A 497274-nucleotide genomic window follows, 5' to 3' on the forward strand; every position below is an offset into this window, starting at 1 on the left:
CACAGGCTGGTAACCCCAAATGAAACCTGTCACATTTGTCCTAATAAATACAACATATTAATTATAAGCACTTTAATAATTGTTTCTTCTTGGAATTCCTGTCTGTAATATGATTTAGCGCTACTTTTTTTCAATGTTTCCTTAAAAACATTTTTATAGATGTCTTAAAATTAAGCTGTAAGTTCCTTAAAATAAATCCAAAAGACAAAATACATTTGTTCCCTTAACAGTGAGGCTTATTAAAGGTTTATGTGAGATATCAAAGTTAGAAATAAATTGGTCAGGATATATTTTTGTTCTCAGTTTAAAGTAACTGCCTGATCTCATTCTCTGATGCCCTCCCTTCTCCCCACATATATATTCACATAAGACTATAAATCTTGACAGCTGTGAAGCTTTTCTTATCCTACCACTAATGGGCAAATTGGAACCACAGAAATCTCATGAATATTTTCAAGCAGACTTACAGGGGCCACCCTAACAAATTATGATTCATCAACACTCACAGGTAGAACAGTTGCTTAGAACATGAAATGCAGTGATCACTTTGCCTTGTCTCTTACAACAGACAACACATAATTCTAAAGAGTAGAGAATAATTTATAATTTATTCCTGTCACTTCAATAAATATTAATATGATATTGAAATCTGCAAGGAGGTACACAGGAATAGCAGAGTTCAGCCAATAAAATCTTGTAGATTCATAGATTAGTAAATTTATTACACCACCAGCCTGATTTCCTGTATAACGTCACCTGGGGAATGTCCTCCAGCAATTAATATATTGAGTCTAACAGCTTGTGCTCAGCTCTGGGATGACTTCAGACCATTTTAGTTAAAGATGGAGAGCCCCATACTTCTCTTAGTAATTCTGGGTATAATTATTACCACTATTAAGCATATGTGATATTTTTCTAGTAGCTAAAATTTTCTGGCCATTGTTCTCGTTATGTTTTTCTCCATGAGATTTCCTGGAGTGAAAGTATCAAGAATGATATTTTATGTATGAAAAGCTTATTTTGTGTATATAAAAAGGTTGTACACTTTAAATTTATGACTTTATTTTAACCATTTTGAGATACATGTGTTTTCACTTTCTACAAAAGAATTTCAGAACAGTACACAGTATTCTGGTGTACTGGAACATTATAAACAAAGATAAAATAATTTTCCTGATTCTTCACACTACTTCCCAGTTTATACAAGCATGGGTTATCATAAGTGTTTCATAATACTTACCTGTATTTCCACTTTGATGAATGAAACCTCACTCAAGCCTTCAGGGTCACTGCCCCAAAGTACAAAATTTGCAAGAGTAACAATTTTCTAACACTACATTAACAATAGTCTTGACATTGGTTTTGCACATTTCTTTGCTCCTAGGAAGTGGTTTAAAAATCTGGACTCAAAGCTTTGACAAGTTAAGAAATATTAGATATTGCCACAGTTCTGCTCAGTCATCCAAGATGATGCTCGAGTCCATTCTGTATCAGTTTTTGAATTTTCTCTTACAAATGGCAGAATGTTCCCTGTTCAAAAGGACAGCTGGCTCCTCTGTGTATCAGAAAGTGAACACTAAATCATAACTAGATTGGACCTCTCCAATTGTACACAACTTCTTTTTTCAGGTAAGAACAGCAAATGCCAGGAGCTCCTTAGAGGATGTTATTGTGTGCCAATCCACACATGTAGAACAAACAGGACTTCTTGAAGGTGTTGATGGAATTCATTCTGTTGCAAATTAGACCATATGACACATGAAAAGCTCCCCTCCATCCCAATTTGTAAATTACACAGTAAAGCGGACTGCACCAATTTAGGATTTCCTTTCATCCTGCCTCTCTCCTTCCCTGCAACTGCGGACTCACCAGACATTTGGTTTTGCTAAAATCACCAGGCCTGTAATGGGGTCTGCTTTGCTGTACTTAAAGCTTAACTGCTGCGAAAGCATTTGCAGGATTGAGGCCAGTTTGACTGACAAATAGAAATCTTTGCTGTGATTTCCTTTATGCTTCTTATCTACGAGAGGCTGGAAGCATAAAGATTTTTTTAAATGGTGTAATCATCAGTTAACAAATGCTGGTAGCATACCTTAATCAAATTGGAAAGCCATGAGCCAGACATATTCTGATCTCTTGATACTGGCCCTCTGTGACTGGAATGACTTTATTTCACAGAGCACAAGCCTAAGGAGCCAGGTCCACATTCAAAACAGGAGAGTTACCAGAATAACAGTGATCCAATGTATTTATTTTGGAAAGGGAAACTTCCACATTGTACAGTGTACTTCAAGAATATCTCTACTACAAAGTGCAAAATAAAAGCAACAAGTCAGAGATAAATGTAGACTCTTGCCCTGGCTACATGGGAAAGAGACTGTTTTAAAAGCAGTGCACATAAGTCCAGGGAAGCAAGATTACCTTAGGTCAGCATTCCATAGATCTATTTTCCGTTATGGGTTGGATATGGAGGATAATTGCAGTAATATTTTTAATTATAATAAAGAATGAACAAGATTTCCTTATGCCTACAAACTAAACCAAACTCCTGTGCAAATTTCAGCCTGTGTAGCATTTGGCAGGTCAGACCAGGAAGAGATGGCAAAATTCCCCTCCTTTCTACTATGGGTTAAAAAAATCCACTAGAGGTATCTGCATTATTTCAGCACTGGCCACACCAAAGAAAAATAATCTCTGCAATCCATTTGAAGTGCAGTTAAAAAGTTATTGTGGGGTTTGCTTTTTTAATAGGAGCTATGGAAAAGAAAGTGAAAATGAGACCTCAGGAGCTGTTAGAAGAGGTAAAAGATGGGTATCACCAAGTTTCTAGATTAATTTTCTGCTTCTGTTTCTCCTTAAATGAAAAAAAAAAAAATTGACAGCAAAAACTGTAATATACTCTGATACTCTAATGAGTTCAAATGCAGCAATGGACTGAGGGTTGGGGAGCACTGGGACAGGTTGCCCAAAGAAATTGTGAATGCCACATCCTTAAAAGTGCTCAAGGCCAGGTTGGATGGACTTTGAGCATCCTGGTCTACTGGAAGGCTCCCTGCCCACGGCAAGGGTTTGGAACCAGATGATCTTTAAAGTCCTTTTAAACCCAAACCATTCCATGATTCTGCAATTCCCCCAACTAACCTTTCTTTGCTCTGAACTTGCATCTAATCCTAGATGCATTGTAGGTTTGGATAGCTTTGAAGACGTTTTCGTGGTTGAAAAGGTCTCTCTAATATTTGCTAGTTTATTCTACTTAGTATAAACTAACATTTAACACCTGCCTTTCTTGTCTCTCATGATCATTGTTACATGTGACCCTTCTCACCTACATGTGGCTGTTTCAGAATAAGTACGTATTCAAAGGCAGTCTTTTCCTCAGGTCCATTTATTTTACTGTTTATAATTCTGTAGGATTTTTTTTTTACCTCTCTTTAGTGGCCATGAAGTCTAAATGATGACCTCAGACATCATCCCTCACTTCTATGTCTCACCTCCTATAAATGAAACTATGAACCATGACCCCACCATTTTTCAGGTAAACCTCTGGATTCTTTCATTTGACCTTATTATTCTGATTTCTCATTTGTATGCCTTTTGTTCCTATTCTTAAATTGTTGTCCATAAGTATTTTTAAATTTGTTTTATATTTCACTCTCATTTAAATCTTACTTCTAGATTGAGCTTCTGCATGAAATCACAGGTTTTTACTGTCCACAGTGGATGGCTGTGGTCACAGAAAAACCCCCAAGAAAAGAACATATCATCATTGTTAACTTTTTGTCCTTGGAGGTGTTCTCTGATTTCATGCACTGTATGCTGCTGTCTGGCAGTGCAGCATCTCACGTGCAGGTTTCTCTTGAGGCATATTTTGTAGATATTTCTAATACTGGCATTTTTTCTTTTAGTCATTTGCATTACTAACATGTAATAGAAACCTGTTCTCCCTCTGCCTTTGCTCTGACTTTATGCTCTGTCTGGATGGGACCCTGTTCTTGCTTCCTTTTTCTATTTTTGTCTGTATTGGATACTGCTTTGAGAAAGATTGTTTACAAAAGTTAGAAAGTCATCATTATTTAATCAATAACATAATAACACCCTCAAACTTAATTTGGTAGAGGGAAGTTTATACTGTTTCTGAACCATTTTATGTACACACACTTGCACACACAAATAAATCACAGCTGTTATGCAAAAATGCCCAGGCTAACTCAAACAAGCAAGACAGAGAACAATTTTATCACATCTGAATTTCTTCTGGCAGATGACTTGATATACCTCTAGCTCTAGTATCTCTACATGATGCTGCTTTTCCATGACAGAAAATCTTTTAAAAAAATCTATTCAAAATATGGATTTTCTAAATTATTCTTAATGGATCTCCATTTGAAGGAACAATATAAATCACTACATGCCACCATTACCTGCATAAAATTTCAAAACACCTATTCCTACCAGCAAAAGTCCAAAAGCATTCCCCTGAATGAAATATGACAGATGTGAAACCACTAAAAGAAATAACATCTGAAAAAAGGCAGTAATCTCAAAATCAATTTTCATTAAGATGCGAATTTCTCCCCACTCTCTGAAATATGTGGATTCGGGTACGCTGCTTTTACATTCCCAGGTACTCATTTCTCCTAGAACAGGCCCAATTAGCATCATTATGGCCTTAATTGCAACGGGGATGTTTGCACCAATATTGCTACATGATTATGGCTTTCCAAAACATGCATGGTCACTTTTTAAATTGCTTTCAATTATGTCAAATTTCAGTTTGACAACATTAAATGTTCAAATTCATTAAGAACCTAATCAACTGGCAATGTAGATATTTTTCAGGAAGCCTTCAGTGTAGGCTGACAGATCCACAGCTTTTTTTGCACATAAACATTCCACTGATAACAATGCAGCTTTGTGCATGCAAAAAGAGAATGCAAGCCTTTATTTTCAGAATTAATGTCCTTGTTACAATGGTCTGCATAGAAGTATTGTCAGAAACTCATTTTTATGTCCTTGAGATTCATTATATTCTAAGATTGGTCATCTGGTACTACAAAGAGTTACAATTAACTTCCCTAATGCTGAATGATAGTCTGGTTTACAGGAATCTTTCTTCTTCCACTCAGTTACAGCTGTTTTCCAGCTATGAAAGAAATAACAGCCCTGCAGAAATGAGGTCTGGTAAGAAATAGTACCAGAGCAACTGTCTGGATGAGAGAAAGCAGCTGGCAGCCTGTAGGATGGTTTTACTCAGTCTCTGATGGTTCAAACTTTTTCTACTGTGGTTACAAATGCTTAGGCCGTTTCTTTGATCAGCAATAATTCCATCCAAATTGACAGAGCAGCACAAATGGACACAGATGTGCCCCAAACTGTCATCTGTTCCACTGTACTGTTAAGAAGCCCTGATCTAAGCATCAGTGAGCCTCAGAAGGGGACATTGTCTCATTCTGGTTTTCATGGGCCCAATATTTTATTTTTTAAAAAAAAAGAGTTCTTAAATATAAAATGCTGCAATAGCTCACGTGTTCAATAAAAATAGCTCAAGTGTTTATTTCAGTGTTATTGTGGGACTTACATTAATTCTAATATATTAAAAAGAAAATTAGTTACACTTATAAGGGCAAGATGGTACCTTTAATGGCAAACATTTCATTTGACCCAAGGTATACTGTTCCCTGCAAAATGTTTTGGTTTTCCTAGTGATACATCTTTTGCTGGCATGGGCAACCTGCAACAGAGGCATGGCTGAGTCAAAACTAAATGCACTGGGAGAAATGAAGAAGTTATTCCTATCTACTATCCAGGAAAAGTCAATCCAGAAGCAATTTATTAAGTATTTTATTCCATTTCCTTCCATTTATACTCTTGAACATTCTTTAACATATAGCTAACAAAAACTTCAGGCTACATAAGACTTTATAAATATTTCAGTTATAGGTAGGCCAAGTGCATTATCTAATTACTAAAATCAGTACCATATTAAGGAAAACCAGAAAGAAAATCAGTTTAATACAGCTGCCTGAAGCACCACCATTTTATATTTCAAACTCTGGCCTTTCCTCTGCTGGACAAGTGGAAAGAAGTATGCAGAATAAATGAGGGAGTTCTTTAGCTGACTGAATGTACGTGTTCAAAAAAGTTTGGAAAAGTAACAGGAAAACTCACACTGGCTCAAATTTCATTTGCTTCTATTTTCTGATCTGTTCCTTCAACTAAACTTCTCCTAGAAGAGCTATAAAAAAGCCACTCTGGAAATCTACAACATTCATACCACTTTGGGTCATCCAGCTGGGTCACTTGCCTCAAACACTTTTCCAGCCATTGAGAAATGTTCTCTCACAAATTCTGTTTGTTCATCCTTCCAGGTCTTGTCTTCTGCTGTCCAAGTGAAAAAAAAAGGTAAAAATAATATTCTAATATTGTGCATCCCTTGGTTTCATGGCTGCCTACTCCTCACAACTATCCATGACCATCATCACAGAGTTTTTTCTCTTAGAACTCTCTCTGGATAAATTATAGTACTGAAAATTGATGTGCAGCCATAATGGTTCTGAAATGGGCTTACCCCATTCTTTTTTCCAGCATAGATCTTCCAGTTCTTTAAAGCATTGATCAAGCTGAATATCTAAATAGCTCACTCTGTGTTGCAATTAGAATGTCTTGAAATCTTTTAGGAGTTAAATTCTGAAGAGGAAAAAAAACTATATAAGGTGCATATAAAAAAAAAAGCAAGATGTATCTATCCACCCACACTGCAATCTTAAAAATGTCTATTCCAGCCTTTGTGGAAACCAGACATTAAGTCTGTGTGTGTCTATTGAAAAACTGAAAAACTAATGCAAAAAGGAAACCCTTTTCACAGGAGACTAAAACAAATTGCAATGAATCTTGCTGAAAAATACAGTTGGATGGCGGTATAAAAATGTAACCCGTGGATTTTCCTTATCTGTACCCATTCCATCCAACTTACACTGTGCCCTTCCTCAGCAAAATGTACTTGCTTCAGGTAAATGGGCTAACAGAATTTTACCATTTTTTTAAATTGCCTAATATATACATTGAAATAGTTGACTCATTCAATGTATCAGCTTTGTCTAAGGATTGAAAAAAAATAATTAGCAACCTGCAAAACCAATAGGAAACATCCCAAGAGACATAATTTGAGTTTTGGCTATTGAGGTTTCTAATGGAAAAAAAAAGAATTTGCTGTCAATTGCATTATTATCAATTGTCAATTATTATGGCATCAGCTAGAGATTAGTGGAGTCTAGCTGGTGAGGGGTCTGGGAGAACATTGCCTGTCACATGAAACAGGAGACAGAAGATTAAAAGAGAGCAAAGGGAGGAGTAAAAACATCCAAGACATAATTGTTGTATGAAGTAGTCAGAAGTAAATAAATTCTGCCTTACTTGGCAGAGAGTGTAAAAATAATGAACATATAAAAATAGTTCCAAACATGAATTCTACCTCATGTTTACTCATTGTTAAAGTGCAGCTGAAGTTAATCATGCTTCCAAACTCTGAATATAGAATACACAATCCCCAAATATTTCAATGATTTTTCTGGGGTTTTTTTCCAAACCATTATAGGCTTGTATTTTTTATTGCAAATATGCACATATTGATATATTTGAAAGCTAATACACAGTGGGGTTGACTGTAAACATACAGAAACAATAGGTAGCTTCTCATTGATTTTGAGTCTGGAGAAGACCAGTGATCTGAAAACCAATATGATAAATCTTGTCCTCATCAAGATGGTAGATACACAGACAATCCTTCCTAGCCTCCACCATCTGCTTTCTGGAGAGACATTCCCCTCTTCCTCCCTCTCCTGTGGCTTTACAATAAATTACTCCTCTGCAAATATTTTTGCAAGCAAGTTTATGTTTGCTGCACATCTTTGCCCTCCAGGCATTGACTTACAGGTTTTGCAGGCAAGATAAACACATCAAGGAGATAGACAGCTGGAATAAAAATCATCTCTGTGCAGGGTCAGCTGGAACCATGGGCAAAGCCGGGATTTGCCTAGAACAGCTGACAGAGGTGACAAAATGATGGTGGCCCTACTGCTTGCTTTGCCTGGAAGGTCCCTGGAAAGTCCTGCTGGTTGCTGCTGCTGCCAGAGAGGTCCCTGGGGCTGCAGCACTGCTCAGGCAGTCATGGTGTCTGTGCTCCCCATCCCCACCCAGGCCTCAGGAGCCACAAACCCAGCTCCACACAGCTTTCCTCACAGGTTTATAGCTCTCCCCACTCCTTCCTAGCCCAGGACACAGCTCCAAAATTTGCTTAGCCAGCTCAGCCTCCTCAAAACTACTGAGAAGTTTTGGGCCAGTGCTATCTTTGGCCCCTTGTTCAGGACTTGCCTGACTGACAGCAAAGCAAGAAAAATCTAGTATCTGAATGTAAAGCAACAATACAGTTTAAATATTCTGAGTTTGTAGGACAAAATTACATGGAAGAGCCTATTTTATATCAAGAGAATAACATTTAGAAAAATCTGTGTAGCCAGTAGCCATTGCCCTGTAATGCTCAGGACCAGGTGATGCTGAATTGAGCTCTAAAAAAGCTGTACTTAATTTTAAAACCTAGGAACAAAATAATAATACAGGGCTCATTCTACTCATGCAGATTACCAGAAGACACTCATCAGTCTGGTGAAAGTTATCCACATTTCCTTAACAAATCTTTACATTTAAGTACCTTTCAGTCTTCCTCAAGGAAAGAAAAAACCTGGATAGAAGGTTGTGAGGCTGAGGGGACGACTCTTCACCTCTCTGAAGTTTGGGTATTTTAAATTCTATTCCCCATTCTATTTAAATGCATTTAGAGCAGTCTTAGTTGCATAATTGAAGACAATTTTGAATGCCCTTAATCACATGGAAGAAAAGAATTTCTGAAAGTGTGAGATTAAAGAGAAAAGTCTCATTCCACAGTCCTCCACAAAGGGGTAAGAGGATATTTTAGTATCAAAGCTCAGGAAGCCAAATTAAAGAATGTCCTCAATTCTGTAATCTGATTGATCTGCTTTCATAAGCGTTCTCTCCTATAATTATTTGCAGGGTTTCTGCACATGGATCCAGATGCACACATGCTAAAAGCAAGTGGCATCATATCATCCCAAACTAGAGGAAGGAAGGGATGAATCACAATCCACTAAGGGCTGTCAGGATCAATGTGGCTTAGTGCAAAATGGCTTTATATTGTCAGAGTTTGGTATAGAATGGTCATGGCACATCCCTCAGGGCGGGGACTTTGTGGTACATGACCCTTTCTGCACACCACAGCACTGGCTGGGATTTTGCAGAAGTTAAAAAAACCTTGCAACCAGTGCTGCTGTGTTTGTCTGGTGTGGGGAGGAGGGTGGTATAGATCTGATTCCACTCAGATGTATGAGCTCCATTCAAACCAGATAAACATCGAAATTATTAAAAGACAAATCTAAACTAGGCATTCCTTCTCCTGAGGGAACCCGGGTAGTGGGGTCAAAAGGAAATAAACACCATGGACACAACTGAGGAAGCAACACCAAGTGGTCACACCCATTCTAGTGTAACCAGTTTATTTTCAGTTTGTTCCCTTAACATTATCCTAACGCGACTTTCCCAAGTAATGAGGCAACCTCCAGCGCCCCACTGCTGAAAAGGTTCGCTACTGACTGCAGGGGAAAGTGCAGATGCACTTCCAGCCCAGGAGAAAGTGCAGATGCATTTCCATCCCTGGGCTACACTGCCGCCTCACGGCACTTCTGCTGCACAGCTCTCGTTGCCACTCCAAAAAAGCCCACAATCAAAGAATAGTTATCTATGATTCTGCTGGTAACACAAATTCTGGCAAATTGTGCCTGTTTTATTCAATTGTATTATTAGGACATATAAGGAAGCACAGAATCTCCCATTCAGTTCGGGTGAGACACGAAGCTGAGAGGGGCAGAGGATCGGAACTCAGTTATTTGTAAAACTGGAAGAGTGGCCTTAAAGACAGGATGTAAATCAGTGATTTAGAGCTAGTAGCAGAGAGCAGAACCCGGCAAAGAAAAGTCAGGCAGCGAGCAAGGGAGCTGGCAAAAATCCTGCAGGAAAGAATTTACACTGAAGTGGCTCACAAATGAGCATTGTCCAAAAATATTCTGTAAAATTTTGACACTGTGAAAAAGGAACGCATTACACAGAGCTTTATCCACAGAAATGTTATCGTTAAGGCACTGGAAAACACAACACAGCAGAAGGACATCTGTGTAAAAAGCATTAAGTAGAAACAGTTGGTTTCTTTACAAAGCTCTCCATGAACTCGGGTTTCACAAAAGTTTGTTTAAAGCATTTGCCTGAGGCTTCTAGACACCAGGCCTAAATCTCAATTTTGAATAAAACTATACATTTGTATATACCTGAAAGACAGACATGAAAATATCAAAATGCAGAAGGACTGAACTGAGCCTCAGACATAACTGTCCAGTGAGATACAGCAACAACAGAAAATACATCTGCTTTCTTTTGCTCACAGTTTTCCAGTTGATCAATGTTACATTCAAATAGCTCTGCAGTAACTGGGCTTACACAGAAGAGTAAAGTAACATCTGTTTTCCCATGGACTTTAGTATGTATATGGGGAGAACCTTTTGTACAGCAATGCTTCTCTGTATGTTATAATACTAATTGTTCCTGGGACTAAAAACCCAAGAAAGTTAACATAACAAGAAGCACAGAGGCATAAAAGGATAAAAAATTCAAGTATGAAAAATGACATAACTTCATTATCATCTTCCTCCTTCAAGATGTTGGCATTTCCCAAATAAGAATGCAGAAAGGCAATCAGAATGAAGAACAGAAATTATACTTAATCCACTTTTCTATCCCTACTAGAAGCAAAACATCTGGAAGATCCTAGAAAACAGCCTGTCTTCCAAATTCCAGTGACTCCAAAGGAAGTAAATCATCTGAAGGATTTTGACAGTATAATTAAGTGTTCTAATTCCCCCACCTATGTTGCTGTTGAAAGCCAGAACTACTAGAACATGTAGGACTAATAGGAATTAGTCAGAAGGGATAGGAGATATAGATCCAAACAGAGACATTTTCAGTGAGAAATGCTGAGAAGCAATGAGAAAAGAAAGAGAGGAATATTGAGAAAAGAAATGTTTGGATAAGAAAATCAAATTAGAGTGGGGAGGACAGGAAGAAAAATGGGAGGAGATAGACAAACAGAAATGCAAAACAAAGAATAATGAGGGAAAAGACTGTTCCTGCTGAGCAGTTAAAAACAGTATATTTTTTATATTTAGAATGGGAGGATGCATCTGGAGTGAAGTTGGTGATTTGCGTTTTAAATATGGAAAAGGAACTAAGACTACATCTGTTCTGTTTCATAACTTATTTTTTTAAGCCCAGCCCCAGGATCTGGTCCCTTGTCATTCACATCTGAATATGTTCATCCACTTGTGCGCTGTCACTCAGAGTTAATTGACTGCTTTCCAGCAGGAAGTCAGGACAGGGACCTGGAGGCTGCTGTGTGACCAGCACATATAAGACTGTGCCACCCTCCTCCCCAGCCTGTCCTCCAAAATGAACGGAGCCAGCTCACCATCCACCACAGAGGTTCTCACACACAGCAGAGTCTCCCTGTACTGCAATCCAAATGCCACTCAGAAGAGCTGCTACATGGCCTCAGTTTACTGCAAGCATTTTGAATTAAATGAACGTGAAGAACAGAGATTACAATTTAAGGGGCCACCATATGGTGCCACCCAGGAGACCTGGAGAAGCGTGTCATGGCAGGCATCCTCCCACAGAAGAAATGAGGCTGAAGCAATGTGGCCACAAGCTGCTCCTTGGCAGCCACCCTGGCTGCCTGCTGAGTTACAGCTATGGTGGCACAGGAGGAAGAAAAATGATGCAGCAAACTTCTGTCTCCTGGAATGAGGTGGGGATTGCTTTCACCTGGATGTAGACAGTTAGCTGAGGGAAGTCCTAGATGCTCCCTCGGCTTTCAATGCAACAGCAGACATTTGTAGCAGCAGCTGCAACCCAAAAAATAATATTTTAGGATCACACCCAGAACAATAGAACACACTGAGTTTTGGCCAACTGCCATGCAACACACCCTTGATGTAATACTAAAGTCACACATGGCAAGGTACTCCATTATGAAATCTTACGTAATCGTCTTTCATTAAATTATTTTCTAGTGTCGTTCTCTGCTTATGATTTTATTATGTTTTCCTCTTCACTGTTTACCTCATTCATGAATTAGCTTTCTGCGTTAGTTTTCTGTAGGACAATTTAATAATTTCAGGATGTTTTAAGAGCTTTTAATAAAGAAAATATATTAATATTAATGAAATACCATGAAAAGCAAAAGAAATTGGCAGAGGTGATATAAATCAATGCTTTACTGTATTTCCACGGAGGATGAAAAAGGATAATTTCCTATCTAAATAACTATTTCCAATGACTTTTAGAAGTGTTGATAACATCTGTCTATAATTGTGTAAATATAAAAACTGCTCTGCTTTTTTTCTTACATTAGGAGAAATGACAGGTAACAACACTAAACTTGAAATCATCTTGACTGCATTCTTTTGTAACAACAACAACAACAACAATAATAATAATAATAATAATAAAGTTTCCTTTGAGCAGGAGTAAATGTCCAGTTAACAATTGTTCAGTGATCTCTTGAAACCATTATTTCGTTATGTTGCTTGGTGGAGTTGGTATGTGAGTTTACCAGAAGCTTCCTGTCTTACACACACGTCAGTACACTTCATTCTTTTGATGGATCTCATTTGGAGAATGTGAAAACTACTAAAAGTAGAAGGTGAATCCTTGTTTTGCCATGCACTGCAGCAAATTCTGACAGCCTCAGCATCCTCCCATGAGCAAGTCATCCCAGCCCAGGTGCCACTTAGCCTTGCTATAAACCTGAGTTGAGCAGGAGGACAGTCCTATGTGTGCTTCATGAGCCTCACAGATGTAACTGGTGTGTGCATGAACACCACTGATGAGCACGAATCCATCAATAATCCCTCCAGGAATGTGCAGACTGACTGACAGTGCAGGTTGCAAGCTTCCAGAGAGATGACTATACTATTCAGAAGTGTGCTGGGACCTCTGGGGGTGCCACAGCACCTTGGAAGCCCTGGGGGAAATCATACACAGTCCTTCAGGATAATGTTTTCTTTAGCTGCAGAGCCTTTCCCTGCTTGCTGAACAACAAGCCGGGAACAACGAGCCTGCTTGCTGAACAACGAGCCGGGGCGGGAGCGGGGCAGGAGCCGGGCCTGGAGCGGGGCAGGAGCCGGGGCAGGAACCGGGGCAGGAGCCGGGCCGGGAGCGGGGCAGGAGCCGGGCCGGGAGCGGGGCAGGAGCCGGGGACAGGAGCCGGGCCGGGAGCGGGGCAGGAGCGGGGCAGGAGCCGGGGGCAGGAGCCGGGCAGGAGCCGGGGCAGGAGCGGGGCGGGAGCCGGGCCGGGAGCGGGGCAGGAGCGGGGCGGGAGCGGGGCAGGAGCGGGGCGGGAGCGGGGCAGGAGCGGGGCAGGAGCGGGGCCGGGAGCGGGGCAGGAGCCGGGGCAGGAGCCGGGGCAGGAGCGGGGCAGGAGCCGGGTGCAGGAGCCGGGGCAGGAGCCGGGCCGGGAGCGGGGCAGGAGCGGGGCAGGAGCCGGGGGCAGGAGCCGGGCAGGAGCCGGGGCAGGAGCGGGGCGGGAGCCGGGGCAGGAGCCGGGCCGGGAGCGGGGCAGGAGCCGGGCCGGGAGCGGGGCCGGGAGCGGGGCGGGAGCCGGGGCAGGAGCCGGGGCAGGAGCCGGGCCGGGAGCGGGGCGGGAGCCGGGGCAGGAGCCGGGGCAGGAGCGGGGCGGGAGCCGGGGCAGGAGCCGGGCCGGGAGCGGGGCAGGAGCCGGGGCAGGAGCCGAGCCGGGAGCGGGGCAGGTGCCGGGGGCAGGAGCCAGGCCGGGAGCGGGGCAGGAGCCGGGGCAGGAGCGGGGCGGGAGCCGGGGCAGGAGCCGGGCCGGGAGCGGGGCAGGAGCCGGGGCAGGAGCCGGGCCGGGAGCGGGGCGGGAGCCGGGGCAGGAGCCGGGGCAGGAGCGGGGCGGGAGCCGGGGCAGGAGCCGGGCCGGGAGCGGGGCAGGAGCCGGGGCAGGAGCCGGGCCGGGCGCGGGGCAGGTGCCGGGGGCAGGAGCCAGGCCGGGAGCGGGGCAGGAGCCGGGGCAGGAGCGGGGCGGGAGCCGGGGCAGGAGCCGGGCCGGGAGCGGGGCAGGAGCCGGGGCAGGAGCCGGGGCAGGAGACGGGCCTGGAGCGGGGCAGGAGCCGGGGCAGGAGCCAGGCCGGGAGCGGGGCAGGAGCCGGGGCAGGAGCGGGGCGGGAGCCGGGGCAGGAGCCGGGCCGGGAGCGGGGCAGGAGCCGGGGCAGGAGCCGGGCCGGGAGCGGGGCGGGAGCCGGGGCAGGAGCCGGGCCGGGAGCGGGGCAGGAGCCGGGGCAGGAGCCGGGCCGGGAGCGGGGCAGGTGCCGGGGGCAGGAGCCAGGCCGGGAGCGGGGCAGGAGCCGGGGCAGGAGCGGGGCGGGAGCCGGGGCAGGAGCCGGGCCGGGAGCGGGGCAGGAGCCGGGGCAGGAGCCGGGCCGGGAGCGGGGCAGGAGACGGGCCTGGAGCGGGGCGGGAGCCGGGGCAGGACACCCGCAGAGCCCGTGCCCGTGCCCGGGAGCCGGGTCAGCGGGGGGCAGGTGGGCCGGAGAGATCACCAGGTGTGATACGATGGGAGGACTCCGCAATATTAAGTTAAATCTTAACTTTGCTGTGTATTTCCCGAGGGATGGATGCCTATGACGTTGAAAGGAAACCGTTTCAGCTCTAATTTTATGCATTTAAAAACCAGGGAATGCACTCGGGCGGAGCAGGTGTGGCGTGGCAGAACATTAAACACTCAAGCCTGAGTCACTGAATCAATGAGGTTGAAGACCTCTGTTATCATCGAGCCCAGCCCATGATCCGACACCACCACGTCAGCCGGACCACCGCACTGAGTGCCGTGTCCTGCCTATCCTTAAAATACCTCCAGGGGCGGTGACTCCACCAGCCCCCCCGGGCAGATTCAGAGAAGAAACTCCTCCGAATGTCCAAAATTGTTCCCACCGTGCAGGCCGCACAGGGCTCGCAGCACCCCGCTGGCGTGTCCTGAGGCGAGCCGACCCTCCCCACACCGCTGACCTTTAGTGACCTTACGGCTCTGGCGCCCGGCAGGGGGCGTTGCGCCCGCGCATGCGCAGCGCGCGGGGACACAGACGGGCTGCGGTCGCGGCGGAGGCGGCGGCGGCTGGAGGAGAGCGGAGGCCGGGGCTCGGCGCCAGGCTCTGCCGACCCTTCCCGCTCCATGCGCAAGATGCTGCTGGCCGCGCTCTCCCGGATACTGCAGGGCCCGGCGGCCGCCGGGAGAACGGTGAGTGCGGCCGGTGAGCGCGGCCGGTGGCGGCCGGGCCGGGGCCGCTGCGCGCCCCGCCGTGTGCGGAGTGGGAGGGGCGCGGGCGGAGCTCCGGGAGAGACGGAGGGAGCCGCCGGCAATGTGGCGGAAGAGAAAAACCGAAGAAAAATTAAAGAAAAAAGAAATTGACTTTTCTTTCCCTGTGCGCCACGATCCCGAGTGACAGTAAAATGGTCGCTCGCTGTTTGAGCCCATAATGGCGCAGGGCTTTGATCGGTGTTGTTTCTGTATGCTTCGACTGCACAGGTCCCTCAGGCGGGTGTGCTGGGCCCCATTGGAGCGTCTGACTGAACTGCTTGAGCTCCCTTTGCTCTGCCAACAGCCCCTCTCAGTCTCTGCATGAATGTTCTTTCAAAGATTGTTGGGGTTTTTTGTTATTAGTGTGAGTCATTTGTTGTATTTTGTCGCTCTTGTGTGAAAAGTCGTACTTTTACCGCTTCACCCTGCTTATTCCACTGTAATGACTGTGGCCCTGAGGAAAAATTCACCCTGCTGAAAAAACCTTGTTGGCAAGACCAGAGTTAAAGGGGACTTTTTTGTTAAGTGGGGATCAGCTGCCTTTTTGCCATGGAGAGCAGATGTATTGCTGTACCCCGTTCCGAGGCAGCTCTCTCACCCAGGAGTTCACTGCTTGTGGGTGCCTGGATCCATCACAATAATACAGGGGAGAACATTTATTGGAAGCTCTTCCTGTCTGTCTTGGGGCTGCAAATCTAGGAGTATTTCCTGATTCACAAATAAAATCTCTAGATTTAGTTTCGCAAACATGGGTGCCTAAAATCAGTCCCTTATTACAAGTATTTGGCCTGCTCTGGACATACCATGTTTTCCTGGAATGCCAAAGTAGATCTGGTTCAAATATTTTAGCAAAAGATTTTTGGATCCTGTTGTTTACCAAATATATAAATACTTGTCTTGAATTGTTCCTATGCCTCTGTAGTGAAGGGATAAATTACCAAATAAATAGAGGTAGACTTAATCCTTAAAGCAGTATCACATATATGCTTTGAGCGTTTTGCAGAGTGTACAGATGGATTTCCATGTATGGAAACTACCACTTGCAGTGTTCTGTTCTAGTTGGGTAATAATTTGCTGACTTCTCCCCTCATTATTTGGTACAGCTACTTACTCTTTTTCCTTTTTTTTTTTTTTTTTTTCCCTTCCAAATGCTGCTAACCTAGGGAGCCGTTAGTGAGGTAAGGCCTCAATCAGTCTTGTCAAGGTTTACTTTTGATAGGTGTACTGCCCATGTATCAGGGCTTTTGTTCAGACTCCTCAGCGTGCTTTTATGTCCTGTTCAGGGCAGGGAGTTTAACCTGGTGGCCTAAAGAGATCCCTCCCAACCCCAGCCATTCCATGATACTGCAAATCCAAACTGTGGATTTATTCCTGGCTCTAGAAGTAAAATAGCTTTTCTTAAATAATACCGATAATACTGATGCTTTGTGATAAATAGTGTAGAAACTTGCTTTAAATTAAAACCTCTAAATATTTAAGCTGGTAGCAGGGCAGGGTGAATGGGGGCAGTCAGACCTTTTTTGGAGATGGTGACCTGAACATTCTCAACATTTTGGTGAAATGTACCTTCAGCTAAATGTATGTAAATTCTCTGGCTGAAGGAGCTGCTGAAGCATTTGTGTAACATAATCAGCAGTAGAGTCTTGCCACTAAAGGTGTAGTTCCTCATGCTGTGGCCACAGTGCATGTGTGGACATGGGCCCATCCTGCCAGTCCTGCAGTGAAACTTGCTGGTCATCTCAAATCATCACCATTCATTAGCAATACCCTGTGTTCCTTCTTAAGAGGGAATGTATTTTTAAACATTCTTCTTATCTCTCCCCTACCATGCCACACTTTCTGTTGCTCTGTTTCTTGTATCCTCAGGTACCTTATGTGTTTCCACATCATTTTTAAGTAGTGGCCATGCTGTTACTGAAATGATGCTCTCTCTATTGCTATGGCTTTGAATCGCCCCAGTTTCCCTTCCTATTAAAAACAAAAAGAGTAGTTTATATTTCAGATATCTGCTGGATTCTTTCTGTTTGGTTGGTTTTGGAGTTTTGGTTTCTTTTTGTTCTATCAAGGCAAAATTCCAGTCAGCATAGAGAGTCAGCAATCAAAGTCTGCATTGGCTGTCTCTCCTATATTAAGGGGTATTGCCAGTTTAAATTGTCTTTTTCTAATCTTAACTTTAAATACTGGGTTTTAAAGGACTTTGGCATACAGAATAAAAGTTCCCTTGTCTTATGGGATATGCCACTGGTGGGTCAAATTTATAAGTTATTTCAGTTTGGGAGTACTCATAGAAATTACTTGACAAGTCACATACTTTATCTTGATAATTTCATTTAAACATTGTTCATGCTTTGGTTTTGTCTTTTTTTAAGGCCTCTCGAGTGATGGTAGCATCACGTAACTATGGAGACTTTGCAAGTGAAGCTACATTTGAGATTAAGGTAAGGAGGAACATTTAATACTGGCATTCTTTGTAAGCATTTGTTACAGATCTTGGCTTGATGGACTGGTCCCAATATCTCTTCCAGTTAGAAAATACAGTTTGAATTTCCAGAACCAAGCCCTTCACTATCTGACCTGATTACTTAGTGCAGCTGGAAGTACTGTGCTGGCAGTGTGTGGTAACATTACTTGTTCCTTAAAAATGTGAAATTGTGATTTTTTGCAGCTGTGATATTGCAATGCAGCTGTGAGAACAGAGTCAGAAAGGAGCTAAAGGACTTTTTCTGATCTGTTCTGCTATTTCCTTAATGCTTTTCAAACAATTAGGTTTTTGCAGCCCATCCCAAACATGCAGCTGGTTGAAGTCTGTGTGAGTTTTTGAGGAAAAAATATGGCATCCTTTCAATGTTTGACTTGGTGCTGCTCAGAAAATGTGTGTTATATTCTATCAGCGTTCAGCTGTGGCTGGGTCTTAGGAAAAAGTGATGTTTCTATTGGCAGTAGCTTTTGTGTTGGTGTTTCATTCAGGAACTAATGAAAGAAAATCTGAAAGAAATAATTTGGGTTGTTTTCCCTCTCCCTGCTTGGCTGTGCCTATGAAGTATGAAAATTGTTTCAGGTGGAAGGGAAGGAATATGTTTATATGAAAAGATACAAGGTTTAATATTTGGTCCTGTGTCGATGACAAAACTCCAGAATTTCTGTTGTTCTGTGAATTTGGAAGCAGAGTTGTCTTGAGTACTGTGCTCAGGTATTGTATTCAATTCATCTAGGAGTCAGTGGATTTGCTCTGGAATGACTTTTGCTTTGATTTAAACTGTCTTTAACCTATAGAGAAATATTTTGGCCATTTAATCTGCACTGCCAGAGTAATTTCTTTAGTAATTTTTTTATAACAGGGGTAGCAGAGGTGAGGGTCAAATCTTACAAACTGTTTAACAGAGGAAACTCTTGATCTTTCTTATCTCTTCACTAAGTTGCTGTGGCTCTTACCAAGTATTTGTACACAATAACCATGGAAGCGTGCTTTGTGCCGTATTTCTGGAGCACTTTAGTTTATCTTTTGCTTGTAGGAATAACAGGGCTTTCTTTTGTGAGTGTAAATCTGTCTTTATTAAAAGTAAGGGGTTTATTTCTCTGAATTTTGAAACAGTGCACAGTTGTCCTGACCTATGCGTTTAGGTTTTGCCGGCTTTCTTTTTTAGAAAGAATTACGCTCCGAATTTGAAAATGGCAGATCATAAAAAACTTAAGCAGTACTCATAAATAGGATGAATGGTTTTCAGGAAATAATGAGCTGTTTAACCTTGCAGAAGTGTGACCTCCACCGGCTGGAGGGAGGGCCGAGCACCACGGCAGTGATGACTCGAGAGGAGGGGCTGCAGTACTACAAGACCATGCAGACGATCCGGCGCATGGAGCTCAAGTCTGACCAGCTCTACAAGCAGAAGATTATTCGTGGCTTCTGCCACTTATATGATGGTCAGGTAAGAACTTTTGGCCAGGAGGTTTTATAGTGTCTTACCTTATTTAATGTAGGGATTTTAATAGAGTGGGGAATGTAGAACTGAGTATCTGTGTACATTGTGAGAGAAGGAGAGGGATGGGCAGGGGGGAGGAGGAGAGACACAAAGGTGAGGAAGGGCACAGTGCAGCTGGAGATCAGCTGAATGTGAGGAATGGGCACATTTGAATGCCTGCATTTTCTCCCTCAGGTTTCATTGATGGCTTTTGTTTCTGTATCTCATGGATTATGTGCCCACTAAAAAGAAACAGCCAAGAGAAGAAACTTCATGAACTTACTGATTTTTTTTTTTATTTGCTGTCTGTCTGTTATTCCCTGATGTTTTTGAATTGTGGTTGTTGAGACACTTCATTGAGGGGGGGTGGAATTCTCCAGATTTTTGCAGAATCTGGGTCTCCTCCCATATACCTTTGCTAATCAATCAGGTTGGAATTTAGAGCCCAAGGCTGTTGTAGCTCAAGGCCTGTCACCAACCCTTGGGATTTAAGTCAGTCTCCAGTACCTGTGCTCTTCCTGTGACGTGCCACTATTTGATGTGTGTGGGATCAGCAGGTGCCAGAGTGGGAGCTGTGTGTTTTTCTGCACTGCTGACGCGCCTTGTCCCGTGTCACAGGAGGCTTGCTGTGTGGGGATTGAGGCTGCCATAAAGCCCACAGACCACGTGATAACGGCGTACCGAGCCCACGGCTTCACCTACACCCGCGGAGTGCCTGTGCGGGAGATCCTCGCCGAGCTTACAGGTCTGTGCTGTGCCTCTGGGTGCACAAAGCAGGCTGGGCCTTCAGAGGCAGGGCAGTGACAGAGCAGAATGGATCACTTGTTTCAGTTCTATGAATCAGTCGTTTGTGCTGTGAAAATTAACAAACGAGGAATATTTAGGTGCTGGTACTTCTAAAGCACAAATTCGTAAGATTTTTGTTGATACCATGTGCTGTATCCATTGTGCTGCAGCAGTTTTGAACTTGCTGATGGTAGGCATTTGCTCTCAGTGAGAACAGGGCATTATCCTCAGTAGCAGACAGAATTGGATTTTCAGAATTATGCTGATGAAGTCTTAGGAAGACTGGTAAGCATTACCTATACTGATAAACTGAATGGTTTGGGAAAATTTGACTCCAACAAGAATATTAAATGATAATTGAGACAGGGGTTTTGCAGGCAGGAGAGCTGGCTGTCCACAGTAGGGGTGAGGATGGAGCAGGGAAGAAAGGATCAGCTTGACAAACTCTTAAGAAATCTGTGAACAGATGCCAGAAGTGAAAAATGAGCAAGGAGCTTGAGGGCTTTATGAGTCACTGGTATAATAAAGACTTGATCTGAGACTGCATGCTTGAAATGTTAGTATAGGAAAGCCTGTTTGAGGGTTAGACAAGCAGTTTGATTTTGTAAACTAAGAACTGTGTTTGCTAAAAATGCATATCTGTAATGTGCACAAAAGCCCAGAATCCAGTGGTGACTGATTAGCCAAGTGTCACTGGATACTGGTAAGTCAGAAAGTAAGTGGGAAGGTTGTCATGACTGAAGCCAACTATGGGCCCTGAAACTACAAATATGAGTGATAATGTGGTGGGATTTTTTTTCATTTCATGGCATACATAATTTTCTATAACATTATGCTTGACTTTATATTGACTCTTTGGAAGAAGTGGCTGTGGTAAAGAGACTGTTGTTCCAGAAAATGACACTTGGGGGAAGTTCTTGGAGAGAACTGCTGCTAGAGGCCATCCTTGAAAAGAAAGATCTTGACTAGAAATGCCAAACTGAGAGCAGCATGAGTTACAATGACCAGGAAATGCCAGAATTAAAAAACTCTTTGAAGGAGAAGGAAGCAGAGTCACCCAAAATAAAGCCAGTAGATAAGATTATAGGAAACAAGCTATAGAAAAGGAGTTTACAGGAGAATTGACAATTATGTAGGAAATGAGTTTGTGTTCTAAGAAAAGTAGAAAATGTAGCAAAAAGTAACATGGGTTAATCAGGAGTTCTTAAATACATTCTAAAATACAAGAAGGAGCTGTACAAAAAGTGGAGGGAGCTTACTAAAGGTAAATTGCACTTATTCATAAAACTATTTTTCTTAAAATTAGACTTTTTTTTTTTCTTTGGTCCTAGCTGGCAGAATATGTAACAGCTCCCACAAAAACAATTAATAAACATAGGAAAGGTACGAGAAATATCAATTAAAAAATAATCTGCTGCAAGAAAGAGAAGTACCAACTTGAGAAAGAGACCCACTTCTAAAATGAATACCAAAGCTATTTTAAAAAAACTAACCAGACAAGCTGTGCTTATTAGAAATAAAATACAATCTCCTATGAATAGTAACAAGACAGGTAAGGATAGGAAATTGAATGGGCTGATGAGAAATTCTGTTTTCTTAGATGAGTTCATTTAAACAGGATTTGTTGTAATGTGTCATGGATCACTGGTTACCTTCAAACTACCCCTTGAATAAAGCTGGCCTGGGTGACAGATGTTGATATTGGGGTGGATGGGGAGCTGGTAGATGTTGGGTTTTTTTAGTGTCCTGTTGGTAATTTTTACATGTGGTTATTGACAAAGGGAAGACAAGTCTAAATTATTGCAACAAATTTGGAACTTTTCTCGCAGAAGCCAAAAAAAAATAATAATATGCTTCTTGCAGATTACATATATGAGACCATGTTAAAAAGCACCCCATATTTATCTGCAAGTGTTTTTGTATGGTAGGACACTGAAACTTTTGGTTGGTTTTAAAAGTTCTTTATCTCATCCATATTTTCAGAATTATGCTTTCATTATTGTTCTCTCTTTTCCCTCCTTCACTTACTTGTTTTCTGGGATATTTAACTGTAAAGTTGTATGAGAGAGGCCATCATGTCCTAACTCCACACAGATCTAATGACTGAGACATGGTCTTACTGTTACTACCTTTAGGAACTGAATTAGATGTTTCCATTTGTATATTTTTCCTCCAAAAAATAAATTGCTTGTTATTCGTGTTTCAGGTCGAAAAGGAGGATGTGCAAAGGGAAAAGGAGGATCAATGCATATGTATACCAAAAACTTTTATGGTGGCAATGGTATTGTTGGTGCTCAGGTATATACATGGCTTCTGTTTTAAAGCACAAGCTGAATTCGTGTCCTGTTGCCTCTCGGTGTTTCCTCTCAGTTTTTGTGGTGTGTAAGCTTGTATGCAATACCCTTTGCTCTGTGGCTTGTATGTCTTAGTCTGGTGTGCTCACCATTTTTTAAACTGTAGCAAAAATGAATCATATTGAGAATACAGTTTATGCTTACATTTTGGCTGTAATAACATTTGTAACAAAGAGTAGCGGGTGGGTAACAGCTTGTTTGTTGAGGAGGTCTCTAACAGCCTAAATGTCTCCTTAAAGTTCACAGGCTACCTATCTTCAACTCCTTCAACTGTTCTAAAATATTTTGTCCTGTCCTCTGTGGCAGGTTCCTCTTGGAGCCGGGATTGCGCTGGCCTGTAAATACTTCGGTAAAAACGAAATCTGCCTGGCCTTGTATGGGGATGGTGCAGCCAATCAGGTAAAGGAGCATGGCTGGGGAAATGGATTTTCCTTCTGTGCTCTGTGAGCTCTGCCTTTCCTCCAAGGGGTGGAAGAACACATTCTGCACTCCCTGTGTAACTGCAACCCAGGCAGTGTTGATGAACTCCATGGAGGTGGCCAGGCATGTTGCAAAGTTTGGACACACTCACCTCTTATGTGAGTTGTATGAGGTGTTTGAGCAGGGATGTGTTCCAACAATTGTGTAGTCCTCAGAGAATTCTCAGTGACTCAAGTGAACAGTTAAGAAGTTAACTGCAAAGTGCTCTTTATGCATCAAGAATGTAGCATGTGCTTGCAGTTTTTTATCATATTTTGGACCTGTTTAAAAAATCTGTCCTTCCCCACCCCCATTTTGAGCTTGGCCTTTGTTGCTGTAGTGGAGGGAAAGCTTTTTGGCTCCTTCTGTTCTGGAACGCTCTGGATACTTAGGGAGTGAGTGAGGCTAATGTTAATTACGTGACTGGTACACAAATCTTGGGAGGAGGGGTTTCCAGTTACTCTTTACTCTCTTTCCAGTTGTGCACAGCTCACCTAAGTGTGAGACCCTGAAGTGTCTGTGCTGTAACGAGACCTCTGAAGGATGGTGAAGATGACAGTGCTGCTGGATAGGGAGAGATGTGTAAATCAGGTTTCTGAAGACAGAGAAGAGGACAGAGCATTCTGGCAGAGCCAGTTACTATTGACATTCCAGCCAGTCTCTTCAAGTTATCAGCTGAGACAATAAGCCAGATAAGCAGTTGGTGATTTGGAGTGTACCATTGATAGTTTCACACTTTCAAAGCACAGGTGGAGATCTCAGTTCATGGTTTTCCCTAAATTTGACTCAGAGCAACAAGGCTGATGCAGTCACTGCAGTCAAACTTAACTTTGCTGTAGCAGCATCCTGCCAGGTTAATCAATTGTCAAGGTTTTTTATGACTGTTGCTGTAATAACTGAGTAAAAGTTGAAGGTTTTGTGCTACCATAACACAGATACTGATTAAGCTTAAAAATTAACTTCTATAAACTCCTGATTGAGATGAAAGCTATCTTATACAGTGTACCTTCTCTTTTATTCCCTCTGAATTGTAGAAAATGGCTGGTTTCAGATCACTTTTAGTATGAAAATTTCTAGACCTCTGCAATGGAAGGATTTTCAGTAGAGCCTAATGCTTGAAGGCTGAGCTCCCTGATGAGATGTAACTTAATTTTCTTTCAGGGCCAGATATTTGAAACATACAACATGGCTGCCTTATGGAAGTTGCCTTGCATTTTTATCTGTGAGAACAATAGGTATGGAATGGGAACATCAGTTGAAAGAGCTGCAGCCAGCACTGACTACTACAAAAGAGGATACTTCATTCCAGGGCTCAGGGTGAGTACAGCTTTTTTTTCCAGGGGGAATATATGTGCACATACCCACACAGTGCATACACAGGTACTTCCTTTATTTCTACATATATTTACTTGAAACTGAATTCTGTTCCACTTGTAGAAATACTGAGATTGGAAGTTTGGAGGCTGGGATTTTTGCCTTAATGTGTCTTTTCTCACTACCAGGTGGATGGCATGGATATTCTCTGTGTCCGAGAAGCAGTAAAGTTTGCAGCTGAGTACTGTAGGTCTGGAAATGTAAGTCTGTAATGGGCATTCCTTTTTCATGGGTGGAATTCTTGCAGCTATTGCTGCATAAGTAGTTCCTCAATTTGTATTAACCAGACACTTAATATATTATTTATATTGTCATTTTTTCCCATTTCTACCACAGTTACATTCTGTTGTAAAAGGTGTTAGGACTGTCAGGCAGTTGTGATCTTTGTGTTTAGTTAGGGGAACCATCAAGAAAGGTAATAATCATTCTATATTTACAAGAAAGGGAAAGTGAAATAAAGGTTTTCTGAGTCAATGTTAGTGTCTGTTACCTAAATATGGTAACACTGTTTTTGAAGATTTTTAATACTCAGAGTAATGAAGGTTCTGTGAGAAACAACAGGTAATTTGAAATATTCTGAGTAATGGTGGAAGGAAAGAAATTGTAAAACTGCTCAATCAGAACATAAGAATAAATGCTTACAATATCAGCACATGCTTTCATTTGAAAGAATTAGGTTTCATTTTACTGTGTGAAACTATATGTGCTAATATTATGCAAATTAAACTGAGAAAAACCTATTGAAGTAATTGATCACTGGTGCAATTCAGCTCTAGCAAATAGTTTGTGCTGTAACAAGCTGGTCACTCCTGGTGGCAACACTCTGTTACTGCTTTTCATTTCAAGGGTCCTCTTGTGATGGAGTTACAGACATATCGTTACCATGGCCACAGTATGAGTGACCCTGGAATAAGGTACTGTCACATTCTTTCTTCTTTCTTCTCACTGAAAAAAAGTATTGATGGCCAAATTCTGAGATTAAACTGTGAAATTGAGTGTTCAAATCAGATGTCAGATGCATTTAAAGGTTGTGATGAAATTGCTATGAGCAGCCTGCTCACTCCTCTCCTTGCTCAGCTGATACTCTGTGGCCATGTTACACAGTTGTTTTAGTGCAGAATTAAAAGAGGTGGGCTTAGAACAAGCACAAAGTCAGTTAAACTTCTCTGCTACTAATGAATTCTGCTTTCAGTGTGACCTTATGGTGTGTCCTAATGAAGGTTTGGCTGAAAAGCATCTTGCTTTTCTGGGGTTTAAGAGGATTAAAATCCTGTAAGGTAAAAATTACAGGAACAGTTTGGAGTGCCCAAACAAGTGGAACACATCCTAAAAATACAAACATCCAGGTGCTAGAGAGATTTGGGCATTGCTCCCACTGACAGAGCTGAATGTGTCTACATGAAGTAGAGGTGGTGTATCCCAGCTCTTCACTGCAAACCTGCAGTGATGTGGAAGCGTGGGCAAGTCATCAGCCCCCTCCCTGGGGGGGAGAGTTAGGAGGAAATATGGCCCCTCAGGATAACTGTCTCAGGCTGGGTTTGCTCCCCTTTCCCTTGAGTCTGGGGCTACTCCTGCTCAGTTGGCATTGACAGATTTCTCTCCAGAGGCCTCTGGCTGTTGCTGTGCCATCCTTTGGGTGATGAATGTTCTCTGCTGTCCCTGCATCGCTGACAACTCTTTTTCTAAAAGTGAGCTGTGTCCAGAACCGCACTCTGCTCCAGGGTTCACATCTTTGCCTGTTTGTTCCTAGCTATCGTACTAGAGAGGAAATTCAGGAAGTGAGAAGCAAAAGTGATCCCATTACTTTGCTGAAGGACAGAATGGTCAACAACAACCTGGCTAGCGTTGAAGAACTAAAGGTATAGTTGTAGTTGCTATGTAAGGAGCTCTTGAGCAGTCACACACTGCTGATCTTCAGAAAGTGCATCACTGGGCAGCATGCAGTGCTTTCTTTAAAGCTCTTTAAGGTTTGCTTTAACATCACTTTTATAGGTGAAGGTGAAGTTTTCTTGCAGACCAGCTGCTGAAGTTGTGCTCTGCTGGAAAGGCCTTTTGCTTTTGTGTGCTAAGTAAGGCTGGGGGGGTGTCATTTTCTGATGGAAAGCAAAATTACCTGGGCTTTCTTGACTCCCCAGGAAATATTTCAATATTTCACATAATCAGAACAGCTCAGTGGGATCATGGTCCTCTGTCAGTAAGGTACCAGTACTACCCAAAATTATGCAGTTTAGTAGGGAAGAAATTTTTAAAGGTTTTTTATATTTCTAGTCATTGCTAACAAATTCTGACTGATACTTTATCATAGCAATTAAATTCAAAATTATGATGCTTTTTCTGAGCTGTCTTTTAATAAGTATGCATTTGTGGTTTAGGAAATTGATGTGGCAGTAAGGAAGGAGATTGAGGAAGCTGCTCAGTTTGCTACCACTGACCCAGAGCCTCCCCTGGAAGAACTGGGTTACCACATCTACTTCAATGAGCCACCCTTTGAAGTGCGTGGCCCAAACCAGTGGATAAAGTACAAGTCTGTCAGCTAAAGGCCTTTTTATTGGTGTAACTTATTCATAAGAATAAGTAAATGCATTTACAAGAACTATAATAACTCTTAAGCTTATTTAAGAGCTCTTTCAAAAGAGGAAATGTGCAAGGAAATCCATCTGAGTATGGAATTTCTTAGACGTGCTGAATGTTTCAGAAGAAAGGTCAAGAGAAAGTGGTTTATTTAAAGTGCTATATATTTGCTTTACTGACTTTCTTTGGATCGCTGTATGTGTTATGTACAGTGTAAAAAGAAAAATAAAAATTAAACTTTACCAACCTTTATCTAATGGTCTGTTTGATTTGTTTAATGAAAAAAAAAAAGTGATTTACACGCTCCGGTTTTGCTGCAGAAAAGTCACTAACTGAAAACATCACACCAGGCTTTTCTCAGTAGTTCAGTGAGAGTAACTTTAATACAAAAAGCTGTATAAATCCATCTACAGAGAGGTGACATGCTCTTGCATAACCCCTCCCTGCTCAAACTATCAGCCAGCAGAATGGTAATACAGTTTAGGTTCACAGTTTTCACAATGCTGAAGCCAATTCGGGTGGGTGTTTTCTCAGCTCACGTTTTGTATTGCATTAACAGGCATTGTATGCATTCATCTTGTCATAAATAAGTTAAATGCATTGACACTGACTTAAAAGCTGTTACTATTCACTGTGTATGACACTGATGGTCAAACAAGCTACATAACTGTGCAAAACCTGCAAGGCCACTGTACATACAAATATATACATCTAATAATTGAAGTGCTGGGAATGTATTTCATTTGCTTATTCCCGTTTTGTGTTCTTCCAAGGCATTGACCTGCCCTGAGGTCTTGGCAGATGTTTGTCGGTGGTTTAGGATTGCATTCCAGATTCTGCAGCGAAGACCACCCCTGCAGCAAGGGAAATGGAGAGCAGTTAGGGAGAACTCCCTCGTCTGCACTGCCTTAAAGTGAGCAAGAAGTAAAGCCTAGAAACCCCAAACGACACTATTTAATGGTTATAGCTAAAACTTCTTCCAGGTCAGCCAGGGGTTAACAGAATGATGATAAAAGGACACAAATTAAGTGGTAGGAAAAATAAATTCTTCGTGCCTGTTTTTTGTATGATTACATCATTGTGAAGGGTGCAGAAAAAGGTCCCAACCTTGATAAATGTCAAAGCAGATAGCTCGAGGCATTGTCAGTGTAGTTGTGTTGGTTACGATGTGAAAACTTAGCAGAAAACCTGAGATGAAACTGATGGCAGTTGTCCCTGAACTGTCACTGACCTATTTGAATAACCAAACTTTAAAAGGTTTTTTAACAAAATATGTTAATTAAGCTCTTAACAATGAACTAAATAGTATTTTCTTACCTCAGCTGAAGATACCACAAGTCATCCTTGGTGATATCATTAAGGACAGCACTTAGTGTGTAATCTTCTTCAGCAAACTAAAGGCAAATTTATTCATAAGTAAATATTCCTTCTTTGAAACCTAGCTGCTAATTATGACTAAAATTACGGGTTTTTTAAATGTGATTTTATTTTTACCCTCTTAATGGTATCCAAGTCTGCTCCTTGTTGTTTCAGCCAGTTCATGAGTTCAGGGTCTGCATTCTCTCTAAAAGTTGCTACAGACCACTGGGAATCTTTAACAGAAAACCAAGGTTACTACACCTCAAAACCAGGGCCAAAGTGGTTATTTTCAGGTAACTAAAGCTTAAGCTACATGGTTTTGCATCCTTTCAACAAACACACAAAAACATCTGAGAGCATGCAACTGCAGTACCTCCTCATACCTTTGGGTTTAAGTTTTAACTGAAGCAAGTGTAATTCCTGAGTCTTCTGCTCCAAAGACTGCCGTAAGAGGGCCTGATACTCTTTTTCCTTCTGAACGAGGTTTTCCAAAAGCCTTGTAGCACATAAGAGAGATCAAACAACCACACTGAGAATAAATCTAACTGAAAAAAGAATCATTTTTAGTAAGTACCACAGGACAGAGGCATTTGTGACGTACTGTCGTAAGTAACATCTCTAATGGCTTAGAGATTTCATTTTGGTTGTCTGAGACTCAGGGGTGCCACTTGAAGGCTTTCAACTGCAGAATTTAGTAAATAGCTCATAAATTCCATTCCTACTGTTTTGCAGCCTCCCTGGGCCGAGTTGCTGCCTTTATACTTAGTTTACTATGGAACAGTGCAACACTGATGTTTTACCAGGGACTTTCTGATCACCGATTACATCACATCCATAAAGAAGAATGGGAACTTCAGCTGTTAACATGCTGGCAGCAGCCTACACACCTGTGAGAAACAGGACAGGGCTCTGCTGAGCTCTGCTGGTGCTCATGAGTAGGCAGCCTGTCTCTTGAGCCAGGGCAGAGCTGCTCTGGCCTTTCCTTGCAGGAACAGCTTTTGAAGCCCTGACATCGAGTCAGAGGGCATCCAAGGAGCAGGAAGGAAACTGGCACAGTTGCACAAACCTAATTACTTTACCACAGAAATCCAATGTGACATTCTGCAATTAATCTATTAATTACACAGAAACAAAACCTGTACTGAAGGATGTTCAGTTGCCATACTGTACTGCCATTGTATTCCAAATCCACTTGTGCTCCTGGAAGGCTTTATCACAAGGCAATAGGTGAGCAGTACTAAGGGCAAGTATGTACCCATGAGTGTAGAAAGCATGGTCTGAAAGCTTTTCAAAGACTGCCTGACCATACAACAGAGTCTTTACAGGAAGGTTACCTTAAGGTGTCATGTTTAAGTCTGCCCAGCTCCTGGCTGAGCTGCTGCTGAGCCTCGTGGGACACCAGCGAGCTGAGGGTGCTGACCCCCGATGTGATGGCAGCATCCTCAGCTCCGTTTTGTTCAGAGGGCTGGAAACCCTCCTCCACTTCATCAGCGTCCTTGTCTCCACCTTCAGTTTCTGATGCTGGCTCAAAGTGAGTGCGAAGCTCTGACAAAAGGAAAGAGGGGAAGAACAAGATTTTTTTTTGGTAATTCTGTCTTCAGAGGCTGTGCAGTTTGTTCTTCACTACTGTGGGTGGGGGAGACTGTTTGCATAATGTGCTTTAATGCAGCACTGAGCAGGGGGGTAGTGAAGCCGTGTGTGAGCTGCAGCACAGGTTCTCTGGCATTGGGTCTAGAATGAGCAATGCACCAGCAGAGGTAGAGCTGTGGGTCAGAGTTGTAGTGGGGACAAGTATGAGATGAGTAGTAAGACAGTCAATAAAATACGTTAAGGAGAAACCCCTGAAGGCTTGCATTTTTCCTAAATAGTAAGGGGGGAAAATGGTGTTTTTCCTTAATGCCTTGGGCCAAAGAGTGTACAAAGCATTCCTCTTCTCCAGGGAGAATTTCTAGCCCCAGTTCTCAGAACTTGCTGCAGGTTCTTGCCACCCTTGCCACCTTTATTACCAAAGAACAGTTGTGATTTTTCTCATACAAAGAAAGTCCTAAAAATTTTGGCCAATTTTGCTTTAAAATCCATGGCAACTTTGGACTGTCACTAAGTCTCTCAGAACATTCCTATACTGGAAGGGGTGCTCAGCATTTTAAACAGTTACAAAACTACTTGCATATTTCCAACTTAAGACAGTACTTATACATTTATCTTCCTCCTTCTGGTGGTTTTCTCTATTGCCCTATAGGCCAGAATCACCCTCTTCCTCATATTAATGTACTCCCTTCTACACATCTGTTCCATAGCTCATTAATAATTTTTCAGAACACATAACCAGACCTGTGCAGTGTTACCGACCCTGGATGTCATTAACATGTACAGAATAATCTTCTTTTTTACTAGAAAATCTCTAGATTGGACTGAATTTAATTTGCCTTTTTTGGTCATGGTTGAACCACGCCGGGGGTGCAGAACCACTGGTTACCTCTTCATTATGTGCTTTTGTACTGCAAGTACAGCATTAATCCTCCAGATCAATGCTTCTTTCTCTGCAACACTCTGACCCCATGTCTTTTGATGAGTGGCACATGGGGTGTAGTTAATGGCATGCTGAAAGAGTAAACATCTGAACTGTTCCATTTGCTACAGCTCTTTGATATGCAGAAAACCTTTTTTTAAAAAGAAGGATTCTTTTGAGCTGCTTTGATTTACCTGGAATAAGAATAGTGACTGCTGCTTGGACAGCACGGCGGATGATGTTATCCATTGCAAACATCCAATGGGGTCTTATTAAGTGATTTCTTAATACTTTGTTCACCTGTAAAAATAGCAGCAAACACCACTGGCTCACACCCTAGGAAAGAGAACCTTATTTTCCAATAGTCATAGTAAGCTTTATAAGGTAAAAACTGCATGCAACACTAAAAGCCTCCCACCTTTCGAAGTCTAAACCACAGATTTGACAGTTCTAGGCTACAGCTTTCAAACCATTTCAAACCAGACTGTGACATTCAAACTCTTCTACAGTACAAGGAGGGAGAGGAGTGAGGAACAGTGGGGAAGCTGCAAACCCCTGGGATGAGTTTTGTCCAGGAGCAACCTGATGTAATGGATGGTGTCCCTGCCCATGGAAGGGGGGTGGAAATAGATGATCTTTAAGGTCTCTTCCAGTCTAAACTGCTCTGTGATGCTTCAAAGAATTCCTTTTCCCCTGCACCAGGAAATGAACTCACTGCATCCTGGAATCCAAACAGCACCAGATGAATCTGATTGATGGAAGTGCTGTCAAAATCCAAATCCATTTTCAATTTGGATATTGTAGAAGCCATCACTCTCTGCTCAGGAGAGTGTATGAAGTCCCTTAAAATCCCAATAATCTGCTTGATGTGGTCCACTGAAAGTTGCAGTTCTTCAGAGTTCTGGAGAAAAGATAATGAATGTATCTCAAATGAATCCCAGAGTCTAAACATCTATTTAGTAGCATGAATATTCTTAGGGTAACATAGCTTTGCTAATGCATATTTCACACTGATGAACAGAATCACAGAACTTTTTTACTGCAAATTCTCGAGTTGTTATCTTTTCTTAAAAAAAATTTAAATTGAAGAGCAATTTCTGTTTTCAAAAAACCCCTATTGCTACTGTGGCTGTCACAAAGGGAAGAGGTTCCAAATGATGTCTACACATTCCTTCTATGTACTGCAGAGGGCAGCTCTCCTCCATAAAAACAGCAAAATGAGTCATTAAGAGCCACAATTTTTTTAAGATGTCATCCTTTCAATAAGCTGAATATGGACTTCTATCTGATCATGCAGATATTTTATTTTCTTAGGAAAAAAAGTATGTTTATAGATGCATTTATCCCAAGTCAGAAAAAAGTCTAAAATGACACAATGATTCACCAGTGTTTATTCTATGTTTTCAGTCCATAACCTGCACATTTAAAGCCATCTAAATGTCTTTAAAGCAGCCTCTGTAATTAAAAGGTAAAGGCAGTATTACATAAATTATGGAAAAGAGATGATTACAGCAGTGCTACAAAACAGCTGGAGACTGAACCAGTACTTGCTGCTACTAAAAAACCCTTCATTGCAGAAAATACTTGGAGCCCTGATCATTTTTGACTCTGAATTTTAATTGTTTGTAAGGCTATCAGCTGTTTTGCAGTTTAAGCTCAGAGCAGAAGTGTACCCCAGTTGCTTCCCCAGGCTGTTTGTGGTCTGTAGAGCCCTACAGGAGCCCCCGTGGCGGGGAAGGGAGCACAGGGAGCAGCAAACCCTGGGCTGTGCAGAGCTGACCATGGAGCAGCAGGGCTTGAGAGCCAAGTCACAAATGTCAACAGCTGGCTGGGGACACCACACCAAGAGTCAGCATGCCCCCCTTTATGGGAGCGCAGACCAGGTGAAAAACCAGAGCTTTAGTAACAATAAATGATGGGAAAGTGTCACAAACAAGTGTGCTGGAGTGACAAGGGTGTGAGCAAAAATCAGATTCACCACAAAGAGGTACATCAGAAGCAGACATTAGGAAGAAAAGGCTGTTACAGGTGTGTGGCAATGTTTGGCTGTGCATCAACCATTCTATGATTTCTTTCTTGCTCCTCTTCACAGTAACTAAACCCTCTCACCCAACCTTCCCCTCTGCAGAAAATCTACCTTAGCTTTTTCAAGATTCACATACTGCAATCTTGGCACCTAGCTAACAAACATTTTATTAGAAATTGTTAATCATGTCTCTACCTTTAAAGCAGAATATGCCTATTACTATGTGGTGTTCTAGCTCCATGTCCTTAAAAGCCAAAAGAAAAGACAACATCAAAACCACCCAACGCACCAACCTCAGCCTCCACAGTTCCATACCAAATACCCAAACTGCTCCCTGGTATAAAATCAAGAGCCCATTAGCAGCCAAAAGGTGGTGTTTGCTACCCATTCACACAACAGCAAACAGCCTACACAGTTACAGGTCTCAGAGATTCAAGATACTCAGAAGGAACAATCCAAGCACCTCCATTTATTCATTTTCAGAACAGGAATGCTCACTGGCTTATTATTTTCCCTTTGACACAGGAAAAGGTGAGCTGAAGTGAAATTACCTGTGCAAGACATTCCTGCAAATTGGAAGCGACTTTATCCTGTTCTTCCTTCAGGATTTTATAGAGGATCGCGCGGCGTTCGCTGTCCTTGCGCAGCAGGAACAGCCCGGAATCCTTGTCCTCCAGGGAGGGAGAGGTGCTCCTGTCCTCCGAGGCCGAGCCCTCATCAGGGACGCTGTGGCAGCCACCCAGCACAGGCACAAGAGAGACCTCAGCATGAGCAAGGCACCAGGACTGCCAGTAGGGAGCAAGGACACTTCTGGGCTTAAAAAGTCAGTTCTAACTACAGCAGCAGATTGATCAGACTGGTAAATGCTAACTTTGAGACAGAAGATGGCTCAAATCCTCTGCTGACTCAAAACCCACATGGCTGATTTCCACCTGCTAAGAAGTTGGCATTAATGTCCGTTTTGGGGAGGAAAGCTGAAACTATTCATTTTTTTCTAGACCCACACTGTAACATATTCATTTGAAATTATTGCTTTGTACTTTGGGAGAAGCAGAACTGTATTTCTGCTTCCCCTTTCCCCCATTTTGTCATGAGCACATGGAAGGATCAAATCCTCACTTAACTCCGAAATCAATAAGACCACTGACATTTACCCACCGAAGGAAGGAAAATGTGTAAGTACATGGAAACCTTAAAGGAGAGGAATGATTGCTCATTATTAAATATAGACAATGTTTACATTAACTGGTAATCTGTCTATGCAACTTACTGATTAATACATGTGCTCACCTAACCATTATGTGAAAAAATTGCCCTCAGATAAAATAAACTGTGAATTAAATCCACAGAATCCCTCAAGAGTGTCAAGTGAGAAGGAAATATTTTACCTCAGTAAATGGGAAATGGGATGCTTTGCCTGAATCTCTGAAATGGATCTCTTTGGCCTTTCGAAAAACACGTCCTGCTGTACATCAGAATCTGGTGAAACAGAGCCATGCTCACTGCTGCTACTGCCAGCCTGCTCCCCGTGGATTGGCAGTGGGAGGGATGTGTTCCGATTATAGTCTAGGAACAGACATGGTAAAGTGTGTGACAGAACACAAAAAGGGCAAACAGCTGTTGTTGGGAAAGATGGGACAGGAAGGGCTTATGGCTATGATTGTCTGGTAAGAAATACCGGAGGTGTAAAATCTGTGAGTGCAATAGAAATGAAGGCCAGCACTGAGATGTAGGCATGGCAGCAGGAAGACGGTGATTAACTGGGGATAGGCTGAAGGACAGAAAACAAAAGGACCCAAGAATGCAGCCCCTCTCCACCCTGCCAAGGCACCAAGGAAAAAGTAGATGAGAAGAGTAGTCTTTAGAGTTTAGAATATAGGATGATACGGTAATTTAGTAGTTCTCATAAGTTGCATGCAAAGTTTGTAGGTTTTGTATCTTGCGCCGGTTGGTCGCTGTAAATTAGAATATTCAACACAAAAGGAGATACAATGTGTTGTAACAAGGTCCTCGCTCTCTTGCCTCTTTTCCCCTTCTCTTGCCCGCTCTCTCCCTCTGTTTCTTCTACCTCCCTCTCTCTTACCGCTCTGACCCCAGCACTCTTCTTACCCCTCTTAGCTTTTTTACCTCCCTCACCTCATACCCCCTCTCTCTCCCTCTCTCTTTGGGGCTTCCCTTCAGCCGAGGCTGGTGGCTGAAAGCAGCCCTCTTTACCCACGACCCTCGCAATAAAACCACGTGTTTCTAGAATATCTCAGGTCTGCAGAGTTCCTTGCCCCTGCCATCCACGGAAGCCTCTACAAGCAGTGATCATCTTCACTGATATCAAGAGCTCATTTTGCCAAATGGCTGAGGGAGAAGTAACTTTGTTGATAAAAAGCTGTAACACAATTCAAAATCATTGCATGCATATGCAATAAAAGGTCTTAACAAGTCAACTGCTAAACCCAAAGACAGCACAGGTACTGCACAGGAAATGCCATTTTGTTACACTCACACACACACACTGTGGTGCTGGCCCTACAAAGTGAGAAAGTGGCTCAAATGGATAGGAACAGTTTAAAGAGCCTGAATTGAACCAAGAGGTTCATCTGCTGCTCCACCACAGCTGTCTCTAAGCAGAGAGCACTCTACTACCTGCCCTCCTCACCTATGTGTTAATGGGCATCAAATTGTCCTCTCCACACCTCAGATATCTGCTTCACTCACATCTGCCCCCGCCCTTAACAAGAACTCTCCCTCTCAGCACTGGCCTGAAGGTAATCTCTTGTCCCTTTCCAATTCATCTTGAAAGTAAGAAAAAAAATTGAAAAATGAAACCAAACCAAAACAAAACCCAAAACCAACCCAGATACTGAGAGTTTGCTATAATCCTGATTGCCAGTTTGCAGCTGTGTGGCAGGAAAGGTAAAGAAGTTCTCTCAGCCCAAGGTGAACATACCCATGGAGCTAAAATATGACAGAAGTTTTTGATACTTGTCACTACAAATTCTTGGAGGTGAGGGAGGAAGAGAGCTAGAAGTTCAAAGTTCAGAAAGCTCTGACATACTCCATGGCACATGACTGATGTTCAAATGGCTGAGATTTAAAGTTACCTGGTGAAACCTAGTGCAAGGCATCTCAGTAGGACAGAAAACTGAGAGCTTCTGTCCCAAGAGTAAGGGCTGAGATTTGTTCTGGAGTGCCTTTATCATTGGAAAGAAAAAAGAGATAGGGATGGGATGGAAAAATGGAGACAAAGCTGAAGAAATTTGAGGTGAGAGAAACAATAGAGGAAGAAGATGGTGAACTGTTGAAGCTGGGACTGTGGTAACTGCTGGGCCAGGACCTGCCTTGGGCCACCAGATTCCCCCTGGGGATGGCTGCAGCAGGCAGCACAGCTCTCCCCAGCTCTGGCATGGAGAATCACACACAGCTGCCATCAGGTGCCTTTCCCTCTCCTCATCCAATGCACAGTTCTCACATTTGCCCACACTGCTCGTGTCCATGGCCAGCACTGAGCCCACTCCCTGCAACACCAGCTCCATAACCCCACCAGTGAGTGGGGGAAGAAAAGAGGAAGGCAGGGGTGCACCTCCCTTGATATTTGACAAAGAGCCTGTTGCTCCCCAGGCTGCTAACAAGGCAAGCTCCAACCCTCTAACATCATGCAAATTTTTCAGGAAGACATCCTCAGAAAAGAGCTGAAAGGCCTCAAGAGAAGATGATTGTTGTGGGACAGGAAGCTACAGCATGCCAACAGCTCCTGCATGCCACTGCCCTGGCTGAGCAGCAGGAGTTCTCCTGTTACCAGTGTCTCTGCAGGGACTGGAGTTCAGTTCTCAGTTCCCCTCAGGACAATAGGTGATGCCCATTTCCTTTGATGAAAACAATTCAGCTAGATGGTATAAATTCCTTGCTTAATTGTTCCTTTCAGGATTCCATTTATTAAAAAGTTATATGTTAAGAGGAGAAAAGCTCAAATATGAAGAACTTCAACTTGCATTTGGAGTGTGTGTGTATGTGCAGACAAGTGAAAGAAGCAGCAAGACCAATGGCTTTCCCTGCTTTGAAACACAGTTCCTTCACGTGATTTATTTAGCAGGTCTATATTAAGGCTCCTTATCACTGAGCAAGTGGCTGATATATTTGGGGGGAGGGAAGAAGAAACATGTTGGGAGTTAAGTTCTGTTCCTTTTTACTCTAAAGAATTTTTTCCCCATAAGTTACCAAGGAGACTAAGTGTGGTACTTAAGACTATTTAACAAAACAAAGGGGTGGTCAAAGCTCAGAGGTGGCAGGGGCTGGGTGGAATAACTCGAGTTTTGGGGCAGGTAAAGGACAGAGCTTGGGGCAGCCTGGCACTCTTGTTTTCGGCGTCTGGGGAGAAAGCACTGCTGGGTTGCTGCTCCTGCTGGAAGAGTTCACTGTCTCTGGAGGAGTCCAGTCCTGGAAAATCTGCCATTATCTGCTCACCCTGGAATTCTGAGCTTCTCTGCCACCCTGCAGGAGCTGAGCTGGGCCAGCCCTGCCCCGCTGTCGCGGTTTGGTCGGCACTGCTCCCCTTGCTACAGTGTGACCCTGCATCTCCCTGCTCTGCCAGGACACCCTGCCATCCCAGCTATTAGCCTGAGACTTTTCCACTGTTCCAGCTTGGTGCTCTGAGGATCCTACAAAGGCACCGAGACCAACCTGCTCTGGGTTTTTGTGAAGCAAAGTCCTCAAAGTTCTTGGTACTGTTTTTTGTTATCAATGCTGTAGGGTTTTTTGTTTGTTTGTTTGTTTGCTTTATTATACATACTAGTAAAGAACTGCTATTTCTATTTCCAAAATCTTTTGCCTAAAAGCTTTTGACTAAAAAATTGTAATTGGAAAAAAAGAGGTAGTAGTGGTGGTAGTTTACATTCTCTGTTCCAAGAGAAGCTCCAGTTTTCCCTGGCAGATACCTGTCTTCCCAAACCAAGACAAGATGTTATGCAGATAAAACAAAACAACCCACTAGACAGCTACTTCAGCTGTCAAAAGTGTGCCAAATTTCAATCTTATGTACCAAGTTTGAAAATGCTGACCCGAACACCCAATAGACCCATATTTTCAGGTGTCAAACACCAATTCTAAATGCAGAACTGCTTTGGAAAATCTTCATCAAAAGTCACTCTTTTAATTTTCATTTACTACAAATGAGGCATTTATTTCTGGGGAGAGGAAAATGACCTTGGGAGGTTTCAGCAAGCAAAATACAAAATAAGCAAGGCATTTTATTTTCTGGGAATTATTAAATACGTATAATAACAAATCACAGACATTTTCAATAGCTGAGTTCCTGCTGTTTTCCTGGCACAAGAAATATCCTTTGTAAAAGAAAGTGCTTAATGATTCCAATCTTTTATGTAACACTTAATGATGATGTTGACCTGGATTTGGCTGATAATTCCTTACCTGAAGGCTTGAATGCAATTTTGCTTTTCTTGCCCTTGTTCACTTGCTTAAGGAAAGAATCTCTAAGCAAATCAGACGCTGTAACACGTTTAGTAGGATCAGGTTCAAAACAGAGCAAAATAAAGGCCTTTGTTTCAGCCGACACTGATTCTGGAATTTCAGGATGAATCTTAAACATCCCAACCTGCAAATAAAACACAAATACTAATAATTTTTCTGAAACAACTTCAAGGAGACCATGGGCCAAAGCTCTTATAATACAGTCACTCACACTTCTCCTGACTCTTGTAGAAAAGGAGTGATCCAGGTACCCACATAGAACAGTGACAACAAGGTTCTAACCCTGTTTTATTTCATGGCAAACATGGTGTAAATATCCATATGATATTACATAAATGCCAAGTTATGAATGTATCTAATCATCTGCTTTCAAGTAATCTTGGGATCTGGGCATTATGGACACCAAATGTTTCAAATACTCCTTCTCTGACCAGCCACAAAGTCCTCCAGCTATTGCACAGGCTTCCCATCACCCCTGCTCAGAGCTGTCTCTCAGTTGCTGACTCCTGCAGCACATTCGTGCCCAAGAACAGCAATAATTTCCTCCTCTAGCACTGACAGCCTGGGGCTGCACCTGTTCTCCTGCTGCCACTGCCAAATTTCCTTGCACAAATACACACAATGACCTTGCCAGACCTTGTCACCACCCCCACTCTCAGGCCAGATGTCTTCCCTAGTCTTTCAGTGTTGTTTAATTGAAAAGCACATGATGTCCAAAGGTTTAACAAGATCCTCGTTAAACCATTCTTTAAGTAATGACTCTTATTTTAAGTCATTACCTAAAAGAATCTCTTTTAAGGTTCTCTCTTTAAGTAATGAAAAATGTGCTTCTACAGGTTGCTCCCCAGCAATTTCTCCAGCTCCTCACTGCCTTCTTATTCTCCAATGTCAATCTGGTGGAACTGCTTGGAAGCCAAGAACTGTATAACCTGTGTGCACTGTATGCACATGCCTGGAGAGATTATGGTTTGTAGTCTCAGCATCTTTACACAAAACACATCCTGGAGACCAAGCACAAAGATAGTGTCCACAAGGGAGAGAGCAGCCCAGCAGTTAAACAAGTGCCATCTGCTTTCAAATAATCTCATTACAGAGCTGCATTAACAGTGTACACAGCTACACTGTGGCATATTCACAATACTGGTACAGCTTCAATACAAGCTGAAGCAAAAAATGCTGGCAGTCCTGCTTCTGTTTGAATGACAGTGTAGTAATAAAATGCTAACAGGGCTTTAAGGCCTTCCAAGCCATGACACTAAGCACATTCAAGACTCAGTATCACAAACTGGCAGCACTCCGGTGCCAGGTTTCACTCTTACGCACTAAGCAAAAATCTAGGAACCAGAACTAGGAAGTTCACAGAATTCACAGAATGACTGGGTTGGAAGAGACCTCCAAGATCGAGTCCAACCCAGCCCTAACACCTCAACTAAGCCAGTGGACACATCCAGTCTTTTTGTAAACACATCTAGAGATGCTACCCCACCACCTCCCCGGGTAGACTATTCCAGTACTTTATCATTCTTTCTGTAAAAAAACTTTTTTCTTAATATCCGACTTGTATTTCCCTTGACACAGTCTGAGACTGTGTCCTCCCGTTCTGTCAGGTGCTGCGTGGAGAAAGAGACCAACCTCCAGCTGTCTACAACTACCCTTCAGGAAGTTACAGAGTGAGAAGGTCACATCTGAGTCTCCTTTTCTCCAGGCTAAACAACCCCAGCTCCCTCAGTCATTCCTCACAGGGTTTGTGTTCCAAGCCCCTCACCAGCCTCGTTGCCTCCTCTGGATGTGCTCAAGTGTCTCAATGTCCTTCCTGAACTGAGGGACCAGAACTGGACACAGCACTCGAGGTGTGGCCTCACCAGGGCCCAGTACAGGGGAAGAATGACCTCCCTGCTCCTGCTGGACACACCATTCCTGATCCAGGCCAGGTGCCATTGGCCCTCTTGGCCACCAGGGCCCACTGCTGGCTCCTGTTCAGCTGCTGTCACCAGAACCCCCAGGTCCCTTTCTCCCTGGGCACTGTCCAGCCACTCCATTCCCAGTCCATAATGTTGAAGGGTTATTGTGGCCAAAATGCAGGACTCAGCACTTGGACCTATTAAACTTCATCTAATTGGACTCTGCCCATCTATCAAATTGTTCCAGGTCTCTCTGCAGAGCTCTCCTACCTTCCAACAGATCGAAACATGCTCCCAGCTTAGTGTCTGCAAATTTACTAATGAAAGACTCAATACCCTCATCCATGTCATCAACGAAGATATTGACCAGAACTGGCCCCAGCACAGACCCCTGAGGGTGTCTGGTGACTGTCCCCAGCTGGATGCAGCACCATTCCCCACCACTCTCTGGGCCCAGCCATCCAGCCAGTTCCTGACCCAGCCAAGAGTGCTCCTGTCCAAGCCCTGGGCTGCAGCTTTTCCAGGAGTGTGCTTTGGGAGACAGTGTCAAAGGCCTTGCTGAAATCCAAATAGACATCATCCACAGCCCTTCCTGCATCCACCAGGAGGGTCACCTGGTCATAAAAGGAGACCATGTTGGTCAAACACGACCTACCCCTCCTAAACCCATGCTGGCTGGGTCTGATACCCTGGCCATCCTGTAGGTGCTTTGTGATGACACCAGTATAAACTGTTCCATGACCTTACCAGGTACTGAGGTGAGGCTGACTGGTCTACAATTACTAAGATCCTCCTTCCCACCCTTTTTGTGAATGGGTTGAAAGTTGAAGTTTGAAAGCTTGAATCTGATCTTATCCTAATCTCTGTTGCTCAACAGGAATAAGTTTTGCCACAATCACCTGCAAATTCTGTGGCAACACTAGTGTACTTTGTCTCTACTGAATGCCATTTGTTTGTGCTCTTTTCACACACACACACACACAGATGCACACGTTCTGTGTTTATAGAATAAATACCATGCAAGGGTGTTACAGGAACTTATCCAGTTCCTGGTTTACTATAGCCTCTTTTCTCTATTTGTCCAACTCTTTGGTCATTTGCAATTTCTAAAGTGTTTGCAAAGGGAGACTTAGACCTTCCCTCTCCTCACCTGCCCTATGCACAACAGAGTGTTCATGTGTGGAGGTGGGAACCTTAAAAGTTCAATATTCCGAGTTTTCCAGACTTCTTTTTACATGCTTGCCCAGCCAGCCTGCTTCAAATCCAGCTTCCAGCTTGCTTACTTTCATTACACAGAAAAAGAAAACACAGTTTGTAACCTATGATGCCTAGCAAGACACAATTCCACATAGGTCCCAGCAGAGCCAAGAAACAGGAAACAAAACCAAATGCCTGCCTGTAGTACATTAACAGAGTCTGCAATAAGAATGCTAAAAATTTTCAGAAAACTGTGCTGAAAAGTAAGATGTGTAACTCACTGAACAGTTCAACTACATGCTAGGTACATAAGATGGAAAGGCATCTGCCAACAGAATTGTATCTGACATTTACAGTGATGTGGAAAATAGTCTCTTTCCATGGCTCCCTCAGGAAAGCTTTAGTGAGCCAAACCACGTTCAACCAGGCAGCTTCTTTTAAGGTATGCCACAGTTGACAGCACCAAGTGACCTATTATACCACTGAAATAACTGTATCAAAACCCATAACCATCCTTTTTTTTGCCTTCAGCAGTGGTGCATGGCCTCTCACAGGCCTAGTATGAAATATGCATTACATGACATGCTGAACTGCAGCCCAGATTTCTATACCTATTGATAAAGATCTGGCTTTGCCACCATGGTTGCATTAATACCAAGGCTCACATAGTGCCTTTCAACAAGATACATGAAAAAATTACAACATTGGTGATTTAAAGCAGTTTGCTGGGTTATGGATGGGATATTTTCCCCATTATAAGAATGAGAATTCTCAAGCATAACTGAAAACTTTAGTGCTTTACCAAAGGTCTACTGCAAGCCAATAGAAGAACCAAAAATTTTCAGTCTACTTATTTGACACATCATAGTTGTTACACTCCTGTTAGTTAGGGCTAGAATGAGTAACTTCTAAAAAACTTTTAATATCACTTATTATTACAATCTGAAGAATTCTCAAGTGTTAATTTCGCATTTTAAAACATACAATAAGAAAGACAATGTAATAGAGACAACAGCTTACTGAGGAAGTAGCTATGACCAAAATGGAATGCAAAATACAGAGTATTTTACTCCTTTAATACATACTGGAAATCCTGGAAAGCTATTCTCCAGCCCTTTTCCACCACATCTTCCTGCATCCATGTTGCAGAGACTGGGCCTTTAAAAGGTTTTCCTTTGGGAAGGAAGCTTATAAAAATTGCTTTAAGGAGCAGAAATAACTTGTTTGTCATTATTGGGGAGACTTGTTACAAGAAGGAAATCATAAACCAAGAGCAGGAGATGAAAAATGTAACACAGAGGATATTAGTTTTCATAAGTCTTCACTCATTTTTTATATTGCTGCTCTGAGTCATGACCTATTTCCAGCACAAAAATAACTGATCACCCCCTAGAGCAACAGAGCTTAGAAAAGGGAAGGATCTTTCAGTGAGAGTAAAAAACACAGGTCAGACTATGGCTTTGTGCAAAACAATGCATGTAACATAATGTTATTACCAATTATTTAAGTAAAATTAATTATGAAATTAGGCTATATTGGAAAATCCATCAACTCTAAAGCAAAAAAGCTGTATTTACTTTAAACATTGCAGCTTGAGGCTCCCCTAGTTCATGAAATGGAGGTTTGCCTGTTGCCATCTCAATAATGGTACAGCCCAGGGACCAGATGTCAGCTGGAGCACCATATCCTCGTGGTCCTTTATCAATGATTTCTGGAGCCATGTACTGCAAGGTTCCTGGTCAGGACAAAAAGAGCAGTCAAGTGTATAACCTTCATCCTTACTAAGGAGGATTAACACAACACTCAGCAAGCCAAAAATTGTCAAATGCAACCTGTATGGCCAAATACCTTATCTCCCATATCAACACTGAAAATTAGACAAAACTTTATGTTATAGCATCTTTTTTATAAACTTTTATTTTGCTCTTCCTTTCTAACACAAGGTTGCAAACTGCTCAAAGTCTATTCACCACATAATGCAATACCTTCCCCAGAAAATACAATTATATCAAATTTTTGCAGATACCAACTTTTAAAGATTATGCATGTAAGAGATGGCAAAATCTGAGAAGTGACAGATAGTCATCATGAGAATATTTTTTTCATATTTTGTCCCAATAATGAGAACACTAGTGACAGGGAATTTCAAACAGTTAGTTTGAAAAAAAAGCTATTTTTGCAAATATAAAGCAATAAATAAGTCAAGCCATCATAGTTTGCTTAGAATTCCAGGATGCCTTGGATATGCTTGGGATTTCTGACATCCAAGGTTAGAAAAAAACACCAAAAAACCCAAACCAAACCAAACCAAACCAAACAAAAAATCCCCACCCCAAACAAAACAAAAAATTCCAAACAAACAAAACAAGAAAACAACCCCCCCAAAAATTAGAGAAAAAACCCAACCAAACAAAAACCCCAAACCACCAACCAGTTAAAATTTCGGAAGTTATACATATTGACAAAATAAGATCCTGCCTTAGACAATGCGAGTGCAATACTAGTAATAATACTAGTAATGAAGAACAGTACAGTAAAAAGTTAAACAAAAGATGGTCAATTTGGTATCACTGTTACTGAACCATTCACTATCACAGCCATTGAGGTCTTTACAGGAAGAGTCCACACCACCACCAGCAGAAACCTCCATATGGTCAGAGTGTTTTGAACACTACAGTTTTCCTCCACCTGAATTTCTATCAGCTTTGTTATGACACCTTTAAATTAAATTATTTTTCTTCTTAGGAATGCAATAAAACTACAGTGCAGTAGAGCTGTGAACTATCAAGTAATGGACATATGGTGAAAATAAAAGGGTCTCATATGTTCATTGAGTGTGACTGCTGCAGAATGAAGGTTCAAACCACAGCTTTGGCCTCGGGCTGTGTGTCTTAAATGGAGGGATGTAATGTTTAAACCACCAGAAGCTTGATTCTTCAAACCATGTGATTTTATTACATAATGCCTAAAATCTAGAGTTTATCTACTGAATTACAGAAGAAAACCAAATTGCTAGAGACCTTTTAAGGTCCTCTGGGGTATAGCTACCTGCTTACTGATTTAAATCCAAAATGATAACTAAAGTATTTATTCACATGGCAAATTACATCTCAAAGGCACAAACAGAGCTGAAAAATTGTAAGAGAACAAAGAAGGGCACAAGGGAAGTTACCTCATTTTATTACAGTATGGTGACTGTCCTTAAGAAATAATTTCTTCATGTATCATCCCTATTGACAATCAGTTGCTAAAAAGACACTGAGGAGTATGTAAAATACAGGCAAAGAGAATGAGAATGAGTAATAATGAGATAATGAGTAAAAATAACTGAGAAAGGTAAGTTACTTCAGAGCCTTAATTTTATTTTCATGGCTTCCTTTGTAAGCAAGCTGGGGGAACTGCAGACACATCACCAGAGAGGTAAAGGGAAGTTTTGATTTTCACTGAAGTGAAGGTTATCTTTTGTCTTCCACTGCAAAGCTATCCATGACTAATGGCTTTGCCTGTCCATTTACTTAAATGGCAGGCAAGTAAGAGGCTTGTGATATCAGCCTTTGCATAAGGCCATATAACAAGCAAAAACACCATGTTACCCACATCCACTAATCACAGAAACTATGTGACCACATCTTCATTTTTTAATGTAGACTTTTCCCTTTTGCTCAGCAATTTTTGTTTTCCCTGAATATTACAAGTCATTAAAACCTTGTTCTTTTGGAAGCTGTTCATCAGTCTAAAATTTTCATCTAAACTGTTCTTTTTACTGTTGTTAGCCAGTTGGCTGGGTTTTACAATTAATACCTCAAAACCAAAAGTGTTCATAAGTTTGAGTTTAGTTTTCTGCACTTTTAAACGTACATCTAGAAAGTGTGCATGTGTGCTTGTGTACTAATATCAAGATCGTTAAATGAAAAATTTGCTAAATTCAAGTCTTTCCACATGTAATTGCAACAATCAGTTGCTACTTAATGAACAATTCGAAGAAAACTTTTACACCCAAAAAGTAAAATGGAGGAGAGTTACATTAAAAAAAAAAAAGTGAAGGAAGCTATCAAGCATATGTTTATGGTGACCACACTCCCATTTACTCTCCCCTGCAAACAGAGACCCAGCAGAGACCCATCACTAAGCCAAAGAGCCTTGTGGCTCAATTGCTAAACCTGCCATGAAAACCCTTATAAACTCTGCTAGAATAATCTTACCTGTAAATGTTTCAGTGCATGGATTGATTCCTGCCAGCCGCTTGGAAGTACCAAAATCTGATATCTTAACCACGCCACTGTAGGTGTTCACCAGAACATTGTCCCCCTGCGGTTTGATAGGAGAGGGAAGGGGTGAGGGTGGAGGGGGAGAGAGGGAAGGAGGGAGGGAGGCAGCAAACAGGGAGGAGAGACAGATAAATACAGATTCTTAATCTCAATACTCCTTCAAGTTTGCACTTTATAGTACACCCTTCTACAAAGTAATATTCCAAGAGCAGCACCAGAAGGAGTTGGTTTATGCTTTCCTTTTTGTTTTTAGCTTCCATGAAATCCTATTAAAAATTCTACTTCAGGTTAGAGCAAAACTAACTGAAGTAAATAAGATAAAAAGCAAATCAAACAAGACACACAAAAGGAAAAGTTACCTTTATATCTCTGTGTACAATCTGGTTCTCATGGAGATACTTGAGGCCTTCCAGAATCTGCTTGGTGTAAAATTTAATTGTAGGATCTTTCATTGGGCCCCACTTAGATCTTAAGAGAGCTGAGAGGCTGCCTACAGGAGTGTAAGAAGAAAATGTATCAAGATAGTGAAATCCCCAAATTAACATGAAACACGTAAGTCTGCATGAAGCCTTTGCTCAACATCCTAATATAAAAGGAAAGCAGTAGCTATGATTAAACCAAATTCTTGCTAGATCACTTAAAGCAAATAATTTGCTGCTGCTCTGGACTGGTTATTTCTTACTTGCCAGGTCAGGTTCTATTCCCCCAACAAGAATAAATGTTCTGACAAAGCTGGATCCATCCCCCTCACTTCACTGCAACAACTGCTGAGACTACAACTAGCGCCCATGCAGCCTTTAATGAAACAAGGACTAAAGGTAACACTGTACCGTGTTGTACATTGTACCTCATGAACCACAGGTATGGACAAAGACAAACTGATTTGCATGAGGCAGGGAGGGTAGACTCCAAAACAGAAAGAGCCTTCTCTTAACAAATACGGGACCGACTTCTGGCAATATCCAGAGATAGGAAAGAAAGCTCCTGAAAAGCTTCCCTGAATGGATGTTCAGAGTAGGAGATAGGCCATCCACACATCCCCAGTTCCCATTAAACTAATCTTTAAATAACACAAATATTTAGATAATGAGGCAGAATAAAGAACAGTTTTGCTTAGTGAGCACAAAATAAGTACAGTAGATCTACTTAAGGCCAGAAAAATTTGGCTAAAGGATCTTTTAGTCAACACCAACATCTTTCCAAAGTAAAGTTTCCTCAAAGAATCTTGCATAATTTGAACAGCTGGCTCCTTTTTAAGACTGACTACAGAGTTTAAAATACCTAAATCAGTTTAGTAATATCTTGCCATTAGCAAGCAATCACAGCACACTTTACTGTGCATATACTAAAAGGAAACAAAACCAGCTGACACCATCAACAAGTGTGGGAAAACAAGTGGAAGTGTTGGTATAATTTCATCACATCTGCATGCATCATACAGGTCAAAGTGTCTCAGCTGTTAAGTGAGAAGGTCACAAGGATTCAAAACCAAAATAATTTCCCTACATCCCTAAATGCCCTGGAAGTATTTAATTACACTTTGAATGTTTATCTGGACCTTCCTTACAAAACCTGAACTTTACCCCTTGTTTTTCTTATTTCTATTTTTTACTTTGCAAATTAAATTCATGCAAAATTTAACACTCATTCTGACACATTCTTGACACTGAAGAGTAAATAGCAAAATGGAGATGTAAACAATGTAGAGAGGTTACAAAGAGATTTCACATCCTCTTCCTCTAGCAGAAAAGGCTGGAGGAATGAAACTGGAAATTATAAGAAAGGAACACCTCTCAGTTTTATCTCTAATCTACCTAGGGAATAGCAGTTTTTCATACATGGCAGTTAAAAACCAGTACCTAATTGTTCTATCAGTGTTACTGCTCAAAGAGAAACTTATACTGAAAGCTCCAGTCATCATTCAGACACTTGAGCTAATTGGACTATACAGCTCTAACTCCACTGTTTTAGAACACATAAGTATTTGAAATCAAATACTTTTAATGACTTCTCTATAAATTTAGAATTATTACAAAAAGGGGAGAGGGTACTGGGACCCATACTCTTCAAATTTACTCTTTCTATGAGAAAAAGGACTTATACAGTTAACATCCCAACAGAAAAGCCATACAGAGTGCACAAACACATTGCTCATCTACTGACTTTCAGTCAGTTTGCAGTCCCAAATGCTTTTCCTTTGGCAGACCGAACTCAGCATGATACAAACCTCCTGGCACCTGCTCCATAAAAATCTTTATGTATCCATTTTCTGAAACAGATCCAAGATACTGGACAATGTTCCGATGCTTTAAATATTTGTGCAGTGCTATCTCTTCATGAAGAGGTTGAGAATACCTGTTAAAACAAACAAACAAACAAAACGAACTAAAGACTATTTCATCATGCAGGAAAAGGTTCTAGGCTATGCTTAAATGCTAGTTTGACCACAGAATGGATTTTAGGGATACCACTCCAATTCTCAGCAAACATCCTGTCCATGACATGAATACGCAACGTGGTTCACTGCCTGTTCTGAAAAAGTACAGAGACAGATCTCAGAGGGACTCCTGTGGAGAAACATGCCCTCCAAGAATTTATATGTGTGTCTTCTGTACCAATACATAGCACTGTCTTTCACTCCAGAGCTCCTCTCATGCTTTCCACCCTCCTCATAAAGAATACAAATGAGATACAAGTGCAACCTAAAATCAAAGATATGTCTCCTGGAATGAAAGATATGCATACAGATTAATAAACTGTAATATTTATGATATATAACATAGATTTTCCCTCAAAATACAAAGTCTTTATTCTCAAAAAGGTACTTTTGGATAGTAGGAAGAAATAGTATATTTCAATATACTGAATTTCAGTATATTGGGACTTTATAAACAAACCCCACAGAAACATATACTAAGAAGAGACAAGTTTTCAAAAAACAACTGCATTTTTGTTCACAGTGTGTATATAACAATGAACTAGGTCTTACCTGCTGTCTCTCTCAGGTATTTCTTTGATGGCTATTCGGACCTGGTTGCTAAGGTCTCTTCCAGCATAAACTATTCCATAAGTACCTTTCCCTAGAACTACCCTGTCACCATTTTCATCATAATCATATTCATACTGAAAGCAGAAAAGATAAACAAAGCAGCAGAGAAATTGTTATCACTAACACTTGACATTACAGAGAGCCTTAACCCCAGTTTAGCACAGCACAGAGGGGTTGCTGCAGTGCAGCTGTAGGACAGCAGGTTACCCTGGTGCTTTACACAACTTGTAAAATTTCCATCTTACTTGCTTTGCTCCTTGGCCAACTTGGAGAAAGATGCATTCATCCAAACAAGGAACATACCAATAAACCAAATGAAACAGTGCTGTCAAAAGAAGCCATTCATGTATAATCTCTAAGAACTGCTGACAGAACCTTTAGAACATGTAAATATATGGAATGTAACCTAAATTTTGAAACCAGTGGTTTAATGAATAGATAAAAGTAACTGAACCATAGAGTTGCACCAGGACAACCCCTCTCACTAAGAGATTTTTCCAAAGGGCAGAAAAAAAATGTTCACCTTGTCCACAAATTATTAAATATAATGGTGGTTTCCACTGCTGCTGAAACATGCTGGGTCATATTTTCAGCTGAATAACTCAATGCTGGTTCACTGACTTCAGTAAAACTACACTAATTTACACCACCTCATACAGTGACCTTGTGACAGAACTCTCCTACTCTAAAGGAGTGAATAATGCCTAATGAAAGTGTACCCCAGACACAATGTAAAACCAAATTTCATATGGAAGTTGGGTTGAACAGCACGCTCATGATCCAAATCAAGGAACTTATAAAGAATGAAAGGAACTGGACAATTTCATAGTCTCGGATATTGTTAGGAGTACACAGATCTCCCCTAGTATCTTCCCACATCCAAGAGGATGTCCCGTATGGGAAAACTGCAGGGTAATTCTCTGTAGCCTCATGTGATTTCTCTATTAAAAAATAAACAACGAAACTTTTTACAATGGCCACAACCACTGACTTTTCTGTCAATGACCACTTTTTCTGCGTTGTCCAATGTGACTCTCTGACACAGAATGCAGCCTTGGAGGATTCCTTTGATGTGCCTTCCCAGTTCACATTGCAGCTCTGCTGCTGCAGTGTCCATGTGTCACTGACACTCCTCCCTTCACCTCGGCAAAGAAGGCAAGTTTCATGCTGCTGTATGGAATGTGCTAAAGGAAACGCGTCTGTCGCTTATCCTAACAGCATATTCTGCTCAGTGGAATTAAACTGGAGCAAGCACAGCTTTAGCACAGCTCCATTTACCACATTTCAGCACTTCACAGTTCACAACATAATCTCGTTACACGATAGGCATAACTGACCCAAAACGCCATATGCAAGACTCGTCAGGTTCTTTGGTAGGAGCATATCCAGCTTTCACAGCTATCATATGACATAAAACTGTGCAGAAAAAAGACAGCAGTCACATTGCAGAATTTAGGATTGACAGCAACCCCATCTGCAACAGACTGGTCCTAAGCCAACCCTTTAATTACTGTGGAGAAATCTATGTTCTCCAGTCTGGGTCCCATGATACATGAAAATTGTAAGGATTTAGAGTTCAGTGCTAGTTAGCAGACAGCTTAATAAACTTGTATATACCTGATGTCACTTTACATTTGCCTCTTCTTATCCCAACAGATAAAAATATTGAATAAAACACTGTTGGTTGCCAAAAATCTGAATAAACAATCCACTGGCTGTGAAATCCAACCAGTAGGTACAAGTAAACTAGTGTTCATATCTGACCTTCTGTAGGGCAGTGTTCTCTAGAATATCCTATCTGGGGTACAGCAGGTACTCTTAAAGTGATAGGAACTTCATATCAATATACAGAAGTGAATACCCCAAGCCCAAAGGAACTGCAATATTCACACTCCTTCAAAATACTTGCCAGCTGTAAAATTAGACTGCAGTTTATACATAAAATATACAACCCCTTGTGACAACATTCTCATAAGGATTCTGACTGAAATAAGATTTTCTTCCCCTAGACTTTGCAGGAGGTTGTTTCTTCCTCTTCCCCAATTATAAAAAGCTGTTTTATTAGCAGTACAAACTGTTTTCTCTGTACTAGTGGAGCCCATCAAGACCACAAAAAGCTGCATTTTCCTCACTGTCCCTTCTCAAATGTAAGATCTCAAGCTGCAGGAAGGCATTAAGTGTCTTTCTTAATTTATAGACTTAGCTAATTATTTCTCCCCTTTAGAAATCCTGATGTCTGTTTTAGTGTCCTAACCTACGACAGTGAATATAAGGTGACAACTGTGAAAATTTCAAGATACAGCTCAAAGATTTAAAATTAATTTCTGCAGCCACATCTCCATCTGTCATTCATTCATGCAGCATTGTTTCCTGCTATGCATTGTCAAGTGATTTTTTCAGTTTAGTTTTTAAAAGGCTCAACCCACCATGAGCTCACATCCTCTGAGCGACTTATACAGCTGAGCAGACTGTGTTGTGGAGATATTCCTGCTATTAGCTGAGTACATAATTATGTAATATGAAGATCTGCAGCTATAGATAATGCCCTGTCTGTACCAAGGCAAAGCCCTGAAGCTGTGTCAAGGCCACAGATGGATGTATTAAACTGGGCTTAACAGATGTGCATATTTGTTCTTTTTGCTTGGGGAAAGAATTCTGTGGCCAAACAAGTGCCAGTGCAAAACCTCATCTTTCCCACTACAGGCAACTACATTTAACAGTACAGCAGAGAGTTCTCTATGTTCTTTTCCTTCCCCTCAAGCCTCAAGTCCTACAAAAGCTCATTACCATGAAGAGCTGCTCTGAATTGTCTGAGAGAATTGCTGGAATGAGAAACAATCAGAAAGATGCCCAGCTCAAACAAGCCACAGGAGGGTTTTCATGCTCATTAATTGGATTGATTAAATTTGATTGTCCACAAATAAAACTTACAACTTACCTTCTATGGTGGCTTTTCAAATTTCAAAACAAATAAAAAGAAGATTAATAAATACAGGATATGTATTTAATTCTACAAACGTAGACATCTGTTATGAGTCACTTTCTCTTATGAAGATGTAAGGCCACATGAAATGTGAATAATCCTTCCAAGTTGGTTTTTTTCCCCTTTTTCCTCTCTGTACTAATTATAAAGAAAGCCTACAGCTACTGGATTTCTAACATGGATGTTACAGTGATAAGAAAAAGCAGTGCATTAACCTGATCCTAAATATCTACAATATCTTTGGGACAGAAGCCTGTCAAATGACATCACCTAGAGTAGTAATGGTATCAGGTACCAGGCAGAAAAACTAAAGTACCGTTTTCTTAGCATTTATTTAATATTTTATCTTTTTTATCTTGAGCCAGTTGATAAGTTGATTCTTATCCATACATTCTTTGTAAGAGAATTCAAACACAGTAACACATTTCATTAAGAATTCATACAGTTTATAGTAGTAACAGGCCCAGTTCATAAAAAATGTGAGTTTTTTCAAATGAATGCAAATCTCACGTGCAAATAATTTTGAAAGAATTTAAATTTCATATACAGTTAAGGAGTTTAAATGCTATTTGTCTTTCTACTATATGATATGAAAATGCAGAGAAGACTGAGAACAAGTTTCAGAGTTCTTAGATCTTTTATCCTTGACATACCTCTAATGTGTCGCCATCTACTTCTCCTTCTAGTTCCAAAGTATTGCCAACTGCATCAGACAAAATTTCTTTCACCAAACCACAGAATCTAAAAAAGAAATACATAGCATAAAATCAAAGAAGAGTATCCTTCTGGAAGCAGACAAAGCAGGTTCTTGCAAGCTTTCAAGCTAATAAACGGACTAGCGTGTTTACAGCTTTCTTTCATTACTGACTTTCTCCATATTTATCCCATTTTAAATGATGAAGAACATCAAACACACACTGAAAAGCCTCACTATTTATAAAATTATTTTATTTGCTGTAGCAGAACCCAATAGTTACTCGTTATTGCAATTGCACAGTAGATTCAACTCAAAGACTTTTTCAGTACATGGTTGGCTGCCAGTCTGATCACTCAGTATTTCAGAAAATGAGATGTAGCACTTTGTCAGGCATTCAGAAAGCCAAAAGTATAAAAGTAGTAATGTGGCTAGAAGAACAGGGTTTTAACTTATTTCTAGTTCTCTGGGGTGGAGATACTCAAGTACAAGAACAGTTTTTCCTGCAGTTCCCTGCCTGAGCCACTAATTTTTTTCCAAACTCTACAAGAAATTGTTAGCAATTATTTAAAAATATTAAACATTCATCATTTAATTTCATACATCTCTCTCATTAAATCACAGAGAGACATGTCTTGAACTGACTCCTGTAGCACACTGAACATGGCATGAAAAACCTGACCACGTTTTGTGACGCACAAATTGCACTGCCAAATAAAGTCTGAGGAGGTAACATTAATTTTAGTGTTTCCTACCTTTTATGCAATGCACTCTGCAAAGCCAGTAATTTTCTTTAACCTGAGTTTATTCCATGTAATACATAAGTAGCAATTATTGCAAGAAATAGTGAATATACCATTACACTCCAAAACCTAAGTGTATTAACAACTCCCTCCTACATCATTCAGAAGACGTATTCGCAACTAGCAGTTACAAGGCAGAATTTGGTCTGTAAAGATTTAGGCCTAACATTCAGCTTGTCTGCTTACTTTTTAGAGACTACAGAAAATATATTGTACTACAGGTACAATCAGTAACATGGATCTGTGACACAATGTAAGTTAGAATTTCTCATTACACTTAGATACTCTCATTTAAATCAAACTGAAGAGACACATAAGGGAACCTGAAACAATGTAGCACCTTACATAGCATAGCCAAGATAAGGAAAAGTAAGATATTAGCTGTAATTTAGATTAAACTGGTTAAGCCTTTTTCAGACATAATGATTTGTAGATAAACTAATCAGAATCACACAGGAAGTCAAATGGGTACTCTAATCACCTTAAGCATCACCAAGTTTACATTGCTTCTTCATTAAGAAAAAATAGGTGAAGAAATAAATAATCTGTTTCTCAAGCAAAAATACTCGTTTTCAGTCTTTACAAAATCAATTTTATTTAGGATATAGATGAGGCATGCAACACCCAAACAAACTGAACTCACCTACTGCACTGGTTTTCTGTAGAAAAGTAGATTTGAAAGTCATCATAGTTATCATGGACATAAAGAAAACAACATCGCTCATCAAATTTGGAAATGCTGTAAAATTTACATTAGAAAAATGTTATTTTGGATATAACTATTGTAAAAAAAGGGCAATGAGGAGGGTTTTTTTAAATTATGAACACTTAAGCATCTTTTTCACAGTTAATTACCTCAGAGAAGCAGTATGTAATTATACATATTTTCCTTATAACTAGTGGTTTTCAGCTTATTTATATATTCTATAATCCTATCTCCATTGTGATAAATAAACTGCTACTTACTTTGGTAAAATACTAGTTTATCTGAGGTGCATTGAGGTTGGTTTGTTCACCTCCACTTCTACTTTTACACAATTCCATCAGACTCCTTGGTACTTGCTGACACCTCAATGGAAAGTGAATTCCTCTGACACTAATTTAGCTATCTAGAAATCCTTTCCTTAAAGACTGAAAAGTGCTTCAGGTTTTTATAATTCCATTGCTCCTACAATAAAACAGAACTGGGAAATACCAACAGTGTATCAGATGCTTCTCAGTCTATACTTTTTATTTAAAACCGGTAAGATGACCAATATTTACTCTGAATTGCAGCAATAATTCTGAACAAGGATTATTTATTGCTTATTATATCTTGCCAGCATCATATATATCCCATTTAAATGCACTGAAGCAAAAACTGAAATGCCATAAAACACAGTATCAGTATGAAAATAAGTCTAGGAATAAACCACTTATCCCAACCATTGGCACTTCAGTATTCTGCTACATAATCCCAAGTTGTTAGGCTTCTTAAGGTATTTTTGTGCCTTCAGTTAATAAAATTTCTTAGCTTTTTGCCTGTTCTGTTCAATCAAACTCTTCTATTTTGCTTATCTTCTGCTGAGCCAATTACTTAAAATCATGACTACACTGTAGTGACGATGCCACATGTTACATCACCAATTGATGTTGCCTGTTGAAGCAAGATTAAAGGCTACATGGAAAATATTAAAAAAAATCCGAATTTTGCCTGAAGACTTTTCTAGTCTTCAGTACATGAAAATAACACTACACCATTCTTTAGTTTCATTAAGTTTAGCAATTTCCAGTCTAACAAGTCAAACAAGCACATATCTGACTTCAGAACTAAGAGATAGAGCAAGATGATTCTTCTAGAGGCAAATATAGAATAGACAAGACAGTATCTAAGTAACAATACTGCATTATAAACTTTTTCATGTATGGGGTATATAAGATGAACTGGTTAATATAAATACAGTTTAAGAGTTTTGATGGAGTGCATTTTAACTGAGGCCACATTTTTTTTAAGTGAATGCAATTTTAAAAGTATAGTAAATGAAAGTTGTCACATACAAAGCAAACATCCGACTCCACTAAATTTAAAAAACATTGCTTCTTTGAGCTTTGTAATGCAGTGTTTTTTTAATCACTCAGCAGTGATTAAAAATCAAAGCAAATGAAATTAATTGCTTGCTTCCTTTTGATTAAAGTTATCTTTCTCAAAGATTAATTTCTGCGCATTGTGTTGACTGAAGGTAATTAATGTGGTACAGAAACTTCATGCTGAATTATTCTCAATCAGTTCCACAGACTTCAGTAATTCACACTGCACTGGAGTAATAGAACAAAATACCATGTAAAATTCATTTAAACCAAAGCCTGCTTTTTTTTTTTAAGAAGAAAATACTGAAGTTACGATAGAATCTATGTCCAAATCCACAGTTTTAAGTTTTCAACCACCACTCACTTTAGTCAGAGAAATACTTCTTTGCTGAGCTTACTTGCTTAGGCAAATTAAACAAGTTCAGGGAAGGAAGGCAAACCTGGGACCTAAAGCTTTAGGCACCCTGTGTAAAGACCAAAGCCTAGAAGTCCTCTCCTTTCTGAACTACAGAACAACCCATTAGGTATCTGAATTTCATCTTGTACTTGAATTAGAAGGTTTGTCAAGCACTTAAGCTGATGCAGTCACACAAGTGGCCCCAGACAACAGTCATTTATGTCCCTAGAAAGACCAGATCCACCAGTATAGAGACTCAGGAGCTCAGAGAGAAGGCAAAAGCCCACCTGGTGTTCCCTGTACTTATAGTTCCTCTGGTTCTTAGCTGCAGCCTGAATGATTCAGAGAGGAGACAGGTTTATATTTTTTTCCTGTCCTGGTGCTCTGTCCCTCACCCTTCTGGCAGCAAAGCAGCCCAACTTAATATACATAATCTACCTTCTAAATGTAGTCATGCATTTTGGAATTATTAACACCAAATGTGAATATCTTCTATCCTTTCAGTTCTCAGAACAATCCTGTTCTCTATATATAATATTCTGATCTTTTTTGGTACTAATATTTTGACCCATTTGCTTGTGACTAGTGTTTTCATTAATCTAATCATCACAAAATGGAACTGTCTTAACTATTTAAAGGTTAGACCTTGAGAAACTCCACTAGTAGTCTACTTCCTGCTTAAGAATTCTTTTCTTTCCATAGCAAAAACTACATTTATGCCTCATTCATTAGTTCTCTAATAGTTCAAGTTTTAGCTAGCAGGTATTTAAATAAAGTCATACCAGAAGCATTTCTGAATTCCAAACAGAAAACAGACACTATGCTCTCCTCTACTTAAAGGAAAACTAAGTTTTCTTTTACTTATGGAAGTAAGCAAGAAGTTCTAAGGGCTGTTCTTTCCTTCTGCCCCCCATGTTTTTAAATGCAGAGATGGCAATAACTTCAGTGAAACGTCTTTAAAAATCTACAAAAATCAGTTACATAATGGAAAACCAAGAAGTGTACCAGAAAATACAAACACCCAATAACCCCCTCAGATCTGAGTGCTCCTATGAGAAATGTACAGCTCTGCCCCTGCATGGCAAGGCAAACTCTTCTGTGATGTTTCAAGGCAGGTTGGACAGAACAAGCTTTTAACAGGCCATTGAAAGAGACAGATGTAAGGTAGAAATCCAGATTTCCCACTTAGGGAAATCTAAAACATCCACAAAAAGACAGTGTACCGTTTACTGACATACCTTATTCCCCTAATGGAAGAAGCTGTAAAATTCCATTCATGAATCTGTTTCTGTAAAGAACAAAGGGATAAAATCAACTACAGTTTAACCTTGACTTAATAGTGAAAACAAAGTCACAGCATGGTAAGCAAAAGAAAGGTTTTCCAATATGCCTCTTTCCTTCTTCCTCCCCATATTTTGAAATAAGGTTAATATATGGGTAAAGAACTTACACATACATTTCTATTTTACTCACTTGAGAAAAAATGAATATAAATGGCACAGAGTGGAAGCAAAGGCCGCATTTCCTCATGTAAATTCAACTTGAAGAATAACAAACAAATGTTTTGATGCAATACATCTATATTTCACATTAAACATGGAGCAGACTATGCCCTGCTCTTATCTAGGCTCAAAGGGAAAGGCAAATTCACCCATCTCCCTAAGAGGTTTTGAGTCAAGAGCTGGAAAAATTGTTCACAGATCCAGGTAAATATGTGGTCTTGTCCTGCTCCAACATGCTTCTTTTCCACACTGTCTCTCTACAGTTTTAGTCTATTCTCCATCTGTGTTGTTCTAATATTTAAAAAGTGTGGCAAAATACATTTCAGATTTCAAGTCCTTCAATGTAAAACTGAAATTATTTCTCATTTTTAAGAGCTGACAATAGCCATAACTATGCCTACTCCTTTCTTAATCCCCTGTGCCTTATCCAGCAATCCAAGACACCAAATATTTTATTCCTTGACACTCACTTGTCACAGGCTGCCATTTTTTTCTAGTTTCTAATATTACAATTGTAAAAGCTTAAAATGCCTTAAAACATTAAACATAATACTAGGGTTTATGTTTACTTTTAATCTTTGAGCTGTATCTCAACTAAAATCACAGAATTCTAATAAGAAGTATTATGAGCAGACCAAATAACCCACACAATTCTAAGAGACATGGTCAAGATAAGTTAAATCTGAATTACATCAAAACTACTTGATTTCTAATCATAGTCACTCCTTTTTTCTGTAAAATGTCATATTTTGTATCTGCACAAAAAGAGATACTGAGGCTTGGGCTTCACAGAAATGTAGCAAACTTTAAATTATTGTAAAGCCCTCCAAGATCTACATGTAAAAAATTATTTTATGTACAGTGAATCAGTACATTTAACACACTTGCTGACAGTTTTACCATTTCAGGGGGAGAGACATGCCACAAAGACAGAGAGCTCTCATCTGCTTCACTGTTGATTGAAACATAGGCAGGCTGGTAGACTTTAGTTGGTTCTATCACCAAAACCTGAAGACAGAGAGCATTTTTCCTTAATAAACCACTACAGTATCTTCACTAAGTATCTGCTTAGTTACAGACAAAAGGTAATTTTGAGGTAAGACCTGAAAAATTTTCAAGGGAGACAGGACAGCAAGACAAGGCAGGAAAAGTCTGTGCTTTTACGAACAGCAGAATAACATTATCACAATTTTTTATAGGAGACTTACAAGTATTTCTCAGAATGCTTTTAGGGTGGTGGGTTAATTTTTTTTATAGCATAAAGATTAAGAGAGTACAGGGGTTTGGTTCATGCAGTGAAATAACAGGCAGTTAAGTTTTTAAGTATTATGTTTAGAGTCTTCCAGTTCATGTAATATCCTATCCAGAAACATAAAACATACAAAACTTGTTTGGACATAACATCTTACTGGAAATCTCAGTCCATTAGTTGTTTCTTTCGTTGCCTCAAAAATTATATCTAGCCAGAAAGTCAATCTTTCTTGTTTAGGAGAATGTTCTATGGTGAGTTTCTTGAAACGCTGAATTAACATCAGATTCTGAACTAATGATTTCAAGTACCTAGAATGTATTGAATTAGTGAGTTAACAGAGAGAAAACAAAATTTGACCAGATTCTAAAACCACTTAACTGACTCAGACATCCAAAATAAAATGTGTTTTAGAAGCTACCACAATGGAAATGGTAGTGTTGGTTTTTACAGATTTCTGGAAAGAATAGCAAGTTTAGACAAAGCCTTAAGTCATAAGCTCACATGGATGTTCATGAACAATGGCTTTTTGCAAATGGGTACAGTTACACAAGTAGTTACATGGGGATTAGACAGGATATGATGACCTAGAAGATGGTAGGGGAGGGAAGCAGCAGCTAGCTAAACTCTGAAAACATTGGTTTCACAATCTTTTCATAAATGCTTCATAAGGAATCATTACGAATATCCAAATTCCTTCTTATAAAATACGTGCTTCAATGGGATATAACCTGACAATTTTGGATAACTTAATTTCATAACTTCCCCTTTCCTTCTTGTAATAAAAGAACAGAGCATAAAGACAGAGTTGCAAACAATCTAAGATGGAAAATCCAGTTTAATTATCCATGTGACTGCAAGATTTTTTTAATTAATGTATTTCCCCGTAACTTAGTACCTGTACTTAGTACTTAGCCTTCTACCACATACCACACTGGAGGTTTCAGCTTAAAAAGCTTCTCTGCTGCTTGTACTGCTTTACCAACATCATTTGCCAGCATGCTCACACTGAAGAACTGTCCCACATCCCAGTAATTATTCATTTTTTCTAGGCTTCCTTTTCTTCCCAATAAACTGTTTAACCGTACACCTGCAAAATTTCAAATAGAAATCGCAATTTTCTATCAGTAAAACACTCTTTTGTGTTTTTACTGGTAAGTTGATCAGTAAAAGACTAATTTAAGACCAGATTAAGCATTAATGATGAAAATAAAGAGGAGTAAGTTTTCCCCTGAAAACAACATTGCACAATACAGAGGCAGGATCTGTAAATCATATGCCTGGTATAGTTCAGAAAACCAGAACTCCTACTACACAGTGCTGAAAAACCTCTTTTGCTTCCTGTCTGGGTCATCTGCCTCCTGATTCTCAATGTAAGATGCACAAATCTGTCTTCATCTGCATTTACTGCAAGAGATCCATGGCTAGAGGTTCGCACAAGTCCACCCCAGAGCAGGGTCAGAGGAATAAGTTTAAAGCCACCTTTGCATATTTAACATTTAAGGCTCAAATATGCATTTCAGACAATAAAGATTCCAAATACAATGTTCAACAATCAGCTTCCTGGGAAGACCTGCGTATCTGTTTATATTATGGGATTTCTTTGTAAATGTAGAGTGATGTGTTTTAGTTGGCACATACACGGAAGCTGTGACTGACTCTAGGTAGACAACAAGTAACTGTCCTAGTAGATCCTTCCAGGCAGTATTTCTTGTGGATCTCTCAACTCAGTGACAACAGAAACCCTTTGGATCCTTTCCTGGCATTCCTGAGGAGAACTGGGCCACACTGTCTCTGTGCCCTGTTGGCTCTGCAATGGGATAATCTCTGTGGTGCAGTAAAGGCAGTTTACAGATGTGCTGAAGTTGGTCCTTTGTTGTTTCCCATCTCTGGAGCCCTTTAGATGGGCAATGTTACCAGAAAGCTGCTCTGAGGCAGCCAGAAGGAAAAATGCCTTTGAGATCCCTGTGCTTTAGACTGCCATCCAGGACCCACCACAAAAAGCCAAACCACCTTTCTGTCTGCAACCAAGTATTTTGTTTTCTTCACAGGAAGAGGCAGAAAACTTGTCTGTGGCACTGTGTGTGGTACTTACCTATTTTTCTCAGTTCCATTGAGCTTTCAAACTGTTGTCCTGCAACAAGCAGCAAAACTGCCAGGTTAATTCCAGAGTACAGAGTTGGCTGGAGTTCAAATCCTTTGCGATACCTGCAGAGAAGAGTCAAGAACTCACATCTCTGTTTAGGAGAACTGAAATACTGCAAAGTTTTGGTAGGTACTTCAAGCTATTGATTAACTGTAAGGATTATATGGCTAGTTGGCACCAATGGCCCCAAACCCTTTGTTTTAAAGCTTCATATTCATTAAAGGTAACTGAGACACAGTTGACACAGGCTGAATGCCTGCCACCTGAATGGTGCAGGATCCAGAGATCCACCTGAAGCTTGCAAGTTTACTGCTACCCATCCATGTTGCATGTCAGGTGAAAGAGAGGTGGTGGGGGAGAATATTTCACAATTACAGTTCAAACCCACATTGCTAAAATTATTGTACTCAGAAGTGTGATTAAACAAACATACCTATATAAACAGCATGTCAGTGAGAGCCTGCATGCATATGCATGCCTTAATGTCTTAAAATATTTTATAATACAGTTTATCACTATTTTTCCTTATATATAAGGAAAATATATATTTTCCTTATATATAATCAGTAGATCATTGCATTTCCTGGGGATCCAGCATGGAAACCATCCTTGCACAGAGGACAAACATAACTCCACAGTCTCACTAGTATTTAATTTTGGCCTTGAGACACAGTAATTATATATTTCCTTGACAAAGACACAGGTCAATCAACATCCCTCCTAATAAAGTGCATCATTCAATTTCCAGGAGAGTTGATAAAGAGAAGCAAGGAAATACATATACAAAGATCTGATGCTCAGTAAACTACTTAGACAGGACCCTGAAAAACAGAGATAAGTAGAACAACTGATCTTCTAATTACTGCAGCCCTGCTTTTCATATCCAGAAGTCAAAAGTCTGTAAACGTTCTTAAACAGATTTTTTTGTGTTTTTCTTTTTTTCTTTCTGTTACCATTCAATGGAACGATCTCGACTGTTGGTATCTTTACAGTCAGAATCAAGAAACATATCCTTGTAGATCCTCCCACATAAGCAAAACATGTCTGGAGCAGGGTGATCACATGTCTGCAGGACTTGAAGCATAACTTGTAGTGCCTTCTCTCTGTCCCCTGCATTATTTCTTCTGAAATCAATACAGAGAATAAAATAAATTAGTTCAGACCTGAAACAGTAACTGCAAAATGGGAGAACAACAGCATCCCTCACCTATCCCACAATCCATCCTTCATTACTATATACACACGGCTTTATTAAGATCAAGGCATGATTGTTTATTGTTGATAAAACCCAAATCCACTCTCCTATCATTGGTCTCTACGTGTAGCTCACGTAAGAACTGATGCAAACCCAGAACTCCTCTACGATAAAAATCTGCCATCTAACTTGATTCCTTCCTGTGTACACAAATACACTCTGCACAGCCTGCAATGAGAAAAAAGTGCTTGTTTAATGCTCATTCCTGACAGCACTTAACAAAAATGGCCATTTGCAGCATTCAGTGGGACAGATCATTCAGCTACGTCCAAGATTTGTAATCTTGAATCCAGAGGATCCAAAAACAATACCAGGAAATACCAACTAATTGCAGGAGAAGCCAGGTCAATCCAATCTTACCCAAAAGAATGACAGAGCTCAATATAGAGCCTTTGAACTGCAACAAGAATAAAAGAGTAACATTGAACTGTATTTCTTAATTAAAATTCTTCAAATTAGAAAAAAAATTTGGAAAACAAACAGCTGTGATATGGCATCTTTTGACAAATATTTAACAATTGTGTTAATAAGAAAACAGTGATTAAATAACATTTCCATTCCTTATTATTATTAAACAATCGGAATTTTTGCCCCCATTTACCTTGCTGTTTTTCTAAGTTTAGAACTCAGTATTTACCGCAAAAAGTCACTTAGAACAAACAACGTTTGCAAGAGTAATGCAAACACAGCTTAAGAGTTTAATAGCCTCTTCAACATTTTTTTTCATCACCAGAGAGATTTAAAATATTTACCAACCCCTTTTTAGAACTGTCTACAATTTTCCAATCCCCACCTAGGTATCCATGAACAGGCCTACAAACTGTGATTACTTTGTCAGCAATACCAGTAGCAGAGAAAGGTTTCTGGTAAATTTATTACTTGCACGCCCCAAAAGGATTAATATTTACTGGAAAGGGGCTCTGTCCCTTAGGTAACCAGCTGATGCAATAAGACCAGTAACAACACATCTGTAGCAAAATTCAGTCTTCTGTGCATGTTAGGTGATGGAGAACATCTAATAAGATTAAACAGATTTATAGCTGGTTCTGAAGGTTTTATCCTGCCTTTGATGTCACTGGCAGAGCATAAACTTTCACAGCAAGTACTTGAATATTTTAAAGCGTTTTTTTCTTCAGATTAACTGCTCTGAAATAAATACTGGTCTTCTCTAATGACCACACAGTGAGAAAGTTAGTATATTTTTTTCAGGTTTTCAAGAAATAAACAGAAGGTAAAAACTGTGGGGTTAAGTTATCAGCTTCTAAATCCCAAAAAGAGAGGGCAAACAAAGAAAAAAACCCAAACAACCTGAAAGATCACATAAGCTACAAGCAAGTTTTCTGAAGTCAGTATGAAAATATTCTGTGGGCTAATATGCAGAACCTGTTATGCTTGACCAAAACAGATTTTCAGTTCTTATTTCAGACCCCATACTTTCAGGTCTGCATGCCTGACAGCTCATAATTTCTTTCAAGGTGCCTTGAAACAGATCTGTGGTGTTATCAACAGAGTAGAAGAGATTACTTTAAACCCTTAAGGCTTAGCACTGACTTCTATTTTTTAAACCAATCTCAACTATGTTAGCTTCCCCATGCTCCCCAGCCCCCATTTAAAGCCACACTAGAACGAATCACAAAAAAACATGTCATAAAGGACTGCTGGAGGTCATCTAATAGAATCTCCCTCTCACGACAGGTCCATAGCCCAGCACTAGACCATGGCAGCCTTGGCTGAAAAGCTGAATTTATTAAACCTCCAAGGATGGAGATGCCACAGACTCTCTGAACAGGGAAAGCTGAAATACTGTATAGATGAACAGGCATGAGAAGTGTTGGGGGTTAGGTTTGTTCCTTTTTACTCTAAAGAATTTTTCCCCATAAGTTACCAAGGAGATTAAATGTCGTACTTAAGACTATTTAACAAAACAAAGGGATGGTCAAAGCTCGGAGGCGGGTGGCGTTTTGGGGCAGAAAAAAGGACAGAGCTTCAGGTAGCCAGGCTGTCTGGTTTTCGGAGTTGGGGGAGAAAGCACGGCTGTGCTGGTGCTCCTGCTGGCGGATTTCACTGCAGTCCAGTCTTGGGAAATCTGCCACCATCTGCTCACCCTGGAGTTCCGAGCTCCTCTGCCGCCCTGCGAGAGCTGGGCCAGCCCTGCCCCACTGTCGTGGTTCCATCAGCGCTGCTCATCTGCTACAGCGTGACCCTGCATCCCCCTGCCTGCCGGGACCCTGCCTCTGCTCTGCCAGGACATTTCTGCCACTCTGCAGTTACCAGCCCGAGACTTTTTTTTCCACTGTTCCCAGCTTGGTGCTCTGAGGATCCTACAAAGGCACCCAGACCAAACTGCCTTGGGTTATTTTTTTGTGAAGCAAAGTCCTTGAAGTTCTTGGTACTGTTTTTTGTTATCAATGCTGTAGTTGTTTTCATTTGTTTGTTTGTTTTGTTATATATTAGTAAAGAGCTGCTATTTCTATTTCCAAAATCTTTTGCCTAAAAGGTTTTAACTGAAAAAAATGATAATTGGGAAAAGGGGTGGTGGTGGTGGTTTACATTCTCCATTCCAAGGGAAGCTCCGGCTTTCCCTGGCAGATACCTGTCTTCCCAAACCAAGACAAGAAGGAAGGCAGAAAATGTTCTCCTTATGGATTAACTTGGTGCAGCAGGTGAGATTTGCAAAGTTTATCCCCTGAATATCAGGTTTTATAAGCCAGAGCAGAATCCCAATAGCCTGCTACAGAAAGGACCTTACCAGTTCATTTTACTGCTCCTTGGAGGTTACAGGCCACCTTGCACTGAAATGCAAATGTCCCCTATGGCATCACACAAACAAGTCAGCTTAAGGAATGAAACAGAATTTTGAAATAGGCTTTTTCAATGGTGCTCTTCAACACACAATCTGTTAAACTCTCCATATCTGGGAGAAGATATGTCCTACCTTAAAGAAGTTTGCATACACACACAGTGAAAATATGAGCGACTCTCCATATTTTTTCTGGGTTTAGGGGACAGAGTTTTTAGAATCACTATTCACAATCTGAAAATTCTTTCAAAATACAGCTTCAATGGTTAATGAGGTAAAAAAAGAGTACTACTACAACTTATTTAGACACAATATTAAAAAAACCCCACAGGCCTTGGGAAGTGTTTCATAAAACTATTTTTTTCCCTTACTGGTTTCTTTGTTAGCACATTTTAGTCCTCTGACTGCAAACCTTATCTTGTGAAAACTTGCAGAGAAATCAAACTGAGAAAATCTACATTATCTGAATACGACAGCATCAGAAACTGCTGCTAGTTAAGAGAGATCTATGAGTTACTTCCAAAAACTAGGGCAATTATGAAAATACCCTAGGGGTCAATAAAATACTGCCAAGTCTCCCCTAGCACAGTGTTAGGAATTAAAAGGAAATGAACAAGGAGTAAAAAAAGTTAAAAATGAAAAATCATGATGTCTTTTACAAGTACGCGACACATGAATCTTCAGTACTGTGTACAGTTTTAAGCTTTATTTAAAAGGGAAACTAAATTATTAGGATTAAGGAAAAAAATTGAAATGGAGGGAATGATCAATGACATGGAATTGTTTCTGCATGAAGAAATCTTCAATAAACTAAGGTTTTTCAAACAGAAATGGCTACATGGAAATTCTTTTTCATAAAACTAAAGTTGTCTGCAGGGCACCTTTATAGCCTCTAATCACTTCCTCGAAATTCATGCCAGTGTTCTGCTGCCAGTTTAGTTTTGCCTGACAGCTTGTATCCTCCAGAAACTGCTGGCTGAATCACTTGCCAGTTTTCTAGCTTGCTCACTGCAGTTTTGCCACATGATTTATCTGTCTGCTGACTCTACCTTGTTTCTTCAATGACAGAAGCAGTCTTCTCACTTCCCTGGTCTACACAAGCCTCTTGCATCTGTCTCCATGTCTTATCCAACTGTCCACTCCTCCTTTACCTCTCTGAATTATCTGTAGGGCAACAAACTCCTGTCACAGCATCTCACCTGGAATAACACCTGGAACACACAGTTTAAAAAAAAATTTTCCCCATTTCTCTTTGATATCATAGCTCCTTTCTTGCTCTCCAAATCCATCCTCTTGATGGTGAATCCTTCTCTACACTCCAGTCTTTATAAGGAGGCCTAGATTTTCCTAAACCAACAAAATCTTCTTGCTTTACAGACTGGTTTTACCAGCTTTAACCATTGGCATGGTTACAGAACCAGAACCACACTCAGTGAACCATGCCTTTGCCCAACAAAGTTAACAGGAACAGCATGGATTTCACTGGGACAAGAACTAGTTCACTCTGTAGGTAACGTGGTGTAATCGTTTTTTCTCTTGGCTTTTTGTTCACATCTTCCCCTGTATGGCTTGTTTCCATCTAGCTAGACAGAGAAGACTATAATTAATGAAAAGTATTTTCTCAAGGGAGTCAGCATTTGGTTTCCTTTTCATTTCATGTCTTAATGACTCCATGGCAGATGATCTGAACTACTACTAACTGTACAGAAACCTGCAGCAAAAACATTTAAAAAATTCTTAATTATTAAAAAAATAAGAAGTTATTTCAATTAGAGTTAGTACTCACTTAAACCCAGAAACTAATTTTTGAGTTAAGATACATATCACTGAGGATGCAATTTGCTTCTAGAATCTTCAATATTTGAAACAGTGAATGAGGAAAACAAGACCCTAAATTAGGCTTTGACAAGAACTAAATTTGCAAGCCTCCAGACAGATGTGACAAAGAAAAAAAAAAAGCCTTTTCCCCTCCCTCATATACACTTCAGGTACTTCATGAAAGCCAGGCATATAAAATGAGGAGGCCTACAACATGTTTTTTTACTAAATTTGAGTAATCACAGAACAGAACATTTTAAATACTCCAGTGCTTATCAATGGGAACAATTTTCTGTGGCTACTATTATTCACAATTACTAGTATTATTCACAATTACTAGTATTATTCACAATTACTAGTGATTTTCTACTTGCACCCTATTACACCCTTCACTTGTTAATTGCCTTCTTTTATTATGGTACTGGAATATGTTGCTCGTTAAAACACAGCATGCTGAGTTAAATAATAGTGACTGCAGCTGTCCTCATCTTTAATATAAAGGAAGATAGCAGTGCCCTGGAAAGAGACTGAAATTTTTAGAGTTCTGGCCTCCTTCCAGGACTGGGTTTGGTTTTAAAGTCTACTCTGTTTTGAACAGAATTCGGCCTACCCTTGGGACTCTTTGCAAGCTTCCAGGACATTATAACTCCAGCCCTGGTAAATAAGACAAATTAGAAAATTTTCCTTACACAGTGCTTGCCTCCCAGGCAAGGTGTACCCATGGACTGAAACAAACAGCCATCCACATCTAGAACACCCAGCCCTCAATTGCACAGCACCTAACTTCATACCACAGCTGTGAATACAAATACTGAAAATACTCATGTTGCACATTTGGACTGAAATTATACCTAAAGACGTCTAAATTAAGATACAATTAGACATATCTCAGCTAGGAGGCAACAATGTCTTAAACCAGCCCATGTCTGTACAGAAGAGAGCACCTTCTGCTCTTTTCCTGTGTTACACCCAAATTACTTAGCTGAGGACAGTGGAAAAGCAATAGCCCTTTGCTCCCTAGATCTTCTAAACAAGCATCTAGGACGGTGATGTATTCAGACTGCCCAGGCTTGGAAACAAGCACAGGCCTGTCATTGCAAACATCCATTGTTAGCCTCTGATAACAGACATGAGAGACGACAAATCCAAGATGCTCTCAATTCTGCTCTGAAATAGCAACCAGAGGGGAAAACAGCAGTCTAGGAGAGAGGCTGTGCCTGAACATCTACCATATGAATCAGGGCTCCAGAAATCAGCATCAAAGTGTCTGCCTGCCCTACACCTGACAGTAAGTGCCTTAGTACCTGTCTATACAGTACCCATCGGTGAGGCCCAAGCTTGCTCTGCTTATGATCCAAGCCAGGTCAGACCCAGGCTGGCTCTGAGGCAGAGGACATGCACCTAGGCTGGAATGGCTCAGAATCTAAAATAAAACTTTAGCATTACTTGTTAACCTGGACCTACACACAGCTGTGCTTCAGACTGGGCTTGTGTCCACCTGCTGAAGCAGCAGAGCCCTGAGGTGCCCAGAAACAGCCCCACAGCCTTTGCTTCCACTGGAGTAACTCTGACTGGACCACGCAAGTGAGACTAAATAGCCAAGAGAGCTGCTACAGAGTCCAAGAGAAAATTAAACTAATCACTCTCTCTGGATCATAGTTTTTAATGGAATTAAGCACACATAAACATTCTATATGGTCAGATATTCTTACAGCTGCTAATTCTGTTCTGCATATGATGTATTTTTTTTCCCAACGGGCTCTCTCAGCTGTACCAACCAACATTAATACTGTTCTGTATGCTGAAATAAATAGAATATGAATTGAAAATATAGTTCTTTATTTTTAAAGATAGGTTCTGATAGAAATCCCTAAAAATAATTTGGTTTTAAAACAGACAAAATTTGGGATTCAAAAATTTCATGGAACCACAATGCTAAATGCAACATTTTAGGGATCATTTTCAACTAACTGGACCTGCTCAAAAAATGTTTAGGTCTCAGCTTTTAAGTTTTGTCCATTGTTTTGTTTGAAGAAGGCAAAAAACATCTGCAGAATCTAAATTCTACATTCTTACCAATAAAAAACCAGTCATTTATTTTTGAAAAATCTTTTCTATAGAAAAGTTTAAATTGTTCCCAGAAGAAAACAAGGAGAGTCATGCTGGTTTGGGTTAATAATCGATTTAATGAAAGCTGTTGACAGGGAAAGCAAGTTCATGAGCAATTAATTTTATCTTGTCTTACCAGGGTGCTATTGGCATTGTCAAAACAGAAGATTTAATGGCATGGATTTCACATGCTGCTCAAAATAGAAAGAATTTGAAGACCAAGACAGTAAAGGAGCTTGCCAAATTTGTTATGCACATCTAAATGAAAACGTTTTAAATACTGATTATATAAGGACATTACCTAAGGACAAAGCATGATTCTAGAATTTTTCTTACTGGCAAATTTAAACATTTTGAGTCAAATTCCTGAAATAATTTTTTTAAAGTTCTGAAAAATAGTGCTAAATCCATATGCAGTATTTTTCTGAGCAATAGTTTAGTGTTTACTCTTGTGTCTGATGAAACTGTCACATAGGACCAGACTTATTACCATTTTCCAAAAAATGCCATAGGAACTGTGTTTCCAGATCTGTTATTAAGTTCTTAATCTCTTTGATTTATGCCACCCTGATGTTGTCCAATGCTAATTGTTAGTTAGCTTGTAGACCACAATCTTTAACAGTATGTGGATTGCTTCTAGCCAGTTACTTTTATTATTCCATGTGATTTCATTTGCATTAGATCTATTTTCTCTGACAACCTTCAAGTAAATTCTTAAGAAATTGAGTAATTATTATATATAGGTACTACAAAAATCTGTACCTAGCTAGAAGAGTTCAGTAATATTTCAGTGTTTCCTAAAGTAATCATGTGCCTGCAGGTCCTGATGACCATCCAGCCTTCCAAGGAAACTCTACCATGAATGTGCATTCATGGATCAAGCAGAGCATGTTACTTTAATAAATCACTCATAATCCTATCACACTAAACTTTTGAAGACATTCAGAATAATCAGTGACTCAGGTTAAACAACCTCAGACTGACCAAGAACCCCTTGGTATCACTGGAGTCTTCTGCAGTTAGTGAGGTCGTCTTTGGAACAGACCCACTCTCTTCTGCTTCTTCACAAAATGACAGTTGTTGAAACTCTTGAAAACAAGAGTTTCAAATGTTACAAACTGTCCTGATGCACAGTAAGTATGGGATTAAGGAGAGATGACTGTGATGAATATCAATGTGTGCAGAAAGGGAAGGGAATTTGACATTACCTGCACTACAAATTTATATATAAGGCCATATGGAAGAGCAATTAAATTGAAACAACTTCAATCAATCATCCTTACCGATTCAATGCAAAAGCATAATGAAACTTAATGTTGTGTTGATCAGCCAGATCACAGGTAGGAAGCATTTCTAGTGTTTCTACCAGCTTCACCATAGCATCATAGTCCTGGTATGAAATAAAAAAATAAAATAAGGACTGAAGTGGAGTAAAAGGAAAGGAGGAGAGCATCACTAAGCTAAAATGTATCACGATCACTAGACAGTTTCTCAGGTAGTGTCAGAGAAACAGCCACGAAGGCTGTGTAGGAACACACAGGGATTTTTTCTATCCATGCCAGTGCTTGCCTCTTCCTCCCCACAATGCCCAAACTACTGAATCCCTGTAGCCAGTTTGATCAATTACACTCCCAGCACCAGAAGAAGAGAAGACAAGTCTGGCTTTTTCAGCCAGATCTCCTGATGAATGACTCCTCACCAGGTCACCGTGGACTCAACCACAGCTGTCTCTACAGAACATCAGCCACCTGTGCACTCATTTTGGTTCCTCAGGGGTAACCCACATCTACAGTGCTGAAGAGGCCAGTTTACTGACATTTCAAAGGGCCTCGTGCTACTTAATGTTTTTGTTCAAAAACGTTTTGAGATGAGTACACTTCTCAAGGGAGACCTTTCATGATTACCAGAACCAATCCAAATTAAGTTGGAAAAAGTACTGAAGGAAAATATGCATTTCAGAATGGAAAGTTTGTTAATGAAGGATGATGTGGTCACCCATTGCTCTCACAACCCATTAATACACAAGAAATAACCAACTTAGCTCCTCATGGGACAAAAATTCTATAGAATGGTTGAAGTCATATTTGAAAATGGATGTTAAATACACAGACTGCCAATTTGGAAAGACACCACACAGGCTGTGTTTTAGCAAAAGCAGGACTTTATATAAAGAAACTAAAACAAGAAAAAAGGTGCAGTTATATTTTAAAAGCAAATTAGTGTTTTGTTGAATTATAGTTCTCAGTTTGGGCATCTCTAGCCAATACAAGGGTCATAACAAATGCATTTTCTTAATTTCAAAATATATTTAACTTTGTGGGGGGAGGGAGGAAAGGTAGGAAAGAGGAGGGCAAGCATCTTGATTCAGTAGGGATTTTTGCTTTTTTCTTTTTAAGGAAGTTAAAAATTACTAAAACAGAAGGGAGAGACCTTGAGAAGTCACCTAATAATGAGCCTCTTGTTCTCAGGCAAAATAAGTACAGAGTCTCTATCCCCTGAAACTGCCCAACAGACAAGCCAAACTTAAACAACCTAACAACTGCTCCCATTTAGCCTCAGCTTTGAATCACAGCTTAACAAACAATGAAGCACAGGAGAACAAGCAAGAGCCAAAATTTCACAGTAAAATAATCCACCTTAGTCTTTAAGCACATACCTGAATATCTCTGTAAGAAAGAAGCAGGTTTATGACAATGTCAGAAGTCAGCACTTCAGTATTATCCATACGAAGCTTAATCCTGGCCAGCTCCTTAGCCAGTTCATCTCCTTGGTACTTCTCTCTAGCTTTTCTAATGTCATTTAGCAGTGTTTCTTTGTAATAGGCACTAAAGAAATAAAAGTAACACATAGGGGAAGAAGACTTAGATATTTCTTATGAAACATCGCTATGCTTCTAATAAAAAGTATAAACTCTAATAAAAAGTATAATTTCCTCGGAGTGAGGTCCACATCAAATGTTTTCATATTCTTTAATAACCAACAAATATTCCAGCTTGCCCCACCTCAGACTGTAGGGCTATGTATCAATATCCTTATAACCAGGACCATGAGGCAATTTTACCAACACAGGAAAACTGGACCATTTCTTTGCCCCATTACTGACCCTGACAGATGTGGTACTTTGTATCATAAAGAAGGCTGGGATAATAAACTGACACAGAGAAAAAAACAAAACAGTGTGATGTAAAAAGGAGGTATATTATTTTACCATGAAAGCTGGAAGGAGACTTTCAAACACAGAAACCAAAACAAAAACAAGGCAACAAAAGCTGATTTAGTTGCCATCTCTTTGATGAACATACTGCGGGCAGGATCTCTGTAAAAGCCTCCAGTAAATGATCTTATTTACACTTATATCAGTGCGCAATCCAACACCAGCACTTTTGTAAACTGAAAAATTATATATATATATATATATATATATATATATATATATATATATATAGCCAGCACAGCAAATATCAATGGCCTAAACCACCTACTTAGGGGTAAATTTCTCCTGGAGCAGGTTATGGAGTATCTAGTCTGGAACTTAGCAGGTGCCACCTGACAGATACTCCAGTGCATACAATTCCTTTCTTGTTTACAAAAGAGTCTTTCAAAGTACAGCATAAGCCCTAGCTTAGCATAAGCACTACAGATAGCGAAGAAAATTAAGTTCACTGTCTCATACACATTATAATGAAAGGAGCAAGGTCACAGTAAGCACCTACTGGCAAGCACAGCCTCAGACAGTGTTAGCACAGAAATGAGGCCAAGGAGTGGGCATGGAAGTGCCCAATAATCCCCAAAGAACTCAAGCCCATTTCCAGAAAGATCTACAAGAACAGACTACACATAACAAATTTGCATGCACAGTGAGAAACTGATCTCCAGGATGGGGGGAGAACGTATCTATAAAAAAGGACTGCAAAAAATTCCAGGGTGCTTGCTCTGCATATACATCCCAGGACCATGGAAACCCCAGGTGGACTGACACTGGAGCCAGGACAGGTGATCTCTCTTTCTTTCTTTCTTTCCTCCTCTCTGTCCCTCTTTCCTGCCTCTCTGCCCCCCTCTTTCCCTGTTCCCTTTCACTCTAGCCCTTTATCCAAAATCTTCTGCTGTGCCTTACACTAGGAGGTCAGGGACTAAAACACCAATTTCCATGCCAAGTGTGTAGCTTACTAATAAAACTTTACAAACTTTTGCAGATCCTCTGACTTTCGTCATTTCTTTCAACCATGAGCATCTAGGAATCTTGGGTGCTCCCTTCCCCTCCAGGTTAGGATGCCTCAGGAGGGTCATACATGGGACTGCAGGGATGGGACCACAAAAGAAAAGTAGTTTTTAAGCCAAGCCTTTCACTTGAGTGGGATGGCAATGGGGAAACAGAGATCTGAGGGGCCCTCAGTGCAACCTCATGCTTCAGACATTATGAAAATTAAAAACCAGAAACTCAGTCTCCCTGAGTGTTCCCCAGAAATACATAAAAAACAGGAATAGCTGCAGAATACAGGGTGAAGAACTGAGAAAGACAACTTCCTCCTCCAGCCCCAATTCTCAAAACTCCAACAGTCCCCTGAAGAAATGGCTAAGCAGTATCATGTTTATTAGGTGATACCAGAAGGTTAATATTTAAAAATAAAAATAAATACTTAAAATTACAACTGAATTCCCATTGCTACCATGTATATATTTTATCTGATGACAGAAAAGGACAATTTTTTGCTTTGAACTCTATGAAGAAACTATGAGCTTAGCTCCTCTTACAACTTTATGCAGTCTAATTTAAACTTAAGCCCTTTATCTTGCCCATGAACTGCCTTTGCTTTCTGGAAAGTAACTATAAATCAAATTCTAGCATAAGATGGTTAGTTAACTGCAACAAACGCAGGCCAAGAATACAAAAAGCAGTAAAATTGGCAACTTCTTTTAATACTATAGTAAATGCAGTGAAAAGTAAAAAAATTAAAAATCAATGCTACTAGAAAGTCTCCATCTCTTTTTTTTTCATAATATTAAAAAGAGACTACCAAAGGTTCTGGAACTGTATGTGTTGTAACATTACCATGATGTAACATGGACATCCTTGAGAAGGCTGAGAAACTTGTCCACCAGTGGGACACAAAACGGCCCCAGGATATTGTCCCAGCTGGGCTGCATGTACTCAGAGGCTCTTCGTTGGGCATCACTTTCACAGCAGAAGTAGTCAGCACAAGGTGTGACAATGTATGGAATAAAATAATAATTGCCACTTGAAGCCTAAAATAAAAACAGGCAGAGTTCAGAAAACAAATGAAAGTGGAAATATACTTGTGTATACACAGAATCTTTTGCTGAGAGAAAAAAGCTGGAGTAGTGCTGGTGTGTAGGAAGTGTTAATGCACTGTTTAACACATGATCTGCAAGCATTAAATTCAAGGAAATTTGTGTGGATAAGTTATAAATATTAACAAAGCTGATGAATAAGGGTCCAGGTCTGTTAAGCAACAATACAACAAAACTGTTCAATTTTTCCTTTTAGCGTAATGCACAGATCCTAATAGGGTTTGACCATTACCAGCTAATGTTCTGTTCCCAATTCAGAGATGTACTTGCCTCCTCGAAGCTCACCCTGTGCTAGGAGAGACATGATGCAGAGCTCCCCACAATGAGAGAAATACAGAAACACAGACACTGAAGGACTTTATAGAGATGTTTAATCCAGAGGAGCCTATGAAACATCTGCTGCATGCTACCATCGAAAACCTAACCAACCAACCTCAAAATTTTGAATTTTTTTGTAATAGATATAAGACTTGTAAGATAAAATTCTAGAAGTAAAGCCCAAAAAAAACTTAATATGCCACATAAATAGTGTAAAAACAATCAAGGTGCTGAAATGGGTGAGGACACAAAAAATGCCCTTTGGAGCCCCAAACCAGCAAGTTCAGAGTTTTCATCCTCTGAGCAGGACCCCAGAAATCAGACCACTGTGAAGGTTTCCACAGCTGAGAGAAACACCTGTATCCCGTTTGAACTATGACAATTCCCCGCTGTTTAAAAGGAAGGTGAACTTTATATTTGAGACTAATTAGATGGGAGCACTGAGGTTTTCCTGGTTTAAGGCAAATTTGGGAGAAAAAGTGCATTTGCAATATTGATGTCAAAGGCATAGGTCAACATGATACATCTGCCATGATCAGCTACCACTGTGTTGGAGATACCATGGCACTGAACATGCACAGCAAAATCATACCTGTCATTTTTTCATATCATCTAAGCATGTAGAAAAGCCATAGCCATTCATAGTCACCTTGAACAATGGGAGAATGCTGAGATGATGAAAAGAATGGATATGAAGATGGCACATTTTTGAATGTATTAGTAAACTGGACAGGAGAAACGGATTGTTCACAGGAAGCTAAAAATGTAGGGCATGCAGCTACTAAAACTACAGATAAAACCCCTGTATCAGTACATCCTGTTGCTGATCTGAGTGAGGATTTAGAATTTTAAATTATTTCTAACAGATACAGATCAAGTCCTAGTCTTTCCTTACAGACCCTAAGTTACATTATCCCTGTTGTAACAATATAATTATCTGTTGGATTGTTATCTTTACTTCCCAACAAAAAACTCAGAAAAATTGGAACCCAAGCCACCAATATAGCAGCACAGTTTTGTCTCAGGTTTATTCAAATAAACAGTAAGTTCATTGCAACACAAAAGCTGCTTGTCTATAAACTCTATTCTTAAACCTGTAACAGCAAATTAGCTTTCCCTGCAATGAAAAAAGCCCATCCAATTTGAAAGCGTGATGTATCTTGAGATGCAAAGAGCTGCAGTTATCTATTGAAGAAGCAATAAAATTTTCAGAAAAAATTAATTACACGTGAAATGCTGTACTAATCTTATCCTCAAACATTGTATTGTTATACAACATATCACCTATTTGACTTAGATTTCTTGTCTCCTTTTGCCTAGTGAAATCTATGCAATTAAACCTTGACTTCTAGCTTCTTCTATCCAATATTTACATATAATAAATTATAAAACTCTTTCATATAGACTGTGTGACCTAAGAAAGTCTTTCCTATCTCCATTATGTAAAAAAAACAGTCCATCTATTTTTCTTAGGCTAACAAGAATTAGAGATGGCTTAAATATCACCCTTGCTTCTTCTGATCTTCTGTTCAGGATGCTGGTCTCTGATACCAAAAGCTAATAAATTTGAAAATTACTGTCTTGTCATACACCAACTATTGCTCTTTAAAGATAATGAATAAACGTCTTAGGTATACATAATGCATATAGCAACCCTACTTGCATGCATATACACATACATATAACATCTATAAACTATTACTTATTTAATTGTAATAGAATTATAACTTCATAGCTCATCAAGATAATACAATGAGTTGGTTAATTTCAGGATTAGAAGCTAGAGTATTTTAATTGTCTGATTTTGGGAAATTTTCAGTTAAAAATTACAGCCAAGCAGACCAAAAAACCCCAAAACTATGAATAGCTCATCTTAAAGCATACAATGTACGCCTGCACTGAAACTTTTGTATTTAATCACAACATTTTAAAATTTACCACAAAACAAGCCACAAATTTAAGAACATGAAAAAAAACCCACAAAATAATTGCAAATAAATTGAGAGAGGGACCTGTTCTTTAGGAAATAGTTAGAGGAATTAAGCAGAAAGGCATGCCTTTGCTGAGAGGCTGAAGGAGTGAGGCTCTTTTTTAGAGGACATTGTTAGGCTCTAGGCAAGCCAGGCCAAACGTAGAGTAGTTTTTAGTCTTAGAATATTTTCCAAATATTTTTTAATGCTTTTAAAAGTAAACTGTTGATGTTAATATAATTTTTTTAATTGTAGTGCTGAAGTTATTCTGATGCAATTGTCACTTTGTGACAGAGATGCTACACTCAAATTAAAGGTAGTTTTTTTCCAAGTAAGTAACATTGAGTAAAAATCTCTGCATTTTCAGGGAGGTAATTATGCCTGCCTAGCTAATAGCACAAGTTATTTTACTTGAGCCATGCTATTAATTCTGCCACTCACTCAAGTACTAGGAATGCTTACCCGACCTCACCAAGCAGTTAGAAGGAAAATACAGAAGGTATTTTCTGTAGAAAAGCAAGTGCATTCACTCCAAGGGATCACAAACTCCTGAGTGTTCAGGGAGTTTAACTCACTGCTGTCTTAAGTATTAGGGTTTCCACTGTTGTTTGCTGTGACATCACATTCCTATCCATCTTGCCCTATAGGCATGTATAGGATTGGCATGGCCAGGTTTTGTAGAGGGATGGCCTTGGGGGCCACAGGAGTGGCTCCTGTGAGAAGCTGCTGGAAACTTCCTCCATGTCCAGCAGAGCCAATGCCTGCCAGCTCCAGGATGGACCTGCTGTGGCCAAGGCTGGGCCAATTAGAAATGATGGTAACTCCTCTGTGATAACAGATTTAAGAAGAAGGAAGAAAGTTATTGCACAGAGGTAACTGCGGTCACGGAAGAGTGGAGTGAGACTTACATGACAGGAACTGCAGACACCAAGGTCAGTGGAGAGGGAGGGGCAGCAGGTGCTCCAGGCACCACAGCTTGGATTTCTCTGCAGCTCCTGGTGCAGGCCATGGTGAAGCAGCTGTGCCCCTGCAGCCCATGGAGCCACTTGGATGCAGAGATCCCCCTGCGGCCCATGCAGGAGCCCCACACAGAGCAGGTGGATGTCTGAGAGGAGGCTGTGACCCCATTTGAATCCTGTGCTGGTATGGGCTCCTGGCAGGGACTTGCAGACCCACAGAGAGAGGAGTCCAGACTGGAGCAGGTTTCCTGGTACGACTTGTGACCCCATGACAGACTCACACTGGAGCAGGCTGTGCCTGAAGGACTGCACCCCATGCAAGAATGACCCATGTTGCAGCGGTTGGTGGAGAACTGTTACTTGAGGGATGGACTCACATTTGTGAAGCTCATGGGAATCTCCTGTGGGAAAGACCCCACACTGGAGCAAGGAAACGACTCCTCTCCCCGAGCAGTGGGAAAAACAACCTGTGATCAACTGACCATAACCCCCATTCCCTGTCTCCCTGCACTGCTGGGATAGGAAGTAGAGCTTGGAAGGAGAGAGGGGTTGGGCTAAGGTGTTTTTAAAGTCTATTCTTATTATCCCACTCTGATTTTGTTACTAATAAATTCAATTAACATCTCTAATTCAAGCCTGTTTTGCCCATAGTGGTATTTGATGATCTCTCCCAATCTTTAACTCATGAACCCTTTGTTATATGTTCTCTCCCGTTTGGCTGCAGAGGAGAGTGAGAGAGTGGCTCTGGTGGATGCCTGAAATCCAGCCAGGGTCAACCCACTACAGTGACTAAGATATTATAAACTTCCAAAAAATACTTCATCTTCCTAAGTTGAACAAATGCAGTTTTTTATGTAAAGACTGTGAAGAGAGAATATCACAAGACAAACACTTTAAATTTCTGAGATCTAGCTTGCGAGAAGCAAGTACTCCAATCACCTTAAAGGAAGGACCTTGCAAAGCCCTATTCTTAAATCATCCCTATTCATTTTCACGACTAGAAACACAGTGAAAGACTGGCATATCTATTCAACAGAAAGCAGATTTAAAGTGATACATACTTTGCCTATTAGACTACCACTGTGGTATTCAGGAGGTACTTGAACACGAAGAAAAGCTTTGAGGTTGGCAACCTACTCCAAATTGAAATAAAACAACAAAGAGGAAAACAGCACCACAAAACACCGTAACAATCAAAAAGACACACATGACACAAATAAAGAAATAATTAAAGAAAGAAACAACAGAAAATGAATATAGATATTTACAGTAGGACTATATTTACAATGCAAAGAAAACAGTTCAATACTTTGGCATTTCTCTTATCTATCTTTCCTTTGAGTTTCTCTTATTTACATGACTTATATGTCTATCTCCTTATGTCATCATTAAGATGTTTTCAGGTCCTACCTTTATGAACCTGTCAGATTCATCATCTGATTAGTTAACTATAATGCAACCACTATATATTGCTTGAGATGATAATATTTCTATAAAAACTAACTTTCACACAAAAATTTTAAAAGCCTTAGTTTTCACTATCTAAAGTAACAGTAGCATATTTCATTATTAAAAGCATTAAAAGTAACATTTACTTGGTGACACATTGTCTTTGTACTATTTTCCACCCAAAAAGAAAAATTACTGAGTTTAAGATGCTCCTGCTCTTTCATTCTGTGCCTTTTTACAACCTCTTTTGACACTTCTGCTATCTCAGCCCTTTTTAGAAATATATCATTAGAAGACCGTATCATATAAACTTTTATAGATTGTAAAAATAATCAAAATAAAAAATGGAAAGCTACTCCACAATAAATACTTCTTTGGATTAATAAGTTCATATAATGTAATCATACTTCAGAGTCTTGGCTCTCATTTCTATCCACTGGGGCCACTTAACTGGAGAATATGAGTCCAAGTGCCAAAACCTTTCTATTTAGTTTTCTTAAATGTTCACTGCCTTGATACAGTATATTATACAGCTACTGAAACCTCTGAAGAAACTTTCTGCCAATTACAACAAAAAAATAATTTTTAACATAAAAATTCCTTGTGGCAAGGATAAATTGCAATCCAGTTCCCTTTAAATCAAAGATAATTTTTGCTAATGACTCCTCCATGGCCCAGACATTATTCACTGCTTACTATAACAGCTGCTACAGGATTTCATGAAAAATAACCATTTAAATCTCTAAAAATACTTCATCAGGCCCACAGGCCTATATATAAGATGATAATAAACCTTTTGGTTTAATGGCCAGCCTACTTTCCTTTAAATACCTTCCCTGAATGCAATTAACAGGGTTATTAAAAATTCTTCAGGCATATTATAAACGAAAGAACAACTAACTGGTCTTTCTCCTTATGTTCTGTCCTTGGTATAATAATTTTTCTGTAATGGAAAGTTCTGGTTTGTTTTTTCAATGCCTCATTCAAACAAAATTGAATGGATCAAAGCATGCATCTTAAACTATGTGCAACCAATCCTAGAGCTATTGCCCAAAGGACTGTGCATTTTGCTTCCTGACTCCAGCAGTTTTCTAAAGCCTCTTGCTCACTTTTCTTCACTCAATCCTGAACTGTTTTTATTCATAATTTCTTAAGATCCTGTAACAGCAGATGAAATTTCCTTCCTTAAAAAAAGAGTATCAAGGATGGCAACAAAAATTTGGATCAAAACAGAAAAACTTCCCAATGGATTTTGTCTATTACATTGGTTTGGGGAAAGATTTTTTTAAGCATTTTTTGCTTTTGAAAATCCTTGAAATTTTATGTCTCCAGTAAACTGATGTTTATCTGACGTCTAAAAGCATTTTCCATAGGTAATTTTCTTTCCTCTGCCCTTCAGTCCATTTTTCCATTATAGTACCTGTTCTGCAAGACTGCGTATTTGTCATTTATTTTTTTGAAAATAATTTTGACAGAAACTAGGAAGCTGTGCAATCTTTATCAAAACTAACAGAAATGTCCTTAAAGCTCAGAGGAGCTCTACAGAAGGAAATCTAACTGATGGGACAGAGAAACTTGATCTTGAATTTCATGCCAGGGCAATTCTTCCTTGGGAACTGAACTCCCATAGCCAATAATTCTTTCCTTTCACATCCAAGTATGCAATAAATTATCAATACAGAACTTTAACTGCTTGTTTGGGGAAGTCAAGTAGAACTGAATCACATTCCTCCATCTTATCTGTGAAAACAGCATTCTTGGGTGGTGGAAGGAAGTTCTCCTACTCACACTCTTTTTTCAGACAGTAAGCTATTAAATCTCTCAGGCTTACACTATTGCAGCTTGCTGCTGTATAATTTTCAGTTAGATCTGCTATACTTAGGCCAACTCTCAGTTGAATTGCTGACTTTTTTTCTCTGCATTGTTTTCAGCTTGATGTCCAGTTTCCTTGCTCTTGCCTCGTCCTCAATGCTGAATTAGAATAATGTTTCCTCTGCTAGGAAAATATCCATTCTCTTCAAGACTTTCTTGTGATACACAAAGCAAGTCACCCTGATGACACACTAGACATTCACCTTTCTCTGCAACTTCCACATGGCTCCACATCTGTTCTATGCACCTTTGTAGATTATATGAGATTTGTAGGATAAATAGAAAAGGTGAGGGCAGGGAAACCTCAGAGAAAACTCTAGGCTACAGCAGCCAGCCCAGAAAGTTTCATTCTTCCTGCTGGAACAAAGATGTGCTGTGCCTAGCAACAGTCTGAGCTGTTCCCTTTTCCTTACATACCGTGCAGATGCATGGACACAGAGCCTGTAAAACATGGAGAGGATTTCTCCAGCAATGATATTCCTGTGACTACCACTGGGCTGGAAGAAGGCTAAGGAGATATCCATCCTCTTTCCACCATGCCTCCAGCCCCTGACAAAAAGTGTATATAAGTTCTGCCTTTCCACAGTTACGGCAGAGGCATACCCACATTTTTCACTCAGGACAAGTGAAAGGAAAACACAAAGCTCTACTACAAAGAAATTAACTATTGCATCTAATATTCAGCAATTAAACTGAAATGGTTATCTAACTATATATTTGACTGGACACAATAAATTCAGGCCAATTATGTACCGACTTAAGCAGCACAGCAACGCTAATTAGCAATTCACTTAAAACAAGACATTGCCCATACAGTTGTAAAATATTTAACAAAGCAATGAAGTACTGGCACCATATTGCATCAGTGGTAAACTGCAAACCTCCCATCACCACTCACTGGATTTGAAAGGAGGGGAAGGCAATTGTCTATTTGAAGTCAACTTCGACTTAAAAACCATAGTTTTATCCTATGAATTATTTAGCTTGCTTGTGAATTTGTTCTAATTTCTGACTAAAAAATACTGATAAAAGAATAAAATATGAGAACACATTTATCTAATTAAAGAAGATATGAACAAATAATACAAAGAAGTCAAGAATCCATACTTGGTATTTAAAGTCATTCATTTTTTTACCTCACTGTATTTTACTCACATTTTTTTTCTTAATTTAAGCACTTAAAGAAAGTGACAATCCTTCCTTTTTAAAGGAGGAATCAAGATCCTAGCTTGGGGACGTCTTCCTGCCCCCTTTTGCAAGCCACAAGGTGTTTACAGCTCCAATACCAGACCCTACCACAGAAACCATGTCACTAGAACCAAAGGCATGAAGTTGAGTCAGGAGAGGTTTAGGTTAGATATCAGGGAAAGGTTTTTCACACACAGGGTGGTTGGGCACTGGGACAGATACCCCAAGGACATGGTCACAGCAACAGCCTAATGGAGTTCAAGTGCTTGGACCATGATCTCAACACATGGTGTGACTTAGGGATGTCCTGTGCAGGGCCAGGAGCTAGACTCAGTGTTCCTGGTTGGTCCCTTCCAACTCAGTATATTCTGTGATTCAATTTTGTCTTCTCTTTAGTGTGAAGGGAAATACCTCCCTTTCTGGAGAAAGAATCTGCCAAAAGAAGACTGTAGGCTGCTAATCTGATTGCACTAGGTTGAACTTGCCACCTTCCCCTTCATCTTTCACTCCATTTCTGATGTTACCACAAAATGGCTCATTCACAATTCTTCCTCTTGCTCTGCAAGAACACATGCTCCTGAAATTCTGGTCACCCACCAGCTGATGGATAGTAGCATTCACAAGCAAATCTGCCACATTCTGAGTCCCCCTTCACTGAGCCACAGAGCAGTAAATGCAGTTCCCACCACACAGGTCAAACTGGTTCAAAGATCCCTGGGACAGACAGCCAGGAAGGATGACCTGCATTTACGTGTGCTGAACCCCATCTATCTTTAGCCTATGTGGAACACTGTGGCCAAGTGAAAACAGCAGCTCAAAATAAGCTGCTGTTACTAACACATTTTTCCTTCTAGCTCTCTTTAAAATTACTATCAAACTCTAAGACCACCTTATTTTTTTAATCCTGCTCAATATTGTTCAGAAGAAAATAAAAGTTTATAATGAATGGGAGGAAATAGGGAGGATAAATGGAAGTGTAAGAGGTTTGTAAATTCAGTTTACAGCCTCAAAATAACAGTGTGGAGGATTTAATGAAAACAACCACTGACATGGTGTGAACTATGGCAAAATATACAATTATGTAAGATATCATGGGATATTTCAAAAACCCTTAATAACTCTTACATTTTATATTGTTCCAAACTTACTTGTTTGGCTTTACTTGCATTAAGTGTAAGAATATTTTTACTTTTGGAAATAAGCTTTTCTAAGAAATAAGAATTTCTAAGTAAATCTGTGAATTTGTAAGTTATAAGAATATAGTTAGAGGTATACAGAAGCCAAAGCTGTTTGAGATACAGAAGTAAGCCCCATTAAGACATCACAAACATCTACATTTGTTCAAATGGGTGACAGTGGTAGAGGGAAAAAACAACTTTGAATTTCTGAGTTGATACTTGGATCTGTCAACCTACAAAGAAAACTTTTATCTACACTTTTCTACAACTTAGAAAGGAGTTGGTAAGGAAAAGTACCTTTACAATCTAGCATTACTTTGGAGCATCAACAAGCTTTCCAAAAGTCTGAATTATAGATTGGTAAAACAATTGCCTTTAATCATATGCAGCATATGTATGCTTGGCAGCTTTTGTATTAGAGTTGCTTCAAATGTAGGATCAAATTTTTTTAAAATGAGTGTGGATTTAATACTTACTGTGTTTTTCTGAGATACCATATCCTGTGGGGAGGAAAAAAAGATAATAAAAATGTTTATTTGTTTTTGCTTGGAAATATAATTTCCAATAAAAATCTATACATAGATTTCTATATATATACAGAGATGTGCTCTTCACAGCACAATCCAGATTTCCTGCTACAGTAAATTCCCAGTAAAGGGACAGAGCAACATGAAGAAGAGTCTCAGTAAGTCAGGTTAGGGAAAAAATTAACAATTCAGTCAAGAAACCTACTTAGAGAAGTATTCAGAAAATAAAGAAAGCTGTACTTAGCAGTAACTGGACTTTCTCAGACTGGGCACAACCAGTCACACTCCGAGCATTTGTGAGCCAAAAGCATGCAAATCTGGAGGGTTTTTCTCTCTGAAAGAGTCTCTTTCAGATACCTACGCCCCTTTCTTACCCAGATTGGTACACACCAACACATTCCTTCCAGAGTCTAATTCTTCTCACCTCAAAATCTAAGGAGAGCTATTGAAGCAATGAAGCAGATGATAAATTAATGGGAATGTAAACCAGACCTCAGAGACTTCTAGTTGCTGGTAAGTAACCTTCTCTTCTCTTGGGTGATGGATTACCTGTTCAATGAACACTGCTTGCTCAAACTGAAGAGGTTGCCAGGTAAACTATGCTACAAATATTAGACATAGGCTTGTTCTAATCAAGGTTGTCAATACAATTGTAATAAATGTGCTCTGGCAACCTTAGATGATTCTGCTTGAGCAACTTCGTATCTGACAGCTTGAAATCACTTGGACAACCACTGCACAGAAACGATCATGCCCATGCACCCATTTCCTCAACAACAGGCAAAAATATCAGGAGGTATTTAAAAGGTTTAGCTCCCTAAAATGACTCTCTTGAAACCCAGATTACATATACTTTCATATCCTCAGAACTAGGTTGTTTTGAAAGAACATTGGTGAAACTGAAGAGGTAACTCTTGGGATGATTTCAGGATGACTCCTAAGAGATAAACTGAATAAAGTCAGGTTGCCAGAAATTCACAGATTTTTCAGCAGAAGTAATAGCAGTAACATCAATACTGCCTTTGTAACACTCAGGCTGTGCATCACTTTTAAGGGTGTGCACAACAACCCAAGTCCAAGTAAAGTAATACAATTCTGAATAGAAATAAAAAAAAACCTGACCAAATTACTCAAACTTCAGAATAAAGAAACATCATCAGAGGGTCAAAAAGCTACTAAAACCTAAATATAATTTCTAATTAGCCTAAACTCCTTAAGCCAAATAAAATACTTCATAACAAAAGTGATGGAAGGCTTAGACATCTGAAACATTACATATCTGAAAATTAATGTCTATGTAGCTAAGCAAGTATCTCCAACAGAGCTGTATCTACTGCAGTTAAATATCTTTCTCAATAGGGAGGAATTAACTCTTCTGAAACCATCCAGCATCTATGACATGAATGTGTCATGAACTGTCCTTTGCTGAAATACCCCACAAACAGTCCCTGCCTACCTTCTGAAGTATTCCTTAGAAAGGTGTATCAGCATATTTGAATGCTATCCAACACAGAACTGGGGCTTGATTGCTGAAGAGATACCAATGACAAGAGGACGACTGCATCATGTCTCTGTGCCCAGCTTAAACCCTTTGATTCAGAGGCTCTCTCCTAGCTGGTTCCAGCAACTGAAATCAAGTCTTATGATCCCATCTAAGACACACTATGGGCCTATTTAGGCCAAGAAGGTTATGTAAACTACTCAGAGATGAGTAAGATACCAGTGCCACTGACAGAGCTCCTAGAAGAAGAAAGGTGAAGGCAGATGATAGTTTTTCTAGCCTTAAGTGAACTAGTCATATTCTGGTGTTCCGTAGTCCTTAGACTTGAGCTTTACATTACTGGGAAAAAAGGCTTAGAACTGACAATGCAAGACTTGCAAGTTCTGGCAACAGTCTGACCATCCAACCACAGACAGAAGTAATCCTGGAGATCTTTCAACACTCCAGTTATGGAGCAGGGGCTTGAGTATGTGCTTGGCACAAAGTGCAGAAATCAAAGCGAACATCCTCTCTGGGGATCAACAAATAGAAAACAACCAGCTTGTGCTTCCCAGACTTGGGCACATCCTTGGGAGAACCAAGTTGATTGGAACATCTGAGTGCCAGCATAAAGAAACTTAAAAATGTGTTAATGAAAAATAAAAATGAAGTATTTCATGGCAGCCAGGTATAATAGCAGTGGTGGATGAAAGCTGTACACCTGCCCACCCTGATTAGCTGGAGGAAAGGAAGACATGCCAGTAATAATCTTATTGAGCAAAGAGTGTGACAAGCTCCAGCTTTCAGTTTTTGGGATTCCAGGCCACAAGGAATGTGAATGGGTATGTGGACCACCACATGAAGAAGGGAAGTATGGGTTACAGACACATGAGAGTAAAATCAATGACAGAGAGAGCAGAGAAGGGGAATGAGAAACTGTGACAGAACAGAGTTTTTCTGGGGAAAAAGGAGACTTAATATTCTTACAGGATCAAGAGAGGCTGGAGAACTCCAAAAAGGATTTTTGGACACTAATGGTGTGAAAAAAACCCAAAATAGTAAGGGGCAATAACTCAAAGTAAGGAAGAACAACAAAGCATGAACAATGCTTCTCTCAGTAAACGTAGCAAGAAGATGGATGATATTGAGAGCAGCAATAGATCATAATGAGGACAAAAGCCTAAATGTGATGTAAAATAAAGAGAACCTACACTGAGAAAGGCAGAAGAAACATCCACAATATATGACTTGCATCCACAACAGCAATTTCAGGACTTAAATGTATAGCATGTATTATCCTACTATAAAAATGAACAACAGTCCTATAGAAAGATTTGGTGAGGATGTCTTTTCCTATCTTGAAACAGCAATAAAAAGGAGATTCTAGTAGTCCTAGCTAGTCAGCACCTAGGGAATACAAACTTCATCTGACAGAAGTGCTTAGATAGGAGTAGGCTGCAATACAGCCCTTGTTCAAGTGTCCTTATTATACAGGCCATAACTTCTTCTTACATGTACTCTAATTAAAAGAGGGAAAGGAAGGAAAAAAATCAGACCTGCACTCTTAACCTCTTAACTCCAATTCTAACCTAAAGTAAAATCCGTACCCCACTATGGATCTTTTCTTACAAAAAAAAAAAAAATTCTATTATTACTGTTTTTGCTAATAGTTGCTTTTTCTTAGCAGGATTTAATTATGTAGCTATCAGGAAATTACATTAAATTAAATTACAGGAAATTAAATGTAAGTTTCAGAAAAACAGAGATATCTGTAGGATCAGGTATATAAAGATATTTCCAAAATGAAGCAGACTGTGAAGTGAGAACCTTACTTTTAGAGACTGAGCAGTGTCAGCATCAGTGTCATGGTAAAGAATTACATTATTGGCCATGTCAAAGCTTTCCCGCACGCCAAGGTGGTAGAACAGTGATGGTTGCTTGGAAATATCACTCATGTCCACAACTGCAACATCTGAAATGAGAGAAGTGGAAAAGAGAGAGAATGCTAAAAATAATAAATTTAAACCAAATTTTATTCTTACATGAGATTTAAAACAAATCTTGAAATCACACACACACACTAGACAAAGTCAACATTTTCAAATAAGGATAATTTCCTCATGAGAGAAGCAAATTTTAACCTTCATATAAAAGATAAGAGCCACTCATGAAATTATCCAAGTGTTACATTAACTGGGAGGCTGAGTTTACCAATCCTGCTTTAGGTTTTGAAATCACAGCATCAGGAATGCCTTGGGTAAAAAAGCAGTTTTGCACTTGTTCCCTGAGGCCTGACAGCATGAATACCCATAGGACAGAAACTTCAAATATTCAGGATGGAACCTCTAAAAATAATAATGTAAACTAGAAAATAGGCAAAACTGTGAGACTGAGTTTTTTTTAAGAGGCTGAGGTTGAAGAATGGGAATTTCCTAAAGAGTAGAAAAAGAAATTACTCTGAAAATTGAGTCTTAAAAGCCACAGGCAAGATGTTCAAGATGGGGGGCACAGCGATGAGGAAATTCAATCACAAATAGCCAAAGCAAGACTTCCACTGCTTGTTTAGTGTTCCAGTCAGAAATTAAAGTCAGAAATGCAAGCAAAGCCATTTACATCAGTGCAAGATGAGCTAAACAGAGAGCTAAAGAGAAATACCCCATACAGCTGAGATACAGACAAAAGATTCTGAGTTCACCATTTTGTTCTCATATAGATCTATACAGCAATGCAGGAAGAAGGGGCAACTGAAGAAGAGGACACTTAATACTGAGTTTTTATTTCTTGATCCTTCTATTCTATATATTCCTAAGAAAATTTTGCTTTAAAGCTTTTTAGAGGTCTGTATCTCTATGTCTGTCTGCTTTCACCACTTTGGGTAGATGGATGAATTGAAATCCAAAGTATTCATAAGAATAGAACCTTTGCATTGAAACCACAGGGGAGTCTGAAGTTCAAAACAGACTCCAGAGACTCAGTGCAGCTGGACAGTAAATTCTACATCTCTGAAGGGGTAACAGACAGTACCTGGTATATATGGGCAAAGTCAGAAGGGTGAGCTACTAGTAAACAAGAAATCTAAAAGCAGGTCTGATGACTGAGACCCAAATGCAGCAGCCAGTTAACTAACCTTGGTGGCACCAAAGTTAGACATCACAAGAATCAATACTCTGTACTTAGCATGCAATTTCTTGGAAAAACCTGCAATGAATATATGCTCCTGTACAATTCCATCAGCCTGTTCTGACACACCACATGGAGGTCAGCCAGTTCCTCAGATTACTATGAGACTCTTGTTCAAACATAAAGAACATTTTGAGTCTGAAGACCTGCTTTAAAACCAAAACATTACTGTTCAGGAGCAAAAACAAACGAACATAAAAAACCACAAACCCCAAAATATCCCAAACCCCAAGAAAACACACAAAAAAAATCCAAATGCGCCTCCCTCCCCCACCAAAGAAACAAAATCCCAGCACAAACTCATGGCATAAGAATATCCCCTTATTCACATAAAACTTAAATCCTGCACCATCTACAGATGATGCAGCTGTCTGCAGGATGGATAAAATTTTTAGTGTATTGCACACAGTAGTGTCATGTAAACTGAGAGAGCTTGAAGAAGTAACAGCTCCATAAACTCAGCAAAATCTAGATTACCCCAATATTGCAAAATCCTTTTGGAATACATAAATTATCTGTAGAACAAATTTAAGATAAACTAATAAGCAGACTGAGAATCAAATACCTTCTAGGGAAAATAAATTAGGAGCTTGGATGGTTTTTAGTGCTTGCATAAGAGTGTTTTTGGGGAATCAGAGTACTGTGAAATCACAATCATCATCCTAGTAAGACAATTCAGATAATGCATTCTCATAGTGTACAGACATTGCATTTTACAATACAATGTGAGAAATTATTTGTAACAGAGTTCATTGAAACAAGATTATACACAGCTCATTGCCACATCTGGTCTACAACTGAAATTTGTCTTCTGTTGATTGCTGTCCTATAGCAATGGAGCTATGGAGCTCAAAACCACACAAAATGGACATAACAGAATAAGTACCTCCATTTAAAAGGGTAGTTGTTCATCCCTTAGATATTAATTCACACGTGATAAAAAGATTTATGAAAACAGGTTTTCTTTGCCTATTCACACCTCACAAACACAGGCGTGAATAAGATAAAACAAAAATAAAACAAAACGAAGAGTAGCAGAGACGAAGATGTATCACAAAAATATGCATGCAAGTTTAAAAAAAGCCCCAGGAAGATAACTGAGTGGATTCAGTTTGAGCACGGGAGTCATGGAATGACACAGAAATAAATGACAGAGACAGAGCATCCAAAGCAATCCTGGCTGTGGGTTAGAGCAGACATGGGAAGCTGCATTCCTTTGGAGCTCTCCAAGCCTTCCTCCAGCAGTAACAGCAGCAGGCTTGGAGCAGGGAGGAAAAAGACCTACTTACAAAGCAGCTTTACTAATGTGCTAGTGAAATGTAGCAGGAGCACAGAGGGCCCATGAAATTAATGCAAATTTGGGTGGAGAAAATTTAGACAAGAGTTAACACTTATAAAGGCAGTAGATCTCTGAGATGCACCCAGTGCGGGGGTGCTAAGAGTGCAGAGCTCAGTGTCACTTATGGCTGGGTCTAAGCACACCCCCAAAACTGCTGTTTTCAGGGGTACATCTCTCTTCTCAGAGTAAGGCAGTTTTGTGAGTCATGTAATGAACAAACCTAGTATGTGACACCACAAATACTTCTGTTTCAGTTATCTTATATTTTTCTCATGATTTACACTAAAATTCTTCATTTACGGTTCTTTACAAACAAGATGTGAGGCCCTGCACTTAACCATGCCTTTGGAACGGCTGATAAGAGAGATATGAATTTCCTTAAATTTCCAGAGACACATTAAAAGAAATAACTTCAACACTAGCATGTGCTTTGCAAATCTTGATTTACGAATAGAAGCATAAGTCAATCAGAGTTCACTCTCAACTCTCATCCTCCATAACAAAAGAGCCTGGTCAGCCAAATGTACTTCTGGACTTCCCTTGACAAATTTATGTTCAACCTCCATTACAGATGGGGTGAAGCAAAAGCCAATGGCAATTTTTATCAAATCTTATCACGCATGAGAAATTTTATGTGATAATGAAATATTTCACACAGGTCTAAATTACCAAAGAAGAGGGTTTCCTACATTCAGAAGGAAAGAGAGCAGGGGAAGGTGCAGCCTCTCTGGAGAGACAGAAGGCTTCCAAGTGAAAATCTGTACAATGCACCCTGCATATGCAGTGAACGGGTGGGGATGTGCTTAATGTTGTACATGACCAATTTTGAATGATTCTGGAACAGAACATTTAAACTCATGGCTTCTTTTTGCAGTAGAAACTCGTGTTCAAAAGAGCATAAAAATGTGTTCTCCCTCATTCTTCTTAAGCATAGCATATATTTTCAACTCCTTTTGTTCTCTAGTAGTTGTCTATGAAACTTATTTTCATGCTGAAAATAGTTCATTTTTGTCATGAATCCAAAAACTGATCTCAATTATGTGATTGCAGTTCATTTGTCTAGGCTTTTGTTTCCACTATAAAATGATTATGGTATGTGTGTATTTGTAGTGCATTAAGGTAATTCAGCACTATTGTTCATACAGTTTTGATTAGGTCTCTGCATTGTTGCAGCAGATGGCACATAATTCATTTCTTATACTACAGTTTACATATTTTAACACCAGTGTGTCGTAGGAGAGCAGAGAAGAGGCAAATAACTGTGACAACTGAAATGAAGATTAGAGATCATTAACTGTGGTAGGAGACTGTGAAACTAATAAATAATTCAACGTGAAAAACATTAAACAGGTTTAGACCAGAGGACTAATTTCTCTATCTGAAATGCACCTGAAGACATCACATAATTTAATGATCTAAGTAAATCACAGGTCTTCACATGGCTTTTTTACAATTTATGGCATTGTTAGCAAAACCAAAAGGACAATTTTGGCATCAGCTTCTGGGATCTGTAAGTTAAAAGGTAATAAACAGAAGAAAATGAAGAAATAGCCTGATAGTTAAATAGAATCTAGGAGGCTTAACAGAAGAAAAAGGTCAAAAAAAGTCTGCACTGCTTTCAGCTTCTAATCTAAGATTCACCTCCATCCAGCCTTATCCATGTGCAGCGCAAGAACCTTACTTCATTATTTTGGATTCATTATTTTCCAGCATCTGGAAGCTTTCTATACATAACAGATTTCAAAAAACACTCCCAAACTTAATGTGATAACAGAAATCTTATTGGAGGAAAATGCAGAACTCAGCCCTTTGCTATTCACTGCAAATGATGAACCTTTACATTAGTACTGCTTCAGTTGATTGGCCATTTGCATCATAGTCAGTAAGTAAATAAACATGTAATTCCTTGAAAACCACTGAAGAAAACTGTAAATTCTTTAGAAGAACAATATTCCTAAAGAAAGGAAATAAAAATCCTTAACTTCAGGATACATATTGATTTCTGCATAGCCCTTTAAAGAAGACAATATCAAAGTTTCTACAGGGAAACAATTATGGTAAGCCCTGGTGTATGTGAAAACCAGGAACCCTTTGCAGCTTTCACTTAAGCTAAAACAAAAGGCACAGCACTCTCCACTTTAATGCATCCCATACTCTCAGAAACTGGAATCTCAAGGTAATAAAGCACATTTGTAGCAACTAACAATAGAATTGTTGAGGTGATTTTCCAGCACAGTTTGTTATACCAGAAAACTGACAGTGTCCTCCATTAGATGCTAGGCATAAACTAATGTTAGTCTAAAAATACTGTCAACATTTGTGATGATATTATGGCTCTTATAATGAATCAAGTTTCATTTGAATCTTACTGCTTTATAATCATGGTATCCTGTAAAAATCTGCTGACTTTTCTCAGAAAAAAAACAGTGTTCCAATTGCAATCAAAAGCACCAAATTAAACCCAGATATTTCCTTGGGAGCTGAAAGACCCAGGAGACAAAGATAAAGCTTTTTTTTTTTTCTTTAGGAATTTCTAGTATTTCAATTCAACCTTTTCAAGTTTGCAATATTAAAGCTTGAACTTTGCTACTATCACTGGTTTGCTATAGGGTTGGAATTGGTAATAAGAATAAAAACCAACTAATCAGTAATGATTTGTCCTCTGATAAAGATTTATATATGTTATAATCACATTAAACAGTATTTTAAAAACAAGTTCATATATTTCAGACTACACTTCTGGTAGATTAAAACTAAGTGCTGCATTTCTGTATAAATACTAAAATTAAAATTAACTGTAATAGTTCAGAAATGGCTTACAAAGAACCTTTAAGAAGAAGATTGTCTCATAAGCTGCAATCAACTTTTGCAAGAGAGTCCTGGAGTGGCTGGAGCCTTGACTACAAATTCCAGACTACTGCCTACCCTCAGAGAAGGAAACATAAGCATGTACACTGGATATCTGAAACTTTTTGATGGATGGAGGGCACTTCCCTTGGAAAGGGCAAAGTGTTTAGTTCACGGGCAAAAGGAAGTGATTCAAAGGACAGAAAAAATAAGAATTAAATTAGGTATGAATCCTCATATGAAGTGTGGGAAAAAAGGTTTCTTTCTATTCATATACAGAAAGTACTGGAAAAAGATGACATTATCAGGTTTTATTAATGACACCAACCACAAATTGAAGAAAGAAGAAAACTTTAATACTGGCCAAATAAATTTTAATTCACTCATTTAAAATCTTGAGAAGATAACAGAGAATTCCAATTCTAGTATATTATCTATATACACACACTCTGACTATAAAATGAAGCAAAATCTAAATTTAGTTATATCTTGCTTTTGACAGCTCCAATGGATTTGTTAAGTGTTTTAGGAATTCTGAAAACCTGGGCATCAAGTGGCAAAAACTCTGAAAGGTGCTCCACCATGGTTTGTCTGTTTGCTAAGGAACACAGAAGGATTGTTGTAAACTGGTCATTTCAAACTTGCACTGTTTTATAAAAACAGAGCAACACCTCTAATCTTTGTTCTCAGACTGAGCTTGCTATTTGCCTTTTACTTAGTTGTGGAATTGCATCTGCCACCGGTTTTATGTAATAAAGTGATTTACTAAAGAGAAAAGCCACCACACAACAAAACGCGTCACTTCTCCCACCAAGCAAAACAGAAGGCAACCACATAATGCCTGACAATTATAAAAGCCAGTATTCTTAGAACCACAAACAAAGCGGGAAGGTCAGACCTTTCTTCTGCATTTCCTCCCTTCTGTGTGTCACATCTTGCTCCGGAAGCCAGTTTCACAACCTTCCTGATAAACCACTCTGCTCAGTGAATGTGAATGCAGCAAGTGCTGAAGATGAACTATGTACTAGTTGAGCAGCAGCACCATTCTTGACTAAGGAAAGCTTGCTGTTAGATAACTTTGCTGAAAGGACTGGGCAAATCCTGAGCTCTGCTATTACTAGGAAACCAAAAACAATTTAATTTTTCAGATGAGCCTTTCCACACCCAGAAGCATTACTAACTGTGGCAATTCAAATGACTGCTTTGCTCCACTTACAGCACAGGCAATGTCCCACCTGCAGAGACAATTCTGGGAACAGCTGTGTTAAGCAAAGTGGGGCAGCTGGTCTTTGTGTGGAAAGCAGACACATCCATGTAAAGGAGGAGGAAGAGGAGGAACAGCTGACAGCGGAATTCTAACCATAGCATTTGCGTGATGTTAGAAAGTCATTTCATGTGGCCCAGCAAGGCAGCTCCTCCTTCCTACACACATGAAAAATTTGGAACACTCACACTCAATCCTCCCAGCTCCCAGGGCAAAAAGCTGAAATAATTCATGTTTTAAACTACCAGAATGGTTAAAACTTACCAAGAAAAGCTGCAGTGCTTACAGTCTGAAAGATTACAGTCTGCAAGTGGAGGTAAGAAAGCTGTAACATTTATTTTCCATGTATAGATAACAGAAGTGCCTCATACAGCATCCAGTGAAAGCCCTGGGAGAATGCCCAGTGCCCTGAAATGGCACAGGAATGAGCACTTTTTGGACAGCCATACTGCAGGTGATGAAATGTCAGGTGCAAAGAAACTCAACAGAATAATCCAGTGTATCAAAAACAGAGGCACATGTAGCTGGAGTGAAACTAGAGACGAATGCAAGCAGCACAGCACCATGTACACAGAACCTGACAGCATTTTAATGTAAGAATACAAACCCCATATTTATTTTAAATACTTAGTTCAGTCATAACTAGAGGGAAACTTCTTGTTCTTGAGAACAGTTCTCACGTGTAATCTTTTGTCCTTTTGATTTCAAATACTAGCTTCGGCAACATTTGGAAATGTTAGTCTTAGGCTATCTTAGCAATGTATGAGATTATAACATTCACTGGCAATTCCTATCCAGCAAAAATCAACCCTGAAATGATAGTGTGAAAATCAGACAGCCATCCAATACAATAGAACAGACAAGACTGAGGGGCCAATGCTCATCTCTGGCTTTTTTAATTCTTTACAAAATCCCCCTTTCATACAAACAACTCCACAATAGGGTTACATTCAGACCTGAACATTACAGCCAGTAATCATGTTAATGGTGTGGTGTTACTTTACAGATAATGCATCTTTCATCTGTCCTCTGGTACATGGAACAAACACTAAAAATAGAATTAGAACATATTTTTCATGCTTCAGTGGCATTTATTGCAACTCAGAAGAACCTAGTATCTAGAACAACTCATTTTTCTAAATCATGACAAAGTATTTGTGCCATATTTATAATTAATACATATTCCTTAATATCTAAATGTCTGTTCCAAAAATTACATCACCCAAGAAAGTGCACTTTAGTAGAAAATAACAAAACAAATTACACCAGGTGAGCAACACTGCTGGTGCCAGGAGTTGATGAGAATCTGAGTTCTCATTTATTTTTATGTGTTAGGGTTTTCTCATTCATTAGATGCATCAGCTAAAGCTTTTCAATTCTTTGCCCTGAAATTGCATATTAGGAACTATGTTGTTAAATGGAAGCAAGGAGTCTTCCAAAAACCTTTGACAGCAAAGGCTTTAAGAAACATTTTAGATAAGTCTTAAATACAATTAAATTAATAGCAAAACTAAGATTCAATCAGGGCAAGACACTGTATTAAAATAACATGGTAATTCTACTGATCTAGAAAAGCAAAGATTGTGCCAAGAGCATGCCTATGCTCATTATTTTTTTAACTGATCTTCAGGGAGAGTCTTTCAGACTCTGCCAAATCAGAATACAATCAGCACCCACAACTGGCGCAGGAGAAAAAGTAATGCAGTTAATGTAACACAGAGGGCATCCAAGCTCAAAATGTGTTTTTAATGCTTTTGCACAAGTATGAAGAAGAAAAATATTGTATGATTGGAAACACCTGAAAATAACTTCTCTCAGAAGATAGAATAATCTGTGAATTTTTGGTATTTTTTTTTTTTTTACAGTTGGCAGTTTATGGAAAGAAGGAAACAAAGAACTAATCCTCAAAAAACTCTTCTTGAAATGCTGAATTGCAGAAGTTAGGAAATATATAATTCACTGTAAATAGTGCATGCCTGGACTTAGAAATTGCTTAATATTCTCCAAGACAAAGCTTTGCTTTCAGTCCTTTTTAATTTTGCCAGGCTTTGCTTCAGGTTGTTGGGTTTGTTTGTTTCTTTTTTTTATTGAAGAGATTTAATTAAAACCAACTCAAATCATTTTGAGACTGTATCTTATTTTTCTGGCCACTGTTAAACATACTGTCACCACAAATTAAGAGGACTTACTGCTTTCAAGCACCAGACCAGAAATTTGTCAGCTGGGTGAGGGGCTATCTGGAAGTAACTCCTCAGCCTCATGAAATGCTGCTCGTTCCAAAGTCAAGTCACCAGCAGTGAGGTGGTCAGAGTCACAAGGGAGATGTTTGGTCTCAGATGAGCCTGTTGTCACTGCCTTCACTGTGAGTGCAGACAGAGGAAAAGCACTTTCATTCCTCTGAGCTGTTAGAAGCCTCCTTCAGCAGATGAACTGCAGCCCAGAAGTGCCTGTTTCTCTCCACTGTGAGGCAAGTCCAAGCAACTGCAGACACCCACACTGAAGGTGCTCAGTGCCACGATGCCCCTTCCACAGAGCCTCACAGCTCTGCTTTGAAGAATTCCATCAACCATTAAGGCATTTCAGTCAAGAATTATATAATCTCAGCAGATGTTTCCCTGGACATTCCCAACAAAATGGCCAATGGAAAAGGACTATCGATCTTTCTCATCAGTACTTTACTCACATTCTCTCCACCTGTGAGAAAGGAAGGACTGCCACAATTCAAACCCTCACCTAGATTTCCAGGGATCTCTCATGGAGAGATTACTTGAGTTTTCCATAAACTGTGAGTTAATTTCTGAGTCCCAGTTTACAATGTTGTTTGTTTGGCGCTCAGTATTATACAACCGTGGGGATGACTGTTCTTTAAGAGGTGTTTTTGCATGTACTATCTCATCCCAAGGTCTTTTCTCTCACTCATATAACCTGACTGTTTAATGACATTGAAGCATTGAATATAACCTCCCAGCCTATGGATGAAGTTTATACCTGAGTTAAATTTTCAGCAAAAATAGCTTCAAGGAAAACAAAAGCATTACATTTCCCTGCAAGACAAAGTAATTAATATAAAAGCTAGCAATAGATTTTCCTTCTATTTTATTTTTTTCTTTCATACCATAGCTTGTGAGATCCCAGGAACAACACAACCTCAAGTCTGAGGGAGTTAATTCACAGTAGTGTGAGAGGTCAAAGTCAAAAAGGTAACATCCACACACATGGTCCCTGGAAGGTCACACAGCACCCCTTTACACAGCCTGCTCTCCTTGAGGAAGGACTGTAAAAATTTACCCATTCTGGGATCACAGTCACAGATCTTTAGTTAACAACCACAATCAGATCAGATAGATCAGGCCTAGATCTACACATTGGTAATAAATGAATTACAGAAGTTGTGACATGCACAAGAGATCAATATTTATACCATTTCTTTGTAAAATTACACTGCTCAAGCTCCCAGGTTAGGAACTGAGAGAGATCTCGTTGCTTACATCTTAGCCTTTTCAGTGGTTTCATGGCTCAGGCAAATGAATGCTTATGGTCCCCTGCAACTCCCACCTCTTTTACATGATCCACTGTCTCTGAGTCTCTCTCTCATGGTCCTGTTCTCCCCTCATCGCTCAACCTATATTTAACTTGCCAATTTCTGGCTAACTCAGTGCTAGCACAGTAACAGACAGAACCTCTGTCACTGCAGCTAATCAGTCCTGTGAGAGGTATCAGCCACCAGCTCCACACTATCGTCCTGGAAAAGTACTTTAAGAAACTGTTAAACTTTACAAGAATTGAAAGAAATAATGATTAAAAACTTAATTTCAGGAAAACTCACTTTTTACATATTGTATAATGAAAGACATTTGCATTTGTAACTAAAAAATCCAATTCTGTAAGTAGTAAAAAAGACTCTAGGCTCAGATGGTACACACCTCTTATATTCACCTGCACTGAATTATAATCATATTAAATGAGTGCCAAACCAAAGTATTTACATTTAAATTACTGTTATTTAAACCCTGTAAACATGCACCCATCAGAAGTAAAATGGGGAAAAAACAGACAAAGCAATCTGCTATTTCAGGTTGACATCAATCACTTGACCACATACAGTGTAAAAAGCAAAAACTATTAATCACTAAGTTTCAGGATAAACAATCCCTCCTTCATATATACTGTGAAATCTTTAAAACAGACTGATAGATAGGCAGTGATACAGGCTACCTAACTATTTTTAAAATACACCGAAGAATCTTAACATTCTAGTAAACTTTTTTAAACACAGCTGTGCTGGTTTTGGCTGAGATAGAGTAAATTTTCTCTTTTTTTTTTTTTTTTTTTTTTTTAAATTGCCATTTTAAATGGTCAAAAGGGAGGAGGGGTCCAGATTTTAATAATGTCTTGGGCTTTGTAACAAAAAACAAAAAACAAAAAACAAAAAAAAAAATAAAGTTTAGTCTATTCCATCTATTGAAACTCAGCTGGGGAGATTTTTCTTTGTCCATTGTAACTCCAGAAGGGAGGTGAGTAACTGCCTTTTCTGATAACAAGCCAGCTGTTAAAACCAGGTGGAGCATTGTTTTTGTCTCTGCTTAGTGGGGCAGTGTTTCTCATCTCTGCTCAGTCTTCTACTACCCCTGTGGGGATATCTTCTGTTAATGGACCATTACAGCTCACCAATGACATGACACTGTTACATCACCCATTGTGAGATGCTCCGCCCAGGGAGGAGGAGCCAAACTGTTTCTACCTAGAAAAAAGTAGCCACAAGGGTCACCAGACATCCAGTGTTCCCATGGGTCTCCCAAAGGAAGACTGGTCCCATCTCTGGACTGTTGGCTCCACAGGATCATCGCTACTTCCAACAGGACCACATCTGCCACTCGAAGAGGCCTTACTTTTGGACTGTTTCCAACACCCTGACCAACAGGGTGTCAGGTTGTATTTCTGACTCTTTCAGAGTTTTCTAGAATTTCTTGTTTGTTTGCTTGCTTATTCTTCTGTACTACAACACTTATATCTTTTTTATATCCCTAGTAAAGAACTGCTATACCTATTCCCAAAATCTTTGCCTGAGAGCCTTTTAATTGCAAATTTTTAATGATTTGGAAAAGAGGAGGAGGGGGCTTACATTCCAAGGGAAACTCCAACCTTCCCTGGCAGATAACTGTCTATGTAAACCAAGACAAACAGATACACCTTTACATGGTTACAACCATTTGAGTTGCATGTCATAAAAACTGCTTATAGCAGGAACCGCTGGAGGAGAAGCCTTACAAGAAGCAGTGCAAGTGCTGCAGTGACCAACCTGAGCTGACCTCGGTGCCAAATAACACAACACAAGCAGCTTTTGCCTTACATTAAACTGTCTTTTTCTCAACCCACAAGTTGTTTCACTTTTACTCTTCCAGTTCTCTCTCCAGCCCTGCTGGTGAGGGAGTGAGTGAGTGTGTGGTGTTTAGCAGCCCACAGCAGACTAGTGACTGTGGGGTACATAGAGAACAGAGCAGCTCTCATCAGCCTCAGTGGCTGCTGAGTCAAGCAATGACACCATGACAGAGGCTGACAACACTGCAGGAATAAAAGGGGCATTATCATGGCTTAAGCAGCTGAATGCTTGCCTGCCAAATCGAATTCCATACCTGCTTCCTCCTACCCCATAGCTGCTGTGTGATGTTAGCCTAGTCACATAAACTGGGATTTCAGAGATGGGCTTGTTGACCATTCTGAATTTCAGAAGGAAAAAAAATACTCCATTGAAATAGAAACAGTGACTTTGAAAAACAGAGCCCTCATTTTAGAGGTACTTTGTACTAAACCCAATGCCTTCAGAGAGAAGAAAATCCCTAATATTTTACCTAAGTCATTCACTTCTATCATGCTTTTGTACCCTGGTGCAAGTTAGAACTTGAAGAGTCTCTGATTCATCATCTGCAGTCTTCCATCTGCAAAACAGCTAAGCCTCTACAGAAGAGTCAGTATGCCTGATTCATAACTCAAAAACACAGTTATTTCCATTTTTCATTTAACTTTTACACCCAAATGAACAGTAAAGAAACAGAATTTTAAACTTCTCAAAGAGTACTTAAATATTCCACCTCTCCATTTTTTATTCACAGATGTTAGACAAAGATTCCAGAAGTTGCTCATTTCTTGCTTTAAATCTATGTGTTCAGAACACTTAAAAAACCACTTACCAGTCACAGATGATGTAAGGACACCTGTTCAATAATTTTCTCTGTTTATACACCCTCAGCGTATTAAAAATTTTGATATAGATGCTAGACAGACATAATGAGCAACTGTCTCACATCATACATACCTTTCACGATGCCGAGTCACTAAGGATAACACTGTTACCTAATTTTTTTCTGTGAGCCAAAGAACACACTAATTCTATAGGACATTTTTCTGCCCTATTTAGTATCAGAGAACAACAGCAACAGCAGAGTAAATTAAAAGCAGGTAGTTCACACTTGCCTGCTGCACTAGCAGTGTGCCAAGGCTCACACAAGACCATTTCCACTGCAGTGCACTAGAGTGGAGCCAGCAGTTGAGAGCATGCAGAAAAAACACCCCAGGCCTGGAGCTAATTTGAACCTTGGCAGTAATTGGAGGGGGTGGGTGTGTGGAATGAGAAACACGAACTTTATATAACTTTCCCTGCACCTCTGCACTTCCTACACTGGGTCATCAAAGGCAATCAAAGGGAATGAAGTACAGAAAAAAAAAAGTTACATAACTGGATAACCTGGCCTAAGTGAAATTAAAGAGACTATGAAATTCAACAAGGAACGTTGTCCCTTTCTCCCCAGCTGCAGTCAAATAAATTTTTAGGCCAAGGAGGTTAGATAAGCTTCAACTTTTCAGACATTTAGCCAAACTAAACCATTTGAGAATGACCCATCATTTAATGCTGAACACCTTGGCTGGGGAATGTAAAAACCTGCTAAATCTGCACATCTCCCACAGGTCACACATCAGTCAACAACATATATAAAAAAAATTAGAGAAGTAAAATTATGCTGATCTTTATCTTCTTCTCAAAGAAATATTGTAAGAAAAGTAACCAAAATACTAGGAACTAACATAGAAAAAGTATTTCAGTACACTAAAGCTCATAAGTCTGGGTTAAACTAAGACCTTTATTTCTTTTCTTTATTTTAAAATATAGCATATTAAAAAAATGAGACTTTCTTAGTCTGAATGTCTTATTTTTTCCCAAAAATGTTTCTTAAAAACAAATATCAAGAGACATTTCCACCATTAGCACTGGGAATTTTTAAGTACCAAACTCCTAACTCTATTATAGATTTCCTCTTTATGTTGATGAACTCACACACTGTCATTTAGGACCCACATAAAGCACAGTAAGTTATGCACATAAAAAATGTTAACTGAGGAAAGGCAGTATTATTAAAGTGCAAATGCAGATGAAGTGTATATAAAACCAAGAGACTTGCACTCACATACATATACAGACTCCTTGATATAACATTCCCGATGCTGGGCAGATGTGGATTCACTCTGCTATTTTCATCTTTCCTGTAAACAGTACAAGCTTTACGTGCCAGTCTAAAAGATTGCATGTGCTACTGCAAAAATCCTTACGTACCACTCAACACTGTAATTTAAAAATGGGCAGCTTCCAATAAAAAATGAGAGAAAAATATTTCAAGACACTATGTAGAAACCAACAAAATCCGGAATTTTAGTAGAAGCTGGTCTTTCTAGAGTCATAGCCATTATCTACTTAGTCTTTAACCATCCTATAAATAGAGCACACTTCCAGCATGTAGACAGAGAATATTAAGCATGAACACAGACTGTTTGTTATCACAGGGGAACCTATTCCCTAAGATCTCTACATAGAGAGTCAGAATATTAGTGCTTCAAAATGGTGATTCAGACAAAATCACACTAAATTGTGATTTTACAACAAACCTCTTAACATGGTCTCCAGCATTTAGCAGGATGTGTCACTTCAAAAACATGGAATGGTTTAGGTTGGAAGAAACCTTAAAAATCATCCAGTTTCAACCCCTCTGACATGGGCAGAGACAGCTTCCACTAGTCCAGCTTCCTCAAAGCCCCATCCAACCTGGCCCTGAACACTTCCAGGGATGGGGAACCTACATGGTCTTTGGGCAGCCTGTGCCAGTGTCTTGCCACCCTCACAGTAAAGAATTTCTTCCTTGTATCAAATGTAAACCTGCCATGGTTTAATTTAAAGCCATTCCCTCTTGGCCTATCTACAAGCCTTGTCCCTCTCCAGCTCTTTTGCAGCTCTCTTTAGGTACTGTAAGGTGCTATAAGGTCTCACCAGAGCCTTCCCTTCTCCAAGCTAAACAGCCCCAACCCTCTCAGTCTGTCTTCACGGGAGAGGTGCTCCAGCCTTCTTATCATCTTCACAGCCTCCTCTGGGCTCATTTCAACAGGTCCACATCCCTCCTATGTGGGAGCCCCCAGAGCTGCAGGTGGGGTCACATCATAGCAGAGGGAGAGAATCTCCTCCCTCTCCCTGCTGCCCATGCTGCTTTGGATGCAGCCCAGGGTGCAGTTGGCTCTCTGGGGTGCTGGGGCCATGTCAAGTTTCTCATCCACCAACATCCCTAGGCTAATGTGTACCTTGTCATGTTATGAGTATGCAAGAAAATTGAGATTTAAGATGCTAAATTCTGAATATTTCTCTTTAAAATTGTCTGAAATACCCAAACTTTTGGAAATTAACTTGTTATTATTCTCAGAATTTGTATTATGCCATCACATACTGCAAAACTAGGAATCTGAAGAGGCATTAAAGGGTAAAAAAAAATACCCCTCAAATAATCAAGCGTTCTTTTTTTACTTGATCACAAGCCAAAAGGTCAAGGCAGTTTCTGGTTTTCCCAAAACAATATGGAGACTTACCTGGTTTTGTTATTGTAATAAGCAAAGAGCTAAGTTTATCAGTTACACAACTTAATTATCATGAAAACAAAAAATCCATCTCGACCATTTTCAGACTTCATTCTGATTTGAATACTTTCTCCAGCTGACAACAACCCATAACTTGTCAGTTATCTTAAGCCCCATAGACAGCAGTAATAAAAACAAGCACAGTGCCTGGCTTTGAGCTTGGTAATCATGTCCTCTTTTCAAACTGGGTTTTAAAAGACTGAAGCATACCAAACATCCATTGGCAAAGAAAATACCTGAAACAAGTATCTCAGTTCCACAGACAGCAGAGCTGATAAAAGCTGACAGTTACTGTGTGAAACAGGGTTGTGCACACAGAAGCTCTGCTAAGTAAGGCAGCCCAGTACCAAACAGTAACGCCATTGTAAACATTAGCTTTTCTCCTGCAAATTTTTATTATCTACTAAGATTAGCACAACAGCAATTACTGGTCTAGCGCTGTTAGAAAGCAGCACACAGACAGAATACAGCCTTGTACTGTTTTCATTTACCAGTTCCCAACCCCAGTTTCACCTTGTCACTCTCTAGCCAAAGGCAAAAGTAACAACACACAAATTAGCAGAAAGAAATTTCTCTCTTCAGCTTCTGTGAGTGAAAGGCAGCAAGAGTAGAGTTAATGCAGCTAGTCTTCAATGAGTGAAATTATTATGGGCAGATATTTTTCTGCAATAGAAAAAACCTGTAGCTTTTCTGTGACTAAGGCAGATACCTGATTCAGCACAATTTCTTGTGGCTGATCTAGCTACTAAATAGTTGTAACAAATTTAAAGGGAAGGAGGGAGAAAGGACAGCAATCAAGTGGCAAATAATTACTACCTGAAGTTGAAAAAGGCAACTTCTCTGTTATTTTCCCCACAATCAGTTTCATAGAATCTACAATTGGTTTTGACTTGCCTGGAGGCATCAAAGTACCACTATCCATGGAAAGCACTGCCAGCACCAGTAGGAAACTGAAGAATTTTAGAAGCAGCTCATGATCATGCTGATTTACATGGAAGTTTGTTCGTTTGTTTTCCAGAACTAGTGCATTTTTGGCATACAGTTCAAAAGCTTTAGAAATCATGTGATAAACACTTACCATGTGATAAACACTTTTCAAATTGTTGAGAGGCCCTTGACCACTCATGGTTGAGCTACAGTTCTGTGCATGAAGGTTTGTTTTCCTGAACAGAAAAAAAGCACACAAAATGCAAAGAATCCAAACATATTTCTGTCCATAACGTGACATAAAATAAAAAAGGTTATACTGAAACAGCATTTAAAAAGCACTTCAAGGTTATTCTCCTTGTGTTTTGCTTAAAGAGATATTGAAGATTTTTTAAATATCATTTAAGCATAAATGCAGTATAGACTAGAACAGACACAGGTGTATGGGCGCAGGTTCTGCTGTGATAAACTGGAGTATTTCCCTTACTGCTGGATTTGGCTGTACCATTTCACATCAGCAGAAGGCTAGGGATGTAGTCCTAACAGAAGCATTACTATTTCATTACATTTCAGATTTCTGTCTGCCATTAGAGCCCACTGCAGTTAAAGAAAGATTATGCTAACCAAGGCTGGAATCGTACACCTTCAATGTAATAAAAGCTGGGGTACACGTTTTAAAAGTTGTGAATCCCACTGGGCTTTGCACTCCAAGACATAGCAGCTGTTGAAGTACTGACTTAGACAAAACTTTAAATGCTCTGAAGCATTACCAAAGAATATCTGAGAAGTTTCAATTCTACCACCTTGAACACCAGAGCAGAATCACTGACCTCATCAGGCTGAGTACTACGAAGGATAAAAAAAGCCTGAGTGGCTTCCCATGACACAGCAATCCCCTACTTGTGTCTGAACTCATGTCTCCTCCTTGCAGACTACAGTGATGCCATTTTTTTGCTCCTGGCATGTTTCTATAACCAGCCCAACCTCCCAGGAAAAGGTGAAGGCATTTGCAGGACTTCTGAAAGGCAAGAGGTCAGGTGAAATTATACTGAGAGACACGCCTGACCCATTGGCTGCCTGTTGAATCCCCCTGACCTCGGCGAGACCGGAGCTGTGCTGTTTATACCCAGCCTGTGCCAGGCTGCAGGATAAAGCAACAGCTGCAAGCCCTCTCTTGGCTCAGCCTCAGGCACCCACATTGCTGTTCAAAGGTAGCCTGAGGCTAAAGCAATTCACAGCCCTCCTGAAGTGCATGGCAACCAGAGCCTACTGTGTTCACAGACTTCAGCTGCAGCTGGAAAACCACACTGAGGCCCTCCTAAGGAAGACCCTACACTCATCTCAACTACCAAATTTTAGCAACGTAACACCCCTGCAGCTGCTCCTCCACGTGCATGGACGTAGCAGTATGCCCTGAGTATTCCAGAGGACAGGTTTGCAGTCAGAGTTTGAATTTGAGGCTCGTGATGCTGACAAAAGATAGTCTGGTGATTGCATGTGACCTGCACACACAGCCCCACAGCCTCCCCCTTTCTGCCCTCCCTGAAGCAAGGGGGCTTTGTCCCTAGGATTGGAACACCAGGCAAGTATTGCAGGAGGAGCTGTCTGAATGCATAATTAATGCACTTTAGAGATGGGGGAGCCGAGATATTCAGGACTGGCTTTGGTGCATGTTGGTCTGCATAAGGGTAGAAAATGCTGGCAGAAACCAAGCCAACTGGTCTCCTGGTGTTGCAAGCAGCTTCCAGGTGGAGCCCCCTCCCAGCATGGAAGCCTGAAGCCTAAAGAGGAGAAACATTGGCTTTTTGACAGTGAGTGAAAAACACTAAGACCTGGTCACACGTGGAGATAAAATCCAAAAGCAGCTACACAAGGGCTTTGTTGCTTTGGAATGATGAACTCTCCAAGGCTGAAGACTGTTAACCTGTACTTTTCTAGCCAAACATGCTTGTATTACAAGCCTTTAGACATAAGCTGTTGACCAAATCTGAGACTAAGTGGACCTAGCCACACCTAAACTTTTCTAAGACCATGACCCTACTGCACTATTATCTGTTTTAATAGATGACAGAGTTATTTACATACTGCATTACAGCAGTATTTAGACATTGAATTAGCAATAAATCAAATAATCATGCACATAATCACTGTATCCTTCTCTTGTTCAAGTAGAGCCTTCTCAGAACTACTCTGACACAAGTCCATCTTGAGGAAACCAAAATATCTTGAGATCTCGACTAGGTTTTGCACAAGTCCTTACAAGTCAGAAGAGCTTTACCTCGAGGCAAACCAGGAATATTAGTTACTTTTTAACTGGCATGTGCAAGTGTAATTTAACAATTAAAAAAGCAATGTATGATTACAGTGATAAAAGAAGAGCATGACTGCAGAACATAATATGAGCTACCACATAGCTACCATAATTTATCTATTTTATGGGAGGATGGAAATTAAAGCAACGTAATTAATCCACATAAGCAAACACTTCCTTTATTTTTCTTTAACCTAATTTTGTGACTTAAGGTCTAAGAGAAACAAATCTTAAACCTATAAAGAATATGCTACCCACAGCACAGGAAAACTGAGCAAGCATGCAATCACTGCAAAGGAGATGAGTGGCTGGGAGTCACTGAAAACCAACTTGAAATGCAAAAAGGCAGAACTAGAGATCAGCTAGCCAGCATCTCACAGTCAAATGGCACAGTAGATTGCTTTGGAGCAACTTAGGAATAATATGAAAAATGTGTTTGCATATAATACCTAAAAAATAAAAGTGGCCTTCAGAATTTGCAGACTGGTATGCATAGCCAGCACAGTTCTTTCCTCCTATCAGAGGAAAAAAAAACTGTATCAGAACAACATTCACTGAATATGAAGAACTCCAGAAAATGCTACAAGTTTTATTTTAAAAAATAAATTGAACCATATTAGAAACAAACTACCAAAACCCACTTTAACTGTAGTGGTTTCAAGGGCCATGTGACAATAATTGGTCTTCAGAACTAAGCCATTTCAGTAGATGCAGTTGTTTCTCTCTTCAGAATAATCTTACATGTTCAAATTTTTGAAGTAATTTGTAATGGTTGTAATGGGTGTAAAAGCTTCCAAGTCTATTTAGTGAGCCTCAGTAAGACTTATATCACTACATAGTGAAAAACATTACTTGCAGAGTAAGTTAAAACAAAACAGAAACACACCATTTATATAGTATTCTGAGATATTATTCCTTGTTAGCCTATTCAACACCTAGAAATCATCTGACATGCTTCTGGCTACAAAACCCAGTCACACATAGTTCACAGTCAAATTCTGAGAAGCTTTCTTAAATTTAGTATTTGAGCCCTTAAGGAAAGAAAGACAAAAAGAGAAAATGGACAGCTGTAGGCTGGTGTCCCAACATGACTTTATGATGTTGTATCCCCAATTGTCTGTTCTGTTCATGCTGGAGATGTTCTGCACCTTTCTGAGAGCAAAGTGGGGAGAAGCAGTGTGGGGTTTGTTTGCAGACACTGCACTTGCTCCCCCACACTCTCCCTCACAGACTGTGTTGTCTGCAGCACAGACAATGGAGAGAGCTCTTTGCTTTTCAGTTAGTTTTTTTTAGCTCGCTGAGGCAGAGAAATTCCCTGAACTGTGGCTTTTCTTTTTCTTGGAACTGATCAGCCCTGCTCTGGACTGAAAACCCAGAAGAGCACCAGCAGCTCACACCTGTGGCCCACCAGGGCCTGGGATGGCATTTTCCAGCACCGGAGGGACTGATGAGAGATTGAGCAAGCTGAGCTACACCCCAAGGCAAAGACTTTCTGGATTTGCCATCTCTTCAGAACAGCGAGAGGTTTTATTGTTTAATATTATTCATTTTTTAATGCTTATGAATATTTTCCTTGTTAAATACGCAGTATTTTTCCACTTTTCTACAAGGAAATCTTTTCCCAGACCAATAGGGTGAGGGGCCTATTGAATCTGCTTTCTAGAGCGACCCCTTTGGAAGTTTCCCCCCAAATTTGCCCCAAACCAGGACAGCTGGGTTGTAACATGGCTTTGTTTAGGCTTTCTCACGCAAGGAAGTTTCATGTGGAGGAAACCTACAAAACAAGAACTGCATTCATTTTATTTTTTCATTTCTCCAAAAGTCATGGCACAGAAATGAGTCACTTCACAAGACGGTACCTGCATCTATTCATAATCTCTCCTTGAAACAATGGAAGAAGTCCAAATTTGCAGGCTAGCATCAGATTTTTAGAAATACAAACAAGTTCATTCAAAGCTTCATTAAAAGGCAGGACTCATACTGGGTTTGGATTGTTGGTATATCTTTCCATATGACCCATCACAGCTAAAAAGGGATCTTCCAAAAGTAGAAGTAATGAAACAGAATCTCTCCATCAGAGAGAGATTATCCATTTCTTCTTTTTCTTCTTAGTATCTTCCTTCGAATACAGCTCTGATCTTGCTTTTGGCCCACGGCAATACACCACAGAAAAGTTAATGAATTCCACCTAACTTAATTATGGTTATTAATTTGCAGGTTTCTAAGCCTGTTCAGCTAACATTAAACAAGCTACTTCACAGAACACATGCAAGACGAATTTCAGGTTACACACAGGAAAAGCAAAAGGGTTGACTCAAAGTCATTTTTCACATCTGAGAAAGTCTTGTCTTGGAGGATGGTGAGGCAGTGGAATAGATTGTCCAGAGAAGTTGTAGATACTCCACCCCTAAAATGTTCAGAGCCAGGCTAGACAGGGCCTTGAGCAACCTGATCCCACAAATGGCATCCCTGCACATGGCAGAGCAGGGTGGGACAAGATAATCTTTAAGGTCCCTCCAGCCTTAACCTTTCTATGATTCTGATTATGAAAATAATGGTCTCCACTGTTAAACAAAAACATGCAAATCTCCGAGTGCAAATAAGCATTTCTGAAAGAAATGTTGGAAATTGACCCTCGCTAATACAAAAGCAAAATACACCTCCTGAATGCATCCCATGTCAGAGCACCTGAGATGTATCACAACACAAAAACAAAGCCTTTGGAGGGTGAAGCAAGGACAGGTAGCCAGGAAGGAATACAGAGAAAAATTGTCAAAGCAGTCAGGGATCAGGTTAGGAAAGCTAAAGCCCTCACAGAATTAAATCTGGCCTGAGACAGGGACATCAAGGGCAACAAGAAAAGCTTCTATGGGTATGTTGGTGATAAAAGGAAGACACAGGAGAACATGGGCTCTCTCCAGAGGGAAACAGGGCACCTGGTTACCCAGGACATGGGATTCACCAAGGTACTCAGAAACTTTTCTGCCTTGCTCTTCACTGGCAGATGCTCCAGCCACACCACCAGTGTCACAGAAGGCAAAGACAGGGACTGGAGAATGAAGAACTGCCCACTGCAGAACATGAGGTTTGTAACCATCTAAGGAAGATGAAGGTGCATGAATCACAGAATCAACCAATCACAGAACTGATTAATTAGGTTGGAAAATACCTCTGAGACCATCAATCCAACTGTGTCCTGTATTTCATCAGAAGCAGCATGGCTGGCAGGTCAAGGGAAGGGATTCTCTCCATCTACTTTGCTTTTGTGAGACCCCACTTGGAGTGCTACATCCAGCTCTGGGGCTTCCAGTGTAAGAAGCGTGGTGACCTGTTTGAGAGGTTCAAGAGGAGGACTATGAGGATAATTGGAGGGCTGGAACAGCTCTCCCAGGAAGATGGGCTGAGAGGGTTGGGGCTGTTTAGCCTGGAGAAGAGAAGGCTCTGGTGAGCCCTTACAGCACCTTGCACACAAAAGGGGCTGACAAGAAAGCTGGAGAGGGATCTTTTACAAAGGTGTGTAGTGATGGGGCAAGGGGAAACAGCTTTAAGATGAAAAAGGGCTGATTTAGATTACTGTGAGGATAGTAAGACACTGCAACAGGTTACACAGAGAGGCTGTGGATACCCCATCCCTGGAAGTGTTCAAAGCCGGTCTGGACAGGGCTTTGAGCAGCCTGGTTTAGTGGAAGGTGTCTCTGCCCATGTCAGAGAGGTTGAAACTGGATGATCTTTAAGGTCCCTGCCAACCTAAACTGTTTTATGACAGTAACACATAGAGTTGATGAACTGCATCAGGCTTGTTACTGTCATTTAGAACTGGTCTCACACACTTGGATATAAAGGACTACAATACCGGTATATTAGTTTTTGTTATCAGAATATTTGGTTTGATGCCACAATGCAGAGCTTTGCTGGAAACACCTGAAGTTGTTCCAGATGTACAGCACCACACAGAGATAAAAGATCAGGTCCCAACAGCTCTGCCATCTTCCTAAAGCAGCACAATATCCAGCCCAGCCTCTCATCCACCACCTTCCTGTTCTGAAGATGGTTAGTTTGCTTCTCTTTGTACTTTTGTATTCTGTGGTATATATATATAGAGAGAGAGAAAGAGAGAGAGAGAGATTTAAAGCAAATACATGCCTAGCCATTGAGTGATCTGCATGGGAAAAGAAAGGGAACAAAAGATTTTAAGTATTCCTCAGAAAAACAGCAAACCCCGACTTGCTGAAGCAAGCATCAGAGCACTAACCCTTAACTCCACCACTGCTCACTGTCACGCCCAGGGGCAAAGATGAACTGCAGCAGGAAGGTATGATGAGGTTTGTTTAAGAAGTTATTGCCCTCAATGCTCTGTCATTGCTGTCAGAGACTGCACTCTCTGTGGCAGAGTCAGCAAGGGAAGCTGTGCCTCCAGCTAGGCGACGCTGGTTACCACGCTGTATATTATCATAAACCAGTGACAGGTGTTTACTGCACTGATACACCCAGCCTTCAGGCTGAAGAAGCTGAAGCATCCCTGCCTATTCTGAAGTGTGGACACTGGCCTTCTGAGGGCAGAGGGTGTCAGGGTAGGCAGCTGGGGGACAGGCAACAATGCAGCAGGTGTCAGAGCCTGAAAAATAGGATCCAGCAAATATATTTTATCCTTCCCCTTTCACAGCGTAACATGAAAAAAAAAAAAGTTTCAGAGACAACAAATAAGGGTTAAGAGTGGTTCAGCTATGGTACAGAATTTAGAAGGACCCATGTTTCAGTCTCTCTTTGGGCTCACTACTAAGTCTTGGCTCTGGATGAAGACAGAGACAGGTATCAGACCATGCATTTTGGGGCTACCTTATCACACAGGATATTGATTAGAGAAGTTCATATATAGCAAAACAGCAGAAACAGACTTCAAAATACTTCCCTATACTCACAAATTATCTGACAGTTTCCTGAATACTCATTTATTTCAGGTCAGCATTTAGCTCTATTTCTCAGTACACCACTCTTTCTCTAGCTTGTCTTCCTTTCAGCTGATTTTCATCCTGCTGACTGTAATGATTTCTAAATATTGTGATCAGATGGTCAAAGAAATATTCCAAGCCTCAGAACAGATTGCTGCACACCCTTCATGAGGGAAATGTATGATCAGCAACAGAGACAGGATTTCATAAACCAAAATGGGAACACCCAAAACCTGTGGAACAGTACTTTGTACACGCCTTCACTTAACACTGTAGGCAAACCCTATTACCTGGCACTTCAGGCACTAAGATTTGATAAAGTTTTGAGCAGACAAGGAAAAGCTACATTTTTTCCTATCGAACATCAACCTTTCAGAGGTACAGGTCAGACATTTGACTCTGACACCATGTTTGCTTTCTTAGTACATTCAGAACAAAAAGATCCTTTGCAGCTATGAATCATTCTACCTGGAACATCACTATAGCCAAATAACACTCACCTTTTCACTGTGTTTCTCAAGCTGTTTATGAATGCACTACAGTGCCTATAGTTTGATTTTCCTCATGGGATAATTCTGAAGAATTCTAAAAATTCTCAGTTAGCTCCAAGGCTCACTGCTCCTAGGGAAAACTGCTTTTATTTTCTACAAAAAAAGCTTCACCTGTCCTGTACCCAGTTTTAGCCTAAAAATATTACCTTTCTTCCCAGAGAAACAGTCAATGTATGCAAGCATCCTTGTTGCTCCTCTACTAGGTAGATATCATTGCCCATTTTTGAAAAACATAAATTACTTTGCTGACACTTTGTTTCTAGCACACACTCAGCAAAGAAATCTTATTTTTCTTTTACCAAGTTCTTATTTCACAACTTGAAAGTTTGCTCTCACAAGTGCTCTCCTTCAGCAAAGCAAAACCTTAGAAAGCTGAGTGATTTCTTAAGATCAGGGTCATCCTGCACTACCTGCAGGTTGCAATATCTAACTAAAGGCAAAAGTCATGCTTCCATTCACAGTAAGATTTCAAATGATGGGAAGTCAGTAATGACTACACTCAAGGAAAAATACACATACACTCTGATTATGCAATTTAAGTGGGTTTGCAGCACTTTTCTCAGTGTTCTACTGAAAATCCATCTACCAGAAAACCTGCCTGCAGACAGGAAAGAGGTTTCTGTCGATGTTTTTCATTGCACTCTGTCCTTAAAGTTTGCTGATTTTGTCAGCATAGATTTTTACTGAGTAAGGTAAATAAACTCTCCATGGAGGGGGTTGTCTAATGGCTGAGTAACAGCTACAATTTCAGGCACAGGCAGGGAAAAAAGGCTAATGGACAACATTTTTAACAAAGAGCTATGGATACTACTCACAGTGAGATGGTCTGGTCTTTGCTGCTCAGTCATTAAGCATTAGTAGATGGTTAAGGTTCCACTCATAAACCAAGAGATGGAAACAGGCAAGCACCTCTTAGAGACCCCACTACGTGTTACAAAGCAAGAGGAGGTGCTTTTCAAGGTTCTGCCCCTCAGCTACAGAAACCAAATACACACTGTAAGAGATATCTTCAGCGTGGGAAACACCTGCTTCATATCTTACCCAGGCAGCAATAAAACTTTTGATTTTTTTCTTTGTAAAGTAAACACATGGGAACTTCCTAACACAAAGTTCATCATGAGCCACAGGAGTGTTGACATTATTCTTAATGGTGTTCTTCTTAAGAACTGAACATATGCCAGAAATCTCAGGCATACATTACACAAACTAAGAAGACGTCCCCGTGGCTAATTGTTGCTACTGGAAAGAAATCCACAAAAAGTCTATTTTTAACAGTCTCCTTTGGAACTCCAGTTAAAAACTAGACATCCAATTAGCTTTTAATTGAAAAAAGCCCTTGATATAAGAGTGTTGATGGTGTATCCAGTAAAAATGCAGTTTACTATTACAAAGTTGTATTAATCAGTGATAAAATGATCTTGGTCCAACAAGATGACTTGAATCAAAAGTCTGCAAAGTTAGGGCATATTCCTAGAAAAGAGGCACTCACCTCAGAATGCAGTAATTTAAGAACCCTTTTTAAATAGCTGTTCCAGACTCTCAGAGCACAGCAGGTGTGTGTCTAACACATTAATAGCACTATTAGTAGAAATGGAAGAACAATTTTGTGTTGATGAGTACATTATTATGCTTACCTTCAGAAGGGCTATAAAATAAATTGCTAGGTTGTGTTTGTATACTAAGACAAAGAATATATTACATACTTGTCAACCTTGCTAGCAGAGACATAACAAAAAACCCTGACTGGGAAAAAAAAACAAACAAACAAAAAGGGATGCAAGGTTCCTCAATAGTTGGGTGACTTATTGGGATGGAATGGGCTCGTAATCACAGGAGAACTGAAAATAAGAATAAAGTTTTAGGAAATATTCTTTAACACACTTCATGAGCAAAACAAAGTTCTTGTGAAAGATTACCATCAACACAGACTTAAAGAGTACTTTCCATCTTTGGAGTCTGTGAATTCCTGGCATTTCCATATGCTAGCTCATACAGAAAGGAGAAAAACATATACCTGCATGCCAGCAAAATATCTACATACCTTGATTACTTTACAATACCTATTGACTCAGAGGCTTCCAATGTACGATCAAAAAGCTCACAGTTCTCTGCCACAGTGCCAGCCCAGCCAGGTGGTTTCAAGTGGAGAAGGGACAGCAGCTTTCTTTTGAACCATCAGACCCCTTCACCAGCTGAAACCTGAACAGCGTGGGAAATACCCAGGGTCCTTTTTCAGAGCAGTATAGGTTCACTTTGTTCACATACAAGCCAACTTCACTGTGCAGTTTGGAGTGAGACTGGTGAACACGAAGCCTCTGGCCAAGCCAGATCAGAGGCCGGCGTGTCTTCTGCTGTGTCTCGCTCTAAGTTCCCCATCAGGCTGGCAGCTGGAAGGGAAGGTTCTTAGTAAACCACCTCAGGATGAGCCCTGCTATTCCTTAAGACTCGGCTGGTACCGTAGGATCACAGTCCTGCTGGGGCAACCACCGTGGAGACTCGGTGAGCTGCTGCAAGAGCCTCAACTTTTCCTCTCACCGTCTGCTCCCTGCGCCGGACACATCACACGAGGAGCCCTTCGCCGCCCGTCCCCACGCCCCCGGCCCAGAGCGCGGCTCCCCGCGCCGGGCAGTGTCCCCGCAGCCCCGGGAGGCGGCGGGGCAGGCTCCCGCCCGAGACCCGCCCCGCGTCCCGCCTCAGCGCGGCCCGCTCACCGGCGTCGTAGAAGGCGTCCAGCACCGCCGTCTCGCCGAAGTCCAGCTCGCCGAAGTTGACGGTGCTGAGCTGCGCTCCCTCGGCCTCGCAGGCCCGCAGCAGGCACTGCCGCGCCCCGGCCTCGGGGCTCCGCGCCCCGGCGCCCGCCTTGGGCGGGTCGTTCAGCACGTACACGGCCCTCAGGCAGCGCGGCCGCGGGGCCGCCGAGCCCGCCTCCGCCTCCGCCTCCGCGGGGCCCCCGGCCGCCGGCTCCGGCTCCGCGCCGGGGGGCGCCGGCTCGGCGGCCGCGCTGCCGCCCGCGGGGCTCTCCATAGCGGCGTCGAGGGATGAGGAGAGCGGCGCGCTGCCGCCAGGTGCTCAGGCGGGGCCGCGTCCCATCGCGGACGGCCGGGCAGAGCCCCGGCGCGGCGGCTCCCTCCCTCCTCCCGCCCGCCCTTCTGGCCGCGCTTCCCTCCGCTCCCGGGACGAGGCGAGCCGAAGGCGGCCGGCGCGGCGCGGGGCTCGGCTCACCGGCACCGCCCTCCCCGAAGGACACGAAGGAGCCCCGCGCCGAGCCCGGCCCCACCCCGCCGTGCCTTCCCGGGACAGGGGCCCGCTCCCGGCCGCCGCCTGGGCGCTCTGAGCGGCGGTGGGGCCGATGGCGCCCCGTTTATCGCCGGCCCTGCCCGCCCCTCGCCGGCCGCAGCGCACCGCCCGCGGCTCCGCTGCCCCCGAGGCAAGGAGCTGCTGCTCGCCTGTCTTCCCTGCGCTATCGCAGCTGCTCCCACACGGAGCTGCTCTTCCCCGTCCAGCTGCTCACACGGCTTGGACCGCATTTAAACTCTGTCAGAAGTTTCGGTACTAGTTCATCCTTGAGTTCCTTCTCTTTTCTTCATAATCTCCCACGATCATGACAAAACCAGCTTCTAGTAACTTTGTGGCAATTCCTGGCTTCTTTTTAAGAACAAAATTATGTTTGATTTTCTAACGCATTTTTCTTACTAGCTACACTAGTGATGGCAGTCTGGGGTTTGGTACTACTACTGGTCCAGGCACTGGTGCCTGGGTAACTTCATGTCTCAGCCTCGTACCCCAGCTGTCAAAAGTCACCCTATGGGGACCACGACCGACTGGCGATCAGGGGAACAGTGGAAAAGCACAGTCCCTCTGCAAATTTGTGTTTGAAGTAGTAAACCTATCTGGAAAGCTTTTTCATTTCATTTTCCACTCATGGTGACAGATGAGATTTTAAACAAAGAGTTTCTTCACGTTTTGCTGCAGCGTGAAGACTATGTGGCTATCGGAGACAATGATTTTATCCCATGCTGTAATCATAGAAACAGAGAACTGTTGATATTGGAAAAGACCTCTAAAGTCATTGAGTCCAGCTGTTAACCCAGCACCACCATGTTCCCCACCAAACCATATCCCCAAGTGCCACAGCCACACATGAACACCTCCAGGGATGAGGACTCTACCACTGCCCTGGGCAGCCTATTACCATGCCTCCCCACCCTTTCAGTAATACAACAAAAGCTACAATCAGAGTCTTACAGCATGGTATTTTCCTCTCTAGGTGCCTGTTTGGGATTAAAATTAATTTACTTATAGAATATGAGAAATGCATAGGCTTAAGTTTAATTGTTACTTGGTTACAATTTAGCACACGCAGGCCTTGCACAAAACACTATAGGTGAACTTGAAATGAGGTCCCTTCATCAGCATGGCTGGCTCAGCAGGGGAGGAAAAGATGGGATACTTTCAGATAAGGGCTGAGACCTGGGTACTCAGTAACACCAAAGAGGGTCCCAAGGCTGCACCAAGCCAGAAGATAGGAGCAGTTAATGGCCTGTCCATGTGGACATGGATAAAGAATCCAATGAGGTGTTCGAAGATCCCAGACCATAAATTTCTATTGGATCAGGAGGAACACACAGGGCAGATGAAGATCTTGTGCACAGACTGTGAGGGTATGAAGGCACAGGGATTTCTTTATTCAAAGTCCCTGTCCAGGGTCATGCAGCTCCTTCTAAAATAAACCAAGTCCGCCTCAAAACCAGAGTCTGATTACTGTGAAACCAGGGATTGGTAATAAGAATTGCAGTAGCCAGTATTTCTAAAAAACACTCCAACATGAGGATAGCATAGTGCTGTGCAGTATTCATGTTTGCTTAGTGGCTCATAAGGAATTTAGAGAGAATGTGGATAAATAATTTAACAGGCAAACCTATTTCTCATTTTGGAAAGTTAGGGCAAATAAACCTTTAGACTTGGTCCACAGGTTGGGGGTGTGTATGTGCTTTTTTGACAGAAGCACTAGAATGTGAGACTTTGGAGGAATGGCATGGCCACCAGAGATTCCCCCCACTCCTGGCAGCTTTTCTCTTTAGGCAAGAGTAAGCTATTGTATGACACACCATGTCTATTAGCCTTGATCCAGTAATGCACCAATTGCCTGATATAATAGGAGAAAAATCAAAGCCTGCATTTAGCAGATAGTCAATATGCACATTGAGCCTTCCATCAATAAAGAGCACTAACACCTAAGTTTATGATTCTCCCCTATACCAATCCTACTTTGTACTTTTTGAATTATAAAAATGTATGGTAGAACAGCTGTTATTAAAAACTGAGAAGTACAGTGCTGTCAAAGTTAAGGGATTATTTGCACAGGAAAGCTTTTATCTTATTCAAGAACATCCTCAGGCTTTTAGCAACTAACATGCAAAAAAACCAAATTGCAATTCAATGTGTTTAGAACAATATATGCATGGTGTAATGCTTTCTGTAATCTTGAAAATTGTTTTAGTGTCAATTTTCAACAAATAAGCTGGGATTGCTAAGTGGGATGCCACTGAGGCATAGTAAATAAGCTTTTGTGCCTTCCAGAGATTATAAAAATTTAGGTTGTTGTAGGTCTAAGACATGTCTTCAGACTTCATTTTGCAGGTTTTTATAATTTGTTAATTTTTAAAATTACTTGTTGAGAGGTCTGTCTCTTGGTCGTGAAACAGAGTGATAGTCTGTAGATATTTTACATGATGATAAATAAGAAAAGGATATTTTCCCCTTTTCTTAATTTTATTTGTCTTTCAAACAATATCCTTACTATTCCTTGGACATTTTTCCTTACAATCTATCATTGGTTTTCAGTAGTTTAACCTGGTGCAACTTGTTCAGAGCGTGTATGCTTTCTTTCAAGCTAGAAATAAGGACCATTTTAAAATGAAGAAGCTTCAATTTATAGACTATCTTCAGAAACTGTGGCTCAGTGCTGGCATGCCTGACATTTTCACTGAGCAATGGTATCTTCAGGTCCTGCAAGTCACCTGAGTGAGAATAAATAGTAGATTCAGACTTTGGGGTATTTGAACTGTTTTTGTGCAAACCAAAAGTGTTAAATGTAGAAGAAAAAAAGGTGAGTCATGCAACATTCTTTCCTCTTTTTGGAAAAGTGGTCCAAGAATGAGGTTATAAAAAGAGCCATTCTGCCCCTAGAGTTGCCCATTTAAAAGTCCAGGCCAGAAGTGACTATTCAGCTTCCATATCACTTTCCAAGACTTTCTGCCTTTACATAGAACCCAGCCTAACAAAACCAAGCACAGTTTGTGAAGTCAACATTTGCTCTTGTACAGAGCTGTAAAAATGATGGCACAATTTTCTCAGTCAGCACTTTACACCTGTCAAATCCACTTAGTGCAGAATATTAATTACCACTTCTGCAAAGAAAATAGATGTCCTTGAAACCACTTCTTTTTTAGCGTAACTGGGCTAAGGGAAGTGAGTCCTTCCTTTTTTTCCCCGGGGCTAAAAACTGTAGATGTATATAAATTTCAAACTGTAAATTTATATTGACTCCACGGGCAAACCTTTTCCCCTAATGCATATACAGCTATAGCCTCCCTTAAAAAAGAAGAAAACACAGACTAGAACTATCATAAAGGTCAGTCTGCAATTTCATTACCCTCTGATATTTTCACCTATAAAGAGGCTCCTCCCATTTTATGCAGTGTCAGGGGAGGCCAACCTCTCTTGGCTCAGGTAAGTAGCAAATAAACCAGAAGACATCTGGTCCATGGGGAACCTGCAGATTTGAGCTGTTCCACTGAGGTGCAAATCCACCTGGCCATGCTCTGGCAGTATTTCCTGCAGGATGCTCCCCAGCACAGTGTCCAGGGCATCCATCACACCTGCTGCACAGGTGCCTAGGAGTCCATCCACAGCTACTTGGCACTGACCACCTCAGTTATGGGCACATCCATAGCCGTGGCTACATCTCCCCTGCCTTGCCCTTCTGGCAAGCAGTGGCATCCTGGACAAACTTCCCCAAGGAGCTCCATCAGGGTGACAGCTGCCTTGCATGAACATGCATACAAAAAGCCTGAATTCTGTACCCTAGATGTGAGACTTTTTTCCTGCATTGTGAATATTGGGGAAAATATTTAGATGTCCAGATTGTTTCCTGGCAAGCCACTGCACCAGCTTTCCACAAGATAATGCAATTTGTGGTATTTACTCTATTACAAGCAAGCATTTTGTTAATGGATCTTTTGTTGTTGCTGCTACTAGTGTGCTACTCCATTTATTTTCATTCACAGTGAGCAGGTCTCCAGGTAACCCTACAGATACTGCTGTCATGTGATGACAAAGAAAAGAGTTGATTTCTCTACTGAACAGGAAGAATTTTTTTTTTTTGAAGTATGAATCCAGACAAATGACAATTTAGTTTTCAAAGTCATTATGTAAAAACTTCACTAGCTTTTAGATAAAATTCTGCAAATTCTCCTTAAGAATAATTTTCCTTAATAAACTGCTTGGATTTGTTCAAAAGTGAGATGAAAAATACTAACTCTGTATAAATGGAATCTAAGCAACAGGGATAATTCTTGAAGAAAAACTTCATGAAGATGACTTAAAAATGCTATAATGCTTTAAAAGTTGAACTTGCAGCAAAGCCCACTTCTTTTGCAAGGGGGAAACTTTGATGTCTCAGTTATGTGGAGTCAAAACACCTTGGCCACCAGATCATCACTGGAACTGGATTCAAAGATCTCAGGGATTCCTCTCACTTCACTGGGCACTGTGAGACCTCACAAGCTCATTCGGCCTGATAAAGAATGAAGACAAAGAGAGTGACTGCTGGGTCTAAGAATATAATCCCTGGCACAGCTTTCTGTTCAGACCCACTGTTTTGTACAGAGAAGCACATTGCACACAGCATCTGCTCCTCGCCACCCCCAGCAAATGAAGGACAGAGGGACACCCCGTGTGACAGACAAGGTTAGTCAAAGGAGGACTGCTCTCTGTCTTTGCTCTCCACTTGCCTTGGAGAATAACTTTATAGATACACCTTGTGTGCTCACATGCACACAGAGCAAAGTGTGATCAATTCAAATTGGCTTTGAGTCCAAATTCCTAATCTTTTTTAGTTTTCGGTACATCTGGCACCCTAATCAAAAATTCTTGCCTTTGGATTTTGAGTAGTCTTATGTCAAGACTTTGGGAGTGGGGATGACTAAGGAAAGCAAGGTAGCAGTGAAAAAAGTATGCAGGTATTCCCAATAGCTTCCATAAAACTGTAACTTCACTTAGAGAGGAATGCCTGCATTTGAAATAAAAAAAATAACCCAAACTAACAGACCAGCAGTAAATAACAACAAAGTGAAGGAATAAAAACCTACTCAACCTTTCCTGAATATCTGTCAAAGCAGAACTCACACTTTCTGTATGTCTGATAGTTGGCATTTCTTCCTATCAGACAGTTAGATCATATCAATGACACAAGACTTGGGCACGTGCATTTATAACATCTGGTTAAAAACTTTATTCTGATTTAGGTACCTATGGCTCTCTGGACTTTCTCAGTTCATCAACTGAGGAGCAACAGCAAGCTCAGAGCCAGAAGTTGACCCAAGTTCTCTAAAATACAGTTTTTAATCAATAATCAAACAGAAACCCCCTTATCTCCAGTTTTCAACATATTACAAATAACTTTTAGTTTATATTTCAGATGGGAGAAACCTAAACCAGGCCCCCATTCAGAAAGACCTCCCTAGGACCCTGAAATTTCTGAACTCTTACTAAGATGACTAATGTTAGAGAAAACCTCAAGAAAACCTGGGGGAAAAGTAAATTTTCCACTTAGGAGGATGGAGTCTTCATCTGACTGCCTATAAAATTCTGAATATATGCATTCAAGTACTAGATATTAATAAATAACAATATAAACCCTAGATTTCTCCACTCATACAACATCTTGGCCTGATGAATTTCTCCTCTACAATCCTCTCCAATTCAGCAGGTCCTGGGGGTGAGAAATACACATTTGCCTAGAGAATAAGAAGCTGCTGCTTGTTAGAGGTCTGGTTTAAAATGTTTGCATGGGCAGAAGATTAAATATTCTTACAATGACTGATAAATTTTTTTGTTTTCAGCTTGATCAAAGTATCTTGACTTCTTTATGTGTCATGGCTCAGCGTTTTTCACACCATTTTAAGAAAATACTGTCACTTTTAGCTGTTCTCAAGTTGTTTCTCCCTGAAGAAACATTCATGGTAAAGACTACATGACTATTAATTTTTATTATAGCCAAGCATTTCTGTCGACTGATTAATGAAAGCCCAGCAAAATTGTGTCTGTGGCAGGGAAGACAACCTGGTTACACTCCTACTGTAAAAACAATGGAGAGGACTAGAATATGTGGTTCATTTTTATTGACATTGACATGAGGATTCATGAGGCTTAGAAGCCTGGCAAAAGCAAAGCTGTCAGTGCTGTTCGAAAACATTTTTAATATTTGTAATCACAATGGTTTTGCTCTTACCAGATGGACTGTGAACAGCAAAGGAGTCCTGAGGAGGCAAGGACTGCTTTAAAGTGACCAATAAAAAAACTTATCTGTTATGTCAATACCCACTTTTGTAATAGATATAAATGAAAGTTTCATATATTTAACCAAGTATAGAAATGTAGTAAAACTTCAGTAAGAATTCTTTAGTTGCACCTGCATTTCTCTGTGTTAAAGCAGTCAAGAAATCGCAACATTATTAAATATGAGCTTGGTATGTGAAGAGAGAACTTTACCAATATCCAAAATCGGGGCTTCTGTTGTTTTTTAATAAAGTACTGTTACATAATTCACCTTCATGAAGTAGCAGTGTGAAAAGTCTTGGGAGAAGCAGGCAGTAATATGTAGGAGCACAGCTAAGGCACCTAGTGTAACAGAGAGCAACATCAGCCTGTCTTGAAATTTCTGGCAACTACTTTCTCAGCTTGTGTATGCTCCTGCTCTGAAGGTGTGAAGTCATTAGCATTGGGTCTAACTTGCATATTTGGGCTTGGCTAGGTGGAGTTCTCAATTCTTTTAATAGTGGAATCCAAATGTGTGTAACACTCAGCAATCTGGTCCTGAAGCTCTCCTGGTTACACAGTCAGACCTATGTGTGATGCCAGACACTTTGCCTTCTCTGCTTTGTCAACTTGTATTACATTCATTCTTTGCTAGAGCACTGTCACATGCTATTAAACTTGTTATTAAAGTTGTTGCCAAATAACACGTCACTCCTGTACAGTTAGAAAATTTAATGGCCAGACACATTGTCACTCAAATGCAGTCCCTTTTCAGACATCTCTCTGCCAGAAGGATAGGAATCATTCCAGGAAAGTTTTATAATGCCGTAAGCGAGACCTTCAGCCCATCACTGTGTCAAATCACATTTCTGTCAAAATGCCAAAGAGTTTCTTCCTGCACTTCACAGTAAAAAGCAAGTTAAATAATAACCTGCTTCCTGTTCTAATCCAACACACCTAGAAAGCACTGAGCATTCCTGACCTTTTTGTAGGAACGAATACATTCTTTGCTAATGACCTTGCAATGGAAACACCTAACTCTTCTTTTTATTTGGGAAATTCCAGGTAACATCTATTTGAGGAAAAGAGTTGTGTTGTTACAGCAGTAAGATTTCCAGTAGCAGTAGTAAAAGGTATCCTTTGTGTTAGTCTTGATGGTCTTGTTTCCTCTAGAAGTTTAAATCCAATTGTAAAACTGTGAACTATTTCAGTATTGCTCTGGAGAATCCTCAGCTACTCACACAGCAACAAAGAAGTAGAAAATCAGGTTAATACTTTGGCACACACAGACACTCTTTCTTACATCCCCAAATGCAAACAGGTTGCAGATTTCCATATGACACACACACGCTGCTGCAGCGTGAAACCAACCTGAGGAGAGTCCCGTTTTCCTTCTGTTTAACAGAGGCACAGCAATATCTTAGTCCAGCCTACAAAATGACACCAGCCAGAGCCTGCAGAAGGCAACCAGCTTGCCTGAGCACATCAGCACCTTCATTTAGGCAGAGGTTGTGGGTTGCATCCTTGTCACAGGGTACTGTGACACACATTTCTAGAGCAGGAAGGTGTCCGATTTGGGACAAGAGGAAATTTAGAGTCTGAGATTGCTGCTTTTTATAATTACACAGGGGAAGGCTGAGGAAGCATGAGACCTGAGTCAGGGCACACAGGAGGTGAGTGCAAATGGGGATAGGAGAATTCGTGTTTACTCCAGACTTGCACCTAGCTGGAGAGAGCACAGTGGTGACTGTGAGCTCTGAATCAGTACTAAGACTGAATCAGCCTTATTGACTTTAATATATCTCAATTAGATCAAGTCCAATATTGAAGCCTGTAGTTACTGCAGTAATGTGACATCCTTCTTGTGTTAAGAGCTCCCCAAGCACAGGTTACAGAGCTTATTTCTGAGGTGAGCAAGTCCTTCCAGTTAGAGCATCAGTTTTCCATTCCCCTGACATCAGTGACACACGGGGCACAATGGCACAAACAACCTGTACCTCCCACAAGAAACATGTCAAACATTAATGAGGTAGCTTTCTCCAGCCAGCACTGGTTTGCTAGGATCTTAAAATTTACATCATGTCTCCCCCTACCTAGTACTTTTATTTGCTATATAGCTGCATCTATGCTTCCAACAGTAAACTTGGCTAAGCTCAGTAGATTTGGCTCTTTGAATCCAGAGCAGCCAAATTATCCAGCAGTAGCAATTTCCATTCAGATGCACCTTCTTTTCCACTTACCCTGCATTAGCTGTTGTTCTCTGTTTGGTGCTCTGTGCTAGGAAAAAGAGCATGGTCCACAAATTGTGTGATTGAGCTTTCTCCTTTACCTGGTGTGCCCTTTGCAATGAAAGCCATCTCCAGAAGGGGGTAAACCCAGGTAATGGGTCATCCTGTGGCAGGGACAGCTGCCCAGCTTAATTTTTACTACCTCTAAAATAAGCCCAAGAAGCTTTCACAAAATCCCAAACTCTTCATTGCTGTTACCCGAGGAGGTGAAGAGCAGCCTGATGGGCCCCTTTGCTAAGAGGATATTTGCTGTTCAGTAGCTGGGATGAAGGACATAGGAAAGGGCTTGTACTGAGGAGTATGATCTCCCATACCAAATGAAAATGCTGGGTCTGGGCTCAGTGAAGTGAAGGGATTTTACCAGAGACAGTTTCGAGAATAGATGTTTCTTTAATGTCTTGATATTCAAAAATGGTTTTGAAGTCTGCTCATTCTTACATAATTTATTTTGGTATTCTAATTTTCAAGTTTTCTCCTCCAAGAAACAGTCTATTGGATGTTTTAAGATCATACTGATAAATGCAATTCTGTTTTCCTGTGATTATCATCAGCTATATTCTCCAGTTGCTTTTCTTACGTGAAAAAGAGAGCAGAGTTCAAAACCTACTTATCTGAGGGGCTGAGAGAGATTGGTAGGCCCTGCCTCTCCATTGTAACCTTTACAATGTGTCAGGACAATTATTCTCATGAATCTAGTGATTTGTCTAGAATTATAGTTAATTATCGTGCTAAAATGTACTAATTACTCCAGTTTGCAGGGTAACAATCCCATAAAATTAATTAGCATCTTAAATTTTTCATCCTACAGTGCTAACACAGGAAAAAATACAATTCAATTTCTAATACTTAAAAAGAAAGTTCAGAGAGGAGCATTAAGCCATTTTGTTAGTTCAGCTGTTTGCACTCCAGCCCCTCACACTGTCCAATACTGGAGCTGTGAGCGCTTCAAGGGGCAACTCAGCTGCATCACTGGCTCAGGAAAAGCCTGACTGAGGCAGCATATAGAAACTCTCTCAAGCATCTCTTCCTGAGGCTGCCTGTGGTTGACACTCACTACTCTAAGAGTTTGTGTCTGCACTGGATTAAAAGAGAGAGCCCCAAACAACACCGTGTGGAGCGGGTGCAGTAACCTTTGTTCCCTGAGCAGAAGGCAGAGGGGAGGATGGCCCAGGGCCATTTCCTGGCTGCTGGCACCGAGGCTGCTCATTCCCTGGCTCCCACACAGCACCGCAGCTTCCTGACGGCATTTAAATGGTGTCTCTTGCTTCCTCAGTTGCTCCTTTCCAGGCTGGGAAGCACTGGCAGCCTCTCACCTTCAGGTGTGGTGATCTGAAGAAGCTGGTTATTTTCCAAAGGCAGGGAATGGCTGGAGTGGGGAGGCTGCAGCTCAGGAGGAGGGAAGCAGCTGCAGGAAGCTGGGAGTGAACGGGCCGGGTCACACACAGCCAGCTGCTAATTGCTCGGCCAGCTTAAGAGTCAGCTGAGGCAAAAGGTGCCAAGCAAAATCTAATTTCTGCCTGAAGGGTGTTAATAACCATGGATACAATTACCCAGTGTTTCGTGTGGGGAATTCAGCTCCCCCTCTTCTGGCTCTTTTTAACTTAAGGATTGCTATGAACAGAAGTCAATGCTTGGAGGACCCTGTCCCAGCCAAAGCCCATGGGAATTGCTGGTGCCCAGCAGCACTGCCACCTCCACACAGCTGAAAACCTCCTCGGTGCCAAGTTGTAAAGTAGCTGGTTCTACTTTAAACAAAATTCCTGCCTGCTTTCAAACCACAGCACTCCTGTGTGAAAGGTATCATCTTTCTCACCAGCCTTCACGCTTTCCTCACCAATGTGCCTCTGTCCAGTTTCCAGCCCCAGGGTCCTCATTCAGAGAAGCAGACACTGGAGTCCTCACACCTCTTCGTGGCCCTGCAGACTGCTGATATTCCTGCAAGCAGGAGCACTGTCCATCACCCCACCCAGCCACCCTCTCTCATGTGGTGTTGGTGTTAGTGGGACCCGCAGAGCCTCCGGCCACAGCCGCCTGCTCCCAGGGCAGTGCCCCGGGCACAAACGCCGCACACAGAGGCGAAAGGCGTCAGCACAGCGGTGCTGTGATGTGATGTGGCACGGCCAGGGAAGGCACAGGACCACCAGACACCTCCAGCCACGCCGTCCCTGCAGCACCAAACCCGGGGCGCTGCCGCAGGCTCCAGGCACAGGGATGCTCAGGGAAGCAGCCTGGCGGGAGGGGAGCAGGGGAGCTCACACCCCAGGCAGCTCCACAAGAACACGAGGAAAAGGATTCTGTCACTTCAGCAGAGCACAAACTTCTGACTGTGTTTTACAGCGCTGTCTCACCTTGTTTCATATTTGCAAATTTCAGTCCTGGCTGTCACAGAGCATAGCGCTCATGGACATTTCATACACAAATTAGCCCATAAAAATGACTGCAGAGCTGTGTTCAGTCCTTTGACCTGTTAGCACAACAAGAAACTCATCTGAACCTTTTGCTCATTCAGAAACGAATTAATAAGAAAATCACAGAAGATGAAATTTAAAACACACTTTCAAGTATTTGCCATCTTACTTCCACGTAAAACTTTTTTAAAGTTCTAAGTGCTATGGTCTCACATTAAGAAATACTTGCTCCTTTTAGAATTGAAACAAGAACAAAAAGAGAACATAAATCTGTTTTCTTAATAAACAAAAATTTCCCAAATCAAGAATTTGGATATTATCATCCAAAGGTATGAGTCTGATATTTCACACCTGACTTCTACCCATAAGCAGAAGTTTGCTACAGGACTGGTATGGGCATATTAATGAAAAGTCATTTTACACAACTCTTCAAACAAAAAGATTTATCATTTTCACAACAAAATCACTTTGTACTTCACCAGTCTTTTCTGATTTTCTTTAAATATAAAACCAAACACTTTTAAAAGCAGCAGTTTATATACACGTTTTTAATGCATATTTCATATTCTTTAGAAAGGGAAAATCCATGTCTTATGTGAAATACGTTGTATTATTATAATGAAATGCAGCAAGAAGAGCTTGTATTTCTGCAGTGTTCTCTCCCAGAAAAAACAACTTGCAAAGCAAAGCATTTTCACAAAAACTTATTTAAGCATCTTCTACAAAGCATGGTTCATTGGACTTCTAACTTAGGTTTATAAAATGACAAGTTATCATCTCAATAGGACTAAAAAAAAAAAAAAAAAAAGTAACCTTTTTTTTCTTTTGGAATCTAGTTCCAAATTCAGACTTTCATTTTCAAAATATGGAACACTTCTGAGATGTCTGATATATTTCTGAGCCATGGCTCAGGAATCAATACTTTATTTACCACAGTTTATCTCTTTCCAGGGAACTGGGGATCCAGAGAAGTTAATTTCTGGATAAATATGGCAAATGTATAACTAAAAACCCAAACAGAATTCTTATTCCTTATTCCTTAATTTCCGTCTGTTCTCCTACTCTGCTACTAACTTTACAAAAATCATGGAAGTAATGTAGAAATCCTTACTGCTGGAAAGCTATGGCAAGACTCTCATTCTTTGTACAAAAATATTTTAATGTAGATATTCAGAAATGTTACATAAGAGCCTTTCAGTGATAAAATATTTTATTAGTGTTTCTGTTTGAGTACATTGAGCAGTGTATTGTGACTTTAAAAAAATTCTCAAGTTTCACTACCCAATCTTTAAATCTCAGACATCACTGTTACAACAGAAGCAGATGCTGTGGAAGAAAAATTCATCCCAACAGTCAGGTTCTGAGCTGCCAGTTGAGACCCACAAACCCGATTCAGCTACGGTGGAGTGGGTATTTTATATATTTGTGCATATCAAAAAGTTCATGGGAACTCTGCAAACCATATGTGAATGTGACCAGCCAACTGCACACTACATCTCACTCAGCTCCTGGCAGGCAGGGGCTGATACAGGGTGTGCTGCTGGAGCCAGCATTTGATGGGATGATAAGCAGATCCTTCATGTGGGGGGGGTTTTGTTCCTTGGAAGCATCACTAACATCCCTTACCCACTCACTTCATGCTATGCAAAAACATCTGTTATTTAAACACTTTATAAACTTAACAGAGATTGCTGGACAAGATATGAGGATACTCTGTGGTTAGTTAAGAACACATGAAACCACAACCAGGAATATGTGAAAATTTGAAAGAATGAAAGCAAACAGAGAAACTGAAGTAAGCATCAGGTTCAACAACGAGTTGAGAAGAAAGTGCTGCTGCAAAAGTAGGACTATGAAGTGTATCAGACTGTAAGTGTACAATATTGTAGAGCAAACAATACCACATCAACAGCAAATGAAACACTGTCACACGACAGAGAACCTTGTGCATGAAATAATACAACTTTTTATTCATGTTTTATAGATTACTTTTATTTATTTTTGCTTTAATAATGCATATTCTGTTCACTCTGTGCAAAATTGGGGACAGAGGTGGGTGTTTAAATCATCTAATGAAAATCAAGCGGAGATGAACATTCAGGTTGAGGGAGAGGCCTACCCAAACCAGGAAAGCTAAAAAGCCACAGCTGCTCAAGACAAAGCTGATCTCAGCTGTGCCCTTTTGTCCTGCCCCTGGCACAAACACGCTCCCCTGACCGAGCAGCTGAGCGTGGGAAGGTGACCTCCACCCCACACCAGGGACATCGTGGTGGCTACATAGGGAGAGCTGGCCTCAACCGGCTCCAGTCAGTGTGTGGCAAAGAAAGGCACAAATCATTGCAAAGACCAGACTTCTGTTGGTTTGTTTCCTTCTTGTAAATACGTTACTGTACACAATGTAAGTTTAGGTCTGTGGGGGATTCGGGGACATAAAATTGCATATTTAACAGAACTTAAAACCATAACGAAAAGTAGGCTGTTCAATCTCAAAGCAAAAATAATCCCTCCAGCCCCAACATTAACATTCATTCCTGGCTATATGAAGTACAAACATTTTAAAATCTGTGACAAAAGACAATTAAAAACCGAAAGTCAAAATCATAAAGCTTGTAAACAGATAATCTGAAATACACTTTATTTATGGAAAAATATCATCAAAATAGTACCACTATGGACTAAACTGCCTGAGTTTTCATTTCACCTAGGATCTTGAAGTAGAGAGCCTTTAGCACAAGAAGATCAATTTCAGTCACAACTAGTGCCGCACAGCACGGCTTTGGGTAGAAATTTTGTTCGCGTTGGTATTTTTGTTGTGCTATCAAAAACTGTTGTGCTAATCCTTCAAATAAAGGGATGTTGAGGCAATTCTTAAATCATTTGGCACAAAGTTATTTTGGCTGGGGCATAAATTTGAGTCTCAGTCATGAAGAATAATGCAACATTCCACCTATCAAGTATTCACTTTGATTGAAGAGCTTTCTTTATGTCATTAACTTCCATCTAAAAACAAACAGAAGAAAAAGTATTTGATTAAATTAGATGCTTTAGCAAACTGAGGCACAGTTGGTGCCACTTGAAAAGCACATTCCCTATTGTCCAAAGGTGTCAACTACAGGTTTTATACCACTCTTATTTCCACAGATTTCACAAACTGAGGTGCTTCTCAACTGTGTAAGATGACCATGCACAGCTTCCTCCCTCAGACCATGACAAGCATAGTCATTGAATGCACTGCAAGACCTTTCAATCTCTTTAAATTACAACTTTTACAAGCCACACAGCATTACTGCAGAATGAGCACTGTGTCCATGCACCATGCTGCACTTACAGCCAGCACAATAAACTGCACTGCTGGCAATGAGGACAGGTGGCTGAGGGACAAAACCCATTGTCTGTCTCCTGCAGGGAGGGTTCTTGCTGTAGGAATGGTGATGCCTTCTACAAGCATCAAGCCTGTGCCCAGGCACCTTAAGGGCCCTGAAGGATGTACAGCCCATGCTTAAAAGGATGTGGCTGAAACTATCAGCAGCCTCAGTTGTACACTGAGGTTGTACACTCTGACAGACACTGAAAACCCTAAGGCAGGGGTCCTAGATTTATTCAAACCCACCTGTTTCAACCTGTGTTCAACTGCACCATCATCAAGGCAGTCTTCTTTAATACGTGTGGCCTGAGAGCTGTGCTACTTCATGTCTGTCAGAGCACTCTGAAACTAATGCTACCTTTTTTTGTTAGCTCTCATCTTCGTGTAAAGCTAATAATGCCATCTTGGCTAGCATCTGAACGTTTACCAGTATAAGCAACATTTGAACTGGAGTAAAAGCATTCAGCTGTAAGATCATAATTCTAAACCTGTCAGTGCAGGTTTCAGCATAGAGAGGTAAAGTTATCTCTGGACAACTCTGAATAGTCTGGCCTGTTAGACTAAATCAACAATGGCTATTAAAAATGTTCACTGGGTTTTATCTGAATAAAATTTCAGTTTCAGCTGAATAAGAACTGTGTATCATTAGAAGCCATTTTGCTGTGTGCTTGGACACAAAGTACCTTAGGCAGCCCTGGAGCACAGGCATTGAGGATCCTCAGTTCTGACACCCTTTGCTTTACAGAGGGACCAAGTGCTTTACAGAGGGAACAGTCCAGTGAAATTGCAATTTGACTTTCTATCCCTAGTTCGAAGTGCAGTTGCCCTATACCATTATATATATATATTATATATATATATATATATATATATATATATATATATATATATATATATCTCATAAAATAATACAATATAAAATATATATTGTATATAATATATAGCATATCTGTATATTATAATTATGTAATATCTATATATATTAGATATAAAATATATAAATATGCCCTATACCAAAAAATATAAAATATAATCAACACCAAATCACTTACCAAGTATATGGAATAGAAGAGCATAGCATAGTTTAGAATAGAATAATTTTGGTTGGAAGGGGCCTATAATGACCCTTCAGTGTATCTGCCTGACCAAGTTAAAGCATGTTGTTAATGGCATTGTTTAAATCACTCTCCAAAACTCCCCAAAAGCAGTTTCACTATCATTCCACATCAAAGCAGCATTGGTAATGATTTCAGCAAAGGCCAAGCTCCATGAATCCCACAAGCAGGGCAGCAGGATAGCTGGTAATTGACTAAGCCAGCACAACAACTTCTAGAGCTAAGGTACTGTTAAAACTACGGTTGCAGTAAATGGCTCCTTAATCAGAGTCCCTTCTTATGTATTGCTCAGGGTGCTTTAATAAAGATAACTTGAGTCAGTATGTAAAGCAGACATTAAAATCTTGCTATATGAGATAATATTCCGAGCATATTAACACTGAGACAAGCCTACTACAAAATATAAAGCTTTGGTGGCAGCAAGTAAGTACCTTAAAAAGGCATGATTTCATTTGTGACAAAAGCAAACAATTAAAACTGAGATAAAAAAAATCATAGTTTGAATCTTGTACTGTATTTAATTTTTAAAAATGTGTCTACTTGTGCTGATAAATTTATGGATAATTATCAGGCTTTTCAGTAAAAACCCAATATTGCAATATACATGACACAAACTTGAAATGCTATGAAGGGAAGAGGTATATCCCTTTCAGAAATATTGGTAGTTTTTGATTCACTGGAATCTAAATATCTTAGCAGAGCTTTATGTCCCATGTCAGGCTAAATCAAACCTGCCGTCACATCCCCGACATTAAAAATAATTTAAGTACCTGCAATCGTAGACGGATCTTCTTCTCTTCATCCAACTCAGAGAGCAATTGTTTAATCTCCTTTCTGTTAAAAGAATGCAAAAGAAGCTTGGGATGGAAAGGACTACACTAGTAAAATACAAAAGATTATCTCTTGGAGATACATTTACCCCACTTCACTAGTTATTTTTTTCCTCTGAACATCTAATTGAAGTCAGCATACTCTTGTGAACTCTAGGCTACAGCAGAGAGAAGTAAAACTCACTATGGGACAGTACCCCGCCCCATCCCACATGGCTAATGACTAATGCCTCCTTCCAGCCCTGCATCCACAGCCTTTGCTCTGGCCTGGCTGTATCAACACTGTGTCAGCACCCAGTTGCCTTTTTCCATACAAAATGTAGATGTATTGACTGTTGGTGGGCTATAGGAACTGGTAACACAAACCCTGCCCATCCTTAAGCCACTTAAAAGCTGTTTATGCCAGCAACACAATGTAAACTTCAACTTCATTTGTAAGACTTAACGACCCCAAATCTGGACTTTCTGTCATTTCTCTTTGTGAGGAAAGGGAACGTAGCTATAAGGAGCAGACACGTTCTCATGTTCCCACTGAGCGATCTCACCTTAGGACAGATACCAGTAGGTGGAAGCTGCCCTTGCAAGAAGGGCCGGGGAGACCAGAGCAGCAGGGTCAGCCTAAGAGGCGAGGCCGTGGGGCTTGCTGGCTACATCCAGCTTGAACCATGCCCTCCCAAATGCATCTTCTCCCAAACTCCGCACACCTCTGTTCCGCCACACGCTCTGCACGCTGCTTGCCCTTTTCTTTTTCCTGCCTGGGCTACACACAACTGACAATGTAAGTGAAGGTTTAGCTTCCAACGCATGAAATATTCTCAGGAACATCAAAAGTTACATGCCAGCCCCAGATTCTCCTAAGAAATGAGCGATTTAAAGAAAACAAAGATGCCCAAAACTAAAATATTAAGATTCAGGGCCATAAACACAAAGACCTTCAGATCACCTAGTCACAATTCAATTACTACTTTTCTAACATGAGTTTCCTGGGAAAATGTGCTAACAGTCAAATAACAAATTCATTTAATAACTTCAGGAGCTTGTAGCAATTTGTACTGCAACTATAACAAATGCACCCCTTTTATTATGATCAATGCACAGGACTTCATAGGTAGTGATGACTAAAACAACATTCACAGCTTATAGCCTGCAACTAAACTTTTTTACCACCCCATAAACATCTACTTGTGTCATAACACAGGAAAAAAGAAGCTGGTGGACAGTGCAGGTCTTTTTTGTGGAGGTTCTCAGCCCTGAGTGTCACATGAAAATCACGCACAAACACAGACCAGCTGTGCAGAGTAACACCCATGAAGGTGAACTCAGTCAGAAACTGCCACCACTATGCACAAATGGATCCATTCCACCTACAGCTGTGATTTGCAGTACTTACTTTTGCTGGTCTTTCATCGTTTCAATGATGGTTCTTAGCTCCCTAATTTGTGTTCTCAGCTCTTCCAGGGCAGTCTGACCTTGGCTCAAATGCTCAGTCTTTGGCTTTCCTTCAGTACCAAACAGGGATGGGGAATTTGACCTGTGGCCTGTTGTTCCCATAGCAATTGAGTGAAATCCAGGTGACGGTGAAGGGGACAGTGATGGTTGTACATTACTGCCACTAGCCAGACCTCCTGGCTTTGGAGGCAAGGAAGTTTTGTTATCAGACACCTGCAACAAAAAGAATAACATTTAATGTCTGCAGAAAGCTTTATGAAAATCAAACCTATAACCAATGATAAGTATTTAGCCGCTCTTCGGTAATGCTGAAATTCCAACAGTCAAATATGAACAGTCTTGGCAAAAGCATGATAAATATAGCAATTAGTCATCATCTTTGTACATATACATCAGAGGGGGTTGAGCTGTGACGCAAAAGTTCAGCAACAGCATTTCCAAGATCTCAGACCTAGCAGTGAATTAAACCAAGTGCAGATGCTCAGTGTTTCTCTCACATGTTTGTGGGAAGATATCTACATCCATGGATGTCTCCCACAGAGCACAAAACTACATGGTCAAGAATCCAAGCTGTATTTTTTTGTAAATTAAATTCATAATTTCCCACCATCTATTGAAGGAATCTTCCAAGTTTTTTTCAAAAATTAAAAAAGTATTACATGTTCCCCCTAGCATTATGAAAATAGAAAAATATTAATTAGGCTCGCTTGTTGGTATGATATATATATATATATATATATAAAAAAAAAATCCCATGGCTTCAAAATGATAATATATTAATAATAAATAAATGTAGTGTACTGTCCTCTGTTAATCAAAGCTTCCATGAATCCCCATAACTACCAATAGCTGTTTATTCCTCCAGGAACTTGACAGAAAAACACACCATTATCCTATAACTCTGGAATCATGTGGTTAGCTAAAAAGGATTCCTTTCTTCTTAACTGAAATCCAGTGTTATACTTATTAGACAAGCCTCTACTCATATGTGTTACATAATGTAATTTATGAATATAATGTAATACAATGTAACATAGCATTTTATACTTACTAGACAATTAGAAAATCTGAAGTTTACCAATCATACATGACCATCTACTTCACTGCATACAGAGGACAGTGTAAAGTGCAGTTACCACAATGGTGAGGGGAATCTTTGCACTGTTATTTGGCAGTGCTGTGCATGCATTACATGACAGCTACTAGGCGTGTTTGAAAATCTGATTTGGATAAGAGTAAGAAAAAGCACTAGGCAACCTTCCAGCTCTCTTTGGAAAAGAGATATTGAAGTTGAATGGCAAATAGGGCAAAATACTGAGAATAAATGGTATGGAGAGGGAAGGAGACACTGTAAGTGAGGATTTGGAGACTGGCAGGGTGGCATTAGCAGAACAAAGTAACTGAGAAAAAAGTTAGTGATGAGATTAAAATCAGGAAAACTTATGATGGGGAGAGAAGAGCAGGATCTACCAAGTTCTGCAAAAAACAGTCCTCCCTACTATACAATATGATTGAGCACAGCACCTGATCTGGGAAAACACTGAATTCAAGAAGTGTTCTCCACAAAGAACAAGTCTGGCCATAAATATAAATAAAAATGGCATTATAATCACAAGAAAGCTGAATCACCGTAGTGCCTTAAAAGCTTGACTCAATTACTTGAATAATATTCTTTTAACATTTTATCAATTAGTTTGTGTATCTGGATTGGAAGAGACCTTAAAGGTCACCTAGTTCCAATCTCCCTGCCATGAGAAGGGGCACCTTTCACTAGACCAGGCTACTCCATCTCCCATTCAGCCTAGTCTTACAAACATTTCCAGGGATGGGGCATACACTACTTCTCTATTTTGGCACCTGTTCCAGCGCCTTGCCACCCTCACAGTAAAGAATTTTTTTCCTAATATCTAAACCTACTCTGTTTCAGTTTGAAACCACTCCATCATCCTCTCCTACCACTCCATGCTCTTGTAAATAATCCCTCTCCATCTTTCTTGTCAGCTCACTTCAGGTACTGCAAGGCCACAATTAGGTCACCTCAAAACCTTCCCTTTTCCAAGCTGAACAAACCCAAATTCTCTCAGCCTTTCCTCATAGCAGAGGTGCTCCATCCTTCTGATCATCTCAGTGACCTCCAACAAGGTCCTGTCCTTCCTGTGCTGGAGACCCCAGAGCTGGATGCAGCACTCCAGGTGGGGTCCCAGAGCAGAGAGGGGTGTGAGTAATGTGTACCTATAAACAGATCTTTCATGGATAATGACCCAATGACCCCATATATCAGTAGATGCCAGTTTCCTTTGGGCTGAAAAGAGATTTCAGGCTGAGTTCAAATCTGCAGCAGGCAAATAAGGCACAACTGAAGTCATTGATCTGATCATCTTAATCCAGAGCTTAACTGGCTATCAGCAATAAAGTCTCAAGCAGCTGCTTTCTAATAGTAGAATTAGATTTTCTAATCTTATTTTACAGGAACATTTACAGTTTGTCATAAACTTAGAAATGTTGGCCCAGCAGTATTCCTTGGTGCAAGTGCTCCCAGAAGAGGGAGCTACATAGCAAAACATTATCCTTACAACTTGATCACAGAAGTGCATAACTTCATCTTTCAAATACCTGTCAAACTATTAGAATTCAGTATTTTTATTATTAAAGGTATCTGCATGTACTAAAAAATACTTCCAACCGTTAAAGCCTGACCTACACACTCCTTTTGTAATATTTGATTCCACTATAGTAGTCTACCAATATACAGTAAGAATATAGACACATATACATAGAATATACAGACACAAGCCTATAAAATGAATACAATACCAGTATAAAAAGTGATTATATTTGCAAATTTAAATTCACATACTATTACAGTATGTCAAAGGGTTGTATTTACTCTACTCACAGATTCTTCTAATGTAAACTCAATTTGAATTTGCAAAAACACAGAGTCTTTGTTTCTAAAATTTATTTCCCAGCCTTTCTGATTCTGTAAAATGCATTTACACATGGATTTTTTTCACAGTATGGTTATTTGAGACATTTTAACTGTGCAATTCACTTTTGACTTGCCTTTCCAGCACAGAACAATCTTTGGAAAACAATATTTATTATTTTAAGCTTCTTTAAGTGGGCAGTTACCAGGTGAATGTTGAATTAAATTTTAAATATTTAAGTACTGCTTTAAAAAAAGAAGTTGCATGTGATAAGGTTCAGCAGAGGCATTCCAATTAACTTACTTGTGATATTGTAACAGTTCTTGATTTCCTTGACACTTCAAGAGTTTTGTGAGTAATGGAAACATGATCTTCCTTCTCATCTTCAGGACTTGGCGAGTCAAAGAAATCAGGGCTTGAAAGGGATGACTATGTAGACAAACACGCACCACAAAAGAAGAAGAAAAAAAAGCACAGATATTTTCATTGCACAAGAACATTTTTAGCTACCATTTTCAAAGTAACAATACTTAAAATCGGGACTTTTTGTCCCCCTACTCCCCCTTTTTTGCAACTTATTTTCAAAGCTAGACGGCTTTCAAAGCAATCACGAATTCAACATTGATTTACAGCTTTGCACTGCATGATATCCCAGGATGAAGGCCTCCAGCCCCAGGCGGGATGCCGAGCGCTGGGTAGCCCGGCTCTGTCACTGGGGTGGCTCTGCTCAGAGCAGGTCTCACTCACCTGCGGCTCTGCAGAGGCCCCAGCCACGGCCAGTGCACGGTGCTGGCACTGCAGCGCTGCCTTGGGCACAGCCTCGGGGTAAAGGCGTGCAAAGGGAAGGTTCTTTCCACCCCTTGATCCTTTCCTCACAGATGTGACAGGGGAAGGAAAACCTCTACACTGCTCTTTTACATTTCTGTACTAATGACAGCAGTCGATTTTGAAAGCATTCTCTTTTTTTGAATTCTATTAGTTTTGCAATAATCCTTTTTGCTTCCTTCCACTTTGTTTTTCTTCAGCAACGTGGACTCGGGTAACCATCAGTAGTTGCTCTCATCGTGATACTCCAGAACGCAAAAAGCATGGAAACAAACAAACCCCAAACCCCAAAGAAGAAGACATTGAAAAACTAAGCAGTGGTTTCCAAAGTGTTGTTTATAAGACCAACTCGTCTAAAGACAGATTTTAGAGAGTGAAGTTTAAATCACCCTTGTATTTACAACTGTGACCTTAATGAGAAGAAACACATGATAGCTCAAGGAGGGCTGTTGAAGACTGCATGATCTTTTTGTTCTCAAAATCTGATAAATGTCCTCAAGAAACCAAGAGAAATGCTTCTTTTGGGAAATCCTTTCAAAATCCTCAATACTTTGCACAGATTAGTCTATTCCAAAGATTTTTATAAGGGATTTTTCTGGGCTCAGTCATGGCTGGCAAGGAACACTTGGCAGCACCCAAATAAGGGGGTATAAACCTTAGAAGGAAGGGAATGTTTTAAACATCAGTATTCAAAACACTGGCAGCCTTTTGATGGTGATTTTCCTGATCTGCATCTCTCTGCCTCATTGTACGTGTGAAGGAATGGCTGGGTAAAAGTAGTAAAAACACCAAGGAACACAAGTAGGAGGGGGGGGAAATTCAGAAAAAATATTTTAAAAAATAGTTTTTAAAGAAAAGGAAAATTAACTTACAGATGTTAGAGACTGGGAGGGTGGTCGCCTGCCAGTAGCTTTTGGTCTGGTTGTAGTTGGATGATTAAGCTTCTCAGCAATTGGTATTACAGAATCAAAACCTTCCAAATCTTAAAAATAAAATAGAATCGATTTGGTTTTCTGGCAATTGTCTTCAAAGGGAAAGAATCACATTTTTTTCTAATTTCAAAGAAATGAAATCCCATTTTCCCCAATGTGTCACAGTGTTCTGCACATATTTAGCCACCATGATGGCACTAAAAAAACCTGGAAGTCCAAGGCAGCTGCAATCCAGTAACCCTTGCCAAGAACAATTACCCTTCCATCTCAAACACAATAAAGCAGAGGGGGAACCTGTAGAGGAGCCTTTGGCTTTGTTTTCAGCACAGTGGAAGCTACATGACATCATGGGTTCTATGGCATGGAATAAACAGTTTCAAAATTTCCATCTGGCTACTGAAGGGGTTAGTAATTTTTTTTCCCTGAATAACTGGAGACATAAGACTGTGCACACATTGTCTCAGGAACTGTACTGCCAGCTCTGCATTGCAGTAATTGCTGAGGAGAGTGCAGAATGAGAAGGACCAAGCTGGAAGTGATCTGCAGGTTCCCAGACCCCTGCAGCTGGAGGGACCATGGTTTCCAGTAACTGCAGGTCAGAGCACTATCTCCCTCCAGTAGTCCAGAGGCTGTGTAAGTAAAAGCTCCAAGAGGCTCCTGAAGCTGTGCAGAGTCCAGGGAAAGCAGGTCTGCTGAATGCTGTAACAGCCATCTCCATGGCCAGTGAAAAGCTCTGGGGAAGTGTTTACTGAATCCAGCCACGGGGTAACATGTTTACGTGAAAGAACGATGTGGAGGCTCAAGGAATACCACAGCTCATGATTACATGGATAAATCAAATGGCCTAATACCATTCATCTATTTTTATGGGTTGTATCAGTTTCACTCACCTTCATTTCAAAATGCCCTACAGCATATGTTGAGCAGGAAGGAGTCAGAAAACACACAAGAGGTACTTTAGACAAGATAAATCATAGTTCTTCACAATTACTTTCAGATATCAATCAAATACAGGAATGATATTCATTATTCAGAGACTATTTTTTTCATTGCACACATGTAGGAAAAATAGCTTTTAAATTAATAGTTCTATATACTAAGCACTTAATTTTCCAAATTATTACAGAACAATGAATCTCTGAAGATCCAGTTTTGTTGCCATATTACAACCAACCATCGTACAAAATTACGCAATGGAAAAACAAATTAATTAATGGGCCTGTGCAATAAACTATATGCGTTGAAGGACACTTAAATTGATTTAAAGTATTCATGATTTGTCAGCTAGAAAGTAAATGGGACTGGAGAGTCCTTATTCAGCGATGTCCTTCCATCTCCACGAGATAAAAAAAAATGAAAGAAGAAAAAAGAGCGCTCTTTCAATAGCCCTGAAATAGTCTAAGGTTATTCACCTCCAAATACTGCTCTATTTTTGGAGTGACTCTTCCTATATATAACCAGTGACCCCACTGTCCTCTACCATGTATTTTTGTCATTGCTCTTTTTATTGACTGTTGCAGCCTCTGTGCAAAGGTAGGTCACCCACCCAGTCTGTCAGTGGGAATTTGACAATCTGAAGCCTCAGTTGTACCCAACACGTCGGGTGAGGCCACAGTGCTTTGAAAGTTAAAATGAGCTAATTTTAGCAGATTGCATGAAACCTATCTAGAGTCCTACAGAACTTCAGAGTTTCAGGAGAAAAGAAACCGAAAGAAATTTTTTTTCTGGGAAAAAAAAAAGTAAGCAAGTGTAAGAGCTGGTTTCCATTAAGATCCAGTTTGAAGCTGGTCCATAAAATAGCTAAATGACTTAAGATCACAAAGCAAATTAATAATCAATATATTAACATATTGTCTAATTTTAATTTTCTCTTACTGAGTTACTTTGCTAAATTGCCCAACAAAAATGTAATACCATCAAAAATATACACTCCCCTCTAAATGGGTGATAACTCACACACATGAGCAGAAACGGAGGCTGAAGCAATCCTCCCATTTGCCCCAGCCACTCTCTCCCACTTTACTGTGTATTTTTGCTGAGCAAGCTTTAATCCATCTCGTTTTTCAATGCCATGTGCCAAGCCATGGAAATACTTGCACTGAAGGAAGAATCAGTACCAGTACCACAGCACTGAATTCAAGCTGGTAAAACTGAGGGGAAGAGCAGACTTCAGCTTTGGGGGGTCAAGGAATTGGCTAAAGTTACTTTGCAGCCTAGGAAAGCTGCAGTGCATGACTTCCCTCTCTTCATTTTCCATTTCTGTGGTCTACACAGGAGTAAGAAAGGAGATTGAGTGAGGTGGGAGGCAGTCTCTTATCGCAGGTAACAAGCGACATGAGAGGAGGAAACAGCCTCAAGTTGTGCCTCGAAGTTTAGTTAGGGGAGGTTAAGATTGGATACTAAAAAAAATTTCTTCATGGAAGGTGTGGTCAAGCATTGGAACAGGTTGCCCTGGGAAGTGGTAGAGTCACTGCTGCTCAAGGTATTCAAAAATATGTGTAAATGTGGTGCTTAGAGAGATGGTTTAGTAGTGGACTCAGCACTGCGGGGTGGAGTCAATGATCTTGGAGGTCTTTTCCAACTTTAAAGATTCTATGATTCTGTGAGTGCCACTGTCGCTTCCTCTGCTCTTACAAAAAGTATCTACACTCATATGGAAAACAATCAATGAAAAAATAATGAAGTCAATTAATTCAATGTGTTTCTTTGGCTTAAATACACTAGTAAATACCTAGAGTTGTATATTTTATCAGAACAATGAAATATTCAGGTTTAAATTGTAAAATGTATTGATAAAACGCATGAATTTACATCCTTGACACCCATAAGCATTTGCAGACATAATTTGCTCAATGCATCTTATAAATACCATGGAAGATGAACATTTATGGTCAAAGCTTCTATTATCAAGAAATATTTGGAATCCTACTTTTTTTCCATTTCTGAATGCATTTTTGATAGCCAGAAAAAATAAACTAAAGCAGCCTATACTTGCACTGAATTTTAAAGAGAGTAGAACACAGACTATAAAGGCTCCACAGGTAGTATCTGCGGTCAAACTAGTGAAATCACAGCCATTCAGCTGATACTCTAAATGAAATTAAAGTGTAATGGACACCACTTGGTATAACAATAAAATAATAAATCCACTTCCAGCACTCTTACATGCCCTTTTCTCTCCATTTGTCGTCCTTATCTAGATGTTGATCTTCCTCCCAAATCCACTCTGCACCTAAGGCTATCATCACCTACCACAAGTATCACCTGTGGAGATATTAATTCAAGAAAATTCCCATCCAGTGAACTGGTGACTAGTAGAATGAGCAATAGAGCCACTCACAAAACTTCTGCCATGCTGTCATATATGCTGTGAATTCAGTAACTCACTTGTGCTGGTTATTTGGTTATTTTTTGCTGGTGGAAAGCAAGGCTATGTGGTTCTGACTATATTAAATTCACTAAACTAAGGTAATTAAATGTAGAGATTCGATTTTATTTCGTTTGTATTTCTGCAGCTATTAGAAATTGGGAGATTAAATTTACATACTAAGCAAAATGTGCAGCCTTCCTGACAGGACCCAAATGGAATGTCATTAAAGAAAAAGTCCAGTCTACTGTATTCACATTCATTGCCAGTACAGCAACATCAGCATCCAGCAGACCTGGACTCTGCACTGGTCCAGCTTTTTCTTTGTCTGGTTATAACAAACAGTAAGGAAGATCCTATTAAACATGTCGAACATAGAGATGGCACCCATCAGTTACTTAACTAACTAATTAATTAACTCCCTAATTAAAAAATAGTTGATATTTGTTCTACAATTAAACAGATGCATTCATCATTATTACTGTCTCGGTGATCAAGCTGGTAATCCATGAAGTAATTCATGAGACGGGGAAAAAGGCATCAGAATAATTTTAATGTATCAGTGTAGTACATACAGTCTGGCTTACTGAGCAACCATATTTCATGACTATGAGAAAATGTTAGCAAGAATTATTCCCTGGTATCCTTCCAAGACACTTAGGAATAGAATATTTCTCCCCATTGCTATGTTCATTTGGGAACATGGTTATTTAAAGGATGATGATGGTATTTTTTAAAAAATGCCCAGACCCAGGACAACAATAATTTAGAGAAAAAGTTATAAACTCATTAGACTTTTACCTTCCTAGAAAACATCCTTCAGTCTCTGCCCCCCAAAAGACCCCAGAAATAAGAAGTTAAGTGGTTATGCTTCCTTCCTTACCCCTTTTATCCCCTGTATTTACTATTCTGGCATAAAACGTGGCTAGGGTTTATCTTCCATTTAGTTTTTTTAGTGTATGGGCAAAGTCTTTGATACATAATGATAACAGAAAGTTTTTTAATTAGTAGGGTGATTTCACCTTGAAAAAACTGAAATGGGAAATGATATATAAGAGAATTAACAATTTCAGAATGCTAATGGTGAGGTTTCATAGAACAGAAATACAGCAGGGCTGAAGGAAATGAAGCAAAGTTGGCATTCATTTCATTTGAAGAAGATTATGTCACAAAAGCCAGAGTGGATTTCATCTCATAATCATCCTCAATGCATTTAATAGGTTGGCAACAGGCATGTGAAATAATATATATACTGTCTTTAGATGCAGTAATCCTTAGAGCTGTCAAATGAGACACGCACTGCAGACAAAATCTTCTGCATTTAGTGCCTATTCAATATATAGTAGAAATCAAAAAATAACTCAATAATCTGAATGTTAGTAGGAATTTTCAGAAGACTACAATTATTTTAACTATTTCAAGCACCCGGATTCTGCTACTCCCTCCATGCTGAACAGCATCATACCCTTTGAGGAATACAGCCATACTCCCAGCCAGAGTCCAAGGCAGCAAATCTCACCCACAGTGAATCACAGACTGTTTTTTAAGATTTGGGTAATGCAGTTTTAGGAGGAGAACTCCCTGGCTGCAAGGTCCCTTTGTTCAGGAGTGTAAGAGTGATGTGCCAGGGAGGCCTGCCCAGAGTTCTGTGCCTTGGAGCAAGACAGCATGGCTCACCTGGCTCCCCAGGACAGTCACTGGACAGATGTGACTTTAAACTACCTTTCCTAAAGCACCCAATTATCTTCTCCCCTTTCCATCCTGACTTTTATCGCTTTAACAGCTGAATGTAGAAGGCCACCTTAATGAGCTTTGCTAATAACCACTTGCCAGTGCCCTCATAAGGATTTTATTTTTAACAATTTGGAACATGCCAAGAAAGAACTGAAAGGTCAAGAAAACTGAGGAGCTAGAAGAAATGGATATTCTGTTTTCAGGCACCTCAACTTGATACACATGGTGACCAATTTAAATTTCTAGTTTACTGCTTTTTTCTGGACCCCTCAGGGCAAGAGCCTGACTTAATTTATATAAAGAACCATTACCATATTCCTGATTACAATATTTACAGTCCAGAACTGTGTTTATGGGGGATTTTGACTCACTGATGTAAATATTACAACTTAAACCAGATGAGCAATTCTGTTCCTTTGCTTTGCCCTGTTAAAATGAGCATGAATAGCAGCATAGAAAGAGGTTTAGGCAGATTTTAATCTTCATTATGAGAGTCACATTTTGTCCTCCAACCCTTATATTTACCAGTATTTTCTGATTTTCCAATTTTTATTTTGTGTTTTCAGGCAAAATAATTTTAGTATCTCACAGTAAACCAGCCTGTGATTTAAAGACAAACCTCCTCCATTCTACAACCTTTTACCGGAAATATTCTCCATCTCTTTCCCTAGTGTGGGCCAAATCTTATTACATCACTTTTTCTTGCAGTCAGAGGCACAGCAATCACCTCTCCTGATAAATTCAGCTCTAGAACAACTGCAAATACAGTCCAAGGAAATATGATACACTGAAGATTTTTTTGCTTGTTTATTAGATATTTTCATGAGGGTATTTTTAACTACCCTTTCAGGCAAGCTAGTGCTAGTCTTGCAGGGAGGGACAGAAAAAAGAAGAAGGGGAAATCACATGGCTTTGGCCAGTACTCCATGACACCTGCAGATTAAAGTCTGAGGAAATGCTAAAAAGCAGACCTGCACTAACCAGCTTCCAGGGAGGCTCTTATGATATTTAATCTAGTGTTCATTAGATATTTCAGCAGGAATCAATGAAGGCATACGTGCCTTCTGTTAGCATTGGTGAAGATTATTAACTGCTTTCATAAATACTAAGCAAAATGTGTAAAGAGCCAGGAAAAATATTGGAAAGATATGTCCACTTGGCTCTGTGCAATAAGTTTTTCTGCAAAGCACAGAAATGGCTTCTTGTGGGGATTAACTGATCATTTCCACAGTAATACATTATTTTTAATTCTTTGTGGCTCATTCCTTAAATCACTTAAAGCCATATGATTTTCAGTATTAGATGATGCCAAAACAGCCCTGCTTTGGATATACAAGATTTGTTTCAGGATTCTATGGGTGTGTGTGTACAGTTAGAAGACTTAGGACTGCTCCTGACTTGCAGAAGTAACTCAATACATTTTTTGGAGAGCATTAGTGTTTGATCCACTGTTTTGGTGGGTACACTGGCATTTGGCCAGCACTCAATCCACTACATCCACTAAGATATTTTATGTGCTGGATGTTTCTGTCATCACACTGGCCCTCATATACAAAATTCTTTATTAAATTAAAAAGAAACATATCACCTAAATAAAGGTTAAGTTATGCTATAAAGCATGAATTGAAGCTGTTGCAATCAATGTAATTCTATGTAGGAACAACAATCTGTAGAACAGGGTTTATTTTATTGTCAGTGTAGCTTATGTTGTTTTAGAAGCATTTTAAAAGCTCAAAAAGCCTCTGCCAATCCAGATCAGTTGTTGGTAGAGATGTACCAACAGATGTAAGTAACCACTCTGATTTAACCACAACCCTGGGTATATGACACATATTTTCCACTGAGTGTCCCTGAATACTCTTCAAATTTTTACTGTATGTTTGTTGTGATTTTTTCCTCTTTCAGACTAGTATACCATACTAGTATGTTTCTAAATGCTTTTGCACAACAGAATATATGTATTTCACTTCGTGTTGACAAAATTTGTTTGTAAGAACAGGGTAATGAATCCAGAGCATTGACAAAGATCACATGTAAACTGCACGTCACTTTTGTCACTCAAATTTCTTATAATGCATTCAAATTATAATGATTTCTCAATTTAATACTATGATGAATTGAGTCGCAGTATGCTCAATTTCAACTTTTAATTAAAAAATAAATCTGTAATATCCATCTAAACTTTGGCATTCCACAAAATGCTTCTTTTTGTACTTGCTTGTTGTGCATTGTGAACTAAACCAAAGACAGGATAGAAAAGAAATGGAAAAAAAAAAGCCTTACCCTCATGAAATGAAGAATAGTTAGCCATGGCAAAGAGATGTAAATAGGAAAAGCTGAATGCAAGATGTGTGGAAGGGAAAGTAAAGACATCACTGAAAACAGGGAAAAAGAAAACAAAAGAAAAAGTGAGGAGGAATGGGGAATGGGTCCTCTTAAATAATATATTCTGTAGGCTAGTTTTCCAATGGCTTTTGTAAAGATTGTGAAAGGAAGTAAATGCATGGACAACAGAAATAAGAGCTGCCATTATATCTACAATCAGCAGTGATGTTGCTAAGCAGAATTTTCTCTTACAATTGGAAAATTGTAACCAGTACTGAATTACCATCAACAAATTTACATGTGAAGCTGAACATGTTAAGGAAACCAAGTCATGAGCTAATATCTACATAAAAATAACTTTTTAATATACACAACTCAAAGAAGGTTATTACACATCACCTCAACCTTACTCAAGCATTTGTGATTTTCCCAATTGGTAAAGTGGGGAGAGAAAGTTTTTAATGGTGTGGGGTTTTCTGGTTAGAGAACACTGATCCACTGGTAGAATATTACTCAGAAAATAAACAGGAAAAAGCCATTTCCAAGGGACCTAGTCAAAATGCAAGTTTTGAATCTGGATTCCCAATTCAGCTCAGCATATTGCTGCTCAGCTGTTGATGGCATTACTGATTTCATTGCTGCTGATCACTTGTTTGCTTTTTCAGAGATAGCATAGGGAAGAACCCTGTATCTTCTCCTCCCTTACCACAGAGGTTTTGGTTTCATCATAGTAAAGAAAAGAAATCAACTTAGAAATCCTTAAGACTTCACAGAATAAAGAACTGTTCTCTATCCAGCATTAGTTTGATTTGCTTTAATAACCAAAACTGTCTCTCCTTTCTTTGTTTTTGTCCATCTCTCTGCTCTGCATGAAATGAACAAGAGCTTTAGGCTGGCTATAGGACTAAGAAAGTGGCAGCCACTACCCAGCTTAACATCTCTTGTGCAAAGTAGGCAGGAGGTGCTGTGGTATTCGTTTTCAGTGCACAATTCACCATCAGTATTCAGCATAAGCATGAAAGAGAGTGTGGTAACTTAAAAGTGACTGTAGCTTTTCCCCCTGTTCTCCTGAGAGCTCTGAGTGACTGGGAATGGCATTGGACTAATGCAATAATAAAGAGGAACCTAGTAACCAGAATGGTCATGCATCCAAGCTGCTGCCTAGGCCATTTGACTTCAATTTTCTTCAGAGGCTAAGTCACACCTCTTCTGTCACATAAGTTTATCTAACTCATTGTGTAAATCTGGATTTCTGAAAAGACACCAATTAGTAGATTTAATCAAATCCATTTTGAAGGAGGGATGAGCCTCAGAGAAGCTGAGACTGTCCTTCCTACAGAGCACATGACATAGGGGCAAAACCAGTAGGACAAATCACTGTTAAATAGTCTGGACTCACACAGCCAGATCCACCAGTGTTTTGGAGTACACTGCACAACTCCACTCAAACATCCATCATCTCTTCTAGTAACTCATGTAGCCACAAGACTTCTCCAACCCATTGTTCTCGTTGTAAATAAATTAAACAAAATCACACACTTACCATAAATCTCTACAATTACATTGCACCATAAACTGCTCTGAACTCCAAACCTCCCCTCATAGGAAAGGACATTAATCCACTCTGAATTGGTTTTCCTTATTAGGCCTTGATTTATTGCTCTGCCTTCTCTTAAAATGCCTTTTATTTATTCGACAATATTTTACACAAGCTGTCAAAAGCCGCCTGAAAATTTATAACAGTTCTGATCTCTGGATCCCCTTTCAATTCAAAACCATAATTTATTTATTTTTTTCTTTTAACAAGTTGTCTAACAGGCTAGAACAACATCATTTGCCCTTGTAAATGCCATTCTGGTTTGACCCTATCAAGTTATACTTATTTAAGTATTCACACTATTTTATCCTTGAGCTCAATAGGTTCTCTGTGTAAGTGGTAACAGGAGGACATCAGCTAAATCCTTTGCAACATGTTTAGTATATGGATTCTCGTTGGCTCCTATTCTGCATCTAAATAAAAAAAACCCCAAACAACCCAAATTCCTCCCTCCGCTACCCTCCTCTCACCCTCCATGTTCTGGAAATGAACAAGAATTCCTATAAATCAGATTTCCTGCCTAACATGTTAAGAACAAAACAAAAAAAATCCATAACCAACAAAATCAGAAAGTACAAAACACTCTAAGCTTTTATCCTGATAGTGATTCCAAGGAAACTAAAACAAAGAATAAAAAAGCTTACCTCCATCACACACAGGTAGCATATGCTACCGGCACTAATAACTTCAAAATAAACAGAGGCTTATGTGCTTTGAAGCAGATTTGTAAACATACTTAAGAAACACTAAATGGTTGAATTGGTCTGCATTTCCATACCATTCCTTTCTAATAATCTCTACAATAAAAATGTTCATGCAATTTATCACGAGCTTCTAGCTTTCCAGGTTTAAGCCAAATGAACATCTGGGAAAAACATACTACCTGCTACTCCAGAACAACAGCAACAGCAGAAGCTTCACAAAAAGCAGATGTATGTACGCTGGAAAGCTCATAGACCTATGTGAAATGCATTTAGTGTTCTGTTGTTATGTTGCAATTTAAATGCCCTTATACCCCAAAGTTCTGCTTCCAAATCTGAGGAAAAGACGCGTTTGGCAGTTGAAAGGATGCTGTTGTACAGAACTGCTTTACTAATTAAAGCAGTCTGGGGAGACACCACCACACCAAAATGACATTTCGTGCCCGGGTGAAGGGTAGCAGTGCTGGCACAGGCAGGATCCCAGGCTCAGGCAGGGTGTGTGTGGGACAGCTGCCAGCACAGAGAGCGACGGCAGCAGCTGCTGGGCTCTGGGGGCACAGGCAGAAGATGGCTCTGGGCTCGTCCCCACTGCCCGGGACAGCGCTCACAGCACCCCGCTCACAGGGGCCATGCCCTGCAGCACCCACCAGCAAACACCAGCACTCCTGCTCTGCCAGCTTGACGAGGAAGGAGGGTGAGAGAAGACTGAAAAACAGCCTGTTGTTGCTCTTTTCCAGGTGACTTCCTGATTAAATGGTTCATGGGTGACAAAGAGAAGTTGTTTACAATAGAAATTTAGACTGCTTTTAATTGGTGTATGCAGTAAAATTTAGTCAAACTGACCTGAACTGGGTTTCTGTTCCTTTGTATTGGAAAGTGAAAAGACTACTAACTGCACCAAATTCACAATCTTTTGCAGTACTAAAACCATGGCAGCACTATTACATCAGTTAAACAAATATGACTTATTATTGTTGGCCTTCTCATTTGTTTCAGACTTTTAAACAAAAATAACAAGAGCCTTCTTATTCAAAATAACTCACTATTCCATATTTGTTTCTAATTTTTTTTAAACAGAAAACCCCAACAAAACTATTTTAAGTAAAGTAGAAATGATCCTTTAATCCCGCAGTTAAAATTTGATATAAAAGCACTCACATTCATTGCCAAATCCTCAATCTGCCTCTTGAATCATACACAAGTCACTAAAAAGCAGAAACTTGCACCATAAATTTCTTAGGCAAACTGTAGAAAGCACTATAACTTACCGATGTCATTGCTTCTTTCAGAGGAGTCTTTCTCTAGAGTGCCGGGTACTGTACTGCCCACTAATTCCACTTTTGGACTATCACTCCTGCATGTGGATCAAGAAGAGGAGATGTTTTATTGGGAGTTTTTGTGTGGGTTACAGTAAATTGATAGCTAACTTGCAATTAATGATGAGAGAGCAAAGTATTCTTCCTTTGCAGCACCACAGTAATAGCAATGTCAGCAAGAGCAATCTCTAGCAAGTCGACATGCTGTATGGATTAACCTTATCCCATTTCTCCTTAACACCTGTCAAAAAAGCCTATTTTAGACACCCTAGTGTCCGGAATAATTCTTCAGACGTTCACAGCATCTCAACACGGAGGAAACCTAAGGGCAAGGGGACATTCTTCAACGTCTTCTTTGTAGTTTTTTCTAATTAATTGGCTTGTGGATTACCTGGAATGCTGCAGAAAGCGAGAGAACCTCAAGCTAGAGCATTGTGGGTTTGAGCAGTTCCCAGTATTTACTCATAAATGCAACTCCTCTACCATGTTTTTGCACTTTTCTTAGGAGACCAGACTATGAATACTGTTTCCACAGTCCAAAGAACCAAGATCACCTGATTCGTCAGAAATGTCTTTTGAATAGCCAAGTGGCAGGAGCTACAATACTTTATACAGAGGAGCTATTTTAAACTCAAACCGGAGATCACACAAAAGCAACAAAACTATCCCTGCTTTGGAGAACATTCTATCCCACAAATATCTGAGTTTACTAAAATAATCTACCTATTGAAACAATATTTAAAAAACCAGTGCTAGGCAAGTAGCTCAGTATTGCACAGGTCACTCCAATCTCTGATATTTACTGTGATAATAACTGTTCAGTTAATGCAATGCATTGCACTTGCCATCATTATCAGGTCCCTTGACAAATACAATAGTTCTTCTACAATGACTATTCCCAGTGTAACACTATAAAAATTATGATGTATGAAAGGTACCAAATTTAGGGATGAAAATATAGATCTGCCCTGAAACAACCCAGGCAGATATGTACTATACAGTGCACTAATTAGCAATAATTAGCTGTTGACAGTAAAATACGTCGTAAGCTCACAAATCTTGTTGATTTTTTGTGGTCTCTGCTTTTGATACCATAAGCTGATGACAGATGGCCTGAACCTCAACTCACGGCAGCAGCTTATGAACAAAACCCAAAGTGGCTGGAAACCCTATTTCAGACTTCAGGAAGACTGTGATAAAGAGCTGAAATTTTTTATTAAAACTAGGAAGTCCTAGATTAAGTGAAGGTATATGCCATTAAACCCTGTGAAAGGGTGACAAGTGAACAATCAGATTAGAAGCAAACTAGTCCTCCACAGCTCTCAATATGGCAGGCAGTCTGCACCAGGAAGGACACAGGAGAAATTTAACACATGGATAGAAAATTGGCAAGATGATAAGTAAGGGTATTTCCAATTGATCTACCTCAACATTTAAGTTTTTCTATTTTTCAGTCTTTAGCTTTTTCTTATATCGTTTATATATTTGTAAATCTATAAGAAGCAACACAGTTTTTTGGCTGACAGAGCAATGAGCATCTGACTGCATACTCTGTTTTGCACACATACATTTCTCAGCAATCTGAGAGCACAATGTGAGCTGGAAGCACTCTAGGAAATGTGTGAGTATGGCTTTGGAGAGATTCTTAGAATGGCATGATTTAGGGCTGAAAGTCACAACATTTACCATGTGCCTACAAAAGATACCAAGATATATGGCAACAGCCCCACAAAAAAAAATCCCAACCCTGTTTGTCAGAAGAATCAACAGGCTTATTGTGCCACTGTGCATTCATACTGTTGGGAAAGGAGTGGAGCCCTCCCTTCTCATTCACAGCGTGTCCCTCTCTGCTCGTGCCCACACAGACAGGCTGTCAGCTTGACCAGACAGATGATCAGCCTGGGAGAAACCCCACACTAATACGAGTCCCACTGCAAGCTGATTAATTGCCATCTGGAGCAACTCCCTGACCCATATGGCTGCACAGCTGCACAAATGCCAGTGCTAAACATAAGGGAGGCTGTGGGAATGGGGTGCCAGGATAAGGAACCCTGTTAGCAGTGGCATGCACATGGACTGGTTTAAACTGATTGTAAAGATAAACACCCTCTATGGGTGTTTATGGCTTGCCTGCTCCAGAGAATTGACTTATCTGACTTCTCTGTAAATTGTATAATCATGGTATGTCTAAGTAAGGTGTGAAGCCTTTGGAACAAACTGACAGCTATTCACTGTCCCACATGGTTTTTATCTGTCCTATTGCCCTTGAAGCCCAACTCTGCCTCCAGTGAAGGAGCATTATATTTAAATGGAAAACCAATCATCACTACAAAAAGTCAGTGAGATGCATAAGATGCAAGCCACTTACTCAGGACAGAAGAAAACCCTCTTTGGCTTAGCAGCTGCCATGGAAATGTCACAGAACTCACTTTGTAACTACAGCAATTTTCCCCTAAGGACCATGCACTAGTTTTGCCTGGGATAGAGTTAATTTTCTTTACAGCAGCCTGCATTGGGCTGTGTTTTTGATTTGTGCTGCAAACAGCATAGATAACAGAGAGGTGTTTTCATTATTACTGAGCTGTGCTTGCACAGACTCAAGGCCTCTTCTGCTTCTCCTGTCATCCCACCAGTGAGGAGGGTGGACAAGGAGCTGGGTGGGGACACAGCTGACCCCAACTGACCAAGGGATGTCCCACACCACACGGCATCACACTCAGCAGTAAGAGGTGAGGGAAGAATGAAGTGGGGGATGTTTGGAGTTATGGCTTTTGTCTTCCCAAGTCACCACTGCAGGTGATGGAAGCCCAACTTTCTAGGGGATAGCAGAAGGCCTGCCTGCCCATGGGAAGGAGCAACATTCTTTGCTTTGCTCGCACATGCGTCATTTGCTTTTCCTGTTTAACTGTCTTTGTCTCCACCCACAAGTTTTTTTTTACTTTTGCCCTTCTGATTCTCACCCCCATCCCGCTGTGGGGGAGTGAGCGAGTGTCTGCATGGGGCTCAGCTGCCCATCAGGGTTAAACCACAACAGGTCAGCAGAAGTTCTGCTGATTCAATTTTTATTCTAATTGCTTTAGGTTTTTCTGATTTTGGAAATGGATACCAGTAGGTCTTAAAATAATTACTATCTTATTAAACTGAATGGATTTTAAACCAAAACACCTTTATTGAAGTGACTGCTTCCACCTGAAGTTTCATATTCCTTAATTATCCAAGCAATTAGATGTATTTTCCATTTTGTTCCAATAGCAAAGTATTGGACAATTAAGAACACTGTTCTTAATTGTTTAGGTGTGCCTTTGTGCCCTTGATAACATGAAAATTGAAATAGCTTAAAAAATACAAGGTTACTTCATAAAATTTTGTACTTAGGAAAAAAAAAAAAAAAAGGAAAACACAGTGGAGCAGCAAAATATCCTTCCAAAATTCTCAATGCTAAAAATTTACGGTATGTTTATAATATTTCAGGCAAAGGATAGAACAAAAGAATAGCTACTCCATTGCATGCGCCAGCCGTGAACTGAACACTGGGGTATGTATTGGTCTTTCTAAGACACCATGTAGCTAAATATGAAGATTGTAGCAAATACTTGTATTTCCCATACATATGCCCGGGTGATCAGCAGCTATGGACTGTATTTTGGAGCAACTGGGCAAGCACGTTCAAAGCCAAGTCCAAAAGAAGCTGTGGCAGTAGCATCTGGACAGAAGGGTAAGTACTCAAAGATGTACATTCCAGTCAGATCAAACTGGGAGTTTGTCTGTTGCCTTTTTTTCTTTGCATTTGCCTCAGATTTCTCCCTAAAAGCATTTTTTAAGTTAACCATATGTGGAGGAATGAAGGGAATCAGTGTCTACCATTTTACTCTACTCTAACCTATACTCTATTCCTATGTTTCATTCACCATTACTATACTTGAACTCCAGTAGATCAATGGCAGCTAATTTTCCTAATAGTACAACAGTAAAAATACTTCCATGCCTATATTCTAGTATTTCTGCAATATGTACAGCTGGCTCATTTTAGGCAATTGCTTTTATTCTGGTTTCATCTAACTCTATTCACTATGCAAAAAGGAAATCTACAGTGCACAACCCAGATGCTGATGACTAAAATGTAGCCCCCTAGACTGGACTAGGACTACAGTGAGGCCTTTAATGTCTGCAACCTTTGCTCCAGCACAAAATAAATGGACTTGTGTTGGCAAGTCCAATTTCTCAGTGCTCCTCAAAGGCTTAACCACCCCTGACAAAAAGCATAATGCAACTGCAGAGTAACAACCAGAGCATAAATACTTGACAGCACTATTCTGCAGTGGCACCAGCTAAAAGAGCATTGAAGACGTGTATTTTGCTAAAGTTTGATCTAAAATGATCAAAAAAAAGCAGACTGAAATCAGGCTGATATCTGAAACATGCATTGCCTAATGCTATTCCTAAGCACAATTCAAGCTTTTGCACTGACTTAGTACCCAAGTTAAGCTGCAATAAGTAATTTGAGGTAAACTAAGAAAGACAAAATCAGAATAACATTCTGATGCAGGTATTTTCCACACATTCTACACTGCTGCAGTAATAGTAGAATTTCCTCAGTAGAAATGAACTAGTCATGAACAGTCTAAGACTGCTATTATTGAAAAGATAGTTATGATCCAGCCAGATGACTATGAGGATTTTCTTTTTTCTTGTTGTTCTTTAAATACAGCTTACTTTGAAATAAATTGGGACATAAACTGTAAAACCTAAATTCTTTATAAGCACGTTTTTTCCACTAATCCCAAAACCACTGGATGGAAGAAAAGCAATACCTTGCATGAGTCACAGGCACAACTGGTCTTTCTGGTCGTCTCGGGGGCAAGGTACCAGGTCTGTTCACAGCGTTGGCTTTGGGTGGCCGAGGTTTCTTCGGAGGTATGGCAGGAACTGAAGGCTTCTGCAAGTCTAACTGCTTTTGCTCTCTCTCTGATCTTTCTTTAAATCAATCATTTCCAGAAAAAAGGACACGGATATTATTAAGTGGAATTCGTTTGCACTTACAAGTCTACATTCAAAGGAGAAATCTTCAACTGTAGATAGATTGCATACAAAGAAAAACCTTTCCATTTCTGTTCTAAATCATTCATTTGAAAAACAAATCAGTTGTTTAACCTGTTGCAGGCTGTTCTGCCTGCAACTCCTCAGCCAAAACATGTGTGCAGTGTCCTAATGAGAACACTATTTTTTATTTTAGTAACTTACTGTTTTCTGACTGTAAAGTAAAAGAATGGCAAGAAATTATGTACCATATGGTACAACCTCCCATGAGCACAACTTATATTAAATTTTAATATGAAACAATATTAATTTAGAAGGTCACAAAAATAATTCTGCTGGATATTCTTAACATCTCTTGGACAAACAGAGAAATACAATTTTGGGGGTGGGGGAAGCATGTTTCAAGCGAACTACAGTTAAGTGAAAATAAAATACAAGCACAAAAATTTAACAATGTCTAGCAGGATGTAACTTCTCAGAAAAATCAGACATATTATTTAGGTTTTAAGCACAGACTCATATGCTGAATTTTTCAGCTTGCTGATGAAACCTAGATCATTTGCAGAACTGATTCTAGATAGTTAGGGAATGCTGCCATGCTAATATCCAATGCCATGCAATGCCTGTGCATGTGTAAAGTACAATACACATTAATTACTCTTCTAAATAATATGTTCTAAATTCCCAATACAAAACAAACATGTAAGCATGTTTGCCACACCAGAGAAGACCTGATTTTTCTTAAAGAAAGGACAAAACTCTCCAAGGAACTGAAGTTCTGCTGTCTATATCCTACTATTTCAACACTTCCCTTGACAATGCTGCCTATGATATGCCATGAATATTACACTTCCGCATACATATAAAAGGTATTGAGAATGTTACAGGCTATTGCTTAATGGATTCTTAATGAGAACCAATTAATGAGAGGATCATGGTATAAATTCCCAGAAACACAGCGCACACTAGGTTTGGAATAGTCCAGCTAGTGACTATTGTTCACAGGCAGTATGCTTTGAGCAGATGCAGTCATTGGGTCCTCAAAACACTGAAGCTTTTCCAGCATACTGTGTAATTTTTAACTCACTTAATCCTATGACAATTTATACTGTGTCAGTGTCCAAGAATCTAAATTGTATGAGGGACAGGCTGGGCAGTGTGCCAACACACAGCTCAAAGGATGTCCCTGTACCACCCCTGCTGCCACGCCACATGAGCAATTCCTGCCACTCCCTGGTACTCCTGAAATGTAGGCACAACTCCTGCTGCCTCTTTTCAATGTTTAGAAAAGTTACAGATACTTATAGCCCAGGAGAGTAACATATTTTAATTTCCTCTGCTGTTTTAGCAGTTAGTTTTGTAAATCCAAAAATGGAAAGCAAAGGGTTTTATTGCTAAGGTAACAGCGAGAAGCAGCACAGAAAACCAAAAGTAAGCCTATGTTGAGGAAACAGCTAAAACACCTGTCAGATTGCTAAGATGTATATCCAGAAACAGATCTGGGTGTAAAGTGTGAAGGTTCTGGCACTAAATTATAACTGCATATTATTAATTTAGTCATATGCATACACGTGCCTTTTAAAGGGCTGCAAATACCTAGACATTAAGAAATCCCATAAACAAACTTGTTCATACAATCTAATAGTCCACTTAACATATGAAACTTGACACCATCTTCAATTAGAGAACATTTTCCTGAGACTATTCACCATTCACAATGAGCACAATGAAGCCATTAAAGGTTTAATTTGCTTGTCCCTGCTCTGTGTGGTACTGTGTTCCATTTCTCACAACGTTCAAACATGGCTTTGAAGAATTTTTTTCATTTCTTCGCTGCCTTGCCTGTGACTTTTGTGGCTATGATAATGGGGTGATTCATAAGTATTAATGACTATATCTCCACAAAATCCCTTTGTGATGCAGTAAAACCACCAACCCAGCTTTCAACTAGAGAACCAAAGGAGACAGATGTTAAGAAAAAAGAACGCACTAATCTGGGGTATTTTACTCGATCAAGCACCTGGGTTTTACAGAGCTCTGGGCTTTAAACAGCATTTCATGTATTGAGAGCAAATCTCCCCTTGACTTCAGTTGTGGCTGCAGGTACTCAACAGCTTTGGATGGGTACAACTGAACACCCTGAATTTAGTCCATAAGCAACAATGAGAGCCTTTCCAAAATGCCTGTCATCACAGTCTATCAGAGTGGAAAACAAACTTCCAAACAATGCACTTAATGGAAACAGAGAGTGGGAAATGAGGATGTGCATTGGTTCTCTGCAGAGATCAGGCAGGAAAGCACATTTCATACCTTTTTCTTCTGTTCGATTAGGAAGACATTCTGGCCTTTCAGGTGGTATCTTCTTGATTTCATGCTTTCGATCTGTGGTCCCTGTGAAAGACAGGGAATTTGGAATTCTGACCAAGCCAACAAAAAGTGACATAAGGTTTAATTCTGCAATTTCTTAGGCTTTTTATATTCCCCAGTTTGAAAATGTCTTTCTAAAACTGAACATAAATTTATTTCAAATATTCATCTCTACCATAATGACAAAAAACCAAATAGATTTATGTCTTTATAATCAAGTTCACTGTTTCCAAAGTGTGCGCTCCCAAAGAATAGACACTCTCAGACTACTATTCTATGGGGGAAAAAAAAAATTAACCGCAGATTTTATCATTACAGACATAAATGAAGACCAACTCAACAGTGTGCAGAAACTTTAGGAATAAATCAATTAATTGAGCAATGTCAAGAGAATACGTGATAGAGCTGAATATACAGAGGTTATTTTACATTAAATTAACACGTCCCTCCCCTTTTTCTCCACTACTAGTAGCTGTTCACTTCCATATATTAGAAGGAGAAGAAGAGCAGTGCTGGCAGCATTCTGCATGACTATTTGCATGATTATTTTAATTGACAGCTTTTGCCCTGGAGGTGTAAACTCCTGGCTTCTTCTGCCTCTGTACTAGAGGCCCTGACATGCAGACTTCTGTTGCTCCAAGAAATATGGGAATGGGAACTTATGGCACCAACAACGGGAAGATTTTGCAAAAATTTCCTGGCACATGCAAGATAAAATCTTCTAATCCCCATGCTATAAGAAACACTTTATTGAATATTGGCTTTGCTGCATTGGCTAAATACTTGGTAATACTAGGTGCTAATGCCATTTCAACTTAGTAGTGTTGAAAACTGCTTTAGGCAACAATATTAGCATTTCAATAAAAATTACAGTAGATGAAATCCAAGAAAAGCAGAAGAAGCAGGGCAAGGAGCACAAGGCAATTTTTTTCCAATCTATTCTATTATATGCAGTTCTCAAGTGTATTTACATTTTCTGAATGTGCTGTTGCAAATCCCGTCTGCAGCTGGTTCCTAGAAATCTGTGGTGATCACCAGCCATTGTTCCTTTACTCAAGTGTGCTGTTGGACAGGCAACAGTACCACATATCATGTCAATAAATAACACTAAATCCTCATTTATGGTTGGATTTGATAATCTTAAGTGTCTTTTCCAACGTAAATGATTCTATGAAAAAGACTTCACTCCTGAGAGGAGAAGCTTTTGCTCCAAAGCGATTAAAGCCTTTCAAAACACAAGTTATGCAAAGCACAAGTCAACATATTGATAATCTTGCATACACTATTGTGTTCAAAAAGACACCTAAGTCTATATACCTAATTACAGTGTGATTAACAGTCATCATTAACATACAGAGGGACATTCTCAGGCCAAGTCTAGAACAATGGGCCTACAGCCACTGAGGAGCTCAGCTGTTCTTTCTACTTGGACTGTGACTCCCTCAAATTAATCAACACCCAGGCAGGCACCATGATCCTGCCTTAGCTCCCAAGTGACAGTCCCCTTCAAGGAAGTTTTGGGAAGCTCTGTATCAGCTCCCAGAGGAATTCCAAGAGTGTTCCCACCCTTCAGTCTGGACACAGTTGTGTAGCTCACCCCAGCCACACAGTGAAATGCCTACTGCTTTTAAAGACTATATATAAGGAATTTATGCTCTTAAATTCAGCTCTCCAGTTTTCACCTTGCTTCGTAAAATAGTGCAGCACAGATGGCCCTGGCAGTTCACTGCTGTGGAGATTTATAAATTTCTATCTCTACTAAAATATAGATACCTCTTTACACATATGCCACTTGTACTACAAAGGCAAGTTCTAATTCTTTGCTGTGATTTTATGCTCTGCATCAGAAGATGCAGACATTTAATTATTCAGGCTGCAACTGACAGTTTTAAATTTATTCATCACACTTTGGTCAAAAATGCAGAAGCATTGTTGAAATTGTTACCTACTATCAACAGTAAGACCTGATGTGGAGATGTGGTAAAATACAGTGTAATCTCAGTGAAGAAATAATTTGACAAAGTAGAAGTTGTCAGGGTGGTCATAACATAGGATGATTTCATAGCTTCAAATATGTATCAGAAGAAACTTCTGTGCGTGATCAGCCAGTATGAAAAGAAAGAACTGCAATAGTTTTAGCTTTGGCATAGACTTAGAAGGCCTTAATCAAATTATCTGCCTCCTTTTTGCAACTATTTTTCATTCTGAAAATAAGCACATTATCCTGCTATGGTGACACAGTTAAAGCACTGCATGCAAGCAGGTACCTATTAAAAGTGTTATTCTCTAATTATAGCAGCATAAATTGAAATAAATATAAAGTCTTATAGAGTTTTTAAAAAACATGTCAGGCTTTATCGAGAGCGGTCACTAAGACATCGTTGTTCTACAACCACCACTAGATGGCAAAGTCATACTGCTCTCTCTGGACACTACTACTAATTTAAAATCAAATTTATATTTCCTTGAGTCTCAAGACAGAGTGAAGAACAAACCAAGGTTGTCGATAAGAAACACAATTTTTTTATGGTCATGATTCTGTAGTCAAAGAACTGCATGACGAATTCAAACTAGTTAAATTCTATCATATTGATTCACAGTAAATTGTATATTGGTGTAAGCTGCATTTCTACAAACAGCTTAAGTCTGTAGGTAAGTAAAATTTACTTTTTAAAGGACTAAAAGCTGGGACACATCACGTAATAAGAAAACTATCTGGAGATTGGACATATTTGTTTTGGTTTTTAATGGGTGCCTGCAGTGGGGGAAGCAGTAGTGCTGCTGCAGAGTTTTTACAAACTGACTGACTTAAGGGATTAAAGAATTCCAGCCACAGTTATGTTTCCACCACAACTGCAATACAAATGAAAACTCTGAGAGCTTGCCCTGACTTGTGATTTGTATTTTTACATGAATGGAACTGGAATTTGGTTTCTGAGTTCAGGACTGTCAAGTGCGTAGATTCTTTAACTGTTTTAAAGTTTCATGATAAAAATAAATCATGCAGGTACTTTTGAAAATTAGTATGGAGAAGTAATTTTAAAACTACAAATAGAAATATCTTTCAGTAGCTACACACAATTCAGTATAACATATCACGAAACCAGTTTTGCTAGCGCTCATCTGTTTGGAAAACAGAATCCGCCCCCTAATACATTTGCAACACCTTTATCTACATAACCATCCAGGGTAACTCCTTTTAATTTCAAACCTAGGACCATAGAAGTATTGAAAACCAAGAATCTATGGCCTATAACCTGGGGCAGCCAGGCAGATCCAGCATTCACACAGATCCGCAAGACTTACACAATTTTATACATGTTCTAAAAAAGCTCTGTGTCTCTAGAATAAATCAGATCTGTAGTGAATGCAGTTTTCTCCTGCAGGTATTATCAGACTCCACATACTGTGTCTGTTCTGCAAGGACATGCACACAATCAACTTCAATCAGGGAACCAAACAAAAAAAATCAGAAAACTGAGTATCAGTTTTTGGTTTTTTTTTTTTTTTTTTTAAGTATCACACTTGCTCTGATTTAACATGATTAAGGGCCAAACTAGGTTATTTTGAAGTGCTATAGATAGTTGAATGCAATACATTTAAAGCCCACCACAGTCTTTCAGGGTTACCAACTATTTTCATTTTGATTGTGATTTATTAGTTGTTGTCTAGACAACAGTTTTGATACAGATGAAGTCTATATAAATTTGAATACACTTAATTTAGATTGATATGTGCCCACTGACACGTGCTGTAAAAAATCAACTGCACTTTACCTGATCCTTGTTTGATGACAGGAGCTGATGGAGGTGGTGGTTTCTTCGGTCTCTAAAATTTAATAACAGAAGAAAAGAGGTTGCTTCAAAAGGCCTGTAGATCTCATTCATACAGAGGTTGGAGCTAATATTAAAGTGCTTAATATTAATAATTACAAGTCATGAGACTAGCAATCTGTCACATATTTCTCCTGAAATAACTTCAAGAGAGAAAATAGCATTGACAAATAAAATATCGTTTTTATATTTGCAATTAAAATGTCCTGCCGGGGTTAAAAAAGTTCATTTTGTGTACCTTAGGACTGGAGGAATACGTGATCTTTGATCTAATGAAGAAGTCTATTTCTTTAAAATTTAACATTGTAAATATTCCTACCCATTTTGGAAAAAAAAAAAAACCCCAAACAAAAAAAAACTCCAAGATACATGTGGCAAAACCTGAGGTATTTTCAGACCCATAAATGAGGCAAAAATGCAGAACCCTGGAAATACAGCAAAGGTTACTCATTCACTTACTAAGATATGCTTAGAGTTCCAGTTGTGAAAGATCAGAATTTTAGATGTTTGGTGAAATTAAATAAATTATTCCAACTAATTTGTCCTTTTTATACTTTTACCATCTCTGTTGTGACAATTTTCCTAATAGATCTGCAATGGTAAGACTGAGAAACATGACCAGCAACAGTTCTGGCAGTGCCAGAACAATTTCCCTTCACCTGCAGGCTGGGGGACTGATGGCTTTTGTCCTGTGCTGATGTGTGTGAATGCATGCACAGCACACTGACAGTCACCACGTGTATGTTGGAATGAGAACAAAACCAAATGGAGCATCCTGCTAGATCAAATGACATGCTTTATCTCTCACTTAAAAAAAAACACCTCAACAGACGATCAGGATTATTGTAAAGAAATTCTAAGCAATAAACCCCAATTTTTATTCCTTATGTTAGTTAGTCGTGGGGTTTTTTTTCCTGAGGACTTTCTTTGCTTTGCTACAGGTTGATCACAATCACTTTCACTACATTGCTGGCTATGTAGCAATGTATATTGTCTTGTGGAACAAATGTGGAATAAAATGATTTTTTCCAGATATACACAGCTTTGCCAAACCTCAATCAGTCATTTAGGCTAGTATTTTCTCTCAAACTCTTATTGATCCCTGCCCTCCCCCCAATTATTTTCTATCTGTTTGCCAAAGCTTTTGAAAAACATCAATTGCTTTGTTCACTTGCAGTAATTAGTTCAGTGTCTGCCCTAGAACTCTCATAGCTTGGTCTGAGTGTTGAAAGAGAGCAGCTGTGAAGGTTGAGTGCTTGCCACATACTCTTCCAAGGGATCTCTCTCAAATCTAGCAAATCTAGGAAAAAATCCATCTCTGGAGAAAAAAACAATACCCGTTTTTGCACAAACAGGGAAAGCCTAACATCCTGAATCTCAAAGTTGTCATCCAGCAACCTTCAAGTTTCTCCTACCATCTTACCCTGACCAGATCAACCTGAGAAAGCTGTGCCCAAGAACTCAGGAGATCAGACTGATCTTTTACAACCTGGCTGCCTTGGGCCATTGTCCACAAACACTGAGTGCCTTAAACTCTTCTACAAGAATTTGGCCTACATGGTTTAAGGTTTAAATGCAGAAAAGTGAAGAAAAATTTGGAAAGGAAATGAGACAGAGACAATGAATGTCCTGTGATGGGCATTAGGAGTTCTGCTGATAATGGCTGCAGAGTGAAATAGTTGATGATGAGGATTCAACAGCACAATACAGGCATTTGGGGTTTTATTGTGGAGTGGTGTGAGACTGATCCCATGGACTGACCATACATCAGCAGCTGGAATACTGGAGATGCACTCCCTTAGCACATATTTTGGTTTAGTTCTCTCCTGTAAGGGGTCTAAGTTATGTTCCCTGCACTTTGTCTTCCAAAGCATAACAACTGTAGAGGGACAAGTGACAGATTCACTGTGGTCACTCCTGATTCAAACCAAAGCACTTTTGTAGACAGACATGAAGGAGAACACGATGGTTCATTTGACAAAGTGTAAAAAGTATAAAGCCCTAAGTGGCTTTAACTGAAAGCTGAAGAGGAAATAGATTGTTTCAAAGGGACAGATCAAGGTCAGAAAGGGTGCAGTGTGAAGAAGGAGCCTTAAAAGACTCCTTAGGGAAACATGGAGAAGCGATCAGGATTTACAAGGGTCTGTGGCTGGATGAGATAACTGAGAAGGTCATGGAGACAGACTAGAAATTAGGCCAACAGAAAGGAAACCAGGACTGGTTGGACAAGAAGAGAACAGAATTACAGAGCAGAGACAAAGAGTAAAATGGGAGAAGAAAAAAAGCTGTATAAAGAAATTTGGTGTAGGGATGGAAAGTAAATCCAGATGGTGATCTGGACTCAGGTAGTGAGCTCTGGGGAAAATTCTCTAATGGAGACCACCTGAGAGGTGAAAATTGGGACTAGGCAGGGAATAGAAAAGGCCTGGAATAAATAGGCATGTGTGGAAAAGAGTCAGGCTTGGAAAACTGGGGAATGAACAAGGAGACAGGAAGAGATCCCAAGCTTTTGTTGAACATAAGAACTACTCCAACAAATACTTTCAGACCATGGGATAGAATCCAAGGTTTCTGGATCACATCAGAAAATACCTGACAAAATCACTGGTAAAGTATTTATCTCCTTCCTTTTTAGCACTGACTCAAGCAAAGAGAGATGGTCTATAGTCCTACCAGTTACTTACTCAAGTGCCTAGATCTGTGGCATTTCAAAAATTAATAAAATTTTATTCTCCACAGTTAGAGCAAAGCTAGCTGCAATTTCCAAGTATCTGAATATCTAATTAACTCTACAAGTTATATTCAGTTGTATTCTAAAAATCACTTAAAAGATACACAATTTTTAAGTTCAGAAAGACAGTAATTACACCACATAAAATGGATATCAGTAAGAATATTTTTTTTTCTATAATAGGCTCACTATGCCTTCAGGTGTTTGATTTCTGCTTCTTCTAGAAATCTCCTTCTTTTATTTTTAGGCCTAAAGCCAGGATATGCACTCTGCTGTGGAATTGCCTTTTCATTTCCCACAGATTTTGCTGCTCTTCTCCTTTCCTTTTCAATAATTATTATGTTAGCCTCTGTGAGTTAATAGTTGCTTTATTAAGCTTTCCAAGTTATTTAATTTTTGCCTTTGGCATCTTATTTTATTGCCAAAGAGTGAAGCTGGGTGTCAGTAAGTTTTGGTTTCATCACAGAAGGCTTACACTATCACTGTGAAATACTCATCAAAAGCCTGATTGCAATCTTGTAATATCCCACTGATGACTCAACGGGTTCCTAAAAATGGAATGGACTTTTGGGGGAAGTAATCCATGATTTTATTCCAGGAAACCACAGGATTTCTAAATACTGTCTGGCAAATATCAATGTCATCTTTTTCAAATAAATAGGAGCTGAAAAATCTTCTGCATAAGTTTTATACATTTTTTTTAGTAATTCTGAAAGGTAAAGAAACATGCCTCTGAGATACCAAATGCTTATTATTTTTCAAATTTCACAGTTAAAATCTCACCCTTTTTGTTCTGGAACAGTGTTTGACTGTTGTCCATCAGCATGCAGGTGATACTCTAACTTTTCATATTCCACCACAAAAACAATGGAGAAGATTAAAGAATTCTGGATATCATGGCATCACATGACTTAGTCCTGGGGCCTCCAGTTCTCTCTCTGAAACTCGTAGGACACAGGACAGAGGGTTTCAGAGCAGCGCAGTGGAGGTGGGGTGACGGGATGGACAAATCAAACCCTTCAAGGAAACTCCACAATGTGACTTTGAGTGTTACACATTCTTTTCATGGATGCTTTCTAAATTTTCTACCTTATGTGTTTATGTTATTAGATGAGAAGTAAAACTTTCTCAAAATCACTTTGTCAATATCTGAAAGAGATTTCTTTCAACTCTACTTTTATTCTGAATTTTTAAGTGAAAAATGAATACTGCTTACCTCTTTTTCAAAATCTGAGGGGAGAAGCTTGACAAAGTTATCTGGAAAGACACCTCGTCTGCCATTGAGTTCTCCTTCCCACCAACCCACGTCAATGCAATCCTACAAAACAGTAAGATAAAATGAAAACCACAGTGTGCTTGTGCACTGAACAGATTTTTGAGCTGAAGTACTCTCTTGCAGAATGTCATCCCTGTTTGCTAGAACATGACAATTTGCTGGAGTGCCAGGTTAACAGGGTAATCTATCAGACAAAAACTTCAAAAACCACCCTGCATTCCATTATCACACGGAACAGCTAGGAAAGAACAATGAACATGCTGTAAGAGCTCAAGACCTTGTCTGTGTCTAAAACAAAATGCTAGTCCACCATTTGATCTATTAAACAAGTCAGCATTTTGAGCATGCATGACCCTGTGTCTCTCTGACTTCATTCTGCAGAAAGACAATAACTTAATTAAACATCATACATCAGGGGATAAAAAAGCTCCATTATTTCCTACACTTTCAAAAACAGCTTGACACATTGAAATTATTAAATTCCATCTCACTCCAATTAATAAGGTATCATGCACCTGATTAAATCAGGCATCACCTTCTTTTTCTGCAGCATTTCTGAGCAGTACAATGCAGTGTATAGCAAAACAGTGTAGACAAATAAGTGAATAAGTAACATCAGTGAGTCTAAATGCTAAAAAAATAAAACAATTTTTTTAAATGAAAAATGATAGAACAGAAGCCGCAACATTTTAGAGAAGGTTGAAATTGTTCCTTAAGCCCTCAATGCTCCATATTCACATTTTGTGTGTGTTTGCTACATAGAACACTTCCTGTTGAGATTTTCCACATTCTTTTTTCCAGAAAGCTCAAGCCAAAACAGCTCAGCTGTTTTCCAAAACACAATTACAGGAAAGTCACCCATTGTCTGCTCAGTCTTAAAACCACTTCAGTCAATTTTTGCAGTTGGCTCAACATCAGGCTGGCCAACCTTTCCTGATTTCCATCAAATCCTTTATTTCAGCTGCTAAATCAATGACAGAAAAATGCAGATTAACTCAGTGAGATGTACTTAATACCAAATAAAAATATTGTTCACAATGACTGTGCTTGTTGGTATTTTTCTGTAAGATACAATAGACAAACACTGGATGACACTTGAGAGAAAACAGACTGACATCAAAGATGATTGCTTTTATGCTTTGGGGGTGGTTTTTGTTAGTTTTCTGTTCTAGACTTTTTATTTAGCTTATTTAGTCCTCCTGGTCCCTTGAGTACGTGCTAACTAAACACACCAGCTAAAGAGCCTGGTTTCTTACATCATGTCTGTTTTGGTGCATTTGGCTTTTCCCCCCCTCCTATCTCAGTATTTTTCTCTGATGTGTAATGCAGGCCTGAAACAATCCTTTCACTCTTTTTTTGATAATCTTTTCTCATGCCTAATCTTTGCTTTCCTGCCTTCTCCCTTCTCTTTAGCAGGGTGGCCTCCACCAGGGAGGACATTTCCTAGGCCTTCCCACATTTACTCAGGAGGTATTTACCAGCTCTGTAAGACCTTTGTTAGTGACCAGGGCTGATTCTTGACCAGCTGATGTTTCCAAAACAGGGCTGTCAAGGGTTCCGTGGAGGACTGGGATAATCAGCCAGTCATGCATGGCATGGGCAGGCACAGTGCAGGGTTCTCCTCTTGCTGCAGAGCCAGCACTCCCCATTCCCGGTGTGAAGGCGCTCTCCCACTTGGCTCCATCTACTTGCACAGCCTAATAATCAGTGCGCTCAACTGTTCTGTCACATGGTGTGTTTTATAATGCTCTCCACCCCCTACGCTGCTAATCTGAAATCGCCTAAACATTTATGACCCAATTTAGATTTGAAAAATATTAAGAATAATCCAAGCATCCAGAGACGGAAAGCTTGTGCTTCAACTGATTGCACAGCTTAGCACTGGCTAATAATCCTGACTGAACAGCACAAGATATCATGTATGTGCTTTTTAGGTAGGATTTTTTATGCTCTTGGGAAACACAAATATCACTCCTTCATTTTATTAACACGTGGTTTTTTTCCTTGATACTTTTTTTAAAGCTCATTTGTTTTCATGAAGCTGCTGTTTGTGTCACACATTCAAAAATCATAAACAGCTGCAGGTTTGCTTTCCTTCCCTCTCCAGCCTGTCACTCAGGCTTATGCAGCCAATCACCACAGTGGATTTTCATACAGTAAGTAAATCTCTTTAGGCAGTTTCTCTTTAATTTTCTCATTTAGTTCACTTGCAAGAGTAGGCTTATGGGTCACCGAGAAAAAAAATACAGAGATTTTGGAAGTTAAAAGCTACTGAAGAAACCTGGTGAAGAGTCTCCACGGTGGTGCCCTCCTGCTACCCACAACTGCAAGCTTGCCATGCCCCAGCAACCTCGAGAGCCAAGCCACGGTGCTGGCAGAAGGCAGGTGTTAACTGTGGCACAGAGCAGCACACAAACACACCTGAGCTACAGCTGCACAAGCTGCCACCAGGACTGACAAAGGGCAGAGCTATGAAGCACTATCAAAGCAACCTGATTAAAACAATGTATCTGCTTGTGAATACTGAGCAAAAACCACGCCAATTCTTCCAGATTGCCATCAGCCATGCAATCTTAACCATATTGTCTTTTTTAACATATATTGTGTTCATATGTTCAAGCACAGCAAAATGGCTGAAATTTCAAAATGCAAATTTTGTAGAAAAGCTATCAAGCAATCTAGTGTCAAGATTGACAAATTTTATTAATAACCCAAAATTTCTCAACAAACCAAATTAATATCTGCTTTATCTCCATGTTATCCTGTCAGACTCATGTAGACAAACAAACAAAAATTAGATTATAAAACATCCTCAAAGTCCTATAAGGAAAATGTATTCCAAGTACTAGAAATGCATTCTGTTTTCTTTTAAGAAAAAAAAAGTCACAAAATATTTACCAAACTGAAGGAGTAAGACATGGCCTAGAAGATACTCCAGATACTGAAATTCATCAGGTTAGGTGGTAGCTGGGTCACCATTTGGCTACTGTAAAGATCAGCTCCTACCAAAGCTTAATTTGGAGACTATACCCATGTTCTCCTTGCAGTCAAAGACTTTAGAGAAATCCACTGCTGATTCACATTGCTAATCCTGCTTTGATTGTTCAAGCAGAGACAGATTCATGAAACAGAGAAATTAAAATCTTGAGGGAGATTTTGGTATTTTCTCATTAAAACACAAATCTTGGTTTTAGCCTCATTTCTAGTGAAGTAAAATCATAAGAACAGTAAAATCATAAAATCAGTTTAGGATGAATATGACCTCTAAGATCATTGAATTCATCTGTTATCCCAGCACTGCCAAGTCCACATCTAAACCATGTCCCTAAGTGCCACATCTACCTGTCTTCTAAACACCTCCAGGGACGGGGACTCAACCACTGGGCAGCCTGTTGCAGTGCTTGACAGCTCCTTTGGTGACAGAACTGTCCTTAGTACCTAATCTAAAACTCCTCTGGCAAGGCTCAAGGCCTGTCACTTGTAGCTTGGGACAGGCTCACACTGACCACACCAGGACACCTGGACAGGTGGGGCAGTCACACAGGAGATGCTCCTGCTGGGCTGAGCAGGAACTTGCTGCCACTGCCCCTGTCCCTGCAGTGACTTTAGCTGGGCAGGGCAAGGACAGGGAATCCTCCTTGTCATGCATCCCATCTGCCTGTGGGGCCTGCCCCAGGGAAGGCAGGGGGTGATTCCAGCTGTCACATCCATTCTCATTCCAAGCTCAGCAGCTCCCAAATAAAGAATAAAAATCTGAATACACTGGATTTACTAGCAACATTCATTCTGTGCTAAATATTTGGGAAAAAAAATTGGATAAAAATGTAGAGAAGGGAAAAACTGGAGTGTTGAGGAATTTTTGACATGTTTAAACTTTATAAGAAATAAATATTACACAAAATATCAGGTACTAAAATGTCAGCCTGGGCTGGAACATTTACGTAGGTCAGAGGAAAAGGTAAATCTGGGAGAAATGGAAACTACTAGAAAGTCAGAAAATAGCTAACTTCTGTCAACGTGCTGCCAAGCATTTTAAGAGTATACACATGTGAACTAAAAAACATCAGTCCTTTTCTTGATGTGAAGAATAAGAAGAGCTATTCTTCATGGAATTAGCAGTGAGACATGCAAGCTGTGAATAAAATTGGAAGAGAGAATCATCTGGAGAAACCACTTTTTTTTTTTTTTTCAGAAGGGAACATCAAAAAAGAAAACAAAATACAAACCCAAACCAACAGTAAAATAAGAAAGGTAAAAACACAGTTCTACTCTGAAACTTACATCTGTGGTGACTAAAAGAGTAGGAACAGAGGAGAGGGGGGAGAGAGAGATACATGAGTAGAGAGACCAGCCAAAAGCCATGCAGAGATATTTTAGCATAGGCAAATAAAGTTTCCATTTGGAGCACCAGGTTTATCACACTGTTACTGAATGGAAGTGAAATACAGTGAGATACATAAGTAGGGCTGACAGCATAAGGTCATGGCTTAGTCACCTTTTAGCACCTGCAGTGATCCTGCAGCCACTCTCACACTGATGAAGAGAAGTCATAAAATGGTAGAGTCGGGCTTTCTCCTCTTTTGGGTGGAAGAATCATGACATTGCTTGTTTTTTGATGCACACAGTATCCTACAACAAAGGGTTTCTTAGCAGCAGAACTACTGCTCTGTACTAGAGCAAACACTGTGCGGTTCCTTCCGTTGCTGCTCTCAATTCAACAGGAAAAAGCAGAAGATGGTGGAGACTGAACAAAAAGGCCAGCATAAAGCACTTATGCTCTGCAGTCTGACAAGTACTGCACTGTGTGCACAGAAGCAGCTGTACCCACACAGACACCACTGACACCACACTGGCCCACGTCATCTCCCCACACAGGAGTCCAGCTGCTCACCAGCCAGGAACACAACCTTCCCTTTGGTCAAACACCATCGCCGATTTCCTCTGATGGTAAAAGAGGTGACAGTGGAGGGATAAGGCAGAGCTGTCAGTCCCCTTTAGTACCTGATACCACATTCCAGACCATGAAATTTAAAGACTCAAGTTCATACCTGGCAGGTGACGTGTCTCTCATGCCAAGCTGTGTCCCACCTCACTACACAAACATGACTGAACTCTCCCTGCTGGAAATGCTTACAGCTTCCCAGCCTTTCCCTCTGCTCCAAGGAGGCAGGAGTTTCCCATGCCCTGAAGACAGAGGGGTTTTTATCTCATATAAAGATTTTTCTCTTAAAAAAACAGACTTGGTTATTAGAGATAGCCTTATTTCTAGCCCACACTGCTATTTGCACGCTAGGCCTGAGCCAGATAAAAGGAACATGAAGGAAACTAACATTTTTGCTGAAAATGCAAAGCAGCACTTCTGGTTGTGAACACACTTATAATAAAACTCTACTATTTGGATTTTTTTCATTATTTTACCAGGAGTCAATAAAGCATGCAAGATTACTGTAATTTAAATGTCAGACATATTCCAGGTGTATGTTTTCTTCCAAGTACTATGCGTTAGTCTACCCTTTTTTTTTCACTCTTTTTTTCTTGAAGCCACTTTCAGGAGAGTTACTGTATGCTATGAGACTGTTCTTAATCACTTAAATCAAAATCTGTAGCTATTTGGCCCTATGTGTTCATTATAATGTGTTCAGAAGCCCACTGGACTTTTGTCTTGATCATCATTGCAGCCAGCTGCAAGTGCATTAAGATTGCTCTCTCCAGCATTAACAGCCATCTGATACTGGGAATCTACCAACAGCTGAGCAATTTCTGCAGCTTTGCCAAAATCCAGGGAAGCTGGAGAGGAAGCAGGCATCCACTGCCATGCTTTCCACTTAACTTTAGGGGCAAAGATGTTTCCTGCCTTTTCCTCCAAAGCAGCCAGGCCTTCAAGGCAGCACCCACTTCCTCATCTCTTGCTACCTTTGGAAGGACTGACAATTTCAGGGAGTGCCATGGCCAAAGTACATCTCTCCCCTCCATAACCTACCTTCCAAGCTGCACCTAGTGAAGAGGAAGGCTTTTGTCAGGGTAACTAAATGAGAGATTTTTTTCTATTCCCCAAGGTCACAAAATGAGTAATAAGCTATGTAATTATCTTCTCTCCTATGCATGACTTGAACTGCAGCTGTGTAAACTCCTGAAGAAATACATCTGAAAAAAGGCCAATCTTCTCATCTGTAAATAAGACTTCTGTTTTTTCTGAGGGAGCTGATTGCTGCATAGTCTGGTCATCTGAACATGATGGTACAATGCAATACTGCTAAAATACGAAGCCATAGTTTAGACATCAACCCACAACTGCTCGATATTTCAGTTCTTTAATTAAAAGGTTTTGATTCAGAAATATTGAATCACACAGACTTCACCATTACAGCTAAGAATAGAAAGCAACACTAAGAACAAGAAAAAGCAGGCCCCCTGGAAAGTATATGTGAAGCTTATATTGTAGTATCTGTACTGAGATACACCATAATGGTGCAGGGTTTGAGAAACTATTATTTTTCTGGAAATCTCCATTAAAAGACATAGTTCCTTACAAAATAATCATCATCATCATCATCATCAATCCCAGCAGTTGGCATTTGCATTCATTAAATCTCTGCTTTCCTTCTGCCCTTCTAAAGCGGTGCTCATCAGGAAGAATGTTGAGCTGGAAAAATCACATTATTCAGAAAGCCATGAATCCCTCTTATGCTTGCACTGGGTGCTTTTATGTGTCAGCTCTGCTGTGCTGGCAGCCCCCCATTAAATTACTGCTAGCCCCATTGTAAGCATCTCTCCAGAAGCTGTTTTGGCAACAGATAGCCAACCATCATTTTAAGCAAAACAAACCACCTTTAATGCAAATAAAACGTGTTTGTTGAACTTTTCAAGACATCAGCCGTAATACACAAAGAGATCCACGCAACATATAAAAGACTGTGAGGATTAAAGGCCTCACAGAAAGATAAATCTAGAGGACAAGCTCTCTGCCATTCATCCCACTCTCACAGGGCACCTGTGGGGCTGCAGCGCTGGGGCAGAGGTCCCAACTCCCACAAACATCAGGCCACAGGACAGGCTCTGTGATTTTCAAACCATCATTAAAAGCACATCAGATCTTCATTAATACAACTCGGCATTTGGGGGAAACAACAAAGTCATGTTAGAGCAGGGTGAAAAAAGCATTTTAATAATAATAAAATATGTTTCTTTAGAAATTCTTGCTACATTCAGTGTCATGGTGTTGAAAACAAGACAGATCATTCTCAAAATCCGAGTTTATTTTAAGAGTTAGAACTGATTTTGGAATCTTCATCAATTCTCATTAAACTTGGTAAACTATTAATGAAGGAAAGCATCTCTTCAGAGGCTTACATTACACTCACATTGTGTGACCTCCAAATCATCAAGGTTTGTTAATTACTATAAACTCAGTTACTGGGATTGAGAGATTACAGTACAAAAAAGTGCAAAATTTTTAAAATTCTGTTAAAGAAAATGGCTGTGATTTAGAGCATCTGATTAGTAATCACGTACTCCTAGGCAGAAACATGATTTTAAAATCTGTCAGTAAGACAGAATGAATCTCTCAACAACTAGCTAATATGAGATAATTTAGATCAAAGAGACAGCCCAATAGACAATAAATGTGTCTTCTGAAGCAGTCTGGGAGAAAACCCATTTTCCCTTTACAGACATCTTGCAAATACAAGTAGATTATGATATATTCAAAGAAAAGCACTAAAGGAACCTCCCAGTCTGGCCCCTAACCTCTGTTTGGCCCCTAACCCAGAGGTTTATCCTGCTCAAATCCTTAATGTACCCCAAAAGCCCCAGGTCCTGCACGGATCCTTCCCAGCTCCTGTCACTTCTCATGCCCAAGCCACACAGAACCTTACATGTGATAATGCCAGTTGCATCTTTCAAACCTTAAGGTGTCAAACAGAAAAATTTTTATTTATCTGCAAGCTCCAAGGCTCTACTAACAAATCCTCATGCCAACCCTGTACGGAAGGAAACAGGAGAGATAGTCAGAAATTAGGCATTATTTCAGTTCTGGTTACACTGCTCTGTCCAGGCTGTGGTTATTATGGGAAGGCACAACAAGCAGACACCTCTCCAGAAGACCAAGTCTGTTCAAATATTGGCCCAGGTTACTGAACTCAGCAAAACAGAAACTGGCTTAGAGTAATCAATGACCTGCAATATTCAGGACATTAGAGCAGAAGATCTAACACAGCAGATGTACTTTTTCTGTTAAATCTGTTTCAGGCAAGGTCTAATCTTTTGACTTTACATTCTGTGACTAAATACTTTAATCAGTAATGAGGCTAAAAGGCTTTGATGAAATATTTGTACAAACAGGAAGAATTAAGTTGCTTATTGAACAAAACAATGTCTTCTGAGGATTCACTTCATTTGCAATGTTCAGTCAGCAGAATTATTGTGGAGAAATAAATATGTTCCACATCATAAAACTAACACTCCAATACTCAAATTAAAACTAAATTAGCCAACACAAACATGAAAGGTGGTGCTAGTAACAGATATAATTTATGCCTCTGATGAGCCAAGATAAAATATTTACGTAATTACATTTTCTGTATTTAGAAAGATTATAAAAACGTAGAACAGAACATTTGAAAGATTATTTAATGCTATTACTACTTAGATTGAAGACATCTTAGGACCAGGCTCCTAATTACAATTACTAATTACTTGGCACTGTATGTGCATTTTTACTTCCCCTTGAAATTGCTTTCCCTGCCCTGAAAAGGTTGGACTTCGGATAATACCATCAAACCAGCAGGTGAACCCAACATTCAAAATAAAAGAAAGGATGAAGCTAAGCAGTGAATCTAAAGCCCACACTGTGAGCAATAATCACAGTTTTCCAGACACCTCAGCATTTCAGCGATATCTTTTCTAAGTAGAAAAAATGATTCTTTCCTTTTTTATCTCAAAATATGTCACCTTTTTAGATTAGCTTGGCGGTGTTAAACGTACTTACAAACAAAAAGCCTTCCCAGTGATGTAAATCTTGAAGCATTGCACACATGAGGGATCCTGCCACTTCACCTACATAGCTTGGCATAACCTTGCCTTTGTCTAGATTCAAATTTGGGGCTTCCCATGAACAAAAGAATCCCCTTCTTTTAAAGTCACTGTTGTAGCACCACAATTGGTGGTAACAAGAACAAGAAAAGAGAATTTCAGGGTGTACTTTAAAAAAATAATATTATAAATATACTAATGAGATCAGTATTCGAGCGCTGGCTGTTCCACTCTCTGTGGACTAATCACAGCTTAACAGCTTATTTAAGTGCTTAGCTCAAACATTTGTGTTTCAGTGATATTTCTAAAGATACCAATGAAAAGTAAGCTACACCTGGTTCCCAATTAAACACTGTCAGGCTTTGCCTATACAGAGACCTTAATGCCCCACTGCCAATCACAGCAGCCATCAAATGCTGCAAGATATGAAAAAGTGCTACGAAATTATTTATAAACATTTAAAAGTCCTGATCAAGGACAAAGTTCAAGCAAGAGGAACTACTCAGAGTCTGTTTTCCATAATTTACTGAGTATATAACATAATTTCAGTTAGTGAACATTCATTTACTTGATCACCAGTGTGCCCACAAGTTTTATAAAACTGCTTTATATCACTCATTTGAGGAAGCATTGATGCTTCTGTGCAATGACACAAGGTTTACCCAGGCACTTGCTGCACCCATTGGAGGTATGTCAAACAGGGCTCATTTTGCAGGACCTACTCCAGCTGCCATCCCTCATGAAACTCAGAAAGAATCCAAACCTTCTGATTCCCACTAGTCAAAACCTACAGAGGAAAGTTTCAGGTCAGGGAAAAGCGACCCTACTGCTACACCAACCTCTCAGCAAGCTGCTGGGACAGTCCCACTCCTCCATCACACGTCCCTGTGTGTGCTGTGGTTGCCAGATGCAAGGTGAAAGGGCAGGAGAAGCATCCTTTTCTGCAGCCACCTACCATCCATCATGTAAAACTGCACCCTCAGCAGGCACAAAGTGCAAAATAATTTCTAGTATGGAATCAGCAGCATGATACAAGCAGGTTTCCCAATCAGAGGAGGAGGCAGGATGTCCTGGGGGGAAAACTGGTGCCAAGGGAAGCAGTGAAGGGTGGGGGACAAGGAACACAGAAAGCAGATTAGGTACGGCTATTAGGTCTGGCCAGTGATGAATAATTCATGGATATCTCAGGAGCCTTTATGGTATTGTTCTTTCGGAGGGAAATATCTATTTATTTCCAGAGGCAAGAAGTAAGTGCCTTTATTGCTTCTCTTTAAACACAAAACATCATAAAGGCTCTCTTAAAGCTATCATAAAAGCCTTCTTAAAGCTGGGCATTATTAAATGCTTACTTATTGTATTCCTTTCAGTTTCTGTATGCAAGATTGCTGCAGAAGTTACAAATGTGCAATATATTTTGTATTAAAATGCCAAAAAGGGGCATCTGTATGACACTGCATGAAATATTTAGTGTCAACAAAAGTCCATTTTGTGGCTGTGATAGAAAGCCATATTTTTATTTTATTAAACCAGATCATACTTTCCCCTGCATAACCTAATTTTTTTGCACGGTTATATTAGTAAACTAATTTCTTAAAATAAGCTAGAAGCTTGATTTTAGTTGTCAATCAAGGAAAAACAAAGCTACCTGACTATCATGAAATGTGACTAATTTTTTCCTTTCTTTCATAGGAAGAAAGAGACAATCTTAAAATTTATTTTGAAAGAGACAGTATTAAGCTACCACATTTCTGCTTGAAAAAAATCTGTCTTCTTGCCAATCAGGTGTATTTTAATGGCCTCAATATTATCACTCTGTTGGGTTTTTTTCACCCATAGAGAGGAAAATCGTGAAGATTTCATCTTAATAAGGGATCATTAGCGATACCTACCTATTAGCTCATATTTAAAGAAAAACTTAAAAGTTTTTAATCCCTTCACGTATTTCTACAGCCAAGGTTTGTAAAATATGTGTGTGCTGTTTGCAATTAAAGGTGTACAGAAAAATTCAGCAATGAATAAAACCCCACAGAAACAATTTCTGGCAACCCTAGTGGCTCCCCAGACCAACGAAATGTTCAATTGAGTATCAGCAAGTGTCCTCTATCACGCCGTCTGTGTCCTGCTCCTTCCCCTTCTCATGGCCTCAACTCACTGGCAAGATTCTTTAACATAGCACTTACTAATTCCATCCCTTTAGGAGCCTCCTGCATCCGTCAGAGCAGCTGTTTTCCCTCACAGCCCTGCCCAGATGAGTTCGCCTTGCCAATCGCTCAGCTACAGAAAATGCTCTGGACAATTACCTCCTGCACCAGGATGAGCATTTAAAGATGCTGTAAGAGAGAAAAGCAGTGGAATTGTTCTGGCAAAAGGGCCACGCTCCAGTAACTGCCTATAAATACAGTCAGGGTTCAATTAACTGCCTCGTGGCTGCCCTGAGGATTGGGCACTGTTAAACACTTCTGTGCAAGGCCAGATTCCATGCTCTTACAGGGACAAACACCCAGAGCACCACTGCCACAGTGAGAAAAGGACACGATGAAAGAGACCATCAGGACTGAATCTCACTGAATTGTTTCCTCACACTCTTCTACTCACCTTTACTTGTCTGTCTTATCACTCGCCTGCATGTGCTTCAGGGAAGGAAGTTGCTAAATGTACAGCATTTTGAACCGTAAGACTTGCAAATCTCACAATAAATTATTAACAATAACACCAAAAGCAAATACAAGCTTTGCAAAAAGTGATTGCCATGATGATTATTTTTAAAACTAGGTTGTGGCTCTTTGCTCCCCAGAACAGAACAAACTGTGTTGCCATTAAATATCTCATTAAATATCTAGACCAGATATGGTCATGTAAGTTTTTCACTGGTAATTATTCTGTTGTGTCTTTCATGATACCACTGCAGTAACTTTACCAGTACTATTTAAGGGTACTATTTAATTTTTTTCATCAGCAAAATTACTTCATAAATTCAGAATTAGCAGAATTGCCACCGATATCACTGCCATTGGTAAGTATTCATTGTTCAGGTGAGCATATCTTTCTATTGCTGCCAGCTTTTCAAATTTGGAATGATTTTTGAAGCAGCTAATTTTATTTATCCAGACCGTTTTCATTCCTGGGAACAAAGTGGTCTTTACTGCCTAGAGCACAGGTAGATTGACGTACTGCAATGAAATCTTCTTTACATCCTTGCAAGTAAAACTGCTTTTGAATGAGTGCACAGCTGCCACTGTGTGCTTGATGTATTTGCTTTGAAATTATGTAGCTATTTCTATTGATTGCTCACAGAGGTCATTTTCTGTATGGCAGTGAAGTCTTCAGAATATTATGCATTTTGTCATAATTTATCAAAGCTATTAATAAATTTGTAGAAAAGTAGCTTACAATAGCTACATCTAAGACGCCTGGAATAAAAAGTCCTGCAAAATTTTCATGATGACAGTTGAAAATGTCACATGAATCTTCTGCTGCTTAGAAGAAATTGTATTTTTTACAAATACAATCTTCAAAATGAATATTTGAGCATGATAAAAGACCTGTTTGCCATTGTCCTTTAGCTGCAGGGTGCAGTCATTACCACTGCTCTTGCCCATACCCAAATGCTATCAGGAATATTTTGAAGACACTAAAAAAAAAAAACCTAAGAAACACAAATGTTTGACAATACAAAAATAATCTACACTGTCAATCTCATGGACTCTTACCATTCATAATTTTAACCTTATGAGCATATCTAATCATTGAAATGCACAACCATCACCATAACTGTAAAGTAATTGTTTTTTATTCTTTTTCTTTTAAAGGTGTATTTTTTAGACTCCTTTCTTGCAAAACAAAGGTACCAGGTCTATTAGTCTAATGCCTTGAAAATGAAGTTTTTACCTTCTGTTACAATTCTGACCAATATTTTCACGGTTTTTACATTATTATGCATGAAGGAATTAAAGGAATAACATGTGCCCACTTTTATTTCCTCTTATTAATAAATAAAACCTTTTCTAGGTATTCACAAGGGGATTTGCTTCATTGGGGAAAAGAAGGAAAGAAAAAGCTTTTCTAGAAATTCTTGGAATAGATGGATGTGAGGTTTCTGCTTTTCTTCAGTCTTTTAGGTAAATTTTAAATAAGATATGTTTGGACTCTATCTCATATTGTATATTTTCCAAATAACTGGCAATTATTTTTGGTTATCAGGTTTGCATAATGCCATCCTTCACCCCAAGTCCCCCCAAATACCTACCATTCTGACCCATGATCAGCCTCTACTGACTTTATTCAATGCTTAAATAAAACTTTCCAGCACCCTTCTCCAGGTTATTAGGGTGGTCACTTGTGATTCAGCAAATATGTCCAAAGTATTCTTTAGCTATTCCAAAGAAAACTCATATATTCAAATTGTCTTATCACAGAGACCTATTGTGAAGTTCTGACCAGCTTGTGATTCAAGATCTCAACATCCATCAAAACACTGAAAACTTGAAACAGTCTGCCAAGGCCATGACAAAAAAAAAAGTTTGCTCTTTATGTTAGAGAAATATTTTATGATCCTGACAAAGGGACTTTTATAACTAACTCAACTGAATAAAAGAGAGAAATCTGCTATACTCTTATCCCTTTTATCTGTAGATACGGTTAAAATGGTGATATTGAATTCTGCATTTAATGATTCTACACTTTTCCACAGAATTAGATCTTAGCATTTCAGGACAAATATTAGACTAACACCTTCCTCACACACCCATTGTCACATGTGTGTGCACCTGTACACAGGCTCTTGTAGGAGCTTCCCATTTAGCTCATTTGTCTTAGCTCCCATCCGGTGCTACCTCATCTTCATGCTTTTAAGATTACTGTAATACATTTTACATTCTTTTCATGAGATTTCTCTCCCATTCTTGTGCCACTCACGCATTACTTCAGCCACTTCCACACATGCTCACCAATGTTGTTGTTTTCAATTAAAAGCAAATTCAGAATGAGTTAAAAGTACGAGTCTTCAACACTCCTGTGGATTTAACTGTGAAAAAACAGACTAGTCTAGTGACAGACTTTTTATGCTGGGAATCTATATCACTTTTTGGTTTTAGTGATTTCAACAAAATACATTATTTTACGATAATGCATCTGTGATTGTAGGAAGTACTGTGACACCCATCTGTTTCCTTAAAAGTATCAGTCTTCTCTCTTTGAGTCTAAAAAATTGGGAAGAATAAAAGCTGTCTAATGCTTTTTAGCACAGAAAGCTAAACAATTCATTGGAAATAAATTAAAAGAAACTCTGTAATCTGATAGCAAAGTAAAGCCATGATAACTATTTCTGAAGCATTCTGTATGTTTCCCTTTGATGCCTCTTTGTCAGCCTGGCTCACTAACTGGTCATGTAAGCGTGGTGATTTGAACTCCACGTAGCTCTGTGGCAGAAGCCACTGGTGGACAGAAAGGGGAGGTTGACTTTGTTATTGCTGACTAAAAGGATGACAACAGACATCTGCTTCAGAAGATCTGGACTAAAATAAAGTTATTATATTATGTGGTAGAGCATAAAGGAGATCTCACTGTTTTCAGAATTCTACAGCAAAGACCCTGACTCCACAGAGCCTGAATTTTGTTTTTTAAACTATGTTAAAAACAGATGAATAAACCCCACAAGTCTGACTGCAATGAGGTGTGCAAAACACAAAAGGATCTGCAAAGTGACTGCTTGTTAAGCATCATTTTTTCAGTGGCTCAGATCAGTTCAGATGCTGCATAAAAGGCATCCACAGAGAAACTCCAGGCTTTTGTGCATTGAGATCCCTCACTCTCTAGAGGCATGGGTTTATGTAAGTGTTCATAGACGTGACATGACACAGAAAAAAAGAAGAAAATTAAATAAAATGTCTGCAATGGTTTGATATCAGTGGAGAGCAGATAGAAGGACAGAGCTAGAGAATAGTGTATTTGCTATTCCAAACCATTCTCTCTGCGTGGTTTGGAAAACTGATCAATGTGGTCAAATCATCAGCGTAGTTATTATAAAAGACAAATATCCTTCCACTGTGAGGGCAGAGGCAGAGGGAAGAAGAAAATGGGAAAAAGCATGCAAATTAAATCTCACACAGAAACCTCAGTAATGTAATTGTCTTTTTATCTGTTCTTTCTGCTGAACACAGCTCCACCCAGAGACCAGCCATCTTGGGGAATTAAATAAATCTGGTCAATAAAGCATAAAGTAGACAGGAGCAACATCTTAAAAGCCATTTTCATGATCAGAAACACTGTTAAATACTCACATGAGAACATTCTAAATCAGGCAAAGCTACACAGCTCTACAAACAAGCTAAACAAAAGTCAATGAGGGCAAGTCATTAAACGATATTTAATGTACACCATTTATTTTTACATTTGCAGTTTCTCTTCCTACCAAATCTCTGATTACTTTCTTTGTCAGGCATATTGCTCAGGACAAAGAAGATACCCTCTATGACTGAAAATAGCTTAGTATGTGGCAAACACTGCTCCAGATGTACTTCCTAAGATTTTGGTTTGTTTTTTCACCCAGTGCCAAATTGTTCAGTCAAGTAACAATTTCTCATGACACATCAATTATAGGAACAAAAGCAGTACTATTGTGTACATTATTATGATCCATCTTCCTCATGGAAAGTCCACAGTCTTTTCTAGTTTATAGGTTTTTTACCCCCACAAATATTTATGTCCAGCAATCAAAAACTTTTAAATAAACTATAAAGTCTTTTAACAGGAGCAGGAAATTAAGTGCACCTAAACTATAATCTGTTCTTTGTAACATGCTGCACAACTCTTCTAAAGGAAAACCAACTGTTTACTCACCACCTCACTCTATGGCTTTTGAAGATTCAGGATAAATCCTGGCACTGTTTTTTTCATTTCTAATCTTGAATAATTTCACATAATTGTAGAAAAAACACAGATCTAAAACTATTTCTTTTCTGCTTTACCAGAATGTTAAGGGTGGCTAAATTTTAAATGTTTATTTCAGTAAGTTAATTTAGGCACATTACCTCAATCTAAAACAAAAATCTAATTCACAGTCCTACAAGAAAAATAATCAGCACACCAAAGAGAGATATTCAAGGCTGCTGCTTTCTTGAACCTTCCAGTTTATTCTCTAAGCCATTATGTTTGTTACTGGGATCAATTTACAATTTATGTTGATCTGCCAGCAGATTCACATTAAAATTAATTGTATAAATTTGCAGACTCAAGAGTACACACTGGCTGTTCTCTGCTTAGCATTCCTCATCAGGGTAAGGCTCTGAAGCACAAGAGGAAGGGAGATGTAGGGCTCTGAAGCCTGCGTAATGTTTCACTGTCAAACTAGCTTTGGTTTAGCAACAACACTGTCAAAGGCACAAATACTAATTTTATGGAAATTAAATTATGTCAATTTAAAAAACTGTATCATTGCTTATAGGAAAAAAATATTGCTTTTACCTTACTGATAAGTGTGACAACATCACCTTCCCGGATTGTGAGTTCATCATCGTTCTGTGCTTCATAGGGAAATATCACTTTGCAATACTCCTTGTCTGAAAAGAAGAAATTCACTGTGATAAATTATCACTTTATAACAACTGCTTATTCAAGGGTGAACAATCTTCATAGAATATTCCATTAGTGTCTCTTCATGCTGCCTTATTTCCTTGTCATCTTTCTCTTTGTATTTTAGACCTTCATAAACAATATGAAATATTTAAAAAACTGAATGCTGATAAGCATTCCCACACACGTCATCCAGGGAGTCAGCTCTGTAGCCCCTAGAACCATCATCTCAAATGAAATTGCTCCTGCCACAAACTTTTTCCCTTAGAGTAAACCCGTATCTGACACTTCCTTCCATAGCTCCACTTCCATAGCTCCCACCAGATCACATAAACTGGAAGCATAAAGGAAGCAGTAGGTTGTCAGAGCTTATCTATTGTGTGCAAAAAGCAGATACTTATGAATCTATAAAGATGGTACAACAATAAATAATACATTAATAAATGTTAATGCATTAATAACTAAACCACCTGTACACTTGGTGTAAGAATTTTGAGCATTGCTCTAAAGTTTCCTTGACCCTTTTTTCCTTTACTGTCTATAAATAAGGGCATCATCTCAACTTTCATCTGGAAAATACAGAAGCCAGTACTCCTACTCAGAAATCATAAAAAGCAGTTGTCATGAAAAGCAGTTACTTACATGTTGCTGTGCAACAGATGAGTATGTCAACGTGTCTTACAAATAAAAAGGGAATATGTTTTACAGCTGTTAAACTATGCATAAAAATATGTGATACTCTAAGAGAGCAGGTCTAAAAGGACCAAGTTAACTACTTGACTATTTGCAGAAGGGCGTGTGATTTTGCAAAAATGTTCACTTCACTTTAAATGTCTCAGTTTTGATAATCTCTGTGTCTAGTCAACTTCCATATTCAATGCAGAGAAGTACTGGCAGGCCACAGAAATACAACTTCATTTGAAATAATAGGACTTATACTCACAAGAACCTGCATTATCACACTTGAGGGTATCTGAGGCTCCACCAGGGGGTCAGTTCAGCTGCCCAGACACTGAGTGCTTTTTCAGGCACTCCTGGGTTTTAAGACACACACAGGGAACAGCTGAACCTATGGAATTGCCAGGTCCCTCTGGTCTGACAGCAGGAGACAAGTCAAAACAAAATACCCTGGGGGTATCTCAAACAGCTCCAGATGCAGGCTACTGATCTCACCCCCCAAGCTTTGGTCTTGTGTCTAAATTTAGATTCAGGCATCTGATGTTAAAAACGAACCTGGTCGGTGCACTACAGTCAGTGGAGATCAAGTCACTAAAATGAGCACAGCCTTTTAAAAATGAGCCACTCTTGACTTCAAGAGCAGACACCTACATTTGATTAGCTGAACCATGATTTGAAGTCCCTGGACAGCAGAGATCTCCAGTGGGACCATCCCCACAAAAGTCCCGATACCAAACTCACATGATTATAACCCAGACTTAGGGCTCTGACACTTAAGCTCCATCCCAACTTCTAAAGTTTACTGAGAGGAACATCAGCTATAAAGAAGCAGCCCAGAAATGAGCATCTGAAAGTCTGCTCTCCGTAACCACCATCAGCCTGAGAAATTAAACAGTACTAGTAGGGAACAGGAAAGCACTTCTTCAGTTCACACACTGTCACTCAGAAACAGCATGAATTTTATGTATCATTGGTTCAAGCAAACAAGAAATTCTTAGGCTTCACAGATTCAAACAAATGTTTGAATTTATCCATGATCATTAGAGTTGGTTTTCTGGCCATGCCCTGTATTAGGTCTGGCTGAGATGGACTTAATTTTATTCACAGCAGCCCATATGGTGCTGTATTTTGGATTTGTGACTTAAACTGCACTGGTAACAACACACTGGTGTTTTGGCTGTTGCCCAGCATAGCTGCACAGCTTTCTTTTTTCCCCCTTTTCTATCCCCCAAGTAGGCCAGGGTGGGCAAGGAGCTGGAGGGAAGATGAGTAAAGGGATATTCTGTGCCACGGCCTCCTGCTCAGCAATAAAAATAGATGGGCTTTGGGAGTGTTGATCTAGGAGGTTTCCATTCCTTGGAGGCTGGCTGGACATTGATCCACTGTAGGTAGTGAATGAGTTGATCTACTGAATGGTGGTTGCCTTTGTGTTGCCTCTTCTTATTTCTCTTTCATGTATTTACCAAACTGTCTTTATACATTAATTTTCTTGCTTTTGCTTGCCCTGCTCTCTCCCTTATGGGGAGCAAGTGGCTGGGTGGAGCAGAGCTTCTGGCTGGGGTCAACTCACCACACCTCCTCTGGTGTCTCTGAAGAAACAAAATTCAGATGAAGACAATGAACAAAAGTTTTGAGGGAAAAGAAGTGAGCATGGGAAAAAAAATCCTTTTTCCTGAAAAAAAATCCTTTTTCTCTGAAAGCAGAGAACACTGAAATAATCATTTGGTGACTTTTCCAAACCACTGGGCATGTGAGAAAACACCAGATCACAACTGAGATTCAGAGGATGAAAGGGGTGTCTAACTGTTAATTTACTGCATTCTGAGGAAGTGTTGGGATGTCTGTGTGTGGACTTGACTAGGATGCTCCACCTGCTCACTGCCTTGTCTTTGAGACAGTATCACAACATTTTATGTAAAAGCTGGTAGAAAGCTGATGCACAATAACTTAGGTGGATGCAAAGCAGCATGTAGATAAATATGAGATTCAGCACATTTTACACTTCAGTGGCCTGCTACCTTAAATTATCATCGTGGTTTTTTTTTTTTTCCTATTCTGAGTATATCCACACTCCAAAAAGCAGCTGTTCTAAATAATAGATTCAGTGAATTAGTCCAGAGTTGATGTAGATGTAATACTGCACTAAAGAAGCTGAGTGCTGCACACTCAGGCAAGTCTCTAGTTACTGGGAACAGGCTTAGCATTTCTTTTTTGGGATACAGAACTGGCTGGATTCTCAGAGGTAAACAACACCTGAGCCCAAGAAGGATCATTCCAGAACATCCATTCTCAGACACATACATTGATCCTCCATTCAATAACAGCATCAGCTCAAGATTAAGTGGAAAGCCAAGCACAAAGCCAAGCACAAAGCTGAAAAAACTCAAACAGCAAACAGCATCACTCTGACAGGATGTCTGCAGTGCAGCTTCTGCTCAAGGTGTGGATGAATCCCATCTGTTTCAGGTTAAAAAATGCTATGGATACCAAAGGGCTTGGGTATCCTGAGTCCTGAAACAGATAAAGCTTCTCATGTCTCACTTGCCATTTGGAGACTGGGTATTTGAATTGTCTTTCAGGATGAAGACTCTGATAGACAGGAGTGGAGAGAGGGCTGGGGTGTCAGCATCTGAAGTACCAGCTGGTGATCAGGAAGTTCTCTACCAGAAAACTACACATATTGTCCTTCTAGTTTTGACTTCAAGAACTCTGTTGTCCCATGACCTGTCCAATCTCCCCACCAAACTCTTAATCTTTTCTTTTTAAAAAAATTTAAAATAGCAGCAAAACAAAGAATTAAACTGTAGAAAAATATCAGAAATCAACCAAGTAATGATGTGGTTCATAAAGAGCTAGGAGACAAACTTCGGAGAGGCACAAGAGGGAGCTGGGGGAGGCTCATGCCCCCTTTATGCTCTGAATGCTGGCACAGGAACACAGAGTGAAGGAAGAGCCATAGAAAAAGAATATGGTTTATGTGCAGTGAAAGTCTGGACTTCCTGAGTACAATTCAGACAGACATATACTAAATCACTGAACCCATTGGATCATGCTGTAACAGAGGTCTCAACATCACAGACGGGTTGGGAGCAATCTAAGTAACTGGACAAAGTCAGCTTTCAAACTTTTCCTAAGGGACAGATAGACCAACATGATTAAAGCAAGCAAAAACAAAGCCAACAGAAATCAAAATAATGTGAACCTTTAAAATCAGATTAATAAAAGCAGAGAAAAATCTTATAGGCTATGTCACATCAGTACTAAAATTGTCCTTACTCAGCAGGGCGCAATACCTCAGGAGGATGTAGAAGCACTTAATGTCAACAGTCATGTTTAGATTGGAAGAAGGGAAAGATAAAAGAAAAAACTAATTTCAGACACAGCATTGTATAGACCACAATGGAATTTGCTGAATTTGGGATTTTCCAAATGAGAGGGGAAAAAAAAAAAAAAATAAAAAAAGAAAAAAAAGAAAAAAAAGAAAAAAAAAAGAAGAAGAACAGAAAAATACTAAAAGTCAAAACAACATGTCCTATTATATGCCTGGCAAATAAACTTAAGCCAAATTAAAACTTCAGACTGAGATACCAATACTAACTATCCCTCAGCTGTAGATGATAAATCTCATTTTTACATCTGACATCTAAAGTCGTGTTTATATATCACAGACAGTTCTTCCAGAATCCTCTTTTTCTCCTCCTGACCTGATAAAAATAAACCTGTTAATAAACCCCCAACAGCAGATATCTTGGAAACAGTGAGGGAGGAAAAAAGATGAGCCTTTCAGTCCTATTTTATCAATCCAGCAGTACTCTGTCAGACCACAGTTTCTCACTGCACACTCATAGATCCTCCCAACCACGGGCAATGAGCCCTGCTCAAGGAATGGAGAGAACCAAAGAGAATGAGATGTTTTATGGGAGTTGTTACCATGTATCCTTGTGCAACACTGTCTGTCCTCAAGTTGAAAATGTGGCCTTTTTGATACAGTCTCAAGCCCTCAAAAAATCATTGCCTCAAGAGGGAGAAGAATAGCAAAGGATGGCCTTGGTACAGAGCATCCCTGCTTCCTTACCTAGGCCACAGCAAGGAGAGTATTTCACTGACAGAATTCACTGACTCCATATGCATTTACAACTGCAGGGCAAAGAACTGGTGTCAATCCACAGACCTGCTCTGTGACCTGGGGTCCTGCAGCAGTAGAGCAGGTAAACTCATTTGTTTGTATTTTGAGAGACTGGTTAAATATTACACTGTTCCAGCCAGACCTGAGCAAACTCCATTTACTGTATCAGTAAACCCTGTCTCACTACAAAAGTGTGACTCTTCTGTTTGTTCTCTTAGGATGAGCTGAGACTTTCAAGAAGGCAGTCCACAGACAAACAGTCATGCAAGCTTAAATCTCAAAGGGGACAGTGACTCTGGAATTTGCTTTTCCTCTTAGGGGAGGATGACACAATCTCTTACTTTTACTTCTAGTGTTGTTTCTTTCTATCATTAATTTTTGAGGCTTAAATATTTCCCCATCAGTGAAGTCTAAATCACAGAGCAATCAATATGGACACAAACAGTAATACTAAACAAAAAACCAGGTAGCATTAAGGTAGTATTCCTTGAGTTTAAACTTCCTCTCTTTGACTATCACTCATAAGATGTTTCTGAAATGCAGTAAAACATAAAAAATCCAGAGAAAATTTACATAATTATTACCAAAACCACAAACCAGACAAAAAAATCCAAACACTATACTCAGCAGAATTTGGTTTTACTATTAATTGCTACACTCAAGACTCTTAAATAGGTTGCATTAATAAATATTTTCACAAAACTTAGTCAGATGTAAACTGTCAAAACATCCCCTTATTAAAAAAAATAGAACCAGAAGTAACTATTGTCCTATTAATACATATTCACTATTCCTTACACTTTCTACATCATGCAAAAAGATTAGTTGTTTGCTATGATCTTGGTGCTCCTACGCAATAGCTTAACACAAATTTTAAACAGTGACTGGAGTAATCAAATTAAGTGCTGTGGTCAATGCACTCTGTGACTTACTGCCTTTGCTCTTTTGTTGTGTGCTTGTTTATACTCCATTAGTGCAGCCTCAGTAATCTGCAGTAGCTCTCAGATGTAGTGGATGTTTTTGTTTTTGCTGAATTTTAGAATCCAACAGAGCTACTTCAAAACTTATATAATTTTTCTACAACATATCCTTTTCACCACAAGCCACTCATACTAAAAGTAAGCTATTTCATAGAAAACAATACATCTCGCTCCAGAAATAGGATTGTAAACACTCATGCATTAATCCTATCTACATGACAGAGATGGAACTTCAAGAGCAGAATACTCCTCTAAATCTAGGAACCCACAAATCTAAACCAAACAATTCTCCCCTTTTTTCTTCAAAGATGCATTCCCTCATTCGTAAAAGGTTAGTGATTTTTTCTGAGGGACCCCTCAAAGCCTGTAAAGATTTATGCCTTCACTGTGCTCTTCCATTAAGCAAGAAGTCCTCTTTGGCCCTGAAGAGTCATCTGTTTATCCCACAAAACCTTAAATCTGTTTTTGGGGAGATTTACAGAGAGTACTGTTGGGAGATGCACCTTAGAGAACACTCTACCTTTTGCTTCAACCAACTCACTCCATAGCGGAGCTTAGCCCATCTTGGATGTTCCAAGAGAAGATGGCACATCAAGTGCCTCACTGCTGATCACTGCCCTGTCACATCACAAAAAGCTATAGAAAAAAAAGCAGACTGGAACTGAAGCGTGAGAAAAGTCAGCAACCATCACTCCTTGCTGAAGCCCCATGGGCAGAGAGGGAAGATGCTGCTGCACCTGCTACCTTGCTTGCAGCAGTCATCTCCAAGGGTCATCCCAAAGAAATCTAAACCATGTTATCCAAAAGCTCCCTCTCCATACTGAGCCTAGTCTATGGATCGTCTGTTTCTTGCTACTTCCTTGAAGAATGGCACAGTATCTGTTTTGTTCAGCAGTTAAAGGCTCCAAGAAACCACCATCCCAGGCAAAAGTGAAAGTACTTAAGGGCCAAGGTGGAATGATACTTTTGAGCTGAACACAGCAATTGGAGCATTCACCAGTTTTCTGAGACTGCAAACTTCCCTGGACTTAATCATTTTTCAAGCTTATTTGTGGTAAAAAGGAAAAATTGAATTTTTGAGAAATGACAAATACTAGGCAGATTATAGTCCTATGCCAGTCTGAACATACTCCTCATTTCTGACTATAAGAAATTAACTTTATTATGAAGAAATTAATCCTCTGCCTATATTAAACACCAAACCAGACTGAAGCATGTTTCATTTGCACTGAAAGGTTTTTCAATTTAAGTGAAAGACAACTTCAGCTGAATGAAACGTGTCTTCAGTGATGTCATTTGAGGCTAAGAAAATTATATATAATTACATTACATCAAACTTTCCTATAGATGTGCTTCTCTTTTCCAAGTATGAACAGAGATGGCAAGAATTCTACTGAGGCCCAAGAGATTCCAGGAAAGATAAAATAATAAGTAATGCAGTTTAGTCAAAATTCAACAACATACAAATAAGTAGCCCACCCTTCTCACCAACTCTGGCAAAATGGATGTTGAAAGAAGACAGAGATAGAAGAGAGATTTTTCTGGCCAAAAAGGTGTGTTCGAGGGAAATAAGAAAGAGGTGAAAGAAGGATCATCCAAAGCCCAAAAGTTTTGATGGAAAAATGTCTCTGTCAGTCAGAGCTCAATGGATCACAGTAGAAAACAGTCTTCTAACCACTGGTGAGAAGGTTTCCATACTCAGTTTATACATGTGAAAGTTTGAACCTCCCATACCCTGGGAGGGGATTTAGTGAGCAGCTTCAGGTGTCAGAAGCATGAGCTGATGAGGAAAGGAGCAGCCTGGCTTCTCACACACGGGTTAATGCTGCAGGTGGGAAAGCCCCTGGACCTGCACTCAGGTCAGCTTGAGCTGCTCAACCTGCAGGCTGGCAGAGGTCATTCCAGAACATGCTCACAAGCCCTGTTCTGCATTACTAGTTCACATATTTTTCAGTATTTCAAGTTTTCACTTCCTCAGGGCAATTGAATTCTTGCAGTGTTCCCCATTAGAGCCTGGTGGCCCAGGGGAACAAGATAAGAGGATGTAGCGAGTCAAGGATTGTGGTGGAGCTAATGGACAATAACTCACTAAAAGCTCTTCTGAGCTGCTTTTGCAACTCCGAGCTGAAAACCTGTGCAAACCAGTTTGTAACCACACACTTCCCTCAGACAGACCCTGCTCTGCTGATCCAGATGCTTTCCCATGTATGTCTGTATGTTTTCAGTTCTGAGACAAAACGTTATCCGCTAACTATCTACAAGGATAAACACATCAGGGAAGAAGGACTGCGCAAAATTTAAAGAAAATCAGCTCTGGTATATTCAGCTTCTTTTCTGTGTTCTCTTCCCTCTTACTCTTTTCCACCAGAATCTGTAACATTTAGTTGTAACTTTAGCTAAATAAAACTGTAAGATGGGGAATATATATGTATATAATTTGGTAAGCTAGTTACATATGCTTCCCTACAATCACATACCTGAAAGATTTAATAATTACTTTTTCATTGCTAAGCACTGAAATTATGAAAAAAGAACTGAATGTCAGAGAATCAGAGAAGGAAACTTTAGGACCATGTAGTCCCAGTGCCTCCTGCCATAGGCAAGGACACCTTTCACTATCCCAGGTTGCTCAGAGCCCCATGCAGCCTGGCCTTGAACACTGCCAGGGATGGGGCACCCACAGCTTCTCTGGGCTACCTGTGCCTCACTACACTCACAGGAACACATTTCTAACATCTGATCTAAACCTGCCCTCTTTCAGTTTAAAGCCATTTCTCCTTGTCCTATCATTACATTCCCTTGTAAAAATTCACTCTCCAGCTCTTCTTGTAGGTCCCCTTCAGGTACTGGAAGGTCTCCCTGGAGCATTCTCTTCGGATTTCCCATACAAACTATACCATGAACATATTTCTGCTACATAAAGAAATAAAATAATTGAAATATTTTTTTTTAAAAAAAGAGGAAAAAAGGCAAGGGCATTTCTCACAATGAGAGGATTTTTTATGACCTACCTACAAGCTACAACCTGAATTTGGATCTTATTCAACTCTAATTCCGAAGTATCCTCAAGGCTGAAAGTTGATCACATAATTTAATTTGATTTTCAGTGGCAGAAAACTTGAGGTAGGGTCATGAGAACAAAAACAATTCAGAGGATTCTGTGAAACAAAGCATTTTGTCTAGATATCACCTACTCAAAGTTTATCCTAAATATATCTATCTGCATCCTCACTTTTTTTATATACAGGACACTCTTTTAACCAAAATCAGAGAAAAGCATTCAGCTTGCTTTTAATAGCACAAACTGCAAAAAAGAAAAACCTATGAAACCTACTTTTTGTTCTGCTGTCCACTTCTATTTTTGTTGGCTCCTGAGTTGCTGTGGCTGGAGGTAATTTCTTCCCAACACTCTGAAAAAAAATAATTGTTCTTCTTTAAAATTTGCAAGTTCAATTAGAAGCTGGACAACATGAAAAATAATAATGAAAATACAAAAATATAGGAGTAGAAAAGGGACAGTAATGGAAAAAAGACAAATTATAAACTATACATATGTTTGTTACTGGGGATTAACTTTTTTTAAATTATAGTGAATTCATAGAAATGTGATCCTCCAATTTCCCTTTAACTAATTTTTATTAACATTTTTAAATTATAATCCCTTAACACTTCCCTGAGTTTCAGGGAAGACTCACAGAAGTTTCACTGGTAGATTGAATATTAAGCAATCGACGAAATTAGGGAAAAGTGTTATTCAGTACCAAAAGTAACGCTGATAGAAGCAGCAGGGAGGAAACCACTTGACTTCTGTTCGTACAAGGAGTATTCATTTCAGTCATGCTAGACTATGATCTTTATATTTACATCTCCTTCTTATTCTATTTCTTTTTAGCAAAAGTAACTAATTTACAGTGAACTAATTTTTAATAAGCAGTAACCTGCCTCAGACAGGTAAGCTGAAACCGTAACAAATATCTGCCCCCAGTAAAATAAAACAGAATAAAATCAGTGATATTCATCTTTATGTACCTTCTCCTGTTATTATATGCATGCCATCCCCCCTCTTGGCTTGTCTCCCTATGAAGAAAGTTTTCTATCTTTAAAATCCTAGCAATGTGTAGATAAGAAAATAAACGTAATTGTTTCTGAAAAGCCCTAGCTGCCATTCAACATCCTTTCCTGGCAAGGTCTGCATGAACACCACAAGGCTCCTCCACACTTTCATGACCACCTGAGTAAAAGCTGAGAGACCAGAGTGCTAAGATCTAGTCTTGGGAGTTCTGAGTACCATAAGGACCATAACAAAACACTGGTCAATATAAGAAGCAACAGGAGTAGAGCTCTTTGTATAGCTGAAAAATTCCAAGGTCTATAAAGAATATCCAGAGTTCCATGTTAATGATATGTAATAATGTGCCAAGATGTATCTATGAAAAGGACTGAAATACACACAGAGATTTCAGGCTGGTAAAAAGAGCAGGTAGGGAGGATAGATAGTTTCGAGAGTTGTGCACAAGACAGTCATCAAATCCATGTTGACAGCAATGCAGACCACGAACTGCAACACACAAAAGCATCCTGTTGCAACTTAATTTGCAGGTGGAAGCAGAAAACCTGACCTTCTGATGAGCTTATAACTCTACTCAAAATTCAGAGTTTGTGACTGCTAAGGAAGAGCAATAAACAACAAAACTCTACAGAACCTCCTGAATTCTTTTCTGAGGTGGGAATTAAAGATAAGAAGCAGCAACTGAACCAGTGATTAGGGAGGCAACAGAAAAAAAAGGAGATGACAGATATCTGGAAACCAAGAGAGGGCAAAACTAAGAAAAGTGCATGACCTGGTTGTGCTAGAGAAGTTTGAAGTCAAGAAGGATGATGATAAACCTGAGATCCATCTGCAAAGCAGTGAAAATTGTATGAAAAGAGATAAAACGAAGAATTTGAAACTACCAGGCATTTGCATTTACACAGATAAAAGTACAGAATGCCTTCAAGATGAAAGTGAGACTGGGAGGGCAGCTTCTGGTTCAGAGGCAAACAGAGCAGTTCAAGATAGCTGCAAATCACAGTACTGTCTTGGTCATGATCAAACCTTTATTCACATTTCTGCTTCATGAAATTGTTTAGGGAAACGATGAAAGCAGATACTCTAAACTGCACTGCTATTTGGCTAATAAAGACATGCTCACTAAAGGGATATGAAAACACTTTAAATTAGGGAAGATTTTGGTTTTTCAAAGATTAAATTATTATGCAAGACCAATCAATTAAAGAAAATATTTTAGTAATTGCTTTATCATACATGAATCATTGATTTTATGGCATGAAACCAAACACCATAAAAACCCACAACAGACTAAAATTTAACAAACTACAGATCAAAACAAAAGAATCATGGGCAAAAAGGAAGATATTTGTGTATCCTAGTGGAAAATCCATTATGCAAAGTAATTTCCTAGTGTATAGAAGCAGATGCAAGAGCAATGCTTGAAAACATTAATTCATCTGTTCATTCAGAACAAATGCCTGTGCAGGTGATAAATCAGTATTGGGAAGAAACTTGTGAACAGAAAAGGGAATACTACCCAAACAAAGCTGCTCTTTTATTAGGAGCTAGGAGGAATAATTCAAATAATTTTTATGAAGGTTGCACAGGACCCACTCCAGTGAGAAGGGATACCTGAATTTGTTGTGGGACAGGGAGAGGTGAAGAAAAGTGTAACTGTTATGCCTTAATTGTGCACTCTGGGATTTCGAGGGGTGAAGCAAGCATCACTGACAGGAAAAGGGAATAAAAATTGATAACCATTCAAATCTGGTTTCAGGTATACCTGACTGCCAAGGTGTTTTACTCATCCTGTAAAGTAGTCTTAAAGGAGGTGGAGTTGTAAAAATTATTATTTATTTACGTTTCAGATTGGTCTACATTTGCATGGAAAATGTGTCACCACTTTCTGAAAACACATCAATGAAACTCAATAAAGTACTTACTTCTTCATTAGGAAACATCCAAGATAAACTTTCCTCACTCTAAGAGACACTGAATCCTCTGTGATCTGGTAAGTCTGATGGTTCTACTATAACAGGCTAAAACCTCAAGTATAGCTCAGATCTGTGTGCTTGGAATCCCAGAGCAAGCATTATCACAGCTACCATTTTCTCAGACAAGAAAACAAAAATGGGAGACACTGACATCTCCCATATAAGCCAGAAACTTCCCTACTGTCTCTGCAACTGTTCTATGTCACTCATGCTCCCATACAGGTCAAATATATACCAAATTTATTAGTGGTGAGGAGAACAAAGGAAGCCCAACTCAAACTCTTGCTGACCCAACACACATCTGCATGACAGAGACTTTTCTTTTCAAAAACAGTCATTGCAGGATATTTTGTTGCCTTCTTCTGTTGAAGGCCCAGTGCAATTTATCAAAACCTTCACTTCTAAAAAAAGGAAACATGGGAGCAAAGAACGCCCAGTAAGTTGAACTGAAGATTTCAATATGATTTCTTCTCCTCCTCTGTTCTTTCATTACATAAGGAGATGGTCCAAACCTTTCTGGGGACAATGATCTATGCTACAAAATACTGATATACAACTCCAGCTTTACGGTTAGTCTTTTACCTGATTCATTCCTATCAGGCTCAGTATTCCCAAGAAGCAAGCACATCTTACTCCTTTGGGACACAGGCACAAACAAGACTTAGAACTTGAAGGACTTTTTGGGAATTTAGATGTTCCAAATCCAAGAACAGGATCCTCAACCTTGTCAGCAATCCCTGACATCTCCCAGCATAAACTGTCTCACTCCAATTACCTAAATCTATCACGCTGTCAATAATGTTTGCAATTAAAAGTCAAATGCAGCATGACCCAGAATGCCCATAATGGCATCTCTCAGCAGTGTCCAAAATACCAGGCTGCAAAGACAAGTAAAGTTCTGCATTTTCTCTCTAATGCTGTATCTTGGATTCTTGGCTGCAGGATGGTTTCATCATCAGCAAGAAGGGTAGGTATCATTCTGTGACTTTGCATCTCTAGCCTGGTGGTACAGAGACACTCCTAAAGACTACTGTTTCAGTTTCCATCTATTCTCCAGCATGCTGATTATCATAAATCTCTTTTCCAGGTGGTGGCAGTGAGCCTTGTACCACTTACATTTCTCTGTAGATATCACTCTGACTTGCTTAATCCTGTCACACAAGAAAAGCATAGTGGAAAAACACAAAACAGTTTGTGCTTTCTGACTCCAAGCCTAGGTTGACTCCCAACACAACAGAATATTATCAACAAAGCAAGCAGAATCCCACTATTTCTGCAAGGCAACCATAATTAGATTATTTAGCTGTTAGACATAAGTTTCATTAATCTCCTGACAAGCAAAGCCTAAAGATGAAAAGGAATGAAGTGCCCTCTTGCTGCAGAAACAGCTGATAAAAGCATGAACAATCACCATGATTTGGCGTACAAATGTTCAGAGGGACAAGACGGATTTAGCAGCAACCTGGCAGCATTAATGCTTAGGTCAATGAAGCCAGTGGAAGGACAGTCCAGCACTAAATAACCAGTTCTGTGACCCTCCATGGCATTTTGGTACACTGCAAATCTGTATCACTGCAGACCTCTGTTCACTGATACTGAATTAACAGTGATTGCAAAAATGGTTGAGGTGGCACACAAAGTCAGGTAAATGAGGCCATGGTACAGTCTGAACAGTCTCATTTTCTTTCATGTATATATTTTGTCTCAAGTGCAATCCCTCTAACGGCAGGGATCAACACAAGAGAAGCAGAATACGAATACGAATATACTTATACAGTATATAAGTAAGTTTTTCTTACCTAAAGGGACTGTGGTTGTTCCCTACAACTACTGAGCTCTGACCAGGAGAAAAGTACACCTGTGACCAAGTTTCTTCCTTCAGGATATTTTAGCATTGTACTTCAGGGTTTTCTGGCATGGTTGAAAACTGACTTGTCTATTTACTTTTGTTATTCAGATCTAGTGTGCCTAGATCATTTCAACTGAAAATTCAAACTGAATTGTCATTTGAGCACAGATAGGTCTATAAAGAAGAATCTGTTATACTTCACACCAAAGTAACATACTTATGCATTGAGGGTCCTTTAACAATATAGGCTTCTTGAAGCAATAGCTTATTTACTCAGGGATAAGGAAAAAAATTTCTTCAGCATCATTATTTATTTTGGAAAGTGTAGTGAGGTCTTTATTCTAGATACAATATTTTGGAACTGCTACTTGGAATATAACTCTATGAAGATATTCTTAAGGAATACATCAGACATTAAAGAATTCATTAAAAGTGGCTGTATGAGCTGCAAATTAGGCTTAACATAGTTTGTCAGTTTGAATAGTGAAAATACAACAATGTGCACTGGGTGTTTATACAAGGGAGGAAAAGACAGTTACGTATCTTTTGAACGTTCAGAATTTCAGAAAACCCCAATGACTGGGTCAGAGGAAAAAACGTGTCACGTTTCTCTGACCACAATACTTCCTCTTAACTCAACTACTATATTTAGATGTGGCTTATATGCATGAGAATTTTCTAATACATAAGTTTATGTGCAAATCCAGGGCCACTATTAGTGAGAGTATAAAAGCTGTATTCTTCAATATGTCTTGACACTCCATTTTGTAACTGAAAACATTTGTTCACAAAGAAGCAGAAATGGTTTTTAGCGTCTTCTAGCTCTGGTTTAACAGGAGCACAAACGATCTTCTCAGTGACTATGTATAATGCTGGTGATGTGAGGGAGAAGCCAAATTAATTTCTTTTTTTTCCTAATATGCATCAAATGCTTAAGGAATGTCATCAAGTCCTCTAGCCATCCTATCTGTTTTGCCTTAAAATCTAAAAAAGAGCCAAAATATAAAAACCCCAAAGACTTTCAGATGTCAAACTGCTCTCACTCTGTCAGAAACAAAATAAATATCCAAGATTTCATTTTTTCCCATGCTACCAATAGTCAGCTCCATATAAAGTCCCTTCTGTGACAGCATGATCCAGTACTGCTATCCTGAGGTTTCACACAAGGACACAGTCAACACTTTTCTGAAGGGTCACCACATGAGACTTCAAAGAGGGTAATGGGAATTTTAAGAAACATTTATAGAGAAAACAAAAATTCTTGAAGAAAAGTGAACTAAACACCTGTGTACACATTTGATTGCCTCAGTCATCTACAGTAGCTTCTTCCTCTGTAACCACTTTCTGCACAGCTCTGCTTTCCTAGAAAGACCACCCCCACGCATGTACAATTATTTGTGGTTTTTAACACCAACCAACAAGGTACATCTGCCCAACACACTCCCAGCTAATACAGAGAGACTCAGCTGTGAAACTGCACCCAGTTCTACTGACAGCTTAGCACAGGTGGGCCCTGCCCCAAGCCTGGGGCAGGTGAACTTCCCTTGGCGCAGCAGGGGAGGAAACAAAGCCTGGATACTTTCAGGTAAGGGCTGAGAGCCTGGACTTCAAGCTGGAAGATGAGAGCAGTTCAGGACCTGCCCACGCAGACATGGAGAAAGAATCCAATGAGACACTGGAAGACCCCAGATGATAATTCACCATCGGACCAAGAGGTACACACGGGGCATGTGAACATCTTGTGCGCAGACTGTGAGGGTGAAAAGCCCAGGGATTTCTTTGTTCAGGGTCTCTCTCCACAGGCATCCAGCTTGAGATTAAAAATAAACCAACTCTGCCTCAAACCCAGGGTCCAAACTTTTCTTTGGTAGTTCTTGCCTCTACATCATTCAAAAGTGGAAATATGATCACTCAGCTCTAAATACCAGATGATGCTTCCCTAAAGAATGGGCCCCCTAACCACAGCATCACATGTAGCACACACTCAGAGAGCTGTTTACTGGGATGTATGGTAAGTACTCCACAGAATGCAGACAACAAAGCAATTAAAGTATTTTAAGCTTCATATTACAGTTTGTTTCACATAGTCAAACAGTATTTTCTTCCACCTGACAACCAGAAAAAGGCACATTTTCACACTTCATCCATATTCCAGCAGATTAAAGTGCAGTTTTTTCCAACTGATGTCTATATTAGATGACTCTTGGACTTGAATGAGCATAGGCCTTACGATTTACAGCATGTCTTTGTAAAGAAATAAGTCTTTTTTTTAATTTTGAAAAGGATTTTACCTGTGAAAGGCTTTAGCCTTTTGCAGCAAGATTCCAAAGCCCTGTATTTAGATGCTGTGAAAGGCCTATGAACTGCTGGCATCTTAATTCTCTCTGTCTAGACAAAATCAACAACCTCTAAATAAAAGATGATCCTCCAAATAAACATCCTGTTGTTACAAAGCAAATGACTGAAGCCTTCATCCCACTGGAGCTCCTTGGAAATGAACGCAATTTCAGCCATCAGCGTGACTCTTACCACAATTAACAAGTTTCACTAAGCAGACAAGTCAAGAGTGAAGAAGTGGAGCTATATATATAAATGCTCATGTCCATCAGTCAACTGGGAACTGGCTACAGCACCACCAGTGCTTTAGAGGAAAGCAACAGTCGAGTAGCAAACAAGAATATGCTGCTTGAATGTTAAAGGCTTTTGGAATTAGCGTGCATATGCAGAAAAACTAAAGGTATCTGGGGGAAAAATGCTTTCTAGTGTTCAATTCAGGAGTTACTTCTTGAATACAAAGAAAGAAAAAGAAAGAAAAAGAAAGAAAAGACAAGCTGTGTGTAAGAATAGCATGTCAGTCTAAACCCTGCTACAATGCCCACTGCAGAGAATGGTAAACAGGCTGTGATTAGACGACACCACCCTCAGCTCACTTGGTGCCCTGGAAATACAGCAGTGATTGTCAGAGCATCTTACAATTACTGTATCTGTCATCCACTGTCACGGCCCTGGAATCCAGCAGACAAGCAAGTAAACAAAGCAAAGGAAACAGGACTGAGGTTCCCAGACAAGGGAAATTTTAGAACAAAACATAATTTTTCTGGAGCTTTTTTTTCCGATTCCTCACTGGTGTTTATTCTTCTGATATAATTTTTTCTTACAGTTGACAAGAAGCAGAACAACCTCTACTCATTGTTTAAAATGCTTAAACTAAATCAAGCCTAAGAATAAATTCTTTTAATCCTTGAGGAATAGTCACCTTTTTTTAAAATGAAAAACTGTTTTATTCTTCAAAGTAACTGCAACTTCTGAAAAATTCGTAAGTTACTGATGTGTTACTTAATTACTTCAAAAAGTATTTGAGAATCACATAAAGGGAAGTCCTTGAAAATCACCTGCTGGACAGACAAGGAATTATTTATGTGATTCTCAATGTTTGTGGCCTAATAAAGACAAAATGACAAGCCTGTACTACCTTTGGCATACCACTGTGAAGGATTACATACAGAAGAAAAGGGAGGGAGAAAGGAAGGTCAGGATGATTTTATCAGTATGTGTTGACACTCCCTATTGGCTCATAGTCTGTTACTCCCAAACTAAAGATGAGATTAAGTTCTTTGGTAGATTTTCCAGGTGTTTAATTTCTTTATGAGATGGCACTAGGTCCTGCAATTAAACTTAATTCATTGCTTCTATCTTGTATGAATAAAATTTTATCTACTGAATACGTTACTCACAATTGCTTATTATTTTAGTGATTATTTAGCTTGATTTCTTGCTTAACCACTGAAAAGCTAAGAAATCTTAAAATTTAGGGTTTCATACTGCCTCTTGCTCTGTTTTGACTACATGAGCCTCACAGTTTACATGTAATCTGCTTATACTTCTTAGTACAATGACATTCAGCTGATTTTATCACTGAGATGTAAAAAGACAAGATTTAATGTTCTGATGTAGTTCTTCAAGATGGAGTTAATTTCATTCAAACATCAGTTGTGAGCCAGATGCCAGTCACTGCAGGCTTCCCTTTTGTCACTGGAGGTGAAACAGTCCTTTCAGCATGTAATTCATCTTTGGGATAAATAAAGCTCCTATCCTAATAATGCTTTTTAGTCTACAGACTGTGAAAAAAGACTGCTTCTTGTCTACAAGCAACATCACAGCCATCTAAATTTAGTCCCCAGAATCCCATGATAGTTGCTATTTTCAAGTAACTTTGCTGTGTAGTTCATGCATGTCACCTGCCAGGACAGCAGCCAGGTAATCTATCTAAATATCTATCCTTATCTATCTGGATCTCTATATCTACAGATCAGCAATAAATCTGTAAATCCAGTACCTAATACCTAGAAAATTAAATTATGATGTTGCAGCATACAGTGCTGTCTTTACACAAATCCTGTATTATCTTTTCTATTTTGCATAGCCAATTCACAGCAATTTTCATTAAAATACATGAATTTTTAAAGTTTCTGGTTCTAGCTTCTAAGGAAGATTGAAATTATAACCTCACTGCACACTCAAAACTAAAACTGAGGTTAGGAAGAGTTTACTATTCATCCTTTAAAAAAGATACTGATTTGGAGAAGTAACATACTAAAAGACAGAAAACAAAGAGTAGGATTTTGTTGTGGTCATCAGTGGAATTGTTCAGAGATCTAGATCAAGGCTCTTGTTTTCCACACCTTCACAGATGAGCCACCAAAGGAGAAAGACAAAAACTGAGTTCAGGTAGAAATAAAATTGCACATTTGGAGGAAAAATGCTATCTTAAGACAGAAATGACAGGCTTTGGAAGCCACAGTTGTTAATGCTTTGGAAAGCAATAAAGAGCAAAGGAAAGTGCTATCAAAATGCTGCCTGAATTCACCCAACACCTTGACCATTGTGTGAGGTTCTCACCTCCTTTGCCCTCACACACAAACCAGCTAAGTTCCCAAAGGGGCTAAAAAAGACAGGAATTCACCAAGAACAATCAAACACATGGAACAGATCCCTCATTCTGGGAAAAAAAGTTACACACAGGTGACACAAGTCTACAAAAATCAGGAGAGAAGGCAGATAGGGAGGAGTCACTCATCTCTTCCAGCAATAAAAATTAAGGACTCACTCATCTCTTCCAGTAATAAAAATTAAGGGCTATCAGATGAAATGATCAGGTACCATGCTCAAAACAAACAGAGGGAGGTAACTCCTTCCCACAGTGTGTGACCCAGCAGACTGGAACGCTTTCACAGGAACTACAGGTGCTAAAATGTTACATGCAAAGAAAATGTGACTACTTGATTTGCCAAGGGAAAAAAATCCATCATGGTTATTAATACAAATTTCAAAATTATTAGAGGCTTTTAAAACTCCTTGCAGGAACTTTTTTCTGCAAACTGTTCCAAGAGTCTTCCCCAGGCTTCCAATATTGACCTCTCATGGAGGCACAAGGTGAGCCCAGCCACAGGCCTGACCTGAACTACAGATTTCCCAGGATCTTCCAGTTTCCAAGAAATATTATTCTTTAACATATGGAAATGGAATATTGAATACAGGACTCTTCAGAAAGTAAATTTAAATTAAGCAAAATGATATAAAACCGAAGTGATAAGTTAAGGGAAACTTAAAGGGATTACTCCAACTCCTTTCTCCCCGCCAAGTATTATCAAATGCATTAAGTTCTTTAGTTAAAAAGAAAGCAAAATCATAGAGAAAACAAAGATATATGTAGAAAATAATCAGAAAAGCCTTTAAAATTATACAGATCTCTGATAGGACACTACAGAAATTTTCAATGGAAAAATTTCAAAACCAGGAAGTGTTTTATGGTATGTATATAAGTCAACTTTCCTGGGCCATCTTTTGTAGTTGCCACAGAAGAGAAAAACTCACTAAGAATCTACAAGATTACAAAAATAAAATACAAGATTGACAGTCAGCTATTGCAATGGAAAAGACAAATCCACAGTACAGAAATGTTTATTTGCATTTCCTGTTTAGCCACGTCAAACATGTTATGACCTGTAAGGTGGATTATTTCCATCACAACACTGCAAAGTGAAACCTTGTACAACTTACCAACCTCCTGAATAAACTCTGATTTATTTCCAGTTGAGCTGTCTGGAAGGGTTTTGACTGTTACCAGCTTTTGCTGAGAAACTGCTAGAGATTCAAGACATCTTGAGATGCACAATATTTCAGACTATGAATAAAAACTGTTCCCTCTGTGATGAAAGTGATGTTTATGTTGAAGTGTAACTGTTTTTATCGTCCACATTCATGTCATTTATATTTCTGCATTTAAAGGAGTCTCAAACCTTTGTAGTGGAGAACACTTATAATTAGAGAGGCTGCTTCACAGACTCCTAACTTCCCATTTGCAATGACAAAACGTTTCTTCAGCAATTTCAGAACTGCTTAAATGGAAAATTAGTTCTGTTCCTGTTTCCAGCTGTTGAGCTCCATTTAGAAATGACTTGAGCCAGAACCAAATGTCTCACCCAGCTATCCAAGCACGAAAACTACCAGGTAGTTCAGGTAGAAATAGACCATCAGTCTTCAAACCACAGATGAATTATGTCTTCAATAGCATTATGCAACTCACCAGAGAAATCTGTGCTATCTGAAATAATATTCAAAGAAATAAGAAGATAAACCATGCAATGCAAAATTTTTGGTCTAACCTCTTGGATGGAAAAGGGGGTAGAAACATGAACAGTGAAACATCTTCCCCATTAAAACTCTGGGTAGCTTAGAGACCAGAACAGGGCACATTTTGCTTTTTGCAGTGTTCTCCACAGTTAAACCTGTCCTACCAGCAGGTAAATTCAGACTCTAAAGCTGTTGTAACTTCATATTTTGAAAAGTTCTTAAAATTTGAGATTATCAGCATGGAGGGGACTGGAGGGTTTTTTTCCTACCAAGGTGCTTGATGTGCTGGACAAGAGAGAAACCTATATATCTTAAATTGCATGCATTAAAACATCAGTATTTCTGTAAAATTTGGAATCCTGACATTTGATGCTGTCAGGCTGTCAGTTTCAAACCATTAATGAACAAAAATCTGCCTTCCTAAAAGGTTAATGGTGAGAAAGTGAACACAGGAGTTTAGATTAGATAGATGCTGCTGAAACAAATGGAGCGAGACATATTAGAAGCACTGATGAGTAAAAACACTTTAGTAAATGAAATAAAAGGCAAACACAGAAAGAAACCCACACAGCACGGTCCCAGCTGCCTGATCTCAAAGCTCTGGAAGCATGCACATCAAAATGAGCATGATGAACAAGCTCATTTTCTTTTTTTCTCAAGCTGCAGATTTGTAATGCTAGAAGGTGCTTTTGTATCAAAAGCATATTCTTAAGCAGAAAGCCTTCTTTCTTCCCTGCTTTATTTTTCCTTCTCCTTTTTAAATTTCCTTCACATAAGTGTAAAGGAAACATGTCCCCTTCCTCTCTTTGTCATGAATTTGCAGGTTGCCATTCACCATTAATTTCTGTCTCTTCTAGGAAAAATACTTCAGTCAGTCTGAGTGAAAGAAATTCCTTCCTACTCTCCCAAGAGAACCATGCCTATCTAGACTGCAGCTGGTAACTTGCCTGATCCAGATTGCACCATCCAGCTTAGAAACCACAACTGTAAAACCTCCCTCTTTTACAACAATTATTGAACCTTACAACTGCTATTTGAATCTCCACTTCTTTTTGCAGCAGTAAGGAAAGCATTGTAGCTCCTTTCACCTCTGAGAATAAAAAAAAAAAAAATCTATGAAAACAGCAAGTAGGGAACGTCTCTTCTTTACTATCTTCCTCTTTAAAGTGGCAACAATATTTCTCTGCTCTTTTGTGAAAGTCATAATTTTGTCAACAAACTGACAAGCAGCTGTTCAATGATATTTTTCAAATTCAATTATTATAAACAAAAGAATGAGCCCATACTGTCACAGATTATCCCAGACTTAGTGCTGACAAACAGAACAAACAGTTCTTCCATTTCGGAATTATACTTTTTCTTTTCTCCTCAGATTAAATTTATTTTTTTTAGATTTGGGGTTTTTCCCCTCACCTTACATCACTGAAATCAGAAGTTACTGAGGAAGAACAGGGAGATATTTTTATTTTAAACACTTACAAGGAAGACTGCAGAGCAACAAGTGACTCAAAACACAAATGGAAAATGACTTTTACCATGTGTTTCAGCTTTTCTTTCCAGCAAGTGCTTTAGGTACTGAAACTGCTGCAGAAGAAAGTATCAGCTGTCCAGGTGGAGGACTCCACTCTGTGTGGTCAGTGTGTGGCAAAGAGCCCAGCACCCAGCAGAAAGCAGCCCCTGCCTGGCTCCTGCTCACTGCTGCATCAGGACTTCCTCCCTCCCCAGGAGCTGCCCTCTCTCCCCTCTCCTTGGCTTTCATTGGGAAGCTTTTATAAAGCGCTTAGTCAACTAACTGCAATAGTATCAGCTCACATCTCTAGTATTTAAGGGCTATTTTAGAAACACAAACTCCTGAAGAAACACACACAAAGCATTAAAAAGGCTTCTTAGGAACTGGCCTACAGATTTTTTTATCTTACCAAGTGCCTGGCTGATCTGTGATCCTTTCACACTCCTCCTTTCCTCCTTCCTCTTTTCTTTATTTAAGGCAGAAAACAAGAAAGACACATGGCACATTTCAGGAGGAAAAGCAACTCAAAAAACTTGTTGCTTCATTTCTGCACACAGCTTACTGACTTTAGCTGCGAAAGGCCAAAGCTGAGGGAAATTTACATTTTTGTACTAAGAGCTCCTGAAGTATCTGCAAATAATTAAACAGTTAACTTAGTATCTCTCCGTTCAGCTTTCTATAAAATTTTGCAAGCAACAGTTGATTCTAGTGCTTTTCTCTTGGGGGGGCGGGGGGGGAAGATGTTTTATTATCGCAATATGATTTTCTAAAACATTCATTCATATCAATTTTCCTCACTTAGACCAATGGCACCTCACACAGAAGAGGAATTAGTAAAGCTCTTCCTCTTTTTTCTTTCAAGAAGAAGTACAGTTTTGTTAATGTATTTAGGACAAAAAAACACAGGATGGGGGTGGTGAATTTTCACTTACTAAGCAAATATTTGAAAGAGCAACACATCCTAAAGACTTTAAAACTTGTCTTGCTTAACTCTAAATTTGTATTATTCTTTAGAGTAAGAAAATTGAAACCACTTCATATAGAAATAGAAAACATGTGTGCAAGTTTAATGGCCAAACAGGCAGAAAGGAAAAAACTCGAGCTAAATAGAGCCAGGAGAGAATATGTTTTTCACACAAAAGTAAGCCCCTTATCCAATATGGACCTCCATATCAGGAATGGACTTCAGGATCCTCAGCACTCTTTTTCCTTCTTTCCTTTTTACCTACCCAGCATCTCCAAGGTGTGCAGAAGAGCCAGAGAACCCTACAGCTGAAACCTGTGCTATGTAGAGTATATATTACCATACAGTTTTAAACAGCCACGGAAAGAAAACCCCAACTAATTGTAAAATAAATACCTCCTCTCCCATTGTGAAGCCAAGCTGCCTTTCAGCAGCTGGAAGTGTCCAAGAAGAGTCCTGGAGTCCTGCCCCTTCCTTGCATGAGCTCAGCCCAGCGAGGGCAGGAGCCCAGCCCTGACACTGACTCACAGGCCAGGCCATCCCCAGGAAACAAAAGCTCCACTTGTTTATTTCACAGGAAATCTGGACCTTTTCCTACCTCTGCTCACTCACAGCAAGAAGTTTCCTCTCCTCTCCAGCTTAGACTTTCCTGGCTTCTTGAGACCACCAGCTAAGAAAAGCAAGGATGTGAGTGATGATTTACAGAACTTCTGTGAACAGCTCAGGCAGTAAATTTTGCAAATAACTGTATTGGAAAATGAGTTTATGACAAATTCTGAATGTATTGGTCTTTCTGGTGGGGGAAAAAAAAAGGCTGAAATTTCGTGTAACTTCCGTCTTTGTTTTGGCTTTTGTTTTTAAAGAAAAATGTTCAAGAAACTGAAATATCAATAATATGATGCTCTGTTCCTTTAAAATCTTATAAATTCTTAATGCTGCCTCCCTACAAACATTCAACTTTAAAATGTCTGAATGAGGGCAGGGGAGGGAAAGACACAGGTGATTTGGAAGAAATTAAAGATTCATATTTAAGCAAGCCACAAGATAATATACATACTCATTTTCATTGGACTATTAAAAAAATCCTTAACTAGGAAAAATACAAAGAAAGAAAACATTTCAGAAAAATTCCACAAGCTAATAAAGCTAAATAGACAACAAAAGATGAGGGCATAGATTTCACTTTAAAGGTTATATTCAGTTTAGTTTACATTCATCAGCCTTTTTATTTATGTAATTTTCAAAGGGGTAAAAAAATTTCAAGGCAGGTAATTTTTTTTCCATAAATATTTCTTCAGTTTTCAAAGTTAATGTGTGCTATAAATATCAGAAGTTATTTCATTAGAATTTATTATCTTGTCAAAGTTATAAAACTTAACAACTCAGATGTAATAATTAAAGATCAGTTATACTACCTAACAAAATCCAAATGGAGCAAGAAAGAAAAATATATTTTACTGACAAACACTAGAACAGTTTATAAAACTGTTTATCCCTGAAGTCTTGACAACACTAATTTAAATCTTTTCACATCAATGTATATAAATTAGTTTTGCTTAGGCAGATTTTATTGCTATTAATAAACATATCATATTGGTTCAGGAAGCAGTCCTCTTGAAGCTCATCAGACAATAACTGAACCAACTTGCATGCCAGTATTGTTACTTTCTGAAGCGTTTTCTCTGTACTGTTGAAACATGAGACAAACGTTCCTAGAAATTCAGTTTATGTCTCCATCAAGTATCTCTCGAACTCAGAAAATCAGCTTTATTTTAAACTATGTAACCAAAGCTTTTTGGGGTTTTTAACAATTCTTTCAGAATGCCTGTTGGGGTAAAGGGCCTGGTAATGGTACAGATTCAACTGAAATTCAGAGGTTTACAATGACTTGCAAGCTAATGATCAACAGCTGGATCCAGAGCAACTTAAAAGATATAGACTTTTATTGTCATCCTATTACAAAATAAAATTGCATTAGCTTAAACCTACATATCCTGTTTTTCTGACTGGAGCATCCTAAGATTTCCTAATCAAAACCATGACTGAAATAACAGGAGTTTTCCTTCCCACAGAGCACTCCTCCAAGAGAACTCAATCTGGCAGAAACCCAGTGCTGTGCCCCAGGAGGACAGATCAGACCTTCCACATTGCTTTTAGGAATAACTTGTAGTACTACCAATACTTCTTACCCTACTCTGCGTCTATTTTAAGATGTTCTCCAAGCAGCTCGAGTCAGAAACATAAGCTGAAAATACTTTCATGCATATGTTTGGTGTGTTTCTTTCACACTGACAATTTTTTTCTGAATAAAGTACAACTGTATACACATGAAGTCTTGTAGCATGGACAACAATTAACTTGCAATTATTTACTCAAATAGATGCTTTAATTAAAAAAAAAAAACCCCAAACCCCAATAAAACATCCCAGGAAGCACAAACCAGGGTGTGCTTCTGTCATCTGTCAAAAACCAGCAGTGCAGGGTGATGTGTAAATTGAACCATGCCATTGGTACCTGGACAACTCTGTTCAGACAGCTTGAACATTTTAGAAACCAAAGTGACAGAACATGAAAGCACAGATGGGATAGCACGGAAGGAAAGCATGCAGAAGATCAGGAGTCACTCCTCACTCACACTGCACAGTTCAGTGACTCAGCAGAGAGTCATTGCCAGCTGAAATTATGAAATTCATAATTCTCTTTAAACTTAATTTTGCATTTCCCATTCTATTCCCTTAGTTCTAGGCCCTGCTTTGAGTCTGCCTCCCCAAAATGGGGCAAGCTGCTTTTCAACTCTCCCATCAATCTTAATTCCCCTACCCCTTCTTCTTACTCCTTCAGAACTGGGCAGTAAATCTGCTAAAGTATTTATTTAAATGTCCACACTGCCTCATGAACAACAGCCATTTGCAAACCTGTTTTCACATAATGAAAGAAACACACAGATCCTGTTTCCACAGTGAACTGAAGGAATGGGAGTTTACACCAGCAAAGGAGCGAGACCCTGCTGCAGGCAGCCCTGCTCTCATGACAGCTGCAGAAGGGGTCAGGGTCCTTCCTCCCCTGCAGCTTTCTTCACAAGATGGCACTAGAATAAATGGTTAGGACAGCGATGCCAGACTGTAGCAGACAGAGACTTCAAAGCAGAACATGAATGTAGCTTGAACAGATGAGCGCTTCCTCTGTTCCTACACGGAATTCGACAAACTGCTGATGCTTGCCACGTCTGCTGCTGCCACTGCCGATGGCTGTCTCTGAAGAAAGGAAAGCCAGAAACCTGTGCTTTCAAGTGCAAAGTGCTGCACACACACTTGGTGCTCCCACTGCGTGCTCTCTGCCTCAGCAGGTGTTTTTAATAGTGTTTCTAGTCAGTGCCAGGTGGTTTTGCTTGCATCCATTTTTAATCTCAAGATGTTGAGCACTGACTCCAACATTTCTATTAGGGGAGCAAGCACTTCCAAAGGCACTGGAGAGGCAAAGGAAGAAGCCGTGAGCCATGAGATGCAGGCACACTTGGCACACGGGGCACAGGGCTGACCACACACCACGGGTGACACTGGGCAGGGCTGGCAGAGCACAGGCACGTCGTCAGCTGGCTTAGAAACACCAGGAGGAGCCTCCAACTTGTGTCTCTCAAAGACTTCTCTTTAAATGACAGCTGAAAATTAAGGGGTAAAAATGTTTTCTGCAGGCAAGCAGGCAGGATCTGACAGAACAGGTGTGCAAAGACAGACTATCACCACAGTTTCTGCATTCCCAGCTTGCCAGCTCAAAATAGAAACTCAGACCTTGCGGGCATTCAGTCTCAGAGTTTACAAATTTCTATCTTATTGCAAAGGACAGGTAGACTTAATAATTGACAAGAGCTTCTAGCCCTTCTAGCCCTTGTGTCTACTTCCATTAGTTCTCCATTTCTCCTCTCCAAAACATACTGAATAGATTTAAAAAATTTTCTGTATGAATCCAGTGCTTTGCAGTAAGGATCCCTAAACACCAGTTAACTAGATCTTACAAGTTGCTGACTCCAGAGCCATGACAGCCTCCCCCTTTATATTAAATCATTACAGTGTCTGCAATACTCCCTGGATTGATGGCTGAGTATATAATTTACACTAAATTTTGGCAAACAGCACTGTGATCTCATCAAAGGATGTTCATGAAATCCAGCTCTGCTCAAATCCACCACTGCTAGCCAACTATGAAAGGGAGTTACAAATACATCCCAAGTGGAAAATGTAAAAAATACCCTCAATAGTCTCTTCTGCAGTAAGGACAGTTTTCAGAAGATAAAAATAGCTTTTTAAGACCTTTTTGTTTATATTCACCTATCATGGTGTTTAGCAAGCTGAAGCCTCAACTCACAAATCAACCCAATACAGTTAACTCAGACTAAGGAATGTATTGGTTGAATTAATCTTCCTGTATTTGTTCTAAGGAATGCATTGGTTGAATTAATCTTCCTGTACTTGTAGAGATTTATTCTTAGATACAGGAAAGGAAAAAATGATAGCTTGTCAGAACAACGGATGCATATACAGATCATATTGGAAGGAAGTCCAACCTAGCAACAGAACCTTTAGATAAGCTACTACAAAATGAAAAAGGAAAAAAAGAAGCAAGCATAAGCACCTGTTTAAATGTGTTGAAGCTGCAGAGCAGAAGAGAGGCATTGTGAGAAAGGCATTTCTATTTGACAATAAACATCGTGCTGCTTCAAGAGTGTTACCCTAAATTTTCTCAATTTGTCTGTATACATACTGTATTTCTTCTAAAAACTCATCTGTTTGTGAGTTTTCACTATGACTGCACGTGACTACGACTTCAGTCACAAGCAGCATTGTAAAACAGTTCACTTACATTTATCAGCAATGGAAATTTGTCAGAGCCAAGCCTCAGGAATCTGATTTTGCTTATCCATGGTCAGTGGTTGACATGTCAGCACCAACAGGCAATGAAATGGACTACAAAGCACAAGTATTTAATTCTTCTATTTTCCTAAAAGAGCAGAGCTCTGATAGCACTGCTCAAACTAAACTCCTACGACTGCACCATTAATTTTCCTAGGATAATCTGCCTCTGTGATTTTCAGAGCAAATAACGGCTAAGCAATGAATTCTGCACACCAATAAAATCAATGAAGTTTCACGCAATTCCTCAGTCTTGCCTTTTATTGAGAGTTTATTGATCACCTTAAAAGACAAGGGTGATTATATCCCACACTGCTGCCACTGAGCAAACACTTGAAGCTGCCTGGTGATTTACAGGAGAGCCTAATGGCATCTGCTTCTGCTCAGCTGGCAGCAAACCTTTCTGCCTTCATGTTCCTGCCAATATTTGTGTAAAAGCCTTTTTAACACCCCAGTAATTCTGTGTGAAATATGATCTAAGCTTATGATTCATAAAATTGAAAACATATTAGAACACAAAGTGATAACACCAACAAAATAAGACCCTGCTGATTCTTCTGTAAATGGGACTGACATTTTACATGGGAACTATCGTGTTATAAATTAATTCCACATTATAAAATTCTCACAGTAGCTTACTGATGCTTTTTAAAAAACAACTGTTGTTACGGAATATTTTAAATCAAAAAAGTTAAAATCATCATTACAGTAATATTTCATCAATAATTGTATCAAGAAGAAGCAACAGAAAGAGTTTTAGGGTCTCCAAACTTCAGAAAGCATGAAAAAATTTTAAAAAGGGAGAATAGAGGAAAGCATCTTTTCTCCTTCAAAACTTTACAAGTTATTGAAAAACTAAGGCTACAAGTAGATGAGAAATACACATAACAGGGCAAAGATCCCTTTAAAAACTACATTGCTTGAGAAAAATATGGAGCAATTTGGAAAACTCTTCATGCATTGGTACATGTCGAACCAGTATGCAGAGCTTCAGCTTTCAGGCTGAATTGGACCTTGCTTGGGATGGCCAACTTAATGCAGGATGCTCTCACATTCAGCATAAAATGGTAAAGAACATGGCAATGACAAGGGAGGAATTTCTTGCAGCTGGGAAACAAGTGTTTAGGGAGGTTAATGGTCTGCAGTCCTAACAGATGTCGTGCCACTGATTCATGTTTTGGTGCTGGTGGTGGGCAAAGACTGCAGTGCTGAAGCCTCTGAATGGCTCCTCTCAGAGGTTAACCTAATCCTAGACAGGAAAAAAGCACCAGCAGCAAAGAAGCACTGCCTTTAGTTACCTACACATTTCAAACACAAATGATGGGTTGTGTTTATGAAATCAAGCCACTATTTTCTACTAATCATGCCAATTTTAGGAGAACTTGAAGACACAGGCAGGAAGGTCTGTATTGTAAGTTTCCTGAAAATTGTATAATCCATTTTTGGCTGAGTAAAAACCCTGTTAGTCTGTGCAAAACAAAGGTAAGACTTCACATTATTATAAAGTGGAGTAAGATTTTCCTCCAAGGAATGAAGGCCACTTCATAAAGACTTTTCAAAGACTTCAAATGAAAAGAAACGCTTCTGCAAAGCCCCACATGTGAGTTAGGAGGTCCATCCAGAAACAGAAGGCAAGCAGGGTACCATGTAGGCTTTGAAGAAGGTAGCAATGGTCAAGCAGTAAGTAATACAGTTTAGGTTTTTCCGTTATTTAGATTATTCCATCTCTTCCCTACCCTCTTTATACTAAATGAAAAACAATCACCTGCAAAATATCAACCAAATGTCCCTCAGGATAATCTAGAAGTTCAGAAGTTTCCATCCCTCTCTGCAGGACCTCCTCTTCTGTACTACTGTAACTCAGAGTGGATGTGGGAGCAGGTGCTGTGCTATAAATCAGATCACTGAAATTATCTAGGTTGAAAAAAAATAATCTTGCAGGCCAATAAAGTTAATTGTTGTAGTGCCTGTTTCTACAGACAAGTGGACAAGCATGAATCAAAGGTGAGAAGTTGCCACACCAGGTATCAAGAGCCCAGGAGCTTCCTAAAATCACCATGGGGATGAAGAAAATGCACCATGTAGCTATGCCCATAGCAGAACTTAAGGCTGTGGAAGCCTCCTAACACTTCTCAGCACATCAGTAACTCTACGCAAATCTGTTCACTTAGAGGAAGGATTTCACTGATCTTTTTTTTTTCAGTTGTGACTTCATAGGAAACCATGCACTTTTTTGTTTGTTTCCCTAAAGAACATACTTTAGAGTAAACAGTTTGTAATTTTTTTTTAAACTTTTGCATGCAGCTAACCTCACTGGAATCCATTTTCTGGTCTGAGGCAAAAATAAAAAAAGAAGAACCTTGTCTACAGAAAGAATAGGAAATAATGACGATAAAGCTTCAAGTTTTGGCCAGTGACAGAACTGAAAACTTTAGGATGAAAACCTTTTTAAACCAACACCAAGAGACAATTAAGGAATGGCACATACCTTATCCACTGGGAGGAAGTCGTTTTCAACTTCTATTGACCTTGGTCGTAGCTTTATGGGTTTGTCTTTGAAGATATCTCCAAAGCCAACACCTTTGACCTTTTTGGGTTGGATTGTCGTGCCTCCGTTGGCTCCTTCTGACTTTGTACTGCAAGAGTCACCACCATCACTCTCAGAGCCTGTAGCATCTTTTAGGCCTGTGAAAAGGAGGGATGAAAGGTGTGAATCCCACTACTTTCAGATCAGATTGTGACTGGAAAGTGATCCCTCCCACCATCCTCTTGAGAAAAATGAAACCACAAGAAATAGGTAGAGAAGATGCTTTCTGTGCCATGCACTCATTTTTGACTTTGAAAAATGACTTTATTTCATCACATTGGTGTACTGGTTAGAAATTCCACCAATCCACAAAACATGCATACTCCAGCATTAAAACTTCACAAATGAGGATGGTGATTCCTTGAGTACCAAGAAAATCCTTATTCCTCAGGCAAAACCTCTTTGGAAGAGACGTCAATAAAAGAAAGAGTTAAATTCAGCTGTAAGGCACCTATTGTATAAAGCCTCATAAAGCTAACAAGCAGTCAGATCAGGCACGCTGTACCTTAAATCTGTGTGACTCAAGCCAATTATGCAATTAGTATCTAAAGCTACATTACCTTACTGGGAAATATAAAGCTGAAAGCCGTTCAAACAAATTTGCAATCAAATAAGCTGCATAATATGTTCCCCGCTGAAAATTAAACCTCTCTGCAGCACAGACAGCCTCATAAGAAAAGCACCCATGCACACTCTCCTCCAGGAATGTAACAAATCAACACTGACATTCTGATTTGCATTATTTCTTTCAGTGAATAGGAAAATTTACCTGCACTTATCTCAAAATATCTGCTGCTCCAATAGCAGAGCCACAGATGCAATAAGGTGAAGTTTCAGCCACTTTACAGAAGGGTGCAGCATCAGGTCAAACAGCCACTGGCAGCAAGTGACCCACTCAAGTTTCCTTCCCTAGACCACTTGAATCTACCTCCCTGCATTAACTGTTCCCAGGAAAACCACAGCAATTGCTGCTACTACAGCAGCAATTGTACCTAACAATAAGAAGCTCAAATCCTCACGTTTCCCTAACAAGTACTCATGATGTCACAAAGAAAGAATTTCAAATAAGCTTTTCTTCTTAATTACTTTTATATCAAGGTCAACAAAGTGATTGCAATAGGTTTTCATCATAAAAGGCTGACAGATAAACTACAGAAACCAGTGCAAGACCTAAGGCCTCCAGGTACATCTTCATGATCCAGGACATGAGAGGCTCATCTGTTAAAACCAGGGTGCTGCTAGGAAATGAAATCAGGAACTCTGTGTCAGATCAGGACTTTTAGCCAAAACCAGAAAAGACATGATATGTTGCCCTGATATTTTCTGCCTCTTCAACATGCAAGGAGTAAAAAAGCAGAATTACAGAAAGTTTCCAATTAGAGGCCCTCTAGCCTCCAGAGTGGCTGCCACACCTACTGTTGAACATCAGCAACATTTCCATTTCTTCAGATATTCAATTCAAATAACACTGAACAAGTTATTTGTTCCATAATCTGTGCAGGATTGCAATTTAAATGAATATTAAATAATTATATTACAATACTTTTCTTAAATATGCAGAAGTCTTGATTACTTTACATTTAATTTTTCTAATAAACTGCATACTGGCCTGGGAGAAAACCTTAAATCTGGTTAATTACTATATTTATTATGGTAGTTAGAATGGTAGCATGCCTACCATCAGTAAAGTAAACCCTGTGCACTACTTCTCTCCAGACCTCAGGAAATCAGTAACCATGTAATTTAGGCATTGACTGTGATGCTGCTTGGTGCTCTGGAGGGCAGGAGAGGAGTGGTTACCCACAGCAGAGCCATTGCACAGCGTTTCTAGCAGAGGCACTCAGAGATGCAAGGGCAAATTTAGCCAGACAGGTGTAAATTATCTCGGGCAAAGTGTGGCAAAGTCACTCCCCTTTCTTGTTCCCTCCCCTTGCTCTGACTTGGGCAGTAACTGAAGATGCTGTAAGTTCTACCAACTGGACCTTCTCCAGCTTTGCAAATTATCAATCACTGCGGCCCTGGCTGAGATAGAAGCTAGAACCAATTTTATTTACCACTTTTAAGTGCAAAGACAGTGGTCAGCAATTGACTATACAAAACATCCACAACTCAAAAAACTTAAAAAAATTGTACTGAATGTTGTCTTTTAGCTGAATAAAATACCTTGATATGGAAAATTACCCTCTGGCAAAGGTTTCTACTGTCACCCTTGCCAAAATCTCAAACTATTTTGGTGGAGGGAAGAAGCAGTGAAGACACCTCCCTCCAGAAGTAACTGATAAGAATCCATGACTGCTCTTAGCCACTCCCTGAAATGAACAGAAAAGTTATCTTTAAAATAGATTATCAAAATAGGTTTTCTGCATCCTTAATGGTGGAAGAAGAAGATCTGGACTTTGGTCAGTGGATGGAATTAAAATATGAAAGTAATTGTGAGAATTACTCAACAGATCTCAACTGGACTTCAGATCTTTGAAGTTTACATGAAAGAAAGATCAGAGACCTCAAGGGGATGCAGTAAGAATAAAGCTTTGTTTCTTTCTCAGTCATCACTTGTTTTTCATTATGGCATTTTCAGCTTTTATGACCATTCTTCAGTGATGAGGCATCACATTTTGCATCAGAAGCTTCACCTTGGGTTCACAACAGATTTCCCAAGCATTGCCCATCTGTGCTTGGTGATAATCCAAGAGTCATTTGTTCCCTATACTGCCACAGAGCTGTCTCAGTATACAGTCCTCAAAATGAAAACAACATAGGAAATAATAGCATTGCTCCTTTTTCTTTTTTTCTTTCTATTTTTTTTAATGAGGAGAGAATAGACTTAAGTGTGGCCTGTCCAAACTAAGTTGCATTCTAATGATCAGATACAAAGCTCCTGCAAAGCTAAAAAGAGTTCTTCTAGATCAGCTGGGAAAATGACCTAATTTAATTATTTTGACTAACCCAAACTGAGGAGTTCTCCGTACCTCACTAAATAAATCAGTAAGAATAAAAGCCCTGCTTGTGCTTTTATCACAACATGACTGGGATCTAGAGACAAAGGGGACAAAAGAGAAGAACTGTATGCAGTGGAAACTAGAACAAGTCAGATAAAGTGAGCATCTTTCGTAAAATCAAGAAAGAATAATGCATTGCTTGAGTATAAAACAGTGCTGCAGAAAATATTCTAACATGCTCTTACTATTAAAGACATGCTAAGGAGACTCTCTTTTACCTTCTTGTCCAGGTACATGAGATACACTCTTCTGTTTCAGACAGATAAAGAACTTGGAAGCAAGGATTTGCAATACTATGCCCACCTTTGCCTGATAAATTCTCTCCTCAGTTATTTTTTCATTGGGTTGTTCCCTGACACACATATATATGTGTGTGTGTTTGTGTATGTGCATGTGTGATACATACATGTGTGAGTATATATTTGTATCAGTATACATCTATCAGCAATTCTCTTGGTGCACCTGCAACCTGGCTCAAGTGATCTTTTCTCTCAAAACCAGAAAAATGTACCTCTTCCAGTCAGACTTTTGTTTGGTTTTGGTTGTATTTTTTTTTTTCTGTTTTGGTTTTGGTTTTTTTTGTTCAACTTTCCATGGAATTTTTTGCCACTACTGCAAAGTTTAGTGGCAGAACACAGCTGGCTGGATAGTTTCTCCAAAACATACATGTAGCTGATGGACACAGGTGGGATCTAAGCAGGAATCCGAGTGACACGGACTATCAGATTATGAATTTTAAGTATGGAATTTTCTTCATGAAGAGCTACAGCTCTCAGGGAGGTCAGGCTGCTAAATCAACATTAGAAACTGGAGATAATCTCAGTGGTCACAGTCCCCCTCTCTGCTGACCAGCACACCCACTCAGCTCAGCCTGAAACAGCTGTGGCCTACCACAGCCACGGACTTGAGCACAAGGGTGAGGCCAGCAGCTCAGCAAACTGCTGTCCTCAGAAACACTGAGAACATCTTGCTCTCCCTGTAAACCCAGCTATTAAGTACTTCAAATAAAGCCAGTATAGGATAAAAGCTACAGTAGTCAGGGTTCTCACTATTTTTGACCACTTTTTTTTAACAGCCACTTCTCTAGAACCTGTCAGCTCTTTGTCAGCATTTGGAGAGCTGACAAGCTAAGAACATAACATCAATAACGTGCTCACTAACATGCTTACTATCACATCAGTCTTAACAGCAGGAAAGTTTTTCAGAACTTTAATATTTCTCAGGACATATTTTTCAAGTCTTTTGGGAGTGTCACATCAAATTTCTGGCTCTATAAGCAAAACTGCTATTCTTTTACCTAGATTTATTGTTGCTGAACCATCTGTAGCGCCACAAGGTAGAGCTCAAATCCAAGCACTGGTAGTATTTTTCCAGCAAGTTCCTTGAAGTCTGAACAAGGGCACCATCATCAGCAAGAAGTTAAAATTCCCAGGGGCCAAATGTTCCCAGCTTTTGGCTGGAATAAGATATGGGTCTACAGCTTTTTAAAAACACTCAGAATTTTGATTCCTTATTGATTCATGCTCCTTAAAAATGCAAGCTCATTTAGTATTCATGAAGATTACATTTTCTCAAAACTGTCTGAAGGAATTTCACACTTCAGACATTTTTTCCTCTATGGGTATAGAAGAGAGATTAGTTTCCTCAAGATATTTCTAACACACCACACTCCTGCTATAGCAGTTATAGGTCTTTTGAGAGCAACATTCTGAAAGGTACCAAAACAGATTAGCTAAAACAGAGATTAAAAAGAGACCACAACATCAGATTTAATTCAGCAATGGACTCTCAGAGCTGTGCTGGCATCAAACCAGGACTTTAAATCGGAAAGATAGTTAGGGATGATAAAGGGCTGTGTAACTAAAGCTGTTAAAACAAAAATAAACATCTGTGGTAAAATTAACTCCATTCAAAGCAGGAAACAAATTGTTTCTAAATAGCTTAAAATGGCAGGGGAGAAAAGGAAATTCATTCTACGTTTACAGAGCTTTCTATTTTGAGCTATTATTTGGCAACCTAATTTTTTTTCTTTATTTTGGATTGTTCTCTCTGCTGACAATTTATGGCCCTGGGCAAAAGATGGACCCCTCTGACACAGTAAAGGCCAGTGGTGTTCTGGCGTTCTAAGCACTTCTCAGCTCTGTTAAGCCATGGAAAGGTCAGCTGTTCAGAGGCACACACCTGAGACAATGCAAAGGATCTCCTGATTTGCTATAGCAGCCAGAGAGAAACACTGTCAGCTGTGTTTAATAGGACAAAGAAATTGGTAAATTAAGCTTATTGAGGTGGGGGTTTTTTAACTTTTATAAAAGGGATGGAAAGCAAGGAGAAATCTATCCTTTCCTTCTATTTAGAGAATGACAGCATGTAACGCCCAGCTGACCAATCTGAATGACAAAGGCGGTGAAGTTATACATGGTAACTGCAGTAGATCACACAGGAACTGTCCTTTTTCCTTTTCCTCACATACTGGTGAACACAGAACAAATACCCACATCCTATAAGGTATTAGTCTTGAGCTTGCTTTCTGTCAAAATCCTGTATTCTGTTGAAGCCATCTCCAACAACATTCCAGTGTCATAAAAAAATCAAAACCAGAAAATGAAATTTGATTTTAATACTACTGTAAAAAAAACAACATGTTGATTCTTCTTAGTTTAAAGATTAATAAATTCATGCTTTCAAAACACAAATTTATGCTTCTTTACCAAGAGTGATTATACATGTACAAATAGCTGAGGCAGACTATCTCAATATTAGTAATTGTTTGTTCTTCTCAGTCATTCCTTGAAAAAATGCAACTGTGTCAGCTAAACATTTTGTCATTTGGTTTCAACATGTTCATTTTCCTTTGCATAACAGTTCTTGCCACATAAGAAATGCCCCAAGATTTCTTCTATGCTTGCACAAGTGGTCATGCAAGGGGAAGGGGCGCGGTGCTCGGCCCCATGTAGCAGCATGCATTGAGCACAAGCATCTTCTGCAGCATGAGCACAGAGCCATCAGTGCACAACTTCCCCACCTCCCCAGCCACTTCCCCGAGTACTGTAAGAGCAAACAGGAACAATTATTCATTCAGGAGTTGTACACCTGTAGACAATCATTGTCTTCTTCATTTGAGGACTACTTTTTTCACCACCCTCTCCAAGTACAGGCACATGTTATTACACGTTGAAGGAGAGATAAGCAGCCACAGCCAATAGGGTTCTTTACCTGCCACTTACCAAGCACAGGTCTTTTGTGAAACTCATGGAAAACCACTTGGTAGTGGGAATCCAAATCAACAGAAGGATTTACCATTTCACCCCAGTCAACATAATTTTTCCACACACAGCCCCCAGTCCCAAGCCATCGGCACATTTGTTCTCCAGCAAACAGGATGCTTACTATTAATCATGAAAATTTCCCTCCCCCAATTTTATAACTTTTCTTTCTCAGATGTTGTTTTTCATTACAGCATTTGTAGCTGTGTATTTGATACAAGCTCTTTTTCGCAAGCAAGTTGTAACAAGGCGAGGTGAAATACAAAGCTGTAACTGTCCTCTCTTCAGAACTGTTAAAATCCACATTTCTCATTTAACTTTGCTCACATTCTGACACTCCTAAATGGGGGTTTACAACATAATAAATGCATCAGCCATATTGACTTCTCAGAACTCTGACCAGCCATAATTCCTCAAGATTTAAGGGGGAGGGGGACAAAAAAAAAAGAAGGGTAAAAGAAAGTAGTGGAGCAATAGAAAACACAAAACACAATTGAGGTTACTCACGAATGTTTCTGTTTCAACGATCCTGATCTTCTTCCATTATATCTAATAGCTATTACTGACAGCATTGTGGATCCACATATAAGGAAAGAGAGGCAAATATTTGTCAAATCAAGCATTTTATCTGCACTGTTCCTCAGTTATTGCGTCTTTGAAGAAAAAGAAAGCGAAGCAAGAAAGAGAAACTAAATCAGTAAAAATAAAAAAATTAGAAATCCAAGAAGCATCATTCTTGGAGGTGCAAGAAAGTTGCAGGATGAGAGAAAAGAGGGCTGTGATCAACAAAATGGTAAGTTTTTTGTTGCTGTGTGTCTCTCTTCATCCAGCATATGCAGTAGCAAAGATTTTCTGACAGCAGGTTGATGAGCAGAATGCCAAAGGAGCTGGAATTGTTGCTGAGCAGAGCCTGGCATACCTCATGACCAAGAAAGCTATATCAGCATATAAAGGCAAGGCTGGGTGTTTCTGCAGGAGACAATCTTGCGTATTTCAGTGAAAGGTCTCTAGAAGCAGCGACTAATTCAATAGCTTGTACACACCTTGGTTAAGTAAGAAAGTCTCTTTTAAACACAGCAGTTGGAAAACAGCTTTCAAAATAAAAGTATTCAGCACTGAGCATGTGTTTGTGAAGTAAAAGCTCTAAGCTTGATTACAAAGTTGAGCAACACTTCATGCAATGTGATACAGGTGAATCCAAGCATTGCCTTGGCATAACTAATCTAAAGTTATGAACTGACTCCAGCTTAATTTACAGAGAAATCAGCAAGCTGAAATTAGAGCAGCTATGAGTTGTTTTACCCAGACATCTCTAAATGAAAATGATTCTGTGGAATGTCTCCAAATGGTTTTCACTGGAGACATAAGCTCATGGATATTTGCCTAAAAATATGGACCATAGAGGAGATATGAAATGGAAGGAGCTGGCTGCACCATCAGTCAGCTTGTTCAGGAAGAGCATGATGAGTAAGTCTGCAGGAGGTGAGCTGTAAATAGATGGAGCAGGGAGAGTAAGGGACCCTCCTTCTTGTGCGTTAGTTTAGGCAAGAGCATCTCTGATAGTAACAACAGTGCAAACCCTTGTTATGTTTAAGACTTCCCTGGATGACCTGATTTTGTGTATTACCCATTCTTCAGTCCCAATTCCCACCCAAAAAGCAACAACCAGGCTACAAGTGTAGCTGGATATCTGGCCTTCTGAGATGCAGCTTTATGGAGAAAGTAACACACCTCTGCAGCATGAAAAAGCATGCAAGTCTCAACCAAATGCCAAGGGAGGTAGAATTCAACCTAAAATTCAGGTAAACCAGCTCCAGGTAGTATAAACAGATACCTTTTATCAGCTTTAAAAACAAAAATTTGATGGTGTTAGCCCAGAGCAATGTGAGCCCACAGCAATCTGCTGTGCGTTAAGCAGTCTTCTTGCAGCTGGTTATCAAGCTTTCTTCTAGACACTCATCCAATCCTGCACTGTGAAATCAGTTTGATGCAATTTCTTTCCTGTGACATGGCACAACCAGTATGACTAACAAGAAGAACTAAATGCAGAGCTCCAGCAGAACTGGAAAGGTGACTGAATTCTTCCTGGCTTCAGTTATGCTTACTTGAGATGACTTGGGAAGAGGGGAAGAATGATTTGGCCCTTAATGAAAAACAGGCTGAGCATGGAGAACAGGCTTTTGGAAAACCTTGAAAGGTAATGTTAGGGCACAGCACCACCCAGTAAGATTGTGAAATTAAAGGCTCCAGAGGCAGACCTTGCATCTGATTTGAAGCTTCATCTTAAAGTCTGAAGTCAAGCATATTGGAAATTAACTTTGTAAATCCTTATTATGCTCATCAGATGGGTGGGTTAGAGGACATGATGGTCTAAGAACACTGCAAGAAACATGAAATTTGAGTGATTGATAGGCAGTCATGGAGATAGAAGGTGAGAAGCACCACAAAAGTTTGAAGACCACCAGGCACATGGTCTGCTCCAGCCAGAGCAAGGGCTTGGTTGGAGCTTGTGAAGACCTGCAAAGTGAATTCTGGTAGACAGGGAGATAATTTTCCATAAGAAAATACTCATACCTGCACACATTCACAAAGACTTTTGTTCAAAAAAAGGATCATATTTGTTAAGAAAAAAAAAAAAAGGTGTATGGGCAAATATCAGAACAGAATAATGCCACTTCATCCTGCCACCATGCATAAGAAGTCCTTGGAGGCAGAAGACCAAGCATTCCCAGCCATAAAGGAGGAATAAGGGCAGCACAGCATGGATCCTCTCAAGAGAAGGCTCTCTGGGGTAAAAGCAGCTGCCAAAGCTAGCACAACATCCTCTTCACTGGAAGACAGGAATGAACACTTTGCACTTAGTCACACCAAATGTGAATCTTTTAGCTAGATTCCTCCATGAGGAAACAGGTGGAAGGACAGATTTCTGTCTTCATTGCTTCCTCTGTCTTGCATCTGATGTAACCATTCTCTCTTTTCCTGTATTACCAGGGCAGAAAAAGAACATGAAAAGCAGGATGTGCCCTTCTTCTAAAAAGCAGAAGCCAAAAACCTGAACATGAAATGAAAATAGCTTTATATCTTTTACTCTCCTTGGCAGAAAAAAAGTATCAGCCAGAATGCTGTGAGTAATAACTGTCAAAGACAGAATGCCAAATGAAGAGCATGCAGTAAAGTAAAGAAAAAAAAGTTTAAAAATCACCAAAAAAAGAAAAATCCAAACAAACCAAACCCCAAAATATCCTTTAAGAAAAGCAAGGCATGCTTTATGAGTTCAACAATAACAATGGGAACTTCTAGAGCAGATGGACTTTGAATTCAAAGATTAGTGGTGATTATCAACAGTCTTCTTGTTTCAGGGGGAAAAAGTGATGAGACTAAATGGTCTTAGATTCAATCCATAGCTGAAACCAAAACATCCAATGTAATTCACAATTTATGGTGGGCTTATACACATACACTGTATGGACACAGAACACACACATGCACAGGAGGAACAGGTGCATTCTCATTGCATTAAGGCTGGGCAGTTCATCAGCAGCAAACTGACTTCAGCTTACAGACAGCTATATGCATGGAGAGTAGCCGTAAGTGGGTAGCAGTGGCACAATTTACAAGTGTAGATAAATCAAACAAGTTCAGAGGACTGAAGCTGTTGCTTGATGATTCTTTAACACACTCACTGTTATAACGTCTGTAGCTGTCAATCTTTGCAGGTACCACTCTGTACAGAATTGTCCCTTCAAAGGCAGATTTTCCTGACAGCAGGCAAGAGAAGGAAAGACAAAAAAAGGAGAAGGGGCAGGGTGGGGGTAAAGAGATCGAATGATGGTAAAAAGAAGGGAAAGGAAGAGGTTTTAATCTGTATTTTCAGTCACTGACATTAAAAAGCCTCATTAGCAAAATGACGAGAACATTAACAAACATATCTGATTGTACATGAAGTTAAAATATTCTTTCTGCATATATGTCAGATAACAGAATCTCATGATTTTGCTAAAGCCATTATTTTCAATGTCCAACAGAATGCATTCTTCTTCGGTTTCATCTGTTGTCCATCAAGTTGTGAGACTTGCAAATAAAATTATTTGTCTGTTTTATGCAGGCTTGCACAGGGGAATCCTGAAAAAATATCATTACTACAATGATGTTCTCACAGTGGCTCAACATTCCTGATGCAGATGTAGTGTACTTCAACAAGCACAGCTGACATCCGAACAGGGCAATGAAATACTCACACCTCTTTAATGTACCAGGATCCTGTGAGCCTCAGAAATACTGCATCTTTCCAAGATGAGCTATTGGAAATATTTTGGACATGGGAATTGGTCTTAAACAGTGCTTAGTAGAAAGGATAGGACACTAAAACCTGAATAAATCAAAATTTCAGCTAAAAGTTTAATCAGGTGTGACTCGGCACAGACATTAATAAAAGCAAAATTCTAAAATTCAGCGGGAAAACATCCAAACAACAAAAATCAAATCCCACTTCTCATCTTAGATATTTAAGATAACATTTTTATTACAAAATCCAATAATTTGTTTTTCCATTGCTAGTGAGATAGCTCATGCTCTGATATTTAGGACATGAAATTCAAGTGAAGGTAAAGGCATGAGCAGGTAAGTGTGTCAGGTTTAAAAACCCAGGCAAGCCCAAGAACACACCAATGCCAGTTTGTTCCCAATCTTCCCTAGGTATACCATCAGAAAAATTAATGTTTTCAGTAAAACTGTATAGCAAAATAGCCAGTATATGTGAATTGTCACAACTCAGAATCATATCCAGTTTGGTACCAAAAATGTGGGGAATTTTTTTCTCCTGTATATCATTCTGTTGGACTTTCAGACAATAAAAAGCTAAACTTATTTACATATTATAAAAAGCTGATTCTTAATTTTGATCTTGCAATTTAATTAATAACAAAATGTTTTCATTGCCTTAGCTTTATGTAATGAGGAAGTTGAAAGGCTACAGATCCATCTTTACACTTTCTTTTTACAAGATAACATTAAAAGAGTGCTATTAGAAGAGCCAAACATCAACCCACTGCTAAGAGAAAAGTACATTAAGCTTCATGACACTGTGGAGAGGCAGAGAGACAGTAATGGAAATTTAATGTTTCCAAAAACTCAAAACAGAGGAGGTTGCCTGACTGAAGCATCAGCTGATGAGTCTATCATCAGTTCTACTCCAGCAGCCAGGACTTTTCAGAGGCCATCACTAACAGGTTCTAAAAATAGTCAATAGACACCATGAGGCTCAGCTGTACCTTAGAGAACACACATCAGAGACAGCAAGATACAAAGGCCACCTTTTAATGCTGTCATGACACATACTAAATGTTTTTTGAAATAACCTCCTCACTGTTAAACTGTGATTATATCAAATAGAATTTTTTTGACTACATGTCAACTTTTTGCTTCTCAACAGGCTGTATTGACAAGAAGTGGTATTTAAAAAAAAATCTTAAAATTGATACTGTATCTCTGAGAAATATGGAAAATAATCTTATAATTCATGTATCTAATATAGTAATGAATTGGTAATGCATATTACCAGTTCATGCTGCAACAATTGGCCCACAAAAGCAGTATGTTCATTTAAAAGCATGCCTTAAAGAAGGAACTGCTGTTTACTCTAAGAGTACCTGATCCTGTCTGTACTTACATTCCAAAATGCGCCTTTGAAGACAAGAAATTTGGCAATCACCTTACAGCTGGGACAAATACTTTAAAATCAAACAACCTCCCAAATATTTTGATTTTGCAACAGTCTTGCTTTCCAGCCGGCTGAGCACTCACCGAGGCACAGGTTCTCAACCCTTTCCAAATAAGGGGCAAGCTAAGTCCCACAGTCAGGACTCAGAAATATTTGGCACTTCCAAAACTAACCCCAGGCATCTTCAAAAAAGGAAATTTTTGCTCTGAACAAGCTTCTGAGGTTAGTCTATGGCAGAGCATGAAAAGAAACCAAGATGATTTCTTCTGGCTATTTACTCTGATCTGCCATAAAATTTAAATGGACACAACAAAACCAATAAAATCAGACAACATTTTTCTCTCCACTGGGGCTGGTGTAGATTGTAACAGAAGGACAGAGAAATATGGGGTTTTATTAACTTTATTCCTAAAAAGCCAAGTTACGTAATTTTTCTCTTCTGTATTTCTTTCACTTTCAGTTCACAAAAATTACATTAGCCCTTCAAAAATTCTCTTTATAGATGGTCAGTGAAATGTAATTTAAAAATCAAATTTAAATAGATTTAACCAAGACATTAAATTTAATTATTAACTTAAAAATACTTGCGTGTTTGCACAGTGTTCTCCACATGCCCTGAGCTATTTTCCCAGGTCTCACAGTAAATCTGCCAAGTATTACCTTATCCATTTTACAAGGTGGGCTGAACAGTTCAAGGCTGCTGCTCAAGACTGCAGAGCCGAACCCCAACCCCTTCTAGGGTCCTCTAAATGCTGAGCAGAACCTCAGCGGCTGCCCAAGGTCTGAGTTCAATGCCTGGGTACAATCCCTCACCCAAGTGCCAACTTCATAACCTGGAATTCATATTCAAGGCTTCTACCTGGCCAAGTCCTGTGATACCGATGTAGTTAAAATTTCCAGAGAAACAAAAAGGAGTTACTGCAGATTTAAGGTGCTTGTCATCCATGGAGGAAGGAGCTGTTCTAGAGGCATGAACACACACCTTTTTGAGATGTAACCTAGAGCGTTTCAACACTACTACTAATCTGGCCAAATTAGTATGGCCAAATCTTCCAGGGTTTACTTGTTCATTTTCTATGTTTTCAGACTAAACATGGAATGAGATTATCATTCTTAATTAGTTGTGTAAACTTGTTGAAATTTCTGCAATCTCCTTATGGAGATTTTCAAATCCAGACATTCAGTGTGCCTGAATAGAGCCTCATGAAGCACTATGTGTTAGAGAGCACTAGTTGTATCAATCACATAAAACATATATAGAAAAAATTGAATTGATGTATATTTCTCGTAATCCTTTTAAGGGAATGTAATTCTTGAATTGATAGTTTTACTTGACGAAAAAATAAACTAAAGCCATTAAAATCCCCATAACAATCTCAGCACTCCTTGAGTCACTGTCTCTCTCTCAGGAGGTATACAGTGCTCTTTTGTTTTATAGGTATATCTAATAGCTCCTCATCTTAGATAGCCACAAAGCACCCTCAAAGAATTAAATACAGGAAAGTAGGAAACCCTTCTCCCACTTACAGTTACCTTCAACTTATTCAAAGACAGAAACCCAATATTTGTGTTACTGCTGTCTTCTCCTTACAAGTATCACAGGTTTGGGTTCCACTGACACTCAGAACCAGCACACAAATCCAAGTCTGAACAAAGCATGGGCCATGATGCTCATCAAGAGTTAATGCTTTGTGGCTGCTTTTGCACAAGATTTGTCAAAAGCCGTTTTTAGGATGTTTATTATAAAGTATATATTACCAAATTACCTGGGGAAAGAATATTCATTCATTCATATAGAAAAAATTGGGATATTCCATCCTGAACAGAATCACCTACCTTGTTCACTTAAATAGCATCAAACACTACAGATGCCAGAGCTAAAACTACTCTACACAATTAGCTCTTCCAAGTCTCACTGTGTTTATAATGAACATAATTCATTATAGCATATACAGGTTATAGAAAGCAGTTTGCAATCTTACTGAAATGTGCACCTTCACTTAATGCCCTTTGTCCCTCTCCATCACATTAAAATTTTAAAGTTTAAAATACATTCACTCCAGTCTGAAGGAATGTTACATTTAAATATTTTGAACAGCACTGACCATGAGACTAGGTCACCAGTACACATTCACACTTGAAAATGTACTCCACTGCAGAAATATTAAAGATTTTCATCATTGCAGAAGTTGGGGTTTTCAGGATCTTATTTTTGTGGTATGGAATAAAGGTGACAAGTTTACCTTAACTGGAAAAATAAGGAAAAAGAAGAAAGTATCATAATTTTCTACCTCTTATTGACAGAGTAAACTTTAAAAGTTTTTCTAAATTTCAGCTGAAATCAGCTTACAAAGATCTTGGTGGTCCTCTGACGTCTGCTTATTCAGAGATCTCAGGAGAACACTACATAGCAATGAACATCTGTAGTTCTATAAATAGGAGCACCTTGGCAAGTATTGTGGAATTAGCCTGAAATATGCAAATAGAATTGACTTCTTTATTTTTTTCCTCTGAAGATTCAGATTTGATCACTGAATTAGGAAAAAAAAAATACTATCTGCTTGAAGAACATAGTAAACATGAAGAGCAACAGCTTTCCAATTCATGTAACAGCACAGTTTGGATTCACACTATTCTCCACGAAAAATTATAAATAGGACAACCCACTCCCATGCTTATACTATTGCAAACTTAGTTACCAAGCATGCTTTTCACCTGCAGCAGTACTGGCCCACTGTAAATGAGAGAACAAAGTCCATGTCCCAGTTCTGGCCTTTTTCCCTTTGGCTGCTTGGGCAGTGGGTGTCGGAGGTGATAGAAACATGCTCAGCACCTGGAGGGAAAAAGTGCTGCATGTCCCACACCAGTAATTAGGAATCCTTAAATCGAGTTGTTATAGAAAACATGGCACTTTAATCCCTCCACTTTAAATAAACCACTGTGTAGATGTTTGGTTACTTTCCACATCTAAAGAAAAAAAATCCCTTGTAATTAATTCTGAAATACAAATGCACCAATAGAAATGCACCACAAAGTCATCATCATTGCCTTTTCTCTTCTTATTCTGCTCTGGCTCAGGAAGTCTTGCACTGCTCAGAAAGCATTGACACTGCTGCAACTCAGGTAGCTCTGCAGGTATACATAAATCATCATCATCTGACCCTTTCAGCAAAAGTTAAGAACACGGCATTCAAAAACACTTCCAAGCAAGAGATAAGCATGTGCCATCCTATCAGAGCGTTATGAGCTAAAGACACAGACATACATACAGAACATCAGTAATAAGTTTTTCCTTACTTGACTTTACTTGCTCCTCCTGTGCTATTCCAACATCATCAGAATCAGAGAGTTCCTTTATGAAGTTGGAAGGAAACATGCCAGTCTTTCCATTAAGTATACCTTCCCACCAGCCCTCTTCCACCTGCATCGAGACAAAAAAAAGGGTTTTTTTACATAAGCAACACTTTACTGAGCACCATTATATGCATTTAATAAATTACAGTAATGGCTCTGAAGAGTTTATATTAATTAATTTCAGGTATAACGAGCACATGGCATAGGCTCCAAGCCAGAATATCTCTCTTTTTTTTTTTCTTCATAAGTGAAAACAAGAGAGATGCATGAACCCATCTGTAAATGTCAGCAGTGCTGACAGCAGTCAGAAGCACAGACAAGCATTAAATAAAAGGACAAAAGAGCAAGTAGAGAACACAGGGTGCCTCAACGTTTCAATTTTTATGGATATCCATTCAATCAGTAAACTTTCAGTGCACACTGTATGGTTATTCAAGACCATCTTAATGGATGTGATTTGCAGATTCTGTTTGAATTCCCTAAGTAATCAATGGTGAAAGAGAAACACCTACAAAGGGCTACTCAGAGAATCTAATTTAGGTATCTTAATATAATGTAAACATTCTTGCCTTCCCCCTCAAAATCAGAAATTTTGTATTTTAAAAATTAAGAACGCTGCTACATTGTTCATGTGTAAATGTAAGAAACCTGTGGAGAAAAAAGAACATACTAATTAATATTTGACTCAGGATTTACAGAGAGGTACGGAAATACATAATAATGATATTATCAGGAGGAGAAGGGACACTACCTACCAAATCCCAAGAGAAAATATCACTTTAAAATTGCAAACTCCCTCCTCTATAACCCATTCAGGATTGAATGGTGGTGTCAGGCAGTGAAATGACAGCCCTTAGAAATGCCTTTAGGTTATAATGGCACAGCAAGAAATGACTGATTATATGCATCAGCTAAACACACCCTTGATAGAGGAATGTTTTTCATCTGTCAGACACTGTCCCTTCACTAAAAATATGACAGGGGAGGACAGTGTAGATCTGTGACACATCAGTCTCCAATAATGTTTGACTCATCTCTTTCCTGCCTACCCTCCCTCCAGTTATGAAAAGAGAAAGTTAATTTTACTGTTAAAAAACCAACCTCACACTTTAAATTCAGCTAGTTAATTATTGTAAAAAAATTATTTGAAAAGTCTTTTCACTTATCTGTGAAAAACTTAGAGTCCTTAGAAAAGAAATATCATAATAATACAACTAAGTATTTCCTCAAAATATAGAGGAAGGTATGCATTTTTTCAACTTAGCAGCATGAGACATTTTAATAAAAACCCCACACATTCCTTGATCCTGTGAGTTGAATTTTTGTTTTAATTTGGAAGTGGTTCAGACCAGACTTTCATTTAATCTCAGCATTTGTCCCTGACAAAACTTCTCCCCTCCAATGTCTCAGTACTATTGGTAAACTCCAGCACATGTCTGGGAATTATCTTGCTCTTCTTACTATCTTGCTGCTACTTCAGAAGATAGAACACATACATATCACTCAATCACTTCAGTGAGGTGGAGGTTTTTCATATCACAGTATCAGAGTCTCTAAAAGGTAATATTTGCTTTCTTCTCTCCAGATTAATAAAAAGCAATACAGAAAACTGAAACTGCATGACACAGCACTCAGACTCTACAAATCATATCTCTAAAGATGATTTGATATAAATGTTATATTCCATATAAAAATATATTGTTATATAGAAAATGCACAAAATGGCCAAGACTCTTTGAGCTATAAAATATTTCTATTTTTCTAATGCAGTATTCCCAGGTGGCTGTATTGATTAGAGCTACATGTTAAACCATAACTGCATTAGCTGATTGACCAGAAGATTAATCAGAGGATTTACACAGTTCCCAAGATCCCTGCTTTGCAAGACGCTGAGATTACTTGACAAATAATATGACCAATATCATTCAGATCCATCTTTTCATCAACTAATTTTTGCTTGCTTACTTCTTCCAGAGTAACACTTCAGAGTTTTCTTACAGTTAGCCTTAGCACTCTTCATGTGATGTGTTGATCTATGGATCTCCATCCGTATGTATAGAAATATATATAGACATAAAGATCTTCAGGCAGCTATATCTAAACTGCACATGAATATAATCAGATCATTCATTAGTTTATTTTAAGTTTTTCAGCTGGCTGAAATATTGTCTGAAAATGCCATGTCATATTCAATAATTCTACAAAATTCAGCAAAAAATCTAAAGGAAAACCCAGGGTTTTTTTCCACAAGGAAAATGCAGGATCATGTTAGCAAGACATTAAAGACTGAGGTCACACTGGGCCTCCCAAAGATTTATTAGGAAATTTTCATCAAAAGTATCAAAAGCTTTAAGTATTTTAAACATTAAAGCCACCTGCTACATTTCCTTAAGCCTCAAAACACACCACTAGAGATGAATCCATACAATATAAGACACTAAAATAGCTTCAGGATTTAGTTATCCCAAACTAGGGCATTCCATTACCATATGGTTTGAAAAGCTGCAATAATTCACAGCCAATATAACCTTACAAATGAGAATCCATTATTCATGGGGGGTAATCCATCTGGAGGCACGAGCTCAATAAAATTTGTTACTGTGCTATTAAAACAAAGTGCTTTCAGAATTTATAAATTTACTCCTGATTTATGCCCAGCATTCATGTGCTAAACCAAACAATCTAAAAAGAGGAGGGTTTCATTTGGCAGTCCATGTCCTGTGCTGGAAAAGAAGTTCTACTAGCAGCTGCTTGCCAGAAAATCTAGGACTGCCATAGCTGCTTGCTTACACCTTGCTATATAGTTAATAGGCTAAAGTTGTTAAATGATTAAAATATCCAGCTCTTTGGAGTCACTGACCTAAAATGCATTTCCAATAATTTCCCATATTGGTCTGTTCCACAAGATGTTCTACAAGCTGCAGCTTTGTCTGTTAAGCTGACAGATTACTTACAGCTTAGCTAAGACAAATGAGGGAAGCACTGAGTCAGGAAAGGTTTCAAATGGAAGAAAGTCTCCCTGGATCACAACAGAGTCCTTCTGGGCTGTTGAAACTAAAACAAAGTCCCAGGAATAAAAGCAATGCCAGAGGCAGGCAACAGGGGAGAGAGAAGCTCAGGGTGAACAGATTTTCTTCTGCTTTGAGAGAACTAGAGCATAGAAAGCAAAGGAAAAAACCTCCCTTAGTTTATAAATTCTAATGGAAAACATGGAGCTCAAAGGACAAAAGCAATCACATGTTGAAAGGAAATTAAAAATACAGATTCCCAAGAGCCAAAATCACATCCACTGCTAATGGGAAAACAAATTTTGGAAACAAGACCTCAAAAGAAGATGGTGCCTACAGTGCCACTTGATGGCTTACTCTGGGAGTGCATTCAGAGAGCCATGCCCCCAAGGTGTCAGCCATCCCTTGGGACTCTGTTACAGCAGAATATATCTGGAAACTGTTTGATAACTCGGGTGCAGAAGGTAAAACTTAGAAACGGCACAATTACTTTTGTACTAGGGAATCTTTCCAGCTTCAGGGTTCTTTATTTTAAAGTGTCAAAATGTGCTTTGGGAATTTTTGTTGGTTTGCTTTTGTGGTTTAGGTTTTTGTTGGGGTTTTCTAACATTATCTTCTAAACAAGAAACTGAGGGACTGTGAAAGCAATCACACAGAACTTGGATGATCTTCTATGGACTCAGTGGCACTTGCAGCCTCATTTCCCAAAAATGTCCCCTACCACACGAACTAACCAAATAAGTAGTCCTAGAAATGCTCGTGAAAAACCTGTTAGAAGAGAATCTGGAAAAATTGCCACAGCGTTCCACGGGAAAGTACTGAGGGATGTGAAACCCCAGCATTCATTCCCAGCTGTTTTCTTGCAATTTATACAGCTCTATATTTGTGGCACAGATCATCCCCTCACTACAGTTAAATATTCATTCCCCTTTGACTCTATAGATGCCAAAATAAGTCACTGCAAGAAAAGTCCAGCTCAATCCCAGTTTATCCTGTTCTTGGACATGGGTTGCACTCTTTATCTGGTAACAAGAATAAAAAAAAAATCCCAACCACTAATCTTGCAAATAAGAGGTAACAGATTTGTTAAAATTCAACTTGTATTTTTATAATTTCAAAAGAGTTACCAATAGGATTTGGTCATGCAATATATGGCAATGTTACACAAAACTCAAAGAATAAGCTCAGGGGTATTACAGAAGGTCTCAGTCAAGGACTTGTGAGCTTAACTCCACACACCACACACTGCCAAAAAGCTGACTTCTCAGCAGGAGGAGGCCAAAAGGTACATAGCAGCACAGTGACAGAGTAATCCCAAATGCAAGCAGCCTCAGAGTTCTTGGATGACGTGCCAAATGTCCTTACTCTCATGATACAGGTTAATTAGCTAGCATCCCATAAAAGTGTAAGGGTGAAACATAATTGGAATTCAGATATCTGCATTTAATAAGACAATTAGTTACAGTTGTATTTTGGAACAACTGTAATTAAGAGTTAGAGCTAATGAAGTAGGAAAATGAGAAGCAAAAAGCTATCAATCACACAATAAACGTGAACATAAACAATGATGAAAATGCTTCTCTTGTTAGTTTTAAATGTACTTTTAATTTAAGTCTGTTAATTAATATCTCATGGGTATCAGTGTCTCTGTAGCTATGGAAATCTATTTTAATGACAAGCATTTTATCTATTGTGTTGAATGTTTGATCTCATTATAATTAATTTCTAACTATTTAGGACAAACAGGAAGGAACAGTGAATTCTGAACACATACAACCTCTAAGGATATCCATCTGCTGACAAGTTCAAAACTCACACTTGCTGTTGTTTCAATTCTACAGCCCCAAATCACTTCTGCCACAACAGGAATTTCCCATTTGACCAACCACTACTACAGACGTAAAACCCCTTTCAAAATCTCTTATCCCATCTGTTGGCAGCAGGAAGAAGGATCTTTAGCTTTGGATGCTACTACATATGCAGAGGTGGGAGAGGGAAAACACCCTCATCCTCAGCACATCCCCATGTGATGTCAGTGTAACCTCTTTTCACTGGGAATCTGGGGACACAGGCTTGGACACTGCTGGAGGCAGCTGAAATTTGTGCTCCCTTCTGTCAACCCTGTGCTGGAGGCAGTGATCTTAAACAGGCTTGAGGAGGAGCAGAACACTCTTCTTTAAGAATGCAGTCCAATTGGCTTTTCTTTGCAACAGAAGTTTAATGGGTTGTTCAACTAGAAGTAACATTTTAACACCCTTTTTTTGCACAATAACTACATGAAGATACAGAGGCAGCATTCTGACCTAAATAACTACATGAAGATATACAGGCAGCATTCTGACCTAAACAATACCAGTTTCAGTTTGCCGTAACTCAGTTAGGAATTGATTCATTTTCAACTAAACAGAAATCCATAGAGATTTTAAAATATTAATCCAAATCAATTAAACCAATGAATTCAACTGATACAACTTCCTTAGGAAGATACAATTAGAAGCTATCTGTGGGAATCTGAGACCTATTCATGACTAAAAAGATGGGATAAGAGAAAAGAGCAACTGGAAATGGGAAGTGAATGACCATTAATATTCCAATTACACTGAACTGCTCTAAATAATGCAGAAGATAGAATCCAGTTTTTAATCCTGAGTAATGATAAACAAAACCTGTATTTTACAAGAATTATCTCGAATTGTTGCCTATGTGGAAAGGCTTTTTCTGGTTCCTTGAGGGGTTTTGTACAATAATACAGGATGATTTTGTCCCTTGCAAAAAAACACCCTCAACTTTCACAACTGAGGAAGACGTATTTTTTAAACAATAAGTCGCTCACATCAAATACTTATCATATGAAATAGGAAGTGCTGTATAATGATAAAATCACTATGAATTCTGTTTCAATGCAATGACTCTTTTTGCAGCACTACCTAAAAGCAGAAGGGCTAACAATTATATCAGCACATTTGTTGGTGCAACTTTCTGCATCAAATAAAGTTCCTGTTTCAAAAGAAATATTCTGCTCTACTTTTTCGAGGAATTAACACTACTATGATAAGAGCAGAAGAGGAAGTTACAAGTGTTCAACATCAACTGTTTAGTATCAACCCTAAAGGTTCCACAACAATACTTCCTGAAGCACTGAGAATTTTTTTCCATTTTCTATTTTCCCTGTTCCACCAGTTTATCTTTCACTCAAAGGAGCAATCCAAGTGGGTCTCAAAGAATATGCCCTTAACTATAAGCACACACATGCAAGTACATGGAATGTTTCAGTTCATAGTTCTACATTTTTCAATATTAATGCAGACATATTCAGTCTCTTTTGGATATAAATAGATCTAGTATGTATAATTAAGTTCTTCAAATTAAAAAAAAGACAAGAGATACATTCCATAAGAGATGCCTAGTGTGTCAGTTAAATTATTTAATAATATAATTCATTCAGTAGAGTTAAATTGTTGGCTGGATACTAGGAAAAGGTTTTATTCCATCAATTTACTCTTAAAAGACACAGACTCAAAACTTTTAAGCAGCATTTGCATGGCCATGTGAGGTCAAATATACCTCAAATTACCCAACGAAAACAGTTCATGTGATGTCATGAAATTCATTATAATACGGAGTTTACAATATATTCAAAATATGCTTTTATAACCTTGAATTCCCCCATTACAAAACTGCTCACAGACAGAATAAGGTCGGTTAAGTGACACATCATGTCTGATTCCAGGCAAAGAATTATGCGCAGAGTTGGTGTGTGCAGCTAGGTTAGAGCAAAACCAGTGATCACTAAGCTTCTAAATTCAGATGTGAGAATTTAATCTCTTATAAGAAAATGCTGGGTGCCATGTAGACCACAGTAGAATTTATATCCTTTTCAAATTGATTGCTTAAGTGACAGATGCAGGAAAAAGTAGATTAACTATATATCCTTGACAAAAATAAATGTTCAATTACTAAATGCTGAGTCATAGCAGAGAAAAAAATCATACAAATAAATGATACAAACTGCAACACACATTATATTGGCTGCCTGAACTAACTAAAGTTCTTTTTAAAGCAAAGTAAATAAGAAAAAATGAGGTTAAATGCATTCTACTTAAAGGATGCATGTTATAATTCTGACTTTGGTGCTCGTGCTATTAAACTCAAGAAGTTATTCGTAAAATCTCTAATGGAACACTGATGGTATTGGGAGCAAACACCATTTCTTGATCCTGCAGCCAGAGTCACCCATGCAAAGAAAATCTCTGTCTCTCTGTCCAAGCTTCCATAGCTTCTTCCCAGTTCCTGTAATTCATTTTCCACATCCAGTTCTAAGTAAAATAAGTGCATCTTGAGTCTCTAAATGTTTTGTTGGGGGGGGGGGGGGGTATTTGCTTTTAGGGTTTTTGATTTTAACCAAAATGAAATTCTTAAAATTTGCTGCCAAAGATGACAAAAGATGAACTCTAGTAGAGATCAAGTAAATTTCTTGAATGTGTTTAACTTTACAAAGCTAGTTTTTCCCTGTGGCTGGCTTACTAAAACTGTGAAAAGTTTCTTCTGCTATAATCTTTGGTTCTTCAGGGTTCTTCAGAGATATAAACTCAAGAGCTCTGTAACACAAATTTAGAGCTCTTTCCCTGAACAGAACTCTGAAACATCAATGGATATAAAACCAGCAGGAATGCTACAGAGGAAAAAAAAGGTCAGAAAATCCATAAGAAAAAAAACCCAACATCCCATAATCCCTAACAGCAACCCAAACCAGACAGGTCAGTACAGCAGAGAAGAAAAATGTCTGATTTAAATTATGTACTGAGGAGCTAAGCATGCACAAGACATGTCAGAAATGCATGTATGTATACTCAGTTAAAGATGTGCTCACCTCTCCCACAACTTCAATGATGTCGCCAACTTTTAATTCCAATTCATCTTCATTTTGAGGCATATAACTGAAAGCCACCTGACATCTCCTTCTTCTGTTTCTCTCTCCTGAGGGAAAATAAAGGAAATAGGGAAATTGTAAAATGAAAATAAAATTCCATGCCAAACACAAGCCAGGAGAAATTATTAAAGATGAAAAATTATTCTTTGAGTATTGTAATCAGAATTTGAATGTTTGTGATACTTAGTCTATCTGCCTAGATTTAACTTATAAAAAGAGCCAAAGTTTACCAAAGACCCAAAATGACAGGATGGACAAACTTCACCCAAAGGATCTTTCCAGATGTATTTGCTACAATTTCTCTTCTAGGCTACTGCTCTATTCACATGGTGCAGGCAAATCCAGAAACTGGAGGGATGGGGAAGGGATCCAAAGCTTATAAGGAAATAAACTCTCAGCTGTATCTTTTTTGTCCACAATTCTTTCAAAGGTGTACAAATAACTCATTAAACATTCTTTTTATTTTACTCACAGAATCATAAAGTTGCTTAGGTTGGGAAAGACCTTTAAGACTGTTTAGTTCAACTGTTAATGCAGAACTCCCAAGTCCACCACTAAGTCATATCCCTAAACCCCACATCTACATGTCTTCCAAATACCACTTCCCTGGGCAACCTGCTCCAATGCTTGACAATACTTTCTGTGAAGAAATTTTTCCTAATATCCAATCTAAATGTCCCTTGGCACAACTTGAGGCCATTTTCTCTCATCCTGACACTTGCCACCTGGGAGAAGAACCCAACTCCTACTTCACTACAAACACCTTTCAGGTGATTACAGAGAATGTTGAAGTCCCTCCTCAGACTCCTTTTCTCCAGGGTATTCAGCCCCAGGTGCCTTAGCTGCTCCTCATTGAACTTGTGCTCCAGACCCTTCACCAGCTCTGTTCCCTTCTCTGAACATGTTCCAGCACGTCAATGTCTTTCTTGTAGGAAAGGGCTCAGAGCAAGGCATTGATCTGATGGCTCATGGCTTCTTGCATGCTCCTTCCCTGTGACTGGAAGGATAAAGAAGAATACTACTTGTGCTCCTGGTGCCTTAAGCAGCTGTCCCAAGGCCCTGAAGAATCAACCTCCTGATTGCCCTTAGTCTGCTAGCTGCAACTTTATCACTGCCTACCTGAGAAATCAGTAATGGACAATAATCTGAGGGCTGTACCAGGGTAGGAACCTTTCTATCCACACCTTCAACCCCAGCCCCAGGGAGACTGCAGAGTTCCCACAGTGGGTCCTGTTGGCATATCAGGCCTTCTGCTCCCTTCAGAAGACAAGAGTGACCCGCCTTTTTTTCTTTATGGTAGCAGTTTGGACACAGGGCATAGGCTGACATCACCCAGGTGACATTTCCGTGGCAGATTAACCATCATCACCGTTGCTCAGTTCCATTTGCAGAGCCTCACACCCATTCTGCCAAGGCACCAGAGAGCTGGGGCATTCACAGATACTCCTGCTGCACCAGGCAGGAACTCACATTTATATAGACATGCAGATATATATGTGTGTGTATATGTGTGTACACACATGTATTTGTAAGGTGCACTAATGTTAAGTTAAAGGAAATAGAAGCAAAACCAGTGCAATTGGGTTAGTAAGGTTAAGACAGGCTAATTCTGATAATCAACCAGACACTGGAAATGATGTTAACAGCAATCTTTCTCTTCTAGCTTGGATGTCCAGACTCTGAATTCATAGCTTTGAGTAAGACCCCTTACTTGACACTTCTGCCATCAGAGCTTTAAGACAGATAAGTGAAAATACTCTGCTCCAGAGGTTTGTTTGCCAGATCTGCTGGCTTACATGTAATTATAGTTGTATGAGATGAGAGAACTTCCCTAAATTAAGTTGCTAAGCTGGCTGCTTAGCCTCTGTTAGCTAAAGTACAACTTGCTGATATGAATCATGACTGTGTTGGAATGTGGTGGAGAAGCAGAAGGCAGGAAGAGAGAATTTATTCAAAACACAGAATTCCCTGAGTATCCTCTCTTCTCTAGAAGGTGTGCATTTTATAAATCATGGTATTTTACATAATTTATATACATATATCCACACAAATATATACAGGCACTCTACGCAAGTAAATTTACTTTCTCTTATGCTATTTCTCTTAACTGTTAAACATGCTCAATATGCACCCAAGTTGAAAGCATAAACACTTTCCAAGCACCGTCTTAATTCTAAAATTAAATTACAGAAGTAGATTTTATGGCAAGTCTATTTTTTGTTCTGCAACATCTCTTGATAATCCTTCTCTAGAGTTAACAGTGATAAAAAAGGTTACAGATCTTTTTTTTCTAATTTATTAATTGGAACTAAAAAAGAAGGTAGAAAGGAATCCACCGATTTCAGCTTTCTGACAGTATTTTTCACAGCCACTTCAATCCTAAATGAGTGGCAGCTTTTTGAATGTTAAAGTTAATACCTTAATGCAGTGTAACCAAACTCACTCAAATTAGGTCTTTTTTCCACCTACAGATGCCTGCTCATTCTTCACCATCTAAAAAAAAGTCCTAAACTGCCAACTTTACAGAGCTGCATTCCAAATAATTTAAATTTAATAAATACCTTCTATATTGAGGGCTTCTTTTATTGTGCAAGAGAGGCTTGCTATTTCCCCTAAAAATAGCATTCCCACTATGATTTCTAACATCAAGTAGCAACTGATGCTGCTGATGTTGCCTGATGTGACAGACTGTAGTTTTCATCCTATTGAATAGTCAATATTGTGTGACTCCTAGGAGAATATTTTTGAGAGTAAGAAATAAACACAGTTCTGGATGTTAATACTACAACTGTATGAATCCTTCCCCCTCCCAAGCCATAAAGTTATTTTATTACTGTATGTAAAATATAGTGAAAGTCAGCATTTATCTCCATTAATCTCATTGCCTCACTGGTCTCTCCTCTCCTCCCAAATCTTTCTCTAAAGAAACACCTAAGTGAGGGGTAGTTGGCCAGCAAGAGATACAGATTCTATGTACCACTTAGTTGCTCTCTCTGATTTAATGTTAGACAACAGATCCAACACTCAGTACTTCTGGTTTTAGGAAGAAGGTGCTGATGGTCCCTATATGCTATGGTTGGTGCACTTGAGAAGAACATGAGTTGTGTGAAGAGCTCTACAGCCCTTTTTCTACTGGTGTGACTAGAACAGACTTTAAAAGGTCTAAAGTTAGGTCAAATGGAAAAAGGAATTAACTTGTATTTAGAAGTTTGAAATAAATAAGCAAACAAATAAATCCTTGAAGGCACAAATCTAATTTGCTTCGAAGTGGTCTTTGATTGGATCCTTAAAATGGTGTTGTTGGTCTGACAGCAGGAGACCGTAAAGGGGTTTCCTCCAGCTGTAAACATGCAAGAGAGCATCATTTAAATGCTCCTCTGGCATTAGCAACAAAGACAAAAGAAAGATGCAATGACAATATATTTGCATTTAATGCTTACCTTTGTAAAGGGCATCAAAACCTGAGGCAATGCTACACAGTCACACTGGCACTTCAGCCATCAGACCTAGGAAAGGTCACAAACTGACAGCTCATGATTAGCTGAAAATCGCAGCAACAGCTGCAGGAGCAACATAGGTAGGAAATAAACTATTTCAAAGTTAACTGAATTTTAAAAGCCAAGTGACCTTTTTTAAGCCCTAAAACCTCTCTCATGGGACAGATGTTTATATAAATGTGTGCATGTGTGAGTGAGTTATATGGTGATTTCTGTAGAGTCTAATTTTCACTGATGCCAATGTCTCGTAGCCTATCCTGTCACTCTGTTAGGACAAAAAAAGACAAGCTGGAGAAACTTCCTGTCTTCTACTTCAGATTTTCCCGCACATGACATCATCTGCCCATCAGTCTCAGTTTGACTTTTGATTCTTCCAGCTTTCAACGCTGTATCTGTAACTGGGGGGAACTGGTTCAGTGCAGTGTCTCCTAGCTAGACAAGCTGGGCTGTGATATGATTCAGCCAGAAACCAGTTCTAAATTTAATGTGCAGAAAGACAAAAGGCAACTATTGCATAACTAAAGATGACTTATACACATATTGGGTGGGTGGTAATGATTTTAATGGTAGAGCTCTTTTGGACAGCCAGCCTAGATGGTTACTGTATCACCTTTCTGTTTCCATAAATCATTGAACTGTTGACTTAGCTTAAGACAATTTAAAGGGGAACACTCTAAAACGAGTTCTCCCCCTGTTTCAACCAATCCCTTTTTACCAATAAGCAGAAACAAAATATAAGTGATTCATGACAATTGTGTGTATCAAAATACACGTTAAGAAAAAAGGTAGAACTGCAAAAAGATAGATGCTTTTGCTTCTAAGAGGTAGATGCTTTTGAGAAAATAACCTAATTAAGAGCAAACAGACAACATTAAGCATGTTACCTTTAAAACTTGCTTTAAATATACTGAAGGTAGTGTTACAAGATTTCAGATAGTCTTAGTCATACTAAATTCTAGTGTGGATTCTGTCACTATCTTCCACAACACAAAGACTCCATCCTCTTACACCAATTCACTAGCAAAAAAATTCTGATTTTAGAAGGCACCAGAATGGCCAAATTCAAATTTCCATTTTTTCCTGGAGGGCTTTGGCAGAGGAATTCTGACCTGTGATTTGACATGTCAATTCAAACTCTCTCATCACCCACATGCTGCTAAAAGGTGAATGGCTTTGGATGGATGACAAAAAACATCTCAAGATCTAGCAGAAAACAGAATGGGATGGAAATATTGGGTGGGGAATTACATATATAGGGGGTAAAGATGTGTTTGTGGGAGGGGGTGTTTACTTTGGGTTTTTTGGTCTGGTTCGAATTTGTGACATTAATACACCAGAGAAGAGAAAGATAAACTGAAGGAGGTGAGGGGAAACAGAGTATCTGATATGTTTGCAGTACTCTCTCATACGGGTTATGTAAAGCTGCCGTGTTTTTCTCCAGGCAGATGAACTGGGAATTGCCCTGCTTTGACATGTGCAGCTAAATCACAGAGACTGCAGGACTCCATTAAGCACAATTAAGCCACAATGCAGTACGGCTTCACTGCTAGTAATGTATTACTTTGAGTGTGTTAATGTTCCACTGTTACTCAGGAGTGTTTTCTCTTGCTAGACTCCACAGCAACACTTCCAAGTTTCAGCCATCTGGCTGCTGCTCTGGATTTTATGGCCAGGATTTGTCTGTGAGGAACCTGAAAGCCTGGAAGACACCTCTTTTATAAACACCATCACATCCTAACACATATGCACTGTCAGAATAACAGCAAGCCTCATTGTTCAATTAATTTATTCTTTTGTTAAAAACATGCAGCAGTAATCAAGCCTTTTAATGGGTATAATTCTTTTGCATAACAGCAGTAATTAACTGAAGCAACTTACAGCAAAAATGTAGTACTAGTGGTCAAAAGCTTTTAGGAGAAAATCATAAATTAACTAAGAAGTTAATTCCATATGCCACAGCTGGAGCCAGGCTTGTGCGTGTGACAGACAGAACTGCAACTCTAGTGAGGCTGAGATCATCACTTAAGCCTAACCCAAAGCAGAAGGAAACATTAGATAAATAACTGTAAATAAACTCAAAAGACACTTCCACAGTTTAACCGTACACTGCCAAAGTTTTTGTTTCTTATTCTGAAAGTTTTAAAATGCACATAAATGGAATAGAAACTTCATCAAGAATGCAGTTAAATCATCACCAGCAAATTAGACAAAGCAACTCCAAACCCCAACAGGAACTCTAGGACTTTGCATGCAGGCTACATACTTTGTAATTAAAATGCAGTATTAAACTACATATTAAACTCAACCACATGCAGAACTGAAAATGTGATTATCAAATCTACTAAATCTAGTACCTGTACCTCTTAAACTTTATCATGTAAATCATTATTTTGGATTAGCATTACTGGTGAAAAAATCCATCACAAAATAAAAATTGGAACTTAGTGACAGGGTTTCAAACAGGCTTTTAAAACTGTACTTTAAGAGCAGTTACACAGTTCTGGTAAATACTGGACAAGCATATACACTCAGCTTCACACCTCTTTCCAAAGATGCAAAAGTATTTTGCAGCAGCAAGAGGTGCTTTTACAGTAACAACAGCTTTTCCCACATTACACTTTCTCTTGCCCATTCTCACAATAACAATTTGTTGCTCTCATCTGCTGCCTTTTACAAGCTGTGCATTCCAAAGAGCAGTAAACGCTTCTGTCCTCACTGCATTTCTGAGCACCAAGGCATCTATCAATTCGTGGCTTGTCCTGGTCACCTTTGAGACTTTGTTTACTGCCACATGCACTAGGTCCCAGTGCCTGGCACTGGTGTTCCCCACTGTCCCTTATGTAATTAGCACCTACGGACATGAGGGGACCCATTATCCAACACAAGGTCTTGCACTTATCTCTGCATTTGGGTTCTTATATACAGAAGGCTTGCAAGGATACATCATGGAATATGGTTGTTACAGTGGTTAGCATAAAGTTCTTACGAAATGACTGAATAAGGAGCTTTCAGAAATACTGCAGACAATAGACATCTGTAGCAATAAATTAGCTTTTCTAAAGAACAACATGGAATATCCTAGAATATTCTGAAATATTCTTTCTTGGATGAAAGACTAAGTTGAAAAAATGCAAGAACAGAAACACAACAATATGTGCAAATGGCCCAGACAGGCCTTTTCTCTTTCCATTCTTATTGCATATATGTCATACTATCATGGGACAATCCCAAAAATTTTATCCCCTTAGCTGAATTTTGAGATAGTGGCCAACTACTTGGTTCTTTGCTGCTTTTTCGTATTGACATCTAGAGTGAATGTTTGAATAAACCAAAGGCACACATGAATAACTGTTGCATCTTTGCCACTTCTCACAGGTTCCATGACATAATTCACATAGCTTAAACTGCCCATGCAGATCAGCACTTCAAACATACAGTAAATGAAATAAAACAGCTCTAAATTTCAAAACTACTGTGCATATTCAGTTTTTGTTATGTTCTCAGTGTAACGAAGGCACTTAGATTAAACCACATGGATTCCCATACAGTAATCTCCAAAAGTATTAGCTCTGTACTACCCAGCTTGCTGTCTTGCAGCTGAGTTCTGGACAACTTAACTAAAGAGTAAAATTCACAAACATCTATAAAAAGTATGACTTTTTTTTTAAAGACTGCTAACAACTGTGCTACTTCATTTTAAGACACCAGAATATCCATTCTTTTCAACAGATTTTCAATCTCTCTGTACTGACATTACACTGCAGGTCTTACTCTGACCTCTGCTAGATCAGTTTCAAATAAGCCTCTCTTAGCAGGGGAAAAAACCCACTATTGTCAACATTTTATTTTCACTCCAACAAGTAACAACATACATTAAACAAATGCGTCAAGAAATGCTGAAAAGATGCAAAAAATACAGCAATGAGTTTTCTGCTTGCTGCACTCATGAGAGCTATTACAAAATGAACACATGCAATAAATCACAACTCTCAACAAAAACCAAAACTCTTTTTCATACTTGGCATCTAGGACATCAGTCAGATTTTTAATCTAGAATTTTGTTTTCCTCTAGAATATCTGAACAATCTGTTCATTTTACCATTAAAGGCAACAAAATTAAACAAAAATTAGTAACACATCCACAAACAGCAGACGCTTCACTCTCCAGTTCAGTGGTGCTCCTAAAGCCTAGGAAACTACATTAAATTTCCCTAGAAACGTCAAGCCAGACAAATCCCAAATTGCAGAAAGCTAACACCGGGAAGCTGAGAGAGGCCCTGGTAAACTGGGAGAATGACTCACGCAGTCTGGGGCAAGGGTCTCACTCTGCAGCACTGAGGAGCAGTCACTGGGGCAGGAGCACTCGGGCATGTGTCTCCCGTGGCAATGGAGCCGTGACATTTCCAAACCTTGTGGAGAGCAGAGCTTTGGCAGGGCTCCTCACCGGGCTGCTGACACGCTGCAGCTCAGCGTGCAGGGTTATACAACTACCTGTCCTTTAGCTCTGCTGAGAGGAAAAAGCCCCGGGAGGAGCCCTCAATCACACTCCTCGTGTTAAGGTTTGGTATTATTTCTCAGTGACCGTCATGAAAATGCTATAATCCAAAATAGCCTGCCATCTTAAAGGGCATGTTAGGAGATATTTTAGTATTCTTGCAGAAGAATGCAAGAATACATGTTTAGAACAGCAATAAACAAATATGATAAATTGAAATAAATCCATTATTCTTGCTGCTGCTGGCCATCTACCACCCCAGGCACCATCAGCTCTGCGATGGCTGAGCAGAAGGTAGGTTTCCTGGAAAGTATCTTGGTAATGAAATTGAAAATTAACATTCTTTGTCCCACAACTTCAAAAATTAACATTGGCACAGGATCCACACAGGATAGTTCCCTCCACAAGTGGAGGAGACATATTTCTGTATCAAGCAGATCAGATGTCTATTATTATCCTCCAAAACTGAGCAACAAATGGGAAAATAGAAACAAAAGGCTGTTTTGGCAAGTCAGCCTACATCTACAGTGCAGGGGGAGAAGGTTAGAGAAAAAGAGGAGGCAGAGTTTTGCAATACCTGCATCTACACAGCTCTGCAGCATCTTTAGTTTTTTGGTCATGAGAAACTCTGAATGCCACAGAAATTTTCCCATCTATTTTTAGTTGCCCTCATCAGTTAAACAAGTCTCTGTGACATTTATAAGCATTCATTTTTACTAAACGAACGAAATATTAAGAGTGATGGCTCATGATAAGAAGGCTGCCAGCAATTTAGTTTTTTAATATAGTGTCATTTTGAAAAGATGCCACAAACAAATCATGTTCTTTTGGTCTTCTTCCTTTTACTTTTTTCAAAAGATTTTAACACATTCAAAAAGCTGTAATTTATCAAGAGGGTGTTTAATCAAAAATGCCAAAAGGTATAACATTCAATTCCATCACCACTGCCTTGTAGCTTTAGTTCTCACGGAAAGCAGGCTTTATATCTCATCATTCTCTGCTCCTAAGCACACTCAGAGGTTTATAGCCCTGAGAGTAAGGGATTTCCTTGACTGCAGTCATTAATGCTAAACCAACAACATGAATCCAGCATAAACGGGAAACAAAACCACAGAGCACCTTACAACCTGAAGAAAAGATACAGGTCTAAAGTGGCCCAATAACAGGCCACACATGCTCAACTCAAACACTTTTTCACAGCTATACAACACCCTACTCACCCAGTTTTTTTCTCATCACTTCCTTAACTATTCCATTTTCCTGCCTGAACAAAAAAGCCCCTTAAATCCTGCAGGGATGCATTTTTATCTTTACAATAATAAAATAAACCAATTTAGAACGATAAGGACATTTGGATATGTTTTGCAGATGCAGTCTATATATGAGGGCAGAAAATTAGGGGAGTGAGTTTGAGCATTACAGGTATCAATCACAGTGCTTAAAAACAGCAGTACAAGAAAACATTTTCCTGTAATTTCCTCTCCATAACTAAAAGCAACCACAATTAAGGTACGAAAAAATAAATGCACATGCATTTTTTTGTAATATACTCCTAGTGCTTTATTACCCACAAGATTTACAACTACTACATATTTTTCCAGTAATATATTTCCTGTTCTGTATTAATATTATTCAATATGCAGATTAAGACAGTAGGATAAAAACAGTCATAGGTTTAACCTTATTTTCCAGATGTATATATGGTCAGGGATATGCACAATTAGCCTTCTATTCTATTCCATCAATTTTAAAGAACATTTAAAAATGCTTTTCATTAAAGTGCTATGCACACATAAGCTTTTCTAAAAACCTTGCTGCGATCTCAGCCCACTGATCATTCATGTCTTTAAAGACTTTCATATTTATTACACAAAATGCAATAGTCACACTTTATAACTGCTCCATTAGCCACTGGAAGCACTGCCATGTCTCAGTATGGTGCTCACTCTTGTCTAGAGGCCTAATACACACTCTGGTGTCACCACATCCCTCTTCAGGTGTCAAAGCTACAGTACAAGAAACAGCCTTATTCAAGGAAGCTCCTTGACATAAAGGGAAACAGGAAAGCCCCTGACCAGAAAAGCAATTGAAATATGACATGCTAACAGGTAAGACAGCAGTCAAAGACTCCCACAGTACTATGGGATCAACACTTTTTACAGCCCTTTTATCATGTGCTGTTCATCACCGCTTTGGGTACAAATATTCACTAAAATCTTGCTTTAAAAAGATCAAAGAGTAATCAGCTTTTTCTGATTAATCTGTGGTGCTGTTTGGAGAAGGGGAACAGGTGAAGTATGTGGCTTCCATTGGCAGCCCTTGAATGATCAAGGAATTTCAACTGACTTTTCCCAGCCACCTCCTGGTCATGCCTTGCATTCAGCTGCATTCTCACAGCACAGCTGCAGCCACAGACAGCTCCTACTTCCAGGCTAATGCTCATATTTGTCCTCAGGGCTAGAATTACTCTGTATGTTGTGAATAGCAGCAGCATGTTTGCTTACAGAGCTACTATGAGCTACACCATATCCTGATACAGTCATCTGTAAATATTAACTCATCTACTAATATCAGTATAAACACCTCCACAAAAGCCAACACCTGGGAACTAACATAAATACTGGATGTTCTCATAAAGTGTGTGCTGTGCACATTATTGAAATCCAGCAAGTAAGGAAATCCAGTAATACAGAAAACTTTATTTAAGCAACATCTAAGAGGAAAAAAAACCAAAAGTAAATTTATGAATTCATATCTCAGACAGAATTTCAAATCAAGCACCTCACAAAGGATACTTAATATCTGTATGCTGCAAGGAAAGATTGATATAAATATTTTTAAGGCTTTGCGTAATTCACTATCTTTTGCCTTTGAAGACAAATGATGAAGCAAGCAAAATATCTGATAACTTAATTGCATCTGAGATGATTCATACTTTTTTATTTACAGAAATAGCCCTTTAAGTAACTTATTACTTAACTTTTTTCTTTCTTCCTTGGAGTAAAAAGTGCTCTTAGACCACTTATCTTGTTTTATTATCTTGTGGTGTTTACAAATGTTCAGTATCTTACAACCTGGTAAGGGACATGGAGCCTGCACTAAAACTGCAATTTAAACAACCTTTTGTAAAGACAAATAAACCCTTTATGCTTCAAAAAGAGTGCACTAAGGTAGGATAATGACTCTGTAGCAACAGGCTAAAGCAAACACAGTACTGTTTCATATCCTTTTCCAACAGATGAAGTTTAACCCGGAGCTGGAATGACAGCAAATCTGATGACCATTTGGCCTTCACTCTGAGCGCAAACATGCTCTTGCAAATCAATTTGCAATGGATATGTATGCATGTAAAAGACCTCTGAACTCCACACAGCTTAGTGAACAAAGCCAAATTTGTGTGGAAGCAAGCAGAGGAAGACAGAGGGTCCATCTAACTGCAGGCCGACACTGCAGTACAGAACTCAGCGCTTCATGGGGAAACATTTGCTCGCAGACAAGCACAGAGTGACTCTGCAAGCACGGCCCCTTGGTACTTCTACAGTGCACAGTATTGGCAGCCACTTCAGAACCTTCAGTTTTCACTTCAGTTAGCACAGAGACACACATAAATGAAAAAATATTCACCAATGTATCCAGCCTTTTTCTTAAAGAAGGAGTATATCAATAACCTCTTTTGAGTCAGAATAACTACTTCACATCTTACTCTGTTTCTGGTACTTTAAATGCAGATTCAATGTAGAAACCCACAAAGTATACACTGTCATGCTTGTTTCAGATTGCAAAAGTTTTGTTGTAAGAAGTCTCAGCACTCTTAAAGTATTCTTTGGCATCTTCGCTACAGACCTGGGTGGTGGAACTTCCCAATCCCTAAAGGGATTACCATATTAAGGCATGTTAAGGCAAGAATCCCACCTAGTGAATAGTGACTGCAGAGAAACGGTCCCCTACTGAAGCTGAAAACAGACCGCACTGAATTAACCTTGAAAGATTTCATTAAAGAAGACAAGTGTCCTTTGAAATTCATTCTCACCAATATCACAAAGTTCTGCAAAAAGACTTTATCTGATGCACAGCACAACAGAAAATAAGTCTTCGTGTTTCCCCAGGCCCAGATGAACTGCCTGTAACCAAAGGCTGGACCACAATGAACGAAAGAGATTATAGTTCAAAGACAGAAGAATCACTTCTCATGAAAGCCTCAATGAATCAAAGTGTTTGTGAGCAAAGTCCTTCCTTAATACAAGAGTTTTCTAGATTCTGAGATTCAATAGCTGATAAAATATGAAGAACAAAATATTTAGACTATCAGAATACTGTCTTGGCTGCCCATTGTCTTGTGTTATTTTCCTCTGAATTCATAATCTGTAAGACATCTGTTAATGCAAGCTGGCAAAGAAAGGAATCTCAAGGAGGAGGCAAGCAAATGAATCATTTATCATCTGCCTTCTCTCCTCTGACTGATTCTCTGCTGATTCAAATGATACAGGAACAGCTTCTTCATAAAAGGCATCACTCTTATCTTCCAATTTCAAATACATTAGCTTTTTTTTCTTCTACTCATGCCACATGCCCTTATTTCCAGGGCTGGATTTTACCTCTTAGTTACCCTGCACATGTTCAGATTTCTCATCACTTTATTCTTTGGTCTACATATATGTATCTTCTGTTTTAAATGACTACTGTGCTATGAAAATGAGAAATAAAGGACTGATGGCACAATCACCCAAGTAAATTTTTCAAGACAGGCAACTGAAAATTAAATTGTTTCAGCGCTGTCCAGCATGGAGCTGTGTGGTGTTAAAAGAAATACACATAAAGCTCTAAAAGCTTCTGTGTTTGAAGATACTAGTTAAAGGATGCAAAGCATTCTAGAGGCCAGCCCAGACAGTTACCTGAGCCATCTGTGCTTGAGTTGCTTCTCTAACAGGAGAACACTGGCACAAGAGGAAGACACACTGCAGCAGGGCTTGACACTGCAGTGTAACAACACAGCTTGGACTTTTGAGTCTTCTGGCGTGGGCTAATGGACTCTTTGGGCAACATTTACTCTGGTAACCTTTTCACCTGTGCTGTCACCCCATCCACAACACATTCCACTCAGCCTTTCCTGATATCCTCTTATCTTGTCCTGGTTTTTTCCAGGCACAATGATATTTTTAGTAAATATAGAGTAGTAAGATTACATTTCAGGATATTAACCTGGGACACAGTGTGGCTTCAATCTGCAATAACTTACAACTTGCCCTGAGCATTCAAGGCTACAAGCTCCTGTCTGTACAGTATCTTTCTATTTGGTCAGCAGCCAGAAAAGTAGGAAAGTAGTGATTTTGATGGACTAGGACTGGATCAGGATCTCTGGTTAATGGAATATAGCTAACATTTTTCTTGATTTTTTGTTGCTGTTGTTGTTGCTGTTTTGTTTAGGTTTTCTTACTGTGTAGGTCATCAAACACTGGCACAGGTTGCCCAGAGAGTTGTGGATCTCTGTCCCTGGAGATGCTGAAAACCCAACTGAACGTCATCCTGGGCAGCTGGCTCTAGCTGTCCCTGCTTGAGCAGAGGGCTGACCGACATCATTCCCAGAGATGCCTTCCAACCTGAGCTATGCTGTCGCTCTACTTTAAGGCTCTTCTTTAAAATCCTTATGCCCCATGACTCTGTATTATTTCTCTGTCATTAATCTTCCCCATCTACAGCTCGATTGCTAAAATCCGACCAACCTTCCCAAGCTTCTCCAAAGCATTCTCCTTCCTCTGAGTCAGCCTGTGACAGGTAAAGATGCCAAGAGCAGAGTTTATTACTGCAGCCAGGTGTGAGCTGTCTTCAAACCCACAGAAAACCAATTTCTTATGTTTGATGCCTTTCCTTGTTTATAAACCACGTGTTAGTACAACCCATCCTTCAGCTTGCCAGGCTGAGTCAAACTCCCTTAGGATCTTATCTGCAGCAAATGCCACTTGGGATAAGAAAGCAAATACTAGAACTGTAACTGAGGATTGGCATTTCACTAGGGAGCTGCCGACAGCCTTTCTTTAGCACTTTTCATTCGTATCTTTCTTCTTAACTGCTAAGACTTCCATTAAGGTAGCTGAAATACAAGGTGAAATGAAACCTTCATCATTGTAACAAAAATACTCCAGAACAAATGCTTATTTTTATCCTCAAAGAGAAATCAGGAAGATAAACTTCCTCATTTTTGCTCCTCATTTTATTTCAACAAAGATTACATCAGGTGAGTGAATTAAAGAATTATTTTATCAGCCTAGAAATATGTGAAACTTCTATGTATACCTCCATGTTATAAAATATTTCATCTTTGCACAAACAACATGGCTTCCAAAGGTATCTAATAATTCTCTAATGAGCAGCAGAATTAATGAAGTTTGGAGAACCACGGATTTGCACCCAGTGTCTTCTAATGACCTCAACGTGCTCCCACCACATCTTGCCCCAGCTTCCACTTGTATCCTACACCTGCACAGCTGTGACAGTGACAGCAGATGCTGGGAATGCTTCAGAGCAGCACAGGCACTGGCTGACTGGCCAGCACACCTGTGTGGCTCGGCCATTGCCTGTTGCCTCTCAGAATTGAGGTTTTCATTCCGTTAGAAGTACTAATTCCTCTTTCAATTTAAAAAAAAAAAAACAACATTCCTATAAAGGTATTAAAGACCTCTACTCTTTTGCCGACTCTAGCTGGTGTCACACAGAGAGTTCAGAAAAATCAAGGGGAATAGGGCAAATAAACAGATGCTCTTAAAAAAATATTTGTTCCATTAGGAAATTAGAATAAAATTCCTAGTAGCAAAGGCCTCCAGAATGTCACAGGACAATGGCATCTTTGCTGTTATGATTTCAAGGACTCTTCTCTCACATGCAAACCAGTATTTGTGTATTCAGAAAACAACATCAGAGCCTTCATACTGTGAAATGAGGTTTATAGTAAGTTTCCTACAGGACCTTAACAATTAAGTTTTCATGAAGATATATGGTTTTTATGAAGAATCTCTTTATGAAAAAATTGTCTTTTCCTCTTCAAGGACCTAGCTATTTTTTTATTTCAAAAGCAGCTCTGTCTCCACACTACATTTTTGGATTTGAAAAACAAGAAGAGTAAGGAAGAAAATAAAATTCTCATTGTTTTCTATATTGCATACTAATGAGTTGTCGGCTAATTGAAAACAACACCCTTCAGTGTAGTGGTAGTTTCTCTGTTTAGGTCCAGTGTTTACACTGAAAAGCTGAAAATCTAATACAATCTTTAATGTCTTACATAATGAAATAGCTACTAAAGATGTCTCCTTTACACTTCAGACTGCCAGAAAGTGGTCCAGTTCCACAGTAAGTATTTTTTGGTCCCAAAGATAATGTAGCTTGCATGTTTCTAAACATTAACTGCAAATAACCACTTAAGCAGTGTGCCTGCCACTCTTGCATCAGCACTGAATTTCACAACACAAATGGTGGGGAAGCCCCAAAACACAGCAAAAGCATAGTTCAAATAAACTCATGTGCTGGATTTTAACCACTCTGCCTGCTTCTGGAAATGGTCAGTTCACACTTGTTTACCCAGTTTTTGGCACAGAATTTCCTACAACCTGACTGCAGAACACGTGCTGGTTGGGTTTGCGGTCTTTATAACAAAAGCTTGTCTGCCTTTTAGTTCCCATAATGCTCAAAATAGCAAGCAATGAACAAACTAAACATTCTGCCTCCTATTCAAGGGATCTATTGCCAACCACCTTTCTAGTGATGTTTACTTACCTTGCATTTTCAGCTTTTTGCTGGTTTTCATGGATTTTAAATTGGCCACTGAAAGGCTTCTGAACAGAAGTAACCCAGTCTTAATAAACCAGGACAGCTATACAAAACACCAGCTCCTAAGCTGTACAGAACTTCATGTAAAAAAACTCTGCTGCTTTGTTTGCTGCAAGTCCCTCATCCAGTAGCTAACCCAGATTTCCCCACTCCATGATACATCTGGGCATGTCATACTTGCATGACTCTTCACCTCAATAGTCTTTGGCTGTGCCTCTAGGGCCACAACCATTTCCACTTCTGACAAGGCACTGTGAGTAGGGTTGACTTCATGTCAGTTCTGATCTGTGCAAGGGTGAAACTTCCTGCCAAATTAACGAACTCCTGGAATCCTGCTGCACAGCCCTCCTAATTCTACCCAAGGATGCAACTGCACACAAGAACCCCTACTGAGCCTGCCACCAAAACTTCCTTTAATCTTTCTATTTTTTCCCTCCACAGCAGCATTACACAAACTACTTCTATTCCTGGGTGAAAGCAGTCGGCTATCACCCAAAACTTGCACCAGAATTCTGCCTAAGGTTCCTCAGCATCATGTTAACCAAAGTGCTGGGGCTCTCCACATGGAACCAAGCAATTTCTTCACATCTACTGTCCCTTTCATTTTTTGTTCTGTTTTCCTTAGACAGGAGATTTCCACACTTTCCAGATGCCAGGCAAGGGAGCAGGCTGCTTTCATACCTTACCAACTTAGTGGCCCTTTTAATACCATCTGTACACCATTTACTACTTTCTCCTGAATCACAGAGTCTGCTACAAAACTACTATCGGCTCTTCTGCTGATGCATTTGTTCCATAATATTACATTTATTTGTCAAAGTGCTCAGAATGTTCTTTGTGCATTTGAAAGCATTTTATCAGGTTTACTATTTTCCTGGCATTATTGATTTCCAGCTTTTTAGTGGTTTTTTTTCATGCACCACACATGAAAATATCAATTTGTATAGATATAAAAATGTATGTGGAGGACTACTGAAGCTGACAGGGAGATAGAGTATGCATCAAGAGCAATACCTTCACATTAAAATAATTATGGAAGAACAAACCACAACTGTCTAGGTTTCAAGCTTGTAATGTCTCAAAAACATTTTTAGTTTTGCTGGGATAAACACTATCTTTTCCTAAAAATAACTGTTAAGTTCCTCTTGTCTTTTCCATTACTCCTGCTACATGAATAAGAAGTTACTTCCTCAAACCTAAAAGCTGTGAATAAATAGGCCTCTGGCTCAAGTTAGCTGTGTCAGTAATGAAATCCATCTCCAAAACAGTACAGTGGTTACAAGATGTAGAATTGGCAGGCAAGAAGGTGTCTGCATAAGAAGAATTCTGTATGCAACTGCAATGATGGTTTTTCTGGACACTGACCAATTCTTTTACCTTCCCAACAGAAGAGAAAAGTAAAAACCAACATTCACAATTGAAACTAACAAGAGAGCATATTTCTTTAGCCATTGTTTTAATTGATTGACTATGAACGAGTTTTAAAAAAGTTTGACAAACCATCACTCTCTCAGAGAACTTATGGAACTATTTTCACCTGCAACCAAATAAAAGGCAGTGCTGCTGATCCCTCTGCTCCTGCAGGTCCTGCAACACTCCTTGCCCTCCTGTCCAATCAAGTCCTTGTGAAGCAGTATGAGGAGATAGGCAAGGAACAGTCCTGCTATGAAGAACAAGCTTTTCTCTTGCTGGTTTAATCCTAACCTTGATCATTCTCCTCATCTGGCCCACCATATAGCCAAATATTTGTACCAGAACACGGGAAGAATAAAAAAAGGAAAAATGGTGCTTTTCAGGTGGCAATGCAAACTTAACATCTTCACAAAACTACGGCCACAGGCTAACATTTCAACGTTTGTTACTTTTGTTTGCCACTGCTGTATTTGCTCCTTAACAGCCACTCATGTGACTGCACCTTTTGGTTTTCCTAAGGTCACTGCCCTTTTTTATTAAAATAATTTCCTGGAGACTTCCTGACCTCTTACGAATTCCCAGAAGTAACTATGACCCTTGTAATTTAGAATAACACTATGCTGAGTCAGTAGTCTAACAGAGAATTTCTAGGTCTGAAAAACACCAAGTCTCATGATTGCAGTTGCAAAATGAAGCAAAAATGGCTGACACTGCATCTTGCAGCTTTTGCAGAGCTAGATACCAGACTCTATAGATCAGGGACATCTGGAATCTAGCAGGAGCCTAACAGAAGCCAGCACAAGGTACATCTGGTGCTAAATGTATAGTAATGGAACATGTCAGTACAGGACAAGACAACCAGCTTGGAAATACAAAGTAAATGCCTGAAATTCTTAAAGAGGTCTTAACAATGGCATCAGGCTTGGACACATCATTAATAAAAATATTACCATAATATAATGAAAAAAGATATTAACAAATTGTGTTTTAAGTAACAGTATTATGACAGATAGAATTAATGGAAAGTCAAAATAGTGTGGTATACGTCTGTGAATTGCCAGAGTAGCGTATTTTCAATGCTGGGCTGAGCACTCTCTGGGTAAAAAGCTGGTAAAATCTGGTCCCTAGACAAAACAATATCAGAAACAGATTCTGGAGCAGCCAGGTATTTCCTGGGGGAAAGCAGATCTATCCTGGGCTGTCACAGTGGTGCCAGTGCTCTCTGGAAGTCTGCGGAACAGAGTGGCAGATTTACACACACGCAGGCGCAGAAGATGCTGCAGTAAGAGCTGAAGTCATGAGGGCCTTCAGCAGAGCAATGCAGCCCAGACAGAGGCCCGGCCAGTGGCACTACACCCCTGCTGACTTCCACAGTCATTCCCAGATAATCTGGGCATCTGCAGGGGGCTGCTTCTCACCACGAGGAACTGTGCCCAGCCTCCACTTCTGTTTCTAAATAAAGTCGGCGCCGGAGTTAGGAAATAACGGCTCTTGCTGTGTGACAGATAATAATAATCCTCCATATCGCAATCCTGCGCTTGGGGCCAAGAATCAGCCATCAGCCACTTGTCAGCACTTCCACATTTCACTCCCTTGTCAAGCGCAACCAACCCACCAATGAGCTTAGAAACCAACCATCAGCAGCAACATGCTTTGCATTTTTATAGAGGATGATTCTACAAATTAACAGCAAGAAAGGAACAGGCACAAACATGTATTTATAACTGAAAAGGGAATGCAAAAAGATATAATAGGAACTAATGCAAATGACTGGTGGATTCTAACTGTGAAATAACATTAGAAAACAGTGACGTAACCATAAAAAATAGGGTAAACGGTACCATACATCACAACCCAGGACTAATAACAGCACAGTGTCTCATGCTGTGTGTGCCTTGATAATGGTAGGGTAGACTGTAAATAAGAAAATTCTGAAATAAGACAAAACGTATGAAGTACTCAATGAAAAAAATTTGGGAAACTTCATACCAGTGGAAACAAGAAATATACCTTTGCAGGCAAACTATCTTGTTATTCAAGTTACTGCATCGACATAATACAGGAATATGAAAACAGAAAGCCTAAATAGCTAAAAATGCCATCTTGCTCAGGATAATCCAGGTCATACATTGCCAACACTGTCTGATACCTCCATGTGTTTTTCTAATCTAGTTATAGCAAAGCAAATTTCCCTAATTTTAGGGGCTTTTAACCTGATGAACTGAAGTATTTCACACAGTGTGTGAAAAATAACTAAAATGAATGCAGTGACAAGTTTATTCCAAGCATGGAGCTTTATCAGAAGACTGTTTTTAAAGCATGTATCAATTCCTGAAAGTAAAATGTTTCATAGAATCTATCATACATCATAAAAAAGCCCAAACAATGGGCACTGCTTTCATACAGTTTATTGCCACTTGCAGAGAACAGCAAAGCTCTGCTTAAACCACTTTGGAGATTGCATGTATGCACATGGAAAAGGGAGCAGGGCAAAAGCACAGGTGAAAAATACCTCTCCAAAATGCATCCAGAATTAAAGCCCCTCCCCAGACACACACTGCTGTCCAAACCCCCACAAGGAGATGCTCACAGAGGTCCCTAGGACAGCATCCTTCTGAGCAGAACTCTGCTCAGCTCTCCTAAACCATCCAAACACTGATGCTCCTTCCTACCAGCGGCCACAGTTCCTTTTTGCTATGTACATTCTAGCCAGTTTCTGCAGAAGCTTGTTACAGCTTGGGTTTATAAACACCATTCCATCAGAAGAGGAAGGTCTTGAATAATAATTGTAGTTTCCTTCTGGTCCAAGTAGACAGAAATCAAAAGGTTTCCTACACTGAAGTGATTCTACAGCAGCAGAATAAGTCACTTGATGCCAATGCAGACAGCATAAGTATGGAACTTTTTTTAAAAAAGTACAAAGGAATATGTTTACATTAAACTTTCACCTACATCCAAAAATCTTTTTTACAGAGGAGGGCTTAATGGATTAAAGAAGAAAATCTCCTATCAATCATTTATCCAAATTATTTAGCCCTTTGATTCTTGTTGCATGACACTGCAACTTGCAGGAGACCCAAGGGAGCTGTTGACAGGCCCTGCTTCTCACCTAAAACCCCAGAAATCATTCAAGGGATTTTATGGCTGTCCAGGAGCCAGAAACCTTCAACTACCAGAGGATGCTGATTAGTGCTGTAACTTACATAGCACAGCTTACTCTTATCTACAGGCCACAGGAGAAGGATGTAAACAGCTGCACAGCCCCAATTCCAGCCCACAGGAAAGGCTAACACCAGTTCCTCATCAAAATCAACGCAGCACCATCCCAGCTACCACCCAATCAAGCAAAGGTAAAGGAGCTCTGAAGTAAGGATCTGCCTGTCAGTGTGCCTGCACATTTACAGAGGCATATTTGTAACTTAGCAGTTACAAATTCTTCAAGATTAACTTAAAAAACAACAAGAAAAGTGTTACTGACCCAGTTTAAAGTATACCTGTGAAGTTCCAGAGCTCGTGGAAAACATATGAACTTGCATAGTCAAAGTATATTCCCTTGACCCCAAATTTTCATAGAGTTGTGTTCTACATTCCACACCAGTATCCCTGCATTTCTCCTCTGCTTGCACTGTCTCTACCACAGAATAAGATGTCCAACTCCCTCCTATCCCAGCTGCCAGCTGTGTCTCAGCCCTGGGAAACATACAGAGATCCCAGTCTTGCTCCAAGGCTCAGCATCAGGTGAACCACCCTGTTCATCCTCTGTTATCCCTTAATTAAAGGTGAGAAGGGACAGAGGGGACAAGGTTGGTGTGCAAATTTTCAAATCAAGTTAGCCATGTTTTTCATAGAAATCCCATACCACCCAGATGAAAGGCTAAAGGAGACAGACACAGACAGCTCAGTCTAGAGGGGAAAGGTCAGGGACAGACCTCAAAGGCAGCAAGGCCTTGCTGGGTGCCAAGTGACTTATCCAACAGCACAGAGAAGGAGAGAACTGCTGGCAGCAGGGAGACATTTCTCTGCAGAACCTTGTGGAAAAATCAACAGGCACATTTGAGATGGGGAAACGTAGTTTTGAGACAAGAGGAGGTTTCATTGCTGTAGTTACTTCAACAACCAGCATATTTTATTGGTTTTTGCATTCTTTAAAGGAGATTTCAATATAAATTTGAATAGAAAAACGTTTTGCACCTGAGTTTGACAACATGTTTGCTCTTGACTAGTACCTTGTGGACAGTTATCAATATTGTGATAGAAGTGAGCTCACAAATGGCTTGTACAAATGATAAATGACCTACCTGACAATTTTATGCTTCAGGCAGGTAAAATGCATTGCAAAGCTTTTAGAAATGAAAAATATCCTTTAACTGATTAGACAAAAAATTTTCAGTGTTGATGAAATAAAAGCTGCCACTCTCTAAACTGTTCTTCAACAGCATTTTTGCAGCATTTTTGGGTATGTGCATAAACATAAATTACTTGCAAAAGTATTGTATTCTCTTTATTCTTTCAATGCTCTCTGTAGCCCTGTTCCACCACTTCACTTGTTCCCCCTCACTTGCTTCCTTAAAAATTCACTTGCCTCTGCTTTTTCATTGATACAAATTTAATTCTGGGTCTAGGTTAAATAAAAATAACCAACAAACTAAATGATGTCCACATCTGTTTCCATAACTACCTCCCTCTGTTTCATTTGGAAGCTGCTGAGGATGCTCAGCAGTGACTCCCACATCTCTTTAGGCTCCATATGAAAAGGTCATCTTCTGCCTCTTCTCTGTCCTGTCCAGCATCCAACAGGATAAAATTAAATTATAAACCATTGTCCCAATTTTCTTCATACCAACCTCCCAGTTTCCAAATGCAGATCCAGATCTAAACGTTTTATTAAAACAAGTGTGGTCTGTCGGCAAGAAACCCGAAAACAGCCTGCTAGCAATTGCCCAAATATTGCATCATCTTTTGCATTACTCTTTTTTTTTTTACTTCTCTGTTACCTTGTTTCATACATAATATGTACACACACAGGCGTATATGTAGTCAGCTCCTTGATGCACTGGCTGTGTTTTTGTTCAGTGTTTCCCAGCATGGTCCATAAATAGGATTCCTAGAGCTAAATCTATGACACACAAGACAACCACTGAGGCAAAGAGATGTGCAGAGGACAGAATTAATCTGGAATTTCACTTCAAACCCACGGTGATTTCTATTTCTTGTTTCTATAGGCTGTTCCTGCACGGAGGCTCATGATACTAACATGCCACACCAGTGGATGGATCCAACTATATTGCAGAAAATAAATTGGGGCTCAGCATTCATGCATTTTGAGGACTACAATAAAGGAGTAATTGAAAAGAAAGGGTAAGCAACTAGGACAAAAAAAAAAAAAAATGGGGGGCACTACACAGTAAATAAGAAATAAGAAACGATCTCCGGGAAAAAATACTGGAATCTGGATAGATTATGAAACCTGAACTGAATACCAGGGCAGCAAATGACCCTAACACAGGAAAAGACATTTAGATTTTACATATCTCAAGTCATTATTTAAATTGAACTCATAAGCAAGATGCGAGATGTGGCAGCACAGACTGGTGTCTTTTCCTGCCTCTTTGAAACTGAAAGCATTGACTTCCAGGGCAGTGTAGCTCACCTAAATACTGACATAATTTTCACCCTTATTTTCAAAATACAGTACTTTTTATCTGAGACACTACATATGCAGATATGGTATTTAAACTCGAATAAATATTTTGCACATTCAAGTTTCCTGTGCCATTAATTTTTTATGTCTCGTTTTGGGTTGGTGTCATATGCTGCATGCATATTTTAACCTTAACAGGCTGAGCAGTATGTTCTTGTGCATCTTTATGTAAACTGTATACTGATTATACACCAATTAGCTGATCTTAAAAATGAAAGGGATTTTTTTCCCTGCTAGCAATAATTTCTCTGAAGCTGGCAGTATTTGCAAGGGAACACCAAAGCCTGTCTGTGGAAAGGGCCTGAATGTGTAAACAGCAGAAGAATAATCCAACAGAAGAAAGATCAATGCCTTCAAACTTACTGCGTTTGAAAGGAAAACCAAAGCTGAGCGTACTGAGGGTCAGACACCTCATCAAGCACGATGAAGGCAGTCACTTGCACTTTTTAGTAATAAAATATTTTATGAAAAAGGTTTTGAAGTTTGCATTTCTGTTGAAAAATATGACCAGAATCATAGCTTACATAGATTATTTAATATAAGATTCAGGGTCAATACACTCATATGCTGAGAAGCCAACAGCTTGTGTTTCTAATAAATAGGGTGCCTTTTAATATCCAAACAATCAAAAAACTATTGAACAAAATGATGAAGCGTTTTTCTTGCAAAATACTTTTCCCACTTCTCTAATTTACAAAAATGGACTTAAATCTCAGTTTTGCGTATACAACAGTTTTGATATTTATTCCTAAATTAAACTTATTGTATCATCAAACCTACTTACACAAAACTTCCCTTTTAGCATTGCATGCAAATGCTCTGTTATTTAAAGCAGGCTGGAAGGTAAATTAAATAATTCTCAAGAGAACTAGAAAAAACTTGCTTGCTTTCAGTGTTTGGCTTTGATTAAGAACATGTAACACGTGATAAACTGTTCCAGATTTGCTGGCTCAATGCAGCCTGCAATTACAGTTTATAGAAAACAAATATATCTGACAAGGCAATATATCTTTGCCTCAAATATGTTTACTCATATAACAATTGTTGTTAGTTTACTTACAAAATACAGTCTATCAGTTCCAGTTTTGCAACTTGACCTAAGCAAGTGGGCTCTTGTTCCCTGACAACCAAAACAGCACAATGAATAATATACTTGAAAATAAGATACTCAAAAATCAGAACAAAACTAGTCTAAAATAAGCCATGGCCATTTAACACCTAAAGTTTATTGAAGGCACGTTTCCATTATGTCCCTTTACACCTGAACGAAATTCATAGCGAATTTATAACAGATCTGACACAGCTGCACAACTTTGGATCTGTTTTTAGATTTTAAAAGTCAACTTAGAAGAGATGGAATTTCAGCACGTTGGGAAAGCATTTAAGGAAAAAAGAAGATATCTTTCAGTGTTTTCTCTCTACAACCAAGACCTGTAATTTTCTTATGTTATTAAATAATTGCAACAATAGTAATAATTTTGCTTTTCACAAACAATCTGAAAATGTTCTCAGGGAAGAAAAGGCTTTCCCACCCTGCTATTACCAAAGTGCAACAATGACAATCTTAAATAGAAAAAATATTTTAAAATATTTTTTTAAATGTCAGCTTTATAAAAGTTTTAGAACAATAGTTCTATATGCCAACAAAAATTCTGAAGCAAGGAAAAGTTATACTCAGAGACCCACTATTGGTGAGGAAAGGATTTTCTTGCCTTATGAACTATAAGAAGAAGCAAAAGAACAATCCCTCCCAGTTTCTGGCAATGAATATGCAAACCAACCAGCATCTGACATTCCTGCAGCTTCAGCCAGGTGCCTCGGTGCCACAGCCTTTTCCCCTAGACAGGGCTGACACTGCAGCACCTGAGGCACCCATCAAACCAGCCTAGGGCTGCTGCAGCCCTGGGGACAGCCAGGGACAGCACAAGGCCACCATGCTCTCCCAACTCCATCCCTGCACTCCAGCAAATAGTCCTTTCCTGAGACTTTCAGAGGAGAAGCATGAACCCACTGCAGCGTTAAATTAAAATTCTCAGTTCCCTGGATGTCGATTGCCATCCCCACCATGCTGGAACAGATCTCAGCATCTTAATGAGGCAGGTATAAACCAGGTTTTGCCAATAGGCAGCCTAAGGCAGAGACACCCGAAATACATGGAAGTTACTCATAAATCCGGATATGTCACTGCAATAAATCAGAAAAAGTAAAGCCCTGCCTATCTGAAAAATCAATACATATTAAAGTACCTGATCTAGGAAGATGAGTGGGATAATTTGGCCAGCAGTTTAAGTGCTATAGCAAAAGTTCCACAGCAACTCTGTGGCAGATCTAGAAAATAACCCCATTATTTCTTACATGTAGCCCTGACTTCTAGATCCTACTTACAACCCTGTAAAGAGAGGAAATACCCACACAAATACATCAAGGCCAGGTGTAACAGCATTTCCTAAATTATGTCCACCACAGCAGTGGTCACTACTGTTTGTTTCCATTAGGTCACTAATATCTGTGGTCAACAAGAAACATTAAAGATGAGGCATATTCTGGTTTTACTGCTCACAACGAAACGCAGGAAAAATCAAGTTCTTCCGTCTCCTCTTTGCCTTTGTAACAAAAACCTGAATGATTCACAAATGGTGACACACAACCAGTTGAAACCCTCACTATCCAATGGAAGTAATATCCCAGGGAGGCTGCTGCTGGTGGGGTTACACCAACTTTAATTCTTATGCTACACGTGTAACCCTAAGCAGTAGCACTCATTACTGTTGTGGTTTAACCTCAGTCAGCAAATAAATATTATGCAGCCAGTTATTTCTATTTACACTGATTTTATTATTAGAATCCCTAATTTCAGTACAGTACTTAGAAATAATTAGCACAAAAAAAAAAAACCCAGGATATAAAGTTGGATCCTAAATATCTTTTTAGTTCAGGAATTCATTATTTTCCTCTTAGTTACTTAGATGTTTTTTACAAATAACTTAGCTATTTTCCTGGAATACCACTGTTGGACACTTGTCAATATTTCTCAAGGAAAAACTCTCTACAAGCCAGAAGCCCAAGAGGCCAATATTCTTCTCCTCAAAATGTAAATGCTTGTTAAAGTGCTGACACTTAAATTAGGCCAACCAAGTCAAGTAGTAAAACTACACAATATAACACCACAGCGGTAGAATAGCACTTACAATCTTCTTGGTAATAAAAAAAATGCAGCAGCACAGAATGCTTTACTCCCACATCACTGGATCAGCTCTGAAGTTGCAAGCAGCAAGATTACACTGCCCAAGGAAATAAATAATACTGCCTACCATCCTCACTGCTGAACATTGGCTAAAGACCTTTAGATAGATCCCTGTCCTCCTCACTTCCTAAGAACAAAGAGAAAAAAGGCAAACAAACCAACCAATGAACGAAACACAGACACAAATACCCTCTTTTATGTCCTTCAGGTCACATTCTGTGATCAGTAAACAGACTGAGCTAGCATTTAATAAAAATCCCAGGACGAGAACACTTGAAGAAAATAACATCCCTGGCATTTAGGGCTCCCTCTTCAGTACGATATGGCAACATTTTCTGCAAGGAGATTGGCCACATAGATCTTAGAAAATTCTTTCTGAACACAGCAGTAACTATTTGCTCAGCTGCCCACACTTCGACAAAGCTGCCTGTGGCACCAAGCTCAAAGTGATCCCAGAAAAAAGAGGGGAAGCTCTCTTGGCCTTGTGCTCTGTGCATCCTTGGCTGTGCTGCCAGATCATGGCCTCCTGCACCTGCTTTTTCCGTAGCAAGGGAATTGGCTGTGGAGAAGCAGCCAAGATGAACAGTGCCCCCACCCTGACACCATGGACAGGTGGCCATGAGAAGTGCAATCCCCACCAACGAAGCCCAATGAAATAACATCCTAATATGAAATCTGCTACTTCCAAACCTCATCCCTACCTCAACTTACAGATCTTCATGTCAGACTTTGCTTTTCTCTTATCAGTAAATATGAGGTTTTGTATTCTTCAACTAAAGACAGAAAAATCTTTCTCTCCTGATTCCTTTAAAGCTTCTAGCCAGAGGGAAGAAAGAGGAGGAGAAAGTGCTCTAAGAATCATATTTGGAATGCTATCCCCTTGTGACTGAACCAAATCTCTGCATCTGCCACAGCTATTAGCCTTCTCCAAATAGCAGCTGAAGCAATATGGAGCAAACTTGGTCCCTAGATAATTTCCCAACTACTCATATGGCTCTGTATAGCAGCCATGAAAAATAATAATTCTTAGTAATTTAATTCTGCTGTTGCTTGAAAAACCTGTGACCCAAAGCAGAAATGTTGGACGTGTCTCCAGATTCAAGACGACATTGCAAGCTCAAAAGACAAAGTTTTCTGAGATTTATTTCCAATCTTTTCTTTCAAAGGATCTCAATCCTTGCAAAAGAGATAGAGATTCTGCTTCACATTTTAAAGGAAGTCAAACATTTTCCAAAAATCATTAATTCTTCTTCACTTGCAGTTGTAAATCTTGAGTATAAGACTTCAGTATAAGCTACTGAAACTGCAGCTCAAATAAAATGTTAGCTGATAACACATAAGAGGAAATGTCCATAACAGTCCTAACAGTATAGAAGACATGCCAAAATGGAAATTACATTATGACAATGATTAATGAAACCAGATTATTCTGTATAAGACAGTAAGCAAGAAACTGTCCAGTGAATCCTGCAGAAAAAATTACTGCTCATCTCTTGCACAGAGCAAATTGTCCTCCTACAAACAAACAGGAGCATAAATATAACCTAAAGAAAAATCCTGCCTTTATATTGCAAATTTTTTATATTGTTCTGATATTTCTAAAGGCAGGGCTGGGAGCTAGGGAATGAGACAGAAGATTTGGAGGCTTTCATTTTAGCAACCCAAAACCCTTCATAGGAATCTGCACTGGGAGTCAAGCCAGACATGAAGAACACACATTCCAGTCTCAAATGAAAGACAGTGAAAGACACTTCCCAAGAAACTAATTCATTAAGTTGTATGTTTTCCACTTTTTTCCCCCTTTTTTTAGAGCTCTCTGTCCCAGACAAAACATGAATATGTGAATGAAGACTGACATCCCTGTGCAAAAGCCTCCATATATGCAAGCTGCCAGTTCCTTATTTTAATAAGCTTTAGCAATCCCCTCATATAGCTTTCCTTAATTTAATGTATGGAGGAGGGATTTCCTTAAAAAGAAAGGGATGCCTGTGCAAATTAATGTGGAAATATTAGACATGCATCCATGTATGCCACTTCAAGAGGAAAAAGATTTTTTTTTTTACTATTATTATTCCTGCTATGCCTTTTCAGTTAAATAGACTAGCTTGATTTCTAGAAACAATAAAGGTTTATATTTTGTTCTTTGGAAGGTCTAAATTTATTTTGCATTTAATGTCCAAATACTATACCTTTTTTGTTGGTTCTAATAATTGTCTCAGACAACAGTAAAGGGCTTCCATTGGAAACTTCATTTATAGGCTTCTCTGGTGGTTTGTTGGTAGTATTTTCTTTCTTCATGTCTTTCTTTATTTCCTGCAGAAGACAGGCAGAGAGGGAAAAGAAAAAAAGAAACAATTAAAAAAAAGATATTACAGAATATTCTAAATCTCAAGCTCCCAAGATTTCTTAAAACTTCTGTGTACACACTCTGCCTGCTCTAGTGTTACCTCAAAGACTCTTACAAAGTTGAAATACCACAAAAAGAAAGCAATTTTCAGTAACCTTTTCCACTGGGCACTGTTGTTTTTCTTTTTTAAATAACTCCTTATTTATGTGTGGAATTGCTTTAAAAAACTCTTAGTAAAGATCAACAAAACTCAGAGGTGTGAGGGGGAAAAAATAGACATCTCAGTTTATCAAGCAGTGAGCTGTACATTTGATACACAGAGCAGAACCAGTGCAGTGCTCCTGATGTCAAGGCAGCTAAGTCTGCTTCCCCTCCAATCAGAAGCCCACAAAAATAACCACCATAGCAGGAAAAAAAAATCTATTAACTAGGAAAATATGACAAATGTTACCATAATTGGCAGAAGCATATAACGAGGGTGCTGTCAGAGCTGTTGCTAACACTGACACATTTTGCTGCTCACTACCTTTTAAGGTGATTGACAATATATATTGAAAATATATATGGTGGGGTTTCACTAAAGTGAATCTACAGAAAACAGCTTCACAGTTACTGCTAGAGATGCACAGTACCCTCTCAATCAGCTTCTTAGGCAGACTTTAAAAGCCTAATGGTGCTGCTGTCTATACCCACTTCGACAAAGCATCCAAAATATCATCACCTTTCATATATCTTATCTTGAAACTGCACTGAAGCAGACAAACAGAGGTTGAACCATTTGCTTACAACCATGTAAACATAAAAAAAAAAAAAAAAAGTAGTTTTTGCTCCAAGCTTTGTCCTAGAGCCACAGAGCCAGTCAGGCTGAGAGAGAACTCAGAAGGTCCCCACTCCAATTCAGTTCAAAGCACAGTCACTTCTGGGGTTAGAGCAGACTGCTCAAGGCTGTTTGACCAGCTGGGTGTTGAAAACCTCCAAGGAGAGAAGCTGCAGAAGCTCACTGCTTGTCTGACTTTACAGCGACAAAATTTTCCTTGTACCTTTCTTGGAACCCTCAAGTCCCATCTGCTCTCTCCTGTCCTGCCCACCAGGCATCATTGTGAAGGGTGTTTATCTCCTGGATAACAATCTTTTATGTAGCAGAAGGTCTCCCCAAACCCCTGTTTTCAGGCTGAACAAGCCCACACCTCCCTCAGCATGTCCTTAGGGAACATGTGCTCCGGCTTCCACAGGCACAGAACTCGCTTCAGCTCATCAGTATCTTCCCTTTACGCTAAATCCTCATCCCATCCACAGAATGGGATGCTGTATTCTGGATGTGGACTTATGAGTGCCAGGTAAAGGAGGATTGCCACTTCCCTCAATCTGCAGGCTATAAATGCAGCCCAGGATGCTGTTCACTGTGTTGACACCAGGCTACAAGACTGGCACGTGTTTATGTTTCTGCCCACCAGCACCCACAGGTCCTTTTCAGTGGAGTTGCTCCCAAACTTATCAGGTCCCACTCTGCAGATCTGCCAGCATTCCTCTCTTCCAGGGCAAGAACTGGTATTTGTCCTTGCTGGATTCCATAATGTTCCTGTCTGGGACCCTCTGAAGGGCAGCCTTGCCTTCAAGCATGTCACTTGCTCCCCCAGTTTGATGTCATCTGCAAATCTGATGAGATCTACTTTAAGCAGACATCAGAGACAGGTGATGGCTTTGGATGAAGTCCTCCCATTACAAAAACCTCTACCTCTCCTCCTCTCTTACATCACTGCCCTCTTCTACATCTCAGTGCAGGATCAACTTCCACCACCACAGCATTGTACCATACACAGGAAACACTGTAGATCTTATTTAGATTTTCAACATATCAGATATAGGCACTAAAGCATAGAAAGCACATTTCTATTTAAAGTTTCTGAAGTTGTCAGTTGCGGACTGCATCGAGCAAAGAAATAATTTTTACGTTATTCTCTGTAAGATGCACCTTAAACCTGAATCTCATAAATTATTTTAACAGTTTATTTCCCCAAATTTCAATTAGCTATTAAACCTATTAGCTATTAACTAATAAACCTATTAGCTATTCAACCTTAATAGAGTTTTCTACATCTGCATAGAAGATGTACTGTGCATCAGTACATTAGCAGAGATAAAAGTTTTATAAATTACTGCCTATGGAAGGTACAGTTAATCCTCTATCCACTGCCATTGCACAGGTAAAATAGCATCTAAAAGACAACTCCTCAGAGTAACAATAACTGAAATAACAAATGTGAATATGTGTATGAAAGGTGTGTGATACCTGTGTGATAGATGCTGCTGTTGTTAGAAGAATTATTGTGCATAGTTCTGGTAAAAAGTGAACCACATAAGAATTTAAGAACATTGTGTGCATTTAGAAGAATATATTACCTTCTAAAAGAAGTAGATTAGACTTAACACATACATTATTCCACAAACTTCTTCACAATCTCAAAAAATAAAATGTATAATTTTATTCACCCAGTGGTTTACATTTATTTTGCAGCTGGGTGACAAACTGACTATGTATTAAAAAATTATCTGCCGTTTAAACAGAATTTGTGAGTCAAACAGCATTCTCATGTGAACAAGACCACAAGACAAAATCCTACAGAAGACCCCATCTTGCCAGAACTTACTTCCTGTGTGTCATTACTGTGTTATTTTTCATTCCTTATATCAGAATGTAATTAAATCCTCAATTCACAAATTCTGAAACAGCAGTGCAATTTTTTTAAATTGTAAAAATCCTTTTGCAACTTCAAAACTGACAAAGAGAATAGTCTGCTATAAGAGAAAATAATTCTGTACTCTTTAGTCTCCAGATGAATGACACTGGTGGCTTTGCTGCTGCTAACAGCTTTTTGAGAAAGCCTTGTTTGGCTCCTGAAAAAAGCAAAGGAATGCAGTACAACTCCCAAACACTGGCATTTGTTTGTGGGGTGAGGAGTCTCACACTTCTTTCTCGTCCACTATTTGTGGAAAGAAGAAAGACACACATGATGGCCCACTAAGCCACAATTCATTTAGAAAGTTTAGCATCTTGTGTCACCAAAATCATCTATGGACTTCTTTTTTTGTGCGCCTTTCTAACACTTGTTTGAGCTACTTTTTGTTACTGTCACCTTTGACGCTCATGAGAAGGGCCACAATCTTTCACAACTACTGCCCAGAGGAACATGACATGATCAACCCCAGCAGCCTGAAATTAGATTCCGGAGGGAGTTTAAAGGAAAAGTGGAGAATTGTCTAAATATGAAACAGAAATCAAGTAAAGGTCAATCCTGCCCTACTAAGCTAAAACCTTATCAGAAACACATTCATACTTAGCAATATCCTATTGGAAGCTCGTATCTAAGTGCCTTAGGATGCATGCTGCAGTAAGCAGTGCCAGCTTAAAGATCTTTGCACATCTTTTTAATTCCTGATCTTAGTCTACAGCATTAGACTGTAAAGGAGAAAAGGAGACTGTACAGGAGACTTTTACAGGAGACTGTAAAAACTTAAAAACAAAACCAAACAAATGCCCCAGCCTTCAGCAGCCTCGCCACTGTAGCCTGCAGCAAACACTGGTGCCAACATTACAGCCTCTCTCCTCCATCTAGTATGTTGCTTCTGCCTCCTTGCTGTCTTCTCTTCTGTAGTGCTCACCCTTGCGGAATTTAGGATTTTAGGACTTTCTTTCAGCTGTGGTTCAAACAAAGCCAGGCACCCTTATCCTCAGGCCAAAGGGACCCTAGTGCTATTACATTCATAAATGCTGACACAGCTCTTTACATCTATTCCCACTCTAATCCATTATAAAAAACAGACTATTAGTCTAAAACACCCAAAACTGCATTTCTTCTTGAAAAATGAAGTGAACACAAACACAAACAACTCTGGCTAAATAAATATACCAAGTCAGCTCACTTTCTTTTACTACAAAAAATATACTGAACAGGACTACCTTGCATATTTGGCAAATGAACTACAATGGTCTTAAAACCTCAGTGCTGAATCAGTAATGGCCATAGAAATCTCTTTATGTAACCCAGTCCTTCCAGATCTGCAAGGAGTCAAAGCCTACCACATGAGGAAAGAGTAGGCAAATGAGCTTGCAAACCATGCATATCAGAGGTGGCTTGTGGGAACTTTCCCTGGTGTATCACAAAATCTACTTCTAGTTCTGATTTCAAGTTGAAATTTGCAAATATTATTTTTCTTTAAAGAAGGAATTCCATGCACACAAATAAGTAGAAAGCAAACTTTCAGTTAGGATAGAAACCCTCAATCCGCCATAAGTAGTTCAAGAACAGCTGAATTGAAATGCTAAAGGAGGATGAACAGAAACTAATAGTCCGGTTTCAAGTTCAGGGACTGCTGTGTCTTGAACAAGAAGCTTGTGTAATATAAGAGAGGAGACACTAGACAGGTAAGATATTTGACTACATTACATTGCTCTAAGATACTAGATCAACCTGCTGCCTGCCCAGCAAGGACTTCAGTGCACCTCCTAACCAAGGCTTTTGCACTGGTTTCTGGCTTCATTTTGGCTACAGCGGGTGCGATGTATTCACGCCCTAGTCAGATACAGCCACCACTGACTGCGGCCCAATCTGCCCTTGAGTAGAAGAGGGCGGGGGGACTGGTACAGCCGGACATCTGAGCCCCGCTGAGTCTCCTCCAAGGGACACAGGGTGAGAACCTTCACCGGGAGCCTGCGGTGACATTATGTGGAACAGGCTCCACCACCTTGAGAGCCCCTCCCACAACCAAGTTCCCAAGACAGATGTCAATGGAAACCCCACACAGAGCCTCAGGAGAAGGAGCTCAAAGGGATCCTGAGTGCAGTGCTTGCCTCTCGGTTCCTGTGAGCTGTTTCTGCAGAATGAGCAGCTGTCTCACTCACACAACCCACTTGCAAAGAGGTAGGCTTTCACTAGTGCTAACAGCATTCAAAAATATCTCTAAACCTAATCTTTGGGACTACTTGGTTCTTGATTTTGGAGCGCTATAAATTTCAAGGATCTAAATGATGCACTTCTTTCCTACCCCACAGAGGGATAACTGCAGGTTCAGGTTAATAGTAGATCATTTTCAAGAGGCTGTGCCTCAGGAACCCAACTGTTAAGTTAGTAACCTTGCATTTCAACCACTAAACCTAAAAGACGCTCTCTTGATGCCAGAAATTTTAAGATAGCTTCCACCTCCTGTCTACGTGGGTTTCAGTGTGATGCCAATATGATAAGCAGTACTTGCTCGGAAGAAGCATCCTCAGTCTTAGAAATACTGAAAAAAGGTAATTGTGAACGTTAAAAATAAACCAAGCTTCATTCCATGAAATACTATTTCAAAGATATTATGGGGGCATAAAGACCCTTACAATTTGTACAACCTTTTACTACATTAAAAAAATACTACTTTTTTGTAAATAGGATTCAACATCTCTGCATAGATACCAAGTGCCAAATGACTGTGAAAAGATTCTTTTCTTCTAGCAAACTTTGAAATATAGTTTCTCCAAAGAAACACAAAATCCTAAACAATACCTGAGCTGTTTTTATTTGGATGTTCTCTAATTCTATTCTACATCAGTATAAGCCACAGGAAATTTGAAAGATGTTATCCCTAAGCTCATCAGCTTTACAACGTGACAAAACTTCAAAAAACAACAAATTACATAGTGTGATGAAAGTCCATCACGTAAGAAAATACAATATATTCAAGTATACCTGTACCCTCTTAAATGGCTATTTCAACATATAAAATGTGTACGTTAAGCACCTTGTTTTTTGTAAGTAAAAAACTTGTTACTCACTGAAATGATACGTGCTTTGTCAATTTGAAAAGAGACAAAAAGAACAGTTAACAGCTTTCAAAGCAAAAACAGTCTTTCTACTGCTGTCTGCAAGACTTAGCTTTTTTCTCAGAACTGAATAATTCATTACATTTCAAGAAAAGAGATTCTTCTCTTTATGTGTTTTTACATGCTGAAGTTTCTGCCCCTCTATCAAAAAGCTTCCTTGAAATTAGAGCAAATGCTTGAATTAGGTCAGCCACAAAAGTTACAGTTAGGAAAGTACAAGAACTTCTGCCATTTTCAAGGTTTTTTTTACTATAGCAGTTCTGACCTTTACAGGAAACTCAGCTGAAAACATTTGAGAAAATTGCAGCAACCTTTTCTATGACTCTAAATGCAACAAAATCCTTTTTTTGTACTGCTGCAGGTAGAAAATCCTAAAACAAACACTTATTCCTCAAAACTGTTGGGAGCCATGAAAAATTATGAGAAGAATCTCTATCAGACTATAAGGTGATTTATCTGTGGTTTCCATTAGAAGGGAACAACAGTTCTTGCATCCTGGGAGCAAGAGTTTTAATCAAAATCAAAGCTTTTGAAAACAAGACACATTCACAATGAAAGAGTTGAAAGCTGAGAAATAATGAGTCTTTCACAAATCAAAAATCTGTAGCCTGCTTGAAGCCAAATATGGAAGCAGGAATAAGAGCCTGGAATCATACCCAGCAGAAAGAAAACAATGCAACACATTTGAATTATCGAAAGATGACAATGGAAATGTCAGGAGCACTTTGACCCCTTTGAGATACAAAATGCTTTTCCTTCAATCCCTTTTCTCAAAAACCATACTTTACATTTCAAGAGGCAACTGCCGCCATGATTTCCTGCAAACAATGTCTGTAACTTCAGACAATACATGAGTTTAATTATTCATTTATATTAAATGCCTCAAAATAAAACTCTGCTGCACAGTACATCATTTCAATATTTAGTCCTCCTAAGTAATTTCTTGTGACATTTTCACTAAAACTAGTTAAAGGTTATTGAATAATTACAAACGTGCTTAGAAATGTAACTCTTGATTTTCAAGAATCTTGTTGTTCTAATATAAATAAACAATGTATCCTGAAGCAAGGTTGGAACAAACTCTCCCAGCAACTGAACTAGAATCAAGACGAGTATTATTTTCAACCAGAAAGATGTTGTCTGCACTAAAATCCATAGCATGAGCTTTACATTCTGTAAAAAAGCAAAATGACATTTCAGGGAGAAATAAGAAACCAGCTAGCTTTTATTTTCCTGGCTTCTGCATCACTAGCTTTTAGTTTCTCCTTCCTAGGGCAATAGCAGGTCCAAGACACAGAGGGAGGACATGGGACCTTCAAGGACCGTGATCAAGACTGGGATCTCATCAGCTGATCATGACAGGAGACACTCCCCAGTGGCTCTGTCACCGAGCACAGGGGGCAGGATGGGGAGATAGTGCTGCTGATAGTGCTACCAGTGACTCCCAGCTTCTAACAGAGGCACAGATTCCAGTTTGCTACTGCACACATCCTCTGAGCTCATGACAACAGCTACGCTCTTGTTTCACTGCTGCAGGATTCCACATCCTCTCTTTCCTGTTTTCACTATCAGCTTATCCCAAGTTTACAGAAAACATCTTCCCAGCTGTCTGTCAGGCATGTGACCCAAAAAAAAAAAAAAAAAAAAAAAAAAAAGAAAAAGACAGGGTTACAGTTCATGAGCCTCCTAGTTTGTGCTAGTACTGCCTAGTTCTGGGCTTGTTTTTAACCACAGCCTCCTAAATTTCTCTTTGGTTTCTGTATCTAGCCGTTAAAATCATGTCTATTTCTGTGCCTCACATGACTCCTATCTGATTTACAGCTTGATAGAGAAAAGTGTGACTTGCTCACCCAAGTTTTACATACTGAACAGCATATCTACACCAGCAGAACAGGTACCTTAAGGATGAGGACTCTGACCTGCTTAACCCTCCTTTGTTTTTCTTGCTGTGTTACATAAAACAGATGCACTGATTTGCTCTACCCCAGCACAAATAAAGCCTTGAGCACAGCCAGAAGTGCTGCTTCCATGGCTGCTCAGGTAAGCCACAGTGCCACCCTTGCTTCTCAGATGGAAAGGCCTTATGAACACCACAAAGCTTCATGTCAGGACACTGCTCCACTATCTAGTGTACACTTAGAACCAGCCTGCAGAATTGTGAATTCCTTACAAAGCCATAAGTAAAGAAAGGCCCATCTGTCATGCACATTGTTCTTAGAGCATTTAAATACTCTTTTTGGTACTAATTTTATTTATAAACTGTACTTATAACAAATGTGATCCCTCAGACATTTGAGACAATACTGGGGCAACTGAAAGCACCAATGTAAAAAATTTAATAGGTCAGATTTAATGCAAACAACTGGCAACAAACTAATTTACTATGAAATGACAAACCAGCAGTTGCTATGAAAAAAATTAACTCCTAGATCCAGTGTATTCTGCATTAAACACAAAAGTATTGTGCACCAAAGGCCCAGTGCAACCTGCTCCTGCTTAAACTGCTGGCACTTCTCTGTGGTATCTGTGTCTGAACTCTCCTGTTTATGCCAGCCCGAGATGCCCAAGCTACAGTGCCCTCCATAAGACAGGAGGCCACACTGTGCCACACCTAAAACCTCTGTTCCTCTTCACACATCAGGGACCAGCATCCTACAGCAAACTCAAGCTCCTCTTTGAAAGAATCTCCCCATTCTTCCTTTTTTGATACAGATTTGTTATGTTATTTCTTACGTCTTTCATCCTTCTGATAAATAAACATCTTCTGGAAAGGATTTACACTCCTACATATGTAGAAAGCCTTGTACTTCTAGAGAGATGAGTGCCTGCTTTACAGTAACAGTAATAAAACTCTCGGATTTGTTGAGTGTTATGCAATCTTTCAGCTCTGCTTTTCTGTGAACATGAATGCATGTTTCTGCATTTACTCAGCTCAAGAAAATCTTGTTCCATCCCTTAGCCTTACACTTTGTACTTCAGTTCAAAAGGAGACATCTATACCAATTAGTTTACTCTGTTTTGTTTGGTTGTTTGTTTTTTTTTAATTACCAGAAAAGAAAAGATTAAAGAAACATGGAGGGGGTGGAGGGGGAAGGGAGATGGAGACTACGAGAAAGAGCAAGGAATACAACAGTAAGAAAAGTGGAGAGCACATTTTAAAACAAATAATCACAAAACTCCACCTGTCTCAGAGAAAGCCAGGAAGGAAAAAGAATGCACCCTCTGCACATTGTGGTTTGGGTTTTGGAGACATGCTTGGCTGCATCAGTGATCAGCTTCACTACCACCAAAAGAAGCAATTCACTGCATCTTAATGCACTTAACAGAGCAAGTCTGAAAATTATAATTAGACAATATAAAAAGTGAAATAGGAAAATCATGGTGTGCTGGGTGCTGGATGCCACTCCAAGCCACTCAATCCATCCTAACCCATTTTTTTCAAATGACAGTACCTCTCTCTGCGGCCTCACAACCTAGGTGTTAAGCAAAAGCATAACTGATGAACAGACACAGCAGATGGCAGGAAGCATGAAGAAGCAGAAGTGATTGGCACAGGCTGGGTGCATGAACACTTCAGCATTTTGTACACACTGTGACAAGACACCTCTGAGAGTTTGAAAAAGAGCAAGTACATTTTTTGATCTTTATGTGCAGGTTACCCAGAGTAGGTGAGAAGTACAAAAGCAGAAGCTTGTTCTAAATTTATTAAAAAGGTGAGGAAAAACCAAACCTGTCACCTTGTCACCAAAACAGAGGGACTCACCCTCCATGTATGAGACACCTGAGAGATGAAGACCCAAAGACTCCAAGATTTAGAGTGGGCAAGTTGCAGAGTTGACACTGAGTTTACATTTCAGAAACCTCCCAGAAAATCTCACTGTACAGCTGCAGCAGATCTCTCAACCTGCAGATGACCTGGAAGCATCTTCCTGATTTCATACTGCTGTAGAGTTGTCTGCTAACACCTGCCCATGAACCCCTGCAGTACACACTCCTTCCCAGTTTTAATCTGGGGCTGGGAAACTGTTCTGCTTTACATATTTAGCAACATACGTGAGCAGTGGGATTAAGGGCAAAAGGCTCCTGCAGGGATTGCCATGGGGAAGATGCTCAGCAACCACACTCTCTTACTGGCATTTTCTTCCCCTACCTCTATAACCTTCATGACAACGGATGGCCAGCCAGGCTTTTATCAGCTGAACTCGTGCCTTTTACCTGTGTCTGCCAATAGCACAGTGTATCTGTGTGCATTTCAGCTGCTCAGTGTTCTCAGCACATGCACCCTCACACACACACATCTGTGCAGGTGCTCAGAAACACGTGTGTGCTCTTCCCTGAACCGTTGAATACTGCAGGGAGCTGCTGTGGGGAGGCACAAAAGATGCTTCTTGGCCGTCCTCCCCCCAGTCCAGCTCCAGCAGAATGAAATCACTCACGGAGTTTCAAATAAAAATAAATTTCTTCTCACAAAGGTTCCATATTCACCCAGTTATTAGAAGCACTGCTACCTTTGCTTGAAAGTGCAATGTCATTCCTCATTTCTTTGAGTAGAGAGTACTGAGTGCCAGAATTTAGCATGCTACGAGTTTCTCCCCATAGGCACCTGGCCTTATTAAAAAATGTAATAGACTACATTTTTAGATGGTGAAAAATGGATATTTTATGTAGTAAAAATATTTCTGCTGTCAGTATAAAGAAACCCCTGTGCATATTACCACATAAAGCACAGATAGATATAGATATATAGATTATATAGATATAGATGATACTTTAATATATATAAGAAACTTCTGTTGTATTTATGTTCCTTCTCACAACCATACCAATTTGAAGAGATGACCAATACAGAAAAAAGCAACAACATACACTCTTAGGAAAAAAAAAGTTCTGGGAGACATTATCACAAATTGTAATGTGGTAGATAAGAGGATAAGCTATCTCTGTGACACAGACAGGTTTAGAGAGAGACAAAGTAACATAAATCCTTTATGCAAAATCCTATCACAAACCATATGATCCTTAACAGCGGGATTTTCTAATGAGAGCATTAACTGACTCACCCAGTATCTTGCATTCTCTATTTAAAATCATATGGAAGGTTTTTTAAAGAAAGAATTTATCTTTTGTAACTGATGTTGTTCAATGAAAAAGAAACAACAAAAAACAAACCACACAAACTGCATTGTGCTACACAATTACTCATTGTGCTACACAAAAACATACAAAATACATAAAATACAGCTGTATAGAATTTCAAAATTTTCATTTCAAGCACACTTTAAAAAACCTCGGTGCTGGTCCAAACAGCCATTTTTCTATCCAATTAGCAAGTAATGAAAAATTGTACAAATTCCTACAGAAGTCTTCAATCGCATAATTCTGCATTATAGGAACGAAGAACTGTGCCATAAAAAGGTTAGGGCAAATTGCAGACATTCCTGTTGGTCTCTGATAGACCTCTCACCAAACACTCTATTGAACCAACACAATTGCTCAACCCTCTGCAGCATACAGCTATTAAGGTTATGCAGAGAAGTCCACTGAACCTTGGGGAAGACAGTTCCACTGCATGTAAAATTAAAACTGAGATTCTTGAAGATGCATCACTGCTTTAAAAGACAAGCTGAGACTTTTTTCAAGACAAAAAAAAAAGCATAATGAAAATATTTAGAGGGAAAGATAGTTACAGTGTTACAATATTTTTAGGGCTTTGTTTGTTTGTGTAACCAGTTGTATGAAAGCATGCAGGAATTAATGAAATAAGACCCTGGATTAAATCAGGGTTAATGAGATCAGCAGCAGACACATCATTATTCAAATCACAAACCATGTGAATGCTGTGCACTGCCAGACTTGTAAATCAGAGATTAGAATTTAACACTCTTCCTTCTGCAGTCTGACAGTTTAGGGCTAGAGGTCTCTTTATAAATATTGCTGGCATCCACCTGCCACAGCTCACAAGACAATGTATTATGATTCCAGTTTTTCCTGGTGCTAAGCACCAACAATCTCATGAGATAGCTGATGGCAGAAGCAATTCCTCAACACTTCTGACAGTGACGTTCCTCAAGTCTTACAACCCCTGCAGCTGTCGAGCAAAATTTGTTACTTAATTATTTTCCATCTAAATCTGACCTTTCTTCCTGCAAACATTACAGCAGGTACAGGTTAATTCATGTGAGCTTGGAATGGGGTCATATATTTTATGGATTCCTGTTTGTCTGGTGTAGCCCTCTGCTGCTGATATGCTCAAACCCAGAGGTAATTTCTTAGAGGAGAAAAAAAAAAAAAAAAAAAGGTATGGAACTGGAAAGAATGAGAACAACAATTTTAATAACCCCCATTAAAAGATGTCCTGGAACCATGGAAATCCCTTTATAAAATGTAGGTCACATGTTTATTTGGAGGTATTAGACTTAATTCTCGAGATTTGATATTTAGAAAAGATAGTCCTATTCAAAAAGTCTTAATAGCTGAGAAAATTGACCCAAAGCTTAAACAACGAGTCTCAAAAAGTCCCTAGAAATGCAGCAGCTGTCCTCTACACTTGAGACTGCTTTCTCTTAGTAGAATGAACGTCCCTGGACAAAGCTTTTCATGGTAGAATTTTCTAGGCTCTTCATATGTTCTGTCCGCTCTTTTACAGCTGTGAAAAAGGAATAAGCATGGAAAAGATGATGTATTGGTCAATCTATTCCAGCAACACAACCTTCTATATCTTGGTCTTATCCAGGGATAAGGAGGTATAAAGAATGCAAATAGAACAAAAAAACATGCTCAACACTGATCCAGAACAGCCAAGAGTGTTGCTCAAGACTAAAAAATGTGTGATGGGTGCTACAACTGCCTGAGAAATTTTGATATAGCATTGGTATTTGTAGGAGAGGTGTGGCCTAGCATCATAGATGGGAGATTTGGTGACCACAATCCTCACCCCAAATTACTCAATTCCATAATTACTCAATGTTTGCAAAAGAGATTGGCATGCTACCTTTGAAGTAATGCATCATGCTGAAACTACCTTTGCAGTTTCTCAACCTAGTGTTTATTCAGCCAGCATGAAACTTCAAACAAACCTTCACGGCTATCAGAGCAACGCAGACTTATTGGCCTGTATTACAAAAAACCCCCAAAACAGTAGAGGGCATATTATGGTCAAGTCCACATGAGAAAAAATGATGTGTATCTGCTTAGCCCACTCAGCAGGTTTCCTGTTCACAGATGAGTTGCGTAAGAAAGTATGATCTTTGTTTGGGTAAGTTTCCTTCCAAGCAGAGACAGCTATTTTATGGTTTGTCCCAATATACCATGCGGCACCAGAATGCCTGAGGCTCACTGTTATTGTAAATAAGATGGAGGTAAAAGAAAAGTACTGATTATGCAGTTCTGCTGAGGGGAAATGAAAGTTTAAAGATGAGAGTTAAAGAAAGCAAGCAGACAGCAGGTGCACAGGTGGTCTGACCTGTATAACATATATATATATTATACATATATATACAATATATAAAGGTATATTGGAACTTCAGGACTGAGTCCTCTGAACTCGTTTGCCTTGCTGAGCATCACTGAACAATGATGCACGTCACACAGACTGATTAAGCAAACAGAAACAAGATTTCAGCAGGTACAAACCCAGAGAAATTCTTTAAGTACTTTTCAATTAAAAAACTTAATACTTCTAATTTTTACCTTCAATCAAGAATCAAGAGGGAAAAGTTGCATGTGCCATACGTAGAAGAACTACCTATTTTTTGATCTAAGCATTAGCAATTATTTTTACTCACCAATTTATCAAGAAAAGATCAATTCATTTTAAACATTTGATACACTTCTGGTTTGACTGTTGTAGGCTGAGGGAAGACACTGAGTGTTATTCCTCTGTGTTGAAGAGGACTCACCTATGTTTCAAGTAGATTTTACTGCAACTTTAACTACTAAACTGCTATGGCTCCAATTATATATATGCACGTCTATGCCTTGAAATTCTAAATATTGACTTACACAGTTCTCAGGATGACAGGAAAAATAACAATATATGATTTAGCTTTTGTTCCCCTAGAGCAGCCTACCTTGAAAGTAGCTCCCTGCTCTAAAAGATAAACTTGTATGCACAACACAAATCATAGAAAATTAAGCCGATCATTGGATAATTTATCTAAATACAAATCTCTTGAAAAGACCAAGGACAAATCTCACTTAGCAGAAGGGAGTAGTATCCTTCCATTTGTGGCAAATACTGAACTAAAGAAGTTGCAGGCAAAGCAGAGTACTCTCTCTCCACCCTCCCCTCAACCGTAATTTTTACTGGGAAGGCAAAAAACAACACTCCTTCTCCTAGACACTCTGATATCTTCTAGAAATTACAGGATATTCTAGATGTATTTAGATTTAACTGGCTTTACTGCAAAATGCTTTAAGTTCAGATGTAGGGGTTTTTAAGCTTTACAATATTAATTCTGACAGCACAGAGTATAAGCCACTTGCTTCCTTTGTTTTCACTGGGAACTGTTCTTGACACTTTTATTTCAGATCAAGGAACACACTTACACTCGGGTAGATCTACTGATTTTAACTGGAAATAAAGTTTTTAGGCCCATTCCTCAGGAAAAAACAAGACCCCATACCTGTCAGCACTTCCTACACTGTGCATACCCTGCTCCTCCCCTCTGTGATCCACTACATGAGGGAATACTGAAAAAAATTTAAAAATTATCTAGGAACACCCACACAGCAGTGTTTAAAGAAACACCCAAAACATAGGTGTGTTCTGCTTTGTAAACAGTATGGTTTTAATCCCAAATCAACTAGCAGACTCCTTTGGGAAAGTCATTAACCACTCTGGACAAGGGCTGTGCTGGACATGTTCATGGGAGTGGTGGCCCGGGAACAGATACCTCTGAAAAGAAAACAGAGCCGAGCACACATCATACTACACTGAAAAGTACAAAAGACAAAGCTATCACTTTTAATCCCACATTTAAAACTGGGAAGAAACAAGGCCTGTTGAGGATGTTTTGCTAGAGGAAGCAGCAAATATTAGGACCAAGGGCCTGGAAGCAGCTTGAAATCCACAAGTGAAAGGAAACCCCAGACAGGGCTGGGGAGGTGCAGCACAGCTGTGAACTGGTTTGGATGTGTCTGCACTGCTCCACACAAGTGCTCAGGGGCAGGGGTGGCTCTCACTGCTATAGGCAGGGGGAAATGCAGACATATGAAAGGTGAGCAGTGTCTCAGGGCATCATTGCGCTTGTTAGTGATGAAAGCAGGTAGCTGTAGCAAGTACTCATTTAGGGAAATGAACCTCACACATTCCTATAATCGTGTCTCCATTCAGCCTTCAGTCATTTAAGGAGAATGGGCCAATCCTACATTTGGTCTCTTTTCATCCATCTTCTGTCCCTCTGTTATGTAAGCGCTGCACAGTCAGTGACTACTACATTGAATTTGTGAATATTTACAGATCTTTTCAGACCTAGACATTTTCAACACATATTTCATTACCCACCATCAATACTAACACTAAATTTAAGTTGGCACCGACTACAAGGCACGAGGAAAGTGTTTGCTTTGGACTTAATTTTTTCTGAAGTACGGTACAGGGTGTGAAAAATGACAAGAGTCACATGAATCCACTGAACAGCTGAAGTGCTGGAGAAAGAACCTTCACCTATAAAAGGGGGAGGCAAGTAACTAGTCTGGTCAAACACATTTGATAGCTACTAGTTAATCTGCTAAGGCCAGGTATTCTAGCAACTACAAGAAGCTCCTAAACCAACAATTTAAACACTCTGAATCCTGAAAAAGCATGTGTATCTTTTTTACTAAGTATGTCTTTTTAAAAAAATCACTTGCTTCCCCATCTAAATAAGCTTTATCTCACATTAACTGTGGCCAAGCCCACACAAATAAACTGTGAAAAAATTCAATAACTGGAAAAAATAATTTCAGAAAGGAAGCCTGACTATAATAAGGACTATGCTGGCCAAGTACTGGTCAATTCCATATTTCCTGTATTTTAAATATTTATTAAACACACACACAAATCAGAATAAATAGTCTGGGCCCCATTTATTTACACAGTTACACAAGTCCCTAAACAGAACCAACCACACCTAACATTAACAGCACTGACAGTTTAATAGGAAGTCATTTATTTGGCATTTAGAAAACAAAGGTTGGAGACACAGGTAATCAAAACAAGTATTTCAGCTTCCTTTCTCCCTCTTTATCCCATGGCACACGTACCTCATAACACTGCCTTCAGTATGACAGCTTCACAGATCAGGGATGAAAAATAAAGCAGTTTGGTTTTAAATAGCATGAAACTCCCTCTCATACTTCCAAGCTTTTTTCTTCAAATCCATTCACAAGATAAATACATCCAATTCTCAGGGAAATCCTATTTATCTACTTATTTGTCTTAGTTTATCTCTTAAGTTCTTCTTACTCAGAGTATAAATTTCAAAGTAATTTTCTATACAAAGATGGTTCTAAGGCCAGAAAATAGGACTCTTTCATTTAGTTGCTCAGGTTTCCTGGTCACGTCAAAATATTTACCCAAATTTCTGAAGTGCACAAGGAAAACTGGAAAAGCATACTATTCCCTTTTCAAAAAGTCACAACTCTGTCCTTGTCTTTGGATATTTATTTTCATTCATTCAAAATTTGGGGCAGTGAGCCACAAACTACATTTTTCAACTAACTATTGTAAAAACATTGCTAACTCTGAATTCAGTCGGAATCTTTGGCCAAATACTTTTACCAGCTGTTCAAAATTTATAGTATTTTTAAAACTAGGGAACAATTTTGATTAAATAACCAGAATTATTGTGACTACTTGCATTCTTAATTCACACACGTGTCTCATACACAGTAAGGTTAACAGAAAAAAAAACCCAGAGAAAATTAGAATCAATCTCCACCACCTTATTTCTAAAAATCCTTAACTTTAAAAGTACCCTCTGAAGCGCACAGCTAAATTTTACTTTCGCTCTCTTCTCACATTGCAATTTTGAACTTCTTTTCTTATTTTAACAAAATGAAATGTCCAAGAGAAAAGATGCCCTGAAGACTATTTTGATCCTAAATATTTTCCGCACTCAGCTGTTCTACAGTGAACAGCGTCTTAGGACATTATTTTGTGTAAATGAATACCAAAACTGTTCAGTGTATTTACCTTTGAAAAAAAAAATCTAAATTGCTGCAGTATATGTAAAATCCTTTTGATAATGTATAAGGCATGAGTGTAGTCAATTGACACTCATTTATACTCTGTTCAGTTTGGTAAACTTTATTTTATAAATCTAATATTATCTAGTTAAGTGGATGCTTTAATGCAATTATTTTAAAAAGAACACTCTGACTGTTTTGACTCTATTCCCCAGTCACTGCTTGAATAGGTGTCTGTTGGATACATTAGAAAATGATCACCGTCACCAGCTGAAATTCTGCCCAAATGGATTGTAAGAGAAAGACAGCAAATCTAGCTGATTCAAGACACTTGTGGAAGGTGTCCCGATTTTTTCACATCCTCTTAATTCAAAAGCTATCCAATTTAAATGCTACTAAACTCGGGAGTGTCTATTTAGATTTTAACAATTTAACTCAATTCCATGCTTGTGTGACCCAGTCTGAAGCAGAAGTAGCAATGCTGACATCATGAGCATCACCTGTAACTCTGCCCAGCCTTATATATTTGTAAGGAAGTTCATAGCAGAAAAGTGCATTAGACATGACTTTCTGCTCTTCAGAGGAAGAAAACTCAGAGCTGCACTATGCAGATGTCAGAGAAAACAGCAATAGCAAACCCAAGAGCACCTGTATCTGACCACAGCCAGATGTCACTTTGCCCGTTGCAGTGATGTCACCTTTACCACTGTAGTATTCTGAACCCTTTATCTTTATAACCTTTTTTTATGCTGCATGTATATCCTGCTTAAACACTGAATCTCAGGAGGGCAAGCACTAAAACCACCATAAGCCACTGTACCACTACAGCCTGTCAAGAAAAAAATAAGCCTCAAAAACTGACACACAGGTTTGAAGATCCAGGTTTTATTCACCATATAACTGTATCAGGCTGATGATCTTTTCTAAAGCAGGTTTTTATTACAAACAGCTGGAAATTAAAACTGAAAGCTATCAGAACCATCCACCCCTAAAGCCTGTACCCAAACTTTATTTTCTGTCTATTCCATTTGCTTGGGGACAGAAGAAAAGCCAAATGCGCAGCTCTTAGTGCTAGATACTCTAAAGGGAGTGAAATCAGCTCTGCTGATTGAACAGCCATCAAAGCCTGTAAGGTTTTAGTTAAGATGCAAAAAATGCTGAGGAATCCTCAAAATGGGGGTGGGATAGGGAACAGGAATGAAGACAAATGAGGGAGAAAAGGAAACTTAGCAACATGTAGTGCAGGTATAGAGCCCTTCAGCATCAATGTATTCTGCCTTCCCACACAGCACACTCTGCCTTCCACCCTCAGAAACTATAGAGGGTACTTGGTAAGAACATAAAACCAATCCTGTTTGTTTTTAAAAGGAAGCACATACGCTGAATTAGAACCAAGACCTACCGAAAATGCCTGAGACTGGGAGGAAATACTCTAAACACAACATTTGTACAAAGTAGTATTCATCTTTTATCCAATGAAGCCCAGTCATTTTTTTCCCTGGCATGCTGAGGTACTGTTGTAAATTCACAGCCAGAGTAATCATGCAAGAAAGCTTCCAGAGAGGCTGGGGAATGGGGCAGGCTGCAAAACAGCCTCTCTGAATTTCCTTAGACTACAAGGGAGTCCTGTAAACACCCTTTATTATAACAGCTCCTTTACAGCCTCTAAGTATGCATTAAAATAATACAAGACTGTGCTGTTAAAAAGGAGGGAAAATACAAATTCTACAGTTATAGGTTTCTACAGTAATATAGTAACAGCTCTTGCTAACAAGTTTCACCTTATTTTATGTGGTACTTGAGAAGAAATAGGGCTTGTCACCAAAACTCAGTATTCCTATAACAACCAAGACTTAAAAGAGGAGAGAGAGTGGGGAACTCAAGAAATGAAAAATGGAGTGGACACTTTGAACCGGGTATTAATAATCCAGCAGGCTGAGCATCAGCTCCAGTCAGAGATCTGGCTGTGGAAAGCAAAACTCTCTCCCTTGAAAATCAAGTCAGCCCATGGATTAAGCTGCTAAATACAAAACAAGTCCTAACAGAGCCAGACATCTGGCAAACCAGGCACTGGGTCTAGAACAGCAGGAACACATAAATCAGCAGGCACTGGTAGTCTAGAACCCACTCTATTGTTTACAAACTCAAAGGGGAAGGGAGTGGATTTGCAAATTACTTCTTCCCTAATATAGATATGTAAATTTAAACAAAAAAAGAAAAATCATATAAAAGACAAATTGCTTAGTAAGGACAAACTATAGACTGTTCCACATCTACATCTGCCTAGTCATTTTCCTGAGATCCCTGCTAATCAAAGACAGCACTTACAGCACTGCATGATAGCAGGAAGGTAAATTAGCACTCATATTTTCTTGTGAAAAATGGTTAGCATCTGCAAGTTTGTACCTATAGATTATGAATGGTAAATACAGGAAAGCCTGACTTTATTTCACCACAGTCATGCAATGGGCAGAAGGAGCATTCTCACAGCATTTCTCTCCTAGGGTTACACACAGAATATTTTCAATCTGATGTGTAGATAATTTCTGCAATATATTACTTATGAAAACAAATGGAGTTAAGAAGTATGGTGAGCTGCATAGATTACTTCTAGCAGACCAAGTACCAAGTCACCTATTCAGTAAGCTTTTCTCTTTTTTACTTTAATGTGTACATTTTCTCTATCAGCATATATTGCACACTTACTCACAATTAGTTACCTGCCTTGGGAAAAGGCGTGATGTTACCCTGTCCTCCTCCTGCACTCTAAAGAGTGTAACCATTGCTATAGTTTTGGTTTGTCCTACAGTTTTTCAAGGTAAAAAACCAAATGCAGCTCAGCCACCTCCTCTGCCACATTTAAATTATAAGTGACAGCTTAGTTGAAAGACCTAATTTAAGAAAGAAAACAGGCAATTTGAATAAAGCAGAGGAGGTTGGACTTTCTTTTCTCAAAAATTCACAATGATTTTTCCTGAGCAAAAGAGATCAAGTTAGGAGTCACCAACCTTAGATAACAAGCCAATTTTTGTACAAATAAGTGGAAGAAGTTACATTTATCTACTCAAAAGATGCAATTACAGGCTATAATAAAGAGCAAGATGGGCACTGGAAATAGATACTCGAAGTATTTCAATATTCAAAGCATCAAGCCCAGAGCTGGCAGATAATATGCAGCATCATACAGAAAACAAAAATTGTTTAACAGCAGTTTTCTGCTCCCATTCCAAGAAGTAACAAGAAACACAGCATTGAAGGGTTAACTGAGAAGAGCCTGTTCTTCTCAGCCATCGATTTCTGCTGGGAAAAGGGCCCTGGACAAAACACACCAGGACTTCAGCAAGTCCTTCATTTCAAAGTGTAATCTCTGTCTCCATGCAGGGAGGATGTACTTCCACCAACATGCACTGATTTGAGGCAAGCTGCCTGTGCTTGTTTTGGTCACCTGTAGAAGACCAAGTCTTGCAGTCCTATTACATTACCTCCCTAATGCAACCCTTATGCAAAAAAGTGCTTATTATCTGAGTATTTCCAGCTCTTTTGCCACAGCCTTTTAAAAGCTGGGGCAGCTCTCTGCTTTGCAAAGTGAGCTTGAAAGGAGTGAGAACTAAAATCACCATGCTATATGGAAGAGATACAATCCCTTCAATTACATATAGAAAGGAACTTCAATTAGTACAAGAAAGGAAAACAAACATGTATTTTTAACCAAAAGTTTTGAATTTAGATTTAAATAGCTGTTACCTTTTCCAGCTGCTTAAGCAACACAACAGATGGCATGCAAGCCATAAACCAGGACATATATTTTTAAGCTTCCTTTCAAAATCTGCAGACTAATTTCTGTTTCCATCATACCAAAGCTCTTAAAGCTTTGCAGAACTGAATGAGAGAGCCCTGCCCCTCTCTCTTCCACAAGGTACTAATTGGAATGTTCCTCTAGGCCCAAACTGAGCTACGTGTCTGAAACAGGAATCTCCATACTTTATTGGCTGTACTATGGAGGAAGCAATACTCCAGAAGTCCTGCTGGTCTTCAAGGTATCCATAAGACCCAACTACTCATGCAAGAAGTTTGCATGAGTAAGCTAGGCTTTGTCCACTCAGGAGTTCTGGGTGTGTTTTTTAAGTGTCTTTGTTACTAGGTATGGATGTTTAGATTCCACAGAGCAAAAAAAAAATTCTAAATCCACTAGGAAATGCACTCTAAGCTTTCCTACTGCACTAGGAGTGGAGCTGCAGAGACAATCGAACTGCTAACACAGACCCAGGAACTCAATCCTACAGCTTAAAAAATGTGCTGAATTGGTGAAAGGCTGCCAGACACCCGGGATCATTGTGAGCTGGCATGGTTACTAACTGGGGTTTAACTCTGCAGGCTCTAAACACCACCGTGTATAGAACCAGCTACAGAGTTAATTAGTTACAGGGAAAGGAAAAAACTTGTGTGGTGGAAGAGGAATCTCATACGGACAGTCATCTGCAGCTTGACCATATGGACTTTCCACAACCTTTTCAAAACAAGCATAGGAGATACCTAAGTTATGGCCCATCCTTTCAGTTCTTAAGATCTATTTTGGGGTATTATCTCCAGTTTTTCCATCCCCAGACCCCCGATTACTCCACTTCAAGTAACTTCTGAAGCACAATAAGGGACATTTCACTGCCTCTGCTTTACACTGCTGTCAGTACATCTGACAAATGCTTAAATAAAAAAGGACTGGAGAAAGGGAGCTAAAACTAAAAATGGGTGAAGGTGGAGTTAAACAAAGTGAAGTAAGATATTAGCATCATATTTTCAAGAAAGGCTCATGTAAAAATAACACAAGAAGAAATATCAAATAATTTAAAAGGTCAATCAACAGAAAATGCATTTCATCACTTACGTTCTTCACTATTAACTCATCACAGCTTTGACAGATCCTGCTCAGCTACATCACTTCTGAGACCTTTGCAGCTAACATTAGGCTGCCTCAGGACAGCCTCCTCCTCCTCCTTCTCCTCCTCCTCCTTTTAAATTATTTTCAGAAATACCATACAGTATGCCTAATAGGTGAATCACAGATTCTTTCTATATGCTCTCAAAGACAGGCAAATTAATTTTCTTCAGAGTAATCAATCTTAGTTAAGTAAACAGACAGCTCCAAATGTAATTTTCACATTTTAGGTAAAAATTACGAAAATTGTTTTCTTAAGACTGGGTAAGATATCTGTAAGTACATTGTATTACTACAAAGTGGGTATTTTTTTATTCAGGAATAGAGCAACCTCGTCTTCAAAAAAAAAAAAAAAAGAAAAAAGAAGTCCTTTTTTATTTTTAAGTGATATGAATGTGGTACTTTGTGCCTAGACTACAAAAGAAATAAGGAAAAACGATGCAGCTTTGGTAGTTTATCTCTTCTCTACCACATGTTCTGCACTATCACTGCTCCCATACAACCACAGCCACGACTTCTTCATTCAAAGTCTAGCAGGACAAAACCACATGCAGGCACACCTGGCCACTCTAACATACCTGGCACATCAATCCAGACGAGTGACACAGCTTCCCTGCAGTCCCAGTATATATATTCCCCCTATTCCCAGGGGCTCTGCAGAGGGGGCTGCTACCTGGGCCAGCTGCAGCAGGAACGGGGATGTGAGCACAGGGCAGAAATCATTTTGTGAAACACTGATCCCACAGAGATACCAGCCTCCCAGAGAGCCTGCTAACAAACTAACCACTTTCTGGCCAAACCAGCTCCTGCCTTTTGCACAGACAGCCCCTTCCAAATAACAGTGAGAGTACAAGTGAAGTTTTAGTAAAGGTGACAAGCCTTGTGTTCACATTAGCTGCTTCTTTCTTCATATTAGCTTTGGCTTTGCCACACGAATCTGAACATTTTAAAAAAGAAAATAAAATAAAATAATAAAAAAAAAGCCTCGTCTGTCCTTCCAGCACCACCAGAGAGTCCAGAGAATGAGGACTAAGGGTACATTGTAATTTTTTCAGTTACATGTACATAACGTAGTACCACTTGATATTGCTGTTTTGCAACTTAAAAAGGTTAGAGGTTGTTTTCTTTTTAAAAACACTGTAAATATCTCTCTACCTAGTAATATACAGTAGAATTATCCGACTAGGTCATAACATCAGTCTATTCCACTCAAAAGATGTAGTGCCGACACAGTTATCTCGGGTTGGTTTTGTTTTATTTCCAAGCGAAGTGGTAAGCTAAGATTCCATAGAGATACAAAGGATTTTTGCCTAAGTCTCCCTCCTTATTAAGATGCCTCATCAGATCACACCTCAGCTCCCAGCTGGGCCTATGGCCACAGTAACTCCCCGCCCTCCCAGACCCAGATTCTCCATTCCCTACGCTGAGCACTCTGCGGAGGAGTTTACATACCCTGTCTTAAATGGCAAAATATGGTGACACGGGCCATTGAAGAAGGACTAAAGAAACATGGGGGATTTAGACCTCTTTTGTTTCAGAACCAGATAAAGGGGAGGGCGGGGGAGGCGGGGGGGAACTGTAGGAGATGACAAATACGTTCCCAGGCTCCTGAGAGAAATTGTAAGAACATGGAAACAACAGTAATGTGTATTTTCATGAGCAGTAAGAAACCACAGATTGTGAAACAACCCTGAACCACTTCGTTATGGTGATTCACGCCCATTCACCAGCTCAAGGGAAAAACAAGCATCCTATCACCACCAGCACAGAGCCAGTCAATTCCCACCTCCTCACCCCAAGCGCTTCGCACCATTTTGTTCAATAACATGCAGAGGTTTTCAGAGGGAGCCCATGCCAAGCCCAGCTGGAGGATCCAGCAGTGACAATCCTGGCTGAACCAACACACCCTTCAGGACCTTGCTATTGCCAGGTGAGGCAGCATGTCAGCTGGAGAGGAAAAGAATATTAAACATAAAAATATCCCTTCATTTCCCAAGAGGAAGCCGTCATAATGAAAAGGCTTAGGAGAGATCCCTAAGCCCCCTTTCCACAGCACTCGTTGTGCTCGAATAGGTGAATCCTTTTATTAGACTCCACATTTGTGAGAAACAAAAAAAAGACTCACAATACTGTCAAAAGTGGAAAAAATATTTCAACTGCACAACTAGGTATGTTTACTTTTTGATTACCTTTAACAATCTTTAACACAAACAATTTTGGTTTTATTTGAAATTAAAACTACTTAGTTTCATAACAGACAACAACTACCAGAACATACAAAACCTCCTGATTTTAGCTCTCATTGCTTTCTCTACTATTCACAACATCTTTAAACTGTCCACACCAAGGAAAAAATTCAAGCAGGATATTTGTAATGCAATTACTTCCCTCATAAGATGTGTGTTTCTCAAGCTATTTAGTGGGCTCTGGAACAGTACAGATTTTGTAAGGGTGGCTGAGTACTATCTGTGCCAAGCAGCGAGCAGATATTAGATATTTCAGTCAATATTGTATCTATTTGTTGCCGCAGGAGATTTTTTTTTTCTTTTGATATACAAGGAAATACACTCTGCTCCTCTGTGATTTTTTTTCTTCCAGGAAAAAAAAGTAACTCAGCACTAACAAATTTGCATTTCAAGCTGGAGCCCTCCTATTCAAGAGCTGTCTAGTACATGATGCTGCACTAACTGGGGGAAAAAAAAACCCTACACTGCCAACAACACAAGTAGTACAATATTTTCAGGAAATAAGATGTTACTTAATTAACATCAGCCAACTGTACAAATATAAGATGAATCGAATGTAGAGCAAACCATTATTAATCAAATACATGGTGCTCTTTGGCACATGGACACAAATCACGCATAGAGGTAACTATGCCTCTCACTAATAGTAAGTTTTATACCAGATAAATAAAATTTTCTGCTAAAAATCCATTTTATCTTCAATGATTTGTTGATATTTATTTCAAGCATCTTGGATGAAACAAGACTATAAAATTTGGCTGAGGTAGCAGTTAAAATTTTATGGCTTTTTAATAGCTTGCTCAAATTAGAAATAGGGAAATGTTTATTTTGTACAAAAACATACTTTCTTTGGCTCTGATTTGCTTAAAGCTATGCTTTAAGTTACAAGTTCAACAACAAAACTGACCTGTTTTTTTTCCTCTTGAAAATATAACACACATTGTACAAATTTCACAGGATCACTGTAGTACTCTCCATTATTGCAAATAATTTCCTATTGTAAAACTTGTATTTATATAGGTATTATCTTGACAATTCTTTTTTAAATCTATATTACAAAATATTTAATACTTAAAAAAAAGAAATGTCAAGATCTCCTTTTATTTCTAACAGGAACCTACTACTGGGGTGGGGAAAGCTTAGGACAAAGTAGCTTTAACAATCCTAAAATACTAAACTTTTGAAAAACACAAGTTTTAACATGTTATATCTTTAAATATTACCACAGGTAATATTTATACAAGGAATATGCTTTGTGGTATCTGCACAAAAATCTCACAAATACAGTAAAAAATTAATTATTTTTTTTTGAATACAGAACTGGCAGATTTAGTAATAGGTGCTAGGATCTCCATGGATTTCACTGTCACTCACTACTGCCACACATGCTGGGATGCTCAAGTGTACTCTCTGAAGGCTGTGAGCAGCAGGGCAGAAATCCCCTCTGCTGTGTAGAAATTGGCTCCCAGACCAAGCCCAGCGCTCCCAACAGCCCCTGGCAGTATACCACAGCAAGAGGGAATCACCAAAGATCACACTGGAGGAGCAAAAGCACTGAGGGAAGAACTGTATTTATACTGAAATAAGGACCTGGATCAAAAACTTGTTGGGGAAGCAAACAAGGGTGAAGCAGAGCAAATTCAATGGGATAGCCTGAGATGAAAGAATGGGAAAAGGGAAAGGAAACACAGCTGGGGGAAAGAGGAGGAGGCCTGGCACGGCTGGAAAAAATATGACAAGGTTAAGATATCCCAGAGGTGGGAGTGAGGAAGGAGCAGTCACACCTGACAAGGAAGGGAAGGGCTGAAGCTCAAGAAGAGAAAGAGCCAGGAGGAAGGGAGGGAAAGCAGCCAAAACCAGATAGAGAGTCTGAGTAAGAAAACTGAAGAGGCTGGAGCAGGGCAGGAGCCTTGTCTGCTACCATGTAAGTAACTCAGTTCACTGGCTTTCCTGAGGTGCTGCACACAGCTCTGCAGCAAAGGACTAACCACACTTATGGAGACAAGGCAAAGAGCTGGATCAATCAGTGGAAAGGACACTTGAAATGGGAAATCAAAAGAGCTTGGCCTGTTTGATACATTGAAAATATGTGTGATTATTTTCTAAAAATACATCAGAGGGGAAGGAATACTAAAATAACAGGAAGAGGAGAAACTTTATAATCAGAAATACAAGTCATGAGAATAAATGAGCTAAGATCTCCCAGGAATAATTTTATGCTAAACAACTGAGGAAGTCATTTGTAGCTGGGTTTTTTGGTGGTTGTTTTTTTCTTGGTTGGGATGTATTTTTTTTAAAATCGTAAGAGCAGCACTTTCAATAACATCTAAAAGAAGAAAAATAATGTGCCTTTTTTTAGATGCACAAAACCCTCAAAGCTAACAAGACAAAACCCTCCCTCTAAAAAAAATCCCTGCACCAACACCTTTCAGTCTTTCAGAGTGGAATTTCCTGTGCTGATGAGATGAGCTCTCAGAGCTGTGCAAGAGCAGCAGAATACTCACCTGGAGGCTCTGCCCAACAGGGTTGTAAGCTGGGGCTGCCTTTCTTCTCCCCCCCCAAACAGCACCAGAGCTTGTAATGTGCTCCACTCAAAAATCACACGTGGTTCTGCTCTCTGCCAGCTTTGCTTTTAGCCTCTTAATTTCCAATGGCTACAGCCAAAAGCAGGGAGCCAGCAAAACATGGTTTACTGAGACTAGCGCACAAAGACAGCATTTTGTTTTGTTTTGTTTTGTTTTGAAGCTCTGTACTCTGTCTGACTTTGAAACGTCTGTAATGCTTCCCTGACCTCTGTGCACAGCTCCTCCACAGCTGAAGGAAAGCAGCACTAAAGGAACGATTTTTGCAATATAGAAATGTATTCTACTGAAAGACCCGTAAACTGGAACAAGAGTTCTGGGTCTATTCTGGGATGCAGTGTAAGTCAAATGTAACACACATGCTCATCATCTACTTTGACAAGTGGCTTTGTTCTGTTTTTAACCACTCCTTAATCAGCATCCCACTCACATTTAGAGTAGATCGACTCATACTTAAGGGTGAAGCCCTGTTTCCATTAAATAAAATAGGAATTATAGTATTGAGTGGAGACCAGAATTTTACTCCAGACAAAACATTTACCCTGGAACTATAGAATTCAGTAGTTACAACTGCTTAATCTTTCTATTCAGGAGAAAAAAATGTTACAATATACCACAACTGAAAACATTTCATTTTTACTTAACCAAAGTGGTTCCAAAAGAACTAGACTTCCCTAAAGCAAAATTATCTAGAAATTAACTACAAGAAATTCATCATTTGTTTGCTATGAGGAAAAAGACACACTGGCCCCATAACAGAGAACGCCACAAAACAGTTGTTTAGTTGTATGTTTCATTCAGTAGTTCCTGGGCACACGTCTAGTGAAAAAAAAGGCACAAAGCCATTTCACTGTTAAGTCTGGCATTTTGTGGGTAGGAAAGTAATGAATACGTTTAGTTTGCATAATTACTTTCAAAAGGTCTTCTTTATAGGCCCTCTAATAAATATTTAAATACGAGTAAAAACTCCAGCTAATCCATCTCCCAGCACAAGCAGGCTCCAGGCCACCCACATATCTATAATCCTTTTTGCCCTAACTCTTGACACCCAAGGTATTTTTTGTTATTTATATGTAAAATAAAAATAGTTCCTGTTAAAGTCACATTGTTTACAGATATCCTGCAGCCACAAACAAAGAACTTCATCTCTGATCATACCCACAACTCAGGTTTTGTTCAAAACTGATTATTCTTCTATCTCCTGCAAAGCATGACCCTCTTAACTAACCAGCTGTTTTGCCCAGCTGCACACACAGGCACAGTGACAGAGGCTGCTCCAAACACATATCTTTGCCATAACTTTCACATATCTTGAACCCCTTCCCATACATCACACTCCCCATTTTCCACACAGGCTGACAGTGGGAGAATGCAGGAGGCCAAGAGCACACAGAGGGATACCCTCTCTCACAGGGCAGCTTTTCCACCTTTGGCATGAGCACTCGGAAACCAGATCAGCAAGAACAATGGAAGTGCCTGATTAAGAATATTCAATGTTATGAGGGAGGCTAAGAATTAATTCATGCTTGTAATAATATTTTATATAAAGTGCTGAAAATTAAATATAGTAAATATACGAAGCACTCCTTTTGTAAAATTCAGACTGCAAAACCTAAAACTCAGGGAGAGACTTCATTTGCATTTGAAGGCACAGAGCAAAGTTCAGATCCAGGAGGGGAGACTTCACTTGCACTTGAAGGCACAGGGCGAAATAACATTTTTTTTGGAGCAAGACAAGGAGCGATCACCACTGTCTGACCAAACACCTGCCACCTGGACTCCACCACCGGGCCAGAGAAAAAAGACAAAAGGACTTCAGTAAGCCCAGGAAGAAGTATGCAATGCAAAAGATAACACCATATAGGGACAGCTGAGGAGATTTACATCCTGGGTCTAGCCTGAGGGCACAAAAGCTGTATAAAAATCTAAGCTCCAGCAGCAATTTCGTGTGAACAAGGGGAGGACTGTTTCCCAGACAGATCGTTGGTCCGACCTTGTTTCACCAGGTGCCAACTCCCGGGCTTGGTATCTTCAATTTTTGTTTTATTTTGGTGGTGGACTTTTTATTTCTTTGTAACCGAATTGACTTTAATAAATTTCTTCATATAAAAAAATTCGGCTATTTCGCTTGTAACATTCAATCACAGTGAAAGGACTGCTTAGAGTCCTCCAAACATTCCAAATGAGATTAATGCATTTCCTTCAAAATGCACCACAAGGTCCTATGCCCCAGCAAGAATTGTTTGGCATCTACTGTCTGTTCCTCTATCCTCACTTTCTGAAAAACATTCCTATGCTAAAAGACATGGCTGCCTAAAGGTTGCTGGCTTCCCCCACACATTTTTGTTCTGGATCATTATTTCCCAGTTGCTGCAGCACACCATTGCCCAGGTTTTAGTATAGCTTCTTCTCTTCAAAAATGGGGGGGGGGAACCAAAAAAACAAAAAACAAACAAACAAAAAACAAAAACAAACAAAAACCCCAAAAAACAAAAAAACCCAAAAACAAACAAAAAACCCCAAACAAACAAAAAAAAATCCAGATGGAATTCAGATGATCACATGTTACAAAACGCCCTTTTCCCCCCCAGTAAATGCTGAGAAATAAGTGCACTCAAACTTATTACCAAGACATACTTCCCCATATCAATAAAATTCCTTTGATTTTGATTTTTTAATATTATGACATTAGAAAAATAGAAAGCATGCCCTTCTACAAAGTACAGTTCAGTTTAAAACACAGCTGAAAGCTTCAAACCTAATTGTAGATTTATTCCTAACTGCTGCACTGCTTTTTAAAAAACTATGAAAATATGTACCGTGTAGGTAAATTAATAACAGAAAATGTAAAAAATCACAGTATATTACATTCATATTCAGCGAGAATCAGAGTTTTCCCTCTAGTACAGGTATTTGCTGTAACACAAAGCAGCATTCAAGCATTCCATCTCTTCTGTGATAAACATAAGGCTGTACATTCGGTTTCTCACTATGAGTTTGATTCGAACTGCTCTGGGTTTAGAGCTGACTGGCAGCTTCCACTGGCTGTTGCTCAATGGAGTGGTTTCTCTAGAGCAGAAGAGAGCAAGAGGGAGGAGGAAGTGAGAAAGGGAAGAAGCAAAGACAAAGAACCCTCACGGGCAGTAAATGTGAAGATAACGCTCTTGGGAAGTTTCTACAAACTTCCGAAGCAACATTAAGAAACTTCAGTGTATCCAGAAGTACCGTGCTGAGGGCTCGAGTAAACATGGCAGTCACCACCCCAGCAGGGTCACCATAAAGGACAGATCAGCAGGCGGGGGTCATAACTTCAAGGAAGGCAATAGGAGGACAGGAACACTCCAGGAACACTTATTCTCTGCCTACCACCACAGCTGCAGCACTGTGTCTTTGAGAACACTACCCTGGACGCACAGATGCAGGCTGGAAGCACCTACAGGTGGCAGGATCCAAGCCATGTCCATTTAAAGACTGAAATCCAAGTTAGATTTCCTGTGGTACACTCAGACATGTTTTCTCAGCTTCCTGGAACCCCTCAGACCTTCAAATCACTCCACTGCAACTAGATCCCTATCCTATCAATCTTAAAATGCATATTGTTTCCCTAAATGCCAGGGAGGAAAGGTATTCCTCCTGCAGGAACCTCATTCATTAGCTGTAAATTATAATGATTACAAAAGGCTAGTCAAGGAGTCTCATTCATACCAGCCACACGCAGCATGGTGTGCTGCAGCATTTTACAAAGATGCTGTACAGCCTAAGCTGTTGTGGTTCAGTACGTGAAGTGTACAGCAGTAGTAAAACCAGATAAAGACATTTCTTACAGTAAATTCCACCCCAAAGACTAGATGCCACAATAGAGATGTCACATTCTTTCAGGATTTCTTGAGACATCTTCAGATTACCCTTCTCTTTCCTCTTACTTCCACCATGGCAGACATTAGACAGAAGTGGCATTAAAAGACAGCCAACAGGCAAGACTATGCTTATTTCTACTTTTATCTTCCATGTGTTTATCATTTGTTTGAATCTTTAGTATCTCTTTATCCACCTTCTTGTTGAAAGATTTGTAGTTTGTTCGATTTGCATTTAGAGAAAAACAGTGAATAATACAAAGAAATCTCTTGGCTTCCTTCACTCCAAGGGATGAGGTCATAGGGCTGTTGACAATTATTTTAAAACAATCAACCTTTCATTGAGTGATGTGATCGTGCACATTCACACAGCCTGATGAAATACAGGCTTGCTTCTATCTAGAACCTCAGGATTGCAGCCATGATATCAAGCAGTAGTTTGCTAGGGCTGGAAACATTTTCTAACAACTTCACAGACCAAAAGCAGACACTATTTTCCTTAGTACTTAATCCCCAAACTTGAAGTATTATTTCCTAATCCTATGCTCTAAAACTGTAATTTTAAACAGATGATTCATTAAAAATATAATTTTTCCTAAATTATTTTGATGGCAAACTTCAGTACCCTGATCTACAAGACAGCCTCTCCAGCTGCCTTTCCATTGCTCCCTCATAGTCTCAGGAGCTCAGCCATCAGCTACACTGACTTTCTGCGGCACTGCAGAGGGAGGGAGGGAGGAGGATGATTCATCTGTGTCTCCTACTGGGTCTCTGATGAGGAGCTTCAGCTTGAACATGAGCAAGAGAACAGTCATTTTAAAAACAAGAAACGTACAACTCCTTCAGCTGCTACTTGGGAGTCAAAAAAAAAAAAATGAAGTGGCAAACGAACAAAGTAACTGTCTGAGCTCTTCAAACACAGGTTAAAGCAGCCACATAGGGGGAGAAGTGGTGACAAAACTGTTTGAGGTGTCCAGGATCCTGAAAGGGCTGTGTCTACCCAAGAAGTTGATAACACATCTTACACCTAGATTTTGGCATGGTCTCTGACACATCTGTCAAGGGAAGGTTCAGGAGCAGCTGAAGACTTGCATTTGTCAGCCACTTCTGTACAACCCCAACAGTACAAATAAGGAAGAGGTGACTTCCAGGATTTGTGATGTTCCTCAATTAGTAAGGGCAATTTCATAAACAGCAGGAGTAGCACAAAAACTGTGCATTTCAAGGTATTTTCTTCACAGTCAGTATTAAGGAGTTTCAAAACAAGGAAAAGTAATACAATACTGCATGCTAATCACTAGTAATTTTCCATGTTTTACCAAATCAGTAGGGAGAAGGTAATCTACTTCATTGATCCCTTCTACTTAGTGCATTATGATTCACAGGCTTCTCCATCAGCATCTCATCTTCCTTTGTCCCAGGGATAAGAAACTTTATACCTGGTTTCTCATGTGTTAAAGCTGGCATTAAAGGCATGACCTGAAACTACAGCTTCCAGTTTTAGGACAGTACCACAGTGCACAAGCACACAGACTTTCTTTATAATTCAGTTTGAATTTTTGGGCTGGAAATGCAATCTTTTCAGAAGTCTGAGTGCCAGCAACTGCTTCCCAGGCCTGACAAAGCAGTGCCCATTAGACAGTCTGTTCCTCCAGTACCACTGGTGGCCAGACTCCTCAGAGTGCAGGTGCAGAAAAGATCCTGTGGCTCCAGACAAGAAGGAGCCCTGGGCAGGGCTGACACAGGCTCCCAGACACAGCCCAGTGCCCAGCACCTTCCACAGTGACCAGAACAGGACTGAGAGTGAAGATGCTAAACTTGGTTTTGGAACAAATTCACAGGCACCCTCTGGAGACCTGGAACACAGTCAGACCCAAAAAAATGCAAGGGTAACTTGCTGCCATTTTGCAGTGGAGATAATCTTCACAAAAATGAACATATTTTAAAAACTACAAAAATTCAGGTTCGCTGTTAAAAGTGACAGAACACCAAATTCCTGCTTTGTACCCATGCTGCCTTCCTGCTAATACAAACAGATACTTCCTCTGAAAAAAACCCCAATTGCTCTGGTACCTGAGAAGGATTTTGTTCAAGAAATATAATAAATCTCTAGTGTGTCTACAAAGATATGAAAACCCATCCCAGAAAGTGTAAAAATAACAAAAAATATTAATATAATAATACACTGTTATATGCTTAAAAATTCTAACAACATTTTAGGAATGAATGAAAAAAGTTTTCCTAACATTTCCACTCATTTCTTTTAACATTAGTAAGAAAAATCCATGCAGCATAAGACAGTATAAATCCATTGAGACAAACATTCCCTGAGGTATGTACTGCATAATAGCTGCAGTGGAAGCTATGCCAGTAACTAATTAAACTTATGCCTCAGGCATTAGTGATGTCAATTCATCTATTCCAAATTTATTCTGTTTTTAAAGAGCAAGTAGATAATTTTCTCCATGAATTCTATAATTTTTAAAAAATTAAAAATTCATTACGTAAGATCTTTTACAGTAGAAATACACTGGAAAAAATATGTTTGATATGATAAACTATCATATTTTAATAAACACAGTAAAGTTTCATGCCCTTGTGAGTCAGGTGGCCAACCCATCCAGGAGCATGGAAATACCTTTCTTCCTGAAAAAGAATGAAAGACTAGAGAAAAGAGCTTTGCTCTTGACAAAAGGCAGCTTCTAAAAACTCCTTCAGAAAACCAGGTGCTCATCCAAGATAATAATTTTCAAGCTATATGATGATTCTTACCTCAAGAGTTACCGGATTGAATTACATTATGTGGCATTTTTTGGGCTGTAAAAGCCCTCAAGGCTGGGCTGTTTATGACAATAAATGACAACAATAGTTACTCTTCCAATTTCAGAAGAATGGCTATAAAACTATGTAGAAATACCTTCTGCAGTAAACTGTTGCAGCCTTTAGTTCATCCTTGTTGCTTCTGTCAGCATCTTCTCATGAAAAAAGGAGTCATATCACTTCCCCCCATGGTTCTTGCTACAAGGTTTGCAAGAAGGTAGCAAAATTGTGACAACATCTCCTCTTTTAAATTGCATCAGAATTCAGATTCAGTGTCTTCATCGCTATTGGTAAATTCCAATTGATGTAATTCTGCTTTCAAGGGCAAAATAACCTCCATATCAAGCAGTGTATCACTAGAAGTTCTAGTTCATCCTCAAGCTCCACAAAGACAACAGAGCCCTCTGACCACACTTCTTGTATAATCATGTTAGTGACACCAGGTTAATACAAACATGTTATAATCAGCCATGTACTACTACCAAAAAGAAAAAAAAAAAAAAGTATACCTGAAGCTCAAATCAGAAACACATTGTCATAAGCTGGCTTTGCTTTTGGCATGCTACTCTGAAAACACAACTACACGTTACTTCTCCTTGCATCAGATCATGCTTGAATTTATGCAAATGCTGTTTAAGTGGTCCAACTTCACAAAAAATGAAACTGCTGTTTGCCATCTGCACTGGTAGTGTTGTAATGCACAACATTAAGCTTTATTTAGCATTGTTTATGCTCAAAGTGTCCCCAAACAGTATTAATGAGACTGGTTAAGTTGCTGGTGTCAGAGAAGCCATGACAGCAGCCATTAAGGAGCTTACAGAAGTTCAGAGTGCATGTTCTTCTTGAAAGCAGACCTATTTCACTGTGAGCAATTATTAGAGGTGTCACTAAGTGTTTTACAGGCAAAGGGACATAAACGCATGAGCAATTTTAAATAATGTGGTCATTAATTAGATATTAACAAGGTATTCAGGACAAAGAAAGTTAGGTTCATGCAGGTGTTCAGTTTTTAACATGCTGAGTACAGCCCAGAGGCCTGAAGTTATTATAATTAGCTGCAGAACAGACACGTTGAGCTGCTCTAGCAGAAATTCATCAGCATGAACAAGAACTGCCTCCCGTACATTGCAGGGGTACTGTTTGCAGAGATCCCAAACATAAGACATCACAGCTGACTCGGATTTTTAGATGCAGCCAAGAAAGATGGTCTAAACACCACTTGCCGCAAAGAGGAAAAGACACTTCAGGATGACACAGCCTCTGCAAAGGTAATAGATGCAAGGGCTACCTTCTGCTACCTCACCTTAATACAACAAAGCAGATCTACCTGATTCAACTTTCTTGAATTGCTGAATTTAATCAACTTGTTCAGGTTTTGTCCTTAAACAAATATTCCTTAGTAATATAATTTAAAAGAGTGAGGTTTCAAGAAAGAAAAAGACAATAAACCAGCTTCATAGGGGTGTAATTTTAAGTTACAACATTGGTCCATGTAGTTCGCAGTGTTTTCTGCTTCTCCTTAGAGACTGTGAAAAAACTCAGAATATGGTTTGGAGAAAGATAAGAGACACACACACACGTGTACAGAGTTAAATATTAAAATATTCAAACAACAGTGTAAATTAAAGAATATGCACCTTACGATTAGCAATAGACAGCACAATCCAAAGGGAACCATACAATAACTTTGGATCAAATCCATGAAGGTAACACTACAAACCACCAATATGGAAAGATTTCATAAAACAAAGCTATGCAAAGTAACTGCTTGTGAGTATCTGTCAAAAGTGAAACCCCAAAACCAAAAAGAAAAGCAGAGAAATTGATTTTGATTACACAGTTTACAGCAGTTTTAAAGGAAGCTAACTGGGGGGAATCAATATAAAGTCACTATGGCACATTTGAAAACACCACAAGATAAAAATTTATTGCAAACACAGATGTTTGTCTTTGCCAGTACACACTGTCATAGGATTTTAAAATCCAAGAACTCATTGGTCCTTCTTTTAAACCTTGGTAATGTCAGTACAGATTGAGGGCCCTATGGGGTGGCTCCCAAGAGCCACTCTGCTCCACCTCAGGGCTCCAGTTCTTAACTTCCCAGGCATTCCAGAAACTTTTACTTGTCTTGTCCTTCATCTTTATACCAAACCTCTGGGAAACAGGTGCAGTCGATGGTTTACAGTGCTTATAGTCTGCAGAGAAAGCCAACCCAAAAAATCCAAACCCAAAAGGAAACACAGCAGAACTGCTATGCTGCACTTGAACATTATTCTGCATTTCCTCCAGTGCACTTTCATCTTAGTGTTGTCTGGGGGCGGGGGTGGGTTTAACTGCATTTACATTTTTCAACACAGTACCCTGGGTTACAGTGCCCTATCCCTATCCTGCCCTTTTAATCCCAACCCACAGCTTCACTCCCCTTCAATCATCTTTCTAAAATCTAGCCCTTGTTAGCAATTCAACAGAAACTTTTACTCTTGACACTGTTCTTTTCCATCCTTTATTTTTTAAATTTTTATCTGTTTTAACAGTGGTCACCAGTTTTAACTCTTCAGAACAGCAAACATGCCCCACTCATTGCAATCTTCTCCCTTAACTGCTCTATCACAATTTCACTGTTCCTCTATTTTCCTAACTTAAGTCTAATACCAACCAAATACCAGTTTCTCACAAGTTTTTTTCTAGAGAGGCAAATACTGCATTTCTAAATGTAATCTAGATAATTTTCTATCTTGGCTGGCCTCTGCCAAGTGTTACTGAACTCAGGCACAAGATTCTACTCCAACATTTTGTGCTTTTTGTACTTCTCTCACACAGGTACAATGTGTTTAGAATATGCCTGCTGAAAATAATTTTTACTTCAAGACAGAATGGGCTGCTCAAATATCCTATTCTGAAAACATCTTGTTCATACAAAGCTTCTGTCTTAGCAGAGCCCTCCATGAATGACTGAAGAGGAGTGTGATTCATTTGGCAGCTAAATTATTTAAATAGTTCCACAATGGCATAAAAAGCCCCATATACATCACAACTTCCCCCTCCCCCCAATTATTTTTTTCCTTTTCACTCAATCATTTTTTCCTCTGAATTATTAAATCCTTCTTTCCTCTTCAATACAGTTTGGGAATTCTATGGCTGTAAGAACTCATAAGAGAAGGTTATTATTAGCAGTAAAAAAAAGGGTTGTAGGGAAAAGATGGCTCTACGGGAACTGTGAAATGGAGACTATTTCAGGTAAGTGAAAAACCCAACACTCATTCGATGTATAACTTCTTCAACAAAACTCATCCCAGCCAGCAGCCTGCTTACCAGACAGCACACAGGTGGTTCTCTGGCTGACAGATAAAGTCCACAAATTAACACACACTCTTACCCACAGCAAGCTAGTAAAAAGCAATTGTGGAGAAAAGGCCAAACTATGTAGCAGCTAAGGAGAGAAAAGCAATCCTGATGACATGAAAAAATTCAAACCAATCATTATTGTACAGCTCAAAACTCCCCCCAATCTTATCATGAGGTAAGTTTCAGAGAGAGCTACAGCAGTTCTGAGTAGCTAGAGAAAGAAAAAAAAATTCCTGAGATTTTCAAAAGACCACAAAGACTTTGCTTCTCACATATTTCAAGTCCATTCAAAAAACACTGGTCCATGAACTGATTTACAGGTTACTGAAAGTGAGAGAAAAAATATTAAACAAATTTGACTCATTCATGATGAGTCAAACTCAATAGAGAGTGCAATACTGAAGTTTAATCTGGGTTAGTGTGTATCACTCTTTATCCTGTGATGTCTGTCCAGCATGTGCTGTAAAATGAAACACAGAGAATACTGCTTGTATTCTCAACAGAATGAAAGCCCACCTTGCCACACTATCTCATGCACAGACAAGACCTTCCTAGTCTGTTTAAAGACAAAGAGCAAACAGACTGATGAAACACCATGGAGGAAAAAGAACCCAAAAAGCCATCTTAGCTCACAAAACGAGGCTGAAGTATAAAGGAACATTTCTAACCACGAGAGCAAAGAGATTCTCAAGCAGCATTTGCTGTGCACAGCAACAACCCAATGAATCTTCATAAATGTGAAACATGGAGCCTACAAGAGTAAGGGGATGATCTAAGAGTTATTTTCCTAACTCACCCCATGCCCTTGCTCTCTCATTGCTACACCAACCCATACATACACGTTAAGCAGTTACCTCACCCCTCCCCTCTCTGAGTAATTTGAAGCTACTCAGAGTAACATCTTCATTAATATTCTGATATATTTATTTCTTTGTTTGCAGGTTTTCTCAGCAGTTACCTCTAACCATTCTCCCCCTAGACTATTTTATGTCAGACAAGTCCAGAACTTGTATTGCTGCCTTTCACAGAATATGGATACTCTCTGTAGATGCCTACTTTCACAAAGGATTACTTAGGACTTGTAATAAATTAACAACTCACCTCTTCACAGTTGAAGGTCACTTCAGAACTTGTGGCATATGGAAGAAATAACAAGGGAGGGAAAAGGATGCACATGAAAGTATAGCCCGAAGAACACTAGGTTTTGTTAAAAAAAAATCAACTAAAGGCACGGTTCACTCAGTCTATCCAAATGCTTAAAGAATCATAATTTTATAATGTTACTAAAACCTCCTTCTTCATTCTTGGCATAAGTGCATGTGTGTGTGTAGGCATAATTTAATTGCAGTGTGAAAAATGTTGCTCATTGAAAGAAAAAGTATGTAGTTATAATTAGAAGTGGAAACTATAACCAACACTTAACTTGATTATACAGAAAAGGCATTGCTTATTCTCAAGACAGAGCCTCTAGGTGTCTTGTACTTCTACTAACTCTCCTATTTACTACTCCATAGTTGAGTGATCCCTACTGAGCCAAAGTACTGTGAATCCAACTAATTGCTTTTACAGGCTCACAGAATGGCCAAGTCTGGGAGGCAGCTCTGCAGATTTCTTAGTCCAGCCCACTGGCTCTGTTCAGGGTCAGTGAGAGCAGGATACTCAAGGCTGTGTTCAGCTGGCTGTTAATTACATTCAAGGATGAGGGTTCCACAATATCCTCGGACAGCCTGTTCCAGTGTTTGCCCAACCTCAAACATTTTTCTTACATTTAAATGATTTGCCTGTATTTCAATTCATGCCCATTGTCTCTCCTTCTTTCACTGTCTACTGCCAAGAGGACTCTGGCTCCACTTTCTGTACTCTAACACATCACGTACTCAGACACGTACTAACATCAGCCTGAGCCTTCTCTTCTCCAGACTGAACAGTCCCATCTCACATGTCACAGGCTCCAGCCCCTCAGCCACCTTCACAGCCCTGCACAGGACTCACTCTGCTCTCTCCACCTCTCTCCTGTGTCCACAACTGGACACAGAACTCCAAAGGTGCCTCACCAGAAAGGAGAAGGGGAGAAGGATCACATCACTCCTGCTCACAGCACTCTGTCCAAAGCAGCCAGGAGCTGCCTCTGCCACAAGCACACTGCTGCCTCATGTCCTGCTCCATGTTCCCCAGGATCCCTGGGCCCTTCTCCACAAAGCTGCTTTCCACACACTCAGGCACAGCCTGTACCCGTGCCCAGCGTTATTCCTCTCCAGCTGCAGGGCTTGGCATTTCCCTCTGCTCAGGAGGGAAATGAGCATCCTGTCAGCCCATTTCTCCAGCCTCTCGAGGCCTCTACCAAGGGCAGCACAATCCTCCCGGGAGTCAAACACCTGCCAGTGTTGCAGCACCTGCCAACCTGCCCAGAGTCCTCTCTGCCCTGTCCTGTTCATTAGTGCAGACCCTGAGCAGCATCAGCCCCATCACACACCCCTGTGGCACCACTGCCAGTGACCAGCCTGCAGCTGCAGCCTGTGCTGCCTTTGGGTCCAGCATTTCTGCCAGCTTCTTCCACTCCCCTGTACTGCACCTCTCCCGTTTGTCAACTTGTGGGAGACAGTGACAAAAGCTTTGCTGAAGTCAACATAAGCAACATTCACTCCTCCAAGTCAGTCATCTCATGGCAGAAGCCTAACACATTGCTCAGCCATGACTGCCATTTCATAAATCCTCACTGACTACTCCCAACCACCTTCTTGTCCTTTGTCTGGAAACAGCTTTCAGGAGGTAAACATGAGGCTTGAGTTCCCCAAATTCTCCTTCTTTTCCTTCTTGAAAAGATGATTGACTTTTGCTTTCTGCTACTACTCCCCAGGAGCCTTCCCCAAGGTTCTTTCTGAGAAAATCAATTTTCTGTCTCACTTTAGTCTCCTCTGAGATTTTCTTCTGGATGAGGCATTATACCAGATCTGTCTACACTACTTTTATGATGTATGAATGAAAATAACACTTGTTTTTCAGATATCAGGCTAGGTTGCAGGAATGATAGAGAGAGGAGAGAATGTCTTAGAATGCTTTATACTGTGGAAACAAACACGACCTAGAGTTACTGAATGACATTTCACAGAATAAAATAGGTCTCCCAAACCCAGAACACTGCAAATAAAGATATCTATACTTTTGTAGTCAACCATAACACAGACCAAGCATTCATGTGAGCTCAAGGATAAGAAATGAAGCCATGTAAGACATAACTATTCAAGCAATTCTAACACTCGATGTTACACAGCCATGATTAACTAAAACACCACTTTTGGGATTAAATGTGACTTTTAGAACATATATACAACCTCACAATACAAGCTAAAATTTTTAAAAAGACCATATATTATAGAAATATAATTTATATAATTTATAATTATAAATATATTATAATTTATAATAACATCCTTCTATATTATATAAATAAAGCATGCAGATTTCCTGTGGGGAGCTATTAGAGCATTGCTTTTTCAGAGATGCCTGAATTTACATGTTTTGTCCTCTGCCCATTTTTCAATGCTCTTCCCATTTATTCTTTTTTATTTCCTGATCAAACTTGTGTTTCTTCAGGCTTTGCTTAATCACACCATCCTTACTTGCATGGAAGCAATCTAACTCAGTACAAGCTGTACAGCTTTTCTCTCTGCACAAGGTTTTGTGCACCCAGCAGAGAGGAGCTTGCAAGGCAACACACCACTGAACACAACTTTAGTTTTGTGCTAGCATTGCAACGGTTTCTGCAGTGCACAAAAATGCTTCATTAACATTTCAAACAATGTAATTTGGTGCCTTAGCTGCATTTCCTGTGATGATCTGTACAGCAAGGTTAGCTTACTATGGGTTCATCTTAAAGAATCTCTTCCAGATACCCTGTAGATATCCTTTTCACTTAAAAAAATGCTAGAGAAACTGTTCAATCACTCCTTTCCAGTTGTCTCATCTGCTAATGGCTGAATACAAAACCAGAAGTTAATGCTAATGTTATATGAAAAAGCAGTATTTATTTGGATATTAAATGCTGTCTGAGTATCTTACACAGCTTCCATGGCTGTCATTATTCATTCTAGCCCTTTCTCATGAGAATAAAATCTGAATACTAACTACTCTCTTCCAGTCACAGAATTCAAACCTTAAACTTCTTTCTTCCAAGAGAGGCAGGTGGTTAATGACTATATCCAAGAGCAGGTACATATAACTAAGAGGCATAGTTGTAAATTCCTTGGAGAGGAGGAAAAAGAGAAATACAAAAGTAGAAGGAAATAGAAAAAAAGAAAATACTACAATGCAACAGTGTGCTATATATATTAAACAACCAAAGTGGAATTTTCTAAAATGGTACCTATTTGCAAACTTCCACCAGCATAGCTGAAGCAAGAAGATTAGGATGTGACTAGCAATTGAAGCAGCAGAAGCCCTGACTTCAAGTAGCAGAACTGGTTTAGCTGACTGAGCTTTCACTGGTACAGGCTGCTTGCTTGCTGTGCAGGGCTCTACTAGATGGCCCCGAAGCAAAACTTTGCCACAGAGTTGCGGTACAGCAGAAGCTCCCTGGCAATACTTCACACTAACACCCTTGTAACCATGAAAGAACACCAGAGCAGGAGGTGCAAGTTCTTATCACAAACGAGGCTGCTCATCCTCATAATGCTTACAAAGACCGATTTGGTTTTGTATTATCTTACACTTTTAGCTCCTCATCAAAAGGTACACACATTAAGAAAAAAGAAAAAAATATTTCAAGTGGCCACTGTTAACACCAAAAAAATCAAAGAGTTCTTAGTGCTAGCAAAGTATCTTCACCAGACAATTATGTTGGCATAATTTTTTTGGCACACCTAGAAAAACTACACTTGTAGTTAATCACTGTGTATTGTCACTGAATCATTACATGTAATACCTTTTTACAAGTCCTGTTTATGTGCATTTCCCTGACAGCAGCAGGAATGCAAAATCTTACTACTTTGAGATGAAGTTCAGTAAAGCAGTAGCGTCACTATAATGGCAGCCCAGTATCAAAAATGCCCTTTTAGGTTCATCTCTTCCCCTGCTTCTCTGCATTATGCTCCAGTGATGCAAACTTCCCTTTTTTCTCAAGCAGTCTAACCAGCTAATATTAACAGGCTTTAACTTAAAACAATTGCCTGTAGCCAGTATTTATCTTTAATTTCATTGTTTGTTGCCAGATCTGATGAGGGGATACTGAGTGTGGGAGTCTAGTCAATTTTTCCAACAACGCAATCTAGTAAGAGATAGTAATTTAGCCTCTCCCTGTAAATCCTGTTTTGACTTTATGAATGTCTGAAAACACCAGCTGGAAACAAATACATCTGTTAGCACTCATTAGCAAATGCTGGTGCTGCTGGTTGTCAAAACTCAAATCCCATCTCCCTGTCTGTCCTTTGAGATACATTCTTCAATGGTAGGACTTGAGAATTTCATTTTAGTACAGACGGGCTCAAAAGCGTGACTGAGAAAGCCTCCACTAATACAACAGTCTTCAAATAAAAACCTCTCTCTAACACAGCTGTAATTAATATTTTCTCTCATTCTTTACAGTGCCCAGTGTCATGGAGCTGCAATTTGACAGCAGGACACAGTACAGAGCTTGGAGAGGCAGGTTACCAACACATTACAAGTAACTCCAGGCATGAGCAAGGAAGCCCTGAAGGAGTTCCTCAACCCTGGAACTTGTATGCCCAGTTTCAGCTTCATGAGAAAATAAAACCCACATAGAAGCTGTGGGGTGGGAAAGTGGGAAGAGAAGGGCAGCTTCTAATGGAAACATGTGAGCCTTGGAAACTTACTGGGAGTACAGTATGCTCAACTTAAAGTGACCAAACAAAAACCACCCTTTTCTAAATATCTGAATGTTCGCTAAGGAAACAATGCAATGGTAAAAATCCCAGCAAAAAGAAATGGGGTCAATATTACAGTGTCACTTCAAGTGTCACCAAGGTTGAGAAACACATGCTATTTCCTTGTGCAAACTCTCATATAGAAAAAAAACCCATCCTTATACAATTGCCGACTGGAGTAAAAAAGGTTGAACTAATGGATACCAGAGGACAAACTTTCTTTATTTATTTTGTAAACTAAAACTCCCTTTAAAATAAATTTCCCATGCCTTAACTTGTATGTTGTGGTTTTAGACCCAGTGTTTATTTCTGCATACAACACACACATATCATGAGTGCCTACTGCACGGACACATTTATATATATATATAGATATATATACAGATTTCTATGAACACCTGGAAAGCAATTAGAGTTTGAGAAAGAGCTTTTATTTTACAGTTTAATGAGTCATTCTTCTCCTTCCACTTACCCAGCATTTTCCTCTGATGTCCACCAGTTTGACTAGTCTCTAAAAAAACTTCACATTGAATAACAGGCTGCAGAAGTTCAAACAACCTAGCAAAAACATGTGGGCTAACAATACAGAAATTAGAAAGTTTTCTGGGCAGAACTACAAAGCAATTAAGAATTATGAAATACAGTGCTCAGTCCCACAAGCACTGTTGTCTCCTCCTTGTCATTCTATCAACTTCAGTGAACCACTGAAAGGTTTCAAATTATGTATTTTTTTCTTCTGCAGGGAAAAACCCCATGATATCTCACAGCATGATAACTCAAATCCTAATTCCTTCCAAGATTTTACTTTATTTTTAGCGTTCTGTACTTTTACAAAACATCAGCAATAAACCAGTTTTTGCTTTTGAATTAACTATCACAAATTGTGACAATCTTCCGTGAGAGCTCATAATGCCAAGGTCGTGCAAAATTCATAAATTGTGTGGGAACAAAAGTAAAAACGTGAGCATATGTCCTGTACCTGCCCAACACTACATTTCAAGTAGTTCTACTTATAAGTGGTTTATTTCATGATATAAATTATATAGCAACTATTCAACTAATTTTAGAATTAGACTCCTCTAAAACAAAAGAGAAGAATTAAAAAAATTATTGAAAGCTACACTGAGACATGAATGCAGATTTTTGGTGGATGAAATTCAGCTATTTTCTATTCAAGATAGATAATGTAGTAGCTCGGAATTACAGGCATTTTTCCATCCATATTTCTCCAATTCTGGAAGAAGAATAACTCAGGTCAACTTAGAGGGACTTTTAAAGCAGGAACAGATGACATTTTGATAGCACAATAAAACTGAACCATGGCACATTGGGGAAGCATAAAGGAAACATGAAGATCTGCATGTTACTTTACCTCTAATTATTAGGCATTCATTGGGCCAGAGTGATTTGGCAGTGGCTGATGACAGTGTAAGAGCCATGTCTCTGTAGTGCCATGCAGACAACATGACAACACCATGCACTAGGACAGGCTCACCTGCTGGCAATGTCCTGAGGGAACCATGGTAAGGAGGCTTGGGGTGAGGGAACAAAAATGAAAAGATCCTTCAAGCAATCAAAAAGCAGATAAACACATGAGGCAAAAGCAAAGCTGAATGGCGTAATGCTCTTGACTCCAAGTAGGAAGAGAATAATTTTCAGCCAAAAAGGTTGAAAGAGATTTTCATTTGGTTTGTGTTACCAATTAATAGGTAAATACTGACAGATAAATCAGGCAGCCTAAACACACCAGAGCAGGTTTAAAAGGGAAACCAAGGCTTAGCTAAGCTGGTTGTAAGGAACCAGCCAAAATAATGGCAACCTCAACCAATGGTTGAGGTTACAACCTTGTAACCTCAAGCAGTCATGAAAATTATGGAAGAAGTTTCTGTTTTAGAGACAGTATCTGTTGGAAGGCTGTTTTTAGTAAGGGCTTTTGATAATACTGGTGTATTGCCTCTGGGAATGCAAATGCAAGCTCTCTGGAAGAATGAGTACTGACTCAATCTTTCAAAAGGTGCAGTGAGTCCTCACCAAGAGGGAAATGGACAAATTAAGGTTTTGTAAAGCACTAGATACATACACTCAACACCTTGCACATTCTTTAATGGCTTATGATGCATTCATTTGTCTCAATATTCCCATTAAAAATAATAATAATTCAATAAAAGCAAAAGTCATTACTGCCTTCTGTAAAAATGAAAGGTTGGCCTTGTTCCTTCTCTCTTGAGTGGGAAGCAGCAAAGTTATTTTTTAAAATATATGCTCTACTTGTTTTCCTTCCATCCCTCACCACCCCCCGTCAGGACCACTGGCACTAAGTATCCATCACTGAACAAGTTTGAAGCCAGAGTGAGTAAATAACCAATTCTACTACATGATGGTCGTTTACCTGCACCTTTGACTTTTTCCACGGTAACTGAATAACTAGAGTGTCTATATATAAACAATGATATATTTCATATGGCTGCAACAAAGCCAAAAAAATGAGGATTAAGAGGCTCACATACACTCGGCTCTTTCCAGCTCTGAAGAGAACAACATGTTCTATGCTCATAAACCTAAGCTGCTCTAATATACTCTGTCATATTATAATGTTACTTTTTACTAACAGTGCCAGTGAAATTCTAGTAGAGTACATAATTAGGTGACAGCAGGAAATAGCAGACCCTTTAAGGACTGTCTTCACCGTCAGCTTCCCAAACAGTTCCCAAAAGGTTCTAGGAGGAAATTGCAGCACTTACAAAACAAAATACAAAGATACCTAATTAGTCAAATACTAGTGCCAACAGCAAATAATGCAAGTAGTTTGTCATTCCAGTCGATATTCCCTTTATAAAAACATGAAAACTGTTACATGGTCTACACATGAGACTTCAGAAAAAACAGCACTTCTGTACATAGGAGTAAACCCTAAATAGAACAATGAAAATCCAAATAAATTAAAAATCAACACGACCAAACAAACCCCACGTACACATACATATTTACTATTAATAAATTACAGTGATTGATCAGAACTATAGAGTCTCACTAAGTCATGGCAGCAGCAATTAGAGCAGCAATCTCTGATAACTTTCTTTTTTTCTCCTACATGTCCCTGTTTCTCTCACCTTCATTCTTTCTTACTGTTACTGTTAACACTTAGGTAATAGAAACTGAAAGACAATCAGTAGATAAAAGTCTGGATACAGGCTGTATTCTTCTATGTAAATGGTCTATTTGTTAGACTAAGGCTGAAGCACAACCTTTCACCATTATGATTATTAAACGCTGTAGGTACCACATAGGCTTTCAGATACTGTTTCTCTTATATCCTTTTTTTGCAAACAAATATTAAAACCATTAAAATCAGAAAGTATTTCCTAAACTGGAGGAAAACCATCTGAGGGCTTTGTAATTAAACTGCAAAGAAGGTGGAAGTATTGACAAGTATTCTCACGTTAGCCTCAAACAGCAGTGAGACTGAACGGCAATTCAATTTCTAGAAGCTTGTGTTTTAAGAATTTTAATGAATTTTTGGTCCCATCATATAAAATCAGATACACAGCTGCACTCTCTTCAAATCCAAAACTGTAGAAGTGTGTTTTGTAAGACATTTGTATGCAAATAGTGCTAAGAGCCTCTACAGATTCTACCTCCAAAGAAGAGTCTCACAGCAGTCTCCTCCAACAGTAAAACAATTGCCAGGCCAAGCGTGAAAATGAATCAGACCAAAGTACATGGATTACTAACATATCCACCCACACACAATCTACAGAGAAAATAAAAACATCCGGAGCTTGTAAGGTTGCCAGAGGGGGGGGAAAAAGAAAACTGATTTTAGGGAAGACACAATGTAAGTTTAGGACACCTTCTCTTTGCCTCAGAAGCTTTTAGGACTAGGTTGGAGAAATGCTGTGAACCATCTAATCCTGCCAATTCTATAAATCCTAATGACTACTTTAAGAGGCTATTGCCAAAACCACATTGAATTCTTTGTATAACACACACATCAAATTATAATATATAACTAAGTTCTGAACAAATTGAAGCTACCTAAAGAATTCTTATATTATAACTCCAAATAAATGATACATTTGAAAAATTGACTTCTAGATGGTACATTGGGTTTTTGTTTCAGTCTCTGATCAGATTCTCCTCATGGCTTGGAGCTTCAGGAAGAAAGAAAAAAAAAATTTCCCCTTAACCCAAATTAGGGGTTTTGTAATCTACAATTTAGGCAACAGCATATTTTAAACTGGAATGCTCTACTGAGGTTTTCTCAAGACTACAAAAACTAACCTGATCAAGAAGAGGAAATAATTGAGTCTTCCTTAGTATATTAATTGATACTAGCTACACTAACTCTATCAGTAAAGCAGTATTTAAATAAGAATGGGTTTAGACCTCAGCAATTACATTGCATGAAGAATGAAAAACAATAAATTTTGTTTTCAAATTAATAAATTTAATAAAATCACATAATGGTTAGAGGATGGAAGGGGACCTTAAAGATCATTTAGCTCAAACCCCCCTGCTGCCATGGGAGGAGCAGGATCCATGGCAGAATTTCCATCAGTCCTACCAATATATAATTACAAGTAAGCCACTGTCTTTTCAGAAAGTTACTTTTTTGCAATATAATGTGCTAGTCAGTAAGAACGAGTAAACACCTCAACATTGAATCTTCACATTGCTGTGTGCTCACTACACGACTGCTGCACGTACTCATACTTTCACATACTTCATAAAACGTTTACAGACTAATTCCCACAAAACATCCGACAGCTGACAGACCCAAACCACCATTTTTCCTCTTTTCCACACCCCCACACTCCCCTGAGTAACTCCTCCCCTCAAAGCCTGCCATCCAAACATATCCAGCAAACTGGTCACCACAGGACAGCCAAACCCACGCCTGCTCCCATGATAAACATACGGGATCCATCCTGCTGACTGCACTGAGCGCGGCACGCTTCCACCCGCCTGGGAACAGCACCAGCTCCCTGTCCCAGGGCAGGGGAAAGAGCCTCCCTCACTGCCTGGCACTTTCAAATCACTTCCAGGCCCAACACCCAGCGCAGCTGGCTCACTGCAGCTCCCTCAGCTCCTCTGAATGCAGATGAACAGGTTGAGGTGTGACATGGTTCTAATCACGCCTTGGGCATCCGGGACAGCCCAGAGCGCTGTCATTGCTCTGTGCTCAATTCCCAAACAGGAGGGAACGCGGCCAAGTCACAGACTGGCACAAGACAATCTCGGCCAATCCGTGTCTTTGTGAGGAGATGGGCCGGAAGAGGGAAGAAACATTTTGTTTCACTAGTTTTGCTTTCACCATCGTAAGAGTAATAACAACAGCCATAATAAATAATCACAACCTGTGATGTTACATTTCTCCTCACAAAATCTTGATTGTGTGTTTTGTTCCTTGTTGACAGGAACAAAACCTCAGAGAAAATATTTTCACATGATTATATTCTCTTGTATTCCACCGTAAGTGTAACAAGTTTAATGGCCATACCCAAAACTTATAATAAGAAGCTAGTACCCCTGACTCTCATTCAGTTAGGAACCCATGATCTGAAACAATTCCTCAAAACAAATATGTAGACAGCATTCTAGTAAGACATCCAAAAACAACAAAAGAAAAAGCTCACTAATTGAGTTGCAAATTCCTGCCAAGTGTGGGGGGAAAAAAAAAGGTACCCCAGCATAACAATTCACTGACCCATAAAGCAAGTTATCTTTTCAGGTACAGTCAGAAATGATTTCCCTAGTCTGCATATAACCTCAGTGCCTCTGCTTTCCCAGAATATTCTGCGTTGGAAGGCATCAATTCCCACTTGTTGCCCTAAGTTTTCTTGCCTTCTGAGCGTTTGCATTTTTGTAGTTGAGATTCTCATGCAGCTTCATGTAAACTATGTAAATATTTAGAATTATCTACTTTGTTTACATATTTCTCCTCTGGGAGGAGTGTTATGATTGATGGTGATGTTCACCTATGAGGTTGAAGAGGTGACAACCTGTGTAGCCAATCTTTTACCTTCTGTAAAAAGTGTATATAAATGGAGTCAGAAATATTAAAACAAAGCTTTCCTGCCTTTCTGCTGCCTCCTCGTACTTTGTGTGTCCAATACTGTGACACTCACTCTTAAGTGAATGGCCTGTAAGGGGACTGAACCCACAACAAGTGGCTACTGAGGCAAAGCTGATGCAGACATCACTTAATTGGTAGCACTCACACTGCTGAGGTGAGCAGTGAAGGCCCCAAGAACCTACAGAGCAAAGGCAGGAAGTCACAGAGGTGCCAGAGATTGCAAAAGGCTGTGGTAAAGCAGCAGGGCAGGACAACAGGAGTTGGTCAGCTCTCTGCCCTGGCAGCAGCTGGGGAAGCAGGACCCAAAGTGTTCTCAGACATGGGCAATATTTTCTTTTCCTGCCCAGGAGCCAAACTTCAGCTGCAAAGGGCCCCTGTATGTGCACGGGACCTTTTCATGTTTTATGAAAAGTTTTATGAAAGCATGGACAGAGATAGGTAGAGGTGTGTTACAAGCACAAGGGTCTCAGCAAGAAATCACTGACAGTCCCCCCACAACCTTTGGCTGTTTGTGATAGAAACAAACAAACCATACAGAGAAGGAAACTAAACGGCAAGCAACAGATAAGGATCTGCACTACGTACCTAAGATTCAGCACGAACATCTTTACATCCTACAACTAATCTGCACTATTTCAAGATTGTATTCTGCTTGCATAACAAGAAATCCAGATTGCTTTTCTGACCCAAGGCAGCAGTACAGTTAAAAAAATCCCTGCCCCATTTCACTGATTCTAAAATGTAATCTAAAACAGAATTTCAGAAGCAGCTACACTACACTTCTTGCTTAAGGTAAATTTATCTCTCCAATTCTGCTAGTAATACTGGCAAGTCCTCTGGGGTACAGAGAAGCTTTCAGGCTGTTTCATGCAGCAGATTCAGTTTACCAGCATAACACTTATTCAATCCCAATCAGAACTGACTTTGAAAATTAAATCCAGCAAGCATGGCTCTCCAACAGTTTCCTGCTTTCTACATATTCATCTGCTATCAGCAAAATCTATCTGTCTCAGATGCTGTCACACTTACAAACACAGTTTTACACTGCAGAGCATGGATTTCAAGTTGAAGTATTCAAGCTAGAAAGACATTGAAAACCAACTTTATATCATATAAATTAACAACACTGCAATCACACCTGATACCTCCTCTTTGTCAGCTGTATAACTGAGAATTAAAGCAGACACCAGGAATAGGACATAATTCTCCATTTGTATTTTTATCTCTCTGCCTGAAAAATTGAAAGAAAACAGAAGCCGACAACCAGATACACTTCCATACATTTCTTACGATACATTCAGCACCATTATCTCTAACAAAAGTAGGTATCTTCAAGTGTTGACAGAGGCACGTCAGATCTTAAAGAGAGACCAAAGATTTTTCTTACATTTAAACAAACTTCTTCCTCAAAAGCTTCCGAGTAGCTATAGCCGAAGACTACTACTAGGCAATGAAAAAAGAAACAGAAAACAAATTTCAAATACCTTTTCTGTTACGCCTTGCATATTGAATTTCAGAGCACAAGAAGGATATGAATCCGTCTTTTCCGTCGCTATATGTATAAATACACAAAAAATTCAAAGCAGTTGTTTTGTAGATTCAAGAACAGGAAGCACCTCTGCTACAACTTCGTAGAGAAAGTCCCTTGAAAAAAAATAACTGCGTATGTACCTCATGTATATCATTGCTACCTCCCCTTTCCTCTTTCTATCTCACATCTGTCTTCAGACAGCTCCTCTTCAATGGACTCCTAATCTGCATCTGTTCCAACAAATTTAAAAACGCTTTTACTACAGGCAACTCCAAAAGTCTTCTGCACATTCACAACCTATTTCATATTCCCTTGAAAAATATGGGGGATTTGTTTCTTAAATAACACTTCAAATGGATGTCTTTTCATAAACATTCCAATATATTGCATTTTCCTAGTTTTTCCATTTCCAATTTCTACTTCTTTTCTCCCAAACTTGACTTCCAGAATCTCTGCGTAAATGTTAACAGAAACCATTCGGTAGTCTTTACAGTGTTAATTCCATGATTTCATTTCAGCCCAACCATTCAATTTTTGCAAACCTCAACAGTTTATTTGGAACATCAGCATGAATTTATTCAAAGAAAATAAAATCACAGAAAGGAAAACCTCTTCTCCTTAAGAAATGATTCCTACCTCTTAAAGGTAGAATGCAAAGAACCTCAAGAATTTAATTTGTAGTTTTTAACCTTCGAATAACTTTCTCAACTACTCTTAAAACGAATTTTGATAAGAAATAGGAATTTGGAGCTGCATTCAAGTCCACTACTTGTCTGTAGCATCCCTTTTTGCCTGCTTCTCAATTACTTTGTTGACATACACTTTGCCAATAGGGCATGAACTGACTGCTGGAGAGCCCAACACTGCATTCATGTGTTAAAAAATTTTCCATAATCAAGAGAAAGTTCACAATTACTTATAATCTTACTGGGCAGAGTGATTATGCTTAATAAGTTTTCTAATGGGACTGCAGTTTTGACTGTAGCTCTCCATATAGGAGATTTACACAAGAAAAATGAAGGTTTTCACTCAAGAGATCCATAATTAACTCTAAGTAATTGTGTATCTTCTACTTCATCTTACCTAGTTTAGAGAGAAAATGCTTGGCTATAAAAAACATGTTTGACTTTAAATTCTTCCTCATTTTCAGCTTGAACACAATGTGGGTTTTAGTTCTTTAGAAAACAGCCCTGGATGCTGATTTAAAAGAAGAAAAAAAAAAGGCAGGAAGGAAAGAGGAGGGAGTGGTATTTCATGAGAAGACAAAATCTAAACCATTTACTGTTGTCTTAGAACTTTCTATTTAGAAAGAGCTATTTATATTTCAATTATGTGACAGGATGCCACAGTTTGAAGTAATTCTGGAAAGAAGAGGCCTTAAAATTAGGTACTAACGGTGCCAACTTGCAAATCTTTAGATTAGTATATTCCTATAACAGACATTCATAGGCTGCATTTGTTTAGAACAGTAAATCCAACATCTCCTAAAATCAGCAGCAGATTTAAAATATCAGCCAGGAGAAAGTTTTAAGGAAGTCTGCATTTGTCCCACAGTTCAGTTCACCGGAGTTCAAGCAGAAAAATATTACCAATACACAGTGAATACCTAAACAGTTTCTTTCCCTTTGCCCAAAGTGTTGATTTTCAGAGATTAGCAAAAACCGGATTATTCACTGTCCTTCACCATGCCCTTTCATCTCGTTGAGGCCCTGTCTAGTTCCTAATTTTTGCTGCCTGACACACACAGAGCTGCTCTTCCTTCCTGGCAATGACAGGAGCAAGGATGGGGGTGTGTGTTCACCCCCACAGAAACACCTGAGGCTCCTGTGTCCACCCCCACACCCCCTGCCATGGGCTGGCTAAACTCACCACCACACCACCTCCCCCAGTTACCTCGACATATGTAGCACTAAGGAACCAAAATTAAATTACTTCATTATGCCCATATGTCTAAACACACAACAGGCTTAAACAGTTAGAAGAAGTTAAAAAATAAAATTAAAAAAATAATAAAGACATTTATACCCTCAAAAAAGGGAAAGTACCAAAGCTCCTCAGAAGTTGTACTAAAAGATTAACATAAAAACTATATATGTAATTTATTGCAGTTCTGGGTCTCTTTTCCATGGTGGAGAGACAGGTTTATGGAGATTTATGGAAATTAACAGCCTATGTCTGCAATGACAAATTGAGGCCCAGAGGTACTAATAGCTGGCTTCATATATGCAGACATACGTGTGCAAACACAGATGCCCAGTAAAAAAAAAAATTTCTTTCTAATCCTCTGAATAGTTGTCCTAAAACTGCAAGGATTACTGCAAGTTATTTGGTATATTAAGTGAATACAAATTGATGTTTTTAAAAAAGTTTTTGTAGCAACTGTATGGAGAAATCTAATTATTCTCAACTAGTTTAGCCAGGAATAAATATTCCAAAAGAAGCTTCTATAAAACCCAAGAAAACATTCTGGAAAAGCAGAATCTGTTACAGAGAAGACAAAATATTTAAAATGCAATGGCCTATAAGTTGTTCTAGAATAACCACTTTGTTTTCAGACCATGAAGTCAAATGTTTTCACTGAACAGCAGAGAAATGCAGCAGTAGCTTCTTTTATTTTCAGCTTGTCTTTGCAAAGAAAGTAATATTTTCTTTGTAACATTGTCTCAATAGAACATTGCAATATAGATATGAAATATTTCATATATATGCAATATATGTGTATACATATGCGTATATGCAATATATTACGGGTTTGGATATAAGAGATATTATGATATAAAAGCTGATATTTCGCCTGAACAGCACAGTACATAAAGCTTGTACACACAACACAAGAACAGTTCCACTTTGTACTCACTCTTACAAAGTTGTCAGGGAACAAACCTCTTCTGCCTTTGAGCTGTCCTTCCCACCAGCCTCCGTCATCTTTCTTGATATTGGTGATTATGTCACCTACAGTGATTGTCAGCTCATCATCGTGTTGAGCTTTGTAGTCAAACTCCACTATCGCCTCCACTAAAAGAGAAACACACATATGCACAATTATTGACTACATTTCTGTTTTCCTGCCTTCCAAAGGCATAAGAAAACACCAATGCAATCATATGTTCTCAGTGAAAGTAGTATGTTCAACCAAGAGAGTACATTGAAGAGGCAACATGCAATGGTAATGTTCTGTGGGTAACTGCTACAAGAGAGGCCAAAGTGAAAAAACACACAAAAAAGCCCATCATGGTTAAGGCAACATGCGTTTTTCTTTATTTTTTTAAAGGAAATCAATTTGTGATGCTTCAGGAATATTTATTCTGGCAGCATTACAAAGTTTAAGTTCGGACAAAGTTTTACCTTTCGTTCACAGGGCTTTCAAAGCATTTTATTTTATATTGAAATAAATATGGAAAGGTTCTCAAATTCATAAGCATCCCAAGCCACTGCAACTACCTTGCTAAATACATCATTATCAACCTAATAAGTATTTAACAAGAATTTTTTTCATCGTGATGACTTTCACTGTTGTTTATATAGAAATGCAAAGCTTTGCTGCATGAACATGCCCTATTTTGATGAAACACAGGGTTTCATCAAAAGAGAGATTTACTTTCACTTGTGATTATGCATCAAAGAATTGAAATGACATACTTCTACTGCTCTGAATGTCTGTTATCAGAGTTGCATTACAAGCTTGCTACCATTATATGGTATGTCTGTCCTTACCCATCCCTTGAAACGATACACACAAGAAAGTCTCTGTAGAGAATTGAGAAAGTCATAGACAGAAAAACTCCTTCAGATAATCAAAAATAATACACCTAGGGTACTCAATATGGAAGCCATAGTTATATTTAGTCGTTCATCAAACATTAACTGGCCAGACAGGTGAGGTCTGGGACAGCTGTATCTGTAAACCTTATTCCTGTTTTCTTCAGTGGAAAAGCTTGTCCCAAGACTTTCCACCAAACATTTAGCAGTTAGACCATTGAAACAGCAAAGTGAGAGCTAGTAACAGCCATCTGCTTTCTGCACAAGTGACTGTGCCATGTAAACCCTGCAAGCTCCAGCCTGCAAACAGGCAATACCAGCTCACAAAGCCAAGCCAACCATTACACCACAGGCAGCAAAAAGGTTCTGCCTGAATAACAAACCCTGCATACTAAACTGAATTAAGTTGACAGGAAAGCAGAGTTACTTCTTTCCACCCCCAAAATGTCACACAGTTACAATGCTGAATATCTCCATTCCTCCTCCAGAGCCTGCAAGTCATATCTAAAGCAGCGTTCTGACTTTTGGATACACACCAACCACAAGTTTATGGCTTATAATATTCCTCTATTACTTCTTCCGTGAAGTCAAAAACCACTGTAAAGCCAGTTTACAAGAGGCCTGCTAAACTACATAATGAACAGCAAAAGAGAAAGAGGGGCGCCACACATAAGCTGACATGCAAACAGAACACAGGAAATTTATCAGTGAAATTTAAATGAAAAACCAGAGTTATTCAGGCTGAGAGGGACTTCACGATTCTAATTCATCTTTCAGTTCAAAGCAGAACCAGCTCTGAGGTCAAACCAGGTTACTCAGGGCTTTGCCCACACGGGTCTTGAAATCCTCCAACCTCCTCCTACAGAGGCAGCAGAATCTGCTCCACTGCTTGACTAAGAAAAAGATTTTCTCTCTACAGCCTATTGGAGCCTTTCTTTTATCAGTTTTCACCCACTGGTCTTGTTGCCCCACCGTGCACTGCCATGCACTCTTGATCTTCTCGATAAACTACTTGTAAGCTTTCTAAGGCCGCTTTTAGGACCTCCCAATTTCTCTTCTCCAAGCCAATCAGAGCTCCTCTAGACTCAGATCCCTTCACTCTTTAACACATGAACTGTTCCAACAATTTGGTAGAAATCACAGATATGAAGAGAGTCCATTCCACTGCCTCCTCCAGTACTCGGTCAAGATGTTAGACAGAACAAGTTCCAGGACAGCCCCAGGTGGTATTTCATTTATTATCAGCTTGTACATGCAGTACAAAACACTAACCACTGCCTAAATCAGTTTTTGATTGCAAGGCAACTCTGTATACCAACCCTCTTATTCAATGTAGGAATAGCTAAATCACAGATTTCTCAGGGCGTTATGCAGCCAAGTTTTGAGTATATCAAAGGATGGAAATTCCAGTGCTTGATCATCCTTAAGACTAAAAATGCTTTCATACACATCAGTACCATCAGCCTGAGCCTTCTCTTCTCCAGACTGAACAGTCCCATCTCACATGTCACAGGCTCCAGCCCCTCAGCCACCTTCACAGCCCTGCACAGGACTCACTCTGCTCTCTCCACCTCTCTCCTGTGTCCACAACTGGACACAGAACTCCAAAGGTGCCTCACCAGAAAGGAGAAGGGCAGAAGGATCACATCACTCCTCCTGCTCACAGCACTCTGTCCAAAGCAGCCAGGAGCCAGGAGCTGCCCCTGCCACAAGCACACTGCTGCCTCATGTCCTGCTCCATGTTCCCCAGGATCCCTGGGCCCTTCTCCACAAAGCTGCTTTCCACACACTCAGGCACAGCCTGTACCCGTGCCCAGCGTTATTCCTCTCCAGCTGCAGGGCTTGGCATTTCCCTCTGCTCAGGAGGGAAATGAGCATCCTGTCAGCCCATTTCTCCAGCCTCTCGAGGCCTCTACCAAGGGCAGCACAATCCTCCTGGGAGTCAAACACCTGCCAGTGTTGCAGCACCTGCCAACCTGCCCAGAGTCCTCTCTGCCCTGTCCTGTTCATTAGTGCAGACCCTGAGCAGCATCAGCCCCATCACACACCCCTGTGGCACCACTGCCAGTGACCAGCCTGCAGCTGCAGCCTGTGCTGCCCTTTGGGTCCAGCATTTCTGCCAGCTTCTTCCACTCCCCTGTACTGCACCTCTCCCGTTTGTCAACTTGTGGGAGACAGTGACAAAAGCTTTGCTGAAGTCAACATAAGCAACATTCACTCCTCCAAGTCAGTCATCTCATGGCAGAAGCCTAACACATTGCTCAGCCATGACTGCCATTTCATAAATCCTCACTGACTACTCCCAACCACCTTCTTGTCCTTCATATGTTTGGTAATGGCCTCCAGGATTATTTGTTCCATCATCTTTCTATGTTCACCTGCAGCTGACCAGCCTGTAGTTTTCAGCAAAAAAAAAGAGGCTTCTTGCTCTTCTTGAAGACAGGAGGTACATTTTTCTGCTTTTAATGAACCTCTCCTAATCACAGTGACTTTTTGAAGACCACCAAGAGGGCCCTCCCAATATCGGTTAGCTCCCTCAGGATGTACCACACCAGGGCCATGGCTTTGCACGTGACCAGTTTATGTATTCCCTAACCTTAGTCTCCTCCACTGAGCAAAGGTTGACCTTACCCTGGACTTTCCCACTGGTTTCCTACATAATAAAGATGTTAATCCAGAGTCCTGAACAGGCCAAAGTCTTTCCTCTTCAAGTCTGGGGTTGCAACCCTGCTTTCTGCCTATCCCCCCCTCCTCTCTGGATCCTGAACTTTATCACCTCCCAGTCACTGCCACCAAGGCTGCCCTCAGCCTTCAGATCCCCAAACAGTTCTTTGTTTGCCGGTATGAGATCCAGTAGACAACACATTCCAGAAACCTCCTGAACTGCTCACACCCAACCCAGCATGTTAATGAGAAACACTATCCCTCCAGTGTGTATCAGGGTGATTGAATATGAGCTATCCTATCGTATCTTCACAATCCCAGTGAAATTATAACTCTGAAGCTGCATGCAGACATTTAATTCCTCTTCTTTGCATCCCATGCTGTCTGCATGAGAACACAGACATTTCAGAGAGGCAACCAGCCGTGCTGACTTCCCAGAAAGAGTGGCAGAGTTTTCCCTGTAATTCTGAAAAGCACTTCCTTGTTTATATGGATATACATGGGAAAGGTCCCCTTCAGTGCTGATTTTTTTGATTACAAGGTCTCCATTGTTTGTATCACATTTTGTTTGCCAACCTATTTCATCAATTGCTCATAAGATAATTAGCAGAGATGCTTTTGCCCTAGTTAGGTGAATCCCATCTTTTCCAAGCAATCCTCAAAAATACTCTCATGATCATAAAACTAGAATTCTGTTGCTGACACCAGCCATGTAACCAGCTTACCCACAGGATCTCTCCACTCATCCTCTGCTGATGCCAATGCACTCTGCTGTCACCCAAAGGATCAAAGAGAATCCACTCAGGCTCCCATACTCTCGGTCATCAGTCCAGAGCCACACAGCCACAGCTGATAACTTCACATCCCTTCAGGAGGTATCACTGAAACCTACATGGGAGAGCAGCAGGCAGTAGCTGTCTGAAGCCAGACAAGCTTTGGCAGTATTACCACAGTGTTCCAGATCCTGGCAGGCAACAAGCCCCTCTAGATGACAGGTTAGCTCATGTCAGGTCAGCAGATGGGAGTCCCCAACACTGACAGCAGGGAATTTCCCTACTATTACCACTTCCCATTTTCTCCTGCTGCTTCTGCATGTCTCAGATTTACCAGCTTGGGTGCTTCACTGGACTGCACACCCAGACCCCCATCACCTACAAAAGCATTGCATCTGTTCTCTAATGGCAGATCTTGAGGTGGAACAGGAGCCTTCCTCCTGGCATCAGAAGTTATAAACTTAAGGTTTTCTGGCTTGTCATTCTGTGAGTCTCTAAACCCACCCCAAGAGGCACAGACTCCATCTGCCCTTCATTCAGGAAAGCTGTGGGTTTGGGCTCTTGAAACTTCAGGGACCTGAAGATCTGGAAAGCCCAACCATCTGAACTCAACCAACTAACGATTTTTACAAACATTTCTAATATATGAACTAGAGTCCCCAAATTAGCATCAATATTATTCATATATATATATATATATATGTATGTATGTATATATACGTATATGCAGACAGTTTTCCCCAGACGAACCAGTGCATTTGGATCAGAAGTTGTATTTACACAATAGCTCTCTGAAGAGTACTGGATTCAAGCAGTGGCATCAAGGTACACACATCAATGGAAATTTTTATGTCCACAGAATACAACAACACTGTGGCTCAGAAAAGGCAAAATTTAGACTATTTAGAAGGGTATTTCCAGATTGGTTGAACCCCAGGAAAGATCTTTTGAAAGCAAGGTCCTGTATCTTCATGTTTAAGCAGCCTACTAGGATGTACTTGCTTTTCAGGATTCAAAGCTTTTTGTGTGTGTCAAGCCATTTCTCCTCCCTACTTAGAAAGCTTTAAAATCCCATTCTGATTTTGCAATGAGTGTAATTACATACTGCTTTGCTCTTTCTAAGCAACTACAAGGTGGGTAGAGAGCTGTAAGGGGGAGATGGCAATGCAGCAGGGATTCAGGCTGCCTCCAACTAGTGGTTCTTCAAACACTCCTCAACATTCCGACTGCAGCAAGACATAATGAAGGAAGACAACCCTCGCACTCTCTAAGTCCCACTGTCACTGTTAGGGACACGAAAGAACGAAGCAAGGCAGCAGGAGGTTAAGCAGGAGAGCTCTGTTTTAATTTTTCTGACCCCACTCTCTGACTACACTTTATCAAAAGGCAAAAGATTGGCTACACAGGTTGCCACCTCTTGGACCTTGTAGGTGAACATCACCATCAATCACAAGACTCCTCCCAGATGAGAAATATGTAAACAATACACAGTTTACCTGAGGTTGTGTGGGAATCTCCACTACAAAAATGCACTCCACTACACTCAAAATGCAAGAAAACTTGGGGCGACATCCCACATTTTTCAAGAGTTCTAGAATGTTGCTGTTCTTGCAGTTTTCCTTGAAGAAGGCTGCAAAAATGACAAGATTATTGACAGTTTTCCTATTAATTATGTTCTCTCTCTTAAGCTGAGGCACCAAAAGGTGGAATAGGGCTGTTGACCTGACTCTACAGTGGCTTGGCTAGGCTGGGGGCACTGGAGTTAATGCCCTGAAGTTTGCCTGGCTTGCACTAATTCACATACAGACAGCTGCAGCTGTTCAATCACTTTTGTTTTAACTGAAGGTTTGTTTAAACAAACAGAAAACCCCAACCCTTTACTGTTCAGGCTTTTCTCTGTCTATAGAAGTTTCCACTTATTAAAAACATATATAAATATTTTTTAAAACTGCCTCCTCTCAGAGAATTTGATTACTGTAACGTAAGTGTGTGTAAGCTGTCAGAGACATATGAGTCACCAAAATAGGACCACACAATCGAGATGTTTATAAACTCTTCAAAGGAAACCAAAAGCACAGTTTGGAAAGAGAAATAAGAGTACACCTAAAAAATGTGCAGAATTGTGAGAAACTGATGGAAAGGTACTCCTGAGATCACTCAAAATTCTCCTTTATTACAGTACTGAAGTTTGAAGGGTGTATGACAGACAAGAGTGCTCTACAATTTACGGGTACTTGCAGTTGCAGTTTTTTTAATAATTTTCTAAAGCATGCTAAATCACAGCACCTCCTCAAACTGTGTTTTGAAAAATTTATTCTGCCAGTCAAACTTAATCTTTTTTGTTTCTTTTGAGGTGAAACTTAGTCTTCATGGAAGTTGGATTGTTATTAGAGACAACACTGATCCAGGTTTGTTATGAAAATGCAGATCAGAGCTGTGCTTCACATCTGTAAGTACAACATACCTGATTCTTGAAGTGCTGTGCTAGATTTCTCCTCAGGAACTGGACTAAAATTGTGTCCCAGTTTGCCCAGTGATTCATAATGTGAGAAAACACTCCACGGACAGTGAGCTCAAACTGATTTTGTTTGTTAACCAACTAAGGTTGGTCTTAGGCCCAGCTCTGCCAAGGTAAACAGATTGTTACAGTAACAGCCAAAACTCAAATCCCTTTTAAGCCAAGAGAAAAATAAAATGGCAAAACTGGGACAGGCAGATCTGGTTTCTCTGTTTAGAGAAATTTTCTTCAAAATATTGCCTCATGATGCCTGAAAGTCAAACCTGCCCCAGGCTGCAAGCTCCAGCTACTAGAATCTTTATGTTAGAAAAAGGCATTCTGTACATTAGGAATGAAATCCAGCATCAAAAGTTGTTTTGATCTACAAGGAGAACATTCATACTCATGCCAACAAAATCAACTATTCCTGGTCTTATATTACCATCAATCCAAATTTTAACATAAAAATTCAAGAAATAGAATCAAAGCTAGTTATTAAGAGCCCTGCTGGAGACTGGCAGAGTACAACTCATTACTGAAATGTTAGGGACAAAGATTTTTTTAAATGTAACGCTTAGTGGTTTGGATTTAAAATACACAATTTGAATTGCTAATGATACAAACCAGGCATTGAAATGTAACCTGACCGCTGTATTTTTAAAAAGCACATCTGAAAAAAACCCTGTTGATTAAAAGTTTAACTAGTCCTACCATTCATTCCCCAAATTAGTCTTGCACATACAGGTGAAATGATTTTGTTGATAATTACAAATATTTTTCCTATTGTTTGTTTCCTTGCCACATTTTAAATTACAAGTAAAATCTAATCTCTTAAACTGATCTAGTCACAGTTTCTTTAGTAATGCTACCAATACCTAAAGACAGAAATGTCTCTGTTTATTCTACTTTCAGTTATTGTACAGTGCCTTTCAAAGCAAGAAATAATAAAGAAAAGAAACAGAGATTTGCTACTGTGCAACAAAAACCACGTTATTAAATCAGTTTCTTGCAAGACATCTGAAGTGTGTAGACACAATGGAAATGTGATTAACCTCTTTGGCATTATTCCACCCAAGTAACAGCATCCATATGGCAACAACACCTTCTGCAGCAGTCTGGTTTCACACCCAAATGCAGACATTAAAGTGAGTAAATACAGTTAGACATGGCAGTTAAGGAGTTAAGAGCTGTAAGTTTTATGGTTTTGCTTTTCTAAGTCACTCAGCTGCATGTGAAGGATAAACCCTCTTGTTGCATTGGCTTACCCAAAAAAACCAGAACAGAAACCAGACAGACTACCTGCAAATATTCTGCATTCAAGCTTTCAGTTAAAGCTCAAATTACATTCCCTCAGAAGAGAGTGCATCACTCTTTTGCATAAGCATCTTATAACAGGTTAAAAATCTGACCATTGAATTCCATCTACTCAACTTCACAGACAAGGTCTTCTTCAAATGTGCCGTTCTATCTAAGATACCTGGGTACAAACTGGTGAGCCTAGCAGACTTTCAGAGCTTATGAGCATACTTAAAAAAACCCCACATTATTTTTGCTATATGACAGGTTGCAATAAAGCTCTTAGTGAAATATTAGAAAGCACCGGGAGAGAAAAAATCAATACCTTTTATTAGACCAAACAGCAAAGCATGACTGAATTACAATCTGAACTTAAATTTTAGAAAAAAACAAAATGAAAAAAGAGAAAAAACCAAAACCACAAACAAACAAAACAAAAGTATACAAACAAACAAACAATAAGGAAAACACAAACAAACAAAAGAAACAAACATAAAAAAAGCCTCAACCAAAACCCAAACTACATTATATTCAATAATGCTGGTTACCTAAACTGGAGCATGAGGGCCAGAAGCTCTGAAGATCAAGTATGAGCTACAAGGCCACTGTTTTCTTCACTCTAAGAACACTGAGCAGCTGGCAGGCCAATCAATCACATGAGGGATGCTGGGGTAGAAACAGGACTGAGAGGAGGAAGACAGATTCATATAAAGTCTGATGAGGCTCTTCTACCAGAGAAGAAAATAATCTGTAGTTTATAAAGACTGAACTCTCTCAATGTCACTACACTTTATAATATGAGATGAAGGAATGAGTCACTGAACAGGCCGCGGAGTCATCATTCTACCAAAAAGGAAATGCCTTGTAAAAATTTTGATTAAATAACAATATGCCACTAACTTTACAGCTTAAATGAAAATTACAACTGGGATTTCTATGAAAGCTTGAGCTGTTAGTTCTATAGCATGTCTATGGCACGAAAAAATAACTTCAACATTTTGTATCTACTTGATTGCAAGCAAGACCCATAATTTCCTTGAAAAATTAATTCCAAATTTTTCTCAGTTTTTTACACTTTTCTTTTGCAACACTATCAGGAATAATACCCCCTGATAAAAGTATTTGCAAGGATTTCACTTCATGAGAAAGAAAAGCTACAGAGGAAGGAAAAAACAGTTTTAGAAGGAAAAGCAGTACTATTTAATCTTCAAGATGTTAAATCTTTGCTACATGATAAACAGCAACTCCTCCACTTAGACAACAGCCTTCAGTTTACATTATATTTTCCTATTTCCCCTTTGCAAACAATGAGGGGGAGCTAAAGGTCATAGTCCTAGAATAGCACCTTCACTGCATCACTCCAAGAGCAGAGCAGCCACAGAAGGGGCCACCTAAATCATACTGCCTGGGTCCTTTTCTTGTTACAGTCCCAGTCCCGTCCCACAGGCCACAAATCCTCACCCAGTCTGCATCCTGAGGCCACCACAGGCAGCCCCAGAGGCTCAGGACAGAGGGGCAGCATTGGAGGGGCAGCCCCGTGGTGTGAATTCACAAATTCACATCTACACTCACACAGGCACAGAAACAGGGCAGCTGGGCACAGCAGCCCAACCAAATCCCAGCCTGGAACAGTGAACACTCGGCCTGGGGCTGTCCTCATGTGACTCTTCTCTGGGCAGCAGCCGAGCTGAAGCCACTCCAGCTGCCAGAACACCTGAGCTGTCCTCCTAGAAAAGAAGAGAGCTAGTTTTCTGTTTTTCAAAGAGGTATGCTTGATTCCAGTTTTTAAAACAAACACGCAGTTACTGGAGTGGAAATTGCCCAGTAGGACAAGAAATACTTTATATTCCAGCTAAGGCACTTGGTGTGATCCATCAAAATATCTCACATTTAAAGTCAGGTAAAGAACAACAGTAAATCAGTGTGTTTGTATTTTTGTATTTGCATGGGGTGTTTCCACATAAAATACGTATTCCATAGCAAGTCTGTGGTAAACAACTTCAGATAGGTATTTCTAATAAATATTATGGACTTAATTTTTTATTGAGCCTATCATAGTAGTTGCCTCTAAGTGAATTTCTTGCGTCACACCATATCTCTGATACAAACTTTTAATGCAATATGCCAAAGCACATCTGAACACCAGAAATGTTCATGCACGTGTAACTATGGAGTAAGCAAGGAAAGATCACTGTGGTAGTTCTGGGTGGCAGCATTTACATCTATATTCCCCTTTAATACTACTTTGGATCCAACAATACATATTAGATTTTATTGGGATGAGTCTCCATAACTGTTTAGAAAGACTGAGACTGCACAGATAATCTTTGGCATTCATGTGGCTGTCAGTCAGAGGGAGCACTTCTATTCCATGAATTAATTGATCTTTTCTTGTGGGCAAAATGGTCCTTCTGCCTTGGACTCAAATCACATTGCTGCTACTGAAAGAGACTAAGTTTTCTGTAATCCACTGGTTCTATCAATCAGAGTGCCTCTCAACTACTGCAAATGCTCCCAGTGTACAGCATGCACAAACAAACCTACTTTAAATTCACATTGTCAAGTTTGCAACAATGTGCATTGTGTTAACCTGTAACTAAAGAAATATAGTGCTTCCCAGAGAGGCAAAATTGTCTTGAGAGCTGTTCACCTTTGGAATTATTCTTCCCCTCAGAAACAAGGACCCATTCAGAAGGAATGGAAGACACTGGATTCAGAGGAAAACATTTAACATCATCATCTTAACATGAGTTCCTGCCTCCTCCAATATCCATAAAAACAACTCAGAGTTCTGAAGAGTATAAATTATTATACCCATTGCTGAGAGAAACAGAAAAGGAGAAGAGTACTGCAACTTAAGGTAAACAAAGACAAATAAGTCCCATTCGACAAACTATATATTCATACAAACTTGTTAGTAATGTTCCTCTACTCTTGCAGTTTCTAAATCTAATTTTCAGACAACTGAGGGGATATAGCGAGGATATGAGTTACTACTTCAGAACAAAAAGGAGACAGATTACAGCTAAATACACCCAGAACTATTTATAAAACTACCACTTGGCTATATTCTTGAGAACTGCTACCAAATTAATGTATCACCATAAAAAGTAAGCAGGACAGAAAAGCTGATGCCATGAAAATAAGTGCTGTGGTAAATTACTCAGAAGTACTAGCCCAGTATTCTAGTCCCAGAGTTGCCTTGCCAATATTTATAGATGTCAATGGATGGTACTGAGGTGGAAAGACGAATAAAAAATTGAAAAGACAAGGAACAACCACCTTTTCAGAGATGATGTAGCATCATTTAACCCCCAGGAAGATGAGCAGAGATTGTGGTCCAACAAGTGGTTCACAGTCTTCATATTGTGTAATGAACAGCATTTGTTAAAACTGAGCTTCTAAACCAGCAACATTCACCTCGTCTCATTAAAATCAGACTAGAAGCATGAATGTAATTATGAATATGATCTCAGAGGAGCTTGGAGGATTTCACTAGATGCCTAAGCTGTTACTATCACCACACGTCTTTGCCAAAAGTAGCAACCCTTTTGCACAGGAGGAGGATGGGGAGAATACAACATACTCCTCTGCATCTTAGCCACATTTGCTCGAAGTGCTCATAAAAATGGTGTTACATTAAGTAACCAGACTGAAAAGTGGTGCACAGATACATCCTGCTGAGGTGTTCTTGCCTTCGGAAATGGCAATTTCTGCAAGAAGAGATTGCTGGCAGCAGTAGCCTGATATAGCCCAAATCCTCAGACTGTGCTACAGTCCTCTGCTGTGTGATGCCAGCTGCAGACAAACTCGCTGGCTTATAACAATTTCAAAGTTATGCTGTTTTCTCTCAATTTAATGGATTCTATCATTTTTAAGACAGCAGTTGCAAAATTGTTTACTCCAGCAGCAACTTTTCTGATTCCACCTGTCAAATGCTAGGACTACAAACCAGTGTTGTGTTTTAACTGATGCATTATGAACTGTCACAAAGATGTGGGCTGTACAACAGTGAGAAGCAGGACTGGAAGGAGAAAAGAAGTAATCAGTTTTTTTCTCTCTACCTCTTACATAAATCCAAGCATTTCAAGGTACAAAACTTCACTTTCAAAGGAAGGTCAGGCCCAGTATGGAGCTTCTCAGCAGCTTCATAATTTATAAGCTAAATTAAAGGACACAATTACTGTGCTTTCACATACAAGAGATTATTGGGCATTACAGGAGCTGTAACTTCTCTGAGTGTGTACTGGGGCTCACAGCCCTAAGTATAAGAGCTCAGATGATGAGAAATTTCCATTTCATCACTATGGTCCAATACAACATTTACATGCCAGTATCAAGCCATCTCCACTACACCTCTTCATCACACTGAAAGAAAAGCCAACAACCACTTAAGGTGTTAAAAACACCAAACTTCCTCAATTACGTCAGCATCAATGGAAGGTAGGGTGGGAATGTCTGGAGAAAGAATACATGATTAAAAGAATGCCTTTACCACCTATCAATATAATATTTTCTTGATTAATAAAGAAATCTCATAAAACCACTGCTCATGGTTCTTAGCAACTTCTCTTTTAAGATCAGGTTCTTTTACTCTCCTTCAAACTGTGGCAAAAAAACAGGACTGAAAAAAAATTATGTTTTAGAAATTACTGCATATATGAATTCACAGGTTCCAGACAATCTTTGGGCAAACAAACTTCACTATTACATCAGATAACACGTGCCAGCTTCTGTGCATTAAAAAACTTTCAAATTTCAATTTTACATTTCAGGATGGAATTCTGGAGGAATAAGTTTTTGCTGATATCTTTAATGCCTCTGTTTTCTCAGCTCAAATCAATTTCTGCATGTAATGTTTTCTGGATGTCACAATAAATGGAATTCACAAACTAACACTTTTTTTTTTTTTTTTTAAGAACAAAAATCCACATCAGAGGCATTAGCTGATCTGTTTTGCTTTAATGGTGCTTTTCAAAATCCCACATGTCAATCGTAGGCCTGGGTAATGAGGCACTTGCATTAACATTTTTAGTTTTATTTTCCCTTTGAGAAATTCTCTTGATTTTGAACAAGGCAAAGCCTTTCAGAAAGCAGAGACTATGCTGCAAGTAGAAGACAGAGCTCTTTGAACAGGTATCTCTGGTAGCAGGTTAAAGGTCTCAAGAAGTCTCCACCGCCTGAAAAAACACTCCCTTTCAAGGGATCCTCTTTAAATCTTATGATGAGAACAAATCTCGAAAAGGGAGACACTACACAGAGCTCCTCCTCAGAAGGACAATCCTGGAAGCAAAACCTGATGCAAGCCAAAGAAGTACATCTGAAAGCTTATCCCTGGTTTTCATTGTGAGCCAGAACAGCTTGTGACCTGATGACAGTGTTGTTCCAAAAGGGAATCTGAGCCACTCTGTGCTGGTTGAATGGGAATGCTCAGCCGAGCTGCACACACAGTGAAAGCACAAACAACAGTCAGCATTTAGACAGAAGAACCCATTGCTGCACTGAGGATGGGGGGGAAGGGGGAGAAAGCAGCAGGATGGAGCTTTGTGGAACCCAAGCGAACAAACAGAGGCAATAAACCCTATTGTTTTTTTAAGCAGTTATTCTTCTGACAACCTCCTCCTCTCACCCCCCCAAAGTAACCAACACTGGTACTGTCTGGAACAGAAAAAGGTGTGTGGCCAAAGAAGTAACAAGAAGACAGATTCTCCTCAAGACAAGTGGAATTCCCTCAAGTGCTGGCACAGAATCTTTCTACAGCATCCAGGAGGCAACAGGCAGGTTAAACCATGCAACCAAGAGAACTTGAGAAGACAGAAATAAGAAGGCCACTGAATCTCCTCTACCTTGAGCACTTCTTCCAGGGCTAAGGAGAAAGCTCTACTTTTCCATCTAAGAAAAAGGTTCCTGAACTCCATCCCCTTAAGGAATCTTCTAATGACCTTCTCTGGTTTCAAGTGGTACAAGCTCTCAGAGTTAAAGAAATCAGAAGTCAAAACAAATTGTAGATTTCAGAGGGTCTGGAAGGAAAAGAGTGTTTCTTACATTCAATTTCTCTGCCTACAAGGAAGAATTTACATCACCTCCTTGGTTTTGGTTCAAGAGAGACACTGACAGACTTGAACAGACAGGAACTGAAATTCTGCTTAAAATAGCAACATCCTGCTTTTAAGTTCTCCAAATTAAAAAAACATTGGAACTTCAGTATTTGGCTTTGCCAACTTCCACAACCTGTTTTATTCCACGTACCAGAGGCATCACTCTTCCATCAGAAAACATCAAAAACACGCCTGGCAAAACACAATATGCAACACACACCTCAGCACTATTCCAATTTCAACTCTGAAAAAACTTTGCAGATTAAAGCAATACTCTCTAAAAGACAGTCAATCCCTTTCCTTCCTGATACCATATTTATGGGAATCCAGCCAAAGGTTTCTTCTGTCCCTAATTTCAAATAAAATGCATAAAGAATCACCTACAATTGTGCTGCATTCTACACCAGATTGCCTTCAGAGTTCTGTATATCTTTGCATCTTAATTTAGGGAATTTTGAGACTCTGTAAGTGAAATACATAAGAAAGCTTTCTAAAACGGGAGGCAGTACATTTGAAAGACAGGTCAAAAAGAAGGAAAGATGAATTTAAAGGAAGTGCATATGTAAAGACGAGATGACAGAGCATCAGGCATGTGAACAGAAAAAAAAAAAAATGGCTGAAGAGCACCTTTCCTGAGAAACAGTTGAGAAACTGTAATGTAGATTTATTGTAAAAAGAAAAAAACCCCCACGCCAACAATCAAAAACCACAACACATGAACCCAAAGCAACAAAACAACACAATTTACAAAGCGAAAGAAGCATACACATACGTCTTTAAGTGATGAGAAGAGGTGCAACTGCTTTCTGACAGAATGAGGTGAAGGAATGAGAAACACACAGGAACAAACAAGAATGTTTTCTCCACAACTGTGAACAAACTATGAAATACATTGCAGAGGAATGGAATACATATTAATAGATGTCTCACTACTCCAGAACCAGTGCAGACAATTTTGAATTGTCGGAAGATAGTTCATCATGAACTAGACAGTATCTTATCTTAATCTTTCACATGCCAAAGTCAGATAATTGAGATGTCAGCTAATCAAAAGCACTATTTATAGGGGCTTCACACACAGAAATTGTAGCCTTTAAAATAAGTAGCATGGTTAATGCAAACCAAAGTGAGCAATACTGAAGGGCGGTGTGAGCTGACAGAACAAAGCCCATTCAAACTGACCTCAGTGGTCAAAGTAAAACTGACAAGTGTATTTCTACTGTTTTCAAATGAAGCTAAATAAAGGTATTTGATGAATGAAACAATCAGCAGATACAAGGGACTTCTGTATCAGGTTTCAAAGAAAATAAAGACCTTTCCCATTTTCAAAGAGATTACTGGATGGAGGAGGAAATAGCAGCTGTCCAGGAAGATGAACATTAAAAACAATTGTAACCAAAGATGACAGCAACAGCAGCAGGAAGATTTCTCTCCCAGTTGAAAGGTTGTTTCTTGCAACAGAAAGAGCTGATCTTACTTGTACAAATTAGCTGGCTGTTCAAGGATAAATCTCTTTTCATCACACACTTAGTCAGCCAAGGAAGAAGCAAGAGAAGGATTTTGCTTATTAAGCAAACCTCCCATCAATAAAATAGCAGTTAACTAGCCTGGATTAACTATACACACAAATCCCTTGATTAACCACATGTTGCCTCTATGATGTTGGAGCAGTTCTATACAGACAGACAAACTTGACCTGGTGTGATCTACCAGACTTACAGACTGCTACAAATCACGAAGCAACTGAGGAGCTGGTCAAGTCCATAAGCTAACTAGTTAAAAGCCAACAAAATCCACAAAATACTTAGGTTTTTGTCACCTGGAAAATTAACTTGGTTGTTTAAGTTACTAACAAAAATAGCTACAAAGAACACATTTCCAACATCAAAGATACAGCAAGTAACAATGAATCAAGATTAAAAGTAATCCAGTATTAGACTGAGATTAACAACTGAACCAGTTACATGATCAGTTCAATTCAGCAAATGGCTTAGAATCTAAAATTAAATGAAACTTAAATGTTACCATTTTCATTAAATAAGTGCAACAAAAGCCCAGAAGTGTACCAAACTTCAAATCTACTAGTAGAAGACGTTTAACTATTTGACCTCCATATCAATATTTAAGTCTGAATCAAATCTAGATTTCAAGATTGCATAGTGATTAATCTTTTCTTTCCCACAAGCAATCTAAAAATACAGATATTAAAAAAAATCTTGTAAGCTACCAAGCTGGTGTTCTGCACAACTGCTGGCACCCTGATGTTTCTCAGAACAAAAATTAAAATCAAATAATAAAGTGTAGCACATGCCATCAAAAAAAAAAACTTTAATATTGTGAGGATTTATAAATTTGTAGACACTTTTTTTTTACTCTCCTGGAACTAATTTAATTTTTCATTTTATTAGCAAGTAAAGTTACAAGCATTTCTTACTACCAGGCCTGCCTTCACATGGTGCAATTTTGTCTTCCCTGCCTGGAAGAACTTCTGCTCACTCTCAGGTATTCAGGAATTGCCACTGTCACAAACTGCTGGACTGTGCACTCAAGGCAAGGCTCTCAAGCTCAGCCTTTACTGGAAGGCTTTCACTCTCTGCACTCATTTCTCCATCCCTCCCTTTCACCCAGCCATTTCAAGTCTGATGGGAACAAAGTCAGGTTCCCCTATGTTAAGATTTTCCTTTTTGTAGGAATTGTTTGAGGCATTTTGGCTGCCTGTAGATTTTTGAGGGTTTATTTTATGCGATAGTTTAAGCAGAAAAGTTGGATATTTGTATTCAATGCAAATGGCAGTTCTGCAATTTCGATGAACTGTAACACCAGACTATTTAATGGGAAATTAAGGTGGTCTTGTCTAGAACGAAAGGTTTTCATAAGATATTTTTCCATAAAGCTGTCCATGATAACGAAGACATGTTTATAAGAAACGAGTAACGAAAAAGAAAAGTACTGCAGTAGTCAATCTTCATCAACAAAGCATTCAAATATTGTTTACAAATAGGCATCACCACTCTTCCAAACCAAGCTGCTAGTCCTTACACTTGGAAACACAAGGCCAAAGCTAAACCACTTTTTTTATAAATGGTCCAAATTTAACAGCAAAGATGATTTTTAAACCTTACCATAACAAAACCTCTAAATAAAGGCATCTTTTTCTGGGCACAGTTTGGAAGCTCTGGTGTGCCCTTTGACAGTGGGAAATAGAGGAGCACTAACAGCTCAATAAGAGCTCAGTGAGACCTCACAGAAAGAACAGCAGGAATGAGAAAAACCCTGAAAAATTAAGCTGAGGTCTTGCTGCTTGCCAGTTTTATATCTGTCACAAGGGCAGAAAATTTTCAGTGCTGCACAAGCCTATCAGGAAAAAAAAATCCACTCTGCCAAGTTACCAGAGTATGAAAAATGTCTTTTGCCAGTGGTTAAGGATAAATCGGCAACCACAGACAGAGAACACACTTAACTTAAACCTGACATGAAAGTTCCCCAAGAATGGCTTTACAGTTGCCTCAGAAAGGAAAAGTTCTGTATGTGTACACTTCTACTCTGACACTGCTGTTACCTTTAATGAAAACCTTCACAGATCCAGACCATGGGGAAAGACGGGGCTACATACAAAGAGAGCCAGGCTGACACAAGTAGTCCATACCGCACCAGCAGTTGCACTGACCTCCAAGAACTCCTTCCCACAAAACCTAAAACGAGCAGGAAAACACCCTGAAGTGACTTTTGTGTGTGTTTCTTTTGAGACCTCACTATCGATAAAAAGCACCAATATGTTGCTTTTTAAGGCAATAAACAACTTCCTGGAAATTACAAGTAGAGAACACAACATGTTATGAGGATTCCTGTTTTGCAGGGGTAGCTTTTTTGTTTGCTTGTCTTAGGTGAGTTGGTTCTTTTTTTAATGTAAGTCACAAATTCATTAATTACAAATTACCTGTGGGATATAAACTACTTAATTTTTAAATGCAAGCAGTGTGACCAGTGAGAGCCAATGAAATATTGATAGGCCATTTTGAATGCTTTGGGTTGGGAGGGACCTTTAAAGATCTAGATCTAGTCTAATTGGGCCTTGACTTGCAACACATGCAATGAATCTATATTGACATTTTCAAAAAAGCATTAGATCCCCCGGGGAGCTGCGCACCAATGCTGACTTTGATCTTCAAATAAATGAATAGACTTACACTGGTTTTGTGTGAGCGGGTTTCAATTGTCAGAAGTGATTTAGCTGCACAGTATGAAAGACAGAGAATGAGATAAAGAAGAACTTTTTCCTTCTGTACAATACTGCTAATGAAATTCAAAGGCAGAGTTCCAAAAGACACCTCTTTATACTGACACTACAGATTAATCAGAAGTTAGGGATGTTTTCCTGTATAAATGCTCAGCTTTCTATACATTATCTTTGTTGCTAAAGAGATTTTTTTTCCGCACAGACATAATTTCTGATGCACATCTCTACACAATTCTTCATACTAAATCAGAAGCACAAATTCTCAGCAACACCCCCACTGTCATACAAACTGCTGTAAGACTGGGAACAAAGAATCCCTTCCACTGCTTGTCCTCCAGGACACTCCATTCTCTAAGGCAAAGTTATGTTAGGAACAAAACAAAGCCAAGACCTTGCAACAGTCATCTCACCACACAGCTTTTATGTGATTTACCACTGCATTCTCAAGAATTGCCTTCTACTGATGCTTCTCAGTTACCAATAATAAAAAGGAGGGCAAAGGCAACTCCATTTGATAATACAATCCATGACTACTGAACTGCAGTATTTGCATATTCTCTCACACATAGGGACTTCAAGCTTTTATTGTGTTTCCTCTCAGTGTGAAGCAGACTGTCAGCAATTACTTTTACATTAGCTGAATTACTGAATCTTGGTACTCACCTCCTCTCTCATTCCCCTCCCCCTAATATATTCTTTCATCATTCCTCAGTGTACAGAATGTAGATATGCCCTGCAGCTACTTCCTGCTTTTGCATCAAGGGAAAACATCCGCTCCCTGGTCCAGGATTTTAAAAACCACACAGATAGGAACCATACAAAATCCATCATGATTTTTTATAAGCTTGCTCTATACCAGCAGGATCAGAGCAAAACAACAGATACCATCTCTGCAGCTGTTTTCACTCCTTTGATCTCATCAGGGCTAACCTGCTTGCAGCACGTCAGTGACCTCTAACACATCAGACCCGAAATTTCAGCTGCTTATTTCACATTTCCAAGCTCTCCTTTTTCTCCTCCTAACACATGTGACCCTAGCCCTTTAAGCAGAGAAGGAGTCAATGCATTATCTACAAGGTCAACACCAACCTCCTATACAAATTCTGATATACCAGTAATATTCTTGAAACACCCTCTAACATCCAGTGAATAACAATTACAAAATAAGCTATCTTAATAACATCATAGATAAATTGTGATAAATTGTATATATTATGTTAACAGAAATTTAAACAGAAATATGCATGCACTCAGCATCCATAACAAAAGAAAACTGCTTCTCAATAAAGTGTTTTATTCCATTACGTTGTTATTATTACATGCTCATTACATTGCTTCCTTAAACCCAGGCAGGAAAAAAACACCTTTTCTAGCAGCTGTACCGTAATTTACTACATATGAATCTTTGATCAGCACAAAAACAAGCAAGAATTCTGCTCTTTTAAGAAACCACCTATTTTAAGTATTATTTTCTTTATCACACTTCCTCAGCTAAAAGCAACAGTTAATATAAAAAACCAACTCTAATGGAGTCTGAGGAAGGAAGAAAGAAGCAAGCAGAAGAGATGCCACAATCAGCAATTATTCTCATAACCTTTTACATATACACACATCTTTTATATTTTTTGATTTCCAACCCCTATCTTGATCTCATGTACAAGGCAGCTCTGACAACCTTTTATGACAGGAATGCCATTACCTCTTGATTTCTAGGAAAAGAAAACTTCACGCCAGCTATTTTTAAATGAAACTTTATATAGGTCATTGAAAATGTTTTATTACGGTTTATGAAAACTCCGCTGGAACTCAGACCATAAACCATTCACAGGCTGTATAATGTCCCCAAACATTATGGACATGTGACCCTGAACAGCTCCAATGTAGCCGTGTTCTTGTGAGAAACAAACCTACCAATGACCACAAAAGAATTAAAATGAGTAACACCCCCTATGAGGAGAATAAAGACTTTTTACAAGTTGGGAAGGATTTTTACACAAAATTTTCACCATAAAGCCACTTTACAGTTGCTTAAAACCTTATTTTAAAAAAGAAACTCAAGTGAAAAAAGTCATGCTAATCATCTTTCTTATTACTTTTCCTTATTCAGCGGAAACTGTTCAACTGCCTCCAAGGATGACTAGAATGACAAATACTATTTCTATTTTAAAAATCTTACAGCTATTTTACTGAAAGGCTCCAATATCTCCACCATTTTGGAAAGGCAACCACAAGCACACCTACCATCTTCTGTGAGTGATGTGCACAACTTCTGCTAAGCTCAGGCCTCAAAACCTCATCCTTTTAGATGGGAGCATAGCGCTGCTGGAGTTCACCAGCTGCATTCCCAGAGCTCCTGCTGCAGGGAGCAACTCTCCAGGTGTCACCAGGGGGCCGAGCAGAGGTTTGGATGCAGGCACAGCTCTGGTGCTGGAGGTCAGCCTGGCCCCACAGGCAGGAAATGTTCTCAGAGCACTCCCTCTGTGGATGCTGCGATAAGAGAGAGGAAGGCGGAGGAAGCAGCATCTTTGGAACGTGGAAAGAGAAAGAGAGGAGGGGGAAAGTCGAGGGCAGGGGATAGAGGAGAATTTAGAAAATGAAAAAAAAAAAAAAAACCCTAAGAAAGGTAAAAAAAGAAAAAGGGATTGCAACTAGTAGAGAATAATTACACTTTCATATAGACTTCTTTTGATTGCATTGCCTCTTGGTGTAACATTCCTTTGGTGTGTACAAACTAGCTGCAGTATTCCACAGCAAAGCACCTTTCTCAACCAATTATGTAAAACCACAGACAACAGCTGTCTGCCAGAGTAAGTAATCTAAGCGGTTCAAAGGGCACAAGCCTCTCTCTGGATCCAAACTCCCAACTATGGTGGCAGCAGAGGTGACCGATGTGATTTCACATAAACAAATGCAGTGTTTCCTCTCTTCCCTTTTCCAAACAGCAGAGCTTTAACTACGCCTTGAAAAACATTTAGATGGAAAAATATGGATGAAGGAAATGTTTAGGCACAGTGATGAAGATTTCAGCTGCATAGCTTCATTGCAACATTATGACACAGGACCCACAATACCATTTAATGCACTAAACTGGCTGTGCTTTGAACACGAGTAAAGACTGCACAGCAGAGGAATGGATTTTCCTTCATTTACTGTGGAAGTTGGGAGGTGTGTCTCAACTGACAGAAGGAGCTGCACAGCTGCTTCACCATGGTGGAATCACACTTCTAATCTTGCATTTTCTAAATTTGATAAGTAGTACATTTCAAACCAGGTTTCCCCATATCTACTTTGTTTTCTGCACCTTCCGCTTCAGGAGGACAGTCTGATTGTGTGGTCACCCCACACTCTTGCAGTTGAGACTGAGTTCCCTGACCACACACCAGTCTAAGTAGTTTCAAAATAAAAACAGAACAAAACAAACCCAAAAGCACAAACAACCAACCCCACACACACACACACACAAGTCCCCACAAAACACCACATCTTCATTTCTCAAACGTTTAAGGAGGGGGACCAAGCTTGTTTCACTGCACTCATGATTACCTTTAAGATCTTTTTCTTATCCCCTCCTTTTATGGTTGTAGAGGATTAGCACCATTATTTCACTCAAGTCTCCTGAGAAGTCCATTCCAAGTGTAAATTAATTGATTTTAATGTACTCTACCTATAATATCACAGAAGAGCTCATAAAACATCAGTTACATGCAGTATTTAGTGTAAGGTTTGGGGTGTGTGCTGTAAAAAAGCACTGAATCTCAGTATACAGGTATGTATAACATACACTCATATACACTCATCCACAGGGCTGGGTTAAAAACCCTCTGCAGTGCCACACAGAAAATAAAAATGGTTAATACAAGAAAGCATACAAGTAATCTAAAAATAAAACATTAGGAATCGTAACAGTGTCGTACGCAAAGAATTCACCTACTCTCTTCCACATCTGAGATACCTTACAAAAATGCTAACTATGTTAAAAATGCTTTTAATAAAACTGCTTTCATTTGATATCTCCCAGAACGATTTTACTTTCATACTATGCATATCTTCCCCTTCTTGCACAATTTTTCTATTTGTTTGTAAACTATGAGGATCACCATCTAAAGATACGAACAACAGTTAAATCATATCTACCCTCCCTCCACTCCCATTTTGCAAGCAAAGTATGACTGAATCATGATGATTTTGGGAAAGTCATCATCCAAATGAGTTTTAAATAAGCCAGATGTGTAAGATTACTGCCCAGGAGAGAGACGGGTGGGTAAAAACAAAAAAGAAGGCCTTTACTACCAAGTTACTGTATTAAAAACCTTCCTAAAGCTCTATCAATGCAAATTATTTTGTTGATACCTTATTGCTTTACTTAATCTTTTTAACCATGAATGCTAATATTTGGACTATGGAGTAAATTGCAATCAGAAAAGCCTTTATCACAGCAAAAAGTTAGTGAGAAATAAATGTGTGGGAAGAGGATAAGAAACCAAAAATTATTTTTTTAAAACTATTTCCTATTACCTGCCCTGCTGTGTACAGATTCTGCTCCATTCAACAGTGACAAACCCAAGCTCTCAATCCACTGCTATGTTAAAAATCTTATCTGCTGTGACAGAAGGCAGAATTGGAGAGCTGTGTCAGTGAGCCGGCAAACCAACCCTAAGAGAACTCCTACAATGCCCCCAATTAACTGTGGCAGCCGGGGATGCCGGCCTGCTGTCAGCAGCCTTGGGATCAATACGGCCCAAGGAGCTGCATAGGGATGAACCCATCTCAGCCCAAACGCGAGAGCTAACTGAAAGTCGATAGCAAAAAGCTGGTGCTTAATGTAGTAACACACAGGTAGGGCAGCTGTGTATCGCTCCCATAGCACCCTGCAAACTAATCTCTCAAAGAACAAAGGGACGATTTATATCCCACTATATTCCCAGCGTCACTGTATTACAACAGGTGAAATTGTGTAAAATGTCTTCCCGCACAACGCATTATATTGGGCCGTTTCGGTGATGCTGCCCTTAGGTTCCCCCACAGTTCGGCCGCATTTCCGCCGCCGTGAGCGAGGCGGGCAGCGGGGGGCTGGGGACATCCAAGAGCCGCTGTTTCGGAGCACCCTTCTCTGCCGTCTCCTGGCCCGCGTGTGCACCAAGGCTGCCCACGGACAGCTGCCGCTTCTTTTGTTCCCGCCTATCCGTCATTTTCCGCCGGGCACCGCGCTGGGCAGAGCGAGCCGCGGGCAGCCGCGCTCCGCCGACGGCGCATCGCTCAGCCAGCCCGCGCCTGGCACCGCCGCCTCGCCCGGCATAATGGGACAATTCACGGCCATCCTCCCTCCCTGCCCCCGCACAGGTAACGGGCGCTGCCCACCCGGGCCGGGCAGCCAGGCGCGGCCTCTTCCCGAAGCCCGCGGGTGACACCTCACGGGCAGAGGCGGCCGAGCGCCGCCCGAACCGCCCCTCGCTCCGCGGCTCCAACGACCCCGAGCGGCGGCCGCCCCCGCCCGGCGGGGCTGCGAGCGGAGCTGTGGGGCTGTGAGCGGAGCTGTGGGCTGCGAGGGGAGCTGTGGGGCTGCGAGGGGAGCTGTGGGGCTGCGAGAGGAGCTGTGGGCTGTGAGAGGAGCCGCGGGGCTGTGAGGGGAGCTGTGGGGCTGCGAGGGGAGCTGTGGGGCTGCGAGAGGAGCTGTGGGGCTGCGAGAGGAGCTGTGGGGCTGTGAGCGGAGCTGTGGGCTGCGAGGGGAGCTGTGGGGCTGCGAGGGGAGCTCCGGGCTGCGAGGGGAGCTGTGGGGCTGTGAGGGGAGCTGTGGGGCTGTGAGCGGAGCTGTGGGGCTGTGAGAGGAGCTGTGGGGCTGCGAGGGGAGCTGTGGGGCTGTGAGAGGAGCTGTGGGGCTGCGAGGGGAGCCGCGGGCTGCGAGGGGAGCTGCGGGCAGCGAGGGGAGCCGTGGGGCTGCGAGGGGAGCTGTGGGGCTGTCAGGGGAGCTGTGGGCTGCGAGGGGAGCTGCGGGCTGTGCAGGGCAGTGACGGACACTGCATCCCCCGCGCCCTCCGAGCTCTCCCCGCCGCAGCCCCTCGGAGCGCAGCCTGCGCGCCCGGCGCCGAGGTCTCTGCTCTGTCCGCCCGGGCCGGTGCCACCACACCCCCGGCTGCCCGGGGAGGGCTGTGCCCGGCGGGAAGGCGGCGAGGCCGGGCAGCTGATACACGGCAGGGTTCGTAACCCGGTCAGCCCCGCTCGGGAGCACCCACAGCGGCAGCCCCGAGGGGCACCCGGCCGCCGCCAACCCCGATCTCTCCGCCTGTCACATGAAAACAATTATTGCTTCGGCCGGGGGAGGGGAGGAGAAGTTAAAAGCCGTGAGGCGGAGGCCAGCGGCGGCCGCCTCCCTCCCACCGCCCCGGCGGCACATGCACCCCACCGGCGAGAGCCCTAGCCGGCCTCCGGCACCGCCGCCTCGGCGGCCTGAACTCACCCATTTATGTCGAGCTGGGCTTCGCCTGGCAGCGACAACAGGCTGAAAGTTTAGGGCGGGTGGCCACGGCGAAGGAAGGGGGCGAGGGACCGCCCGAGCCGCCGCCGCGCGGAGCGGAGGCGCTGACAGAGCCGCTCCCTCCTCCGGCGGCCGCCGCGCTCAGCACCCGCCGCAGCCGGGCTGCATCCTGCGTCCTGCGCCGCGGCTCTCCCTCAGCGTGTGCGAGAAAAAGGAAAGATAGAGGGATCAGGCGAGAGAAGGGGCTCAGCCTTCAGCTCCTGCAGCCACCCGGGTCCCCGCTGCCGCCGGGAAAAGCAGCCCAGGGCGAAAGCGCCGGGAGCAGCCCGTACCGCCGAGCGGCGGGAGGGGCGGGCGGCGAGCGCGGCGGGGCGCGGGGCGGGAGCGGCTCGGGCTCCGGGCAGCGAGCGCCGCGGCTGCCGCTGCTGCTGCCGGGGCGAGCGGCGGCTCCGGCTCCGCGCTGCGGGAAGTGTCGCGAGACTGCGCCAGAGCCGCTGCGCCGCCTCGGGCCGGCGGGAGAGGAGGGCGGGGAGGGCGGCAGGAAGCCGAGCCGCGGTCCCGGCGGGGGCAGGGGCGGCCGACAGCGGAGCCCTCTCGGGGCAGGACTCCTCCTCGGGCGCAGGGAGGGGACGGGGCGCCTTCTCGCTGGGCGCCGGGGGAGGATGGAGAGCGCTCCCGGGCGGGGGACGAGCACCGCCCCGCGCAGTCCTGCCCCGCACCTGCCCCGGCCGCGCACGACCCCGGGCGGCCCTGCCCTGCCCTCGGTGCGTGCCCGGGGCCCGGCCCTCAGGGAGTGGGAAATGCGCCGGCAGCGCCGCAGGTGCCCCTCGTCCCTGCCCCGCTCACCTTGCCCGCACACACCGCTACAGGTTTGGGCGTAGGAGCCGGGAAGGAAGGAAGGACAAAAAGGGAAGAAGAAGAGTGCCTTTGGGGTAGTGTTGATGTTTCACTAAAAAGAGCAGCGTCGCACAGGAGCACGGACTGTTCGTACTGCAGGAAGACGCGAATCCCCTGCTACAGTAACAGCGTGCACAGATCAGTGACATGCCTGGATAGAAAGGAGGGTGGGGAGGCTTCTGCACAGGCACGTCTTTCCACAGGTAAAGACCCCAGGGGGGGAAAAAAAAATAGCAGCAGAGGAGAAGCGCAGACTAAAAAATAATTTTAAAATCCGGTATTTAAGATAAAGTATAGGTAACATTTTACAGCACGAGCACCTTGGCTATTAGTGAAAGAGTAAGCAAGACCAGCTTGTTCTAACCTCAGGTAGTTAATTTGTGTATGAAAACAGAAAACTGCCACTAACAAAATATAGTAACATTTTTCCACGCCCTTGCATAAGAGATTTTGAAAAAAGTGGGGTTTTTTTACCCTGAAAATTACAAATATTAATTACTGAATCAAATCGCTGAATTATTTATAAGTAAAAATTTCATGAAAACATTTATTGTCTGTAGAAACAAAATTTACATTTATTTTGTATAAACTATGTTAAACATACATATAAACATACCTACACCTTACTATATATCCTTATGAACGAGGCTTTTACATATGGGGTAACATTGTCAAAAGCACCGTTGTGGACTCAAAAGACTACAGACTTCAAATGCATTTGCATTTAACTCCAGCTTCAGTAGTTTAAAAATGTCATTTCTTATATCCACACTTACAAATAATTACATTAAAGGCTTCTCCAACAGTGTGTTTCCATGTGCACATACGTGTGTACACATATACACATTAGACAGTCTTTGAGAAACTACAGTATAAATAACATCAACAATCTATTCCTTAGAAGTGAACATTAGTTCCCCTCATTCAACTGGGAGTAAAAAATTCCTGCTATTCTTAAAACAAAACAATGAGGCTTTTTTTTATTCCTTGAAGAACATACTCGAACTACAACTGTTTCCACTGCCTCTTCCCCTCAATACTAAAAATGTGAGAAGCCAGTCACAAAATGAAAGCCATCTACTACATTATTTACACAAAATGAAATATTAAAAAGACAACATGAGATTTAGACTACTTAAGACAAAATCCAGAGCAATGAACAGTGAACAGAAGAAAACTGCATTAAAAGTAGCAGGCCATTAAACCATGTGGCTAAATACCTATTCAAAACCAACAAAAAACACCAGGCATGGAAGGAAGGGGCAAGTGTTATGACAAGAGTCTTCTCTGATCTTGACACTGAAAAATAATGCTCACAAAGCTCAAAAACAGAACACATTTAAATGTTCATGGCTATCCTTAAGGTCTGTTAGGGAGTTAAGTGTCACAAGGAGGCTTTCAAAGATCTTGAAATGGCTTTTATTCTTTCTTTCCTTCGTAAGGAGACTGAAGAACTTCTTATCTTCAAATTCTGCAGCAATGGAATGAAGTCTGTCAAGGGTCAGAGTTATGTGCAGAAACATCTTTTCTTCAAATTCATTAGGATGCAAGTCTGAAGTCTGTCTTTTAGAGGGCCCTCCATAAAGAACTTTGTAGATTGCTATTCAAATACTTAAAGAAAGGCAAGAGGTGGGTTTCAACACAGCATGGGAAAAGCTTTCCTATAGGAAAGCAAGAAAATAAAAAAAAAAATCCCTCTATTTACAGTCTTCTAAGGTGAATACTGAGAAAGCAATCTCTCTTTGTTATGATCTTTTATCATCATCTTCAAGCAACTCTCATTATCCATTTCACAGACATGGCAGAAAATGACCTTCTGATGCATAACAAGTTTTGAGAACTCTTCCTTTAATGCCACAAAAGTGTAATCTTGGGGTTTGGTTCTGTTTTTAAAGCAGCTAAGTTCATTTAAAGAAAACTCAACATTTCAGCCTGGGCCCCTAGGGAAGATGGGAGAAGGTAAACATTACACAGCAGGTGACAGATCAGCTGGATTTACTCCCGTCCTCTGCCATCAGAGTTGAGACAGTTATGTTCAGGTCTCAAGACCATCTATATTCATCAGGCAAAATTATTTCAAGCATGTAATTATTAGATTTAAGGCAGGCTTATAGAAACCTTGCAATGTGTTGCTTCTTAGTAGCCCCAGAATTTTGTTAACCTTGTGAACACAATCATCACAAATTTAAAATAATCAATTTATGCAGAAATTAAATGGATCAGCAATACAAATGCTAACATCATAACAACTTAGTATTTTAAACACTTAAAAGGAAGACTCTAGTAATATTAAACCCATTGCATTTTGGATAGCAATTAAAAATAAAATTTCACATGTGAACAACTGAAAATGACAGCATTTAACAGCCATTTCAAGCTAAAGAAAATAAAGGCAATTCACATTCGTATTTTCAAAGTATAAAATAGAAAGCTAGAAAGCTCTTAAGACAATCACATTTTTTAACTTACCCTTCCAATGCAAACAGTGACAGACTTTACTAATGAAAGTCACTGTTTTCCTACAGAGGCTTACATACCTATTTAAAGTAAACAGTTATTTTAAAAAGAACTGTTACCAGTCCATGCTCCCACAAGAAAGAATGCAATGTACTAAAGTCTTTGTACATGTGTTTTCTACAATACAGTCACAATACTGAAAGGCACCAGGTTATTCAAGTAAATTGACCTTTCTTCTACTTAACCCTTTTTCTTGTGCCTTCAGAACCCAAACAGTAAGTTCAATACATTGCCCTCAACCAAACACTGTATTCCAGTACAACAGAATCTTCTGCTAAAACAATAAACAAGCTGAATTAGGTAAGAGTATATACACACAAGTTTCTGTAATTTGCAAAGATAAATCTACACAGCAACATGTCACATCATATCATAGAGTAGATGCTTCTAGCACCTAAGCCATGAATTTTTATAAAATTCATTATTTCCATGTGCATTTTTTAGAATGTAAGAGGTTTTATCATGACAGAATCCAAAATTACTGAAGTGAAATTATCCGTAGAGAATGTGATTTGAGCAAATGGGATCATACAAAAGATAAACCAGCTAAAACAGTGACTACATTTCATATGACATTCATCTTAGGACCAAGGGGTAGGGGGGACCAAAGTCAGCAAAAAAGTCCAAAAAACAAACTTCTTTGCAATATGTTGCTCACAGTTGTAGAAATAAACACAAAGCTAAGCTGTAAAGTACAAAACAAATTAGAGATAGCTAATCATGCATAGATAAAATAAAGCACAAAATCAGGAGTCAGTCACATGTTGAAACCTGGTTAAAGCAGCATTAACCAACTGAAGTCTGACTACTCCAGCATTACTTCCAAACAGTGTTATCAAAACTACCCTGTCAGAAGTTTCTCCATGTATCCACTTTTGCCATTTGCTCAGCAAAGAGTTCTCTTCCAGAATTTAATAAGAACACTGCAGGAAGCTTACACACACAGTAGTATCCTGTTGAATAAGACAATATAGCCTCAGTAGTTTGTCCTGTATCATGTGTGGTTTCATTTCTCACATCTTTTACAGTGCACTTTCAGAGCAGCGTGAAGGACTTGGCTTCAGGGTAAACCTGCCCCCTCAGCAGGGCATGTGCAGCACTCCCCCACCAGCAGCCTGATCAGAACTGCAGCTACTCCACATTTGCTTTGGGTTGACTCATTTAACCTGTTGTTCCTTATTATAATCTCCCAGTAAATCTACACAGGATGGCTCCGCCAGATTCTCCACTGACAGCAATAAGTTAAAAAGCACTTTCTTATCTGCAGAAGGTTGCCTGCCTCTGTTTGTCCAGGGAGTTCCTTTGCTTCCACTTCTCATTTTGCCTATGCATGTCAAAGTTACTGAAAAACTAGTTAAATTATTAATGACTCTTATTTAAACTGAAAACCCGTGTTTTAGAAACAAACCATCTGTTATTGAATGACCGTGACATCAGTGAATGTTGCACACTTCCTGCCTTATTCCCTATGAACACTAAGCAGAACACCCATGAACTGAAGAGCTCAAGTCACAGTAATTTTAGCTGTTCTGAACCATAACTACCTTTCTGAAACAGTCTCTCTACTGAAGGCATTGTGGAAAAAAACATTACAAAAAAGCATGCAGAAATCATATCCTAGCTTTCTATAAAAAAAACCCCCAAATTTCCTTTTCTGTGACCACACTTCTAAACCAGAACTGGAATTCTGGTCTACCAGCCACAAGAGATACTAGTCTGAATTCTATATGGAAATACATCTGCCTGCATGTATTGAGGATATTGTGAACAACTTTTTCTTGAAAAAGAACATCTCTTAAGACTACATGCTATGCATCTTTAATTTACTGTCAATAAGAAGTCCGAACAAATCTGCAATACATACACACAACCCTACCATAAATAATGAATTAAGGCAAAGGCTATAAACAGGAAATAAACAAAATACTGTTTATAGCTGCTTATGAAACAGGTCTGGCTATCTGAGTTTTGCACACAGCCTAACAATACTGCAGTATGGTAAACTTCAGAGAATCATTCTGAACAAAATCACCAGCTATCTGCTTTTAAAGCAGTTTCAATTGTGAACAACTTCTTTCTTTGTTAGAAGACATGCTTTCAAAAACTTACATTTTTTATTTTTCTTGTAATTTAATACGTCAGGCCCCAATTCTAGAATTCATAAAATCACCAAATCATTTATGATGAAAAAATCAGAGAACGTGTGGCTTGGTCAAGAATCTCATAAACCAAAATATAATGAGACAATAATTTTGAATACAGTCCAACTAATCTTCTAACAAACCCAAGCACACTTTCAGTGCAGTTGTAAGCTACTGCTACAGTACTTTACATACCTGCCTGTTACTGTTAATTTGAATCAAATGCTGAAAGTTGTCCCAACATTCTAACAATTTACAAATGTATATACACATCAGAAACCCAAGTATATTATTAATCCAAAGTAATAGAAAATACTGTTTTATGGAAATGACTGAACAGAGGTGTAAAATCTATTGCACAACCTAAAAGGTCATTAATTGGAAAATCCTGAGCTAATGTGCTATTACCAAACAATTCAGGCACTTTTTTTTTTTTTTTTTCTTTTTATTACATTAGCAATAAACTTTCAACATATAAACCTCTGGGTATAACAACTCAAGTTCCATCTGTAACATGCTTAGAGAAAAAGTATTCAATAAATAAGACTCCCTTCAATGACTTCCTTACTTGAGACTGGTATGCAAACAGAACTAAAGGTACATAATACGATGTTTCAATTGAATACTGTACTTTAAAAGCAATTATTAAAACTGTAAAAAAGTTCTGCAGCATTCAAAATAAAGTTATTTTTTAATCAAGAAAGTTACAGCATTAGTTCCTTTATCCTATTTTAAGTCTTGAGAAAGTTGTCAAAAACCAAACAGATGCTCCCTTTGCTGTGTTATCTGTTTCAACTTCAGGATCTCAGCTCAGCTCAGGTTTCTGTTGCAATATTTAGATTTCCCTACACAGAGAAAAAAACAATCATTACTGTCAGTTGTAACAGCAGAAAAATTCTCCCAACCTTCTTAAGTATTGTATGTAAAATGCAAGATTCTTTCAATTATGGATTCAAACAGCACAATTATAAAGACTGTACCTTAAAAGATACATATGCAGCATTATTATTTCAAATGAAATAAAGATGTCAAGATCTGTTAAAGAGGTCTGCACAAGTTTTATCATTACAACAGGCAAAATGCTACAATTTCAGGAACAGTTGTTTTTTAGGAATTAGCCAACCAGCAAACAGTGAGCTGTTAGAAAATGGTTGTCATACTTATTCTTCAGGATTTAGTTTGTTTTAACTCAGACACACTCAAATTCATCAAGCCTAAAATTCACAACTCACTGATGATTCTCTGATTCAAATCATAATATCTAGTAGCCAGAATGTTTTAACTATGCTTTATAGGTTCCAGACAAGAATCTTAACAGCCAGTTATAGAAGAACAATGGAAATTATTTGGAATAGCTCACTACGACAGAATTGTAATACTTCTATACCTGTTTTACAATGTCATGCTTTTTTGGGGGAAGAGAGGGGGAGGTATCTTTCTGCTTTTATTTTCCACTAATTCCTATTCAATTTAGCCCTCAGAGATAATACTTCTCAGGGCCTATGCAAATATGAGATATTTGCCCAACTACTTCAGTAAGAAGTGATCTCTTCACCTTGTTTCAAGTGCTTGGTTTTCTGAAGGTTGGGGGTTTTTTGTATGGTTGGTTTTTGTTTTGGTTTGTTTTTTACATGTGTGTTTCCTTAAGGGGTTTTGGGGGCTTTTTCTTCTGCCCACGGGGCTGTAAACTTGAGGAGTTTTGCAAACAGCTGTAAGAACCTGTGCTTGAAGGTGCTTCTGTGCTCCAAGAACTAAACTCTAATCCAACTACAAATGTTTATTTATTGAAGTGTATTTACTTGTAGCTGGATAGACAGAGTTACAAAACAAACTCAGAGAGAGCACAGAACTGCAAGGGCTGTGAAGGTCATCTAATCCAATTCCCTGATGCCACAAGTAACTTCATGCTACTTTGATCAATTCTAATAAAGGATTTAGTGTGTTTTAACTACTGATCCTCACAAAAGCTGCAACATTTCATATGATTCAGAAGTTCTTCTGCGGTTAAAGATTATTGTTGGCCCATACACTCTGCAAATCAAAACACCATAAATCAGATGTGCCTATTTCAGTTCAAGCTTATCAAACCGTTTTACACAAGACATTATATTGTGCAGGAAGTTTTGCTCAAAGCAGCATTCCAGTGCATACTTTAAAGCACGTAATAACGGTAACATAACAAAAAGGAGAAGCACACAGCTGTATTTTAAAAATTACTAATATCCTTCTCTTGGATTGAACAGGATAGAATATTTTGTTCTACACAGGGACAATTTCTGGTCCTGTCAGTAGGAAGAGATCAGCTGAGCTTGAGGAAAAAATACTGAAACAGAAGCAACCACAGAATCTCAAAGGGCACCTTTGATTTGCAGTTACTCAAAGCAAGTTTCAGCAAGATTCCATAGAATAAACAGGGAGGAAACAGGAGTGCATAGTCAAGTTTGCCAGTGAAATACAAAGAGCCAATATCCCAGAAAATCCCATCCAAGTCATTCCATGTAGATTTAAAAATTGAAATGGACTTTATGAATATGCATATTTTACAAATGGCTTAGTGAAAAATAAATTAATCCAACTTACCTTTTCTTTTCTCAAAAATCCATCTCTGAATTTATTAGTGGCAAATCCCCTTACACCAACAGAACGTAACCGCTGGTACTTGGCCTGAATATATAAACCCTTCTGCACTAAGCCTGATTTGTAATGGGATTGCAAACGACCATCTGCAAAGTTGCTCTGTAAGGGTGAAAGAAAGGAAGAAAAAAAAAAAAGTGTGCAAAATGAGGGCACCAAAACTCAAAAGTTCATATTTACAGCTATACACATGTAAAACTTCCAGCACCCAAGGACAGAAGCATGCATTCACGAGTGCACACCCTCTTCCTTTACATCCATACATTATTCCTCAGATCATGTGGCTCAAAGAACTGCTGTATTGCACTTGCTGCTTAAAACACCTGAAATTATCTTCCTCGCAGAGAAAAATAAATGTATTGTACAATATTTTAACATTCTTTCAACCATTTAGGAGGTTTATTTTTGCATCAACAAAAAACTTGCAGACAATACGTCATTGCCACTTACCAAATTTAGCAATGCCAAACCTGCAGTGGGCACACATTGAGTCTAAAGAGTTATACTAACATAAGTCAGAACATATATTTTTCCTAGAGCTTTAATGTCTGACAGTCTGAGGCATTTTCTATGCCTTTGATACCTCACCTCCACGCTGGAATACTGCAAACTAACCTAGTGTGGGACTAGGAGCAGAAGACACAGAGGTATTAGAAGACTTAAAGGTGAAAGGCATTATAAAAACACAGAAAGGATATAAAAGATCAACACTGATTGCAGCAGCTAAAGTTTGAAAAAGATTCTCATTCCTAGGCACTCAGATTGCCAATAAAACAGGCAGTAAAAATCTTTAGAGTAATAAAAACCTTATTTGTCATAATTTTCCAGTTTTCCAGCACTGCCATTTTAAGTTTTCCAACAGCCACTCCAAATTTAAACAATGAGTTTTCAGCTAAAATCAGAGAAAAAACTTCTGACTATAAAAATTCTTATCTTTTACAAACACCTTTGAAAGGTAGGAGAAAACAAAATATGACACAGAAATAGTCCTTCTTGAGCATGATAAAACTCCTTTGGTGAATCTGTCTCCTTTTCTCAGAGTAAGGATCACTTCAAGAAAAATCACATGCTCTCAGGTTGCAATAACTTTAGTACCACTTTTTCCACTGTGTTTTCCACTGTGTGGCTGGTGAACAATAAAGAAAGAACTGTACAGAACTGAGGTTTCTTCATGCAAATGCAGAGGTTCTGTTATTTCCCAAATCGTTTCACCCACCTACTTTGCAGAAGACAAGAGAGAAGCTGGCCCCATCATTCCCCCAGGGTTACTGTGATGGAGGACACCAGCAGGAGCCTATCCAATGCCAATCACATTCCTGAAGAGTACCAGGGTGCAAGCACAAAGAACTTCCTTGCTCTAGGTTGTATTACATAGGTATACACCTATCACAGGGAAAACTGAAGGGCACTTTTAATGTTGGATTAATGCCCTGAAAACAGCAGTAAAAGTTCCCATTTCCCCACTCCTGCTATGGCTCCCTTTGACTTCAGTGACTAAAAAGGAGGCTTTGGTGGTCTGCCACTGCAATTGTATCACAATAAACAAAGGACCAGAACAAGTAAGAGATGGCAAAAAGGTGCAAGATATTGAAAACTGCCTTAGAAACAGCTTAGAAATTTCAACTCAAGCATCTACATGTTCTGTAAGTGGCGAGGGAAGGACACAGCAGTAATATTAATGTAGAACAGCATCAATTGTAGACAAAGCCACAGATTATATATACACATGACATATAGGCACCTCAGTCACACACAGCTTATAGCAAAACAAGAATCTAAAGTGTGTGGAAAACATCATTAACTTCTGCTCTAGAAATAAGAAAAGAGTCTGCTAAAGTGGCATCTAGTTTCATATTAGGACTGTTTTATAAGTAATGCTAATGACAATCCCTAGAAGCCTGAAGCTCTAAAATAAGGGTATATGAACAAATATCTATGGCTGCACTGAGTGTGGCAGGGATGGAGTTAATTTTCTTCACAGCAGCGTGCATGAGGCTGTGCTTTGGATTTGTGACTAAAACTGCACTGGTAACACACCAGTGTTTTAGCTACTGCCCAGCAGTACCTGCACAGCACCAACACTTTGTCCTCTTTCCTTACTCTGCTGCTCAGCAAGGACACCAGGGTGGGCGAGATGCTAGGAGGGGACACAGCCAGGACAGGCAGCCCGAGCTGAGCACAGGGATGTTACACATCACATGGTCTCCTCCTAAGCAACAGAAAGTGAGGGAAGGGGGTTTTGGAGCCAGTAGCCATGGCCTGGTGACCAGCTGGGCATCAGTCACCTTGCAACAGGTGGTGTGTGACTGCCTTGGCATCACTTTTTTCTGCACTACTTAAAACTGTCTTCATCTCAACTCCTGAGTTCTCTCACTTTTGCTCTCCATATTTTCCATCCCATCCTGCTGGGAGAGGAAGGGAGCAGAGGGGAGGGTGGGCAGCAGCTGTGTGGTGCTAAGCTGCTGGCAGGGGTGAACCCACCACAGCCAGTAATACACTGAACTTTTTTTAAGCAGTGAATGCAGTTTAGTTTTAATGACTACTTTGCATTTACTTACTTAAAGGCTGACTTAGTGATTCATAGTAAAGGGCCATTACAAAAAAGACCTTTTAATTTTTGTAAGACTTCTCCAGATCCTTTATAAGATATTTCAGAACAGCCGTTTTTCCCAAAAAGTTTAACATCATGCAGACCATATGTTTTTTAAAATTACTCTTAGTAGTCATCACTTTTTGCTTATTAAGTTTAAATGCCCCATTTTATATAGCAAGAAAAAAATTGTGTGGGGCTTGATTTTTTGGGAGGCAGGGAGAGGGGAAGGCAGGGAATGGAATTCTGTACGGGGTTTTTTGCAAGCTTTTTGTTTCTTTGTATGTTGTTGTTTTAAATAATTAGCCAAGAAAGTCCAGAGTGTACAACATAGTCGAGTCACCTCCATTTCACCAACAGCACAGCAAGAAAAAACTGTTGTGCAAGAGAAATTTAAATGTAAAAATCTAAAGACATTAAGTCAAATCAACACCACGGTTTCCATGGCAATGGTAAAAGTGCTATACACATAAGCAAACTGCAATACAAGTGCATATGCCATTCTCCCTATAAATATTAAAGCATCATGGGACAGATCACTGGGTACTGTAATATTCATATATACGTGAGGTGACAACTTAAATGGACACTTCCTGCTTGTAGAATCAGAACTGCAGAATGATGTAAGTGAAGGGAGCATCAACTACCAACACTGCCTCAGGGATCCAGCAGCCACTGCTAGATTCCTCTGTCACCTGGAGGCTGACAATACAGAGGGGATAACAGGCTAAGATCTTCTTAGGTGTTGAAATAGTTGTATCAGTTGTATGTATTTGAACTTTTTAACTTAGAAAAAGACTTTCTCCAGCAGAATAAAGACAGCAGTTTTCTTGGTGTTTGCTTAGCTATCTGACTAAGGTTGGCTGGAAAAGCACACCTAAATTGGAGAAAAAAGGGAAAAAAAACCCCACAACCCATGCCTACATTTCTCCACCTTTCAAAGTTTCATCCCAAAATGACAGCTAATTAGCTATTAAAATTTTACTTAATTATCTACAAAACAGAAAAGGTGACTATCTATTCTGTGTATTACTTTACTCTTAAGAAGGCATGTTAAAAATGTAGGGGAAATTTTAAGGTAGAAAATGAGTATAAGTTGTTCTAGATTTAATTAATTTAATTTTGTTTTTCTGCTGAGCCCAGGACACATTTTACAATCAAAAGGCATTAGGTGGCCACTGCTCTACCTGAGAAAGAAGCACAGTTGATCATCTCTTTACCCTCTTGAGGCTCCAAGAATAAAAGCTCACTTCTTTCTTTTTTTCTTTTTTTTTTTTTTAATGCATAGCTGGCAGTATGCAGGGTATTCACAAGACATCATTTCCCCAGAAATCCCTACATGAATGGGTTAATAAAATAATAGTAATACAGTAACACAACTGATGTCTTCCAGCCCTTGGAAAAAGTTCAGGTTTCTGTCACGTGAAGGAAAAAACCTCAGCAGCTTGGGTTTTGGACAGATTTCTAGTCATTGTGCAATTCCTGCAATTCTTATTCCTGACTCTGCAGTAACCTATTTATTTCAACTGCCTGCCCACAACACTGGACAACCCTGCTCAATCCCCTGCCAGCCCTCTTACCTACTAAAAGCTAAGCCTCCCAATTATTCCAACAGAAACAAGCTCTGATTACACTATTTTCCATGGCACTTAATACCTTCAAAAGCGTGTCTCCTGTTACCAAACCCAACAGGTTTGACCACCATTTTATATAACAAACATCTGATAAAAGCTGATCTGTACCTTAAAGTGCCTTCTGATGGGTCCTGCATTCTCAAGGGGTCCTCTAATGCGTCTGTGGGGGTAAGTGTCACTTGGTTTTGAAGAATAATAGGAATTCTAGTAGGAAAACAGTTATAGCTTCATGTTATTAAATTATTCAAGATAATAAAATACAGATCATTCAGATTATACTAACAAATATTGCAGCACTTTCCGTCTTGTAGTGTCACTCTTTGAAGGTGTGTGGAGCACTGGGCCTGCAGTGCAGGCTGGCTGAAGGGACAGCAGAGCCCAAAGAAGCTGGAGATGATACAAACCATCCTCCTGGAAAGGAGGATAGCTAATGAGCCAATTAAGGTTCTCCAGCCCTCCCTCCAGAACAGACGCCTCAACTTGCATGTATCAATTACAGCAGACAGGCTGCTACAGCAGTCAGGGCTTACATCAGGAACAGGGGCAACAAGATTGGTACTCTGCATCTCCTGGTTAGCACACGGCCACCACAGCTTAGTGTGTACACACACACACACCTCCAAAACAAACAACTGTCCTACACTGAGGTCCCTAGAAAATGCTACTTTTAACTCAGTATTTCAAGAGTGCATTTGAACATTGCTTGTCTGCCACAGAAGCGTGATTTCAAAAGCAAGTCACACAGACAACTAGTATTGAAATCGCGTCAACACACTGAACAGCTGCAGACAGACAGCTGTTGTCGCCTAAAACAGAACACTCCTCCAGCCACTGACCTACCTGCACATTTTGGCTCTTTTCCAACCTTCCTCATGACAGGTACTTCTAGAGGATGTCATTCTCGTCCATCATTGCATATGATTACCAATATATATAGAAGCATTGGCATATACTTGCATATACTACATTAAAGTACTCTATGCAGACATAACACACATGCTAATGAACTCATAGCAATCAAATATTTATGGTCCACTCTGGAATAATCACAGAAGCATTCCAATGCTGCTGAGCTCTGTTTTCTCAAAAGAAATTTCATCAGCTTAAAATACATTTTAAAAAGAACTTAAGAAGAGAACTCTCCTGAAATATTTCATATGTACTAACATTTAATAAAAAATGCAAATGCATGCTTCGCTGTTCGCAGAATTTCTGTCCTCTAACAAACTACCAAACCTTTCTGGTAACACTGTTAATAATGGTGTGGGGAGAGAGGGGGCTTTAAATATAATGGAATGATGTTAGAATCCAAGATAACTTTTAACTAGGATTTAGGTTAACATTATTTTTTCTTTTTTAGACTCTGTTCTTGCCTACAAGTCAACTACTCAGCTTCTTACAATGCCTTGATAAGAAGGGATTCAGAGAACAAGAAGAAAGGAAGAAATATTTTATTAAGTGAGATCAAAATGGCTTTTCCAAGGAAAATATAGGAACTTCTCAGTTCCCTTCTGTGAAAATAAGGACACTCCACAAAATCAAATTAACTTTCTACACACAACACAATTAAATCAGGAAGCTCCCAGCTGAAGTACACTTTTCTTTTAAGCTGGGAATTCAGCAAGATGAAAAAAAAAATTAGAAAAATTTCCCATTATAGTTGAAAATAAACCTCTAAGAATTAAAACAAAGCTTGCTTTAATTAACTCTGAATACAGCCTTCCCCATCCCCACCTTCCTTAAGACTAAAGTACATTCACAGAAATATTAACATTAGAATTACTTGATGCAAAGGCACAGCAATTCACTTTTTAGGAACTTCTTAAACCAAGGCTTAAAAAAAAAAAAGGAAAAAAAGAGAGGAGGAGGAATACACACATATACTTGTTCTGATTTTCTACTTCACTCTTTAGTTAGCCTCCTTTTGTCTGCAGGGTACAAGGCTAAATGGACAATTCTTACAGTTGAGCTTAGATACACAATTGTACCTTCCAGACCTAAGTTTTTCCCAAGTTTAATCTCAACCCCCAATTATTAAATATTAACATCACAAATATTATATTTTGATTACTTAACTAAAGTTTTTTTCTACTTGTCTGCAAACCAGCTTCTGTAAGGCTGACCATGAGGAGCAATTCCTTCTTTAGGATATCTTGCATTTTTAATACCTATGCTTTCACAGCTCCTGTTGTTCCAAAGGAACTACTCCTTACTGCAGTGCAGGACTTCCTAGAAGTTGCATGTTTGCAGTCACTAATAAATATGAAAATGCAGTCTTCCTGAATCTTCATCACATTTAGCAATAACTCAGCGCCTTTTTCAAACCAACCTCCTTTTTATTTGCAAATACAGTATTACTGTGGTGGATTGACCTTGCCTGGATACCAGGTACCCACCAAGCAGCTCTACCATTCCCCTCCTCAGCAGGGCTGGGAGGGAGAAAATAAAAGTAACAAAATCACATGGGTCAAGAGAAAAAGGCAGTTTAATAAAGCAAAAGGAAAGACTGCACAGAAGCAAAGGAAAATGTAAGATTTCTTCTCTACTTCCCACCAGCCACTTCCCAGGAAACCGGGTTTCAGTACACAATGGTTGCTCCAGAAGACAAACACCACAACAACCAATTACCTCCCACACTCTCCTTCCTTTCCCTGCGCTTTTATTATTATTATTTCCTTTCGCTTAGCTGAGCAGATGAGGTCATTTGGCAGTTCGGGTCAGCTGGCCTGGCTGTGTCCCCTGCCAGCCTACTGTGTGTGGGGTGGGGAGTGGGTGAGGCACCTGTGATGCTGCGGAGCCCTGCCCAGCAGTAGCCAAACACCAGTGTGTTACCAGCACCTTTCTGGCCACCAGTGCAAGGCACAGCACTGTGAGGGCTGCTACAGGAGAACAAACTCCATCTCAGCCAGATCCAATGCAGTTCTTAATGAGCCATTACTACTCATTTCGAGAGACTTCAATCTTAGTCTTGAGTATGTAAAATTTTTTACCATTAAAAACTTGTGCTCCTTTATGCTGAAGGAGGCAGTTTTGTATCTGCAAAGCAGCTACATTTGAGAATCAACTACATGAAAGCTACTTTTGATGGACCTCAGAAAAGTTTCATGGGCTCCTAGAACCCTCTCAATTAGTTACAGAGGTATGGTGCGTGTATATACATACATACATACATACATATATATATAGTGTGTAGGGTATAGTTATAGGGTATTAGTTATAGCATATAAAGAATGACAACTTATGTTAGTGTCCTTATTTTACAGCCGTCAGAAAATAAAAGTGGTTTAGAATTATATTGCAGGCATTAAAAAACCTTTTCTAGTCTCATCAGTCCCTCAAATTAAACAAGCACAAACACCTGGAATTGATTGCAATTCTTTAGAAGGAACTTTCCACAGGTGACAAATTTATTTCTACTGGACTTAATATTACTGTCTTGCCCACTTCAGTATTGAAGTACATCACAGAAAGATGGCCTAAAGAATAATTGTCCAAAACTAGGTTTCATAAATGCAATATTCAAGACATATGATATTGTTTAACATTTCCATCCTCAGGAACATTTTACAGATATTTCTTGTTATTTCTGTGATTTGCTCCTCATTTTTATTTAAAAGAAGTGCTTTTCAGTACTTTTACCATAATGAAGAGAAAAGAAACACTGTTTCAGTAACAATACCACCTACGCAAGATTCAGGCCTTCCCTTCTTACCACTGACAACTAGAATGCAGGAGAGTATTCTTTTTCTCAAACTACTTAACATTAACTCAAATTATCTGCTCAATAACAAGACCTTCTATTTTATCATTTAGATAATTACACCATTATGTGGAATAAATGTGATATTAGACACAAACTTCTTTTATGAAAAGAAAAGGAGTAGTATCAAAGTGGTTTTAGCTCAGATGTACTAATCTTTGCTTCAAAAAATACTCAAGGAAGTACTCTTGCACTAAGAACTGTGAAATTATGAGTAGTTTTATTGTTGAGCACAGACAGAAGATAAAAAAGCTTCACTCAAATTTTAAAAGGGCGAGACATCACAGATTGTTAAATTTACATCAGCACAGACAATGCAGGAAAATATGAATTATACATCAACAGTGCAGGAGCTGCTATTTCTACGCTTAGGCTTACCAGATGAGGTCTCCCAATAAATTTCCTGAACGGTGGCTTAACGAACCTCATAGGCTTTTGGAAACCATCAATTTGAGATGTTTGTAACTTTGAAAGAGTGCAGCTTTGCTGGTTCCTGATGTGAGAGAGAGAGAATGAGAACAATTAACATGTAAAGCCACGGCACGTCAACACCCTGTACTTTAAACTAGCTCATTCTGTATCACGAGTGCAAAGTGACAGCTTACAAGTAAATTTTCCTAGGACAATCAACAGGTTCCTATTCCAAGCTCAAACTGCAGGGAGTTCCAGGGCAATCTGTGTTCTCCAATGCAATGACAGAGGAGCAGGGACACTGGCTCAGCCCGGCCGCCCGTCACTGCTGCCCTCCGCTGGTGGAAACGCTTTCTGCACCTTCACACCCCACTGCCGGGGAGAGCCGCGCACAGCTCGCCCGATCCCACAGAAGCTCCAGACAGACAGCTGTGTTGCCCCAGGGTTGCCTGCTTTTCATTGTTTGTACTTTATTCTCACGCAGCTTCAAGAAAACTATGTATATTTTTAGAATTTATCTGTTTTGGTCACATATTTCTCCTCTGGGAGGAGAAAGATGATCGATGGCAATGTTCACCAACGAGGTCGAAGAGGTGGCTACCTGTGTAGCCAATCTTTGGCCTTCTGATCAAAGTGTATATAAGCTGGAGTCAGAAAATTAAAGAAAGAACTTTCCTGCTGACCTTTCTGCTGCCTGCTTGTTCTTTCATGCCCCTAACATGACATAGCTACATCCCCTAGTTTCATCCTCAGCAAGCAGCCGATTCTGGCTTTGGGCTTTCGCTTGCTTGTTTATATGGTTTTGGTTGTTTTATTGGATTCTGTTGGGGTTTTTTTAACCAAGAATATTGCTAATACAGATGAATCCATAACCTTCTCCATAAAACATTTCCTTTGAAAATTAGCCACCAGAAATCAAAATTTGTATTTTACAAAACACACAGAAACAGTTTTCATAGCTGCAAAATAAGTTCGGGAAAAAACCCAGCAGCACACTTAATAAGCTCAGAGGCCCTGCCAGTATCTCATGTGAGCTATTAAAACCTCTCAGCCTCAGGAAAATTCTATGTATCAGTCACACCATTACTGCCCTCAGACCACACTGCCTTGACAGTGGAACCCCAGACAACAAACTCCAAGACAGCCATACTTGGTAGAGAAAATTTACACTTCTCACAAAAGATACGCAGGACAGTAACTGAGGAGGTGTGCTGGGGGAAATGAAGCAAGTCCAGGGATTTTTTTTTTTTCCCTCTGCTTGTTAACTTTTACTTTTTTTGTTTCAAGAATCTCATAAACAAGAAATTTCTTCTACAGATTCACAAGTCTGTTCTTCCAAATGTGTGTATTGCCATTAGTTGCCATTACAGACTGCATTTAAAATGAACAAAGAGAAGCGCACAAACAACAATCTGAAAAAGATACTATGACTACTGTGTGGATACATTTTATTACACTCTGGAAATTCATTAATCAACACTTCTACTAGCAGTCCCTCTCTCTAATCAACTGACCTCACAACATCAAGGTCACTTTCAACAAAAGTGAAACAGGATGACTGAGGTTAGCAAACACCTTTGGGGCAAAAACCTTTAACAAACCTGATGGAGGAATCCATAGGAGTAAAACCATATTCCAAAAATCTAAGTTTGCAAATTCTCCAAGAATCAGAAAAAATCCAATTACTTGCTGATATTCCACATTTTATTACCAAACCAGTAGGGCAACAAAACGATATATTAATCCTAGAATGCTTTTACAGAACTGCAAAATACCAGAAAAATATTGTCATGTGGCACATTGAGGAGTTTAAAACTACTTAAACTTTTTCAAACTAACTTTGTCCTCTCTTCTCCTTCAGTTCGTGCTTGTTTTTCATTTTTACTCACTGCAGTTTAACCTCTTTCAAGGCAACACCTCATTAGAGAGGAGTTTGCAATATGTCAGTTGAATTTCAACCCCAGTCAAACTTTTAAGGCCTAACTGTGGAAAAGAATCACCACAAATGTGAATGTAACTGTGGAAGGGCCCAAAAATGAACACACAAGGGGACTATAGGCTTGGGCCAACAAGATTATTTGCTCATTACCTTGGAGTTACACCATCTACATGAAACACTCTCTCATCTTCATTCTTCAATCTCTCTTTTCTTCTCCTTTCTATATCATACCGTAGATCATTTGGATCTTCTAACACTCTTACAATGTTCTAGTTAAAAGGAAGGGTTGAAGCCAAGTTAGCTGCTAAGAACAGAACACCAGCCTGATTCTGTCCTTCAGGGGCAGCACCCTGTACATAACCTGTTAACACAGTTCAGCTGCCTGCACATAGGACAGGTTCACATCAACCCAAGGATCCAAAGTCTAAAGCAATAAAAAGTGGTCCTAAGCAATTATCCTTCCTTGCACCATCTGCCTTTTTACAAGTTCCCAAACAACAGTGAACAGAGCACTGGAATTCTGCACGGAGTTGCCAAGGCAGAAATATCGATGTAAGTTTCAGTAAATCCTTAGTTCTACTACCCTTAATCAAGGAGAATCTCCACATACCTATACTACAGAAAAGGAATGGTAAATAAATATAGCAAGCAGCGCTTTAAAGGGGAAGACAAAAAATCTTATGACCCCAGATGAAAGCATAGGATAAAATAGCATTCTGAGGAATTATGTGGCTTTTGAGTCATTGTAACATTAGGGTAGAAAAAACATTAAGGCTTTTTGTAACCCCATAGGAAAACCAAGAGCCACACATCAGTCACAGACTCAGTATTTACATTATTTAAAAACAGACAGGGTTCATGCAGCAGAAATAATCACACTCCAGCTACTCTGGAGAACACATCTGCATTTTACTGCTCAGTGAGCACAGTACACTTGCATGACTGTGGTATCTGTAAATATGCTCAGCTGTGCATTTTTTCTTTAAATACTCAGAATTACTGCTGGTCTTCACAGCATGTAAACATTACATCCCAATAGCAAGGGGAAAATATTGCTTACATCTATAATATATCTATAATAACAACTTACTGCTTGCCAAAAAAGTTAAGCAATCAAGGTACCTGGGGAGATTCAGATGGCACAGTCCGTTTGTTCTGAAGTTCTGCTAGGGACATGTCAATCCTCCTGGAACACAAAAATACAGCATAAAATCAAATGCCATCACATAAAAGCAAAAACATTCTTGACCAGGCTATAGAACATTTGAAAGACACAGGCAGGTAAAAATAATGAATAAAACTTCATGCTGCGTAAAGTCTACTGAAGATTAATTACCTTAATACAAACAAATTAAGACAAAAAGTTCAACAATTACCTGTGAATTTCTGGATCCAAATGTATTTTAACTTCATTTGTATTTGCACTTGATTTATCCTGAATTTTTGAGAACCGTTCGTGTAGAGTTATGTCAGAAGATGCAAAATAATTTGCTGTGAAGAGATAATAAATACAAGAACGTTAGATTTTCCCACTGTGCATTTCAAATACTGAAAATATCTGTTAAAATATTAACTCTTGAGGATACCATGACAACTCTAATTGAAATGTATTTTCAAACTATTTCCACTTGCACCTTAATATTCACAAATGAAAGATTAGGCAACCCCAACTCGGACAACTTCATTTGGTAAGATTAAACTCAATTGTCAGCTCTACCATGGTAGAACTCAAATTTCTAGAATCTATAAAATTCAACACAGGACATGATGCAGCTGCCTAAACAGTAATCTGAAAATTTAAAGGAACTATATGTAACAGCAAAGCTCCTTTAGTCCTCTCATGTTTCCTAAACAAGCAGGTTACTCTCCCATAGCAGCATAAACTCATTCTGATCTTTAACCTGCAGAATAATGCCTCAGTTCTGGCCTGAGACCTTCCTGCAGTCATCCTCAACCCAACTACTTTAAGTCTTCAACCTACATTTTCCTTAAATAACACAAAAGGAAGCCAGAATAACAATGAAGCCAATGGCAAACACCAGAGACTTCAAGGACATAATATCTAAACCGTCAGCTTTGGGTTTAGTAATCATAAACATATACTCCAAATACATATACATAAACGCATACATATACTCCAAATATTACAGCCACCTTTAACTTGGTGAATAATTGTGATTATTTCCTGAGTAAATTCTTTAGATGGGTCATTTTCAACGTTTTGTGTTACAGATTCCATGTGCTCAAACACCGGATGAAAATTTTCACTTTTTCTGCCAACAGCAACCAGATCATGGGACATCTGTCTCTCTGTGGTGTGACTAGAAGCATTCCTAGAATAAAAAAAATATATAATTCATTTTAAAGCAAATATCTAAATCTGTAAATTTGAAATAGACAAGTAGAACAAAACATATTAAGAAGTTCGTTTTAGGAATAAATGGGATTAAAAGTCAAAATCTCATTTTGTTCCTTTTTTAAATTAAAAACCTAGTAAGGCCATAAGGAAGAAAATCTATAATAAAATATAAAGAGAGAATTTCACTCTCAGGAAGCTTTGTTTCTGTGAAGTATGCAATACAAAACTCGTGAATTTTAAATTTAATTCAACTAGATTATCAAATCTAGATAAAATTAAGATCCTGATAGACTTTTTTAGAGTATTTCTGAAGGCAATTATGCCTGTGTCTTGTTTATAAGGATTTACCAGGCAATTTTCAAGAACAGTTCAGAGATAAGAAAAAAAGCTTCACATCTTTAGGAATCATCACTTCAGCCTAGTGAAACAGCAGTGAAACTGCTTCAGTAGCAGTGTGTGAACTCAAGAACGTGCTTACCACCTTTTCGTAAATTTTTACTCGTTCTAAGTTTACACCCCAAATGGTTGCACTGCTGCTCAAAAATTATTTTGACAAGAAAGCCAACACTTCAACAACCCCTGCTGCTCCTGCTGCAAGGAAAATGCTTGTCATTCTAAAAGATAAATTAAGGACTCTAAGAGCTCATGTAAAAGCTTTTAGGATGAAGACTTTTAATTGTTCATTCTGCAAAGTGATTATGTGCCCGGTCATACTGTATTAGAAGCATACAAGACTAGAATGCCATACAAAACTTGTATCAGAAATAGCCTCTAGCAGATGCCAGAAATCATCTCTTTTCCTCTAGCAAACTGGGAATAAATGCATTCAAGGAGGAATCTAAGCAACCTCAGGTTTAGATGTTTGAAATATCAACCTGCTCCCCAGGTTAATTAAGAAATTATTCTTCTTAGCTGAGTCATTTCAAGTCAGGTGTTTCTTAAATGCCTAAAGTAGGCAGCATGAATATTCAAAGTCACCAGCTTCTGTAAAATTAGTGTTCTTATCTTTGAAAAAATAAAATGTTTAGCACATTTGGCTGCAGAAGCAAACTGTCCATACATCAAATTAGCTGTAATCAATGCAGCAGTTTCTTTGGTCTGCAAACTTCCATGTCCATTGTGCATGACCTTCAAAAGAGCAGTAAAGAGGCTCCTAGATAGAGGAATTATCCTAAGGCTTTGCAGCAAAACCCAACAAGTTTCCTTCTATTATCATCCAGGAAGTCAAATCCTCCTCCTAGTCCAACTGTGGGTAAAATGGGCATTACTCCACCTCCCTTTCCTCAGTCATTAATATTAGCCCCTTACATGAAGTAACTTGTCTTTGTAATTCTCCATTGTATTACATATTTTTGAAATAGCGCAAAGAGAAGAAAATTTAAATAGATGTTTTATTTGGGACAAGAGGTAAAATCCCTTTAAAATGAAAGCTGATCATTTTGGAAAGGAAGCTTATCTCTTCCAAAAGCAATTACTAACGATTTAAGATATTCTGGCCTGCAACAGCAAGACAACAAACCAGAAAACCCTGCAAGAATCTATCAAAACCAAGCTGCTTACACTCTACCGTGTATTTATCATCTAAAATTTTATAGTACTGCCACTTTTTCTTCCATTGCAGCCAGCAGTGGGAACGCTAAATGCAAACACAAGTATTACACAGAAGACATTTGTAAGCAGACTCTACTGCTTTTCAGTTCTGATGCCTCAACAGGTTGCCACTTTGTTATAAGGATAAATGACAATTCAGATCTCTCATTTTTGGCAGTTTTACTGAACTTGAGATCGTGAACATCTGAATATGTGCTTGAGATTTATGCATTTAAAGGTTAGCTAATTTTTAGAAAAAAACAAAGGAAGACAGTTTTTAAAAATGCCATCATATTTCAGATGAAAGTACAGGCCTAAGCTTTTCTGCATTTGGGTTTTGGTTTTTCGAGGGCTTTGTTTTTAAATAAAAATAACACATCTACTTATCATAACCAACTTCTAACTACAGGCTTGTATCAGGCATATCTAATCTTTCTACTTCCTACATCTCCATAAAACCTTGGGAGGTTTTTTTGGTTGGTTTTATTTGTTGGTTGGTTGGTTTTGTTTATTTTAATAAAAGTTTAATAGTTAACTTGCCCAGACAGGAAAGTTACCACTTTAGAAGAAATAGAACTAAAAAGACAGAATCACAGTTTGTCCTGGTTACCTCCTAAAGTAACCATGCTTTCCTTCAATATTCATAAACTGTAAAGACACAGGAAGAAAGCAGAGGTGAAAGAAAACCAATACCTGTACTTGGTCACCATTTTCTTCATATCCACTTTGACTGTGAGATGTTCTCTCATACAGTTGGTATCTGACATTTTCACATCTGAAACAGTATGACTTGCATCACGCTGACTATTGGAGGAATCTACGTTTTTCCTCGACTCCCCGTCTTTCCTCACTCTTTCATTCAGTTTGTTTTTAAAAGATCTCAACTCAACATCCGTTTTGGAAGAGTTAACACAAGCATTGCAGCCCTTCTTCGAACTGTATTTAACAGGTTCTTCAATGTGCCGTTCCTCAGTCCGCCTCGCTCTGCCACCACTGAAGTAATCTAACTCCTTGCTGTTCCGGGCACCCTTGGAAGAGCTGTGCTTCTGCTCTTCCTGCTTCACGTACTTCTGGGCTCTGTCGCTGGGAAAAGGCTTTTCCTCTTCGGGATGCCTGCGCCGTTTGTGACTGTACTCATAGGCTATCTTTGTGACAGACCCCCCCGAGTACTCCCTCTCAGCCGACCGGTGGGACTGGGCACCCGGATATCTTTGCTCCTCCTTTTCTTGGCAGGGTGGAAAAGAACGTTCTTGCTTCCACTTGGAATTTCTTGTTACATCTCCAGCGTCATACCTCTCCATTTCCTTAGCCCTTTTAGACGCGTGCCCATATTCTCTGTAATCGTGATCTTCAGGATACCTGTGTTGACATAAAGCAATTTACACTTGCACTAGAGAAGAAAGTGAGAACTTATATGTGCAGAATGTTGGACAGCAGAATGCGTGGCAAGTTAACCCATAATCCCTCGCGCCAAGGTACAGATGTTCAGGGGCTCTTAAGAGGGAAATATTATCCTTTCATACTCTAGCCAGCAATATACTTAAAAGACAAATACTTCACTACTACCAGTCGCCCATAATTAAACTACAAAGTGGCCAAGGTGTTTCAAGGTGGATATCTTCAACTATAATGAAAATAGACTTTCACTTGAGGCTTTACACCACAATACCCAGGGTTTAATTATTTTATTCCTATACCTCTTCTGTAAAGAGCTCCTTGCCGTAAATTCATCAGAAACTCTTCTGGGTGACTGACCATACTTCTCTTCGTGTAACCTCTGGTGCCTCAAGTCATCTTCATGCCATTTTCTTTCAAGTTTGCATGAAGCCCCTAACGGTCTATGAAAAGGTTTCATTCCTTTTTCATTTCCAGTGACTTTGTAGTGATCAAACATGTATCTGTCCTCCATTTTGTGCTGGTAAAATGGACGCTCATGCTCTTTATAAGGTATTTCCGAGTATTTTGGTGGTAACTGGCATCTCCTATTGCTTTCAGTCCTTTCAGATGAATGTGTTCTGTAGGGCTTATGACCGTAAGCATCTTCCATGGGAATTCTTTTCAGGTTTGGTGAAGGTGACCTACGTTCATATATTCTCTGGTGGTTATTTCCATGAGGTGCAAACCTGGAATTGCTTTGTCCATACTTTTCATCTTCTGTTCTCCAAGGCAAAGACTTTTTTGGGTCCTTACGAAAGCTTTTATAGTCACAGTCATAATTAATATGATCATGCCTTTGCCTATGGTGCTCTGGAGTCCTAAATGCTGGAGATAAGGACCTAAAGCAAAAATAAAATCCACTTTAAGTAGTTCCATAAAATTGAATCAATTTCTTAATGAGAACATGTATTTCCTAAGGAAGTAGAGTTTAGTACATAATTTTAATCAGCTTGTAAAAAAATTAACACCAAGATATCAAAGTGGCATTTTTCTGGCTGAGTACCAGGCTTACTTTTACTCAGTTGAAAGTTTTCATAGTAAAAATACCCACTTGAAACTGTAGTAAGTCAATCATTTTTGTCTCTTTGAAGTTTTTTATTTAAAACTAAAAATAACTTCATATACATGAAGTTTCTACTACACTGAGAGCAACTGTTATACATATTTTCACACTTCTTGAGAAATCCCTATCTATCTTTTTCAGGGTGAAGAGAAAAAAGAGAAGGAAAAAAGTGTATAAAGAAATTTAAAAGGGGAGGAAAATGCCTTTTCAAGTTTTCTTGGCATACCAAAACAACCTTCAAAACTGAAAGACTAAAATATTACAAAATAATATTTGTCATACAGGTAGGCTTTTTCCTGCAGAAAAAAAAACAAGTTTGAGAAAGATGCTTGAGCTTTTTGGATAACTGTATGTACATGTTCACACACATATACACACACTTCCACACTTACTGCAGCTTTTGCAATTAAAGTTTCAATTGCATCACTCAGCTCTGCATTTTCACCTACAGTTACAAAAACAAGGGCAACTTGTAATGAATTTTTAGCCAAAATCTCCTTAAAATAAAGAAAAAACAGCACAGGCCATTAACAAGAAATAGAGAGTAATCCCAGACATAACAGTTCTGCTTGTATTCAGGTATTCACTGCACACTCTTGACATACTCTTTAATTAAAAACATCAAAAAACAAGTTGAAATAAGCCACTTCCTTTGTGCATGTTTTGCAAATGAACAGTTTAGCACAACTATATAGTCCATTTCTGCAAATGGGTTCAAAGTCAGAACCACAGATGTTCCTAAAACCATAATGGCTGACTTCCAACAGAACCTACACTGCAGCTGCTGTCCTATGTTAGTCTGGTTAGGGCTTGCATTTTAATGAGAGCTGGGGCTGCCCTCGCTCAAATGACATGCACAGCTATAAATCGAGTATGGACATAGCAAGATTTCTCTTTTTAAAAACAAAAGAAACAAAAAAACCCCACACATTTTTCTGAGTTATCCAAACTCCTTTGGTCTTGCTTATCACAACTTAAGTCTGTTTCAAAGAGATACCTAAAATCAATAGTAATTTCACATTCTCAGAAGCTTGAAACTGTATTCCACCCTCCTGGTTTCAGCACCTCAAATATGCACTGCAAGTCTTAGAAATGAGGCAGGTAACTCACAACATGAAGTAAGCTGGATGTTATTCTGGTGACAAACGTCAAAGACATGTGCCACTAGGCTAATGTCCAAGGAGAAGGGCAACGACTCCCACATTTCCACATGTTTTCACTCTGTGTTATGCTGCAAGGCATGTCTAACTGTGCTAAAGATCAGTTTACAGATCAGCCCCAAACCTCAGTGAGTCCAAGGGTTTGAACTAGCGAGCTTTTAAAAAAAAAAAAAACAAAAAAAAAACGAAACTAACTTTTTTTTAACAGTTCCTCCCTGCAGGCCAAGAAGCAGAAGAGAAGCGAGTTACAGATATTCAGTACACGAGGTGTTGCTTGCATAAAAATAACCTTAACTAGTTTGGAGCTTGGATTTTGAGCTTAAGGTAATTGTAAATCACAGAACACAAAAGAGGAACAAGATTCTTGAAGGACTGCAAAAACCAAACACTTTCAGCTTAAAATAAATTGTAACAAAATCATGAGCCAGGAAAAAAAATTACAGGTGTTCAGCTTGTACAATAAACTACAAATTACAAAACACATTTTGCAAATTGCAATTCTGTATGCAATTTTCTTTCGTTAATGCAAGTTTTAGGTCTGAGTTATAAATCCTTATACAGAGCTAAATTTCAGAACACAAGCTGTAGATATTTACCTTGGTTTCCATCGTGGAGATCTTGATCTAGACCTTGTCATCTTCTCTCACGTGTTTATGAGTTTCTTGAAGCTGTAAAAATTATAAAATTTACTAGTCTGATTACAAATGGCAACAGGAAGTTTTTTTTAACAAGCATAACACTAGAAGCTTCAAAGTTAGGGTGAGGTATATTTTCAGGATGTTTTAAGTAAAAGGTAAACTTCTAATACAAATTTTAAGGTAAGCAACCTTTTTTTCCCTAGTTGCTGATCTTAAAACACAGTATATTTTCTTTATAAAGATTTAAATATTTGATCATTGTTCCATTTTTCTCTCCATTTTGTAATGCTGTCTATTCAACTTGCTGTTAAATGCTCAAACTCAGAAGCAAGCTGCAGCAATGAAAAACATATTAATATGTGTTGAATGCTGTAGATGATAGAGGGGAGAAACAGACAGCTTTAAAAAGGAAGTTTATAATGGAAAATGGTTTTGCATCCAGTTATATTCTGAGTTACATATATAGTGAACTTCAAATTTGTCATATACACCAAAATTTTTACATGGTTGCAGACTTCTCATAAGCTTTAACTACTCAATCAAATCTTAACTGCTGGTCATCACATACTCCATCCAAATCAAACCAGGTACAAAAGTTCAATTTTTCTCATTGTTGTACTTTGCCTGTTAATAGCCTACAAAGTAGATGCAAACGAAATATACAGTGGATGCACTATGACAAAGTGCTGCTCCTGACTCCTGAAGGCAGCTCCCAGCATCCCTTCTCATAAAAGCTATGAAAGAATGCAAAAAAACACCCCAGGAATTGTGAAAAAAAGTGATGAAAGTATATAGAAACTCACCAGTAAAGTGACTGGTGAATAGAAATTAAATGACTGATAATTATTTAGCAAACACAAAGGATTAAAGCAGAATGAAATTAACAGGTAACCAGTTAAAAACTGAAGTCTGGACCACATACCCCATGCCTACAGCTTTAAACTACCACAAAATGCTTTAAAGGCCAGAAATATAGATGCAAAAACAGATCTATCAACAGCTCTAAAGTTAATGAACAACCAACCATTTGAAACTGAAATAATACACTCAGGTCAATGCCATTCTATATATGCTGTGGTATTTTCTGTAATTATTTGTTCAGACACTCAGGGAGACAGAAAACTAGTCTGAGCTAGCAAAGTATGGCCCGTTGGACACTCCCAGTGCTCAAATAATTCCTTTAACTAAATCTTTTGCCTGATGAACTGAAATTGAAAAGGGAGAAAAATACACAAGCTGCAAGGCACTACCTGAAGTAGTGTGCAGCACATGTGTGACCCAGCGCCTCACACCCCCCAGTCACACTGCCTGCTCAAACAAGGTATCACTCCTTGCTATGCTTGACTTTTTGGTATGATTACCTCATGGCTCAAACAGTAGTCTCTGAAGAGAGGAATATACTCTTTCAGCATACTTCTGCTGCCTACCCCACAGGCAAGCTTTAGACAAGCCACCTCCTAAACTAGAAACTGCTCATTAATTTGCACCATTAAGCTTACCAGACATTTATTTGCAAGATGCAGCAATAGCTTAGCTCTGAAGAAAAACCTCTAGCATTTATTTTTTTGCTCCACAATCATGTAACAAAACATGAAATTGCAACTGTTGCAAGGGATAGTGAAGCAAAAAGAATCCAATCCCAAAGCACCCTAAAGACAAGATAAAGCACTTGTTCTCTGAACTCTCATATGTGAAGTTATCACCACCTTGCATATCTAAAGACATATATCTGAGGACTGCATAGCATCAATTGATTTCAGGCCCTTTGCCTACATGAAGGTCATACTAGCAAAAGTTAGATATGATGCTCCGCTGCCAGTATTCATTATTTTTCAAAGAAAAGTAACATTGTGATCAAAATAGTTTTCACCCACAAACCCACACCTTACAAAACAGTATTTCAGAAACAAACCTGCCCCTCCCCTCCCTCCAAAAAACCACACCAAAACAAAACAAAACATTCCCCGGGTAACACATTTCAAAATGTGGTGCATGTCCCACAGGTTTCAAAGACTCACTACCACCATCTCTTCTGGTAAACTTTCAGAAGCGACAGTGTTTTACATGATGATCAAATTCTTTCTTCCTACCTTCCCTTCAGTTTTGAACTCTATTCCCAATTTTCAAATGAGTAAGTAAACACCAAAAAGACAAAAGTACCATTAAACTCCACCCAACCATCTGTACAGAACTTGATCTGCCAGACTGATAAAGCTAGAAACTGAGCATACATAACGACCAATTCCTTATTTTTTCCACGACTGGCTAAACAATCATACCCAAAAGCGTGAGAAAGACTGTGACACCACAATCCTAGATCTTGCCTTAGGATAAGGAGGACTGCTGTAATTTCCAGTGATGACATTCCTTTTGTTTAGTGGAAAGAAGTGCTCATCTAACACACCTCCTAAAAATGACCCACGCAATATGATTTCCACACAAAGAAACACACAGAGAAGCAGACACTTCCCCTAACAAGACTCCTAAGTGTAACACCAGAATCACAAATTAATCAATACAGAACTTGTAAACATTGCTAAATCCAGGTTTAAGTCACCTTAACTAGACCAGCAATATGGTCTAGTTAAGGTGACTTAAACGCAAGTCTTTTGTGGGATGGTATCAGGTAGCAAGCCTGTCTGTAGCAGAATTATTTGAATTAAGTGAAGGCCCTATGGCAAGTTTCCTGCACATCCTCATTGAAGACTACAGAAATGGATAGTTGTAAAAGTAGAAGTCCTTTATTGCATCACTAAAATCAGCCCATTAAAACCAAAACTGTTACAGTCCATGCCAGCATGCAGAAAGCCTTCTAACATAAAGTCCCTAAGTCCCAAGCAGAAGCAGCAGTGACAGCACCCATAATCTCTGTTCCACAAGCATTTCACCAGTAGCAGCCGCAGAAGTAGCAGCAACAGCAGCATTTGTGACCAGTGTTTGGTGTGTCTGGTAGCATTCTCAAAGCAGTGCATTTTATTCTATTTTTAGCCAATCAGGCTTAAACACAAATTTTCTAGAGTCTTGCTGGACCTATCCTAAGATAAGATTGATGTGCGACACTATTTGTAATTTCTTACACAAATTCTACGTATATAACTCTATCTGTTCTATCTAGGAATGTTTAGCAAGGCTACGTTGTCTCTGTTACGTCTAGAGCTTAACTAACTTTGCAAAAGGCAATGCTACTGAACTTTAAACTAGGTTTTAGGTCCTTTTCTTACTAACCAATTCAGTATCTTATTTGCTTAAAGCACTTTAAAAATCCTCTACTTATTTAAAACTAAACTTGTATTTCTACCTCAAGTCTGTGTGGATTTATGTATTTTAGTTTCTCTGAAGGTTCCAATTCAGGCCTCACATTTCTGGACATCCCTGGGCCTGTGTGGATGCGGCCCAGAAGGATTTTACAATCTGACAGCCCTACAGTTTCCAAGTCAGGTATCCAGGTGCTTCTGAAAAGATAGGGCATGATGGAGCAGAAATGCCAGTACCTGGCTGCTCTGGGCTCTGAATTTCTCCAAGATGTTCTGCAGTACTTTGGGAGACACTGTCACTATGAAAACATGAAGAACTATTTTTTTAGCTAACCAGCATATTAGGTTCAGAGTGCTGCTTGTGTTTGTTACATTGCAACAATAAGTGACTCATTGGAAGAGTTATCAGTAACTGTGCTTAGATAGTTTTTAAATATTAATGGGACTCCCACCTTATATTTTCTTTCCCTTGACTTTTGGAACTGACTCAGACAACTTCCCTCTTGGGAGAAATGGCTTCAAGCCTGCTAACAGCTCTCCTCTGACTCCACCCTTGGGATATTAGTGTTTTGACAAGTACAAAATTCTTTGACAAACCTGAAAGGAGAATCTTCAGACAAGTAACTCAAAAATGACCAGAAATTGTATGGGGTGTGCCAGCTAGAATACATGTTCTTTCAGAAAGGTTATAAATTTTTGACAACTTACTCTCCTGAACAGTACAATCTTCTATCTCCTGACTTTCTCCGGCATGAAACAAGAAATCACAAATGACTGCAATCATCCAGCTGCACAGAAGAGAACTAGAACTCTTTCTAATGCAAAGAGCCCAAAAATCAGCAAGCCCCAAGCAGCTAAAACCCTGCAGGTGACAGCACAGACTGAGTAGCAGCAGTTAAGGCTCCCTGAACAGACTACAAATGTGTGGACTGCTTTACATGACTTCTTGGTGCCTTCCGTCATCTCATGGAACAGATCATGGAAGAGACTCTATTCTTCAGGACACACAAAGGGCAAATCAACGCTAATAGTGCTCATCACCAGAGAGCTGCTCTTCAATGCCTCTCACCTGCAGTGAAGGAGAAGTCATCCCCCGCCCCTTTTGGAGGGATTGCCTGACCACCACCACAAACATTTCAGAGGAGAGAGGGACAAGCAGGCTGAGTCCCACAGCCGACAGGAAGACTGACACTGACACTTGCTGTAAAAACCACCCACATCGATACTGTCTCTTTCACTTCACCCAAAAAAGAGACCATGCAGCTCCAAGCTTTTCACTGACTGCCTTCTAGGTGGTGATCAATCAGAAGCTGCAAGAGACACACCGAAGTCTGTACTGATGCAGCATCTGTCACAAAAGAAAAACCAGGAATTAAAACTCTCAATACCAAGACAACTAAGTATTTTACAGAAACAATCAAATTAAAAGTTAAGCCACAATCCAGACTTCAAGTGTGGAGTTTTTTTGTTTGCTTGTTTTTGTTTCCTTTGGTCTGCAATACAGAAAGTCAATTACACCATCATTAAATTTAAAGTACAGAATTGGCAACTTCTCCACTGTAGGTTGTAAGAGCTGATTCAAAGGCTGTCCCATACAGTGCCCACTCCAGCCACTGTCCAAGCAGAACACAAGCCTGGCACGTTCTAGCCCATTCACCTTTGAGGCAAATCTTATCCCCTCCAACACCAAATATACTCAGGGAAAAGTATAAAAGTGGAGAAACTTCTCCCACCAAACTAGTCTCAATGTTTCTGAACCTGCAACAGGATTTCTGTAGTCAGTGCTTCCTAGACAGGCTTCAGTACCATCTCCCGCGTTAACTCAGCTCTGCCAGCACATGGAGTGACTCCCACCTCAGGAAAGGACACATGTGACAGCTTTGAAAGCTATAGGCTAGAACAGCTAAGTCAACTTTAAGTCAAGGGCACACACCCGGCTGAGAGAAATGAAACTTGGCTGAGGGATTTCTAAACCATTCCCTCTTTTAGACGACACAGCAGGTAACAGATCAATGCAAATGACTGAGAGCCAAATTTCCAGCCTCAGCTCTCTCACAGGTCTCTGATATTCAACTCTTTGTGATTACAGATCCCCTCTCCTGGGCTTTTATTACTCTTGGAGCATCTTCCACATCTCCAAGGATATGTTTAGAATCACTACAATATTTTGTGGCAGGTCTGAGGCCACTGCAATCTCACCACCAACTAAATGAGAGAGATAATTCTTTTTTTTTTTTCCCCTCTATTTTTCATGCCATGCTATATTTAAGAAATTTCCTGATCTGGTCCACAGCACCTCCCCAGGCAGCTGAGGCAGAGCAGCTGGGAATGGAGGGCAGCAATGGCAGGAGGCAGCACCACAGTCCTGCTGAGCATTGTCACCCCTCAAGGAGAGCAGCTCTGACGCTCCAGTTTATCTGATGAGAGACTGGGCCTCCCCAGCAGCAGAAGCACCCCTTCAACCTACCAAAACCACGTGGTTTTAGAAGCTGTCCTCCTGCTCAGCTTTATCCTTTTCCTTTGGCACAAGCTGGGGAAGGCAGGCTTTACAAGGTTGTACCCCAATGCCAAGGACTGTTAACAGACAGCCAGGCCTCACGCTAGTGAGGTGACTGTGCCATGCTGGGGCAGCATGTGGGGATCACTCTCCTCTGCTTGCTACACAAACAGAGACTTAAAAAATTATTGTCCCCCCTTGCATTTACAATGAGATGAAGACCTACTACAGAAAGTACAGGCCTAGCTCAAGCATACAGAATTTCTTAGTGGACCACCTAATAAATTCTAAGTAATTCCTTGAAACATAGAAAATATTCCCCTGTGCCTGCATATTTGAGCAAAGGAGTAAAAATAACTGAGGAGGTCTACAGAGCATATAACTTTTCAGTGAGTTCTCATTTAAAACCGACCCATTTAATTACGCTAATTAGCAGGCAATGCTTCACCTTTGCAAAAGAACAGATTAGAATGCCAACTTGGAAAGACTGAGCAGGATAAATCTGTATCACATCATAAAGAAGGTATTTCACTCTCAAACTTCTTTTTTTTTTTTTTTACACAAAGAAAACCCAACCCATAAATACATTAGTGAGCCATTTCTATAATGTCTTGAATTAGAGGCCTTTTAACACTGGTTCAGTAGAGCCTGAAATGTTACAGCACCATACCCATCTACATCTGCGGACCAGTTTCTAAGGGGTCACCAGAAGCACGTTAAAACGTTAAAGCACGTTTGTTAGTCCTAGAGATAGACCATAACAACCTCCTGCCTACTGAAGGCTCTCCAAAACATACAAACCGTGATGGAAACCTCTGCTTCTTCACCTCGGTGTCACAAAACCACCAGAAAACCAAAATAAGACCCTTAATTATTCAGAATCAGTGGTGCTGCAGAGCAGCACTGCCAGGAGGCTGGGAAGTCCAGGCTGCCTTCCTCAGTCATACCACAGAAATGCATCTTTGCTGGAAGACTCTGGCATGTTTCCTTCCTTCCTTCCCTGCAGACAGCAAGCAACTGCTGCCACCTGAGAGGAAAAGCAAACCCAACTGTGTGCAGCCACATCCCTCACCAGCCTGCCTGCAACACCAACCCAGCCTATGTTACCTCCTGACAGCTGAACACCCACAAGCCAAGACTGCACCAAAATCAAGCCCATCTTGTCCCAGAACAGACACACAGAGAGTTGGTCTGATGACTCTTACAAAAGCAGTGGCAGAAATACCAGTTCTTTTGCTGAAGGCAGATGTGGAGGAGTGCATGGACACTCAAGATAGACAGCAGTTTATCAGGATAACCGGGTGTGTCACTAAAGGAAGTTAATTTCTGTTCACCTCAACAACGCTAATATATAAAACAACAACAAGAACCAGCAAAAAATAGAAAGAAAAAGGGAAAGACAGATCGCTGTGCTCAGCCCAGCCCTGTGTCAGGCTGCCACGATATGACATCCTTCGCCAAAGATCCTTCCATGCCTTTTGCATATTTCTTCCCCTCCCTTCCTGGCATCCTCTTCCCTGTTCTTCCTCCAGCCATCCACACCCAGCAAGACTTTCACAGAAGATTCTCTTTTCCTTGAGGTCCACAAACACACAAAGTAAGCAGGTAATTAAAATCTCCCAGCAATTTGAGCAGCCTTTGTTTAAAACCCTTACAACTCAGGAATCTACACTATATTAATAAGTGACTTGGGGCATTTAAGAATGGCAGTAGAAATCGAGTGTTGATGGCCCAGGTGGAGTTGAGCCCAGTGAGGAGACTGCTATCAACCAATTCCTTATGAGACATTACCACCCACTCATATGTGTATGGAAAAGTAGTGCATAATCAACTAAATCACTTAAAGAAGTCTCAAAAACCCACAGATTTGTTCAAATCGGCACCAATTCATCTTGATTTGGCTTGGCTCAATGGGGAAAATACATCAAGCTAAACCATATATAAAAATATACTGAAACTGAGTTACGAAGTCTGTACCGTTCAAAGTTTTTACAAAGACTTTAACTGGTGCGGTTCTGCGCGTGACAACATAAATTACTGGAAACAGGGACTGTTGGTATCCATGCACTGCTCACCTCTAAGGTGTCCTTACAGTAACAGTGAGCAGCCACCCCAGCTCCGCGGTGCCGCTGGCCCGGAGGCTTCACAGCCACTCGGGTGTTCTGGAACAGTCAGGACTCGGGGGCACGGCCGACAGCCCCGCGGCCACTCGGGTGTGTGCCCCTGCCCTGCGCTTTGTTCCCGGCCCTCCCAAACCTCCGGCGGCCCGCGCACCGCACCACGGCACACACCGCACCACGGCACACACCGCACCACGGCACACACCGCACCACGGCACACACGCCCGGCACATACGCGCACACACGCGGGACCAGGCGGCTCCGGGTGCCCGGGATGGGCGCAGCACAATCCCGCCGAGCTCCGTCCCCGCAGCTGCTCCGGCAGCGCCCGAGCCAGTCCGGGCAGCGCGGGCGGCAACCGCCGCTCCCCTCGGGCCTCGCCGGGCCTCGCCGGGCGACGGAGCCCGGCCGCCCCGGCCCGCTCCCGCCCGGCCCGCCGACGGGGACAATGACCGCGGCGGCCCCGGCTCCCCTGCCCGCAGCACCGGCCCCCGCCCCTCGCCGGGCCTCACAGGCCCCGCCGCGGCCGCGCTGCCGCCGCCGGCCCGGCACTCACCGCCTGCGGCGCCGCTCCCGCCGCTGCTCCGGCCGCCGCTCCGCCCCGAGCAGGTGCCCGGCGAGCCGGCGGGGCGGGTCCCGGCGGCCGCGGCGGCCGCGGCTGCTCCGCACGGGCGCGGCGGAGAGAAAGGGCGGGCGGGGGGCGGCCCGGAAGGGGAGGGCCGGGCGGGCCCGGGCGGGGGCGGCCCCCGCACCTCCCCGGACCGCCCCTCGCAGAGCGGGCCCCTCCGCCGGAGCCCGGGCTGCCGCCGGGAGCTCGGCTCTGCTGCCGGGCAGCTGCGGCCCGGCCGCTCGGCCCCGGCCGCCATAGCGCAGAGGACGCGCTTGCCCTTCCCTGGTGTTTGATCCTGAGCAGCCTCTTGCCTGAAATGCCCTGTGGGAAGCAGAGCCTTCCGTGACACGGGCAGCCAGGAGGGCAGCCGTGTCCTGGGGCTCATCAGGGACATCGCCAGCCGGGAGAGGGAGGGGATTGTCCCGCTCTGCTCTGCACTGGGGCAGCCTCGCCTCCAGTGCTGGGGGCAGGTTTGGGCGCCACAGTATTGGAAAGATATAAAGCCATTAGAGAGTGTCCAGAGGAGGCCTACGAAAATGTCAAAGGGTCTAGAGGAGAAAGTATTTAAGAAGTGGCTGAGGTCACTTGGCTAGTTCAGCCTGGAGGAAACCTCGTTGTGGTTTCCTCAGCCTCCTCGTGAGGGGAAGTGGAGGGACAGGCACTGATCTCCTCTCCGTGGTAACCAGTGACAGCACCCAAGGGAATGGCCTGAAGTTGTGTCAGGAGAGGTTTACATTGGATATCAGGAAAAGGTTCTTTACCCAGAGGGTGGGTGGGCACTGGAACAGGGGAGTTCCCCAGGGAAGTGGCCATAGCACCAAGCTTGACAGAGTTCAAGCAGCATGTGGACAATGTTCTCTCAGGCACTTGAGGCTGTCCTGTGTAGGGCTAGGAGACTCAATTCCTCTGTGTCCCTTCCAGCTCAGAATATTCCGTGGTTCTGGGACACTTCCCAGTGCCCTTGGGCCCAGGGAGCACGAGCAGCTCCTGTGCAGGGCCAGGGACGGCCGGAGCGGGGCAGGCCCCAAGGAGCTGGGTTTGCTGGGCAGGTGTCACAGCCCTGGCCCTTTCACTGGTCTTGGCTGCACTGCGGTAGGTCAGGCAGGAAAGGCTGGACCGAAGCCTCCCCGAGGCCAGACAGATCCAACCTTACAGCTGCAGCCACCGTGGCGCTGCCCCCAGCCCGCAGCTGAGGCAGCCAGGGCTCCCTTGTCCCAGGCTGCTGCTGCTGTGAGGGTCAAGGTGCCTCACAAGTGCCAGCTTAATGCTCTCCAAGACTTTTTGCAGGTTCCTGGAGTTCCCGTCAGAATATGCACTACGGGATGGCAGCACTCTCCTTGGCTGGGATCAGATCAGTCCCAGTGGCGTGAAGGCTCTTTAGGCTGCCGGGATGTGTTAATTCCCTCGATTGCCAGTCCTGATAGCCAGCAGGCCCAACAGGTTTGGTGTTAGTTTTTCCTTCAGGAGCTATGAACAACAGAATCACTCACTGAACATACTGTAACCCTTTCAAAACAAAGTATCTTCTTACAGCTGAAAGCCACGCAGAAATAGATTTATGGACCACACAAAACCAAGGAGACGCTGATGCTATCTAGATTGCATTGGCATCCAAGGCTGTTGGTCAAGGATCTTGAATATTACTTTGGTGCATTGTCAGATCAACTCATTAATATGAATTTGATTCAGCACAGATGCAGGCACACAATTTTGTTTCAGCCCAAGCATGGTTTTCGTGCTTGGTTGGTTTTGTATTTTTACAGTAGCTAAAGGAAGATGGGTGATACCTGATACAGTATCATTACAACTGCAAAGGCAGGCGGTATCTGATCTGGTGTAAAGCTTACCAAGTTAACCTTGTCAACATTTTTTTTAAACAATTTAATTTAAGCCAAAAAAAGAACTAGACTCATCACTCTATGTTACAGAGTCTTGACATTTTTGATCTGGCAGAGAGCCATAGTGTTGCATTTACTCTGTCATAGAGCCATGGCCTAAACAGGATGAAGTTATATTCACTAAATAGAGAGTGGAGAGGAAGGGTTGCTTACTCTTGGCCCCCTTAAAGGGATGGTCTCAGTTTCCTTATGTTCTGAAGACCAGTGTGAGCTGCCAACTTCAGCTGTTCTTTGGACTTTAGTTGCTGACACCTTGCTGTCCTCCTTTAAAGGACTGATCTTTACAGTAGCAGTACATCTTCAATTTTCTGCCTTCTCAAGCCTGGGGGCTGAAGCTGGGACTGAGGGATCTCTCGTCACAGCTATCAATCCGTTTGCTTTTTTTGTCTATAGGATCCTGCTTGTTCTCTGTGGACTCAAATGCAAGGAACACCACATTATTGCTGTATAAAAGAATTTCCTACATTCACCAAAACACTTTGAAATTCTCATATAAAATTATGAGATTATTTTTAAATTTAGCTGTAGCATTTTCCCAATTAAAATGAACTGCAGAAGATTTACTGATAGGACACAGAATTAGTGGTAAACTGCACCAAACAACACTTGCTTCCTCTTTGCTGTGCTGGAATTTTTGTTAATAGAAGTTCAGGATGAGAATTGACTCAGTGAGCTTTAGATGAAGAAAGTGTAGGGGGCTACTTCTGCACTGAGACTTAAAACTAAGCAGACTTGAAACAAAAACTGAGCTCTCAGTACAGACAGCCAGCCTCTGTGTGTGTGGGGTAAACTTCTACATGATATAAAATAAGTTATCAAATTTCATAATCAATCTCTTTACTCGTTGTTGCCTCAGACGGTCTTGATCCAACATATATTTATGGACAGCAGGATGGATACTATCCTGATGGATAGTAAGCACACAAGGATCTCTGGCGAGGACCATGTAGTCTAAGTAAAAAACAACTTACACATACTTTACAAGTTAAATTAATATTTAAATCAGTGTCTATTAGTAGCTCCACAGCATCATTATTCTCCACCTCCAAATTGGAAAGGCTATTCTATTGCACAAGACTTGGCAATTACTGCTTATTAAGACTAATTATTTTAATCTATTTGCATGTTTTATTTCTAATTAAATATCATTAGAACAGAGAATATCTTTCATATTCCTTTAATGCTTAATTTAGTAAACATTCCCTTTGGAAAGAGCACAACTGTGGTTTGCATGCTAAACACTTGGAAATGATGAATGGAAGTTACCTGAAGTTCAAAAGCAGGAACTAGCCCTTGACAGACTTTATGGATCTGTTCTTTCAAGGAGGCATTTCACTTTCCACATAAAATGTTACTCTTGGCACTAACCTTTGCTGAACCATATTATGCTAATTTAAAAAAGAAAAAAAAAAATCTCCTTGATTGCTTGGCAAGGTCAGGCACAGAAGCAGGCAGAGAAAAAGGAATGTGCTCTGCAAGTTGTGCTGGGGTGCATCACTTGGACTTTCCTGCAGTGCCAGGGCTGACCACCACAGCAGCTGCTGCTGAACACCTGATTTCCACTGAGATACACCAGATAAATGACATTAAAATCTGCTTGTAGGAGTGGTTTGGCTTGGTTGTCATACACAATTCGTTTTGGTGTTTGCAGACAGAGCCTGTGGATGGTGATAGTTAAGAGAAAAAGCATCTTGGAACAGTGAGAGAGGGTCTGGTGGAGTCATCTGGTGGGAATAACCTCAAGATGATCTTGATCCACCATCAAGAACTGCTGTCCAAGGTTAAATTGTGGTTATACCAGGCAACCTCTCAAGATACCAAAAGGGAAACATTTTCCTTTGTACTTCACTATCTTGTTATGCCTCCTGATTAGGTTTGCATGGCTTCATTAACTTGGATCTCTGCTTTTGAAGGAGTTTCACATTCATGTTTTCTTCTTCTGCCTCTCACCATTCCCTACCCCTTAGTGCAATCAGGCACTTTTTTATCAAAATGCTTTTACCAAACCACCGAGTGTATCTCCTGTTATGAAATGAGGGTGAGCTGCCTAATTCTTTGCAGGGATGTTGGTTGATTGCTTCTTCTAATGGTACTAATAAAACATTTCAGTGGAACCATAACCATTCAGTGGAACAAAATTTAGCTAAAGCTCTAAGTCCCCAGCAAGGGAGTATCAGCTCTCTCTCTTTATTTATCAAAACTTAGACACTGAGGTTTAAGTCAATTCCTGAGGTTATTTGTCAAAGGAACTTCAAATCTGTAATACCTTATACAGACAATTCAAGAATTTGTTCCAGAATGAAGCAATAACCCTCAAATTCAGTCATAAGAACTTTTTTTAACAATTTTCACTGGAACTATGGTACTTTTTTCAGTCCAGGCTCAAAGCAACAGATAACGACTTCCTCCTTCACTGAGGAAATATGTCCTACATTTTAGCCTTGAAATTTGAGGAAAGCTGGAAAGTAATTGTTTAATTAAGACCTGAAGGAATGTGAGAGGATGACTAACTGCATGACTTGGCTCCGATAGCATCACCAAATTACTCTTCAAAGAGAGCCTCCAGCAAGCCTGGGCTCTCATGACATAACAAAGCTGGTGTTTTATTTATAAGGTTATCGTGGCTTTCCTGTAACAACACATGAAAATGTGCCATTGCTGCTGGGCATACAGCCCGTGTGAACTTGGCAGCGTTTTGGCAAAATACCAGTGAAAACAATCTCAGTGTGTGAACTAATATCAATGTGTGACACAAATGCAGTAAGACGACTTTAAAAACAAAGGCTTTGAGCTTATCATCTAAGAGGCCACAGCAGATGAGTTTGAGGAGGAAGGCAGAGGTGCAGAAAGGCTGCAATTCTTTGCTAGTGCAAGAGCCAGGTTTTGGAAAGATGATAGAAGGAGAAACTGCAGTAAAACAGCAGGATGAAAGTCTGACTGAGGAGAGAGAAAATTTCAAAGCGTCCAGCTTGAGACAACATTGTGGGCATGACTGATATTGATATGCTTTAGGAATTTTAACAGTAATTATGTGGGAGTAACTATGTGCAAAGTATCTTAGCAATCCTCAGTGACTGTGACGTTCACCCATTCATCAGCTCACTCATTTGCTCAATCCACCAGCAGTTTCCTTTGCTACAGGACACCTGCCCTAAAGCCCAACAGTGGCATAAATTAACCTTGTAAAACTGTAGGTTAGAAATACAAACGTTGCTTGCCAAAAGGGAAGAACTTCTGACCCAGTCTTCAGCTGGGGAAGTTTTAGTCTTGTCTGACCAGGACTGTACCTGTTGCCCATGCCAGCAGGGTTTCAGTGCTGTCCCTGACACACTACTGCACACAATCAGTCTTTGAAAGACTCCTTGGACTTCTGTTTCTCTGCCAGCTTTGGTGTGGGCAGTCTTTGTCTAGGAACTGAGAGAACAAACCCATTTCAGGAGGCAATGGCCAGAATTTGTATTGTTTTGAATTTCTGTATTTAAACTGATAAGAGGTAAAAAAAAAAAAAAAAAGAGTGAAAATTATTCCTGATTGAGATTTCAGTATTCCATAGAATTTAGTGGTATAAACCCCCACAGCTTTGCATATTTGAGGTAATAAAAATGATTTTTCAGGCAAGGCTGCCATCTGTATTTTAAAAGACAGGTTATTACCCTGAAAAGGGATGTGTGTGCATGTTAATATGGTGTTACAGGTATTGCCCTAATCCTCCTTACTGAATTTGGTGAGAAGGGCTATTATTTCTAGAAAAAAAAACCATAAGATACTGACAGAGTAATTTCTCTGATTATGAACATCTCTTACACACATTTTTTTCTTCAGTTATGCAATTTTATGTCTGTGGGGCAATTATTGTACAATGTCAATCACCTACAGTTGCAATGGACTTCAAGTCATTCCTTGTAGGCACAGTAAGATCTAAAGTGACATGGAAAGCTGCTGGTTTAAGCTATTTATGTAACTATTTAAAAAACTTATTCTTATAGAAAAGACTTCCTAGAGCATGCAATTCATTGCTTACTGCTCCTTCTATTCGTTGGATCTCTCCTGCATCATAGTTGGATTTTCTCTGGAAATCATTAAGGCTTGATTATAGCAAGGATACACATCTATTTTCATAAAGCTCCCACGTGAACGTGACAAGCTATCTTCCAGAGCCTCTATTTTGATTCTGAAAATTGCAGGCCTCAGGTCATCATCAAAACTACTAGTCTAAAAACATTTCTACGCTCAGTCTTGAATAATCAAAATGCTATAAAACATATACAAACGGCAGAGCAAACAAGGCTACTGGGGAGAAAACAAGTATCTAAAATTTTAGGGATCAAGAAATCATTTTCTTACACTCAAGGTAATAATTTTTAAAGCTTAGAATTTCTGCCTGCAATTTTAAGGATTTTGCCACTTCACATGCTTCAACAGACGTTCAATTGGAGTGAACAGCATCACCTACTCTTCAGCTGTGGGACATCATAAGGATAAGATAAATAATTGATGGGATGAAAAAGTGGGGGAGAAATGAACATTTTGGCCCATGGTGTTCTGGACTGGTATTATTGCACTAACAGCAATAACAAAAATGCATCTGAAGTTTTCTGTTATTTCTAAGTGTATGTATTCTGGAGAGATTGAATTTAAAAGCTGTTTTCCTGAAGATTAAAAAGAAAATCCAGAGAAAATCTCGTTCAGTCATAACATACAATATATTTTTCAGATTTTAGCATAGTGGTTCAGCAGTAATAATACACTCTTCAGAATTTAATATTGATACAGAAAATCAGCATCCCCTAAGTCAGATAACTGCCCTTTAGGTCTCTGTGCACCCATAAACAGTGGCAGAATAGGGGAACCACCACTCTTGATGCTGATTTTGGAGGCAATCAACAGTTTGAACAACATTATCATGAAATGAAAGCAAATGAAGAGACTTCTTTTCAGTTTCTACCTTGTTCTTGAATAGGGAGGGAGAAGAGAGAAGTACGGCAGAAGTCCCACAGGTCACTAAATCAGGAAAAGGAGCAGCATATTACCACTGATTCATTTGTGCCACTTACAGGACAGTCTCCCTCTTGCGCAGGACACAGGCCAGGCTTAGAGAAAACAAGATATAAACCTCAGAGTCTAGATTTCAGCTCTTGAAAACTGAACTACCTACATTTTAATACAGTTTAAACCTTAATGGGAAGGAGGGCTCTTTCTAGGGTTTCCAGGCTGCTGTGCAGCACTGAAGCCCAGTTATCCTGGGATCTCAGGCCTCTCCAAGCAGTGTGATCAATGCTAAAAGCCACTGTGCTACCTTGGGCAGTAGAAGAGCTGCAATGCCACACTGGCAATGCCTGGAACAGGAGTGGGGTTGGTGGCAGGGGCACCTGAGCTGTAGAGCTGTCAAAGTGGGACTGAGGTGGGATGGGAAGCAGCCAAAGGTGCTGTATTCTTCATGCCAGAGGGAAGATCCCCACCCTGCCAGCCAGAGTAGCAATCTGTGCTATTTCTGCAGCTTTCTGGGCACATCTCATTTGTACAATTAAAGGAGGCAGGATGATTGCCCCTGCCTCTAGCTGCTCATCGCCAGATGAAAATACAGCCAGATCCACCCCTCAGTGATGCAATTTTATTTTGAAATTAACTCCCTGGGAAGACAAGAGCTCCAAGGCAAGCTCTGGGTGCCATTTCCCAGGGCAATACCATGGAAAGTGTTGAACCTAATCAGAAAGCTACTGATGCCCAATTACCTCACCTGTGTTATCCATTAGAAACTTACTAATAGATAAAATAAGAGGAGAAAAGCTCTGTCAAGGACTTGTGTGAGTCACTAGTGATCCTTCGCTGCAGTTGCAAGACCACTGACAAATTCAAAGTAAAGCTCATTGCACAGTCTTGATTCACAACAGCAAACGCTGGGTTGGTGCTGCTATGAAGAAGATACATCATCAAAAGCAAAAAGAAGGAATATAACCCCTCAGCTGACAGTGCCTAGTCCAGATATTCAGACAAATTTGAAAAGTTACATCTGAAAGCAAATATAAAGGTAAATACAAAATTTCTTCACCAATACCCATCTTGTTTCCTTCAATCTTAGTAAATAATCAAGTGGACAAAATAACATGAATGTTTCAGGAGTCAATACAAATGAAATAAACTGTCATCATGGAAAGTATTAATATACTTCATCATAAAAACAGATTGCCTCAGTTGCAATTTTGACAGAAGTGATGATTTAAATAAACTATATTAAAAAAAATTCCCTCAGCATTTCACTAGAGAACTATCAGCAGCTGCAGGCTGGTCACTTTCAAGCATGTAGCTTGAAGAAAAGTTCAGCATTTACGTCGTGGGTACTCTTACAGAACAGCTCTTGCACACTAAACAGAACAGTGTCTACTTACCCCAGCTCTCAAGTTTTCTTCTGCTTATTTTCTCTGCCAGAGAGGAGAAGCTGGGGCTGCAAACTGGCCCCCATACTGTCATTAGCCCTCTGGATGCCACAATTTGAAGTCCTCACCTTAAGGCTCTTTGGCCACCAGCCTGCACTTCCTCAGTGTAGGATCTCAGAAAGCAAATGAATATATGGCAGTGGGAACAACGATGAAATATTCTGAGGTTTTGACAACCACACCTTCATTCAGTATTATACCTTCCTTCAGAGATTACCTCAGAACAAATTAACATACATATATTTTTAAATCAGTCATATTGTTGTGGGAATAAAAAGTGCTAAGAAACAAGTCAGATTCATAAATGAAAATGTATTTCACCTTTATACATGCTATACAGGTCATGCAAATACAGAAATCTACAGGTTATACAATGACACCATAATAAAATATAATATGACATTTGTCAAACACAATGTATTACAGAAAAACAAACTGTTTCTGTTTGTTTATTATTTAGGAAATAGATGAAGGACTTATTTGGAAGACACAGTACCATGCTACAGCTTACTGCACAGTCAAAAGAAAGTATTTCTTTGAAGTACACTAACATAAATAGAGCTGGGATGCTGTAGGTATGATTTTTTTAGGCATTGCACATCATGTCACTGGTTACTTTCCCATTGCTGACTTTTAAAAGCACAAGAAGGGTGCTACAACTGAGGTCAGTCTATGCTGTGAACTTTTATATGTGGAGGGAAAAAAAAAAAAAAGAAAAACATTCCCTCCCCCAAGATTTTCACGTCTTTTGTGTTACTGTCCAAAGAGAGTTGCATTTATAATTTTTACTTATAAGGGACCGGACAAAATGTCCTCAAAGCAGCACCTGATCTAGCATAAAGGTTACCAACAGAAATGAAGTTAACACCGTATGGCACATGATGTCCTGACCTTGTACATCTTGCTGTGGACTGTTCCATACAGATGTTTACAGAACATTAAGGGCCCCCAGTGTTCCTGGCTTGCATTTTGGCCTTTGTGTTTCTGACACTCACACATTGTTTTGCTGCTGACCAAATCCCATTTTGTTGAGCCTACAGGAAGACAAAATACTTCTCTGTGTGATAGAAAGCCTGCTGGTATCAATCAAGTGTCTGCATATTCAAAGGTTAATGTGTCACCCTCCTGATCACTCACTCGGATCTACTACAGCTATACTACATATATATTAAGGGCTTACACTTGGCATTTTGCCTACTTTGCTCACAAGTGTTACACAAATATAATTTTAAACACAGTTGATAGCTGCTCCCAGACTAATTAATATTAACCGGTAAGTGTCACTAGTGACTAAAAGTGTCAACAATCATAAAGGGATAATTCCCACACTCCACAGTCAATAAGAAGGCTCTTTTGATTCCAGCAGCTATATGTTTTTCAAGCCTCTTCAGCTACAGTTTTAAATTACACACCTCATAAAAGTTGCCAATAACTCCTTATTAAAGACAAAAAAAGATAGGCACAAAACTAAAGTACAGTATATTATTTTGTTTCAATGCACTGTGGGCAAACTCCATCATTATTTACAAGTAAAAGATGTCTAAATGAATGTATGATCAAGCTTAGGAAATAATTATTTAAAAATAAAATGCACAGGTAAAAATCACAGTGAAGTGTTGAGATGAATTTTAAATTAAAGAAGAAGTAAGTGCTTTATTAGCAGCTAAAGCTCAAATTCTAATGCACGCTCTGTCTTCCCTGAAACATCAAGGCTCTAGATCATTGGTTTCTACCAAAAGCAGCCAGTTATTCAACATATTCCCTGGGAAGACAAGTTATATTCAGCTCTGATTATTTGAAATCCAGTGTTCAAGGACTGCAGAAGCTTTTTCAAGTGACAAGCTCATATTTTACTGTCAGTAGCATCACAGGGATATATATCCTCCAGAAATTGTTACCTCTGTCAATTAAAAAGAGAGAGAAGAATATCAAGTCAGCTATGCAAGTCAGATGACCTCAGTTTTGTAATTTAGAGAATATACTCTTCCAAAGAACCTGACTATGGCTTTGTACTTTGAGACTGTCACTGAAGCCTACTATAGGTTTTTACTATGGTGGCTTTTCAGGGTATGTGATTCTACACTGCAAGTTTTACAGCAGCAGAAAAGAGTAAGCAGCAGCAATACATACCATGGCCTAGACTGGCTCCACTTTTAACTCTTTTCTTCATGCAAATAGGCCCCAAAGATATACAGGAAAGATACTGTATTAATGAAGAAATTCTGGATGTCTAAAGGAAATGTTTCCATTTACCAGATACTTGTGGTTGCTATGATACAGTCAGTTTGCATATGATGCCAAATCACAGGCAGCTGCAAATCTCAAAGATTATGTTGAATTTAAATACCTAGGAGAACAGCTTTCTTTCTCTCTCCACACTGCTGTGTACAACTGTTGCAACATCCTGGGAAGCTAGTAAGTAATCACAGCAATTTATCATACCTAAGATGTTTATCACAATACTGTACCTGTTTCTGTTCTGCTGAAAAGTGAGGCCGTCAACAGATAGAATTAAGTGTATTTTCCTGTCCTGGACTGTTAAATCCCTCAATCAAGTTTTTGTTACAGTCATCTAGGCTAAGGGTATCACTGGACATCTTGGAGTAGGTAGCTTGGCCTGTGAAATCCAAGAGGTCTTCAAGAGCCTTGGCATTACTTGTCCCATTTTGGTCCAAAGAAACACCTGGCATGAGTTCATTCATGGGTGAATATTCAGGGATAGAGATAAGTTCTTCTTTTGAAGCCGGGCTATATGAAACATAAAGGAAGAAAGACACAGAATAAGAGATGAATAACTTTTCATTAAGCAACCATCAAACTAAACCTCTGACTGTTCAGAAACTACCACTCATCTTAATACAGCTGCAGGAAACTTTTACCTAGAGAATGTCCTAATCCAAAGAAAAAAGATATTGCCCTGTTCAGGATGGAAGGTCGTACCCAACCTATATCCCTTAATGATTAAGGTTTGTGGCAGCTCTGTGACATCAGCATTCATCCCCTAAACCCACATGCTGAGTGTTTACTGAACTGAGTTTATTGATCATTATTGCAGTCCCTGCACCATTCCTTTACTTAAATGTTTATTGCATTATTCACATTACTGTCCTGGTCCTGCAAACACTTCCTTAAAGAACACACATTTCAAAACTTAAATAAGAAGTTATTTCTTGAGACCTTATGATACACTTCAGACATAGAAATCCCATAATTAAACTTAGGAGATGCTGCAACCAGGTACTTTACTGAGACTAGCAAGGCTACTAGTGTATTTTAGTTTGGAGAAGAGAAGGCAGAGGAAGGCTTTCACAAGCATTTCTAAAACCTCATGATGAATGAGTTGAGGACAAAACTGCATGAAATCCTACAACATAAAATGTAAGGGGTGTCCATTACCACCAGTAAGAAACTGGGTTTAACAGGGATCAAAGAACATCATATAGCCAGTGAGACTGTACAGACTGCTTCCAGGTGAGGTCCTAGACACAAACATCAGCTGGTGAAAAAAAAGGAGTGAGATAAGCTCATGGGCAACACATCAATCAGTGTTGATGTGTTTAAGTTTAATCACTTAAAAGGCCAAGGCAGAATTGCACTCTCAGTATCCCTAAGGCTACACTGCAGTGACCTTGGATTGCAGGAAGTGGTAGGCTCAGGTGCTCTCCCTCATTGGTTTTTCTTATTGATAATCTCTGAGATCAAATAAATGGGCTTCAGAATTTTCTAGTCGGTCCCAGCAGGGCATTTATGCATACTTGCTGGAAATACTGAGACAGTATAAGAAGTTCAACTGGCTTACTGATTAAGGGAAAACAGTATAAAAATTCCAGGTTTAAAACTCAGACCTAGCTTGGACTTAGCAGCCTTAAATTACCTGCCATATAAATATGTAAATAAAAAATTGAAATTAAAAATCCTTTTTTTGCACATTCTTCCATCAAAATGTATGAATATTTAAAACTACAAAGTTATTTACTGATTTCTATACATTTCTGCTTGTTAAGTACTTAAAATTCTAAATCCATTATTTTCTTTATTCTGTTTGTATGGAGGCAGAAATGCTCATGCATCACAGCCATGCAGCCAAATTCAAAAATGGTGTCATCAGAACCTGCATACAGTAGCTGCTTTCACAAAACTGTCTGAAAGGTTTAGGCAAACTTGCATGGAATCCATAAATAAGGGCTGTGGAAGGATTTCAGAGTTCACTCCCCCAAATATGCGAGTGTGAGATGAGGTTCTGTGGCCCTTGTGTCAAACACCCAGGAGCATCCTGGCACGAGCAGAACACCCCCAGTGCACCTCCAGCTGCCACCGTGGGGGGAAGTGAGAAGGAAGTTGGTAAGGTATTAACACACAAAACCCAAAATCCTGTGTCTCACAGGAATTCCACAGCCCTGGTGGTAGATCCAGTCTGTACCTCACATCCATGGACTGAACCTCATCTGTTGAATCTTCCATGCTGTTAGACTTCCCATCAACAGCTTCCAGCTGAATAAGTCCTGAAACTGACTTCAGTCCATTAGCAACTACATCTTGGGAAGGGATTACAGAAGCAGCACTTTCTAAGCTTTTATTTTTCAGGCAGGTTGCCAGTCCATTGATCTCTATAAAAAAAAGTTAGAAATTATGACAGCAGAAACTTGGTTATTTAAATAGTTTTAAATTATAGATTGAGTAGAAAAGAAAACTGATGATGCAGTAGACTCAGTTTAATCCATGACTCATCATACTATACTGTCATTCCTTTATTCCACTTCAAAACTGTTCTTTATGCTAGATCTTTTAAATTTGTGGAAACAGGAAAAGAATGTTTTATCTTTTATGTTATGTACTAAAAACCTCAGCCTGTTGAATATATTCATATAGATATGTGCTATAGATAAATGTCAGATATGTATTTTATTTAATAATCCTTTAAATACATATTTTTTTATGAAGTCAAATTAAATGTAAGATTTAGAGTCATAATATAAAAAGCTTGGTTGTGTGTAAAACTTTTCTACCTACAAAATTTGAAGGTAGGCTGCAGCAATCAAACATACTGGCAGATTAGAACTTTTCATTAATAAAAATGATACATCAGGTACTAAAATGGAGGAGAAACTTTATTTTGTTTTTGCTTAAGTGGCAAGGCAAAGCTGTCTCCAGTTTTTAACATTTGTCACTGATGCAGATATGGCTGTTTTTTCTGAGATGAAAGCAAAGAATTTATGATAATGCACATTGCTCTGCCTCAGATCAAAAAAACCTGAAGAGGTTCAACTGTGAAAATAGGTCAGAAAAATATGGCAATTTTTTTACCTGGCTGGTTGAGAACAAGGGCCTTTGGTTGTTTTTCCACATTCAAAGTTGATGGGATCTCCAGTTTTGGCTCTTCCTTCTGAAATCAAGTATTGATTCAGCTGTATTAGAGGGAGGACTGTAACCTTCATGGAATTGATTGGACTCAAAACTTGTGAGACTGCCCAGGACCATGAGTTTTTTTCCCTTTCTAGTTAGGCATAGCATATTTTTAAAATAAATTAAAAAAAAAAAAAAACACACAAAACATTCTCTGAAGGTAACTGAACAGTTTCCTTAGTGGATTAGAAATGAAAACCTGACTGGCACTTCTTAGCTGGACACAACTGCCTTCTTTTCAATCCCACATCCCTGACAGATGCAACAAAGAGCTCACGAGCTCAGTCACTGGCTGGCACAAAGCAGGAAGACACATCAACAGCAGCAAACTTTACAGCTCCAGCATGCAGGAATGGGCTGTTGCCCCTTGCTAGGTAGTGAGGGGGACAATAATCCTACCTGCAAAGGCTGCATAAAAGCTGTGTCTCTGTAGCAGTGACTGTGACACAGCAACAGTCACTCTCAGTTTGAAATGCATCTAAAATTTAGGTCTAGAGTGTACCTAAGTACACTTAATAACACGGAACTACTCTAGAATTTAATTCCACATGTGATAATAAAACAAAACAATCCTGCAACCACATACTGTTTCATACCTTTACTTCTGGGGTTTCACTCTTCCTTGTTCTCTTCATGATTTCATCTATTCTCTATAAATCAAAATAAATTTGAGGATGAGATGGCAGAAAGAATATGTAATACAAGAGATGGGAGAAAAAGACAAAGAACCTTTTCTTTACTGTCATGACATCCTCTCTGCCTGTCTTGGAAAAGAGAGAACCAAGAAAAATACAGAAATCTAAAGAAAGAAAACCTCTTGCAGCTGATTTTAACTTATCAGATCTTACAGAATGTCATTTTCTCAGCAGATGCACTTTAGAAACAAGTATTTTTAATACCAGGTGTTTGCTGAGTTATGCTCAGTTCTGGAACAAGACAGTTGTTTAAAGCCAACAGTGGTTATTTAAATCTAGTTGCTTTTCCAACTATTTCCAAACAGTTCCTTTAAAAATAGTTAGCCTTTTTGGAATAGAAGAGCAAAATGAAGTATCTGAAGTTATTCTTGCTGGAAATGTGTAAGGCATTTTCCCAAAATACTTTTGTTTTCCTTCTTTCTTCATTAAAAAGGAAATTATTTGAGATGTAAAACACTTTGGTTTGATAGTCTAAGCTGCAACTGCAACATGCCTCCAGTTCAGTGGTGAACAGTTTCAAACATATTGGAATAACATATATGGATAGATGACCTTTTGTAACCAGACAGGAGTTCTGCAGCTGTGCTCTTTCTTGCCACACAACTGTAAACAAAGCTCGTTTATGCAGCTTCAGCCATTTCTCTGTGCAGCAGTGGCCAGACTATCCTGCTCCTTTGCATAATGCAACCAGAGACAGCCAGGTAGGGGAAAAGCTGTTTGTTAATCACAAACCTTCTCAATTAATGACACAGAGCTTTTATGGAGTAAGTTTTAAACAAAGTCACTCATGTTTCTTAGTAGTTAGAGATGTCCTGGGTTGGGCAGCAATTGATATTTGCTTTGGCATGTCATTCCTTGTTTGTCTCAGGCATTTAACCTTTCAGGTAAAGGCTGGCTCTGTATTTGCTCAGTGCCTAATAGAAAGTCATTTGCCTCAGGCAATTCCATTTTGTTACAAATTTTGATGTCCGTGTTCCCCTAACAGGCAAGTAACAAATACTAAACTTGGCACAACTGTTCATCTCTAATCCCTCCAGATTATTGTTAGCAGATACTACTGGGTGCTTCCTGGGTTATGTATTTAAACAAGAAATGAATTAATTATCCTGAGATGCAAATACTCACCTTCTTCCGCTCCAGCCTTTCTTGCTCAATTTGCTGCATGATTTGTTCCCTTTCAAGACGAAGTTGTTCAGCTGCCTCACGGGCTTTGACTTCTGCTTCTTCCCTCTAATCAAAATGTGTAAAATATGTTAGGGCCATTATTTATTTCAGGCAGCAAACATTAAGAAGTATTTTTTTACATGTATAAAGCTTAACATTTCTGTTTGAGATTATACCTGTTTCTCAAGTTTGGCTTGGAGCTCTTTTTCTAGTTTTTCCTTTAGCATTTGCTCTTCCTCAGCTCTTCTCCTGGCTTCCTCTTCTGCCTTTTTTCTAGCTGCCTCTTCTTCATGCTTTCTTTCCTCCTCCTTCTTACGAGCTTCTTCTTCCAGACGAAGTCTTTCTTCTTCTGCCTTTCTTTTCTGCTCTTCTCTTTCAAGCCTGCAAAAAATGTAACAGAAGGTTTAAAATGCTTCATCTTGTTTAGCATGAATTCTGTTGTAACTGATAACACACTGATATCAAGCTTTTACTCCAGTCTTACTATTAATGCCTAAAATATTTCATAGAACTTATAATTTCCATTGAAAAAACATGTGTGATCAAAGAAAACATTTCTGTTCTAATTTCAATTAGAGTGTCAATAATAAATTAAGTTTCAAGAACAAAGATAACCCTCTTCCCCTGTACTTAACACCCGTAATGCTCGTATCTATAAACAATCAAGTTATTTTATTCTTTACTTCATCTAAAGATAAACAGATGGGGATAAGTAGCACCAAATTCCACAAAACACAGTGGAACCCTGGAAGGAGTGGGTTTAAATTCCACCTGTGCTGTTCCCCAGCCCACTGAGGGACACCATGCTCCTTAAGAATTGTTTTGTAGGTGATCATTCTTACCATCCTATCAGGGCCAAAATGGCAGGAGCTGGTCATTCCACTCCCACCCACAGTGTTTTTAATAAGAAAACTCAAAGCTGAATCTAGACATGCAGAGTAAGTGATTTCCTATTAGGGGTTTGAAGGAAGTGCATGGTTTGCTGACACTTGCAACTGGCCTCCCATGTGGAGAACCACCTTAAAGCCTGTTCCCAGAACAGAGCCAGAACTTCACTGCTCATACACAGCAACCTTTATTCTGCCCACACTCAGAGCCCTCAATGCCTGCAGCAGAGTTGGGCAGGAAAATGAACTTCAGGTTAATTATGAATGATTCAAGCTTTGCCATTTAATGCATATCCCGCTGCTGCAAGACTGTTTCTGCTACATGATCTTGCTCCTTTAAAGCCACCTCAAATGTTTTTTACAATGTAAAATACTTCAGGTATGTCCAGACTGCAGTGTGCACTACACTTCAGCACAGACATGTGCTTGAAGTATTTGGAAAAGTAATAGTTTATTCAGGGTTCTTGAAGAGGCCAGATTACTATTTTCTAACTTCACTAATGATAGAAACTGCAAAAGACACTAATGAAATATGAGTCTGAAATGAAAAAAATTAAATGAATGCATGTAAGTTCCCACTTGATTCCAAAACTACCACAGTTTCAAGCATCTTCAGTGATACAGGTTAAATTATTAGGTAATAACTTTCACAGAGCAATAGACAGACCTTTCTCGTTCTTCTCTTTCCTGTCTCTCCCTTTCCTCTTGCTCTTTTTGCAGGCGGGCCTGTCGTCTTTTTTCAGCTAGAATTTTTGCAGCTTCTTCTGCATCACTTGTTCCTGCTGTGATCTTCCCTAGGAGAAGACAACCAAGGGTAGAAAGTCAGACAGAGAACAAAGAGAGTGCCCAGCAATTCCATGTTCATATAGAGGCAGAAATGGGCCTGGTTCAGAGTGGGAAGTCATCTTTTTAAAAGCACACTTCAGCATTTTCAGTAGAAAGAAGATGGAATAGAGGTTAGGGCATCCCTGGGTATCATCATTTGCACATCCTCATTAACAAATGCTTTTGGCACATTAATGAAAACTGTGTATTCACAGGTTCCAGTATGCATCTTTATGTATCTTCTCATAAGCTTGTGACTGAACAGCTCATCACTGTTTAAAAGTCTCAAGGACCTATGGTATCTTGCACTAATATCTTGCAGTAAGGCTCACCTTCATTGCTCTCAGCCTTTCCAGGAGAAGGCACGTGCTTCTCAGGAGTCACCTGGCCCACATCATCAGCACGTGCTCCTGGGGACTTCAGGTGACTGACATTTTCTTTCTCCTTGTCTGCTTTCTTCTTAGGTGTTTCCTGGCTGAGACTGGAAGTGGCATGATGCTTCACAGGAGAAGCTGGGTATTGTTTGGTGTTTTTAGGAGACTGAGGATAAGTCTTTGCAACTGTCCTGATGAGGGAAAACAGCAAACAAGGCCAGATGTTACACAGCTTGGAATCAAACTCCACATTTCTCATTCTTTCTTGTCTCTGGCTACAGAGGAGTATCAGCTATTTTGCACAATACTGAGAAGAACCATCTGGATGCAATCAGAACTTAAAATGCATGGAACTGACATGGAAGTGCACACAATTAGAGAAAATTCTCATTAAAATAAACCAATAACACTGTCTGAGGTCTAGGTGAGAGACAGGAAATTGTGGACTACCTAAACCAGTGATTTTAGTAATGACCATTTGAAAAGAATTCCATCAACTTTACTGTTTCTACAATCCTTTTCAACATGAAAACCAAAGCTATGGCAGTGCTCTGTCTGTAGAAATTATAACAAGCTACAGTGTGCTGCTTCCATCTGAATACCACCTTTGCCAAACATGGTCTTTTTCTAACAATATCTGATTTCCCAAGAAAGCCCCAAATAGCAGTATATACTGGTAAGTAAGGCTGCGTACTACAGAACGAGACAGAATGAATCAAACCATTATATTGTCACTAACACTGTTTGAGTTAGTGCTTTTTTCAGCACTAACACAACAGACTCCAGACTCCAAACTCAGCCCCTGCAGCCTTTCACAAGCTGCACTTCTGGTGATGGTGATGCACAGCAGCAATGCAGCCCACTGCTCATCTGGCTGTTGCACACTTCAGGTGAAGTGATAACCCTGAAGTCTGTTCTGGAAAATGGAAGGGTAAAGATACCTGACAGTCACTGAAAAGAGGTGCACATAAAGAGAACAGATTACCAGGAAACATAAAACTACACACAAATACCATTCATTATTTATGTAACACCAGTAACAAGCACTTGTAACATGAAGAAAGGCTGGGATGTGTGAGTAAGCAGTATAAGAATAAAGAGATTACAATCTTAAAATAATGATTATGTGAATCTCATTAGAATAAATTATCTTACATTAAAGTGACCATCACACACATATTTCTAACTTTTTTTCCTGGATATGCAATTATGATATAAATGTATTACCCCTTATCACTTTTTTCATCTATACAATATAGAGTTTCATATACTATAACAAGCTTTCTGGACTATACACTCGTTCTGGCACACCACGAGCATGAAAAACATGCATGAAAAAAATTAATGGACTGGAGTGGCAAGTTTTGTATGGATCTAACTATAGTATTGTGTGGTCAGAGACCATTACAACCAGAACAGCATTTGCATTACAGAGTGGACAATAAAAATAAGACATCTTTCAACTCCTCCCCAAACTCATGAATTCTATAGAAAAAAGAGTTATTTTCTATCATATTAGACTGCATTTGAAAGAGATTGAGACATTAGAAATTAATTAGAATACAAGGAGCTCACTCAGAGCTGCCGGGTTGGTGGGGAGGAAAACACTGCAGAGTATTGCACCATCCCAACTTTCTTACTCCCACTGAAGAGCCACCACAGACTCCAAAAGCCCTCAGGCTGCAGGAACCGTAGCACTCAACTAAATTTGAAGTTCACCTCAGGTAGCCCCTGCCTGCAGGCCCAGGAGCTCCCTGTCAGCTCATGTCCTTGCCATTGGCCTTTGGCTGAGCTCAGCTGTATGTAAGCCTGTTCTTCTTGGCTTCCTAACCTGCTGATCCTGACAGGATGTCCTGGCTTGTCCTTGGACTTGCCTCAGTAAGGCCTTTGTTGGCTGTCACTGGGCTCCTGGTTGACCCTGGTCACTTCCTTTGCCTGCTCAGGGATGGGCTGAGGTGGGCAAGGTCCCTATCCTTGTCCGTCCTGCTGCCACCCACGACAGAAACAGGCTTTGGAAGATGTGAACAGGCAACCCAGATTCCAGTTCTTGAAAAAAAAGCAGTGGGAGAAGCCAATGAGTTTGGTTGTGTTGATTTTAGCATTGTCTTTAGATTCCTCTCCAGGTCCTTCTGAAAGCAAAGGCAGATGTCAAGGTCCCACCTACCCTCGTACATCTCGCATGTGCCTCATCATTGCAGTCATTTCCAACTGCATTTCATAAAAATATAATTGGTAAATAAAGAGAAAACATTTTTCTCATGTTTTTCTGCAGCACAGAGGGTGCTTCTTGCTATTTAGACACTTCTTCAAAGCAGAATCCCTTCTCGCTGTCTTTGGTTCACATTTCCAACTTCACCACGCACTCCTTGCAATGCTTTTGATTTAACTTGTTATGACAGAAGGAGCAAAACAGTCGGGAGTTTTAACTAAGGCTGAGTCATTCTCAGTATTAGTACAGAAGTAATTGTTCTCTAATAAAGACATGACAGTCAAAGAGGTCGGTAGGAAGTAGTCTAGTCATGAGAGCCACATATCTTGCACTGCATAGGCATTAGGGCAGACTGGCTGTACAACTCAGCTGGTGGATTAGAAACATGTGCTGAATGTATTATTTAGGTACTGCATCTTTTTTTTTTTTTTTTTTTTTTTTTAACCAAAATTGGCACAGGCTCTTAGACCAGAAGAACAAGAAAATAGTAGAGTTTCATATAAAGTAGCTCAAAGTGAGAAAAATAGAAAAGATTGATTACTGCAAGGATGAGAATAGTGCAGTGTGTGGAGTGCAAAGCTGAGAAAGTCCATCAGGAATAAGAATATTTTTTCAGAATTTTTATATAATTTACTGGATGCCAGTAGAAAGTATTAAATCAACATTGTTTTCCTCCTTGTATTTAAAACATACTCTCAACTTAGCATCTTTAACATTCCTTGACACAGGCAGAATTATTACTGGAAAAAGCACTCCTTCTGTATAGTATTTCAATTATACTGCTTTACACCAGAAAGAACCAAACTTGATTGAGAAGGCAGAAATGAAATTATCAAGAAAAAAAAGTAATGACTTGTATAGGGGCTTGTTTAGGTTTAAACCATGATAAGAAACTGGGAAACACAGAATTACACCTGATGATAAGGATTAGAGAATTAAGATGATGAATCACTAAAATCCAAGAGGTGGTAACATATCAGTTGTCAGACAGCTTACTCATTCTCAGTGACTGGATTTTACAGGGGAATACAGAAGCACCTTCCTCTCTCCCAAGAAGACATTAGTTTTCTCACCTAACTGCCCTGAGCTGACATGGGGGCAGCAGCATGAAAGAAGCTGGCCCTTACATGCACTGCTAGAACATCTATCAGGAGTGAGCATTCACTGATTCTTAATTACAAAGGCTCCTATTCAATTACAAATTATTAGGGATAGTCCATTCTGCGGAACGATGTCTCAGGAAGAGCAAATGAGGGGTTATGAGCCTCCTTTTGCTAAGCAGAGAAAATAAAGCACATGTAGCACACAAATCAGAGGTCACATCCAGCTCTGGCCATAAACAGCAGGGCAGAGAACAGCATGCTCTCCTGAAAAGCCAGCTGTGTGGCAGGTCACTGGTAATGGCTGTTCATGAGGCTGACTGTAAATCAGAAATATTCAGCAATGCCAGAGCTGCATTATTTTTCCCCCTTCTTCCCATTAATTCAACCAAAACTCTACTGAAACCACACCAAGGAGCTGCATGTTCTCAAGCCTGCTTTCTGACATTGCTCTGATCACAAGCTATTTCTGGGTTCTGACATTTTTTGTTCTATCTGTGACACTTTCTTAAAAGCAGTTTTCTTTCACTCTTAGTTTTGATCTTTTGTAGCCAAAGACAGGTTCATTTCTCTTTCACATTTCTTAAAAGAGAACTCAGCATAGGTCTGTAGAATAGTTTTTTGAATAGCTGCTATATTACAGATGTTTCAAAATCGTGAACTGGCCCATTATCTAGCTAACTGCTAAAAAATCCCTCAAAATACTCTTGATCCAACATTCTACCCACTGTTTTTATCTTTCCAAGTCAGAACAAAAACCAAGAGTAGTAAACATAGCACATACAAAATAAAATCTAAAATGGGTCACTACAGGACATAGAAGCTACTTCTGTGGGGAATTCATGCCTTTCCAGTAACTTATTTTTAAACATTTTACAAGTTTGGGGGGCACTTTTTTGTATGAGTCTATGTTCATATTCCATCAGTATTCTGCAATTTGACTGAGCATGCACATTTCTGTCAAAAGTGCTTCCCCCAGGCTACAGAGGGCTGTCACCCAACAGAACCAGGGGGTGTTCAGTTAGTGAAACCATGAGCAAAGGACAATGACCAGCCTGGGATCTGGAAAGGAAACATGAACCACCACCCATCAGCAGCACCACTCATCATCTTCCCTTCCCCCTTTCTCCTTCTCTCATGAGGTTATGCTTTGGCACAGGAATGTGACACAGAGGCTTGTCAGAGCTTTCGATTTTAATTCACTGGCTTACGCTATGATTCATCTGAAGACACTTAAAACTAAATCCTACTTCCTTGATTCAGTCAGGTGCCATTGATTTATTTAGGGACTATTTGCCCAAAGACATGTGAAGGACACAGGCTTTATTGCCTTCCTGATCTATAAGAAAGCACACTTACCTATTCTCTGAGGGATACTGCAAGAATAAACTGATTAATGTATAGATCTTCAAAGATGAAGCATAAAACAAAAAAATTACCCAAACCCCTATCCTGTTATTATTGATCTTGTGAAAGATCTGAAGACAAGGAGTACTTTACACCATCAGTATCCAATAGCAATTGAAAAAAATTAAAGACAATTTCTCAATTGTTCACACTCCCTAATCCATTAACTTTCATCTTTGTCAGCTGATCCAGATTAAGCTTCAAAATAATAGTTCCGGATTTCTTTCTGTGACAGTTCTTGATATATTAACTCTTCCAAGTAACATCAAGACTTGAATTCTTCCCTGCTTTTAATTGTGGTTCTGCCTTTTTTTTTTCCTTTTCTCCTTTTTACATCTATATCTGTTCATTTGTCTCAGATGTTATGTTTTTGGGCTGACCTTTTTTGCTTTCTCAGTAAAATTTGCCCATTTGAAACATTAGTATTTTATTTATGTAACTACTGCAACTCTCTTCTGCCAATAATCACTGTGTCTCTTCAGGCTGAAGTTTTATCATCTTGTTTGATCCTGTTTCAGTTACTTTACCATGATAAAAAGAGCTTTTTATTTAATAAATAATGAAATAGCATATTAAGAAGACAAGTTACTGCCACTCAGAAACTAAGATGACAACTGTGAAGAACTAGTAACTAGAGCAATACCAACGAAAGAATACGTGACTTGGCATTCAAGTTAAGAAAAGAAATGCATACAGATAATTGTCATGTAGATTACTGGTCATAACTGATTCTTTCCTCAACAGCTTTAGAGGTTAGGGTGCTATGCAGGATCACTAAGTACTAATACAATATGTATTCTTATTCCTTCCAAGGTAATTTTTCAGTCATATAGTGTGCTAGAAGGAGAAAGATTAAATGTGTAAAAGGTTTGTAAGGAGAATGAGTGTTTGTATATATATTTAGTCAGACTTAAATGTCAGATAATGGTCTTGCTGGTCAGTGGATTTAAATATAGGCAGTAAGGCTTTTGGAACCTTCCTTTAGATTGTATAATCTTATCTCCTTGATGAAAATTAACAGTGGAATTTAAGTTGTATGAAGAAATGCATATTATATTATCACTTATTATCTATGTCTAATAATACAATATGGTAATTAGGGCACTTTTTATTTTAGAATTATGAGGTGAAGTTTTGAAAGTGCTGAAGCTGAACTTTGTTTCTGCAATCAGTAATAAACATGGATTTAAACTCCATTTACTGTATCTCTCCTAAGGTCAAGAAGGGTGTTCTAATTGGGTGATGTTAAGGTTAAATGCTCAGTAATACATTTCTAGCCATGGTCAGAATCAGAGTCCCTTGAAAGAGAAGGAAGGGGGAAAAAAAAAGGGATCACTACTTTGGCTCTCAATCACAGAGAAACCCACCAGGCTTCTTAATTCCTTCATGCAGCATCTGTTTCTTCTGCTAAAAACAGTATTCCTTATAGGGTAAAACACTTTACCCTACAAAGGTTATCATAATTTGCACCTCTGGGGAAAAAAACCTCCATAATTTCCTATTTTTTTATGGAAATTAGTGCTACAGATTAAGATTGGGCATATCTTTCTGAGGAAGCATTAAAGCTGTCTCGCAAGAACTTTTTCTTTTAACCACTGGCCATTTCTCTGATGGTCTACACTGACCTTCATCTGCCCAGCAAGAACCACTTGACTCTCAGCTAATTCATTTCCCACCAATCATTTTGCTTAACTAAATGTGTCTCATGGTGTGTCTCTTATACTGGTTGAAAAAACTAAAAAATGCATTCCGAGCAGGGAGTATCAGTACTTGCAGAATAATATACAGCCTTAGAACTCAAACTTTTTTTTTTGTTTTACATTGCAGGGTGCCACTAGACAATGATCTGCTCAAAACTGTAAGAAGAAAGTTGATTGTCACGGACATTGCGTTTCATTCAATTTTTCACAAAACGGATGTAGTTCACACCACAGAATCTGATGAAACTACGTATACAATATTGGAAGTTTGAGAATTGGTAGCCTTATAACACAAACAAAGAATTGCAATGTCCCAGTTACATGCAAGGGGATGCCTAAACCAGAAAGAATGCTGAGAGTCAGATGGCTTCCTTATGTTGTCTAACATCAGATTCACACACAAAATCATCCCCCACTAAAGAGCTATGACCTCAGAGCTGAAACAGAAAAGGAACACCAGCTGGTTTTTCAGGCAGAATAAATTTGTCAGAAAGGGGATCATCAAGCCAAGGTTCAAAATATGGCCAGCTTCAGATTAAAAAAAGAGAAATAAATAAGACAATTTTCAAGACAGAAGCGGCACCCACAAAAAAGGTCTAAGGGAAAAAACCCAAATCATTCAACCAGCCAAATAAATTAGGCAAATACTGTAGACCAGGACTACTTTAGAATACTCCTACATTAGAGCCAGACTTAATATTCTGTTCTAAGAAACCTGGAGATATATTTCCTTAGACTTGAATTGCAAGCTGTGGTACATATGATAAAGTTTCAGCAAAAGACCATTACGAAAAGCAAGTCAGTTGCCAGTAAACCCAGATGTGCTATAGATCCACAGCTCTGCATTGAAAAAAAAAAAAAGGCAGCTAAACCACAGAGGTCTGCAAATGAGCAAAGGTTAAAACCAATGGCTTAGATGACACATACTTAAGTGTATTTATGGCACCAGATGGTCATGCCAACAATAGGAAATGCATATATTAAATGCTGGAATTTCTAGTTAGTATTCATGATGAGTGCATTTCTTCACATTAGGCAGTGTCCTCAAAATCAAACAAAAGAAGGGCATATTTTAAAATAAATGTGAAGTAAGATTTCATATGAATAATGAAATAAAATGCACTGTAATCTCAAGACTGAGGAAAGGTAAAGAGAACTGTCTCTTGTGGGTACTAACACAATATTACAGATATCAGATTTGTCATCTATATCTCTCCTCTCACCCATCTGTGTATGTGTTTATGTATAAGTAAAATTAACTAGATTTTATACAACACTTCAAAGGAAGTTCCTCAAGCATCTATGCTTCATTTACAGGTAGTAAGAAATTCACAGAATATTAGTCCACTAATAAGAAAGGCATACTTAGGTGTTGCAGGCGATGCAGATCTTCTGGACATGGCAGCAGGAGAATCAGACCTTCTCAGAGGAGATCCCATACCTGATGATGAACCAGGTGTTGCAGGTCGCTTCTCCTTCTTTATCTTCTCAGTCTAGAAGCACAGTTCATTTTAATTTCCATAATTAAGATCAATAAATCAAAAATGCATTTGATTGTTTTACTAACAAGATAGCATATAAAGAGATTTGTGTGGCACATTTGTAAAAGCTTTTTAAACAGGAGCTCACAACTATTAATAATTTTTTATTTTAGACAGACATAGCACACACCCACCCCTGTCTTGCATGGGCAGAACATGCAAATTTCAGATAAGTAATACACATCACAGCCTCTGCAGGAGTTCTTGGGAAAGGGGTGGTGGCACTGGGCGGAATCTTCAAAATCATCCATATGCCCCTGCTTAGACATGATCAGCAGTGCAAGCAGGCATCTCACAGAAACGTTGCTGCATGTAACACTGAATCACAGCTAAGACCGACACAAATCTTTACTCCAGGCTTTGGTTCTCTCACTTGCAGCTGATTTAGATGGCATGAATCCCCCCTATCATTAAGTATTACAAGATACAGAACCTTATGTGAATATGATATTATAGAATTTTTATATTGTTATATTAAAACACAGAATTTTTTTACAGCATGCCTTAAGCGGCATACACTCAGTGAAGGTGAGTGACTTGCCTTTTTTTTTCTGGAAACTATGGTGGATCAATAATGCATATTTTAAGCAAACAGCATTAAAATGTCCACAGAAAGAGTTAAAGCAATTGGTGTAAAACAGAGGCATTATCAATACACTTGGGGAGTTTCTGAAATATATGAAGCTTGCTCATTAACCAACAATTCAGTGGGGATTTCTATTTGTCATCCCCATTCCCAGAAGTTACAAGCAAATACAAAAACAATCCACTTCAGTGCCTCAGTTCTCTGAAAATAGGGGTGTTGGCGTTCCAATACATTCTACACTGATTCCCAAGAAGAAGAAGATATCAAAATGCTCCTTGACAGGAGCACAAAGGCAACAGGTGTTGTCAGGGCCTACTTTTCTACTTCTGTTTCTTATAGCAAGGGAAGCACTCCATTTATATTCATGTAAAGGGAAAGATAACAAGCAGAAGTGAAATCAAAACCATTACAAACTCACCTGAGTAACTTCAGCTGCAGGTGCCCCTTTCATGGCATTGGCAGTGGAGGGTGAAGTTGCCTTCTTCCTGTCAGTGCTTCGGGTGGGGGAAGGCTTGTAGGGAGATTTAAGAGGACTAGCTGGTGCTACACGAGGACAGATATGGAATACTAAAGAGTTACAGTACAATAGCAAGAGCGAAAGGGAGCACAGATAGAGGAAGTAAAGGAGGGGAGAAAACAGCATACTTTCATGTTATAATGTTCAAAGGTAGTTTTAAAGTGGTTTTTAGTGTTTTAAAATATCACATATAATGCATTCAACATGATCCCGTGTTTATCCAAAATGTCTCAACTGAAACATTCCATAGGAAAAAGTTATCTCTAAAATATTGCTCTCTTACTCATATACCTTTTGATTCACCTGACTAATACTGTGACTTTTTTCTTCTAAGAAGTCCAGCTTCCTTTGCATATGATAAAAAGAATAAGCAGATAATACTAGCTGGGTGATTTTTGAACATATACTGCAGAATAAGAAAGGTAACAGAAGCACAGGGGGTTCTGCCTTTTTTAAAGCCTAAATATGCAAAGGCTCCTAAATATGCTAATTACTTTCCCAAATAATATTTAATAAAAAACCCAACCAACCAACCAACCAAACAAAACAACCAAAAAAACACCTAACAAAAACGCCCCAAACCTAAACTCTGCTGTAGGTATTTCAGTTATTGTTATTTGAGTGAGACATCAATTTGAGTGTGACACATAGATTACAGTTTACAGGGCAACTTCTTTTTATTTGCAATATGAACAGGATTTTTTAAAATCGGATCTTTTACTCCTCATTTTGTTCATATTGCCTTCTAAGATGAAACTTTCACATACATATAGAACAATCAACAGAGTATACGTTTTATCAATAAGACAGACACTAACTGCAATCAAGTGTTTCCAATTTTAGGCAACTAAAGTCAGGAGGGATATTGACGCTGAAAAAGCAGTAATTATGCACTAACGTAAAGAAAGTCACATTCCCAAATTTTTTTAGGAGGCAGCCCTAATAAATTTTTAATGAAGCCTTTTTGAATGCTTTGATGTTTAACTGGACCTTTGTATTCTTTGACCCACTTTCCAGCCAATTGGCATAAGGTACTGTACATTAACAAAAACATTAAGAAACTTAAAAGCTGCCTAAGATAAATATTTTTACTTCAACTGTTAAAAGAATTAATTATGCATCCAGTAACAACTGTTTGCCTGAATACCTTGACTTTGAGTGACATTAATAATGTGTTGCTGTGGAGTGAAATTGAGGCTCCTCATTTCTAAGCTTACAGAAAATGCAGTAGCAGAGCATTTTTGACCCCAGCATAATGACAGGAGGCACAGTATGAGCTCTTGGAAGATCCTTCTTCCCTGTTCAGGAAGCTACTTCTGTGGTGAGAAGTACATGACAAATGGGAGATCTCCCTCAACTATTTTGCTGGCAATTACTGACAAAATGTCAATGGCCTCTGAGATTGCTTGCACTTGTGCTACAGCCTGATTGCCTTGTGGAGAAATGACAAGAGGAGGCTTGTTCAAAAAGCTGTTCCCAAAATCAGCTGCCCTGTTTCAGCTCAATGAAAAAGCAGTTTGCTGAACAAATTGTACCCTTGTCAGACATGCCAGTGTGTTACTTTAAAGTTCCTGTGATGAAGAGAGATAAATCTGAGAGTTTACAGACAAAATGAGTGAGGAAGGACAAAAGCCATCCTTATTGATTTCTTTGATATCAAATACAAGACAGAAAAAATCATCCATAGGTGGCCTCAGCAATTCAGCTCAAAATCTTAAGCAGAATGTACTGATCTAGGTTTGAGTTGGGTTTTGCTCACTCTTGGCAGTAATTGGTCCCTGAGCAGTAAGCAAACTGGGAACTTTCTCAAGTACTATTTGAAAACATTTCTGCTTCCAGTAGAGGCAGTTTTCTACACTTTTTAATGTAGAAAAGAAGGGAAGCAATGGCATTCAATATCAGTGTCTCTATGCACCGAACAGAAAAGTAACACACAAGGGAAAGTAGGTTTGCTTAGCAATTCATTTTTAAATAGCTTTGCATGAACAGCACAGATGCAGAACGTAAACCTATTTTAATCAAGATGTGTAAAAACAATCATCATAAAGATGATCAGTCTTTTGTCATCTAAATAGTTTAATCTTGGAAAAGCGTTTCCTTTTGCAAGACAGGTATTTGGGTGTGTGCTTTGGGGTCCCTTTTTTGTTTGTTCTATTAAAAGTAAAAAGGGCCATTAAACTTTTGTCTTGTTTCAGCCAACACTGTGACCAGGTATGGTTCTATAAGCAGAAACTACTCAAAGTTGGGCACTTGCCTAAGTAATTAGCAGGACTGGAAACATTATTTTTGTAGATATCTGCAAAATAATGATTTTATAAGACTATCCTTTACACGTAGGAATGGTAACTATCATCCCTTAAAAATCAATAATTTCTGCAACTGACACCTTCCTATCAATATTCTGTTTTTTCATGTGTATATATATATATATATAGGTGTCACAGTCACACAGTTAAAGGCAAAAAGATATTTAACAGATAGAAACTGGAACCCTGGTAAAAATAATTAAGGCTCAATGGTGCACTGGGATTTCTGTTCTACACACTATTCGGGCATGACAAGGCTGACATTAATAAATCAATCAAAGCCTCTGAGAGTTGTCACATCTTTGTCTAAAAGCCTGTTTTTTAAATTAATATACTTATATTTTTTTGATAGTCTGCAGTTTTAATGACTTTTTTTCCAAGATAGATATTCAGAGCAGGACAGACAAGATAATGTGCTTTTCAAAGATTTTAAATACACTGCTATCTGAAACAGCTTAGTTCATCATTGATTTTGTACTATCCTGTAAATTGTCATTTGTTTCATAGTATTCCATTTCTTCCAGCAGCTACATAAACACAGCTAAAAACATACCTCAACAGTTTCAAAGTGAGGAAGTCACATTTTTACCTGGAGTATTGTACTGCTCAGAAAGCATTAATGTACTTCTGCTTCTGGCTAAAGATGACTGTGTGGGAGTCAGCAGTCGAGAAACAATAAAGTTTTCCATTGGACTAAGATGCATGCGGTGAGCTGAAGGATGGGAGCAAATAAAATAAAATGCAAAGAAATAAAACAATGTTACGTTAAAATAACTGAAACAAAATGATGAAATGATTAAATGAAATGACAAAAAAAAACTTGAACTTTTTGAGCTTTAAAATACTTGAAGATAATTTTCATTCCCTCTGAAGAAAACTTTCTAATTTCTCCACTGTTTAAAGTTTCCCACTTATACATTATTACACACAATAAGGTTAAAATCATGTTGTATTTTGTTTTTACTCAGAGACATGTTCCCTTCTGCAAAATGGTTGCTTTCATGACTCAGCACAAAAAAGGTTTGTCTTCTTCCCCAGTAGGAAAGGTAAAACACTTGGTAGAACAGCACAGCTGCTTATTAATTTGCCACCCCTGCTAGGACTGCATTTGAAATCTGCCATCTCACCATGTTACGTAAGTCTTATTTATACAGTATGCCTGCATTACTTCCTACTCCATAAATGTAAGTGTCAACTATATAAGACATTTATAGACTTTCCTATTACATGTATATATAACCATCTGTCATAATAATCTCAAAGCTACTGATGAGCTTAAGCAATTCAAAAACTAAAATAAATTTACCTTCCCTTTTTCATTCTTGAAACAAGGCTTCATAGTAATTTATTTCAGGAAATATATTTTTCCCCATTAGATTTTTTAAAAAATGGGGTAGAAGGGGAAAAAAGCAAACACAAAATAAACATAAAAAAATCCAAAGAGTTCGCAGTGAGATAAACTCTTCAGTCCTCTTTGTAGTGTTTAGCAATCACTAATCCTACAAGATGATCATCTTTTGTGGAGTCTTGAGGATCAGAGTTTCATAAGAAATGAACAGGCTCCACAACTCTGGTCACCAGACTGAAGTCTCCCAGGTTATCAGATGTACCCCTGCCTATAGAACATCCCATATCTACTGCCAGACCACACCCTTGGTTTGCTTGTTTTTCCATATTTTGCTAGAAGGTCACAAGCAGTACAGTTAGAGGAAATTGCTGCAGTCACAGCCCGTACTTACAACCCTGTTTGCTGGAGTATCAAAATTTGGAAAAGAATCAGTAAAAAACCCATGGCATTCGTTGCTGGGCTGTGATCTCCAGCACGGCAGCACAGCCTTGGGACAGGCTGCAGAACCATGTTATTAATACAGAATCTTTCAGATGTTTGAGTTCCTTTGAATAACAGACACAAGCAAATCACAAAGCTATATGGACCAGCGGTGCTTTAAGCAGAAGGAGAGTTTCTGCTGGCAGGAGACCAGCATGTTCACTTGCCTCTGTCAGGGGAATGCGTTATGGCCGCTGTGGAGGACGAGAGGCGTTTACTGATTGGCGACTCCATTTGCTTTGGCAGATTCATTGTAGAAGCTGAAAGTTTGTCACATGCTGCAGAGAAACGCATTGAAGATATTTGTATTCAAACCACAGTGTTGATCAACTCCAAAAGTTAACCTTGCATTTGTACTCTTGGCCCTTGCACTGATCATAGCACTGAACTGGAATGAGATGAGCTCTTTCTGACCGCTGAGGACCAGCACCCTACGACACATGCTTGGCATGCAACTTTTCTGCTTGTGAATTTAATGTTCCAGTTTCACGACAGCCTGGTTTTTATACTGACACTGATAAGTAATTATATATCAGATCTGAACGTGTGAAGCTATTCTGATACAAGACACTCAACACCAGCACAAGCATAAAGTTACCCAAAGAAAACAAACTGCATACATGACAACTGTGAACTCATCTTCATTCCCCCTCCCCTCTACCTTCAGTCTGGAAGAGCTGAGATTCACATCAGATATTACTCTAACAAGAAAATGAAATAACCAACATTTGTGCATCTGCATGAGACCTCACTGTTTTAATGACTGAGCTGGCATCAGCCATTCAGCTTTATCTTTTCATGCTTGAGAAGAATTAAAAAAATTAGACAGCTCAGATTTTTGGTACATTTTTCTTCAGAAATACCATTTGACAAAGTCTGTTTGAGCACAATACCCATTTCCTACCTTGGCATTTATTCAACTGAATGAAAGAGAGAAGTTAGTCAGTATTACTAGAGTACTAGTACATGATCATCACTATCTGATACTCAAAAGTTAAAAGCACAGATGCTTTGTCCCCTACATTTGAACTCTATTTCTTTCAAAACCAAAAATATTTTCATCTAGAGAAACGTATGTGGCCCTAACTATGCACCTTCTAAGTTACTGCATTCCCTATTATGTCCATTAAATCATTGCTTTAGTGGGGCTTCCAATACCAATCAATACTTGCAATTTGCCTCCATTACTACAGTTAACAACGCAATTCACTACATTGCTTTTTTAAAAAAGCACATTTAATGCTGGTATGCTGGTAAAACATCAGTTGCACAGGCAAATACCTTTGCACATGAAGAACAATCGGCAAAAAAATTGAATCTGTTTGCACAGAAATAATAGTTCTGTGAGATCATAGGCAGAACAACATTTACTGTGAATTCTGCAGGAGTAATAGCCAAGCTTAATTCCTCCTTTGAGGGAGAGAAGGAATCTACTTCTCAAAAGCACAGGCTGTGATTTTCTTTTCAAAATGCCAAGTACATTTGCAATCAAGATTAGAAATCCTATATGCAATCCATTTGTAATTTTTGAGGACTCATCTACTTCAGAGTCCTTTTATGGGAATAACAATTAAAGAAGCCCAACAAACCACAAATAAAACCCTGCAGAAAAAAAGATAACTGAACAATATAAAACATGATTGCTTAAACAAAGTCAACCACTTGAATTTTTTACAAATACCAGCTTGGCCAAAATTCATTTCAGGAGGCTAAAACATAACTGTTTATACCAAATTTATTTGTTCCTAAAATATCGCAAAAGAAGGCCCTTGAGATGGAAAAAGAGGGCTGTTTTGATGAAACATGGTCTTCAAAACACATTTCCTTACTGTGCAACTGAAATTTTTCTCAACAGCACCTGTGTGTGTCCATTAGAACTGTCAAATAGATGTGTAATTAATCACACACACACACACACACACACAGAGCACCCACAGAACTAACAAAGATGAGAATCTGAGCAGTAGAAGTCTACAGTTACTGAGAGAACCATGAAATGCCTCTACTGTGCTGGAATGTGAGGCATGCACTGCTCCACCATGGCAAAATTAAAAGGAAATTAAAAGACACTGGTCTACATCACTAAGGGTAATGCTGTAAAGTACCAGACTGAAATGATAAGAAAAGAGTGGTTAGGAAGAACAAGATCAGTGGATGGATTACAGTGATTAGAACAGTTATAAACGAGACACGATGGTACTGTGATTCTCTGAAATACCATTGAAGGAATCAGCAGGAGCAGTAGAGGTCACAGGGTCTGGAGGAAGGGTGTTGGCAGCTAAACCTAGAACAGGGGGTGGGGTATTTTCTGATTCACCTACACAGCAGAGAAATCAGAGCAAAAAGAGGTGAAAGAAATTACTGAATAAGTTGGGGGAGCTGGAATTAAGCACAAACTGCATCACAAAGAAAACTGGTTTCTTTCTCAAAGTGTAAGAGAGTTCTTTCTTTATTATATACATTTAACTTCCTGGCTTTTCTAATGATGTATCATGAAAACTATGATATGAAATACAGTTTGTATTTTTAAACTTAAATATACTTACACACTGTTTAAAAGAGAGTAATTGTTGTATTTCATCAACATCCAAATATGGATGTTTTTCCCTAAAACATCCGTTTATTCAAATCTGACAAATTCAAATAATTTGTATGATTGAAAAAAGAAAACATGCATCTTTCTGAAATATAAAAGCAGCATGTGACTCATAATGTAATAAAAAGAATTTCCTCTGAAGCCAAAGCAAAAATAGCAGTAACAGAATGTACGTGGGGGAAAAAAACCCAAACTATTTTAAACTGCACATGCTGCATAGTCATCTAGAAATTCCCATCAGGTTTTTAGAAGTACCAAACAAAAACAGATCATCTTTTGCAAGCCTCAGACAGCACTCAGTCCTTTGGTGAATATTAAATTTGCTAACTGTGTGCGTGGGAAGACAAATGTGGAAGAAGCTAATAAGGGAGACAGTGCATCAATTTTAATTTTAGCATTTAGCATCCTCCAAACAGATTCTGGTTACTCTATTAAAATGATCTGCATTCCTAAAGTTAGGAGGAACCTGTCTCCACAGAAAGTATTAGGGAGAGGAAGCCTGGCAAGCAATTACAAAGCACTTATTCACGCCCCAAGGCAGTAGCCACTACCGTACCACCCTAACTACAAACCCATCATACTTACTATCTCACAATCTCATGCATTTTGCACTTCCAGATCTGCAATGCAGGCAGCCTGTTTCACTTACCATCTCTGCCTCCTGAGCCTGCAGCCAGTGCTCCTCCCCACGACCATCGCTTCTGCTTCTGCTCCAGCTGCTGGCTGCGTTCGAGGGACCGGCGCATCATGGCTTCTAAACGTTCCTGGTAATTTTGGTACAAACCCAGACACAAACCTCAATCAGTTATTTGGGACCTTCCTTCCCCCGCCTTCCAAAACCACGCTAAAAATACACAGTCTCCCTGTTGCTCCACACAAGATGATTTCAGGAGCTTGCTCACAGCAAAAGAAAAAGAACTGAATAAAGAAGGTATCAGCACACTACCTACCTCCAGATACGCGTATCCTTTGTCTGCAAGCCACTGAGGTCACTACAGAGGCCTAAGTAAATAACACAGGTTGCATCACTGCCTAGCATCTGCTCCTTCCTGCTGGTGAGGCTGCTGCTGTGCTCTGGACTTAATTTGTATAAGAATAATGCTCGACAAGCATTAACTCCTTCTTGTCTATGCAGACACCAGGATTCTCTCCCGTCCCTTTCTGAGCACAGTTAAATTGCTGCAATGCCAGTGGCTCCACCTAGTCACTCAGATAAATGATCACTTCAAACCCAAAGTAGGTTACTTTGCAGGATGCCCTACTTATTTATTTATTTTTACAAGAACTCCCTCCTTTCTTCTATTATGTTCCTTAAGTCTAGGCATTTAAGACCTTCTGATTTCTTTTCTTCTCTGTGAATTTATTTTAGTGCATGCCTACATCATAATGCTTCAAGCTTTACTTCTCCCCCACCCCCCATCACCCCCATGTTCTTCTCCATGAGTTAGGATTTTAACAGGGGGAATAATTTTTTTTTTCTCTCTTCAAATCTTGCTCTACCTTTAACTCACAGCTAATTAGCCCTCTCTATCACCTTTTGACTCTCAAAGACCTCCACTGAGTTTCATTCCCACCTCCTCCCTCTGCTAGTTTCTCAGAGATTTATTGTTGTGGCAATGATCCCTGCACCTTTTCTTTTCCTCCTTTCAAGCAGATAAAATGTGGTTCTTCCCCACCCACAATTCCATCATCTAACAGCCTCTTCCTTTCCTCCTCCCAGTTCCTCGCTCGCATCTGGCAACCTCCTCATCCTCACATTTCAGCAGCCCAACCCCTACTGTAAAAGATAAGTTTATTCTTGCCGCCTCCAGCTCATGCCCCAGCCAGTTTTAGCCCTTTGATCCTATCAGTATTTTTGGCACTATTCCTTATTACCTTTGCTATGTCCTTTTGGTCTAGTATAAAACTCCTACTCTCATCCACTTCAAAATGGATTCTACAGGCTTCTGAGATTACATCATATACATTTTGATTTTTATCAAACCCCCTGCTCTCTCTCCAAAATCTTTTGGCAGCTCAGATAAATTGTGTGGAAAACCCTTCATACATCTCTTCGACAGATTACTTTCTCTCACTGATTAATGCCTTTGGTGTGGCTTTCCTGAGCTATTTTACAAAAAAAATTCAGTCTTTGTTCAAGTGTGTTTCCTTCAGGCTCTGCACTGGTAGTGAGCGAGTTGTCTCTGATGGAGTTCTTTCAGCACATCCAACCCTAACATTAGGCACCTCCAGGAATCTCCATACTTTTATACACGTACCTGTAAACTTTGTCTTACCTTCCTGGGCTTCCGACCCTGTTCATTGAGTTTCTACATTGCCAGATGGCCCCATATCATCTTCTGGTTATCTACAATATACTTTTGCCTCTTCCACATCTTTGAAGAATCTCTTCTACTACCATGACTTGAAGTAATTTATTTCTGAGCTCATTTTTTCCACCTCATCCAACCCTGCTATCAGTTATCCATCAGTATCAACAGCAAGCAACCTTTTAATCTTTAAGCTCTCCTTTAATTTTATTACAAATCACTTGTACTACAAAAATATTCTATTACCCTCTATACAAAGAGTGTATAAAAAGGAAATTCTTGCAGCCTCTATCATTCCCAGCTCTCCTGTCCCTGTTACCTTTTGGCCAGGTGACCCACCCTGCTGTTAGAATTTCCGCTGCAGTCTCCAGGAAGACAATCTTTCAGTGGTGTTGTGAGCTCCCGGTCTATCAGGTAACAGCCTTCAAAGACCACTGAGAGCAGGCAGCTGCTTCCCTGCCCTTCCTCCCCCCCCCCTGTCTACTCAGTGCCATCAGTGTCCAGGCAGGCATGAAAATGAGAGCTCTGCCTCTCTCCTCCTCCCTACTGAGCAAATGAACGAAGCACCACAAGGCTCAAGCGCAGCTTCTCCTGCAAGAAACCCCCCACAGCCTTGAATACCCCTTCTTGCTTCTTGCACACACCCTGCCTGGGAAAAGGAAACAATCTTCCACTCTCTGGAATCTAAAGTCAGTTCTCTCTGCTTTAGTTTGCTAGTCTTTCTGTCTTCTCTTACTACTTGATGCTACAAGTTACATATTTAAATCCTGCGTGTGCAGGCTTTGCATTACAAATGTGTCGTTTTTTAGCTTCCTACCTCTCTATCTTAATTCTCTTTAAGTCCCTTTCTTAGTCTTTCCAAACCTCATACATTTCATCTCTGCAGTGTGCTTCTTTTGACCACTTGCTTCTACTATCCAGCTTGCCCCAATCTATCTTTCTACCCACACTCTTTACCAAGGAAAATCACCCACCCTCTTCTTTCTCATTAAAGCATATTCTCACACAGAACCTCCCCCCCCCCCCAATTTCTAATGAATATTGTTATTCATTAATCAAAAAAGAGAAGATTAAGGCAATCATGTTTCAGCTATTTCTGTTTGCTGTCTTGTTTGGGTGTTTTTAACAATGCTTGGAGTATGTAATATTCTATAGTTTGCAAATCACAGAATACACTTAGACCACCTACTATCTAAGTATCGTTTCAAGAATAAAATGCATGCTGAAATAGATTAAAGAAATTAAATGACATGTCATACACATTTGAAAGCTCATTCTACCTACAATCTGAGGTTCAAATCTTCAGTTACATTATTTGGAGAAGATCATTCATTTTCATTTGCAAAGAGCCTTTCGCTAGAGCCCTATAGAATATAATTATTAAAACTCACAAAACCTCAGCAGATATAGGTTAGATAAAGGACAATATGAAGGCAGCTTTTCACAAAGAAAGGATAGTTATTAAAAAAACCATTTTAAGTTGGCACAAAACTAAAAAGCCAAAGAAAATAATAAGACATAAGCAAGCATAGCATAAACAACTCATACATTAATAATTTGTTCCATGACAAAAAACTAAACCACAAGACAAAGATTTCCTTCATCAGCAAACAATGTGGAAAAACCCTTCCAGTCTGTTATAGATGAAGCACCTTGAAAACATATCAGACTATGCATGTGATCTCATTTGGGAACTCTAACAGCTACAGATAGAGGAAACAATGTCTGCTCTCAAGATAAAGTGAATTTTTGCACAAAACCTCCTATAATGCACAAGCACCACATGTAGGTTAAACTAAGAATGAATAGAATCATAAGAGAGAGCCATCTACTGCAAGCATCTAAAATACACATTACTTTCCAAAATCCAGTTACTCATGCAAGTTTTCCTCAGCCTGAGCAATAGAATAAGCACTTGTATTGTCTGAATTAAAAACAAACAAAAACCCACCCCTCAAAACTCAGTCAAATTACTTGTTTTCTCACAATTACGTTCTTTCTTTTTTTTTCTGTGTAAAATATAACATAGACATGACAACAAGGAAAAAATAATGTTTCAATTATTATGACTTAAAATAATTTGTGCAAATAATTCTAAACCAGTCTCCTTATATCTCCAAGACAAACATCTGAAAGAGCCCCAAATCATCTCTTCCTCCTCACTTTATATCTAGTATGTAAGTAGCTGTTTCCTGACATTATTAGTTGGCTTCATCTTTGGAGTGGAGTACAGTAATTAAAGCTACAAAATCTTGAGAGCTTTTCACTCCCTTGTGTCTAAGCACATATTTTTTACAAATGTAACACATTTAGTGTTACATTTTAGTGCACATACCCCAAAACAATCTCTTCCCAATAACCAGTGTTCATATAGACATCTATTTACAAGGTATTTCCAAGTCACATGGAAGTTCAAGATAAGAAAAGAGAAAAAAAATATTTTCACTGAAAAATTACTAACTTTATTTGTCCAGTTCCCTGTTAAAAAAACCTTTTAAATCCCTTCTGTAGAATCACATGCTGCTTTCCCCAAGGCTCAAGGACTGTTTTTACTAAAATAAGTGGGCAAAATAAGCTATAAAAGTTATACAAAGGGAAGGACAGTGATACTGAAGACCTCTGCAAACAAGAAAGATGTGGCCAATGAAGACAGAATAATTTCTAAACATTATTTATTCAGTTCCTTCTGAAGAATTTGACACTTCCACTGTGCTCTGCAACAAGCTCCAGCTGTCCCAAAGAGCTCTGACAGAATACCTCAATTCCTACCAAGAGAGACTGTACAACCACCATCTCTTATCTGGCACTGCAGAAGGGGAAAAGTAAGCAAAATAAATCGAATTTTAGCCACCTCTTTATGAAGTCCTTTGTAAGCAAAACAGTGAAGCAGAGGATGCTCTGATATAGGAGCCAACAAGACCCCACCAGTTTGTTAAGATCTATTCCTCTCAGACTCTTTCAGATGCAACAACAGTATTTTGTAAAGAGATTTATATAACCTCTTTCTATCACGAATGTGCAGTACTTTCTGCTCTGTTAAAAAAAGGAAAAAATAATTCAGGATAAATATAAAGCACAACCAGTAAGGCAGATAGGAAGGAAGAAAATCTCTCTACTTGTCATTTCAGACATCTGATGAGCAAGTAAAATGGACACTCCAGTATCCAGCCAGTGTAAACTGGTGTTAAAAGGAGAAACACTGAGAAGATGCTGCAATACACAGTGGCTCACTGGCCAGGGCACACACACCCCACACCCCAAGTGGGGGAAATACATGTTAAAAGCTCTTCCAGTAAAGATGGTCTCAAAAATGACTCACATGCAGTGAGTAACTTGCAATGCCCCGGGAACTTAAAGTTCATCACCATCCTTACTCAGACCTTCACTTTTATTAGGCACACAGAGTTTGAGGGGTTCATCACAAGATCAAGGGGAAGGTGGGGCTAAACTGGCAGATCCTGTAGTAGAATTCAAACAGAATTTGAGAAATGAGGGACAAGAAATTGTGAAGGGAAGCTAGAAGGTGATGATGTCTCCTATTCCCACTTTCCTTCTTCTCTCACCCTCCCCTGTTCTATAGACTGCTCCCCTGTGCACCTTCTTCTCCTTCAGAGGCTCCTGGACCTTTTCCTTCCACAGGTTTAATCCATCCCCAAACAAGCAAGCACCCTCTCCTGTCCTACTGCCCACACAGCCTTCTCTCACGCTCCTCAGCCTGGGGGAGGAGCAGGGAGAGAGGAAAGGCAAAGAATCCAGACGCAGACCTGCTTTAGCTTCCAAAAAGGGCTTTGGGACACTTTCGGCATAAAGTACCAGCCCGGTGAGCAGAGCTGGAGTAGTAACCACAAACTCTTGAAAGCAGCCAAATGAAATGACCAAACTCTTGGAAGCAACCTCTCCCTCGCCATTACAGAAGTCTGCCCTCACACGTGCAGAGTCTTGGGGAGCTGGAACAGCCTTGCTAATGCTTGGGAAAAACATGACAGCGTGCTCATCTCTGGGGAAGAGCAGGAGGCCACTACAGGAGATGGGGTCGGCCCCCACTAAACAGACGCTTTGGGTCTGATCTGTCACAGCCTCTCACATCCAACAACTCTGCTCTCATTTCTTCACAAAGGCAAAGCATGAACACAGGGAAAGCTGGCAGGTACTCTCTCTTCTTACACTTCTCTGCCTTTCTGCTCTGCTCAAAATTTTGAGAACAAGGTTTTGGACATTTTTGTACTTGTCCCTTTCCCTTACCACCCTCCCAAATGGAATCTGGTTTGCTTATCTGCAAAAGGTTATTACAGTAGGAAATGCTGGGGACGGAGCACATCATTTCAATGCTGTCACCACAAGAGACAGACCTCCTATCCTTTGTTTCTGCTTTTTTCACATTTTTCTTAAAAGAATTTGAAACAAACCACACGACAAAATGTATTAAAATGAATTCTCAGCCATTACATAGAAGCCACAATGAGTATGTTAAAGTTGATTGACAGGATACAATCTTCTCTTCAAGTAAAGTGAAAAATCAAACAAAAAATGTAATGAACAGATAACATATGTTATTCTGAAATCATGCAGAAGTGTTTCACCTGTTTTGCAAAGTTATTTTGATGAGAGGACAGGGGGCAGAAAAAAGAAGGTTAAGAGCTGTGGATTTCTAAAGTTGTTTTAATCTAGGAACTGGGGAAATTTTTTTTTTGCCTTTTTTTTTTTAAACCACTGCCCCCTTTTCCAAAAGTCATGAATTCTTTATCAGTTGTCGGTAGCAGTGTTAGTGTTCTCTACATAATGTCATGCAGAGATATACACACACACCCTGAATTCAGAGAGCTGTACCAGAAATCGGACTCACTAGAGCAAAAAAAAGAACCTTAAATGATCTCAGCAGGGAGCATAAAAAGAGAGGAAGGGCATGAAGATGCCTAAAAATATGTGATTCTGTTTTATGTTAGAATTTGAAAACAGAATTTGATTGTTCACTGGTTTAAGTACAAATTTCTGAGTTTCTGTCACCGAGGAAAAATGGAAGAACACAAACATTTTCACAAACATTATTTCTGTTTCACCACAATAAACAGAACAGTAAGAAAAATCTTTCCCTTTTTGGAAACACTCACCTTTAAAGACTTCCTTCCAGAAAGCTGGTGCTTTATATTTGACAGTCAGAGTCCCAGATATGTTAGCTATAATAGATGACTATTCCAGAAGATCAGACAAAAATTTTAAAAAAATGTTTTGGAAAGTGTTTTTGATGTACAGTAGTAGACTACTCACAGCTGTGGTGATGTGGTTTGCAGCTCCTGCAGTAATTGCTCATGTCTCCAGTCCTGCCCCCACCCCCAATCGTTTAATGCATGTCAATATTCAGGCATGTTCAATGCTGCCATACATCTCCCAGTGGACCTCACCTCCTCCTCTTTAAGCTTTTGTCTCCGCTTTTCTTCAACAGCTGCTCTCTTCTGCTCCTCTCTCTGCCTCTGCTCCTCCAGTCTTCTCCATCGCTCCTCCATTTGCTTTTCATACTGAAGTTTTGCTCTTCTCTCCTTCTCCAGTATCTGCTGTTCCCTAGCAGCTTGTGCAGAGAAAAAGGTGTATTTCACTTCATGCAAATTTTCTTCCATTTTAAAATTATTTATAATATGAAACAATAGTGTAAAACAACAAATACAAGTACACAGGGGTTTAGTCCACTACGATTAAAAATACAGTGCACAGAAGTGCTGGAATGATTAGTAAATCTAAGCAATTTGCTCAATAAACAGGGAAGCCCTTGTATATAAGGTGCCAGTTTGTACCCCTTACCTATGTAAAAACAGTGTACAGAACAGTATGGCAATTTTTTCTTTTTTTATGTTTCAAGTCCCTCTGAAGCTTAAAGCCAAATTATTTTTTCAGACATACTGTTCCTAGTAAGCTTTGAAGGAAATCAGCTGCATATGTTGAAGCACAAGCCCTTGAGACTTCTTTGAAACAGTGCTTCTTGTTATGGAGCTGCCTTTAAAAGAGACACATGTAAACAACATATGCTAAGTTTTCTATCAAGTTTTGAAAATACATCTTTCAACTCATGATTTGAGGTGCTACATCTTTACCTACTTCCTCCTCTTCACATGAAGAAGAAATTACTTCTGTTACTGAGGTTTCACCCAGCAGTTTATTCCAACTGGAGCAATAATCTTCATGGGGCATTACCCTGATGTTTCAGAAATTCAGACTACAACTATACATACTGGACTGTTGCTTCAGGTGCACACAGGAAAACAAATAGGAGGAGTTAAGGTGGCAAATTGAGAGGAAAAATCCATTTCCCATGCAAGTGTATTCCATAAAAATGTAGGAAAGGCAGGAAAGAGGAGTTCAGTAAGCATGCCTATATACACACAACCCTAGTGTCACATACCAACACACATACAGCCAATATCAAAGAAGGAATATTGCCAGGCTAAGAACTTGAAAGTCAGAGAAAGCCAGAATTAACACTCTCTATACAAGAACTAGTCCTTCTTCCTGCTCACTTATTTAGCTTGTATTTCTTCAGTTCCTGCTTCCTTGTGCAGCACATCATCACTCTTCTAACTCTCCCATACTATCTTCCCATAGTTCCTAGGCTCTTGCCCAGCCATCCCAAATGCGTTTTCTCAGATCAGCCTTTTCCCCTCAGCTTCTGCCCCCAGGCTCTTTAACCACAGCTGTGATTTTCAGTCCCTCTTAGCCCCACTCCATCCTCACTCCCTTGAGTGAAAGCCAGAGTCCTCCCAACACCCAGACCCTTTTCCAACATTCCATTTCTTTCCCTTGAATACAGAATCCTTCTACAATACTTCTTCCTCAAATCCAGCCTGCTTTCCAGAACACCTTCTAGCTTATTCTTGTTAGAAACACATTTCATGTTGTCTTACAAAAATCCACTCATCCTCCCCCCTCAAGACAGGGCAGTATGAGGGAAGTGTCAGTGATGCAGTGAACCTGGATTGAATGCATGAAGTTTAGACTTGTCAACAGAAAAAGTTACCTCAGAGACAGTGGATAACAAGTGACCAGGCATTAACTGTTCCAATTGCTAGCCACACCAGGTAAAGCAGGTGAAAAAAAGCATGCTAGAATTCATAAAAACCAAAAATAAAATGAAGTGTCCAGAAATTGTGCTAAGATTACCTTCTGATTAAGTAGGTGAAACCTGGGACTGATTCTGGACAGAGAAGTAAACAATTCTGTCATCATGGACATGCATATAATTCGTATTGCTTAATTTAGGATGCTAAACCACTGATTAATGAGTTTTGCCTTGGGTGAAAAAGTTACTCCATATTGCTACATAATACCTGCTGACTGCCTCAAGATCTGACCTTTGGGGGAATATGCTGCTTTTTTCTGAACTTCTAAAAGAAAATTCTCACGGTCAAACTGTGACCAAAATCCAAAGCTCCCCATTACAGAATTGGTCTTAACACTAAAGAAATATGTTTCCAGGAGGCATATATGATGTCTGCAAGAAAATTGCAGACATCACCTTCCAAATCCCCTGGGATGCTCCCAAAATCTCCAGGTTTCAGTTTCTTTCTCATCTCTTCTACTCCAAGTCCTTTCCAATCTAATCATCATATCACTTCCTTGGGAACCAGAAAAGAAGGGATAATCATGAGGAACAAAGAGATAGCCTACACTGAGCATAGCTGGAAGAGAAGCAAGTCCCAGACAGACAGAAGCTAGGGCAAGATTAAGTACTGAAGAGCAGCAGATTTTCACCAGAACTACCAGAAGGAATCGTGCTGACCATGCCCATGGTAATGAAAACTGTCAAGTCACTGGTCTCAAGCCCCAGACTTTGCAAAGAAATGGTCAATAGTTTGTTTATTTAATGCAACAAGACCAGTATTTTCCTATGATTCTTTTGGCAGGTACCCATGCTTGTTTGGTAGACATTTCCTCAAAATACATGCTTAGCTTAAATTTTACAAAAATCATAATACATTGACAATTCTTTCTGCTAGGTATTGTCAGGTAATCTCTAGAAACAGTGCTACTGATCTTTCTTGTCATTTCAATGAGGAAAAGTGAAGTTAACTGTTTAATGCTTTTTTTATATACGAAGAGGCATATATGAAATCCAAACCAAAGTTGAATAGAAAATTTCATTTTTGTGTGTATATATATGTATACACACACACGCATATGCATATTTTAATTGCGTATACACCCGCTCCCCTGAAACATATATTTATACTTTTTACATATATGTATTACAATTCTCTCAACATTTCTCTGGCCTTATTAATAGATTAAAAATAACTAATTGTTTTAAACAAAATCTGAACTCATTGCTTATGTTACTCATGAGCTGAATAATGTTTTTTATCATTCTCCTGAAAGATTAACCCTTTTACAACTTCCAGAAAAGTACACACTTTAATGCTGTACTTAATAACTCTATAATATATTTTAAAATGGCTAAAACGGAACAGATTAAAATTGAGGTTGCTTTACCAAATCATCCTACATTATTCTGAGTATTATTCAAGGCATATTTGCTATTTTCACAAACCAGGATCATAACAGCAGTATCTTTAACATAAGCCTATATTCAAAGGCACACAAATCAAAGGAAGTCAACTTATAAATATAAGATATTAAATATTTGACTGAAAATCCAGTAATATTATTTTTTATAATTTAAGTTAAAAGAAGTGATAAAGACTAGGAACAGACTAAACGACAAGATTTAAAATTCAGAACACAAAAAATTCTATGTGAGTTAGTTAAACCTATTAAAACATATCTATAAGTAATATATACACCTCCTGCCAACTTACCAAGGTATTTCTCCCTCTCTTCTCTTCTTTCCTTTGCCAGTCTTTGTCTTTCATCAGTTCTCAGAAATCCATCAATAGCTGAAGACAGAGGGAGAGAAAAAAAAAGCCTTAAAAGTCTGCTAGCAAACCCAAAGAAGGATCTGGAAGAAATTAAAAGAATCCATCAAAAAGAAATCATAACTACTGCATTTAACAACTCCAGTTAAAAAAAACAATTTTGCTGTTGTATTAAGGGTGGGTTCACAAGCTGGGATCTGGGTAGTTCTTGAGCACAGTCTCACAGCTACTGCTGAACCCAAGCATGGTTCCTCAGTGCAAATGCCTGACTCCTCAAAGCAAACAAGCATGCTGTTAGTGCTTGTTTCAAACCTTGAAACTTCCTTGGGAAGAACCCTAAGGATGCAATTAACATGCATTTATCTGTGTTAATAAGCCCACTCTAAACTTTTTGGCTAGAAAGAAAAAGGTAGCTCAGAAAAGCTGTAAGCAGCTACTTGGAGTGCCAGCCTTCATATTTATGGCTGACCACAGCCCCCCAGTTTCCTTGCTCGCTCAGCACCAGCTCATTTCAACAGCCAGCAATGACTGCTGGATGAGGCTATGGAAGCAGCAGCCCTCCTGCCCTCTTTCCCAAGCATGAAACACTTTGTTACCTCCTAGAGTCAGTACCTAAAAGTAGGATATTTGTCTAGGAGGAGGCTGCCTAAGGAACCTGAATCACACCTGAATCCAGACACCCCAGTTCTCTGCACGGCATGAGCAGCTGAAAAGCTCAGTTTAAGGAGGCAGGAAGGCAGAGTGTGACACACCAGGTGCCTTGGGGTCCCCTGCCTGCATGCCCTGGAACAAGCACCAGAGGGACCTTAGATGGACCTTCTGCACAACAGGGGTAGGGCCACTGAGTGCCTTGACAGACCATCCAGGGGATGGTATCCTCTTAAAACAGCCGGCAGAGCCTCCAGCGCCCTCCCTTCCCAGGATCTCCTGAGGTCTGAGCAGTGCTGCAGTGCAAACAGGCATGGTATCTCACAGCACAGTTTACATCATTTGCAATCATTATCTGGGCTCCCTACTGAGTTACTGAATTCTAATTAAGTCCCTTTCCTTTTGCTCTGAGAACTGCACTTATTAATTTTATCAGATAAATACGAATGGAAAAATTACATAGACTGTAACCCCAACTACCTTCCTGAAAAGTCACACTTGCAGGCTCCTTTCCAAAGGCATCCTTTGGATGTGGGAGCAAGGATTTTGCATAGGAAGTGCCTTTCTATAAAATGCACAGTTCTGTAGGAAGGCTGAAAGCCAGCCTCAGTGGCCCCTGGTGACAGAGGTAGGGGCTCAGCTGTCCCCTATTACAATAACAGCTTGCTTTTTCCCCAAGCAGCACCTTCAAAGACCATCTCTAATCCTCCTCAGTTCACACAGACTGTGACCACCTGAAGGCAGCCAGGCCCCTGGAAAAATGTGATTATAGCTCCCAGCTGGTTAATTACAACTCAATTTGTGGGTCAAATATTTATTTATTACCAAAGACTCATCCTACTTCCATACTAGTCCACTTGTTTGCTCACTAGGCTGACATTTATTTTCAGATTTGACAAGGAAGAAGGAGACAAGAGATGGCAGCTCAGTAAAGCGACCATGGCAAAGGTTTGTAACTGCTTTGAAGGGGCCTGCAATAAGTAGCCCAGGAAGAGAATCCAGTTGCCAGCATAAGGTATATATTACAGCTCCAGTGGAAAGGTTTTCAGTGGCCTTAAAGCCAAACAGACACGAAACCTACAACTCAGGCTAGAAGCAGCAGAGGGATGTGAAATTCAGATGGATCAAGAGCCCAGAAATGGAAGACTGAGCTTAAGAACAAGCTGGATAAAAGGAAAGAAACAAGCAGAGGCATGAGTTAAGGTCTTCTGTGGCAAAGGATGTAAGTTGGATGGAAAGGTGGAACCTAAAGTACAGAAACTAGAATGAGGATAAATGGAAGGATGGAGAGGAACAGCAAGAGAGTTCATTTCCATGAACAATATTCACAAAATCCTGCACTGATCCCCATTACTCTCCTGGCTTACAGTAACTGTCTCAGAAACCCGCAAGCAAAAAAAATGCCATTATGCCCATCAATAAAATCACAGCTAACTCATCTCTACTTTGCTTCACAAACACAACTGGTAGAAGTGGATCTAAAAGCCTTGCTCACAACCCCATTGCTATCTAAAGTTGACACACAATTTTTCAGGTTGGCTTTCTCAAGCATTTGAATATCTCAACCCAATTCAGAAAATACTAAAAGATGATCAAGTCTGTAATGTCACATATTTAAGAAATGAGAATGTATCCAAATTGAAACAGTCTGTACAATCTTTATTTTCACTGCTCTTACATATATATTACATTTTTTCCTTTTAGGTCCCTTTGCTTATTCATTCACTGCATAAGAGTTGAACCAAGTTCAAAGTTATTGGTGCTTCTTGCTTCATTTCTTTCTGAAACTGAAAAGCAGACAGAGCTATACCTGAAGAAGGCTTTTTGGAGAATAGCACTCCACACTCGGCTATGTCACAGGTGAAACTACAGACACATGGTATTATTGTTCATTGCATATACAATACACCAACATGGAAAAAAACCCACCCCAAAACACAAAAAAAATTGCATTCCAATACATACAGGCATCCAACACAAGATGGCAAGAGTAGCATTAAAACAGCACAGGCATCCTCAATGCTGGCATTTCTTAACTCAAGTACTTGACTCTGCAAATCAGCATGATTGCCAAAAGTCAGAAACAAGCTTGCCTTCAGAAAGTAAAGACAGTTTTGAAGGACAGAATAACTGATTGCTGGGTGGGACCTTGGGATGATTTTCAAAGGCCAAAACTGTGGTACTTTATGCATCTTCCCACAGCATTCATAAAACATTATTAATGCAGTAGGCACAGCAGTTACCTGTGGCAAGAGATTTCAATAACGTCAGGAATTCAAATTCCGTTTGGCAAAGCAGACTGCAAGCAGCAAGGCGGCAGAGGTAACTATCCCGGGAACAGCGTAAGGATATTCCTGTCCCGTACCAGCGAACAGCCAGCAGAGGGCAGGAGAAGGTCTGAATGAACAACAAAACCCCACGGCAAAATCGCTCTCACTGAGCTGTGACCTCGGGTTAAGTCTGTATACGCAGCTTTATCCTGAGCCTTCCTCATATTTACAGCTAAGCCTCTGATCCCTCCCTCAGAGAGGCACGGAAGAGCTAACAACATGTTTAAGAGTCAGGACGTAAATGCAGGCTGGTTGTTCTGCCAACCACAGTAATGAATACAAGGGGATGCTGGCAGAAAACCGCCTAATAAATGTTTATTCCCAGACTTGTAGAGGAGTAAGGAAAGTGCTCAAATAATAACATCAAGGATTTTACTCTCAGGAAATGCACACATACACATTGTTGCTACTTCTTAATCTATCTCCCAGCTCTCCCCAAAAGTCTCCTTTGCACAGTCCCCACTCTCAAAGGCAAGCACTCAGGCTAACTCCTTGAGATTGTGCCTCATTTGTGATTGAGGAGGGCCAGCTGTTCATCTGGGACTTTGTTACAATGAGCATTTCTAAAGAAAAAGACCATAATGTAAAAGCCGTCTGAATGTCAGCAGCAGACCTGTGGCTAAAATGTAACAGTTAATTCTACAGCATTCCTTCAATACTTCCATGATACTTGAAAATAAATATTCACAGAAGTAAAACCCAATATGTTAATCACTGCTTCAAGCCTTTTTTATGGGCAAGGAAAACCTATTCAGATTGCTGAAACAGTGGCAGAACATATCCACACACACTGCTCTGCTCCACATACTGCTTGTGAAAGCCTCTTGGTGGTTGCTCAAGACAGAGGAAGGCTGTCCTCTCCTGATGAGACAAAAGGCAAGCTCTGTCTTTTGAAATCCATATCCTGTTTTTGGTGAGAAAACAACTACTAAAGTAGGACAATTAGGTTATTGGAAGCTGAGACTACATTTCTAAATGACCACATTTCTAAATGACCAACAGGCTGCTTGAGCACCTCCTCTCGTGAAATTCAGACCTGAGTAATTGTCAGCAGGTAAGGTCTCTATTAATTATTTTTTTCCACTTTGTTACTGAACCCACACCCCCACCTGTCCTCTGTAATACCCCATGGTATTTGTTTTCACAGTGTATTTATACATAGCAGATATTGAAGCCCTTGTGGGGCATCCTGACAGAAGAAAAGTCAGCTGGGCAGCTGAGACCAGCTCTCTGTAAGTGTTCCACACACCAAGACCTTTGGCCATCCTCCATGACCACATTCAACACATTTCGACCTTTGTCCATTGTCCAACACTTTCAGACCTTTGCCACAGTATGTGTCACCCACACTAATGCTGCTGCATTAGTAAAATTCCCAGTCTGGATGCAGTTCTGGATGCAGACGAGCCTGAGACATCACTGCACTTACACACACTGTTCTGCTGACAAACTCTGTTGTTTCAAATAACATCATCTCATCTATAAATCAGACATTTTGCTCCCTAAAACCTGCTTTGTCTCCTTTGGGATTGTTGACACAGTAATGAATAGACTTTTCGACCTGTCACCATTTCCCTCAGGGTATTTCTGAGTGAATAAATGTTCAAGTTTTCAGCTATTAACTATACTTTGAGAGGAAAAATAGTTCAAAAGCTGCGTGTGACTATATCTGGATGGCACTTTCTATTGGCAAAAGGCACTTTCCCTGAATTTTAATTATTATATAGCTAAGAGGCTTTCAGGTAGAGGCAACATGGAAACACCCCAAGAGCTTTGCAGGTCGGTTCAGTTTTGGTGGGTTGTTGTCCTTTTTGATAATTATCTTTTTCTACATTTTCTTTAATTAAAAAAACTCTCTATTCTATTGCATTCAAAAATCCAAATACAAAGAATCAGAATTTCCCCAGTTTCAGATATTTAAGTTCATTTTTATATTTGCCAGGCTGGATTTCAAATATAACCAGAAAAGAAAAAGGAGCATTTTCCATTATGTCTAATTAAAATACCAGGATAGCTATTTGTTGTTACAAAAATGTTAAGTGGATGAAGTAATTAAAGGCAAACAGTTGCCAAACACAGGGACATTTCAGAACCCCAGGCTAATTGTCTGAGAGGTGGCCTGGCAGATAGAACAGAGAAGCTGTCAAGGACTGCATGCTCTGGTTAAACAACTAGGACACCTGCCTTATGCTCCTGCTCCCCACCCTGGATTTTCAAATTACCCATTTGAATCAAAAACTTTAGCCATAAAACATACTTACACAAAGACTGCAGTAACAAAATACATCCTACTGGTATGCTTATTTAAGTCTAGGGTGAAATTGCTTCAAAATAGAGCCAAATGACCTTGAAATGATACATGGAGTATATCTAGGTCATTTTGTGATCACAAATATTAACAGAAATAACTTCATTACTGCATGGGGAGGAAAAAATTGCTAAAATATAAATGGCAGATCTCAGTTTTGCATGAGCCTACAGACACCTAATCAGCTCCGTGGGATTGTGTACAAATGTGTGTGCAGCCCTAACAGTGCCCCAAGGAGACTCCAGTATCAGGCAGACACAGCAGATGCACCTCAAGAGCACTCAGAGAATGGTAAGACACAGCAGAACGTTTTCACTTATGAAAACACTAGATAATTAATCTAGTGTTATTATTTATTTAGTTTACTGAACAGGTCCCTGCTAGAGAGCCCTGCACATAACCCACACCAAGCAGTAGCACTGTGTCCACATTTTCTACACTTATGTTTTATTTATGTGCTTCCAACCTCTCAGGCAGGAAAGGGTCCAGAGGCTTAACCAGTGCTTGACAGTGTCTTTCTCACAGATTTAACATACAAGAACATTTACAGCTGCATTTTTCAAACACCACTAGACCCCATTCGGCATCTGTAGGTAGGACCTTCCCTTCTACAGCCTGTCCAGCAACTTTCTAGAAGGAAACATTGTGCATTCTGGAAAGGATAAATATATATATACACAAAAATACCCTTTCTAATTCACAATTAACATCTTGAAAATTCTAGGGTTTGCCAAAGTGGCACTAGCTGGAAATTTTATACTAAACAAGCAAACCCCTGAACCCCAAAGCTATGAACACTATAAATTAAACAATTTTTTTCCATGACTGAAATACTTTTCTTATTTCATTCACTTACCACCTATCTCCTGAATCAGCAATAGTCCCAACTTATATTTACAATTTATGCTCTGATAAACTTGCAGAGACTACTTTCACTGACTTAGCAGAATGACTGTGTTAAAACAGAAATTATGGAAATACCTTGTTAGGATCAGTAAGCCCATGCTTACCCCACCCAAGTCTGGGAAAAAAGGTCCTATCACTCATGTACTATCATAATGAAAGGAAAATTCATTTTTTGTAAGGAGAGTAGCTATAAATACTGTAGACACTGTTTGTCTGATTCACTTTACTTTGACTTCTGCAAGAAAAAGCCTCACTGTAAGACAATAACCCTCAAGTCATATTTTGCCCAAATTATCTAAGGATAACTTTCTAAGATCAGATAAATTTGTTTCGCCATCACAGTAAATTCAATCTGAACAGCTTCATTTTAGGAACATATACATCAAAATAAAAGAAATTCCATTTATTGGTAACAATTTTTGTTAACAAAATGAACAAGAAAAAAAGTTTGGGATCTATAGTGCATAGATGTAGTCAGCAGCACTGCGTCCAATATGTGTTCTATGATGCTTTATTTATGTGCTTCTGTAATCTCTCAGGCAGAAAGGAGTCTGGAGGCTTAACCAGTGCTTGACAGTGTCTTTCTCTCAGATTTAACACACATGAGCATTTATAGCTGCATTTATGTGTATAGTGTAGTCTAGCACAATTCAATTTCTAATTAAAACTGTTTCTGGACTGACAATACACATCTGTCTATCAACATCTGCCGATGTTACATATTGATTATTAGGTATTAGATAACCAGAGCTTAGTGAAACACCAGCATCTCACTGAGAAATTCAGATATTTTTATCAGGAGCAGACCAGATGGGAACTCTAAGTACCCGTTTCTCCCACCTCCAGCTAGCTTGTAATCCCCAAAGGCACATTAAACCCCACTTCCTGTACAAGTTAATTGGCTTTGCTGGTGTGTGACACTGAATAGTGATCTTATGCTTTGGTGGTTTTTCAAATGTCACTGCTGCGATGCACTCTGCAGTGACAGCTGAAGTGCACAGAGACAGCCAAAGCCAAGGGAGCACTGAGCTGCATTCCCGTGTCCAGGTAAGAAGAGCTTTAGTGGAAGCCTTACACAGCCCTCAGGCGGGCGAGGGGCTGACCTGCAGCTGGGGTCATTTTCCTGCTGAACACTTCATCAAACCTTGTCAGCAGCACCCCATGCTGCACATTTAAAACCGAGGGGTGCAGGAGCCAGTAATGACAAATATTATCTGTAGAAAACAGAGAGCTTCCCAGATGTGAGCACCCAGGTAACTTGGAGCACACTGGGCTGAGCTCCAGTCTTCATACATGGCTCTTTGGCCATGTACCCCAGGCACATTCCCCTCTGCAGTGGGTGGCTGTCCTGCCTCCAGACATGCCAGACACCCCCATAGCCCCCACATCAGCACCCAGCATTAAAATTTTGCTTCATGGAGAAGAGGGAAATTGGGATGATTTTCCCACTGTGGCAGTTACCTTGAATGTGTCAAGCTGTCCAGTTCAGGGCACTGAAGTGCACTGCTGAAGGCCACTATTGTGCTGCCAGAGCTCCTTCTCAAAGCTGCAAATCTCTAATTTCAGCTGACTCGAGAGTCACAGGACAGGATTTTGGAGGAAGCACCAGCCATCTCTGTACATCCTGCCTTCCACTGGCCTTTTTGCATGCCATGGATCCCTGCAGCAAAGTGACTGTCTGCAGATGTGGCAAAGATTTTTTAAAAATCCTATAATCAAACTGTTAATTAACCTCTATGTCTAGGTACCCAAACAAAAGCAAGACAAAAAATTAGAGCTTGCTTCTAAACCAACTTCAGCCAGGAGGTTTTCTTTTGGAGCCTGAAGTGAGAATGACAAGGATTTGTCAGTATGCTCTCACAAACTGTCCTTAAAAAAATTAAGACTAATCACAGAAGAAGCGATAAAACAAAACAACAACAAAAAAAAAAACCCTACAAATAAAAGGCTCATACTTGGGCGACAGAGGCTTGGTGGATGACCATTTCAGAGGTGGCAATTTGTACAGTACAGCACAGCACAGACCTTAAACTTGCCACTGCACATGCAGGTACAGGGATGGTTCTGCAGATTCCTTTTACTGGCTTTGTTTTCATTTCAAGTCTAATTTTATAGAAACTGCAAAAGAGACACCAGTGCTTTAGGATTTGCTCTGAGTTGCAGCAAAGATACAGTTAGAGAACCAAGAAAACACAGCTGTCTCCTAACAATGCTTATTGGAGGCATGAGGTGTTGCCAGCGTGTCCTTTTATTACCACAGCAGGTCTAAATGTTTTTTCCCCTAGATAGAAAAATTAAGTTTTACCATTATCTTCATCTACCACTATATTCTGTCCTCCACGAGAAAAGATCTGGAGAAAACTTCAGGATATTTCTGTTCTGTTCTTTGTTGTGAGCAAAGTGAATATAAAACATTTAACAAAAGAAGAATCCATTTGCAATTTTCCATATATATATATTTTTTTAAAAAACCCTGTTGATGACTTACTAACATGACATGCAGCTAATCTAAATAACCTCCAATTTGCTCTACCCATACCTCATGCATTGCTGGAACAGTGTATTATTCCACATAGAAGCAGCTACCAGCCTCAGATGTAGAAAGCACATTTTCCCTGTGATTTGGCACAATCTTCCAAAATAAAAAGAAGCAAAGCTGCTTAATCCACAGCACACATGATCAAGTGAACTTCATCCTCTGTGGACTTGGCTAGGTTTAGGAGCAACAGTTAAATGTTGCTTTTGCTGTACTTCACACCCATTATACTACCCAGTTATTTATCTCAGGGAGAACACCCATTGACTACAAAATCAAAACAATTTATTCTAAGAACGTGCACAGTAAATCCTCCCAGGGAAGAAAACCTTTAACAATTAAATGTTTGCTTTAAAGTTTTTTCTTCCATCTTAGTAGATGAACTACACCAACACAGTTCATATTTATAACATTATGTATGGACGTAACAGTGTATTCCACACTGCTTTTGCATCCCTCAGTCTTGGCCCCTACACATAATTCTTAATAAAGCATGATTCAGTGGTGGGATGCAAATACCCTTTCCAATCCAGAACATTAACTTTTCCCTTTGGCATTTTTGTAATCTCATCTGAGCATCTAATCTTTCTAGGTCTTCCATCAAGAGCCTAACAAGTCCTGGTTGGGACTTCTGCTTACTTTTCTACCTGTCCTTCAGCTGTCAGCTTCTGACACTCGAGGAATTCCAAACACAAAGCTTCCAGTGCATGCAGGTCCACCTGTGAGACACTGCTGAGACCTGACCACATGCTGGCAACCCTTCTGCCCCAGAAAACAAAAACATTACATTTACGTACATCCTTTCCTTTTGTATGTAATGTATGCACCTCTGTACACTCATTTACTATGACTGTTCTCGGTCCAGCTATTTAATATTGGCCACTATGAACAGAATGTGTTAATTGTCTCTGTTAGAAACCAATCAAGCCTCCTGAAGGGCAAGGCTCCAAAAGCAAGAACCTCACACAACTCTTACCCTTGAACTGTATTAAAGGGTCTGAATTACCTGGAGCTTCTCAAAGTCTAGGAAATATCCCAGAATGGAGACTGCTTTAACACTGACCCAGGCAACCTCATTTATGCATGGGGCTGGTACAGCCTGTTGAAAGAGCCCAGGTCAGTGAGGGAACAGTGAGAAATGAGACATGCTGGATCCCACACCCCTTGCATAAATCCTGCTCCATTCTGACAATGTTTGCGTTTTATGGAAACAGAAGACCTTGGATCTATTAGGTTAGTACTTGAAGATTATTTTTCAAGGGCAAGAGACAGCACAGACATGGACAGATACACAAATAAGGCTGAACATCTCTGCATCCCTTGAAAGAGTTATGTGAACTGATGTTCTTAAGTAGAATTTACTGGGAGATTCAATACCTTAACAAATGTAAAAAAGATTAAGTCTGCCTTTTTACCACTGCAAAAGATAAATCTTTGTTTAATCTTGAATTTCTCAGAGGATTATTCACTGAGTTCCAGCTATAAATTGTATTAGTTGTTTATGCAAACTCAGAACACAAATCACATTATCCATGGAGCTCTTGACCTACAGAATAATAAACATAACTTATCAAACTCAAACTTTACATGCAAGAGAGGTGAGTGGATTATGCATCCACTGATCTTTCAAGTCTCAAAAAGAAGAAGGTTGAAGTTTTTTCCAGGTGAGAATTTGGAGCAGTTACAAAGATTTACAAAAATCTATCAAATCAAAGGATAAATCACAATATAAAGTGACTAAACTGTATGCAAAGTGCTTAAATGATATGCTAAGATGAAAACATACACTGAGTCCAAGACAGCACACTTAAGCCAACACAAAGAGGCCAATTAAAACATAGTGGGTCACTAAGCTTTGCAGTAAGGAGTGCTTAGCACAGAGATCAGATTCTGTATTCAGTATTTCCTGTCAAAATTCATCTAAACTTTCACAGTGATGTGTGGCAACACTACACAGGATAGACGGAAACTCCAGTTTGCACTGGTGTCTCCTCCCTTCTTTTGTGACCTTCATGGCCCACAGAGGAACAAGTTGAGAGATAAAGTTAATAATTCAGTCAACAACGTGCAGCTTTCACTGCTGTGACAAATCTGCCTCTGCCCTCGCTCAGGGGCAGTCCTGTGCAGGAGCAGGCACTGCAGGCACCAGGGGAGAACTGTGGAGACTCAGCTGGTATTCCCATAGAGCCTTCAGACACAAACAGGCCCTTGCACACACACGTGCACTCTGCAGGTACAGTGTTTTCCTTTCACTTTTACCAGAATTCATTTCAAAGACCAGACACACTGGACCAGCACATAATTTTTTAAGAAAATACAGGTATTTATAGAATGACATTTCTTGGAGTATTTCTGTTGCTCCTTCAGCCATCTGGAGAAGACTGAATTAATTCAGGACAAAGTCCAAAGCTTGCATGTAAGTGCTAGAGTCAGTAATTCAACATCAGCTCTATGGCCAGATGCTTTCTGGGCACAAAACAAGCAGAATGTTAAAAGCTTTAAGAAAAAAATGTAGCTTATATTTGTCCAAAATGACAGATGTCTATTAAGAGGCTCATATCGGTCTTCCACCACAGTATAAGAAAAGCTATTTGGTTCAAAGTATTACTTTATTCCTTCTGCCTCTGTATACTCTTGCAAATGATTTTGCAGCACTTTGAAAAGCAAATTTCTGTTTCTTGTTCATAAATAAGGACAGAGCTAGAAATCTGGCCCACAGTTTTTTATTTTTCTGGTAACTAAAATTTTTCAAACAAGTGAATTAAAAAACCAAACCTCTACAGGGCACTGAAAAGCCTAATTTCTTACATGGCTGTGCCTTGACACCAGATTCTCTACTGAAGTGTTCTCAGAGGTCAGGGCCATTCATAAACAATTCCCTCCTAAAAGTGGTGAATTTTAGGCCATGTAACATCGGGGTAAGCTTTTACTCTGTTCTGTGGCACCAGCTGGTTTTATCATCTCTGCAGGAACATAGAACCCTTTAGGCTGTCACTTAGGACAAATTCAGTTGAAGTTGACTGATGGCTCCAACAGGTAATTACTGGTGAGAAGAAAGAAGGATGGACAAATAGGTATGATCCTCTAATTTATTTTTTAAGAAATACAGACAACTGAGTTCTTGAAATTGTAGCAAGACACTTAAAACCTACATCAAAATCCTTATTCATTTGCATGCCTCAAGAAATACAGCATATTAAGTTCACAATGCCCTACATCAATAAAGGCTTTCTATCTTCAAGGCCCCAGCCACTCACAACATGATGGCCTTGGGTAAAAAGAAAACCCACAAGACCTCAAAAAAATCTGTTAAAACTCATGGAAGTTTCTAAAAAGAACAAATACAGAAATCTGCATATGTTTTTTGATAACCTGATAGTTCAGAGAAAAATCTCTAGCTTCCTCTGCACATTTTCTGAATAACTCACCTAGAATAAATATAACAATAAAAATGAGAGGACACAGATTAGGCAAAAACCAAATTTCAACACACAGTTTAAATATTTCAGGAAAAAGACATATTGATGTTATGTTATTCTGCTATTCATCTAATTAACTGCCTGACACTTAAACTGACAGGCTTAAATAAAAGCAGAGACAACATATAAAATGGGAATGGTAACAGAAGCTTAATCCAGTGTAACAATGTTACACTTCCAAGATAAACTGACCAACAATAATTGCAGAATAATTTTCAGTGGTAATGTCTTTAGGGGTATTTATAAAAAGCAGAATAAGAAACTGAGTGCTTGCAGTTTATCAAAACATCACAGTTTAGCAAAAAAAAGTGGAGGCTGACACATGAGTTTGAAAAAAAATATTTCCAGGAAACATACTGAGCTCTAAAAGGAAACAAAGATAATTATTTGCACAAGTGAACAGTAGCATAAATGTATTAAAGTTGATGATAGCTGAATTTCCACCCAACCTTCTCTTGTGTGAGATGCCACACTGAAACCACCAAATCTAATCATGCAGCCTGACTCTTTTTTGGCACACAGATTTATTTAACGCTGTGATGTAGTCAAGTTAAACACGTGATGTGGATGAGTTTGTGGGGATAAAAAGAGAGCTATTCAATAGAGATAAATGCATGATGAATGTGAAGAATTGAAGGTCGCATACACTTGGCAGGCAATACTTTTTTCTAATTCATTTTGAAAACACTTGAATGATGATTTAGCAATTAAATTATCTACTGTAATACAACGTAATTATACATTTTGGAAGATAGAGGCTAGTTGGCTTAATTCCTTCTAATGTGTGTTTAGACTTTGTAAGTTTACAATTAGCCTGTATATGGGTTAGCTGGTATTTTCTATTTAAAACTTACTCTTATTCTTTGTTCCTCTCTCTCTCCCCCTTTTCTGATGTGGTTGTGGTTTTAATAAAACAATTATCGGCAGAAAATTTAACCTAACTGATCCTGCAAATAAAATAAACGTAACTTTATTTTGCACCAAAATATAGGAATTTACAGTCAAAAGGTTAAAACTTGGCACAAAAACCCCAACAAAACAAAACAAACAAACACACCCTCCCTCCCCGCTCCCCCCCCCCCCAAAAAAAAAAAAAAAGAAAAAAAAAAAAAAAAAAAGGGAAAATAATCCTGGTTTAATTCATGTAATGACCTGTCTCATCACCTTCATCACCTGCCCTGCCCCAATATCAATACTAAATCCCTAACTAAACTATGTTCTTTCCTATTTGATTTTTCTTCATGTCACAAAACCAGTAAGAAAGTTCTAGTTTTCTAGTTTTATATAGTACTTCAATTCTTGACATTTACACCATTAAATTTTGCATGTTCAGTAATTCAGTGTCTAAGTATCTATTTATAATTTACTCCTTGTATTTCCTCTTAATGTCTTGTTGTGGTTTCCAATGAGACTGTTCACCTCTCAGTTTGACACAGCTAAGATCACAGCTACAGAGTAGAGACACATACAAAACTTTCTTCATACCAAGACCATCAACAATTTTTTTAAACAATTCCTTTTCTGGATCCCACAAAATTAAAGAAGTTTTTATTTAAAAAAATATCTTCTCAGCTAAACCTCAGGGATAAACTGGTGGAAGTGTGCAACGCAATTATGGAAATACCATACAATTATCAACAGACTAACTTTTTTATCTTCCAGCAATCTACCAAGTTTACTCAAGTTACACTGCCTTTTCATCCCTTTTTTTGCTGTTTGCAATATAGCTGTATAGGATTTACCATATATAAACATGTCCTATTGCTATGTTCTACCTCAAAAATAAATGAGCTGTAGCAGGTAAGTGTCACATGATTGACTGAAATAATTTCCAACAAATTACACAGTCTAAACTAAATTACAAGTGATAAATAGTTGTTAAAGGTATTAAAACTACTTGTAAACCCCTTAATTACAAATTTATACTGTTTACAAACTGCACAGACACTGGATAAGAGAAGGAGTTAATCCAAAGGAATTTGCAAGCAAAGCAAAAACCACGATCTCAGGAGTTCCCACAAAAGCCAAAGTCCAAGCACCCTGACCATCCACGCAGTAACAGATCTACTGAACTGCACGGGAGTTTGGGGTAGACACTGAAATTCCCTTGCACCCATCTGCCCTCTTCATTAACTCTTTTATTAAGAGGGTTCTTGCACAGGACACCACTCCCTTGAAGACACCTCTGGCATGGAGAAGGGGCCAATGCCACACGGACGGATCCAAACTGAGGTTGCAGACCAGATGCACCTCTGGGCTAAGTCGCTGGTAGCCCCATCTCCAGCCCATCCCAGCTGGGTCCCTGGATTCAGCTGACCCCCCTACTGGCATGGCACAGCTATGCCCACTCTGCAGTGCTGGGGGAGAGAGCACAGAAACTGCTGCATTGTTGCCAATGCACAACACTCTGAATTACTCCTTTGTTTCACATGAGGGAACCGTGAAGTGCTCAATTCCACATCTCTAACTCACAGCCCAGGACCACCTCCACTGTACGTGGAGAGCACAGCCTGCACACCATCACTGAAGAGCCCTGTCAAACTACAGGACTACTAAACACCGACTTTCTCTCAGGCTCCTTTGTATTTCTCATCCCTTTTACTGCAACAGAAACTTGCACGCTCTTTTCCACTTCTGGCTTCCAAGAATCCCTAACTAACATAAAATAGGATGATTTTTCACTGAATAAAACAACAACAATTAAACAACAACAAAAAAGTAATAGAGTGGTAACCAGTCTGCCCACTAAATAACAACTGAGTAGAAGAATAGATATGTCAATAACAAGTAGTGTACAAGGTTTCATGTGTTTTTAAACACAAATGTCTCATTAAGACCAACTGTTATGTGAATTGATTTAAAACAAAAGCTTTGTATAGTGATATTTACTTCTCTCTCTTATTTTTTAACAGAAGTGTGAAGTACTTTTGACAGAAAATCAAACTGTTTAAAACTGGTATTATTACATTCTTCTATTTTTATCTTAATAAGTAACACATGCCCACTACCCATGCCTATGATTATCCTGGGTCAAATACTTTATAGATAAAAGGGTTTCATAAACAATTTCAACACCTAGAAATGGCTGCTGGTGCACAAGTAACCAGAAGTCAGCAAACCATCCATTTGCTCACTGCACAGAGGCCACCGGCTGCTAACAGAAGGGAAGGACAAGCTATTCTGGTCCATAATGCACATCCCAAGAAATCAGCAGCCGTTCCTGCTTAGTAAGTGAGAAGTGATCAGATAAAAACAATTTCAGGGGACAGAAAATGTAAAACCTACACAGCTATGTTTTGGGCTTCCCCACTGCACTTTGTATTAACATCTCACCTTCTTCTTAAATTTTCGGACATACTGCTCATCAACATTTCTCCAAAGTATAGGCTGGAATGTCAATAAGAATTATCAGGTTTTGAATGATGAAATGAAGTATTTTTATTTTGCCACCTTAAAAAGCAAGACTTAGGATGAAGGGTGTTTTGAATACACATTTGACAAAGACCAGATTCCTACCCTATGTAATCCATCCTGGCAGTTCAGCTAAAAGATATGGGCTACTTGCCTAATAAAATCTGCAGCTCTAAAAGTCCAAGGTTATAGGTCTTGATATAGGTCTATATCAAAACCCAGTTCAAGATCAACATACTAATGAAAACAAAACAAAACAAAACAGGATAACTCCATACAAACACAGCAAGTTTTGAAATTGATAAAGGTAGAGCCAGGAGGAAATATGAAGGGTTTCAGTTTGAAAATAGGAAGCATTCAAGGTGCAAATGAAATCAGGCTGCTTTGCAAACAACTCTCATTATTAACATCATGAAGATCTAGCCAGATGGGAGGCAATATCCTGCACAGTGCAGCTGAGAAAAACAACAGCAGGGAAACAAAATCATTCTTTTTTTCAACTTCAATACCACAGCAAGCACTAAAAGTTGTTTTCAGAAAACACTCTGCAAGGTTTATTTTGAATAAAACGCACAGCACAGCCCCTCCTGAGTCTCATCTATACCTGCCACTGCTGCAGACAAGGCACAATGATTTCCTTTTCTCTGGTGAAGAGAAGCTCTTAAGGACGTTTCTGACAACCACTTAAGCAAACAGCATGATAATTTCAAAGACAACATTCCTGAACACTACTTGAAGAAACCATATACATATCCCTCCTCTCAGGAATATAAAAAATGTGTCAACAGAGACTATTCAGTTGCATTCAAAATTACTTTGGACAAATACATCAGCAGCTAGCAATGTTGGCAACTGAGCTTCCTTCCTTACACTGGAAGTGGATGCAGGTTTTTTTTCTAAGCACCTTCCACACTCTGTGAAAAATTAATAGGTCAATTACTGTGATTTTACAAAGCTAACTTCCACAGAAGAATCAGTGAGTAGCACTTTGTAAATACTGTCTTTCCAGGCAAATATATATACACGTTATATAGTGAGCACATAATTAATTTAAGATTACTTTTCTTGATGGCAGAGTTTCATCAGAAGTGTTGACCGTTACAAGAAGAGCCAAAGATTGGATTAGCTCTTACTCAGCCATTTCAGATTGATTTACAGCATGAAGAGTAAACAGTAAGTTTTAGGAAAAGATTTACGCATGACTAGATAAATAAGATGCCTCCCACGTGCACATAATGGTTGAAGGGGGAAGAAGAAATTGAAAAACAAAAACCATGAAAACTGGAACAGTTTTCTACAAGCAGAGTGATAAATAGTAGTGTTGTGTGAACTATCTATCTTTTCAAACACTTCTTGTGCTTGTTTATTCATTGGAGAACTCATGGCAGGCTTATTTAACCTTGAAAATTGGTGAGCATCCTGGCTTGGCAACATCTTAAGGGCAGGAAAATTCTCCCAAGTAGGATTGGAAAAACTACTGCCACAAACTCCTTGTGCAAGGCAGACTGGGAGCTGGCCAAATGGGCAGCACTGAGCAAGTTATAGCCATGTTAAGAACTTTGATGTATAAAGAACAATACACACATTAAGCTTCAGTGATGGTGCATGTTACCCCATGCTTATTTTTGGACTTTATTTAGCAAAGAAAACAAGTTGCATTTATTTACACCTGACAAATACAAATGTGTATACAATGCTTCTGAGAAGCAACACTTTAGTGTCCAGAAGTAACACTTCGTTGTTACTAGGATCATTACCTGTTTCCACCTTTATGGAGTTTGGCTGCAGAGAGTACCAGCATGCCGAGTTCTGCAGTTTCTCCCCATTCTAAGCAGTTTTCCTCTCTTATGATTTAAGAGAGAATAAGAAGTAGATAAAGATGTCCTCTCCCTACCTTTCCCCTTCTTCCTTGAAATAATTTAAGTTACATGAAAACCAGCTCCCTGCCTTCAGGCTCTGCTTATGCACATATGCCCCTTCTCTGGCATGCCCCACACCTTCCCACTTCCCAGCACAAATCTACAGGAGCTCCAGCCTGCCCTCAAAACCTTATCCCTCAAACAGAATGTCATCTGCCACGTCCAGCACACTGCTCCTGCAGCCCTGCGGCTTTCAGCACCACTGTCCTGCGCCTCACCATCACACACACCTCCCCTGACTCACAAACTGCCCCAGGAAGCTCCCGAGGCTGATGTGACATCCTTGGCACTCTGCTGTCAGAGGTGGCTGGCACGCTCCAGCACACCACCTGCAAGCAAACCCATGCACCCCACAAGTGCTCGCTGTTTTAGGAAGCTTGAGAAGCCTGAAGCCAGGAAACAGCCGTTTTTCAGGACCATAAAGTCTCCCCCCACACACACAGCCACTCCATTCACAAGGGAAGCTGGTTTGGACACTTCCATGGGCTGTGCCACAACCTCAGCCAGCCATGAGGCTGACACGCCTGGCCCAGAGCAGCTCCAGGCCTCTCAGAGGAAACATACATGGGCTTTCCTTACAGGAATCACACACTAGCTCTTACTCCAAAACTTCACTTTTGGTACTGCAAACATGTAGTTGGCTAGTTGCTTTCTAGAGTTTGTCATCTGAAGGGTTGTAGATTCATACAACCACAGCACTGCCCAGGGAGGAAAGGACCGCAAAAGATCATCTGGTCCAATATTCCATGAGAGAGGGAGCCCAGATGAGGTTATCTAACATCCTGTCCAGCCCCATCTTGAAAACATCCAGTGATAAGGCCTCTACCATGTCCCTCAGGAGCTTGTTACAGTGATCACTGTTGTCACTGTAAAAAAAATTACTTCTTTTATCGAGGTCAAGCCTCTCCTGGCACCATTCCTTTTTGCTTTCTCCAGGTAGCTACCTGAGAAGACAAGAGCTTCCATTCTCTTTGTACCCATCCTTTAAGTACTAGAATATGGTGATGAGGTCTTCCTGAGCTTTCTCTTGTCCAGGTTAAATGTCTGGTCTCCAACAGGAAGAACAGAAACAGAAAAACAAGTGCCTGCTGATACCCAGTGGGGCAGAAGAAAGATGTGAGCAGAAGACCAGGCTGCAGCACAGAAGAAAGGGCAGAAAGAAGCAGTGGATGTTCTTCTCCTACTAAAACTCTAGAAACAGACCTGCAGCGGGGTCCTGGAGTATTGTTAGCAGGACACCAGCCTAGTCAGGTGCAATGATCTGAGCCAATTATGCTAATTAGAAGTCAAAGAATTCTCATATTTTTGCATGTTTGGAATACAACACAAAAGCACGCTGCTGTTTTTTCATCAGTGTGCATTAAGACAGGACAGACTTAAAATCATAGTAGCAAAGAACATTTGTTTCCTTACAGTAGCTGACTAGATCAGGTACTGTTGTCAATTTTACTTAAGGGAGGTGCAAGCATAATTTTCCCCAGTACACCTTACACTAAGAGTCCCTTTGTTTTTCAACAGAAGAAAACAGAGAATCAATGCAAACAAATGAATTATACAGTATTAAAATATTTATATTTCAAAGCTCACGTTTTATAGAACTTTACCCAGGTGCTCCCTGACAAGAATAAGAAACATGTTCTGTACTCAGCTGACTGGGGAAAATAAGTTTATTTTTCTTTTTGAGCCAAATTAGTCCAGAAATATTTGATGAAAAAATGTCAGTTATTAATCAGTATACAGAGGTCAATATAGAGCTTTTAGTACTACTTTAATAATAAAATATTCAATAAAAATAGCCTTAATTGAGAGATGGGATATAAATTCACTAGTGAAAAACTGTTCCTACTCTTTGTTTAAGAATTCTCCTTATGATCCCTCCATCATTCAAACTTCGCTGAGGGATTATCATTCTGCTACAAAATTAAAACCCAAATTGATCCTAAGTCATACAGGGCGTTTAGAAACCATCTGTTGAATTTTACGCCTCAAAATTCTAGATGATTACATGATTTCCTATATAAAAAGTGCACACCAATATTTCGACATCACACTTTGATAAAGTCAAGTTCTATCAGATTCTAAAATACAGGTATGCTTCTATTTTTAAACTTCCAAGTCATATCTTGATCAAAATGTACATTGGGAAATACTTGAAACAATATTAATTTGTTACACCCAGTTAAACAATTCAGTAAATAATTCTCTTGTAACTGTAACAGTTAAAGCTATAAAAGGAGAATATTAACACCATCTCTTCAAGATTAATTGAAATGGTTTGGCTAAAGGAAATGTGGCAATCAGAAGAACAAGTGAAATTTAACTGAAAGGGTTTTCTACAAGCCTTGACTTACACTTCAGGTGTATATAAGCATTGATATTTGACTGCTTAAGGAACAAGGAAATGGTAAAAATTAAGCTTAAAAAATTTGAAAGCAATGTCAGTACACCAAGTACATTAAAGCAAATTAGTTTTTACAAAGTACTTCTGATTAGTTCTTAAAAATTAACACACACCCCAACATGATATCAAAGTAATCTGCAAGTATTTGGCATATCTGAATATTCTTGCAATGACCTGACCCAAACTAGAACAACATCAGTATGTTTCTTCTAAAAGGATTCAAGGATACATAGATGATATACTGGACATCCCTTTTATTATGACTGAAGTTAGCTTATCTTGTGCCATTACACAGAATTCTAACTATCTGGTTTTATGTTTTCCGTGAAAAGTAGAAAGGTACAGATGACTTTCTTTTTTTTTTAAGTGTAAGGAACTATATAACCTTAACTTCAAATGGATCTTCTCAAGTTTGCTCACTGCCTCCTTGGACAGAAGAATTCTGGTTTTTTACTTATACAACCAGCAAGTCAATACGTATTTGTTTTTAAAGTGTTCACTGTATTTCATAAAATAGAAAAATCACTGATAATATTTTTTAAATAATAAATGGAAACTATTACATCATTGAGAAATAACACACCAGTAAGTACATACCTATGATATACTGGAAAACCGTCCCACTGTCTCATCCTTGGCTAAAGCTATTTTGACTTGACATTCCCTGAACCCCCATTAAGGAATATTTCTTCCCTTTTTCACTCCACCTATACTCATCTGCAAAGACATTTAATTCTGTGAAGTTACCATTTCTGAGTTGCCAATTTTCTCCACTTTCAGGCTTTAAAGCCTTATTTGCCAACCTTCTAAACAACATCTTGTTGTGTTACACAGACAAAACAACCACAATTTCTACTTCATACACCACTTTTCAAAGTAAGTCTTTGGATACCGAAGCCACTTCAATGCAACACTCAGAAACTGAGGACGACAGGCTCACTTGAGTAGAAAAACTTTGTAAAGATGTAAAAGAACCTTCCCCCTGATAAATGGGATCAGGAGAGGGGAATGGCTGGGGGGTCCTTGTGGTGCTGCAGGCTCTTCTTGTCAGCTGTGAGAACTCAGCGAGCTGAACCATTTAGGGAGCTTATTACTGGTTCAGCGAGCAAAAGGAGCTCACACACATGGAGCAGAGTCACAACTTACAGGCAATTAAAGCTACACGTTATTGCCCTACATCACTGAAAGCAAGATGAAGGAACACAGACAACTTTGCAGATCTGCTCCTTCTTTACAAATAACATCAGAAATTAAAAAAAAAAGGCTGCAAAAAAACCCACACCAAAAAACCTACCCACAACAAAAGAGTTCTTTCAGTCACTTGTTCTGCAGCTATCATTTCAATACAAAAGGATGCCCTTGAGCATTTGTACTCAAAACACACACTGTTTTTATTTGGTGAATATTGTGATTACCTTAATGCAGATAATTTGGAGTGAGCCTGCACACAGTTCTTTACAAAGAAAATTGCCTCTCTGCTAAAAAATGTTTTCATAGCACTTTACAGTCAATTTTAGAACAAATTCCCTATTGCAGTGAGTAGTACCCTCATCTACTATACATAATTATAGCAGAGGAGATCATTTGGATACTATTGCTTCTATGCTACAGCAGCTTCAAATTCAGTAACAAAAATAGACAACATACTGGGGCATTATTTTCCTAGGGCAATAGGGCAATCAAAAGCAGGCATATTTAAGTAGTGATAATCAGCATAGCTACATATCTGATTGGAAGCACAGCACTGTGAGAAGTAACTGCATTACTTTCATTTCAAGATCCAAGCCACAGGAGAGGAACTGGGCCAGCTTACAGCAGCTGAGCAAATGATATTTTTGATAACTGCCTTCTGGTGCTCAGAATATAATTTCCATATAAAAATACCCAATTTTTTGCAAGTGGAAGAGATCTTCATAATTTTGTCTATTTGCCCTAGTCAACTGGCTTGATCATGGATCACATATATTTTTTTCACAACATGTGGGATACTGATTTGGGCAACAGGAGCTTGTATCTGACTTCATAATTATTAAAATCTATTAGGTTTATCAAATTATGCAATTAAAAAAAACAAAACAAAAAACCCACCATGAAGCATCCTCCAGTTCTTCCATTATTCATTAAATCACAAATAAGCAGGTCAACATAAGGGATTCAAGCTGTTATGAAATTCACTTATTTGTAAATGACAAATGAAGCTCATTCTCAGTATAACAGCTTTTTCTTGGGGAGTCAATTTATTTAAAAGAAATTAAGACATTACCATGCCAAGACATAATTATGGAATTTTGTATGTAGCTGCAGCCTGAAGTATAACAGCTCTGCTTTTAAACTTCTACAGTTTAAAGAAAGACTTATTAACCATTACATTGTAGACCTGACACATCAGATGTGCTCCAGGAGTGAGGGAGGTCTACAGGATCACATAGCTATGTGCCTTTATCCTGCAATGGATCTGGATCCCTCCAGCCCCAGTCAGGAAGGCTCTGTGCAGGTGCAGAAACCCATTAATGGCCACATGCAAGGCTGTGTCTCCAAGAGGACTGGCTTGCTGCCTGTGACAGCTGGAAACACCTCCACACTACTGCAGCAAAGCTCATGTTCAGACTGCCCCTCTCAAATCTATCTGAAAGAATTACCTACTCAGTATAATGTCCCAGCAGTGTGCAGCTCTGATGCAGGACTGCTGGCACCCAAGAGGCAAAGAACAGAACAAGCCATGAGAGTCCCTATAGAGTCTATAATTTAGTATTCAGCATGCATGATTTAGTATTCCAATACCAAGGTGATGAGTATTCTACGGATAACTCATGTAGATTACTCACCCAGCAAGTCTGTCACACACTCAAGCGTGGTATTTGAAAATACGAGGCTGTTTTCTGACTACTTTTTAAGGTTTAGTAAGAAAATTTTCATCCTACTCACTGTACAAAAATAGCTTCAAGTAGAAATATTTGGCCTTGGGAACAGAATTACCAAATTGTGTGTGTGTGTGTGTGGGTACACGTAATCCAGAGTGTGCCTAACCAAAATAGCTCAAGCCTACAAGCAGCAGATCCTATTTGGGGATTTCTATTTTACGTTTGCACAAAGGCACAGCAGATCCCTCGCCTTCCTGCGTGCCCTGGAAAGGTGAGTGTACACTGACTGGGCAAGGCAGAGAGGTGTGGGAGGGCCACCCTGTGCACTGCTAGTGCAAGGAGAGCATGAGACACCCCGAGCAGCAAACGCAACACCACAGCACTGTGCACCATCACCTCTGCCTTGGAGAGGTTCGGCAGGTGACAGCTGGAGCAGGCCACTGTCTGACACATGGGAGGGAGGTGACATCACAGCTCTTCAACACTAAGGAGGTAAGTGTTGACCTGCCTAAATTAGAGAAGTTTACACCTAAGCCACACAACTGATGTGCTGGATTTAGGATTAAGGCTTGAATTTATTTAATTAATCATACACTTAAATAGAGTGCTATGCCCAAGTATGACAACTAGTTTCTTTCAGACTATTAAATCTTTTGAATTATTTTAACCTTATCCATCCAAATGTATGCCTTTTTCATTGAATCATAAAATTCTTCAGATTGGAAAAGGCTCCAAGATCACTGAGTCCAATCTTTGAGTGAACATCAATCACCCTGTTAACTAAAGCAGTCATTTCTTGAACACATCCAGGGGTGATGACTCTACTACTTCATGAGGGAGCCCACTCCAATGCTTGACAACTCTTTCAGTGAAGAAACTCTTCCTAATATCTAACCTGAACCTCCCCTGACACAGCTTGAAGTAATTTCCTCTCCTCCTGTCACTGGTTGCCTGCCAGAAGAGTCTGACCCCCACCTGGCTACAACCTCCTTTCTGGTAGTTTTAGAGAGCGATAAGGTCTCCTCTGAGCCCCATTTCCTCCAGGCTAAAGAGATTCAGCTGCTCCTCACTTACTCTCCAGACCCTTCCCCAGCTCTGCTGCCCTTCTCTGGACATGCTCCAGCCCCTCAACATCTTTCTTGTAGTGATGGGTCTGGAAATGGACATCGGCCTTGAGGCACAGCCTCTCCAGTGCCAGGTACAGGGGGACAATCACTGCCCTGGTCTTTGCTTAAGAACATCATTGTGTGACTCAAAGTCAAGGGCACAGATGGCTCTACAGGGCAAGGAGGAAGTGCTTTTACTTGGAGCAACTGAGACCATTTCATTTTACTTATTTATCTTATTTGTTTGAGAACACTGAGGAGCACATACTAAAGCAGTGTCATCCTCCCTCATCTGCACAAAAAGATCCAGACCAAGCTAACTATTTTGGCATATGGAACCTAGGGGAGAAAGAGCACCACTTTGAAAGCCTCCAGAGGCAAAAAAAGCTTTTAAAAAGAAAAACAGAAGCAAATAGAGTATGTGGGAAGACAAAGTTAGGGTATTATGAGCAGTTAACTACATGCTCTTCTAGTTTGTATTCTCTGCAGTCACTCAAGCCCTAGTTCCGAAGACTTTACAAAGCCAGTCAATCTTTTAGAGCAAGCCAGTGAAAATTCCCTTAAAGTGCACATCCCAGAAGCCCAGAGGGGTTCAGAGCACCGTGCCCCTTTTCAAGGGTCAAAATTTCAGTTCTTTGGTATCACTGTACTTTTGCATGTTGTTAACAGTAATTCTTCTGTGGGTCAAAAGAGAAAAGCACAATAAATAGTCTGCATCATCATGAAATGAGCCAAACTTAGAGCAGACTGTACAGCTTTAGGCTAAGGTTAGTCAAAACAGGCATAATAGCCAAGCTCAAGGAAGCAGGGCTGGGCAGAAGGCTGTCTCAGGGCTGCACAGGGAGATAAATGGGATACACCACCCGGAGGGAGCAAAATGCTGCTGCCTGGGACATGGCAAAGCAGGGAATGGATCTTTCTCCTTGACTTGACTGAACAGATATTCCCAAAACAAGCAAAAATGCAGTCAGGGATGCCAGCATTTTAGACAGTGTTCCAATCCTGTCCAACTGCTGTAAAAATTACAAGTTAACTTCTGTACTCTACAGGGCTGTTTTAAGGAAAAACAAGATATCCATCTAATAGACATGTAAGAATGAGATTTCAATAAGATACTGCTTCATCAAACACAGTTCAGAATTTAAAGAGGGCACACAGATTTGCAGCACAGCCAAGCAATGCTCTTGATTTGAACTTGAAACCAACAGAGCCAAGCACGGAAATGACAAGCATGGATTGCTTTCCTTTGCAGAAACCAGTTCTGGGTCATACATAACAGCACAGAAAAGAGATAAAGATGTGGACATTTCAACAAGGATAAAAAACAAGCAAATATAATACTATGTTTAAATTCCTGAAGGTGAGAGACAGAGGGAGAAAAAGCATAATTAGGCCATGCAGGCAAATAAATACACACACATGAAACTGATGGGGAGGGGGGGATCAAGAATGGAAAATGGAAACGTTGGATGGTGTTAAGTCTTCAACACACTAACTCCACTTATTTTGGAACTTCATTAAGGACTGGCTCATTTACAGTTAAAGCCATGATATTTGAACTCCATCAGAAACACCATTTGCCTTATTTAAAACGTCAACACAGTAAGAATAAATAGCCTTCTTAAGCAAAAACAGGACCCAAGAACTCTGACTTGACTCTATACCACTACACTATTACAAGATCATCTGATTATCTACAGGACAAACAACATGCTTTTCTGCTCAGTAGCACCAGACAATCTATGTTCTAGAAACAGCATTACTGCAGATGTTTTGAGACAAACTAGTAACAATAACACCATCATCTTCAAAAAACAAACAAAAAAAGCCTGGCTTCTAGAAAAAAAGAAGTTGTTTAATCTTGATTAAAACCACCCTAGGATTTTAAAGGACAACTTAAAAAGTCCCTTTGAACATAAACCAGTAAGAATTAATTCATTTTGGTATGGAGGATTACATTTATACCTGATTAAAACAGAAAATACTGAATAAGGATAAAAAGGCAATACTCTCTATATAATTAAATGTTCATTCTCAAAATTACTCCTAGCTTTAACAGATAGTTGAAATTCTCTGCAATTCTACACTATGGTTACATATTTATGAAATGGGATCCTTAATCTGTACAAGAAAAACAACAGAAAATACAGAGTAGACCTGTATACTTTACAAGAGGCAGGCTTGACAAAGCTTCCCATTGCATATATACAGCAGAAAGTTACCTTTTGAATAGATTTGAGCCTTCACAGGGCAAAAAATGGCTAAAAGCATTTATAACAGGCAATCTTTTCACATATGCCAAATTCTGTAGAGACATTACGTTTTTAAAATAATTTAAAATTAACATCAAAAACTCCAACATGACTGATACAGTTTCTCTCTAAAAATAAATCATACATTATATTTAGGGAATACATCTATCACAGACCCTTAATTATTGGTTAAAAAAAACCCAAAACGTTTCACTCACGTGTATTGCATAGAAAACCTCCACAGAAAACCAGCTTCTGAATGATCATTAATACTACTCAGAACAAAAGACTCTTCACAGCTACAGGCAGCTTCACTAACTGTGAGGCCGCAGGATCTGAGAAGATCCCAGACAAACTCATCCTCACAAGCTCAGGAACTTTCTGCAGGGAAGGCTGTCACCCCCCCAAACTAGCTCTCCTCCAGGATCACTTTCCCAATGTTACTGAGTAAATCAAAATATCTCATTGTTTATAAATTGTCTCCCACAGGCATCACTCCTGACATCTATCTGTACCAATGGACACTGAAATGTATCTGCCATTTACTGCTCAGTCACTTGGGACTCAAACGTTTTTTAGCGCCTATTCTTTACACGAGTATTCTTAAAACCTTAACAGAAAACAACATCACAGAATTCACACTTTTTTTTTCACATCAATCCTGAAATCATCAGACAGTAAAGAGCTTTCAAGATGTTTAGTGTCTTTGATGAAGGTTTCTACAAACATCTTTTAGAAAAGCCAAGCATACTCCTCCTTCTGCATCACTGCCCCTTGCCTATTTGCTGACCTCTTGTGAGAAGCCCAAAATATATTCCCGCACATAAAGTTCATGGGCTCTTCCCAGTGTATCATATTTTACCTGCTCAGTTTTACATTTGAAAACTTTCATTTTTCTTTCTTCAGTTCTCTGGAGGTTTTAAACCTTTATATTAAGGCTATTTTCCTCTAGTACGATAAAATACAATTTAAGCAATAGATTAAGGTATATTCCATTTTAAGAAAGAGCTGGACAAGAAACACCCCTAAGCTCCTCCACACACAACACTAAAGCAACTCAGCTTCAGTGGTACAGCCTTATGTCTCTTGACTGCTCACACATGGGCCACTTTAGCAATCTAGCACAAAGTCTGGCTGGGTCTGTACAAAGGGTGACATGTTTACTATTCTTTTTATGTCTTTGCCAGTGTTCTCCTTAAAAATATTTGGTTTGTAATTTAAAAATTCTACTTTCTTGAGATTATGCTCTCTTCCATGGTCTCATTTGGATACCTTTCCCCTTTTTTCCTTTATTGCCAATATACTCCTTTATTCTGCTGTTTAACCATGTTTTAAGGATTTCAACAAAGCACTGTTTTGATAGATTTGGGGGTTTTTTTAGGAGAAAAAGATTTCTATTGTAGGGAAAAAATGCACAAAGTCTTTAATATTTGGCTCAGATATGCACTGTGCACTAGAAGCATAAGATAAAAGGCAGTCCCTGTCCCCTAGTGATTATAGTTATAGTAACAAGGCATTAAAAATTACATAAGGCAGCTCTGTCAGGAAAATTGGTCAAAGATTAAATACTACCTGTATTTAGCAAATCATGCAGAAAAAGAGGTTTCACTTATTCAGGGTTTGGGAGCATCAGTAATGCTTCATCTCCAAAGCAACGGGCTACACAACCTGCTAAGTCTGTGACCTTCTAGCTGTATCTGGAAAGTAATCTTACATTCATCAGGAAGCACATAATAAACAAAACATGTACCTAATATCGAAGTCCAATAAACAGAATTAATACAGTACATTAAGTCTCAGTCTTCATGACTACCCTCAATTTAGCAATAAAAATACCCTACAATGGATAAACAATTTGTATAATCAAAACAAAACTCAAATAAAAAGCCTTGATGATTTGGGTTGTTGGGGTTTTTTTAGTATTTTCAAACCTCACCCCACATGCTTTGCTGAATGACAGACTTCAAAGGAATCCATGTATATATGGGTTTACCTTACGCAGACTTTTCTAAAACAGGGACTGGCAATTTTCATAACCTCTATCCCACATTTCTACTTAATTACTATATTGCAAAAAGCTAAAACACCACAGTGTTTGCTTAAGTGGCATGTGTTGTAACCTCAAAGGTCAAAGGTTATAGTGATATACAGTATATATGGACCAATAATTCTTTTGATGATTAAGAAGCTTTCAGAGCCAGAGAAGCAAGAGCATGACAAATATCTTCATGACACATCAACACACCTGTAACTGAAAGAGAACATCCTATGAAATTTACCTTCCTTCTTAAATGAAGAGGAGATTAAATCTAATAAATCTAGAGGTGATAAGTGGTTTGAAGGATTACCAACAACCAACTCAGTGGTACCAAACCAACAGTCTCCTGGCTACATCCTGCCCATCATACAAGTCACACAGATCACAGGCAGCTTTCCCTTGCCTAGATGGGGCATTCCAAGTCACACATCAGGGAAGGCCATAGGTGTATTGAGGAAGAGAGCAGCTTGGAACAAACTGCTGCCACTGGAAAAGTCCCAGTGACTACATCTCTGTGAGTCAATAAAAAGTTTCTGGAAAGGCCCTGGCTGGTTCCATGAATTACGAACCAGTAGCACAGTAACACAGTGCTACAGAGGGGAAAATGTGACTGGCACTTAACCTTTGCAACAGAAATGGTAAACCTGACTTGTAAACAGTATCCGTCTTCCTGCATCTGGGCTCGCAGGCAGCAGCTTCAGCAGTGCACAGGGGCCGTAACTGGCCCTCCTGTGCCTCTTGAGCATCCCCAAAGCCTGAGCAATGCAGAGTAAAGCAACTGCTACAGCTGTCAGCATATTACGAAGTGAATGGTGGCCACAAATTGTCTCCTCATTTACAGAGCAGTACATCAGGACAGGTACAGTACAGCACCTCCAGTGTACCAGGAAGGGTGAGGTTCAGCCTAACTTCAGCTGCCCAAGTAAAGAGACGCTCACCTCCGAGAGCCAGCAGCTCTCAGCTTCCCTCTCACTCACTTTACAGAGAGCTGGGGCGTTTCTCAGACCTGTCACCTCCTCCTGAGGGAGGAATTTACAAGTGCCTGTTCCACTCTACTCAAAGGGAGCCCAGGACAACCAGGGTAGACAGATGTCAGATGAGTTCCTGCAGAGAACCTAATTGTGCACAGTAATGCAATTTGTGCACTCTCCTCACCAGTGAGGCATTAGGGCACATACAGGGAAGGGCAGCATTTTCTACAGGTATTTCAAAAATATCAACTGCCTTCATTTGTCTGCTAATAAACAGCTGAAAAATGGCACTGCACACATAATAGCAAAGGAGGAAACTTTTATTTAAACTTTTCTTTTTTTGGGGTGAAATCTCAAAATTCTACATTTTTATTGATGACAAATGAAGAACATTAAGCAGCTGAACATAGATCCCTCCAGGGAAGGGACATTTAATGATGAGTTTCTCAACTAAGGATCAAAGGCCTCTAAAAGAGCTATAAAATAGGGGTTTCTAACAATTAGACTATCTAAAGCTCATATTTCTCAATTCCATTACATATTACTCTACACAGCACCATCAGCCTTTGGGTTCCTGAATGAAGGCAGCACTTCTACATTGTCAGAGGAACAGACCTCAAGGGAATGAAGGGACAGAACAGCAGGACTGAGAAGAATGGAAGAAACCAGCTAAAGCATCTTAGCAAAGGAACTGAAATACTAGGTATTTAATTATCTCCTTGGACTGCTAAATAGAGAAAACTACCTCAAAACCGATTTGATCAGAACTGAAACATTTAAGCAGAATGCCTAAAATACATGAAGTAAACCCAGTTTCTGATGTAACACTGAAAAATCTGCACTTGACAGTATCTTCTTTACCTGTGACAAACCTGTTCATTAGTGGGTACTGTTTAGCAGAGTTTCAACAAATTAACACAGTAATAGTACCAGCTTTCCAATATACACATCCAGCTTCAGCAGCTGCTCAAGATGAACGCTCAGAGCAGCACGAAACAGACAGCACTCATGGCCTGTTAACCTCAGAGACAAGAAACAAACCCGAAGAGAGTTCAGAGTTTTTGTAGTTTAATGAAAGCACAGCAAGAGTGAGGCTTGCAAAAGATCACGAGGAAACAACAGCAGTGCAGTGATGCCAACATAAAATTCTCGACCTTTATTTAATCTCAATCTCATTATTCCTTTTCCCATCATGACAACAAACCCCACTGAACCAAAGGGATGCACACCATTTTCTTTCCTGTGACTCTGTGTAAAAGAGTTCCAAGTACAAATAAATACAGGACACTTCAGAAGAACTCTTATGCGTACATATAAATATATGCACATAAAAACTGCAGAAGTTAAATCTGTTACCAGAAGATGAAAAATAACAAACAGTAAGGGAAAAAATAGTCTTACTGAACAGCATTTTCTTTCTGTTTACATACAGGATTAAAGATTACTAAGTCAATGCATCTAGTAGATAGACTTCATACATTGATTTTCTTTTCCAGGATCATCTAACAGAAGCAGGATGCTCCTTTTAAAAGACCCTGTCATAAAAGAGATTTGACTAAAGGAAAGAAAAAAAATCAATATGCAAACCCCTTACATTTTTATATTTATAAGTAAATATACAAGAGGACTACAATGAAAATCAATGAGTTTCTCTCTAATAATGACATTTCTTCACAGAATAAGAATGTATATGGACCCTGCTTATTGCTCAATTGCTGCATGTCATTCTTTATTAAGCATGGGTTTGCTCAATTTTAGCTTAAGTGTCTTATTATATATTCTCCACAGTTTTTCAGAGCTTCAACACTAAAATAATGAGCTTCATTCTTGCTTTTAAGTCAGCATTTCTAAAAAAACCCAACATACCCATCCGCTTTCCAACGTCTCGTCTTCTCTGCCTCCCCCACACTTTTTTCTTTTTAAAATTCAAGCGATTGAAGAGCTCTATGCCCTTCTAAGAGATCAAGTCACAGCCACTGATCAGCAAATGTCTCTTCCTTGCAAAACTCAAACCTCACTAAGTAAGCTAAGTAGAAAGGGAAACATCAGAACAAATATCATGAGTTAGTGACTACAACTAATAAAGACTTGTTACAGTAGATACTCAATACTGAAGGAAAAAAAAATCAATGCATCATAAGAAAGATTAAGGAAAACAATACCAATTGTTCATTATTGATAACATAAACACACCATGTCTTGGTAGCATCAGCTACCAAAGGGACATACTACATGTATTTTCTGTTGTTCCCACACAAGACATCAGTGTGAGTTTCCTACCATTTTCCCCTCATTGACAATGTTCTTCAGAGAACAGGCAGCTGCATAGAAAAATCATTGCAGAACTTGCCAGAACTTGCCGAAGTATACCTGAAGTAAAGACCTCATTTTTTTCCAGAAGAACCTAGAAGCTTCTACAGAAAAAATGAAAGAAAAAACTGGATTCTTTCCTTACTACTGACATCAGAGCTGTCAGTCCTGGGCATGCTACCTCAATTATTTATGGTTCATGTCAGTCATGCATAAAGATTTAGGCTACAGTATTGTTAACAAAGGTATAAAATCAGACTACTAAAGTTTTCATGATATATTTTAAATCCAGATTTTTTAAACTGAAAAGTTTCCATCATTGCAATAAGTTAAGGTTAACCCCATGCTGCCTTGCAGCCGCTTATACACCAACACAAGGTCCATCCACAAGACATGTGGATGCTCAGTGTCTCAGCTGTAAACTGCAGAGACCTGACACCTCCTCACCTTCTTGAAATCATGTACAAGATTTGCCTTGGTTGAGGTTAGTTTCTTCCCTTATCACCTTCTCTAGGCATTCAGTTACCTTCAGCTTTACGTTCCTTCTCAAAAAGATGTAGTTTCATACCTGCTCCTTCCAACTCTTCCTAAAATAGAGTGGGCTGTCCATACTATCCCTGCCAACACACACTGCTCTGTAGTCCACCCCCTGCCTCCACACGAGTATGAGGACAGTTTAAAAACCTCCTCTCCCAAAACACATTTGACTACTACTCTCATTCTTGACAGTCAAACGAAACTACACCACCTTTCATCTCACTATATTTTACGAAACAAGACATGAAAATACAAAAGGAAATCTCCACCTCTTTCAATAGTTTTCTGTTCCAAAATTTAACTTTCCATCTCCTACACATCTGTGCTGTACACAAAAAATCCCCTCATTCCTCCAGTCTGCAAGTTGTTCTGCCAGCCACTTTAAAAAGCAAACACCCCCATGCTACAAGCAAAGTGTTAAGAGCTGATAGTTCTCTATACGTAGCAGGCAATCTGTATAGGAGTATAAAATATATCCTATTTTCAAAGGCAAAAAAACTTACCAATATTTTACATAACACTCAAAATATCACCTTATTCCCCTCCCTTATTTATATTGCACTGAACTTTTTGTCAAGTCAAATAAAACAAAGCTAAATAACAAGAACATTTTTATAATTACTTTGAAAGCTCTTATATCTGAAACTAAGCAGTTGTACTTGGCCTCATAAATTCCCTTCCCCTCAAATTTGCTGAAAAAAATCTGCCCTTGGGCATGTAAGGCACTGACAGTGGGTTCCAGTTATGGCTTCCAGTGAGAACCACAGCTCTGCAAAGCAAGAGAAAAGGTGTTTTTCCAGGTAACTACTGCATATCCCTAATTCTCTTAGTAACTTAAATCCTGAAATCCTGAAAGACAGCATGCATGTGCTCAGAACAGATCTGGTAATTGCTGATGCTCTAGGTGGCAGCAGGATCTCTTACTGTCTCCTAACTCAGGCATCCTCCAGAAAAATCTTAGAGAAAAACAGTAAAGCTGCCACTGCTTTAGTGATATTATGCATTTGACACTGTTAAATTCTTTTCTACCAAAGAAATGGCAGAAGTCTGTAACAGCAGAGTCCCTGCAAACAGAGTCACAGCAACATGCTTGCCTGCCCGTTTAGCTCCACATGTGCCCACAGCCTGGTGCCATAAATCCACCATATCATGAACAAAAAACCCAGCCTTCTTAAATGTTATGGCAGACAATTTTACTTCTTCCAGCCAGCCTTCATCTGACATTTTTCCTTGACAAAGGAAGGTTTCAAATGAGTCAAGTGGAGACTGCATCATGTTTTTCCATGCAAGCTAACCAGTAGTGCCATTTATCTTTACTATACAGTGCAATCCTAGATGAAAAACCTAGGAAAAAATTAACAGCAGTACATGAAAAAAGAGCCTTGCCTGCCTACTTAAATGCACTTATTAGACTTAAAAATTGATTAATATTTATCATTATTGCAAGAGTGCGTACAAAAGATTGCTATCTCTAGCATTTGCAAGGAATCTGAGAACTGTTTACAACGATGATACACATCAGCAGTTCTCTCTTGGTTTAGTAACTTTTAAAAATCATGAAGTATACATCCAAAATGTACTGACATGAAAGGTATGTCAAAAAGGGATTTTTGTTTGGCTTAGGGCTTTTTGTTTATTTCTTTTTTATACCAGTTTTATTTTCCTTTGCTAATCTTTTCCACCATTACAACTCTACTTAATAAAATGACTCACCGGAGTTGCTTCATTGGGTGAAAGTAGTTTTGGATATAAGCACACAAAAACCAAAATCCATCAATGGGTTCTACAGTTTGTTCTAAACCCTAAGAGCTGTGACTTAACTTCAGCTAGTCAGTTCTTGAAACCTAATAGCAAATATTCATCCTGCAAAGCCAGGAATCACACTAGGATACTTTTCAAAGTAAATTAGATATCTGAACTTTTATTCCCACTCTCTTGTCTAGTGCTTCTCTAGAACCTGAACTGATGTCTTTGGTTGCAATGCAAGATTCAACCCAAAGTATGTATTTTATTATCATTTGTTGAGACTGGTTGAGGAGGTGGTTTTTTCTCTTCTATGGCAAACTCCTCTTAACTCGGTGTCTCCTGTTAATGTGCCAGGAGTTAAAACCAGGTGAGGCAGTGTTCTTTATCTCTTCCAGGACCCATCCTCCCTCCGGGGGATATCTTCTGTTAATGGGCCATTAAGGCTCACTGCATGACTGATAAAATTACATGAGCTATTGTGAGATGCTCCACCCAGTGGGAGGAGCCAAACATTCCTACCTGGATAAAACCTGAGAATCAGAATACCAGGGTAGCCTATTTTCACTGGACCCATTTCACCACCACTGGACCTTCAGAGGAAAACTACACCCTCATGCAGGACCATCTCTGCTCCAACAGAACGACATCTGTCACTCCAGGAGGACTGCTACCAACACCCTGACCAACAATGTGTCAGGTTGTATTCTGACTCTGTCAGTGGGGATTTTTCTTTGCTTTTTTGTACTACATTTTTATTTTTAATATTCCTAGTAAAGAACTGTTATTCCTATTCCAAAATCTCTGCCTGAAGCCCCTTAATTGCAAAATTAGAGTAATTCAGAGGGAGGGGGTCTACATTCTCCATTCCGAGGGAAGCTCTGGCATTCCCTGGCAGACACCTGTCTTTCCAAACCAAGACAACTGAGATGACCAGAACTACCCTGAGCAGTGGTTACCACCTTGCACCACAGCTACAGCAGAGTAAAAGATTACAGGTGCTGTATCCCACTATTAAAGGCTGGGCCACAACATCCTGTGTGTCTGTAAGAGCAGGAACCAGCTGCTGCCTCAAGAACCTCAGTGCTTATGTGTCCACTTGTCCTTTTCTCCTCTCCACTCCCACAAATCATGAACCAAGCTGCTCCTTCTTCAGACAGTTGGGCAAGGAACTTTGCTTGTTTGGAATGTAATTGGTTGGTCTAATAAGGAAAAGTTATCAGTCCACAAACACTGCCTCACTGGGAAGACAGATTCATGGCAGGATTCTCAACAAAGGCAGCTGACTGTGGAGCTCCTTGCCAGGGCTGATTAGACACGGGCTAACTGCGGGCAGAGCAAAGTTCAGGACACACCTGTATGAGGAAAGGCTTTTGTTTGATAGTGGCAACAGAAACTAGCTCTGCGGAATGTGGAGCCCCATATCACCACACACTCAGGCTGAAAGTCACGGGAATTCTACACTCTTCCAGAATTTTGTTTCACATGTAGATACAAATCAAAAGACACAGAGTCAGGACTTGAAAAAGCTGCCTACCCATAGCAAGGGAAGAGGAAAGGGATGAGTAGGTTGAGTTGGCTGAAGAAACAGAAACCAGTAAATATTTTGGAAGAGGACAGGAGGAGTCAAATGCAGCAAAAAACACATCCTGTCCTGTGCATGTAAGAAGAAGTCAGGCAGAAGGAAGCACAGGTCTACACACACACAAGAAGGCTGCTCTCAAAGCCTCAGCTGACAGTAAAAGGAAGAATGGATTCATCTGAGCCAACAAGCAATGGGACAAAGAAAATTACAGGTGTACCATCACAAACAGACAACTATACCAAACTTCTCTACCTCGATGAGTATTAATGCTATAAACAAAAAACAAAACAAAAACAAACAAACAAACAAATCCCACTCTTTTCCAGGATCAGCATCCAAACTTCTTGAGAATACAAATGAGTTTGAAATTAAATTCTCCCAAACAAGCAAGCAAACATCTTGGTATTGCTTCTGTGCGTAGGCGAGAGGACCATCTAACTGGCAAGAAATAAATATTTTTGTCTTTGCTTTTAGTACATTTTAATGGAGGCATTAAACATTTCCAAATCAAAAGCAGACAGTTGGCTAGCAGAAGATAGATTCTTATGCCTGATGAAACATTTGAAGACTCGGGGGCAGATTTCTTCAGTGTAACCTGCTTCATTAAATCCAGAACCAGAAACCAAATCCCGAACCAACTTCTTAAACCGTGCTAGATGATGCACAATGAAAATCTTTTTCTCTACAAACCTGACACTATCAGTTCTTACCAGTTTGTGTAAACTAATACAACAGAAATTCCCAAAGACCCCAAGCTGTATACTCAAAGAATGTCACTCTAGCTCTACCTACAAATAAATATGTATATTTACTTATTTCACTGTTTCCCAATAACAGCACTTGGTATCTGTCAGATAATGGTGAAACTACATTTTTTTTACTGAATGACACCCAAGAAGAACAAATTTGGTTTCTTCTGGCAAGGTACAAAGTAATGGACTAGATTACACAGCTGGAAACAGATAGAGGTGGCTGAATGCTTTCAAATCTAAAATGTTGGAATTAAAGCTAGCTTTTAGCTGCTGAGCAGTTTTCCATATTCCTTTAAGAATTTTCTTTCTTTCTTGGGGATTTTCAGTTGTACAAATTTATGAAGGGCTGTATAATATAATCAGCTTCAAACATTGCTCCTCAGAATCAGATCCAACAGTTCTCAGCCACTGGGGATGAAGGTCAGAATAGGAAAATTACATCTGCAAAGTACTACTTTATACCATGGAAGTTTTGATCAGAATTTCTCAAGATGTGTGCATCATCAGGAGATATCTGGACTCATTTCAGTGCAAAATAGCTATCAGCAAACCATCTTGAGGACTTTTGTCCCTCTACTTCTCCAAGTCTGTAACTTAAGAAAGTGTATCACACTGTTAACCAAGAGCTGCTGTGAAGACTAGGAAAACATTCCTCACCCTATTTGTTTTTGTTACCTTTGAAAATCAAAGAGCCCTTTGATATGGTGATTCTCTATTTCTGAACAGTAATGCCTGAAGCAGAGGTTAAATAGCATGGAATGCATTTTCTTTTCCCTTCTAACTTTTTCCTATTCATGGTCTCTTTGCCTCCCCAGCAGCTGCCACAGGAATAATTCCAGAGCTACTTCAGCCCTCTGGGGTCCCACTGCAGGAGGCAGATGGGCTGGGGAGAAGTCAGTTCCTGCTGGAGCCCATCAGATGGGCCCAGTCTCCTTCACCACGTTTTTTTCTCCCTCCACTCCCTAGGCTGAACTGAGTGGAGTGAGCTCTGCTGGGGCAGAATTAGTGTATTGAGTGTAATTATGAAATTGGAGTAAGAAGCTGACTAGAGCATGGGAATATGTACATACAGAGCTACAGTCAAGATGTATCTTCTGGATACATCTCTAAGTCCTGTAACCATAATTTGAGGCAGCATACTGGATGCTTGCCGTGATCTTACACACCACCCTTAATGACTTTCTCTAGGGACCAGGGAGGACAGCAGTGACAGACACTGTTTCTCTCACTCAGGTGGCCACCCTTATGACCTGGTAGGCAGGAGTGCATCGATGACAATAGGGAAGGAAGAAAACACCATTACAGAGAAAAAATAAAAAGCCAACTTCTAAAATCTTAAGACTTATCCTAGTAGGTTCTCATTTTATCAATCGCATAGATACACCATTATCAGCAAGTAGGCACCAGAGGCTCAGCGCAGGGGTTTTCACCAACAGAGAATTTAGTGATCTTCCAGGAGCATCACTGTGCTATTTTAAACACCTTTTCGGTTTCTGCATAGCCTGTAAGCTTGTCACTATGCTTTAGGGAGCACTCACTACAAGGAGGTTGCATGAAGACTTCCCTTATAGTATTCAGTTCATCTTCAGCACTTCAAACAGACCAGTCATGACAAAAATTGGACTTGAAAGTGGATGTGCTTGTACTGTGTAACATGACTTTCAATTCCATTCACACATGATTTGCACAACTTCATCACAAATTAAATATATTAAAATTCAAAGATAGGCTACTTACTCTTTTTATGACATCCTTTGGCTGTATGAGACTTAAAGGAAGAGTGGATAAAGGCAGTGACTCTGTTATAGGAACAGAGATTACAAAAACCTCAGAGGCAAAAACCCCTCCAACCCAAAACAGGGAAAACATCCAGCAAGGCATGAAAGAGATGCAAAACTGCCCGTAGAATATAAAAGTCATTATGGAAATCAAGCTATTTCCATTATCTGTAAATGCCTCGATCTGTGCAGTTATTTCTGTTTCAAATTTTCTTTCAGTTCTGTTACTTGATAATGCCATTAAAAAGCAACCTTTCTCCATAATACCTTCTCTAAACAATTTCTTCCCTATGCAGCACTCAAACATTTTCATTCAGTGCCATAACCTGGCCTCAACAAGCCATGAAAGACATCCTGGCCCACAACCCTGCAACATCCACATCCAGAACCTCATCAAAAACTCATTTGTGCCAATGGAAGGTGACCTCCTTGTTTCACTGCACCATTAAAACCATTTCCTCTGACTATTGAAAAGTGCCATGTTTACTTGTAACCACAGCACTTAGCGCCACTAAACCCAGGAAACATAATGGAAATACTTACAACTATTAATAGACCATTAAGCATGTGGGGAAAATATGCCCTGTGGCTGATGCCTCGTATCAAAAGTCAAGACACTAGTGAAAGTAAAGCCCTATTCTCTCCCTTCCCTTCAGGAGAGGAAAAGGAGAACTAGCTCATTCACCACTTATCTTGGAAGCCATAATTTGCTCACTATTTATCAACATTTTAAGAGGCCCAACAGCACATTCCAGTCCTCTCCCTGAGGTCTCTTTCCCCTGACACAGTGGGTCTGCACACAAACACACACACACACAGATGCCACATTCAACACAAACAAGGGAATGAAAACTGACAAGATGCAGCAAGTCACCAGCAAAAGGAAAGCACCTCCCATGTGTTGATACCACCCTCCCAAGGGAAGGAAAACAAAATCCCTTAACGTAAAATATGTAAAAATTGCAGCAATAGTGTGTGGATAAACATTGCAATATTGTCCTCTCTTCCCCTCTGAGACAAAAAGAAAGGCCTTTTTTGGGTGATCTGTCATGCAGCAAACTTATGAACATAAAAAAATATTTTTGTTTCACATGACTGGCGTTTTTTTCAAAATTAAGTTTATTTTATTCGCACTATAATTGGATATTGAAAGTTTATTCCAATTCAACAATCAAGGCTAGTTTATTCAAACCGGAGTATTCTTCCGGCTCTCAGTTGATCTCTCGCTTAAGCGAGAAGGTGGCAGAGCTCTGCCCTGACCCCTTCAGCACTCCTGCTGCGGTTACAAACCCAGGCATGCCACAGCACCTTTGGAAAGTTTCTATCTTCCTCTTTTGATCCCAGCCACATGAAGAATTTCAGTATTCCACACCCACGAGCAAAATTAATTTCAAACTATAAATATTTGAATGAGAATTTTTCTGAAATAAAGCAGAGCCTTGATGGCCTCTACTTGGCACGAGACAAGTAATTTGATAATTCATATGGGTGGAACTGGGCAAGGCATACTTGTAGACCTTCCTAAGTGAAACAAAACCACAATCCATCCTTCAGCATCTGGCATCAAAACAGACAAAAGTGTACTAACTGTAGTAGTATTACTACTATGTTCTTGAAGATTTTTTGAGATGCTTTTACAGTGGCACCCACAAATTGGAATAATGTATTTTTATCTAACACGCCCATTCCCATCATATCAAAATCTCAGGTAGAAGTGATAAATTCTCACTTATTTGATATACCGAAATCACTACTAGGAAAAAGGAGTATCTAAGAGAAACCATTCAACAAAGAAAACTAGATTTATGAAGCTTCATGTAATTTCTTCTAAACTGGTTGAATGCACAACACACCTGTGATGGTGGTAAGGTTATGGGGCATAAAATCCATTTTCCTCTTTTTGCAAGCAGATGTATTACCATGCACAAAGCCAACAAAGGAAACCGGCTCTGGCACAAAGTAACAATGCAGACTAAAATGCTCATATCACACCAAGTTAATACATATTCCACAGACTGGTCCTCTTGGAAGGCAAATGCAAGCACACAGGAATACAAAACTACACATGTAATTACTACTGAAGGGGTTGACTTTGAAAGCTGGGACAATTTCTTTCATTTCTGTACTCAAAACACAGAAAAATGAGAGTTTCCAGATTTTTCACAAATCAGAAAAAAAGGATTTGAATGTCCAACACCACATCAAATGTGTACTTACTCTTGTAAGGAAAAACAGAGCTCAAAAAGTTAAATATTAATTTCCTGTGCATCATGTATCTCTTTTGTTAAATAATTAGAAGAAATTGAGTTCAACATTGTTTTTCCAACCGGTCCAATCAAAAAGCACATATGTGTAACACTGGAACACAAAAAGTTGCATTTTGCACATCATAAAGGGAAGAATTTAACAAAAGTGAAGCATTAATACAAGAAGTTTGCTACTGACATCTTTATTCCCAGAAAAGTAACATGAAAACACAGTGAAAAAACAAACTTTGGGGCACAGAGAAAAACAGTTTAGAGCAAGCTCATGCCTAAGCAAACAGCTACCACACACAACTGTGCAAAGCCTGCACAACATCAGGAATGCCTCTTCTACCATCACTTCGGACCTTCTAGTCATGCTTCGGACCTTCTCACTGAAAAGCTGCTAAAAAAACAAACACCTGCTGTGTAACTGAAGTTTATGCAAAGATCAGAGAAATGCTTTATCAATCTCAGCAAAGCAGACATTTGTCTGCAGCACCTCAATACCACAAGAATAATCAGCTCCCCCTCGATCAAAGGAAAGCAGACACAAACACATGAAAGAAGTAGCAAAAAATCTTCAGATATTCAAGCGCAAAAGCAAAAATGACATCCCAGAATTTAGGGCACAACAGTTTGATCTGGCATTTGGCAAACAAGGATGATGTGCACACAAATAATACATTAAATGAAAAGAAGCACAATACTTCACAAAACTTCAGATCACAGAGGGCACAGATATTAAATAGTTATGGGAAAGTGTAACTACTGTAGATAATGCATTTAAGAGTTACAAGAAGAAAATTAAGAAAACTAAGAATGTGACCAACAAGCATTTGAATGTATTAGACCATTACAACTGCAAAAAGCCTGAAATGTACATGCATTATGTATGTACACACAGAGAGGACAACTCAAAGCCAGAATTACTTCTGAAATGTCTGGATTACTATTTAACTACAAAAAGAAGTACTTTACTAAGATTCTTACAACATTCAGACCCACAGAGAGCCCTGGGGTTTTAGTATCTTGACAGCTTCATAACAAAAATGAAGAAAAAACAAAAGTACATTAATTGAATGACAAAGTCTGTCATATGCATTACAGTCTTTTAAACAACATAACAATCTTGAGAAGGTTTTTCCCCCCATTTTAATGGTTAGATAGATTTCCACTTTGTGAAACCCATTTATCTCTTATCTTTATGCAGCGACACATCATCATCATTAATCATTGTGGAGATAAGACACAGTGAAAGGTATTTCTAAATATCCTATCTAAAGTCAGTCCAGGGTAATGTGACTACCCATGATTTCAAGTCACATTTTTCACTGGGTAAGCTGCTTGAACACAAGTATCTTGGGAAAACTGATACACACCATGTTCCTACATGCACTAATTCCAGGCACAGAAAATACACCAGTAATACATCAAGTTGTGATGAAAGTACCAAACACAAGTCAATTACAGCAAAGTAACTCAGAAATACTGTAAAATTACCTAAGACGGGCAGATTAAAATAAACCCTGTTACAGTACTGAACTTTGCTTTTGATTACTCCAATAACCTTGGCTGAGCATTACTACTCCTTTCCACTATTTAAGCATATCATCCAGATTCTCCCTCTCAACCAGTACATGTCCACAAGAAAGTTAAATCTGAGTGCGTAATTTAATTACTTGTGTAACTAGCTTCTAGGATCTGCTCAACAGCTTGAGCCAGTCACAAACAAGTGGCTGAAAGCTGCAATACCCTATCAGAGAGCTGATGCAAAAACCTGATTTCATGAGGAGTGGTCAAGATAACTAAAAAAGAACATCCAAACAAGCTACTCAATAATCCTGACACTGGGACCTTTTGCAAAGGTGAAACACACAAGAAGGAAAAAGGATGTGGGTGTTTTTTCGTTTTTTTTCCCAATCACCTGAGTAGTCTAGAATTGAACAGAATTTAAAGCCTTGCTCTATTCTGTAGCCTTAGAAAGCATTTGTAAGATTTTTAAAGAATTTCCCCTGTCAGTTTTGGTCCACAATGACTGATAACAAAGAAAGTTATAATTGTATTTTATTTATTAATGAGATTTTAAAAAACCTTATTACATAAATCTTCCTACAGTATCATCACACAGGATATATCGTTTCATTCACATTAAATATGTACATGTTTCTTAATTAGCATATCTAGAAATAATTACCTAATGTTAAAAAAAACATTCCTGATGCCTTTCCACTGCTATGGATACACCAGCCACCAAAGGAAATGGAAATATATGACACTATACAACAGTGAAGTTTTCAGATGCTTCACTTTCCTAACCTGTGCATTTCAAGTGATACACCTTCCCTTTACTTCTGCAGTCCTGGAATTCAAAGGCAAGACATTTTTCTTCACTGCAGCTTAATGAACTATATTGGAAAGTGGTTTGACCTTTTCTTTTTTTAAGGACAAAGCCAATGTTACAGTACTTTAAATACTGAAACAGTAACCTTGAGAGGATGTAGTGTATTAAACTGCCCTGAACTAAAGTAAATACTTGCAAATGGTAACACCACATGAAAAGAAGCACATGAATTAACCTTGGGGATAAACAACCTTGAGTGTCCATATATGAGAGAAAACAGTACAGTACAGAAAGTAGAGTGTAAGTATACATAGCTTAAATAATTTTAGCCTATAAGAAATCACTTGGAAAAGCAGTAAGACCAAGAAGAAAAACCCACACAGTATTTCTAAAGGAATCCAGACATTAATTCCTTTCACACAAACTGGTTTTATGATATACAGTCTAAGATGGCACAACACATAATTTTTTCTCTTAAATTCTTTTAGGCATGGTTATGTTTTCTATAAGAAAAAAAAAAACACCAAACAACAAACAAACAAACAAACACATTTTACTCTGAAAATCAAAGTGTCCAGTATTTCAACCTCCTAGCACACACATTAAGCAAATCTCACTGGGCAGTGAAAAGGAAGATGAGAGATTCAATACTGAGCCACTTGTCCTTCAAATGCTCTTTAGTCATTACCTTTACTACAGACAGCAGCAGCAATAATGCCTACATCTTGGTCACCTAACACTCTTCCTGACGAAGATTCCTACGGTGTCTTCTCAGGCTATTGTTTGCCTCCTGCCTTTGATTTTTGGCAAAGGGATATAATTGAACTCTGCAAATACTAGTTTCTTGTGCCGTAGAATTTTGCTCCTTGTTTGCAGAATTATAAACAATTTAACAATATTCTCTCCTCTAGTAGTCAAGAGATAAAAAACCCCTCCCTTATTACAGGCTTGTTTGTTACAGCTTGGTCTGGGCAGACAATCTGAAGCGCCTCGCTCGCACTGCCATCCCAGCAATTCCACCAGCACTGGAGGATCCTACAGATCAAAACTCAGATGCTGCCAGAGAACTACAAAGTTTGGAAAGGGGAATGGTGGCTACGGTCACTGTCTGTTGTTGGGGCAGCACCTTTTTGGGGGACAACATTGTGGGAAGGAGCATTTTACTCTGGAACAGAGAGGTAAAATTCTTCCTATCCCTATGACCAAAATGAGGACTCCCAGACCAAGTGAATTAAGAGAGCATCATTTCCACATTCACATTAATGATTCACTTCAGTAGCTGTTGTGCTTGTTACAAAATTGGCAAATCCCACAAGAAAGAGCCTCATTCTCTGCTGCAGGAGATGCAAATTCTATCCATACTGCTGTCTGTAACACACACCACACATGCACAATCTTTTACACCACATCATGTGTTATCTTCTAGCAGACAATTTAAATAATGAATTTTGCCAAGACCACTCTATACTGCCTTCCTTGGGAATTAGTGCTCAAATGCCAATGCTTGACCACAAGTAATTACATCTGTCTGTGCCTGTCCATGCCCTACAATGCATGACCCATTTGATACCATCTTTAATTACAGTACACGGTACCTTTTCTATGGATTCCCAATCTCATACAGGGCGAAAAATAGATTACATACTGGTCAATATACGGAGTGAAGGTTCTTTGTAACATTTGACTCTGAGGTTAGAATGTATAAACTAAAAAAGACCAAAAAGAAAAATGTCTAGGAAGAGTGCAAGTGAATATAGGGAATAATACCTTATGCTTTAGAAAAGAGGTGAAAAAAAATCCTCACACGTATAAATTCTGAGCATTAATTTCCTCCCATCTTCCATGTGAAATTCTAAAAAATGGAGACCCAAGCCTTAGAAGTGCCTGACTGCTCAATAGCAACAGCCTTATAGCAAAAGCTGCAACTGCCGAGCGTGTGGAGAAGGCTGAGGAACAGCAGACAGAGGTGTTCTCAGCTCCTTTCTTGGCTCCTCACACTGTGTTATCTCAAAGAAGTCAGTCTCAGATTCCCACTCCATAAATTTGGGAGAGAAATCCTTCTTTATCTCCCTTAGCAATTGTAAAGCTACTTTTAGTCCCTACAGTGGCTTAGGACAAACGGGGAAATAAATTCCCTCTTACGCACCAGGTTTAGATGGTTTACCATCCACAAAGCAGAGGCTCCATACCAGATAATTAAGGTAAAAGTGTAATGAGCACCTGCATAACAGCTTAATCACCACTCATCTCATACTCGAGCCCAGGGGAGGTCATGTGAAGAAGGAGCCAGACCCACCCTAACACCTACCTGTGAAGCCAAGAGCCAAGGTCACGACCACCAGCCCTGGCCCCAGCATCTCATGGTGCTGGGGGAATTGATGCCATGCCAGGTGCTGCTCCGCACACACAGCACGGCAACCTCCACCGCATCTCACACACCCTTTTCACCCTCGGAAATTAAAAGTTACGTTCGCTGAGCAGCAAGCAGGGACCTTAACCAGGAGCCGTGCCTATATAAGGGCTCTGCGTGCGGTGTTCACGCCCGATACCCGCTCAACCAGTTTGCCGCCCGGGCTGGGCAGCACCGGCGCAGGCAGGCCCAGGCACCGCCGCCAAGGAGGTTTACAAATCGCCGCCTCCCCGCTCTGCACTTCGGGGCACAGCCGCGCTGCCGCCCGCCCGCCCCGGCAGCGCCGCCGGCGGCCGGGGAAATCGCGGCGGCACAAAAGCCGCCTCACGGCGAACACCTCCCGCACCACCGCGGGCGAGGACGGCGCTCGCCGGGAGCCGCGGGCGGGACCCGCTCCGCGTCCCCTCGGGAGCGGCCGCCCGGCGCCGGCACCGCCGCGGCTCCCGGCGGGAGCGGCCGCCCCATCCCTCCGAGATGGCGGCCGGAGCCGGCGGCACCTGCCGGAGAGCGACCCCCGCCCGCCCCTTCGCCGGGGCTCGGGAGCGCCGGCCCCGGGCGGCGAGGGACGGGACGGGAGGGCGCCGGGGGAAGCCGCGGGCTGCGGGCGGGCGAGCCGCCGGCACCCGGCACCCGGCGGGGCCGCGGCCCCATCCCTTACCTGTGGCCCGCGGGTGGCTGCGCGCAGCCCCCGGCTCCGCCATCTTCCCCGCCGGTGCCGCCGCGTCCCGCCGGGGCCGGCTGGGCTGGCTGCGCCCGCGGCCGCCGCACAGGCGCAGTGCCCGCCCGGCACCTGGCGGCGCGGCGGAGGGGGAGGCGGAGGGGCGGGCGGCGGAGGGGCGGGACGCGGCCGGGCCCTCACGGCGGGGCGGGCCCGCTGCACAGGTGGGGCCGGGCCCTCACGGCGGGGCGGGCCCGCTGCACAGGTGGGGCCGGGCCCTCACGGCGGGGCGGGCCCGCTGCACAGGTGGGGCCGGGCCCCGCCCTCAGCGCCCGGCGGCGGGGCCGGCCGAGCCGCGCCTTGGTGCCCCGGCGCCTTTATTCGGGTTATCCCCGGGAGCCAAACGGGTCCGGCCGTTTTCCCAGATTTTTCCATCCAGGTGTTTGCGACCGCTGCTTGCAGCCACGTGCGGTCTCGGATGGGTGGATGGCACCGGGGAAAGGCACAGCCGTGCCCTTCCCATCCAGCTGCGGTCGCGGTTCCCCCCACGGGGTCCCTCCGGCCCTGCAGCGGCAGGACCGCTTTGTACTCGGCTTTAGAAGGGGAAAAATTAACATGACCTTTGTTTTTCCTCATCACTCACATAGCAGTGGTTGAAGTCCCCTCCCCAAAATTTTAACACACACCTTGTATACTTCTTTCCTCCCTCATTCTTGTTTTTGCATTTTCCGGACCATGCTGGGACACAGCAGCGCTAAGGGAGAGCACACCGCCCCAGGGCTTGTGGCTTTGGGCAGGGTATGCGCAAAGCCTTGGCAGAACTGGTGTTAGATGCCAAACACCTTATGGACCCGTCTTCACTGCCAATTTACCAAAATCTAAATGTAAGATATATTTAATCCTTCCACTTTTCATTCTTACTCCTTTTGTTTTCTTCTTTTTGCCAAGCAATTATATTACCTTTATATTCTTTACCTGAAAGTACAGACCATAGTCAATACGAGAGGAGGGGGAAGGACAGCATTTACTTTGATATTCCTGATGTGTCTCCTAGTAAATCATTATTTCCTAAGAGACAATTATTCTTTAGGGGTGCTGGGCAATAGTTTTTCCATCTGCACATTCAAGTGGTATTCTCACTTTTGGGTTCACACACCTCGATAAAAGTTTAGCTGCACAGGTTTAGGGTTTCTGGTGCATATAGTAATAATTATTCCTAATGTTGCTTTATCAATGAAATACTTAATTTTCATTGTTTATAACTGCCAAATTTAAAAAGTGCCAAATTATGTTTTAATTTCAGCTGTTTCTCTCGCTAACCCTACATCAAGGAGCTCCATTTATTATTCTACCTGTCTAAAGATTAAATTGCACAGTTTTGGTCACATTACAGAAGAAAAACCCCACCTGTCTTACTGTAGCTGTTCCGCCTAATTTCCAGGGGCTCCTCTGGCAACAAAATCAAAAGAAAGAAGAATCTCCTGTAATTTTAATTGATCTTTAGCCTATTGGTGTCTGATGAACACATGGGAAAGAACAGCTGGTCTCAGTGCAAGATATATGGGCTTAGTGATGAGGAAAAGGAAACAGAGAGGATGGATTTCCAGGACTGGGAAATGGGACAGCAGAGAATGGATGTGGGGCATAAAAAGATGAAAGATTATGCCAGAAACTGGAGAAATAAGTACGAGGGTATGTGCAGGGAGGGTATTCAGGCAGTAGCCAGTGGCTGAGAGGGGAGGAATGGATGGAGGCACTGGAGAATCTGCCCCGAGGAACATGAGCCCCCCAGTGCTGGCTCTCAGGTGGTCATGAATCCCATAAGCGCAGCATGTCACCTGTAGAAAGTGTTCTGATACAACTGTAATTTCCTCTGATAGTTGGTTCACAGCATTCAGATTGGGAGTCATGCAGTGGGAAGAAAAAAAAAATGTTTTAAAGAAAACTTAAGGAAACTATACAGAAAACATGAAAGCTCTGATAACAAAGCCCTCCTCTACAGTATTGTATGTTGTTGGTGATATGAATCAATTTTTAAATTACCTTTGCAGAGTGGTTTTTTTTTTTTTTTTTTTTTTTTTTTTTTTTTTTTCACAAAACTCCTACCTCATTCAATATAAGGATGACTTTAATTAATGTACAGTTCCTCAATGTTTCTCTTCATTTTCCTCATGTAAAGTGGAATCTTTCATGTCACATTCTCTGTACATTCTTCAAACCCTGCCTTGAAGGCAGGTTAATTAATTTCCATGATGACTTTCCTGTGGTAGCCTCATAACTCCTTCAAAACATTCATGAATTTAACTTTGTAACAGCCTTAGTTGAAGTAGTACTATTATCATATTTTCCACACAGGGAAGAGCTAACAGAAGGTAATGTGTCTGTAGTGGTTTGTTAATTCTTTTATGTTGTGGAAGCTGGCAGGTTGTTTTATTGCAGGGAATGGTGGATTCAATACAGTGTGCATCCACCAGTACCTCAGAAACAAGAGCATAACTGTTATTGCTCACGTTTGACATTAAATACTTTATAGATCTTTAAGCACTAGATGTAGTGGGTTACTTACAATCTATGGAGCTTTGGTATGTACATACACCTGGGAGTCAGGAGATAATTTCAGGCATGTCTGTATATCCTTCTTTAGAACAGATAGTAGAACTCTGGGAAATTTTTTAATATTCAGCCTTTAAAAAGAAAGGTAGAAACAGTGTAATTTTGCCCATACCTCACAGAACAAGATTATTTTCTTGACCATAGCAGCAAAAGGGGCCTTCCCAGCTGTCTGCATGCTTAGAATTGGAGATGTGACCATATTCCTGCCTAACTCTCCACAGTCCACCTTTCTTTAATGTCCCTTCCTATCAGCAGAGGGAAACATCCTAGAGTTTGCACATCACCAGGAGCAATGGGAGAGTCCACTGAGTGATAGGTGTGGTAAGACAGATGGAGATAGTGCTAAAGCTAATCCTGCCTCTGATATAGTGCAGCTGTCTTAATTACCAAAGAGTGGGAGCAGCCTTGTCCTCACAAGCTGGTGTGATAAAAGTGAGTTAGTTAGTAGCGAGTCAGTTGGAGGCTGCTGGCTGTGCTGTTAGGAGGAAGGGATAGGCAGTCAGGGAAGGGACAGATAAGGTGAGCCACTGTACAAGGGATAGACAGGGTTAGGGACAGGAAGCAGTGAGCTGGAACTGCAGAAGGAAGAAAGGAACAGCCAGAGCTGTAGGGAGCTGCCCATAGGATTGCTATGTGGAAAAGGTATGAAGGACTTCTACGTGACATGGTGCTGATACTTGAAGCCCTCTGAGGTTTTTAAATGAAGCATTCTGTGTGCAGTGGCTGTCTCAGCTATGATAGATAGGGGAAGGATTGCACGACTTTTACACACTCCTATAGCCTTTGGTTGCTGAGGGATGGGAGTGGAAGGTTTCTCCTCACCTCCAGCCCAGGCCAGAAGTGTGAATTATCACAGCATTGCCTGCACACAGCAGGGAGCTGTGTGTTTGCTGGGTGTTGCCAGTCTCTGATCAGCAGCTCTCTGGTATGAATTATAAAGCAGCGCAGGAATTTTCCCAACACAGAACTTAATCTCTGTAAGGCACATCACACTGAACGCTCCATTTGGGAAAGTATTTATTGCAGGCACTTTGGTTATTCTGCTTTCTTCATCTGAACTCCAGTTTGTCCTGCTATGAATGAAGCTCTGGTAATACTTGTTCTAGATTGTTGTGTTTTAAAGTGTTGATCTTTCTTTTTTGGTGTGCTGCACACTGGTAAAATCAGCAGTGCTTTGAGTTTCTTTTGTGGAAAACATTTTTTTTCTCTCTTACTGCATATTTTCAGGACATGCTGTATTTAAACAGGTCTGTGCAAATGAGCTACAGTAGGTGGTGGTCAACCTAAGCCTGCAAAAAACTCAGAGGTAAATCTGCAGAGAAGTAAAATCTTAAAGTCAGCTCAGGATGCAGACAGAAAAAAGCTGGAGAGACTGATAATTTTGCCTCCTTAACAGACATTCGGATAAAAACTGTCAAAAGTGTAAACTAATTTTGAAAGTCTTGGCTTCTTTTCTCAGTGTTTTTGAGATGGTGGTATCTATGCAACCAACACCATCCCACCTTAGGAATGCTTCAGAGGGAAAACAGAACAGTCAGTCCTGAACAAACTAGCCAGATTTACAATGTTACAGATCTATGTTGGTTCACAGCTTTTGCTGTATTTTGCTGTTTTTTAATTAATAGCCCAGAATTTGAGTGCCCAAAAAAACCTAAGGCAAGTAGAGTGGCTGCCTAGGGTATTTCAGCTGGAGCAACTGGTCCAGTGTCATGCAAACACTACATGTTAGAGATGGTAAATCCATTTCTCCTAGGCAGTATTTGTCTGCTTTAATTTCAAAATGATCCTTCCTTTTCTGAAACTCTTGGAAGTCCAGCGCCTCACAACCTCTGGATGAAATTCAGTGCTCAGACCAAAGTGTTTTTACAAGCAGTGCAAAATCATCTGGGGAGAAGTACTCCTTTCCATCAGGTTTGTTTGTTTCTGAAACAAACAGAACGTGACTCAGAAGTTAGAGTGTTTTAGCACATGTATCAGAAACTGGAGAAAGGTGGTGGGTATAACTAAATATAGTTGTTCCTGATTGTTGAAATATTAACTCAGCATCTTAAGCATTCCCAAAAAAAGATTACAAGGACACAAAGGGGTAAAACAAGGGGGAATGCCCTCAAACTGAAAGAGGGCAAGTTTAGATTAGACATTAGGAATCAATTCTTTATTGGGAGGGTGGTGAGGTACATGGACACATTGCCCAGAGATGTTTTGGATGCCCTATCCCTCGAACTCAAGGGCAAGCTGGATGGAGCTTTAGGCAACCCAGTCTAGTAGAAGGTACTCCTGCTCTCGACAGGGGGTTGGATTAGATGAGCTCTAAAAGGCCTCTTCCAGCTCAAACTATTCTATGGTTCTGTGAAATGACATAAACATTCACGAAGTAATTGACTGATTAGAAATCTTCCTCACAGGAGATCAATCTTACATAAAAAAATCACGGGCACTGAGTCAACGAACTGAGGCACATTGTGATAACAGAGAAAATTTTTTTTTTCCAGTAGCTTGAAATTTTTCTGTAGAAGAAGGACTTCTTATAGTCAGAAATATTTTTATAAAAAATAATTGAATTTGCCCAGATGAAATGGCTTCAATTTCTGTTTGTCTCTTACTGTTTAAGAAGCCACAGATACTCACAGGCATTAAACTTGCCTTTTTAGGTTTCCCTGATTGAAGAGCAGGAACAACGTGCAGCTCAGTCTGGAAAAATCTTGAACTACATCTGTCTGCTTTATTTTTGTGTATCCACATATCTAAGAACTGTCATTCAGTGAGTAATATCAGCCTAGTGTTAAAGTATTTTTTAGGATGATTCATAATGATTGCTTTTGTATTTGTTATTTGATATGTGAGAAGTGTATTCTTTCTCCTTCATGTGAAAGTAGGGTTTTTTTTAATGTTGTTAAATGTTAAATTGTTAAATCACACCCCTCAAGTATCCTATGCCATATGTGATTTTTTTTTTTTATACTCCCCAAATGCCTTGAACTAGAGGCTTATTTTCACTTGCCTCACACTTTTATCCTTTGAAGTTCAGTCATAGCTATTTTATTTGGAAAAGGTTGGCAATAACAGGGTTGATCTTCACAAAAATAAGTGAAAATAGAGCAAGAGAGGAATTCTCTCATCACCTTGTCTTTTGTTATTTACTGACAGCAGAGGCGTTTTAAGTCATGTACAAACATAGCCCTGTATACACACCCTGCTTTGCTGAGCATGGTAATGGGATAAACAGTAGTGGAATGCAGCACAAACCTATTTTACATTCATTTAAACTGAGTATTTTGTCATCAATATTTTACTGGAAGAGATACATATATTATTTCTTCAGTTCTCATGTGAATAATTCCTTAAATATTTGCCACCAAATACCTGCTATTCTCCTCCAGATTCAAACCCTTGGGAACCATGAATCTTAAGAGCTGTGTTACTAATTGCTGCGCAGATTTGTGGGCAGGTATCAGTGGGGAATATGAACAAGTTAAATTTTAATGAGTTTTGGATTGCTTTTGATTCTGGGATGCAACTAAATGTTATTTACTGCAGTACTAGGCAAAGAAAAGGCAAAAGCTCTATCAGCTTTTCATGCTTTAAGAGGATGTGACACAGTCTTACCTTTGCTGAGAGAGGCAAGAGAAGATAGGTCTTGCCTTGGAAAGGAAGAATGTCTGCCCTGCAGCCATATAAATATTTTTCCATTTCTCTTCACCACCTGCAGAAGTGATTGATATTTGCCTGAAGGATTTGCAGTTATTTGTAATGCTTTTGTTTAACTGCACCAGGGTACTTTGCCAGGAAGTGGAATAATCTCCCCCCCAGCAGTACCTCAACTAAACATGCAGGAGAAGATTGTTATATAGGAGAGAGGCATGGACAGGAATGTTCCTACCTCAGATTGATAATGAACTGTTCTCAAGTTTATGGAATATCAAATCCTAAGATGTTCCTACCCTGACTGAATGCCCAAAATAGCATTAAACTAATTCAGTTTAGTTATTGAATAATAATTATACTGCATCAGATGTCAGTCACTCGAGAATAAGTTTTTTACTTTTTTGGTTAAACTAGCATGATAAATTCAGTCCCTTCAAAGAGAAGAGACATCATGGCTACCCTTGGGGATGCAAAACCTCTGCACATATAAACCAGGTAGTCTAAGAAGTTATGTGGTCTTGACACTATGTAACTTTGAGTAGCACTGCATGTGCACAGCCAGACTGCCTCACAGTCACAGTGAGACCATTTGCCTGCTCCAAGTTCACCCTTTCCTAAATGCCTGGTAAGTTTAGTGTTTCAGCCTCTCTTAGCACTGTCCATAAGATAACTCCAGGAGAGACATGATAGTTCTAGAAGTCTGTGTGCTTTGTCTCTCTTCATAACTAATTCTCAATGATTTTTTAAATCATAAGCATTCATCAATTTTTACCATTTAGGAATCTATGACAGACCCAGATGTAATTTAAGAATATACTTAATACTTGCCCAGCACAGGGAAGTAGAAGTCAAATTCTGGTTGCTTTTATTGAGAGGGAGAGAAAGAACAATGTAAAAGATGAGGATTTTATTTACTCTTATAATCAATTTTTCATTCTTCCTTAAATTCTGCTGACAAGGGTTGTGCCATGTGATTTGGCACACTCAGACATAGAGGAAGCAACGCTGGTCCCAGTGATTCTGTGGCTGTTTCAAGGCATGATAAATCAGGCTGTGCCTGGAGATGGTTACAGTCTGAAGGCCTCCTGGTTATTAAAATGAGATCAATAATTTTTAAGCAAGCAGTGTTTGAAAAATGTTTGAGCTGAATCTGAAATTAATTAGTGTAAAATATTATACTGGGCATTTTAACACAAAAGGGGAGGGTCTATTGATAACACTTGTTCATCAAGAATGAAATGGATTTTCAGGCTGAGCTCCACTGACTTCAACACAGCTACAACAAATTACTCAGTCTGTCTCCGAAGAGAAAAATCAGTTCCTTCAGTTTATAATGTGTAAACATTTGATTAAAAAAATCCTAACCAGATATGCTAAAAAGATAAAATGACAACTTCAAAGAATCTCATGGAGATGCATTTAGATAGCTGTCATGTGTTTCAAACTTGAATAAACATCAGATACTAATCAAACATCAGCTTACCTTAATTTCACAGGTTAAAGATCATTCTCATGAACAATTAAGCATCCATTTTCTGCCTCTCTGCCAATCCAATCATGGAACATGCAGCTTCCTCTAGATTTGAATTTTATAGGAATTACAACTCAAATACAGTGTATGCTTTTGGTATGTGTCTATAAACCTCTGTTGCAAACTTGAGAGACCATAATAAAAAACTGGTTAATTGCTAGTTATTGAATAAAAATAAGCATGAGAGATTTTGTGGAAATAGTGTTAAGGAAGGTCTCAAATGCATAATGCTGTTTTTGTAGCCATTTTTTGTATTTTTCTGTATTTTAGCTCTTCAGCTTTCCCTCTCCCTCCCACTGAAAATCAGAATTAGATCTAGCATGTATTTTCTAAATTCCCTCTTTTATATGTATTTACTGCATATTAGAATGTTCAAAGTTTGTTTTTAAATTAATTTGTGGTATTTATGAGAAGTTATTTTCTCTGTCTTCAAGGTCAATTTGAAGATACGTGATGCAACTACCAAAACTAATTGGGGAAAATTATGATGACTAAACCCAGTGTTTCTATTCAATGAGAATTCTGACATTTCAGAAATTTTTATTTCAAATTGAAGTAATGGACATTACTTTCCTGTAGTTAAAATATTTAATAATTCTACAAATTTCTTCTACAAATATGAAAACTATGGCAAAGTTTTCATAGCATTCTTGCAATCTTCTCACTGCAGTGTAGTGGTCTGTTAGCACATTTAGGATATAGGTCTTACAATGTTATATCTCCATATTTATAAACTAATGATAATTATTTTCTTTTCCAATTGACATGACAGACATGTCTGTCTAAATCCAACTCCCAGGCTCCCCTGGATGCTGCAGGTTCTCTGACTCTAGCACAGTACAGTATTTTTTTCTAACTTTTTCTAAACAATCTTTACTTAAATGTGACTCCTGGTATTACACCATCTCTTTCCTTTCTCTGAAGTCATTAATGTATAATGCTGTTTCACCATCTTTTTTTTTTTTTTTTCTCCTTCATCTTTCCTAAATGATGCATGTAATTCCATCCTATTATTCCTGCCATAGTTGCTAATCCTTCACAGGTATCTGTGTTAACTGGTTTTGCATTCTGACACAATAGTTTTTGATCCTCTGTTTTGTTTTACCAATCCAATATCTTCATGCTGGCCACCACAAGAGGCTAATTTTTAGCCAGCAGTTTCTCACTCCATGTATCAGTATTGCCACTTTCATTCCTCTGACCTTCTGATATTCTTTTCTCACTACACTATCATAATGCAGATTAAATGAACCTTTCCCAGCTTTGTTCCCTGCTTTAAAATTTAAGCTTTTATCAATCAAATTAGGCTTGATCCCTGTCCAGACCTCAAACTACTCTGTGTGTGTGTGTGTGTGCATGTATGATCCTCTTCCAAGAATGTTTCCCAATTTCAGACCAGCCCTAAGCCTTCCTACAGGTCATTTGTTGATCTTCACTAGCAAGTTGCACCTTCCTTCTAAATCTTTAAATAACAAAATATTTCCATTCAATTTTTATTGATATTGTACTAATCACATTTAATTGGGTTATAATTTCAGACATTTCTTCATGTCTTCCTGCTAGCTGCCACTTGCTTCTGCAGTTGGAGCAAAATTTCCATGTTCATTCTTAAGTCTTGACTTACTGGAACAAAAGTGTGCAAGAGTCAGAATGACCATCTCTTCTATGTGATTCTGATTAGCCAAAGTAAAAAAAAAAAAAAAAAAAAAAATTAATGTCCTAAGTAAATCACTACTGTTGGGAAAGATGGGACAGGAAGGGCTTATGGCTATGATTGTCTGGTAAAAAATACTGGAGATGTAAAACCTGTGAGTGAAACAGAAATGAAGGCCAGCACTGAGATGTAGGCATGGCAGCACGGTGATTAACTGGGGATAGGCTGAAGGACAGAAAACAAAAGGACCCAAGAATGCAGCCCCTATCCACCCTGCCAAGGCATCAAGGAAAAAGTAGATGAGAAGAGTAGTCTTTAGAGTTTAGAATATAGGATGATACGGTAATTTAGTAGTTCTCATAAGTTGCATGCAAAGTTGGTAGGTTTTGTATCTTGCGCTGGTTGGTGGCTGTAAATTAGAATATTCAACACAAAAGGAGATACAATGTGTTGTAACAAGGTCCTCGCTGTCTTCCCTCTTTTCCCCTTCTCTTGCCCGCTCTCTCCCTCTGCTTCTTCTACCTCCCTCTCTCTTACCGCTCTGACCCCAGCACTCTTCTTACCCCACTTAGCTTATTTACCTCCCTCACCTCATACCCCCTCTCTCTCTCTCCCTCTCTCTTCGGGGCTTCCCTTCAGCCGAGGCTGGTGGCTGAAAGCAGCCCTCTTTACCCACGACCCTTGCAATAAAACCACGTGTTTCTAGACTATCTCAGGTCTGCAGAGTTCCTTGTCCCTGCCGGCCTTGGATGTCTCTACACGGTACCACTTGACAGACACAAAAACACCCACAGTCTGAGGCACTTGGTGTCAAAGCCAGGAATGATAAAGCCCAGCTGGAGCTGAGATTGCTGAGGGGCACTGGTTGGAACAAAGCAGATTCTGGAGATTGCTGATTGTAAAAGCAAGTTCAGGACTTCTACTGACGGAGGCCCCTTGTGACAACTGGTATTGAGAAAAAAGCTGATGAACTCAGTGCCTTTTTTCTGCCTCTGTCTTCAGAGCCAAAGCCAGCTTTTCAACTCCTGCCTGTACAGACACAACTGGGAGGAATTGGGCAGCCAGCAACAGAGGAGCAAGAGGTTAGAGAAGCTCTATGTGTTCAGATCCACTGGGCTGGTTGTGAATCATCCCAAGCTTACTGGGGGACCTGGAGGGCCTGACTGTGAAGCCACCATCAATATTCATCCTTAAAAAAAGGTGAGAAGGAAGATGGGAATCAGAATTACAGGATGGTTTGGGTTGGAAGGGGTTGAGGATCGGAGGGTCACCCTCTGGATGGGCCAGTCAGCCACATCTCAGTCAATGGAAAGATCAGGGAGCACATAATCAGCAAGGTCAGCCCAGGAAGGCAAACTGTGTTTGACCGGCTGAGTGCCTGCAGTGATGAAATGTCTGGCTGTGTGGGTAAGGGCAGAGTGGTGGCTACAACAGGCCTTGGTTTGAATATGACTTTTGACAACACCCTTCCCCACCCCTCCCTTCTGGAAACAGCAGAAGTGTGGACTGGAAAAAAATCACCTGTTTGGATGAATTGGAAGCTCTAAGGATAGCAATCATTAACTCAATATTTGGTTGGTAATCAGCAAAGCAGCCTGGGCTCAATACTGGCAACTGTATCCAGTGCCTTCATCAATAACCTAGCTGCAATGCAGAGCTCATTCTGAGCAGGTAGCACTGAGGTTGGAGAACACTGCTGGTTCAACCCAGAAGGAGCCTGAAAAGCTTAAGGATTAGACAGAAATGTTATGATTCTTATAAGAAGTATGAAGTTCTGCCCCTGGAACGGCTGGAATTGCCCTGTGTGGGTACAGAGTGGGAAGTGGTTGGCAATGTCACAGTCCTGTGGGTTACAGCACACACCGGCGTGCATGGGAACCCGTGGCTCTTCTGGAAGGAGGCTCTTGCTGGGCTGCATTAGAGGCATGGCCAGCACATCACAGGGAATTTGCTGATAATCTCTGCTGGGTGCTGGTGAAGCCATGCCTGAAATAGTTTTGGATACCTCTGATCAAGACAGACAGGGCAAGATTAAAGTGTGTTCAGTGGAGGGCTGATAAGAAGGTTATTGAGGAGAGGCTGAAGGCGCTGGACTTAGCTGGTAGAAAGGAAGCTACAGTGAAGTAACATCAGCGTACAAGTGTTTGAAGGCTTATTAGAAAAGTGTCAGAGCTGAACTCTTCTTATGACTGCCATCTGCTCTAACAGAACAATTGCCACAGTTTACAACTTGGGAGGTTCAGACCGAGAATCAGAAAATAAAATCAACGAGTAGCTGGCACTAGAACAGGTTGTCCAGAGGAGTGGAGGAATCTCTGTCACTGAGGCTTTTAAAGACACAGGCAAAGCCAAGATTGACATAGTCTAGTGCTGACCTGGTCCAACTAAAAAACAGCCTTCAGAGGTACCTTTCAACCAACATTTTGATGATCTTGCAGCAGGTCTCAGGTCTTCACGTCTTATTAATAAAGCCTATTATTAAAATAATCTATTTATTAACTTGTTTGGTTTCATGAGTGGTGGTAAAAGATTGTCACTTAGCCTGTTTGGAGAGAGAAGACTCAATTTATGGGAAACACCTTGGTGAGTTGCCTAACTGGGACAACACCTCTCACCAACCTACTTTATGGAGTTAGAAATGTAGCAAGAGACTTCTGCTCCACATCTCCTTACCCAGGCACCCATTTGCCTTTCCAGCTTACTTGACTTAGGTCTCTACCACATTAAAATATGGTCACTGCTCAGTTGCTCCTTCCAACATGTCTGAAAAAAAATAGTAATTAGGCTCTCTGGCCTTCTGTTCTCAAAGCAGTATTCAACTTCTTTGTTCTGTGAAAATGATTTAATATAAATAGACATAATCCTGTAGTGAACTATATTGATTCTATAAGACCTCTGCCCGGTAGATTCCCACACTGGTCACACCACCAAGACAACTTGCCTTTACTTGTTTTTTGGGGAACAGTAACCTACTTGTCTTCTGTTTAGAACTGTGAATCTTTTACCCCCTACTCTCAGAGGGTAGTATAGATCCATATATGCCATACATCTATATGCTTCCTTGTGGATTTGATTAGACGCAGTATTCAAAGATTCAGTGGAGAAATGGTGGGACACAATGTATCTAAACAAGAGGAGAAGAGCAGCCATACTTGGAGAAATTAAAGCTAGAATGTATCTGCTGGACTTCACCTAACCCACATAGAAGATAAAATAATGTAACTTTACAGAAGTTTTACAGAGCTGCATTTTGATACCTGTCATACATGTCAAAACTTGAGTAAACATATTAATCAAACATTAATGTACCTTAACTGCTAAGGTTAAAATTCACTGTCACATTCAAATAAGGATGAGGTTTTTTCCTCCCTGCTAATCCTGAAATTCATGGAATGTGCTGCTTCTTGTAGATTTGAATTATGTAAGTTATAACAGCATATAGCTGGCTGATATCACTGTGAGGTCACCCTCACTAATCTCTGAAAGGTGCCAGTGCTCATGGGAGGTTCTTAGGCACTGGGAAAAAGAGCAAATGTCACAGCTTTCTTCAAGAAGGGCAAAAAGGAGAATCCAAGAACCTACAGAGCAACCTACAGTCACACCTCAGACCCTGGGAAAGTGATGTTTTGAATGATTTCCAAACATATGAAGGAGAACAAGGTGACAAGGTGTTAGGGAGTAGTGAGGATTGATTTCCGAAGTGGAGATTATACCTCCCTATGAAGAGATCATATGAGTGACCTGGTGGAGGAAGGGAGAGCAGTGGGTGTTACTGATGTTGGCTTTCAATGCTGTCTCTCATAACATCCTCGCAGAGAAAGTGATAAAATATGTACAAAATCAATGGACAGTGGAGTGGATTGAAAACTGAGTGAACTGCTGGACTCAAAAGGTTTGCGATCAGAGGCATGAGCTCAAGATCAAGGTCAGTCATTTGTGGTGTAACCCTGGAGTTAATACTGCATAATATCTTCATTAATGGCCTGGATGATGAGACAGACTGCACCCTTTGCAGATGACACAAAACTGGGAGGAGTAGGTGATACATGTGATGAATGTGCTGTCATTCAAGGAGACTCTGACTGGAGAAATGAGTCAACAGAATCCTTGTAAAGTTCAAGAAAGGAAAATGCCAAGTCCTGGATCTGGGGAAAAGAAGTGAAGTACCTGAGGATGTACTAAAATACTATGTCTGATCTGCTTTTTTCTTCTGTTGAAGTCCAAGCAGTAGAAATCTCTTTTTACCTACCCTTGTCTCATGCAGTATCTGATCCAGTAGTTCAGTAAAAGCTGATGCTGCTTGAACCACTGGTGACTGCTGTTTCCATTCACCTGTCTGTGACAGTGGGTACTTGGCCACGGAAGGGCTCTTCAGCTTTTCACACTCAGAAGATTGAGCTGAGGGCTCTTTTGTCTTAAATATTGCAGATAGAAGACTATGACTTCGGGGCTTGCTGACACTAAGGCAGTGCCAAATAAGTGGGCTTTGGATTAGATCAAATAATAGTTTGAATCAGAAGAGAACTTTAAGATAATCTATTTCAAGCCTGCCCACCCCCACTTACAATCAGTAGAGACATCCTCAGCTAGGCCAGGTTGCTCAGAGCCCTGTCCAACTTGACCGCGAATGTTTCCAGGGATGAAGTATCCAACACCTCTCTGGGCAAACTGTTCCAGTGCTTCACCACCCACATTGTAAAATACTTCTGCTTTATAACTAGTTTAAAACTAAATTATTTCAGTTTAGAACCATTATCCCTTGTCCTATTGCAACAGGCCCTGCTAAAAATTTCGTCTCTATCTTTCTTTTAAGCCCCTTCTAACACTAGAAGGCTGCCAGAAAGCATCCCCAGAGCCTTCTCTTCTCCAGGCTGAACAGCCTCAACTCTCTCAACCTTTATTCATAGGGAGAGGTACTTCAGCCCTGGGATTGTAGTCGTGGCCATCCCATGGACCAAAAGATCCATGTCTTTCCTGTGCTGAGGACCCCAAAGCTGGATGCAGCACTCCAGGTGGGCTCTCACCAGAGCAGAGGGGAAAAATTCTCTCCCTCACTGTTCTGCCCACACTGCTTTTGGAGTCAGCCCAGGACATGGTTGTTTTTCTAAGCCGCAAGTTGCACACTGCCCATTTGCATCCAGCTTTCCATCCACAAGTATCCCAAAGTCTTTCTCAGCAAGACTACTCTAATCTGTTCACCCCCCAGCCTCTGTTGATACTGGGGATTGCTTCAGCCCAGGTGCAGCCCTTTGCATTTGATCCTCTTAAACCTCATGAGATTCCCATGGGCCACTCCTTGAGCTTGTCTAGGTCCCTCTGGATGGCATCCCATCCCTCAGGTGTGCCAACCACACCACTCAGCTTGGTGCCATCTCCAAACTCACTGAGGGTGCACTTGACCCCGCCATGCCATCCATTTAGACATTAAACAGTGGTGTTTAATGTTTAGTGTTAAACAGTATGGACCCCAAGGGACAACCCTTGACAACTGTTCTTTATCAGGGCACTGAGCCACTGAACACTGCCCTCTAGATGTGACCATCCAAGCAATTTCTCATCCACCAAACAGTCCACCCATCAAATTCAGACACAGAAAGAGAGTTTAAAAGGAGGCTGGGACAGACAGAGTCTCAGAATAACAACAATTAAATTATTCCAGTGGTTGCACTTATTTCCTCAGAAAGCACCTCCCTAGAAGAAGGGCTGCAAGCTAATTAGATAAAAGGATGAACAAGTGATCCTACAGAATGAACATTCAGAGTGATTATAGGCTTAAGAAAAATACTTTGTTTAAAAATCAACTTAAAAATAACTCCAGAACCTCACAGCTCAAGCAAGTATACCTTTGAAAGTCCTCCTGGTATGAGAAATAGGTCCTACCCTTTATACCAGAATTTACTCTTCTGAGCTGGGATTCAGTAGATATAAATCACACCTTTGAAGATTAGCTCTAAGATTTCCAAACACTTTCAGATTGAGCTGTCTGTCTATCTATCCATTTATCTATCTATCTATCTGTCTGTGGTTATGATATTACTTTAGTCTGTAGTGCAGTTTTCAGTAGAGTTACAGGCACTTCTAATTACACAGAAGATAAAAGCTAGTTTAAAAAGAAAATAAAAAAACCTTTTTCATGCAGTACTTCCTAATTGTATTTTTCCATTTCTGCTCAGTCAATCACTCAGTTACCTTCTCTAACAGGGAGGTGAGTCAGGACTTCTCAGATCCTTGGAGTCAAGTTTTAATCTTGTGATTCAGATCAACTGCATCAACAGCTCAGCAGTGGACAAAAAAATCATACACCAGATGCCTGGTTCAGACTGCTGTGAAGAACACTTATGCTGACACTGATCCAAAGCACTATGTCCATTTTGGGGTTCCCCAACATGAGAAAAACGAGCAGCAGATGACTAACAAGATTCCTGAAGGAACTGGAGCACATGATACTGGGGAGAGATTCATACATTCATACATCTGGACTTGCTCAGCTTGGAGAAGAGAATGATTGGGGGAAAATCTCACTCTTTTCTGCAACTATGCAATTGTGGAGGGGAAGAGAGAGCCAGACTCTTCTTGGCTGCACATCGTGGGTGAACAAGAGACAGTGGACACAAGTCAGGGCACAGGACATTCCAATGAGATGCAAGGAAGTTATTTATTTTCAAACTCTGGAACTGATTTCCCAGAAAGGCTGTGGAACCTCCAACCTTGAAAATACTAAAAAGGCAACACAACAAAGCCATGAGCAACCAGCTCTAACTGGACCTGCTTTGCCCAGAACATTGGACTTGCAGCCCCCAGGGGACCCTTCCAACCTATCCAATTCTGTGAGTCAAACAGCTGCCTGAAGGCAGGATTTCCTCAGAGCCTCCAGAGGCTACACCAGCCCACAGCAGTATCTGTACCTCCACTGCTCTTCTCACCTCCCAGTGCATTTTTCCTTCAGCTTGGCTGGCACTAATGCAAATGGAACAGTGAAGTGACCCAGATTAAAAAGAGGCTTTTTGAAAAAAAAAAAAAAAAAAAAAAAAAAAAAAAAAAAAAAAAAGAGAGAGAGAGAGAGAGAAAGAGAGAAAGTTTTCTTAAGTAACTAAACAACTAAACTGCCCTGAGATGGTTTAGGCTGTGCTGTTGGGCTGCACAAACTGTTGTATTGTAAACACTGTGGCAGAGGTTCAAAATGAGTATTGACCAGGGAAAGACCTAAAGATCATTTATCCAAATATAATGTCTTGCCAGTGATCATTGTTAAAATTTTTACTATTTCAGAATTTCTCCTGTTTTAATAAATGTTTGTTTCATCTTTTTCTCTGCCATTTATATCAATGCAACATCATTCTGTTCACATAACCATAGAGAAAGAGAGCAACACAAATACTGACTTCCTAACGTGGTCAGTACCAAGTTGATACTAATAAACATAAAACTAACTTCAGTATCATTAAAGGACTAATTTCACAGAAGAATTACAGTGGGGAAATTTGTTGCAAAGATTCCCAGGCTACTGCTAATTCAGCTTAGCCCAAGAGAGAAAAAGGTTTCTTAGGCTTCTGATTTCTTCTTATTGAATAATAAATAGTATGATAGATTAATATCTGCTGAAGGGATCATTTGAATGTAGCATTTCAGCTGCCCAAACTAGGTGCCTTCATTATTGTTATAGGGAAAAATACAAAAAAACCCCACAAACAGGCAGAACCCCCTAATCTGAATTTGATTGATAGATGTCCACTGGATCTCATTTTTTCCTCACATACTGTGTTCTTCAGTTTGCTCTGAGGATCAGTGAGAACTCCCCAATTATCCTGAAAGTTTAAATTGCTCAGAATTCTTGTTTGGGGAATGTTCAGTGGTTTACAGCTTACCCCCTTTAGGAATGCATGCATCAAAACAAATCCCCAAAACCTGTTCAAGAGTAAATAATATTCTGAAAACCATTAATAAAGAAGGCTTGGGTAATAAAGAAGGAAACTATTAGGTGTCATACTCTCCTGCCTTTCCCCTGTTATTTTTGTAATTGATTTAGATGTCAACCTACACAAGTAATTAGACACACTCATGCTGTCTTCTCAATATAAAGTTATTGGCTACTTGGCACTCAAGCTGTTTCCTCTAAATGCTTCCCCATGTCCTAGACCAGACACACATGTTCAGTATTTTTTGATTCTCCAACATCTGCTTATGTAACTATTGACAGGTTAACCTAAATTGCTTGTAACCACACACAATCAGCTACTGGCTATATTATGTTCTCTTTCTTTGTAACCATACATTATTGTATGTATTATCCTATACTAAATATTACAGTTAACCTAGACTTCTGTAGTCCCAAATGGTAGCTTTACATCAGTTTAGTTTAAGATCTTTCATGAAGCCTGAGGTCATTCTTTCTACATTTGTGAAGAAAGCATACACCTGGCAATACAATAGCATCAATTCAAACTGGGGGGAGGAGGAGTAGAGATGGGAGTTGTTGAGGATTAAAGCATAATTTAATACAAAAAAGCATGAGCTAATACTGGCTTTTTCCACTTTCAGCAACTGTTTCACCAGTCAGTTCCAGGATAACAATACACCAGGACCAGTATTTTTTCCACTTACAGGTGGCACAGTCACACTTTTAATGAAACAGTCCCTAGGGTGTTGCACATTTCCAACACCTTTGTGAAATTGGTGTCCTGTTAGGGGAAGAGGTTCCTGCTCACTCACCCATGCTCTAGTTAACAGCAGCAATCCAAACACATTACTAGGCTGGAAGTTGTATAAGCTGCTATTAAGGGGATGCAGCTGACAACCACAGTGAGATCCAGGTGCCCATTCCTTCTGACCCAGTCACCCAAGAAGAATACAATAAGACTGGACAACACACCAATGGCTCTTAGGACATCTTTTAAGATGCTTTCAACTAACAGGGCTGCCAGAATCAGATCTGAAGATCCACCTCTATATTTTCCATCACACAGTTACTTAGCACTGGCTACTTCTGCCAGTTGCAGCAAAGCTAATGATCTAGCTGCATATTGTCACTTCTTCAAGGCAAAAAGGTCCCTGTATCAGAGCTCCTGCAGGACTCCCTCTGGTCAGCCACCTGCTGCAACAGCTCTTTATTAACATCCCAATGTATTCCAGAACAACGTGGCAAGGCAAGTTGGGATAGTCACTGTCCAGTGAGTGGTAAAAAGACAGCAAGGTCTTCCACACCTTTTCAGGGTCTTGGGCTTCTTGACAAGTCTTCAAGACTACAGCTTTAATCACTGTAGTTCCTCTATACATCTTCATGAGCAGGGTGGATCTTTCTACTGGGTCAGGCAGCAAAAGGCTAAAATTCTTCTCAGAAAGCTCGTTAATGCCCCTTTCTCCACCCTCCACCACTGTCTACTACAGTTAGTTTCAAAGTCTTTTAAGTCAGAAGCTGTTTCCTCAAGCCCTGTGCAGCACTTGGCTTTCCTCTCCAAGCACAGAGGCTGAACGCAGTCCCCAGAGTGTCCTGTCATTGTCTTGAGGACTGTCACAAGGCTGAATCCTCCCTGACAGCCAGCACCACTGATATTGGAACATATAGAAGCTACACAGTTCTGGGTGTCCCACGGGGATCCCTCAGTATTTCTGCTGCTCTTTGCTGTATTTACTCCAGCTGGCAACAGCAGTATCCATCGTGTGCTGCTGCCAGAGCCAGAGGAGCACCTAAACCCATACTAACATGCTTCAATCAGCTGTTTCTTTAGGAAGGTGATCTACTTTGAAAACCCTCAAAAGATCTCAAGTATTTCCATAACTGGCAATACTTATTGCAGACATGGGCACCTCAGAGTCCCTGAAAGCCAGAACTAGAAATTTCCTACTGAGATGCTGAGGCACCCTGCATGATCCTGTATGTCAAGGTCTGTTTGTTTTTTTGTTTGTTTGCCTGCTCCCTCCAGAGGCCAAGCACAAAAGGCATTTAGCTGATCATCATCTTCAACAGGGAATAAAATTCATAACCTTAACCATAATAAGGAGAAGGGCTGATTAAGGTGCTGGTGATCACAGAACAGACTCCTACACCACCACAGCCTAGACACACAATGACAAGCCACCCACTTTTGCAAGAGGGAAAAATGAGTGCCTAAAAAACACAGTGAGAGGGTTTCAAAAGAGAATTTACTGCTAAGCAATTGATGCAGTAAGCAGCCCCAAGTCTCTGTCAGCTTCTGCTCAAGCTTTCCTTCCTTGAGCTGACAGCCTGGATATAAATAAAATTGCTGTGCAAGTGTCCTCTCTACAAACACAGAAAAAACATGAAGAACAGCTTGTACGTCAGACAACAGTGTATTTTTTCAAAGTATTTCTTGTCCCACTAAACTAGCTGGAATTACTAAATGAAGGGACTCAGTTTTCACTTTGCCTCTATTTGGTTGTGACTGCATTTTATAATCAGTGTTGAGTTCTGGCATTCAATCTGATGGGCAAGACAGCACAGGCTATAACCTGAATTAATCAATGGGAACTCTGACTCTTGCTTGCTGTGATTAAAAATGTAACAGGCATCCTCCCTTACTTCTCTCTCCTCCAAAAGGGCGGGCAACCACAGCCTGAAAAGTAAATTCTGAAGACTCATTTTTGCAACAAAATGAGAAAGCATTGCCAACAGCTACCTGGAGAAGGAACAAATAAAGCTGCATTCACACTACAACAAAATTATTTCAGATACTTCTGTCTTCCAAAAAGCTACACTTAATTTTGTCTTCTATGAAGCAATTGACCTGCTTATGGGATAGCGCAGTGTCCACAGATGAAAAGCTAGGTTTGAGTCCTCCAGGGAACTGTAGGATAACTCAAGTTCCCTGACATTCATATCCTGTAACAAAAATAATTATGGATTAGACTGGAGCTTGCTCAATGGCAGAACAGCTGACACCCCAATTCACCTGAGAGCAGGACTTACCTTATGGTCAGAGGGTCTCAGAGAGCAGCAGTCCCAGCATCATTTCACACACATACCACCAGTCCCACCAGTTTATCATGAAGAAGCTGGTAGGAGTGTGGCTGGATACCGCACAGAGCAACCTGCCAGCCTTGGTCATCAGCTCACTGACATTTATGGACACCACCCAGAGGACAGAGCAACCCGTGCCAGCCTAACCTCTGCAGGTTCTACCTGTACACTGATTTACGTGTGTGTGTCTAATATGATACCACAGATATGAGATTTATGGCATGTATCACATATCTGTATGGCACTAGCACACTAGCTCCTCTGACATGCATGCTGGCACATGCAGAGCACAGCCTTTACACAACCTATCAGCAGTCATGGGTTACCAGCTCCTCCTCTTGAGAAGGGAACAAAAGGTTGTTTCTCATACACTTTTTTTTTCAGTTGCTGTGTCTGGACTGTATCTAGGGTTTAGAGTGGAAAAGCATTAGGGCTGTCCAAGCAAATGCACAGTTGTCCCTATTGTAAGGTGAAGAGGCAAGATTTGGAACAATGGACAAAAATGATTTTTCAAAGTGTTTATCACAGAGAAAACCTCGAAGTGGAAAACAGAGAACACCAAGTTTGTATTTTAGCTGTGGGAGATTAATTTCTCTATCCCTGCTTTCAATTTTGCATTCTAAGGAAAAAGCCAGCAGCAATTCTCACAGTTACACAAGAATAATTAAAAATTTATCTTGGAAATACTTTTACAGATAGAGCACCTTTCATAGCTTTAGAGTCAGCAACCTTGCAATCCTCTAGCTGGCAGCTGCTGTTCTACCACTGCTCTCTGAACGCAGACATGGGAAAGACAGCTTCTTGTGCAAGCTGTTTTTCCAGCCCCAAAGAAAAGAGGCAAAAAGGATGACCTCAAAGCTGCCTAGACTGGACTGTGAAGGGAGCTTTAGCAGAGGATAGAGAAACAAGGTGAGCGAGGGTACTCAAATGCAGCACAGCTTATGAGTAGAGATCTGAAGGTGATAAGCATGTGCACTAAGACATTAATAATTAACAAAAAAATTTCCTTAAAATCTACAGCTGAGGTTGAGCCAGGCATGAACCTGGGAGCAATGAAGACTGGAAGGAACATCAGGGCAAACCACAACCAATTCTGACAGAAACAGTTTCATCTTTGATCCACACCTGAATTTCGTGTTAAACCGAGAACTGTAGGCTCCCTACAGCAGCAGTGTGTGTTTCCACTTAGCACTGGACCATGCACTTTGACATTTCACATACAGAAAATCAGTTTTGGCAAGTACAGTTCCCATAGTATTGGAATCTTCAATATACGTTCCCTGCAATTTAATCACTAACCTTCCTGCTAGTACAACTGAAGGACAGACACCTTCTGCACTTGGATCTCAAGAACTTCGAGGGCTTTTAACCATTTTCAGAGCTGCTTACGGCCTGCTGAATACAATGAGGAAACCAATGAGCTTAGGAGTGGTTTATAAGCCTTATTCTGAAACATTACACCATTTATGTTCCTTCACAATTGAACCTTACAGACAGACAAAGACAGTAAATTGATACACTTACGATCAGTTGAGTAAGAATGCTGTACTGGTAGTATCTTTCCCTCAGTATTTAGCAAGTTTTTACAACAAATAGTTAAAAACCATGAAATATTTGGCAAAATTACTTAATACTAAGAAAATGTTATTTCTAGAGCAAGGTACCTTACCTGATGTAAGGAAAATACACTACAATGAAAGAAAAGTGAAAGAGAAGACATTTTTACAAAAGCTCTGGATGTTTAAATCTCCTTAAAAAACCATTAAAGTAAAGAGGCCACTCCATATTTAAAGCCATTTTGTTTTTATCTATTGGGGTAGTCACTTTACATCATACCAAAAAGACTGTATAAGGAATACAAGTGTCAAGAATCAGATCTTTATGGCACAAAAGGAATTTTTCCATTAACCTGCATTCAGAGTTGTTAAATACATTATTAAACACAAAGACACTAAGGCTACCACAAAATAATATTTGCATGATGATGTTAGTCTTTATTCAGTTTCTCAACTGACTCCTCCAGTCTGAAGGTGGACAAGAATCCTTCCAGTAGTCTGTTTCATTGATTTTTTTCTGGATGAAAAGATTCTTTCTACTTTTGACACAAACTTATTTTCTTATTTATATTGTTACTCAAAGTTCACATAAGCTTTTATGTTGCACCTTACAATGTATGGAATTTCAGATTAAAATAAAACTCTACTCTTAACATAACCTTTTATATAATGTAAAAATATTCTACATGTTTAACATATCAAGAATGTTAAGCATTTACTTTAGGGAAAACCTATTTTATGCATTTTTTAGTACAAACCCAACTTGAAGGCTTTTGCATTTGTGTCTCCCTGTTCACTCGGGTGCCACCCAGTGCTCACCGTCTGCAGCTGCAGCTCGGCCACTGCACCAACTGCAGTTTCCAAAAAATTGCAAATTTGAGATGCTGCTCACTTTTCATCTTTACTCCTCTCCCACCCCTCCCTCCACCATGGAAAATTTACATCTTTGAAATAATGAGTGTTTTTAATTATCAAAATCAGTATAAAAATAGCAGCATGCTACTAAACGCGAAAAGCAGATTCATCATGCATTGTGAGTTTAAATACAGATTTCTGCCTTCCTCTTATATTATCAAAATCTTTTTTTAAATTTAACATCAAGGCAAGGGGTATAAGGACAGACACTGCATAGTATGATTTGATACTATCTGAACTGGGTTATTTGCCTTTAATCAAAATCCATGATAATTACAGGGTAAACAATTTTTATTTCAAAATACAAGTTTAAGTGGAATTGTAGTGATGAAAGCAGAAGAGGGGAAAATGCAGTCTTTTACAACCCATGTCACTGTATCTCACTAACATCCAGAGATAAAAGCTCTAATTGGTGAAGAGACAAAGTATTTGTGGCATGTCATTGAACCTTTGTGATAATCCAGCATTATCCATTTCTAAAGAAATATAAATACTTTAAAACAAACATTGAAAATAAATCCTTTTGATGTAACAAACTACACTCTTTACTGAGAATTTTCAGTCTTCTTAAAAGTAAGGGACTTCACCCAAAAATAATCGAAGTATTAATGTAGAACAATCCTTGGAGGAAAAATGTTGGAATGTAAACCTCTGTTCCAAATTAGATCTGAAAAGCAAAAATACCACATCATGTATTTCATCCAAGTGTATTTTTCATCAAGCAACTCTTTTTTAAAGTTACTTTTATAGTTCAACAGGAGAACTTAGCATTGTCCTGGTTTTGCCTCAGCTCATATCCTGTTTTCTTAAGACATGAACTATTACTCCCTGCTTCTGTCTCCACCAGCCCTGTGACCATACTATGGTCATGCAGGTGAGCAATTCTGCATAACCACAGCATCTGCAATACAATTATCCATCACTAGAACAGCTATAAATTAGCCCTTTGCTCTCAAAAACGAAAATAAAACCAAATTTGAGAGTCACTTCCCTAAGTAGTGACTTCCCAATCATTCTTCTGATATAAAAAACAAAGGAAAGGCTCCACCAAGTTCCTCCTGTTAATAATGACCTTGGAAGCTGCACTTCATTCCAGATATATGATGGTGATCCTCAGAGAGGTTACTCACGTCTTTTCGTCTTTTACTGTCTTAAAGCATGATATTAATATTTTATTGAAGAGCCGACAAAAGCTTAAAAAACAATCATAGCTGCTCACTTAACCCCACAAACAGATCCATTAGTTTGCAAATTTGTCCTACAGCTACTTATCTCTTTGATGTCTTACAATAGCCTCATTATTAAAAGCATGCAGTACAAGTTTTTCTAGCTTCAATGAGCTAAATCTTCAGTCAGCTCAACCATTGACAGGCCCAAAGTGAAATTTTCAAAAGTCTGAAGAAAAATTCCTCAGCATTTTGACATTTTTGAAATACTTGATCTAATGAATCATATATTGAGAACCTCAAAAAAGTCAGAATAATGTAAGCATTTTAAAAGAATTAGTCATATTACCAACTCAGAGAGAGAGGACTAAAAAGATGAAGAATTAAAGCATAATAGTATTCTTAGAACAGTCTATCCAATTAAGTTAACTCACTGGCTCAGTAAGTTACTACTTATCCTCTCAGCTAGCTGACCCTGCACACATTCATCTCTCAGCTGTAAATTAAAGTGCATCAACTTAGAAAACACTGCACAGCAGATTCTACTTCTGCAATTTACTGTAAAATTTGAGTCATAACAATTTTACTACTATAATTTCAGGGTGTGCATGACCAATTACTACAGTTTAGTGGTAAGCAGTAACACAAGTGACTGTGACAGTCAAGATTATGGTTAACTTTAGAAAAACTACTAAGATGCAGCTTTCTGTAGTTTTCATGTAAACCAAAATAGAGACTTAAAGCCCTTGTTTTTTTTTAAAAAAAACAAATCTCTCAATAATTTTTGCAGTTCTGGTGGGACAGTGAGGCTGTTAGACCTACAGAGGAATTGGGGGGGGATCAAACCACTGATTTTTTCTCAGGCACCTTCAGACTGCTCTGCGTGAGTTTTAGCAGTGTGACACCAAGTGTACCATGTGTTTAGAGGCCAGTTGGGAATGACTGCAGCACAGGAGAGAGGACAGAAAGGCACATGCCTGCACCACACCACTTCTTGAGGCAGCCCCTGAGGAACAAAGCTATCCTGAACACCTGTGTATTCCTTACTGCAGAACTAACAACAACAGCTTACTGCCAAAGATGATGGCTCCAAGAGTATCATAAAAATACACATTTACTACTTACATCATCAATATCTTCATCATCATCTCCAATATCATCAAACTGGATTTCATCATCATCTCCTGGACCAAATGTGTCTGTTTCATTGATTTTAGCTATGAAGGAATTTAGAGAAGTTAAGGAGTGCACTAACACTGCACCAAGACAGACTGAGTATTCTTGTCCAACATGAACTTCCAATTTGAAGTGAAAAGGTTCTTACCATGTTCTGGAAGCTCCCCATATGCTTTCAGGCTTCTGGCTTCATCTGCATTGTATTTTAGAATAACGTCAGCCTTGTTATCCTACAGAAGAATTTATTAGAATGTATTAAACTATTAACCTCAGCAGACTGCATTATTTACAACAATTATATTATTTCCAGTGGATTAACACCTATAATATTTATAGAACATCTCATTCTTCCTTCCCTTCCAGTTCCTTTAAATGTGACGTAAACACACTGGAGTATTTTAATTTATTCTGAGTGATAACTCAATTATCTCCAATTACAAGTAATTTATAGCTTCATAGAATGGTTTGGATTGGAAGGGACCCTCAAGATCCAAACCCCTTGCCACGGGCAGGGACACCTTCCACTAGACCAAGGTGCTCAATATGGTGTTGAACACTGCCAGGGACAGGGCATCCACAACTTCCCTGGGAAACAAGATCAAGGAGAATTTGAGACAAATGAGAAATGTTGAGAAATCAACAGCTTGACAAGTTCAGTTTCATGCCTTTGAAATTAACCTTTCTTTGACAATACATACAGTGATGTGTTTGATGGTCAGTCAGGAATCACAGAATCACTGGGCTGGAAGAGACCTTTCAGATCACCGAGTCCAACCCAGCCCTAACACCTCAACTGAACCACAGCACCGACTGCCACATCCAATCTTTTTTTAAACCCATCCAGGGATGGTGACTCCATCACCTCCCCAGGCAGGCAAGTCCAGCACTTTATTACTCATCCTGTAAAAAACTTTTTCCTAATATCTAGCTTGTATTTCCCTTAGCGAAGTCAAAACTAAAAAATTCCTAGTTTTAAGTACTTTAATATATAAAGTAACTGACAGTATCCTAAATGTTTTCTAAACCTAATGCACATTTCAGAAGCAGAATCTTATCTTCAACAACTGATGACAACACTAACATTCATGAAAGGCATTCACCTAATGAAAACTTAACAACTCTTTCCATTACTATTTATTACATAAAGTTATGCCACTCCAATTTTGGAAATTTAAGTACAAACTAATTACTGATTAATTTGCCTCTTAAGGTAAAAGCTTAAACATCAAGGATCCGAAATTCTGATGACCAAAAATTCTAATTATCACAATAAAATGTTTGGTACTTGACTCAATCTCCTTTTGCATCACAGGATGCAAGCACCAAACACCAACATTTGGAAAAAAAAGGTCAAGCTTGATGACAATAGGCACCTGCACTCACAAAGTCTCAGGGTGCAATTTAGAAGAACAAGTTGAACCAGAATTTGTCTACTCATTACAATCTTCCTGTAGTACAAGGAAACTAAAAATCATGACTTAGCACAAGTAAATACAAATGTGAACTTAGACAGGGATTTCCTCACAATACCTGCTGCAGTTTAACAGTAAATAAAGACACTAGTAAAATACTCCTTATAGTGGCATATTGTACTGAATTTTTACCTGGTAGTCTCTTAAGCCAATCAATATAATATCAGACGTATTTATCCAGACCTGAAGGAGAAAACAGAAACTCAGCTTCTGTTGTATAACACAGGCGCCAAACAGCACATTTAGATTTACTGAGACATAAAACATTTCACTGCAGCCACCACCTTCATTTTCTAACCAGTATGCTAGAAATATCCAACTTAATGTTTTAACACCAAATCTAAGTCAAAAATACTCATAGTTACATTATTTTTACATGTTATGGAGCTATTACAGGGTAATCAAACTCATTTGAAGAGCTTCTGGCCAACAGGGTGGTTATTTTAGTTATTAGCTATTAATAGTATTAATATTAATAATATTAATATAAATTTAGTTATTAACCTCAACATCTGAGAAAACAGAAAGAACGCATCAAGGCACCAGTCATGAACTCTGTGAACTGAGCTCCTCAAGGGCAAAAATTAAAGAAAAATCTGATTAAGGGGGTGATAGACAAGAACAGCGAAGAGCACAAGAAAATGAACTGAGATGTTTCTAGAAACAATGTAAACCAGAAATCTGCAGAACAGGATACGCTATTAAATGCACAGGGTGGTTCTGTGTGGGTTCTATCCCACATCAGTTTGTTTTTTTGGAGACTGAACTAATTTCAGTTGGAATTTCCTTTCTTTTAAACATAAGGAATAGATAAGTGGTGCTTTTTGTAGCAAGAAATTAGTTCTGCAGCACTTAGTGTTTGTTTATGCACATCCTCCACTACCTTCAGCAGTTTCTTGCAGGCAGCTGTAACACTGGTTACCCTGACCCTAAGACACGTGCATTCACTGCTATCCAAAAAATGGAACAATCCAGAATGAAGACAGTGAACGTCTGCTTTCACTGGAAACAGACTGAGGGCCCTCCTCCCTACCATGCACCAGCAGAGGACAGGAAGATGTAACACCTGACAAGGGCCAGAGGGGACACCATCTGAAGATGGCAAAGTTTAGAATGCAAACACTTATATCTGACATCCCTGAAGGTACAAATCTTCGCAGATTAGCTTTCAACTAAAATATTTTGGGAACTGATGAAGAGCACAACGAAACAACGGCACTGGAGGTGTATTTTCTAAATAGTCACCAAGCTCCTCATCTGTAATTAGTGAGATTTTTATTACTTTATGTAAGTATAATTTTCTAGAATGTGAAGAGCTTGTACTTCATAAATAGCCAAAAAACGTTCCCCTGAAATATACACACTGAAAGGCAGCCCTTCAACTGTGAGCTTCACCCAAGAGCCAAAGACTGCCTATTCTTGTGCCAGCAATGGAAACAGAAAGACAGACTAGTATACTATCAAAAAAAAGTAGTTTAAGTGCAGTAGAAATTAATTTTTGTAACAAGCTACACGTGTAAATTTTTACAATTATGTATCACGCATAATGTCACTGCTTCCTATTGCGATGCTTCGGGATTACCTTTTTTCTTAGCTTCCCTCTAATATGACATAACCTCTTCACACCATCAAAACATAATGCCTCCAGTCTTCCATTGCCTAACATCTTGATCACCTGGGCATATTCTGAAAGAGATGGTAACAAACAGAAACACAGAATCATTTAGGCTGGAAAAGATCTTTAGGATCAACAAGTACAACCATTAACCCAGCAGGGTTAGGTCCACGACTAAGCCATGTCTCAAAGTGCCAGAGAGCAAAACTTCCCAACAAATAAAGCTTCAAGACACAACCAGTAACTTTTCCACTGCAACCCAAATTTGCTGTAACATTTTATCAAACATGAACTGCTGAGAGAAGCTTCAAGCACCCACGCAGGCTGCTGAACATATCACAGTTTTGTATCACTGCTGATGTTAACATTTTCAAACACTGCCCCTTCTTGGTTGCATCCACCCTTTTGTTCCCTCTGAAATGCTCACTTACAGAAAATCTCAGAGCTATTGAGTCACACTCAGAGTCTGAAAGTTTATGACAACATCACAGCACCTGTCCTAAAGGACAGCGTCTCAGTGCTGTCACTGAGGGAGGAGGAAGCTGCTCACCCTGTATAACCACTCACTGAGACTCTCACCCCCTCTTGCAGAGGCTCTGTGGACAACACCCCCCTGTCCTTGAAAGGACATAACCTGGTGTTATCAGACACTGTCTGCAAGGCAGCCAGCGGACTTCAGCTGAGGTCTGTGAAGCACCTCTCCAACACCTACCCTCAATCTCTTCACCTTGTATTTCATCTTCTCCCTCACCAAGCTGCAGAAATCACATACTGGAGAACTTCACACAAGTTAGATAGTCCAGTGAACCACAAGACTGTTCATAACTGAGAATAATGTTTCATTAAATAGATTTTGCTTGGGAGATGTAAAGGATCTTAAGTTTCAGATGCACATAAAAATAAACTCCTTCTTCTGCTTATAACCAACACAAAATACCAGACATTTTTTCAGTGGCACCTCTACAGTGATCTAAATCAGTACCTTTCCCATTTTTCTAACAAACCAACAGATTAGTTGGTTACTAGGAAAGCATTTGCATTATGTGAGCAACCACCAGAGTGTGGCCCACAAGACAGTGTGAGCTGAAAGGGAGGTGAGCTCACTGCCACCAAAGGCAGGGCAGATGGGAATCCCAGTCATTCCCTGGCTGAACTCTCCTGCGCCTTACTTTTCCCTGACAGCATCCCACCTATTGCTCCTGTTTTAATAACTGTGAGACTTCCAGCCCAGGAGCCAACTGAACCAAACCATCAGGGGACAGAACAGTGAGATAAGCTGCTGTGCCACATCGATGACTTTAGGGAGCTCAGCAAAGGATCCAAGAGATATTAGAGTCCATATAAAACAGAAAGTGGACTGTGCATCCCAGGGACAGTTACTGGCAAAACTGAACCACATCTGCTAGGATAGCTGCTCACAGACCCTCACACAAAGCCATCAAGAGGTTTACAGGGAATGTTTAAGTGCTGTTTTACACAGATCATTGCACTAAGGTTAAGAAGAGGGAAACTTTATTCTTAAGTGGTGAAGCTGTTGAAAATTTCCCTTCTCCCACTGTCTTTCTCTTACATTCAATATGTCATTTGGAAGTCAAATACAACCCCAGTAGGAATACCTCTCTCTATTTTGTCACTTACAGTATGTGACTGAAAACAATGACATTGCCACACCATAGCTAAAAACTCACCTTGCCCATCTTCTTTGAACACTAGTTCTCTTTTTTCCGATTCGTTCTCATTCTTACCTCGTCGTCTGTTTTTACCTCCTTTGCCTAAATTAGAAGTGGAAGTAAAAAGCATGTGTTACTGTCTCTACATAGAGTGAGTGAAAAAAATCAGACTTATGGAGATTTTTATGCTTGTACTCTATATGGCTATTTTAACTATCCTACCCAGATCTAGAGTTTTTTTTTTTTTTTTTTTTTTTTTGCTTACTTTTAAGTCTAAATTTCTAGCTGAGTAGTAACAAAGTAACTAAACATTAGAATATGCACTCTTTCAGATATCCTCGCTGCTCTGGAGTGACAGCAGCCTTCAAAACAGATTTTCACAAGATGGCCATTTTCAATTTCTGCGATCACTGCTAGCAAATACCTCAAAAATAACGGCAGGATAGCCTAATGCACGTAATCATCAACAGCAGATGAATAACTTCAGTTTACTGAAATCCCCTGAATACTTAAGAGGAGGCTTACGCTCCAAGTGAAGCTGTCCTTTTTAAAAGGCACACACGTGGCAACAGGGTTAGATGCTCTTCGAGAAGAGCGTAAGAGCAGCTCACAGTTGCCCCGCTGTTAAAATCTGCTGCTCCCTTCCCTCTGGGTTGCTGCGTTTCCTTTCCGGGGTAAGGAAGCAGGGAAGCGGCGGCAGCAGTGCCCAGCGCGGGCACGGAGGGGCCGGGCCGCCTCCCCGGCAGGGCCGCTCCTGACAGGCGAGCCGCGGGCAGGGCCTCCCGCTCCCGGCCGGGCCTCCGCGGCCTCCGGCCCGCGCCCGGCAGGCGGAACGGGCCCCGGGACCCGCCGGGGCGGCGAGAGGGCCCCTCGGCCCGCGGGCTCCGGCGGCGCCCACGTGAGGGGCCCCGGGCCTGCCCTGCGCCACCGCGCCCGGCCGCGCCGCCGCGGGCCCGGCGAAGGGAAGGGCGACTCACCTTTATTCTTAGGCATGGCGCCGAACGCTCCGCCGCGGAGGGGCTGCGGGAGGGGCGGCGGGAGGGGCTCCGGGCGGGGGCGGCGGTTCGGGCTCGGCGGCGGCTCCGGGCGGGACCAGCGGCGGGGCCGGGGCTGCGCGGGCTCGTGCGCGGGCCCGCTGCGCCTACTCGGCCACAGCGCCCCCCCGCGGCCCGGCGGACTCCAGCGGCGCAGGACGCGCCCGGGCCGGCTCCGCTCTGCAGCCCCGGGAACGGCCCCGGGAACGGCCCCGGGAGCGGCCCCGGGAACGGCCCCGGGAACGGCCCCGGGAGCGGCCCCGGGAACGGCCCCGGGAACGGCCCCGGGAACGGCCCCGGGAACGGCCCCGCCTGGGCACTGCGAGCCGTTCTGTGCTGCAGTTCGAGGAACAGGAGGAGCGGGCGGCGCGCAGCCAGCCAGCCCCGGGACACCGCACAGCTCGGGGGCAGCGGTGTTAAGTGACAACCCATTCCAGTACCTGCAGCACCTGCCAGGAGAGATGGGCCAAGACTATTTACAGGAGCTCCTAGTGACGGAGCAAGGAGGAATGGGTTCAAATTGAAAGAGAGTAGGTGCAGCCGAGACATTACGAAGAAGTTCGTTACTGTGCGGTGGTGAGGCACTGGCACAGGCTGCCCAGAGAAGCTGCGGATGCTCCATCTCCGGAGGTGTTGGAGGCCAAGCTGGATGGAGCTCCGAGCAAACTGCGATAGTGAAAGCTGTCCCTGCCCACGGCAGGGGGATTGGAACTGGAGGATTTTCAAGTTCCATTCCAACTCAATAAATCTCTGTAAATTAGAGGGTATGAGGGCAAGGCAGTCTGATAGCCGGAGCTCTGGTATATCAGCCACCCCCCCCCCCCCCCCCGCTTTCTGCCTTTGCAGTTTCTGTAGGCTTACAAGTTATTAATTTTACTTGTAAATAAATTTTAAAATGCTTTTAGACAGACAGGATAAAGCCTTACATGAACAAAGGGCAACAGCTATGCACAC

At 39.8% G+C, this 497274-nt stretch overlaps 6 protein-coding genes and 1 long non-coding RNA gene across 16 annotated transcripts; 2 read left to right on the forward strand and 5 right to left on the reverse strand.

Annotated features, from left to right (window-relative positions):
• Window positions 1-15254: 15254 nt before the first annotated feature.
• On the forward strand, window positions 15255-27242 carry PDHA1 (pyruvate dehydrogenase E1 subunit alpha 1). 3 transcript variants are annotated; one of them, XM_066313951.1, is made up of 12 exons: window positions 15255-15427; window positions 16651-16665; window positions 17857-17925; window positions 19240-19413; window positions 20065-20191; window positions 22439-22530; window positions 22893-22985; window positions 24207-24362; window positions 24548-24619; window positions 25266-25333; window positions 26170-26278; window positions 26792-27242. In XM_066313951.1, the coding sequence occupies exons 1-12, from the start codon at window positions 15362-15364 to the stop codon at window positions 26954-26956; spliced, it is 1206 nt and encodes a 401-aa protein (XP_066170048.1). In that variant the 5' UTR covers window positions 15255-15361; the 3' UTR covers window positions 26957-27242. The 3 variants fall into 3 exon arrangements, with proteins under 3 accessions (XP_066170048.1, XP_066170050.1, XP_066170051.1); XM_066313953.1 differs by lacking the exon at window positions 16651-16665; XM_066313954.1 differs by lacking the exons at window positions 16651-16665; window positions 17857-17925.
• A 112-nt stretch (window positions 27243-27354) lies between these two features.
• Window positions 27355-114244, reverse strand: MAP3K15 (mitogen-activated protein kinase kinase kinase 15). 2 transcript variants are annotated; one of them, XM_066313949.1, is made up of 30 exons: window positions 113880-114244; window positions 86684-86823; window positions 83321-83344; window positions 78219-78290; window positions 73651-73844; window positions 71257-71425; window positions 69884-69990; window positions 61572-61742; window positions 60568-60680; window positions 59403-59562; window positions 58633-58783; window positions 58124-58231; window positions 56960-57009; window positions 53901-53996; window positions 52414-52501; window positions 48718-48851; window positions 47956-48083; window positions 46088-46218; window positions 45663-45768; window positions 43038-43195; window positions 38303-38486; window positions 34273-34450; window positions 33436-33610; window positions 31574-31759; window positions 31053-31158; window positions 29684-29894; window positions 28733-28845; window positions 28485-28582; window positions 28308-28384; window positions 27355-27844 (listed from the first exon to the last, which is right to left on the reverse strand). In XM_066313949.1, the coding sequence occupies exons 1-30, from the start codon at window positions 114190-114192 to the stop codon at window positions 27730-27732; spliced, it is 4056 nt and encodes a 1351-aa protein (XP_066170046.1). In that variant the 5' UTR covers window positions 114193-114244; the 3' UTR covers window positions 27355-27729. The 2 variants fall into 2 exon arrangements, with proteins under 2 accessions (XP_066170046.1, XP_066170047.1); XM_066313950.1 differs by lacking the exon at window positions 78219-78290 and having other exon boundaries at window positions 113880-114243.
• Window positions 114245-127368: 13124 nt separating this feature from the next.
• Window positions 127369-340255, reverse strand: SH3KBP1 (SH3 domain containing kinase binding protein 1). Of its 6 annotated transcripts, none has more exons than XM_066313938.1 (19): window positions 339867-340255; window positions 314972-315103; window positions 261639-261762; window positions 233222-233328; window positions 225287-225410; window positions 219954-220028; window positions 209910-210106; window positions 188848-188923; window positions 179622-179716; window positions 163071-163172; window positions 159067-159118; window positions 155234-155314; window positions 152698-152860; window positions 147839-147924; window positions 136787-136896; window positions 135393-135518; window positions 132104-132375; window positions 130654-130717; window positions 127369-128404 (listed from the first exon to the last, which is right to left on the reverse strand). In XM_066313938.1, the coding sequence occupies exons 2-19, from the start codon at window positions 315011-315013 to the stop codon at window positions 128363-128365; spliced, it is 1938 nt and encodes a 645-aa protein (XP_066170035.1). In that variant the 5' UTR covers window positions 315014-315103; window positions 339867-340255; the 3' UTR covers window positions 127369-128362. The 6 variants fall into 6 exon arrangements, with proteins under 6 accessions (XP_066170035.1, XP_066170033.1, XP_066170034.1 ...); XM_066313936.1 differs by having other exon boundaries at window positions 314946-315103; window positions 339867-340254; XM_066313937.1 differs by lacking the exon at window positions 219954-220028 and having other exon boundaries at window positions 314946-315103; window positions 339867-340251.
• A 1053-nt stretch (window positions 340256-341308) lies between these two features.
• BCLAF3 (BCLAF1 and THRAP3 family member 3) lies at window positions 341309-375178 on the reverse strand. Of its 2 annotated transcripts, XM_066313942.1 has the most exons (12): window positions 375082-375178; window positions 366613-366684; window positions 364054-364632; window positions 363050-363715; window positions 360562-360740; window positions 359784-359898; window positions 359530-359593; window positions 358558-358676; window positions 356436-356550; window positions 352406-352501; window positions 348020-348175; window positions 341309-346284 (listed from the first exon to the last, which is right to left on the reverse strand). In XM_066313942.1, the coding sequence occupies exons 2-12, from the start codon at window positions 366651-366653 to the stop codon at window positions 346255-346257; spliced, it is 2160 nt and encodes a 719-aa protein (XP_066170039.1). In that variant the 5' UTR covers window positions 366654-366684; window positions 375082-375178; the 3' UTR covers window positions 341309-346254. The 2 variants fall into 2 exon arrangements, with proteins under 2 accessions (XP_066170039.1, XP_066170040.1); XM_066313943.1 differs by lacking the exon at window positions 352406-352501.
• An 8581-nt stretch (window positions 375179-383759) lies between these two features.
• On the reverse strand, window positions 383760-465419 carry MAP7D2 (MAP7 domain containing 2). The gene is made up of 18 exons (XM_066313955.1): window positions 465299-465419; window positions 419716-419793; window positions 416314-416477; window positions 409255-409369; window positions 408228-408326; window positions 406177-406287; window positions 404771-404893; window positions 401777-401925; window positions 400597-400724; window positions 392774-393006; window positions 392284-392410; window positions 390906-391110; window positions 390691-390795; window positions 389467-389520; window positions 388772-388850; window positions 387888-388074; window positions 385936-386215; window positions 383760-385367 (listed from the first exon to the last, which is right to left on the reverse strand). The coding sequence occupies exons 1-17, from the start codon at window positions 465339-465341 to the stop codon at window positions 385966-385968; spliced, it is 2250 nt and encodes a 749-aa protein (XP_066170052.1). The 5' UTR covers window positions 465342-465419; the 3' UTR covers window positions 383760-385367; window positions 385936-385965.
• A 5088-nt stretch (window positions 465420-470507) lies between these two features.
• LOC136358098 (uncharacterized) lies at window positions 470508-474798 on the forward strand. The gene is made up of 2 exons (XR_010743004.1): window positions 470508-470672; window positions 472336-474798. It is a non-coding gene; the product is annotated as an uncharacterized lncRNA (long non-coding RNA).
• A 12704-nt stretch (window positions 474799-487502) lies between these two features.
• EIF1AX (eukaryotic translation initiation factor 1A X-linked) lies at window positions 487503-496421 on the reverse strand. Its single transcript, XM_066313945.1, has 7 exons — window positions 496264-496421; window positions 495305-495388; window positions 493584-493687; window positions 492134-492184; window positions 490678-490759; window positions 490479-490570; window positions 487503-488854 (listed from the first exon to the last, which is right to left on the reverse strand). Exons 1-7 carry the CDS (start codon window positions 496277-496279, stop codon window positions 488849-488851), a joined length of 435 nt encoding a protein of 144 aa, XP_066170042.1. The 5' UTR covers window positions 496280-496421; the 3' UTR covers window positions 487503-488848.
• Window positions 496422-497274: the final 853 nt, after the last annotated feature.

Source organism: Sylvia atricapilla, chromosome 2 (assembly GCF_009819655.1).
Source record: "Sylvia atricapilla isolate bSylAtr1 chromosome 2, bSylAtr1.pri, whole genome shotgun sequence".
Taxonomy (NCBI): domain Eukaryota; kingdom Metazoa; phylum Chordata; class Aves; order Passeriformes; family Sylviidae; genus Sylvia; species Sylvia atricapilla.

Bases quoted from the DNA above. Each gene is read 5' to 3' on its own strand.
- SH3KBP1 (XM_066313936.1), bottom strand. The intron at 152,861-155,233 runs GTATGAAATGTG...ATTGATTTAAAG, and splicing joins TAATCGAACAGAAGAAAAAG to AAAGATCAGAGAGAGAGCAA. The intron at 132,376-135,392 runs GTAAGTTAATTG...TTTTTGTTGCAG, and splicing joins GAACTGTTACAATATCACAA to GTGTCTGATAACAAAACTTC.
- BCLAF3 (XM_066313942.1), bottom strand. From the start codon at position 366,653: ATGACAAGGTCTAGATCAAGATCTCCACGATGGAAACCAAG. The intron at 352,502-356,435 runs GTAAGCCTAAGC...TTTTCCTACTAG, and splicing joins TTATTGGGAGACCTCATCTG to AATTCCTATTATTCTTCAAA. The intron at 348,176-352,405 runs GTACAGATCAGC...TCACCCTTACAG, and splicing joins CCATCAGAAGGCACTTTAAG to AGCAACTTTGCAGATGGTCG.
- EIF1AX (XM_066313945.1), bottom strand. The intron at 493,688-495,304 runs GTGAGTTTTTAG...CATCTCTTTCAG, and splicing joins GTTCAAAGAAGATGGGCAAG to AATATGCCCAGGTGATCAAG. The intron at 490,760-492,133 runs GTAAAAATTCAG...ATTCTTCTGTAG, and splicing joins TTGGCTTAAGAGACTACCAG to GATAACAAGGCTGACGTTAT.
- MAP3K15 (XM_066313949.1), bottom strand. From the start codon at position 114,192: ATGGAGAGCCCCGCGGGCGGCAGCGCGGCCGCCGAGCCGGCGCCCCCC. The intron at 45,769-46,087 runs GTAACTTTTCCT...ATCAAACCGCAG, and splicing joins TTGTACACAGAGATATAAAG to GGGGACAATGTTCTGGTGAA. The intron at 34,451-38,302 runs GTAAGGAATTAT...GTCTGTTCCTAG, and splicing joins AATTGCATTCAAGCCTTCAG to ACTATAATCGGAACACATCC.
- PDHA1 (XM_066313951.1), top strand. From the start codon at position 15,362: ATGCGCAAGATGCTGCTGGCCGCGCTCTCCCGGATACTGCAGGGCCCG. The intron at 24,363-24,547 runs GTGAGTACAGCT...TCTCACTACCAG, and splicing joins ACTTCATTCCAGGGCTCAGG to GTGGATGGCATGGATATTCT. The intron at 26,279-26,791 runs GTATAGTTGTAG...TTTGTGGTTTAG, and splicing joins CTAGCGTTGAAGAACTAAAG to GAAATTGATGTGGCAGTAAG.
- MAP7D2 (XM_066313955.1), bottom strand. From the start codon at position 465,341: ATGGCGGAGCCGGGGGCTGCGCGCAGCCACCCGCGGGCCACAG. The intron at 408,327-409,254 runs GTAAGTGAAACA...TCTGCTGTGTAG, and splicing joins AGGCTCAGGAGGCAGAGATG to GTGAATCAGAAAATACCCCA. The intron at 401,926-404,770 runs GTAAAAATGTGA...GTAACTCTTTAG, and splicing joins TGAGCAGTACAATACTCCAG to TATTCCATATCTGTCCTCGT.